The following is a 460,570-nucleotide window of genomic DNA, read 5'->3' as shown; positions in this document are numbered from 1 at the left end:
ACCTACGATTATATATGTAGCAAAACTATTTTTAAAGGAGGATATGCAGACAAAATCTGTGAGAAGTCATCACCAGCAGACTCACCAAAGGAAATTCTAAAGAATATACTTTAGGCAGAGGAAGGTCTGAGATGCAAGAAGGAATGACGAGCAAAGAAAATGATAAATATGTGGACGAATAAGAAAGTCAACTCTATAAGACAAAAACAATGTCTTGTAAGATTAAAAAAAACAAGATAATATTGAGGTTTATGATAATGGTTCAGAATTTGGGGAGAATGTGATTAAAGTTGAAGAGTTATCATCCTTATTTTGGGGGAGGAGAGGAGGATCAAGATACTGGTCCATTTGGATTTTGACAAGCATCCATGCTTGTCAAATTACTTGTCAGTTACTAAAAGAATAGGAACAGAATGGCTGCTGTCTCTCCCCTATACAGTCTGCAGCTCTAATGCTAGGGAACTCCTGTGTCTCACTTGGGTCTGTATTTCTGGACAGTGGTGAACAAGTGGGGAGCAATGCGAATGGTCTGCCCACGTGGGGAGGAGTATTTCATCAGTGGCGTTGTTTGGAAATGCCAGTACACTAACAACAAAGCATACCAACTTTTAGTGGGTTTTATTATTGTTTAAATTCTCCATCCCCCCAACTCCATGGCACTGTTCCCAGATTCTCACTGATCACTTTTCCCTCCCCAAGCAGTGACCCATGTGAGGTCTGATTTTTCAATTTGCAGATGTCCGGCTTTTTGCTATTTGCTCATTCTTCTTTAGGTCATTACCTTGATCAACAACATACTTCAGGGCAGTGATTCTAGAACATTCACGGAACCCTGAGATTCCTCATGACCCTGTCAGGGGGTCCTCAAGGTAAAAAATATCCTTAGATTAATACTAAGACTATCATTTGCCATCTCACCATGTTGACATTTGCACTAATGGTGCAAAAGTGATGGTGGCTAAAGCCACTGGCACCTTAGCAGAAATCAAGGCAGTGGCACCAATCTTTCCTAGTGTTACTTGTGTTGCATACCAAAGTAGGATGATTGTCTCAGGAAGAGCGCTTGTGCAACTGTTGAGCTGTGAGTTGAACTAGCTGTTTGTTTCACAAAACACCATTTTTTTACTCGAAAGAATGAGTGACAGAAGACTGTAGGGAAGGTTTGTGCTTCAAAGGAAAACTGTGCGTTGTGTATAGCACATACTTAGCTGGTTAGGATTCTATGGAGCTATTTTGCAACTCCGTAAGTTGTAGTTAACTGATAGCAATGCAAAATAATTCTTTTCTATAGATATGCAAATTACTTGTGTCTGGTGGAGGGATACCCCATCCCCCTCTATGAAAAAGCCAGTTCTGTGCCATGTGCGCATTCATTTCAACATTCTTTTATTCATTATAAATTTGTGCTTCTTTAGCTTCTCCTTTGAACTGGTTCAAACATCTGCTTGATTCTCTCATTATGATTTAAATAAAATCTTTAACGTGGTCGTTTTATATCTGTATGAGAGTTACAGTTTTACCTTTTTAAAAAATTATCTTTTAACAAAAAACTATAGTTACTCCAGCTTGGGTATGTGGCAGAAAATTTCTCAAAAATAATTGAAATTAGCCTGTCAAGGAAAACACTGACAGTATTTGTTATCAAAGATCAAATTCTAGCTTTCAAGTAAAAATTAGAATATCTTCCACTATTAACTTGACAGCTTCCTAACACTTAAAGACTTATCTCCTGAGACTGGCAGTGATGTTAATGAATGTGATCTTGTATAGTGAAATGTGACAACATTTGGAAGGTCTGCATAACTCAGTGAGCCAGTATTTTCCAGATGACCAATGCATGATGTTAAAGAATCATGCATAGGTAAAAAAGAAATCCATTCAAAGTGCGTGAAAGCCGAAAGAATTTAATATAACAGAGTTCACTGGTATGGTTTCAGATTCTACATGCAACTAATCTTTAAGAAACTAACACATGCTGAGTTTTGATGTAGTTGATTATCAAAGAAGAAAATTCACAATTATCTGAAGTCTATTAAGTATTCCTTCCTATTCCAACTATGTATCTGTGTGAGACCGTATTTTCTTCATATACTTCAAACAACTCATTACAATAGATTGAATGCAGAAACAGATATGAGAACCTAGCTGCTCTCTATCAAGCCAGACATTAAAGAATTTGCATAAATGTAAAGCAATGCCACTCTTCTCATTAAATTTTTTTTTGTTTTGGAAAACAGTTATATTTCATGAAAATATGTAATTAATGTTAAAATGTAATGAGGTTATTATTGTTATTTTTAAAATAGACTAATAAATAGTTTTGAAAACCCATATAAACAAAAGCTCTTTGGGAATCTTCAATAATTTTTAAGTGTGGAAAAGGATCCTGAGACCAAAATGTTTGAGAACCACTGCACAAGGAAAGATTGTTAAATGTGAATTGGTTAAATGGTCAGTTTATGTCAGAAGAAGGTGGGGTATGGAAAGAAGTGGTACTGTAGATTAAGATGAAGTTGGATTTCCTCTTGCATTATGCACAAGTCTTCTGGGGGGAAACTGGTCTAGTTCTGGCTTTGCCACTAATAATAATAGTATTAGTTATTTTGGGAGCCCCTATTGTATGCTAAATACACTACATGGATCTACATGGATTACTTCATTTATTCCTACAACAACCTTAAAAGGTAGGCCTTATTATTATTATTATTATTAAAATAAATTTATTTATTTATTTATGGCTGTGTTGGGTCTTCGTTGCTGCGTGCGGGCTTTCTCTAGTTGCGGCGAGCGGGGGCTCTCTTCGTTGCGGTATGTGGGCTTCTCACTGCGGTGGCTTCTCTTGTTGTGCAGCATGGGCTCTAGACAGACGAGCTTCAGTAGTTGTGGCACGTGGGCTCAGTAGTTGTGGCTCGTGGGCTCTAGAGCACAGGCTCAGTAGTTGTGGTGCACGGGCTTAGCTGCTCCGCGGCATGTGGGATCTTCCCGGACCAGGGATCGAACCCGTGTCCCCTGCATTGGCAGGCGGATTCTTAACCACTGTGCCACCAGGGAAGTCCCTATTATTATTATCATTGTAATTATTGTTACTCTTAAGTAAACCCAGGTTCAAAGAAGTTAAGTGACTTGCCCAGAATCTAACAGCCATGATGCAGACCCCACTCTGTCCTGTTCCACAGCCAGTGGCCTTAACCAGGAGTCCCTGTCATCTCCTGATTCTGAGTGAGCATGGCCAAGTCCTGGGTCTTGGTTTCCTCATCTGTAAAACAAATGAGGTTAGACAGAGCTTCACCCACCTTGGGTCAGGCCCTCAGCTCTGTGCAGAACACGTAGCATATTCTCCTGACTTCAAGAGGCTCCCAGTCCAGGTGATCCCTAACGTCTGTTCAAACTGCCTGATTCTGTACTTTTCACAGCCCATATTCTTTTTGCTGTCACTGTGAGTCCTGGGGTTTGAATGGCTTTGTGGTTGGAAGTGAAGAAGCCCAAGCAGAGGGTGAAGAGGCTGCCAGTTCAATAGTATGGAGTGGCAAGATATTAATCCAGTAGTTAATTCATCTTGCCACTGAATCCTAGGGGCCTGAAACCAGAAACCTAAGCATGAAGCTTCCACTGCTGGAGGATTTTGTCCCCCCCCACCAATTCAGGAATTGCTTTCAGCCAACATTACCTCTGCTATCTGAGCACAAGCCAGGCTATTGTGCTGGAAATAATCTGTGTTAGTCTTATTGGAGTGGCTTGCGTTGCCATAGTTACTGTTTGGGTTCTGTGCACCTAAAATTTCAAGGATTTATCAGGAAAAAAAGAGTTTGCTGATTTTTCTCTTTGGAACATCTGATTGGAGAAAAAACAGATTTTTTTTTCCTACTAAATGTCTTTTCTGTGTGGGTACTGTCATACCCGGCATTGCAGAGTTACGGTTAACTCTCCAGTAGTGAAAAGCGGGCTTGGCCATGGCCTTGAAAAATGGACTTGTCAGCATCATGCTGAGGACCCACAATCACTGCCTGATGATGGATGGAAAGGCAGGTAGTCATTGCTGGTCGTGCAGCTGAGGAAATTGCACGAGACAGCTGGTTATTTATGACAGAGAAACACAGAGCTTCTTAGTAGGTTTCCCAGTTGCTGCCACTCTGTAAACAGTCACTTTCCACCCAGCACTGAGGCTGGGTCAGAAGTTTTCATGGAGATGGGAAGGGGAGCGGGGATGAAATGGCGTGGGCAAAGAGAGCCAACCTGCTGCTCCGCACACGTGAGCAACTAGAAGTGCGCTACATGGAGACTCTGCTTTTGTAGTAGTGATGTCTGTCTGTGCTGCCTGTTTGCTTGTCTAGTTTGCAGACTGCGTCAGCCCACAGTTGAGTCCAGAAATAGTCCCCTTTGCCTGGTCGCCATGAGCCAGACTGGTCTTTATGTGGCTGTCTCCTAGGAGCCCAAAGCTATGCCACATGGCTGGAAGCTGTGTTTACAAGCTTTTCATCTGTCTTCCTTAACTTGTGGTTGCTATGGTTTCCTTCGCCTGCTGGGCCTGGCCTTTTTAGGCGGACAGGCTGTCCACTCAACCGAAAGCCAGGGGCACAGCTCTGCCAGCATTGGCCTTTTGGCCACAATCCCAACCACATCTCATCACCTGCCCATTCTGAGCCCTAAACCTCATCCCTTGTGGGGCTGACCTTGACTTTTGCCCCAGCACCAGTCCAGTGTGGGTTCCACCACCTTACTGCCTATCCTGGGACTTTCCATTGGCCTCATCAGGGCACTGATTTTGTTCTCATCAGACTGATTTCTCAGTAGCTTGGATGTTACTTTGTAGAGCCCTGTCTTCCTCTACAATCATCGCAATCTCCTACTTATATGCACGGCTCATTTAAACCTAGAGACAGCTCCATGAGGTGGCCATCGTATCCCCTGTAACGGACATCTGTTGCTGCTGGCTCAGCATCCATTCCCCCCTTTTCAGGCAATAGCATTTTGTCTTTTGGGGAACCGCTCCCTTTTCCCCATGCTCAGCTCTAGTGGGGCTCATCCCGCCACTCTTATTCCAGGGCCTCGCCAATCAGAATATTATTATCTCCTAACTTCAATGGTTGGTCCAGGGATTCATCACATGATCCAAGCCAGGTCAGTGAGAATTAATTACAGAACTTGCACAAGAAAGAAGTTTTTTTGCTCTTGTTTAGGGTGTTAGATGTAATCTTGATGTGCTGGTATGGGGGGCCTACAACTTAAGAAGAATGAAACAATGCAGAGAATAGAATTAAGAGGTTAAGAGAGAGCCTGTGACTTGGCGACATTGTTTGTGTGCCTCAACTGTAAACCAAATACTTGAGTCAGAATAAACTCCCTTTTTATGCAAATGCGTGTTTGAGTTGGGTTTTCTGTCACTTGCAAGTGACAGAGTCTGATATATCCCTATTCAAGAGGACGTTGAGGCTCAGAGAAGTGAAATAACCTGTCCAGTATACCCAGCTACTACAATGTGACCCCATTTCTCTTGACTCCAAAGACTGTCTCTTCCACTATCCCATACTGACTTTGAATAGTAGTCTTACATTTGTGATACATTTCACAACATGCAGAGTACTTTCACATGACTCATACCACACACCAATTTACTGCTCCCAGTACAGAGCTAATTATTTTTATTGTTATAAACACAGTACTATCATTCCCATTTTCTAGATGAGGGTATTGAAGACTGGTTGCGTGTGCACTTAGTGAGTGACTAAGTGGGGCTGCTTACTTTAACTCTGGTTTAATATTCATTCCACCTCTTTCCATCACTCCCTGAATTGCCCCAGCTGCTGGCCTCTTGTCTCTTTCTTTTCCCCAAGGAGCCTTGACCACTCTTTGGAGGTAGTTGCCTTTGGAGGAGGTCTGACACGATGGCAAGGGCATGGGGTCTGGGAGTCAAACAGATCCACGTTTAGATCTTGCTTCTACCACTTACTGACTCTGTAACCATGCGCAAGTTACTCACTTTATTCTGAACTCTAGTTTCCTCTTTTGTAAAACCTATGAGTCAGGGAGAATACTACTTACCTTACAAGATTTTTGTGAGGATTAAATGAAGCCAATGCATGTGAGCAGTAATAATAATAATGTCAACAATGAACGTGAATTGAGCATTTACTATATTATTTAATATTATTATCTCTATATTCCAAATGAGAAAACCGAGGTACAGAAAGGTCACGTGACTTGCCCAAGGTCACATATCTTATGAGTGGCAGAGCAGCATTCAACCCAAACATGCTGGTTAAGAACTCTTAATCACAGCACTCAGCACAGAGTAAGTGTTTAAATAACAGAACTACTCTGTATCCTACTCCTATTTCTCTGAAAAGCTCAGTATCCGGTGTTCAGGAAAGAACTGAAGCAGTGGATCTAGGGTGGAAGAGGGCCATGTCTGGTAGACAGATCAGGGTGGGCTGGAGGCTATACCAGGGAGGTAATAACGGTCAGAGCACTTACATGGATCAGAGACGAGGAAGACAGGTGGGGCCTGGATGTCAATAAAGGAGGGCCCAGCAAGACAGGTGGGCTTAGGAACTAGAGACCCACCGAGCCAGAGAAAGCACACTAGGAGACACCTTAGTGACCCAGAAGGCTCTTTATCTCAGGCTGAGAGCTTTGCTGTGGTTTCTGTTAAGCCAGGAACCCACTGAAGAGTAGTTGATCGGGGCCCTGCAGGAGAAGGGGTTAGGATTAGGTGGAACTGCAGCTTCTGGCAGGCATCTGTATCTTGACACTGACTGAGGCTTGATAGTGATACTCTCAACTCATTCACTCCATATATCTTTGTAACCCAATGGAAAAAAGTCTTATTTTCTTAGCAGTAGATTCTTTCCTCGCTTAGGACTGCCCGTCCTTCCTCATTTCAGGAGACGTATGTAGGTGGGTGAACACTTTGATCAGCTGCTTGGGGTGGGGGTGAAGATGAGTTCCTAAGCATTAAGCTTGAAGAACAATATATAGATGGTTCTGCTCCATTAACTAACCACCAGGCTCATATTTGGTTGAGTGGGTTGGTACTCTAAGGCTGAGAACTGAATAGCTTTGGGACAATGGAGCATATTTTTTAGAGGCTGAGAAAAAGGAAGAGGAAGAGAAGGAGCAAAAATGAACTAACTGCAGGGGAGAAGACTTTGAGGGAAAAGAAGAAAAATATTTAAAGGGACTTTTATGAGATCTCGTCACACTGTGTGCAGTGTAAACTTTCCTTTCTGCCTCCCCAACAATTCTTTGGTAAAATAGACATTGCTTATTAATGTGTTGTGGAGTTTAATCTCTTTTGAGAATGCACTGAAATGCTGAGTCCCCGTTCAAGGTGGCCATATGATGAGCAAAACTTGCCCACCGGGATCTTGCCACATCTGGGACACATATTTTTGGAGCACCTACTATGTGCCAGGTATAGTGCCAGGCACTGAGGTTACAAAAACTAGACATGGTCTTGGCTCCTAAGAAGTGTACAGTCTTTTGGAAGAGCATGTATGGAAACAGATTCAGTGGAAGACTTTAAACTGGGAGGCTGAACATCAGAGTTGTTCTAAAAGGATATTAAATGTGGTCGTTCACTTACAGACAGACATATGGACCAATGGAATAAAGAGCCCAGAGACAAACCCTCATATATATGGTCAAATGATTTTCAGCTAGGGTGCCAATACCATTCAATGGGGAAAGGACAGTCTTTTCAACAAAGAGTTTTGGGAAAACTGGATATTGACTTGCAAATGAATGAAATTGGACCCTTATTTTATACCATATGAAAAAAAATAACCTCAAAATGGATTCGAGACCTAAATATAAGAGCTAAAACTATAAAACTCTTAGAAGAAAACATAGGGGAAAAGTTTAATGACATTGAATTTGGCAGTGATTTCTTGGATATGACATCAAAAGCACAGGCAACAACAGAAAAATAGATAAATTGGACTACATCAAAATTTAAAACTTATGTGCAACAAAGGCCACAGAGTGAAAAGGCAACGAACAGAATGGGAAAAAATATTTGCAAATCATCTATCTGATAAAGGGTTAATATCCAGAATACATAAAGAACTCCTACAACTCAACAACAGCATTAAAAACAACCTCATTAAAAAATGGACATAGCCTAGGGATAGGACAGGAATAAAGACGCAGACGTAGAGAATGGACTTGAGGACACGGGGAGGGGGAAGGGTAAGCTGGGACGAAGTGAGAGAATGGCATGGACATATATACACTACCAAATGTAAAAGAGATAGCTAGTGGGAAGCAGCCACATAGCACAGGGAGATCAGCTTGGTGCTTTGTGACCACCTAGAGGGGTGGGATAGGGAGGGTGGGAGGGAGGGAGATGCAAGAGGGAGGGGATATGGGAACATATGTATATGTATAACTGATTCACTTTGTTATAAAGCAGAAACTAACACACCACTGTAAAGCAATTATACTCCAATAAAGATATTTAAAAAAAATGGACATAGGACATTTCTCCAAAGAAGCAAAACAAATGGCCAGTAAGCTCATGAACAGATGCTGAACATCACAAATCACTAGAGAAATGCAAATTAAAACCATGATAAGGTATCACTTCATACCCATTAAGATGGCTACTATCAAAATAGAAAATAACAAGTGTTGGTGGGAATGGGGAGAAACTGGAACCCTTGTACACTGTTAATGGAAATGTAGAATGGTACAGCCACTGTGGAAAACAGTATGGCAGTTCTTTAAAAGAGTAAAGATAGAATTACCATATGATCCAGCAATTCTACTTCTGGATATATACACACAAGAACTGAAAGCAGGGATTTGAACAAATATTTATACAACAATGTTCATAGCAGCATTAATCACAATAGCCAAAATGTGGAAACAACTCAAGTGTCCATCGATGGATGAATGGATAAACAAAATGTGGTCTATACAAACAATGGAATATTATTTAGGCTTAAAAAAAGAATGAAATTCTGACACATGCTACTACATGGATGAACCTTGAGGACATTATGCTAAGTGAAATTTTCTAGTCACAAAAGGGCAAATACTGTATGATTCCACTTATATGAGAGACCTAGAGCAGTCAAAATCAGAGACAGAAAGTAGAATGAAGGTTTCCAGGAGCTGGGGAATGGGTACAGGGTTTCAGTTTGGGGTGATGAAAATGTTCCTGAGATAGATGGTGGTGGTAGCACAGCAATAAGAATATACTTAATGTCACTGAACTGTACACTTAAAAATGGTTAAGGTGATAAACCTTATGTGTATTTTACTGCAGTCAAAAATGTTATCACTCACTCAAAAATCACACCACTGTAAAGACTGACAACATTTTGTACTGTGAAGAGATGATGTGATCTGGTGGACTGTGAATGACTGGTGATGGCTGCCCAGAGGTAGATTGTCATAGACAGTGGCCATGGCATTGCAATGGACTTGTGGCTACAGAAATTGTGACAGATTTTGAACATTTATCTGATGTGGCAGGTAAAAATGACTTTAGTTTGATCATTGTCAAACTAGACAAATTTTGGCATTAAGATATCGAAACTCCAGAACTACTGTAATATCAGAATGGAGCAGGTCTAAGACCTTCCATGCAAATGATCTTCTGCTGTGATTACAATATGAGAAGCACCATGAAAGAGATAGGTGTATAGTACCTATTTGTTCGTGCAGTCTTTTTTTTTTTTTTTAAGATTTATTTATTATTTATTTCTTTAATATTTTTGGCTGTGTCGGGTCTTAGTTGCAGCACGTGGGATCTTTGTTGAGGCATGCGGGATCTTCCGTTGTGGTGCTCAGGCTCTTCGTTGCGGCGCACAAGCTTCTCTCTAGTTGTGGTGCGCAGGCTCCAGGGCTCCTGGGCTCTGTAGTTTGCAGCACGCAGGCTCTCTAGTTGAGGCATGCGAGCTCAGTAGTTGTGGCACGTGAGCTTAGTTGCCCCATGGCATGTGGGATCTTTAGTCCCCTGACCAGGGATCGAACCCGAGTCCCCTGCATTGTAAGGTGGATTCTTTACCACTGGACTACCAGGGAAGTCCCTGTTCACTCAGCCTTGAGATATTTCCTCTGGACTTCATATGTTCCAGGAGACAGGACAGAGGTGTACGTTCCTAATTCTTCTCTCCACCCTCTGCCATTCTGTGCTTTCTTCTTTCGGCATCATGCTTTGGCTGTAGGGTTCATTTTGCCTTGTTAGCCAGGCTGATGTGATGGAAATTCAGTCTACAAAATGGTACCTTTTGTTCAATGGGGAAAGCAATTGTCCCAAGCTTTTGGAAGTTTATGTGTAGGTTTATGGAACTGCTGTCAGCAACAACACCTCTGAGGGAGTGAGGGCAGCAGAATCAATCCCTGGGAATCTCTGAAGCTGGGATGATCCTTCAGAGTTGTCCAAGGTGTGGCGGGACCACCTATGCCACAGTCATTGATGCAAGTGTCTGAGGAGGGGGCATAACCTGGAGTGAGTGGTCTCCTTGGCGGAGGTCAAGGCCTGAGGGGAGTTGTAGCTGGGAGCCCTCAACAGCCAACACTCCTGGGCACTTGGGGAGTGAGTGCCTCAGTCCTGATGGGGATCTGGTGGCACAGCAGACTCACAGGCACTGTATGGATACTCTGCTTTGGTCTGCAGGAATTCCTGGGGCAAGATTTAGGCCATTTCCTGGAAAGGTAGCACACAGTACCAGCAGCATGAACAAAACAAGAGTTGAGTTCTTGTTAACTTTTTAAAAATCTCTTGCTCAAACAATATTATAACAGCAAAAATAGAAATAAAATTTAAAACCCCTGCCTTCCTTCTGAATTACTTGTTTTCACCTGCTGTGCTATTATCTGGTCAGATTAGCCTTATGCACATACCAGTTTTATATAGTTAAGATTATAGGTATTATGTATATGTGTGTATATATGATGTTGTATTGTATGTGTATAAACAACACTATATTTTCCTGGCTATAGTGTTTTTTAAATGAGTTAAATTTCATACAGAGAAATGTACAGATCTTAATTATACAATTAGTTTTGATAAATGTATACACCTGAGTATACCCCAGTCAAGGAAACATTTCCATCACTTTGAAAAGTTCCTGGTGACCTCACCTGGTCAGTTCCCACCCCCATAGGCAACTCCTGTCCTGATTTATTAAAAAAAATTTTTTTCCAGTTCTATTGAGATATAATTGACATATAGCACTGTATAACTTTAAGGTATATAGCATAGTGACTTGACTTACATATGTTGTGAAATGATTGCCACAAGTTTAGTTATCCATCATCTCATACAGATACAAAAAAAAGGAAAAAAAAATTTTCCCTTGTGCTGAGAACTGTTAGGATTTACTCTCTTAACTTTCAGATGTACTCTGCAGCGGTGTTAACTATAGTCATCAGTGCTGTACGTTACATCCCCAGTACTTATTTATCTTATAATTGGAAGTTTGTACCTTTTGACCACCTTCCTCCAATCCCCCCATCTCACCCCCTGTATCTCTGGTAACCACAAATCTGATCTCTTTTTTCTGAGTTTGGTTTTGTTATTGTTGTTTTTAGATTCCACAAGATTTCTTTCTTTTTTATGGCCGATTAATATTTCATTTTATGTAAATACCACAACTTCTTTATCCATTCTTTTTTGTTTTTTAATTTGTTTTTGGCTGTGTTGGGTCTTCGTTGCTGCGTGCGGGCTTTCTGTAGTTGTGGCGAGCAGGGGCTACTTTTCGTTGTTGCAGTGTGTGGGCTTCTCATTGCGATGGCTTTTCTTGTTGCGGAGCATGGGTTCTAGGGGCACAGGCCTCAGTAGTTGGAGCACGCGGGCTCAGTAGTTGTGGTGTGCGGGCTCTAGGGCACAGGCTCAGTAGTTGTGGCTCACGGCCTTAGTTGCTCTGAGGCGTGTGGGATCTTCCCGGACCAGGGATGGAACCTGTGTCCCCTGCGTTGTCAGGTGGATTCTTAACCACTGTGCCACCAGGGAAGTCCCTTATCCATTCTTTATCTATTCAGCACTCAGGTTGTTTCCAGATCTTGGCTACTGTAAATAATGCTGCTAGGAAAAGTGGGGGCATGGGAGCAGATATCTTTTTGACATAGTGTTTTTGTTTCCATCAGATACATTCCCAGAAGTGGAATTACTGTATCATATGCTAGTTCTATTTTTAATTTTTTTTAAATTTATTTTATTTATTTATCTTTGGCTGCACTGGGTCTTCGTTGTTGCGTGCGGGCTTTCTCAAGTTGCTACGAGTTGGGGCTACTCTTCATTGCAGTGCGTGGGCTTCTTGTTGCGGAAGCTTCTCTTGTTGCGGAGCACGGGCTCTAGGCATGCGGGCTTCAGTAGCTGTGCCTTGCAGGCTCTAGACCACAGGCTCAGTAGTTGTGGCACACGGCCTTAGTTGCTCCGCGCCATGTGGGATCTTCCCGGACCAGGGCTCGAACCTGTGTCCCCGGCATTGGCAGGCGGGTTCTTAACCACTGCACCACCAGGGAAGCCCTATTTTTAATTTTTTGAGGAACCTCCATACTGTTTTCCATAGTGGCTGCACCAATTTACATTCCCACCAACAGTGCACAAGGGTTTCCTTTCCTCTACACCCTGGCCAGAAATTTGTTATCTCTTATCTTTTTTATAATAGTCATTCTAACAGGCATGAGGTGGTATCTCAGTGTGGTTTTGATTTGCGTTTCTGCAATGATTAAAGATGTTGAGAGCGTTTTTCATATACCTGTTGGCCATCTGTATATCTTCTCTGGAGAAATGTCTATTCAGGTCCTTTTCCCATTTTTAATGGGATTATTTGGTTTTTTGCTATTGAGCTGTGTGAGTTCTTCATATATTTTGGATATTAACCCCTTATCAGAGAGGTGATTTGCAAATATTTTCATCCATTCTGTTGGTTGCCTTTTCATTTTTTTAAAAAATAAATTTATTTATTTTATTTATTTATTTTTGGCTGCATTGGGTCTTCGTTGCTGTGCGCGGGCTTTCTCTAGTTGTGGCGAGCAGGGGCTACTCTTCGTTGCGGTGCGCGGGCTTCTCATTGCAGTGGCTTCTCTTGTTGCGGAGCAGGGGCTCTAGGCACACAGGCTTCATTAGTTGTGGCACATGGACTCAGTAGTTGTGGCTCACGGGCTCTAGAGCGCAGGCTCAGTAGTTGTGGCACAGGGGCTTAGTTGCTCCGCGGCATGTGGGATCTTCTCAGACCAGGGCTCGAACCCGTGTCCCCTGCATTGGCAGGCGGATTCTTAACCACTGCACCACCAGGGAAGCCCTGCCTTTTCATTTTGTTGATGGTTTCCTTTGTTGTGCAGAAACATTTTTTAGTCCTCTTATTTATTTTTTACTTTTTGATTGTGCTTTAGGTGTCATAGCCTAAAAATCATTGCCAAGACACTGATTTTTATCATCATGGGTTAGTTTTGTCTGTTTTTGAATTTACATGAAAGGAAGCCTAGAGGATTGACTCTTTTGATACATACATATTTTAAAAATCGACTTTTCCCTGTTCTTTATACTAATGTATTTTTCTGGATGTGAAAAGTATATCTTTTTATTATCAACATTTGAAAATATAGAATAATATTATGCAGCATTAAAAATTATTGTCCTTAGATCCACTCTCCATAGGTAACCGCTGAATCTTGGCATATTTCCTTACAGCAGTGGTTTTCAAAGTCTAGTCTCCAGGCTAACAACATCAGAGAACTTGTTAGAAATGCAAAATTTCCAGCCTCATCCCAGACCTTCTGAGTCGGAAACTTTGCAGGTGGGGCCCAGCAGTGTGTTTAAGGAAGTCCTCCAGGTGTCTCTGATACATGAGTATTTGAGAACCATTTCCTTAGAATGTTTTTCTTTTTCTTTCCTGTCTTTCTTAGATGAGATCATGCCGTGCTAACATTTTTACAGTCTACCTTTTCATGTAACAATTTATTGGAAACATTACTATGTCATGACAGGTAATGAGTTAACTTATCCAGACTAAGAAAAATTTGTATGGTATGTAAGTGTAGTAATGAAGCTAAATGTGACTTGTTTTGGCTTTTGCCTTCTCTTGGGATATCTACTTCCCAACTCGACCGCATTTGTGGGCAGCTTCCTTTACTGGCTCTCATCACCATTTAGCGTGATGATGCTGGAAATGTGTTTGGGTGGAATGATTCCAGTTGAACTTGGGAAGATTTACAGACAGACCTCGTCTGGTGTAGGACTGGTGAATAACAATTTCATCCAGGCAAATGATGCAGAGGGCTGACACTTGTCGTTCCCAAATAAGAGTTGGTCTTCTGAAGTCTAGGTGGGCAGACACAGACATGCCAATGGCAGAGGAGACATCTTGAAGGAAAGGTAGCTATGTGGCTCTGTTGGGGACACTGTCTGGGTCATTGGTTATAGTTGAACAATAACCCTCCCTCTTGCCTCATGAGCCAGCCCTACTAAGGAGCACTATGTCCAGTGGGAGACTCCAGACTGGCAGGCCTTATCCTCAGTTGTCCTGAGTATATCCCTCCATATAAAGGCTTTATAGTCATCTTACAAGAAATTATCTTTAAAGAGATGGCCTTGAGGACTCAGATTGGGGAAGGAACTTACCCAAGGTCACACAGTTGGGGTGTGTTGGCAGTGCTGTGATTCCAATCTAAATCAACTAACTCCAGATTCTGCCTGCTTTCTGCTCTTGTTGCTGCCTTCTGGAGAGTATATGGTCCTTTTCCTATGCCTGGTGGACAGGGCATCAGGAAAGGGGGCAGTGTCAGACTGTTTCAGGGCATTAGGTACCTATATTGGCACTTCTGGGGAAAGTGATAGAAGAAAACATGAAAGGCAGAGTGAGTGGGTTTTGGAACTATGTTGATTTGATTTAGAGTCAGAGATAAGGCACTTATGGGTTGTGTGACTGTATCAGTTATCTATAGCTGAGTAACAAATTATCCCCAAAAATGTGGCATAAAACACACACATTTATTATCTCACAGTTTCTGTGGATCAACAATCCAGGTTTGGTTTCCCTGGGTCCTCTGCTTCAGGAGCTCTCACGAGGCTGCAGTTGAGGTGTCGGTTGGTGCTGAGGTCTCATATGAAGACTCAACTGGGGAAGGGTCTTATATTAATCAACTCGGGCTGCCATAACAAAGTACCACAGACTGGGTTGCTTAAACAGCAGACATTTATGTCTTCACAGTTCCAGAGGCTGGAAGTCTGAGATCAGGGGGCCAGGTGGGCTCTGGTGAGAGCTCTCTTCCTGGCGTGCAGACAGCCACCTTCTTGCTGTGTCCTCACATGGTGGAGGGAGAGAGAGCAAGATCTCTGGTCTCTTCTTATAAGGATACTAGTCCCTTCATGAGGGCCCTACACTCACGAGCTCATCTAAATCTAATTACCTTCCAAAGGCCCCATCTCCAGACACTAGCACTTTGGGGGTTAGGGCCTCAGCGTATGGATTTTGGGGGAACACAGTTGAGTCCATAGCAGATCCAATCCTAAGCTTGTGTGGTTGTTGGTAGGACTCAGTTCCTTATGGGTTGTTGGACTAAGGGCCTTAGTTCCTTGCTGCCTGTCAGTTAGAGGTCACCCTCTGTTACTTCCACATGGGCCCCTCCAACAAGGCAGATGACTTAACTTCTCTGAATCATCCCCCTTTTTACCCTATAGAATGGGGACGGTTATAGCTCTTCGAGAGTTGCTGTGATAATTCACTGACATAATGTAGAAAATAGCTTTGCACAGAGGCTGGCATCTTGCTGGGGCTTCCCAAATGGTAACTATTATTACTATTATTATAATTTTTCGAGCATCTGATACTCTGGAGCCTGGCCATTGTCCAGATTGCATATGAGGATATGTCCCCTGTCCCCTGCTATAACAGAGTCTTCCCCAGGTTAAGGACAGTTTCTAAACCACAGAGAAAATACAGTTTATTTCCTGAAGCATCTCAGACCACTGGACTGGCAGTTCTCAGAGATGTGCCATGAAGTATACAGTAGTCACACCTTTTTTTGTCCCTCCATGTCAGCCTCTTAGAGCAGGCCCAAGAGTTTCCTTTCACATCCCTAGAAACCAGACCCCTTACAGCATCCACTGCCCGTGCATGACATGGATTCTCCAGGAAGTTCAACCTGAGCCACCTTCGCTTAGTCCACCTCAGTTTATCCTGTCTCTTGAAGCATTGTCTGTTCTCTGCCTCATATTTGGTGCTGTCTCAAAGCATAGTGTCTGCTCCTTTCCCATCCAATCCTGGCACAGTTAACAAGGTGAAGCAGTGCTTTCCAGAGGCCTTGGAAGCCATATCTTTCTCAATCATCATTTGGGGGTATTACAGGGGGAAGTATGACTTTGTCTTATTGCCACGGGATCATGTAGATGTCCTAATCCTCACTCTGCAGAAATAAGACCAGACTGAAGGTCTGTTCTGAATTATCTTTCTGCCTAAATGGAGCCCAGGAGGGACCCTAACTTGCAAAAAATATATTATTCAGCTGAATGCTGATTTCATTTCCTAAAAGAGATTGGGTCCAAATAAGACTTTAATTGAATTCAGCCTCTTGACCTGACACTGACTTGGTTCTCCCTCCCAGTGCCTTCCAACATTAGACAAGGGAGGAGGAGGAGGAATAGACAAATAAAGAGATTCACATGGATTTATAGGCCGAACCACTTCCACATTCCTTAAAGCCCGAATGGCTGTATAAGAAACAGCTGCAGTATTTACTGGGGCCTCATGAGGCCTCATTACCATCCCACCTCCTCACAGCGGGTGTTCAGCTCCAAATGGAGTGCAGTGGAGGGAGTAATTGACTCTGCTGCCCTGGCACCTGGTGTTTCTGCCAAATGCCTGAGGTCCCTGCAGCAAAGAAACCGCCCGTCCTGAGCTGGGTGGAGGGAGGCCTCAGGGCTTCTAGTGAGAGGTGGAGAGTGGAGCCAAGAGGAGGTCAGAAGGGATTTCACTGTTCACTTGTTCTTATCTTTGTCCATTCACTCAAGAATTTTTTATTGAGCACCTACTAAATGTCGGGTACTGTTTAGGCACAGGAGACATGGTGACAGACATGGTCCCTGCCTTCTGGGAGCTTATACTCTAGAGCCGCTCTGTCCAATACAATAACCATGAAATTTAAATATAAACTCATTAAAACAAAATCAAATTGAAAATTCAGTTATTCAGGCACATGTGCACATTTCAAGTGCTCATAGGCTAATGGTCATTGTATCGATCAGTACAGGTAAAGAACATTTCTGCCATTCACAGAAAGGTCCATCAGACCCACTGGAATAGAGTGGGTGGGGTGCAGAGGGTTATTAAGTGAACAATCATATAGGTAAATAAGGTAATGTCAGATGTAGTGGCACTATGAAGAAAACAAAACAGGGGAATGGGCTAGAGTTGCCTTTTGAGTAGGGCGGTTTGGGTGGGCTTCTCTGAGAATTATTGAAGTGTCCACTGAGCCCCTGTATGCCGTGACACATGGGCCAAGATCCTGGAGGGAGCTGGGTGAACAGCAAGTCCTTGGAGCATTCCAGAAGTGTAAGAAAGCTGCTGTGGCTCGGAGTAGGGAGCCAGAGGGGGAGCAGTGTGGGGTCAGGGGCAAGGCAGAGGCCCAGTTGCGTGGGTCATGGGGAAGAGTGTGGTGGGAGGCTATTGCAGGGTATTTAGAGGGAAGCATCGGGATCTGATTTATATGTTACAAGCTCACTCTGGCTTCTGGGTTGATCATGGATTGTAAGGAGGCTAGGCTGGAGGCAGAGGGACCAGGAAGGAGGCTATTAAGGCTGTCCAGGTGAAAGAAGCTGGGGCCTTGGCATCAGGGGCTAAGGGCAGCAACTAACCCCAGAAGGGTAGCTCTGTAGGAGATAATTCCTCATCTGAAAATACGGGTATGCTGTCACTGATGCAGGGATACAGTGAAGCAACATTTGTGAAGGACCCAGTCTTCAGAGCACCGCAGTACGTGGCATTATCTTGTCTAACTCCCTTTACAGCTCTCCTAGATGATGCTAACAGCCTCTCCTCTGCTTTCTAGTTCCTTGTCTTGCCTATTCTAGCCCAGTTTCCACACTGTCACTGGAGTCACCTTTTCTGAAAGGCCAATCTGTTGAGGTCAGTTCCCTTCAGAGGCTCCCGACTGAACCTCGGCTAAACTTGAAACTTGTTAACATGGCTTAGGAGGCTCTTCACACTGTGGCCCATGTTTCTCTCTGGGATCATATCCTTCAGGCTCCACCTTGAGCTCAGGCTCCACCTACACTGATCATCACCTTTTAGCTCATACCACTCCACCTGCCCAAAACACTTCCCCTTTCTGTCTTGGACTTGCTGTCTTCAGCTCTCTCTCTTTCTAGGCTCAGCTTAGAAATTTCCACCTCTGAGAAGCCATCTCTGGCTCTCCAAGTGTAGGTCAGGTGCATTTACCATGAGATCCCATGGAACCCTGTATTTTTTCCTCACGTTCAGTTATAATTGCTTGTTTACCTGTCTCCTCAATTAAACTAAGATCCCCATGTCAGTTGGGACTATGTCTATCTGGTCTGTGATTGTGTCTGGCTCTTTGTATGCTTAGCCCATATGAAGTGTTTAAGATATATTTGTTGAATGAGCAAGTGTATGAGTTAATAAAAATTTTCAATTCATATCCCTTAGTATAGCTACTTTCATTCTCTTTGTCCTTCTTTTTTCCATTATTATTATTATTTTGAATCGGCCATTCTTCAGGCTTCCTAACCTGAGTGTCTTACCTCAGGCTACCATAACAAAATACCATACTGGGTGGCTTAAACAATAGATATTTATGTTCTCCGAGTTCTGGAGGGCTAAGATTAGGTGTGAGCAGGGTCTGGTTTTCATTAGGACCCTCTCCTGGCTTGCAGACGGCTACCTTCTTGCTGTGTTTTCACACACAGGAAGGGTTGGGGGGAAGAGAGAGAAAGAGAGTGAGAGAGACTGAGAGAGAGAGAGTGTTGCCGAGAGAGCTCTCTGGTGTCTCTTCTTGTAAGGCACTAATCCCATCGTGAGGCCCCACCCTCATGACCTCATCTAACCTTAAGTATCTCCCAAAGGCCCCACTTTCAAATGCCATCACAGTGGGGGTTAGGGCTCCAACATATGAATTTGGAGGATGTTACAAACATTCAGGTTATAACTCTAAGACGAGGTGAGAATTTGACACGGGTTCCCTACTTTCTACCCTGGAATCCACTGGCAGCTGATGGCCTGCATGATGTATTCAATAGTAGTCAGATGACCTAGGTTTAGAGCCCAGCTCCAGCATTTATGAATTGTAACACCTTGATCAAGTCACATCATCTCTTTCTTCTCCCAGTACTCAATGGAGGGTATTTAAGATGGTCAGGACACACTTGTTAACCGCATATACAGGCTCAGTGGGTACTTCAATAATTCCTCACATCAACAGCATAAGACCTCTCATTCATTATCTCATTTAATCCTCCCAAGAACCCTAAGAATTCATATTATTTTCCCATTGCAGAGATGAGAAGGCTGAGTCTCTGGGAGTCCCCAGTAGTCCCTTTGTCCTGATCCTGGAATATTGTCCTTCTGCTTTTGTTTCATGGCCTCCCGTTTCACTCCTCACCCCCTGTCTGATCCTGAGGACTTGTGACCTGGGCAGGCATCTGTTGGTCTGCAGTCTCTGGCCTGAGTCCTTGTAGCTTGGTGCTGTGGTCTGAATGTTTGTGTCTCCCCCAAATTCACATGTTGGAATCCTAACACCAAATGTGATGGCATTAGGAGGTGGGGTTTTTGGGAGGTGATTAGGTCATGAGGGTGGAGCCCTAAGAAATGGGATTAGTGCCCTTATATTAGAGACCTGAGAGAGCTCCTTAGTTCCTTCTACCTAGTGAGGATACATGAGAAGTCTGACTTGGGAGAGGGCCCTCAGGCAACCATGTTGGCACCCTCATCTCAAACTTCCAGTCTCCAGAACTGTGAGAAATAAATGTTTGTTGTTTATCAGCCACCCAGTCTGTGGTGTTTTGTTATAGTGCCTGAACAGACTAAGACTTTGGGCTACCTGACCAAGCACCTGTGACTATGCATTGCTGTGATTTTCCCCATACCTTAGAATTAAAAAACTTTAAAAGGTATAAGTTCTCTAGTGTGGGCTTTCATAGGGTCAGTATATCAAACCCAATTCTTCCCCTTTCAAGTTTTGAACCAACTGAGAAGTAGATAAAGGAGAAAGGCAGAGGGTTATCTTGTTATTTATGTAACAAGCACATATGTGACTTACTAGGTGCCAGCCAGCAACTTGCCCATGGTCACACAGCTAGTAGGTGGTAGAACCAGGCTTCCAACGCAGCTCCAGAAACTTCTTGTTATTCTACTTCTTAAATCGCAAGCTTTGTTCATAATAAAACTACAGTGGAGGACAGGGACTAGGTGCATGTCCAAAATGGCGAATTAACTCTCTATTCCTGAATTAGACTCTCCCAGCTGGTCGCGGCCCCCATAGGTGTCTCCACTATGGAGGAGCTAGCCCTGCTTCTCCTACTGCAAGTTTGGTCCTTCCTATAAGCAGGCAGACCTGAAAAGAGAAGATTAAGGGGGTGAGTTCAGTCTCTCCTTCCAAATTCACCAATCTGCTAAGTCACTTTTCCTCCTTCAGGGAGGAGTAAGTGAGAGATGGGGAGAATGGCCAAAGTGTTCACTGAACTAAGGTCTCTCCGGGTGGAATAAATGTTCCCCCGAACCCCATGGAGGCTGTGGACCAAATGCCTCATCATCCTTGGAAGTGAGCAGACTCTGCTGGCAAAGAGTCAAGGGCTCAGGTGTTTTCAATTCCTTCTTTCTGTTCTTCCAGAATTAGGATTCTGAGGCCTAGCTGTGAATCACTGTTTCTGTGACTGCCTAGCCTTTGGATGGACAAGAGGACAGCTGGGCTGCATATCAGGAACTGCTCTTCTTGAAAAGCCAGAGGACTTCTGTAGCATCACCTAGCAGCCTTCCTCAGGCTTAGTGACGGGTCCTGATTGCTAAGAGACTGATTTTTCCCCTTTTCTTAACAGAGCCAAGTGGGCATGTGCCTGAGGCCTGAGGGTTCCTGTGTGTATCTCAGTAGGGTCTGGCGCCTATGTGGGTGGGGAAAGAACATTGGATGTGGGGTCAGGTGTCCTGGTTTCTTGCCTGGCTCCCATTTATTAGCCATGTGAGGTTGAGAAAGTCATTCAGCCTCCCTGTGCCTTCATTTCCTCATCTGTAAAATGGGAGTGATATTACCTATCTCAAAGGGCTGTGTGAGGATCAAGATAATGGATGAGAATGTGCTTTATAAACAACAAAGCTGGATAATTTCAAGCTGCTTTATCACATTTCCCATGGATCTTTTCTGTGAATCCCCCTTTCTTCTTTCCCACATCCTTTTCATAGCAGACACAGGTTGATTGCTCATCCAGCATCCATTCTTCCTTCTTCTGGAATAGCACCCGGATTCTTCTTTGGGAATCTCTTGGGCCATGTGGATTGTTTGGATCTGACCCATCCTGCAGCTCCAGGGGCAAGCCCACGATCCAGGCCTGACCAAGCAGAATATTCTATCCCTCTGGCCATACTAATTGGTTCAAGCATAGCCATGGGCCCCAGCTTGACTCAACTGACCATTCTTGGGGCTTCTGCTGGAATTCCTGGGAAGGACTTTGCCTTCTTCGCCAGAATTGCCAACTTGAAGAATGTAAGCCTGGACTGTTGGGGGCCACCTTTGCCATCTTATGGGGAGAGTCTGCCACTATACAGGAAAGCAGAATGGTGAGTTGGAGAAAGGTGTGTCCTCTTGAAATTGTTAGAGCTCCTGGACCCAGCCATGCCTGATTTGTGTTCATTATGAATGAGGTTGATTAGCATTTCATATGTTTTTCCCTTTCTGTGAACTGTTATTCATATTCTTTACTGATTTTTCTAATGGACTGTTGGTGTTTTTCTCATAGATTTGAAGGAACTTTCTTTGGTATTTATTTTATATTGAACTGAAATTCACAGAAGATAAAATTAACCATTTTAAAGTGTACAATTCGGTGGCATTTAGTACATTCACAATGTTGTGCAACCATCACTTCTATCTAGTTCCAAAGAATTTTCATCATCACCAAATCGTGTGCATTAAGCAGTCACTCCCCATTCTCCACCTCCCTCAGCCCTTGGCAACCACTAACCTACTTTCTATCTCTATGGGTTTATTTTTTCTGGATATTTCATATAAATGGACTCATACGATATGAGACCTTTTGTGTCTGTCTTCTTTCACTTAGCATAATGTGTTAAAGATTCATCCAGATTGTAGCATCATCAGTGTTTCATTCCTCTTTATGGCTGAATGATATTCCATTATACTTACAGAACATGCTTTATTTATCCATTCATCTGTTGATGGACATTTGGATTATTTCCACCTTTTGGCTATGGTGAACAGTGCTGCTAGAACATTCATGTACAAGTATTTGCTTGAACTGTATATTAGGGAAATTAGTCCTTGGCCTGTGATAGGTGGTGCAAATATGGTTTCTCAGTTTGCAATTTGTCTTTGACTTTGCTTGTGCTTTTGGCCAGGCAGAATTTTGAAACAATTGTTATGTAGTTGAATCTTTCAGGCTTTTACAGCTTATGGGTTTCGTGACACAGTTAGGAAGGCCATTATTTTTTAATTTAATTTAATTTTTTTTTAAGCTGCACTGTGTAGCATGCAGGATCTTAGTTCCCCCACCAGGGTTCAAACCCATGCCTCCTGCATTGGAGGTGCAGAGTCTTAACCACTGGACTGCCAGGGAAGTCCCAGGAAGGCCATCATTATACTTGAGGTTATAAAATAATTCTTCCATTAAAACCTCAACTTATCTACTCCTATCAGTCAAACAGGGATTAAAAACAGCCGCACTTGCCCCCCTCTTCCCCCCGCCCCCTCCCCACCCCGAGTTATTGTGAGGACCAAATAAGAGAAACAATATGAAAGGGCTTTATAAAATATAAAGCAGTATATATATACACACAAAACATGTTATTATCGTGACTATTAACTGTATCAAATTCTGGCACTAACTAGCTGAGTTCTGTTGTTGCTTTCATTTTGCAGAGCAGAGATTGAAGGGCAGAATTATTTACCAAGCCAGCCAAGGATGCATTAATTGGTAGCATTGGAGAATGTCACAAAAGATATCAACTCTTATTAGTCATCTTGGGAGTGTTTCATATTTGACCAGAAAAATAAAATTGCCTTAAACTAAAAACTATTCTGGTCATTCTTCCTCCAAGTAGAGTCTTTTTTTTTTTTTTTTTCTACCGGGAAAAGAAACCAGTTCAGTGGGTTTTGTGTTATTCAGCTGTAATTGCGATTTAAGCTTCATCAATGGCCGTTTGTGACATGTTTTCCTTATATTTTAAACTCTAAATTCTTTTTTTAATGGCAAACTTCAGGTTGAACACTATATTGATTGAAGAAAAATGTTACTACTTGACAGCAATTATTCCTACGCTGATTGCTCTGGGATAGAATTGGGTACTGGCTGAGTCCTTGGGCTCTGATGTGGCCGGATGTGGGCTTGCATGCAATTCAGTTGTGTGATCCTGGGCAAATTGCTTCACTGCTCTGTCCCCCTGTATCCCCATCTGTAAAACGAGGATGATTACAGCACCTGACCCAGTGATAAAATCTATGTCAGTGATAAAACCTATATAGAATACTTGGCCCAGTGCCTGTATGGAGTGAGAGCTTGATAAATATTAGCTATTAGTATAATTCAGGAATATCTAAAAGAATCCAGGAAATGAGCCTGAGGGAAGTGAAATATACCCTCCAGGGGCTATTCCCATCCTTGGGGGGTGGGGCTGGCACAGATCAAATCACATGGCAGAGCCCCTGGCCCTGCCACCTACCACATTTATTTTTGGAGCAATCTGGTTTCTGTTTCTTCCATGTGAAGGGTAATTAGCAGGAATGGCAGTTGGTTCTCATATAGCGAGGAAGAAGTGGCCACATGGAAGAGAATGTCACAGAGGGCACCTGGGAGATTGGGGTGAGCTGTGGGGAGGAGTGGAAGGAAAAGAGCAGGTCATACCACCTCTTCTTGGGGAAGGAAGATTCTGGATGCTGTGGGTTCACGGTGTGTTATGATGTATTCGCAGGGGGCACAACGCTTTTTTTCTTTTTCCCTTTTTCTTTTTCCTCCCTTCCTGCTTCCAACCCAGGCATGTGTGGAGCCCCATCTCTGGTCCTAGACCCAGCATGGTTGGACCCTAAAAAGAAATACTGCATGGGACCTCTGCTATGTGCCAGGCACTTTAAATCCATGATCACACTGGATCCTGTGCAAAGAGTGAGATCCCCACCATTTTACAGACGAGGAAACTGAGACTCAGTGAAGGCACAGAAGCCATCTAAGGCCCCCCAGCACGCTGGAATGGCAGAACCAGAATTTAAACCACCACCTGTCTTACGCCGAAGCCCAGCTTCTTCTGTTGTTCAGCACATAGCTCTATACCATACTTCATTTCAGTTTTATATGGCTTTTTGCAACATTTCTGTGGCTCAGTTCCTTACACATGGGTCTCCCAGAAATCTTGGTGGATTTTAAATTTTAGTAATGAAGAGAATAGCTGACATTTACTAGTTCCTGCCTCAAATAGGCAACAAGCAGTTTAAGTCACTTGCTCTAGTGTTCAGAGCTGGTCAGTGGCAGAGCCAGGCAGGGAATCCAGTTTGTCACATCCCCAAATGCATGATACTAGCTCCCCTTTTCCTTTGAGAGTCTAGGCTTGAGGCAGGGATGCTAATCTCTGAGCTCATCTTTCTCAGGTAACATGTGTGGCTTTCACTGTTTTAAAATGGTCCAAAGGGTGACTGCAGAGGGCCTGAGTGTGCCTATGGGAAGGGAGAGATGGGGGGTAGTGGCGATGGCTGTGGGCCAGTGGCATCTACCTGTGAACTCTGTGACCTCCTGTCTCTGGGCACAAAGCTATAATAAGCCCCGTGATTCGCCAGCTGGATTTCTCGCTTGCTTTCTCCAAGCAGATCTCGTGCATTCCCAACTGTGGCTTGTACTGTTTGCTCCAGCTCGTACTGAGTGCCCCTCACCTCCCCATGCCGACCTGGGGAGAACGGCTACAGCTGTCACTTTCTCTAGGAAGCCTCAATGGACTAGCATGGATAACGTATTTACTTCTGAACCCAAATCAAGTCATTCATTGTGCACTCAGAAAAAGGCAAATGGAAGATTATTTGGAGAAATTTGTGAAAATAACGACATTCGGGGGGACAATACATGTTAAGGATCATCTTAATATGTGAAATTCCAGTGGCAGCAACCCTGTAGTGCTTGATTTCATTTTTACAGAACAGATCTTATTCTGCCTTAACTGCATGTGAAATGGGTTTAATCTCCAGTAGAATGCAGGAGACTTTGCACATCTGCACGGGCAGAATCTGGGGTCAGACAGCCTAGGTTTGAATGCTGGTGACTTTGGGTAAGTCACCTCCCATACCTGTGCCTCTGTTCCTTCACATATACTATGCTGTGAGGTTGTTGAGGGATATCATGGTTAATAAGAATTGCTCTCACTTACTTATTACCAGGCTTATTACCAGGCTCTGCACTAAGCTCAGCCTCACATTCTTACTTGAGCCTCCAAGAGCTCCCTCATTCCGGAAGCCCCTTACCCTGCAATATTTTTTCCTCACAGCACTTATCATCTTCTACCATATTATATAACTTTCTCATTTTGTTTATCTTTCATCTTCCCCCTCCCAGGGCCTCTCGCCTTGCACAACTCCAGGAGGCACCATTCACAATGCATTCTGAGTTCTGCTCGGGGCTGCTTTTACTGAGAATATTACCATGACTGGTGCTGACTTCCCAGAGTTGGGTGATGTGGACACCCTGGAGCTCCAGGAGGGTGGGGATTTTTTTTCTTTTTCTTTTCTTTTCTTTTTTTGGGGGGGGGCCTAGTTTGATCATTGCTGTGTTCCCATACCCAGAACGATGCCTGACCTGTATTAAGCGTAAAGTAAATATTTGTTGAAAGAAAGAATGAAAAAGCCCCCAAAGAGAACCCATTTTACTGGTGAGGAAACTGAGGCTCAATGAGTTATTGATTTGCCCAAAGCCCCACGAGACCCTGAGGTGGCTGGGTTTCCAGCAAGCCTGCTCCCAACAGCTGTGCAAAGCTGTGTGTCTGAGACGCCTGGCATTGTCCCTGCCACCCCATAATGCTCAACAAATATTAATGAGGTTGCCTACATGGGTCAGCCCCTCTCCTCTGCTAGACAGTCCGGCAGAGTGACAAACTGTCACATAGCCATTGCTTTGAGAAATTGAATTAAATTGCGTGTTGCAAAGAAAAGGTGGACCTTTTGGAGTTTTTGGAGGAAAAATCCCTAACCCAACTGCTAATGGTAGGAGTTTGCAGGGGCCTCTCAGGCTTCCCCAGCCCAGTTCTTTTTCCTGCCTCCTTCCCTTTTGTGAATGTTTCTTCCCCTTTTTGCTTGCAGTGAGTTCTGCTCTCCTGTAGGCTACAATGTGTCAGTTGTTATAAAATCCGGGAGGTGGAGCTTGGTGACGAGAGCGGTGGGGGGAGCGCTTGGCCAGCCCCGCAGGGCGAGCAGTCCGGCCCCCTGTTCACCCCGAGCTTAAGCCTTGCAGCAGGAGAACTTCCACCTCGCTCTCCTGGCTTTGAGCCTCACTGTACATCGGACCAAAGGCGCAGAAGGGAGGGAGGATGCGAGATGACTGGCTCTTTGGCAACCTGACCATCTCCTTAGCAGAGAGCCTTCGAAAGCCAGCCGGAGGCTGACTGCAGGACCAAGGAGGTGCCGCGCCTCTCGTGGATGTGTGTGTGTGTGTGTGTGTGTGTGTGTGAGCGGGTGAGCGGGTGTGAGGGTGTGTGTGTGCATCACAACTGTGTGTGTGCATGCCCGGATGAGTGTGTGAGTACATGCATAAGTGTGTTTGTGTGTGTGTGTGAGTGGGGTGAGTGAGTGCTCTCGGTTATATTATTTTTTTGGAAGAAAAATCTTGAAAATATCAGGCAGGTTACCGTGCTCCTAGGGTGGTGGTTCTTCTTCTTCTGGTCAAGAGGACTTGGCCAGACCAAGCTACTACAGACATTTTTCAGCGAGTAAAGAGAATTTTCCTCTGAGAACAAGAGGGATTTTTTCCCCTGGCTCTGCAGCCTAGTGAAAGAGATTTGTCCCTACACCTGTGAAATCGACCAGAGCCGTGTGATTACCAGGGCTGGAGCGAGGACTTGGGAAGAAAAGGAGCAGTAAATCCAACAGCCTGTCAGTGCCTTTGGCCACATTGGAAGATGTCATCTCAAACTAAGTTCAAGAAAGACAAAGAGATCATTGCCGAATATGAAGCCCAAATAAAAGGTGAGATTTGGGCTGGGGAGTCATGCCTCCCCTCCCCTTTCCTTCTTCTCTTGCTTTGGCTTTTTTTCCTTTTCCTCCCTGCCATCATGAAATGCTGTTATGCATCAATAATCTTATTGTGAGGAGGAACAGTGGCAGCCGCACAAGTCCGGACTGGTTTCAACTGCAGAGAGCGCTGGCGCTGGGAGTACGGATTGTAGAACGGGCGGCGATCACTGCATTGCAGGTGTGTGAGGAGGATCCTACGCCCTGCTTTAGGAGTGTCGCGGATACTCCATCATCTTGGCCATGACATGTCACTCTAAGGCCATTTTGATAGTCACTGCCTCCTCCCCCCGCCATGCAAAAAACCCTGTGATTTATTTTTTTAATGATCTGCTTTTTTTTCTCTCTCCTTTCTGGTTTTTGTCATTGCTTTGCCTCTGTCCCTTTCTCTGGGCTGGAATTCACATGCATGTGCTCAGGGAAGCAGCATCCCTGGGCTGCACTTCTTTGTCGGTGACTCTCAGCTGGCCTGGGTTGCCATGGATTAACTGTTATGGAGCATATTGATCCAAACTAATGCAGGCATTTAGGCATAAAGAGGGAGCTCAGTGCAGAAAATGTATTGTCTCGCAGTGTGCAGCCCCAATCACCGTCTGTGCACTAGCGTTTAGGGTCATCAGCCTTCACTGAAAGCCAACAGCTCAGTGTGCTGGCTGGTAGGCGCTGCCTGGCTTCCGTAGTATCAGGGGAAGCTTGCCAGGAGGATGAGGTGACCTCTGACTGCTTGTTCCAGCTTTAGTGCTACTCACTGGGTGCACTCCTCTAAATCCACACTAGCAAGGGGAAAGAGGAAACCGGACACAATCGTATAGACAGATTCGGGCAGAATCCTTATTTAGGCCAGACTGGAGCTTCTCCCACCCTCATGAGTTCTAGGCTCAGCCTTGGCAAGGAAAACCTGAAAGCACCATCCACCATGCTCACTCGTTCTCTTAGGATGTACCCTAAGGGAAGCCTGGGCCTGCCCTCTTGGCATTTGTTTTCTTTCTGGTCACGGTTCTCCTTGCTGCGACACAGGGTGTGTTGTGGTCTCCTGAAGAAAGAGTAAAGACAAAATACATCTTCGGGGGTGTTGATGCCTGCCCCTGAGATTATAGGTGGACTGTTGAGCAAGTTGGTGATTTGGGCCTCCGGCGACCTGAGGTTCCACACCTGCTTCTAGGTGCTGCTGCAGCTCAAGGCTCAGTGACCCAGGAAGTAGGGTGGCCTCCACAGGAGCGGTGGGAGGCTGCGCATCACAGCTGCTGTACACGCTTCAGATGCTTGGGAAACTTTGGGAGGGGAGCAGCCATCAGGGGAGAGCTTTGTTTTTTTCCAGTCTCGCCAACCGTCTTGTGCCTTTCCGTTCTGGTCAAACCTGGCACGCAGATCACCTCTCGGTAGACCCCAGGAAGAAATGAGCAGAAAACCCTGCTCTTCCCTGGGCTCCTCCTCTTTAGTTTTCAGTTCAGTGTAGAAGACAGTGATTTACAATGTTTCAGCCTTGCTGAAAATTTAGATACCCTCCCTTTATTGGTCAGAGATCTGAATTCTCTCGAGTGTTCAATACAAAGCCTGGTTTCAGCCTTTGCCTGCACACTTTTTAGGAAGTTTATGTTTTGTAAGACTGGCTGATTATTACTATTTTTTAAAACTGAGTTTCCCATGAAAAATGCCATAAGAGAGAAGGGTATGCTGAGTTTGGGACAGTTTGGAGTTTTTATAAGCATCGTCTTGGTAGAAAATGTGCTCATCTCATTTTTGAAGGATTGCTACCACTGGGCCTGCGAACTTTGCTTGAGGATCAATTAAGCATTTATAGCTCTGGCTGATTCTTTTACTTTTTACCTTTTGCCTTTATTTTAACAACTAATTAGCAAGGACCAAGGTAATGCATTACAGCAGGAAATTTGTCCAAATGATCTTGTCTCTTCCAGACTCTAAATGTCTCTGCATTCTAGTTAAAAGAGTTTGATTTTATTCCTTTAGGGTTGACACCCACACGATTTAGGTCAGGATGCTATTGCGCCCGAGATTGTCTGGAATCTTTTCTGTCAAAATTCTGTTTGTTCATCATCATCATCATAACTATTGATGTGTGTTCAGGGCTCGACTGTTTGCATGGCTCACTCCCAGACCTCACCACTCTTGGCCTACACAAAGTACAGACAGGGTCTGTAGGAGCTCAGTTTTAGAGATGAGGAAACTGAGGCCTTGTAGTGTTAAATGACTTGCCCAAGGTCACAAGGTGGGAAATGTGAAGGCAGCTGGTTTTCCTCCAGGCCCAGTGTCCCCGATACATTGTTTGCCTGAAGCTGCCCCTTGAAGGATTGATGTCAGTAGCAGATGGCAGTTTTGTGGTGGGGACCGGCTGCCTCTCGATCTCGGTCCATTGTTTACCCTCTTACTTTCCTCCCTTGCCTTTGTTGCTGGCCTCTGAAGAGCGTTTGACCAATCACCGAAAATAATGCCTGATGCCAATTACCTTCGGTATCATCTGGCCAGTTTGCCACAAACACTCCACCTAGTTTGACAGATTTTGTCCTCTGTGCATTTTGTGAGGGGAACTTTTGATTTTTAAAAATGATACTGAGTTCTTTGTTGGCTTAGTCCCTTTTTTCTCTTTTTGAAGAATTTACTGACCTAACAAAGGGGAATTTTTTTTTTTAAAGGGGAATGTTTTAAAACAGCTTTTCTTTTTCCTATTGTGAAAAATTTCAGACTCATGCCTTCTCTTGCCTAATCAGATACTTGAATCCCTTTGATTATATACCTGCAACACAGTAGTACACCACATGCTTGCACATTTCCAGTGATAGAGAACTCATCACTTCCCAAGCCCACATATTCTATTTTTGGACCACTCTGGCTGTTGTAAGCAGTTTTTATGTTGGGTTAAGTGTGTCTCTAAATCCACCTTTTGGTTCTATACCTTGGGACTTCATAGAACAAGACAGATGCTTCTTTCCCATGACTGCCCATTGGGTGTTTGGAGACTCCGGTCATAACCCATGGACTATGATTATCTCCCATTTGCTCCTATAAGATGGTTCACTGCTGCTTTATCATCTTCGCTCACCTTTGGATCTACTGCATCCCGGGTTGCAAACTCCAGTGCTGTTGAGTACTTGGCAGATAGAATGAGTGAGTGAAGCTGGCTAAGTAAGATGATTTGTGGCAGCTGGCCCACTGCCTCAACCAGGGCAACATAAGTAGAGGTGGTAGTTATGGTCGGCCTGAGAGCACATGTCCTGTCCAAATGGGAAGTCACTACTTGGGTTCAACCAGTTGTTACCACTTTGAATGTAGGCCCAGCCAGATCTTTCAATTTTTCAACAGATACCAGTAACCTGGATTAGAGCTTTATGCTTTTAAAGAGATTTTGCCAAATGGACCTCCAAAAGATTGTACTGTCAAAAGCCTTCTTTAAGAGTGATACTAGGTTCTAAATGCGACTCTTTAAATGTGGTTGGAGAAAGAAAACCACTATCACTTCCTTTATGGTGTATGTAATGCTTCTATTAATATAGCCCAAGGGTTGAATTAGCCCTTTTCACTGCCCACCCCATCATTGTACCGTATATATTTTGTCTGCTATATTTCTCTCATCCACTAGCCTAGGAGCCTTGTCAGAGAGAAGAAAATGAAATGAATTTAATATGACTTGTTCTTGGTGACCCTGTGCTTGCTCCAAAGGGATGTTGCTTCCTGTCCGAGGTGTTCACAAGTGTCCCTTTATGAATCTGTTCAGGAACCCTGCCTGAGAGTGACACCGTATTCTCAGTCTGGAACTGGCAAGCTCGAACTTCTTTCCCCTCTTGAAAATCAGAACGTTTGCCCATCTCCAGCTTTATGGCGCCTATCCTATTTTTCACAATTCCCTCAAAGATCACTGATAGTGTTTGGTAATCTTATTTGCAGGTGCTCTCCAGTATCCTGGGCTCTAATTCATCTTGCTGTTAGACATAATGGTCTGTTCTGCATTTATTCAGAATTCCCATTTCCATTTCACCTTAATAGAAAATGAAAATAGAAATGTAGTGATTGATTTTCGTGTTTTATTTTTTTATTACACATCCATATTCATTTTAGGCTATCTTCTTAATGGCGTAAGTCTAGAATTGGGGGGAAGAAGACAAGGTATTGAAGAAGATCACAGAGAAGCATTTATTAACTCATTCATTTATACGTTCACTCAGTGAACATTGAGCATCGACTTTGTTCTTAGTCCTGTGCTGGGTGTTGTGAGAGATGCAAAATATATGATACATTCTTGGCTAAGAGTTTTCTTGGAATATGGCAATAAAATCAGTGAAGGAAAAGAAATTTAAAAAACCCCAAACATGAAAAACTTCCAACTCAGCACCAGAATGAATTTAGTCTTAAAGAGATTATGTGATAGAGTTATTGGACAATGACCTTAGGAGGCCTCAGCACCTTCAGCGGCTTCAGTGAGGAAAGTAGGCTGGGTTGGGGAACAGTGGGGAGTAGTGAGGACTGTGGCTGATTAGGGAGCTCACTTAGAGGAGGCAGCCCCTGCTCAGCTCTCGCCTGTCATTACCATGAAGGGATGTGAGCCCAGAGTGGTTAGTTCTTTCAGTGTTTCCAAGGCATCTGGATTTTAAAACAAAGTCTCCTGATTATTATTTTAAATATTTAAAAATTTAACTTTGAAAACATTGAAAAAATTGGGTTGTCTTTTTCATTATTGAGCTCTAAGAGTTCTTTCTACATTCTGGATACAAGTTCCTTATCAGATATATGATTTGCAAATATTTTATCCCATTCTGTTGGTTATCTTTTCCCTTTTTTGATGGTGTCCTTTGAAGCACAAAAGTTTTTAAATTTTTATGAAGTTCTGATTATCTATTTATTTCTTTCTTTTCTCATGCTTTCGGTGTCATATCTAAGAATCTTTTGCCAAATCCAAGGCCATGATGAAAATCTCCTGATTTTTAAGTGGTAGCTCAAGTTTTTAAGAAACGCTTTGCTACATGAACAAACCTGTCGGTAGGAGAGCTTTAGCCTGTGCCCACCAGTCTGCAACTTGTGGCCTACAAGTTGACGTCCTTAAAGGGTCTTGGTGATGGGGCCTCAGCCAGTTTACCTGTTTCATCTTCAGTTGTTTTCTCTATAATAGGCCTGTGCTCTCATATCCACTTTAGACCAATTCCTTGTCTCTGCATCCTCCATACTCTTTTTCACCTCCAAATATTTCCCCATTTGTGCCTTTATTCTGCTTAAAATGTCTCCTTCTTCCCCTCTTTTTTTTTTTTTTTTTTTCTTTTTTTCTTGTCTGGGCAACTCCTGACCATCCTTCAATGCCTGCTCAAATGATCCCTCTTCCATGACACCTTCCTAATAACTCTTCTGGGCAGAATGAGTGATTCCTCACATCTGCCTCTCTATTCTGAGCGTTATTATCCTTCATTCTTATTTTGTGTTTAGTCCTTCAGCCATGAACTCTTGAGGGCAGAAATGCTTATGGTCATTTTCATTTCCCCCATGTGATTGGCGTACAATCAGTTGAGCTAGTGACTTGATAAGTTACTAATAAGTTTTACTTTTATAACTCGCAGCTCAAGCTCAAGCTTGAGTTATATTTTCTTTGACATTTGTCTTAGCTCGGGCCGCTATAACAATATACCATGGGTGGCTGGGTGGCTTAAACAACAGACATTTATTTCTCATACTTCTGGAGGCTGGGAAGTCTAAGATCAAGGTGCCCGCAGATTTGGTTCCTGGTGAGAGCACGCTTCCTGGCTTGTAGACAGTTGCCTTCTCGCTGTGCTCACATGGTCTTTCCTCTGTGTGTGGAGAGAGAGCTCTCTATCCTCCTCTTGTTAGAAGGGGACTAATCCCATTATGAGGGCACCACTCTCATGATCTCATGTGAGCCTAATCACCTCCCAGAGGCCCTACCCATCTCCAAACACCATCACATTGGAGGTTAGGGCTTCAACATGTGAATTTGGGGAGGAACACCAAACATTCAACCCCTAACAATGTCATACTTTCTGTTCCATTGAAAGTGGAGGTTTTATTTGTTAAGGAAATATTTTTCATGGCTTGATGAGTTTCCTTGTTTGTGCCTGATCGGGGAGATATTTGTCTATGGAGACTGGGTGAAGGCTGATGTGTTGAAAGCTTAGGTGATGTTTGATGGGGTGATGTCTGTCACAGTCGTGGTGGGATGTGGTTGGGGAGCATGGGACACCAGGCGCCTCCCAGTCTGAGGAAATCAGTGGATCTGGGGGTCTATATTGGTCATTTCTGGAGTTCTCACCACCAGAGTTTATATGCTAGGGACGACCTTTCCTTTCCAGAAACCTCTATTATTTGTTCATTCATTCACTCAATCACTCAATCACTCACTCATTCAGTGACTGTTACAAGCCATGCTTCATTTCAGGCTACACAGCTTTGCTTATCAATGGGAGGTAATTTATTTATCTCTATGTCTCAGTCATGTATATGGTATCTCATTTTGTGATCCCCCAAATTCTGTGAAATAGTCATTATTATTCCTATTTTATAGATTAAAACCTAAAATTCAGCGACATAAAGTGTATCAGATTGCAGAGTGAACAGTGGCAGAGCTGAGGTTTAAACTGGAGGCTTTCTGACTTCCAGTTGTGCAGGGAGGCAAGATGTATGCCAGGGCAATTTGGCCCTGAAACCCAGGGGTTCCTTCGCTGGGGGGCCAGTCTGGGGCAGGTTTTAGTCTTTGACTTCCTACCCCTCCTAACCTTTCCACACTCCTTCTAATCCAACCTCTCCTATCCCCTACTTAGCCACCTAGCTGTGTCAGATCCCTCACTCCCACTTTGAAAAAGGGCCCACTGGAGACTTGACGGAGGCTCCACCAGCCTGGAAATACAGAACCAGCAATCTTAGGTGTCTTCTAGTCCAACGCTCCCACTTTTTTTTTTTTCCCTCCAGATGTGGAAGCTGATGTTCAGAGAAGACTTCTGGCCCGCAGGCACTTCTAGACCATATTTCTGTGAACACAAAAGCTCTATTCGCTTGGCTCGTTGCTGTAGCCTTGTGCCTGGCATCTCATTGGTGATCAATAACCGCATGGAGTTGAATTGCTTTGGTGGGTGGGGCAAGCCAGGTGGGGACGGTTGCCTGGGAGGCAGAGCGGAGGTGCCTTGGAAAAGAGAATGAGGCGGGGGTATAACATGGAAAGGAGGAGAGGAGGTGAGGCTGGTTCAGAAACTCTGTCCTGTCCTTGTAGCCGCCAGGAAGGGGACAGGGGTTGACTTCTTAAAGGTGCTGAGTTTCAGTTCAGAACCTCTGGCCTAATACAGGCCGCAGCAAGCTGTATCCTGGGCTTGATTTCACTTGTAAATGATTTCTTCCTGATGGCTTGTTGGTGTTTATAAAATATCTTGGCTGGCCAGGAGTGGGGTTTTGGCTCTGTTCTCTTAATTTGTTTAATCATTAGGCCAATTTATGTTTGGAGTAGTGTTCCCTGAGGTGTATTCCATGAAATTGGATGTAAAGAGGCATTGGGTGGAAAAAAATAGCTCTGTGGTCAAATAGGTTTTGGAAGTTCTAGCATAAAGTGAGTTAAATAGGTTTGTTTCCCACAGGACTTGAGTGTGTTAAGTGTGAACCGCCAAGAAGCGGGCCACAGACTTTCCTCAAACTTACTCAGCCTTGTAAACCTTTTTCATAGAATATCCCACAAGACTGTTCCAGAGATTACATTTTGGACAATGTCAGGCTACACAGTTTGTGGGTTATCCAGATTCTTTCTCTTTTTGCCTTTTGCCCAGTTCCCTAATTTTTACAGTTTCCTAAGAGGACAGTTTGAAGAGGGGAAGAGGTAAAACAAATGCGTATCCAGCTCAGATGAGTGATATCAGTGTGGTGTTTCGAGGTCACTTAGAAAATGTGGGTTTTGACATTTCCATTTACTGAGCTCTCAACCATTGATTTAAATGGTAATTTGGTGACAGTTCTTTCCTGATCAATATGCGTGGCGTGTGCGCGCGTGCCCGCCTGTGTGTGACAGTAAGGAGGTGCACTCAACTGCAGGCAGTGTTCAAGGGACCTGAATGGACCTTGGTGCCACCGCTGGGATTGCACAGTTGATGCCAGCTAATAACAGTGCAGATGGACACACAGAAGCCCGTGGCCCGTGGTGCCTCAGAGTGAGCAGATCTCAGCCACAAATCCAGGTGCAATAAAAATATGGTTTTCTTTATTTTTCTGTAACTCGATTTACATTTCACATCCCTATTCTGCTGGGAGTGGCAGAAATAAATCTAAGTGAATTGGGGGTTTTCCTCTTGTTTTCTCCATTGTTGTGTCCCAAGGTGCAGGGGGACTGGGGCAGTGCCAAGGGGACATCTGTTGTGGTTTATCATCAATCTACTTTGGCAACTACCAAGATATCCTCCTTCCTGTTGGGTCTGCAGTGGTCGGTCCAGCCAGTGGTCCTTCTCTGTTCCAAACCTGAGGCCATTTTGCCTGTTCCCCTCCTCACCTCCTTCTATGAGATTTGCAGGCACTGGGAGTCATCCTGGGGCTCACACACCGTGCTGGGTCGTGAGAGACTCTGGGCATTAGTCTCAGGCCCATCTTGCCGTGTCCAGCACTCACTTCTCCTCCAGGACCTCCCTAGGGTGCTGCCTGGGGAAGTGGCCCAGCTCCTCGGGTCTCAGATTGTGCACATATATATGGGCATTCCCTCATCACCCTCCTTCCCTGGGCTTGTCTGTGGTGAGGCAGGGTGTGGGTTATTTTCTTACAGATCCATAAAATCTACACACACCTTGCTTTACAGTCTCCCAGAATCTTTATCCATGTGTGGGGGAGGGGAGGGGAGGGGGATTAATAGGGGTGGTATCCTGGCCCTTTGTCATCATTCTCTCAAAGCTATTGTCCATAACCCACATTCTTTCTCTTCTCCCTGAGGGCTGGGATTTTGAAAGTCAAAAGCCAAGAATTGACTCTTTCCCTGTATTATCCCTGAGGCAGTGAACACAGAATGCCCTCTCTGCCTGAATAAGGTCCAGGAGGTCTAAGGAGATATGGGAGAAAAACCTTCAATATTTCAATATATTAAATGCAGTGAATTTCCTTCCTTTTGCATCTGCACCATCCTGGCCCAGGCCACCATCACCTCTTCTTGGGACCACGGCAACAACCCCCTAACTCAGGGTTTCTCCACCTCCGCACTACTGATATTTGGGGCTGCGTCATTTTTTGTTGTGAGGGGCTGTCCTGCACCGTGCGGGATGTTGAGCAGCATCCCTGACCTCTACCCACTAGGTGTCAGCAGCCACCCCCCAGCCCCCAAAGTTGCGACAACCAAAAATGTCTAGGCCCCCGTTAAAGCCACTGTCCTAACTGGTCTCTCTGCTTCTTCTCTTGTCTTTATAGTCTTTCTCCCTGCAGCAGCCAGCAGTAATCCTCACACAATTTAATCTAATCATGTCACTTCCTAGTTTCAAACCCTCTGGTAGTATCTCACTGCTCAAGAATTGAATCCAAACCGCTAGCTGGGCTTACGAAGCCCTGCTCTGCCCATCTCAGCCACCTCACCTCCAGTCTCCTGGTGCCTTGAATTCTCTAAACTTGTACCCCCTTTGGGACTTTGCACTTAGCTTTTCCTTCTTTCTCTTCCCCTGGATTGCCACATGGCTGGCCTCTTCTAGGTATTCAACTCTTGGCTTGCATGTCACTTCCTGACCACCCAATCTTAAGTATCTATGGAGTAACTATTGGATTAGCTGACTTGAAGTCTCAGGAGAGCACTTCAAGCTATATGATGTTTTCCCTATATGATATTTCCCCTTCTTTTTTCTTTTTACCAGAATTGAAAGTCTTTAAGAACAAGAGTTTTGTTTCTCATGTCCATTTGTGTTTTGTTAGTACCTAGAATAGCATTTGGTATATAATAGGTGACCGTGGGATTCGGTGAGTGAACGGTGAGTGTAGATGTCCTTGTGCTGGCCTTTTTTTTTTTAAATATTTATTTATTTTATTTTATTATTTTAATTTATTTTTTTGGCTGCGTCAGGTCTTAGTTGCGGTACATGGGATCTTTGGCGAGGCATGCGGGATCTGTTTTCCTTGTGGTGCGTGTGCTCTTTGTCGCGGCGTGCAGGTTTTCTCTCTCTCGTTGAGGTGCGCAGGCTCAGTAGTTGCGGCACCCAGGCTTAGTTGCCCCACACGTGTGGGATCTTAGTTCCCCGACCGGGGATCGAACCTGCGTCCCCTGCATTGGAAGGCGGATTCTTTACCACTGGACCACCAGGGAAGTCCCTGGGCTTTGCACCTAAGCACACGTGTGTATTCTGCTTTGGGGTGCATGGGCTTGTACCAGGAGTTGCAGTTTAGAGGCACATAATGGAGCAGATCCAGGCTTTCTGAAACCCTGACTGAGAGGTAATTCAAGAAGATGAAGAATCCAAAGAAGGGACAATTGTATCTATGCAGAGCCGTCCAACCTTTGGCTTAGAGGGGAATGAGATAGAGAGACCAAGGGGCCACTTGCAGGGATACTGCAGGGAATTTAATGTCTTCTGTTGAGTTCCTAGTATATAGCTGAAATGGGGACACAAAAATGGATAAAATAGGGTCCCTGTCCCTGTCTTTGATGGACTCATAGTTTTCTAGGAAAGATAGTTACAAAAATAGATTAATCGATTATAGTACAGTGTGATAAGTACTGGGACAGTACTGGAATCACACACTGTGGAAACTCAGAGTGAAAGTGACAGCTTTGCTGGGGAGAGATGGAGAAGTTCTTCTAGAAGAAAGGACTTTTGGGTAGGGTTTTGAAGGATAGGTAGAAGCTCTCCAAGTGGTGAAAGGCATTTCATGAGGAGAAAACAGCAAGCGCAAAAGCATGGGGGTCATGAAAGGGCCTGGGTACTTGGACAATGGTGAGAAGTCTGATGTGGCTAAAATCCAGAGTAGGTAGAATGGAGTGGGGGTGGGAGATAAGACCAGAAGTGAGAGGATTTTGAAGTTCCTTTCTAACCACTGGCTCCTGTGAGTCTTTGACCTTGGAGATAGTAGATGAAACTCTTATTTTTTGATAACACTTTTTTCTGATTTTTGGGTATAATGCATGCTCATTCTTTTAAAAGTTTTGAAAATACAGGAAAAAAAGAAGAATCTAGAAGTCACTACCTGAGATAATCACTGTAAAAATTCAGTGTATTACCTTTCAGACTTCAGATCTCTTTTATATCTGTATACAACAAAAAATAGGATCATAGGTCTTTAATGAAAAATTATAAAAATAAAGTTGATAGGCAAAACATCATAGGCCTATAGGCCTACGGCTTGAAATAGACTATGACCTTACAATAAAGAGACTTTGCTAAGTAAGAACATCAATCAATATGCCTGACCTCCCACGTGTTTTGATGGTCCATGAGGGCTGGGGATTTGTTTGTTGGAAACCATTTTCTTGTGGTGATAGGTTTGTGTGTGGCCATTTCTGTCCCACCAGATTTATATAAAACTCATCAAGAACTTCCCCCATCTCCACATCTGTCCCAGCTACTTTCAGCTAAAAAATTTCCCCTTCCTGGTCCTCCATAGTCTCACTTCCCTGTTGGTACCCAGGCAGCTGTTCCTACCTTTAGCAGGAAGTATTAAAAGGAGAGTCCTGTCAAAGGCAAAGAATTTAGCCCCTCCCTGGTGGTACCTTTCCTCATTGCTGTCCCTCTGCCCGCGTCCCTGGTCATCAGTGGTACTTTTGGGGTTCCTGTTTGCCAGTCTGCTCCTAGCAGTGGTAACCTGCTATCCCTTTGCTTCTGATGGCTGGTGAGGGTATTTTCCGGGTATGGTTTACTATAGATCAGTAAGTTTTCCAACTCTTTGTCAGACAGAAAGGCCTGGATTCCTGTAGGCGGGTAGAGTTCCCATGGAGGAATTGGAGCCCGGTGGGAGGGGACAGCTCCGAAGGGGGACCATCCATAGCTTAGAGTGCCTTATAAGGAATCAGAGAGAGATGCCATGAGAGGACCCTTACCAGTGAAACACCTTAGCCACCTTCAGGGACAGAAAAGAGTGGGTGTCTCTTCTCTGATTTCATTTGTGCTAAAGAATGCAAACTGGCTGAGCAACGTGACTGCTCCCCAGCTGTTGTCTCAGCAGGATATTTCCAAGCAGAGTTGCCAGCACGTTACTTTTTAGTTTACAGCATCTGTATTTTGATCAGTGGCCTCTCCAGACAGTATGTTTTGGATCTCCTGAAGACATATCATCTTGGGGAAACTGAGGCAGAACAACAGCCACTCTCTCACTTCTGACACCTGGTAACTGATTACTCCTGGACCTCCAACCCCAGTCATTTGGACTCCGGAGCTTTTGCCTGGTTTTGGTCTTTTGAGTTTACTCGTCCCTTGACAAAGCTAATGTAGGGCTTTGGCCTGATCAGTTTTGGCCTGACCCTCCTGTCTCAGGGCTTACCCTGAGTGTCTCTGTCTTGCTGGATCTCATACTTGGCATAATAGTGCCATTGAAACTCTGCGCCAAAAACAGCGGGGGTCCTATTGTCTTCTGCCAGAAACACAGAATTTTTAGACCATTGGGAATAGTGGGAAAGAAATTTTGAGAATGTGGTGGGTCAGTCCACTTTGATTTAGTTTAACAAGTATTTATTGAGTTCTTGCTATATTCCCTGCCCTCATAGACTTTATAATGCTGTGAGGAAGACACATTTTAACTTGTAATTACAGAAAGATTGAGTATTATGTAAGGGTGGTTCAGAGTTCTTCGGGGAACCTGTAGCGAATGGATCTAAATTGCTGAAAATGTTGTGATTTCTGATATTGGTCTGTAAAACTGAATCATATTGGCTAAGCTTACCTCACCACCATTATTTCCTGAGTTATTTAAGATCTAGACCGAACCATCTTTCCATTCAGAGAAGGGTCAGAAGCCATCAAAATATTTAAGGGGTCAGGAAGATGGGTTCTTCTAAGGGAAACACACAATTCTTTGTGTAAAAGATAAAAATAGTTCTAAAAAAGGAATTTTCTAATAGTTATATTCAAGTTGGTAAATATAATCATAGGATAAGTGCTTTTAAGGTGAAATTAAAGCCAGGAATCAACTGAAGAGGATTGAAAATCATCTTGGTTGGATAGAGTTATGCTAAAGTCACAGAAATTGGATGAGACAAGAATATGGATTGTGAAAGGAGGCAGCTGTGATATGGGGGGGACCGTGCTCTGGATGGAATTGCACAGACCTGGGTTTGCGTCTTGGCTTATGGCTCATCAACTGAGTGATGTCTTTTTTTTAATCCAAGAAAGAAGAAAAATAGGGATAATACCTCATCAGTTTCCGTATATGAAAAATGGGGATAGTAATACCTACTTGTGTGTGTGAGAATTAGTTGAAATAACACACATCAGAATTTCCAGCATGCTGCTTGGCACACAGGAGCATTCACTGAACGGTGGAAATGTTAGCTTAACCAATCAGAAGGTCACCAACATTGAGTCTTGGACAGTGAACCTGAGCCTACAGGTGAAGCCCCCAGTTAGTGTACCAATTAGTAGGGAGAGGAAAATGCAACAGTACTGGAAAACCATCAGTAGAGGTGGCGTTACCTGTATGGGCAGCTGGGAGAGGAAGGTTCCAGTAACTCTTAGACAGGCATGATGCTTTCTTTGCCTATTGCGGTGTTTTTACCCAGTGTGGCTCCTGGGCTACCTGCATTAGAATCTCTGGGGGTGGGACCTGGGAACCTGCGTTTTACAAGTGTCCCAGTTTTCACGAACTTGAAATATTTGGACCCGGACTGTGGTGAACTCACCAACTTGACTGTCTGTGTATCTTTTTTTGAAGGCAAAAGAACCTTTAATTGCTATGTAGACTACTGATGAATGAGAAAAAAAACAAACCTGAACCCCCAGTGTGTGTGTGTATGTGTGTGTGTATGTTACAATCCTGTGTTTTTTTAAATAAAAAATGTTTGTCTTTATATATTTGGGTGTGCCTAAAAAGAGTCTGATAGTTCTTACTGACTGGTAATGATGTTTATTCTTGGGAACTAGGAATGGAGTGGAAGTCAGGGATGGGGCAGGATGGTAGTGACAGGGAACAGCAGAAAGGAGACCTTTTCTCCTTATATTGTTCAATATTGATTGAATTCTAAAATAATGAGCATGATTACTTTTCTAATTAAAAAGCCACCAAGATGACAATAAGTAAGGAATTTGACAAATTTTCCTGCTGTGGAGGATGTTCAGACATCAACTGAACTATAAAAGAAAAGAAAAGAAAGAAATGTAGAAAGACATCTGCAAGAGATATTTAAGTTATGCTTAACTTCTTGTGGTGCTCATTATATACAGTAAGAATGATTGCTGAAATGAAATGTATTATTTTACTGGATTATTCCTCCATGTAGTGAGGAAGATTTTTTTCTCTGCTCTTCCACAATTCTAAGAGATGGTCCTAGAGGGGGAATAGTCAAGCCCAACCATTTAGTTTATTGGGTTTAAATCAGAAGCCATTGTGGTGCTGTGTCCAGAGTCTGGGATTCAGAGGCATAGACCTGATTTTCATCTCTGATCTATCTTTTGAGCAAGGCACATCTCCATTCTGCATCCTTGCTTCCTCATCCGTAAAATGAGGGTGTTATCTACCTTAAAGGCTAGTTGCCGCGAGGATCAAATGAGGTGCTGTGTGAGAAAGTAAACTCTAGAGTGCTGCAGAAATGTTAATTATTTCTATTTTTGCCTAGCTCCCCCAGGACATGCTGCTATTACCGCCGGGTTGTTTATGTGTCTGTCTCCCTGTGAGCTCATTGAGTGCAGGGGCCTTGTTTTATTCATTCCCTGAATTCTTATGCCTAGTGCCTGCAACACAAGAGGCATTCAAAGCAAGTTCTGGAATAGCTATCAAGGATAGAAAAATACATGCACAGTTAGGTTTTGGCTTATGAAAATATTAAGATGCTCTTCCAGGAAATGCTGTCTTCTACTTCTGTTTAAAGGAATTAAAAACAATTCATCCAAGTCGACAACAGAAATGATACTGCTAGGAGAAGGTAAAGGACTTTATTAAGGAAAATTTAATTGCCCAGTTTCTAAAGAGACAGCCACATCTCTCCATCCTCATTACTGTCAAGTGCAGGATGGCTGTTTCCAGGGAGGGCAAGATGAATGAAAAAGATTGTGAAAAGGCAAATCCTGATACTCCTGGAGAAAAGTCTCCCAAGAAACAGGAATGCCCCCTGGATCACCAGTTTCCTTTATTGTTTGTCAGAGCCCTAGAATAAGCCTTCTCTGGACTCCTCAGACAATGGCCCTCTTTGGCCTCTACCCCAGACCTTGGCTGGTGAACCACAAAGTCCCTTACTTCCCCTGGAAAATAAGTTGCTTGACAAAACTGGAAGGATTATCTGAGGCCCAATTTAGGGGCTCCGCTACCTCTAAGACCCAGATAATTATCATCTGAATGGGCAGAGGGGTGGACTGGGGCCAAGACTGGAAACAGAGCCCTGGTGTAGATCTGCAGTTAGGGCAGAGGGGGCCAATCTCAGCCTTGGCAGTCTGGACCCTTCTCCAACACTGCCACGAATCTGCACTGTCTTCTGCCTTTCCCATACCAGTTGCCTAAGCACAAGACAGCTGGAGAGCACCATTACATGGGTTCATAATTGTCCAAACAAGTGCTGATGCTGCATGGACCGTTGTCAGCCTAGATGAAGTTTCTAGTGGCCTGCCAAAAGGCTCTGCCCTGTTCATTGTTTTAACTGAGTATTTGGATGAGGACATGAGCATGCCTATCCAGTTTGAGAATGTCAGGAAACCAAGGAATGCAGGCTTGGTGATCAGGACATGTTTTTTTTTTAAATTTATTTATTTATTTATTTGGTTGTTCTGGGTCTTAGTTGTGGCAGGCTCATTAGTTATGGCTCACAGTCTCCTTAGTTGTGGCACATGTGCTCCTTAGTTGCGGCTCACGGACTCCTTAGTTGAGGCATTGGGCTCCTTAGTTGCAGCTCACGAGCTCCTTAGTTGCGGCTCACAGCTCCTTAGTTGTGGCATGTGAACTCTTAGTTGCGGCATGCATGTGGGATCTAGTTCCCTGACCAGGGATCGAACCCAGGCCTCCTGCATTGGGAGCATGGAGTCTTAGCCACTGCACCACCAGGGAAGTCCCAGGACCTGGTTGTTGGTATAGAACTGCCCGAGTTTTGCAGCCCAGCTTCTCTACTTTCTAGCTGTGTGACTTTGGGCAAGCCTTTTCATCTCATTGAGCCTCAGTTTCCCCATATGTAAAGTGGAGATAATTATCCAACCTCAAAGAGTTATCTAGGGGGTTAAATTAGATAATGAATGTAAAGCCCTCCACACAGTGCCTGGCACATAGTAAGGACTCAGTGTTGGTTATTATTATTAATAATCACAACTATAAGAGTAATATGGCAGGCTTGGGAGTCCAGTAGATCTGGGCTCAGATTTCAGCTGTGCCACTTATTAGTGTGGACAAATTGTTTAACCTCTCTGAGACTCAGCTCTCTGTACCACTGTAAAATAGGAACAATAATACCTACCTTGGGCATTTCTGCAAAGCACTCAGGCCAGAACAGACACACAGTAGATGCTCCATAAACAGTGGTTATCATTAAGAGAAACAGCACATCGTGTGGCAGACAGAACCAGGAAGCAGAGAAATCTTAAGAGAATGGGATGAGGTACTGACTCTAAAAATGTGAGTTTAATAGTATCTTTAAGAGAATACCACCAACTCTTCAAGAGAAAGATACTGAGCCCTGAAAGGAATTTCTCCTTTGAATAGATAGAAACATGAATGGGGCAATAACAAATTGGCCTTTGGTTAGGATGCCAGACCTTGGACCCTGGCCCCAGCCTGGTCCCTTGTCCAGGTGGCTTTTGCCCCTCCCCCCTCCTCCGGGAGGTTCCAGAGGAAAATAGATGATAGAAGCCACGGACTGGGAAATGAACACCTGGCTTGAAGCTGTGGCTCAGCACCCTAATGCAGAAGTCTGGTTCTCTACATGAACTCCTTCGGCCCAGGCGGCTTGGGCATGCAGGCCTCCCCTCCAAGCCCATACTTGAATCTTGGTTCTGTTGCTCCAGGGTAACCAAAGCTGGTCTGGAGCTTGAACCTCTGCCCCTTCCCTGTAGGGACCAGCCTGGACAACTGCCCTGACTTTTCTCTGAGATGCCAACAGGCCTAACCAGACACAAGGGAGAAGAGAGAGTCAGAAGCCTGGACTCACCCAGACTTGACCTTTGACCTCCTTGGAAGTACAACCTCTTGGAATTTTGGTCCGCAAAGGTGCCTAGAACCTGGCAAGTGTGTAATATTGTATCATTCCAATGGATGGATTCCCATGCTCTTCATTGTGACCCTGACTTGGAAGAAGTGAATTGAGTTGGCCTTTAGCTCACTAGAGGTCAAAATCCCCCTCCCTCCCCATCCTTGTTGACCTTTCTTCTAACACCACCAGGAGCTTAACAGCCAAGCCTATGGTCAACTCAGGGTGTGGCTATCTCCCTTTGTGGAAGAAGTCAATGGAGAATCAATGACTCCCAGACTGCGTCCTCAGAAGTCTGGATTTAAGAATGACTCTTTGATATCCTTCTCTTTCTCCAGATGTTTAAAGCTGCTCAAAACTAAAAAAAAAAATTCAACTTACTTTCTTCCAGACCAGCACTGATCACCAAGCAAGAGGTGGTCTGCAGGCCAGCCATGTATTTTATTGAGATGCACAACAAAGTGAGCAACTTCATAGAAAAATCTGTATTTTTGACTCTTATGAGACAAACCAGACGATCTGGTGTGCTGGGCCCCTGTTCCCTCACAGCAGCCAGTCAGCCAGAGCTGAGTGGCAGCCAACGTTCTTAGATGAGGCCTGCACTCTTAAGTCTCCACTATTTCCTGGGCCAGGAGCTCCTCCTGGGTCCCTACACCTCCTTATCTCACACCCACTGCTTCATTCATTTCCCTAAGCTCCCTGGTTTCTATGGGCAGTTGGGTTTGCCATTTCTTAATAAGGCCAAGAAGTTACATTCTATCTTATCTTTCAAATTATGCTCATCAGATAGGATTGCACAATGAGAATCACATGACAGCATAACAAACGGTACAATATCTGTGAAACAAAAATGCCTGACTTGCCACCATCCTTTCAAATTTCAGAATAGAGACTCCCTTTCATTACTTTAAGTAAAGCCTTTACTTCTCCTCAAGGATGAGTTCGAGGTTGGAGTCCAGGGCAAGACACTCTCCCCCAAGGAGAAGCACTGTGGGGGCTGCCTCTGACCCGTCCCTGAGGGGAACTGGGGGGAGGTGGGCTGGAGGGCCCTTCAGCTGCTGGAGGCCGTTGAGGACCTGGTGATGTGGTGGGTGGTGGCCTTAGTCATCCCTGTAGTAGTCACAACACATTTTTAGTAGTTAAAAAATCCCCCAGTGTAAGTTGATAGTTTGCACACCGAAGCACAGTTCACTAAAAGCAATTCTGCTCAAACAGTGTGGTCCAGGAACTGTGCACTGAACTCTGAAGTCAGACCCAGAATGGAATTTCAACTTCATTACTTACTGATTGCTTGACCTTGGGCAAGTCATCTCACATCTCTACGCCTCAGCTTCCACCTCCTTAAAATGGGCACCTCGCTGGACTCTTTTTTTTAAATTAATTAATTAATTAATTTATTTATTTTTGGCTGCGTTGGGTCTTCGTTGCTGTGTGTGCGGGCTTTCTCTAGTTGCGGTGAGCGGGGACTACTCTTCGTTGCGGTGCGCGGGCTCCTCATTGCCGTGGCTTCTCTTGTTGTGGAGCACGGGCTCTAGGCGCGTGGGCTCAGTAGTTGTGGCTCACAGGCTTAGTTGCTCCGTGGCATGTGGGATCTTCCCGGACCAGGGCTTGAACCCGTGTCCCCTGCATTGGCAGGCGGATTCTTAACCGCTGCACCACCAGGGAAGTCCTCGCTGGGACTCTTGTGAGGATTAAATGACATAATTCACACTCAATATTTAGCTTAGTGTCTGGAACGTGGGCCACACTCTGTTATGCTTCCCCAGATGTGGAGGGCTTGATCTGATCCAAGAGTGAGGTTAGAACATCTAGAGCAGAACCGGCAGCTTGCAGGCAAACTTAGACTCACTAGTGTGTTTTGTTTGGCCTTTGGAACATTTACAAAAGTGAATTAGTTCCCAACATTTAAAAATTAAGAAAGTCTATAAAAAATCAGGAATCTTTACATAAAAATCCAGATTTCTGGCATTTCTTATGAAATGGGAAGATCTAGAAACACTGGGCGCCTGTTTTCAGACAGAGGCAAGAATTGGCTGCACCCTCCAACTGGGGCACAGGCTCCACTTTTTTCTAGGGCCCACCTAGTTCACTTCACTCATTTTTTTTTTTTAAATAAGTTTAGCAATCTCATGTATCTTTATTTATTTATTTTATTTATTTATGGCTGTGTTGGGTCTTCGTTTCTGTGCGAGGGCTTTCTCTATTTGCGGCAAGTGGGGGCCACTCTTCATCGCGGTGTGCGGGCCTCTCATTATCGCGGCCTCTCTTGTTGCGGAGCACAGGCTCCAGACGTGCAGGCTCAGTAATTGTGGCTCACGGGCCTAGTTGCTCTGCGGCATGTGGGATCTTCCCAGACCAGGTCTCGAACCCGTGTCCCTTGTATTGGCAGGCAGATTCTCAACCACTGTGCCACCAGGGAAGCCCCACTTCACTCATTTTTGTTACCTGCTTGGGCGTTTGAGTTTTTTTGATCTGGAGGAAGGGACCAACCTTCATTCAATCCTCCATAAATATTTCCAGCAACCAGGCTTTGGAGAAGGAGACAGCAGGTCGTATTTACTGGCAAATGCCCCAGTGCCTTCTGTGTTATCGATTGCGCGCAGGGCCCTCAGCTCCAGAAATCCATGGGGCAGAGGTAGTGCCAAGGTCCTCTTAAAAGAATCTGGGACACTAACAAAGATTTGTACCTGTTAATGGATGGCCGCCTTATCACAACCTGTAGGTGGGCTGAAATTTAAGAAGGAAGAAAGTGTAAAGCTTGCCCTTCTGTCTAAGAACCCAGCTGGCCGAGCGCAGACTGGGGAGAGGTGTGCTCAGCAGAGCGCTGGTGAAAAAGACTCAAGGTTCTCGTTGACATTAAGTTTGGTGTGAGTCATGGGGAGGCAGCTGCCAAAAAACGTAATCTGATTTGGGGCTGGGTTTATGGAAGTCTAGTGTCTGGAAGACCTTTCTAACAATTAGAGCTGTCTTGAAAGGACAGGCAGACAGCCTCAGGAAGCCTCAAGCTCCCTGGTATAGGAGGTGTTTGAAGCTGGGTGACATGCCCCTGGAAAAGATTGTCAGAGTGGGGATTTAGGCATCAGAGGGAGGTTTGTTCTAAGTGACATATAAGGTCTCTGCCAACCCTGTGATTCTGCTTCCTGCAGCCCAGTGGAAGAAGATAATTTCCATAACAAAAGTAGAAATCTTGCTTTCTGAAAGAGGAAAGCAGAACACGCTGAAGAGGCAGCCATTTTGCTTAGACTCCGTCAAAGTGGAAATGTAAACTTGCAGCTCTCACCTAGAGATTTGGACAGCACACGTCACTGGCCCTGCCTCGTTCCTGAACCTCATCTCACCTGCAGCACCATCCCTGACGCCCCCCTCATTTCTCAGAGATGGAGGGGGTGATGGGGAAGGATCTGTTTTGCACATTCTGGTAATTTGTTTAAGCTGAACTTTTATGCAGAGCTTGCAAACTGAAGGCACACAGGCCAGATCCAGCCCTTAGTTGTGTTTGATTTGGCCTGGACTGTGTCTTTGAAAAATGTGAATTAGATGCCAACAAGTAAAAATGAGGAGATTTCACATAAAATCTGGACTTCCAGCACCTTTTTAAAAAGTCAGAAGGTCTGGCAGCGCTGGGCCTGCATTCCCACGTGGCAGCACGCAATGGGGCTGAGCGCCAGAGCCCTTCCTGGACAGGATTCGAGCTCTCACTTGGCCACTGTCCTCATCCCCCTAAGCTCGCCTGCTCTGCTGGTTCACCTGACCCCCCGAGGCCCCTATAGGTACTGGAGTTAGTGACACCTGGTGTAGTGTTGTGGTGGTGGTTTATTTTAATCAAAATCTCATTGAACTTTATTTTCATTATATAAAAGTCACTGATTTTCTCCAACTTTGGAGGGAATATCATGTTTGGGATGGTCTGACTTAAAATATGGCCTTTGTGGTTTACCTGTATTTCACCTTCTAGGAGGCGGGTTGGGTGGGGCACCTCAAAGAGGAATTAGACATCTTCAGAGCAGCTGGAACCAAGATAAAATCTGTATCTCAGGAAAGACTTGCTATAGGTGCCAAGACAGTGCGGACCAAGAATGCAGACAGCACCAGTGTCAACGTCAAATTGAAATTTTCCTCCAGGGCTAACTACACAGAGGATGCCTTACTCTCTGAGGAGCAGAAGAGCTTTATTTGTTTATCTAAGCATGACCAGTACATTAGGCAGCAGTTTGTTTTCAAGGCTATATCAAAATGCCCTGCATGGTCAGAGACATCTTTAAGGTGCCGTCCTGGATGCCTCTTGGTCATCTCCCCAACAGTGTGGCAGGCAGCTGGGGGCCACAGGGGAGGGTTGGGAGTAGGGTGGGGGGAGCAGAGATGCTTTTGCAGCTGCTCCTAATGAATAACTGTGGCTCGCATACCATCAGCCCCCATTTCTTGCATCTCAGCAAACACCCCTGCCTCTTCTTTTGAACTGCTCCAAGGCTTCTGATGGTCTTCCTTATATTGATCCAAATCTTCATCCTTGTAACTTCCACACCATGGGCCTTTTCTGGAGCCATGCAGAACAATGGCTTCCCCTTGCACAGCACAGCCCTGCAGATGTCTGCCTAGTGGTCTCCTCTGTTCCGTGAGCTGGCTGACCTTCCCTGCTTGGAGGGGATGGGGTGCGGGCGGGGTCGCAGAGAGACCAGGGGCAGGCGGTTGAGGCAGTGTTGCTCACAGGTGGCTCCCAAGCTGGCTGCTTCTGCTTGGAAGCCCGAGTTTCGTATGAAGCGCCTTCCTCTGCAGGGGCTCCTGGTGCCAGCCTCAGAACCTCTCTGCCAGCTGCTGGGGTCTGAATCTTCTTAGGAAACTATGGTATTTGGTGGTAGAAATTGCAAGAACTTCACCAGAAGCAGAGGATGGTCAAGGGCTGTTAGCTCAGTGTCTGACGGCTGCTAGGAGTCGGGGGAGCGAGGCCCACTGTGGGCTTATTGGTTGGCTGCCCCACTCCGAGATGGAATCTGCTAGACCCTCATCCTGCTTGAGTCTGTCTCTCTGCTCTTAGGTTCTCAGACTGAAATTGTCCAACCCGGACCTTCAAAATCCTTAGGAACTCCCTCCAACACCACTTCCTTGCAGAACAAGCCCCTCCCTGCATGGGACCTTGGGCTTATCACTTAGGAAATGCCCTTCTGGTCTGAGTATTTCTAGTGTAGACAAAGGGTCTTGTCTGGCTCTCCACGGTCATCTGGCGGCAATTTTCTGTTTTTACTGTAGTTGCCTCAGTGTATCCTTTTATTGAGTCATCCTTTGCCTGTTATTTTCCTTTCACCTTTCCCTAATCGTTTTTTAAAGACTTGCCTTTCTTGGGACCTTTCTTCCACAGATAGACGTGGTATTTGTGAATTGTGGTTATTCTAGGAAGAGTTATCTCTTGGGAGTGCCAGGGACTGTCTGTGACTACTTGGCATCTGGAAGATGCTGGATCTTTATGGTAGGGGAGAAGATGGGCAGGTGCCATCTGAACTGCCTGGAGAGGGTTAGAGTTGCAGGATGGTGGGTGGGTGGATGGTGTTTCCATATATCCATCTCCCTTCCCACTTTCTTCCTTCTATCCCCTTCCCCACACTCCCCACTTCTTGTTTTGGAAAAGGAAATGGCAACATCCATTTCTAAATAGCGTGACATCTCAGTATAACATCATTGTTGTTTCCTAATCCGGGGCCCTGGCCATTCCCTACCTGACCTGCTCGGCCTTCTCTGGGCACTTCCTTGCATCTGAGTCAGAAGTAGAGAGGTCTTGGACTTCCCTGGTGGCGCAGCGGTTAAGAATCTGCCTGCCAATGCAGGGGACACGGGTTTGATCACTGCTCTGGAAAGATCCCACATGCCGTGGAGCAACTAAGCCCGTGCGCCACAACTACTGAGCCTGCACCCTAGAGCCTGCATGCCACAGCTACTGAAGCCCGCACGCCTAGAGCCCGTGCTCCGCAACAAGAGAAGCCAACGCAATGAGAAGCCACCGCAATGAGAAGCCCGTGCACCGCAACAAAGAGTAGGCCCTGCTCGCTGCAGCTAGAGAAAGCCCCGTGCACAGCAATGAAGACCCAATGCAGCCAAAAATAAATAAAAAATAAATAAATTGGGAAAAAAAAAGAAGTAGAGAGGCCTTTTTTCTCAAAGAGTTGTTCCATTAACTGGTATTACCCAAAGTATTACCTTTGGGTAATACTTGGTGACAAAATCCAGTTGGTGCTGTAGGTGTTACATGGAAAAGCTAGGGGCATGGAGCATGTATGTGTGGAGTATGAGGAAGGGTCTGTTCTGGGCGGGAGATCAAATGTTCCTTCTGCAGGAGCATCTGTCCCTGTCAGAACCCCATGGCTTGTGGAACGGCTTTGCATGAAGAAACAGCCTGTCTGGAGCCCATGTCACTCCTGTAGTGTGGGGAGCTAGTCAAACCTTCAAGAGGAGGGGTGCCTATCTTCCATCCAGAATTAAGATTAATTGATGTTCTTTAATGGAAACAGATTGAATCTCTCAGCAACCCTTCCCATTAGGCTTCCAGTAGTGCACTATTCTTTGGAGGCCAGGCGAGTTCTTTAGAATCAGCAGGTTCTTGGAAACAGTTGACTCCTTGAAGCTGTTCATGTCTGTCCTCAGAGTGGCTGGTGGGAAATGGAGAGAAAATACCTTTAAGTTCCTGGGCTGAAGGTGTAATTCTCATTTGCCTGTGGTTTGCTCGACCCACTCACATTATTGTTGCATTTGATCTTCCACAGCCTGTGGGGCAGGTGGAGCTGGGTTATTATCATCTGTATTTTATAGGCGAGGAACTCTCTAGACTCTGGAACACCAGTCCCTCAAGATGTCTGCTCTAAAAAGGGCTGTGTGTTCAAATAGGCATAGGAAGCATTCTAGTGTGTTCCCTCCTTAGAGAGTCATAGAGCACGGCTGCATATTAAAGGCTCTGATAAGTCCTATAAAAAAAAAAAGAAAATATTTAACCCATTGTTTCCTGAACTCATTAACTGAGGTCCTTTTTTTTTTTTTTTTAACAGTACACCTATTGGCATCTTCTAGATGTTCAAACTTTTTCTGTAAAGGGCCAGATAGTAAACATTTCAGGCTTTGTGGGCCACATGGTCTCTGTCTCAACTACTCAGCTTTGCTCTTGAATGCCAAAGCATCCATGGACAATAGAGAAATGAGTGGGCATGGCTGTGCCCCAACAAAACTTTATTTACAAAAATAGGCTGTGGGCTAGATTTGACTCATGGACTGTAGCGTGCTGATGCCTGTTCTAGAACAAGCATCCTTGGAGAGATGCTGCTTGAAGTGTCCAGAGTCCTAGATAGGGACTGTACTCCCAGCTCCCAGAACAGGTGGCATGGTGGCAATGTCTCATTGAATGTGGCTCAGAGGTTGGATGCTTTGCTCAGGGTGTATGACTGCTAAGTGCCATCAGAGATGTCACCTAGGCTCTTGACTATAAATTTTATTTGTCATTGTTTTCTGCTTTTCTGGAGCAAAAGACCCAGGAAGGGGGCAAAATGCACCGAGTACCTGCCTGTGCAATCAAAGTGATATGCACGTAGGTGCATGTGGGTGTTTGCGTGCAGGTTGGTCTGAATATGACCATGGCGTTTGTGTTATTAAGCGTGAATGTGGCCAGTGGAAAATTTATCCAGTTAGAGGTCTTTGTTTCAAAGCATCTAATGGGAGGTGCTAAAGAGAGTCACCAGTGCCGTTTAAATTAAGGTCTGCAGGGAGAAATCAGGAATGTATTCAGTCAATGTACCAGAATTGACTAGACACCTAACACGTGCCCTCACTTTAATTAGAACTTTTGGTTGCAACAACAAAAACCAGATGAAGCCGGTGGTAGTGAAAATGGAGTTTATTATAAAGATGCAGGGTGTTACCTGGAACCCAGGTGGGGAAATGAAGTTGGCCTCGGACTGGCCTGGGACCAGGAACGGGGCGCTAGGGAGCCCTGGTTTGTTCTAGATATTAATTGGTGTACTTTCTCTCATTGTGGCTTCTCTCTGTACATCGGCTTCACTCTTCCTTCTTAGCAAACTGGCTATTTCTGATACGTGTACGTCACGGGTGTACATGGTTGCCCACAGCTCCGAAGTTCATGTTTTAGCTGGAGTGAACGTGTGGAAAGATTGTCTTTCTTACTCCTTCCCTCTGTCTCTCTCTCATTTGCCTTCTTTTTCTCCTCCCTCACTTCAGTATTGCTGGGGAAGACACTCTGATTGGCCCAGCGTAGGTGGTCCCTGAACCAGTCGCTATGGCCAAGAATGTGGGATTAACAACACAACTCTGGCAGCCAGGATGCTACCGGTGGGGCAGGCACTTTGCAATGAAGAAGGTCTATACAGCCCCGCCCTGACTAGGCATTAAGCAGGTGCAAGGTGAAATCGAATATTTTTATCCCTTGACATTTATAAACTAGTTGGAAGGTAAAACAAATACTTAGTGGCAATGAGGATGTCAGATGTGCTAAATTGTTTCATTAGGCAGTGAAGAAGATAATAGTATAAATAAGGGACTAATTTTGCTGTATAGACATTGAGTGCAAAAAGAGAGACAGTAAAGGGCCATGGGCTGGCATCACCAGGAAGGGTTTTAGGCAGCAAATATATGTTCTCTGAGGGCGGATGGGAAGCAGAAAATTCTGACTAGGGAAATGGACATGGGTAAAGACATAGAATTACAGACATGAGTGTGGTCTGGTTCCTTAACAAGATCGGGGAAGTAACTTTAGAGCAGTGGGAAGTGCACTCCGGGAAGTGGGAAACATGGCTGGAGGCACGGTCCACGGTGGTCTGGTTCACTGTAGCAGGAGGGGCCAGGTGGGGCTGTAACAAGAGAGCCTGGAAGCTAGAAGTCCACCCCCTGGGGGAGGAGCCCCCAGCTCCACAGAGGCAAGAGGAGTCCAAGCAGGTGCGGGTCTATCCAGGTGGGAGTGCTGGGTGTCTGGGATGGGGGTTCTGCATGGTGCCAGCAAGACAGAGCAAAAAGCAGGGCCTGGCCAAGGGGTTGGGTAATTCAGAGACAGGACCCAGGCACTGAGGAATAAGGCAGATGCTGTTGCCAGAGGGTGGGACAATGCGGGACTTGAGAGAGCGGGGATTGGGGTACAAGACGGAATCCCAGGGAATCTGAATCGGGCCATGATGTCGCAGCAGGACCAGCAATGAGAACGGAGTTCAAACTCTCCTCTTCCCTTTCCCTCATTGAAACTTTCCTGTTCTCTCTCCCATTGCTCAGGACCTCATAGCTGACGATTAGCTGCTCATCTGGGGGAGTCAGTGATCGATGCAGGTGTCACCCATTTTAGGGACTTTTGCGTTGGAACAGAAGCCACAGGTGCCTTAAACCAAGAGAAAGAAAGTGCCTGGGATTTTAGGATGGAGATGCTAAGCGCGACATCAAAGATTCCATCGGTGCCCCTTCGTTTGGGGATAGAATTAGCAAAAAAGATGCCAGCTGTCCAGCAGTGAGGGAGCTTTGGCCCTGGCCGTGAACACTTTTAGAGCAGCATATGTGGGGCCATCACATAACAACTAGGCAGCATCTTTAGGGAGGAAAAAGCAGCCAGCATAGGTACTATCTGAGGACCAGTTGGCTTCAGAGGAGGCCTTGTCTTGTTCATTTGCAGCTAAAAGAGGCGGGGGCAGAAAGGCAGGGGCATGCAGGATTTGGAGTTGGGAGAGAGGGATTTGAGTTCTTGACCCACCACTCCCTCACTGGGTGAAGTTACTCAGTCCCCCTGAGCCTCAGTGCTCCCCTCTGTAAATGGTGTCACAGTATCCACTATGATAGCCTGTGTGCCCATTCCTGCCACACATCAGATGCTCAGTACATACGTGTTATATCTAAACCTCGAGTCCTACTTAGAATCACAGAATTTGCCCAAATGCCCACCCTAGGCAGGAATCTCTGATAGCTGTGAAGCTTCTGATTGGAACTTCCCATAACAAGGCACTGACCACCTCATAAATAAGACCATCCCATTATTGGAAAGATTTGCTAGAAAGGTCTTCCTTGAATAGAACTGCAAGTCACCTCCTTTGGAACAACCATAATAAGTCTAAGCTTATTCCCATGGTAACGTTTCCATGCTGTGAGGACTGCTTTCATGTACTCCTAAGTCAGTGATGGGGAATAGTTCATATCTAATGTGCCATCTGTGCCCCTTTACGGAGAGAACTCTCGTTTGGGGATAGAACGATCCCCAACCAAGTGCCAACTGTGATGGATTGGTAGTGGCTGCTGGAGAGCTGTGTTGAGAAGGATTCTGAGGCTGTGTTCCAGGGTCAATGGGAAAAGATTATATCTACCATGGGCTTCGGGGTGAGCAGTGGTGGTATATGTGCAAGGTATTTGTTTTCTCTGCTAGGCATTCTCCTGTTAGGTTCTTCCTTTGTGCTTAAGGTGACTTGTTCCCTCACCTTCTGTTCTCTTTTTCCTGCCACACTTCAACTTATCAACGTTTTAAAAGCCATCTGGCTGCTGGATCTTCTACCTCATTCATTTCTAGGGTGGAGTTAACCAATCTGGCTGGCCGGACTGGGGTTTTTCCTAGAGCAATATTTTTCCCAAATAGAGGAGGACCATTTTTGAGTTTGCAGCCCACTGATAAACCTTCCAAATTATTAATATCCCTTAAAATATGGAGCCCAAGCTAAGCACTGTCTTTTGGAAGTACTTGGAACAATATGGAGGCCAGCGAGACTCGTAACACATCTCTTGATCCTGGTAATGCAGCTGAAAGTTTGCATTAGCTTTTTCCCTGTGTTTATAAAGCTGAAGCTCAGAGACTCTGCTCCTGAGTCTGAGGGTGGTGGTGGTGGGGGGAGGGTGGGGAGGGAGGAGGGGTAGGAGAGCCAGACCCAGTCCGGGCAACATCTCCTCCTGCCACTGCCGCGCCTGCCCCTTCTGCTCTCCTCCCTTGTCTTGTGGGTAGGGACCACTGGCACATGGTTCCTTGTGGGTGGAAGAGCTTCCGCTGAGGCTGCGGGAGCGCCCTGCTTCCTCTTTCTGCCATCACAGTTCTCTGCTGCCTCTGTGAATCTCTTGGTGGTTTGGCTTCAACAAGACTAGGGCCTGCAGCCAGTACAGCGAGGTCCAAAGGGCCCAGGTCTCCTTGTCACAATAAGGTGGTCTGCCCGAAAAGTCCCTGGACCGCTCTCTGTCCTTGAAGTGTCTCCCATTCTGCAGCACCATGGAAAACCTAAGGGTGATGCAGGGATTTCCCCATAAAGCTCACTGTATATAATTAATGTCCTGCCCTTTATCCTTTATTTTAAATTACATTCTTCCTTTCTGGTATGTGTGTGTGTGTGTGTGTGTGTGTGTGTGTGTGTGTGTGTGTGTGTGAAATTATCCTTTCTTAAACAGTTGGGGTAGTTTTTTCTCCTTAATACCCTTTGCAATGTTGGCCACCCTTTGTAGACAACCCCCCCGCCCCCCCCATTTTTTTGGAGGGGGCTTGGATTTTACTGAACTGTAAAATCTGGTCTGAAAACTAGAAGCTTGTCCGAGGTGGGGCCCATCAGGACTCAGTATGCCTTCTGGAGGGTCTGGAAGATGCAATCTGTCATCCCAGTGAGGCCACTGAGGCACGGGATTGGGCCATAGGTGACTTTTATTAGTAGTTCAAATTTCCCACAGCCCAGGTTATTTTAAAGTTGGTGGTGTTTGGAATTGTGGATTTGGGAGACTCCGTTGATGAGTGCCAGCCTTGTCGATTTTTAGCGTGGCTCTGGCAACTGACTTAGCCCCTTAGTACCTCAGTTTCTTTGTCTGAGTCTGAACAGCTGTGCCCTTTTCCTAGGGTTGTAAGACTGATTGTCAGCGACAGTGTTTAGCTGCGAGATCAATCAAATGCTGCCCATTATTGTAGTTATTTCTGATAACATTCAGCTAGCGTTTATCAGGGCTTCCACGACCCTGTGGACATTCAGCTTTTGAAGGGTGGGGGAGGGTTCAGAGACTGATGCAGAGATGACAGGGTGGGGGTACCCCATGAGGCACTTTGGGGGACAGGTGTCTGCATGGACTGTCCCCTGCATCGCAGATGTCCCCTGGCCCCTGCCCACTAAGTGCTGGTAGTGCCCCCAAGTTTTGTAACGTTACCTACAAATTTTGCATTCCCCTTGGAGGGATGGTCCTGCCTCCAAGGGAGAGCCACTGACTGAGTGCTTTGGAATGGTCGGAGGCAGAAGTAGATGCAGTATGGAAAAGAGGGGCCTTTAGAGAATGGCCTGGTGGGTGATAGTCTTAAACTGTGCATATTAACAGTTGCATATTAGTCTGTTCTGGGTATTGAACAGAGAGGGAGCCTGGGTGTCACAGAAGGAGCATAGGGCGTCTGCCCCCTGGGAGGCAGGGGTTCTGCACTAAAGCTCCCATTTTGCTGCTAACTAGTTGGGGGACCTTGAGAAAATCTCTTCTCTTCTCTGTAAAAGAGGGTATGGAGAAGATGGTCCTTTTCAGCTCTGTGGCTCCAGGATTTGAAGGGGAAATGGCTTAGATTTGAGGGAGACCAAAGGAAGAACTTCCTACATGTCATGCTATGAAGAGGGAAGAATAGGCCTGACTACTCACCTTTGTTTGGGTTGAAAAAGATGAAATCTGATAGGAAGGCCAGATTGGAAGAGCTGACCTGCTGAAATTGCTTCCTGGATCCTCTCATTCTCTTCATTTTAATTGTTTGTTTAAATTTAGTTCATTTTTGAATATGTAATATAGACACATATAAAGCACAGTAAATATAGTGGAAAGTATTCCCATCCACCCAGCTCCCCTTCCCCAAAGGCCACTTCAGTTTATCCTCCCAGAGATTTTTACTCTCATTCTTTTTGAGCTGGGACTGCGAAGATAGTTTTAAACATGCTTTGGCTGTTATGCCTTTAACTTTCTGGTCTGAAGGGTGAGAAATTTGATCCTCCTATAGCATGTGGTTAGTTTCCTACAGTGAATTTTCCCTGTTAGTCATAGTTTCTTTTTGCCACTCTTGGGTAGAGATACAGCCCTTTTCTTCTCTTGCCACATTCCCCCACTCCCAAGTTCCCCATCCTTCATTTGAATCAAGGAATTTCATAAGCACAGATCAAACTTAAGATATGACATCTGGACGCCTCGCAGCTTCTCCCTCCGTGGATTTCAGAGGGGGCTCATTTTACATAATTGTCTATTTTGATTATTTCCAAAATGGTTTCATATCCGTATGTTCTCTTTTGTCTTGGAGCTTAACTCGATCCTGCAAGGAACTGCTTTGTTCCTCGTCGGGTGTTGTAAAGTTTTTGCTTACTGAGTGGGAAGCCCTTTTGGATGTTAACCATATATTGAGGGAAGAACTCTGGACTTGGAGGGAGAAAATCTGGGTTTGAGTGCAAAATAAGCTTCTTTCTTGCTGTGTGATTTTTGGCAAGCTGCTTGGCCTCTCTGAACCTCTGTTTCCTCATCTATAAAATGAGTGCTACCTGCCCTATAGGGCTGCTTTTAAGCTTAAATAAAGCAATGAATGTGAGTATATTTGCGAACTGTTAAGAGGCTTACAATTATAATTATTGTCATGCTTTTAAAAAGTATTTATTAAACTTCTGGATACCAGAGGTAGAGTGGGAAATAAGCTTAGATTCTTGTGTGTATTGATGGAGGTGGTGTAGGGGGATAAGGGAAGGCAGGGAGACTGGCAATAAAAAGGTTAACTAGTAAACAAGATAAATTCAGGTAATAGTAACCATGAAAAAAATAAAATAGCAATAGAGAATGAAGGGGGGTTGTTGGAACTTCTGATAAAGGATCAGGAAAAGCCTCTCTAAGCTGACACCTGCATGTCATGTGAAAAGCTGGAGAAGAGAATCCAGGCCTGGGAAGCAGCAAGTGCAAAGGCCCTGGGGCAGGAACAACAAGCTTGTAGAATTAAAAAAAGAAAAATGGGGAAGGAACTTTAACAAAGCAGGTACGGAAAGAATAAAGTGAACAAGATAGAGAAGGATACAAGAACTGGGAGAGACTGGCCAGAACAGGGTCATAGAGGGCCTCGTGGACCATGTTAAGAGCTTGTATTTTATTCTATATGCAATTAGAGATTTTAAGCAGGGAGATGACATGATCAGTTTTCTCCTTTAGAAGGATCCTTCCTCCTAGAACGTGGAGAATAGATTGTGGGTAGGTGAGCAGAAGCAGTGGGACCAGATAGGGGCGTGTGCCATCATCTAGGCAAGAGAGGATGCCTGCACAGCAGAAGATGCACAGATGAAGTCTTCCTGGAGGTGTCTGAGTATGAAGCTCATGCAACTGTTTCCACAGGAAAAGGACAGTCTCTGGTGCGAAGTAGGATGTTCTCTTTTCCTTTTTCCGTCTGCTTTGTTCTTGTAGGAGTGTGGAGGGAGTTGAAGTGGGCACAGGGAAATTCTGCATTTCCTTTTCAGATGATGCAGGGTTTGGGACTACATATTCCTATAATTAATCAACAAGCATTTATTGACTAAAGGAAGGTTTTTCTAGGCCTTTGGTTTTCACTTCAGGTCAGCGTTTCCTGTGGACAAACTGGGCATCTGCCTAGAAGCCTGACAAGGAATAGTCTACATGATTTGTATTTTCAATGGGCACAAGAAGCAGTAGAGATACCAACTCAGGGCCACCCATATGACAGTGCAGGTTGTCCCCTGCACAAGGGCACTTGGCTAAGAGGTGGGGCCTGAAAGCCAGTTCAAACTCTGCTCACCAAGCATTTGCCCTGGCGTGGAGGTGTATCAGCAGGGAGAAGGGGCTGCCCTTTTCTAGTTGGCACCAAGGCTCATCTGGGTTAGCAGTAGCACTTTCCAGCCCTTGGGGTTTCTGCTTTGTGGCCCGGTTTCCAAGGTCTGTCTTCACCTTTTCTATTCCAGTCAATTAGCGTTTGTTTTCAGAAGTATTTATTGAGTACCTACTGTGTACCAGGCACTGGGCTTATACTGATGAGCAGAGAGACACACTTCTTGCCCTCCCAGAGTTTATAGTCTAGTGGAGGTCATTCCATCTTTCTTCATAGCAACTGGAGAGCTTTCTTTTGGGGAAGGCTGAGCTGATCTCAGCCCCTGTTCTCTGAGACATGAAATGTTAACATCTGACTTGGAAGCACCTCTGGGGGTTGGGAAACAATGACCACCACCCACAACACACGTGCACCTGAGTCCAGACTTCCAGGGAGATGGGTCCGGCGTGGCTATGGACTGTTACTAGCTCAGCTACTTCATTGACCTCTTATTAGGAGAAGCCAAAGGAAAAAACAAAAGTCATTAGAAAAGGGTAAGATTTATCCTTGAACCTTAGAGTCTTCATAAAAATTCTGCTTAAAATATGTACGCTTTTCTGTATGTTTATGACACTTCAGTAAAAAGTTATGAAAAAGCTACTTAAGTTTGTTGAGTTGTCAGGGTCTGGGCTTTGAGAATTCAAGACAGGGAGATAGGTCAGCCATATAGGTCAGGCCTCCCAGGGGTCTCTGTGTCTTGAGAGAGTCCTCAGGCCCTTGATTCCATTCTTTAGCTTAATGAATAATCAGATTATTTTATCTGCCTTTGAGGAATCCATTTTTTTGCCAGCCAAACTCACAAAAGATTGCTTCATAAGCCCTGGTATCCATAGATAGATTAACGCTGGGAGATCCACCTCTCCTGGGCATTCGTTCTCCCCAGCTTCAAGGTAGCTGGGAAACAGAATTAGTCACAGTTTGTTTGGGAAGCTTGGAATGAGAGAAAGAGAGCTGGGTGGTTTTCAGATTTTTTTTTTTTCCAGGCTGTGGTGGAGCCAGGAGAATGAGAAATTCCATACATCTTGTGACCAGATGTGGCATCTTTAACTGGGACTCAGCTGTATCAGCAAAACAGAGTCAATTTTAAACAATGCTCCTTTATTTACCTGTTTATTTTAATATTTACATTGTGTTTTTTAAGATTATAAAAGTAATGCCCACTTTCCCCTCAATGGTTTATTGAGAAAGTGTTCAAACATATAGCAAAAATAACCTAATTAAAAAAATCATATATCAAAAGTGTCCCATAAAGAGAGTAAAAGTTCTCATAATCCTGCCTCCTGGAGAGAAAATCCCTATTACCTGTTTCGTATATATTCCTCCAGACTTTTTTTCTATATGTATATGAAGATATATTATTATGATTGCCTGAACAATCATATAATATTATTCATACTATTTTCCTTCTTTTAAAAAAATTTAACAATATATCTCAGACATCTTTGCATGTGAGAATTTATCGATCTATTTCGTTCTTTTTTTTTAAATAAATTTATTTATTCATTTATTTATGGCTGCATTGGGCCTTTGTTGCTGCGAGGGCTTTCTTTAGTTGTGGTGAGCAGGCTCAGTAGTTGTGGCTTGTGGGCCCTAGAGCGCAGGCTCAGTAGTTGTGATGCACAGGCTTAGTTGCTCTGCAGCATGTGGGATCTTCCCGGACCAGGGCTCGAACCCGTGTTCCCTGCCTCGACAGGCAGATTCTTAACCACTGCACCACCAGGGAAGTCCCTATTTCTTTGTATTTTAGAAGTAGCTTTACTGAGGTATAAGTTATATGCCATCAAATTTACCTGTTTTAAGTGTACAAGTCATTAAATTGTTAGTAAAATTTCAGAATTGTGCAACTAACAACACAGTCCAATTTTATTTATTTTTAAATTTGTATATTTATTTATTTATTTATGGGCTGTGTTGGGCCTTCATTGCGGCGAGCGGGGGCTACTCTTCGTTGCGGTGCGCAGGCTTCTCATTGCGGTGGCTTCTCTTTGTTGCGGAGCACGGACTCTAGGCACCCAGGCTTCAGTAGGTGTGGCTCGCGGGCTCTAGAGCGCAGGCTCAGTAGTTGTGGCGCATGGGCTTTGTTGCTCCGCGGCATGTGGGATCTTCCTGGTCCGGGGCTCGAACCTGTGTCCCCTGCATTGGCAGGTGGATTCTTAACCACTGCGCCACCAGGGAAGTCCACAGTCCAATTTTAGAACTTTTCCATTACCCCTAAAAGATTCCTCGTGTCCGTTCGCAGTCACCCCCATCCTCACCTCTCTTACCAGGCAATCTATTTTCTGCCTCTGTAGATTTGCCTTTTATGGGCTTGCATATAAATGGAATTATAAACACAGTATATGTATTTCGTGTGTGTCTAGCTTCTTTTAGGGAGCACAGTGTTTTTGAGATTCTGTCCTGTTGTAGCATGTAACAGACCTTGGTTGCTTCGCAATACTATTCCATTTTAGGATATACCACATTTTGTTTGTTTACCAGTTGGTGGATATTTGGGTTGTTTCCAGTTTTTGGCTGTTATGAATAATGCTTCTACAAACATTTGTGTACAAATCTCTGTGTGGATACATTTCATTCTTTTTGAGTGCATGTATAGAGTTCCATTTTATGGCTGTCCATTAATGTGTTTAGCCAAACCCCACTGACGGCCATTTACTTGGATTTTGATTTTTTTGATGAATAAATAATGTGTATTGGACATCCTTATATATATATATCTTTGTGCACATTGGTGAATGTTTTGGAAGGATGTATATTTACAAGGGGAAATTCTGAGTCAACACATGTAAACACTTGACAGTTCAATAGCTGGTGTCAAGTTGTCTTCCAAGAGAAGCTGCACCAATTTATACCTCCCACCCCCGGCAGCACAGGAGAGTAGCTGTTTTCCCACATACTTGTCATGTGCAAGAATGAATATTTTATTGTATATTAACACGTATATGTGGAATCTAGAAAAATGGTACAGATGAACTAATTTGCAAGGCGGAAGTAGAGACACAGATGTAGAGAACAAACGTATGGAGACCAACGGGGGAAAGGGAGGGTGGGATGAACTGGAAGATGGGGATTGACATATATACACTAATATGTTTAAAATAGGTAACTAATGAGAACCTGCTGTATAGCACAGGGAACTCTACTTCACTTCGCTGTACAGTAGAAACTAACACAACATTGTAAAACAACTGTACCCCAATTAAAAAAAAGAATGAATATTTTCATTTTTTCTAATCTCATAAATGAAAAATGTCTCATTGTCATTTTAATTGTTATTTCTTTTATTATTGGAGAAGTTGTTGACCATTTATATGTCAGTTTCTTAATTTTTTACTGGTTTATCTTTTCCTATGACTTTGAAATAATTCTTTGTATTTTAGGAAGTTGGCTCTTTGCTTATAAAATGAACTGCAAATTTTTCATTCCTCAGCTTATCCTTTTTTTTTTTTTCCCATCAGAAACTCTGTTCATGCTAGTTGTGCTATACAGATATTTTACATTTTTGAGTACTCATATCTGTTAGGGAAAAAAGGATCTGTGAACATTTTACAAGTATCACTTAGATATTTATAATATCCCCAGAAGGAGGTGAGGAAGGTAAAATATTGATAGGGGAGAAAGCTGAGGAATGCAATATGTGCTTCATCTACCAAACAGCTGAATGGGTGAGATTTTTTTCAACTCTTTATAGTTGTTTTGGTGTCACATAAGCACAGCTTCCACATATTAGTGCAAAACCTGAGAACTGAATCTGGATATTTTTTATTTCCCAGCCCCTTGCTTGTAATAATTATGACAGCTGACGTTAACGGAATCCATACTGTATGCCATTTGTTCCCCATCATCCTTACAGTCACTCTATGAGATAGGTAGTTATTTCTTCATGGAAAAAGACACAGGGATCTTCGGATAACTTGCTCAGTCATGCAGCTGGCAGATGCTGGGGCTGGGATTCAGGCTCAGGTTTGCCTGACACCAGAGCCTGTGCTTAACCAGGAATCTCTCATCCTCGCTTCTGAAGCATTCAATGAGTTGACCTAGGTCTGACCAGTAAGGAGATATTTGAGGAGGCCTTTATAAAGGGACACAGATCCTCAGGAAGGTGGAATGTATAGTGAGAAGGCCACTGATTTAGGCTGCAAGATCTGTGGGTTCTAGTCTTAACTCCCCAAGACTCTTTTCTTGTAATGAGAGAAGGCATGTGTTTGCAGCAGAGTCCGGGGAGGCGGGGGCAGGAAGAGTGGACCCTAAGACCCTTCTGGGTTTTCTGTTTGCTCCATGGTAGGAATGAGCTGGCTGTTGGCAATTAGATCTAGGCCCAGTGGAGGGAGATTGGGGTAGTGGGAGAAGGGAGGTGCTTTAAACTCCAGCTCTGAAGTCAAATGGTGTCTAGGTGAGTATGGCTCTGCCTGGGATATTTGGCCCTGGGTGATACTGTTGCGTAACCTGGATAGGCAATGCAGATATTGAAGACCTAGAAAGGATATGATTAAAATCCCAAAAAATCTTGGGGATCCAGGAAAGGGTAGACATACTCTTGCTCATGTATTAGCTACCTAGGAAGCCTAAGGTGCCGAGGGCAACTGTGGGAGGGGACACAAAGATGAGTCAGTGTGGCCTGCTCTCAGGGGACTCACCATCTGGGTAGGGAAAGGGGATCTATTCAGACATTACTCAAACTCAGGCAGAAGTGGTGACATGAGAGTTTCAGATAAAGAGCTTGGGAGGCAGAAAGAAGGAGCACCGGCTTCAAAGTGAGACAGACCTGGCCTTGAATTATGTCCTATGATAATGACAACAACATCATTTGTTGAGCATGTACCATGTATGTTGCATGGAGTGGCAGACAAGGAGGTCCCTTTCAGAACTGAAGGACTTATCCCCAGGTCCTGGAGAGACTGTTGGCTGTCAGCCCTCTTTGAGAACAGCCTCTGCTGAAGGGAGCTGCATAGTCCCAGATTATGCCCCCTTCCCAGCCCTAGGTATCCCCTCCCCGAAACCTGGGACCACTTGAAGAGCCCACTCAGCTTCAGTACCTCCACTGAGACTGCATTATGGCTCGGCTCCTCACTCTGTCCAGTCCTGCTTCCTTCCCCTTCCTATCACAGGTTTTGAAAAGAAGAACATACCCTAAAACACTCCTGTATGATGATCTCCATCTCAGAGTTTGCTTCCTAGGGAGCCCAATCCATGACACAGAGATGATCTATTCTCACGAGAGACCACTGAGCTGGATTACTTATTCTGTTTTAAAGACGAAGTAATTCAGACGTAGGGAGCTTGGATGGCTTGCCCAGGGACAGTATGTGGCACATCTCGGGTTCAAACTAAGTCTATGCTCGAAGCACAATCTTTCTATATTGCCACCCTGTAGGTGTGGGACTTTAAGCAATGGAAACCACGGGGTTATAAAATCAGGTTGCTGGAAGGGAACTCAAAGTTCATTTGGTTAGAGCTCCCATTCCTTAACCTCTGGATCTAAGTTGCTGAGATCCAGGACTGAAAGTCTCATGTCCTGGGAACTCCTTTACTCCCTCGTGGACCAGGGTGGTGGGTCACCCCATGTGAGGATTGACTGAGCACTCAATGAATCCATCCATTCAGTCATTCATTCAACAGATGTTCATTGAGCATCTGCTATGTGCCAGGGACCACTTCAGGGACCAGGGGTACAGCAGTAAACAGAGCAAAGCTCTTGCCCTCTTGGAGTTGCCTTTTGGCGGGGGCGGGGCAGACAGCAATGAAACAGACAAGTAAGTGCACACTATAATGTCAAGCAATGGTAGGTGCTATGAAGGAAAACGAAGAGAATGCGGGGGATGGAGGGTGCTGGGCTGAGGGCAAGGAAGTGTCCTAGTTTAGGGTCAGGGGACAAAGAAGCTTTCTGGGATGAGGGGACCTTTGGCTAAGGACCTGGATGAAGAGAGGAACTGGCTATACAGAGGCCAGTGGAAGTGCCTTCCAGGAGGGAGGAACAGTACATGCCAAGGCCCTGGACATTGGCAGGTTTAAGAAAGATGAAAGAGGTGGGTGGCAGGTGCATGATAAGCGAAGGGGGAGAGGGGATTGGAGAGGCATCAAGGGGCCATAATCCTGCAGGGCCTGGGGGCTAGGAATAAAGAACTTGGGTTTTATTGCAAGTTGGTTTGGAGAAAGTGAGTGGCATGATCAAGTTTATGTTTCAAAGGGGGTTTTGTGACTAGTATGCTGAGAATAGATTGTAACTAATGTCATTTCCATTTCCTTCCTGGATTATTTATATTTCTGTTTCTATTTGGGGACAGTCAGAGCGAATGTTGTGGAGGACATCATATTTAAAACCACGGGCTTGGGAATCAGACTCCCTGAGTTCAAATCCTGGTTCCACCACTCCCTGGCCATGGGACCTTGAACTGTTTGCTTAATGTATTTAAGCCTTGACTTCCCCATCAGTAAAATGGAGATAATAACCCACCTAATTTATGACGTGGCTTTGTTATGAGGATGAGATGCGAAAATGCTCATGGAGTTCAGCACAGCACTTGCATTTCTTTTTACAACTGATTTTTAAAATTGTGGTTAAAATATAACAGAAAATGGACCATTTAAACTTTTTTTTTTTTTTGGGCATGTGGCTTACGGGATCTCAGTTCCCTGGCCAGGGATTGAACCCAGGCCCTCGGCAGCGAAAGCGCAGAGTCCTAATCACTGGACTGCCAGGGAATTTCCCATTTAAACTATTTTTAAGTGTACAGTTTGGTGGCATTAAGTACATTCACGTTGTTGTGCAACCATCATCACCATCCACGTCCAGAGCTTTTTTTCACCTTCCCATCTGGTTGCATTAAAACAATAACTCCCATGATCCTCCCCTAGACTCTGGCAACCACCATTCTACTTTCTATCTCTGCGTCTGACTGCTCCAGGGACCTCATATAAGTAGAATCATACAGTGCTTGTCTTTTTGTGACTGGCTTATTCCACTTCACATAATGTCCTCAAGGTTCATCCTTATTGTAGCATGTGTCAGAATTTCCTTCCTATTTAAGGCTGAATAGCATTCCATTGTATGCATATACCACATTTTGTTTATCCATCCATCCACTGATGGACATTTGGGTTGCTTCCACTTCTGGCTGTTGTGAATCCTGTACCTGCATTGTATAAGCACTGGATTTATCTTTGCCATAATTTTTATCCTGCTTTGTGTAAGTGCAGGGAAATGATAGGTGCTTAGGACCAGGAGGCAGGAGATGCAGATTCTAGATTTGCGTGAGGTCAACTCTTTTATTCTGTCTGAACCTCAGCTCTCTCATCTATGGAATGGTGATGCTAATGCCTACTTCAGGGGGCTTGTTGTAAAGATCAAATTAGATATATTCTGCAGACTTCAGAGCTAGGCTGTCCAGTATGGTAGCCACCAGCCACATGTGACTGCTGAGCTTTGAAATGTGGTTAGTCCGAATTGTGACATGCTGTGAATGCAAAATGCGTACATATTTTGAAAACTTTAGTACAGAATAAGGAGAATGTGAAATATCTCAAGTAATAACCTTTTATATTGATTATGTACTGACATAATATTTTGGATATATTGCCTCCTCCTGCCTCCCGGTTAAACAAAATATATTATTAAAAGTAATTTTACCTCTATTTTTATTTTATTATTTTTTATTTTTAAAATTTTGTATATTTTAAAAGTTATTTATTTTATTTATTTATTTTTTATTTTATTTTTTGGGCTGTTTCGGGTCTTAGTTGCAGTATGCGGGATCTTTGTTGCAGCACGCGGGGTCTTTTGTTGCAGCGCAGGCTTCTCTGTAGTTGTGGCACGCAGGCTCCAGGGCACGTGGGCTCTGTAGTTGTGGCGTGCGGGTTCCAGAGCACGTGGGCTCTGTAGTTTGCGGCACGCAGCCTCTCTAGTTGAGGTGCGCTGGCTCAGTAGTTGTGGCGCATGGGCTTAGTTGCTCTGTGGCATGTGGGATCTTGGTTCCCCGAGCAGGGATCGAACCCGCGTCCCCTGCATTGGAAGGCGTACTCTTTTACCACTGGACCACCAAGGAAGTCCCTATTATTTTTTAAATTAAAGTGTAGTTGACTTACAATATCATATTAGTTTCAGGTATATAACATGGTAATTCAATATTTTTATAGATAAAGTTATCCTTATAAACTTATAAAATATTGGCTATATTCCATGTGCTGTACATTACATCCTTGTAACTTACTTACTTTATACCTTGTAGTTTGTACCTCTTAATCCCCTCACCTATCTTGCCCCCCCCCACCTCTTTTTATTTTTTAATGTGGCTACCAGAAAACTTAAAATGACACTGTGGCTTGCTTCAGATTTTGATTGGATAGCTCTGGTCTAGAGTTCATCACTCATTTTCAGATCTAGATCAGCAATTCTCTGGGTGTTCCTCCCATGGTTGGTTGGGGTCTGAAAGGAGATTCTCTCCCAGAGCTCCAGGCAGACAAGTGATTTATGTCACAAAGGTGCTGCAGTTTAAATGGTGATCAATGTTTATGGCCCATGGAAGCTTAAACAAGCTGAGAGAATAGGCCCCAGCGTTGCTGCCAATAACGTCCAGCCATTAACGTGCAGCCTCCGGGTTCCCTCCACAAAGGGTGGTTTCAGCATCGCCACTCTGCTGGGGTTGGTGATTCAGCTCCGTGTTCCCCAGCCACAATAGATTTCTTCTTTTCAAAGCCTGACTCCTACGGAGGCCAGGGTTGGGAAGTGGGGAGGGCAGGCGATTTCCCAGCTAAAGCCTCTGTGTATCGCTAATTGTATTATCACAGTTTCTTTAGGGAAAAATCATGCATTTATTTAGGACTTAAAAAATAAGAAGACCCTAGGGAGAGTTAAGATCCATTTGGTATTGTGTTTGGGTGTAGCATTTTTTTCCCCTGTGGGGTAGAGGAGAAAAGAATTTCTATTTTGCAGCTGGAAGAGAGCTTTTGTGTGCACGCCCCTCCCTCTTTCCTCATTTTATCTCCCCACTGATAGGATATTGAGGGAGCTGAGACAGCGAGTGTTCCACACAGAAACAGAGATAAGTTTGGAGGCGAAGCCAGTGGGAGAAAAGGCACAGCTAGCTCAGGCCTGGGGGAGGGGGGAACGGGGTGGGAGGGCCGCCCAACCCCCCTGCTCTCTGTATCCCCAGGGCGCTTCCCGCACTAATGCTCTGTCCAGAGTTGAGAGGCCAGTCACCCAGGCTTCCACTCCTGCGGCGTGTCAGGCAGGCAGGCACTCTGCCTTTGCCAGCTTTCCTGAGTGTCACATGGATTTTTGTCACATGTGCTGTTCTGCCTTGGGGTCTAAGTAGTTTCCAAGACAGGTCCCAGATGCTTCATGGCTTCCTTCGTTCACTGTTAGGACGGTGGTCTACAGATGAGGGAAATCACAGACCCCACGAGTGGGCTGGGGATGGAGGCAAGCTCTTCCTAGCGTGTGAACCAGTACTAGGGAGGCCTGCCTCCACCTCGGTGTGCTTTGGTGGGGGAGGGGGATGGAAGGGAGCTGCCTGCTGAGCAGTCAGGAGACCAGGCTCCAGCAGGGTATAAGTCAGTTGGACACATGCTGGCCTCTGTTTCATCTACAGAATGGGAATACTGTTCCAGCCCTGCCTACCCCGCAAGGTTGTTATGAGGACCAAATGAGACCTCGGTATGAAAGCAATTTGTACGTTGTAAAGGGCCGTGTGAACGCAGGATATTGTCTTTGCTTTTCCTGCAACACCTAGCTTAATGACTTAATTAGTTTATAAATATTTTTACACTCTTACCATGGGCCAGGCCCTGAAGTAGGCATGGAGGATATAAATGCCTTTCCTGCCCTCATGGACCTCATGGTCCAATGGAGGAAAAGACATAAAGCAGGTAATTACGGTTCAGGGGGTAAGAGCCACAGGAAGGGTAAGATCAGGGGCTGCAGGAACACAGAAGAACTATACAACCCAGCTTTGGAGCTTGAGACGGCTTCCTGGAGGAAGTGACATTTAAGTTGGGGTCTGAGGGATGAAAACATGTGGTCAGTTCTCAATATGTGTTTGTTGAATGAATAAAATAATTAAAAATGCTATGAGCTGCAAGGATAACTGCCCCTCATTTATCAGTTTATAGATAGGAAACTGACCAGAGAGGTTAAGTAATTCCCTAAGGGGCTCAGCAAGTATATGATGGAGTTAGGAGTAGAATCCAGGTTCAATGCCCCAGATTTTCCTGAGCTCGGGAGAGTGGGTGAGTGTTCCAATATAGGGACAGGCTGCAGCTGCAGGGACAAGCTGGGAGGGGCATGGGATATGGTGCTCTCTAGTTTAAAGAGGACAAAACTGTCTTTATGAGGCTGGGTTCTCTGGGAAACAGACTTTGAGTTGGAGACTTCTGTGCAGTAAGTTTGTTGAGGATTGCTCTTAGGATCAACGTCTGTGCAGGAGGGAAGGAAGCAGGATTGGGCAGAGATTGAAGCTGACCTGCTATGCAGTCATATCGAAAGCCTCAGCTGATCTCACAGGGAGCACTGAAGCTGGAATGGCCTACAGAGTTGTCATGAACTGGGGAGCAGGCTGAACTTACACCCTCACAGCAACCTGTCACTGGGGTTGGTTTCCCCCCAAAAGGAGCTGTGACCTTTGGAGAGGCCTAGAGCACATCTGGAGATGGGCTCAGCTGAGGGCTGTGGGGTGCCAACCCTGCGGGCAGCTGGGGGATGTTACCACCATCCTGGTGTGGGGGAATGGATGCAGGAGAAACAATAGAGGTCTAGGTGGCGAAGGCAAAGTCCAAGGCCTGCAGGCTCAGTGGAGAATCAGGCCGATTGTCAGTTTGGGGGTTCTCACAAAGAGAAAGAAGGGTTCCTAGGGGCTGGATAGAGCTGGGGCAGGAATCTAGGAGGGGGCTCAAGGTGAGGCAGGCAGGCAGTTTCTACCTGGAGGTCTGAGTAGGGGCTGTAAAAACCTCTGCTCCAGACAAGAGTTCAAGGGTGGGGCCCAGGTCTTTGCTAGCGCAGGGCAGGCTAGTACAATCCAGAGTGGCAGCTTGTCCTTGGGCCTCCCTGGGAGGGTTTTCAGCCCCCTGGAACTGGGGGCTCAGAGGTGATTAAGGCTTGGCTTCATAAAAGGCCTGGTATCTGGATTGGCTGGTGTCTTGGGAGGAGACTGTGCCTTCCGGTGGTCCAGCTGTGGGGACAGGCGAGGCAGAGCCTGGAAGATGAAGTGGGAGCTGACACCACTGTCTCTCTGCATTGAGGAACCGTCTCCAGAGTCCCCACCCAGCTGCCTCAAGGGTGAACTAATTTGGCCTCTGCTCCTACCATAGCTGTTTCCATGGATACATTTCAAGCCTCAGTCTGGTCATCTTCAAAAGCATCAAAGGCAGCAGACCTCATCCATGCATAATCTTTTGTTATAGCCCTTCCCCCGTCCCTCCCACCCATCCTCTGAACCGAAGAGACTGGCTTAATTGTGGCACAGTCGTCTGGCGAAAGAAGTATTGAACTTTTCCTGGAAGTTTAGGAGACGTGAGTTTGAATCCCAGTCTTGTCATTTGTAAAATGCAAATAACAACACCTAGGGCATAGAGTTGCTGTAAGGATTAAATAAGATAAATGTATCTGGAAATGCCTAGCACGTTGCCTGGCCCATGGTGGGTCCTCATTAAATGTTAGTTTCTTTCCTCTCTCTGTATTGATCAGATGCACCACTTAGAAGTCCTATTTCTCCAGGAGCACCCACAGTCTTTGTACAGTGTCTCCTTGAGTGTCACCAGGCACTTGATGGTGACTAAGCTCTCCTTGATGTCACTTTACTTTCCCTGATGGCAAGCATCACATCCTATGACTGTGGCCTCATAGGGTGTCTCTTCACCATTCTCTTTGCTGGCCCCCAAGTTTGGAAGGAATCGAATAGACCAGTGTCCTTCTCTCTCTTCTCAAGGCCAGACCTTTGCTGGGAGCAGGCTGAGGCACACAGAGGTGGGGGAGGCTCCTTGCCTCCAGAGAGTCTATTCCAGCAGATGGCTCTGCTGCAGCTCTGCTTAGGAGGTTAATGGACACCAGATGTCTCGGCAGGCAAGCTTTCATTTTCTCCTGGAACCACTTAATTTGGCTGAACATCTGCCTTGGCTTCTGGGCTTTTCCATCACCTGAGCTTCAACACTGGTTCAACCACCAATGGATGTCAGGGGAGCTCCCTCTCCCCTTGCCTCACTGGGGGTCTTGGGGTCTACCAGTCTGATTTGTGAGAGTTAGAGGTGGCGGCTGAGAGAGCACAGAGTGGGATATGGTTGGCTCCTGCCACTGTCCTTCATGTCTGGTCCGTTGTTACTGAGCCTTCCTGTTGGAAAACTGATTTTAAGCTAACAAAATGGTGTCTGCCTGTTTAAGGAGTATATCCATCTGGACCAGCCTTGGCTGGCTGTCAAGGGGCTGGGAGGGGGGAGTGTCTAGTCTTTGGAAATGGCTTGAAGGAGGTGCCTGTATGCTCACCCCTCTCCTCCTCCATGGCCTCTGTTGGTGCCTTTCCAGACCACTGGCAGCTGATTACCTCAGGGGGCAGTTGTGACTTGATTTGTGCTTGGAAAGTACCACTGTGTTGTTGGTACCACTGGGTTTTAAAGGTTGGTATGTGTCAGAGTGACTGGAGGAGTTTAGTAAGGTGCAAACTGCTGGACTCTACCATGGGATTCAGTAGTGTGTGGTGAAGCCCAGGAATCTGCTGCATTTGAAACAAGCACACCAGGTAATGCTGATGCAGGTAACTTTAGACTACTCAGAGCAAGATGACCTGGAACCCTGTCTTTTTGGGATCTGGAATTTCTTTTGCTTTCTATTCCAGGGATGTACACACATATCCATGACCCTTCTTCTTTGCAGGGGAAACTGCCCATCCATTAAGATCCAGATCAAAAGTGGCTTCAACTGTGAGAACTTTTCTGAACATCCCTTTATTGGGTAGAATTACTTGCTTCCTCCTTTTGCTTCTATAGCACTTTGCAGGTACTCTCATTGGATGGTACACCTCACTTTTTTTGTGTGTGTGCTCCTTGAGGACAGGGAGCTCATCTTCTTCATCTTTCTGTTTATCTTAGCGTATAGCAGACTAGCGTGTCATAGACACCAATAAATATTTATTGACTGAACAAAAGAATCTTGTCCAACCCCCTAATATCATACTCTTACTATATATAGGGTCTTCATAAAGTATATTCAAATAAGACAATTTTAGTTTTGATAATATAGCTCATTTATCTTAAAAAGTATGAATGATGTTTAAAAGATGAATACATTTTCTTTTCATGGCTCATGGCTCTAATCTCCATAGGACACAGTTTACTATCTTCCAGGCTGTAGTTATTTCCCCCCACCCACCAAGCACACAAATGATGCCTTGCATATAAATGTCACATTATTAGCCTCTACTTTAAACAGTTTGTTTTTAAATGCCATTTTTATGGTTACTAGTCAACGTACAACCTATATGAATTTTGTAATTCCTAAGGCCTTTTTGAAGATTGATTTTTTTTCTCTCACATTTATACTTCAAAGTCTAGAGGTTAGTCTCCCACTTCTTCTCTGTCATAATTCCTCTATTTAATAGCTCAAATTGCTGTCTGTCTCAATGGCAAGTTTCCAGTGGACAGGGACCACGTGTTTGCAATTCTGTTTGGACAGGGCTTAGCACCTCCAGTCATAGTGAAATTTGTAGAGTGCCGTATAGTTTATGTAGCACTTTCCCATGATCAGTGCTTTGAATCAGGAAAAGCTACTGTTTCCCCTCTAGGGTCTCACTAGCTAGTAAGGGACATAGCTAACGTTTGAATGCAGTTCTACTCCCTCTAAATCCCTTTCAAATATGATATTGCAGTACTAGTTATAATAACAAACAAACAAAAGCACAACCTATGTAATGTCCATCGGGAGGAGAATAGTTAAGCATTGATTGGATGGTGTCTTAACTTGGGCTGCTGTGACAAACTACCACAGACTGGGTGACTTAGAAACCAGACATTTATTTCTGACAGTTCTGGAGGTTGGGAAGTCCAAAATGAAGATGCCAGCATGGTCAAGTTCTTGGTGAGGGCTCTCTTCCTGGTTTACAAATGGCTACCTTCTTGCGTATCCTCAAGTGGCATAGAAAGAGAGAGAGAACAATAGAGAGCTCAATAACTCTGGTCTCTTCCTCTTCTTATAAGGACACTAATCCCATCATAGGAGCCCCACCCTCATGACCTCATCTAAATCTCATTACCTCCCAAAGGCCCCCGTCCAAATAACATCATATTGGGGGCTAAAGGCTTCAATATATGAATTTGGGGGCAGACACTCACATTGAGTCCATAACAGATGGTCACAGCCATTTGATGGAATATTACTCAGCCTTTAGACAAGAGGCCTCAGCAGGCAATTTAGCAACATGTAAAAGATTTTACTGTTATGGCAGTGATATAGAATGAATAAGGAAGGAAACTTGGGAAAATGAATACCATTCAACTGGTGGTTGGGGTGAAATGACACGAACGTTTATGTTTTGTTTTGTTTTTGTTTTGTTTTGTTTTAATTTCAGTGACTATTGCTAGAACATCAGTGTTACTGAGAAACAAAAACACAGAACTGAACCCCTCCTCGTCCCCTGCCTTTGCCACTGCACATTTGCACTTTATTAATGCTTCTGAGGTGCTGATGAAGTGAGAACAACTTTCAGCTCCCAGAGAGCGAGTGTGTGTGCATGAGTCACGGGAGTGTGGTCTGATGCAGATCATTAAGCCCGTGGCAAATGCAGAATTAAGTAACTCTGATAACAGAGCTCTGGGGCATCCTTCTTGGAGATTAAACCTTTCAGGCTTTTAGCAGCTGAGAGGTGCTGGGGATCGGAGATAGCTGGCTTAGAAAGGAAAGGAAGGGGGGCAGATATTGGATGGGGACAGGAAGGAAAATGCATCACGTTCAGGTTAGTGCTCTTTTCTGATATTGTCTGTCGCCTGGAAAAGCACTGGAAAAAACGTCCCATTATCTGGGGAGAGGACAGTGTGTCTGCCTGCTTCCTGTCTTTTGCTTACTTGCCTTCCTACAGGCTGGGTTTTAATTTCATGTTCTGGCCTATTCCTCCAGCTTGTCTGTGGATGAGTTTTCATTCTCACTCAATGACTGATCCTGTTTTACACGTGAATGCCCTTCAAAATTCAAGGGGGGGTCCTACACCTTGTTGGGAAGAAGGACCAGGCCTCTCCTCTCTGCAGCCCTTTCCTTGCACCTGTTCGTTCAATACATACATAGGTTGCCCCTTTTTTGTGCTGGGCACAGTGCTAGGTGCTGAGAGTAGACAGATATGGTCTTTCCCTTCACGGAGCTTACAGTTAAACACTGGTTGTTCAGGATGGGCTGCATAATTTGTAGGGCCTGGTACATGATGAAAATGTGGGTCCCTTTATTCAAAAATTATTAAAAATTTATTGCTTCCTTATTACTCCAGTCCTCTTATCCCTGTGTGTGAGATGTGAGCAGCCTCAGAAGAGGAGGATGTCTTCCTTGACTCAGTGGGCCTACAGAGAGACAATTGAACACACATAAAAGGCAAGATAAATATTAAGTAAATATTGGTTGCTTGAGACATGCAGCTAGGCCACACAGACATTCACAGGATGCTCAACTTCTCTGAAAATTATCTGGATATAATCAAATATGATGATGGAAAGCTTTGTCATTCAAAGTTTTGCCTTGTGAAGCAAATGGATAGGCTGTGATCAGTCTAATTATTATAGGCCTGAAAGACAGGCTTTATATAGAAAGGTCTGTTTTCTGTAGTTAACGTGGAGTAGAGAGTTTAGCAGTTTCCATAAAGCAACAGATAACCTAACTGAAAGTAATGATAGAACTAAGAGTAACTACAATAGGATAGTGTCACATTTCACAAAATGTCCTCCAGAATGTTAATTTTTAGAGAGAGAGAAATTTGACAAAATTGGTAATTTGACAAATCAGTTTTAGAAATGCTTCATGCTTCGTTCCCTCTTGGAGATTTACAATTCATATGAAAGTCCCATGGCAGCAAAGAAGCCCTCAGCACTTTTAGTACAATGTTATTTATGATAGCTCTTTTAAAAAGTAATAACTAGCGACTCTATCTATCAATATCAATCAACAGGGGTTCTGAAAAATATGCTTTGGGAAAAGTTGTTGATATACTTCCAAACTTTTAAAATGGGTGGTCTAGGGACACAGGATCTGGATTTGAGACCCACTTACAACCATGAACAAGTTACATGGCCTCTTTTGGACACTGTCTCCCCATCCGTTAAATAATAAAATCCACATCAACACAATTATACAGATTAAATGAGACACTAGGTCTGAGGAAACCTCATGTAAACTGTTAAGTTGTCCTGCAAAACATTTAGTGGCTATTGAAACAATATTGAAATAAACAAGAATTATTTTCTCTATTTAAGAGTGGGTAAACTGAGTCTTGGAGAGGTTGAGGAGGGAGCCTGAAGTTCCAGAGGCGTTTAATGGCAAAGGGAGTCAGTTTCCTCCTTCACAATTCTCATGAAGATGCGTTTTAAACCAACTCTGCTTGTACATTTTAGTTTAGGAAGCAAAGAGGCTACCTCTTTGACAGTCACGCCCCATGGAACAGCTGGAGGCAGACGCTGGCATCAAAATGCCAACTTTCCTTTCCAGCTTTGACATCCGATGTTAGCAGAATGATGAATTCAGAGGTGACAGATTTCAAGAGGATTTGTGTCCTTTCCAGGCCAGCACACCCTGTTATCTATGAGTCCCCTCTCTACTCAGAAAACAACCAGTGAGGTTGATTGAAAAGGGAAGGTGGCTTTTTTGTCATGAATGAGAAAGAACCTGGTGGGTTTTCTGTTATATACTTTTTGGAGGGAGGACAGAATCTTTGGGAAGGTGTTTTCTAGAAGAAAACACATTGTTATTCTTCCTTCTTTGAAGGAAAAGCAGTGCAGAGTGAAAAACATGGAAGCAGGAATTACGAGATCTGGTTCTTGTCCTGTTTCTTCAACTAACTAGTCATGTGATCCTTAGCAGTTCCATCACCCTTTCTGGGTGCAAGTTTCCTATCTTAAAATGAGTTTTGGACTAGTTTGCAAAATTAATGGTTTTTGTGTTCTGCCTTTGTGAATTTTCCATATCTGTATCACCTTTTTATTATTTTTCTGAGTATTTTTCTTTAAACAGCTCCATTCTGTACAAATTATTTTAAAGGGAAACATTACATATTTCTGCAAATGAAAAGTGAGCATTGCTGCTAGATATTGAAGGTGACTAAAAACAAAAGCAAAGCATGGGGACTTCCCTGGTGGCACAGTGGTTAAGAATCCACCTACCAAAACAGTATGGAGGTTCCTTAAAAAACTAAAAATAGAACTACCATACGACCCAGCAATCCCACTACTGGGCATATACCCTGAGAAAACCATAATTCAAAAAGAGTCATGTACCAAAATGTTCATTGCAGCTCTATTTACAATAGCCAGGACATGGAAGCAACCTAAGTGTCCATCATCGGATGAATGGATAAAGAAGATGTGGCACATATATACAATGGAATATTACTCAGCCATAAGAAGAAATGAAATGGAGGTATTTGTAGTGAGGTGGATGAAGTTAGAGTCTGTCATACAGAGTGAAGTAAGTCAGAAAGAGAAAAACAAATACAGTATGCTAACACATATATATGGAATCTAAGGGAAAAAAAAAAAAAAAAAAGGTCATGAAGAACCTAGTGGCAAGACGGGAATAAAGACACAGACCTATTAGAGAATGGACTTGAGGATATGGGGAGGGGGAGGGGTAAGATGTGACAGGGTGAGAGAGTGGCATGGACATATATACACTACCAAATGTAAAATAGATAGCTAGTGGGAAGCAACCACATAGCACAGGGAGATCAGCTCGGTGCTTTGTGACCAGCTAGAGGGGTGGGAGGGAGGGAGACGCAAGAGGGAAGAGATATGGGAACATATGTATATATATAACTGATTCACTTTGTTATAAAGCAGAAACTAACACACCATTGTAAAGCAATTATACTCCAATAAAGATGTTAAAAAAAAAAAAAAAGAATCCGCCTACCAATGCAGGGGACGTGGGTTCGAGCCCTGGTCTGGGAAGATCCCACATGCCGCGGAGCAGCCAATACTCACAGCAGCAGAGAGATAGTGCATGGCCTGGATAAGGTGATCTAGACAGGGCACTAACAGTGTCCTCTACTACAGCAAGTCATTTGATGTTTTATCCATGACCTGACCTGTGGCATCCTCTCCTTTGTTTATATGTTTCCATGGAGAATAAAGCAATGGAATAGAAATCTGGAGCCCTGGGTTCTGGTCTTGGCTTTGCTACTACCCTGTTGTATGACCTCGGAAAAGCTATTCAACATCTCTTGTTTCCTCCCCCACGAAAGGAGGAATCATAGGATCACTCAGGAGACTTCCAGCTCTGTACAACCTCAAACTATGTGATCCTCTTACCCATCTGGCCTGTGTTGGAAGCATTACAGGAACCATGTCTCACTGTAGTACTGTAGGACCTAACACTCAAAAGTTTCCTCTCTGATCCCCAGGCTTAGAGAGCCAACAGTAAAAATATATAACATTTATTGAGCACTCACTATATACAAGGCATTTTAGGCCTTAACTCATCTAATCCACGTATCAACCCTGTGACATAGGGTTTGTTTGTTTGTTCTTTCTATTTCACAGATGAGAAAACTGAGGCTCAGAAATATTAAGTAACTTGCCCAGTTACATAGCTAGTAAGCGGCCACTTTGGGATTCCAGGCCCAGTCTACTGGATTCCAGAGCCTGTGCTTTCTTTTTTCTTTCTTTCTTTCTTTTTTTTAAAAATGTTTATTTATTTATTTATTTATTTATTTTATTTGGGCTGTGCTGGGTCTTAGTTGCGGCACATGGGATCTTCACTGCGACATGCAGGCTCTTAGTTGTGGCATGCGGGATCTTGTAGTTGTGGCATGCATGTGGGATCTAGTTCCCTGACCAGGTGTCAAACCCGGGCCCCCTGCATTGGGAGCATGGAGTCATAGCTATTGGACCACGGGAAGTCCCCAGAGCCTGTGCTTTCAACCATTTTCCATATTCCCTTATTGGGATAGTATTTATGTGAGGCTCTTGCTGCATCTGGGTCCCCATTTGGGACCTAGAGACTGGTTGGTTCCACTCCTCTCCACTTACTCTCTGCCTTTCTCTCTCTGGGCCCTCTTCTGGGTAGGATGGGCTGTAAGCCCTTTGCAGCTCAGGCCTTTGTAACTGTTGAATAAGCAAATGAAGGAGGAAGGCCAGGAAGCCAGAAACGAACTGTGCACTCAGCCGTTTGTCTGGGACACACAGTGATGGGCGGAGGAGCAAAGAAGGCTGGTTTTGAGCATTTCCCAGTGATGCCTACCCGGGGGCGCTGCAGGCTCTGTGCTGCTATGGGGGCTGCTGGGTCTGCAGAGCACAGCCTGGAGATGTGGGATTCACCCTTGACTTAGTGATGGCTTGGATCACCTGCACCCAGAAGGCCCGGCCGCTCTGTGATATCTGGTCCTGGGGCCAAGCGTGGAGGCACCACAACTCACATTGACTCCTTGCCACCTGGAAACCCATAAAGTGCAGCTTAGCACCAGGCAAGGGGAGACTTTCTGTGCAGACCAAAGAGCTTTTCTTTCTCACCAGCTTTTCTTTCTCACCGTTTCCCTCAGCCCCACACCCCCACTCCATGTAACAGGGATCTGAGTCTCACCTCCCTGGTATCTGGCCCAAGACCCCATCTAGGTGTTTGAAATCTCCTCACATGTCCCTTGTTTTCTTAGGCGTCTGCCACCCATCCCCGGGCGTTTCCTCTGCCCGGCTCCCCATTTCACAGCAGGCGCTAATGCCTTTCTTGTGATTCTGCCAGCAGAGAAATCAAGGTCAGGGAGATCTGCCAAGTATACCTTTTGGTGGTTTTGCAGGAGGAGCAATCTGTAAGTGATCACTGAAGGCAAAGGGCTGAAGGGATGGCTTCAAGGAGAGAAAAAAGGATGGACAAAGCAGTCTGTCTGCCCTGGATGGTAGAAATGAATAATAGTGAGAGAAGCCACATTGGCAGTCAGGACACCCCCAAACTTTTTCCTGCAGGATCCTCCATTTCAGAGGCTGATACCGTCATTCATCCAGTTGCCCAGGCCAGAAACCTGGGAGACAGCCTTGACTTTTCTCCCTCACCCCAGAGTCTAGTTGTGGCTTCTGTTTTCTGAATCTCTCTTGATTCAGTCCTTCTACATGGCCACTGCCCACTACCAAGGGCTTGCCAGCTCTTGCCTGGACTGGTTTAGCAGTCTCCTCCCTGGTCTTGGTCTTCCTGCTTCCAGCCCTGTCCCCTCCTCCCATCCATCCCCACCTGTAGTGCGAAGTGTCTTCCAGAATGTACTTTTGACCTTGTCATGCCAGCCCCAAGTTAGAACCCTTCAGTTCCATAATGACTGCCTCCAGGATGAAGTTCAAACTCATTAGCCTGCCAGGCACAGCTCTTCTTGCTCTGCTTCTGCTTGACCCTCTGTGGTGGGGGTCTCCAAGACCACCCTTATGTTAGATGATTTTCTAGAAGGGTTCCCAGCACTCAGAAAAGCTGTTATACTCATGGGTTATGGTTTATTACAGCAAAAGGATACAGATTAAAATCAGGAAATGAAAAGGTGTGGGGGGGGTGGAGTCCAGGGGACACTAGGCATAAGCTTCCAGTTATCGTCTCCCAGTGGAGTCCTGTGGACAGCGCTTCATTCTCCCAGCAGTGATGTGTGACCACACATATGAAGTGTTGCCAGCAGGGATGCTCACCTGAGTCTCGGTGTCTAGAGTCTTTATTGGGGGTCAATCACATAGGCATGGATTACCCATGTGACTGACCTTAGGAAACAAACCCACGCCTTCGTCATAAATCACATTGTTAGCATAGACAATCTGGTGTGGCCCAAAGCCCAGGTATACAAAGGCACTATCAGGTAGGATATTCCAAGAACTCAAAGGTTATCTCCTAGGAGCTGGTCAAGAATCAGTCCTTTCTTTGGAATGTGCAGGGTTGGAGCACCCCAGGCCTCCTGAGTTAACCCTTTATTGCACATCCTCCAAACTCACATCTACCACTCTCACCCATGCACCCAGCACTCCAGCTGTATCATTTAGCCTGCACTCTCATGCCTCTGTGCCTTTGCATGCACTGTTCCTTATGCCTGGAATTCCCTGCCACCTCTCCTGCCCTAGTCCACCTGGTGAGCTCTTACTCATCCTCAAGTCTCCAGGGAAGCATTCCCTCCTGTGAGAAGCCTTCCCTGATGCCCGTAGGCAAGCTGAGCTTCTCCCTCCCTGTGCGCCCGAAGCGCTCTGTAAATGTCTCCTGTCATCATAGGTCATTCAGCGTCTACTTCCCACACAATAGGAAACACTGTAAGTTCTTTTAAGATAGGGAACATGTAGGCCCTTAAAAATAATGTTTATTTTATGTTTTTGCAGTGCTAAAAGTAATACTTGCTCATGGTAGAAAAACTGGGGCAGTGTATTGCTTCTCAACTTTTTCTCTCCAGTGCTTTCGACCTAATAATCCCGGTGACCAGAGGGCCTGGACCTGCCTCTGTCTCCAAGTTCCTGCCTGATGTTGACTCAATCTGTTTATATAAGGGTGGTTCACAGTTGTGCTCTCTTCCCTCCTCCTTTCCCCTTCATCCAGAAACATGTGGAATGGGCTGGGAGCTGAGGAAAACGCAGGCCCTGTCCTGAGGAGCTCAGTGTGGTCGGGGAGACAGGCCCTGGACAGCTCACCATGGTGTGATGAAGTTGCTGGCAACACAGAGGAGGAAGAGGAGGAGGAGGAGGGGGAGGGGGAGGAGGAGGAGGGGGGAGGGGGAGGAGGAGGAGGAAGGGGAGGAGGGAGTTTTTTTGCAGGAAGTAGAAATAGGGTAGGGATGGAATAAGAGAAAACTTCCCAAAGAAGTTGACATTTGGGCTAGGCCTTTAAGGAACTGGAGGATTTTCCTCAGGAAGGGGAGGAAAGGGGTTTCCAGGCCAAGGTCATGGAACAAAGGGGTGACCGGCTGTGCATGGCCTGGACTGGCTGGGCTCAAGGCTGAGGGGCCCCCCTTCCCCCAGACTCCCCAGCCCTCAGATGTGACACACCACTTGACTTTCCTTTGATCCCAGGCAAGGATTATTCCCAGGGGGCTGCCCTTGCTGAGCTGCTGGCCCTGAGTTCTGTTTTGGTCATGGGGTTTCTTTATTTTTTTTATGTCATTTGGCTCTGAATATGTGTGAAATTGTAATTCAGGCTCAAAATAACTAGCTGATTAAAACCTAGTGAAACAAAAAAATGGGGGGAAATGTGCACTGAGACAGATGTCGAGCAGCCCCAGGTAGCTTAACTGCAGGCCAGCTTTAAGCCTATAAATATATTGATGGGCACCTCTTTCTGTTCCGAAACAGCAGCCCTGGGGATCGAGTCAGCCGGTGCTATTCCATGTACCACGTTTTTCATTTCAAGGGGTCTTTTGAGCAAAATGAGACCTTTTGGGGCCAGCCTGTCATGCTTGAGATCGTAGTGAGACCTGTGTGTTCATGCCAGGAGCTCAGTGTCCTACCTGAGTCCCGCTGTCTCCTGTCTTCTCAGTCACTCACTGCTGCTCCCTGCCACTGCAGCAGGACTTTGTACTCCTTATTCTGCAGCCTTTAGGTGCTTTGAAAAGATCACAAAGGCTTCCTGGGATATTTTTCCAATGTTAGTTGACTTCACATGTGTTGGTGAAATTACCAGTCTCGTCCATGGATTATGTGAGGATATTTCTGAATCCAGTTCTGTTCTTTTCTGAGTTTTTCCTTCCCTCTGTGTTTAAATCCCTTCTTTGCCACTTACTGGTCCTGGAGTCTTGGGCAGATAACTAACCTCTCTAGTGCCTTAATTTCATCTATAAAGCGGGGATGATTATAGCACCTTTCTCACTGTTCTGGAAGGATTGAATGATATTGTATGTGAAAAGCACTTAGAACAGTACTTGGCACACAGTAAGTGCTAATAAGTGATTAGGAGTATTTTGATTACCCGTAGCTCCAAATTACACTCTGAGGTCCATCTCCTGTTTTAAACCTTGGAATACTAGGAAAATGGAACGTGCAGGGAGACCCGGGTTTGAGTCCTTATTTTTCCACCAACTTATTCTGTGATGTTCGGTAAGTCAGCTCTTCCTCTTGGGACTTAATATGGTCATAGTCAAATGATGAGGGTGAATTAGATCAGGAATGACAGATATAGGAAGGGCATAGAACTTCTGGATTTTCTCTCTCATTTCCTACCAGTCTCAGATATGATCTCAGAATCTTCTGAATACAGCTCTCCAGGCAGCCGTTGTGAATTGATTAGATGGCACCTGATTTCAAATCTGTTTTCTGTCCCTGGATTAGATGATGTTCTAACTCTGATAGTCTATAATCTTAAATAAAGTGATACGAGGAGCCCAAATTTCAGGCTCCACAGATAGTCCATCCCCTTGCCATATACCTCTGCCTATTAAGTATGACTGTAGATAAAAACTAACTTCCAGAAGACACTCATATCCCATTTAGCTGGGTATGAGCAGGGGCTTGCCTTTTACTGGCTGCAACATTTCCTAAACCTCTGTTTCCTCTGCATAATGTTCAAGACAGTCCAACTGAATATCTGAACACCTTTTATTTCCATCTTTGAATTTGACTTTTAAGTCAGCTTTGTAGGTATTTGCATCTGTATGTCCTCTTTTAGGCAGATGTGGACAGGGCTTGGCCTCTGCCCTCAGGGAGTTTATAACTTTATAGGGGAGGTAGGATTGAGGCACACACAGCAGTGAAAAACAGTACAAAGTTGTATACAATCAGTTGCTAAGTTAAGTACTAAAACATACATTATACGTCAGAGATAGGAAAACACAGCATGGTAGACATAACTAATCAGTCACTACAGTCTTTCCATAGTAAGCTCAGATGCTGCCTAGTAATCCTTCTCAATGTGGAGTTCCAGGCAGCCACTACCATAGGTCAGAGTTGGCATGTGTAGTAAAATCTATATGCCATCCTGTGTTAGTTAAAATATGTAAAGCTAGCTGCTGTAATAGATAAATCTCAAAATCTCAGTGGCTGAGCACAATAAAAGTTTATTTCACACTTATTTTGAATTGGTAGGGAAATCTGTTCCACACAGTCACTCAGAGACCCAGGCTTCTTCCATCTTGTGACTCCGCCCCTCCTCAAGGCCTGTGGAGGCCTTCCCATTCAGCCATAGATGGGGAAAGAGAGGGTGAGGACCATGCCTGAGAATTCTTTATAGGTTAGGCCTGGAAAAGGCAGGCACTACTGTGCTCACCTTTTATTGGCCAGAACCCAGGCACATGACCAACACCTGACTGCAAGGAAGGCTGGAAAGTTAGTCTAGCTGTGTGCCTGAGAAGGAGGGAAGAAATGCAGATACTGGTGGACACTAGCAATTTCTGCCATGTACCCTGGAATCACAGGAACTTCCAAAAAGGGTGGAGTTGTCAGAGAAGGGTTTAAGAAGGGCTCTGAAAGATGTATAAGATGTGAATTTGTCAAAGGCAGTAGGGAGGGCATTTGAGACAGGGGTAAAAGCAGGAATAAAGTTTAGGGATGGGAACCATTTGGCCTTAGGCTAAGACAGAAAGGAGACAAGATAGGCTGCGCTAAAGGTTTGTGGGAGGAAATCCTGCATGGATGGGATTAAGTGATGGTGGATCCTTGACTGTGATGATATTTCCTCTCTAAATGGCAGAAATTTGGACAAGTGTTTTGTCGCCAGCAAAAGCTACGAAAAAGGCAAAGACCTGGTAGCAATCAGTGGTCTGATTCTTTCAGCTTCTGTTTTGTCCTCCGGCCATCCTTCAGTGAACCCAGTGGCCTATTTAGAAATATCACCCTTTCTCAAGTTTCCTCAAAACCCTTTCCTTAATGGTGTGAAGAGAATTCCCAATGAGAAGAGAGCGAGGGGGGCAGGGAGCTGGGAGCCCTCCTTCTTAGCCCAACTTTGCATCTTTCCCTATTTGCATTTATTATCATGCACTAATTATTCACAGAGAGCCTTGCCCTTTGTGGGTTCGCATTAATTTAGATTGCTTTTGAAAAGCAATCAAGGAGGGAATTAAGTGATCATACATCAAGGAAAAAAAAAGACATGGCACCAAAGAGATGGGATGCGCTTTGCTGTAACTGGTCGGGTCAGGCTGCTGTGAGCTTTCCTCTGAGCCCAGGAGATATTGGCAGGTGCACCTCAGCTCTCTTGGGACCTTTGTGGGCCTGTTCGTCACACTTTTGATCAATATCCCCATGGATCAGAATACAGAGGAGACATAAGTGGCAGGTAGATGATCACTGGCCTGAGACAAGACAGTTTCCCTTTCTGAGCCTCAGTTTCCTCATCTGTAAAATGAAAAGGGGGATTAGGTGATCTTTCAGGCCCCTCCCTGTAGGTCTGCAACTCTCTGCCAAAGTCTTTTTGAAGACTTACAATCGTGTAACATTACAAATGGACACACCAACTACCTGCTCCTAATCCATAAAGTTTTCCTTGCTCAGTCTTCCCACGGGCATTAATAGGAACAGGAAAGTGAACTAATATTTCTCTCTCTCTCTCCTGCTTCAATTATCCAGTGCTCTTGATCTAGGCTATGGATTTCTCAACTGTTTGTTTTTTGTTGTCTTTGGGAGGTCTTTGAAAACCTGTGTTTGTAAAGTGGAATACGCATACAGGTAAGCACACATTTGATAAGTATACAGCTCGACCCTTGATTTTTTTTTTTTTTAATCTTTATTGGCGTATAATTGCTTCACAATACCATGTTAGTTTCTGTTGCACAACAAAGCAAATCAGCCATATGCATACACATGTCCCCATATCCCCTCCCTCTTGAGCCTCCCTCCCATTCTCCCTATCCCACCCTTCTAGGTCATCGCAAAGTGCCGAGCTGATCTCCCTGTGCTATGCTGCTGCTTCCCACCAGTCAACTATTTTACATTCGGTAGTGTATATATGTCGATGCTACTCTCACTTCGCCCCAGCTTCACCCTCCCACCCCGTGTCATCAAGTCCATTCTCTATGTCTGCCTCTTTATTCCTGGCCTGCAACTAGGTTCATCAGTACCATTTTTTTTTTTTTTTAAGATTCCATACTTATGCGTTAGCATACGGTATTTGTTTTTCTCTTTCTGACTTACTTCACTCTGTATGACAGACTCTAGGTCCATGCACCTCACTACAAATAACTCAATTTCATTTCTTTTTATGCCTGAGTGATATTCCATTGTATATATGTGCCACATCTTCTTTATCCATTCATCTGTCAGTGGACATTTAGGTTGCTTCCATGTCCTGGCTATTGTAAATAGTGCTTCAGTGAACATTGGGGTGCATGTCTCTTTTTGAATTACGGTTTTCTCAGGGTATATGCCCAGTGGTGGGATTGCTGGGTCATATGGTAGTTCTATGTTTAGTTTTTTAAGGAAACTCCATACTGTTTTCCATAGTGGTTGTATCAATTTACATTCCCACCAACAGTGTAGGAGGGTTCCCTTTTCACCACACCCTTTCCAGCATTTATTATTTCTAGCTTTTTTGATAATGGCCATTCTGACTGGCATGAGGTGATACCTCGTTGTAGTTTTGATTTGCATTTCTCTAACAATTAGTGATGTTGAGCATCTTTTCATGTGCCTCTTGGCCATCTGTATGTCTTTCTTGGGGAAATGTCTATTTAGGTCTTCCACCCATTTTTTAACTGGATTGTTTGTTTTTTTGACATTGAGCTCCATGAGCTGTTTGTATATTTTGGAGAGTAATCCTTTGTCTGTTGTTTCATTTGCAAATATTTTCTCCCATTCTGAAGGCTGTCTTTTTGTCTTGTTTATGGTTTCCTTTACTGTACAAAAGCTTTTAGGTTTCATTAAGTCCCATTCGTTTATTTTTGTTTTTATTTCTGTTACTCAAGGGGGTGAGTCAAAAAAGATCTTGCTGTGGTTTATGTCAAAGAGCGTTTTTCCTATGTTTTCCTCTAAGAGTTTTATAGTGTCTGGTCTTACATTTAAGTCTTTAATCCATTCGGAGTTTATTTTTGTGTATGGTATTAGGTAGTGTTCTAATTCTTTATACATTCTTTTACATGTAGCTGTCCAGTTTTCCCAGCACCACTTATTGAAGAGGCTGTCTTTTCTCCATTGTATGTTCTTGCCTCCTTTGTCGTAAATTAGGTGCCCATTTGTGCGTGGGTTTATCTTTGGGCATTCTATCCTGTACCATTGATCTATATTTCTGTTTTTGTGCCAGTACCATACTGTCTTGATTACTGTAGCTTTGTGGTATAGTTTAAAGTTGGGGAGCCTGATTCCTCCAACTTCGTTTTTCTTTCTCAAGATTGCTTTGGCTATTCAGGGTGTTTTGTGTTTCCATACGAATTGTAAGATTTTTTGTTCTAATTCTGTGAAGAATGCCATTGGTAGTTTGATAAGGATTGCATTGAACCTGTAGGTTGCTTTGGGTAGTATAGTCATTTTCACAATATTGATTCTTCCAATCCAAGAACATGGTATATTTCTCCATCTGTCTATGTCATCTTTGATTTCTTTCATCAGTGTTTTATAGTTTTCTGAGTACAAGTCTTTCACCTCCTTAGGCAGGTTTATTCCTAGATATTTTATTCTTTTTGTTGCAGTGGTAAATGGGAGTGTTTCCTTAATTTCTCTTTCTGATTTTTCGTTGTTGGTGTATAGCAATGCCAGAGATTTCTGTGCATTAATTTTGTATCCTGCAACCTTCCAAATTCATTGACTAGTTCTAGTAGTTTTCTGGTGGCATCTTTAGGATTTTCTATGTATAGTATCATGTCATTGGCAAATAGTGACAGTTTTACTTCTTCTTTTCCAATTTGTATTCCTTTTATTTCTTTTTCTTCTCTGATTGCTGTGGCTAGGACTTCCAAAACAATGTTGAATAATAGTGGTGAGAGTGGACATCCTTGTCTTTTTCCTGATCCTAGTGGAAATGCTTTCAGTTTTTCACCATTGGGTATGATGCTTGCTGTGGGTTTGTCATATATGGCCTTTATTATGTTGAGGTAGGTTCCCTCTGTGCCCATTTTCTGGAGAGTTTTTTTCTTAAATGGGTGTTGAATTTTGTCAAAAGCTTTTTCTGTATCTGTTGAGATGATCATGTGGTTTTTATTCCTTAATTTGTTAATGTGGTATATCACATGGATTGATTTGCGTATATTGAAGAATCCTTGCATCCCTGGGATAAATCCCACTTGATCATGGTGTATGATCCTTTTAATGTGCTGTTGTATTCTGTTTGCTAGTATTTTGTTGAGGATTTTTGCATCTATGTTCATCAGTGATATTTGTCTATAATTTTCTTTTTTGGTAATATCTTATTCTGGTTTTGGGATCAGGGTGATGGTGGCTTCGTAGAATGAATTTGGGAGTGTTTCTCCCTCTGCAGTTTTTTGAAAGAGTTTGAGAAGGATTGGTGTTAGCTCTTCTCTAAATGATAGAATTCGCCTGTGAAGCCATCTGGTCCTGGACTTTTGTTTGTTGTTAGATTTTTAATTATGGTTCCAATTTCATTACTTGTGATAGGTCTGTTTATATTTTCTATTTCTTCCTGGTTCAGTCTTAGAAAATTGTACCTTTCCAAGAATTTGTCCATTTCTTCGTGGTTGTCCATTTTATTGGCATATAGTTGTTGGTAGCAGTCTCTTATAATCCTTTGTATTTCTGCAGTTCGACCCTGGCTTTTATGATCATTTTATTGTATTCTCTTTCCCCTCCCTCCACGCTCTTCTAATTTGGGATGGACACTGAAAGGGATTGGGACAAGAGTCCCAAATCGATTGCTTCCATAGGCCTCTGGCAGGGGGTTGTTTGCTAATCACCATTATGGTTACTGCAAAGATTTGCAAGTGTTCTGAGGGTGTCACTGATTGGTATAAGCCACATCTCACACAGGCTTGGATGAGATCCCCAGGGAGCAGACATCCGGTGAAATGAGACGGAGCTGAGGCCCTGATTGAAGAGGTTGGCAAAGGAAAAGGGGATAGGAGGAGGAGAGTGAGGTGGAATGGAGCACATGCTGTCAGAAGGAGCAACAAAGGGAAAGAAGCAGCAGAGCCTAGATTCATATAAGCCCAGGCGGGTGGAGACGGGGGTGCAGGGAGGGGTGGCAAGTTCTGGCAAGGAAGGGAGAGGATGAGGAGGACCAGGGCTGAGACAGGCCACTGGCTTTGTGATTCCGAGGGTGGGGAAGATGGTGCTTCTTTGAAGAGGTTGAAAGGGTGATGACGCGTGGAGAGATAATGGCTGTGCAGCACTTAGCATGGAGTTTGTGTGTGTGCTGGTGTGGTTCTCCCGCTAATTACCTCTCATCTGCCCTCAATTACTGGATGACAATGATTAAATCCCGTCCAGCCCCTTCCTCAGTTAATCCACTGACTGGGCCACCTCACTTCCACGTTTTACCTGGGAGGCACACTGCGTTTTAAGGAGATCGCCATTATAGCTCCTTTTGTTGAGGAAAAAGTAAGATACAGGGAGAATTTAGTACCCACTGGCTGTAGAAAGGTCTAATTAACCTTGTTCTGGGGCTGTCCACATGACAAGCTGCTCCTCTGTAGAATAACAGATGCCCCTGATGTTTATTCAAGAGCAGATTATCGATTGGACTGACTCAAACTGAGTAGATTTCAGTAACCAGAAATAAATATCTGCTTCGGGCTACCTAAGGACACAGCACACATTTAGCTGAGGTTCCTGCTTTTTCCACACACTTAGCTGAGGTTCTCCAAAGGATAGCTTCCTTATCTGAAAGATGGGGTAAGTGATACTTAGCTTGCAGAGTTATACGAGGGTTAAATGAGATTTTCTATCTCACATACTTAGTGTCATCTCTGGCATGTAGCAGGCATTCGATAAAAGGTGGTATTGATGATGCTACAAGCAAGCATTTATTGAGTGTCCCAGGTGCTGTTACAGAATGAATAATACAGGACTCCTGTTCTTAAGGGGCTGGCAATGCAGCAATAAAGAGAGACTCATAATACTCAGGAAATAATCACAAGGCAGTGTGGTAAACATGGTAATAGAGGGGCACTCTGAGTTCTCTGAGAACAGAGGAGAGGACAGTGGATCCTCTCTGGGAGAGACAGACAAGGCTGCCCTGGAGGAGGAGTCTCTCAAGTTAGACCTTGAAGGCAGAGTGGAGAAGAGACATTCCTGGCAAAGGAGACTACAGGTCCAAAGGCAGTGAGGTTGGAGACGGCTTGGTGCTCTTCGAGGAAGCATCCACTGGTGGTGGCATGAGAGAAATGGACTTGGTGACTCTTTCCACCAGCCCCAGCATTTGAGGGTGATGGGGTTGGAGAATGCAGAGCTGTCTGGTGTGGATGGAAAGTGGAGTGCTTCCAGTACTCTGCCTCGCTGAACCCTGTGTGCCAGCCCACTCCCTGCTCCTCCATCTAATCTTCTAAGTAGTAGCCTATTGGGAAGGAGGGATCAAGCTTGGCATCCAGGGCTCATTACAGTCTGTTTCTAAGCCTTTTTTCACTCTGTTACAAATGGGGTGCAACTGGGATGCCCTCCCCTGCTGCAGCCAGCCCCGTTCACAGGTGGCTGCCTCTTCCACTGAGCCTCTCTCTCTGGCCGTGCCAGCCACGACCTTCTCTGCCTTCTCTTGGAGCACAGGGTAGCTAGCAAGAGGGGCTGGAATCTGGCCGAGACTAGGCACGGGGGGCGGGGGTTAGAGAGGCACACCTGGTGGAAAAGGGGGGGCAGGGTGTCCAGGGGCACCCAGTATGTCAATGGGAGGTGGGATTCCAGGTAGACAAGGGGGTTGGCAGTGTTTCTGAAACCACAGATGGCCCAGTAGGTGGCTGGAGTGCTGCGAAGGGGAGTCTGGGCCTGGGACCCTTGGGAATCTAGGGCAGAGCCTCCTAGGGGGAAGACCCTGTCTGGGGAGGGAAGATGGTAAGAGCAAGATACACCAGGCAGGTGACTGGTGTAGCACTCACACCAGGGCTTGGGAACAAGGTGGGGTCCTGGCGGTCATACTGGTATTTGTGTTGCCTGGGAGTGGGGTGGTGAGGGTACAGCTGATTCATACCTTCTGTCTGGTAGGGATCTTTCTGGAGCTAGGTAAAGGCTCTTGGGAGGAGAGGTGCAAAGGTAAGGAGCCAGGCTGTACTGGATAACTCCCCTCTTCTAATCTCTCCTATAAAGCAGCTAACTAGCTCTTTACTATTTGTGTGACCCTTAGTTTCTGAATGCCTTTTACAGTACTGTAGCCAAGTCCTCATCGAACTTTCAAGGGGCTCTGCCTAACTCCCACTTAGACCTCCAAGGCAAAATCTGTGTCTGCATTTCTAATAATAAGAAGAACGTCAACAACAGGGTCCATTTATTGAGCACTTATAGGTACTGGGAGATTTACATGTATGGCTGATTCAATTCTCATGTTAAGACCTTGAGGCAAGCTTATTCCCATTTGACACATGAAGAAACTGAGGCTCAAAGAATTTAAAATCCAGTGTTGAAGGTCACACAGCTAGTAACTGTTGCAGTTCAGATTCAAATGAAGTCTCAGGCAAAGTCTGTACTTTTAATCCCTGTGCTATGCTGTGAAATAAAATCATTCCAATTTATTGAAACTGGTCTTTGTTAAAAGCCATGACAGTGCAGTGCATTATCATGCTCCTTCCTTACCTTGGCCTCCAGCATCACTTTGCTTATAATCTCTGTATGTGAGTTAATTGATTGATTGAACTGGGGGAGGGGGTGGAGATTGAGGGGGTGCACAACCTGGGGCACCTGGACTAGTGTCCTTTCCTTCCTCGAGCCCCTTGGAGAGAGCCCTGGGGGTGGATGGAAACGTCTGCAGAGAATGTTTTTCAAACAGCCTCCGAAAGCACTTTGCCGAGCAACAAAGAGCCTTTCAGAGCACAGCTCCTGAGGAGGTGAGGGGCTCAAAGGGGTGGGGACTTGCAAGCTGAGAGCAGAGTGGGAGGGCCTGGAGTCGCCACTGCCTACAGCCTCTGGCTGCACCAAAAAGCCAAGCTGAGGAGGATTGAGTTTCATCTCAGGGTACCGCTTCGGGGCTGAGGGGCCGGGGCTGAGGGGCCGGGGCTGAGGGGCCAGGGCTGGGGCTGGGGTGAAGGCGCATGAGAGGGAGAAGGTCTTTAGGGATCACTACAGGGTGTGTGTGTGTGTGAGAGAGAGAGAGAGAACAAATCTGTTTCAGTTCTAGAACACAACTCTGTGGGTGTGGAAGGACATTCAAAACTAGTTTCCTAGGGACATACATGTTTTTAATTAAGAATAGTTTTAAACTATAAAAGTAATACATGCTTGCTGTAAAAATTCAACTATCAAGGTTTATAAACCTCTAAATAAAACTTTGAAAGCTCTTGCCACCCATCATAAGTTATCACTGTTAACACTGTGGATGTATTCTCCCAGACTCTGTGTGTGTGTGTGTATACTGTGTTTTAGATACATAATTAAACGTCTGTGTACTAGATATGTAACTGTAGTGGCTAAGTTCTATCGAATGCTTACTGTGTGCCAGGCTTTATAGTAAGTAGGAGGTGTTCTTTATTTTCATGACCTCATTTCATTCTTACATCTCTGTGAAGTTAGGTAGTAATGATCCCCATTCACAGGATGGGGGAAGTGAGACTTAGTGAGGTGCCGGGGGTAGAAGTGTGGCTGCAAGATGCGGACGCTTCCCTGCTGGTCTAGTTCACCTTGTTTATAACAAAGTGGGATCACATGTGCCCTCTCTGCAGTGGGGCTTCTGCTCTGGCCCGTTTTCTTCGCCCCTTCACCACCTCCTCCTCCTCTCCCAGTTCCCAGTCATGGCCTTCCCCTTTGGATGCAGTTTGCTCAGTGAATCCGATAACGAGGCATGATAAAGCATAAGGATTGTGATCATCACTGGATGAGTTTGGTAGGCAGAATAATGCCTCGCCCCCCGCAAAGAGCCCTGCACCCTGATTCCCTGGGAGCCTGTGAGTGTTACTTCACACAGCAACGGGACTTTGCAGATGTCATTAAGGTTGTTATTAGCTTCCCAGAGCTACCCTAACAAAGCACCAAAAAAATTGGTTGGCTTAAAACAACAGAAATTTATTGTCTCACAATTCTGGAGGCTAGAAGTCTGAAATCAAAGTGTCAGCAGGGCCGTGCTCTCTCTGCCGACTCTAGGGGAGGATCCTTCCTCGCCTCTTCCGGCTTCTGGTGTTTGCCAGCAATCCTTGCCGTTCCTTGGCTTGTAGATGCATCACTCCAGTCACATGACTGTCTTCTCCCTGTGTGTCTTCACATTGTCTTCCCTCTGTGTATGTCTGTCCCTGTGTCCAAATTTCCCCTTTTTATAAGGACACCAGTCACCTTGGATCAGGGTCCACCCAAATGACCTCCTTTTAACTTGATTACTTTTATAAGACCCTATTTCCAGTTAAGGTCACATTCTGAGATATTTGGGGCTTAGGACTTCAACATATCTTTTTTGGAGGGGGGCACAATTCAACCCATAACGACCTTAAAATATGGAGATTATCGTGGATTATCAGGGGGGCCCAGTCTAATCACATGAGCCCTGAAAAGCTGAGCACTATCTCTGGCTGGAGGCAGAAGAGAGGTGCCCAGAGGGGAAGTTAGAAGGACATGACCCACTGCGCCACCCCTGGCTCTGAGACATGGGGACCTGTCCAAGGGCAAAGACTGGAGAGAAGCCTCTAGGAGCTGAGGGTGCCCCCCAGCTGACAGCCAGCCAGGATATGGTGACCTCAGTCCTACAACTGCAAGGAACTAGATTCTGCCACAACCACAATCCAGGAGGAAGTGGATTCTTCCCAGAATCTTCCCATAAGAGCCCAGCCAGCCAATACCTTGATTTCATCCCTGTAAGACCCTAGACCGAAAACCAGCTGAGTCACCCTGGACTTCTGAGCCTCAGAACTGTGAGATAATAAATTTGTGCTTAAATTGCTGAGTTGGTAGAAATTTGTTCTGGCAGTAATAGAAAAGGAATACAGTTACCTTCCCATTTCATCGGACCTTCAGTGCCTTAAGCCAAAGACAGGGCCAATGATAGGAATTCTCGGGGCCTCACGTTTACTTTCTTGGGTCTTTGAATAATACCACCACCCTGTACAGAATGTGATGTTTCCCAGTGCATTTCTTGCAAAATTTCACTTGCTTCTCCCAGGAGCCCTGTGAGATCTAGGGATATTATTCTCCCCATTTTACAAGGCAGGAAACCATGTGATTTAATGAAGGAAGTGATTTGCTCAGGGCCTCACAGAAGTGGGATTGCAAGCCAGGTTTCCTGTTTCCAAATCACAGGCACGTTTTGCCACAGCCCATGGCTGCCTCTATTTCCCAAAACACCTGTTGTCTGAACACAATTACAGCTGTCCGAAGGCCTGGGCCCCTTGTGAGGGCGTGAGCTTCCTTTTGCTGAGAAATGGTCAAGCAGAAGCCAGTGGACAATTTGCTTGGGATGCTGAGGAAGGGATTCCTGCCATCCGTGGGAGGATGTTGGCAGGTGCCTCCTGATGCCCTTTTCAATTCAGGATCTACAGTGGAAGGTGGGATAAGCTTTTGGTACCACAATTCAGACAAGAGAAAGCCCACTGGGTCTTGCCTGGAGAAGATGCACAGAGGAGGCTGAGCAGGACTTGGAGGGGATGGCTGCGTTTGGATTTCTGGCGTGATTGCAGAGCACGCCTCTTGCCCGCGCCTTCCAACGACAGTTGCTTTGGTGAAACTTGCAGGCAGGGTCTGGATCAAACCTGAAGTGAGCGGACCCCACGGCCTCTGGCCTGCCCTCCGCTCGCTCAACCCCCCCTCAAGTCCATGGTGCTGGCTGAGGGTACACCATGTGGTTGTAGCCAAAAGAACAGTGGTGGGAGAGCAAAGGGGTAAGGGAAATACAGGCTGAGAATAACTTCCTGCCCAGCCTGGCTTCCTGTGGCTTCCCCGCTAACCCACTTGAACTCTCATTAACTCTTTGTCTTTATGTGGGTGGGAAGCAAACAGCCTGTCTTTTGAGGGCAGCTGCCCTCCTATTAAAGGTTCCTTAGCAATTTTCCACTTGTCCTTGAGCCTGGGACGTCCCCTCCTCAGTTTTGTTGCCTGCATGGCTGAGGTGACTTAGACTGTACCTTCCCCATGCCTGAACTCCCTGGGGAGCTACCTCGCTTCCGCCCTTCCTCCCGCCTGTCTTGGAGTGCCCTTCAGTTCAGGAGGTCTTTCTAGCCCCCAGGCCACACGCCGTGGGGATGGCTGGAAATGATGGCCTCGCAGGCTTCAGGCTGGGAAGTAGCACAGCATCGTGGACAGAACTGGGTATTAACTAAACACTTCCTGTGTGCCTGGCCCTGTGCTAGGACTCAGGGACACAGCACTGAACAAGACAGCAGAGGACCATGTGCCAGCCTTGGTTCCATCCCTGCTGGTGGTGTGACCCTGAGCTCGTCACCTCACCTCTGTGTTACAATCATGTCGAACAATGACTGAAACGGCACTTTGCAAGCATGCTGTAAACTGTAAACTCTATGGAGAAGGTATTAGTTCGTATCCCCTCACTCGATCCTCTCAATTATCTCATGAGGTAGGCATGGCAGCAGTTCTTATACCCATTTTACAGATGAGAAGGTAAAGCCTCAGGCGGCTGAAGAGCAGGAGCGGGAACAGGAACTAAATGTTCAGCTACTTAGCTGTGAGCTGATTCTATTTTACTGCATACTGTGCCCCAGGAGTTCACTGGTGATAGTGTTTAATGACATTTTCAACAACCACAGCATTCATAAACTCACATTCATCAACTGCTTACTATTTACCAAGGACTGGGTTAAATCCTTTATATGCCTATTATTATTCCCACTTTCTAGATGAGAAAATTGAGGCTCGGCAAGGATAAATCATTTGTCCAAGGTCACTTTTCTATGCAGAGGCAGAGTCAGGGTTCACACTCAGGTGTGTCTGACCCCAGAGCCTAGACTTGTAACCTCTGTGCTATTGCTTATCCAGCTGAGCATCTCAAACTGATGTGCCCAAAATAACCAGAAAGCATACAAGAGAGTAGGAAGGGGGTAGACTAGCAGTAATCACAACCCCCCCCACACACCCCCTTGAAGTGTTCCTCAGGCAGTGGGGACTGTGGGCATCAAGAGGAATGGCTTCCTGCAGCCGAGCTTTATCAGGAAAGTGGATCTTGAACAACAGGCAGGATTGGAAGCTCAGAAGGGCAGAGGCGGGTATGAACAGGGGACCTGGAGAAGAAAGGGAGGTGAGGAGGGGATCAGGCTGTTGGGTGCATGTGGGGGAGCAGTGGAGATCAGATGGGCTTTACCTGAAGCAAAGGAACTGAAGTTTGTTCCAGCAGCCATTGCAGCTGTGGCCTAGCTGCCCACACCCCGGCCACTGAAGGAAATGAGTGCCCAGAGACGTCTCTGGGTTTGGGGTGGAGTAAAAGATCGTGCCTTTTTTGTTGTTTATCATTCTGGACCTTGAGGTTAGAGAAGAAGAGGAACAGAGCTACTTTCTCCTAGACTCAGGGAGGAGGAAGGAGAACAGAGGGGGCCAGGCCTAGGGAGGGGTTGGGAGAGCCGGGCATGCCAACACTGGTCTGTGAGTCTAGAGACCCATGTGCTGTGCTCCTGTGTAGCACTGTGAAGTTTGAATATAGATTCCTCTCTGGCCCTCAGTTTTCCAAACTGTGACTTGAGAGATGTATCAGTAAGAACCACTGGTTGCAAGTGACAGAAACATCATTCAAATGGCTGAAAACAAGGATTTATTGACTCATGTGATTGGAAAGTCCAGGGATAGTTCTAATTCTAGGGATGGTTGGATCTGGAGGTTCAAATGGCATCATCAGGTATCTGTTTCTCTCCATCTTTTGCTCTCTTCTCCACTGAGATGCCCTGTGTCACAGGCAGGTTCACCCTTCAAGATCTCAAGGTGACTGCCAAATTCTCCGGGCTTACCTTCTACCAGCCTTGCAACCCACAGAAGGAGAGCATCTGTCAGTAGTTCCTGCAGAAGCCCTAGGGTACACCCTAGGATAGCTCCTGGTCCTACGTGCTCATGTGGCGAGGGATGCCTGCCTCTAATTTGCCAGACTGGGGTCACATGATCTCCATTAGAGTTGAAGGTAGAGTTAGTCCCACAGAAGTCACATGGAGTGAGAATGGGACGGGATGATTTCCCCAAAGGAACATAGGAGGGCTGATACCAGAAGAAGGGGGAATGAATGTCAGGCAGGCAAGAACCGCAGATGCCCTCCTCAGCATCCAAGGGCTGACCTGCCTGTCTCTGAATGAAGCCACTGACAATGGGCCCCCTCTAAATTGTGTTAGGGTCATGGAGCCCTTTAAGAATGCCATGAAAGCCATGATCCCCCTCCCTAGAAAGACACACAGAACTCCTTAGCATGGCCTCTGAGGCACTGCATGATCGGTCTCTCCTGCCTCCCCCAGACTCCCAGCTGGCCACACTGGCCTCTAGCTGTTCCTTGTTCTCACCATGCTGCCTCCCTCCAAAGGGCCTTGAATTTGCTGTTCCCTCTGAGTTAACGTCACCTCTGTGTATGTTGCCTCGTAAACCTCTCCTTGGTACCTAATTCAAGAGCAGTTTAAAATTTTTTATATGGTTGTTTGGCTAATATCTGTCTTTTGCAGCAAAGTGGAGGCTCCATGGAGGACGGAGCTGATTTTGCTTCCCTTTATATCTGTAGCACCCAGTAGAGTGTCTGGCACATAGTTGATGCTTAATAGTAGCCAGGTAAATATTTACCTTTAAATATACAATTTTCCCTGAATTTTTTTTAGTGGCATACACCTTCCTAGAGTCAGTCTCTGAACCTCAGGTTAAGAACCTAAGAATAAAAAATGGAAAAATGAAGGCATTGGACAGTCAGCTCACTTAAAGCAGGGCCATGCAAATGAGGACCTCCTCCCTACCTGGGCCAGTTTTTCTGATAATCTAGGTGCCATTGACTTAAGTTGAAGTCTTCTAAGTGGAGTCCCATGGATGATTAGTGTGGGTAAAACCTGTGGTCAAATAAATTTGGGAAATACCGTCTAATGTGATATATCCTCCTGCTCTTGGAGATTTACAACATACATTAATAATAGTAATATATTTTAAAAAAATTATCATTAGTAAAATGATCATTTATCAAGGGCTTACTATGTGCTAGGTACCTTACTAGGTCCTTTACACATAATACATAATATGTATTTTCACACATAATCTCATAATAGCCTTATGCAGTAGATGCCATCATCACCCCATGTTACAGAAGACAAATGAATGCTTGCACGGATTAAGAATCCCAAGTTATCGTCTAGAAAGTGGTAGATATGGAACTCAAATCCTGGCGATCTGATAGGTGTCCAGTCTCCTTACTCACTGAAGATATGAGAAATCCTACAGTGGAAACACTTTACCTTTGTGTAACGTGTGTTTGTTGATAATGGAATCCCTTTTCTCTCCAAACACTTAGAAGATCTCAAGGATCGCGCCTAATTTGGGACATGCTGGTGAAGTCTTAATTCATGTTGAGTAGGACCGAGACCAGAAGAATGTACCTGGCACAGACTCAATGCCACAAATATTTCTGGAGCACCCCTTGTGCCAGGTGTGGTGCTAGTGGGCACAAAGCCACATTCTCATTGCCCAGGGGCACCCATAGCAGACTGGAGCCTGCTCCTGCGCTGCCCCGCTGAGAGCCTGCCTGTCTCTGGGTCTTCCTCGGACCATTCAGCTGTGTCTTCCCTTGGTGGGGTACTGCCCTGAGTCACGTCTATGAGTTAGTTCACAGCTAAACACACGTTCATTCTGTAAATGTTTAGTGAGGACTTTCTGTGCTCCAGGACCTGTTTTAGGGATTGGGGATCCAGAGGCAAATAAAATACTCTCTCTTTTCCCAGGACATCCGTTGTCTAGATCAGTGCATAGGGAATCATAATAAAACGTACAAGATAGACTGAGAAGTGCTGTGTGAATTTCGAGATACAAGCAATTACTTTTTTTTTTTCGATTAACCAAATTAATTTTGGTTTGGGATTTAAGCTCATACCTAAATGATGTTGGAACATCTGGACATTGGGCAAGTCCAGATGTTTGGCTGATAGCAGTGAGCAGCTGTGTGTTCCGAAGCATCCCGGGGAATTCCTGCCCACCTGCGGCACAGGGCGGGGAGGGACGTGGGAATGAGGTGCTGGCTCAACAAGAGTCCTCAGGCTGTGCCGCCAACCACGCCTGGGCAGCGAGCGTCCGCGTGCATAGAATGCCATCGCCCACTGCCCCTGCCCACTGTCCCCCCCAGCCCACGGAAGGACGCCTTTCTGGTGTCCAGTGTTGCCAGGTCACTCACATTTCTCCAGATTACTCACCTGAGTCCCCAGGGACAAGCATAGGCTTTTCATTTCACTGCCCTCGGGTTCCTCATCCATCAAATGGGAGTAAAGATTCCTCCTCAGGAAGTGGCCTGAAGGATGGGGAGGTGGGGAGGTGGGGACGGGGAGGGCAGGGCAGGTCCAGGCAGAAGGAGCAGCATGTGTGAAGCTGCTGAAGTGTGACAGAGGTGGCAAGTTGGAGGAGTTGAAACAAGTTTAGTCCTTAGAATGTCACTTGGCTGTGCCCTCCTCTGGGCAGCATCCTGCCAACCCCCAGGCCCACTTTATTTCTTCTCCCCCATCACTTTCTCCACCCTGGCACTATTCCAATCCACTCAAACTGCCCCTTGGCTCAGCTGTTTCTCCCTTTGGCCAGTAAGATGCCTGATGCACAGCTATTACTTTATTATCTTGGATATCTTGGTAGGTGTCAGTGACTCACAAACAGATACTCCCCTGAAGGGGTCAGCTGTTTCACTGGCAATGCCCCCAGGCCATCTAAACAGGGAGGCTCCCGCCATCTGGGGCCTGCCAGAGCTGGACAGGGGACAAGCGTGAGGACGTTTGACTCAGCGTGGAAGCTCTTCCTCTGTGCTCTTGCTCCTGACGTGCCACGCACTTGCCAGCATTGGTGCGTAGGGCTGCCTGTGTTGGCCGGCTGAAGCTCTTCTGCTCTGTGGCCTCCTAAGCAGGGAGTGTGGGAAGCATCCTGCCAGGGCTGGGCCAGACGTGGCCAAACTTCTGCAGCAGCGTTTGCCCCAGTCCGCAGATGTCCAGCCTCGCTGCGCCAGCCTGGCCGACTCGGCCGGGCCACAGTGTACAGCGCTCAGGGGTCGGTGGCCCTGAGCCATGCCCCACCACCTCTCCTGTTGGTCTTGGTAGCTTCCCAGCTTCCTCTCACATGACTTCTGTCTCTGTTTACTTCTCTCTCTGGCCTCCCTGCCTGCGGCGTCCCCGTGCCACCTCCAGTCTAATCTGCTGCACTAAACCCAGCCCCTGCGCTGGCCCCTTCCTGGTGGCCTCATTCCAGAGTGTGTGCTGTCTTTGGCTCACCCTCCCAGCCCGCACTCCCCGCCCCCGCCCCAGCTCTCTCTACCACTGCGAAGGAGGATCTGTGCACTTTTTCATGTGAAACCTATGATGTTGTATCTGGGGCTCCTCCATCAAGTGCCCAGGAGGGGACCAGCTCCTGGGGGGGGCAGAAATGGGCTGCTCTTAAGTCATGGGATGAACATTCCATAGCAGCCTAGCCCAGAGCTTGACTGAAAACAAATGAGTGGGTAGACACATGGGGAGGCAGACATGAGCTCTGGGGATCCAGGCTCTGAGCGCCCCAGAGAGTTGGGCGAAGGTATCTAATATGGGTTGAATCGTGTCCTTCCCAAAGATGTTGAAGTTCTGAGCCCTCAAGAGCTGCGAATGCGACCTGATTTGGAAATAGGGTCTTTGCAGAGATCAAATTAAGATGAGGTTGTTAGGGTGGGCCCTCATCCAGTATGACTAGTGTCTAAGGGGAAATTTAGACACAAACACACACACACAGGGAGGGTGCCATGTGAAGATGAGGGCAGAGAGGGGGTGATGCACGTACAAACCAAGGAATGCCAAAGGTCGCCAGCAAATCTCCACAAGCTGTGGGGCCTCCCTCACAGCCCTCAGAAGGAACCAACCCTGCTGACACCTTGATCTCAGACTTTTAGCCTCCAGAGCAGAGGCAATAAATTTCTATTGTTTAAGCCAGGCAGTTTGTGGTCCTTTCTTATGGCAGCCCCAGGAAATGAATACAGTATTTGAATACCTTCAGAGCCTCTCACCTCTGATTATGGGTCAGTGTGCTCTAGCTATCAAGTTTCTTTGCATCTTATTTAGTTTGGACATACAGGCTCTATTTTGAGGTATCTGGGCAGAGATTTTGATAATAATAATAAAAACTTTTAATAAGACTCTAATGAGAGTATTAATAAGATTCTAATAAGGAACTTTTTAATATCCTTCCGACTGATGTAGAGCTGGGCAAGGGATAAAACAACCCATTATCCCACATATAATTTTACAGGGCTTTCCAGTCTACAAAAAGCTTTCTTATTTATTGTCCCATTTGGCCCTCAGGGCGACCCTGTGAGGTTAGCACTGTGAGCATTCCCATTTTGCAGAGGAAAGAACTGAGGCTCACAGATGTCCCGTAATTGTCTTAAGTGGCAGAGATGGGACTTAAATGTCGGCCTTCTGACTTGAGTCTCATGTTCTTTCCATGCCCTCACAGCTGCCTCCGAACTTGGAGCAGATGGGACAGTTCAAGGGCAGCTGAGCCCTTGCCTGGTGGCCTGAGGAGTAACACAGTCTTTCGATCCTCTTTCAGGAGCAAGGAAGAGGGCACATCATCCTGCCGGGACCTTGCCAGGTTCTCGTAGGACTTTGTGGTGGCCGCAGGGGGGCCTCCAGGGTTCTTGGGCCCCTGCTAGAGCAAGGTCCTACCATGAGAGTGGGCCCTGGTGGGTCATTTACAGCACACAGCAGATGAGGAGAGGCTCCAGGGGGGAGCTGGCTGCCCAGGGGTGGGATTGCCACTCATCACACAGTGAACTGTCCTCCTCCACGTCTCACGGCCCCGACCCTTAGCAAGCTGGAGCACAATGACGCTTTGCAGTCCCGGGCCACTTTGTAGCCCTCCTCGGGACGTTGAAAGTGCCCACTACCCACTAATAAGTGAAGAGCCTGGGGGAGAGGAATGGCCATAAGGTGTGGAGTCTGAGGTCTGAGTTCAGGCCTCTGCAGAGTGTGACCCTGGGCAAGTTTCCTTTGACTTCGCTGCGCCTCAGGGCCCACACCTGTGAAATGGCTGGAGGACAGCGTCCAGCTTGCTGGGCAGAGGTGAGGAGGAAAGGACAGGTGGGAGCTCTTTCTAATATTGACCTCGATGTTATTCACAACAATAATAACAGTGAATGTCCCTGAGTCTCTGGGGGCAAAGACCATAAATCCTTCCCGTGAGGAGCCATAAAGAACCATTGGCCACTTCCTAAAGAGCAGTACTACCCTACTCCCTTTGCCTCTCATTTGTTGTGTCTGGGTGTGACTCACATTCTTTTGCAGTTTTTTGGCCTCTTTAGAAAACTCTTCTGGTTTCTATCACCAGAGAGTTTCTTTCCACTCCGTCCCTCCTCACCCCCTCCCGCCACCATCACCATGGCTCTGAGGTTGTCACGTGAGTGTTTTCCACGTAAAAAATCTGGAAAACCCATTCAAGCCAAACAGAAAGACGATATTACTGAATCGGAAGTTGATGGAGTTGGTCGCACTGCCGTGGCGCGGGGCTTCTGCGGGCCTCAGAACTCTCCAAGGGTGCGAGACTGAGGAGCTAGCTGTTCGTTCTGAAACCTTCGTTGACACGTCCCACATGCCGCCACTGGCTCAGTGCAGCAATAAACCCTGTGTCCGTTCTTGTGTCAGTGCTTCCTGTGGGTCTGTCACTGCGTGGGGCGCTTTACATGCATTAAAGCCTTATTTTATCCTCTTAAACGCCAAACACAGGTCTGTCCAACTTTAAAGTCCCGGTTCTAAGCAGTTCTGGTGTAACTATCTGTTTGAAGGAACTCTCGCCCAGTCCCTTTATCCTGCAGGTGAGGAAACTGAGGCTTAGGAAGGGGGACGGTGACTTCCTAGAAGGAGGAACTGGACCCCAGATGTCCAAACTTCTAGGGCTTTTTCTGCTGTTCCTTCCTCCCCCTCAGAGACGCACCAAACTGCTGCTGCGAGCTGCCCAGTGAGTACCAGCGGGAGCCCTCACTCAGCCATGCTCTTGCTGTTACACCCCAGGTCTCGGTTAAACCTGACAAAGGTGGTATTGGTTAATTCAAGCCGTTGTCTACTTCAAAGAGTTGTACTCAAAGTCAAGTGTCTGGACTCATAAGTTTGGCACCCAGAGGGAGTTATTTGCTCTGATACCAGGCACCTGAACTCAGCAAAAATTCATAATTAGTAGTTAATAGTGCGGAAATGTCTCACCATTCCTGGAACATGCAATGACATGTAACGCCTCGTTTCCTTTGTACACGCTGTTCTCAAAGCCCTGAGTGTTCTCCCTCCTGATCCCACCCTCCTCTTATTCTCTGCCTGGTGAACTCTTACTCATCCTTCAAGAACAGTTTCTTGATTCATGTCCAGCCACTCTTCTCCCCAACCCTATTATAAGTAGTTATAATATCACTACAATCTGCTTCTCCCACTAGACTGTAAACTCTGCAAGGGCCTGAACAATGTCTTATACACAATAATAGTATTTAAATAATAGTACTTAAAAAGTTCTTCCTTGCAGCCAGGCTCTGTGCTAACACTTTCCGTGCGTTATCTCATTTCATCCTTCATGACGTTATCAGGTAGACATCATTACTTGTCCTAATTCCTAGATGAAAATGCAGATTCACAGAGAAGTTTGGAAACTTGCCCGAGGTTACACCGTAGGTGGCAGAGTCAGGGTTGAAGTCAGTGCTGCCATGTACAGTTGTGCTGGCTGCGTACTCCCCAAGGGCATCTGGGGGAAGGGCCAGTTGAAGCTGAAATCTTGCCCTCACCTTGGTGCAGAGCTGTGAATGTTGGGAGGAAGGGGCACACAGGCACCATGAGATCTGGCTCCAGAGTTCAGGCTCTTAACCACTGTGACATTCTGGGAATATAAATATGCACAGTCATATTGCCAGTGTCTGGCACAGAGTAGGAGCCCAAATGTAGATGAAAGGGAGATTATGAACCAGTACGCTTTCCCTTTTTCTTCCTTCCCTTTTTACTGCAGAAACAGGTCATCACTTAACAGGTTACTTGGTTTAAGAAGCGCATCTTTTAGTTGACTTGCCTTGTAGCAGGTACAAAGAAACGCCTGAAAACCCAGAAAAAAGTCTCCGTCTGGAGCTCTAAGTGTTAACACAGTTGTCTTTTATTCTAAGGAAATCCATTCTCCCAATTTGGACCTTTGACAGTTGTTAAGCTGGTGTTGAAAAGCCACAGGTGAACCGAAACAAAGGCTGTTTTTGAAACCGGCTGCCGGAACTGCACATCTGCTGGTGCATGAATGCTGGTCCTGGTTCTAGACCTGGTGCACGCGTACTAGGCTCTCCGGCGGGGCCTCAGCAGGTCCTGAATGGGGTGGCCTGGCTGCTGCCCAGCCTGCTGACTTTCCGAGTGTACTTGGAGCAGCTGGTAACAGCAGAGCTGGTGGTTGGGCCTCTGTGACGGGCAAAAACCGGGGCTTTAGCATGAAATGTCTATAGAAATATCTGAGTTTCTGCAGACGAAGCAAGGGACGGGAGAGGCCTGGGGACAAAGTTCTGTCTGATGGACTTTTGGGCTGAGAATTCAAGCTGTGCATTCTGGTCCTGCCTTGTGGCTTTGTAACACCTCCTGTAGACATAGAGGCCTGCCGCTTGCTAGTTGCATCTCCGGACAGGTCTCTTAACCTCTCTGGGCTTCCGTTTACTCCCGAGCAGAGGGGGAGAATGTCACCTCCTGCAGAGGATTGTGATGGGGAGTCAATGAGCTAATGTTTATGAAAAAAAACACTTTGTGAATTGGAAAGGGCTGTGCAGATGCTCTAACTACCATTATTTGTCATTAGTTAGCTTTTCTTGCCAGTCCCTGGGGCATTTAGCTCCCAGCTGCATCTGCTGAGTATGCTCGGAGGTGGTGTTGATGGAGGAGTAGGGTGGGAAGAAAACAGCAAGGCAGGCAGAAGACAGGGAGACTTTTAGGCTGGGGCTTTTGCTTACAAGTGGAGAGAACGGGTTTGGCTTTTTTTCAGTCTGAAGTGGGAAAGTCGATGGTCTTCAGCAGATGCGAGTTTGGAAGCTGGATTCTCCTCCTTCTTATCTTGCATCCCGGGTGTCCAGGGACATTCCTTAAAATTAGCACATCTGAAGGCTGAAGGCAGCCCAAAGCCAGGGACTTGGCAAAGGAATGCAGAGCCCAACTTCACTCTCCTTCTAGGCTGGTCTCTTTGCCGTCGGCCTGTTACTTCATGCTCACAGCCACCTCCACACTCTCGCTCTGATGTTCCCTCCATCCAGCACATCCTTCCTACGCCTGTCCAAATAAAATCTGTGCTGCAGAACTAGTCACACTTCCATTCATTCCACAGATATGTGTTGAGTGTCATTCCTCAAGACAGGGAACACAGGAGAAGGCTCACACTTAGGGGAACAGCAGAGGATGCTAAGTTTTGCTCAGACACGTTGAGGGTGAGGAGCATCTGGTAGCCCGGGTCCTGGAGGCAGGGAATTCAGCCCCTGGAACTCAGGAGCAAGGTCAGAGGATGGGGCATGGACGTGGGAGTCGTCAGCACGTGTGTGAAGTAGAGGCACAGGCACGGGCAAGGTTGCTTAAGGAGAACCTGAGATGTAAGTTGAGAAGAGCAATAGAAATGATGCCTGGCAACCAAGTGTCGAGTTCAGAAGGGAACCAGCGGTGGGAATGAGAGGGAGAGTGAAGAGGCAGTAGACGGAAAGCCAGCAAGATGAGCAGGGGCCTCTTGCGGTTTGAATGGTGGGAGAGCATGGTAGCCTAGCAAGGGCCGCAGGGAGGGCAGGCGGATGGACGCTGGAAAGAGCCCACCGGAGGAGCACTCGCAGCCCCACAGGGACTGATGGCCCCCTTTCTCTGCCTGTGGGAATCGCTGCCGTAGGTGAGCTGCTGCTGGTAGTGAGAGCGTGTCGTTATCTCTCAAGGCTACTGGTTCACAAAAGGATGGAGAACCCAGGACTGGAGGTCTCCAGGAGGCTGGAGAACAGGCGTGGTTGGGAGTCAGGTAGTAGCAGAAATAAAGGAATGAGATGCAGCTAGAAAGAGGCATTATCCAGTTCAGGATTTCAGAGGTAGGGCAGTTCCTGGGAGCTGACAAGGTCAGGGTGGGGCCACATGAGTGGGCTCTGAGGAGGGGTGCAGCAGAAGACTGTTAGATTAGTGAGGACAGAGAACTGAAGCCAGAGTGGTAATTGGTCATCGGCGTGGATGTTCAGCTGGCCTCAGGCAAGGGCAACAGTGCATGTTATGAGAAAGCTGTGTACCAACAGCCAAGGCCACATTTGCTTTTGTGGGTGTGGCTTGGAGGTCTGGAAATGACGATGTGTTAGTTAGGGTAGAGACACCCAAAGATACTAGGCTTAAATACATTGATTTCTCTCTCATGTAACAGCCCTGCTGGCTTCTACTGTCAGCAAGGCACTGCTCCATGAAGTCGTTCGGGACTTCCGTACTATGGCTCTGCCATTTTCTAGGATGTTGAACTAACTTACAGACTGTTGCTGGGTCCCATGAGGACCACTCACATTGCATTGGAAAACACTTAGTCACAGGTCACCCTTAGCTGCAAGGGAGGCTGGGAAATTCCCATCTGGGGCAGATATGAGCTCAGTTAGTACACTATCCCTATGGACAAAGGAGGGAACAAAATTTGTGGGACCATCTAGCAATCTGGCACAGATGGTTTTTTTTTTTTATCCTTTGAAGTGAATATTTATTTTCATGTTATCCTGTATCACACAAAGAATAGCAAATGAAGGACAATCAGTAAATACTGCTGAGAGAGAAAAACTCTGTCCTAAAAAGATTTGATGGATATACAAAATATGGCTGATTCATATTTAAGTAGCATGGTTCTTTTCTAATACTAAATCAGTCAACTGGAAGATAACAGAAGTTCCTCCATAACGCAGGCTAGAAAAGTCTATTCAATTTTATTTAAAATCTGTATGCTGTAAAAGTACATGCCATGGAATTTACTAGGATGACAACTATATAGATATGAAATTCATGACATATTGATTCAACATATTGAACTGGTTTTTAAAACCAATTTATATAAATAATTATAATAGTCTATATTATGTTTAGCTCTTGAGGCATATGGTAGTAAATTTGAATTTAATTTTAAATAAATTTACATAAATGTAAAAGGTTCAGTAATTTTTATCCACCCTGCATAAATTAAAAGCAAATTAAAAAACAAAAGGATTGTACTTTATAAATGCACTTGAGGCCAGAGTTCAAACAAACCAGAAATCTAAGTTTATTTCTTCCAAAGAAATCAAAGAATGACTGACTTTCATAGAAAGTCATCCATGGAGAAGGTACTACTGAATATTAAGCAGTAAATATATAAATATGTATGTAAATATATATTTAGCAGTAAATATGACTTACATTTACTATATATTCTTTAAAAATTAATGTAACTGAAAAAACTTCACACTGATGGCACAGATGGCTTTAAGGATGGACAGTCATTCATTCAACAAATACTTATTCAGTGCCTCTTATGGGCTGGGTCCTGGAGTTACAGAGAAGGAGACAGACACGATGCCTGCCCTGATGGAGCGCACAGCCTAGTGGGTGGTGTGGTCTTCAGAGGAGGAAAAGGCAGCTGATGAGTGGCAGCTGTAGATGAACCAAGTGAGAGCCGAGAGATGGGCGGCTTTCACAGGAGAGGGCTGTGAGGGAAGAGTGGTGTCAAGGAAGGCTAGACTGGGGCTTAGGCAGTAGGTAGAGGGCGATTCGTTCATTCATTCATTCATTCATTGTTTACTCAAGAAGCATTTGGTGATAGGGATGCAGTGATAAGTGAAAACAGTTATAGTGCCCACTCTCATTGGATTTTCTTCCTAATAGGGTTTCTTCCTCATTTATCAGGTAATCACATGTATGGGATGAATAATTACGCCTGAGGTAAGACTTTGAAGGAGCAGAATTTAGATCTGTGAGAGCATTTTACAAGGGGCTATTAGACAGAGGGAAGGAGAGAGGAATGACGATTTGAAAGATGAATGGGTGTTAACTAGGTAAGAAGCAGCCAGACCAAGGGAACAGCATGTACAAAGGCCCTGGGGATGGAGGACTGAAAAATGGCCCGTGTGGCTGAGGCAGGGTGGAGTTGGCGGGGAGGAGGGGCAGTAGAAAGGTAACCTGGGGCAAGCACACACGGGACCTGAAGGTTCTTAAGGATTTTAGCCTTTATCCTAAGAGCCAAGGGAAGCCACAGATGAGTCTGAAGCAGGAGGAGTGACATGGTCAGAACCCTGGGCAGAGCTAAGCCCATAAAGTTGTGACTTTGCAGCAGAATAGACAGAAGGTATAGGACAAGGATCAGAAAGGGGTCAGAAAAGCTAGAGAACAGGAAGGACAGAGGGCCACCTTGGGCAGGGTTTGTGGCTCACAGGGACAGTGGAGGCAGGAAGTTGAGGAGCAGATGGAGGGACAGGGAAGGGGCCCATTAACTTCAGGCTTCCATCTGGAACTGGGGGTGAAGCTGTGTGTCTCCATCTGGGTTATTTAGCAATCCTGGGACTTTACCTGTTTTCCTATCTGTAAAAGAAGAGTTTCTATGAGGATCAAAGGGAAGATCAGCTAACAGCGGGGTGCAGTATGAATATCATGGATATTGAGAATAATGATATAGACTATATGGAGTACGGAGTGGCTGTGACATCCATCTGAAACGCCTACCTTGTGTGGGAAGAAAGATGATAGGGTTCAACGGTCAAGGAGAGGCTTAGCAGTGGCCACACCTGATGTCTCCGTTAGGGAGAGTTTTCAGAATAACTGTGTGTGTGTGTAGGGGTGCGTGTAAATTGGTCTGGTTGTCAGGGGATTTGGGGTCCGAGCTCAGCACCAGTGGTCCTTGCTGGGAGGTTTGAGCAATTCGGTTCCCCAATTTATATGGTAGATTCTGATGTTTAAAGGCATGAGGTCCTGAAAAAGATCAGCCGAGCTGTTTACCAGCTATAGGCTTATACTAATATAGAAATAATAGTTGTTGCTGGGAATTAAAGGGGATGCTGCACCTAAGGTGCTTCATACAGTCCTGGAATAGTGGATGCACATTCAGTGGCAACAGTGGGCCCCAGCTTCCTCATCTGTGAAGAGCTGAGATGAATCTGTCCCAGTGGTGACAATGACAAGGGTTTCCACTGGGAGTGTCAGAGTTTCCTGTGAGTGTTTCCCACAGGTGGGATCCTGGGGTCTCTGACTCACCCAGCGCCGCTTGTGCACAGGCCCCAGGTCCACAACCTGCCCCAGGCACGGCTTGCTGGAGGCCTGGAGCCGAGGTCCTTGCCATGGTTCAGGCCAGGCCTATGGCCAGGATCCTAGAAGTGCCCAGAAGCCCTTGGGTGGAGTCTGCCTCCTCCTTTTTCCTGTGCACCCCCTGCCCCCCACCTCCCCTCCCCTCTTTGCTCTGAAAGCAGCAGCCTTCCCGCTGGGCCCAAGCAGCAGAGTGGCCTAAATTTAGCCTTCTGGCTTCAGTGGTGAGCCACAGGTGAAGACCAAGGGGAAAGCACAAAGGCGGCCACATTTTCAAAATACCTTTGGTCAAGACCATAAATGGCAAATCTGAGGCTCTTGGTCCACGCCCTCTGCTTGTTTTTGAGGGAAGACTGGAGAACAATCTTGTTTCCTTCTCGGCTGCTTCCCCAGTTGACCCTCCCTTGAAACCCTGCCCCCGCCCCCACTTTGCCCAGCTTGGAGCCATTCTCTGTCCCAGGAGTGCGGGCCCTGGGCTACAGAGCAGGCCCCCATGGCCTGTGTTTGGTTTGGGCGGTATAATCTGGTTTGGCTCAGACAGACCAGCGTCATTATGCAGGCTCCATCCCCCTCAGTTCAGCCAGGCCTGCCGCCTGAGGAGGCCTGGTCAGACAGGCCTGGTGAGATGGTTCACATCTATTGAACGCTTGCTGTGGACCAGGCATCATCCTAACAATCTTACCTCAATCAGCCCATTTAATCTTCCTAATAACCTAAGAAGTGGGTACCATGATCACCGTCTTTTATAGATGAGGAAAGTGAAGCACAGACAGGGTAACTCTCTCAAAATCATACAGCTGGTAAGTGGCAGAGGCCACCTCAAAAGCCCAACCCTTGGCTGCCACGGGACACCACCCCCATCATATAGCATCACCCTGTCTGAATCACTTACTGTGCCAGGCACTTTTATGTACATTATGTCAGTTAATCCTCAACACATCCTATGAGGCAGCTACTGCTATTACTGTTCCCTTTTTTTTTTTTAATTTTATTTATTTATTTATTCATTTTTGGCTGTGTTGGGTCTTCGTTTCTGTGCGAGGGCTTTCTCTAGTTGTGGCGAGCGGGGGCCACTCTTCATCGCTGTGCGCGGGCCTCTCACTGTCGCGGCCTCTCTTGTTGCGGAGCACAGGCTCCAGATGCGCAGGCTCAGTAGTTGTGGCTCACGGGCCTAGTTGTTCCGCGGCATGTGGGATCTTCCCAGACCAGGGCTCGAACCCGTGTCCCCTGCACTGGCAGGCAGACTCCCAACCACTGCGCCACCAGGGAAGCCCACTGTTCCCTTTTTATAAAAGTGGAAACTGAGGCTCTGAGAAGTTGATCGAATCGCCCAGGGTCGGGATGGGAAGCCGTGGAGTAATGAGTGCAGCTGTGCCACCAGGCTGTTAAGCTCCTGCCTCCTCGCCTGCCCACCCTCAAGTGCTTCCCTGGGAGTGCTCCTGCCTGCCGGATCATCCTGGAGCCTTTGTCCCTGTGTTGGGAGGCTTGTCCTCACTGTGGTTTAACTCGTGGGCTTCATCACAGCAGCCAGCAAATGCAACAGAGGGAGCAGGGGCTGCTCAGGACTGAAATTGTAGGCAGCAAGCTCCATGGGCAGACCTTGCTTCCAGAGCCCCAAATACTAGGATTGAAATAGTTCATGTGGTCCTCAGGGATAGGGATTCTTTGCAGTCACTGGAGGGGGCGGGGTGGGGTGGGGTTAAGGGAGCATCTTAATACTCCATTCTTTATTTTTGCTTCATCTATTGTGTACACTAAGGTATTTATTTATTTAATTGTGGCAAAATATACATAACAAAATTCACCACTTTAATTGTTTTCAAGCATACAGGTCAGTGGCATTGAGTATATTCATATTATTGTGCAGCCATTGTCACCATCCATCTTTAGAACCTTTTTGTCTCCCCATACTGAAACTCTGTATCCTTTAAATACTAACTCCTCACTCCCCACGCCCCCCTCCCCCGCAACCATCATTCTACTTTCTGCCTCTAGGGACATCATATAACTGGAATCATACAATATTTGTCTAGCTTATTTCACTTAGTATAATGTTTTTGATGTTCATCCATGTTGTATGTCAGAATTTCCTTCCCTTTTAAGGCTGAATAATATTCCATTGTATATATAGAGCACATTTTGTTTATTCCTTCATCCAGCCATAGACATTTGTGTTGCTTCCCCCTTTTGGCTATTGCAAATAACACTGCTATGATATATTGAGGTTTTATGGGAAAGTTTGCTTGAAAAAAAATCCAGTTGCTAAAAGAAATTTGGAAACCACCACATTGGACCAAAGTTGGGGGAGATGGAGACCCAGTAAGCATGAGTAAGTTACCTGTATGTGATGGGCAGAGCCAAAACTATAGCCGTCAGACTCTGAGTCCAGCACTTTCTCTCCCTCTGATTGCTGGCTCTGATATATAGAAGGAGGAAGGAAGGAGAATGCAGCTCTGTCCTGGGGGCAACTGCCCTGTGTCCATAAACCTCCTGGAGCTGCAGAGAGGACTGGATTCAATATTTATTGAGTGCCCACGGGAGCCAGTCCAACGTGGAGATAGAGTTTGTGTCTATTTCTGCGTCTCACTGCTTGTGTGACCTTGGGTCCTTTTCTTGCTTCTCAGAGCCTAGGGTCATTGTGACGATCAGATGAGATGAGATGTGTCCAGTGCATCTGGGGCAGTGTCTGGCACACAGTGCCCAGAGAGCAGGAGCTGCCACTCCACGAGGCACTGCTGGGGATAAAGAGATAAACAGGACAGGCTCTGGCCCTTGGGAGTTCTTCTCAGTGCATCATATCAAGAGGCACATGATGTTGATTTGTCCCATTATTGGTGATATTGACATTTATCAGTTGATTAAGATGGTGTCTGCCAGGTTTCTCCATTGCAAAGTTAATTAACAAGTGTTTTGTACTCATTAATAAATTACTATTTAATGAGCATTTTGTGGGAACTACTTTGAGACAGTGTACAGATTCTATTCCTCATCAAACTTTGACCCTGCAGTTTTAGCATCATGTTTTGCCAAATGATGATTCTATAATTCCTTCTACATTTATTATTTGCAATTCTACTACAAGGTAGAGGCTTCACACCTTTATTTATTTGTTTGTCCATTCATTCATTTATATCAGCACAAACTCATGAATTTCTATTTTATTCAATGGGCTATAATCCACAACAGTCATTATTTATTTTGATGCTCAAATTGTTTTTCTATAAATTTAAAAATATCTGGTAGACTTGGAGAATAATACATAAACTACTGTGATTTTGTAACATAAAATAATAATAATATTGAGCCCTTTCCATGTGCCAAGCACTGTTCTAAGTTTCTTTATTAACTCTTTATATACGTAAATTCTTCACATATGTAATAGTTATTTATTGCAGTGAAACAAGTTATCCCAAAACATAGCAGTTTAGAAACAACAAACATTTTCTGTCTCACACAGTTTCTGTGGATCAGGAATCAGGAGTGTTAGCTGGGTGGTTCTGGCTCAGGCTGTCTCACGAGCTTGCAGTTGAGATCCCAGGGCTGCAGTCATCTAAGGGCTTAACTGGGGCTAGAGGATTCACTTTGAAGATATGCAACTCACCTGGCTATTGGCTGGAGGCCTCATTTCCTCTCCACAGGGACTCCTCCACAGGGCTGTTGGAGTGTCCTCACAACGTGGCAGCTGACTTCCAGAGAGAGTGATCCCACAGGGAGAGTAAGGAGGAAACCACAGAGCCTTGTATGACCTCGTCTTAGAAGTCATACACCATCACTTCTGCCACAGTCCATGCATTAGAAGCGAGTCACTGACTACACCCCACACTTAAGAGGAGATGAAGGATGTTCCTAGGCCCCTTTTGAAGAGAGCGGGGCAAAGAATTTTTGATCGTATTGAAAAGCCACCACAAAATACATAAACTCCTGTGAATTCTTTCATCCATACTATGTAACCCTAAAAGGTAGGCATTACTCTCTGACCAGTTAAGTGCCTTGGCCAAGGTCACACAAGCAGACAGTGGTAAAGTTGGGATTTGAACCCAGGCAGCCTGGCTCCAGGGCCCACATTCTCAGCCACTACCTGATTTGGCAGGGCCTTGAGGCAAGAAAATGGAGAATTCCTGAAGGTATTTGAGGGAAAAGAGACACGATCCATCCACCCTAGCCATGGAAGGCAGCATGCAGCAAGGTACAGGGTGACGGGTAGCCCCACTGCCTTCTCCAGCAGGGCTTACATGCAGATCCCTTTTCTAGCTCCGTACCTAGGAGGCCTGTCTTTCCACCTGTTGCTTTCCATTTGCTCATTTTGCAGGTAGACAGTTAGAGAAAAGCAGTGTAAATCATAATTTTTTAAAACGGGCAGGATGGTGGTGCTGGCCTCTCTTGCGTGGCAAAGTGTTAGGGGAAGGCTTGGGGGTGGAGCACCTTTAAAAATGGGACAATATGAGACATGGTCTTTACTCTTAGGGGCACAGAGTCCATTTGGAAGACAAGAACATAAACATGAAGTTATTTAAAACCTGGGTTACATGTAATTACCTTTTAAATGGTAGGACCAAGGCTTGTGTCTTGGTTGCCCTTACATTCCACCACAGTGCCTAGTAGTGCGCCTGGCTTTGCTTATTGATTGCTAAGTGAATGACTGTTGCTATCCTACCACGGCATGGGTGGCAGAGACAAGAAGGAGGTAGCTGGTGAGGTGAGGCAAGCCGGCCAGGGGAAGTGACTATCATGAAGTGTCTGGCCTCTGAAGGCAGCATTAGGTAGGGGAACTAGCAGAGGTTAACAGCCAAGCAGGTGTCATCAGGGATCTACAAAGACTGACAAGCATCAAGAGATGGGCTGAGAACTCAAGGACAGGCAGATACCGGAGGTCAGGAGGGGTCTGGCAAAGGGAATCTGGGCGGCAGGTATGAGAACCTGGAATCTACGTGGGCAGGCAAAGAGAGTTAGTTATAGCCCCAGCACCAGAGCATGGAATATGCCTGGACGCTGAGGCAGACACACTTTACCCTTTGGTGCCTTTTGACCTCATTTGGGCCTGAACTGGTGTCTGAGGGGCTCACTCTTAGGAATGTGAACAGGAAGGGACTGGAGTGAATTTAGGCTGCCAAGGGGCTAGGGTTTCACTTGGGCAAGCCCCCTTCAGTGTCTCCTGCAGGTTTCTTTCTTTCTTTCTTTTTTTTTTTTTTAATATTTATGTATTTATTTATTTGGTTGCACCAGGAGGGTCTTAGTTGCAACAGGCGGGCTCCTTAGTTGCAGCATGCGGACTCTTAGTTGCGGCATGCACGTGGCACCTAGTTCCCTAAACAGGGATCGAACCCTGGCCTCCTTCAGTGGGAGCTTGGAGTCTTATCCACTGCGCCACCAGGGAAGTCCCTCTCCTGCAGGTTTCTGAGGCCTTCACTTGCCCAAATTGTGGTTTATGGTGCAGATTGGAGTGAGGGTGAACCTGCTCTCCAGGGGTTTTTAGTGTTGAATTCCTTAGGAGACACCCAGTCCTACACTAAGGATGAGACCCAGGGAACACGACTGCCATGGAAGCCTGTCTGCAATTCTTTACTTTTCTTTCTGTGCAAAAAGAGGGAATAGCTTCTTAAATTTCCCTACAGAGAAGATTTAAATTTGTGATTTGAGCCCCAGCTTTGCCCCTTCTTTCTTGTGGGACTTTCGGCAGGTGATATTGGATAATTCCTCATCTGGGACATGGGGGTAATTAATACCCACCTCCCTGGGTTTTGGGGAGAATCAGTTCAATCAGACACGTGAATATAATTGTTCAAACAGCAAGTGCTGTGTGAACCTAAGGGAATATTACTGTGAAACAAACTCCAGCCAGTGAGAGCTGAAAGATCTTAATATTGTCACTGGGCCCCTCTTTACATAGGGACCCGGATGTCCCAGGGGAGCTACAGACTTGATGTATTGCTCTTGGCTCATGGAGCAAAAACTCAAGATGATCCTGGTTGATAAAACCTCCAATTTGACTAGAATCCCTCCCCGCCCGCAACTCTTTGTAAAGGACCGATGTTTTCTGTGAGAGTATCCCACAGAACCCTCCCAGGTTTGAGCGGGCAGGAGACTCGGATAGAATCCCTGGCTGGGCAGCATGGTTTCACCCCAGCTAGGAAGGGACTTTGTTCTCGCGTAGCCTTGGCGGGTCCAGCAGGCTTGCTCCTTCTAGGTAATACCTGAAAGAGTTATTTTAGCTGGACTTTCATAGATTAGGACTTTCACATAAGGATTAGGTGAAAATAACAATGGCTGTTATTCATTAAATGGTACACGAGCAACTTCTGAGTATAAGTTTCCCCTTGAAGAATCTTCCCTTGAGCCTAAACATGCTCCTCTGGATTACTTCCTGTGTTAGCTTCCAAGAAACAGGAAGTTGTCCCTCCTGCCTATAGTAGTTTGTGTTTTAATTGTTTGGTGTCTATATATATGTGTGGGTTAGAGATGTATGAGTTGTCCTCCATCCTTTGGTTTAGATCTCGTTTTCTTCTTTGGGTCCTCTAACTTCAGTTCCTGGTGTCCCCCAGTGTAAACTAGAGAAGGCCGGTCATGTAATGGCCAAGAATGCGAGCTCTGGGGACATTTTGGGGACATCTCAAGCTTCCTTTTCCCCTTTCATAAATAAGGAGTACAGCAGCATCTGCCTTACAGGGTTGTTTTGAGGCTGAAAGTTGCTAATATGTGTAAAGTACTTAGATAGTACCTAGTGCATAGTGAACACTCAATAAATGTCAGGGTTTTTTTTTCAAGTAGCACATATGGTATTCATTACCCTCAAGAAAAATATGTGCCCCAGAAATATAAACAGGTTGAAAAGTTCAGATAAATCCGTGGATCCATGCTTGGAATATTAAAGAAAATAGGGTACTTGGGGGTACAGAGTACGGTCTTTTTAAACATTTTTTATTATTTATTTATTATTTTAAAGTTTTGGCTGTGTTGGGTCTTCGTTTCTGTGCGAGGGCTTTCTCTAGTTGCGGCAAGGGGGGGTGCCACTCTTCATCGCGATGCGCGGGCCTCTCACTATCGTGGCCTCTCTTGTTGCGGAGCACAGGCTCCAGACGCGCAGGCTCAGTAGTTGTGGCTCATGGGCCTAGTTGCTCCATGGCATGTGGGATCTTCCCAGACCAGGGCTCGAACCCGTGTCGCCTGCATTGGCAGGCAGACTCTCAACCACTGTGCCACCAGGGAAGCCCCAGAGTACAGTCTTAATAAATATTTTTCTTTATTTGGAAATGAAGAGTACAGGGGATGCCCCTTTGAGGTGCTAGGCCCTGCTCTGTTTGCCTGGCTGCATCTTGTCTGTTGAAATACGTACCTGGTGTTTTTTCTGCTGCCCTCACTTTTCCAGATCTAGGGGAAGTCCCTTGGGAAATACATTAATAGATCTTGCTCCTCTGGCCAGTACAGTTCTTCCCCACTCCTGGGCTGGAGCCTCAGTGCTTTAGGGATAAGACCAAGTGGCAACTTCCCCTGGAATACATTATGGAGAGGAAATGGGGAATTCAAAGTGCCCCATGAGAGGCAGGGTTCCAGAGCCAGGTTTATTGCTTGAAATCTGGAGCTGAAGTGGGGTTCCCTCACTTGGAAAAGAAGGTTGGAAAAAAGCTCCTCTTGATTGCTGCCTAAGGCTATGGCAAATAGAAAGTGATATACTAATATATCCTTGCAGACAGTACCCGGCAAGTCAAGTCCCCCAGCACTCAGTGGTAAGCTTGAGCGTTCCCAGTATCACCATGGGATTTAAGCCCTGAGCTGCCACTGGGGTGTGGTCTGCAATGGGGACTCTAGTGGTCCAGGAAAAGTCAAGTGCAAAATGCCAGATAGATAGATATATAGGTAGAGAATGCAACAGGCACAAAACAAACCTCCCACTCAAGATAAGCCTACAGTTCCAAATTCCAAAACATGTGGGAGGAAAACTATTGCTAAGAAAAAAAGAGAAAGAAAGAAAGGAATATAGCCAGCACAATCAACAATAGGGAAATGAATTCACTCCAGACTACAAGAAATAAGAGTGAAAGCTAATGATGTCTTCAAAATATGTGTGAGGAGGATCCTCAAAGGGCTGAAGAAAGGAATATAATCTATAAAAAAGAATAAGAATAAATGAAATAAAAGTAAGCAGAAACTAAACAAGAACACAGAATATAAAAAGAACCAATTAGAAATCAGGAAATATATAGTTTTGAATCTCTTAATAAAACCTCAATAGATGGGATAGAATCAATACTGGACATAACTGAAGAAAGGGCTGGTGAATTAGAAGTCGGTACTGAGGAGTTCATCAGGGACTCAACCCAGGATGAGAAATTAAAAATATGAAAGAGCAGTTAAGAGACACAGAGAATAGATCAAAAGACTCTAATATATGTCAGAGTTTCAGAAGAAGAGAATAGAGGAGATGAATGAGAGGCAATATTTGATTAGACAGTGAATGCACATTTTCTCATAACCAGAGAAAGATATGAGTTCTAGGGTTGAAAAAAGCAACCATAAGTGACAAATAAAAATAAATTCACATCTAGACATGTTGTAGCACAACTTCAGAACCTCAAGAACACAGACAAACGCTTAAAAGCTCCACAGAGAAAAGGCAAATTACCTTCAAAGGAATAACAACTAGCCTGACAGCAAACTTCTCATCAGCAACAGCAGCTGCCAGAAGACAGTGAGGGAGCACCTTGAAAAAGCTGAGCAAGTACGACTGTCAGCCCAGAAGCCTCCGCTCAGCTAAACCAGCACTCAAGAGTGAGGATGATAGGCATTTTCAGATATACAAAAACAAGAAAGTTTAGTACACACTGATGCTTCCTGAAAGAAATACTAAAAGATGAACCTTATCAAGAAGAAAAGTGAGATGAAATATTGAGATTAAAAAATGGCATGTAGAAAAAAACCTGAGCCTAGAAATTGGTGAAATAGTTTGATTGCAGATTTATGTAACCATTGATTATGTTTTTAAAAAGCACAAAACCAAAACTTTTGTGCAAAAAAAATGTACAGAGGGGGCAGTTTCTACTCCCTTTCATCTGACCGTTGCCATGTAGGAAATAAGCCCAGTGTTTCCAGATCACTGGTCTTTCAAGGCAAACCACAAAGCCAGAACTTTTATGTGAAATCTCCTGAGTTTTAAGGGTTTGCAACAAGTTCAGTAATTTTTAACACACCAAGCTCTTCAACACTTTGAAGAGTCAAGAAAACTACAGCCATATATAGTATATAACACTGTACAGCCATTCAGCCTGCAGTTGGTGACCTCGGGCACAGACAATGTTTAAATGTCCCTTTGGCTCGCTGGTCTCTATCACATGAGCAGAGATGCCTTCTCCGGGGGCTGGTACTTGGACTAGGAATTGAAGGATGGATGGGATTTAATTAAGTGGAGAGGAGCAGGAAGGGCACTTGAGACCTTGAGGTGGGAGCGCATCTGTAGTGGCTCAAGAAATAATTCGGTGGGGGTGGGGTTTGGGAGGAGGAGGTTGGTTGGGGCCAGAGATGTTTAAATATTGTCCTGAATCCTTGTGTCCTCCTTAAGGTCTGGAAGCTGGTCTATTTTGAGTCACATAGTTTAGTGTCTTACATCATTCCCCAGGGACGGCCGTGGTGAGTAAATGAGCACTACTTGGTGATGAGGGTGAGAACGCCAATGAAAAAGGCAAGAAGGAGAAATCCAGGCACATCTGGGAGATTATGTGGTGTGATGGGATGCTTCCCAAGGAGCTACATAATGTGTCAGCTGGTCCTTTAATTAGAAACAGTGATCTGGAAAGCATGGCTGCAGTGTGGTAATTCACGTGGATTTCTCAGTAGCTTGAGTCTCTGGCTCTGAGCTTTTCTAAATGGCAGCGTTGCAAGGCTCTGAACCAGTTGGTTTCTTTGAAGTAAAACCAGGTAAACAAATAGAGGGGACGTGGGTGGGAGTGGTGGAGGGAAGCTGGATCATGAGTCAGGAGACCCCGCTTCTAGTCTGGTTCTTGCCATCAGCTCCTTCAGAGACAGAGCCTGTCTTACAGGGGTTTAGATCCCAAAGTCAGCGTGTTGGGTCATGTCAGTCCCTGAAATTGCCCTTAAAATAGAATGTACATGGTTTAGTGTGTGTAACACTATATAGTAAGGTGTGTATATGTATAATGTATATAGTAAAGTGCCCTGAGTAGAGTCAATATAACAAGATCATTTATTATGGAGAAAATTACATTATTTAAACTATCTTTTTATCACTCTCTTTTTTGCCACATGTGTATTTTGACTTTGTATTAGTTAAATGCTCATATATTACAACTGGATTGTATAACCTTGAGCATAAGAAAATCATTGCTTTGGGCCTCAGTAACATAAAATGAGTGGCCCAGATAATTTATAGGCCCCCGTTCAGCTCAAAATCATTGACTCTTTTTTTTTTGACATTGTAACTGAGTGCCCTTGATGCAGGCGGCAGGGTCGAATGTGGGTAAGGACACAGGTTCTGTGTCTGGCAGGCTGGGTTCTCATTTTGACTTTATTCCTGCTTAATTGGGTGGCTCTGGGAAGGTATGCCTCAGGTTTGTTCTTTTTTTTTTTTTAATTAATTAATTAATTTATTTTTGGATGTTTCTTGCGAGGGATGTTTGGTCTTCGTTTCTGTGCGAGGGCTTTCTCTAGTTGCGGCGAGCGGGGGCCACTCTTCATCGCGGTGCGCGGGCCTCTCACTGTCGCGGCCTCTCTTGATGCGGAGCACAGGCTCCAGACGCGCAGGCTCAGTAGTTGTGGCTCACGGGCCTAGCCGCTCTGCGGCATGTGGGATCTTCCCAGACCAGGGCTCGAACCCGTGTCCCCTGCATTGGCAGGCAGATTCTCAACCACTGTGCCACCAGGGAAGCCCAGGTTTGTTCTTTTAAAATCTGTAAAATAGGGATAATAGTATCTGCCTCATAGGGATGCTGCGAAGCTTAAATGATCCTTGTATATGCTTAGAGTAATGCCTGGCATAGTATTTGCTCAGTAAATGCCTCTTCTTCTTTTTGCAAAACACCATGGTAAGTGCTCTAAGGAATACCAAAACTGGTACCCTCAGTCTAATCAAGATTTACTCGTGGGGCTTCCCTGGTGGCGCAGTGGTTAAGAATCCGCCTGCCAGCGCAGGGGACACGGGTTTGAGCCCTGGTCCGGGAAGATCCCACATGCCGCAGAGCAACTAAGCCTGTGCACCACAACTACTGAGCCTGTGCTCTAGAGCCCGTGAGCCACAACTACTGAAGCCCGCGTGCCACAGCTACGGAAGCCCGCACGCCTAGAGCCTGTGCTCTGCAACAAGAGAAGCCATCGCAATGAGAAATCTGCGCACCACAATGCAGATTAGCCCCCGCTCGCCGCAACTAGAGAAAGCCCGCGCGCAGCAACGAAGACCCAACACAGCCAAAAATAAATAAATTAAAAAAAAAATCTATAAAAAAAAATGATTTACTCGTGCTGGCTAGTATACAAAGAGTTTATTATAAGGATATAATAGGCAATATTAGGGCTGTTGAGGGTGGGGTTCCCTGGGAAACAGGTGCTGAGATGGAGATTAGCATGCAGGGCATTTATTGGGGTGTCTGATTGGGATCAACCCTTCTGAAGGTGATTGTCCAGAGGGAGGAGTTGAGCTCTGATGCAGTCCCAGTGAAGGCCTCAGCCCATTCTATGTGACATTCTGGAACTTGGAGAGGCCTTTCAGACTTGTCCCAGGTTGGAGCAAGGGGCCCAGGCCTTTACATGGGATGTTGATCAGTCATGGACGTGGGTCGCCGCTGGAAGGAGTGTGACCTCGGGTGAGGCAGCGTTCTTCAGTCTCCAGAGGGGCTGGCAGCCAGGGGTAGTCTTCCGGAAGCATTCCCAGCAGCTGGGAGGATGCAGCCTTCCTTCCTGAAGGAGAATCTGGTGGCTGATTCTGTGACCCCACAGTGCCCAGGGGCTGAAAGCAGAGTTAAGCCAGTACTTCCAAGGTTGGAGCTGGGAGGTTAGGAATGGAGGCCACTCTGCTCATTTCTCAGGGGTCGTGTGTCTCTGCTTCTCTCTGCCCCTTTCTCCTGCCTCTCTCTGTCCACAGCCTTTCTCACCTACTCACTTTGCTCATGGCCTACGATGGCCACCAGCCCAGAGCCTGCATGGCTTTAAGGCTCCTGCTCCCATCACAACTGCCCTCAATCCTTGTGTCTTAGTTCAAATGTCTGAGAGAGACTGGCTGGCCTCGACCAGCCTGTGAGTGGACACCCTCTCCCCACCCCCAGCTTGGGTCACTGTCCACTCCCAGTCCAGTCACTGGAGTGGGGTCTGCCATGTTGCACCTCTCTTTTCCAGGGGTCGTGGCTAGGTCTGTCACCGTCAGACATGTCTATGGGACACTTAGGAGCTCTTCTGATGTGCCAGGCAGTATTCAAGGTACAGGGGATGCTGCAGAAAATCTAAGTGACAACAGTCCCTCATGGAGGGCACATTCTGTTGTGGGGAGACTGACTGTGAAGAAATAAACAAGATCCGATCCAGGCAAGGCTTGGGACCTAGAACAGCACTTCCCTGGGGCACAGGCAATGATGTGGGGAGGAGCGGGACAAGCTCCGGGTTTGTTGTTATCTTCTCTCTCCCTTGCAGCTTCAGTCATTTCTTTCTGACTGGCTCCCCGTTGCTTCCATCTCCTCATTTCCAAACCTGGCCTGTCTTTCAGCAGCAGCAGCAGTTCCTTTGCTCTCCCCTGAGCTCCTTGCCGGCCACCCCTCTGGCAGTTCAACCCCACTATGTCTGACAGCCTCAGCCCACAAACCGGCAGCCCTCCAGTCTTCCCTACTGCAGTGGAGTTCACAGTCATCCTCACAGACGGAAACCTTCGGATGACCCTTGGCTCTGCTCTTTCCATCCAGCCAGTTGTCCAGTCATTTGGAGTCTGTTTCTCACATCTGTCTCCTCTTCTCCAACCGGTTCTGGCAGGATCTTCTTAATTGCTCCTCTTGGCTTCAGTCTCTCCTTCCCAACCCATTAGTTGGTCAGATTAATATTCCCGAAATGCACCCCTGATGTCACATTCTTTGACTCAATTATCTTCTGGATAAAGTTCAGCCTCCATCTCTTGGTATCTCAGAACCTCCTTCATTGGGCTCCAGCTTGCCTGTCCAGCTGACCTTCTACTTTTTCCCTATTGTTGATGGCTGTGCTCCAAGCACCCAGAATGAGTGCCCAGGTTGGTTCCAGCCTTCCCTACCTCCACACTTTTGGATGTTTCCTTCCCCCTCTAGACCTTTTCCTCATTCTCTTCAATCCTTGACTCATCTTTCTTTCTAGAAGCCCTGCCTGATTCACTCAGCCAGTAATGGCCCATCTTGCCCTCTTCCAAACTCTTCAAATTCCATCTGAATCTCACTGCCACCCCTTCCCATTTGATAACTGTATTGCAGGCTGTTCCACACATATTTGATCTCCCCTACATAATGGCTGAGCCAAAGGGTGACTTCAACCTCTCCTCCCCAAGGCACCCCACATAAATACATAATCTAAACAAAAATGCACTCTCCTTATTCTTAACCAGCTTCAAAGCAGTTTCCCTAGTGTCCACATCCAGCAGATTGCTGCCCTCTAGGCTCTGTCTATACAGAAAGTCTGGTGTTGACCCAGTTTTTTCTGGACTGGAGGTCTTTGCAGACAGGATTGAGGGCCAGTCATCTTCAGTCCTCCTCGGGGCTGGCACAGTGTGTCCACTTGGCTGAAAGAATGAATGGATGAATGAATGAATGCCACAACATACAGCCTCCCCTGGCATTTTCTTTTTTCCATTTTTCTCCATAGAGCTGAGCATACTTTTGTCTCCCTCTGATTGGCTGCTTTAGAGGAGTGTTCTAGATTCCATCGGTAAACTTTCATTTCCTCACTCTGTCCCGTGCAAGAACCAGCAAAGAACCTACAGCTTTAGGCAGGTAGCAAATGTCCCTTACAGTAAAAATGCAAGAACTTCTGCTGCTGCCCTTAGAAGGCTGTCCTCAGGCCCTGCTCCCTGAGTGTGCAATGGAACTGCTCTGTGGCCTCTGCCTTCGTTTCTCTATCTGTGCGTGGCCTTGAAAATAAATATGGAAAAAGTGTCTGGGATGATGGCTGGGTCCCTCTGATGCTGGCCCCTCTGGAGTCCCCTTTCCTCCCCCACCTTGTTACTTCCAGGCTTCAGTGCCAGATACCTCATCAGGCCTCTGCCAGGCTGAGTCTTCACTGGGAACATTCTCCCTGACACTTCTCCTAGCCCCACGGCTCCTCTCCAGCCCTTAGATTTCTGCTGAGATGTCACTCCTTCCAGGAACCCCTCCTAGCCTCCCTGCCCACCCTCCTCTCCGTGAATTGTAATTGCTTATCAGTCCTCCTCCCTGGTCTGCACACTCCACAAAGGCAGGGCAGGGTCTGCCTTGCTCACCACTGTGTCCCCAGTGCCGAACACAGTGCTGGGCACGTAGTAGGCACTCAGCAAATACACGCTGAGTGAATCGATGGAGGCATAGGAGGATGGGTGGATGGAACAGGCACTATGTGCCTGTTAGCTACTGCCATAGGATCGTGCACGACAACCACCTTCACGGCCTAGTGGCATCGGTCGTAAGTGTTCATTGCTCGTGTGTCTGGAGGTCAGCTAGGCAGCTCTGTTGATCTTGGCTGGGTTCACTCACATGTATGAGGTTGGCTGTTTTGGGCCAGGGTGACTGGGGCAACCGGGGCAACCAGGGCAACGCAGCTCCACTCCCGTGTCTCCTGTCCTCCCACAGGCTAGTCTGGGCGTGTGCTCCTGGCAATGGCAGGGGCGTAAGAGCAGGTGGGCACAGGCGATGACGTGGGGAGGAGCGGGACAAGCTCCTGGTTTGTTGTTACACGCAAGGCCTCTGGGGCCCAGGCATACCACATTCTCTCAGCCAAAGCAAGTCATAGGCCAGCCCAGATCCAAGGGGTGGGGAAACAGATTCTACCTCTTTAGTGAGAGAGGAACTATAGAGCCACGTGGCAAAGATAGTGAGTACAGGGAGGAGCTGAAGAAGTTTGGGGCATCTAATGAAACCTGGCGCACTGGGCGTCACAAATCCTGGGTCATAATTCACCCCTAGCTGGGGCCTCAGGGAGGTCACATGTGTCTGGCGGGCCTCGGGCTTCAGTTTCCTCACCTGGAAAATGCGAATGATGCTATCCGCCCTGCCCATCTCATAATTACAAGGAGTTCACGCATTCATTCTTTCTTCGGCCCACGCTCAGAGTTTGGGAAGTGGTTTCTAATCTGCACAGTGCTGTGCAGCAGGATCGCTCTCCCATGGGCACTTGCCCAACAGAACTGGGGAGGAAGTGGGACAGTGGAGGGGCGGTGGCGAGACCAGGAACCTGCCTGCCGGCCCCACATCCTAGGTTTCCCACATCTCAAGTTCTCCACTGTGAACTGGAGGCCATGTGGGGTCTAATAAATAATGGATGCAGATGGGTTTTGAAAAGCATCAAGCATTATGTGGTTGTAAGGTACTGTTAGACACAGGCCACCTCTGCCGAAGTAGCTCTTTGATGAGTCTGGCTCTACCCCATGGCACTTCCTCTGTCTCCCCAGGAGACGAGATGGTCAGGAGCGAATTGTTCTGTAAAGATGTTTCCATAGCCCAATAAAAATGACAAGCGACACTTGCTAGGTGTCCTTTTCCTGCATGAACACCATGCAGCTCTGCCTGCAAAATTGCTGGTGATTGTACCCCAGGTTCCCCTGCCTGCCGACCGCCCAGGGTAGAGAAATGCTAGGGTTTGTGCTTTTTCCCGGGCGTTTTCTTTTTTCAGTCCTACGTGGTCATCCCCTCAGATAAAAGTCCGTGTTTCTGGAGGAGAAGCAGACCTCTCCTTCATCTCTCCCCCCACCCTCCCTTGAGTTTATGGTTCTTGGTGATTAGCCACATCTCTGAAATGCTAATGGGATTGTACACTTGGGTACTTGAGCTAAACTGGATCCGTGGGCATTTCTCCCACTGGCTTGGGAGGAAAACCCCCATGAAAACAACAGCCCCTCTCTAGTTCTGGAGACAGTCCCGGGGGTGGGAGCTGGGGCTTGGGGCCTTTCATTCCTGAACTTGGAAAGGGGGCTTTTGAAAGATGGGCCTTGCAGAATGGGACAGGGAGGCCAGAGAATGGTAATGAATTTGCAGAGTCTGGGTGCCCATCTGAGCCCACACCGACTCCGGCTTGCACCCTGGCATCTGTTTTTGTGGTTCCAGTGCAGGCTGCATTCCTTTCTGAGGCTTCACATCTCTCCAGAGGCCGTTGCTCTGGCTGGCTGCGTGGAAACACCTGGCTCAGAGCACGTCCAAGTCCCACAGAAGTGCAAAAGGAAGCGTTTGAACACTTCTTGCTGACAGCACGGTGTTATTTTTCTCTTCCCTCTCTCATGAATCATTGTGCCTGGAATCTTTCCTGGAGGGGTTTATCTGGCTCATGGTTCTGTCCCCAGAATAGGGGACCCTGGTGCTCTGGTGAGTGGGAAGCCGAGGCGCTGAGACTTGGGGGACGAGCCTTCCTGGGCTCACATGTCCTGGGCTTAGGTTCTGGCTGCAGCACATGGTGGCCCAGTGGCCTTGGGGAGCTTGTCAAATGAGCCTCAGTTTGCTCATTCACAAGCTCCTCCAGGTGCGCGGTCACACTAAGGGAGGTCAGGTATGTGAAACTGCCTCGAGCAGATGGGTTTTGAATCTGATTTGAGATTGATCAACCTTGGATCCTTTACCTCGCTTCTCTGGTGGCTGCCGTGATCCCATGTTCATGTTCTCTATGGAAGGGGAAATCCGGGCAGGGGCCCGGCAGTGCCAGATGTCCAGAGGGTATCTCACGTGTGCCATGAACAAGTGTACTCGTGTTATAGTTGACATCTGCTTCCTGCCAGGAACCTAGAGTGAAGCATCACCCCCTTGCCCCAGCTAGGGTGCCCTTGTGGGATTACCACTTCCGTTCCAGGGCCTGGTCCTGGTGCTCTCTGAGCTGCATCTCCTTAGGTGCCACTGTGATCCTGCTGGTCTGTGTTGCCCCAGAGCCATCTCTGCTCTAAGCCAAAGTGTGGAAGAGGCCCTTTTCTCCTACCCTGCTAAACTTTATCGTGAAATCTCATGGTGTCTCCCATGGGACATCTGAATTGGGCCTTGAGGTATGATTAGGAGTTCACAAAATGAAGGGTAAATGTAATACCCATATTTTACTTAGAAGCTACCTCTTCTCCCAGACTGTCTTCCTTTTCACAGGTTTATGAACTCAGTTACACACATAGATGCTGGGGTTGTCTGCCCGACACCTCTGATCTCAGTTTGGGCTCAGAACTGCCTGCATGTGGCAGTGGCAGCACATCACATCACGGCCTTCATCACCACCAGCCAAGGTGGAGCAGAACTCTGAGCTGGACGCCGTAAAGGAAAGGCTGCACGTGGAGGCTACTGCAAGAAACTCAGCATTTGAAAGTGGTCCGGTGGCACTGCATGCCTGGGGCTCCTGTAAAAGTTAAGGAAGGAGGATTTGTCAGTCTTCACATGAAATGCCTACTTTGTGGAAGGAACTTAATCTCTCAGCTGAGCCTCCCCATCCCTGACTGTAGGATCACAGTAGCCTCCTGAGCGGCCTCCTTTTCTCCCATCTCCTCTCACCTGTCTCTCATGCTGCCACCACGTTTTTCCATCAGATTGACTGTGGGGTCAAGTTTGAGTCCCCGAATGTGGCCTTCAAGGTCATCCACAGTCTGGCTCCAAAGAACCCTTCCCACCTGAGCTTCTGCATCCTGCCAAACTCCTTAACTTGTGGGCTCAGCAAGCCCTTTGCCAGTCCCTGAACACACCATGCACTTCCAGACCTTGGGGCCTCATCCACTGACTTACTCCTGCTGCCTTCTCTGCTCTTGCCTCAGCTGGTGAACACCGTCCACCCTCCAAGGCCAGGCCCAGATGCCAAGTGAAGCCTCTGATCGCTTTGGCCGTTACTGTCTTCCCTGCAGAGTCCCTGCTTCCTCCTTAGTGGGCTCCTAAGCTCTTTTGTGCATACCTCCATCCCAGCTCATGGTTGTAGTTTTTGTATTTGTTGGTCTCTGCTGAATTTCTCAAGGGCAGGTCCTGTGTCATCTCCATTGTTGTATCCTCCTGTCCTTGCACAGGGCCTGGTAGGTGCTAACCAATCTTGACTGAACGTGTAAATGAATGATTGAATGTAGTAATAGAAAGTTAGATATGAATTGGGTCATCCACATCTTAGGAGGAAGGGAGGATTTTGAGTATTTGAGTAAAACATAAAGTTTATATAAGACGAAGAGAAAAGAAAGTATCCAAGAGATTTCCAGGTCTAGGTAGAAACAAGGAACTTTTTATCTCCCTTCTGAGCATTCTGAAAAGACTTGCTAGAGTTGAACATAAAGCAATTAACTTAGAGAAGAAAGAAAGGAAGACTACATGGGCATGAATAAGAATGAATTTTCAGATTTAAACATGGATACTGCATATGTGACATTTATTGGATACTCAGGCCAAGCACTTTACATGCATAATCTCATTTAATGATCTTAGCGACACCATAAAGGAGTTATTCCATTTCTCCAAACCAGAGGATAAATAGGAGTTAGGATAAGAGAGAAGCGGAGAAAAGAAGAAAAGGGCATTGCAGGCAGAAGAATAGCAAGTGCTCTGAGGCAGGAAAGAACTTGGTATGTTCAAGCAGCAGAGAGAAGGCTGGGGGGCTGGAAGATAGTGAGCAAGGGGCAAAGGGAACCAGGTGAGGCCGTGCTGGGGTGGAGAGAACACATCATAGAGAGTCTTGTAGGCCCCATTAGGGGTTGGTCTGTTATCCTAAAAGGGATGATAATCCATTGAAGGATTTTAGGCTGGAGGTGAAGAATGGGGAGGAGAGGGACTTGCTGGTGGTGACATGAATGAGAGTTCCACTTTCCAAAGAAGAACTGATTTAAAAACATTGGAAAGGGGACAAATGTGATGTGGACACTGGTTTAGGAGGCTGCTGTGGTTGTCTAGGTCGGAGATGACGGGGGCTTTCACTAGGGTTGTGGTGGAGATGGAGAGAAATGGATGAATTTAGAAGTCTTGGGGCACTAGAATGGTTTGGGATGGAGGCTTGGGTGTAAGGGAGAGGTAAGGTGACGGCCAGTTTCTAAGTCGAGCAAGTAGGGGAATCAAAGTGCCATTTCCTCACCTAGGGGATATGTGGTGAGATAAGTTTCAGGGTGGGAATGAGGGGCATCTCATGGCAGAGGGGTCTGGGGAACTCCCTGGGAGGAAATGCTAGCTTTGACGATCACTAAGGTCCCTAGAATTTCAGAAAGTAGGACCCAGGCCAGACCACCACCCTCCCTATCAGGTGCTTGTAGATCCGTTATGTCCCTTCTTATGGGACGTGGTGGGCCCAGAGCCTTGTAAAGACTGTGGTTTTGCCCAGCGCTCCTCGACCTCTTAAAGACAGACACTGAAAAGGAATCAGCACCACTGGCATTTGTGTTTCTGCTATATAGGAAATATATTTCATATATTTCCTACCATGGAGTACATTCAGGATCCAAAAGGTTTGGTCCTGGAAACTGGAATGCAATATTAGATGGCATTTTATCTGTTCATTTCCCCCATAAGCTGACCCACAGCAGCTGCCCTCGTTCAGGAGGGAGAATTTAAAAGTTGAACAGAAGGAAACAGGCAGTGCTCCAGAAGTTAGAATCTGCTATTGTTGTGTTCTGGCCAGCAATTCACCTCAGTGTTGGGAGAAATTACTAGAGGCCAAGGGAAGAGGAAGGGGAAGGACGAGGGGCTGGAGTTCATCTGCACGCGATGGGTGCGGGAGGTGGGCACCTTGGCTGGGAGGTGATTGCTATGGAACTATAGAGCACGTAACCTGGATTATGCCCAAACGGGGCACAGAGGGGTGTTAGACTAAGAAATTGCCCACTTGGTTAACATCCAATAAACTCTTAATGCTGAAATAGACCTTAATCCAACAACCCGGCTTTGTATGGAATTTGAAGCCCAGAGCTTGGTCCATAGTAGGACCACAAAAGCAATCCATTGACCGACTGACCGAGAAGAGTGAGGCTATCTGGCCAACGTCTCATGAAGAGTTATGGCCCCGGCAGGGAACAGAAAGAACCCATTACATTTCCGCTGCCAAGTGGCAAGCGAATAAACATGAGGTATTTTTCCTCTTTGGTAATAGGACCCAAGACATGAAATACGTGCTTGGCAGAGAGTTCCATATTGCATTAGCAGGACACATAGATTTATACTGGGGTAGTAAGTGCTCTCTCTGAGCCCAAGTGTGAGTGATGGGATTCCAGCCTGACTGTTGAAATTTGCTGTAACGCTGGGAGATGCGTCTGCTAAGGACGCTGTAACCACTTCCTTTGTGGTTGAGCTTGTGTTGCTATTGCAGTTGGTGGATGTACAGCCACATTGTGTTCTAATTTGCAGGTAATGGACTCTTATAAAGTAATAATAATCATACCACGAAGAAGAATCACACCTGTTAAACTTTTTACTGTTTATAGAACTCTTTCATGTGTGTATATATATCCTAATTTGATTTTTACCACAATTATTAAGTAGGTCTCATTAACCCCAGTTTATGGATGAGGTTAATACCTTAAGGCAGAGATGGAACTAACCCAGACCCTATTTTTTCAAGTCCATGTTTGAGTATGAAATAGCCTTACCAGACCACAGCATGTTCATGTGCTAACATTATCCGTGCTCAGGCTTGTAAGCCATTATTAAGCCATTCAGCAACCATAATAATTCTGTATTTTTTTCTGAGCCTTTTCCTAAAAGTTCTCTGGACTCAGAATTTGAGAAGGTACATGTCTGGATTCCTTTTGTTATGTCTTGCTGCACTCCATCTATCCTCTGAGGCATGGAAGGTCTCCTGAAGAGTTTCCCTGAAGGTTCCTGATTGACAACAAGAATTTAGAGCAGTGATTGTAAAGACTTGCTTGATGTGCACTACAAAAATAAAACTCCTTCAGATAACCAGGCCCCGCTCACTGACCTCCTTGAAAATTTAACCTCTGCCCCCGATGTCGAATGGATAAAGATTCCCTTTGAAAACCTTTGCAGAGTTTTACACACACACATGCACACATACACACACACACAGGCGCAACCCACCTTGTTTCTCATTCTCTTCTTTTCAAAAATCAATTGGCAGGAATTTGCAAAGTTGCCAGAACTGGGTAATGGGCAATAATTCACGTAGCTTTCAGAAACATAAATCACTCAGCCTGATGTAGTGCCTTTCCATCCCATGGCAAGCCTTCGTGAGCAGTAGCTGCAATGTGCATAAAATATTTGGGCTTCACTGAGGCCTTGGATATTCTTCCATGTGGCATTCTCATCAGGTCATCAAGGAAATTCATCCTGCATCCTATTACTGTCAGGTGAATGCACACATGGCCGGAGGCACCTTCTCAATGAAGATTAGCAGCTCTGGCCCCGGCTGGTCATTTCAACATGAGTTAATAGGGTCAAGGTGGGGACAGCTATGGCAGAGTGGGGTCCGTCATGCTCTGGGTTTGAATCAGGGCTGGCGCTAGCTGAAGTGACATTTGCTGGAGTCATAAACTAGAGGTTTATAGATCCCTTTTGTTTAGCAGATACAGCATTAACATTAAAGAGTGAATCTGAATATATTTGGTCAGATCTGTGCTCTCTGTATTGTTTTATACAAGGTCTCTAATCACATTTTTGTTACCTGCCTAACCCCTGGAGATATTTGAGGTTGCTACCCTACTAGACCCAACCATGGCCTTTCCAGGGCCAATTGATAGTAAGCTGTTTTTTGTTTTTAAGAAACTTTTTTTTTAATCCTTTTTTTTTTTTTTTTGGCTGCGCTGCTCAACTTGTGGGATTTTAGTTCCCCGACCAGGGATCGAACCCGGGCCCTCGGCAGTGAGAGCCTGGAATCCTAACCACTGGACTCCCAGGGAATTCCCGATAGTGAGTGTTTTTTAAAATTTACTGCCCCTCCCCATATTAGAGGTGTAATGTCTATTATGTAGAGGATTTGAAAAATATAGAAATAGAAAAGCACAGTGATTAGTACAGGTGTTGGCAACCTTGGTCCAATGGGTCAAATGTGGCCCCTTGCCTGTTCTTATAAATAAAGTTTTATTGAAACACAGCCATCTGTATTCATTGCCATACTGTCTGTGGCTACTCTTGTGCTACAACAGTAGGACTGGGTAGTTGCAATAGAGACTGTATGGCCTGCAAAACCTAAAATATTTACTATCTAGTCCCTTAGAAAAAAGTTTGCCAAGCCATGGCTTAGCACCTAGGTGCTCAGGAAATATTTATCCAAGAAATGAATCAATCTGTAATCCCACCATGTAGAGGTAACCACAATTAACACTTTGGTGTATATTCTTTAGTTTTTCTCTGTGTATAAATAGCTATAGTTATATTTTGGGAAGACTAAATTATACCTCCTATTTTTGTAACCCACTTTTGTTACTTAACTATATATTATGGGCATTTTCCAATTAACTTTAACTTTCCAATTAATTACATATTAACTACTGTAACTATTAACTATTAACTACTATATTAACTATAATAACTATTATATCATTGTCATTAACTATTATACAGCACTGATTTTTAAACTGCAGAGAAGTTTATCACATGGATGTATGAGGTTATTTAACCAATCCCCTGTTGTTGGATTATCTTACATTGTGTCCAAGTTTTTACTTTTATAAATAACGTTGTGATAAAAATTCCTGCACATTTTTTGGTGTATGCCTCTGATCCTAGAAAGGGAATTATTCCATCTCATATTGCTAATTTTTTTTTCACCTAGGTATGCCTTATCCTCCCAGTACACTGGTAGTTCCTTGAGGGCAGGGATCCTGTTGTACACGTTATTTCCATCTCAGATCCTCCTGTCCTTTAACACAGACAGAGTAGGCAGTCAGTAAATGCTTGTGGGTTTGTATAATATAATGCCCAGCTCATTCTCTCTGCTTCTCTGGATCCTACAAATCCCACCTCAGCTCTCGTCCTTCATGAGGTCTCAGCTAGCTCTCCAGCACCCCAAGGTCCCTCCCTCTTCTGGTCATCTGAATTTCTATATCACTCACTGCTTAGACCATATTCTATAATTCTTTAGAGCTTTCAAAGTGGTATAATGTACACTGTATAAGTTTCCCATGGCTGCTGTAACAAATTACCACTAATCTGGTGTCTTAAAACAACACACATTAACTCTCTCACAGTTGTAGAAGCTAGAAGTCTGAAGTCAGTTTCACCAGGCCAAAATTAGGATGTTGTCAGGAGACCCCACTTGCTCCTTCCAGAGACGCTGGGGGAGAATCCGTTCCTTGTCTCTTCCAGCTTCTGGTGGCTGCCAGCATTCCCTGGCTTGTGGCTGCATCACTCCAATCTCTGCCTCTGTAGTCTCATCACCTCCTCCTCTTCTGTCTGTGCCAATCTCTTTCTTTCTCTCTCCTATAAGGACACTCGTGATTCCATTTAGGGTCTACCTGGGTAATTCAGGATAATCTGCTCATCTCAAGATCCTTAATTTAATCATATCTGCACAGTCCTTTTCTGCCATTTAAGGTAATATTCACAGGTTCTAGGGATTAGGAGCTGAATATCCTTGGGGGAGGGGTCATTATTCAACCTTCCACGATACACTGTTTCTTTTGACTGGCTAATTTATTCATTTAAAAATATTTGTGAGGAACCAATTTGGTGGCAGACACTGACATTGTGCTAGCTGCCTGTTGTCACAACAGAGCAGAAAGGACTTGTATATGAAGAACTGTAGTCAAAAGAGCTGAGTAGTGGCTAAGAAGCTGGGAGACCCAGGTTCTGGTACCACATTGGGGTAAGGCTCTCTGTTCCTCAGTTTCCCTTTTGTGAATTAAGGAACTAGACAAATTACTGTTTCCTGAAGTGAGGGATGAGCACCACTGATGGTGTATATATAGGGTAATTTTAGGTGGTTCACAGGGACAGAACTAAATAGTGTTGACTCACAGAAATAGATAACTTATTTCCTTTTTTAATTCTCCTTCAACCCCTCTTAAGGAGAAAATTGCTGTTAGGTGCTAGTGTGTCTTCAACACTTCCTTCAATACTTACCAAACTCCTTTTATCAAAAAGAAAGCTGGATGGGCTTCCCTGGTGGCACAGTGGTTAAGAATCCGCCTGCCAATGCAGGGGACACGGGTTTGAGCCCTAGTCCAGGGAGATCCCACATGCCGCAGAGCAACTAAGCCCATGCGCCACAACTACTGAGCCTGTGCTCTAGAGCTCGCGAGCCACAACTACTGAGCCCGCGTGCCACAACTACTGAAGCCTGCGTGCCTAGAGCCCATGCTCCGCAACAAGAGAAGCCACCGCAATGAGAAGCCCGCACACCGCAACGAAGAGTAGCCCCTGCTCGCCACAACTAGAGAAAGCCTATGCGCAGCAACGAAGACCCAATGCAGCCCAAAATAAAATAATTAAAAAAAAAAAAAAAAAGAAAGCAAGCTGGTCTCAGGCTACAGAATCTAGGCAGAATTTTAATAACCTTATTTTCTGATCATTGTATTTATTTTTACAGTTACCTTCCATTAATGGAGAGTGACTCAGGTTTTTCCATTTATGGCAATACTATAAGGTATCCCCTGTAAAAAGTGAGGTGATTTAAAAATATATATTAAATAAATATAGGATAGATGGTTTTTAGAGAGGACACATTGTGAAAATGGCTCTGAAGTTTGGGAAACACTTAGATGTTTCCAGGGGTCCCCAGTTCTCTGACTTCTGAGTTCTGGGAGCAGGGTAGGATTGGAAACATAAAGAAAAGCGTCTTCGGTCAGAGGATGCAGCTGGAAATTCAGCATTAATGATTCCTGATCTTTTCCCATTTAAATACATCTGATCCTTCAAGGACCATTGAGCAACAAAGCTGTGAATATTAAGGTCGTGTTGAAATTGATCATGTCCAATTTTAACTCAGAGCTTCTGGTAGGAGGAGGCGTGGCCTTATTCTGACCATTCTTTGCTTTTCACTGAACATCTGGAAGGTGGGGAGGCAACTTCCGTCTGACTTCTTCATGAGAAGGAATGGCTGTTATTTGGACACAGCCCAGATGCTGTAGGGAAACCCTCTCTCCCACCCACTCTGCTTTGAACTCTCCTCAAGGGACCTGGCTTCGCAATCCAGGTAGGGATGCTCACAGGGCCGCAGAGCTGGGTCTATGCTATTGGACCACAGTGGGAGGTGGGAATCTCGTCTCCCATCTTTTCAACTATGAATGTATATCCAGTGCTAATTCCCTAGTTTCTTTGGGACCATATAATTTCCTCTTAGAGGAAGATTTTCCTGGTTGACAGCATTATCATCATCATCATTAAATAATTCTTATTTTTTCAGAACACTAGCTCATATACTCTGCTTCCTTTCTGGGGGAGGCACATGGTCTTCCCCATGTTCATCAACAGAAGCAGAGGGGGAAATGCCAGTCACTTCACCCAGCTGCTTTCCAACATATGTGTTCCCCCACCCCCCAGAAAGCAGGAAGCGGATATAATTTGTTTCAGGGAGGCCTCAGGGGTTGATGTGCTTTGATTATCTGTTCTAAGCCTGGCCTTTGCTACCCCGAGTAATTGTGAGATGGCTAAAGACAGAGTGTAAAAACTTGGCTGACTTGGTATAGTACATACGGTAAGTGCTCAGGAAACATCTCTGGCAAGTGATACATGATTTGGAGCCAAAAGACTCCTTAATGTTTAGATGAAATTAGGCAAATCACTTCACCTCTCTGTGCCTCAGTCTACTCCAATGGTATAACAGTAGTAGCGACCTCTTCCTAAGGCTGTAGCATAATATTCACTGCTTTGCTTGAAGAAGGAGACAATTAGTGGGAAGCACAAAGTGCCATAATTGTCTGCTGTTATTCCTTCCATTTTGCAGATGGGAAAGCCACGGCCCAGAGAGGCTGATTTGCTGAAGTTCACACAGCTAGCAAGCTTCAAGGCCAGGCTCTGAACTCAGCAAGTCTGATCCCAGACCCAGCTCTTGGCACCGCATCACCCAGTGGCCCATTTATCAGGGCTGAGGCAGTGCTAAGATTTGAGAAACAGTCTCATTCTGGGTCTGATTCCCTCAGATGGGTGGGGAGCAGAGCTAGACCAGGGCAGCGCCTGGCAGGATCAGGCCATCCGGATTTGAATCCTGTGATTCCCACAGGTCCTTTACCTTCTCTTGGGGCTCAATTTCCTCATCCTTCCCTGCCGCCCTCTTCTGTGGTCAGAAGCAATGTAGGATGCGAAGGGGCTTGGTCAAGGTTAATTGACGGACTGATGTCTTTAGTAGGGGTCCTGGGCAAAATGAGAGAGATAATACAAGGTGCTGTGAGCCGGTTGGAGTCTGCAGAGAGAAGCTTGCTTCCCGGGGCAGGCCGGCTCCACTGGTCGGGCGGGGCGGAGCTGGTCGCACGGCGGCGGTGGTTGCGGGGAAACGGCTGCGCGCCCTCCGGGGCGCGGGGCCCCACGACGAGCTGCATCTTTACGTTCACGAGGCTGGGTGAAGTGGCTGGGGTGCAAAGCCCGCGCTGGGGTCGTGGAGCCTTTTGTGCAGGACCCAGAGAAGGAAAGAAACGTGGGCCCAGGCTGGCGAGGAGGCAGGGAAGGAAGAGGGAACCTAGCGCCGAGAGGCCGCAGGATGATACACCAGGGTGTCGCGGGGTGATACAGGGTCGTTGTGGGGTTGTGGACAGAGGGTGTGACTTGAGCCTGGGAATCAGCTAGCTCAGTGCCCACCGTGCCCCAGGCTCACTCTCCGTGGCTGCAGCGATAGTGACGTCTCATTCCTGCCATTTATTTATTTACTTATTTAATATATATATATTTATTTATTTATGTTTGGCTGCGTTGGGTCTTCGTTGCTTCACGCAGGCTTTCTCTAGTTGCGGCGAGCGGGGGCTACTCTTTGTTGCCGTGCGTGGGCTTCTCACTGCGGTGGCTTCTCTTGTTGCGGAGCACGGGCTCTAGGCACGCGGGCTTCAGTAGTTGTGGCACGCGGGCTGAGTAGTTGTGGCTCGCGGGCTCTAGAGCGCAGGCTCAGTAGTTGTGGCGCACGGGCTTTGTTGCTCCACAGCATGTGGGATCTTCCCGGACCAGGGCTCAAACCTGTGCCCCCTGCATTGGCAGGCGGATTCTTAACGACTGCGCCACCAGGGAAGTCCTCCTGCCATTTATTGCCTACTGCTATGTACCAGGCACCAAGCCAGGGGCTTTATATGCACACCACCTCCCGCCCTTTTGACAAACCCACCAGGAAGGTATTATTATTCCCCATTTTATAGACTAGAAAAGAGACTCAGAGAGCCAAGGCGACTTCTACAAAGTGGAGAAAACCAGGTTTGGAGTCCAGGCTGGCTTTCCCCAAAGCCTGTGAGCTGTGCCCTTCCTGCTGTGTCATGCCACGTCTCGGTGGCGGCTGTTTGCCGAGGGTCTTCTAGGTGCCTGGCACATTCCACACATTATTTTTGGTTTTTGCAGCAACCCTGCAAGATAAGCATAGTTACCTGCCTTTTACAGATGGGAAAACAGTTCAGAGAAAATGACTCGTCTGCCCAAGACCTCATGATGGCCTCTGGCAGAGACAACATTCCAACTCATGAGAGCAGTTGGAGTACAGGCTCTGCTGCGTCTATCCACTCTGCCACACTGCTGCTCCTAAGGCTAGAGGCGGATGGCTGTGGACCCCTCAGGATGCTGGGTGTTGGGCTGGCGGCAATGAGAGTGGGTCTCCATCACACTGTTCTGAGGGCCTCGCGGGCCCCATTACACTGCTCTTGTTGGAGGCGCTGAGCGCAAATTCTGAGTAATAAAACGTGGGTGTCACCCCTGCCTTAGGACTTTATTCCATCTGAGGATATGAGAAATGGCCACAGAAAGCAATAATAATAAATGAGAATCATAGCTAACCATTACTGAGCCTCTCATACAGTGCTATCCAATAGAAGTTTCTTCAGTGATGGAAATACTCTGTGCTGTCCAATACAGTAGCCACTAGCCACACGTGCTTTTGAGCACTGGAAAAGTGGCACGTGCAGCTGAGGAATGAATGTTTTATTTTGATCAAATTTAAATTGCCGCGTGTGGCTAGTGGCCACTGTGTGCAGTGCTGATACAGATGAGGCACTGTACCAAGAGCTTTCTCCATGGTCACTTATGAACCCTTACAACAACAATATGAGGTAGATTACTATCATCCCCATTTTACAGGGGGAACTGAGTCCTTGGGAAATGAGGAAATGTTCCCAAGTTCACCTGCTGAATATGTGGCAGGGCCAGGCTTTGAACTGATGTCTTCTTCCATCACAGGAGGGCCTGAGGTCAAGGTCAGGTTGCACTGGGGGACACGATGACAGTCAGAACCAGTGAGAATGGCACAGAGATGACAGATGGAGTTGGGGGTGGAGACAGGTGGTGGAGTGGGACATGATCCTTGCAAGAGGGGCCGTTGGGACCCCCCACCCAGGGAAAGCACCCTGACCTGGAGACTGGGTCATCTTGGCTCCTATCTGCCCCTTACTCTGGATTTGCGCCCTGGCTCTGCCACTTTCTGGGTGACCATAGGCACTCACACCCCCTCCTTGTGTCTCAATTGCTTCATCTGTAAAGTAGGAATGAGAATAGTGCCAGCCTCAGGCAGGATTGTGCATAGTTGTGTAACATACCATCCTCCTTGTTAGCTCCTGAAACTTTATCCTGGGGCGGGTACACCAGCTGCCTCTGGTGAGCAGAGGGGCAAACACTCACTTGATCTTGATTTTCAGGACGGACACAGACTGTGAAAGTGGGGCCTCACCGTCCCAGGGAGTGTCAGAAAAGTTACCACATTCTCAGGACAGGGTCCAAGGATGAGAATTGAGTGGGGCCTGCTCTGAGGGTTGTGCTCTGGCCCCTCCTTCTAGCCCAGGAGAGCCCTCTGCAAGCTAGGGGCAGAGGCCTCTAGGGACAAGTTATTGGCATTCTTAATTTCTAACTGGTCAGACCTGTTAACCAGAGCTGCAGGCTCTGTATCATATTTCTGGCTTTGTCTGACTTTCTTTGTTCTCCTTTTTATTATGGAAAGTTTCAAACATTACAAAATTAGAGAGAATAGTATAAGAAGCCTCTTCCCCATGCTCATCACTACAGCTAAACTTCACCAGTCAACTCAAGGCCAATCATGTGTTTTACCTATATTGCTACCACTCCCTGGTCCCCTACCCAAGGTTATTTTGAAGTAAATCCCACCGTGTCAGGTTTCTAATAGTCCCTGTGACCCTCACATAAATTTCTGCTGGGAGTACAAGTTGGTGAAACTTCAGGGAAGGGCACTTTTGCAATCTCAAAATGCTAATAACATCAGTGCCTTTTGATCTGCACCTCTATGTGAAGAATTCATCACACAGGTGACATCCCTGCACTTGTGCAAAATGAGGCTTGTATATGGTTGTTTATTCCAGCACTTTTTATGGTGGTAAACAATTACAAACAACCTAAAGGTCCAGGAAAGGGGATTGGCTAAAAAATTTTACATCTGGAATATAGAATATGGAATTCTATAGTGCTGTAAAAAGGAATGTGGAAGTTCTTTATAAAATGACATGGATTGAGTTCCCCAGTGTATTTTGTGTGTGTGTGTGTGTTTGTGTGTTTTGTTTTTGGCTGCACCATGCAGCATGCGGGATCTTAGTTCCCCGAACAGGGATTGAATCTGTGCCCCCTGCATTGCAGCGAAATCCCTTACAATGTATTCTTAAAAGAAGAAAGTACAGAACTCTGTGAATGTCATGCTGTAATATGTATAAAAACAGGGGAAATAATGTTTTTGAAATATGCAATTATTTCTAGAAACATGAACTTGGAAACTTGGTTACCTTGCTAGAGAGGGACTAGGTGGCTGGTGAACAAGGGTGGAAGAGAGAACTTCCTCTTCATACGCTTTCTACTTTTTGAATTTTGTACTAATTTTTAAAACTCCTGTGTTTTAAAACTAGAATTCCCTCTTTTTCCTGTAAACCTAAAACTGCTCTTAAATTTAGTCTATTAGTTAACAAAAAGGTATTTATCCAGATGGGGTGATGACTTATGTTTACACAAAAGCTTGCACAAAATATTCATAATTGTCAAAAAGGTGAGTGGATAAAGAAACCATGAATATTATTACAAATAATGGAATATTATTCAGCAATAAAAAGAAATGTGCTATCAAGCCATGAAAAGACATGAAAGAACCGTAAGTGCATATTACTAAGTAAAAGAAGCCAGTTTTAAAGCCTGCATAATGTATGATTCCAACTATATGACGTTCAGAAAAAGGCAAAACTACAGAGATAGTAAAAAGATGAGTAGTTGCTGGGGGTTAGGGCGAGGAGGGAGGAAAGGATGAATAGGTGGAGCACAGGGGATTTTTAGGGCAGTGAAAATACTCTGTATAATACTGTAGTGATGCCTACATGACATTATGCATTTTTTAAAACCCATAGATGTAAAACACAAGAGTGACCCTAATGTAATCTATGGACTTTAGTTAATAATAATATATCAGTATTGTCCATCTATTGTAATAAATGTACCACACCAATGCAAGAGGCTAATAATAGGGGGATCTGTGCAGGAGAGTGAGAGAGGTTATATGAGAACTCTGCACTTTCTGGTTAATTTTTCTCTAAACCTAAAACTGCTCTAAAAATAGTCTATTAATTTAAAAAAAAAATAGAGGGCTTCCCTGGTGGCGCAGTGGTTAAGAATCCGCCTGCCAATGCAGGGGGCACGGGTTCGGGCCCTAGTCCTGGAAGATCCCACATGCCGCGGAGCAACTAAGCCCGTGTGCCACAACTATTGAGCCCATGTGCTACAACTACTGAAGCCTGCTCACCTAGAGCCCGCGCTCTGCAACAAGAGAAGCCACCGCAGTGAGAAGCCCACGCACCACAATGAAGACCCAATGCAGCCAAAAAATAAATAAATAAATAAATAAATAAATTTAAAAAAAAGAGAGAAAAGAATCAAAATAAAATAAAGTTAAAATAAAAAAAAAAAAAAGAATTCCTAATTACCTTGGATCTGAAGAATCTCCCTGCTCCCTCTGCTTGTGAGGTTGTGGTTGTGAGTGGGGTGAAGAGTGTGAGGAAACTTGTCCGCCTGGAACGTGGGTCACCTGAGTATTGCCATGGGTGGTAGCATTGGTGCAGGCGCCATGGTCTTGGGTGAGACTGTTGCTTGCAGAATAAGCGGGAGTGTTAAGGGGGGTGGTTAGGCAGGCTGTCGATTCTTGGACTCTGAATGTCGGTGGCGTTTGGCCTCTATCCTGTAAGCAATAGGGAGTCATCGTTACTAAGTCCAAGGTCGTCCTGCTCGCGGCACAACAGGCCAGTAATTTGAGAGACGGGTTGTTGTGGCAGGGAATAGTGACTTTATTCGGAAAGCCAGCAGACCGAGAAGATGATGGACTAGTGTCCCAAAGGACCATCTTCCCCGAGTCAGGATTCAGGCTTGTTTCATACTAAAAGGGGAGGGGGTGTGGTTGGTGGTTGCAAACTTCTTGGCGCCGGAATCCTTTGAATCCTTTGTTCTTGCAGCTGTTTACGCAGGCCTGGTCACAGTGTTCCTGTAAACCTCCAACAAGACAAATGTTATTCTCTGTTCTGCAACTTTTTAATCTCTATATGAATGGAAGAGTGTTATCCCTTTAAAGGCCGGAGACTTGAGAAGGGCTATCCTGTATATTTCAGGCCATAGGCAACATTCTTTTCATGGTTAACTTGTAGCAAAAGCAATAGAATACAAAGGTTAAAGTAAAAGAAGCACATCAAATATGGAGTAGGATTTGTTCTTCCCTATTACTCTATGGAGAATTTTATCAGGAGAGTGACACAGGGAGAGCTGTGCTTCAGGAGACCTTCTCTGGGCTTCACGCCTCTGTCTGTAAAACCAGAGGCTGCGCCAGGAGTCATGCAGGTCCTCTGCAGCTCTAAGGTTCTGACATCAAAGCCTTTTCCGACTTTCCAAGCCTCTTCTCCTCCCTGCCCAACCCCCTTTGATTTTTCTGCCACTCAGTGCTGTGCTGAGACTGGAACCACTCCCAGGGGACAGTCTTCTGAATGAAGTCTGTGCCTTGCGAGCAATTGTTTTATTTATTTATTTATTTTTCTCTCCTTTTGAAATCTTCCAGGAGAAAAACCAAATCTGTGCTGGCTCCAAGGAGGAGCAAGTTGGAAGGGAGTTAGAGATAAGAAGATGGGTAGTCAAATCCCTGCAGGGTTCTACAGCACCAGCAGGCTGCAGTCCGGCTCCTGCCAGGGCGTTTCCTGCTAGAAAGACTTGACTCTGAGCCGTCCAAGCTGCTAGAGCCTCCAGCTGCTTGTGTGAACTGGGGGAGGTTTCTCTGCTCCTTCCAAATCATCTCCTGTCAGCACAGTGTGATTTATGAGATTTTCCTCTAAAACATGAGAACATTGGCTCCTGATCATGCCCTGTAATGGAGGAAGGCAGTGGCTGCAGCATTTTTGATAAATAATATCTCTTTAGCCCACCGTCTTGTTACAAAAAGGATGCAAGAAGTTGAATACACAACTTCTTGTGTATTCAACACAAGAAGTTAGATTCAAGTCTTTTAGAAAAAAGTAATATGGCCTCAGTTTAGTGAGGAGTTGGGAGGGTCATTGCTCCCATCTGAAGGAGCTGGGCTTGAGTTTTAGCTTAACTGCCGCACACCAGCTGTTATGACCAGGGGCTACTTACCTCTGAGCCTCCACTTCCTCATCTATGGGGAAAAAGTGGGGGAATACCAGTAGCACCCACCTTAGAGGGGGTGCTCTACAGATTATGTGAGATAAATATCCAAAGAACTCAGCATCAGGCGTGGAACACATGATGTGCTCTGTAAGTGCTCACAATTATTATTAAGGTTATTATGAGTCCTAAATAGTGGATGGTCTACAAGTAATTTTAAAAATATTTAGGGACTTCTCTGGCGGTCCAGTGGTTAAGACGTCGCCTTCCAATGCAGTGGGTGTGGGTTCGATCCCTGGTTGGGGAGCTAAGATCCCACATGCCTCCAGGCCAAAAAACCAAAACATAAAAACAGAAGCAATATTGTAACAAATTCAGTAAAGACTTTAAAAATGGTTCCCATCAAAAAAATCTTTAAAAAAATATTTAGAAAGCATTTTTGTAACTATGTGTTGATATGGCAGGGTTTGCACTTGTGGGAGTGAAGGCATCTCAATCCAATTTAACAAGTAGGCTGTGTCAAGGAGTGCCTGTGTAGATTGTTACAGTTCATAGAACAAAATGTGACCTTGGACAAGTTCCTGATTGGTTCACACAGAAGCCTTGGTTTCTTCATCTGTAAAAATGGATAATAATAATATCCATGTCTGGTGTGGGAATAGTGTATGTGTGGTGTGTGTGAATGTGTGTGGTGTATGTGTGTGAGTGTGCATGTGGACATGTGGTGTGTGTGTGGTATGTGGTGTGTTTGTAGTGTGTGTGTGTGTGATGGTTGTGGTTGTGTGGTGTGTGTGGTGTATGTGGTGTATGCGTGGTATGTGAGTTTGTGTGGTATATGTATGTGGTGTGTGTATGGTGTGTGTATGTGTGGTGGGTGTGTGTGGTGGGTGTAAATGGGTGCATGGTATGTGAGTGTGGTGTGTGCATTTTGTGTGAGTGTGTGGCGTGTGTTGTGTGTCTGGTGTATGTGTGGTGTGTGTATGGTGCTTGTGTGGTATGTGTGTGTATGTGTGTGTGTGTGTGTGTGTGTGTTGGGTGAGAGTCCCATAATCACAGCATTTGATGTCCTTGGGTAAAAGCACTTGGTAAAGGTAAATAGTAATTTGCTATACAGATACTGATATACCATGTGTGCTGGGAGAATCCACTGTTAGAACTTAAATTTCATTGGAGGAGCTAAGGCGATATGAGGCGCATACATGAAGAATTAAAGAAATAGCTCGAGGCGGTCTGAGAGTAATTGCAAGTACCAAGGGAGTTCAGAGGAGGGTCACGAGGGCTGAGCTGTCCAGGACTTCCTGGGAGGAGCAGAGCTTGGGCTCTAAAGCACTGGTTTTAAAACTTTTTTGCTTGCCTACCCTCTAAATGAACTTTGGGGGGAAAAAAATCTGTTTTGCCCCACACATTTTAACTTGACATCTGAAATGTTTCATTAGAAGTTTAAATAGTTACAAAGGATATCATTTCTGCCATGTTGTAAATATTGACCTCCTAGAGCAAAATTACCCTACTCTCTTAAATGTATCAAATGGAAACTAAATAACAGCAATTTTTAGTTTGCCTTTTTATTGAAGTATCACTTACGAACAGTAGAATGCCCAGATCTTAAGTGTGCAGCTCAGTTCATTTTTACCAGTGTGCCTACCACCCAGATCAAGGTGTAACTGTCTATCTCCAGCATTCCAGAATGCACCCTCGTATCCCCTCTCAGTCAGTACCCCCCAAAGGTGATCATTTCTCTGACCTCTATCACCATAAACTATTTTTGCATGAGCTCATGTTTTCTTCCTTCTTTCCATCAACATAAGGAGATTTAAGCAGGTAGCAAGCAGTAGTTCATTTTTTCTTTATCGTATGGTATTCCATTGAATGAATATCTCACAGTTAAAAAATCTTACCTTCTCTTTGCATAAATTCACTTGACTATTTTAAGAGTGACAAGCATTTTGAAATAAATTGCCCTATTGAAAAAAAATCTTATGTACTCTTAATGGACATTTAGGGTTGTTTCTAATATTTAGCTATAAATCTTCTATGAGTATTTTTCCGTATTTTTTTGTAGACATAAACACTGATTTCTTTGGGGTATGATCCATGAGTGGAATTACCAGGTGGTAAGATAAATACCACAATACATTGGTATCCACCACCACTCATCAAAAATTACGTATACAAGGTAGAAATTTTACATTTACATTGTTCCTGTCTTTACCTTCTTGAACTCATAATTTCCTTCTACTTCCTTCACAGAATTTTATTGTAATATATTTTTATGCTTGAACTTTTTTATTTTTTTACTTATTATTTATTTATTTTATTTATTTTTTGTCTGTGTCAGGTCTTAGTTGCGGCACGTGGGATCTCTCTTTGAGGCACGCGAGCTCAGTAGTTGTGGCACACGGGCTTAGTTGCCCCACGACATGTGGGATCTTAGTTCCCTGACCAGGGATCGAACCTGCGTCCCCTGCATTGTAAGGCAGATTCTTTGCCACTGGACCACCAGGGAAGTCCCTGAACTTTTTTATTGATTACTCTATTCTTTTTACCCAAAATATGTATGTAAGTTGAAATGGACCTTTAAAAAAATTTCCTTTGACCATAAAACCCTAAGTATCTTTATTTCAGATTGATTTATCATACAGTTCATCAAAATAATATCAATGTTTTATAATTTGATAAATAATTACTAAAAATAAAAAGTAAGATAGTATGGGAAATACTTCTCATAATGATATGGATGGCAGGTTGATGGCTTTAAGGTTGATGGCATAAGGACCATCCAGGGATCGTGTTGAAATGCAGATTGTGATTCAGAAGGTCTGGGTTGGGACCTGAGGTTCTGTGTTTCTAATAAGTCTCTGGGTGATGCCAGTGCTGCTAGTCCATGGACCACACTTTGAGGAGCAAGGGTTTATGAATTAAGTTAAAGAAGATTTGCTAGCACCAACATTCTAAATCGTCCTCAAAGTCTGTCTTGACACTTTGGGGCACTGCACCATAGCCAGATTCTGGACGAGGGAGAAGTTGGTCTTTCTTCTGCAAAGAGAGACGACGGTTGTGAAGAGTGAGGTGGGAAAGGAGAGATGCTGAGGCGCATTCTCAGGCAGAGGAGGCAAGAGTGGGAATGGAAACAGGATCGCAAACCGATTCCTTTGTAACACTTCCTGCCTGCGCACCCCTTGGGAAGGCTTCGAGTGCCCCAGAGTAGGGCTACCCCCTTTGAAGACCATTTCTCCAAAGGATGCTAAGATGGTGCTGGCCACCTTTTCAGACAGGAGGCCCATTTCTGCAGGAGGAATTGGACACCTCCGGGACTGGTTTGGATTACTTGGAGAGCCCATTGGTGGTAAATCCAGAGAAGTGACGTTTAGGGCCAGGTGATGGGTGGCCTTGAATTCCATGCTAAGGAGTTGGACTTAATACTCAGCCAGAGAGGGGGCCTTGGGCAGTTTTGAGCAGGGAGCTGGTGTGAGCATAGTGTGGGGAGACTGATCTCTTGAGCAGCTCGTGGCATGGCAGGGAAGGGGTTAATGCATGGAGATGGCAGCAGTGGCAAAACCACTGGGATCTGGCTGTGATTTTTCTCTCTAGCCCCTGCTTATGAACTTTTGCCCTGGTTGCACAGACCTGGTTTGCTCTGTCAGGATTTCCTGAAGTCTGGGCTACATTCTCTGGTGGTACCTGAGATGTTGATGCATGGAACTCAAGGTGATTCAGAGTAGAACACAGACATGGCCTTAAATGACCCTGAAACCTAAGAGTGAACAACCCTGAAACGCTCAGCCCTCGCTCAGTCCTGACTATACCTGGAGAAAGTCTGTCTTTAACTCCTCTCACGCTCCCGTATTCCTCGTGTTGATGGAGATTGAGCAGTTTAGGCTTAGGGCATTTGATAGCAGTAGTGTTTAGAGAGAATTTTACAAAATTTCTGTTTTTGTTGAATAAATTTTCTATGTATCAGGATGGCAAGTCGTTCTAGTTTTACCCTTGTCATAATGACATAAAACTGTATGTTTCAAGTAAGTTCTTTCCAGTAAGAAAAATGAGCGAATTTACTAGATCATATGGAAGAAATAATAATGCTGGTGGTATGCGGGTATGGCAAAAATCGTGGTGGTGACGTGCAATGATTCAACTTTGGAAAACACTGGGTTACACCATGGCAAAAACTGGCATTTGCTAAATCGTCCTGCCAATGCCTGGAGAGGCTCTGGGTGGCAGATGGTAGGGAGGGGGCAGCTGGAATTGCAGTGCTTGGGCCACTGGCATTGGGTCAACTGGGTGGGTCCCTCTGCTGTCCCCACCATTGCCTAACAGCCTGCTCCTCCCTCTGCCCGCAGAGATCCGCACGCAGCTGGTGGAGCAGTTCAAGTGCTTGGAGCAGCAGTCTGAGTCGAGGCTGCAGCTGCTCCAGGACCTCCAGGAGTTTTTCCGCCGGAAAGCTGAGATCGAGCTCGAGTACTCCCGCAGCCTGGAGAAACTGGCTGAGCGCTTCTCTTCCAAGATCCGCAGCTCCCGGGAGCACCAGTTCAAGTGAGAAGGGGCCAGGGGTCTGGGGTGGCAGGAGGCAGGGCCGGGGCTGAAGCAGAAAGGAGGCAAGGACTCACTGGGGGCAAATGGTGTGCTTCTAGGGCCTGGGGTCTGCAGGTAACTTCCAACTCCAAGCCTCAGTCTTCCTCAGCGTAAAGTGAAGCTAGAAATAGTTGCTACCCATAAAGATGCTGAAGGGAATACACAAGGGACCCAAGAGAAGTGCTTGTCACAGAGAGTAAGTGCTCAATAAATTGTTCTGTTGTGATTATCCCACCAAGCACCAGGCTCTGCGCTGGCTTCCATTTGGGCCAAGGTGACAGCCCACCTCCTTTCAGGACATCCTGACTCTACCCAGTTCTCTTTTATCTGGAGGTGAGCCAGCCCATGTCTGCATTCCTTCAGCACAATGGCCTCAGAATTTCTTCCCTGTGAAACAGATGCTCAAAGCATTCCTCTTCCTTCCTCCCCTGGAGGACGGTGCCAGGCTTAGTTGCTGCCTTAGTTGCTTATTTACATACACACACCCTCCACGGCCTAATTTCTCATACCCCAAGCTCTGATTTCGAGGAGGGAGGGAGGCTTGGTCCTCTTGGGCACGTCCCTGGCTGAGTCCTCCAGCTGCAAATGCCGCCAGCTCAGAACCCGTGGGGCCAGCCGCCAGGTGTGGGCAGGAGCCGCCACCTCACGGGGATGCTTCCTCCTGCACCTGTCTCCCCCTCCGCCATACTGCCTGGAGGTCCCCCTCCCCTGTGGGTCATGTCTCCAGTGAATGGCCCTCAACCTCAGGAGACCAGAGACTTGTTTCATCCTGCCTGCCCTGTTCTTCTTTCCCCTGGGTTCAATCTCTTTTTTTCTCTCTACGTAGGTTTAAATTGTGGTAAAATACACATAACATAAAGTTTACCATCTTAAATATTTTAAAATGTACAGGGGTGTGGCATTAAGTACATTCACACTGTTGTGCAACCATCACCCCCATCCTTCCCCAGAACCCTTGCTTCATCTTACAAGTGTGAAACTCTGCACCCTGTAAATAATACCCCATTTCCCTCTCCCCCTGCCCTGGCACCCACCATTCTACTGTCTATCTCTATATGAGTCTGACTGCTCTAGGGACCTCATATTAGTGGAATCATACAGTATTTGTCCTTTTGTGCCTGGCTTATTCCACTTCGCCTAATGTCCGCAAGGTACCCCCATGTTGTCACATGTGTCAGAATGTCCTTCCTTTTTAAGGCTGAATGATACTCCATTGTGTGTATAGACCACACTTTGTTTAGTTGCGTCCACCTTGCTCTCTCTGTCTTTTGCATTCTGCTCCGGCCAGGGAGTGGTGTTCCTTTAAGCTCCCCTCAACATCTCCCTAAATCGGTGCCTCAGCATTTGAACACTCACTTTTGTGCCTTCTTCCCTTGACATTTGGGGAGAAGAAACTGCTTTATTAAAGGGCAAAAATGTATTACACTTTTGCAAATACCATGCATGTTTTTCCACCCAATCTCATCTATTCAAACTTCCATTGCAGGAGGATGCTTCTATTAATAACTTCCTCCCAGGCACTATCTGGGCCCTTTCATACATAATCTCATTTTTCTGATATATTTTTTGGAGAAAGTGTGTGCTTTTTTAAATGATAAAAGTAGAATACTCATTGTATACAATTTAGAAAAGGTAGAAAAGTAGAAGAAAAAAAAATTACTCGCAGTCCCACCACTCAGCTCACATTTTGGTGCCTTTTCTTGCCTGTCTTTTAATAATAAAAACAACAGTGATGATTTATTGAGCACATTAACTGAGTACTTACTTTGAGCTGGGTGGGTATTACCACCCCATCTGAGAGACGAGGACAGCGAAGCTCTGACCGAGCGGCTTGTACAAACATGTCTGTGGGCCAGTTATTGGAAAGTGGCAGATTTGAACCTTTGCTCTCGTTCTGCCTCCTTGGCCGGAGATAAGAAAGGGCCTGGGTGTGGTCTGAGAACAGCCATGGACTCTGAACACTCCCCTAAAACCACAGACACACTGCAGAAGCGCACGTCTCTGGCTGGGCTGTCGTGGGAGCCATCCAGCCTGTGTGATCGGGCTGGAGCTCAGCTCCTGCCCCTCTCCTTCCTCTTGGTTTGAAATCAGCTCCCTTCCCGTTCTCGGTGTGAACATGGTGGAGAGGAGGGAGGCGGGGCCCTGGGGGAGCATGGGCGGGCATCCCCTGTTCCCTTGCATTGCCTGTAATGAGCTCAGTCAGCCCCTCATGGCTCCATTAACCGAGGCCACCAGACAGAACAGGAGCCCCAGCTGGCAGTCCAGCCAAGCAGGCCGCTGGACACACTCTGAACGTCTAATTAGGGTGTGGCCCTGGCCAGTGCAGCTGCTGCAGGCCCTCTGCATGAGGCTAATGCTTTGGCATTGCCCCCGATGGCTTTTGGAAGCAGGAGTCTCCAGGGGATGCCTGGACTTGCCCTTTGACCCCAGGGCCAACCAGCCTGACCTGTGGCTGCCTCTTCTTTGGAGCTCAGTGCACAGGGTCTGTGCTGTGCTCTGTCCTGGCTGTCCAGAGAAGCCTTGTCCTGCTGTCTTGTAGATCCTTTATTAAGAGGGTCCACCTATCTGCCAGGTACCCTCTCAGGGTGTGGGTCTGGTCATTTTATTCCTACTGCACTGGGCCCCCTCGGGGCAGAGGTGGGGCCTTCGTGAGTGAGCAGGAGGAAGGGAGGAAGAAAGGGAGGGAGGGGATTTACTTGGTCTATAAAGTTCACTGTGGCTGAGAGATTTGGTTCAGAGAGGGAATTAATTGCCCAAGATCTCACAGCAAATTAGTGGCAAAACTGGGATGGGCACTGCCGTAGTCCCCTTGGGCTGCTATAACAAAGTGCCATGGACTGGGTGGCTTGTAAACACACGTGTTTTTCTCACACTTCTGGAGGCCGGAAGCCTGAGGTCAGGGTGCCGGCGTGGTGAGGTTCTGGCGAGCGCCCTCCTGTGGCTTGCGGACGCCTGATTCTCCTTGTGTCCTCACACAGTGAGAGGAACAGAGAGAGGAAGCAAGCTCTGGAGACTCTTACAAGGGCACTAATCCCATCATGAGGGCTTCCTTCCTCTCGCCCTTATCTAATCCTAATTACCTGCCAACGGCCTCATGTCCTAACACCATCACATTGGGAGTAGGGTGTCAACATATGACTTCTGGGGCGACACAAACATTCAGTCCGTGACAGGAACTCACATCTCTTGACTCCAAGTCCAGTGCTCCTCCTTTTGCTCCATGGGCTCCGTCTCTCTACGGCTCCAGCTGCTCCCTCTCCACCTGGGCAGTTGAAAAATTTACAGCTGCCCAGGAGGTACCCAAGAGGAGTCTGGGCTAGACTCACCCAGACTGAGTTCCATGTGGCACCTGATTCAAAGAAAGGCTCCGCTGGTGGCCCTGACGGTTTACCTGGGGCAGGTTGAACATTCAGAGAACAACATCATCACATGTGTCTTTTCTACCATCACATATTTCTATTCCAACACTTTTTTCAAAGCACTGTGACGTCTTTGCTCTCTTACAATCCTGATGATAACCCAGGGATGCAGAGAGGGAGCCAGTGGTTTTATCTCAAGCCAACTGAGTGCCAGGCAAGCTGAGTGGGATTTTACAAAGGACACATCGTGAGCTGTTGAGTGAGAAAACCCAGGGCTCCTGGCTTCCAGCTCAGGCTTCTCTCTCCGAAAAGCCATGTGGGCCATCATATTTGAAATGTGTATATTGAGGACCTCTTATTTTCTTAGACCGTGCTTCATGATGAAGACACACAGGTTAATGAGACACTGTCCCTCCTCTCTCTCTCTCTCTCTCGAGAGCACGTGGCGTGGGGGATGTCCATAGGTGGCGTGCTTGGGGCAGGCACCCAGTCCCCGAGGCCCTGTTCTTTGAACCCTGCCACCTGCTTGTTCTTTAGGCCTCAGCGTTTAGATGTCACTTCCTCTGCAAAGCTTCCTTGAGTCTGACCTGATGCCTTCCTGTGTGTGCCCACAGTATTCTGCGCTTGTTGATTTGTTTATTCAGTCGGTATTTATCGAGCACCTACCACGTGCCTGGCCCTGGCTTACAGTGGCAAATAAGACAGACTTGGTTCCTGCTGTGGTGGAACTTACCACCTAGTGGAGGAGAGAGATGCAAATCAAACATAGAAAACAAATAAACAAATCCAATGATTGCTGGGATGGAACGATTGCTAGGGTATGGGTTGGAGCGTCTAAGACAGCTTCCCCCCACGTTCCCTGGCACTTTGGTGAAGACAGCTGTAAGGCTGGGCTCAGCTGGGCTGCCTCCCTCTCCACATGGGGCCAGGGCCTCACTGCAGTCGTGGGAGCTCAGGGCACCGAGGTGGCAGGGGGAAATCCGCAGTCTTCTTGGACCCACCTCCAGCCCCTGCCCAGATTCTCTTGATCAGAGTGGTCTCAGCTCTAGCTCAGCTTCAAGGGAGGGAAAATAAAGCCCTCCTCTCACTGGAGGACTGTCAAAGGATTTGCAGCCCTCTTGAATCCTCCACACTGAGCTAAAGCGTCAGCCAGGGAAGGCTTCTGGAGGAAGTGGCATTTAAGCGGAGACCCGAGGGATGAGAAGGAGCAGCCGTGGGGACAGTGTGAGGGGAAGAGAGGCCAGTGGGGCTGGAACTGGTGGCGAGGAGAGCCGTAGCCATCCTCAGTAGGAGTAGCATGATCTGATTTCCATTTTTGAAAGATCACCCTGGATTGGAGGGGGCAAGAGTGGAGCTGAGGAGACTAGCAGGGTGATGGGAGTATAGCTCTCCAGGCAGGGGTGACGATGGCCTGGGTGACAGCAGAGCTGACAGAGAGTGGACAGGTGCTGGGAAATCTGTCAGAGGCAGAATTGAGGAAAAGAGAAGAATCTGTTTCTGACTTGAGATGCAGGGACTTGAGAAGGGCCTAAGGCAGAAGCTGCCACCCTGTGTTGTAGTCACCTTTTTTCCTTGTCTGTCCCTCTTTTGACGACTGGGCTGCCAGCTCTGAGATGGAAGAGGGGGTGGCTGTTGACTTGGGGTCCCTAGCACCTGGCACCAGGTTTGGCATATGGTTGGTCCTCACTGAATGTTTGTTGAATGAATGAATGAAGGCCAGGTGGTAATTAACGTGGCTCTGGGCTGGGGGTGGTTGGGGGCAGGGAAGGGGACATTTGCGGCTGCAGTAGGAGCTTGGGGAGGCCATTTGGGTGAAGGCAAAGGTACCACCAGTTGTGGTGCCTGGCACAGGCACAGGGTTGCTGAGAGGACAGTCCTTCACTGGGGGATCGGGACCGCAGAGGTCGAGCTCTAGTTTAGAGTGTGGTCTTCACCAGCAGCTTCAGCGTCCCCATGCCGGGGGGACTTGTCAGAAGAGCAAAGTCTCTGGCCTCCCCTCAGACCCGCTGAATGAGAAACTCTGGGGGTGGGGCCCAGCAATTTGTATTTTAACAAGCCCTCCAGGGGATTCTGATGGCCATTCACTGTTGAAGAGTTGCCCAGGATGATGACTTTCTAGGTGATAAATTGTTTACAATTCACTTTCAGGCTGTGCTGGCTTTCCAGACCCCTCCTCTCCCCCAGCATAAAATCCATAATCCACTGCCCTTTTGCAGCCGGGCCCGACCTGCGCTGGCCTTGTCCTTTTCGAGGCTGGGAACCTGGCCACATGAGCAGGAATGTGCTGGGGAAGGCGGCACACAGGGACCTTAAGACCTGCCTCTGGGGGTAGAGGGATGTCCTGCAAACAAATTGGGTAGTTCTAGGAAGCCAGAGGTTTCCTGGAACTAAGATTTCTTCTTCCTCCAGAGAAGTGTTTTCTGAAACTCCAACACCTTGAGCTGTCCAGCTGTGGAGGCTGGTGGTGGGGCGTGCGGGAGGAGGCAAAGAGAGCGAGAATGAGTGGAGGTGGGAAAGACTGCCACTCTGTACCTCCCCTTAGAGATTCCCCATGAAAGGCTCTGAGAGGTTTTACAGTAAATAAGCCTGTTGACTTCTTTCTGAAGGCTGTTTGACCACAGGATTCTCCCTCCCTCAGGATATTTATTAATTTTTTACCAAACAAGCGCTCCTTGGGACCCAGTTTAAAAAGCTCTGTTGAGACAAACTCTGGATTCCCCTCTGGAATGTTCATGCTGCATGCAAATAGTGTGGGAGGTGACAGAGCCCCCTTCTTTTCTGACTCCCTCCGTTTTTGATACCCCTGACCTTCCGGGGATATACCTGCTAAAAATGCTCTCTCCAGAAGTTTACGTGTCGGTTGCTGCTATTTGGACAGCTGTGAAAAAAAAGCAACAGGGAATTCTATTCAAATATGTTTAAACTGTGGAAAGTCAGAGTGTGGAAAGAGCTGGGAGGTGCTTGGCCAGTCAGTGAATAATGCTTAATATTCTCTGCACAGGAGGTTTGGAGCATCTCTTAGCTTCACGGAGCAGGTGAGAGGGAGGATTCAGTGAGCAACTAAGTTGATTGCCAAGAAAATGCTTCTTTGGGGGGATAAAACATCACAGACTTTGTTTCCACAGATGTAGCATTTCCCTAAAAAGATGCTATAATTTAGACTTAGCCTTCCAGGTGAATCCTAAGGATAGAAGCACTTTTGTAGTGAGTAAAATGTGCAAAGGATTCAGAATGAAAAGGTTTGCTCAGACCGAGGTGGGGATAACGGAGGAGGTCCTCCAGGTGGGAATCGCATCTCCATTCATAGCTGCTGCTGTTACTATGGCTACCGTCGCACCAGTGATGGCTTTCCAGTAATGCTGTCCAGAGCTGGTATTCTCCTAGGACAGGTTGCCAGCCGACTCTTTGCTGATGGCTCTGTGTCTGTGCTGTGCAGGTTGTTTAATCTTTCAAATTCCCCCCACATCCATATTACCATATGCCCGGTGCCCTATAGATGTTTGACATGGGTCGTCTCATTTAAGCTTCATGGTAAACGTTGTGACCTCTGAGGCAGGCACTATCTCTGTCTTTCTAGTTGAAAACATTGAGGCTTTGAGAAATTAAGTAATTTGTTCAGAGGGACACAGCTAGAACAGGTAAGTGGCAGAACTAGGATTTTTTTTTTAATATTTTAATTTTATTGGAGTATAGTTGATTTACAATGTTGTGTTAACTTCAGGTGTACAGCAAAGTGATTCAGTTATACATATACATATATTCATTCTTTTTTAGATTATTTTCTCATATAGGTTGTCACAGAATATTGGGTAGAGTTCCCTGTGCTATACAGTAGGTCTTTGTTGGTTATCTGTCTTATATATAGTAGTGTGTGTGTGTTCATCCCAAGCTCCTGATTTAACCCTCCCCCCGACGTTTCCCCTTTGGTAACCATAAGTTTGTTTTCGATGTCTGTAAGTCTGCTTCTGTTTTGTAAAAGAGTTCCTCTGTATCTTTTTTTAAAAAATTAGATTCCACGTATGGGTGATATCATATGATGTTTGTCTTACTCTGTCTGACTTACTTCACTTACGATGATAATCTAGGATTCTAATCTTGGTTTAACTGGCTCCAAAGTGCAAAATTTCTTCTAGCTGCATGACTCTCGGTATGTCCCCTCACCTCTCTGGGCTGGTTTCGTGTTTCCTGAGAGTCACCCATCAGTCCAGACCACATCCTCCTTGTGTGGGCATCAGAGGGCTCCTTCTTCCCCAGCTGATCAGCTCATGCTCGTCTCCCCAGGGCCAGCTCAGGGCTCACCTCCTCTGCGAAGTCCCTGCTGCAGGTCCCAGGTTCACAGTCATTGCTCCTCCCCTGGCCTACCGTGGTGATCTGTATGTCGCTCTCCGGGGGCTCGGGTCAGATTATCAAGGAATGATCCAGTTCATATGTCTGGTTCTCCCACCTCAGTCTGCCAGCTGCTTGAAGACAAGGGGCCATTTCTAGTCCCTCTCTCTCTCTGACATACAATAGAAGCTCTATCAAAGTTTTTTGAACGAATAACTGAAAAGACCAGGATACTACTAAATACTTTCTTCAAATACTTGAAGGAAATAGACTTGTGGGGATGCTGAAGGAGAGAAGTGAGGTCCAAGGATAGCATTTTCAGAAAAGCAGACTTTAACTCAACCTTGAGAACGTTCCAGTAGCCAGAGCTGTCCAGCAAGAAAAGGGCTGCCTTGGGAGGTGTGGGTGCCAATCCATGGAGGTATGTACACAACAGTCGGGTGTTTTAGGGGCACATTTCTGTAATGTGAAGCCTTGTCAGACCAGATCAGTGTTCCTCAGAATGAGGGAGGGACCATCGATAGCACATGAGCCATAAATAGCGACTGATCTTTTCAGTTCTCTTTCAGTCTTTGCAGTTATAGTTTGGTTCTAGTGTGTTGCTAACACCTCTCTAACCCTCCTTTTAACAAACAGACAACAGATCTTGGGTATTAGCATCTGCCTAGGATTCAATGATACTGTTTTGAACTTACTTTTTTCCAGTAACCTTCTATTTAGGGCAAGTAAAGCTGGTTTTTAAAATTTATTTTAACTAAGACTAGGGAAAGTCCTTTTTGTAAATAAATCCATTTAAGTAAAAAGAGACACTCAACAGGGAGGTATGAAGTATGGTGGTGTGCGGGATGGCAGAAACCCTGAAGCCAACATGAGATACCCCGAGGGCCCCTGCCAGCTCCTCCTGGAAAGTGAACATCTTTCATCTCCACCCTCTTCATCCCCCACTTTTGTTGTCGTTGCTGGGAGGGATTTTAAGGCAGGAGGGTCAGCCCCTTGAGTGGTCTTTGCAATGGCTACAGCCCCTTATCCTCCTTCCAGTTTTTCCTTCTGGGGCCTCCCCAGATCCTTCACCCAGTTTCCTGGAATCCTCAGAGACTGTAATCAGCAACTTCCAAAGTATTAATATTAACCAGGACGTGATTTATTTATATTTGGATATACTTGATATACATAGATACGTGCGTATCATTTAAATTTTATGCTAAAAATGAAAATAGATGTTGTAATAAAGATAAAATAGATGTTGTTGTAATTAACAAGCAGTGATATGCAGGGGTTTAGTTTTGACTCAATTCCATTAGGCAAAGAGGACAATAATGATCTTCCAAGATTATACAGCACCTTACGCTTTGCAGAGTACCTCCCCAGCCTTTAGCTGCTTAAATCCTCCCAAGAATCCCGGTGGGGCTGGGGGAGTCAGGGAAGGTGTCGTCATCCCCATCTGACAGGCAAGGGACCTGAAGGCCAGCCAGGGTGGGCCTGGCTTAGGATCCCCGCTGGTTGGTGAAAGAACTGACCGGAGGAACTGTGGGTCAGCACCCTTCCTCTGCCGGGTGCTGCACGTACCACGTGATGCACCCATTTTGCAGGTGGATAAACCAAGGCAAAGGGTCTCACAGGGAACGAGAAGATGAGGTTGGCCAGACATTGCCTAATGAGGCAGGAATTTTTGTTCCAGTACCAAGAATACATTCAGCGAGTCAAAAGGGAGCTCAGGAGTGCTGCTGGACCAGACCCAGTGTGCCATCGCTTTGAGGTGTGAGGACCGATCCTCAGGGTGGAGGGGGCGTCTCTGGACCATTGGCACTGGGCCTTGAAGTACACATAAGGGTTTGCTGGGGGAGAAGGTAGTAATGAGAGGAGGAAAACCAACATTTATAGCAAACCTACCATGGGCTGTATGGTTATATACATCAGTCAATGGATTTTCCCAATAGCCAAGTGAGGTGCTGGTGGCAATAATAGTGATGCCAGTAATAATGATTATTACTATTATCAGGCGCTGGGTTTGATGCTGAGAGTGTCTTATGAATTACCTCATTTAATCCTTAAAGCACCACTGTTAGGTAGGCGTTATCAACCCTGTTTTACAGATAAAGAAAGAAAAGGTTTGACTAGCTTCCCAATTCACCCAGCTGGTGAGGAGCAGAACTGGTTGGTATTTGAACCCCAGCCTTTGACTCCATAGCACCCAGCATGGGTAAGCAGAACCCGCTTCGGGCAGGTGACCCAATGGATGTAGTTCATCCCTTATGGAATGACTGTCTCAGGGCTGGTGTCAGCCAACAGCAGCTTCTAAGTCAGCAGATCTCAGCTTCATGAAGGGGCTGCCCTGCCCTGAAGCCTCACGCCCACTGTTTGCCACCAGGTGACTCGCAGGGAAAGCCCCAAATTCTCCCCCCTCACCTGGACAGCTGCTCTGCCTCCCACCTGGCCTTCCCACCCAGCGATCATATCACTGGACCATTCAAAACCTTCATTCAACCTTGACCTTCGAAGTCCTTCGTGGTCTGGCTCCTCCCTTCCTGCCACCTTTTCACCATGCCCTGCATCACTGCTGCCCGAGCCCAAAAGAACTTCTTTCAGCCCCGGAACATCCATGTCTTGTCTGACCTCACAGCTTCACACTCAGCCTTCCGTCTGCCTGCAGGATATGTCCATCTTTGTGTTTCCCACCCAGCAAACTCTTACGTGTACTTCAAGCCCACTGCAGATGTTTCTGTGATTACCCATCCACCCTGAGGCAGAATGAGCCACTCCCTCCCCCACTCCTCTGAGATCCCCTTCCTCACACAGCATAACATAGGAAACATCTGTTACTCTCCCCTGCTCAGCATCCCTCCCTTCTTCTTTTCATAACGAGACCTAGATTTTCCTCTGGGGAATCATCCCTGAACAATGGTGAGCCTGTGACCAGCATTGTATCCTCTTGGCCACAGAGCTTTAATCTAGCGACCTGCAATTCCAGGATTTTTGGTGGAACAGGTGGGGAAAAGCTCTCTTTTTACTGGGATTACTAGCAGTCAGGGTACTTTTGGTTTGGAGACGGCCTGCCTGAGAGTGAAGCCAGCACAGAGAGAGGAAAGCAGAGCCAAGTGATAGAGACCAGGTCCTGCTGACATCCTTTGAGCTCCTGGATGCAGCCATGCCCGAGGGCAACAACCTCCTATTCCTTTACATTTTTTTGATTAAAATTTTTGATCCTTAAAATTTTTCTTCCTCCCATTACTACCGTTTTTGTGTAAGCCAGTCTGAAGTAAGTTTTTCCTTCACTTCAACTAAAGGTGTTCTGACCAATGGCCATAAGAATTCTTGGTTTGCATTAAGTTCAACTACTAGATTGTGAGCCTTCTCAAGGCTCATCCAGTCATCTTTTTAATACCCTGGGACTGGACAGTGCCTATTAGCACATGGCAGATACTCAAAGGATAGTAGAAGAGTGGGTGAATGAGTGAATGAATTAGAGCCTGCCGAGGGCTCTGGAGGGATACAGGGAAATATGAGAGATGGTTCCTGCCTTCAAGGGGCTTATAGAATAAGTGATGACACAAACCCACATGTGTGGAGGGCAACTGACGAGTGAGTTAAGCGAGAAGATAAAAAATGTCATCTGGAAGTAACTATACGAGAAGATTGAAATGAGTGGTTCAGACAGAACATTCTGTGGATCTCAGATGATCCCTGGACGAAAGGCCTTTGAAGTAGATTTTGCTGCGTGGAGTGAAGAGGGGAAGGCATTCTGAGTGGGTGAATGCAAAGATGCGAGGCGGGGATGCATGTGACCCAGGAACAGTCCTGCCCAGGTTTCAGCAGCCTCACTTTCTTGTCTTTGAAGCTAGATACATAAAAGGGTAGAAAATAGCCATTCACTGTTTCCATTTTTGTGCTTCTTGTTAGGCTTTTCAAATAAATAAGTTGGGGAATTGGGAAAAAAATCCTTTGTCAGATCACGTGCATTCATTTGGTTTTGAAATATATGGTTGCTCTTGTCACAGAGGTCTGAAAGGCCCTCACTGGCCACTCCGTCACTCACCCATCCATTTGATGGATGAGGCAGTAAAGCCTCAGAGAGGTCGAGCCACAAGCCCAAGAACACACAGCCAATTAGCAGCAGAGCCACGCTCCCGAACTCCCAGTACAATAGACTCAGAATCCTTGGGGGGCAAAAAATAGGTAAATGAAAAAACCCATTCCTGGCTCAGAGCTTCACCCACTGCCTGGAGCAGAAAGGGGGATGAGGGAGAGGGCTGGGCAGGCAGCAGATTGGGCCTTAAATGGGCCTTAAATGCCGGCGGAGGAGGTTAAGACTTTATCCTCTGTGTCGTAGGTCCATTTGCTCCCTGATGGACCACAGGAAAGATGCCCAAGTGGCCATGTAAACTCTCCTCAGACTCCTGATCCACTTGGGGTAGCAGCCTATTATGGGTTGAATTTTGTCCTCAAAAAATTCACATGTTGAAGTCCTAAACCCCCAGTACCTCAGAGTGTGACCTTCTTTGTAAATAGGGTCTTTACAGAGGTAATCAAGTAAAGATGAGGTCATTAGAGTAGGCCCTAATCCAACATGACTAGTGTCCCTATAATATAAAAAAAGGGGAATTTGGACACACACACACATCCAGGGAAAACATCACGTGAACATGAAGGCAGAGATTGGGGTGATGTGTCTACATGCCAAGGATCACCAAAGATGGCTGGAATACCAAAGATGGCCAGCATACCGCCAGAAGCTGAGGTGGGGGGGACACAGAACAGAGTCTCCCTCACAGCCCTGAGGAGGAACCAACCCTGCTGACACCGTGATCTCAGACTTCCAGCCTCCAGAACTGGGAGACAATACATTTCTGCTATTGAAGTGACCCATCTGTGGTGCTCTGTTACTGAAGACTGGTGTCCAGCAGTACACAGCCCAGATGCTCATCCTGTCCCTCAAGGCCCTGGTCTATGCTGCCTCTGTGACCTTGTCTCCACCCCTTGTCCATCCGCTCTGCCCTCGGGAAGGTGCCCATGCACGCAGAGCCTTCACGCCGACTGCTGGGGATGCTCTCCCTTATCCCTAGGCCACTGTACAACCTACCCATTTTTCTGGTCCCACCTCATCCTTCTGGGCACTTTTCACCTATCAGCCGACTGTGTGCCCAGACCTGCCTGACACCAGAGAAACAGTGGTGAAGAGGACAGATGTAAGCTAGAAAGGGGTCAAAGACAGAAACAAAAAGTAAATGAACAGGACGGATGTCAGGCGTGGTAGTGCTGTAATAACAATAAAATAGGGTGGTGTACTAGAGATCGAGGAGCCGCTGGGGGGCAGGGAAGGCCTCAACCAGGAGAAACATCTCAGCTAACGTCTCAGTGACAAGAAGGACCACCTCCACCTTCCCTGGGTGAGGTAAACCACCTCCCACCCCCCTCCGATATAGACTCAGGAGGCACCATGCATTTCTCTCTCACAGCTCTTATCACCGACGCCATTTCCTATGTACTTATGTGCTTATTTGATTGTCACCTGAGGCCCCTACTGGACTGTAAGCTCCGTGAATCAGGGAGCGTGACTCACTTTGCTTAGCACTGGCACAGAAGATGGCACCCAGTTAATATTTTCAGAATTAATGATTCATGCTCCCAGCAAGGACAATGAATCCCAAACCCTGATTGGGGCAACTTAGGTAGCAAGAGGTTAACCATACTTTTTGGGCCCCAGAACTAATTGAGGGAGTGCTTTTCTGAGCTTTGCTGGCAGCCGCCCAAGCAAGTGTGGTGCAAGACCCTGGAATGTCTTGGAAGGGAGCAGGAAGCCAGAGGCAGGGACTCGGCGTCTTGGGGACGCGGTCAGCTGCAGGAGCTCCCCTCCCTCCCGGAGGGACCACCATCCCAGGGCAGTGGATTTGGATTCATCTGCAACATGGGGCTCAACAGGCCTGGAAATGGGTTCTGTTTGCTAAGCGGAATTTTCCGGTGCCCAGCCAGAAGAAGAAGAGGGGAGAAGCTGGCTCACTGCTGATTTCATTTTCCCAACTCGCCAGCTTGGCGAGGCCTCGCTCCTCTAGCTGCAGATGCTTGGATCCTCGTATCTAGCTCCCCTAGCCAAAGAAAGAAAGCTGTGACTCACCAGAAATTTTCACTGCTATTTTCTGGCTGTAAAAAGTAAAATACATACACATCTTTGTGAAAGTTCTCAATTATACTTTAGCTCAGCAGCTTCCACCTGCTGTGTGGACACAGGGATGCAAGACTGGAAAAGGAGAAAAGCCCTCAAGATGTGCCTTAGAGGACAGAACGCCTGCCCAGGTTCATTTTGGCATCTTCCAGAAGTGTGGCTGCAGCAGGCAAAATGGCTGCTAGCATGGAGAGCTGGGTCTCAGGTCAAAGGGGTCCTGTTTTCAAAAGGGACAAATAACCCCCTGAAAAGGGAAGGCCGGTGTCCAGCTCTGCCATACGTGGCCTGGATGCTTCTTCCTGCGGTCCCGGTGCAATCCAGATGGCCCGTGGGATGGTGATCAGTGCGCTGGCCGGAGCCCTCGGGACCCCGCACCTGCCCCTCCTCTGCCTTGCTCCCCGGGCTCTAGCCACACTGGCCTTTATTCGGCACCTTAAATGCACCGAGCTCCCTGCCCCCCAGTGAGCCTTTGCCCATTCTGTTCCCTCTGCCTGGAATCCTCACCCCCAAGCCCACTCTCCTGGCCCCTTTATCTGCCTCCCCCATCTCTTCCTTTAGAGCCTAGCTGAAAGGCCCCTTCCTTAGGGACACTTCAGAGACCCCCGAAATCCAGCCAGGTCCCCTCGATATGAGTCCTCATGCACCATGCTCTCCTCTCTAGCACTTTCTGTGGCTGTGACTGCATCCACACGTGCTGAACTCTCTGAGGGTTATGTGTCTCCCCCACTGGACTGTAAGCTCCGTGGAGGCAGGAGCTGTGTCTGTTGTGCACCATGTCATGTCCCTGGGGACTGGTCCATGTGAAATACGCAATAAGAATGTATCGAGTGGGGGAACTGCTGAATACCCTGGAGCTGTTTTCTGGTGTTTAACACCAAGGTTGACAATATGGTCTAAGTAGCCAGGCCACAGGGGTTAAGAGACCTGCATATAGTCACACAGGCAGTATGGACTCAGGGGAACTCCTCCCCCCCAAGTCCAGGTGTCTTTCTGTTTCATCGTGTCTTTCTGTCTCACCATGCTGGGCCCTATCTGTGGCCTTCCCTCTTCTTTCTGACATGGTGAGAGCCAGGTACCATTGTGGCCAAGGCCACAGATGGCAGCTCTCCACAGAGCGGTCAACTCCACCCTGACCCTGGCTGTGGACAGCCCTGTTCACCCCGGTCTTTTGTTCTACAAATGAGCTGCCCCACACGAGGGGAGCCGGGGCTGGGAGAAGATGGGGAGAGCAGAAGCAGCCTCCCGTGCTGGAGTGGACCCAGAGGATGGGCCTGCTGGTTGCACGGCAGGCCTGGGACAGTGTCTGCAGAGGACGGGCTGGCACATCATCCCCATCGTAGGCCTCTTCCAGCTCACCAGGGCAGGAGGAGCCCAGCCCTGCCCCATCCCTCCAGCTGCAGCCTCGACAGGCCTCCTGAGAATTTGCCTTTTCTGCCACATGGTCACGTGCATTTGTAAAGAGTTCCAGGTCATTCCATGGTTTCAAATATCATCCAAGTGCTTGTTGCCGGCATCCACATTTATCTCTCTAGCCCAGATATCGCCTTCTGAGTGTTCCACAAGCCCTTTAGACTCGCCGTCTTCACATAAATCTCATCGCCTTCCCTCCCTGCCCTGCTGCTGTAAATGTTCCTCATCTCAGTAAATGCTACCCCTGCTCTCGGGCACCCAGCCTGAAAGACTTGGAGTCATTCTGAGCATCTTCTTTTCCCTCCCAACCAGTCAATCTCAGGGTCCAGTCCGTTTACCACCTAAATGTTTCTTGAATCCCTCAGCTTCCCTCTTGGCCCCCTCAAGCCCATCCTCCATGCAGTAGCCAGAGTGAGAGTTTGAAAGTGGAATTTTACCCTTTCACTCCCCTGCTCTAAACCCCTCAGTGGCTCCCCGCCAACCTCAGGATGAAGCTCAAACTCTCTACTGGGACTTAAGGCCCTTAACTATGTGGCCTCTGCCTAATTCTCCAACCTTGTTTTTCACTCTCCCCCCATCACTCCAGGACACAATGCTTGAGCCCCCTTGACTGTGTTTGACTCACCAACCTGCTCTCTCTAGGCCTTTGTTCATCATATTTCTCCACCTAGATAGCTCTCCCCTGTCAAACTCCATTCCAGCCTTTAGTTCTCAGTCTAGAAAGTGCTTCCTCCAGGAAGCCATCCATGCTCACCCCTCCACCAGATCTGGGCGAGGGGGCCTCCTCTGCCCCGTAGTCTCCTTCCCATTACTACATTTATGAGGCTGTATCATCATCTTCTGCTTCCTTGTGTGTCTCCCTTACCCGAATGTAGCCTTGTGGAGCAGGGTCTTGCCTGCTGTGGTTACTGCTGCATCCCCAGCCCCTTGCCTGCCTGGCACGTACACACAGAGACAGACAATGAATGAATGAAAGCCTGAATGAACCAAGGCCTCATCTCCTCAGCAGCCACTCACGTTAGCTTGACAAGTCCTTGGTTGCTTTCGGGTAACTCTCCCCTCCTTGCCTCTGCTCCTTCTGCCGCCCCTGTAATCCCGTTTGCGTTTGCGTTGCCTCGTGCCCACAGCTGCTGCTAAGGAAAGTGCCTCCTTTCCACTCTTTCTCTTACCCAGTCTCCCTGGCCAGGTGACCTAATTAATGGTCCCCAAGCTGTCCCAGCACTTTTGCACCCTTTCAAGACCTTTTTCCTTTCCCCTGAAACTTACCTTCTGGCTGTGACTTCCATAAATTTTGCACATTTAATTCCCTGATGCTGTTCAATTCTTGCATCCCAGGCTGAGCTCAGCCCCTGAAGTAATTTAGGTAACAGCTCAATTATCTCATCTCTCCTTTCATCTTTGCATTTCCATCGCCACCTAGGAAGCTGTGGAAATGGGATGTAAAGTATTTTCTGCCCAAACCCACTTCTCCCCTTGCAGTTCTTATCTTGGTTCATGTCATCAGCATCCAACCAGTCGCCTGAGATCCAAATCTCAGAATCACCATCCACTTCCCCCTCCCCCACCCCCTCTCTATTTCCAGGAAGTCTCTAAGATTCTCTGCTGTCTTGGTGAGGAGCCTCTTAAATTCACCCTTCTCTGGCCACCACCCAGGCCCTCATCATCTCTCTTTTCCTGGACTAGGGTCACCTCCTGACTGGTCCTCCTGCCTCCAGCCCCACACCTCTGCCCACACCCATCCAGCCCTCCACTCATCCACCTGCTCATCCATCCACCCGTCTATCCACCCCACAATCCACCCACCCACTCATCTGTCCATCATCCTCCAGTCTGCCCGCAATGATCTTTCTAAGACACACATTGGTTAGATCATACCTCTGCTTAAATAACTTCCATGACTCTCCACTGCCTACAGCAGGCATTCTTAACCCTGGGTGCACATTAGAATCTTATAGAGAATGTTTTAAAAATACCAAGGTTCTACCCCCAGAGATTCTGACTCAGTTGGTCTTGGGTGGGGCCTGGGTCTTGGTGTTTTTTAAAAGCTTCCCAGGTGATTTTAGTGTGCAACCTGGGTTGAGAACCATATGGCCTAGATGATAAAATCCCAACTCATTAGGCTGGCGTTCGATTCCCCACAATCAAGCCTTTAACCTGTCTCCCCATCCTTATGTCCTCCCCTAACACACTCAGAATTCTAGCTCTGCTGAGCTGCTTCTCTATCTTTGTATCCACAGGTCCCTCTGCCTACAATGCCATCTCTCTGCCCCTCTATTTGGAAAACTCCTACCTATTCTTCAAGACCCAGCACAAATGTGACCTTTTCTGTTGGGTTTCTCTTCTACAGCACCTACTACATGTCAGGCACATTACTGGGCACTGGATATGGTGACTAAGACAGAAACAGTTCCTGCTCTCACAGAACTTTGAGTAGGGTGATGGGTGGGGAGTGGAAACGCCTTAAGGCAGAAATTCTCAAACCTGAGAGTGCATCGCGATCCCCTGGAGGGCTGGTCAAAACACAGTTGCTGGTCCCACCTCCAGGATTTCTTATTAAGTGGTCTGGAGTGGCCCCGACAATTTGCATTTCCAACAAATTTCACAGTGAAGCTGATGCATCTGGGCTGGGGACCACCTCTGAGAACTGCTGCCCTAGAGCGAGGTCAGAGGCACGCTCTCCAGGGAGTATCATTTAAGCCAAGACTCAGAGGGAGAGAGAAGAGCAGGGGCTCACGCACTCCAGATGGCACAGCGCGCGTGAAGACCCCAGGCGGGAAGAAGCTGGCAGAAAAGCAAAGGGGACTGTGTGACGGGGACGTGGAGTGGGCTCCGCGTTTTCTCCAGCTTCTCACGCAGAACGGATGCTCTGCGTGTTTCTATCCCGGCGCTTCAGCACCTTCCACTGTAATCCTTCTGCCTCAGCCGCCTCATTAGGAGCCCCTCCGAGGCAGGTCTGTGTCCACGGTCACCCAGAGCCCACCTGAGACCTGACATGGAATAAATGCTGAGGGATTTGGGCTGGGCTGTTGGATTTCAGTGTTCTGGTTTTTTCTCTAGGCTATGAACAACGGAGAAACTGCTTCGTTTCTCTTACAGCATAATGTCTCCTCCATTTTCCTTAGAGGTCTCTAACATATCCATCCTCTCTCTCAACCAAATTCCTTTCTCCCAAATTCTGGCTACCTGGGCAGATTTTTAAGCCCGTTTGGTGACAGAAAGAAAAGTCAACTGGCCTCTCCTCACCTATCCTTCCCAAGCCCAGGCTTTGGGTGCAGTGAGGGGTGTACGTGCTGTGGCTGCCCAGAGGCCCTCAGGGCTACACTTCCACTTGACTTTGGGAGGATGATGTGGTCAAAGCGGAAGCCAGCAGAATTCCCTTCCTCAGAAACACTGATCGTGGGAGGCCGCATTTCCTCAGAGAACAATGGCCAGCCCCCCGGGGGAGCCAGGCAGGCCTGGGGGACTGGACCTTGAGCCAGTCACCCTAGGTGGTGGATGGGCCTCTGCCCCAGCATCACCTTCCCGCCTTGGAAAGTGGAGGAAGGGTCATAGGTGAAGTACACATGCCAGATGCCCCGTGTGGCAACATGGGATTATTGGTTTGATTTTGGTTTCTGATTGTCCTTTACTGTCTTCCTGGACACTAGGATATATATACACTTTATTGAGACTAACAGAGGGGTCTTTGGTAAAGCACAGAGAAGAGAGATATCCCCCATTTCATTTTTAGAAATATCCCATTTCCCAAATTTAGGGAAACACTGGTGCATAGATCGGTGGTTCTCAGACTTGTGTGTGAATCAGCAGCTTGGAGGGCTTGTTAAAACCCAGATCACCGGGTCACCTCCAGAGGTTCTGATTCAGCAGGGCTGGAGTGAGGCTCAAGTGCCTTCATTTCTGAGAGACCCCAGGCAATGCTGCTGCTGGTCTGGGGACCCCGACACTTTGAGAACTGTTTTAGCATAATGCCCAGCTAGAGGACACTAAGAATGTGTCAGTCATTGAAGGACCAAGATTTGTCTTGTGTGTACTTCACTCAAAAGCAGATTTCCTTAGGCTCTCCTCCCAAGTATAGAACCTGAAATCCCCCAGGCCCTCAGCTCCATTGAGGGGCAAAGGAATGTGTTTCCAAGAGGCCAAGAGACCAGGACTGACCCTGGAGGAAGACAAAAAGGTTAAGAGCTGGAGGGACCCGCCAGGGGTTGGGGGAGGCAAGGAGGGGAAGGAAAGGGTCCACTTTTTTTTCTTTCCCCTGGATATTTCTAGAACTCATACAAGAATTTTAAGCACAACTGGTTTAGTATTTCTTAACTCCACGGAAGACAGCTTCCTCTCAGAAGGGAAGGATACATGTAGCAAGTGTCACATCCAATGGGAGAGTAGGATGGGATAGGACTTCTAGTCAAAGACCTGGGTTTTGGCCCCCGCACTGCTCTGCGACCTTGGGAGGATTGCTTCCTCATGGTCTCTGTTGCCCCAGCTGTTAAATATGTTATAATAAAACGAGTTTGAAAGGGCCCCATGAGGGTCAAAAGAGCCGCGGTGGGTGACAACGTAGAACACTGTGTGGCTGGCAGTTTCAGTGAAGCCAACCTGAGCTGTCTTGGTTTCCACAGGAAGGACCAGTATCTCCTCTCGCCCGTGAACTGTTGGTATCTAGTCCTGCATCAGACCAGGCGGGAGAGCCGAGACCATGCTACCCTCAATGACATCTTCATGAACAATGTCATCGTCCGCCTCTCCCAAATCAGCGAGGATGTCATTAGACTCTTCAAAAAGGTGGGTACTTGGGCCACCCGAGTTTCTGCCCCAGGCTGGCCTTGGCAAGACAGCCAGCCACGGTGGGGTGTGGTTTGGGGACATGGGACCAGGGGGCAGGCGTGTTGAAGGGTGTTGGGGGCTGAGGCCTGGACTCGGCACCCCAGACCCTGAGTTTGAGTCCTGTATATGGCTGGGGGGCTCAGCCACTTCAGCAACCACCATCACCACAAAAATAAAAACCTTTGCATGGTTAGGTAAGTAGTACACTCGTTGTAGGAGATTTGGAAACATAGAGGTGAGCTCACACTTATATAAAAAATAAAATAAAATAAAATTCAAAAACAAACAAACACTTAGCAATTAATGTCACCTGAAATGCTATCACTCAGCCATAATCACTTTGGTTGTCATAGGAACTTCTTTATATGTACATATGTAAATACATTTTCTATGAGTGCTGATTTTATACACTTTCTAGAATATGTATGTACTTTTCCCAAATGAGATCAGACTGCATATACGATTTTACTCTCTGCTTATGTCACCTAACAAATTATATAACACTGGATTACAAAATTTTCCCGTATCAATAAATATAATTCCACAACATTTTGAAAGATTGCATAATATTTCATCATATGGATGTACCCTAGTTTATTTAACCAATCCCTTATTGTTGAACGCTTCAGTGATTTCCATATTATTATAAATATTGCTGCTGTGAACTTCTTTTATATACACCTTTGTCACATTCACTGTTTTAATTGAAGTATAGTTTATTTACAATATTCTATTAGTTTTAGGTGTATAGCATAGTGATTCAGTATTTTTGTAGATTGTACTCCATTAAAAGTTATAAGATAATGGTTGTATTTCCCTGTGCTATGCAATACATCCTTGTTGCTTATTTATTTCATTTATTGTAGTTTGTGTCTCTTAATCCCATACCACTAATTTGCCCCTCTCCCTTTTGGTAACCAGTAGTTTGTTTTCTATATCTGTGTGTCTGTTTCTGTTTTGCATATACATTCATTTGTATTATTTTTTAGATTCCACATATAAGTGATATAATATAGTATTTGCCTTTGTCTGACTTACTTCACTAAGCATAATATTCTCTAGGTCCATCCACTTTGCTGCAAATAGCAGAATTTCATTCTTTTTTTATGGCTGAATAATATTCCATTGTATATGTATATATAGATATACCACATGTACTTTATCCATTCATCTGTTGATGGGCCACTGCTATTTTCTTTTTTTTTTTTTAACATCTTTATTGGAGTATAATTGCTTTACAATGGTGTGTTAGTTTCTTCTGTATAACAAAGTGAATCAGCTATACGTATACATATATCCCCATATCTCCTCCCTCTTGCGTCTCCCTCCCATCCTCCCTATCCCACCCCTCTAGGTGGACACAAAGCACCGAGCTGGTCTCCCTGCGCAATGCAGCTGCTTCCCACTAGCTATCTATTTTACATTTGGTAGTGTATATATGTCCATGCCACTCTCTCACTTCGTCCCAGCTTATCCTTCCCCCTCCCCTTGTCCTCAAGTCCATTCTCTGTGTCTGCGTTTTTATTCCTGTCCTGCCCCTAGGTTCTTCAGAACCTTTTTTTTTTTTAGATTCCATATATATGTGTTAGCATACGGTATTTGTTTTTCTCTTTCTGACTTACTTCACTCTGTATGACAGTCTCTAGGTCCATCCACCTCATTACAAATAACTCAATTTTGTTTCTTTTTATGGCTGAATAATATTCCATTGTATATATGTGCCACATCTTCTTTATCCATTCATCTGTTGATGGACATTTAGGTTGCTTCCATGTCCTTCCTATTGTAAATAGTGCTGCAATGAACGTTGTGGTACATGACTCTTTTTGAATTATGGTTTTCTCAGGGTATATGCCCAGTAGTGGGATTGCTGGGTCGTATGGTAGTTCTATTTTTAGTTTTTTGAGGAACCTCCATACTGTTCTCCATAGTGGCTGTATCAATTTACATTCCCACCAACAGTGCAGGAGATTACCCTTTTCTCCACACCCTCTCCAGCATTTATTGTTTGTTGATTTTTTGATGATGGCCATTCTGACCGGTGTGAGGTGATACCTCATTGTAGTTTTGATTTGCATTTCTCTAACAGTTAGTGATGTTGAGCATCCTTTCACGTGTTTGTTGGCAATCTGTATATCTTCTTTGGAGAAATGTCTATTTAGGTCTTCTGCCCATTTTTGGATTGGGTTGTTTGTTTCTTTGATATTGAGCTGCATGAGCTACTTGTATATTTTGGTGATTAATCTTTTGTCAGTTGCTTCATTTGCAAATATTTTCTCCCATTCTGAGGGTTATCTTTTCGTCTTGTTTATGGTTTCCTTTGCTGTGCAAAAGCTTTTAAGTTTCATTAGGTCCCATTTGTTTATTTTTGTTTTTATTTCCATTACTCTAGGAGGTGGGTCAAAAAGGATCTTGCTGTGATTTATGTCATAGAGTGTTCTGCCTATGTTTTCCTCTAAGAGTTTTATAGTGTCTGACCTTACATTTAGGTCTTTAATCCATTTTGAGTTTATTTTTGTGTATGGTGTTACAGAGTGTTCTAATTTCATTCTTGTACATGTAGCTGTCCAGTTTTCCCAGCACCACTTATTGAAGAGGCTGTCTTTTCTCCATTGTATACTCTTGCCTCCTTTATCAAAGATAAGGTGACCATACGTGCATGGGTTTACCTCTGGGCTTTCTATCCTGTTCCATTTATCTATATTCCTGTTTTTGTGCCAGTACCAAACTGTCTTGATTACTGTAGCTTTGTAGTATACTCTGAAGTCAGGGAGCCTGATTCCTCCAGCTCCATTTTTCTTTCTCAAGATTGCTTTGGCTATTCGGAGTCTTTTGTGTTTCCTTATGAATTGTAAAATTTTTTGTTCTAGTTCTGTGAAAAATGCCAGTGGTAGTTTGATAGGGATTGCATTGAATCTGTAGATTGCTTTGGGTAGTAGAGTCATTTTCACAATGTTGATTCTTCCAGTCCAAGAACATGGTATGTCTCTCCATCTGTTTGTGTCATCTTTGATTTCTTTCATTAGTGTCTTACAGTTTTCTGAGTACAGGTCTTTTACCTCCTTAGGTAGGTTTATTCCTAGGTATTTTATTCTTTTTGTTGCAGTGGTAAATGGGAGTGTTTCCTTAATTTCTCTTGCAGATTTTTCATCATTAGTGTATAGGAACGCAAGAGATTTCTGTGCATTAATTTTGTATCCTGCTACTTTACCAAATTCATTGATTAGCTCTAGTAGCTTTCTGGTAGCATCTTTAGGATTCTCTATGTATAGTATCATGTCATCTGCAAACAGTGACAGTTTTACTTCTTCTTTTCCGATTTGGATTCTTTTTGTTTCTTTTTCTTCTCTGATTGCTGTGGCTAAAACTTCCAAAACTATGTTGAATAATAGTGGTGAGAGTGGGCAACCTTGTCTTGTTCCTGATCTTAGTGGAAATAGTTTCAGTTTTTCACCATTGAGAATGATGTTGGCTGGGCCACTGCTATTTTCTTAAGATCTGTTTCTGTAACAGGAATTTTAGGGTCAAATTTTCCTCATTTGTTTGTCTATCTAATGAGGTTAAGATCAGCTACTTCCCAGGGGCAGTATGAGGGTTAAATGAAATGGTGCAAGTGAAAGAGGTGGGTATTACTGAGAAGTGGTTCAGGGTATGGTCTTTGGGTCCAGAAGTCTTAAATTTCTGGCTTCATAATCCTGGTTCCATTGTTTATTGGCTGTGTGTCTTTGGGTTTGTTACTGAAACTCTCTGAGCCTGTTTCCTTATTTGTGAAATGGGGATAGAAATACCCACAGGGCAGTTGCTTGGGTTAAGAGGGTTATTAATCCCAAGTAAAGCATGGAAAGCAGCGCCTGGCACTGAGTAAGTGCTCAGGAAAGCTGGCTATTATAATACGAATGTAAGAGACTATTACTACTAAAATGATCCAGCTCATCTGTTCTTGCCAGGCACCAGTTTTAGGGAAGAGGCGACCTGGGATTGCTAGACACACAGAGGAAGAAGACAAGTTGGTTTGAAATATAGTCATCTCTCCCTGGTCTGTATGTGGATTGTTCACTTTGAGGATGACTTCTATAGCAAAATTGTAACTGCAAGCTAATTCCCCCTGCCCCCCCCTCCCCCCCCCCCCCGCCACACAGTCTGCTCTGGTCTCCTCCTGGGTCTGTGTTTATGAAGTGCAGTCTAACTTTAATATTTGCATAAGCAAACATAATTAGAAAGGTAAATACAGTGCAATAAAAAAAAAATTCACATAGTGCTTTGCAAAGCCAAACTGAAGGGATTCAGATTGCTTGGTCCCATCACAAGCCCCTGCCTGCCGCTGCCACTGTCACATCTTTTTTTCTGGGTGGGAGGGACTCACAGAGATAGGGTCATCAGGGCCTTTAGGAAATGAAGGGTATTTTCCTGAGCTGAGCCCTGGGACAAGTGAGATAAATCTTTTCAGCTCTCATTTAGGCTGACAGCAGCCTCACTTGTGATGGAGGTTAACAGGGTGGAAAATAATGAAAAAAGGTCTACAGCTGAGCTCCTGGCTGCCTTGTTACCAGCTCTGTGCCTGTGGAACAAAGGATACGACCCGGCCCCTCTGGGCCAAGAGAGAGCTGGGGACGGGGCCTGACTGGCTGATTTAGCACAGCGTGGCCCCCTTGTGTCACATCAGTTATAGATGATCTCAGCCCTGAGCCCTGCATCCTTACATAATAATAGTTCTGCAGACCTCAAACGACTGCAGGGGCTGGTCTCTGGTCAGACTGGGGAACAGGATCATCACTCAGCCTATTTTACAGATGAGAAGGTAAAGCCTGAGAATGGCCAGTTGTCACCACTTCCAGGAGGCAGCACGGCTGGGGTTTTGGGGTCTGTCTCAGAATCACCTGTCACTGACATTGTGACCCTGGGCGAGTCTCTCTGAGCCTCAGTTTTCTCATCTGGGAAGTGGAGATGGTGACAGTGCTACACTTGGGGTGGGAGTCCTTTGCCATCTGCCAAGTCACATTCTGGCACTGCCTCTGCAGGAGGTGGGAGTGGCTTCCAGGCCAGGTGTCCTGCCTGTGCCTGGGCCTGGGGCAGCTGCTCCACCTGCCAGCTCCTCAGTGGTGCAGAATGCTTTTTGACTTAATAACTCACCTTTTCCTGATTCTCCGTTTCCCCTTCTGCAGTGCAGTGTGTTATGCCTGGAAGCAGCACTTCTTATTCCACAGCCATTCTAGGTTTCATCTGGGCAAATGGACTTGGGCATGCAGGTGGCCCTTGCTTTAACTGTGAGACGTGGATCCACCAGAGTCAAATGGACTGGATGAGCACTTAGCAGCCACCGTAGTGACCAGGACTCTTACGGTTGCAAACAACAGAAACCCAGCTCAATGGGCTTGAGGGAGGAAAGGGAGCTTATCGGCTCTTCCGAGCCAAGACTGGCTTCAGGCATGGGGGCTTCAAGGGCACAAAGGGTGTTGTCAGAACCCAATCTCTCTGCAATTCTGTGCCAGTTTTCTTTGTTTTCCAGTTTTTTGTTTTGTTTTGTTTTTAAGGAGGGGTGGGAGAAGGGCTCATGCATAGTCAGTCTCTCTCTCTGTGATGACCACATGACCCCTGCAGCCCCAGGCTTACATCCTACCTGCTTCAAGTCCAGCGGAAAGTGAGAGGTCCCTTCTCCCAGAATTGGGTCTTACAGGCTCTGACCGGACCAGTGTGGGTCACACAGGTGCTCCTGAAGCTGGGCATGCATTCAGCTCCCCCTGATGCATAGGACAAAGGATGGCTGAGGGTGGTTCCCCGGAAAAGCTGGGTGCTCTTACAAGAAGGGTGAAATAAAACAATGGGTGTCCACTAGGCCTTCTGCTCCAGTCCTTTTATCATCCTCTTCATGAGCTGTCCTCTCTCTGCCAGATCTCCCCCAATAATGGGCATTCATTACCTTGCATTGCATTTGGGGACAACCGAGACCAATAGAAAATTCTCCCCAATGTTGAGATGAAATCTTTCAGGGTTTCCACTCACAGGTCCTGTGGGCCACCTAGATCAATCCACATGGAAATCCATCAGTTACTCATGACCACACACCCAGGCCCTTCCCGCCTCTGGGTAAACATGCCAGGTTCCTTCAGTTGACCCCCGTGACTTGGCTTTGCGTTTTCTCTCCTCCTGGGTCAGGCTCCAGGGCTTCTCTGACCAGCATAAGTTAATATTTAGAACCACTCAGAGCACTCCAGAAAGCTCTGACCAGCTAAGAGGAGAGCAGGGCTGTCTAGACACTTTATTTCTAATAATGAAACCTATGAAGGCACTTGCCTTTTTCATGATCGTCTCAGCGCATTTGACCCACTCTGAACTCTCAGCTCAAATCTCCGGGGGATTTTGTACCAAATGTTTTTTAATCTGTCCTATGAATTCTGCCCTTGTGTGTTTTTATATTTGCCCTTTTAAAACTTCATATTATTAGGTTCTGGTCAAATGGGATCAGTGTCCTTATTTAAGCGATTTTTCAAGCAGCAATACGGTAACTTTTCCAAGAGTTTCCTCATTCCTCCTCTGTGGGAAAAACCTGTTTTATAACTTCTCCATGTCTTCCTCCTCTGTGTTACCTTCTTCTGCGTGTCAGTTCTTTGGCCCCGTGTTTGATTCTTCTCTACTTTCTTAGTAGAGAAGGTGGAAAGTGGGGCGCAGAGGGTTGAGAACGAGTTCACAGTGGAGGTGATGCTTGAATTGGATGTTGAAGGATGAATAGGAGTCTCCCAAGTGGGGAAAGGAGGTTAGGAGTTCAGTGTTAGGACAAAGGCAAGAGCACAGGGGACAAAGTGTCATGATGGGGGTCCAAGGCAGCTTGGAACGGAGGCTGCAAAATGGTGGTCCACAGCTGAATTTGGTTCTCAAGTGTAATCTGCTTGGCCCTCACTATGTTAAGAAAACTTCAACCAATGTTTTAAAATTGTGGGATTTCGCATAAAAATCAGAATTTTGTATTCCTCTTGAAAAACCAGAAGCTCTGACAGTACCAGAACAACATGGGGTCATACTTGGCGGTAGTTGTTCAGAGCTGAGTAGCCGCTGGCCCTTCAGGCTGGGCACACTCACTCCACTGCCCCACAGCCCCTGCGGGTTGTCTGGTGCATGACACCGACCCCTTTATTTTAGCTCCTTGGCCCTTTGTGCATTTGAGTTTGTGGCCTCATCTTTAAACATGATCTAACAATGCTTCTCAAAGTCTAGCATCAGAATCACCTGGAGGGCTTGTTAAACATGGATTGCTGGGCCCCATGCCCACAGCTTCTGATTCACCAGGTTGGAGTGAGGCCTGAGAATCTGCATTTCTAACGAGTTCCCAGGCGCTGCTGATGCTGCTGATCTGGGGATCACACATGGGGATATGACTTACCTAGTCCAACCTCCTGGTTTTCCAGGTGAGGAAATGCAGGCCCACCTCTGGTAAGCACAGAATCCGGCCCCAGACGCAGGTTCTCTACTCCAGGTCCAGTCCCGAATCCACTGTCCCCCGTGGTGCACCAACAGGGAGGGTCCATCTGCACCCTGCTTGCTCTCTCTTCCCGCCCCAACCATTTCTGAGCTGGGCGTTGAAGCCCATTTCATTTCCAGCCTCAGCTTCCTTAACAATAGCCATCCATTATTCTGTGCTCTGATGCCTGCAGAATTTAATTACTTGCCCCAGCCGTGGAGTGAGTTTGATTGTTGGAAGCTGCGGTGTTCTGAAGGAAGCGCTAATGAGGAAAGACTCTCAGCAGAGAAGAGAGGGCATTCGGGGGGCTTGTGTTTGAAAGCAGCCATTCACTGTGTGGCAATAAGGGCTTGGTCTTCAGTGAGCTTTTTCGTTCCTGCCTTGAAGATGTCCGTCGCATTTCATAAATAAATCAGGGCTTTTGTATCCAATAATTGCCTTGCTTTGTGACCAAGATCAAAAGCACCAATGGCCTTGGATTCAAAGCCAAGTTTATTTTTTATTTTTGGGTTGCAGGAGAGAGTGAGGGTTTGCATGCTGGAGGGTCCAGCTCTGAGGCCTGCACAGAGAGAGAGAGTGAAGTGGGCAGACTGCCAGGGACGAGGAGCCTTCAGCCGTCTCCACTGTCTGCCAGGCAGACAAGTTGTGAACGATCGCTCTGCTAGTTGAGGCTGCTGAGCTGGTCGCCCTGTTCCCAACTCACTCAGCAAACATGTATTAGTGCTTTTGTGACAATAGATAAGCAGTAATCATAGATAACAGACAATTAGTGAGTGCTTACTGTATGCCGGGCTCTGGGCTAAGCATTCACTTCTTAAAGCCTTAGAGGAAGATGCTGTCATCACCCCCATTTTACAGATGAGGAAACTGATGCCTATAAAGGTGAAGCTGGGGTTTGAATCCAGATTTGTCTGACCCCAGAGCCCATGCTTAGTGGTAAAGGCAGATGCTAAAGAAGATAAAGAGATGAATCAGACACAGTGTCTTCCCTCAAGGAGCTGGCAGTGAACAGTGGAAGTGAAGACAGATGTGTATCAGTGATGCAAATACAGCAGAAAGAGAAATTGGTTCAGAGGGAGGAGGACTTCTAATCTGGGCTGGGGGGCACTTTGGAGAAGGTTTTATGTTGAGGATGCAGCATTTGAAGTGAATCTTGAAGTGAGGATTAGGATCTGTGCCAGCTTGGGTTCCCAGGAAGCTGACTCTCAGACAGTGATTATGGTGCAGGGGTGTATTATCAAGTGTTCTTGGGGTCCCCACTGCAGAAGGAAGGGAGGGAGGCAGGATTCAGGGAATTTGCAAGAAAGGCCTCAAATGACTCCTTGGGGAGCTCTGAGGCTGGGGTGGCCCTTCCCAGTTTTCCTGGGTTGTGGCGAGGAAGCTAGGCCTTTATACCATCATGTTGCTCCTGGGAGGGCATGTGGCCTTGGGTAGGTGCCTCTTTGGTGAGGCAGTTCCAAATAGGGCTGATAGCTGGGGGTGCCTGCCAGGAGCCCTCCCCATATCTGGGGGAGTAAGTCCTCCAGTCCTGAAGGGGATCTGAGTGGTGCATTGCTGTGTCCCCAGTGGATATGCAGAGATCTGGGAAAAGTGAGAGATAGGATTCTAGACCAAAGCAAAGGCACATTGACAGAAAAATCTGGGTCCCAGATCATGAGCGGGTCGGCCAGCGTTGCAGTCTACTGCAGTGGTTAGGGGTATGGACAGACTGTGTAATCCCTGTTCTGCCAACTTTCCAGATGTGTGAGCTCAACCTAATCCCTAAACCACTGACTTTCAACATTTTCAAAAGGAAGCTAATAAAAAGCCTCTTTCTTAGGGTTGTTGTAAGGATTAAAAAATGATGATATAAAATGCCTACCTGGTACACAGTAAGCAATCATTAAATATTAGCTATTATTAGGATGATTATTGGGACTTCGAGAAAGAACATGGTGAGAATTAAGTTTAGAGATGGGATGAAGGAACATTCAGGCACACAGGTTAAATAAAGGGTCAGAAATAAGAAAATATGCTCAGGAAACCACTCACTGATTAGCTCTAACTGATGGTGGTCTTTCTTTTTTTTTTTTTATAACCTCATTTCTTTTTCTTGCCTTATTATATTGGTTTGGACCTCAATTGGTACAGTGTAGAGGGAAATGGGAGAGAAATGGCATTCTTGACGTTTTTTTAAATTTATTTTTTATCGAAGTATAGTTGATTTACAATGTCGTGTTAATTACTGCTGTACAGCAAAGTGACTCAGTTATACATATATACATTCTTCTTCATGTTCTTTTCCATTATGGTTTATCACAGGATATTGAATACTATCTTGACTTTTAAAAAGCATGCTTCTATCTTTTCACCATTTAACTCTTAGCGAATTAGGAATAAATAGAAACCTCCTTAGTCTAATAAAGGGTGTTAACCGAGAACCACCAGTAAATCTCATACTTCCTGCTGAAGCGTTCAGCAAGATGGCTGATTACAAGATCAATATATAAAAATTAATAACATCCCTGTGTGCCTGCCACATCCAATTAGAAAATGTAATTTAAAAATGCATACATTAGGGCTTCCCTGGTGGCACAATGGTTAAGAATCCGCCTGCCAATGCAGGAGACATGGGTTCGAGCCCTGGTCCGGGAAGATCCCACATGCCGCAGAGCAACTAAGCCCGTGTGCCACAACTACTGAGCCTGTGCTCTAGAACCCGCAAGCCACAACTACTGAGCCCACGGGCTGCAACTACTGAAGCCCGTGTGCCTAGAGCCCATGCTGCGCAACAAGAGAAGCCACTGCAATGAGAAGCCTGTGCACCGCAATGAAGAATAGCCCCCGCTCGCAGCAACTAGAGAAAGCCTGCGCACAACAACGAAGACCCAATGCAGCCAGAAAATAATTAATTAATTAATTAATTTAAAAAAAAAGAATCTAACAGAGCAGAAACCAAAGTTTAGAAAAAATGCATACATTAGAAAACAAGAATGATGGAAAATTAATGCCATTAATGCTATAAATTAGCTGCATCCTAGGAATTTTTTTAAAAAATATGAATATTATTACCTTTTTAAAAAAATTTTATTTATTTATTTATTTATTTATTTATGGCTGTGTTGGGTCTTCGTTTCTGTGCGAGGGCTTTCTCTAGTTGTGGCAAGCGGGGGCCACTCTTCATCGCGGTGCGCGGGCCTCTCACTATCGCGGCCTCTCTTGTTGCGGAGCACAGGCTCCAGACGCTCAGGCTCAGTAGTTGTGGCTCACGGGCCCAGTTGCTCCGCGGTATGTGGGATCTTCCCAGACCCGGGCTCAAACCCGTGTCCCCTGCATTAGCAGGCAGATTCTCAACCACTGCACCACCAGGGAAGCCCCATCCTAGGAATTTTGATAAGTGATGTTTTCATTGTCATTCAGATGTAAATATTTCATAATTTCCATTTTGCAATTTCTTCTTTGCCCCATAAATTTTTCAGAATTATGCATATTTTAGTTCCAAAGATTTTCTTTAAAGCTTTCTACTTGCTTTTAATTTTTAACTTGATTGCCCCATAAAAAGAAAAGAAGGCCTGTAGGCTCTATTTTTTTGGTATTTGTTGGAGCATTTGCCTTATCAGATATCAAGACTTCCCCTTAAGTGATAGTCAGTAAAACAGGTAGTATTAGACCAGTGCTAGGCAAACTAACCGATGGGCCAGATCAGAGCCCAGAAACAAAGCCCCCACAAATGGGAACACAGTATATGGCAGTGGTGCATTACAGATTAGGGGAAGGGAGAGCCTGTTTAGTAAATGGATCTGATTCCACTGGTTGCTTGTCCATTTCTTATTATTTTTTAGGAACTGGTTTAAACACACACACACACGCACACACACTTTTTTTTCCATATGGAATAAAATTAGACCTCCACCTTAGTTCCCAAAAATATATTCTAGATGGATTAAAGTGCTAAAGGTAAAAAACAAAACTTTAAAAAATTTTGGAAGAAAATGTAGAAGATTCTATTTAAAACCTTGGCGAGTAGGAAAAGGTTGCTTAAACATAAAACAAAACAAAAAAGCACACACCATAAAGGAAAATATTGATAAATTCCATTATATAAAAATTTAAAAAATCTTCTATACAACAACAACTGCAACAAATAAATAAGGGGAAGATACAGACCAGGCAAGGAAAAGATATTTGGCATGCATAGAATTAATAAAAGGTTAGTAACCTGAATATAAAAATCAGCTCCCACAAATAAATTGGAAAAGGGCAAACAACCCAATAGGAACATGGGTAAAAGATATAAATAAGTCACAGAAAATGAAATTTAAATGGTTAAAAATATAAGAAAAGATGCTCATACTTACAGGTAATCAGGAGAAGGTAAAATAAAAGAAAATGAGACGCAGTTTGACTCGCATTAGATTGGTCAAACAATCCCAAGTGCTGGCAAGAATGTGGAGCAGCAGGGCCACTTGTGTCCTCCTAATAAACATGTAAATTGGTTCAGCCCCTTCGGAGGACACTGGGAGTGTCTTGTGACAGAGAAGGAAGAGGTACATACCCTGTATCCCGGCAGTTCCACTTCTAAGTACAACCTAAGATATTCTAGCATATCTGCACACACACACAACCTTATGCAAGGAGGTTTTCTGCAATAGTGTTTGTAGTAAAGAAACAAAGAGAAATCACCTCAATGGCCATCATGGAGGGACTGGTTAAATAAGCTATGGATAGTCACATGATGGACTATTATACCATCATTTAGATGGAGGAAGTAGATCTACATAAAGCAATGTGTATAAAAGTTGAAAACACAATGCTGGGTGAAGAAAGCAAGGTACGCTATACTATTTTTATAAATTTAAAACACAAACAGTTCATATTGTTTGTATTCTTAGATACCTGTCTGAAACAGAGCTATACAAAGGTGGACTGAGTAAGAATACACACCAGCTTCACAAGAGTTATTGAGGGATGAGGGAAGAAGGAAGGAGACAACGCTTCAGTGCTCTCTGTAACATTTTGCTTCCTAAGAGTGATTTTGAAGCAAAAATGGCAAAATCTTAATGGTTATCTAATTTGGGTGGCATATTCATGGGTGTTTGTTATTGTTCTCTCTACTCTTCTGTGTGTTTTAAATATTGGAGTGCTGAAATTAAGTGGTGGTGGGGGAAGGTAGGTTGGAGACAGATCAAAGGGGCCTTGGGTGTCAGAGTGAGAAGCTGGGCTTTATTTTTTAGACAAAGAAGAACCACTGAAGGTTCTTGAGTAGGGATGTTGTGGCCAGAGCCAAGTTTAAGGATGACTGATTTGGTGTATTTGATGGCTTTGAAAAGAGAGTTGCTGGACTCAGTTGTTATACATATACACTAATATACAAGTTAGTGGTGGAAGGTGACAGGGGCCTGGATCAGGGAGGTTGATATGGAAATAGAAAGGAATGAGTGGATAGGTGGATGGGTAGGTTCCTGGGTAGATGGGTGGATGAGTGGATGGGTGGATGGGTGAATGGGTGGGAAGGTGGTGGATAGGTGGGTGGATACATAGGTACAGACATTTTTGAAAGGCCAGTACAATCCTCTATGACATCCTATTCACAAACAATGCAAACAAAATAGAAGATCAGATCATAAAATGACAAGGAGGTTAGAGAGATATCTCAGGTCAGTTATTCAGCAGGAATAAGTGATCAATAATGTTTTGAATCCAGCAGATAAGCCTGACAACATCCATATTCACCTTGAAGAGAATGTAGAGGGGGAGAAAACAGCTCAAAACTGAGGGGCTTCTGGTTTTTGTAGCTATTGGTTTTTCAGGAAGACGGATTTGTCACGCTCCTTAGGATACAGAGACTCTCACCGTCCCCTGAGCCTATTGATGCTTATCTGTGAGAGATTCTTGTCCCCCCACTCTTGCCAAAAAAAAGAAAAAAACCAGGGACATAGGAAAGATTATTCCTGAGTGTGTTCTGCTTTCACGGAGACTCAGCCCAGCAGTCCACGCTGTGTCCTTCTGCCTTGGCCTGGAAGCCATGGGGTGGGGTCAGGACGTGGTCACAGAAAACAGGAGATTCTACAGAACGGCACTGGGTACTGTCTGTGGTCTGATATTGACAGTGACCTAAAGGAGAGCCTTTTAAATATCAGCATGCTTCTTATGGTAAGGCAGAGGAATATCCGTTTTATAATTATTTTGGAATGTTTGGGGAAAATAATTCTAAAGGCACATAGAGTCATAGCTCTCCCAGCAACAGGGTGGAAGCAACAGAGTGGAATTGTTGAGAGAGTCACATTTACTAGCTCTGTGATCTTGAGCAAATCACTCACCCTCCCTGAGCCTCTGTGTCCTAATCTTTAAAGTGGGGTTACAGTGGGGTTATATCCCATAAACGGCTGATATTAGGCTTACATGAGGTATCGTCAGTAAAGCAGTTATCATTGGGCCTGGTACACGCTAAGAGATCAAAGAAACGATAGCTATTATTGTTGTTATTTTCTTTAATGATAAGTATTATTGGTAGTAATATCAATAGTACTAAGCATTACTATTAACGATAAGTATTATATGAATAATAATATTTAGTATTATTAGAAGAGATCCAGAAACTCCTAGCCTGACCATATCAGGTCACTTGGTCATGCCATTCCAAGGTATCCTCAGACCTGTTATTTTAAGCATTTCTGAAAATGAAGGCTTTCAGCACAAACAGGGTCCCAGAGAGATGCTGGGAGGAATTAAGGGGGGAAGAGGGTGACAGACATGACATTAGGCTTTTTGCCTTAGCCTGCTGCTGGCCTCCTGGGAGGCACTAGTGGGGCCCACTTCTGCTGAGGACGTTTGATGAATGGTCGCAGGGCCTCCTGTTTCCTTGCTGCCCGATATCCCAGCCCCGGTGTTCCAGCTCCTTGCGAAAACAAGTAGATGACAACATTTGGAGTTGCAGCCACAGGAGACAGAAATTAGTTTGGGGAGGGGAGGAAAGAAGGGAGGTGTCCAGGAGCAGGGAAAGGAAGAAGGTGGGGGGAGGGGGAAGAGTAACAAGTGTCTAGGTGGAAGGTGGGCAGAGTGTAGGCTGAGGATGATGTTAGGAGGCAAGGGGTAGGGACGTGCCAGAGCGCTGGCAGCCAGTTACTGGCAAGCTAGGACACGGCCCGGAAAATGTCAGCCAGTTAGCTGTCCAAGTGGCTGTGTTCAGGGATAAACTGACCTTCCAGGACAGAGTTGGAGAAGCCCCATCCCTCCAAGACACGCCCCTCAAGCCTTTGCTTTGGAAATAAAAACGCAATCTCTTTGGGAGATGGCCAGTGCTTACATATATCGTTTATTTAAATGGGGAACATCTGTGGGTCTCCAGTTTTGTTATTTGATGAGAAAATAAGCTGAAGCAGTGGATTAGTACTAAAAGAGACAGAGTTTTTGTTTTTACTTTGTTTGTATATTTGTTTCCCATTATTTCCTTGGAACCCCAGAACTAGGAAAACCATGGAATGTTCCCAAAGGGGGAAAACTGGACATGAGAACATCAAGCAAAGAGAAAAGGGAGGCAGGTGTTGCTGACTCAGCGCCTGATGAGATGAAAGAGGGGATGGTTGGAGTTGAGGAAGGTTCCACCTTACTCTCTGCCTTAAAGTTTTGTAAGTGTTGTTTCGAATGGTCTCCTCTGGAGAAGTGAGAGGGAGTCTTGTCATTAAAACCCAGAATTTTAATGTTTTCTAGACGTGCAGAATGACCAGCGCCACATTTGAGTTAGCTTGAGGGAGACAGAAACATACCCTTTGCAAAGAGAACTTTTCAAATACAGCTCATGAAGTCCTAGGATTTGTAGTAACAGTTCTGAGGGTTTCCCCTTAATAGCGAGATTAGCCCTGCATTGAAAACCAAATTCAGCCATCCACAGCAGGACTTTTGGTGAAGACATTGATTTCACTCAGGAACATTGTGTCAAAAAATTTTTGTCATCTGGTGCCATCTTGACATGAATGTACAGGATTTGGTTTTGTCTTGTGTTTTGCGGAAAAGCGAGAGTCAAAGGTGGCCCCCTTTTACCCTCTCCATTCGCTGCCTCTGCGTATTGGTTAGCTCACGCACAGGCAGTATGGAGTTCCTTTTGTGCGCAAGTCTTCGTGAACAGCACTCTGAGAAGCCAGAGTCCCAGCCTTTAAGGGGCTTATGCTCTCTCTAGTTGGTTGAAAATTGGTCCTTTTGCAGAAACTGTTTGAAAGCTGGTGCTTGGTAGAGGGTTTTCAGAAGGCTGTCTCACCCTGTGGTTATTTTGGTGTCTTCATGCTAAAATAAGCGGAGTGCATCAGTATTATTTCACATGAGCAAAGGTGGAAATTCACGGGATTCTGTAAGCTGGAAAAGTCCAGAGATAAATCTTAGCATCACTAGATCAGGACAGAAATGCTGTTGTCGAGGCCCTGACTCTCCTTGTGGTGGGTAGCTTGAGACCCCTGATGTCCTTGCTTGGTGACCCCAGAGGAGAGATGATCTGAGAGTATGGTTCTTAGAAAGCTGCAGGGAAAATTCTTGTTGGCTCAGCCTGGAATACATTTCCATCTCTGACCCAGTCACTAGACACAAGGCGCCAGAGCGCTCTGGTCAGGCTGGGTCCCGTGCTGGATGGGCCATCTGGTGTGATCAGACAAGCAGGGGTGAGTGCCACCTGTATCTCATCTTTTGTTATCAGAACAAGGAAGAAGGGAGAATCCAGAGATGGCCATCATGGCCGATTTAGTCCTAGCAGGGCAGGTGGGCCAAGAAGGACCAGGCCAAGGAGAACTCGACCTGCCTGCAAGTGAGGGTAAGGCCCGAGGATGCAGATTTTTGCACAAGTGGTGAGAAAGCACATCGGATGGGCTGGTGGCGTCCAGAGGGTATACCCTCCTTTGCAGCCTGGACTTGTGGCCTGGACTCATCTCTGTGACAGCATTGCAGTGGCTTCTCTTCACCTGTGTGCCCGCATCTCGTCTAGGCCCTGGGGAAACAGGCCACAGAAGGTCCTTATGAGTGCCAGCTGTGGGGTTAGAACAACCAAAAGTTGAATCCTGGCTCTTCCACTTCCTAGCTGTACAGCCTGGGGCAAGTTGCTTAACCCTTATGAGCCACTTGCCCTCATCTGCCAGGCGGGCATAATAATAGTACCTGCCTTAAAGGTTTCCATTAGATAATGTATGGAGGTGACTTTGGACAGTGTTTACCAATGGAATGTGCTCCAGAAATGCTGGCTGCAGCTGATGGAGCAGGGACCAGAGCTCACTCAGCTTTGTGTCATTAGTGCCTCGTGGAGGCTCGTATCTAGTAGGCCATTCAATAAATGCTGGTGTAAATCGAATCAAAGCCAGGTGAGGAACTGGCCACAGAGCTACAGGAAGAGGTAGTGCAGGCAGGAGGATGGGTTCAGGGGCGTGGGTTCTATGCAGACAGTGGTTTCTGGGTCCACGGGGGAGCCAGGAGGTTCAGCCTCAGGAACCAGGCTCTTCAGTGGCTCTCAAAGGTTGGCATGTGAGAAGGGCGCTTGTATAAAGAGCCTCTCACACGTTCGGATTTGGCAGGTCTGGGATGGCTGCCTTGATGAGCAGCAGGGCATATAGACGGCTGCCCCCGGTGAGACCCCACTGGTTTCTGGGTCATAAACTCAAAGGGATGGGTGAAGGGAGATGCTGTGGCCAACTGGAGAGCGCAACCCCATCCGAGGGGCCGCCGTGCTCCAAGTCGGGGCTCAGCCTCGCTAGATCTTCTAGTTTTTCAAGAGAAGCTGAAAATCTGGACTTGTAATGGCAATTTCTTGATTTTTAAATGCTGGAAAGAGTCAGATTTTCTGAAAACACTGAATGGCCAAATAAAACGCATCTGTAGGCCAGAGAAGCTGCCACTTGGAGCCCTAAGTCTAGGGCAGCGGTTCCACCCAGGACGATTTTGTCCCCTAGGGAACATTTGGCAATGCTTGGAGATCATTTTTGTTGTCACAGCTTGCGGTGGGGTAGGGGATGCTCCTGGCATCTAGAGGTGACAGGCCAGGAATGCTGCTAAGCGTCTTGTAATGCCCAGGACTGCCCCCACCCCCATCCGAGTGATCTGGTTCTCAGGGGAGTTTAACTGTCCTTAGCCATGGGCAAAAAAAGAAGCAGGGCCGGGGCCACCTGCCACCCGATTTTACAGATTTTGGGGTCAGACAGACAGGGCTTTGTCCTTCCAACCCCAAGGAACCAGGGCTGAACCCTCCTTGGCCCAGTGTAATCATATTCTACAGTCCGCACACTTCCTGTGCTTGAAGGAAGCAACCCACCACCCCAACCTCTGCAGGCATGAAAGCCACGCGAGAAATGCAGACAGTGCGAATACACTGCCGCTGGGGTCCCCAAGGGCTGGGTGTGGTGTCTGCTGGGGATGGTCAGGGTTTTAGCCTCCCGTTCGTGATGGAATGTTTGGTTTGGGTTCAGTAGTTTCTGGAACTGTAGTTGAGACTCTTTCCCTTCCCAACAAAACCCAACCATAAAAAATAAAATGCCTTTAGTCCTTTGAAGTTCTATTGGCTGAGCACTCACTGTGGCCAGCCCTGCCCAGGCTTGGTGCTGAGGGGGAGAGAGCAGAGACTCAGGCAGGTTCCCTCTGGTGAACTCCATCCAACTCCCTCTGGTGCCTCCATCCAATCTACCCTCGTCTACCGCAGCTTCATCTTCCTGAAGAAGCACAGTCTGCCATCACACTCTGCTGCTCAAAAACCTTCAGCGGCTCCTAGGTGCACTCTGACTGAAGCCTGCACTCCGCTAGCCTCCGTGATCTGGCCCAACCTGCCTTCCAAGCGTATCTTCTGCTCTTCTGTTGCTGTGCTTCTCTCTCAGCAAACCACATTTTCCCCTATTCCCAGCCTCCGTGCCTTTGCTCAGGCTGTGCCTCCTGTCTAGAATGCCGTCTCTGGCCATCCGTGCAAGGTCAGGTGGCTCCGGTGGTGGTCCCTCCAGCCTCTTCATCCCTGCTTCCCACATCGCCTCCTCTTTCACTCTTTTGCAGCCTTTTCTGCCTCATGCCTTAGAATTATTTGGTACTTGACCCTTGATCCCACCAAACTGGGAAGAGTTAATAAAAAATTCAACTTTGAATTCCCTTTTCTGGGCAACTTCCTAGCCTTGCCCCTGGCATCCAGTGGGTATTGATTCAGCCTATACCACTGCTTCCCAAGCTCTTTGCCTGTGCCTGGTATGATACCAGTGCTGTCATGTGCATCATCTTTTTTCATCCTTACAGGGACTTCATGACACTTGTGACATTGTCCCACTTTTACAGATAAGGAAACTAAGTCTTAGAGGAACTGTCACTTGATTCATTCATAGGTTCACTCAACAAACATACTTAATGAACACCCACTATGCGACAGGCTCTACAGCTTGCCGGGAAGAGTGGGGAAGTGAGACATTGCAGATTGGGTACCCCGGGAAGCTGACTCTGAGGCCTGAATTTAACATCTTAGCAGAATGATTAGGGAGTGTACTTGGGATCCACCCCCTAGGGAGGACGGGGGAGGAAGCAGAGTGAAGCCAAGCTATAGTGCAGGCAGGCTTACTTAAGGTCTTAGCCAGCCCTACGGGGAGTTGTAAAGGGAGCACAACCCTTTAGAGCTGTCCAGGTTGAGACAGGAGAGACCGGCCTCTATGCCCCACATAGATCCATCTTTGGATGAGGTGTCAGTCTTTGGAGGGCTTGTCACCACATCCTCTGATGCCATCCCTGAAGCTTTCTCTTAGCTGGGGGCTGTCTGCTGCCAGCCGTCCCAGCAGCTGGGGGATATGAGCGTCTACCACCGGACAGAAAGTCTCTTTGCCCTCATGGGGTTTACCTTCAAGTGGGGGAAACAAATGACAAATGAATAAACAAGTAAACAAGCAAGATCACTGCACTTCCCTTTATAAATGCAAAGAAGGACAGTAACGGGCACTCAATTTACAGGCGAGGAAGAGAAGATGCTGAGAGGTAAAATGGTTTAAAGTCCTGTCTCCAATCCCGGTCTCTGTGGCTCTGAAATTTAGCCCTCTCCACCCCATAACCAGGCCTCTGCCAGTTGCATGGAGCCTTGAAAGTCAAGCTAAAGAGCTGGGTCTTGATCCCGTAGGCACTGAGGCAGCCTTAGAGGGACACAGTAAAATGCGTTTCTAGGAAGTGACATTGGGATGGGCGTGCAGAATCGGGGACCAGAATCAGGGCTTTGTTGAGGGGCAGCTTCACGAATCTGGGTCCTACAATGATGACATTGCTTGCTCTGGGACTGGTGATGGGAAATGCATCCATTAGGTTGCTTTGGGCTGCCAATGACAGAAAACCCAGCTTTAAGTAGCTTAACTAGTAAATCCACAGAAGTAGAAGTTCACCGGGAGGCAGGCTGTGGGTTCCGTTCAACCAGTTTCTCTGGAGGTCATAAGCAGCTAGGTTTCTCGTTCTGCCACCCAAGGCTGCTTCCTCTCCTGGTCCTAAGAGGCCTGCTGGTAGCCACTGGGGCTCCATGCTTTTTTGCTAGCACTCAGTAGGAAAGCTAAAATTCCCCTCAACCTTCTAAGTCCTCTTCCATGCAGTTGTCATATACTCACCCCCAGACTAACAGCACATACAGAATCTACCATCTTGAGTCGGGATGCGGGTCAGCGACGTCCTGGAGAGAATTTGGCTGGAGGGATGAAAGCAGGGCCAAATTCACGGCTCTGTTAGGAAGCAGGAAGGGCAAGAATGGATAGTGGGGAGGGAACGGGTATTGCCTGCTGCGGAAAACAAAGGACTGGGCGGTTCGAAGGCAGGGTGCAGTGACAGGTTGGATTGAGGACGGGGGATTTTTTTAAAAAGTGTCAAATATAGCTCCAAATTTCCAATTGCCATGTCTGGGAAGATATATTCCCGTTGACTGAACTTGAGGAGATGGAGGAAAAGTCACAACTTTGTTTTGGATAATTTGAATTTGATGTGATGAGGCGCCATCCAAACTGTACTGTTGTGCAACAGCTGAAGGTATGGGTCTTTGAGGTCATGCAGGACGGAGCCCAGGAAGGGGCTGTGGAGAGGGTGACATGGCTGCCGGTCACCGAGCAGTGGGAGCTGAAGTCAGCAGTGCGTGGGGAGCCGGCTGGGGCTGAGCTGAGGAGGCCGGACTCTTCCGAGCAGAGCTGCTTCTAGAAATTTATCTGACAGGGGTCCCTGCCCATGTGCATGGTGACAGAGTACAGTGATGTTCACTGCCTCATTGTTTGGAATATTAAGAGACTGGAGACAACCTGCTAGTTAATTCGTTGCGATGCATCTGGTGTATGGAACCCCAAGCAGCTATTAGAAAAAGAGGATGCAAGAGCTACATGTCCTGTCAAGAAACAATCTCTCAGTTATATTGTTAGGTGGAGAAAAGCAAGAAACAAAGGCTTGTATAGAATACTTTCATTTGTGTTAAAAAAAAAAACACACACTATCCAACTGTATGCGTGTATATTCATCGACTGTTTCTGGAAGGTATCAGAAGAGATTTAATAGCACTTGCCTCTGGGTGGGGTTCTGGGAGCCCAGGACACTTACTTTTCACTTTTTACCTTGCTGACTGTTAGAGTTCCTTTAACTGTGTGCATTTATTACCTATCAAAAAAGTTGGATCATAAAAACAAATATGTGAGAAACTGAATCTTGGGTGTCAGAGATGTTGGCCAGACCGAGGACCAAGAGGAGGCCATTGGAGGGTGTCAGAGAGTCCGAGGCAAATGTCAGGGTGAGGGGCCACAGGTGAGACTGAGGTACCGGCTGAGACTCAGGGAGAATGGAAGGAGATGGGGACAGCTCCTTGGGCTCATCGAGCACCTCTGTAGATGCCCAGGATGCGACCGAAGATTCTCCCGGAGCTCTGCACAGAAAGTTCTGCCGAGATTCTACTGTGCTTTTGGATTGGGTCCCCTTGCTTTAGTCGCCAGAGCTGGAGGGAGGTCTAAACAGATCTCTGGAATTGCCCTGGAGTTCTTGCTATCTCTTAGGAGATCTAAGAGATCTCCTGTAGGGTCTGCCTTGACACGGGTGATTCTTGGCTATCCAGGCCCAGAAGCTGAGAGGAAGGCAGTGGGCCAGGAGAAGAGCCTGGAAAGGCATCATGTCTGGTACTGAGCCTTCCTCAGCAACCTCAGAGTCCGGGGGCTCTGACCTGTGAAGTAGCCAGAGGAAGGCCAGTCAGCCGCTGGCCATGCTTGAGGCTGAGGGAGCTGAGAGAGAGGACAGGGTGACTCAGCTGTCAGGGGCCAAGAGCAGGCCTCCCACTGTCAGTACAGAAGTTTCATATGATGGCCTGGGCAAACAGGGAGAGCATTTCCCCTCCCCCCAAATGATAATAATAATACAGTCATCCCTCCATATGGGGGGGATTGGCTCCAGGAACCCCCCCCCCCCGTGGATACCAAAATCCACCGATGCTCAAGTCCCTTGTATAAAATGGCATAGTATTTGCATATAATTATACACATTCTCCCATATACTTTAAATCATCTCTAGATTACTTATAATACCTAATACAGTGTAAATACTATGTTAATAGTTACAAATACAGTGTAAATGCTATATGTAAATAGTTGGCAGTAGAGTACAAGACAAATTCAAGTTTTGCTTTTTGGAACTCTCTGGAATTTTTTTTCAAATATTTTCTATCTGCAGTTGGTTGAATCCTTGGATGCAGAACACATGGATATGGAGGGATGACTGTAATAATAATAATAATAATAATATGCAAAATAACAGAATCCTGGAACCTTCAGGCTGGAGGGAACCTGGAGATAATTTGTCCATTGTTTTCTGACTCATGTCCCTCAATATACTAAATATGTATGTCACTTTGTGGTTTGGACTGAGGTCAGCTAAACTTGCACCCTACAGCCCCGAAGTCCATGCATGTGAGGGCATGAAAGCCTCTGAAAAGTTCTGCAGTAAGAAAACCCGCCTCATTTTGTTCAAGGAGCTTTTTAAAGTTTTTTATTTTATAGATGTGATAACTTAGGTTCCAAGGCCATGTGACTAGTCGGCAGTGCAGCCAGGCAAGAACGCAGACCCCCTGCCTCAAGCGCCAGTGGGCTGTCTGTTTACCTGAGCTGCTCACTGAATTGAGAGGCTAGATCATTATTTCTCAAACTGGGTTCTTTGGAACCCCAGTCTCATGAGATGTTAATGAGTATTGAGCTAGGGACACACACTCTAGTCACATCAGCTGAAGACACCCAGAATTACAGAAAGCTGAACAGGTTAATTGGCTATGGGGCTTCTCAGAATCTTTAATATGGTGTCTCTGTGAATCATCAAGGTAGGGAGGGGATGTGTAGGGCTCCCCAACTTATATGGCCCAGGAATTCCTGTTGTAAGGAGCCTCTCTCTGTGGATTTGTTTTGTGGATGTGAGTTGAGGTATTCAGGTCTGGGTCAATGAAGTTTATGTTGTTTTCTGTACCCCTTCCCACCCCACCCCAAGCATTGCTGCCCTTTCTGTGTTGAAGAGGAAATTGGTCAGTGCAGCCAGCACCCTTCTGCCCTTCTGACGCTTGTTCTTCCATATTCCAGAGCAAGGAGATTGGCCTGCAGATGCACGAGGAGCTCCTGAAGGTCACCAATGAGCTCTACACGGTAAGTCTCGCTCAGGCTCCGCTGCTGTTTGGGATTGGGCCCCCTTTCTTCTGCGCCCAGCACAGGGGTGTGGCTGACCAGAGATCTGGGGTGACCCTGGGCCTTTTTGCTGTGTCTTTTGCCTGAGTGACAGTGGGTCATCACGATGGGATGTAATGACTCACAGCCCCAGCTTCTGATTCAGTACATTTGGGGAGGGGCCCCGGGCATGTTTAATTTGTAAAAGGTCACAGAGATCCAGATTACCTGTCAGCTGTGGGAATGTATTCCCTCCCAAACCTGAAGACACAAAGCTGGAGTGGGGAGAGCGTGGGTCAGGTAGGACAGGCTGAAGCTGAGGCCCGCTCCTTACTGACTGTGGGACCTGAGGCGGGCATGTAGCTCGTCTGGGTCTCAGGATTCTCATCTGCAAAATGGAGCACTCTTCTGAGGGTCACATGAGGGGCGGAGGGTAGGGGTTGGGGGGTGGATGAGCATGCCTCACCGTCTCAGGGGAATAATTTCAGAACATCACAGTCTGGCCCAGAACTGACCTTGTTCCCTGCATGGAGGCAAGATCTAACTGGGTTTGGGATGGGTGTTAGAATCTAACACCCCACTCAGAAGGTGAGTGGATGGGGAACACAAGCACACTGGTTACAGTGAGGGAAGTTACAGCCTGTGCTTTGAGGAGCCATGGGCTTCCATGGGGAGGAGTGAGGAGAGGCCCAGTGACAGCCTGGGGGAGCAAGGTGGGCAGGCCCAGCAGACAGAACTACAGGCCCGCCACCCCTAAGGCAATCAGGCCAGAGAAAAACTGTTATGTTTTAAGTATGTGGAGATTCCTTATAAAGCTTCTCATTAAAAGGGGGAGGATTCTGCTGCTAAAATTATATTTGAAAATCTCTGGTATGAGGGGAAGAAGAGCAGGTTGTGAGAGGCCCCTCTCTTTGGTATTCTTATCTTTCTAAGTCCATGTTCTGTGTAACCAGCAGGTGGTAGACCTCTCAGGGGCCAAGAGCCTTTGCCCAAGAGCCTGTACTTCAGGTTGGAAGTCCTGCCTCAGACTCCAACCAGCTATGGGACTTTGAGCCAGGCATTCGATCTTCTGGGCCTCAGTCTCCCAATCAGTAAAATGGGGATGAGAGTTCCTAGAGATTAATCTATAAAAGTTGAAACGCACATTTCTGTGATTCCAAGTTAAGGAGAAAAACTCGCACCCTGACAGTTTTTTAATGGATTGTTGCTTAGGGTAAAGGAAGCACTGCTGCTGGAGAAAACATATGACTTTGAGTCAGATGGGACTGTGGGGAAATCACCTTGTGGTTTACAGCACAGACTCTGGAGCTGGAGACCTGGATTCAAATACAGTTGATAAATAGAAATAATAATACCTGCTTTTTACACCCCCTTGTGAGAATTAAAGGGGATCAGATATGTAAGCACGCCCAGGACAAAGAGGACCAAGAGGCGCAGCGTATCAGAAGTTCCCATGGTCCCATCGCCACTGCTATCTCCACCTCCCTGGCGAGTGTGAAGTGGACCGTGTTCCCGCTTTAGCACCCGGTGGAGAAGCCGGGTGGTAAAGGGGCAAGGCGGGGAACCAGATGAGATGTTTCTCCTCAGAATTCTGCAGAGGGTTTGTTCCCCCGTTGAGGACCTTTTCATGTTTCTCAGGCACTTCACCTCCACAGTGTTCCAGCAACTGGGTCCACATCTGGGACCCCAGCCACTCCCACCCAGGTCTCTAAGCTTTCCTCTGGGCTCCAGCTGGGCTCCCCTCCCGGGTGCTCTCTGTTCACCCCAAATTTTTCCCCCGTTGGCTCGTTTACCCCTGTAGATCCCCTGGCCTACAGCCGCCCTCTTTCCTCCTCTGCTTGTCTGAGTCATACTCAGTTTTCAAACCCACACCAAACTCCACCACCTTAAGCAAGCCGTCACCTCTGGGCCTCAAATTCCTTTGGCAGTCTTTAAAAACCCCTTATGTTATCTTGAATGTCTCCACCCTATCTCTTCTGTTGGCATGTACACTCCCTGGAGTCGGATCTTGGTGAGAAGCACCGCGCTTAGGGCCCAAGGACTCAGTTTGAACCCAGCTGTTTTGTCTTGGGCAAGTCACGTCAGCTCTCTGTGAAATGTGGGCTGGCAATAGAAGCTTTCTCCAGTTTGTAGGCTGGATAGGGCAGGCAGGTCAGGGACCAGGAGGATGACGCTGGTGCCCACACACGGGTGTCCCTGCTGGCCATGGGGCAGGGTGGCTGGACAGAAGTGACACTGGCCTTAGACACGCAGGCCAGGCAGGCAGGCTGGTCCCTGCTTGCCATCTCCCAGCAGCCTGGCAATGGCCTTGGAGCTGGTGGGGGAGGAAGGGCCAGCCCCTCCCCACTCTCTCCTTTTGCCATGTGCTGCAGAAAAGTGAGAACACGGTGGTGCCAACAGCACCCCCTGCCCCCCACCGGGTCATTCGCTGCCTGCACTGAGTTTTCAGTAGTTGCCCAGAAATTCATTTAAATTCAGATATTTGGGACTGCCTTCTGTGGACTTAGCACCACAGGAGGCATAGCAGCCGGCCGTGAACATTTCAAGAGTTGGTCTTTGAAGTGTCTTGTACATCCTTGGTGTTCCCAGGGTACTTGTTGAAGGAGGGAGGGAAGGATCTATGAATAAGTGAAAGAAACTGGTTTTGCCTGCAAGGAGTTTAGAATCTGCGCAGGGAAATGAGAGTAAACTTGTGAACTGATGATATCACTGCCTAAGACAGAGCCTAGCATGTGCTGGATACCTGGACTCGGAGGGAGGGCACCTAGACTGTGAGCCTGGGGGAGCTGAGCCAGGTTCTCTACAGCTGTCCCCGTAGGGCAGTGCTGGCACACAGTAGGCAATCAATACATATTCACTGGGGGCTTCCCTGGTGGCGCAGTGGTTGAGAGTCTGCCTGCCAATGCAGGGGAAACAGGTTCGAGCCCTGGTCTGGGAGGATCCCGCATGCCGCGGAGCGGCTGGGCCCGTGCGCCACAACTACTGAGCCTGCGCGTCTGGAGCCTGTGCTCCGCAACGGGAGAGGCTGCGATAGTGAGAGGCCCGCGCACCGCGATGAAGAGTGGCCCCCGCTTGCCACAACTGGAGAAAGCCCTCGCACAGAAACGAAGACCCAACACAGCCATAAATAAATAAAATTAAAAAAAAAAAAAAAATACATATTCACTGAGTGAAGAAATGAGGGGTGGAGTTTGTGCATGTGCGAGAGATTGACTGAGGGTTCAGAAAAGGGCTGGCCCCAGGCGGGCTCCTGTGATCAAAGGTGAGTTCTGGGCCTGGTGCCTTTGGATGGGTAGGAATTAACAAAGCAGAGGGGGACAGAGGAAGAGAAAGGGAATTCTGAGCAGGAGAGACAACATAGGATCATGGCAGAGCAAACCGATTACAGAGGGAGGTGGGTTTGAATTCCTGCTGCACCACCTCCCAGCTTGGCCAAGTCAAATATCATCTTTGGACCTCAAAACAAGGATAATAATAACAACCATGGCCAGAATGTATCTCACACTGTATTAGATACTTTATACACATTATTTAACTGACACACATTTTACAGATAAAGAAACTGAGGCACAAAGAAGTAAAGCCTGGCTTAATGCCTTTGTATCAGTTATGAACTGCTGCATAACAAGTTCTGTCAAAACTCAGTGGCTGAAAACGACAACCATTTTATTCGCTTGCGATTCTGTGGGTTGGTGATTTGGGCTGGGTTCAACTGGGGCCACTGATGTGGCTACAGTTTCCTGGCCATTCAAAAAAAGAGTCCCAAATGGGAAAACCGCAGTGGGGTTTCAAGCCTTTGTTTGTGTCACATTTGCTAATATCTCATTCCCCAAATCAAGTGACACAGCCAAGCCCAGAGTTGTGGGATGGAGAAGTAAACTGCTTGCAAAGTGACGATGCAAAGGGGCATCCCTGAGGCCATCGGTCAACCACTGTGGCCGTCTTTGCAAACAGTCCACCACAGCACCCAGTTGCTGAGGGTGCTCTGGACCCCAATCCCACGCTTCCTTACTAGAGATTTGCCTTGAGCACTTTCTGGTTACCATGCCTCGTTATGCAAGCCTTTAGATGCTCCCTCCTCCCCCATCCCCAGAGTCACGACCACAGGGACTAAAGAGGAAATGATGTAGAGAAAGGACTGTCCAGTAAGCCCCACGTTTTTTCTTTCAATGTTTTATAGAGGAGGTGGTACTGGGCATAATGATGATAGAGATGAATGCTTACTGCCACCCGTCTCCTACTTTAGGGAAAAGGCTTGTCTCCACCTGGGACAGGAAGGACACAGAGAAGACGGCAGGGCTGGGCATTTTGTAGGTTGATTTGTTCATTGGTTCATTCATTCATTCACTCAACAAGGCTTCCCTCTGCCCAGTCCTCATCACCTTGAGGTGCCCTCCTTTCTAAAACATGCCAGTGCTTACACACACACACCCTACACACGTCACACCTCACGTATTTTTCCCTAAACTCCCATCAGCCTGACACAATATATAGCTCTTGATCATCATGTATTGGCCTGAGAGGAAAGAAGGGCAGAGGGTGAGAATGTGGGCCAGTGTGCCAGTCTTTGCTCCAGAAGAAGCAAAACCAAAACAAAACAATAACAAAGCACTCTGTTTTCATTGTTCAGCTAAAAATACGTTCAGATTTTCAATATAGTTCTAGATCATGAAATGCACCTGTTGTGCTTTGCACTGACAAACATTGTAGCATCCGCCACCTGGCCCCTCCGCTGGGCTCAGTAGCCCTGCTCCAGGCTCTCCCAGGCAGGGCTGCTGGGCCTCTCTTCCAAGCCCAGCATTGCTAGTGGGGCCCCTGAGACTTGGTTCAGGGTGACGTGCAGGGGGCCTGAGGAGCATCCACACCAACTGCTGCTGGTGACAGGTAGACACCAGTTGGAGTAATGAATGGGCTCTACCTTTTACTTACTCCAGCTTTGCCTTGATTGTGCACTGGGCTCGGGGGTATGAAATCAACGCTGGGCCCCCAGGCAAATTTTTGCAAAGGTGTCTCCCTCTTGATGACCACTCTCAGGGATGCAGTGGTGGAGAGAGCCTGAGACGGGACCCAGCAACATGGGTTCTGGCCCCAGCTCCATCCCAGGCTCACTGTGTGTCTTCCTGGACTGACATCTGTCATCACTGAGGTATAAACACTGAGGTTTCATCATGTCACTGGGCCCTGTGCCATTTACTTAATAATTTTCTTTAAATTGACTCCTTTGTAAAAAAAAAACCTCTCCCAGTCATAATTAATTCATGGGTAGGCAGCCTTGTATACTGGAAAGAGCACAGGCTTTAGAGCCAGATGGACCTGGGTTCAAGGTCCTGTCACTTGTTACACCCTCTGAGCCTCAGCTCCCTAGAATATGGGAGTGTCACCACCTCATCTCTCTGGATTCTAAGAGTGAGTGGCATAGAGTATAGCACAGTGCCTGGTGAACGTCAGTGTTAAATCATTGTGTGTTTTATGAAAGAGTGAAGCATAAATATTTTTCATTTATACTTCTAAATCTTCCCTCTCTCCTCTACCCTACAATGCCACTAGGCCAGCCCGAGCCCTGAGAATATTTTGCCTAAAAAAGTTCAGCCACCTCCTGATCGCTCTCCGATCCTCCAGGCTTGCCGTCTATTACACATGTTACATACTCGAGCCAGAGAGACTTTCCTTTTTAGAAAATTGTTGAATATTTAAAGTTAGAAATAGATAATGCATGCATTTTGTAAAAAAAACCAATAGTTAAACAGTACAAAAAGATACACAGTGAGAAGTATGTCTCCTGCTGCCCACCTCTCCCCCTCCTCCCGTACAAGCCCGGTTACTAGTTTCTACTTCAGCTGGTGGCTCCTTGCAGAGATATTTAATTCATCACTAAGCATACATGGACACACATGTCCCGCACAAGTGGCAACAACTGGGCCTACTGTTCTGCATCTTGCTTTTGTGGTTATGTTTTGGAGATTGTTTCATATCACTAATAATTAGAGCCTCCACTTTTATATGGTGCTTATCACATGCTGGGCACTGGTCTAAATGCCCAGTGTCTGAATTCATTTCATCCTCGGTTCACTTTTGAGGTAGGTGGTAGTATTACCACCCCATTTTAGAGATGAGGGGTGCGAGGCACAGAGAGACTGGGTAACCAGCCCAAGGTCACCCAGCGGGGGAGTGGCGGAGCCTGCTCCAAGTCTACTCCCAAAAGCTACTTACATAAATACATTCAACTATTGACATAAACATACACATATAAATTACTTATATATATTTATTTTGGAAGGAAATGATACTTCACATTAGCAAATGAAAAACAACTTGGTATAAATAGAAAGGTTCCATAAGCTAAATGAAGAAAAAACAGGGTTAATTCCTGCCAGTGCCTTCAAAGCAGGCATTAGACATGAGAGCACCAAACTGAGTTTTTCCTCCCGATATACTCAGACAGATTCCAAGAGAACTGAAAAGGTGTAACGCCTGAAATCACCTCACTAACACAAGTGGTTTCCGTCGCACACTTTGGGAAACACTGACGCAGTGCCAGTTAGCTGGGCTCTGGTCCTCGATTTCCCCATCTGCGGGATGAAGGCACAAAGCTAGAGGAACTCTGAGGCTCCTCTCAGGCTTGTATCTTCCTGCCACGCCACCCAGGGAGGGAGACTAGGGCACGTCTCTGACTCGGGGCAAGGCAGGCCCTGCTGGACTGTCACAGCTGCTGGCCAGGGCGTATGCCCAGTGTCATCTAGGGATGGCGGTGGTCCTAAGAAGAATGGGGGGAACAAGGTTTCCTTCTAGACAACCTCCTCCCCCTCCTCATCTCTCCTGCGTAGACATTCCTTCACTCACTCAGCAGACGTTTACTGATCATCAGTGTGTCGAGAGGATGGGATGTGGCTACGCCATGTGACAAGTGTCAGTGGGGATATGGACACGGTGTGAACGGAGAAGAGATGGCATTGGATTTGGAGCTGAATGACAATGGACTTTCCCGGGTGGAGAGCAAGGCAGAGAAGCAGGAAGCCGGGGTACGGGGAGTAGCCCCTGTTCAGCCGGTCAGTGTTTGTGAGTCAGGCACTAAGTGTGGCCAGTGGAGACCAGGATTGATCCTGGGTAGTGGGGAGGCTAGCGGGGAAGGAAGTCTGCCTTTTGGGACTCATTCAGTAGCAAGAGACGGAAAGCCAGGAAAACCTGACATATGTAAAAATGTCAATTTATTGAATCTCGGAGGCTGACACACTTGTTTCATTGTCTGTCTCCCCAGTAGAGTGAGTAATCTGAGGGCAGAGGCCCTATCTGCCTTCCACGCAGTACTGTTGGCAGCACCTGGTATATTGTACCTGCACGTAATAAACTGTTCAATAAATATTTAATGATTGAAGGTGTAGCTGCTCCCCCCGCCAATACACTCACCAGATCAGAGGCAGCAGAACTGCGACTCCTCCGTTTTATCCTAGTCCCTCCCTCACTTTTCCTTCTTCCTTCTGTCTTCCTTTCCTTTCCCTCCCTCCCCTCCCTTATTTGGTGGTGTTTTCCTCTGCAGGAAGCTTCTCCCCTGTGGTGACAAAGTTGGCCCAAGTCCGTCCCTCTTCCCCACCCTCCCCCACCCCCCCAAGCTCACTTCCTATCAGCTCAGCGCCCCCTAGTGGAAAGTGAACACTCCCTTCCTGGTGTTTCCAGCGGAGGCCCAGGGCTGTCTCTAATTGGCCTGGCTGGGGTCCCATCACTGTGGCCAGATTAACATCATGCATACTGATAGGTCAGGCCTGGGTCTGCTGCCCCGCACCCAGGGATTGGAGGGTAGTGTCAGTTTCCCATGAACCACATGGACTGAGGATGGTGGAGCGGAATTTGGGGGATTTCCTCAAAGAAAATCAGGAAGATGTTCCAGAAGGAGGAGGACTGGATGATCCTAGGCAGAGAGAAACGACAGATGTCTGCTGAGGCGGAGGAGCTCAGGGAGGAGAAGAAAGTGGTTCCATTGGCTGGTTTGCAAACAAACACCTGATGTTCTTCTACCTGTAAGCTGTTCCTCAAACCTGTTTGGCTCCTGCTTCTACTGGGCTTAATGCTGACACTGCTTCCTTTGTCTGGAATAATCCATCCCCACCCCAGCCCCTGTTCACCCAGCTAATAGCTGCTCTTCCTTCAAGGTTCAGTTTAGATATCACTTCCTCAGGAAGCCTTCCTTTAGCACCCTGTACCCCCCTCATCATCGCACTTATCACACCCTGTGATAATCACTTGTATAACTGTCTGTGTCCCTACTAAGGTGTGTATTCTGTGAGGGCAGAGACCATATCTGTCTTCTACATTGTAGTGTTTCCTGTTATAGCACCGAGTGCAGTAACTAGCACATAATGAACAGTTCAATAAATATTAAATGATTGAAGGTGTAGCTGTTGCCCTACCCCCAAATATATTCACCAGAGCAAAGGCAATAGAATCTACCTCCCCTGGTTTATCCTGCCTCCATCCCATCCATCCACCCACCCACCCACTTATCTATCCATCCATCCACCCACCCACCCACCCGCCTATCCACCCACCCATTTATCCAGCCAGCCAGCCAGCTGTCGTTCACTCATTCATGCAAATATATATTGTTACTTGCTGGGTGCCAGTCTCTGCTCTAATACAGGGATTATGATCATGGACAAGGTCCTGGCCCTCATGGACTTTGCACTCTAGTTGGGTGAGACAGTTTATAAACGTGCAAAAGGAATAAGACAGTGATTATAAGTTCTACGGAGGACGTAGACCACACAGAGTGTGGGCGGTCAGACTGAAGTTTGGGTACTTCTCTTTTCCTTCAAGGGTGTCTTTGTCATGTCCTGGCCCAGGGTCTCACCTCATACACAACTGTTGTGTGGCCTAGGGATGGCCCTTCCTGTGGGCTGGAGGAAGCGTACATGGACTGCATTGTTGAGAACCCATTTTCTAAAAACTGATCCTTTTCCTGCCCCAGCATGTCCCTGTATTAATGCTGTTAACTTCCAGATTGCCTTTGCCTTCTTTTGCATTTAAATGCAGATCTGAAGAGCTGTACAGATAGTACTTTCCTGTTTTCATGATCTGAGGGTTTGGGAAGATGCAAAAGGCAAAGTGTACACAGCAAAGGCAGCATGATCACCAGAAAAGGCAATGTCCACAGCTTGGAAGGCCCGGCCATCTGGCTTGCTGTGTGACTTAGGCCACATGCTTGCTATTTCTGGGCCTTAGTTTCTTTCAATGACAGGTTAATACACCAAAGTTTCTGGAGGGCCTCTGAGAACCTATGAAACTGATTTGGGGCCAAGAATAGTGGTCTCACTTACATGTTCCTACGTAGTGCTTCTTAGCCTGTGCTGGACTTCTTCTGAAAGGCTCTCCCTGATAGGGTCTTGAGGGCTGGAAAGAGAACGCCCATCTGGCAGTAAGCTGGGTGGGTGCCTCTGAGGGCCCCTCCGGAGATCCCGGGTTGAAGACCAGGTCCCAGTGACTTGGCCTCAGCTGAGCTCCTGCATCCACTTCGGCTCCCTTCCCCGCCCCAGCACTGCTGTCAGCCCATCACTCTACAGTCACAGCTTACTGAGTTCTTTACTAGCCCCCCCTCTCTGGCCTTTGCCAGGCAGCACAGAGAGGTCAAGCCTCTGCCACAGTCATCCAGCAAGTGGTGGGAAGGTCAAGTTTCAAAACCGGGCCTCCTGAGTCCCTGTGGGACAGAGGATCCTTTCATCCCTATTTCGTGGTTTCCTCTTTGGTAAAGCAGGGATGATATAGTCTGTGTCACAGGGTTTTTGTGAGAAATAAGTGAGTTAATATTTGTGAAGTGCTTAGAACTAGGCCCGGCGTGTAGTAAGTGGTCAGTAAGTGTTAGCTGCTATTGTTGTTATTATTGTTATCATGCTGCCTCCCAGGATTGGAGTAAACATTAATTGAAATGCTCCTTGGTGATAATGAAATGAGAGGTTTGCAAACGCTGAAGTAATAGATAATTTTAAAATATTATTCATCTCCTGGACTGGCAATACTGAGCAGGCTGTTCTAGACTATTGAGCTAAGGGCCTTTCATCCTGAAGCCCATGTTTCAGGTAATTAAATAAAGGAAACATCTAGAGGATTCTGGGCATAAATAGTTAGACTCACTTCAGAGATGCCCCTAGGTAAACTCTTTTGTGGCAGCTGTCTGACATAAGTGACACCAGGTTATCAAGTTCACCATTATTCTTGGGATCAGGAATTACCAGTTGGATCACATAGAGGGGGAGGAGCAAAGAAACCAGTGGTGTCTGTGAATGTGGAGGTGTAGAAGAAAGGTTCAAGAATGGGAAAGAGGCCCGGAGACAGCCTTCAGCCTGCTTCCCGACTCTGAGCTGCGTTATGTTCCAGGAGCCATGGCTTAAAGATCGTTGAAAGTAGGCAACTGCTTTGGTTATCTGTAAACCTGCAGTCATCCCTTCTGGCCACTAGATGTCGAGAACACATTGATCCAACACACTTTCTGGTCCATTGAGTTGTTTAGAAAGAAACTTAGAGGTATTGGCATAAGGAGTGGATGAAATCAGCAAGAAGAGCATCTCTAGAGTCTTTAGGGCAACTGCAGATGAGCAGAGATGGGTGGGATGCAGAGAAGAAGTCTTTCCACCAAGACCCAAGAAGAAAAGTTGATTGCAGTTTTTCATTTATTGTTTTGAAATGTGGGGAGGTTTTCAGGATGAAAGGAGGGAGAAACATGGTGTAGAATAATTTTTTTTCACATGAGCTAATGTTTTTTAGAGTTTGTGAGTATTTTCCTGAAGTCAAGTGAGTAAGTTCAAGATTTTCAAACCCTCAGCCCAAATCAGGGATGTCGATGGTGGTGGTGATGGTAGCAGCTAATGCTTACATGGCTTTTACTGTGTGGTTGGTATTGCTTTTAGCACCTTATAAAAAATTAACTTATTGAGTCCTCACGACAAACCTATGAGGTAGGTGCCATTATCATCTCCATTTTATAGATGAGGGAGCAGATGTCAGAGAGGTTATGTGACTTGCCCAAGGTCACACAGCTGGTAAGTGGCAGCATCAGGATTCAGCCCAGACATTTGGGCCAGAGGCCATATTCTTACCTGACATGCTCTACGATAGATGTTGCCCCCACTGACTCCTGACATATGACAAAGGGGACTTTCTTAACAACAGATCAATACTGTGATTTCACAGTAAGAATCACAGAGGAAGTCCTCATTTAAAAGTCTCACTTCACAGGACTTTAAATGACAGTGAATAAGGTTATAACATTGGCCAGTAATTCATTCTGAGTTCCTTGACTTAAAGGGCCTGGCTAGTCAGAAGCACATCCTATCCCGAGGCGGAAGCTTCTGCTCCATTAGCTGCTGTAATTATCCAAACAACAGGAGAAGAGGACCAACAAGGCTCAGGAGCCATGAATCCCAGAAATTTCTTGTGTTTCTTAGCATAGAAAGATGGTCATAAACTTGATATTGCAAAGGGAAGTGTACTCCTAGTTGGGGACTGGGAGATAGAATACTGTTGGTATGGGCCTGGCCCAGCTTGCTCTAAGGCTGCCCCAAATACTCACATCTGCTGAACAAATGGTAATGAATTAAGAAACCGGTATGATATGATAGAATTAAAAGTCTGAGACCAGATTTTTAATGTGGTTAGATATACACTTACTATATGACCCTCCATTCCACTCCTAGGTATTTACCCAAGAGCAACGAAAACATATGTCCACATAAAGAATTGTACATAGACATTCCTAGCGGCTTTATTCATAAGAGCCAAAAACTGCAAACAACCCCAATAACGATCAACACGTGAACAGATAAACAAATTGTGGTATAGCCATACAAGGGAATACTACTCAGCAGTAAAAAAGAACTTCTGATACATGCAACAGCATGGGAGAATCTCAAAAAAATGATGCTGAGTGAGCAAGGGTAGGTGTAAAAGAGTTTATACTCTATGGGTCCATGTACATGAAGTTCTAGAACACACAAAAACAATCTACAGTGACAGAAAGCAAATTGGTGATTGCCTGTAGCTGGGGTAAGGGGTGGGGATCGACTGGAAGGGGGCAAGAGGGGTCTTTTTGGTGTGATAGGAGTGTTCTGTATCTTGATTGTGATGATGATCACATGGATGTAAAGTCTGGGAACTACACTGATAACACTGTATGATCTTGGATAAGTCACTGTGTCCTCCTGGGCCTTAGTTTCCCTATTTGTAAAATTTGGTGGTTGGATTAGATGATGTATAGGATTCCTTCTGACTCAAAAATTCCCTTGATATAACAATATCCAACTCTTAATGTGGAAGTAGAGTAGCAAAATGCAATTTTCTTTATAAGAATTCATTTTATAGCCAAGGACGAGTTTATTTCTGAAAGCATAGAATATCTATTAGGTTACCCAATAATATTCCTTTGGGGAACAGAGCCATTTACAGGCCCATTTTACTTAAGGAAACAGCTGAGATAATGATTTGTGTGTAAGAAGGATGTTCCCATGGAAATCCCGCGGGTACCTGAGGAGGGCCTTTTCCAGCGACACTGTGGGAAGGGAGTAGGACACAAGAGACACAGCTGGCAGGGCTGGAGAGGGCAGCTGAGGAAGGCCATGTTCACCATATCACCTCTGAGAGCCCCAAAATGCCCGGGGCCTGTGGTGGTCCTTTTAAATTTCCTCTTTACTGGTCCATTCCTGGCACTTAGTAAGCACTTAATGATGTTGTTGATGATGATGATGATGAAACTGCTGCTGCTGATGATCATCATTTCCAGTCCTCAGACAGTTTGTGCAAAAGTAAAGGGCTGTGGGATTTCAGAGCATGTCGTGGGAAGAGGGCAGGGACAGAGCTGACCGGAACACAGAACTTGGAAGGGGGCTGCCAGCGCTAGGGCCACCCTTGCTGGGCCATAACAGCCTGTTGATTTCCCACACTCGTGTGTCTCCAGGTCATGAAAACCTACCACATGTACCATGCGGAGAGCATCAGTGCAGAAAGCAAGCTGAAGGAGGCCGAGAAGCAGGAGGAGAAGCAGTTCAACAAGTCGGGAGACCTCAGCATGAACCTGCTCCGGCACGAGGACCGGCCCCAGCGCCGTAGCTCCGTGAAGAAGATTGAGAAGATGAAGGAGAAGGCGAGTGAAGGCCCCGGGTATCGGGGTGGGAAGGAAGGGGAGGGCCAGGCTCCCCACAGCCTCAGCCTCCCCCTCTGCACCCTGAGGGACTAGGGGTGGAATAATGCTGCCAGCGTCTGCTGTCTTGGAGGTCAGTGTCATGGTGGAGGCAGGGCTGGCCATACCTCTGCTCACACTTGTTAGGCCTCAGGTGAGGGTCAACAACAGGAGAGGCACTCAGCTGGCAAGACAGCTGAACTGCGATGAGATTCGCCCAGTGAGCACATTCTGGCAAGAATCACCAGGCATTAGTGGGGGTTGGGCCTGCCCTGGACGTCAGTTTAGTGGCTGGGGGGCTGATTGGGACTTGGTATGTCCCAACAAGAGGGAACAGTGCTGGCGTACCAACCAGCACCTGGGAACCAGGTAAAGAACCATCCTGAAGAAATTGCCATCGCCAAGCCAAAGCCGGGCCAGTTAGAATCCTTGTGTGTTGGTGATGGAAAAGTGCTTTGGTAGGGCATGGTGAAAGTGCTAGTTTTGGAGTCAGGCTGAGTTTCGAAGATGCCACATGTACAGCAACTCTCTGACCTTCAATATTATTTTATTAATTTATTTATTTTTTAATTAATTAATTAATTAATTTGTTTTTGGCTGCTTTGGGTGTTTGTTGCTACGCGCAGGCTTTCTCTAGTTGCGGCGAGTGGCGCGCGGGCTTTCTCTAGTTGCGGCAAGTGGGGGCTACTCTCCGTTGCGGTGCGCGGGCTTCTCATTGCGGTCGCTTCTCTTGTTGTGGAGCATGGGCTCTAGGTACACGGGCTTCAGTAGTTGTGGCACGCAGGCTCAGTAGTTGTGGCTTGTGGGCTCTAGAGCGCAGGCTCAGTAGTTGGGGCACACGGGCTTAGTTGCTCCACGGCATATGGGATCTTCCCGGACCAGGTCTTGAACCCATGTCCCCTGCATTGGCAGGCGGATTCTTAACCACTGCGCCACCGGGGAAGTCCCTGACCTTCAATTTTAAAAATTGACAGTGATGGCAAACAAATCTCCTTTCTCATGTCAACTCTGATCAATTGATAGTGGCTGCCCAGAGCCCTATGCTGAGGATTGTGAGCCCTCTCGAGCCTTTAGTTAAAGACAGTGCTGTGATCAATTAATGATGTCTGCCTCAATCAAGGAATTTAGAGGGGCAGTGTGCGTGCTGCTTTTTGTCATCCTAGATTGGGTTACTAATAAGGTTCCTTTCTTCTTAAAAAGCTATGATATTCTTGTTGAATTCTTTGCATTCATTCATTCCATGCCATCAGCAAACATTTCCTGAGCTCTTTCTATTTGCCAAACATTGCATCAGATGTTTATTTGGGCTTCTATGAGACTAATTCTATGATTATATGATCCTACAGCTCTTAAAAATTATAGGAGATTGAGTGGGAACATAATCCAACAGGACCTGGGTAAGCTGGCAAAGTAACCAAAGGCAAATAAAATAAAATTTCAGGGTAATTTCCAAAGGCAAAGAAAAATACGCTCCACAATAACCAGGTAGAGACCCAGTTAAAAAATGGGCAAAGGAATTGAATAGACATATCTCTGAAGAACATATATGAGTGGCCAATAAGTACATGAAAAGATGCTCAGCATCATTAGTTATTAAGGAAATGCAAATCAAAACCACCATGAGGTACCACTTCACACCCACCATGATGGCTAAGATAAAAAAGTCAGATAATCACAAGTGTCGGTGAGGATGTAGAAAAATTGGAACCGTCATACATTGCTGGAGGGAATGTAAAGTGTCGGTGAGGATGTAGAAAAATTGGAACCGTCATACATTGCTGGAGGGAATGTAAAATGATGCAGCCACTTTGGAAAATAGTCTGGAAGTTCCTCAAAATGTTAAACATAGAGTTACCATATGACTCAGCAGTTCCACTCCTAGGTATCCACCCAAGAGAAATTTAAACATATGTCCAGACAAAAATTTGCACACGAATGTTCATAGCAGCATTATGCATAATAGCCAAAGGGTAGAAACAATCCAAATAAATAAACGTCTGTCAACTGATGAATAAAATATGGTGAATCCCTGTAAGGGAATATTCAGCCATGAAAAGGAATGAATACAGACTACAGCATGGATGAACCTTGGAAACAGTAGGCTAAGTGAAAGAAACCTGTCACGAAAGACCACATATTACATGATTCCATTTATTTGAAATGTCTAGAGTAGACAAATCCATAGAGACAGAAAGTAGATTATTGGTTGCCAGGAGCTGGGGCAGAAAAGAATGGAGAGTGACTGCTAATGGGTACAGGGTTTCTCTTGGGGTGATGAAAATATTCTACATTTAGATAGTGGTGATGGTTGTACAATATGTCTGTGAATATACTAGAAATGAATGTTTAAAAATAAGATAACCAGGCAGGGAATTACAGAGCTACAACATAAGGGGGTAGCTATAGAGGGGATATGTAGAGAGGTAGAGAAAGCACTGGTTAGTGGGGTCTGGAGACTAAGTTTTAGTTCAGAGTTGTATGCTAATTGGCCATTTGGCTCTTGGACAACCAACTTCTTTTCAGTTTTCATTTCCTCGCCTATAAAATGGCTGAATTAAACTAAGATATCTTCAAATATCCTTTCCAGGCATAAAATTTTCTGAGTCCATGAAGGGCTGAAAATGGTCTCAGGGTTATAGTAGCCCCCTGGAAATGGGCCAGGAATTTCAAAACTCTCTGTGGAGGTTGGGTGTGTGGTTGGTACGGGGTGTAACCCGAAGTTTGTTTCTAGAAATTCCCAGAATAAGTGAACCCTGGAGAAAGGTCAGAGGAGATGTCTGAAGAGAATTAAAAGGCTGACAATGGGGGCATCTCTACTGAACAGCTAGAGAACTCAATCTGGAGGAAGGAAGGTTGAGAGTGCCTAGGTAGGAAGAAGCCCTGTTTCTTTAAGGAGAGCCGTCTCTCTCCTCAGCAGTGGGACTCATCTATCTGAAGGGGGCAAGGGGACAGCTCTCCAACCCATGGACTTTTTACTGCTTCCTGCCCAGGATGGCCCAGAACAGAAGCAGCTTCCCAGGGAGGCGGTCCAGCTCCTAGCCAAGACTGCACCTCTGGCTGCCCACCCCGCCTCTCCCCACCACGCACATCCAGACAGCCAGTGACAATCACTTCATGCTGCCCACGCAGGGACTGTTCTGGGTCCTGTAGGCTCAGTCATGAACAGGGACCATTAAGTCCCTGACTTCACAGAGCTTACTTTCTAGCAGGGGACCCTGAAAATCAGCAAGTAATCAAAGAGGTAAAAAATATAATTTGGGGTGGTGAAAAGTACTTATGAAAAAAATTGAGCAACCAAGATGTCCTTCAGTAGGTGAGTGGCTAAGTAACTGTGGTCCATCCAGACAATGGAATGTTGTTCAGCACTAAAAAGAAATGAGCTGTCAAGCCATGAAAAGACACGGAGGAACCTTAAATACATGTTACAAAGTGAAAGAAACCAATCTGGAAAGGCTACATACTGTACGATTCCAACTATATGACATTCTAGAAAAGGCAGAACTATGGAACAGTAAAAAGGTCAGTGGTTACAGCGGTTTGGTGGGAGACAGGGATGAACAGGTGGAGCACAGAGGATTTTCAGGGCAGGGAAACTGCTCTGATACTATAATGATGGATACATGTCATTATACATTTGTTCAAATTCACAGAATGTACAACACCAAGACTGAACCCTAAGGTAAACTGTGGACTCTGGGTGACTACAACGTGTTAGTATAGGTCCATCAATTGTAACAAATGTACCACTTGGTGCCCAGGGGTGTTGATATTGGGGGGCGCAGTGTGTGTATGGGAGTAGGGGTGTGTGCACGTAATCTCAGCACCTTCCTCTCAATTTTGCTGTGAAGCTAAAACTGCTCTAAAAAAAGAGTCTTTTAAAAATTAAATAAAAATGAAAATAATCACTAAAAATTGAACAAAGATTAAATGAATGGGAAAAATAGAGCAGGACAGAATGTGGGGAGGGGGCGGTCAAGATGCTGGGGACACATTTTAGACAAGGTTGTGTGGTCAGAGGCCCATGCGACTGTGTGACCGTGGCTAAGGACCTGAATGACGTGGAGGAGCAGGCCACGCAGGGACCTGGAAGGATGGCCTGCCAGCCGGAGGGAATGGGTCTGAGTCTAGAGGCAGGAATGAACTTGGCCTCTTAAAGGACGTGCAGAGGAGGGGATGACAGGAACGTGGAGGAAGAGCCAGGTCAGGAGGGCTTCACAGGCCGTCGTCCGGGTTTGGGCAGCCTCTGGGGGTGTTGAGTAGGGGCCTCCGGAGGTCTTAGTTACACTCCGCTCTGGCAGACCCCCGGAAAAGGCCACTGCTTACCCGACAGTGCTGACGGTGGCTGCACATGTGCAGTGTCAAGTGAGCTTTTTGAGTACAGGGTCCAGATCTTACTCACCTGGCCCATGGAGTAAGGCTTTCCAGGGCCGTGCGGGGAGCTGATCGCAGGCAATGACCGTAAAGAAAATCTCAAATCCCTCCCATCAGTGGCTCTGCTCTCACATCCACTCTTTCCTTCCTCCAGAGGCAGGCAAAGTATTCTGAGAACAAGCTGAAATGCACCAAGGCCCGGAACGACTACTTGCTGAATCTGGCGGCCACCAACGCAGCTATAAGCAAATACTACATCCACGATGTCTCCGACCTCATCGACGTGAGCTCCTGGGGAGTCTGGGGTTGAACAGGGTCCTGCACCGCCTGGTGCGAGTCATCAGCTGAGGGAGGGCTGGCCCTGTCCTTAGCTGACACGTGGGGCGGCCAATGGCCCCTGGAGCCCTGATGGAGGGGAAGCACAGGGAGCCTTTGGGGCCTGGGAGAGGAGTATCACCTTGTGGCTTCTACCTCCATGGGTGGGAGTGGGCCTCTGGCGGCCGTTGCACACTTGGGCTGGGCGGTTGTAATTCAGCGTGCACTTTCCAAGCGCCCTCCTCTACACCAGGTCTTTTACTGGGTTTGGGGGTACAGGGGTGATCATACACAGTTCATGCCCTGGGGAACTTCCCAGGGTGGTAAAGATGCTTATCTGTTTAACACCCCTGGGTCCAGTCCACTAGACACACACGCACATACGGAAGAAAATAATGAATGAGACAAAATTATACAGGTCAGCTTTACTTGGGGATGTTATGTTGGGAGAAATCAGGCAGTTTAAGCAAGAGGAAAATGGAACACTGACTCCTGAGCACCAGCTGTGCAGGACACACTGGCAGGACAATGAGGCTTCGGGAAAGAATTCTGTGAGTGGCGCCTTCGGGGAGGCTCCTGCGTCGTCTGTGACGGAGCTGGGGCTGCTTCGCATGTCTTCATGCAGACAGGGACCCGGCCCAGCAGATGCTCGGTCAGGCTTCCTTGAGGGTGGGTGCGTCCTTTTCCTCTGGCCTTGGTGTATCCCATCAGGAAGTCAGAGGGTCACCGCTCTTCCCTTGGCTGCAGAGGGGACCCATTATCGCCATTATCACCACCCCCAGGAGAGGGAGCTGCCTGGCCCTGCCGTCCAAATGCCCGGAGGCCAGACCCCTCCTCTTTCCTACCTTTCAGCTTTCTTTTTCACACAACCCTTTCATCTTTTTGTTTACCAAATTTTTATTGAGTGCCTACCAGCTCTAGGTATTGAGGTACAACAGTGGATAAGAGCCAGTGGGTCTGTCCTCATGGAGCTCAGCCTGCATAACCCTGACACATTAAAGGCAAACGCAATGCCAAGCAGTGGGTGTTACCGTGAGAGAGGTGGAGGGAGTTGTGGACACCTGGATGAGGGACACCTGGTGTGAACTCTGAGTGGGGAGAACATCAAGGAAGGCTTCCTGGAGGAAGTGACCTCTAAACTGAAACCAAAGGAAGAGTATTTAGGCAGGAGGAGAGAGGAAGAGTCTTCGGGCAGAGGGAATGCGTGTGTGAAGGCCTGGAGATGAGAAAGAAGGCAGTGAGTTTGGGGAGCCGCGAGGAGCATTGCCATTGCCCAGATCGCAGTCCCCCGCTCCCTCCGAGGGCTTTGCCGTGACTTGTGTGGTAAGATTCCAACGTGCATGAGGGCCTCCAGCATGAAAGGTTTGACCCTGGAATACGAGGTAATTGTAAGTCACTGTGACGGCCCCACCCCCATGTCTCCACCCTCACCTGCACCTTCTGTGTGTGCTTCTCTCCAAGTGCTGTGATTTGGGCTTTCACGCCAGCCTGGCCCGCACCTTCCGGACCTACCTCTCAGCCGAGTACAACCTGGAGACCTCTCGCCACGAGGGGCTGGACGTCATCGAGAACGCGGTGGACAACCTGGATTCCCGAAGTGACAAGCACACAGTCATGGACATGTGCAACCAGGTCTTCTGTCCCCCCCTCAAGTTTGAGTTCCAGCCCCACATGGGGGACGAGGTAGGCTTCTCCCAGGAGCCCATGTTTGAGGTTGCTTCCGTCTGTCTCCCATGGGCTCCCAGAGCATCGGTGGGAGGAGAACGTCGCTGAGAGGCCTGGGGTCAAGTTCTTGGTGCATGGGCTTCCCCAGCTGAGGAGTTTACCACTAATACCCTAATCTTGGTGGCTCAAGCCCCCCACCTGCAGAATTGCGAGACCTTAGTTTCCTATGAACTCCCTCGCAGCTATGTCTAGAAGACCCCAAGGGAGTCCCACATCTGCACACAGACAGTCGTCTCACGTTCTCCCCTCGGATGGATGGCCTCGAATCACCGAAGGCGGGGCCTCAGCAGAGCCATTCGGACCTGTGCTCCAGTGCCGTGAGCCCTTGGAGTACCAGCCAACCCAGTTTTCTTCAGGGCTTGCGCTGCTGACATCCTCATTATGTTCTGGAAAAAAAAATGGGAGAAGGCACTCTTCACTAGCCCCTAAGCAGCACACTAGTTACCTGAGTTTCACACAACTTCTTATGAAAATAGCTCCTTGAGCTTTTCCATGTCATTCCTCCCTCTCTCCAGGGCTCAGGCCCCAGTCCCTGGAACCAACAGAGACAGCCACCAGGTGTCATATCTGCCTCCCCGTCTCCACCATCTCTACCACAGGGACATGTGCCCAGAACTTTCTCCTAGTGGCCCCGTTCCCTCCACCCAGGCACACGAGAGTCAGGGGGACCCAGCCAGCCTCTGTATCCCAGTGGGAGCTCAGCTGGGCTGTCGCTGCACCTGCTTAGCAGGGAGGGACCAGGAGGCGCCTTTAACGATGGCATTTGCTGGACCCTCCAATGGCTCTGCCCACTTTCTTCATTTGCAAGAGAAGCCTTCTGCCGGGCTTCCCCACAGCTCCTGCCCCATCCCTGTGCCCTCACGTCCAGCCCTTTGGCTCATCATCTGGTGACTGCAGGGTTGGGTTGCCCAGGTAGGGGTAAAGAACAGAGGCCTGCTGTCCCTTATGAGCTCAGCCAAGTTACGCCAGGCAGCCAGGCCCACAGGTAGTGAGAGCCCTGGTGGGAATGGGTGTAGGCGAACAGTATCGCTCTCTCATCTTCCTCTCATCTCCCCTCCTCTCTCAGCGGCCCCTGTGAGAGGGCCGCTGCCCCATGCCTGCCTCTCTCTCGAGCATCTTCCTGCTGGGCCACTCCGCTGACTGTTTCCATCCTTTGTTCTTTTCACTGGCTTCTCTTAGGCAGTTGCTTCCTTACCACCGCTTCCTGCCTGGAAATTAACCAATTAGTCTCACTTAATGAGATTATGTCCAAGCTCTGAGTAGGAAACCGTCACGTGCTGCACAAATGTAGACCACAACCGAGAGCGTGAGAGGGTGGCCCCTGGCTCCCGGCTGGCTTTGGTGTCGCTGGGTACAAGCTGTGTGACCTTGGGCAGGTCACTTAACCTTTCCAGGCCTGTTTCCGCAGCTGTCAATGGGGATGTTAATGATAGACAGGCCCCAGCTACGCGCAGGTGGCGAGGGCCCCGGTCAACCGCAGGCGGTGGCTGTCATTTCTGCAGGTGTGCCAGGTCAGTGCTCAGCAGCCCGTCCAGACGGAACTGCTCATGCGGTACCACCAGCTGCAGTCCAGACTGGCCACTCTCAAGATCGAGAACGAGGAGGTGAGTGAGCCCCTTCGCCCTGTGAGGGATTTCTTTACAAAGGCCTGACTGGTCCTGCAGAGTCCACTCTTGCCATGGAACACATAAGAAATCAGGGTTCATCTGTAAGATGCACAACTGTCAAAACCACCTACACTAAGAATCTTTGATGGCATGGGGAATGCTCACAGGATGTTAAAGAAAAGCAAAGAGGAAGTAGAACTCTATGTTCAGTACTGTCCTAACCAGGGTAAACTGAAGTATGTGTGCACGTTTCTGTGCATATTCACGGGCATAGAAAAAAAGACTGGAAGGAAATACTTTGAATGTTGATAGTGGTTTTGTCTGGGTTGCAGGAGTATAGGTGATTTCTGTTTTCTTCTCTGTGCTTTCTCTATTTTCTGCAGTGAGCTTATGTTATTTTTATCGTCAGAAATATAGTAGGTATTTTAAATTACACAAAGAAATAACCCAGGGCACACTAAACATGTCATAGATTCTGAGCTCCAGGAAGCTTCTGTCTCACCGTGGCCAGCACAGCTCCCTTGCAGCTGGTGGCTCAGGACTTCCGCCAGGTGGGCACAAATGGAAGTACCAGCTGGAGTGGCTCCATTCTGATGTGCACTGATGAGGCCACATGGGAGACCTCCTGTTCCAGCCAGGATGCCCCCACCCAGGGAGGACATCACCCAATTGGAGGACACCAGGACATGGGAGTGTCACCCGAGATCATGGGCAGGTCCATCCTTGAGAAGTACAGTTGAAGCTGGAGATGGGGAGCCGTGGTCCCTGTCTTCAGACCTCAAGAGGGCTGTTCTAGGCAGAGAGGACAGGTTGCTTTGTGTCTCCAAAAAGGACGTAGCCAGGACGAACGTGAGCCAGAGTGTAGCTAAGGATGAACGAATCAAAGCAGTCCCTGTGAGGAGGTTATGTGGAAACAAATTATATATTTGTTTCTCAAACCTGAGAAGAGAGAGAATACGGCCAGAGTGTTTTCTTTCTTTATTTATGCCCTACATCTTCCCCTGAAGCATTTTAAATTGTTTACATGGAACGGTATATGCTGTATATGGATAATAATGTTAATGGAATTTAAATTGGAAATCGGGGCCACGGAAGGGAGGGTGAAGCACATGCTCCTCAGGGTAGGCTGTTCATGGCCATGGAAGTGCTCAGTTTTCAACCGGAGCTTCTGTGAGGCTATGTTAGAAAGAACCGATTCACTCATTTATTCATTCAAGTATTTATTTAGCACATACTTTGCGCTAAACATTGTGCAGAGTTAAGTGAGTGGATGAGACAATATAGTACCTCCTCTCACAGAGTTTATGTTCTAGTGAGAAAACACAGGTGGTAAAACACAAAAGCGAATGAACCCATAAATGAATACGTACACAGAATATCAGACACTAAGTTAAGGATGGTGGTCGGGGGTGGGTGGGGGAGGCCTGATGTCACCAGGAGGCGACTTTTAAGTTGAGATCTGAGTGACAAGAGAGACTTTGAGCAGCAATCACTGTGCAGCGAATGTGGACGCAGTTCTCCCAGGACTGTGTTTGGAACGACCCTCCGTCCAAGTTCCGGTACGCCATTTAGGCACAGTTCAGTGAAGGGCTGTGGGGAGGCCGGGCCCTGCATGTGGAGCCTCCGGGGTCCCGCTCGGTCCTGGGAGAGGAGTCGGAGTCCTGGAGGACCGAGCACACTGTGTGTCTCTTGGGTCTATCTTCCTCGAGGCTGTTTTTTCTCAGTTAGGCTTGCATGGACTCAGTGGCCGACAGCGGGGGAGTTCACTCACTGAGGACAGTGCTGCCCTTATCCAGGCTGTGTCCCCTCCCTTCTCTGGATGAAGGAAACGGGGAGCGTTTCTAGCGTTGCTCCTCCTCAGGGACCTGCCTCCCAGGAGGAGCTAGTTTGGGGTTGTATAACCATAAAGAGACACAAACCTCAACACCCAAGTTCCTTGTTGGTCACAACATTCTCCGACGTTGTCTCCAGCAGAAGCAGTCCCATGACATGACTTTAGATTAGGCCACCTGGCTTCTCCCCCGAGCCAGCTGCTGGCCTTACTTTCCACATCACTGTAACGGGAATGAGCATCTTTGTCCTGCCTGCCTCCTGATGCTTTATGTGGAAGAAATAAAGCAACGGCTGGGAAAGGGCTTTGAGGTGTCAAAGGCATTCTGAGGCTGAAGGATTTCTGTCAACCTGAAGGATTTTTGTGTTTCCCCAGGTTAGAAAAACCCTGGACGCCACCATGCAGACCTTGCAGGACATGCTGACTGTGGAGGACTTCGACGTCTCCGACGCCTTCCAACACAGCCGGTCCACGGAGTCTGTGAAGTCAGCCGCCTCCGAGACCTACATGAGCAAGATCAACATCGCCAAGAGGAGAGCCAACCAGCAGGAGACAGAAATGTTTTATTTTACAGTAAGTGGCGCCCTGGCCCAGGATCCTCTGTCTGCCACCCCTCCCCCGGCAGTGATTTTGGGGAGCAGCCCAAACTGCTGGGAGCCAGAGCAACCACGTGGGTCAGTTAGACCTACAGTTCTTCCAGCGTGCTTTTCAGATTAAATTGCCTGGCGTGGCTTTGTGAAATGCAGAAAGTGAGCTACCAGTGGGTAGCACCAGCCTTGATCTTGGATTGACAGTTATTGTGATTTTCCTGTTCTAGAAAAAATACAGAGAGAGTTGTGTTCAGTAGCGTGAGAGGAAAAAGAGCTAACAGAGCCAGGTGCACGCCTCAAGTCACAACCCTCAAGTTTAGTGTATGGTTGTCATGTCAAGTTGTGTCAAATTTGGGCACGGACTCTGCAAACAACACCCTGAGTGATCTTTGCAAATTGCTGGTGAGTTGCCAGCCCTTCATGTAAAATCCCAGATTACTTACATTTCACTTGGCCACGGGAGAACAGGGATGAGAGGCATCGGGGCTTCATTTCAACGTGTATTTAGTGAACGTGGAATGGGGTTAGAAGGGACCTTACATCTTCCATCTGATGTTTGATCCTGTTCAACTCTATCCCTGCCCAAAAGTCATTCAGATTCTGCTTGAACAGCCCCAGATTAAAAAGCTCCCTCCTTCCCCAAACAACCCTTTTGTTTGGCTTGTGGCTGGCTATAGATATTATGATGTTTTCCCGTATCTCTGTTATCTTCAAAAATCTTCCTCACTAGGATTTCTGGTCATTGATCTTAATTCCGTTCTCTGGGGCAACCCAGAGAGAGGCTAATTCTACTTGACAGTCTGGCAAGGTTGCAGGGAGCTGGGTTTTTATTTCTCCAGGCTAAACATATCTACTTCTTTCAATCCAGCCTCTTAAGCTTTTGTTTTGAGTGCCCTCAGCATCCTAGCGACACTCTCCGGAACGTGTTCCACTTCTCGGTGCTTCTTCTAAGTAAGATTCCCAGCAGCAGAGTGACCAGCACAAAGCAGGGCTAAACTTTCACCTCCTTCCACATTAGGAGCTATGCTTCTCTTTCCATATGTCCTAAGATCATATTCTTTTTTTTTTTCTTAACCTAGTATCAGTTAAATCTCTATTCCCACCGTACTGCCATTAGACGAGGCCACCCTCCTCCTATGGGATGTGTAGGTGATGTCTTGGGTGGGTCTGATGTTTATTACCGCTTAGATTTCCTCTTGATGGGTTCAGCTCATGGTTCCAGACTGTCACGATCTTGATCCGGCTGCTCATCACATATGCTGTGTCTTCAGACCCTGTGTCTGCAGATTCAGTAAGCGTGGCTTCTGTACCTTAAAGTTTGTCAATAAAAAAAAACTAATTGGTACTTCAGGGCCCAGGCCAAAGACAGAGTTATTCAAAACATGCCACTAGGCTCATATTGATCCATTAATCAGCACTTTTAGATTGTGGTCATTTAACCAGTCACAAACCCACCCAATTCTAACATCCAACTCCATTTCATGCTGGGCCTCGTCAAATCCCTGTCAAAAACCAACGGTTGACGCCTACTGCATTTCCTTCATCAACACTCTTTGACTTTGTTGTTTTCAAGAAAGAACCGATTCACTCATTCATTCATTCAAGTATTTATTTAGCACATACTATGTGAATACTATGTGAATCAGCCCATGCCAGTTTCGGGGGCTCACCACTTCCACGAGGGGCCTACTGTGTTTGTAGAGAATTTATGGGTTACAAAGATAAGTGAGGAGTGTGGATGCGTATTGTCCCTTAGGCAGCAGAAGCAAAGAAGGGGGTTCAGCCTGCTTGAAATTAAAAGACAGCATCCATGATGGGGGTCATGGATGTTATATTTTGATCTGAATATTCAAGTTATCAATCTGGTTGGCTAGTACACCTCATGACGTGATGTTGTGACATTATTTAGGTATTTTAAGGACATAACACTCCTTTTAAAGCAAACATTAATATGATTCAATGGCATTCTTTCCTTCATGGGTCACACGTGAAGCCTGGGGGAAGCTTGGAAGAAGTAGCCGGATCCCCAAGCCCCAGAGCCCCAGTGTGTAATTTGCACTAACCAGGTGTAATTTGCACTAACCCACCAAAGCATGAGTTACAAGTTTGGGATTGGAGCTTCACCTGGCTTGGGACAGTGAGGCAGGATGGAGAGAATACCTACTTATACCACAGCTCTGCTTTTTATGGTGAATTCTTAAACACAGGGCGATAAAATCAGAGGGCTATATTACTGGAAGCATCCAGAGAGAGCCTCTAGGTGAATAGTTATCAAACCGAAGTGTGCTTTTGAATCATGTAGGAAGCTTGTTGAAAACGTAGGTTCCCAGACTACCACCCTCCCTGAGGTGGCACCCTGGAAATGTGAGCACTTCTGGGCCTCTGTGGTGCCCTCCTCGGGTTAGACTCACAGTCTTCCAGAGCAGGAATCTGCATGTGGACACTCTCCCCAGCTGGGTAGGAGGCCGCTGGTCCCTGTACCACACTTGGAGAAGCACCATGAGTCTACTCATTTTACCTTGAGGAGGGCATGAGGCCCAGAAATGTTCAGAAATCTGGCCAATATCACACACTGAGTGGCCGCAGCTCTGAGCTCTTTTTCCTTCTGGGGAGAATGGGAATGGTGATGCTTCCACCATTTGCCATCTGAGATTGCAGTGAGGACCAAATGTACATGTTTGAAAACCGTCTACAGATACAAGGGGGAGTGACTCTTAGCAACCACGGGACAAGGCCCTAGGAGCTAAGAAGGACCACGACCAAGGAGACAGGACGCCACAAGCCCCAGAAACCCAGCAGGGTGGGCCAGGGTGCGGTGACCTCAGTCTTATCCGGGCACATGTCAGCCCCCTCCCTGTGGGCCTTTCCCCACACCTGTCTTCAGCGGGAAGATGGTGACGTTCCAGATGTCCTGAGCTGCCGAAGCGCACTTCTTTGCTCCTCTGCACCCTTTCTGAGCCTTCTGGCTGGGGAATAGAATGGATTTTTTGGTGAGAAACTAGCTGGCAGATTTGGGGCAATCACATCCGTCCCTTTGCCTTCATTCTCAGGGCCTTTGTAGCTGCGTTCCCCTCTGCTTAGACCCTTCCCCTCCCATGTGCACCCACATGGCTCCCTTCCTCACCTCCTTCAGGCCGGGGCTGAAATGGCAACTTTGCAGTGAGGTCTGCCCTCACTCCCAGTTCCTCATTCCTGCCTCGTTTCCATCCCTAGCGTTCACCACCATTGACCAATTGTGTATTTTACTTATGTTTTTGTTAGTTTATTGTCTCTCTCCTACTCTGCTATGTCAGTCCCACCAGGTCAGAGATTCAGCTGAATTTCTCAGCACCTACTATATGCCTGGCACAGCTGTAGGCACCAAGGATCCAGAAAGGAACCTGCATGGACGGTGCCTACAGTGGCTCATGGTCCAGCAGAGAGGGCTCCCGGCCTGTGATTGGGCGACGTGGGGTGGGCAGGGCTGAGGGAAGCTGGTAGTTGTGTAGAGGCACGGCTGAGGCCAGGCTGAACTGGGGGCAGGTAGATGTGTTTCTGTTCTGGGTGTCCCGTTCCTGGCACGGCTTCCAAGTGCATTGTGCTTGGCCAGGCCCCAGAACTAGAGGCAGCCTGGGGTCCCAGGGCAAATCATTTCTTGTGCCAGCCTCACCTTTCTCATCTGTAAAAAGAAGAAAATCATATCCCCAAATGCAGTTCGGGTTAGTTTAATAGGAACGTCTCCAGGGGCCTGTAGTGCCCTTCCTCCTTCAGAGTGCAGCCAGATAAAATGAGACATGTTCTGAGGCTCCCCTCTGACAGATCTGATAACGCTCTCTTGTCTCGGCTGCACGCTCTTGGCCCAGAAGCACGGAGGAACTTTGATGGCTAAAGAAGCCCACTGCCCGGGCTCCTGCAGTCCTCACCTGACAGAAGCACCTTTCACTGCGCCCATCCCCCGAGCTTTCTCTGTGTTCCCAAACTGACCTGACATGCCTCATAGGACTGGACAGCCACGCTTTGCAGAGCTGGGTATCTGATGGAGCTGACGCAGAAACCCCTTTCCCCGTGCCTGGGGCCTTGAGGGTGTCCTCCCGCCCTGGAGGCCCATTATGGAGGCAGAAATGGCAGGACTTGGCCCTGCGATCGGTAATGTCCTTGTGCCTTGTGTCTTACAGAAATTTAAAGAATATGTGAACGGCAGTAACCTCATCACTAAGCTACAGGCCAAGCATGACTTACTCAAGCAGACTCTGGGTGAAGGTGAGTCAGGTGGCAGAGGCCGGCAAGGGGGGCTGTCTTCCCCGCTGGGTTGTGTTGTCGTGCCTTGAGCTGTTTCACATGGAGATCCCGGGCACTTGGTGGAATGAGGCCTGGTCCTGGAGCCACCTACCAGGGTGAGCAGTCTGGAAAAATAGCTCTGGTACAGATGCTGAGGGGGTCCAGTCTGGCTGCAGAAACTATGGGGCAAACACAAGTCTTAGTTTGGGTTGTGGAGGAGGGTCCCAGATAAAGTGATGAGGGTCCCCAATAGGTAGGGGGTGGGATTCAGGGAACAGGCGTCTGCAGTGTTGCTTTTTAGCAGATTCTGTTTGCCAGGAATACTATTGGAGTGCCTGGCCAGGATTCGAGGTCCAAGAAGGAGAATGCATATGTGTAAAGCAGAGTTTGGTCCTTGGGAGACCTGGGGGCTAGACTTAAAGCTCCCCAAAGGCTTCCAACGATGGGTGGGATAAAATCCCAACTGCTCCCATGGCACACGAGGCCCAAGGTCACTTGACCTCTGCCTGCCTCCCTGACCTCATCTACCCATCCTCCACTCCCCTACTGTACTCCAGCGGCACTGAGCTCCTTTCTGCACATCAAAGCTCACCTAAGAAATGAAATTGAGTTATTTGTAGTGAGGTGGATGGACCTAGAGTCTGTCATACAGGGTGAAGTAAGTCAGAAAGAGAAAAACAAATACCATGTGCTAACACATATATATGGAATCTAAAAAAAAAAAAAAGTGGTCATGAAGAACCTAGGGGCAAGACGGGAATAAAGACACAGACCTACTAGAGAATGGACTTGAGGACACGGGGAGGGGGAAGGGTAAGCTGGGACAAAGTGAGAGAGTGGCATGGACATATATACACTACCAAACATAAAATAGATAACTAGTGGGAAGCAGCCGCACAGCACAGGGAGATCAGCTCAGTGCTTTGTGACCACCTAGAGGGGTGGGAGGGAGGGAGACGCAAGAGGGAGGAGATATGGGGATATATGTATATGTATAGCTGATTCACTTTGTTATACAGCAGAAACTAACACACCATTGTAAAGCAATTATACTCCAATAAAGATGTTAAAAAAATTAAAAAAAAAAAGCTCATCCAACTTATTCCTGCTTCAGGGCCTTTGCATCTGCTGTTCCCACTGCCTGCAATGCCCTTACCCTATGTCTCTGTGTGGATGGCTCCCTATCAGCTCCCTTCAGCTGTCAGCACAGATGTCACTTCCTTCTGAGACACTCCTGCCACCCAGCCTCAAGGAATCACCACCTCTGTCCCAACACTCTCTCTGTTTGATATTCCTCATCTCACTCATCACCATGTGAAATCATCCTATATACTATTTGTTCACCTGCTTATTGTCGTTGGTCACACCCCCACCCCCAAGAGCATCATATCTTCAACCAGAGTAGGGACTTCCTTGCTTATTTTGTCCACCACTTTATCTAGTGTCTAGAACAGTGCCTGGCTCATATCAGGCACTCAGAAGCCACTGAATGAACGTTGAATGGAAAGGTCACCAGAACATGAACTAGAAACCATCCAAGGTCAAGGATGTGTCAACCGAAAACAAAAATACACACCCTAAGAGCTGAGAGTTATATTTTATTCAGTGGACAAAATTGAGGACTTAAGCCCAGGCCACAGCATCTCAGATAACTCTGAGACACTGTTCCAAAGAGGCAAGGTGGGAAGCCAGGATATATAGGAGTTTTTGCAACAAAGACCAGGTAGTCGGAACATCTAAAGATTGCTGTTAATAAAGGAAAACCAGACATCTCACGTTAAGGAATTTGGCACTTTTCTATATATGGGAAGATGCAAGAGTCGGGGCTCAGTGCAGTCATTCCTTTGATATGCACCTCAGCTCTCTGGAGCCAGTATCCTGTCTTTTCTCATCCTGAGTTAACTCAGGGTGCACCATTTGTTGGGGGTGGGGGCGGGGGCGGGTGGCTGCAGTATCTGATGTTTCACTGGTGGGCATTATATTTCATTTATTTATTTATTTATTTAGGCTACATCGGGTCGTAGTTGCGGCACGCAGGATCTTTGTTGCGGCATGTGGGATCTTTCATTGCAGCACGCGGGCTCTTTGTTGCAGCACGCGGGCTCTTTGTTGCGGCACGCCGGCTTCTCTCTAGTTATGGCACGCGGGCTCTAGAGTGCGCACAGCCTCAGTAGTTGTGGCACTCTGGCTTAGTTGTCCTGTGGCATGTGGGATCTTAGTTCCCCAACCGGGGGCTGAATCTGTCCCCTGCATTGGAAAGTGGATTCTCGACCACTGGACCACCAGGGAAGTCCCTGGGCATTATGTTTCCATGCCAAGCTCCCGCAGGGCTCTCCGTCGGGAGTGGCTGTAGTGGCTGATGCCTGCAACATCCCTTGTTTACTGATATGGCAGGTGGCATTTTTAGTTCACAGATGGTTTATAGCAAGTCCTGGTGGCCCTGGAGCCGGGTATGAGGCTCAGCTTTGAGGGGAGGAGCTGACCTGGGGCTTCTGAAGCTGCTGGGCAACCTCAGAGATAGTCTTGTGTTCTGTTTAGAGAGGGCTGTTGGCTGAAGGATGTGCTCCACTGAAAGGGAAGAAAAAATGGGGTCTGGGAAACAGGGGGCCAGTACAAGAGAGATGAAGGGAATTTCTAAGATGATGATGCCAGTAGATCCCGAGATGACAGCTTGAAGCAGCCTAGAGAGCTCCCAGGAGTGTTCTGGGGAAGGAGTGTGACAGGACGAGAGTTGTGCTGGGCTGTGGGGCTGGTGGTCACTGCCGGTGGGAGTTCGCTGTCCGCAACATGTCCTTGCCTTCCCTGGCTCGCTCTCTTCTCCCTGTGGGTGCACATTCTAGTGGCTGTGTCCTGGCCACACAAGTCCCTAATTCCTGTCCACTCAGCAGCTATCAAGGGGGCTGCCAGGCTCTGCAGGCGCTTGGCATTTGTGAGCCCCATGCTTTAGAAGAACTGGTGAAAAATGAAACCATTTCCCAACCCCAAGGCACTTACAGTCTAGCTGGGAGACAACACATGAATTCATAAAAAATTAAATAGCGATAACACTATCCCACAGAAATACTGACTGAATTGCCAGGTGAACAGTACAGACTCTGAGGGTTGTGAGTCCAGAGAGGGAGGTTTCGTTGTGGGCCCAGGAGAGCTGGAAAGGCTTCAAGGAAGCTGAATAACTAGGGCTTGAAGGAACAGCCAGGACTTTAAAACTAATACCAATGGAACTTTTTCAATCAACTTTGTTGACATATAATGGATATATCATAAAATGCATCCATTTTATGTGTAGAATTCAGTTTTGACAAACGCATACATCCACCTGTCACCACCACGCGGAATTTTGCTTGTGCCTCTTTGCAGTCAGCCGCCCCCATCCTCCACCTCAAGGCGCCACTGATCTGATTTCTATTGCCATAGACTAGTTTTGTGTGTTCTAGCTGGTGAGAGCTGGGGAGCTCTTGGAGGTGATGGAAATGTTCTATATTCTGCTTTGGGTGGTGGTTAGACATGGGTGTTTACATTTGTCAAAACTCATTGATGGAGAGGAAGAGTTGGGGAGAAGGAGTTGCAATGAGCTTTTTCTTCATTTCCCCCGTCCCGCCCCTCTACATTCTGCCCATCCTGACATTTCAGTATTGGACCAGGCGAGCGGGGCCATGGAGGAGTGTGGGTAACACGGAGGAACAAGAACAGCAAGAATAGAGGGAAAGGGGAGAGACAGAAAGTCCTAGAGAGGAGCTTGGGTGTGTGTGTGACGGGGGCAGCTTCCATGGCTCGCAGAATCAGTTTTTATGGTCATGTGATGGGGGGCTGCTGCTCATGAGTCGTAGCAAAAGGTGGGTCCATGTGAGTTGCTGGCTACTTGTATTTTCAAAATCAGATACCCTGGATTTAGAAAACAAGATGTTCTTTTGAAAAATAAGATCCCAGACGAGGAAGTGCTTCTCTCCAGCTCCTCCATGAGTGCTCTCACATGCAACCTTTTATTCCTGCCCTTGCCTGAATGGCCTTAATGAAATAATAATAATAATTAGTTTTGGCTGGCGTAACTCCTGACCCATTTGGTCTTCCAAGTTTATTTAGCCTTCAGCTGCGCCTTGCTTTGAGATGTGATTTATGAGTCCTTCTTCTGACTTTTGAGCTGAAGAGCAACAAAAAACTGAAAATGCAACTTCAGAAGTACAATGGAGGCTAAGAAAGAGCCATCTAGAAGAATTTCCATAGTCCTGTTTTCTCATAAGCCAGCTATGAGGAAAGCCCACTGTGCTTCTTTTGATAACTGGGATGGGTCTTGTTAGACTGGTCAATTCTGGCGAAGTTTTTTGTTTTTTTTTTTAACATCTTTATTGGAGTATAATTGCTGGTGTTAGTTGTGTTAGTTTCTACTGTATAACAAAGTGAATCAGCTATATGCATACGTATATCCCCATATCCCCTCCCTCTTGCATCTCCCTCCCACCCTCCTTATCTCACCCCTCTAGGTGGTCACAGGGCACTGAGCTGATCTCCCTGTGCTATGTGGCTGCTTCCCACTAGCTATCTATTTTACGTTTGGTAGTGTATATATGTCCATGCCACCCTCTCACTTCGTCCCAGCTTACCCTTCCCCCTCCCCATATCCTTAAGTCCATTCTCTACGTCTGTGTCTTTATTCCTGTTCTGCCCCTAGGTTCATTGGAACCATCTTTTTTTTTAGATTCCATATATGTGTGTCAGCATATGGTATTTCTTTTTCTCTTTCTGACTTACTTCACTCTGTATGACAGACTCTAGGTCCATCCACCTCACTACAAATAACTCAAATTTCATTTCTATTCATGGCTGAGTAATATTCCATTGTATATATGTGCCACATTTTCTTTATCCATTCATCTGTCAATAGACTCTAAGGTTACTTCCATGTCCTGGCTACTGTAAATAGAGCTGCAATGAACATTGTGGTACATGACTCTTTTTGAATTATGGTTTTCTCAGGGTATATGCCCAGTAGTAGGATTGCTGGGTCATATGGTAGTTCTATTTTTAGTTTTTTAAGGAACCTCCATACTGTTCTCCATAGTTTTTTTAATTTTAATAAACTTTGTTTTAGAATAGTTTTATATTTATAGAAACGTTGCAAAGGTAAGATAGTACAGTTCCCATATACTCCACATCCAATTTCCCCTATTATTAATATCTTCATTTTACACGAAAATGGTATATTTGTCACAATTAATGAATATTGATACATTATTATTAACTGAAGTTAGTAAATTACTGAATTACTGAAAAAACTGAAGCTGAAACCAAATCTTCAGTCATTTTTGTGTCTCCCCTGTACAATAAAGGTATATGTGGATTCTAAGGGCATTAGGGGAAAGGGGAGAATTTGCGCTGACTTAGTTTGATAAAGATCTCGCCCATTGGGCAAAGTTGGGGCATGAAAAATTGAGCGGGCCAAAGAAAGCTCAGAATCTTCTAATTCACTCTTCTGAGCATCTTCAGATGATTCCCCTCTACCTGGACATGTTAACTCTTCCATTCAGTAGAAAGCTCTTCTAAGAGTGGGGCTAGGGTAGGGTGACACCCGCATCAATGGCCTTTTTATGTCACCTGAGAGCTATTTTATATTGGGGGGATAATCTGGTCATTTTGAAAACAGGTGAGAAATATGGGGCCAAGTGGAATATTTTTACTAAAAAGATACAAAGCTTTTTTTAAAAATGAAATGAAATATCATGTCTAGTGCCTCAGTTTCTCTCAAGTACTCTTTTGACAGCACGCCTCAAAGAAACCACAAGTTGGAGGAAACTAGGTCTTTTGGGTCACCCTCACTTAGAAGTGAATTTTTGAACATGACACACAAGTCAAAATGCTTCTAGGTGCCCTGCAAATTGTCATTCCTTGTTACAAATGTCACTGCCACATCTTGGGAACAAGAGTGCACGCCCTTATGTGCCCTTGGCTGTTGCTATGTCGTTTTATTGGCCAGAGGATTCTTAGTTTATCATCTCTGAGTCTTAGATTTCTGACCTCTTTATTGTCCTGGGTAGTCAGTAAGCTCCAGGGTTTACACTTAAGATATGGGTGAGTTTTCTTTCAACTTACTCTATAGCCCCTCTAGGGTGAATGGTGCATTGTCTATAAAAGGGATGAGACATAACCTTTTCAGGCCAAGATTTAATAGCCCATTACAGAGCAAAATGTCCACTGGGACCAGGACAGTCTGACCTTCTAGAAAATGACTGAGCCACCAACTATAAAATATGTTTTTAAAATCCCAAGAGGTCTCAGGTGGTAAAGGGCAGAACATTTTTGATTTCTGTTATTTGTTAGAAGTTGAAACACCATATTCCAAAAGATGTTTCTGGTAAAGAGGTTCTTGAGATCTGGAATGTGAGTCAAAGCTGAAGGAGAATAAATTCGATTCGTTGCCAGAGGAAGGTCTGTCTTGAGTGTGTTCTGACATATTCCACTCCAGGACCCAGATCCTTTGATTCCTACCTACCCCTTTCTTCCCCCCTGGCCATCCATTCATCTGTCCATCCATCCATGGGGACACAGTATATACAAGACGAACAAGGTTCCTGCCCTCATGGGGAAGAGAGACCTCAAACAGAAAACCATTAAGTAAAGAATTATAACTGTGAGTGTCCTCGAATAGAAAATTGGGGCTGAGATAGAGAATAGTTGTGTATGGGGTTGGGGAGCACTGGGGCACCTGCTTTAGGTTGTGTGATCAGAGAGGCCTCCGAGGGGAGGTGATGTTTAAGCTGAGACTGAAGGATGGGAAGGCGTCAGCCACGTGAAAAACTGGGGAGAGAGTGTTTGGGGCAGAGGGAATAGCCTGTGTGAAGGCAGGAAGGGATGTGGTGAGGTAGGACTAAACGAAGGGCACTGTGCCTGGACCACAGTGAGTATGTAGGGGAGTGGGCAATTCTGGAACCAAGAGGAGGTAGAGCAGGAACCTCTTCCTAGGTCCCCTTTGTCAGTCAGAGTTGCACAGCTGACTACAGCCCTAAGGGAAATGATGTGCTTTATAGTCAACCCAAGCCACTGGCTGATGCTTTCACGAGTGGGCTGCCATCAGCTTCAACTCAGGGTCTTAGATCTACGTGAAAATTTAACTCAAATTGATGTCTGGTAGGAATTTGCCCCAGACCCCAGACACACAATCAAATTAAGCAGAGCAAATTTTCCTGTTTTACCTAACTTTTCTCCTTTCCTGCTTTGGCTTCAGTTCAGCCAGCTGCAGTCACTCTTGTAACTGCTTGTGACTTTGGTCAGGAATTAAGGAATTGTGTGCTGATTCGCTCCAAGTTTTATTCTCAGACTTCTCTAACTCTCTTCCTCCCCTCATTTTTCTCCCCATTCAGCATTGTTTTCTGAAACAATAGAGAAACATAAATGCTCTGTTCTTTTTTTTTAAATAAAGTCCCTTCATGTGAATGCTAGATGGGATTCTAGGGTCTGGAGCTGTTCTGTCCAATATGGTGGCCACAGGCCACATGAGGCTATTGAACACTTGAATCGTGGCTAGTCTGAATTGAGATGTGTAAAACGAGCACCAGATTTCAAAGAGTTAGTAATATATATATCTTATTAATGTTTATATTGATACATATTGAAATATTTTTGATAGATTAAATGCAATGTGTCATTAAAATTAATCTTTCATGTTTCTCTTTACTTTTTATATGTGGCTACTAGAAATTGTGGCTTGCATTATATTTCCATGGGACAGCACTGGCTTAGAGGTTCTCTACTGCACCATAAAAATAATGAAGTACTGAATCATGCTGTGGATGAACCTCAAAAGCATTATGCTCGGTGAAAGAAGCCAAATGCAAAAGATCACATATTGTATGATTCTATTTTTATGAAATATCCAGAATAAGCAGATCTATAGAGACAGAGAGTGGATGAGTGATTGCCATAGGCTGGAGATGGGAAGAGGGAGTGACTATAGATCAGCACAAGGGATCTTTTCAATGTGATGGAAATGTTCTAAAACTGAGTTGTGGTGATGGTTGCACAACTTTGAATATTTACTAAAAATCACTGAATTATACATTTTAAATGTGTGAATTTTATATGTAAATTATACCTCAATAATTAAAAAAGAGGGCAGTGGATATGAGTCTGGAATTCCAGGGAAATGTAAGATCTGGAGATTAAGTTAGGAAGTCTCAGCAAGCATTTGAGATCACCTAGAGAGGGTGGGTAGGTGCAGTTTGCATCCTGGGGGCATTCCAATATTTAGAGGTTAGAGTGTGGACAGATGAGGAGACAACAAGAGAAACTGAGGAACAGCCTGAAGGGCAGGAAGGACACCTGGAAAGTGTACAGAGTCATGAAAATCAAGAGGAAAAAGCTTTATAAGAAGAAGGGAGTGATTAACTGAGGTAGGCAGTGCTGAGTGCTGAGCAGTCAGGTAAGAGCAGAGGAGACATTGGGTTCAGCCGCACAGAGCAGTCCCCGTGGAGTGGTGAGGACAAAAGCCAGCTGCAGTAAGGCAAGAGGAGGAAGCGACAGGGACTCCAAACAGAGCTCCTTCAGGAAGTTTTGCTGGAAAGGAGAGCTGAGAAATGGAGATTGAGTTAGAGGAGAAATGGGGTCAATGGGAGGCTTAAAAGGCAGGTTGGATATATCCAGTGTACGTGTTGATACGCTGATGGAAATGATCCAGAAGAGAGGAGACTGGCGATGCTAGAGAGAGGGGAGACACTTGCAGAAGCAAAGCCCCTGAAAAGGGCCAAGGGCATGGGACCTGCAGCACGGGGTCTGGGTTTTAGCAGAAGCAGGATGCTTCCTCCAGAGCACCGGGAAAAGGAGGTAGCAGGGGAGTGGGCAGGCGCAGGTAGGTGGGTAGGTCTCATGGTGGTACCCAGAGACCCTGTCTTATTGATTTTGTTTTCCAGTGAAGGAAGCGAGAAGGTCTTCAGCTGAGGATGAAGGCAGGAGGGCTGGGGGTGGGTGCTTCGGGGGTTGAGTAACAACAGAAGGTGTCTTATGGCTGATACCCTTCAGTGCCAGGCATGACAGGTGCTCAGTAAACCTTTGTGGACATAAAGCAGTGCATGAGCTCTCGAGCTGGGGTATGCATAGAAGAGAGTACCGGGAGTGCTTGTCAAAATGCAGATTCCTGGGTCCTTATCCAGGAAAGAGCCAAAAACTCTGCATTTTTGACAAGAGTTCCAGAAGATTCTGATGCCAGTGGTCAGCAGGTTGTAGTTTGAGAACCGCTGGAAAAAAAACTGTGTAGGAACAATAACAAATGAAATATATGTGAACATGGCCCTACAAATAGGAGGCACTGAGGATTTAATAAGACTCAGTTCTTCGTAACAGAACATACCTTAGGCATAATAAGATTTCCCATTTCACAAATAATTAAGGTGTTGTTTCTTGTTTTTAGAAAAAGATGAATGTTCTCCGCTCAAAAATAAAATAAACCAACAAAAATGAAAACAAAACCAACAATTAAATCAATGTACACTTTTCTTTCCAGGGGAGAGAGCAGAATGCGGTACAACCAGGTAAGAGCGGTGCATCTTGTTTCCTTCACCTGCTGCCTGAGTGGGCAGTGGGAGGAGGGGGGAGGAGCAGGACAGGCGGGGAGGTGGCGAGACAGTGCTGGAGCTCAGGGCAGCGGAGGAGTCTTAGAGGGGACAGCGCCTCGCCCGTGTCCCCACGGGGGTGTGGCTGTGCTGAGAGGGAAGGCAAAGGTCTTTTGGCTGCTCTGCTGGTTCCAGCGTTAGACTGGTGACGGGGAGGGGGCCTTTCAGAGCTGCTGTGGGAAGTGGGTGTCGTCCCTCGTTGCCATCCATCTGGTGGGAGGACGGGAAGGTAATATATATTGCAGAGTGGCCGAGGGCAACCAGGAGAAGCCAGAGGCTGTGGGGTAGCTGCCCACCTGTCTCCCCATCCGTTCTATGGCTGCTGAGCAAACCGCCGAGGCGTGGGGCCCAGCCCTGGGTCCCAGTTTGCCAAGGCTCCGGGTTTGGCTGGAACCGCACACCACCGGGCCCACGCATGCGCATATCCACGCGAGCGCGCGCAGACGCTCGCTACTGCCTGCCCTGGCTTTGGACCTCGCAGCACTGGGATGGCCTGATGGCAGAGCCCCTGGTGGGGGAAGTAATAGTGGGCAGCTTCTGCTTTCTCTCCAGCTCGCTCAACGTTATCCTCTGGGCTTTTCCCTGAGCAGACCAGAACCAGTGAACACTTTCACTCAGCAGCTGGTAGCTGAGAGGCTGGCTTCAGGACTGGACCTTTCCTCTACCTGCAGAGAGTTTAGGTCCATAAGCAGCCCTGTCGCTGCCCGGGTTCCTTAGAGCCCATCCATTTCCGTGTTCCCAGCAACGCCTGTCCCACTGCCCAAGTTGAATTGACCTGGTGGCCCAGAGGCCTGCACTTTTCCATCATGTGGCCATTGAGAGCTACTTCTGCCTCATTCTGGGCCCAGTGACCCAAAGACATCCTTTTCCCACAAGTTCTTCCCAGTGGCCCAGAATCCTGGAAAGCTGTCCTACTTGGCAAGAGGGAGGATGAACCCTTAACTCCCGCCTCATCTGGAAGGGAGTTGGCTGGGAAAAGGCTTGGAAAGCTCTGGGGTTTTCAGTTTGCTGGCCCAGGGTGGGGGAAGACTGAGGGCTCTCCAGAAGCTTAGCCCGTGCAGCTGTTCCTCTAGGCCCCAGCAGTCCCCGGACATTGGGATGATTCATGATACCAGGCGAGGCCCTCCCAGCACATGGGTCAGCAGATGTGCAGGGTTACTTTCTAAGAACCTTTTAGAAACAAACTCCTATTTATTTATTTATTTATTTACTTATTGCAAGAGTGTTGTCATAGTCCCAAAACAACAGAAGCCACATTTTACACCAAAGTCTGCAAATAGTGAAACAGATGGGGGATGAATTGAGCCATCCCTCACTTCCTCCTAGTTCCTAGAACTCATGTGGGAGAAGATGGTTCCAGCAGATTGTAGGAGAGATCTGTAATCAAACCCTTAGCAAGGTCCCAGGGTCTTCCTTAGAGAAAAGTTGAGAGGTTTTGTTTTGTTTTTTTTAAAATAAAGCCCTCTGAGATGCTGTCTTCCACACCCTCTTTGACCTAGGGCCTGGGAAATCCAAGCTAGGATTACAGACCTCCCACTTATATACACTGCACTAAGCTGCAAATCCAGCCATCTGCACTTTGGCCCTTGGCCAAGGTCAAAGGCAACTCTCTTAGTAAAGTAAAAGCTTCCTCTTACTTCCCAAAATCATTTTTAACTTACCGTGGAGTGCACTGCTAACTTGGAAGTGTTTTTAAAATTTATCTTAAATGCCCTGGGTGAGCTATTTCTATACTGTGGCCCTCTTTATCTGCCATAGTTTCCTGTCCAAGGTCAGTGTCGTTTTGGGTGATTATTTGAGTAGGTCCCCTCAGCCAAGTTGTTGCTGGCCTTGTATAGACAGACCAAGTTTTGCACATGGGCTGCAACACATTGTATATTTTTTTCTCATACTTTAGAACGTTATCTTAGAATAGCCCCAATTCATAATAACCCTGTAATTAGGCTGACCAGATGCAATAATGCACTTGAAAGACGTATGGTAAATGGCAAAGCCAGATGCAAATGTAAGGTTTGATATATGGTTATTCAAACCATTGACTGGCTTCCCTAACCTAGGTTGACTCGCTCCAAGTCTGGATTAGCAGTGAAATCACTTGAGATTTCTTGTCCAAACAGATGCAACCCCATGCACACCCACGCACAGCTTCCAAGAGCCTGACCACCATTGAACTACAATATTGCCGCCATTTTGGATGTCGACACCCACGTCTGTTGGGTTGTCTAGGGAAATAACCATCCTTCTGGTCACAGAATAATTTTGAGGCCAATTCCTGTGTTACTAACGCGTGTTAATTTTTATCTTGGTTGAAAGGCAGAAAGGGGACATTGGTCTCTGGTTTCTCTTTCTTCCTCTCCGTGGCTTTCTCTGTTCCTGTTTTCCCTGCCTCTTTCTCTCTCTCTCTCTTTCCTTTTGCTCTGCAACTGAGCAGCAGAAGAGATGGAAGGCTTAGGCTGCCCCACTTTCCTTGGCTGAGCTGCCCCCCTGCTCCCCACTTTGTGCCCCACCCAGCACTTCAGTAAGTCGGTATCAGTTTGATGTCATGCAAAGTTGGGATAGCTACGTTTCCTTGTCAGAGATTCCGCTCACTGCACAGAGCACCACACGAAAGAAAGAAATCCTGATGCGGTTCTAACAGTCCTTCGCTTTCTGGATTGGGCAGAAATTATGGAACTTAAAGGAAAAAAAAAATCCTTAGGACTTATTTTAGGATATAAATTTTAAAGGCACCCTAGATATTTTTGGTATTGGGTGTCCAACACCTGCATTAAGAGTCTGTACTCTTGCTGACCATGAGAGTTTAATAGATGATTTAATGTTATTGCTGAATGTTCTGTGATAAAATCAATTTCCCAATTTCCATAATCACACCGGAACCTGGAGTAGGAAGAGCTGAATTCTATTCCCGTGACCTTGGGCAAGTTTCTTAATCTCTCATGGGCTCGTTTGCCTTATGTTTAAAGTAGGTTTAATAGTTTTTGCCTATCTCACAGGGTTGTCGTGAGGGTATCATGCAGTGTGAGATAAGGAAATGATGTGAGAACGTCCCAAAACAGAAACCCAAATCACCATGGAAACAAGGTGGTGCAGCTGCTACCCTCCAGTTATGATACGTAAAACCTATGGCCCTGTCACATTTTTGGCACTCTCTTTTGGCATTTGGAAATTCAAAAGCAGATCTGTTGTAAGAAATATCACTCTCACATACCCACATCCTCAAAAAATAAGTAACTTATGAAAAAGAAATGACATGGACTTAGCTAACCAAATTGACGTAGATCCAAGATGAGCTCAAAATAATCTTGCCTGTTGTTTCTTTGCAAAATTTTGGTCTGTGCTGTTATTTTAGTTCCAGTGTTTGGGTGGCATGAGATTTGGATTCCACTGTGTCTTTGCCCATGCATGTCCTGGAGCTAGCAGCATTTGCTCAGTATTCAGACACCTAGAAGTTGATCCGAGTTCCCTAGATGGCGGGCCTGCTGAGGGAGACAGGCACCACAAGGCCAGTGAGCAAGGCAGCATGAGTCTTATCTCCTTGACTGGCTCCACGGCACATACGATTTCTTGCCCATTCACAGAAATCAGTCAAGGCTTGTGGGCCCAGGTCTGTGTTCATCACGCATGGACATTATCTGTGTCAGGCTTGGTCTCCACTTGGTACCTCTCAAATTATGAACGAAGCCAGTTGCAAATGAACTGTGTCTCTTGGTTAGGGACCCTCCTCCTAACCTCAGAAAGCCCTTTGCCCTAGAAGGCTGGCAGCATTGAGTCAGGCCAACTTGGGTGGTGAAAGATGAGCAAATAAGCCAACACAGGTATATGCATGTGAGCAACTCTGGACACTGGTCCAGTGTTTGTGGCTGTTTCGCTGTTGCTGGTGAACTGTGGTATGATCGCCCCTCCCTGTGGCCGAGATGGAGCACAGGGAACGGAGATCCTAAAGTCAAGCAAGACACTTTCAACCTGACCCCACGGGTCCTCCGCTGGCAAGGGTTAATGGGATGGATGAGTCTTTGGCTGGAAATGAGAAAGTGCCCTAAGGCTCCATGACAGACCCTTTGGGAAAAACCTTGGGATTGGAGCCAAAGAGGCCTGGGTTTGGGGCCTAGCTCTGCCACCTCCCCCCTCTAGGCCTCAGTTTAGGCCTCTGTAAAATGGGACCACACGCGCAAGGTTGAGCTGACGTTAAGTGTGATAATGGATTTGAAAACACTGTAACTGAAAGTGTACTTGACTAAAGGACAGGAGATAATCATCATCCTGGGTCCCCTGGGGACCCCAAAGAAGCTGCAGCCTCCCTCCTGGCATCAATTTCTTCATCTCTAAAATAAGAATAATAATTGCCTGGCTCTTAGATCAACGGAATAAAGATTAGTCAAGTGCATTTGAAATGCCAGGAGGCATTAGGAAGATCAGTGCCCTGGTACAGTGGGAGTTGAGACTTGGTGATGCATTTAAGCCAAAATAATGAAAATTAACCCTTCCAATCGTCTTTGAAAGTCTCTTGCTTTCTTGGGCTACAGATTACATCTCTCCCCTGATTCCCCCTCCATCTGGTCAGCTTTGCGGGATGACAGCCCTGATTGGAGTTTCAGTGGTTTCCTGGACACGTGCTGTGCCCTCCTGTGATTTAGAATACATTTGTGTTACTCCTGCCTGACACCGTGGGTAAATTAAGACCCGCTTAAACATCCAGAGGCCTTCAGATGGAGCATTGGACACCAATGCGCTGGGGGTTCAGGCCTTCCATTTGCATTTTGTGTTCTCCTCCAGTCGTGGGTCATAAGAGCGTCTTTCCCAGTTGTATGTTTACCTTGGTTGCTTTCTTGATTTCTTTTGTTCCGTTTTCCCCTAGGCCCCCCTGTCTTCCCCCTAAACCACAGAAAATGAGGAGACCTAGGCCTCTCTCAGTGTGTAGCCATAAACTATTTAACGGCTGTATGGAAGCGTTCATTAAGGTACTTGCTGGGGAGCCACGGAGTCCGCGAATGCACCCAATGTAATGGCAGCCTTTCTCCACCTCTTCCCCCGGCCAACAGCCCTGCCCCAACCTACCGACCTACCAACGACTGACGGACTGGAACTTTCAATCCGGGCCCTCGGCCAGGCCTCGTGGCAAGCTGGTCCTCCCGGCAGCCTGCTCTTAGCTTCAGCGAGGGCTTCTAATCAGAGCTGCTTTTGCCTCTGACCAGTTGCTCCTAAGTGCTTTCCCTTGATTCTCAGCCCTGGGGGAGGGTTGCAGTCGTGCTGGGACCCAGTAAAATCCAGGTGGCGCTGAATCCGTGCCAGACGGTGGTCCCTGCCAGCCCCACTTCACTGCTTCAGGGACTGCAGTCCTGACCAGCCTGAGGGACAGTTAGAGAAAGCCCCTCGCCTTGAGTCACACTCACGTCTCCCAGGAGGAGACAGGTTGGAAACAACACAAAGAAAAGCCCTGTGAGTAACAGTGTTTTTATACAAGTGATTTTTTAAAGTTGGGAATATACCAGCAAGGGAACACCACGCATACAATTTGTACGAGAGACAACCCTTCCACCTAATTTTGTTTCTTGTTAGGCAGTTTGGGAGAAGAGAAAAGAGCTGAGGTAGTCCCTTTAGAATTCCAGGTTAATCCTTTACACCTTAAACTAAAAAGAAAGCTTTTCACCTCAGTGAGTTTCTCTTCTTGCTTCTTGGCTGCAAAGGGTGCAGGATCAAGCCATTCCAGATAGAACAGCTCAAGGCAAGTTAAGATGGTGATGGAGTTGAAAAGGGCAGCACGTGGGGGACACACTTGAGGAAGGGGAGATGCATTCTGAACATTACTTAGGGGAACAGCGGAAGGTCCCTGACAGTTATTGGAAGCCTGCCCCCATCTAACGAAGACCCTTTGCAGAAAATAAGAGTCAGGAGAAAAGTACAGGTTCTCAGGCCCTGCCGACACTTTGGGAGTGCTGAGGCTGCCCCCGCTCTGGCTCTCTATCCTCTGGCCTCATGTAGGGCACGCACAGGACTTGCCGGGCAGGGAGGGTTGGCCTCAGGCGTGGGAGGGGGTAGGCAGGACCAGCCTGGGTCCCTCTGCCTGTAAGCTGAGTTCTGGGGGACAGTGGGGGAAGGGAAAGGGGAAAAGGAGGGCACAGGTTGGGACTGCCCGGGGGTGGGAAACAGCAGCAGCCGCTCTAGGATGCCTCAGAGGAGGGAGGTGTGGAGGACCCCAAAAGGAGGGGCGCTTCTGTGTGCATCAGGGAAGGGGTGCTGTTTGGAGGGGACCCGAGTGAGCAGTTTGCCATCCAGAAGGTCATGGGAAGAGGGGCTGTCTCAAGAGCCCTTTCTTCATCCTCCCTCCTCGCTCCAACAAGACTTTTTCTCGAAAAAGCCATACTCCAGAACTGAGAGGGGACTGAGGCCCATTTGCTACTCTCTCTGCCCTCAAGGAGCTTATCATGTTGCTCAGGAGGTTTCTGACAGAAAGCTGAACGTGGAAGATGATTCAGGATGAGCACCTGGTGACTGATTCCCCACGGAAATAAGTTCTGTGAGAGCGCAGAGCAGGAAGAACTGTGAGCACTGGGGCCCGGGCGGCTTTGAAAGACGGGTCGGAGCACGGCAGAGGGGAGGACGGAGGAGCCCCTGAGAGGAGGAACAGAATGAGCAAAGGCCCAGAGACACAGACACCTTTCAGAATATGCTCAGCTCTTTGGAAACGGGTGCTCTGTCAGGACGCTTGGAAGGAGCTCTTACCTGATGGCATTTGCAACTTAGGTGTTCTGTTTAGTGAAACACGCTCTGAATGGAGAGCTCCTACATAAAATGCATGACGATCGAGTGTCATGCATCAACCGTGGGAGTGTCTGCCCCTTGGAGGTAGTCACCAGGAAGCCACATCCTTATTCTAAATACATAGCCGTTGCTGCAGCTGGTCAGTCTTCCGAGAGCCTGCAGCAGGACCTTTGTCAGCGGTGCCAAAACTTTGTCTGAGAACAGACACCCCAGTCTTTGGAATGAAAAGCAGCGCCAATCAGAGCCCGGCTTTGTAGCCACTGGAGCCACAACATGGCAAGAGGCATAGGCCGTAGTGGACACTAGGGGACTGGCTCTGAAAAGAGCCCCCAGAGAGGGACACCCCAGAGCACTGGGCAGCAGCATGTTGCTGGAATAAGAGCACAGGCTCCTCAGGGGACCGTTTGACTGAAAAAAGTATGTTTGTTGAGCGAATGCATTTCTTTATAGTCACGTGTGCTTGTACCTCACATCATCAGTGCAATTCCGCCAGCTCTTCTGCGCGCCCACTCTAAGCTCCCTGTGGGGACACACTGCAGCGGCGGGACCCCAACCTCAAGGATTGTTAACTCTCAGAAAATGAAAAGGCAGTGTGATGCATCCAGTCCTTCAGCCTTTGGGAATGGAATTTAATTTCCTCTTATGATTCCCATGCTATCTGGAAGAAGATTCAGCGTGAACTAAGAATCCCCAGCTCTGAAATTCTAAAGCTCTGAAAGGCTTTTCAATAAAATAACATCACAGAAACTCCGTGATTATGAGGGTTTAGAGGGACAAGGAAGCATCCCCAAGAATGACGGATAAATGTAGTTGGAGTTACTTTTATAAATTTCTAGGACCTTACCTGAATGGATTCTTTTCAAAATCCTTGATTTTTTCCCCCCCTTCTCTCGGACAGAAGGAAACCCAATTTATTATGATAAATTTTGAGGCCCAGGAGGTCTACCTTCGGGATGGGGCAGGGGGAGTCCTTACCTTGTTTCAATAAAATGAGAATGATTATTACCCACCTCCTGAGTGTGTGACGAGGATCAGATGAGTAACACCTGCCAGGTTCTAGAGCTCTGCCTGGCGCAGAGTAAACACCATGGAAATGTTAGCTGTTAGTGCTGCCTGGGCTTTCCGGAGAGTGCCCATGGGGCCCCGTCTGATCACCTGGCACTGCTGTCCTAGGTTCAGGTAGGCTTAGTCGACATAGGAAAATTCTAGTTGCTGAGATGCCAGGGGCTGGACGGGTGACACCAGCAAGCAGGCGCACATCCTCCCGTTTCTCAGTCGGGATGAGACACAGCACGCACCCCAGAGCCTGACCCACTGCACGTGTGGGAAGGAAGAAGAGGCAGTGCTCCCCTGCGAATGGGCGACTTCAGTGAAAGCAAAGTCTCCGGTTCTGCCCGCAAGATCACGAAGGCTCTCTGACTCCACTGCCCTCCCTCCCTCCAGGCTTTGTCAGCTTTTGGGTTCCCTGAGGCTTTTTCAGTGCCAGGGTGAGGGTCCGTGGGCAGAAGAAAAGCAAAGCCAAGTGGGTACCCGGGACAAGCTGCCCCAGGTGTTTGGTAGGAAAGCACGGGCAGCTGTGTGGAATTTGGAACCAGATGGAATCCTGTTTGGTCCTATCCAGAGGGCACTGATAAACACGGTCTTGGTTAACTAAGAGCTGAGAGTGAGGTTTCCTGAGCTGACTTGCAGGGACAGTGTCACAGTAGACACCTGAGGGCGTGTGTCCCTCCTTTTCTGTGGGTGGCTGGGCTAACCTTAAGGGGTCTTAGGTGGGCTCTCACCGTTGGTGAATAAACAGCCCCCGTGTTGAGGAGAAGCTAGACTTGGGGTGAAGCAAGTGTTCAGTACACACCATTCCTGCCCTTTGACAAGGACTGAAGGAGGCCCCTTTGCCCCCTGGCGTCCGAGGCAGCCACCCTGGAAGGCTGGCCGGGCAGGTCCAGAGCTCCACTGGGCCCACAGGTCGCCTGCCGTCTCCCCGGACCTCCGCTGGCTGCCATTGCATTTCGGCGTTCCCGGACTCTGAAGGAGCTGCTTGCTCTAACTGGTCTTATTACTTCTGCGTAATCTTCTCTTTTTCTTCTGCTCTGCTGCCTGTTTATTTTTTGTTATCAGAGGAAGAAGAAATGCTCGAACCAGGAACCAGGTATTTACTGGAAAGGTCCGTCAGCCCCATTTAACTGGATGGAACCTGTCTTTAGCCCTGACTTGTAGCACAGGGCCCGCCTTGCCTGTTGCCAATGAGTCCACTTTATTATCCTCTCTGTGACTGTAGTTAATCAAGGAAAGAATTTGCAGGTGGGGTGTGGAGGAGCCACGAAAGCATCCAAATTCATGGTTTTTTCTCTGTCCCTTTACATGAGCATATTACATATGCCTCATTGCTTCCTCACCTTCTGAGGAGGCTAGTGCTTAATTTGGCCCCTTTTCAAAGAGAGTTTTAAAAAAATTTTATGCTCTGTAAGTGGCCTGAAATAGCAGAGAGGTCAACCAATCATGGGATCCGAAAGAAAATTATCCCTTGCCCAGCTCTCTGGGGCCGTGGGCCAGTCTAGGAAAATATAATTGAAAATACATTCACACCCCAGATGCGTGTATTTAGAACTGCATCTTATTCAGCCTTTCTGACTAAGGTTGCCACTCAGTGGTCAGTGGCTGACGTTAGCTGTTTCTAGAACTTTTCCTTGTAATGTGTTTACTGTTAAACAAATATCTGTCTAGATGTTTAGGTTGTTACGTTGTGAGTAGAATTGGTCTTCCCTTCTCCGAGCTCAAAATGACCCCTGGGGCCAGCCTTGCTTCCCCCATGGTGTGTCCTTCTTAATTCTGGCAGCAGGTCCTACAGTACTAGGCAGAGGCCTTGATCCTGCCCTGAGCGCTGGGAGAAGAGAGTTGAGATGGGGCTGAGGGCAGTGGGAGGCAGAGAAGTCTTCGAGGGCGGATTCCAGCCCCTCCAGGCGGTGGGCTCCCTCGCCTTCCCTGATGTGCCTATCAGGCCTCCTGAGCCCTGATTCCTTCCCAGCTGAGTAGGAAGACAGAGCATTTCTTTAAAATGATCACAGCTATGGCTTTTCTGCAATCACAGAAGACTTTCTATTTTAACTGTTTGTGGAGACTTTAGAATTAGTGGTTCCTTGCTTGTTTTCCTACTAATCCGATGGTACTAATATTCTGGCTTGAGTTCATAATCTGTGTTTGCAGTGTCTTCTCTCCTGTGGAGGTTGCCAAGTCCAATACAACTCACAACTTTTTTTCTTAAGGATTCAGGACAAGCTATACCACTGGTCGTCGAGAGCTGCATCAGATACATCAATTTATACGGTAAGCTTGATCTCAGGGCAGTGTTTTCAGCTCTTTCCAGAACAGGTGCTAGGCTGCTCTCATAAGAAATGAGATTCAAATTCATCTGGGAAGATTTCCCGTTGCTGCTCTGCTTCTGAGAGGGAAAACGTTCCATAGAACAGCTGCTGTCTTGAGTGCTGTCTATTGAGCCTTGTGTGTCAGCGGAACTGAAAGTGGTGGTGAGAAGACCCAGGAACTAGGAGAACCGAGGAGCAGGGAGGGCACATGGGAGAACTGTATTAGTTCCTTTTTTGCTCCCACCCAAGCCCAGAGCTCCGCACTTTGAGCGCTGAATGAGGTTGGTCAACCGATCAGTTAATCCTGCTAGACTGTGGTAAGCTCAATGGAGGAAATAGAGTGTCTGGGATTTGCTACATGGTGTCCCCAGCACTTAAATTGTGCCTCCATCTATTCATTTATTCATTCCTCCAAAAATATATTTCCAGAGTGCATAGCAGGCACTGTTTTTGACAATGGCAGCATAGCCACGAACCAGACAGGTAGGATGCTGGCCCTAGGTAGCTTACATGACCAATTAGAAGGGCAAGGGAATGAACAAGCAGAGAGACAAATAATATAATTTCAGATAGTGATAATGCCAAGGAACTAATTAAAGGGGATAGAGAACGGCTGGAGGAGGGCAGGCCTGCTTTGGCTAAGGTTGTAAGGAGAGCCGTCTCCGAGGGGGTGATATTTGAGTAGAAGAAGCCAGCCATGCAGTCCAGGTGGAGAGAATGGCGAGTGTCAAGACCTAATATGGGAAAGAAGGCCAGCGTGACTGGACAAGAATGAGCCAGGAGGATGGGGTAAGAGACACAGGTGGTAGAAATTCAGCATTGGTTAACGAAAGCAATGAACAACGTTTATTGAGCACATACTATATGTACAAACCAAACTTTAAGTAAAGCCTGCCTTTAAGGGTAAACACTTTCCTGAATTATAAAGTGGAGAGTTGTTTCATACAGAAAAACTGAATCTCAGGGAAAGGATCCCAGTCTTCATTCCCTTTTCAGATGACGGAAGCCCTCTAATTCCTTCAATCTAATAGGTCGCTGTTTTGTTGTTACTGCTGTGTCAGGTATCAAGGTCTCCTCTTTTTTATGGCCTTGTAGAAACACATAAAAAATGAGATTGTCCTTCTTCAATAAGTTAACGTCCCCCAAACTCCTTGATCCCAAGCCAGCATGCACTCTAGACTCTAGATTTTCTTGAAGGAAGACGATGTCTGTGATGGACGAGGGAATGGTTGAGGGAGTGGCATTAATCATTCTCATTCAAAATCTCTGTGGCTGTTAAACTCCGATGGCATTTGTAAACTCAGGCCAAGCTACTTGGGACCAGTGCAACTGATGAACGCACTAGGCAGCATTCACTACCCAGTTATTTGATTGAGCTAGCCTGTGGGTTAGAGTGGAAGTCATTCACTGGTCAAGTGTTGATATAAACATCTTGTTTCCTTCAAGCCCAAACAAGAGACCCTAGACATATGAAGCAGAATGTGACTGAGTATTTGGACCAGCTGAAGTTCATCGCAAAGGCTCCTTTTGGGCTTCTGCCAGGAGACGGTCACTGGGAATGACTCTGTTACAAAGGATGGTGGGAGAAAGAGGCAAGCAGTAGGGAGAGTCTTCATGTTCCCAGTGGTCTGATGAGCTCAAGGCATTTTCTCTTTCTTTTTTTGTTTATTTCTTTTAGGACTCCAGCAGCAAGGGATCTTCAGAGTGCCAGGATCCCAGGTTGAAGTCAATGACATCAAAAATTCCTTTGAGAGAGGTAGGTGTGGAGTGATCATCTCCAGCTTGTGTCCAGAGGAAGCCAGGATGGGTGTTAACGCATGTCTTAGAGCCAGCGGTGCTGGGGCAGCTTGTATCAACATCTCTTCCCAACTTCACCTTCAGCGACTTCACCTTGGTAGCTCGAAATCAGCCAAGGTGGGAGTATTTACACCACAGAAATTGGCAAACACTAAGACCTTTGATCTTTTTCTTTTCCCCGCCAAAGAGCTAGCTGTTGAACATTTACCAGCACACATGGGTGACTTTCTCTGGTGGGCTCTACAGTGGTTGCTGGGAAAGAGGGCCTTGGAATCATTGTGCAAATCTGTAAAGGCTGCTGTGTTTTAGAAAAGTTGGAAGAAGCTAGATAACATGGAGTGGCTTAGAATTGCCTAATTCTTTTTTATGCAGTGTTTTTGGCAAAGCTATACTCCCCCACCCTCGGGGAGGTTACCTAGTCCCACTTTGGTATAAAAGCTTATCAGAAATGAAGTGGCCAGCAGAATGTGGCTTATTTGGTTGAGCCTCCCTTGGCCTCGGGATCCCTGATGGGAACAGATGGCCAGTGGCAGTGTCCAAGCAAAGTAAGGACTTACTAGGGTCAGGAGGAGCTCAATTCTTCTTAAACCTCTGTCTTTTTATACTAGTACATATCTTGCTGCTACAGTGAAACTGAGAGTCCGTGCATTTCCGTTCAAGGCAATATTTTCCAGCATCACGCTCTCTGGTTGTTGAACAAAGCCCATCCCAGGGAGGAAAGAAGAGCCAGTGTGGGGCATCCTAAGCAATATCTCCACCTCTAGTTTCACAGCGTTTGGAATCATCCCGTCTCCGTAGTTACTCCTCAGCTCTGATTTACTACATTTTTCTCTGAGTAGTTAGGTACTAAGTTTGGCCTGAGGACCCCGATCCCAAACCCATTTCCCCGCAATACATCACATCCCAATTTACAAAGCACTTTCTTACCCATTCTTCTATGTAATCCTCCTAATAGCCTTGGAAGGTGTATGGTTTGTCCTTGTTGGTTGTGCTCTGAGCAAGCCTCTCCCCGGGGCTCCAGCCCTAGAATTCTCCCGACTTATTGCCAGGCTTCCCCTGGAGGGGCTGCCTCCTGAGCAGACTCACCGTCACCCTATCCTCCCGCTTCCATCCTGAGATCTAGCTCCAGGGTCGAGGAAGCAGTCTGTCAGCCCCAGGCAGTCACCACCATAGCCCCCAGCACAGAGCTTTGCAGCGCTAGGCACTCTGGCTTGGAACTGGGTGTGGAGAGCAGGATTGGGCTGGATGTGGATCTCAGTGGCACACGAGGAGGGTCCTGGGGGGCTTAGGGTTTGGAGTCCACTCCAGGATCTTGGGTACTTAGAACCGGGGAGCCCCAGAATTGCCCTGCTCCTACTTACGCATTTATTCATCCACTCAACAAGCCTGCATTGAGCCCTGCACTGCAGTGGGTAATGGACTAGGGCCTGGCAATATGATAGGAACAGCAGACAAGTCACTGCTAGCAGAGAGCCGGTTTAGTAAACAGCACGGTCAGCGCAAGGATGGAGTAAGCGCTGGGTAGCATGGGAGCCCCTAGCCCAGCTTGGGTGGAAGGGGGAGGAATAGCAAAGCCTCGAAAGGCTTCCTGGAAGAGGAAATGCCTAAGCTGAGGCTTGAAGAGTAAGAGTCAGGGGAAGCAGGGAGAGGGCATTCCAGACCAAGGGAACAGCATGTGCAAAGCCCACAAAGCAAGAGGTATCCTCCCCTCAGCATCCCTGATAGAAGTGTCATTCATCATTTCCCTGAGCTTCTCTTGGCAATGACAGACAGCCCAGCCAGGGTTTGGCTTCTTTATTTCCCCCAACTCCTTAACACCCCTCCTGCCCTGTGTTCATTGTAAGTGAGCAGAGCCGTGGTCTGGACCCTTTGCTGGTTCCATCCTCCCAGGCTCATCCCATCAGAGAGAATTCCTTGTATGTCATGAGTAAACTGCCTGGTGCCTCCAGCCCGGTGACCGCTCCCCCTTGTGTTTTCTTACTTGCCAGTGTCTTGTAAGGAGCGAAGAGATCACCTGACCCAAACCTCAGCTGCAAAAATTGTTTTCTGCTTTTTCTTTGCCTCACGTGTGCAGTTGGCGCCTCTCCCTCTCACCCGCATTCCAGGATGAATCTCATTCCCTTGCCCGCTTCGTCCTTCTGCTCCACCCAAGCCTACACGGGAGCACGGCTTATTCTAAAAGAATAGTTCCTGGGATGTCTCTTTTAGAAAAACCCTTTCTGGCTTCTCCGGGCCGGCTGGTACCCAGATTTCACACGCATTACTTTCTGTTTCTTGACATTCACCACCCACCGGCCCTGGGTTTGGGTTCCTCACCTGGCTGACCCTCTGGGCACCTCCTCCCCACTCTCCTGAAACCAGCTTCCCTCTCCCTGGCTCGCCGCTGTGTTCTCCGCAGCCCCTGGCAGCGAGCGGCCCGAGCCCACTCCTCGCGGCCCACCTGCTCTAACTTGTGATGGAACTTTCTCTCCAAACCAGTACATTGTGTGTTTCTCCTTTCTTCCTTTTATTTTTAAAACTTTAAACCCTCTAATCCCTGCAGGGTGCCTGTCCTTTGCCACTTGTTCAAACAGACATGGGTCTTTTCCTCCTTGGCCCCTTTCTTTCTCTCTTTGGGCGAAGCTCTTGCCTACGCTCCTTGCAGAAGGCTATTGAAAGGAGCACAGACCTCTTTTCCTTAAGCTTCTGAAAAATTACATGTGGGAAATCCATTTTTGGCTTATTATTCCTAAACCCACTTTCTTTCTCTTCTGACATGAGTCAACCAGGGTTTTAGTTGGGATTATGATTTTTATTATTATATTTTGCTGTCAATAAATCTCAAACTCAGCACTCAAGTTTTGAGATCTTCCTGTAATCTTCTGGCAAAATAAAGGAGAAAACATCATGGAAAAGCAGGAATCAGCAGCTGTGCTGTGGAGAGAGCTGTGGTTTGCTGTTGTCTCCCAGGCTAGTTTTTTGCCTCTCTGTTTTCCCCACAAACCAATCCCCTGTCCTCTTGGTATGTAAAAGGTGAGAGAGCTGCCTGCATTCTCTCCTCATGTGGAAGGGCGGCTGGAAAGGGAGTCAAAGGTCCTTTCACTGTGCTCACATCAACATAGGGTTTGGATTTGGGGCTGAAATCATGGCATGTAGGATCTGACACATTCTAGACTCTGGATGTGGCCCTTCTCAGATCTGTTTCCTACCCCAGGAAGAGGAGTGTGAGCGGGAGACACAGGGAGGGGTTGTCACGTTGCAGAGCCTCGGGATGGAGCTGGGAGGATCCTGGCCACAGAGACCTGCCCTGGAGAGACCACCTGCGGGCTTCCTGCCATGCCCCCATCCAGCAGCACGTTCCCCTAGAGCTGTGAGCACACACCCACCGTGTGTTCACTCTGCCCTGGGTGCAGCCTGCCTTCAGCCCTTAGGCAATGCTGGGGCGACCTGGCTGGGAGCAGGCTGCAGGCAGGGCTGTTTGGTAATAATTCTGCCTCCCTCCCCGGGAAACTAGCTAGAAAAGTGGGAACTAGCTTTCTCTTGGACTGGCCTGGAATTTTAGCTCTAATTCTCCTCCTGGAGGAAGCCATCATTCACATACACCATCCTGCTCATCTTGAACTCTGGAATTCCATTCATTTCTGGAGCCAAAATTGGCTACCCTTGCAGAGAGCCAAAGGCCTGGGCTAGGAGGGAGGATTGTTTGGATGGCTCCTTTTATGGACGAAGTGCCTTGTGGGAGGAAGAGCAAGAATGGATGGTGTGTGTGTGTGTGTGTGGTCAATAAGTTAACCATACTTAACAAGGAGAGCTTATATGGACGAAATAAAATCCTTGTGCTTTTATTTTATGTGCTTTATGTGATCATGAGACCACAAGAGTAACGTGTGGTGCACTAGGGGAACAGCTTAATACAGCGCAGAGTTTTCAAACTCTTACGGTCCTTCAGAGGGGCTTCAAGGGCTGATACTGGGATAAAGAGGGAAGCTGAGAAGGTAGGGCTTGCACCTTTCTCTAAATTCAACTAAGGCAGCTTTGCTCATCCATGGGAACATTTTTCTTGAAAAACAAAAAAAGTTGAGATTCTACTGTAAAGGAAGGAGGGAGAGAGGGAGGGAAGGAAGGAAGGAAGATGATGGATAGATAGATAGATAGATAGGCATGCAGGCAGACAGGCAGCAGATAGAATTGAAAACCACAGGTAGAAGAAGGAATATCTCCCAGGCATTACGAGACCTGGGAGCTGCTGGTGTCTGTTTTTGACTACATGAGCAAGTTGTTTCATTTGTTGGGGCCTCAGCTTTCTTGCAGGTGAGAGGGGTGGTGCTGGGACCATGCCCACTTGGTGCCGTGCTGTGCTGCTGTGAGGATTAAGAGAGATCACATGTGCCAGTGTGCTTCTCACTTGAAAAGTGCTATATCAGTATAGGCAATATATATATATATATTTAATGTTTTCTCTCTTCCCTCCTCATGAGAAAGTCTTGTGGGGGAAGCATTTTCTTTTTTTTTTTTTTCCAGTTTTTAAATTTTTAAATTTGTTTCAAAGTTAAACCCAAGACACATTGACTTCATAGGAAATCCACTGAGAAATGTTTTTCTAGGCTGAACACCTGTTTCGCTTTAGTCTTCCCCAACAGAGCATGTACATGTTAATTACTTTCATTTTATAATCACTGCTGTCCCACCACTATACCAAGGTCACCTAAACTGTGTGTGTGGTATTCTGAATGTTCTTACTTATACCTTAAGTTCACTAACTGCAAAAGATTTTCTGGGATAACCTGTCACTTGAATTCTTTGGCTACTTTTGAAGATGAAGTCCAAAGAACTCTTAAATGATTCTCCTTTGGGGAAGATGGTATTTTATAGGCATTAGCAGCTGGCAACTGGGGCTGTGCTGATCCCATCTGGCATCACTGGGAGGCAACCTGTAAAACCAAAGAATCATTTGATGCAACAGCCAACTAAGTGACTCAAAACTGAAGCTTAAATTTAAAGAAAAAACTGATTTAGAGAAAAAAAGGTAATCCTAGAGGAACTCATTCTAAGCAATCAGTCATTATGCCTGTGTGTGTGTGTGTGTGCGCGTGTGTGTGTGATCGATTCAGTGCAGGCTGGTGGGTCCCAGATGAGTCCTTTTCCGGAGACAGTGATCTGAGGGAGCAGAATCTGGCGAGTGGCCAGTACCAGTAAAGAGCAGCCATGAAGTGCTGGGGACATTTATATTCAACCCCTGTGGGGGAAGCATTTTCATCTCCTCCTATGGGAACGTCTGAGAGGTTGACCTATGGAACACAGTGCCTGGGCCGCCACATACAGTCGTTCAGGCTGGGCACTGCACAAGAGTACTCGGCCACGAGGACAGGAGTGTGCTGAACTCTGGCTCATGCCCTGGAAGCCACAAGCCCTGGTTCAGGAGGTGGGGGGGGAGGGGAGTGTCTTTCTCTAATTCGCACTAAAGCATGTTGGGGCCAGCAGAGGCCCTGGCAGTGACACACATTCTCTTCCCACAGAGGCAGAGTATAGAGATCCAAGTATGAATTTGCAGTTCTGCTCTTCATTGCTTGCCAGACTTAGATTGCTCTGGGCTGTTCTGGGAGGAGGAGGAGGAGGAGCCCACTGAGCAGACCTCTCTCAGCACCTTCACGGAGGTGTCAGATTGCTGCCTGCTTCCTTTCACGTCCCCCATGGAAACTCCTGGTGGTGAACTAGCTCAGCAACCCCCATTAAACTGAAAAGTGCTGCTCTCCTGAGATATTTTCCCCTGTGCAATTGGCAAAAATTTAAAAGACATTCCATGGGCAGGGCTATGGAAAAGCAGCCTTCTCCTATGTTGCTGGTAGGAGGAGAAAATGGTGCAGCCCCACTGGAGGAGAATTTGGCTTTATCTGATGAAACTACACATTTGTTTGCCCTTTGACCCAGCAATCCCACTTCTAGGAACCTACCACAGAGACACACCTCTATGAATAAGAAACACAGGTACAAGGTTATTTGTTGTGGCAGTATTCGTAACAGCAAAAGATGGGAATGTCAATCCATAGGAGACTGGTTGACTACATTATGGTCTATCCATGAAATAGAGTAGTTTGCAGCCATTAAAAAAAAAAATGAGGAAGATCTCTATGAACTGACAAGGAGGGATTTCTAGGATTTACTGTTAAGAGAAGAAACAGGTATATGTAGTAGCAGAGTGTGCTACTTCCATTTTGTGTAAGAAATGAGGGACCGTAAAAAAATTGTATATGTGTATTTGCTTATTTTTGCAGAAAAAAAGATTAGCAGGACAAACCAGAGACTAATGAAAATGGTTAAATGTAAGGTGTAGGGAGAGAAGGAGAGGAATAGGGCTTCTCTGCAAGCAACTTTTTATCTGGTTATGACTCCTGGACCATGTGGATGCTTTATATTTTCAAAATTGCATATTTTTTTAAAAAAAGGATGTCTAAAAAAATTAAATCCCTAAAATTGAATATAAATAGAAACAAATAAGCTGTATATCAGACTGACAACCATACAGAGAGTAACTTTTCAACATGTGCTCTGATCATACAGTTTTTTAACAGCTCTATTGAATTACATACCATAAGGCTCATCCATTTTTTGAAGTGTATATTTTAGTAGTTTCTAGTGTATTTATAGATTTATACATCATCACCATAATCTAATTTCAGAAATTTCTCATCATCCCTAAAAGGAACCCTGTACCCATTTGTAGTCATTCCCTGTACCCCTTACACCCCAGCCCCCATCCCTAGACAACCACTAATCTACTTTCTGTCTTCTGATCATATGTCTTTAGTGGGATACATTCTGAGGGCCTAAAAAACAAAAAAAGCCCTGTGAATAAACCTTGATTTTTATGTAGTAGGTTTATTGTTAGTGGTGATATTGCTTTTAAAAATCTGAAACTATTTTATGTATATTGTAGGATAAGGCAGATACATTAAAATATCAATTATAAATATTATTCAGAACAAGATTTTCACTGTAAGAAAAATGAAATGCAAATACAAAATAAATGAAGGTAAAGAAAACATTGTATCTTAAACATGAGTTAGAAATATCAGTGTGAACTTGTGAAAAAATATATATATATGTATATTCTAGCTCTATGCACTGAAAGAACCTAGACGTTCTTTATGACACTCCTGTAGCAATGAGCACACCTAGAACCTAGATCTTGGTTTCTAAATACCATGCCCTACAAAAAGCAAACAAAGCTCCTTAGAGAAGTTTTTTATTCCAGGTCTAGGTCGAGGAAAGTACCAGGTGATTCAGGGACATCTTTTATGCCAGAAAGCAAGGAAGTGCCCAATAGAGGTCGCATCAAAGGACATAAGAAAGGACTCCCCCTAGCCAAATTTGGGGACAATCTGAGCATCCCAATGAATAGTGATGTAGTGGCTTATAGCACTTTGAATTAAAAATTATAAAAACAAGCCCATAATATGTTTTAAAAAAAAAATAGGAGGGTGGAGGGAACACGGAGAAAGCTCTTCTTTAGGGAAGAATGCCACCTAATAATTGTAGATGGAATGACAGAATCAGAAAATCACCATTTTGTTAGAACCGCAGGGTAATAATTGATTTGGGCAAAAGTTATCATTGGATGCTCAAAGCACTGGGTAAAGTATGTTAAGCATGATGACATGCACATAGATCACTTACTGTTTACAAAAATATTTTATATTTTACACTTGTTATTACAAAGGAGAAAATATACCTTTACGGTGTAGAGATCCGGAGGCCACCACCTTAACCCAGTGATCAAGTATTACCCACATAGTAATCTTTTTTTTTTTAATGTATATATTATGATACCATTTATTTTTAAGAGTTTAATTTATTTATTTATTATTTATGGCTGTGTTGGGTCTTCGTTTCTGTGCAAGGGCTTTCTCCAGTTGCAGCGAGCGGGAGCCACTCTTCATCGCGGTGCGCGGGCCTTTCACTATCGCGGCCTCTCTTGTTGCGGAGCACAGGCTCCAGACGCGCAGGCTCAGTAATTGTGGCTCACGGGCCCAGTTGCTCCGCAGCATGTGGGATCTTCCCAGACCAGGGCTCGAACCCGTGTCCCCTGCATTGGCAGGCAGATTCTCAACCACTGCGCCACCAGGGAAGCCCCCCACATAGTATTCTTGCCCACAATATTTAACCTGACTCTAATCATGAGGAAGCAATCAGACAAATCCTGAATGTGAGGCATTCTATAAGGCAGTTGGCCTGGACTCTTCAAAAAATGTCAATATTATGAAAAACTAACAATAAAAAATGTTGGGGTCTATTTTGCATTCAAAAGACTAAAGAAGCATAACAACTGAATGAATTGTGTGAACACTGATTAGATCTTAGCTTTTGAAAAATTCTATGAAAGACATGGGACAATGGGGAATGTTTGAGTAAAGTCTGTGAGATGGTGTTTTGGAACTCTTGTTAATTTTCTTAGGTGCAATACACGGTTACGTAGGGGAATACCCTTATGCTTAGGAAGAATGTGTTGGAGTATTTAGCAGTGATATGTTGTCATGTCTACAAAACACTCTCAAATAATTGAGCAGTACTAAATATAAGTAGAGAAAGGGAGGGAGAGCAAATATGGCAAGATGAGTGTAAGTGTAGTAGGGTGACGGATGTTCATTGCTTTAATTCTACAGCGTTCTTATAGATTGGAGCAGTTTCAGAATCCGCTGCAGGGGGCACTCTCAGCATGCCGTGTGGCGGAGGCTGTCACATCTGTCCTCCAGTTCAGGCTGGGCCAGGTTACCTCTGCCGCCACCTGCACACACCCTGCCCCCTTACCGAGCTGAATCGTCATCTCCTGTTTCCCCTTAGGTGAAGACCCGCTTGTGGATGATCAAAATGAACGAGATATCAATTCAGTCGCTGGCGTTCTAAAACTGTATTTCCGAGGACTGGAAAACCCACTCTTTCCTAAGGAAAGGTTTCAAGATTTGATATCTACTATTAGTAAGTATTTCCCAGGTGGAATGATCAATTTCTTGACCAGTCTTTATTGAAGCTGCAATCCAGGCTCATTGCTGCAGGGGAGGGGTGCCTTGAAAGAAGCCATATGACTCTTGTCCTCATGGAACTTAAAACCTAGTTGTGGAAATAACAAGATGGTTTATAATAGAAGGACTCATGGGCCTGGTACACCTCTGGGTATAGGAGGAGCTCAGAAGAGAAGAGGCAGAGGGAGCCTTGGTTTCTCGGATCACAGCTGAGGGAGAATGATGTGAGTAGAGTCTTCGGGGAGGAGTGGACTCAGGGATCCTGGGAAGGGTTGGGGACACACAGATCAATGGGACCAGCAGGAGGGTGTCCCAGCCAGTACATGGTGTAAGATGCTGGAAGGGTCAGATGGAGCAAGAAAGGGAAGACGTTGAATGCCTTGCAAGGATTCCAGAGCTTTTCCCCTTGGGTTACAAGGAGCCATGGAAGGTTTGGGAGTCAGGTCAGCAACATGGCAAACAGGGAAATGATGAAAATAAGTTGACTGGGGGCTTCCTCTGACATCACTAGCCATGAGAGTCCTTCTTGACTAGTATTTCTGTGGATAAAGGCAGGAGCCCAATCTAGGGGCTGCAGTAAAGGCACCTTGACTGTAAGATGCCAAAATCCACGGCAACCTTTTGGGAATATTTTTTAAAATAAACTTCTAATTTTAGAACATTAGAATGTTAGTATTTTGGAATAAACTCTTTTTTTTTTTTTTTTAATAAACTCTTTGCGTTACAGAAAAGTAGCCCCACACCCCGTTTCACTAGGGATGCTTCTCACAATGTTCTGAGGGACATTTGCAGCCACGGAAGTGCCCAGGAGGTGACAAGAGCCTAAGGAGGCTTGAACCCTCTTATTTGTCTTGTGTGAAAGGCTCTTCCTCCACTCTTCTGCCCCCCACTACTTCCTGCTCATCTTTCCTGATCCACTTCAGGCTCCAGACCACCTCTCAGAAATCCCAGGCCACAGAGGCCCATCCCTGTCTGAGCCCCGTGTCACCTGCTCAGCCAATATTTCCAGAAGCTCCAATAGCCCAGTTCCTGAGCGGACAAGGTGTTCGGCCCCTGGTACAAGGTCATGGCATTGTGTACCTTGAATCACAGTGTGAGAGGAAAAGTCCCTCCTCAGTTCCCTCCCAAAGCCTTGGTTACATCAAGGAGTGACACCCGCTCTGCCCCCAACGTACAAGTCATTCTCCCTGCTAAACAGAGAGAGCAGGGCCTCAGTCTCAGAAACTTTTGTATAAAACAATGTCTACCTATAATTTGGTAGCATTGTTTTGCTTTCATTGTATCTCTTTTTATGTTACCTTCTAATTATAGCAAGTGATCCTGGTTTCTCCTTTACAGAGTGAGGTAAAGTCTCCTTTTTTAAAGAAATGTATTTAAGAAAACAGTATTAATAAACAGTAGTGGAGGTGGTCTAGGGCACTGTGACTGAAGCCGAGGACATGGAGGGGCCTGTATGGGGGGCAGTGGACTCGATATGTGTGCCAGAGCCTTCCACTCTGTGTGGAGGCCTTGGTGAGGCACCAGACCTTGAAGGTTGGCTGGAGCATGCCAGGTGGAGAAGAGAGATCACCAGTGTGTGCAAAGGCCTGGAGCAGGAGAGCCTTTGTGTGATTGGGTGGAGGGGTGGGGGGTGGCTAAGGTGGCCTGGCACAGTTTTTCTGCGGGGCACTACTGACATTTTGGGTAGAGCAGTGCCTTGTTGTGTGTCCCACACATTCAGGACCCTTAGCACCTTGGCCCCTGGATCCCAAATGCCAGTGGCACCCTCCAGTCACTGCAACAACCCCAGAGAGTGCCCCACATATTTGTAAGTGCCCCAGAGGTGCACACCCACTTCTTCTGAGAAGCATGGCTCTTAATCATCTTCAGATACTTGGCGAACGGGCGGCAGCTGGGAGATGAAGCAGGCAAGGGTGGTTGAAGCTCCATCATGAAGGGCCTTGGATACAGACGAGAAAGGTGGAAGTTGTCTTTTAAAAGGAACATGCTGACAGGATGTGGAGGCTGGAGAGAGGAGGGGCTGAGTGAGAAAAACACGTTTTTCTCTGAAAAAGAAACTGACATGGGTTTATGCATCAGCCCTGCAGATAATCATTGGAGCTTTGGTAGCTCACTCTTAGCCTGAGCTTTCTCTTTCTACAGAGAAAAGCCCACAAAGCACTTTTTTCTCCTTACCAAGCCCAATTTGCTGCCCCCAACCCTGGCCTGACTGATTAAATGTCTGTATCTCTAAGGTTGACCTGAAAACGGGGGTCAGAGACAAGAGCCCAAGAATCACCAGGCTCTTTGACCAATATACAGCTCAAGAGGTGGTTATTTATTCAGTGTTCATTTCCTGAGCACCTACTCTGTGCCAGGCCTGTGCTATAGCTGGTGTTTTTAAAGAGTCTAATAAAACCTGGTCCCTGCCTGTGTTCATCAGGACTCATAGGCTGCAGGTGACAGAAACTCAGCTTACACTGACTTAACCCGTAAAAGGGAATGTATTGGCTCATATATCTGAAAAGTTTAGGCCCAGCTGGACTCAGACCTCACACGACATCTTCAGGAATCTGTCCCCTCCAGCTCTGTGGTGACTTCACTCCCGGACACCATCTTCTTTCCTGGGAACCCTCAGCTGCTCCTCTACCCAGTTTCAAGAGGGAACGTCTCTCTAGGTTTCTCCAGCTGAGTCCCAAGGATCAACCCTGATTTGTTCTGATTAGGCCATGGACCCCTCCCTGGGCCCAGCCCTGTGGCTAGGGGAATTTGATGCTCTGATTGGCCAGGCCAGGGTCACATTTCCATCCCTGGAACTGAGAGTAAAACTGCCTCCCCCTGGGCTTCCCTGGTGGCACAGTGGTTAAGAATCTGCCTGCCGATGCAGGAGACACGGTTCGATCCCTGGTCCGGGAAGATCCCGCATGCCACGGAGCAACTAAGCCTGTGCACCACAACTACTGAGCCTGCGCTCTAGAGCCCGCAAGCCACAACTACTGAAGCCCTTGCGCCTAGAGCCCATGCTCTGCAACAAGAGAAGCCACTGCAATGAGAAGCCCGCAGACCACAACAAAGAGTAGCCCCTGCTCGCCACAACTAGAGAAAGCCTGCGTGCAGCAACGAAAACCCAATGCAGCCAAAAATACATAAATAAATTAATTAATTAAAACAAAACAAAAAACATGCCTCCCCCTGAACCACATGGGCTGATCTCACAGGTGGGACTCACAGACGTCAGCTACCTGGCGCTCTGATGATGAAAGGCGCCCTGAAAAGTCCCCTTATGTTACAGAACTGGAGAACCCAGCTGAGAGGGTGCACCAGATCCAACAAATCCTCATCACCCTTCCCCGCGTGGTCATCGTGGTCATGAGATACCTCTTCGCTTTCCTCAACCAGTGAGTTGCCCAGCCAAGGGGGGGGGGGCCCTCTTTGACGGAGCCCTGGCCTCCTTTGGGAGGGGGTGTCCTGAGGTTTGTAGGTACAACTGTTCCTAGAACATGGGACCCTCCTGAACTTGAGTAGAGCCCCCAAGAGAAAGAAACCACGGGGGAGGATTCACCTTTCCCTGGTGACTTGTGGGTACTCCTTTCTCGTAGCCTCTCGCAATATAGTGACGAGAACATGATGGATCCCTACAACCTGGCCATCTGCTTCGGGCCCACCCTCATGCACATCCCTGATGGGCAGGACCCTGTGTCCTGCCAGGCACACGTCAACGAAGTCATCAAAACCATCATCATCCATCATGAAGCCATCTTTCCCAGCCCCCGGGAGCTAGAGGGACCTGTGTATGAAAAATGCATGGCTGGAGGGGAAGAATATTGGTAAGATTCCATTCTTCTTAATATTATTATTATCATCGTTGTTGTTGTTACTGTTGAACCAGAACAGTAAGAAACCCTTTGATTTTCTTACTGCTTTTTAGTCTGTACTCCCATATATATTTTCTCATTTGAGCTTCGCACCAGCCTTATACGAGGGATAGGTGCATCAGTCAAGACTGTCTTGGTTTATAAGGGACAGAAATACAACTCAAACTGGCTTAAGCCAATTGGGAATTTAGTTTTAACTAAATAAAGTCTGGGATCATGGCTTTAGGTATAGCTGGATCCAGGGGTTCAACTATTATCATCAGGACTCAGTCCTGCAATTCCCAGCCCCTGGCTGCTTTCTTCTACATTGGCTTCATTCTCAGGCAGCCTCTCCCTTGGTAGTTTCAAAGAGGCATCTGGTAACTCCAGTTTAGAGCCTGTTCTCTCGCCATCCCCAGTGGAAAAAGAGCTTCTCCTTCCCAAATGTTTTAACACAAGCCCAAGAATTATGTCTCCTCCTGAGGCTTGGGTCTGGTGAACTAATCACATCGATTAGGAGATGTATGTAATGCTGTCATTGGCCAGGTGAGCTGCAAGCCCATCTCAGGCAGCAGGGGCGTGGATAATCCCCACCTCAGCCTCTTAAACTGAGAATGACACTTCCCACCCTTGTCCCCTACCACATAGAGTTCTCTTTTCCTGGCAAAGTTTGTTCACTTTCTTTGAGAGCTCCACGCCAGGCCAACAAGTGGTAGTTGGGCACCTCTCTGTACCTGGTGCTACACTGGGTCTTGGGAGAAATATTTTAGAATCTTATCAAACTCAGGGCTGACTACCTTCCCCAGGCTAAGACCTTAAAATACGGTGAAAATAGGACATTTCTGTTAAGACAGAAAATTCAGAACACCAACTGACAAAAACCGAAGGGTTCCTACTCTTTCTTTCTTCCCAATCCAGGACAACACACAGCTGTATGTTTAGGTATTACCCACACCGCTTTCAGCCAGATGCCTACAGGGGAGTTAGTCTTTTGATTGTCAGAGCGTTCCTGGACTCTTGCCTCGCTTTAGTTCTGTGGGCATATTTGGGCAGCGGCTTCAAAGAAGGGAAACGTTCCAGCCTCCTTGTTTCTCTGCAACACTTCTCTGCGTAGAAGCACTGGGCCACAGCTCTGTAATCTCATCTGAGGCACCTGGAGCCAGTCTGTCCCTGATCTGTAACAGAAATCCTACAACCAGCAAGCACACTTTTTAGACAAAGAGAAGCTTTTCAACTTTATCGCTTTTGCAGCCATTACCAGTTTTCTTTTCTTGCTGCAATATATATATTTAGTGCTCTGGGAAGGCACGTACAGATCTTAGCATACTTACCAAAGCACTACATACAATAACCACACTTTTCTTAATCCCATTTGTGCTCCATGAGAAAGGAAAACTATTTATTACATGGTAATTTTGGAGGAGTTTTCAAAGCCAAAAAGGAGGATTTGGTTGAGGGTCTCATAACAGTGGACAACATTCATTCATTCACCAAATGGTTACTGAGCATCTGTCCTGGGCCAGGCCCTGGGCTGAGGGGCAGGGATGTAACGTGACCAAGAGTAACCCCTGAGACAGGGAGGAGGAAACAGGCAGTTCTAGGAGTAGGGGCCCTGGAGCCAATGTAGGGATGTCAGGAAAGGCTTCCTGGAGGAAACACGGTGACTTGACTGAGACCTGAAGGATGAACTGGGTCAGCCAGGTGAGAGCAGGCAAAGAATGTGCTAGGCCTGGAGCATGCAATAAAATGAAAAGCGTTCTGTATGCCTGCAGTGTTGCACGTGACGAGAGAATGGTGAGGGAGGAGGCCCCACAGGCCAGCAGGAGCCAGGTTATGAAAGGTCTTAAGCCATTGTGCAGAGTTTGGAACTTATCCAGGAGAATTTTTCATAATAAAGTCCATATTCCTTTAAATGGTATTGTAAATGTCACCTCCAAGAAGCCTTCCTTGACACCCTATGTAGGTCCCCTCTCCTGTTCTTGTCTCTGTTCATTTGTGCCTATATAACACATTTCAACTTGTAGCACTTCTGTTTCTCAGCCCTTGAGGGCAGGGTTTGTGTCCACGTTACCCATCAATGCATCCGTCTTACCTAGCACCGTGCCTGGCATAGATTAAGACTCAATCAATGGTTTGAGTAAAAACAAACTGATTGGCTGACTATGTGAATGAACCCTGGCCTCAAGAAGCTTACAATCCAGTGAGGGGGCAGCAGCTGATGAAATTATCCCAGTGCATTAATGACAGAATTTGATGGTCCTGGACTCACTCTACCCCTAAGCCCATCGTGGTTGCCAGCCTGCTCGCCACCTGGGCTGATGTGGATTTTGCACGCAGCACCATGAGGCAGCCCCGAGGAACCCACTCCTTGGGAGCTTCACCCACCTCGCTGAGCTTGTCACCTCTGCTGTAAGACAGGCAGGGAGCCAAGCCAGACGGGTGACTCTCAGTACTTCCAGAGTTCCTTCTGCTCTGGCCTGAGGTCCTTCTGAGGAAGAACGTCGGTGTTTTACTGCCTTCTAGATCTTACAGAACACTTAGGCATTGACAGCCTTTACCAAGAAGACAGCCCAGCAAATTTCAGGGCTGGGGTCAGTTGGGGGATGGTATTCAGGGAATCTTCCCAATGGGTGAGGGGGCCGGGAGTGGTTTTCTGTTAGGAAGGTCTGTGGGTGGTCAGATGAAAAAAATGGGATGAAGTGGGCCTGGCCTGATCTGGGTCAAGGCACAGAGGTGAGCTAGGCCAGCGCTTGTGGGAGGCTGAGGGCAGCGTGAGGTACAAAGCCCCCCAGGAGTCCCCTCCCCATGTTTCCTTGCAGTGACAGCCCACACAGCGAGCCGGGGACCATCGACGAAGTTGACCACGACAATGGCACCGAGCCTCACACCAGTGATGAAGGTGAGTGAGGGGGAATCAGGGCGAGGAACTCCCCTGGGGCCTCTCCTGCTGACTCATGCCTGCCCACCTGCTGGGCCGACCCACATAACCCCCACCCACCCAGCTTTGCAAGTCAGCACGTCATCCTCTGGAGCAGACAGCGACCCAGAAAGACCTCCAGTCCACTGCATCCCCACACGGCTTGCCTCCTTCCCTTCTGTGTCCTGCCTGGCCTGAGTGCAAATCCTAAGTGACGAGAGTTTCCTAAGTAGGAAGCAGGCTTTGTCCTCTGTCCCTCCCCTGCTGGGGGTCTGTTCTGCGCCCGGCCTGAGCTGGGACCTGGGGCACACCAATGAACCAGACATGGGTCATCAAGGCGCTCCTGGTCTTGTCACCTGACAGGTCGAGAGCAGCTCCCCACCATGCAGAGTGGCAATGCCAGGCTACAGGGGTGACCCAGTGCAGTGGGTACCCCGAAGGCGAGGCCAAACGGTGGTGACCCAGGGAAGTGTGATCAGGTAGAGAGAGAAAGGCCAGCCTGGGCTCTGCGGGTCTCCTCAGACCTTCCACCCCTCTAGACAAGGAAATAAAATCAGGTTTGTCTCTAGGGAGCCTGGATAGTGTAGACAAGCAGTCTGGATAATACGGACCTGGGGCCAGCATTTCCATTAGGCAGATCAGGCAGAGTGCCCAGGGCCCACGATGCTTTCAGAGCCCATGAAAATGTTTTAATTTTTTTTTAATAATAAGAAAAAAGAGAATATGAGCCTGGATTATATTCATCTCTGTACAATACAGTTGTAAGATATAATTTTTGACGTTTCTTTTAGTGGAGGAAGGGGCCCATGCAAGCACGGGTGCCGAGGGCCTGAGAGTCACAACACCTCCCTATGCTGACTGAGCACAGCCCTCCTTTCTCCCTGTGATAGTCTCACTTTGAAAAAATCATTATTCAGCAGTTCTCTTATTGGCCTTTGTGTTTGTCTTGTGGGACAGTCCCAGGCCCTGTTGGCCACCATTTTTGTCAGGAGAGCTGGGTATGCCCTCAGGTGAGGTTTCTTGGAGTTGGCATAAGAGGCAAGACTAATAGGTGGGTTTTCCTATTCTAGTGGGACTATTTCAGTTTCCAGCCACAGAACCCCCAACTCAAACTGACTTAAGCCTAAAAGGGATTCAGATCATATACTTGAAAGTCCCAGGGTAGGCATGGCTTCAGGCACAGCTGGATCCAGGAGCTTAGTAGAGCTTGTCAGGAATGTGTCTCCACCTTGCTGTTCTGCTTCCCTCTGTGTTGGCTTCCTCCTCAGGTAGGATCTCCCTGTGTGGTGGTCTCTGGCAACTCCAGGCTTTCCTCATCCTTTTACCCAAAGTTCCAGTGGAAAAGAGCTTCCTTTTCAAAATGGTTCCAAGAAAGCTGCTGGGATGAAGTGTCACTGCATTGCCTTGAGTCACGCACCCAGGCGAGAACCAGTCACTGTGGCCCGAGAGGGAGCTGATGGGTTGGACCTGGGTCCCAGGGCAGGAAAGCACATCTAGGCACGGTGTTCAGCTCTGCCAGAATCCTCAGAGGCTGAAGTCATCCTGAGCTGAGGAGAGTGTCCTGCAGAGCCTTTGTTCTGAGATATGAAGGCTACCACCTTCTGCTTGTTTGCAGTGGTTTGCTTTTCTCTTTCCTTCCTTTCCTCTCTTTTCCTACCACCTCCAGTCCACCCTCTTCCTCTATCACTTTTAACAGCCCCCCTTCTTGTTCTCTCCATCTGTTGCTTGTTTATTCCCGTGTGTGTGTGTGTGTGTGTGTGTGTGTGCACGCGCAGCTCTTGTTCTAGATCTTGCTCTCAGTCTCTCTTCTTCCACTGGTGGAAAACACCTCTTGTCCAACAAGATAGATGATTTTTCAGCATTAAGACCTGTGGGGGCTGCTGGTGGAGGCAGACACGTCTGTGAGGAAGTGGGTGAGGTGCCCCCTGGGAGCCTTGCAGCCTTCCTGGGGGACCCACTTTCGGGGGGCTGAGGTCGCTGTCAGTCACCCTGCAGCTGCTGTGTTTCCCCACAGCTCCTCACTGGGGGCTGGAAGGTGCTGTGGGCATCAGGACTGAGGAGGGGGAAGGCCAGAGAGCACAGGGCTTGCTGCCACAGGACACACCTGGCAGGCTTCACCCCCGCCAAGAAAACCCCCAGAACTTGCTGCCTCGACCCCTCAGAGCAGAGGCACACAGGTCCCTGGAAGGGGATAGATCAGAGCCTCGCGTCTGCTTCTCCAGGAGATCCTGCCCCTATTGTTCTTTGTCATGCTGCTGGTTTCTGAGAATGACAAAGGTAGGAAGAATTGTCCTGGAAGGACAGTGGTCCTCCCCGGGAGAGCCAGTTCAGGGAAGGCTCTCACTGTAACCTGTGTGTTGGTGTGGGTGCTGAGTCATGGACGTTCTCTGGAGAAAAACTAATTGCATTTTCAAATGTTTACATTCATGCCAACTCCAGCTGAAACAGTCATAGAAATGTTGAGCTACAGGAATGGTCAAGGGGGCACTGGACTCGAGAACTTTATGGCCGTGTGATCTTTGATAAGCCACATAACCTCTGGCCTTGGTCTCCTTATCTGTAAAATGGGAATGACAGCAGCAAGAGAATTGTGGCCTAGGTTAAAATGAGGTGACATACATGAAAGAGCTTAGCACAGTGCTTGGGACCACTAGGTGGCTAGGAAGCATTAATTGACTCTGTATCCAGTGTAAATCTTTCCTGATCCTGATAAAGAAACCGAGTCCAAAGAATTTTATTGATGTAACTATTTATTGGCAGCCTAACTGCCTGATTTCTTACCTACTTTCCTCTAAGACATTTCATGTAGGGGATCCATTGGTATCTTTGTTTCTCTTGAAAATACCCTGTATGAATGGAGCCCAGCCCTTCAAAGGTCAAATCGGCCATAACACCACAACTCCATGTCCTTGTATTCGATGGGTCACCCAGTGAGTGACCGAATTGGAGGAACAAGTTAGTTGTTTGAGAGTCTCCTGCCTTTGCTGTCTCAGCAGATTCTGCACCTAACTGGTGGCGGCTGCCCTGTCTTGAGTCTGTAACACATCATGGGTGTGAGTGTGGAAAATCCATTTGTGCTTGCTCTTCCTGTCTCCAAGACTTACGAAGAAACGATGGTTAGGCTAAGAACCCTTGATTGTCGGAAGTAAACAATGAAAACATTAAGGCAGCCAGTCAGTAGCAACTTTATTAATACAATGCTAAATGAGGAAGCAGACTGCCAGACAAAGAAACCACTGAAACTGGTAACAGAAACGTGCTCATATAGTTAAAATGTGCACCATCATCCTTTCATTGATATTTTCCCCAAATTTGCCAAATTGCCCTTGACTCCTTGCACATCATCTACATCTAGAAAGCCATTAAACCACTAACTCTTTGCACACATCAGGTATCCATAAATGGGCTTTAGGAGGCCCATTACAGGCAAAATTTTATTTCTATAGGAACGTGTGCCTCTGAGAAGAGGTCCACAGTTTTCATCAGATTGTTCTAGGCATTGATTAGAAATCAGGGTAAGATTTTTACTTGTTTCTAAAATATTGGTTCCCAGTATCTTCTTTAATAAAAAAATGTCAAACACACCGAAAAGTTGAAGATAATTGTACAGTGAACACCTGTATAACTACCACTTAGTTTCTACAGTTGATAACATTTTGCTTGATTTGCTTTTTCATGTATCTGTCTACCCATCCGTCAGTCCATCTTATTTTGTTTTTAATTAATTAATTAATTGATTGATTTACTTATTTTTGGCTGCATTGGGTCTTCGTTACTACGCACGGGCTTTCTCTAGTTGCGGTGAGCGGGGGCTACTCTTCATTGCGGTGCGCGGGCTTCTCATTGCGGTGGCTTCTCTTGTTGTGGCGCACGGGGTCTAGAGCGCAGGCTCAGTAGTTGTGGCACATGGGCTTAGTTGCTCCGCAGCATGTGGGATCCTCCTGAACTAGGGCTCGAACCCGTGTCCCCTGCATTGGCAGGTGGATTCCTAACCACTGCACCACCAGGGAAGTCCCTCCATCTTATTTTTAACACACTTCAAAGTAAGTTTCAGTCATCACTGAATGTCTCCCCCAGACACTTCAGCAAGCAAATCATTAAAAAGGGCCAGTATTGTTCATGGTTCTTTTTTTAAAGTAAAATTGCAACACTGAAATGCATAAATTTTAAGTGTTTCATTCCATGAGTTTTTATAAATGCAAAAAATTTGTATAACTCAAACCCCTCTCAAGAAACAGAATATTTCCAATACCCCAGAATGTTCCTTCATGCCCTTTCCCACTCAGTCCCTGCCCCAAAAGCCCAAGAAGCAACCACTGATGTGATTTTTTTCCACCAGAGATTAGTGTTGCCTGTTCTAGAACTTCATATAAATAGAATTGTGAAGAGAGTCTTTCTGCTCTGTCTTCTGCCACTCGGCATAATGTTTAGAGATTCATCCATATTGTATGTATTAGGCAAGGTTTTGAGGGTATTAAAATGGTATTTCAGTCAGTTTACACGTGAAAGCCCAATTCTGCCTCAATGATGGCCACCCTGCCCTGTAAGAAATAAAGACAATAGAAAAACGAGAACAGTGGTCACGTCATTATTTCCTCACCACTAGTGCAGGGACGGTAAACTGGCCAGCACCACGTGCTTAGGCCTGAAACCTGGGTAGGAATCTCACTGCCTCTTTTATTTTAACCATTTTAACGAGATATAATTCACATACCATACAGTTCACCCGTTTAAAGTGTACAATTCAGTGGTGTTTAATATATTCACAGATACGTGCAATCATCACCACAGTCAATTTTTGAACATTTTCATCACCATCGAAAGGACCCCCATGGCCTTAGCTCTCATCCCGTACTCTCCTTTCCCTCCCACATTTCTCCCCAACCCTAAGCAACCACTAATCTACTTTCTGTCTCTATGTGTTTATCTATTCCAGACATTTCATATAATGAAATCATGCCATATGTGGCCTTTGTATATGGCTTCTTTCACTTAGCATGATGTTTTCAAGGTTCATTCCTGTTGTAGCATGAATCTGGAATTCATTCCTTTCTATGGCTGAATACTGTCCCATTGTGTGGACAGACCATGTTTTTGTTTATCCATTTGTCAGTAGATAGTCATTTGGGTTGTTTCCACTTTTTGGCTATTATGAATATTGCTGCTGTAAACATTTGTATACAACTTTTGTGCAGCCATATGTTTCCATTTCTCTTGGTTACATACCTAGGAGTGGAATTGCTGGGTCATACAGTAGCTCTATGTTTAATCATTTAAGGAACTGCCAGAGTGCTTTCCAAAGTGACTGTACCATTTTATATTACTACTAGCAGTGTATGGGGGTTCCAATTTCTCCACATCCTTGTCAATACTTGTTATTATCTGACTCTTTGATTATAACCATCTTAGTGGGTGTGCTGTGGTATCTCGTTGAGGCCTTGATTTGCATTTCTCTCATGACTAGTGATGCTGAGCATCTTTTCCTGTGCTTATTGGTCATTTGTATAACTTCGCTGGAGAAATGTCTCTTCAGATCCTTTGCCCGGTTAAAACTTTGGTTATTTGTGTTTTTGTTATTGAGTTGTAAGAGCTCTTTCTATATTCTAGATATAAGTCCCTTATCAGATATATGATTTGCACACATATTCTGTGGGTTGTCTTTTCGCTTTCTTGATGGTGTCCTTTGAAGCGCCAAAGTTTTTAACTTCGATAAAATCCAATTCATCAACTTTTTCTTTTGTTGGTCATGTTTTTGGTGTTATATCTAAGAATCCTTTGCCATATTCAAGTTTATGAAGATTCACCCTTTGTTTTCATCTAAGAGTTTTATAGTTTTAGGTTTTGTGCTTAGGTAATCCATTTTGATTCATTTTGAGTTAATTTTTGTATATGGTGTGATCATTCCTTTCTGTATAGCTTTGCAGTCCCAGCATCATAAATTGAAAATATTATCCTTTACCCCATTGAATGATCTTGGCCCCCTTGTAAAAAATCATCTGGCCATAGATTTCTGGACTCTCAATTCTATTCCACTGATCTGTATGTGTATCCTTGTGCCAGTACAATATTGTCTTGATTACTGTTGCTTTGTAGTGTGTTTCAAAATTGGCAAGTGTGAGTCCTTTAACTTTGTTCTTCTTTTTCAAGATTTTTTTGGCTATACTGGGTTCTTTGCAATTCCGTATGAATTTTAGAATCAGCTTATCAGTTTCTACAATGAAGTCAGCTGGGGTTCTGATGGTGATTGCATTGGATTTGTACACCAATTTGGGAGTATTGTCATCTTAAGTGCTATGTCTCTGATCCATGAACATAGGATGTTTTCGAATTTTTTATATCATATTTAATTTCTTTCAACAATAATTTGTAGTTTTCAGAATATGAGTTTTGCACTTCTTTTGTTAAATTTATTCCTCAGTATTTTATTCTTTTTGATGCTAATGTAGATGGAATTGTATACTTAATTTCATGTTGAATTGTTCATTACAAGTGTATAGAAATACAATTGATTTTAATATATTGTTCTTGTAGCCTGCAACCTTGAAATATATTGTTCTTGTAGCCTGCAACCTTGCTGAACTTGTTCATTCATTCAAATAGTTTTTAGTGAGTTCCTTATGATTTTCTATATACAAGATCATAGCATCTGTGAATAGACATAGTTTTACTTCTTCTTTTCCAATCTGGGTGCTTTTTATTTCTTTTCTTTGCCCAATTGCCCTGGCTAGAACCACCAGTACAGTGTTGATTACAAGAGATGAGAATGGACATCCTTGCCTTGCACCTGACCTGAGGGGGAAGGCATCCAGCATTTCACTGTTAAGTATGATGTTAGTTGTAGGTTTGTCATAGATGCCATTTATCAAGTTGAAGAAGATCCCTTCTGTTCCTGGTTTGCTGAGTGTTTTTATCATGTTGGCTTTTGCCAAATGCTTTTTCTTCACCTACTGAGATGATGTTGTGATTTTTTTGTTTTTCTATTCTATTGATTGATATATTATATTAATTGATGGGGGGGATGTTAAACCAGTTTTGCATTCCTTGGATAAATTCCACTTGGGTGTGGCACAAAATTCTTTTTATATGTTACTGGATTCAGTTTTCTAGTATTTTGTTGAAGATTTTTGCACACATATTCACGAGATATTGGTCTATAGTTTTCTTGTGATGTCTTTGTCTGATTTGGGTACAAGGTTAATACTGACCTCATAAAATGAGTTGGGAAGCATTTCCTCGTCTTCTAGTTTTTGAAAGAGTTTGTGAAGAATAGTTATTAATTCTTTAAATGTTTGGTCTAATTTAGCAGCAAAACTGTCTGGGCCTAGGCATTTCTTTGCGGGTGGGTAGTTTGGTCTTGTTTTTTTTAAAACTGATTCAATCTCTTTATTTGTTATAGGTCTATTCAGATTTCCTATTTTTTCTTAAGTTAGTTTCAGTAGTTTGTGTCTTTGTAGGAATTTGTTCATTTCATCTAACTTATTCAGTTTACTGGCATACAGATGTTCACAATATTGCTTTATAATCCTTTTTTCTTTCCGTAAGGTTGGTCATAATGTCCCTTTTTCATTTCTGATTCTAGTGATTTGAGTCTTCTCTTTTTTTCTTGGTCATTGTAGCTAAAGGTTTGTCAATTTGATCTTTTTAAAGAACCAGGCTTTGGTTTAATTGACCTTCTCTATAATTTATCTATTCTCTATTTCATTAATTTCTACTCTAGTCTTTATTATTTCCTTCCTTGCTTTAGGTATATTTTGCTCTTCCTTTTTCCAGTGACTTACAGTGGAAGTTTAAGCTATTGACTTGAGCTCTACTTTTTCTTAATACAGGCGTTTACAGCTATAAATTTCTAAGCACTGCTTTAGCTGCATCTCATACATTTTGGTATGTTGTGTCTTCATTTTCATTCATCTCAAAGTATTTTCTGATGTCCCTTTTGATCTTTTCTTTGACCATTGGTTATTTAGGAGGACGTTGTTCAATTCTTCATAATTTTGAGTTTTCTACTATTGAGAAATCAGTAGTTTCATTCTATTGTGATTGGAGAAAATACTTTGTATTATTTATATTCTTTTAAATTACCTGAAGTTTGCTTTATGGCCCAGAATATGGCATATCCTAAGGAATGTTCCATGTGCACTTGAGAAGAATGTATGTTCTCTTGTTGTTGGGTGGTGCATTCTATAGATGTATGTTAGGTGTACTTGGTTTATAATGTTAGATTTTCTGTTTCTTTGTTGATCTTGTGTCTAGTTGTTCTATTCCTTATTGGAAGTAGGGTGTTGAGGTCTCCAATTATTATTTTTTTGAATTATCTGTTTTTCCCTTCATTTCTGACATTATTTGCTTCATGTATTTTGCTGCTCTATTATTAGATGCATTATATTTATCATTGTTATATCTTCCTAATGGATTGAACCTTTTGTCATTATAAAATGTACCTCTTTATTTCCAGTAATTTTTTTGTGTTAAAGCCTGTGTAGTCTGATATTAGGATAGCCACTCTAGATTTCCTGTGGTTGGTTGTAGTTTGCATAATATAGTTTCCCCATCATTTTACTTTCGCTCTAATTGTATCTTTGAATCTAAAGATGTCTCCTATAGACATCATATAGTTGGATCCTGTTATTTTATCTAGTCTGACAGTCTCTGCATTTTAATTGGATTGTTTAATCCATTCACATTTAATGTTATTATTGACAAAGTTGGATTTTTGCCTGACATTTTCTTTTTTTGTTTTCTATGTTTCATGGTTTTTTGTTCCTTTATTTCTTCTTTACTACTTTCTTTTGCATTAAGTATTTTCTAATGTAGTATTTTAATTTTTAAATGATTTTTAAACTGTATTTAACTATATTTTTGAGTTATTTTTTAGTGGTTGCTCTAGGGTCTACCATATATATGTCCTAACTCTGAGAATGAACTTCAGATTTATACTAGCTTAATTCCAGTAATATGTGAAAATATTACTCATATATAGTTCTATTCCCCTTTCTGTATTTTTGTGGTATTATTGGTATACATATTACATCTGTTAATTTTATAAATGCAGCAGCACATTGTTATAATTATTTTTTTACCATCTGTAGCCATTTCCTTAGCCCAGTACAGCTTTGCTCTCACCTCCTTTGTTCTCTAATTGCAAACATATTATACATATATTACATTTCTATATGTTATAGACCCAGCAATACATTATATACATATATTATACACATATTTTTAAAACTTGCTTTTAAAATAAATTAAGAGAAGAAAAGAGAAAAGATATGCATTTATACTCTTTTATGATTACATGATTATCTTTATTAGTGCTCTCCGTTTTTTCTGTGGATTCAAATTACTATAAGGGTTACTTGCTTTCAGCCTGAAAATACTTCCTTTAGTGTTTCTTATAAGGTAGATTTGCTAGATAACACATTTTGGGTTTTTTGTTTTTTGTTTTAATCTGAAGATATCCTTATTTTGCCTCACTTTTGAAAGATAGCTTTTCTAGATTTAAGATTCTTGGTTGGCAGTTATTTTTTGGAGCACTCTGAATGTGGCATCCCACTGTCTTCTGACCTCCATTGTTTCTGCTGAAAAGTCAGATGTTAATCTTGTTTGGGTTCCTTGTAAGTGATCAATTATTTTTCTCTTAATGCTTTCAAAATTGTCTCCATGTCTCTGACTTTCAGCGTTATTACTATGATGTGTCTATATGTCGATCTTCTTGCATTTGTCCTACTTGGTATTTGTTCAGCTTCCTAGATGTGTAGGTTATTGTTTTTTCAATAAATATGGGAAGTTTTCAGCCATTATTTCTTCAAATATTTTTTCTGTTCGTTTTTCTCTTTTCTCCTTCTACTACTCCTTTTACACATATGTTGACACACTTAATGGTATCCCACATTTCTCTTTGTTCATTTTTCTTCCTTCTTTTGTCTCTTGGTTCTTCAGCTTTCATCATTATTTCTATCAATCTGTCTTCAAGTTTGCTAATTCTGTAGCCATTTCAAATCTACTCTTGAGCCCCTCTAGTAAATGTTTAATTTCAGTTGCTGTATTTTTTAATTCCAGAATGTTTTTAATTTATAATTTGTATCTCTTTATTGATATTCTCTATTTGATTCGACATTGTCCTCATACTTTACTTCTTTAGTCCCGGTTTCCTTTAGCTGTGAACATATTTGTAACAGCTACTTTGAAATTTGTTAAATTTGACATCTGGTCATTCTCACAGGCATTTTCTGTTGTCTGCTTTTTCTTTCCCCCCAGTGTTTGTATCATACTTTTTTTTTTTTTATACTTTTTGTTTTTCTGCATGTCTTCTAATTATTTTTACTTGGAAACTGGACATTTTAGATAAAATATTGTAGCAACTCTGGGTACTGGTCCCTACCCTGTGAAGCTTATTTGTTATTTGCTTCTGTGTTTGTTTAACAACTGACTGGACTGTTTCAGTGACATCTGTGCTCCCCTTCCTCCCTTCCCCCATACATACAGTGTTAAGCCTGATGTTACTTCCCAGAGAGGAACAGCTTTGCATATGCCCACAGTCACCTGGGATGACAGTGGTTTTGGTAGGGTTTTCTTTCCCTGACTACATCCAGCTGTTAAACTCCACTAATTACTGCATGTTTTGCTCTATTCTTTTTCTTTTTTAACATCTTTATTGGAGTATAATTGCTTTACAATGGTGTGTTAGTTTCTGCTGTATAACAAAGTGAATCAGCTATATGTATACATATATCCCCATATCTCCTCCCTCTTGCGTCTTCCTCCCACCCTCCCTATCCCACCCCTCTAGGTGGTCACAAAGCACTGAGCTGATCTCCCTGTGCTATGCAGCTGCTTCCCACTAGCTATCTGTTTTACGTTTGATAGTGTATATATGTAAATGCCACTGTCTCACTTTGTCCCAGCTTACCCTTCCCCCTCCCCGTGTCCTCAAGTCCATTCTCTAGTAGGTCTGCAGCTTTATTCCCATCTTGCCCCTAGGTTCTTCATGACCTTTTTTTTTTTTTTAGATTCCATATATATGTTAGCATATGGTACTTGTTTTTCTCTTTCTGACTTCACTCTATATGACAGACTCTGTGTCCATCCACCTCACTACAAATAACTCAATTTTGTTTCTTTTTATGGCTGAGTGATATTCCATTGTATATATGTGCCACATCTTCTTTATCCATTCATCTGTCGATGGACACTTAGGTTGCTTCCATGTCCTGGCTATTGTAAATATTAACAGTGTCCTCAGTCATAAATTTTTCTACAGACCAATCCAATCAAACTGTGTCTCCTTTGAAGGAATAGTTTCTGAGGTCATTGTTTGGTATTTGTTTTGACCCTAAGAGGGCTCCTCTCAGCTGTCTTATTCTCTGGTTATCTCTTCCAAAATAGTTGGCCTACAATCTGGGCTGTATCTACATTAAATCTGTGAACCTGCCCCCAGTTGCCTTTCACCACAATCCCCACTGTCCTGGAGAGCACCCTTAGGCCTGAACTTCTCCAAGCTCTGCTGCAAATGAAGTCAATTCCTTTGGGAAGAGATTAGCAGCTGTTTTACAGCCTACTTCTTCCCCCAGGCAAAATCTCTGAGGTGGAGGTCTGGAGCTGGGGGTGAGGACAATGGCAAGCTTCTGAGTGACCTCCGCATTCTAGGAGCTGAGTGCTTTGTGGAGAGGAAGGCAGCACCCTGAGGCCCTCTCAGCTTGCCTCTTCTCACAAGGAACCATCACCTCATGAGGCGGGGTAAGGGTGATCAGGGCCCTAATATTCTCACTGGTGCTGTGCCCAAGGCAGAACATCCATTGTGTAAGTGCAGGTTGGGTGGAATGAGGAGCCCTCACCTCTCTACCATACTCACCTGGGACTTAGCCTCAGCAACAGGTAGCTGGGGGCAGGCGGAGAAACACTGATGTCCTGCTCCTCCTGGGAAGAAAGCCCTCCTGCTGGAAGCTTGGTGGCAGAGGAAGCCCTATATTCGGGTACAGGAGTCTGAAGTGGAGTCTGCCTCCCTGAGCTTGGGGGTGCTGGTGGAGGGAGGGAGTAGTCTTAGTTCAAATTATACAGACTCTCACTTTTCTTACTGAATTTTCATAGATTTTCTTGAATAGATGTTTCTTCATTTGTTGTTTGCCTGTAGGACCATTTCCAGAGGCTTTCAGTAGTTGTTTGTTTGCTTGTTTTTGCATTTTTCACAAGTTTCACTGAAGGGTAGATCAGCAGATCTCCCCACACTGTCCTGCCAGGTTGATCACTCTCCTATCCTCTTAAATAAGATCAAAGTCTTAATACTAGCTGGTGCTGCAGCCAGAGGCAATGAAAGAACCCAAGGTCATGAGTGAACAGAGGAGAAAAGAAGGACCCTGTGGACAGGCCCCAGGTGATTTCATTACTTTGGTTGCAGGGAAGATGAGAGAGAAGAGAGGGCACAGCCACGTTCTTACCCTTTAACACGGTGACCCTGGCCTCTGATAAATGGTCCTAATGAGATTAGGGTTCTCTCTTAAAAGAGCAGAGACAGTGTGTGGGGGTGGGGGGTGGACGGGGGCAGTGAGGTGGTTTGAGAGGGACAGAGCCGTCTGCTCTCCCGTGACCTAAAAGGGTCCTCTGTTGTGGCATCATTAGAGAGGGGCATTTGTGCTTCCTCTTGGGTGATAAGTAGAGAAGGGTAATGAGTATGGGATTTGCAAAATCTCCAGTCTTCAGCTTCTGAAATGAAAGCAAAGCTCCAGTCTGTCTTTTCATCTCCACGTCAGGCCTTGGACTCTTGTAACCGCCGCTGAACTGCTCCTGCCTCCAGCCTCTCCCCTCCAGTCCTTTTCCAACTCTGCAACTGCTCTGCTCCTGGAGTGACTTTTCTAAAGTGTTACTCCAGCCGGGCCTCTATGGGGACAGCCTTCAACCCCTTCTTTAGTTCAGGAATGGCCTCTGTCCTCTATGGGGACAGCCTTCAACCCCTTCTTTAGTTCAGGAATGGCCTCTGTATTTCTTCACTCCCTGTAGGGCCCGTGGGGCACCTACCTGGCCTAACCAGCCTCTCCATAAGCAGGAGTCAAATTGAATGCCAGTCATACAGTATGGTATATATGTATATTCATATTTACACTGTGTCCGTGTAAAGGCCCTGTAGCAGGAATAAGCATATTGTGTTTTAAAAACATCAAGAAGGCTCTATTAATGATATCTGGGACCTGGGCTTAGATCTCAGCTCATCACTCTCTACTTATGTGACTCTCCCCTTGTGTGACAGATCATTTCACCTCAACCTCAGTTTCCTCACCTGTAAAATGAGGATGGCGTGCAGATACTGTTGTGAGGATATCACTTACATGTGATAACATAAGTAGAACCCTTGGCACATGGTAAAAGCTTAATTTGTTCATGCAATTAACAAGTATGTATTGAGTGCCTCCTCATCCCAGGGACTGTTGTAAAAGTGGGAAAATAGCAGGAAATAAAATAAAATCCCTGTCTAATGGAGCTCACATTTTAGTAGGAAAGATCAGCAGTGAACAAATTTGGAAACTACACATTTGTGCACACACACACACACAGACACACACACACACACAAAAGTTCAGGTTTTGATCTGATCTATGAAGAAGAATAAAGCAAGAGTGATCTGAAGTTGGTGCTTTTGTAGTTAGTGAAGGGTAGCCAGGAAAGGTCTTGCTGAGGCATTGGCATTTGGGTACAGATCTGAAAGAAATGAGAAAATAGCACACAGTGATCAGTAAATATTTGTGAAATGTGAATGAGTGCAAATGTCTGGGAAGAAAATATCCCAGGGAGAGGCAATAACAAGTGCCAAGGCCCTGTGGCAGGAATACTTGGCATGTTTTTAAAACATGCTTTTAAAGCATTAAGAAGGCTCTGTGAATATTTATACTGTAGTTTTTAGGGGTAAAGTGTACTGATGTCTGCAACTTACTTTAAAATTCATTAAAAAATTAGATGGACGGGGCTTCCCTGGTGGCGCAGTGGTTAAGAATCTGCCTGCCAATGCAGGGGACACGGGTTCGAGCCCTGGTCTAGGAAGATCCCACATGCCACGGAGCAACTAAGCCCGTGCGCCACAATTAACTGAGCCTGCACGTCTGGAGCCTGTGCTCCGCAACGGGAGAGGCTGCGACAGTGAGAGGCCCGCGCACCGCGATGAAGTGGCCCCCACTCGCCGCAACTGGAGAAAGCCCTCGCACAGAAACAAAGACCCAACACAGCCATAAATAAATAAATAAATTTTTTAAAAAAATTAGATGGATGGAAAAAAGAGGGATGGACAGATAGATATATGCTAATGTTAGTATAGTAAAATGTTAATAGTAGCATCTAGGTGGTAGGTATATGAATATTCACCGTAAAAGTCTTTTAACTTTACTTTGTGTTTGAAAAATATCATAATGCAATGTTGGCGGAGAAACATCAGGAAGACTAGTGAGGCTGGAGCAGACTGAGGGAAGGAGAGAGTAGTCAGAGACAAGGCCACCGAGGTCTCCAGGGCCCAGAGCATGGAGGGCCTCATAAGTTGTGAGGACACGTTTGTGTTTTGTTCTAAACACAATGGGAAGCCTTCAGAGGGATTTGAACAGGAGAGTTTCATGATCTAATTTATGACTTTAAAAGATCCCTCTGGCTGCTGTGGGGAGAAATGCAAGCAAGAATGAAAGCAAGGAGGCCAGGTAGAGGGACAGTGATGGGCTGGACCAGGGGGGTGGCAGTGGAGGTGGTGAGGCTGGTCAGATTCAGGGGAAAATTTGAAGGAGCTGCTGATGGATTAGATATGCATTGCCCAAGAGCAGGGCTTCGGCTTGAGCAGGGCAGATGGTGGCTCTGTTTCCTAAGGTGGGGAAGATGAGGGAATGAAGTAAGTTTGGGGAGGGGTGTGTGGGAGAGTGGTAAGAGGGAGAATCACATGTTCTATTTTAGGTGTGAAAAACCCAAATAATAGACTTCCTAATAAATGGTAGCTATTATCACTGTTTCTACCCCACACGATTACATAGTGACATCTGCAAACACACGAGCTCTCTCTCAGCTTGCAGCTCAGCTCTGCTCCTCAGCTTTTCTTCTTTTCTCCCCCTTACATTTTCCACTTTTCCTCACCCCTCCACCCGCCACTCCAGACCACCACCAGTGACTGCTGGAGCCTCTGGAAATGAGCAAGCCTCTGCCCGGGTCGGCTCCTTCAGCATTACGGGGGGTGGGATCAGAGGAAGCCCTTGGGGTCAAACCCGAGAGCACGCAGACCGTGGGGTTCAGCTCATGGGCTTGCAGAACCCTCTGGCCTTTCTGTCTCTGTAGCTAGGCAGACACACAGGTCACCAGGTGGTGCTAACGCATGGCTGGCGTGAGATTCAAAGATGCAGCAGAAAGAAGTATGGAGATCTCTCCATTTTACTGAGAAGGTGACTCTGAGTCCAGATCTGAGTTCATTTGACCCATTTATCTGGGCTGTCATTTTGCATCAACTATGTCAGAACAGCATGTAAAGACATTTGTCAGGGAGCCAGCTGGGGAATGCTGACTTAACTGTCAGAGGCCTGCTGTCTGCAGAAGGCTGTCCCAGGCACTGAGGGCTGGGTCCACCAAGAGGCCACTGCATCTCATGGGGGCACTGGCCCAGTCTTCTTGAGCCACCTGCTCACAGAGAGGAGTCCTAGTGTGCATGCGTGGGTTGGGGATTAACAGGGAGAGATGATTTCCATGCTGCTCATGGCCCTTAGGAGTCATTAGCTCTGGTAACAACAACAACTAACTCTCATATGAAGCTAATTGTGTGCCAGGCACCGTTACAAGCACTTCATGTGTAATAACTTGTTTAATCCTATGACAGCCCTATAAGGTAGGTACTATTATTATCATTCCCATTTTACAGATGAGGAAACGGAGGCTTAGAAAAGAGAACTAAGTTGTTCAAGGTCACACAGGTAAAAAGTGGCAAAGCCAGGTATCGTGGCTTTGCCAATTTTTACCTGTGTAAAACTCCATGATGGACAGGTGGACAGGCTGCGTGGACAGAATCAAGATAATCCACGAGGACAGGAGAAGAGACAGTCCCATGGATGCTCAGCACAGGGAAGGTGTCTGCAGGATAGAGAGAGCAGGGGCCACCTTTGTTACTCTTTTGTTTATTAGAATTTAATAGATCTGTCTATCTATATAGGTATATATATATATATATATATATATATATATATATATATATATATATATATATATGCATTCTCTTTATAATATTAAACATCTTTGTGCTTGCTTTAAAATACAGATACATTAACACTTATACATGACCCATTTTCTACTGTTTTCTACCCATTTTCACCTCTCAGGGTACAAGCTATAACACAGGTTAAATAAATCATAGGCGTAACTGTCCTCCTCCCCCAAAAGTCTCCTTCCCAAAGATCACTAGCTGCATGGTCTTGAGCAAAACACTTAAATTCTCTGCAACTCAGATTTCTTTGTCTAGACCCACCCCATAAGCTAAAGCCATTAGTAATTATAATCATAATCGCAAGAGCCACTATCACCTGAATACCTAACGTATTGTATGTCTGTGCTATGCTGAGCACTTTCACGCATCTCTTTTTTTTTTAATGTATTGAAGTCTCGTGTCTTTCTTTTTTTAGATATAATTGATATATAACAGTTCATTAGTATCAGGTGTATAGCATAATGATTCGATGTATGTACATATTATGAAATGATCACCACAATAAGTCAGGTTTAACATTCATCACCACACATAGTTACTTTTTTTTTCTTATGATGAGAACTTTTAAGACCTACTCTCTTAGTAAGTTTCAAATATATAGCACAATTTATAGTCACCGTGCTGTATATTACATCCTATGATTTACTTATCACTGGGAGTTTGTACCTTTTGACTCCTTTCACCCATTTCGTCCACCACCACCTCTGGCAACCACCAGTCTGTTCTCTGTATCAATGAGTTTGGTTTGTTTTGGATTTCAGATTCCACATACAAGTGAGATCATACACTATTTGTCTTCTTCTGTCTGACTTAGTTTACTTAGCATAACGCCTTCAAGGTCCATTCATGTTGTTGCAAATGGCAGGATTTCCTTCTTTTTTTATGGCTGAATAATTTTCCATTGTTTATATACACCAATCTTCTTTATCCATTCATCTGTCGATGGACATTTTGGTTGCTTCCATGTCTTGGCTATTGTAAATAGTACTGCAGTGAACTTGGGGGTGCAGGTATCCTATCAAGTTAAGTGTTTTCATTTCCTGTGGATAAATACCCAGAAGTGGAATTGCTGGATCACATGGTAGTTCTATTTTTAATTTTTGGAGGAAACGCCATACTGTTTCCTGTAGGGGCTGCACCAATTTATTTCCCACCAGCAGTGCACAAGGGTTTCCTTTCCTCCACATCCTCACCAACTCCTGTTGTTTCTTGTCTTTCTCATAACAGCCATTCTAACAGGTATGAGGTGATATCTCGTGGTTTTGATTTTTGATTTGCATTTTCCTGATGATTAATGATGTTGAGCATCTTTTCATGAACCTGTTGGCCATCTTTTTGTCTTCTTTCATGGATTATCGTTTAATCCTCCTAAAGGCAACTGAGATGTACAGAAATTATGTAACCTACCTGAGGTCACACAAACAAGAGGTGACAGAGCTGGGCAGTAGAAGTGTCTCAAGGGCAAGGGTCTCAAGGGTTCTCATTGCTTAACCCAGGCAGGGCCTGTCACTGACCAGAGAAGAATAAAGCTTTTATGGGTAAATGTGTGTGTGCAAAGAGATACGCTTGATCTATAGCCCCCATAAGAATTCTCCCGCTCCCCAAATTAAGTTCATGGATGAGTGTGTCAGTCAGCTCAGTCTGCCATCATAGAATACCACAGACTGAGGGGCTTAAACAACAGAAATATATTTCCTCACAGTTCAGGGGGCTAGAAGTCCAAGATCAAGGTGCCATTAGGGTTGGGTTCTGCTGTTGTCTCTCTTCCTGGCTTGTAGACAGCTGCCTTCTCACTGTGTCCTCACAAGGCCTTTCCACTGTGCACGTGAAGAGACAGAAAGAGAGATCTCCGACGTCTCTTCCTCTTCTCAGAGGGACACCAGTTCTATCAGATTAGGGCCCCACCCTTATGACCTCACTTAAGCTTAATTACTTCCTAAACACCTCATCTCCAAATACCATTACATTGGAAGTTAAGGCTGCAACATGTGGATTTGAGGGAAGACAGAATTCAGTCCGTAACAATGAGCTCTGAAGAGAAGCTTCTGGGAACCCTTAAAAATTGTGTACAATATTTTGCATGGAAGGGAATCCGTATACAACATCAGTTTGACTTGACTTCCCAAAAGGTAAGAACCACTAGTAGTAGTATAAGTGAACAAAGAGGGAAAGGGTTCATGGAAAAATGGAAAAAGAGCTGGCATTAAGGGATAGAAGAAAAAGAAATTTCTTATAACATTGTTTTAATAGGTGTTAAAAAGTGGAGAACAAGAGGGGCAGTGGAAGGTAAGGATGTAGTATTTCAGCCCCATTTTCCTTTTGGGGAAGTTAGATGGCCTGCCTGAGATCACAGCATGGAGAGTGGATCTGAGCCTAGAACCCAGTGTCCTGAGCCCCAGCCCATGCTGTTTTCACCAAGCTTGTTGTCTGTGCTGCCCCACAGAAGCCAGGGCCATCTGAGCGAGGCTCCTGGGCTGCTCTTCTGCTGACCTCATGGATGCTCTTCCCCTTGCTTTCCTTCTAGAAGTGGAGCAGATCGAGGCCATCGCCAAGTTTGACTACGTGGGGCGGTCCCCGCGTGAGCTGTCCTTCAAGAAGGGAGCCTCACTGCTACTGTACCACCGCGCCTCCGAGGACTGGTGGGAGGGTCGTCACAACGGCGTGGATGGGCTCATCCCACATCAGTACATAGTTGTACAGGACATGTGAGTGGGAGTTGGGATCTTCTGTGAAGAATGCCATGATTGATTAGTGATGTCTGGAATGGGCACAGGAATGGGAGTACTGGATCGTATGCCAGCAATTTGCTCTCCCTGGTATGACACACTTGGTCTTCCGTAAGAATGGATTATGTCTAACCTCCCTTTGAATGGTGACCCACTTAACAAATAAGTAAATTGCTCATCCTTCAGAGTCCACAGGGACAATGTTTGGTGCCCTTGGCTCGCTATCCCGGCCCACCTGACAGCCTCCAGGGCATTTATCACCCACTATGGTTCTCAGTGTCCAGTGGATCTTGCCATATACCTCCACCCTCCTGGACCTTCCCTGTAGCCAGTGGCCATCCCACTCCTCTCTTAATAGCCCACCATTCTCTACCCCGAGGTGGCTGTCTCAGGAGATGGGCAGAAACAATCATCCCCTCATTTCCAGCTAAGAGGGTACCATTTTTTAAAAAAAGAATTTTAGGCATTAAAAAAATGCCCTACATCTCAAATACCTAGCCCCACCATAATGCCCAGAAAGTCTACACTTTCCATTCTTTGAAAGCCTTTGAAGCTTCCTGCACACACTCCCTCCGAGCTCCAGTCTGCCTCAGGTGGAACTGATTTACCAAGGAAGCAGCCACCAAGCTGGGCCTCAAGGGGAGGGGGCCAAAGGCATACATCTTGATGGCAGAGGGGGCGGTCTGGAGACAGAGAAAAGTCCAGAGCTTGGCAAACAACAAGAGGATCCAAAGCAGCCCTCTGACGTCCCCAGGCCTCTGAGGGCAGGGAGAGGGCATGGGGGGGAGGCGGGCAGGGCACCCCAACAAGCTCCAGGCCCCTCACACCTGTCCAAAGTCCCGGGTGCGGGGAGGGATGGAGATGCCTTCCTCCTCCCTCGCTGGGCCCCCAAACTGCTGCTTATCGCCCAGGGCTCAGCTTGCAGGCCCCCTCCCCCATTTCTCCAACACACCCTCCCCTTTAGCTTGTCCCAGCCTCGAGCAGCTGGGAGAGAAGAGCCTAGATGAAGGGAGAGAAGAGCCTAGATGAGGGGAGGGGAAGGTAGGCGTGGGCGGTGCCACAGAGGGCCTCCTGCTGGAGAAGCAGCAGCGGCTCAACCACGAGGTGTGTGTGGATCCAGCCCCTCAGGTCTCAGCACGTCTCGGTTCTCTGGAGCAAAGCCCTCCCAATTCACGTCTGTCCTTCTCCCCAGGGACGATGCCTTCTCGGACAGCCTGAGCCAAAAGGCCGACAGCGAGGCCAGCAGTGGGCCACTGCTGGACGACAAGGCCTCCTCCAAAAACGACCTCCAGTCCCCCACGGAGCACATCTCGGATTACGGCTTTGGGGGGGTGATGGGCCGGTAGGAAATGCGGATTCATTCTTTGCGGCTAGTACAGTGCCGGTTTGTGTCTGACTGGGGAGAAGCAAGGGCACAGGAGGGAGAGAGGGAGGCTGTCGTGGCCCCTTCTTCCCCACAAGATATGACATGGGGCACACCTGGTGGGCTGGCTGGAACTGGCCTAGAATGTCAGGTAGAAAGTGATCCAGCTTGGGGCAGAGGTGGAGAAAGAGGAGGAAAGACATATATTGGCAACCAATGCTTTTTATTTAAAATAATAATAAATGGGAAAGAGAGACTTGCAAATTGGCAAGTATTTTTCCTCTCTCTCTCTAGTTCTTACACCTCCTCCCCACTTTCTGTTGAAGACCTAAGTTGTTATATTTAAAAATGTAAATCTCACTTAGTCCCTGAAGTGCACTGCAGAAACAGAAGTCTCACACCCACTTTGTGGGGGGAAATTGACACTCGGCTCCACCCACATATTTGGTGGGAGCAGATTTGCCAATTTCTTCACTCCTGCGTGTGGGCGGGGCTGTCACATGATCTTTCTGCCAGGTAAGGAGCTAGGCTCCTCACTCCCTCTACAGGTAGAGTCCAAAGCACGTGGTTGTTTAAACAAAAAAAATACAATAAGGAAAAGAGGAGGAGGGAGAGAGGGAGGCTGTCGTGGCCCTTTCTTCCCCACAAGATGTGACGTTGAAAAGGAAAGCTGGCAGTGTGTCACTGCTTTCTTAATCGAATTCTCAAAATGTCATATTCTTTGTTTTTCTGGTGGAGAGGTCATGGGATCAATCCACACTTGGGGTACTTGCAGATAAAGCCAGAGAAATCAGCCACAATAGGAACATATGTTTATGAATTTATTTCAGCGAAAGTCCCAGTGCCTCTTTTCAGGGTATTCCGTTCGGTTCAGGGTTCTGATAAGTGATAGAATCAGGGGAGATGGACGGTTGGGGTAGGTAGATGACAGAGTCATGGTCCCTTGACTTCCAGGGGGGCCGTATTTTCTCCTGCCTCAATTTCCCTCTCCCTCTGTCCTCTCTCATCTACCTTCTTCTCGTTCTTTCTTTCCCAGTACTCTTCCTCTCGAGCACCAATGCTTTGGTCCTGTTGGGGTGCCCACAGGCGGTGCTTAGCTTGGCTGGTGGCACAGGGTCTAAAGCGCTGCTGACCACACTGAGCTTGGTCCCCGTCACAATCCATTCCCGCACTCTGCCCCTCTTCCCCGCCCCCTTGCCACTTCCAGCCTTCCCTCCCCTCACCAGTGCCTTTGAGTCCTCGGTGACCTCCATAGGGCACAGCAAAATCTCCTGTGGGTAGAACCTCTTCAAAGTGCTTTCCCACCCACTGAACCTCCCTCAGAAGGTGGGCAAGGAATATTACGCCCATTTAACAGATTAATAAAGTGGGTCTGAAAGAGGTCACTGGAAAGTCTGTGACAGAGACAGGACAAGAATTCGCCTTCCTGACAGACACTCTAGTCCCCTTTTCACTCCACCACAGCCTCCCTGAGGGGTGAAAGGTATCCAAGTGCACGAAGGGCGTTCCAGTGATGCACATTTTACTCTTAATGACTAGTTGTCCAAGGTCTGGAAAAGCCTCACAGGAACAGCCCTTTGGTGACAACACTGGGCTGTGGTCAGTTCCCAGGGGGGCCTCCTGAGCCTAGAACCCAGTGTCCTGAGCCCCAGCCCACACTGTTTTCACCGGGCTTGTTGTCTGTGCTGCCCCACGGAAACCAGGGCCATCTTGCAGGGAGCTTGCAGGGAGCTGGTAACTCTTTGGTATAGTCAAGCCTCAATGCCTCAGACCAGTCAGAGGCCCTTTGGAATCATGGAGAGAGACCTCTAAACCGCTTAAGAACATACAATGAGCCCACCTAACCGGGAGCGAAGTGTTCCCAGGTTGAAATCCTCCTGGCCCTGACCTAACATGCAGACGAGATTCACTGTGTAATTGGCACCACCACCGGCTGGAGCTTGGAACGCCCCCGACTCCTTCGTATGTGCAGGTGAAACCGGCTGGCCTGAGTCACATGCTCAGACAGTGCCTTTCCTGGCTGAACGAGGCTTTACTATACCCACTCCCTAGACTAGTGTGTAGCGCGTGGCCTGGGGGTTGGCTGACCCGTGTGACACTGGCCAGGGTTGACCTCTGCCCCATGCCCCTGCCCCCTGGCTCCTTTGCAGAGTGCGGTTACGATCTGATGGAGCAGCCATCCCCAGGCGCCGAAGCGGGGGAGACACACACAGCCCGCCCCGGGGCCTGGGCCCCAGCATAGACACGCCACCCCGGGCCGCCGCCTGCCCCAGCAGCCCCCACAAAATCCCCCTCTCCCGGGGGCGGATCGAGAGCCCCGAGAAGCGGAGGATGGCGACGTTCGGGAGTGCCGGCAGCATCAACTACCCCGACAAGAAGGCGCTCTCCGAAGGGCACTGCATCCGGTCGACGTGCGGCTCCACCAGGCACAGCAGCCTGGGGGACCACAAGTCCCTGGAGGCCGAGGCCCTGGCAGAAGTAAGGGCCGGCGGGAAGGCAGGCTGCGCCAGCCGACACCCAGAGGGGCAGGGGGTGGGCATCTGCAGACGGGGGAGCCCCTTCGCCCTTCAGGCCAGGCGCAGGCTAAGCCAGACGTGAGGTAGATAATGAGCTGGCTCCCCGTCCGACTGCTGGCCCCCCTGGGGGAGCGGAAGCTGGATGGGTGCAGCTGCCGGCTAGGGCTCCTGTGAAGACCCAAGGGCCCAGTCTCCAGGGCCAGAGGTGGGATTCCCGGATGCGGGGATGTGGTAATGGCAGACGTCTCCATGAGATGGCAAGATTGTGCTCTTCATGTCTTCATTCGTTCATCTTTTCATTCATTCATTCATTTGTCATTCATTTATTGACAAATACTGATTGAGCATCTGTTGTGTGGCAATCACTGGCTGGCGCTGAGAGTATAATTGACCTAAAATGGATCCAGGCCCTGCCCACATGGAGCTTATGGTTTAGAGAAGAGAGAGATGCCAACCAGTAACACACACAGCTGTGAAATGGCAGCTGGGTCAGGAGTCTTGAAGGAGGGGACTCTGCGTTTCAAGAGTGCTTAGAGTTTTGTGTTTTTTTAAATAACTTTTAAAAAATTTGGATGAGAAACCTGTGTGATTTTTTACACTTGCCAAACAAATTCATTTAAGAAATTGTTATGAAACAGTTTGTTTAAATTGTTTAATAATTTGCATAGCTACTTTCCTGTGTTTTTGATAGTTTTATCATAGTTCAGAAGTTTCCATTTTTCCCTCTGGAACTTGGCAGGGTGCCCATTATGTATCCCCTTCCCAGTGTTTTCTCCCAGTTTAGAAAAGAGAGACAATTAGAACCTTCGGGTCCGTTAAGATTCTCTTGTGAAGAGTGGCCTTGAATCCCTGTTCACAAGGGGAAGGGAAAGCTGAGAGCTTGGGGGCTGTGTTCTAGAGGAGGCCAGGAAAGGTTCTCAGGGATATCAGCACAGCAAGTGAAACTCCTCGCAGGATCTAGTTTGGCCCCAGGTCCCAATGCCCACTCCCCAGGTATCAGCACCTTGGTATGGGTCCAGCAGAGCCGCTAGGCAGCCTGCTGGTCCCTCCATTGTTGGAGGCCATTCTCTTGGGAAGCATTGCCCTAGCATCCACCGTCACCTGGAAGCTCAGGCCACCTGAGGCCTGGCCCAGAGCCCTTTACACGGAGAATCAAATGCAGTCTACGCCACTGTCTCCAAAGTAGGTCTCACAGCAGACTAATTCCATGGGGGGGTATTAATGGAGGGGAAAAAGGTGTTCTATGGTCAAGAAAGTTTGGGGAATGCTGGTCTGACAAAGTTGAATGGGTTGTCTGCAACAAGAATTATTAAATATGTTGATGTGCATTGTGAATCTTCAAGAAAGAGAGCAGGGCACACCCATCTCCCAGACTTCTTTGACCTTTAGTCACAGAGCATTTTGCAAGAGCGGCCTAAAGAATACACTTGGGGCATGCCGCTCGCATTTTCCGTTTGCAGACATAGCTACACACTCTAATTTGATAGCTGCCATTCGATAGCAAAGCATGGGAAACGGTATGTAAATAGCCAAGGGGACCCTGGACGGCCTCCAGCCTGCTCAGCATTGGCTCTCATGAGCACTTGACATTGCAGGCTGCGGAGGGCAGCTATGTAGTAGTAGGTGGAGTTACCTGAAATCCTCTGGTCTCAAAATGTCTTTTAGGATTTAGATTGGAGCCCAGTAAAAGAGGCAGTTTGGGGATCTGGCAGCACCGCCATCCAAGGTGGGAAGGTCTCGTTTGGGAGGAGGTGAAAAGGGATCATTTTCCCCCGCTGTCCGTGCTCCCCAGCGCCTCTCTGCAGCTCCACTCTGAGATCACGGCATCACCTCTCAGACTAACGCAAGGCTCACGCCTAAACCCCCCAGCTGATCTTTCTCTGAGCTCACTGTCTTCCTGGCTCACACTCTGCGAGGGTGGAGTGGTGGTGGTGGGGATGGTGGTGGAGGGGCGATAATTATATTTTATTTATTAGTTTTGCCTTTTGGCTCCTGCTGGAGTAGAGCAGACAGAGTAGTGATGTCAGTAGGGGACTTTAAGCAGACTGGGACGTGGAAGGCGGGCTTGATCACTGCAGGGTTGGGATGTAGCAAAGGTGGGGACAGGACTGCCTTCTCTCCTGTCAGGCGGGACCCCCGTCACAGCCCCACAGCTATTCCTTGTAGATAAAGGCACAAACAGCATCTTCTTTAAAGTAGACAGTGTTATGGGCAAAGGATAAAATGTCCTGGGGAAGCATAAATGCTAATATTAGCCATTAGCTAATCATCAGTAGTCTCTTCACAAAGCAAAATGATAGGCTGGGACCCTGATGGAGGCCAGATTGGAGCCTGTTGTGGAGGCCCAGCGGGCAGGAGCCCCCTGAGGACAGGGGAGGAGAGGAGGTGAAAGAAGACTTGGACGGGGAAGGGGCCGGCAGGACACCTGCGGGCACCAGCCCCATCAGTCTGACCAGACTTTCAGTTTTCCCAGAGTGGCGCCAAGGCAGAAAAGCTAGTGTGTCTCAATAGTCATCCCGGAGCCTGAGGTGGGCCAGCACCTTCCAGCAGCGGTTCTAAGCACTGTCCCTCCTTGTCCTCTCGGTGGCCCAGCTCAGCCTGAGCAGCTCCCCCTGCCTCTGTGTGGAGGCATCCCTGGGAAACCCCACGGGAGCCGAGGACTCTGGCTGAAGGGAGTGTGAAAACCACCATCCAGCAGTTCACAAAGCGTCATCACGTCCACTGTCTCATCCCATCTTCGTGGCCAGCAGGGGGCTTTCAGCACCTGGACCGAGTGTGGTGCAGAGCCACTGAGACTTGCCCGAGGTTGCCCAGCAGCGGTAGCAGAGGAACCTTTTTCCCTCCCAAACCTGGGCTCTGCATCCAGGCCCAGGGCTCCTGGGTTAAATGCTGCCGTCCAGCTCCAGTGCCCACTCCTGGAATGCTGAGCCCCAGGTCGGCCCTCTGGGCTGCCAGAATCTCTCTCTGTGTCATTCAAAGTGCTCTCATACTGATGAGCTCTTAAATATCACAATATCCCTGGGAATTGTGTAGGCAGATGAAGATTTTTGTTGCTTTTTAAATTTTCCATTTAAAAAAATTTTTTTTCTGATTATAATACAGAGAAGAAAGTAACAGTCCTATCATCCTGGGGTGAGCATTGCAAACATTCTGATATACAACCTCCACACAAATTTCCTACGGACAAAGGAGAGAGAGATTTTTTAATAATAATAGTTAGGGGCATGAACGCTGGAGCTGGAACTACTATGCTGCTAAGTAGCTGTGTGACCTTGGACAAGTTACTTAACCAGTCTGAGCTTCCATTTCCTCATGTGTGATGTGAGCGTAATGGTAGCTCCTACCAGGTAAGTGAGAGGATTAAGTGAATTGTTAGGGGAAGGGGCTTGAATTGGTGCTCGGTATTAGCTATTATTGCCATTGTTATTGTCATTATTTGGAAATACTCACTAGGTACCAGGTGCCATGCCATGCTCTTCGCAGGGACCGTATCATTAAATACACTCATCAACCCCTTGAGGTCAGTATTATACGTGTCTGTAATCTACAAATGAGGATTCTGAGACTCAGAGAGGTAAGGTAGCTTGCCCACAGTCACACAGCAGGGAAGTCAGAGAGACAGGATTTGAACCCAGGTCTGTCTGACTGCAGAGCCTGCCTCCACTAGGTCTGCGATACTCACACTGATTTTCCTTATGGTTATAAGACTCCCTGGGATCGAACCTTCATCCCTTCCATGAGATTTGTGGGGAAGCCTCCCTAAGAAGCCTACAAGCTGGGTGGCAGCCCCAGAAGGGTTAGATCCCAGGCCTCCAGACTCCGTGCTGACGAGCGCTCTCCCTGTCCCCAGGACATCGAGAAGACCATGAGCACAGCTCTGCACGAGCTGCGGGAACTGGAGAGGCAGAACACAGTCAAGCAGGCGCCAGATGTGGTGCTGGACACCCTGGAGCCCCTGAAGAACCCGCCAGGCCCCATCAGCTCAGAGCCAGCCAGCCCCCTGCACACCATCGTAATCCGCGACCCCGACGCCGCCATGCGTCGCAGCAGCAGCTCGTCCACCGAGATGATGACCACCTTCAAGCCAGCCCTGTCCGCCCGCCTGGCCGGCGCCCAGCTGCGCCCGCCCCCCATGCGGCCGGTGCGGCCCGTGGTCCAGCACCGGTCCAGCAGCAGCAGCAGCTCGGGCGTGGGCAGCCCGGCCGTGACGCCCACCGAGAAGATGTTCCCCAACAGCTCGGCCGACAAGTCGGGCACCATGTGACCTGCGGGGGGGGGGGGGGCGGGCACCGCCCCGGCCCGCCGTGGGCCGCCGTGGCCGAGGGTGGCCTCTGTGACTCCCACGTCCTCCCGGTGCTCCTGGCCTTGTCGGGCAGGGCCCGGAAGGTCAGCCTGGGAGCGGGTCTGTGTGGGGCTGAGGCCCAGGTCCGAGCCACAGCTCGCCTTCAGCCACGTGAATCCACAGGCCTCCCTCCCGTGCGCACACAGACGGCCAAGCGGTGAGGAGCAGCAGCCCCAGCCGGAGCCTTTCCCAAGATCGTGGCAAATGTTAAATGGCTTCACCCGCGTATCGTCACTGGAAAGTTATTCTCTCGACATTCTCTCTACATTCATCCATACGTGTGTATGTATGTGTATGTGCATATGTACACGTATATATGTACGTATGTGTCTGTAGGAGTGTGTATATATATATATTTATGCATCTATATACATATACTAGATCTGGACACACATATGAAATGTATATAGGATCTCCTTTTTCTTTTTATGAAACTTAGATTTACCTCAGACCCATGCCACCAAACACCTCCCGCTGAGTTATTTGGTGGGATTTGCAGGGACTTTTCTGGGAGAATTTAAAGGCCCACGGTAACTGCGAATGAAGCAATATACCACTAACCTGCAGAAAAACAAAACCAGTCTCCCACTGTCTCCAGAAGTTGTGGCCTTCCAGAACAGTCTGCCCCTGAAGGAAGGGTGGGGCAGGCGGTACCCCGGGCAGGCTGCTCCCAGAGGTGGGGAACCCTTCATAGAGCCCCCTCCCTGTCCACCCCAGAGACCCTGCCTTTCCACACGGAGGCCAAGACCAACTGCACCCCAAAGGCATGGAGGACGTTGGCGAGAAGAGCCCTGACTGCAGCGGCCTGTGTTCGTCCGTAGAAGAGGGGATGGTGAGAGCCTGAGCCCCATCGTAGCGCAGTGTTATGTGTGGTTGGGAAAAAGGAAAAAAAAACCAAACACAGTGGTGTGGAACACTTCAAAACCTAGAAACGCTGTAGGAATAAATCTGTGGTAACTATAGAGGTTTAACTTATACCATTTTCAAAATATTTAATTTTGTCTTTTCCTCTTTCTACTAATTATACTGTGTCAAAATCTGGAACTAAACAGGCAAGGAGACTTTGACTCCCATCATTTTAATTTGAAATCAGGCCGTGACGCGCTCTGGCTGGTGGCCTCTTGCATGAAGCACCCGGGGCCGTAAGTGCCCACCTCAGACCAGGGCCAGGGAGGGCGTCCTTGGCACTTGCCGTCCTAGAGAACGCTTTGGTGGACTTTATGCAATGAAATAGCTTCCCTCTCCCCTTTACCTTCCCTTTTGCCCACCTCCTCCAGCACAATTAACTCAATTGAAAATATGGGGTTAGGTTTGGGGGGCGTGTCACTCACCTCACTGAACCTCAGTTTCCTGCTCCATAAAAATGTACGCGAGCAAGCCGTGCAACCTAGAAAGCATTGTGCCAACACGATTGCTCTTTTCACGGTCATCACTAAGGTGAAAACCATCCAGCGCCTTCCTTTTGAAACCTCCTAATGGCATTTGAGAAGTGGGCAGTGGCATTTTCCTACCAGCTTCATAAGCGCCATGAAGCACGGTCCTGCAGGTACATCACCTCTTGACATTCCATCATTACCATTTCAGCCCATTGGATTAAGTTTCGCCCTCTCCTCTGGTCGCCAGACGGGGGGACCTATGAAGCCACTTTACCTAGGTGTATAGGGGTGGTGAGCCACTCTGCCTTGCCTGAAGCACTGGCCTTGAGAGCACACAGTGGAGGAAAGAATAAGAAAGGGCACAAAAAGAGAATGCCAGGGAGAGGCCAGTGACAAACTTGACCTTCCTTGTTTTGCCTATAACTCCCGGAAATGAAAGAGCCTCAGAACGAGCTAGGAGCCCTCTGTCTTTTTAGCACATAAAGATACCCCCATATTACAGGTTAGGAGAGGAAGCAAGGCCTTAGGATGGCTGTGACTTGTCCAAGATTTAATAGATGGCTGAGAGTGGGGCTGGGTCCAGCTCGTAAAGTCATTTATTTGCAAGGATGCTGTGATGTTCAGCAGGATAAGAGACTTCTCATTTCTACCCCAGAGAGACTCCCAGACCCTAAATGCAGTGGCCTCCTGCGCAAAGTATCACATTGTCTGCCATGACTACCAGATGAAAAGTGAAAATCTGAGTTGACAGATCTGTTGCCTGAAATACATAACTCCAGTCAGATCATGTGGATTTTCCTCTGAAATGACTAACTTCATCTTTCCTTGTTGAAAATAGGCCTGCCTTTCACTGAATTACCTGAGGGCAGAGCCTTTGCCGTTTTCTTTAGGCACCTATTCTTCCATTGGGAAATGGCTGGTGAGTTCACATTTAGGGAAGCTCACACCCCACTCATCCAGCTCCAAATTTGAGCCTTGATGCAGAACCACGTGGAAAAAGACTTCCCCCTGCCCCACCCATCTGGCGCTCTGCATGTCTCAGGCCGCCTCCACACGCATCCAGGCCCGCCCACTGTCACGAGCATTGGCGTTCTCTCCCTGACTCCTGCCTGTGTTAGTCCGCTATATATTGCTGTATTTGCTTAAATGCTGGAAAGTAACTGTTAAAATGTGAAACTGTAATTTTTAAAAAGGCTACAATGAAATCACAGCCAATGCCACTCACCAAATCTTTGCACCTAGTAGATAGATCAATGTAAAAAACAAGTACCAGAAACCTAACTGTACAGTGAGCGTGGGGGAAAACGTAGTAACCTAGTTAGTAGTCCTCAGTATAACCAGTTGTACAAGAGGAAGTGGTGTTTACCTGCTTGTCCATCACGATTACCGAAAGCTGTACTGATGAGTTCATTGATAACGGGCAATTTTTTTTTTTTTTTTTTCTTCACAGAACAGTTTCTTAACCTTCAACTTACCCTGAGGTCAAGCCTTTTGTCTTTTTGTGTTACTGGTGTTCAGTCTCTTTTAGGAATGAACCAGCAGGATGTTCATTTTAAACTGACCAAAGACAATTCATTCCTGGTCTAGTTTCCTGGGCCAGGGGCCCAGCCTCCGGCCGCTAAGGACCTTTCTTGGATAAAACGGAGAATGAGCCGTGCTTCCTACCCCTCTCTCACTCTCTCCCTTTAGTCCCCTTTTCTCTTAAAGAGCTGCTCTGAGCTGTGGGATTCTGTGAAAACTTCTTGCCTTCCCTTGTTTTCAGTGCTAACGATTTCTCACCTTGAAGCGCCTTTTGAACCCCAGACAGAGCGCACAACTGGAAGGAATTGTCAGCTTGGGAATTAGACTTGGGAGTCTTTTCTCTGAGGTCACTGGGCCCAGGGGCAGGAGAGAAACGCATTCCCGAGGGACGCAAGGTTCCTATTCCGTGAAGAAATCCAAGTGGGAAGAGATGCAGGGAAGTGGAGTCACCCCTCGGCTGCCGGCGGAACTAGCAGCTCAGCGATCTGCCTTATAAACAAACACTCCAGAACTGCCTGGTGGTACCCACAGGGGGCCAGCACAGGGAAGGGCCTGGTGTGGGGCTTGCTTCCCTGTTGGAGGCCCTCGGAGTGCCTTGTCAGGGTGATTTCTTTCTCATTCAGGAGGCACGGATGCAGAGGACTTCCTGGGACCTGGTCATTACCTGGCGCTCAGTGCACGTACACGGCTGATGGCAAACCATGAGACCTAATGTGATGGTTCTTCCTCTCAGTCTCTCTGTCCCTAACTTTTCATACTAGAGCAAATGCCTCATCCTCCTGAGAAACCCAGAAAGAAGGACGGCTGGCTCACAACCGTGGGGGTTAGGGGCTGCTGGGTTCAGGGAGGGAGGCCTGGAGGAAAAGGCAGGAAGCGGGTGAGCCGAGGTGTTGCTAAGATGATTTTTCTGCTGTGCAGAGCTAATGGTGATGTTTCATGGCAACTTCCCCGGTTCTCTGGGGTCCCCGCTCCTCTGAGCAGCCTTGTGGAGAATTCCCCACATACCCAAAGCTGCTGGGGGAGCTGAGGGCAGGGGCTTTGCTGCCAGGTCTGCGTCCTCCTTGCCTCTCTGAGGTTGATCTGCCAGGGTCCCGCCGTCTCATCCTCTGGGACTGCCCCTTGCCGACACCTCCTTTCTGTGTGAACTGTCCCAGGCAAACGACAACCTTGAACCAGAACAGCCAGAGTGCATTTTGCTTTCCTCGAATGGAAGTAGCTTCTGGCCAGAGTTTCTGCTCAGGCTCTAGTCCCCGGCAGTGTGACTGTTTACACGGTTTGGCAATAGGTTTCGTTCTGATTGCTTCAGAGTGGCTGGTCTATTTCGTTTCCTTTGGTTTCCTTCCTCCCCAAACTGTCAGGAAAATCAAACCGAAACCACCCTCGGAAATTGCTGGTTGCCTGTCCCCATGTGGTGATAAGTGTTGCCCTCTCCCGGACATCATTTCTCTACCTTACAACCCAGCGCCCGTGCTGTAGAGTGTCTGACTGGATCCTCTGTTGCGTATTCTGATGGTGCCTGCTGGTTTGACGTGGAGCTATCCTGTGAAATAAAACAGCTTAACTTTTCTCAAACGTGCTCCGGTGGCTTTTTGGAAGGGTGAGGTCGCCCGTTGGGGATGGGGAGGCCCCAGGGGGGTGTTCCTACCCTCCAGTCCACGGTCAGTGTGCTTCCCCCGGGAAGCATCCCTGAAATGTCCTTTAGCTCAGATCGAACACGGTGAAGGCCAAGTTTCCAAAGAGGACCGCGTCCGCTGCAGAGCTATTTGAAGGAGGTAAGTGTGGGGTGCCTGCCGGGAAAGCGAGAACCAGGACTGTCAGAGCAAAGGCAAGGGGGAGGGGGAGCTGTCGTTTGAGGAGAGGCCTTCCTGAGCTTATGACAAATCAGCGGAGGCCACAGGATACTATTGCCAGTGTGACTGCATATGCAGCATTTTAGCATCTGTTGTCTACACACGTGTGATACAACCCCTTGGAATTGTGTGTGTGTGTGTGTGCATGTGTGAAGTGTTTGTTGATCGCTTATTTCTGTCCCAGGCACTAGATTAAGCATGCATTTCTCATCAAATTCTCAAAACAGCTATTGAAGGTAAGTACCCTTCTTAAACCCCATTCTGCAGAAGAGGAAACGGAGGCTCTGAGAGGCTAAGCAACTTGTCCAGGGTCAGGCTAGGAGGTGAAGGAGCCCGAATGTGAGCCCAATCCGTCTGACCCCGCAGCCGTGCTGTTTACACGTGCATTGTCCTGCCTGCCCTCAAGCAAGCTCATCACAGTGGGACTGGCGGCAGGACCCCAGGATGAAGGTAGCTCCCTGCGGGCCGTAGTCAAGGAATACTCCGGGCCTTTCCTTTCCAGTGAGCCCTCTGGTGGATCTTCACACAGGGGCCTTTGCAGAAGAGAACAAGGTCTTCTGCCAGCCTCAGGGAATCCATCAGTCCCCCCATAGCCACTCACCACTCAGTGGCAGCCTTTCGCTAATTCCAGGCTCCAATGCGGTGCAACCTTGCCCCAAATTGGCTGCTGGGGAAACAGATGGATGAGACCCAGTTCCTACCCTCAAGTTGCTTGCAGTCTAATTGCACAAGACGATCACTCCAGGATCCTGAAATCAACTTTGACTCATTAAGGCAACAATGAAAAGGACAGCATCTCCGACCCACAGAGGCACAAAGGACACATTTTAGCTGCCTGACGGCTTTGCCAGCCCCAAAGCAGTCTATTGCTGGACTGCCCACTTCTGGGCATATCTGTTTAGGACTCTGCGAGGGACAAGCTGTCCAACCCACATAGCCTTAAGGAAAGAGAATTTACTGGCTCACATAGCTGGGAACTCCAGGCTAGGACGGGCTCCAAGCACGGATGGTCTGAGAGTGGCGTGGTCTCCCAGCCTCAGTCCCCTCTTCTCAGGCTGGCTCTACTCAGCTCTGCCTGTTAACTTTATGCTCACAGGGCTCTCTGATATCTTGCAATTGCCCGATGGCTGCGGAAGCTCCCCCTGCCTGCACCTCCTCAGCTTCAACACAAGGAAAGTCGTAAGTTTGATTCACCTCGGTCAGAATTACGCTGCAGGTCATCCCTGAAGCAGCCAGAGGGTCTAAACAACCCCTGGTGTCAAGGGTGGTGTCAACCCCACCCACACCTTCTATCAGGAAAGAATAGTTGCCCAAAGGAGATCCTGGGGGCTGTCCTTGTGCTGTAGACCATGATAAATACTAAACGGTCACTGAGTTGTAGAGTGGTTAATTACGCAGCAATAGCTAACTGATAGGCTAGAAAAATGCTCATGCAGATATACTCCAACTTTGCACTTATCCCTGGACTCCAGGTTAACTTAACAATAATAAAACTAATATTCATCAAGCACGTGCTGGATGCTCTTCCAAGAACGCAGGGCAGAGTACTTCACATACTTCCCCTCACTGAAACCTTAAGACCATCCACAGGGGTAAATTCTGTTAGCATCCCTATTTGACACATGAGGAAGGTGATGTGCAGGGGCTTTAAGCCCAGGATTCCATACCTGCTCTGGTCCCCTCCTATGACCCCTGCCCCCATCTCTAGGTAAGTGCTTTGTCTTCCCACAGCACCCATTGCCTAAGAGGAGTACAGCCACCCTCGTGAATGTGGATGAGGACTGCAAGGTCAGACTGCCTGGGTTGGAATCCTGGCCTCCCCTCCTTACCAGCAGAGAAGGCTCAGGAAAATTTTCTGCAGTTCTGTCCCTCAGTTTTGTCACCTCTAAAGCAGGGACAGTAATAGTACCTGCCTCGGAGGCTTGTCGTGAGATGTAGATAAGTTAGTACATAGAACGTGCTTGGGACAGTGCCTGGCGCAGAGAAAACCCTCAGTAAATGTAGCTGCTATAATGATGATCTTGCCTTCTGGAGAACCCTAATTCCAGTGCCCCAGTCCCAAAGCTAAATTTGTTGTTTTCCCCCATGGGCCTTGGGGCCTTTGTGTAAATCAGCTAGCTCACTGCCTGCTTCTGTCCCAGAACCCCAAATGGGAACATATAGGTATATAAGTACATCTGTATTGAGCATCTACTGTGTGCCAGGCACTGTTCTAAGCAACTTACATGGACTATCTCATTCTCTTCCAACAGAGAGACTATAAAGTATGAACCATTATTGAGCCCCATCAGGTTCAGAGAAGCAGAGTAACTTTCCGAAGATCACACAGTTGATAAGTGGTAAACTTGAATACCTGTGGAAGAGGTCAACTCAAAACATAGGTGGCTGGCTTCCCCCCTGCCCCCCATCCCTGCCCCCATATTAATTTCTTTGTTTTCAACATGCCTGGCCTAGGTCTCCATTCCACTGATGGCAAACATATAGACACCCATGACTGCTCGGACCCACCAAGACTCCTGGTGACAGCTCCTTCCTGCCCCCCAGATATACAGACACTACTTAGACAAAGTGGCTGCAGGAGGGCAGGGATAGGGCTGAATTTGACTCTTTGTCCCCTATAGGCCCAACACAGGCACTTTAGTGAAAGGTCGATTAAATGCAAGGATGCGATTTAAAAAAAAAAAAATGCATAAGGAATGCACGGGGTGATTGCTCTTCTCCATTTCTTCCTCAAAGCTTGGGCTCACGTCCAGCCCGATACTCTACTGCCATCATGTGGCTGTTTGTAAAATGGCAGGTGGGATCTGTGGTCTCCAATTTTTACTGTGAAAAATTTCAAACTTCGAGAATACAGAGGAGAGTATAACCTATTATGTCTATCATCTAGATTTAACAATAATTTAAAATTTTCCAAGTTTGCTTTATATTTTTAAAATTTCAAATAAATCACCAACATCATATTTTACCCTGAGATACATCAGCATCATCTCTAAAAATGACATTTTTCTACCTAATGACAATCACATGTTTACAACTAATAAAATTAACAATAATTTCTCAGAATAATTTAATACCTAATTCTTACTCAAGTTTTAATGATTGTTCCCCAAAACGTCTTTTAAAGTTTGGTTTGCTCAAATCAGGAGCCCAACAAGGGTATAGTGGGGTTACATCTCAAGTCTTTTTTATTTTAAAACAAAAATAACCTCTGGTCATGACTTGGGAAGAACTCTGGTTTGCTTTCTGGTAGAATGACCCATGGTCTGGATTTGATTGCTCCCATGAGCTGTCAATTCCCTGCGGCTGTCCTCTGTGTATGTTTGTGAGGTAATAGAAAATATGTGCACTGGTCTCTGCCCCAGTTCCTGGCACAGAGCCCCTAAAGCCCTTGTAATTTCCTAAGTGATAAGATCACTAGGAGCATCTTTTGTTCTAAGGAGAGGACTCTGGGTGGGCTCCTGGATGACACCTGAATGGGGTCTGGTCACCAGAAAAACCAAGCCATCATTAGAAGCTTGGAATTTTCAGCCCGCCTCAGCCTTCTCCAGAGAGGGGAGAGGGGCTGAAAATAAGGTTCATAATTGATCATGCCTACTTGAGGGAGCCTCCATAAAGTCCCAAAGTAGGGGGTTCAGAGATCTTCCAGGGGGACAAATGCACCCACACTGGGAGGGTGATGCACCCCAACTCCACCAGGACAGAAGCTCCTGTGCCCGGCATGCTCCCAAACCTCACCCTGTGTGTCTCTTCATCTGACCGTCCATCTGAGTCCTTTGTCATATCCTTTAATAAACTGGTAAGTGTGTTTCCCTGAGTTCTGTGAGCCACTTTAGCAAATTAATCGAACTCAAGGAGGGGTCATTAGAACCTCTGATCTACAGCTGTTGCTCAGAAGCCAGGTGATAACATGAGTTTCTGATTGCCATTTGAAGGGGGTCGGGGAGGCAGGCCTGTGAGACTGAGCCCTTGACCTGTGGGGTCTGACACCATCTCTGGGTAGACAGTGTCAGAACTGAGTTCAGTTGTAGGACACCCAGCTGGGTCGCAGAGAATTGCTTGTTGTGGGGAAAAACCACGCATTTGGGGACCAGAAGTGTGCCAAGTGTTCCATGTGGCTAGTGATGGAGACTCACGGGAAGAGAGACGCATGAGGGAGCAGCTGGGCGTTCCCTACACAGGAGAACTGAGTTTATCTGATTCAGTCTTGTAAGCTGGGAATTGGATCTAAATGTTTGATTAGGTTCAGTTTCACCATTTCAGGCAGGAATGTTCCTGGCGGGTGAGTACTCCACATCATGTCACATCAGGGGGTGTGTGCTGTTTGGTGCCCCCTTTCAGGACTGATGACATGGGTCAGTGGGTTCAGGTGGGTTCACCCTCAGCCTCCCACCATGGCCTGATCATTTGGAACCTAAGTATCCTGTCCCTCAAGAACCTCCCACCCAATGGTCTTACAGTGATTTTCTAATTTAATTTCTTCTATATTTGTCAGCTAAAATTCTCATCAACAGGGGCTAGTATTTCCCTAAAATACAGTTCATTCTGGAGGAGAAGAATAAACGCTTAATTCTTCCTCCTTATCTATCAACCTTCAGAGTAAGAAGCCAATACAATCACAACCTCCAATGGAAGCAAATGAGGGCTTTCTTTTCTTCTGCTGAGACTCATTTTAAATTCCTGGATTTTCAAATATTCATTGCATTCCAATCCATTGCAATCAGTATTCTTTCTGTGGCTTAAGTCTGCAGGGGCAGCTTCAAGATGGCTCCATTAGTTTTGGGCAACTCCCTCATTTGGGCACAATAAGATTTTCCAGGCTCCTCTTGCACCTACTCTGCCCCAGACCTAAAATCAGCCATGTCTCCAAGGAGCCCTGATTCCTCTTCATGGGGACAGTATTTAGGGACCCCAATCTGTGCACTAGTAAGTGGTGGGGCTGAGATTTGAACTCAGGCAGTCTGACTTCAGAGCTGGTACTGTTAACCTCTCTGGCCTCTGGTTAACAATAGGTATTAGTAATAATTATAACTATTACTCCTACTGCTATAACCAGCCACTCACTACGTGTCAGACACCTCGGTAGGTGCTTCCCAAGATTTAAAAAACAAAGTTATTCTAACAACCCTCTGAGATAGGCATTGTTATTCTTATCCTACAAAAGAGGAAACTGAGGATCTGAAAGGTGAGTGACTCATCCAAGATCACCGGGTCAGTGGAAGAGCATAGATGCAAACTGAAGTCTGTGTGACTCTAAATCTTGTTCCCCTAGTCACCAAAGAGAATTCTGTCCTGCGTGATTCCCACCCTGCCTCCTTTCAGTGGTCCCTCGCTTTTCTCCCTTAGCCCCAGGCACTCCCTGTATCCCAGGGCCCCAGAGCCCCCAGGCCAGGTGATCCACCCAGTGAGCATTTGTTGGGCGCCCCCTGCACTCACAGCTGGGGCTGGGGCACAGCTGGTCTAGTCGGGGAGCGGTGATCCACCCAGTGAGCATTTGTTGGGCGCCCCCTGCACTCACAGCTGGGGCTGGGGCACAGCTGGTCTAGTCCGGGAGCTGAAGTAATTGCCATGTGGTGTATTTGTGCTATAACGTGAGAGGGGCAACCTGCTTTATCACCCCCAGAGGGCACTCAACGCTCCCAAGGGGGCTCTGGGAATCTAAACAGCCTTTAAGAACCGAAGAATTGGAGCTTGAATAGGGGGCGGGGTGTTTCCAGACATCATGACAGATGGTGAAGATTTTCTGGCGCAGGACTCAGCTACACACCCCCGAATTAGTTCCAGGTAGAGGGCTGCCTCCTTATAGGAGGAATGGCTTGGAGCCTGCGGAGACAGGAATTGTTGCATAGAAGAATTGTCTTGCTCTGGCACCTGTAGAATCCAGCACCAGATTGGAAGCAGAGTACAGATAAGTATCGGGATCAAAGAGAGCAGGAGGAGATGGCTCTGGAAAGAGGAGGGACCAGTAGGACTGAGGCTGTACCTGGGGTCTCCCAAACCAGGCTCCAGGCAGGCCAAAGACTCCTGGGAAGGGTCACTTTGGGTTTTGCTCACTATAGCAGTTAGCCATTGCTGTGTAACAAACCACCCCCAAACTTAGTGGCTTAAGACAATAGACATTTTTTCTTTACCACGATCCTGTGGATATATTGAGCAGTTTTATGGGCAGGGCTGGCTGGGCTGCTCTTTGCGGTAAGCAGGTGGCTTGGCTGGGGTTGGATGGTCTGGGATGGCCTCACCCACATGTCTTGCAGGTGACTCCATGCTGACTTGGCCACTGTCCCTCATCAGGCAGGAGGATTCTTGGGGTTTGTTCACATGCTGGCCCTGGGGCTGGGTCTCCAGGGTGGGAGTGACTGGTGAGAACAAGGCGAGGTCTACACCTAGGAGGAGTCAGAGGGTGGCCTGGTCATAGGGATAGAGTCCCCAGTAAGCACGGAGCCCAAAGCACCTTCACCTCCTCCAACTGCTGCCACCCGGTCCAGCCCTGTCACAGCCCCTGACGGGTACATCTACGCTTTTCCCACTCAAATCCTTTTATCACCCAGCAGCTAGAAATGAAATGCAGATGAAAGTGTGAACGATTTTAAATCTTTTAAAAATGTAAATCTTTTGAAAGTGTAAATCAGATCATGTCACTTCCCTGCCTAAAACCCTCCAAGAGCTCCCCGTGGGGGTTATAGCAACATAACAATGCTGGCACCTGACACTCACATGACACTTGCTTATTAGGTGCCAGGTGCTGCTCTAGGCACTTAAATTACAATAACTTATTTAATTCTCACAACATCCCTATAAGGCAAATTCTACTATTATCACCCCATATTACAGGTGAGAAAACTGAGGCACAGAGAGGTTAAATAATTTGTCCAAGTTAACATGGATTAAAACCCAAACTCTTTTCTCAAGGCCTGGAACTCTCCACAGCCCCGGTCTTTACATGGCTGCCTCTATCTTATCAGTTGGATCCTAGCAGAAATGTCATCTTCTCAGAGAGAGCTTCCCAGATCAGCCAGTTTATAGCGTCTCCCCACTCTCTACCACACCATCCTCTCTTGTTTTCACATCACTTCCCATTTTATTAAATGAGCTTATCTACTCCTTTTCTTACATTCTCCCTTGTTTCTGTCCCGGCCCCATCCTCTGCCAAGGTGTCAGCTCCTGAGAGCAGGGACCACGACTCTTGTTCACCCCTGAATTCCAGCACCTGGAAGAGGTGGGTACCGGCTCAATAAACATTTGTTAGAATGGAGGGAGGAAAAGAGGGAGGGAGAGAGGGAAGAAAGAAGGGATAAAGCCTGAGCTCCTTCAATATTCCCCTCCCATGCCTAGAATGAGGCTGGGTCCTGGAGGAAGAATGGAGGACAAAGAGGAGTGTGATTACGAGAGACCCCGGCAAGGAACTCGGGGGCCTGGGTCCCCTGAAGGTACAGCCAGACCAGGCCCCACACTCAGCAGGCCCCACACTCTCCTGATTAGGGTTGTCAGATTTGGCAAATAAAATACAAGATGCTCAGTTAAATTTGAACTTCAGATACACAGTGAATAATTCTTTAGTTTAAGTATGTCATGTGCAATATTTAGGATGTACGTATATTAAAAAACTGTTTGCTGTTGATCTGAAATTCATAATTGCCTGGCATCCTGTATTTTATCTGGCCACCCTATCCCGGATCCTCTCTTTGCACTAGTGCAACAAGAGATTCTACTGAGCACTGGCTTGCATTTTCTGTACGGAACACTTTGTTTTTACTCCTGAGTAAGGAAGTGCAATCTCTTTATTGATCTAACAGAAGGAGAATGTCTGTGGAACCAGCAGCTTGTTAGAGGAGATTGTCTCCCGCGGGTGGATAAATACTATGGGGAGGGCAAGGCAGATGCTTTGTCCTGAGCTCAAAGTGGCTTTCAGAACCTGCTTGTGCCCTTGTGTGGACTTCCCTTCCCTGGTCCAGAGGTGGGCTTGAGCGGGTGCTATTGAAGAGGGCAGGAAGGGAACTGCTTGGCCAGGGAGGAGATTTATGGGTATGTGGGCTTATTCCGGAGATTCACTCCTTCATTCAGTCCCACCAAGCAGCTGGTGGCAGGAAGTCAGAGATGAATGGTACTGGGTGCTGCCCTGGAGGCTCTCCAGAGATGGGGAGATGGATTTGGACCCCAGGGCCAACAAGTGATGCCTGCTTCCAAATCTGTCTTCATAGTTGAATAGGAAGCGTGCATTTCTTTCCCTGTCTTCTCTCTCTCTCCCCTTCCTTTCCCATTCCTTTTCTCTTTTCTCATCGCCTCTCTATCCTTCTCTCACCTCCCCAGCGCTTTGCCACCTTAAACCTTGTAGCCAACTAGTACCATAAAAGAACAATTACTGGTGCACTCAGGCTTGGGATCTGGTCTTGGTCTCATTTCCTTTGTCTTCCCAAGCCTACCCCATCTCCCTGCATCCAGGACTAGGCAATACATCCAGCACAGCCTGGATCCAATGCATACAGCGCAGCCTGGAGTTCATTTACATGCCCCTTTCTAATTGGCTGATACAAACCCACTGCCTCCCCTAACCTGCCACTCCCCACCTTCCTGTTGGAGCCCCACTAGGTCCAGCATCCTGGGATCCTTAGACCTCTGCCCTGCGGCTTTGTCTCCTCAGTTATTTCTCCATAAAATGTCAATGGGTGATCCCTTCTGGTTTGGGGTTAAAAGATCTAGATTCAACGCCGGACTTCGCCACTGACAAGCTGTGTGATCTTGAATGAGTCCTTTTGCCTCTCTGAGACTCAGTTCCTACATCTATAAAATGGGAATAATTCTCATGATGGGGTCCTATGAGAATATTCTGTAGTGCTTAATATGGACTCAAGCCAGACTGCCCAAGTCAAATCCTTCCTCTTCCACTTACTAGCAGAACGCACTATGCCAGTTATCTATTTATTTCTCTTTCCTCATTTGGTTGGAGTGAGTCTGAAATAAGTCAACATATGTAAAAACATCTAGAACAGTGCTTTGCATACAAAATGCCTAATAAATGTCAGCTATTATTGTGATGGATATTAAAGTCCCTTGTTCAAATGCTGTTAATATCATTATTGCCCAGTGAGTCTTTGGGCACAGGCTGGGAAAAATCAATTTAATATATCTCTGACTCAGGGGCCAGAGTTCCTTATGAAGAGAGCCCAAAGGAGTGAAGCCTTAACCTCTCTGAGCCTCCTTGTCTTCATCTGTGAAATGGCAATAGCAGCCTCACTTCTGCCTACTTCACAGGGAAGCTCTGACTGGCCAATGGTAAGCACTTAAAACAAATTATGAAGGAATGAATACATGGACCACAGGGGGAAGCAGTGGCAAGCTGCAGCTGTCTTCCCTGAGTAACTGACTTGCTGTATGCTGACTTGCTGCCCATGAGACCTGATGTGAAGGAGGCCCACATCAGGCAGCCTATCGATGAGTGCTGAGTTGAGCAGACAGACTGAGTGGTGCAATGGTCAGCGCTTCACATCTGGGTAACGGGCACTCGTACTCACTTGGTGAGAGTATAAATGTATCGGTACAACTCTTTTGGAAAATCACATAGTGCTAGCTATCACAGCGTTTAAAGAGCACAAAAATTCACCTAGCAGTTCCATTTATAGGCAATCATCCCCCAAATATTCTGGCTCAAGTGTGCCGAGATTTATATAGATAGTGTGTTCATTGCAACTGTTTGCAATAATGAAAAACTGGAAACAACCTAAATGGTCCTCAGTATGGGTGTACGTAAGTAAATTGTGGCACATCTGTATTATGGACTATGTAGCTATTAAAAGGAACGAAGTAAATCTATATGTATTAACATGGAGAGGTCTTAGGATGTATGTAAGTAAACCAACAGAAAACCTCAAGTTGACAGAGGTATGCATTTAGTATATCAACATTTGTGGGCAAAAAAAAAAAACTGTATCTATGTATCTGCACAGGAAATATCTGGAAAGCTACACGCCAAAGTTAAGATGATTAAATTAAATTAACCATCCTATTTGATAAAAGAGCTCCTATTTTAAGGCCAGAGGCCCTATCTGTAGTCTGGTCAAAGACATTGCGTGACTCAGAAAAACCTATTCACTTTTTTGAGCCGAAGCTTTCTCTTGTGTAAACCAATAATGATATTTACCTCTCAGTATTGTGATGGAGTGAGATGAAATAATGGTTGTGAAAACCCCGGCTCTGAGCAGAGACAGCGCATTATAGCAATCAGGGAGGGCGACCTTGAAAGGTTTGGCAAGGCCTGGATTTGGTTTGATTTTAGGCTGTCTCTTCCTAACATTAAACAGGCATTCACTTATTAAGGGTACAGTACAAAACCCGCAAGTGGGTTTTTTAACCACACATCTGCGCACGGAGGCGTAGCGGAAGCCTGGCGCGTGCGCAAAGAGAGCATCTTCGGTTGCGCTTCGGCCACGTCCTACAACTCCCAGCATGCTCCGCACACGCGTCGGGCGCGTCGTCGAATGCTGACGTAGCTCTGTAGCGCGGGGAATTTCGAGTGGCAGTGGAGCGTGGGAGACCAGTCGGACCCTCCACCCTCTTTAGGGGAGGCCATGGACTCCCTAGTCGAGCCCCGGTGGCCTCCGGACCTGGCAGTCATGAAGGTGAGTGCTTCGGGGAGGTCGGGGGCGTACGGCGTCCGCGGGAGGCCAGCCCCGCCTTGAGGAGGAGAAAGGACGAGGCGCCGGCGCCGAGCTGGGCCAGGATACCCGGCTCTGCTCTGCCACTTGACACCGCGCAGATCTGGGCCTCAGTTTCTTTCTCTCCTGGGAAGTACCGGGGACAGGCCTCGGCCCCTTATGGTGAGCCTAGGTTGGCTGTCGTATGGGACGGGGTATTCTGCCGTTCAGTCACAACAACCACAATGATGTGGAGAGAAACACTTACTCTAAACGGTGGAAACGACAGCGACACCTAATCCTTTCTTAGAGCTTACTGCGTGCCAAGCATTATGTAAACTCTCCCAGTACTTTAGTGAATAATCTCCCACAGTGACACCGGACACGGTTTGGAGTGGACCTTGCATCAGAAAACATTTATTTAATCACCTAGCAAAGCGGGCAGTCTCCTTTACATTCTCATTCATTTCTTCTAATTACCCTCAAGAAACCTAGTGCTACTTTGCCCTAATTCCTCCCTAACGTGTCCTAACTCTTGATAGTTGTGCATCCTCTCTTTTAAACAAAGAAATCAGGACTCACGTTTAGCACTAGCCTTTCATTTTATTGAAGTCTTTCACTCAAATAACATTGATTTCTGTGGCTACTTTGTTTTTGACAATGCATTCCTGTTTCCATGGACGGTAGTGGTGAGTCCTGGATTCCTACTGTGTTTGGTCAAGAGCAAATACACCGTTCTGTACTAGCTAAGAATCAGTTGCTTGGTTTTTCTCCTTGTTCTGTGATTATTTCCGTTTGTGACTGAGCAAAATCACGTTCTCCTTCTGTTGCTCAGTTTTGTAAACTAGGGATTATGGTATCTGCCCCACTGACTCCTAAGGTGACTTTGAGGATTAAGTGAAGGGACTTGGGGGAGGTTAAAGTAAGTATAAGGCCTTGTTCTACTTGCCATCATCAGTGTCATCTACAGGGCTTGGTGACTGAAGATCTCCCCATGGAAGAGCTGACATTGTGGAAGGATCTGGGAAAGCCGTGGTTTTGCAGTTGTGCTGGCTTTGGCTCCAGTGTGCAATGGAGAAGGGCATCGATTTGAGTTCCAATGGTTCTGGGTTAAATTTAGTCTCTGCCTTCTATTTAACTGTGTGACCTTGATTCAGTTACTTAACCTCTCTGAGCCTGAGTTGCCTCAACTATAAACTGGAGACAGAAATAGTTTATAAGGTTGGTTAAATGAGTTGATGTGTGTGGATAGGGATCCTGTCTGGCTTATTCACTGTACCTAACACAATGCCTGGCACATAGGGGGTGCTCAAAAATTATTTGCTAATTGATTGAAGGTATCTAGAAAGTAGTAAGCATTAAATTAATATATCTTTATTATTATTATTAATGCTTAACATGTGTTAAGTATTTCTCCCCCTGCTTTTTATTTGTTGTCATGAAGATTATGAATTGGATAAGGGAAGTGAAAGCTTCCCCCTTCCACTTTCTCTAAGTTGAGGAAATCCTAGGGCATCCAGTGGACTGAAAATCTGTACAAGAATGTTATAGCTCATCGGATGCGGTATCACTTCCACAGATCTTGCTCAGCACATCTGTCAGAACCACTCCTCCTCCAGGAGAGGATGGTGATAGAGAAGAAAGCAAATAGACCAGGTGCCAGGGCTTTGGCTTCTGGTCCTGCCTCTGCTTTTGATTGATTTTCAACACAGTCCTCTAGCTGTCTGTGTCAGTGGTAGCCTACCATCCAAAGTAATGGAAGATTTGGGCATTTGAATGTTTATTTCCCTGGTTCTACTGTAACAAAAATTTGTTTCTGACAGATTATAAATGTAGAATGTGTATATAGTAGAAAAAAATTAAAATTTACAGTAAGATAAAGGAGGAAATGAAAGTTACCTAGCATCCTACCATCTAGAGAGACCCACTGTTTAACATTTTCTCTTATTGTTCTTCAGTTTTTCTCATGTGGGATCATGCACACACATACCCACAATGTGTATATGCATTTAAAATTTGGGATCACCTTGGAGTCAACCTCTCAGATTTGATACAACCCCTTATAAACTCTATAGGCTTCATCTAAAAAATTGCCATATAGATGCTATAGACCTCCTAAGATTGTTAAGGAGATTAAACTACATAGTTCTGTTATTATGTATTATTGTTGTAGGTTTGTTCTCTGATTTTTTTTTGTTTGCATTAAAACATGAACATTTTTCCATACATTAATTATTCTTTGAAAGCATGTTTTCTTTAATGGCAACAGTATTTCATATGTGAACTATTAGAGACATTAGTCTTTTTGTTTGTTTGCATTTTTAAAAATTAGGTCATATACTCATATGGTTCAAAAAGTACGTGAAATAAAAAGTAAAAGTCTTCCTCCAAACTTGTCCCTCATCTGTCCGGTTTCCTGACCCCTTTGACCATTATTTGTTACGTTCTTGTGTTCAGATTTGCATTCAGATTTATATTCTTATTCCCTCCTCCCTTTTTAACAAAAGGTCACAGACTGTGTGTACTGCCTGTACCTTACTTCCTTTTTTCACTTTTCTTGGCAGTCTTTCCGTATCAGTACATAAGAGAGCACGCTCTCACTCTCTCTCTCTCTCTCTCTCTCTCTCTCTCTCTCTTTTTTCCCTCTTAAATATCTGCTCAGTATTCTTTTGAATGAAGTAACATTTTAGGGCTTCCCTGGTGGCGCAGTGGTTAAGAGTCCGCCTGCCAATGCAGGGGACACGGGTTCGAACCCTGGTCGGGGAAGATCCCACATGCCGCGGAGCAACTAGGCCCGTGTGCCACAACTACTGAACTTGCGCTCTAGAGCCCGCATGCCACAACTACTGAAGACCACGTGCCACAACTACTGAAGCCTGCTTGCCTAGAGCCTGTGCTCCGCAACGAGAGGCCACCACAATGAGAAGCCCGCGCACCGCAACAAAGAGTAGCCCCCGCTCGCCGCAACTAGAGAAAGCCTGCATGCAGCAACGGAGACCCAATGCAGCCAAAAATAATAAATAAATAAAATAAATGAATTTATAAAAAGAAAAAAAAAGAAATAACACTTTAAATGGTTTAGAAGATTTTAGGTTGCGAGAGAGGTGCTTTCCTGTTTGGGTTTCATTCCAGATAGATGCACACCTCTCTGACTTTGCAGATTGCCTGCCTCTTCCTCTCCTTCTGCTGTCACTGGCGCCAGCTCTTTCCAGGGCTTCCTCATCTGGCTCCACCGTGTAGTACCGTACAGTACTGAGCAGAAAGCACTGGACTGACGGCCAGTAGACCGGAAGTTTTGTCCTGGCTTGACTCATGTGCTGTGAGCCTGCTCTGGATACAAGTTTACTCATTTGTGAAGTAAGGGTTTTAACTAGATAATTTCTAGTGTTTCTCTTTAATATTCTCTGATCTGATTCTTACCCTGTGTGGTGAATGGCTGCCGGTACCTTTCACCCAGCAGTGACAGTGGGCCAGGGAATGGGGTCTGAAGAGGAGGAGGCTTGGAGGAGGAACTGGAAATACACGGCAAGTAGCAGAGAAATAGAGTAGCCCTTTTGTGAAGGGCTGGCAACATGGAGTGGGAATCTGTAGTGTCAGCTTCATCTTTCTGAAGTGTTCTCCGTAACCTAAGATTTGAATAAGTCATATGGGGGAGGTTTTCTCTCCCCTGCAGTTTATGTGGACTTAGCTTTTGAGTTTGAATATTTGACAAAGAAGTATTATTAAATTATTTTTTTAGGGGATGGAGAAGGAGTTCTGTGGCAGATGTTCCAGTCTTGGTGGCTTTCTGATAGGTGTGTATGTATTTGTGCATTTCAGACAATAGATGATTTGCTGCGCTGTGGAATTTGCTTTGAATATTTCAACATTGCAATGATGATTCCTCAGTGTTCACATAACTGTAAGTATGTATTGTTTCTCTGAGTTACAAAAATGTGGTTTTTTAATATAATGTATTATTTTAACACCAAAGGTAAGTACACATTTATTATTTATTTCTCACCTTTAGCTCCTCTATCTTGAAGTTTTAGCAAGGTCTTTTCCATGACCTCCCTCTTAAACACTGAATATTTTTTACAAGGCTCCTATGTTTTCTACCACCTCCCTCTTGGATACTTTTATGCCTTTTGTAACATTTACAAGAATAAAGATTTTGATCACTATATATTATTTGCCCAGCACTTTTGGATGTTAAATTTCAGATTTTTCATTTTTAGCAGGATAAGAGATAGGTGGTTCAACTAAGTAGTCCTTGGCATAGAGTTTTAAAGTTTAAAAATTCCACTGGGAGAGTTCTACAACTGAAGAGCATTACAGACAGTTTTATCACTTAACTTGCTGTGTGATGGTGGGAAGACTCATATATTGAAATGTGCTTGTACTTCTCTTCATGAGTCTAGTATGTACATATTTTTTATACTGTAGTTTGACGTATTTAGTGCATGGGGTGCACTTGTCATTGTTCTGGATCTAGCCATCAGTTTATGGATTATCTAGGCTTATGATCGTTCTTATTCTCTATTTTCGAGTTGATTTGCCTTGGAAAGTTAAAAAATAAGTTAGGCTTAAAAAATGGTGTTAGTGGATAGTAGTAGCTTTGGTGAAAAAGTTTCCATTGGGAAGACATAATAAGAGGATGGTGGTGGTAGCAACATGGGCATTAGAGATAAACTTGGGCTTGACCCTTAGCTGCCCACTTATTAGGTGGGTGAGGTTGCAAATGCTCAACATTTCTTCAGATGTGAAACGCTGGTGAGTAGTTTCTGCCTTAGGAGATGGTTGTGAGAATTAAATGTACAGAGTCCAGTGTCTGGCACGTTATAGGACCTTAATAAATCTTAGTTTCCTTCTAGGCTAGATTCATATTAGGAACCAAGATAAGTTTTGGGGATTGTTTCTAAATATGTGTTAAAATCACCTTTATTTAGGTATGATTTATATGTAGTAAAAGGCATCCATTTTAAGTGTGCAGTAAAATGTACAAGTGTCAACGAGTTTCAACAAATGTTTATACCATGTAATGACTACAATTAAGATATTAAACATTTCTATCACTTGATAGAGTTCTCCCCATTATCAGTCAGTGTGGCCCCAGGGAATTATATGTGGGTCTGTTTCTGGATTCTCTTCTATTTCATTGATTTTTATGCCTATCCTTGTGCCAGTACTACACTGTCTTAATTACTGTAGCCTTCTAGTAAGTCTTCAAGTCAAGTATTGTAACTACTCCAACGTTGTTTTTCTTTATCAAGATTGTTTTGGTTCTTTTAGGATCTTTGCATTTTATATGCATTTCAATATAAATTTTAGAATCAGGTTGTCAATTTCTACCAAAAAAAGCCTGCTGGGATGTTCCTTGGGATTGCACTAAATCTAGAGATCCAGCTGAGGATATATGACTTCTTTTTTTTTTTAGATTTATTTATTATTTATTTATTTTTTATTATTTTTGGCTGCGTCGGGTTTTAGTTGCAGCACGCGGGATCTTTCGTTGCAGCATGCGGGCTTCTCTCTAGTTGTGGTGTGCGGGTTTTCTCTCTCTAGTTGTGGAGCACAGGCTTCAGGGCACATGGGCTCTGTAGTTGTGGGGTGCAGGTCCAGGACGCGTGGGCTCTGTAGTGTGTGGCACTCAGGCTCTAGTTGAGGCATGTGAGCTCAGTAGTTGTGGCACGCGGGCTTAGTTACCCTGCGGCATGTGGGATATTAGTTCCCTGACCAGGGATCGAACCTGTGTCCCCTGCATTGTAAGGCGGATTCTTTACCACTGTACCACCAGGGAAGTCCCTATGACATCTTAACAGTGTTGCCTTCAATGTAAGAATGTTGTCCTAAATTAGAAATAAATCCCAGAAAATAGTCAGTATTATCTTAAAGCAAAAGGACAGCTTTATTGTTTGCAAGGTTTGCAAACGGGATATGCAGCCTTTGGCTGTAACCTAAAGTACCTTTGGGCGTAGGGGGTAAAGAGAGTGAGGGATTTTTAAAAACAAAAACTGTAGAAGTCACTTTTGGGAGACTTGCAAAGAGGATTGGCTGACCCCTGCAGCCTGACCACAAGTCCTTGAAGCTTGACTATAGTTTTTTGTTTTTTTTTAAATAAACTTATTTATTTATTTATTTATTTTTGGCTGTGTTTGGGTCTTCGTTTCTGTGCGAGGGCTTTCTCCAGTTGCGGTGAGCGGGGGCCACTCTTGATCGCGGTGCGCGGGCCTCTCACTGTCGTGGCCTCTCCCATTGCGGAGCACAGGCTCCAGACGCGCAGGCTCAGTAGTTGTGGCTCACGGGCCCAGTTGCTCCGCGGCATGTGGGATCTTCCCAGACCAGGGCTCGAACCCGTGTCCTCTGCATTGGCAGGCAGATTCTCAACCACTGCGCCACCAGGGAAGCCCCCCTGTGCTGCTTTTAATATTTTTTTCTTTGAATTTAATTTTTGTTAGTTTGATTAATATTTGTTTTGGTGTGTTTTTCCTAGGTTTATCCTGTATGGGACTCTCTGTGCTTCTGGGACTTTCCCATGTTAGGGAAGTTTTCAACTATAATCTTTTCAGATATCTTCTCAGACCCTTTCTTTTTCTCTTCTTCTGGGATCCCTATAATTCGAATGTTGGTGTGTTTAGTGTTGTCCCATAGGTCTCTGAGATTGTCTTCAGTTCTTTTCATTCTTTTTTTCTTTTTTCTGCTTCTCGGCAGCTATTTCCACCATTTTGTCTTCTAGCTCACTTATTTGTTCTTCTGCCTCGGTTATTCTGTTATTGATTCCTTCTAGTGTATGTTTCATTTCAGTTATTGTGTTGTTCATCTCTGTTTGTTCTTTAGTTCTTCTAGATCTTTCTTAAACATTTCTTGTATTTTCTCGATCCGTGTCTCCATTCTATTTCCAAGATTCTGGATCGTCCTTACTATCATTACTCTGAATTCTTTTTCAGGCACATTGCCTGTTTCCTCTTCATTTATTTGGTCTTGTAGATCTTTACCTTGATCCTTCATCTGTGACATATTTTTTTTGCCATCTCATTTGTTTTTTTTTTAATGAGTGGGATTGTGTTCCTGTTTTACTGGTTGTTTGGCCTGAGGCTTCTAACACTGGGGTTTGTAGGCTATTGGGTAGAGCTGGGTCTTGGTGCTGAGAGGAGGAACTCTGTGAGACCTCACTCCGATGAATATTCCCTCGGTCTGAGGTTCTCTGTTAGTCCAGTGGTTCGGACTCGGAGCTCCCACTGCAGGAGCTTCGGCCCAACCCCAGACTTGTGAACCAAGATCCTGCAGGCTGCCTGGGTGCAAAACAAACAAACAAACAAACAAAAACAATGATAACAAAATAAAAAATAAAATTAGACTAGAAAACTAACAGATCTGTTAGGAAGAATATAAAAATAAAAATTTAGGTGAATCAACAACCAGAATGCACAGTAGTACCATAACAGTAAAAAAGAGGAGGAGGGGGAAAAAAGAGTGTGGGGGAGGCCTTGGCTGTGGAGGGTGGGGTCTAAGCAAGGGTGAGCTTTGGGTGGTGGACGGGGCCAATGCTCAGGACCCACAGGGCTGGAAAAGGCCCTGGGGGCCTTGGGGGGTGGGGCTTAGGCTCAAGGAACAGAAGGGGCCCAGTGTGCCCCCCACCCCTGGTTTCAGAGGGCAGGGGACCTCACCTGGGAGCCCGGCAGGCTTCCTGGGCTCGAGTGGGCAGGACAAAAGCCCTCCTCTCCTTTCCTCTCCTGCTCCTCTGGTCTGCGAGGGCCCCTCCCACCTGCCTCTCCTGATCTCCCTGGTCTCCCTCCTATGCCCCCAAGGACCCACGTGGCCTGGAGGAGGGTTTGGAGGGCAGGGGATCGGCCTGGGAGCTCAACAGGCTCCCCGGGCCTGAGTGGGTGGGGCAGTCGCCTTCTGCTTCTCTCCCGCTCCTCCCGGAGGGCCCCTCCCGCCTGCCTCTCCTGATCTTCCTTGCCTCAGGGGTGCTGATCCTGTCTGGCCTCCACTTCTCCTCCTCCCTCAGTCCCCCTGTGTCCTACCGGTTCACTTTGGGGTTCCTCCCATCTCCTTGGGCGTCAGAGTCCCCCACTAGCGGCTGGCGGGTGCCCTAGTTGTGGGGAGATGCTAACTCTGTGTCTTCCCACACCACCATCTTGACTCTGCCCTCTAATTTCATTCTTATACATGTAACTATCCAGTTTTTCCAGCACCACTTTTTTTGAAGATAATGTCTTTTCCCCATTATATATTTTTGCCTTCTTTATCATAGATTAATTGATGATAAGTGCATGGGTTTATTTCTGGTCTCTCTTTTCTGTTCCACTGATCTATGTGTCTGTTTTTGTGCCAGTACCATGCTGTTTTGATTACTGTAGCATTGTAGTATACTCTGAGGTCAGGGAGCGTGATACAACCAGCTTTGGTCTTTTTTCTTAAGACTGCTTCGGCTACTTGGGGTCTTTATGATTCCATATAAATTTTAGGATTGTTTGTTCTATTTCTGTGAAAATGCCATGGGTATACAACTGTGTACTTCTGTTCCCCCCCTTCTGTCATCCTGTTGTTGTCTTTCCTTTTATGATGTGCACATATACCACAGACAATACATTGTTATTATGTTTGCTTTATTTATTTACTTTCTGTAAATTTACTTATTTATTTATTTACTTTTGGCTGCGTTGGATCTTCGTTGCTGAGCGCGGGCTTTCTCTAGTTGCAGCGAGTAGGGGCTACTCTTTGTTGCGGTGTGTGGGCTTCTCATTGCGGTGGCTTCTCTTTGTTGCAGAACACAGGCTCTAGGTGCGCAGGCTTCAGTAGTTGTGGCACACGGGCCCAGTAGTTCTGGCTTGCGGGCTGTAGAGCTCAGGCTCAGTAGTTGTGGCGCATGGGCTTAGTTTCTCCGCGGCATGTGGAATTGTCCCGGATCAGGGCTCAAACCTATGTCCCCTGCATTGGCTGGCGGATTCTTAACCACTGCACCACCAAGGAAGTCCCTGTATTTGCCTTAGACAGCTCATTATCTTTTAAAACAAATTTAAAAATGACAAAGTAAAAAAAAAAAAAAAAAATGACAAAGTAGTCTTTTATATTTAGACACATTTATCATTTCTTATACTCTCCTTTGTATACATCAACGTTTTCTTCTTAGGTCATTTATATTTTCTCTGTTGCGTTTCTTGTAGCACCAGTATGCTGCTAAAGAATTCTCTCAGCTTTTGTTTCCCTGAAAAAATTTCATTGCTTTTTGAAAGGTGTTTTCAGTGGGCATGCAGTTCAAATTTAAATTTTTCTCCTTTCTGAATGTCAATTCTACAATTCAAAAATTCTACAAGGGCTTCCCTGGTGGCGCAGTGGTTGAGAATCTGCCTGCCAATGCAGGGGACACGGGTTCGAGCCCTGGTCTGGGAAGATCCCACATGCCGCGGAGCAACTGGGCCCGTGAGCCACAACTACTGAGCCTGAGCGTCTGGAGCCTCTGCTCCGCAACAAGAGAGGCCGCGATAGTGAGAGGCCCGCGCACCGCGATGAAGAGTGGCCCCCGCTCGCCGCAACTGGAGAAAGCCCTCGCACAGAAACGAAGACCCAACACAGCCAAACATAAACATAATAAATAAATAATAAATAAAAATTTAAAAAAAAAAAAAAAAAAAAAAAAAAAAAATTCTACAATTTTCTGACTTGACTAGTTTCAGATGAAACCAGGTGTGTTAGGTTTTTTTGTTACAACTTTCTGTATATAATGTGCCTTTTTTCTTCTGACTGCTTTTCAGATTTTCTCTTTATTACCAGATTTTAGAAATTTGTAATGTGCTTTAGTGTGACTTACTTTATGTTTGTACTGCTTGTGGTTCATTGAACTGCTTCAGTTTATGGGTTTATATTTGGAAAAAATTTAACACTTTTTCTTTGAGTATTTTTCTGTTTACATACCCACCTCCACACCCGAGCTCCAATTCAGATTACACTTTTTTAGACCTTTATTAACTTTATTCCACTGCTTTATGTTAATCTACAGACATTGAGGCTCTGTTTTTTTTTTCTTTTCCTTTTTGGTAATCTCCCCACCCCCATCCTTTTTGTGCTTAATTTTGGATAATTTATATTGTTATGATTTCAAGTTTATTGATCTTTTATTCTGCACTATCTCATCAACTGTTAGTCTCATCCAGTGAAATTTTCATTTTAGATATTGTATTGTTCCTCTCTAGAAATTTTACTTTTTTAGTATCTTCCATTTCTTTCCTCATTAGGTTTGTGTTTGTGTCTATTTTAATCCTTGAATATATTGAACATATTCTAATAGCTAGTTTAACCTCACTGTCTGCTAATCCATTATCTCTGTTGTTTCTAAAACTATCTATTGATTGATTCCATCCCCCCCCCCACACACACTTCTGGTTATAGAGCACATTTTTTTTTTGCTTCTTTGCATTTCTGGTAATTTTTGATTGGATGCTTTCCATTGTAGTTTTCACATTTTTGAGTGTTTAGATTTTGTTTTATACTTTATCGGAGTGTTGGGTTTTGTTGTGGAAGGCAGTTAAGTTACTTGTGGATCAGATTGGTTCTGTCAAGTTTTGTTTCTAAGCTTTGTCATGATGAATCTAGAGTAACCTTTTTTATAGGACTATAGTGGGGGGAGGGTGAGAAACACATAGCATAAAACCTTCTCCATTAACAAGTTGGTAAATGTATAGTATAGTATTGTTAACTACATGTGCATTGTTGTACAGCATGTCTTTAGAAATTTTTCATCTTGCATGACTAAAATTCTATACCCATTGCACAGCATTTACCCTTTTCTCCCTCCCCCTGGCCCTGGCAACAACCATTCTGTTTTCTGCTTCTATGAGTTCATTTAGATACCGCATATAAATATAATCATGCAATATTTGTCCTTCTGTGATTGGCTTATTTCACCTAGCTTAATATCCTCGAGGTTCATCCATGTTGTGGCATATGACAGAATTTCCTTCTTTTTTAAGGCTGAATAATATTCCATTTTATGTCTAGAGCACATTTTTTTTTAATCTGTTCATCCACTGGTGGACACTTGGGTTGCTCCCTCCTTTTGGCTCTTGTGAATAATGCTGCTGTGAACACAGGAGTGCACATATCTCTTTGAAATTCTGTTTTCAGTTCTTTTTGATAAATACCCAGAAGTGGGTTGTTGGATCATATGGTAACTGTATTTTTAATTTTTTGAAATGTCTCCATACTTTTTTCCATAGTGACTGCACCATTTTACATTCCCATCAACAGTGCACAAAGGTTCTAATTTCTCCACGCCATCACCAACGCTTGTTATTTTCTTTTCTTCTTTTTCTTTCTTTTGATAGTGGCTGTCCTAAAAGATGATGTCATTATGGTTTTGATTTGCATTTCCTGGATGATTAGTGATGGCGACGATCTTTTCATATACCTGTTTGCCATTTGTCTTTGGCAAATGTCTTTGCCAAAGACATTTGGCATGTCTTTGGAGAAATGCCTTTTCAAGTTCTTTGCCCAGTTTTAATCAGGTTACATGTTTTTTTGTTATTGAGTTACAGGCATTTGTTGTATGTTTTGATATTTTTGGATATTAACTCATCAGGTATATGGTTAGCAAATATTTTCTTATGTTTCATAAGTTGTCCTTTTATTCTATTGATTAAGACCAAGCTTTTTAGTTTGATCAAGTCCCACTTGTCTGTTTTTGCTTTTATTGCCTGTGCTTTTGGTATCATATCCAGGAAATCATTCCTAAGACTAATGTTATGAGGCTTTTTCCCTTTATTTTCTCCAGGCAGCTTTATAGTTTCAAGTCTGTATTCTTTTGCAGTGGAAATCCAGTTTTCCCAACACCATTTGTTGAAGAGACTGTCCTTTCCCCATTGTGTACTCCTGGCACCCTTTTCAAGGACCATTTGACTGCCTATGTGTGGGTTTATTTCTGGGTTCTCTATTCTATTCCATTGGTGTACATTCCTGTCTTTATGCTAATACCATATTATTTTGATTACTGTAGATTTGTAATATGTTTTGAAGTCTGGAAATGTGAGACCTCTAGCTTTGCCTTTTACATTATTTTGGCTATTCAAGGTCCTTTGTGGTTCCATATGAATTTTAGAATTGACTTACCTGTTTCTGCAAAAAATACCATTGGTGTTTTGATAAGGATTGCATTGAATCTATGGATTGCTTTTGTTAGTATGAGCATTTTAACAATGTTAAGTTATCCAGTCAATGAACATGGAAGTGTCTTCTGCAGTTTCCTTCAGCAGTGTTTTATAGTTTTCAGTGTACTTGTCTTTTGCTGCCTTGGTTAAGTTTATTCCTAATTATGTTATTCTTTGTGATGCTATTGTAAATGTGATTGTTTTCTTAATACCTTTTCTGGATTGCTAGTTTTAGAAGTGAAACTGAATTGTGCATTTTGATTTCGTATCCATCAACTTTGCTGAATTCATTTATTAGTTCTAACAATTTTTCTTGTGGTATCTTTAGAATTTTCTACATATAAGATTATGTCATCTGTGAACTGAGATAATTTTACTTCTTCCTTTCTGATTTGGATGTTCTTTATTTCTTTTTAACGTTTAATTGCTCTAGGTAGGACTTCAAATACTGTGTTGAATAGAAGTGGCAAGAGTGGGCATTGTTGCCATGCTTCTGATCTTAATGGAAATCATTGGGTATGATATTAGCTATGTGCTTTTCATAATGGCTTTTATTATGTTGAAGTAATTTCCTTCTAATTTTGTTGAGTTTTTTTTTATCATGTAAGGGGTTGAATTTTGTCAGATCCTTTTTCGGCATCTATTGTGAGATGATCATATGATTTTTATCCTTGTTCTGTTAGTGGTGTAGCACATTGATTTTTGTATGTCAACCTATCCTTGCATCCCAGGAATGAATCCCACTGGGTCATGGTGATGATGCTTTTAATGTGTGGTTGAATTCAGTTTGCTAATATTTGTTGATGATTTTTCATCAGGGATATTGGTCTGTAGTTTTCTTTTAATGTCTTTGGTATCAGAATAATGCTTGCCTCATAAAATAAGTTTGGAAGTGTTTCCTTCTCAATTTTTATGAAATGTTTGAGAAAGATTGGTGTTAATTCTTTTAATGTTTGGTAGAATTCTGCGGTGAAGCCATCTGGTTGTGGGCTTTTCTTTGTTGGGAGATTTTTGATTACTGGTTCAGTCTATGCACTAGTTTGAAGTCAGTTCGTATTTTCTATTTCTTCATGAATCAGTCTTGGTACGTTCAACTTGTTGGTATATATTGTTCACACTAGTCTCTTTTAACTCTTTTTATTTCTGTGGCATCAGTTTTAATGTCTCCTCTTTCATTTCTGATTTTATTTACTTGAGTCTTCTCTCTTTTTCTTAGTCTGGTTAAGGGTTTGTCAGTTTTGTCAGTCTTTTCAGGAACCAACTCTTAATTCCATTGATTTTTTTTTTCCTATTCTCTTTTGTTTATTTCTACTCTAATCTTTACTATTTCCTTTCTTTCAGTAACTTTGGGCTTAGTTTGTTCTTTTTCTAGTTCCTTGATATATAAAGTTAGGTTTTTATTTGAGATTTTTTTTCTTGTTCTTAATGTAGTCATTTACTTCTATAAACCTCCCTCTTAGTGGTGCTTTTGCTGCATCCCTTAAGTTTTGGTGTGTTGTGTTTTCATTTTTTTAAACATTTTCTGATTTCCCTTTTCATTTCTTTTTTGACCCATTGCCTGTTCAGGAGTGTGTTAATTTCCACATGTTTGTGAATTTTCCTTTTTTTTTCTTCTGCTATTGATTTCTGGTTTCATTCTGTTATGGTCAGAAAAGATACTTGATGTGATTATTTTGTGACTCAACATGTAATCTCTCCTGGACAATGGTCTGTGTGCACTTGAAAAGAATGTGTGCTCTGCTGATGTTCTGTATATGTCTATTAGATGCCTTGGGTTTATAGTATTGTTTAAATCCTCTGTTTCCTTATTGATCTTCTGTCCTATCCATCATTGAAAGCTGAGGCATTGAAACCTTCTACTATTATTGTTTTGCTCTCTGTTTCTCTAGTTCTGTTGGTGTTTGCTTTGTGTGTTTGGGTGCTTTTTTATGGTGTCCTGTAAGTCCCTTAGGCTTCTTCTTTCTTTTTCCTTTTTGTGCCTATGAATGAATAATTTCAGATGACTTGTCTTTAAGTGCATTGATTCTTTCTTCTGCTTGATCAAGTCCACTGCTGAGCTCTTCTGGTAAATTTTTCATTTCAGTTACAAGTATCCCCTGCTTTTCAAAAGTTTGCTTTATAACACTTCCCTTTTATGAAAGACCTACATTAGGACCAATTTCCACTAACCAAAAGAAATCTGAAGAGGATTTTCACTTTTACAAAAAAAAGGCAAAAGGTGAAAATAGCCTTCAGTATTTTTGTTGAAGTGAACTGTAATAGAAGCGGTGTGCACCCTGAACAGCGAGAGTGGCATCCCTGGCAACTACACTCAGCATCGCAGCATCAAGCCACCATAGCTTTGAACTGTGTCTATGAGTATCTGTGTTTCATCTCGCTTTATTTTGTGCATCTTCACTTTTTCACTTTATGCCATTTCGGCTTACGAAAGTTTTCACAGGAACAGTCAACTTTCAGATGGTGGGGGAAACCTGTATTATATTCTTCATCTCCAGAATTTCTGTTTGGTTCTCTTTTGTATTTTGTGTCTGCGTTGATACTTTCGTTTTGTTCATGCATCATTTTCCTTAGTTCATTGAGCATCTTTATGGTGGTTATTTAAAATTTTTTGTCAGGTAATTCATACACATCTGTTTTTTTAGGATTAGTTTCTGGAAATTGGCCATATTTTCCTGTTTCTTTGTATGCCTTGTTGCTCTGTTGGGATCCATGCATTTGAAAAAACAGTCACCTTGCACAGGATTTACAGACAAGCTTCATATAGGGAAAGCCAGATGTTCCTGCACTAACCCACCAGCCAGCCCAGCTAGAGATTCTGGGGATCCCTTAAACCTTTTCTGTGGTTGGATCTTCTCTAGACTTATGAGTATAATTAGAGATGTTTTGCTGGTTTCTTTTTTCATTACTGTGTAATCTTTTGCTGCTTCTTGTATCTGTGGTACTGCAGAGCCTCTGGAATTGCAGCAAACTGCCCAGCTCTTTTTTGTTCCTAGTGGCCCCCGGGCACTAGAGTATGCCAGGTCCCATCAGAACTCCGAGCCAGGCAAGGTAGAAGCAGTCCCTTGGGCAGCCCCTTGGAAAGCTGAAATACTGGTTGCATCCTTCTCTCTTCTCTTTCTCTCCAAATGAGAAGCCACTGAGTTATATTGGCCTCCATCTGTACTGTGGGTCCTCTGGAGCAGTGTCGCAGCTCTTTTTTGTTCTCGTTAGTCCCCAGGCATCTAGAGTATGACAAGTCTCTTCAGTACTGTGAGTTGGGTGAGGTAGACACAAGTCCCTTGGGCAGCCCCCTGAAAAGCTGGAACGTTGGATGCACGTTCTTCCCCAAGAGAAGCTGAGAGGTGGGAATTTCTCCTGCTCACTCCCAGGGGAGGGGTAGTGGTGAATGAGTGACTACTCGTGCAAACCGTCACCTTTGTCCTCAGCGACTCCAACCTGGTCCCCTTTCTTGTCAGTGATTAGATTCAGGCAAGATGGAAACCAGTCCCTGGGGCAGCCGCGTGAAAAGTCTGAACATTTCATATGTGTTTCAGTCTTCTCTTGCTCCCTACCCCGGAGTTGGGAGTGTCTTTCTGATTAGGTGGTGCTGAGCCAGGGGTAGGAACTCTGGCAAGTGAGGGCCACAAATTTTCTACTGGCTTTGATGTGGCTGGTTTTGTGCTTGCCTTGGGGTATAGGAGCATCTTAACTAGTATCTGGATTTCTCACAAAGGGAATTGGTTTATGTATTGTTGTTGATTTGTGTTTCCATGGGAAAAGCAGGGTCTGGCTTCCTGTTCTGCCATCTTGCTGACATCACCCACTCTCTATGGCTAATTTATTCATATACTAAGGTATGACGTTCTGGGGTTTCTACTCAATGCCCATGCGTTTAGTGAGGTTCCTCCAAACTGCCTGCTAGAAATTTCATGAACTCTTGGCGCTTTGTTACCTCTCCAGTTATTGTTGTTTCCCTGGAAGTTGATCTTTGTTTGACCTTATGGATTTTCACGCCCGTGTATGTGCAGATTTGCATTCAGTCATAGAATCGAATGGATTTGTATTCATATTTCTGGAGGTCTTTCTGTATGTAGCATCTTTCTTTTTGGTACTCTGCCCTACAAATTCTAGCTACCTGGATTGCCCTGAGCTCTGATCTTTGTTTCTTCAGCTAGCAAGACTGATGGGTTTTTGGCTTTCCTCCCTGCACTGTGGTCCAAAGTCTGAAAATAGAAAGAGTTGTTTTATATTTTCCCCTAGTATTTTAGTTGTTTACAGAAGGAGGGTAATTCTGGATATTGGTTACTTTCTCATGGACAGAGATGGAAGTCTACTCTATATATTTTAATTATGTCATTTTAGGGAAGAAAGACTTGACTTTTTATGAATTCAGTGAACTCAGCTGAAAAATTAACCTTTACTTCCATTCTTTTTTTTTTTCGTGTTTCTTTGTCACATACAGTTGTCACTGATGTCATTCTTTACCTAAGAGGAATTCAGTGGAGAATACTTCCAATAATGATAATTTATTTTATGAGCACTTATTTTTCATACTCTACCTGTCATGATTCAATAGGCATTTTCTACTAATCATCAGTTGTCACAGGTTCCCTCAAGACTAAAAGTTGCTCTGGGTCTGTAATTGTTTTAATGGCACAAAAGCCCCCAGAGCTTAGTAGAAGCCAGACTTAGCTATCATGTTCTGCTGTCATCCTGGATTGACTAGAATTGGTGACCCAGAATCCTAGCCACTTTGCTGTTCCTTTCCTTAAACATTTCAGGATTTGTCATTTTAAATTCCTTTATTTGGTTTTCCTATGTTAGCTTTTTGGGTGTAAGTAATGAATACTGCATTTGCATATCTCCTGCTATTAAGGTTTGAGTGGGGTGCAGTGGCAGAATGCAGAACAGTTAAACTGATCCAAATTCATGCTATTAAAGAGTACATTTTGGGGGAGAGGGCCTGGACTTACTCCAATCCATAAAACACCATTAAGTGAGAATGTTCTCACTAGTAGATTGATCTGCTTAAGTGCCAGTTTACTTTGCACTTGCAGTTTTTCTGACTTGATAATGGAAGATGCTCAAAATATTTACTGCTAGGTGAAATAATTGGCTTTTAGGCACTGTTAAATTACCACTATTTTAAAGATGGACCAGCCGTCATTTTTCTTTTTCTTTTGTGGATTTTTGACTCACAAAATTCATTGAGGCTTGTGTTGTAATAAAAAGCAGTTTACGGCTTCCCTGGTAGCGCAGTGGTTAAGAATCCGCCTGCCAATGCAGGGGACATGGGTTCGAGCGCTGGTCTGGGAAGATCCCACATGCTGCGGAGCAGCTAAGCCCGTGTGCCACAACTACTGAGCCTACACGCCTAGAGCCCGTGCTCCACAGCTAGAGAAGCCACTGCAATGAGAAGCCCGTGCACTGCAATGAAGAGTAGCCCCTGCTGCCTGCAACTAGAGAAAGCCCATGCACAGCAACAAAGACCCAACACAGCCAAAAGAAAAAAAAGCAATTTAATTTTACTAAAAAAAAAAAGTGAAATGTGAAATGTTCCGTTTACTGACTTTTTCTAAATTAAGAGGCAATGTAAGATTCTTTTAGGCAAATAGTCAGTGTCATTCTTATCATTCTTATGAGGCAGCACTGTGAAGCAAGACGGGAGAAAAGAGATAGTTACACATACAGAAGGGACATATAGTTATGCAGAACTGCCCTTATGGAGATGCTGGAGTGCTGGTTGTTAGTTGGAGGGATGTTATTCTCTTATCAGCTAACTGGTCACTTAACACTGAACTTGGAGGCAGAGGCCAGCTTTCTCAGCTTTGAAAGGATCCTTTGAAAGCATCTCCTATACCTTTCAAACTTGGAACTGGATTTTCTTTTTTTAATTGGACACTTTAGAATTATTTTTGAGATGGTTCGTTTTCTCATAAAATACTTAAGATCACATGCAAAATGGATTGGCTTAAGTTTTAGAAACTTGATTTTTACAGTCAGGATGCTACGCTCTTCTGATATATGAAAGCCAGCAGATGGCTGCATCCTGTTTGAGATTAGAAATACCTCCTTCCCCAGGCTTGCTTGTTTCTTTGAAACTACCCTTTATTTCATTGTTTTATTCTTCCCTCCCCCACCCTATACACATGGCTCATAGTTGGGCTTTTGGGTGGAAAAACAAACTTCACAGGTGATTTAAATAAAGCCAGCTAGGAATACACGGTTCAAAGTTCTTCAACTGCTCTACTTTGATTGAAATATCATGGTTGCTCACTAGAGAATAAATTATGCTGGTCTGCAGTTCACCAGTACATATTTGGTAGTAGACTGGTAGGTTGAAATTAAGCCAAGGGCTTGATCCACTTTGGACTAGTGTCTGGTTCTCCATGTTTAGAAAGAAAACACGTATAAAATTATGCAGAAGAGAAAGCAGTAGCCTCATTTTACATACTCTGATACAAGTGATCCTATTAATTAAGTACATATTGGTATTACATAGGTATATATAATAAGTGCATCTTATAAGCAAATTATAAATATTTTAAATAATTAGTTAGAAATGTGTTAAAACTCGGGCTCTGGTACGTGCCTTTGCCACCTATTAATTCCATGATCTTGGGCAAGTTGGTTAAGCTGTATGCTGCATTTTCCTTCTTGTAAAATGGGACTAATAGTACCGACCTCAAGGTTGCTGTACGGATTGAAAGTGTTAATACAGCTAACATGCTTAAAACAGAGTGCACAGTAAGTACACAATGTTATGTTAAATCGAATGAGATTGCCAATATTTGTCCTTTATTGACTTACCAAAAGTTTCATATGGTTCAACCTAGTAAAAAAACATATTAATTAAAAAATAATAATTGTTCAATCAGAATCACATATTATGGATGTGATTTACTGATCAAAATCCATTGAATTGGTATGAACGGGGATAGAGCCTGGCAACTAAACTAAAGCCAACAATAATCTCCCCAAGTGACTCAGATGAGCAGCCAGGTTTGGGAATTCTTGACTTGCAGTATCACTCAGGAGACTTTATATATTGTGGAGAGAATAACATTGATAGTCAAGAGAACGAGTCTAGAGAGGAATTTTGCCTCAGGATGAATCAGGATGAATTTCAGGTCTCATCCACATCTGATTTAGGTGATATTTAGATGAGAGTTTGGATTTCAGACTTCAGAGTTGATGTTGGGATGAATTACGACTTTTGGGATTGGTGGGATGGGGAGAATGTGTTTTGCATGTGAGAAGGACATGGATTTGGGGGGTAAGGGGTGAAATGCTATGGACTGAAGTGTCCCCCCGCCCCCAGAATTCATAAGCCCTCAGCCCCAGTTTGATGGTATTTGGAGGTGGTGCCTTTGGGAGATGCCCCTGATAGTGGGATTAGTGCCCTCATAAGAAGAGAGGTAGAAAAATAAAAAAAATAGAAGAGCTGTAGAAAGCTTGTTCTTTCGTCTCTGGCCATAACAGGACACAGTGAGTAGGCAGCTGTTTATGAGCCAGGAAGAGAGTCCTCACCACAAACCTATGACACTGGCACCTTGATCTTGAACTTCTAGCTTCCAGAACTGTGAGAAAAGACGTTTCTGTTGTTTAAGCAAGCATCCTGTGGTATTTTTTACGGCAGGCAGAGCTAAGACACCTAATTCCTCCCTCCAGTCCTTTGTATCATTGCTATCATTCATTTTACTTACACATAAGCATATGTATATTTACATAAGCATAAATAATCTCATTTGCTGCTAGTATTATTTTGAACAAACTATATTATCTGTTATGTCAATTAAGAATAAGAAAAAAAAGTTTTAATTTTACCTGTAATTATTCCTTCTGGAATTGCTCTTCTTTTCTGTATGTGGATCCAAGTGTCTGGCTTATATTATTTTTCTTTTCTCTGAAGAACTTCTTTTTTTAACATTTCTGGCAATGTCAGTCTAGTGGGAGCACATTTCCTTATTTATTGTTTGTCTGAGAAAGTCTTTATTTCTCTTTCACTTTTGAGGGATCATTTTGCAGAATATAAAATTCTAGGTTGATGGGTTTTTTCTCTCCTGCTTGCATGGTTTCTGAGAAATCAGATTTAATTCTTATCTTTGCTCATCTGTAAGTAAGGTGTTTTTTCCCCTCTGGCTTTTTCCAAGATTTTTTCTTTAGTTTTGATTTTCCACAGTTTGAATGTGATATACCAAGTTGTGGGTTTCTTGGCATTTTTCCTGCTTGGTGTTCCTTTGGCTGCTTGGATCTGTGGTTTGGTGTCTGACAATCTGAGGGAAATTCTCAGTCATTAATGCTTCAAATATTTCTTGCTTTCTTTCTCTTTTTCTTCTCTTTCTGGTATTGTTATTATGTGTATGTTACACCTTTTATAGTTGTCTTGCTACAAAATGTTCTTGAATATTGTTCTGTGGGTTTTTTTTTTCCAGTCTTTTTTCTTTTTGCTTTACCGTTTTGGAAGATTTTATTGTGATATCCTCAAGTGCAGTGATTTTTTTTCTCTCAGCTGTGTCCTGTCTACTAATGAGCACATGAAAGACATTCTTCTACAGTTTCTCATCTCTAGCATTTCTTTTTTTGATTATTCCTTAGAATTTTCACCTCTTTTTATACGTTACCCATTTCTTCTTGCATGTTGTCTGCTTTGTCCAGTAGAGCCCTTAGCATCTTAATCATAGTTGTTTTAAGTTTCTGGTCTGATAATTCCAACATTCCTTCCATATCTAACTATGCTAATGATGCCTGCAGTTTCTTCAAACTGTGTTTTTTGCCTTTTAGTATGCCTTATAATTTTTTCCTAATAGTGGGACATGATGTACTGGGTAAAAGCAAGTGTAGTAAATAGGGCTGTAGTAATGTGTCATGAGATTGGGGGGGGCTGGGTAGCATTCTATATTCCTACAATTAGGTCTGTTTCTTGGTGAGCCTGTGCCCTGGACTGTGAACTTCACAAGTGGTTCTCAATTTTTTACCCCCTTAGGTGGGACAGGATGGCTAGAGGTAGCTGGAGTTGGTTATTTCCCATCCCCCAGGTTAGCTGGGCTCTGGTAATAGCCCAATAGAATAGGCTCCAGTAAAACTGTTTCTCTTGAGGTTAGGCCTTGTTAAGAAGAACACAGTGCTCTCATGTATTTCAAAATGATTTACTTTTCCTCCTCTCCCTGCAGAAGAACTAGGGAATTTTTTTCTGATAGTCACTTTGAGAACCTGGTAGAACCCTTGGAGCAAAAACTCACATAACTGTCAGGCCTCCCCTCCCCAATGTCTGGGTCCCCATTGAGTTTTTAACTCTCAGACTTGTCCACACTGAGCTTCCAGCAATTTGTGAATTACAGTTCAGATTTTCCTATGCCAACACTGGTTCCAGCAGAACCTCTTTCTCTGGTTCCCATGGAAGTTTCTGCTCTGGTAAGTTGTATTTCTTTGTATCCATCCTGTCTGTCTCTTCAGTTTTGGAGGCAGCAGTTTGCCTCATAAGGTCACTTCTCTGATGGATCTAAGAAGAATTATTGATTTTTTAGTTTGTTCAGCTTTTTACGTGTTATTAGATGGAGTGATGACTTCCAAGCTCCTTACATGCCAAACTGGAAGTCCTCGTTTATTTGTCTTTGCTTCCCCAAAGAACTTCACTCATTGCCTGATTTTTCTTTTTCATAATGTGTTTCATTGTTCCTGGGTGCTCTTACTGAGGCTGGCATGACTTGTTCACTTCCAGGATGTCTGTACCTGAAATCATACTGTCTCCTTCTCCTTAACTAAACTGAATCCTTTAATGAGGCCCCTTCACTAAGGTGAATTTGTGCCAATAGCAAATGGTACCAGTAAGGTACAATTGTATTAGTCACATTTTGGGAGATCATTTTATGCTGCCTTGGGTGTGAAGAATTAGTTCATGCCAATTCCCACTTAAATTGTTAAGACTTAATACATTGTCCTTAATACACTGAATTGTACTGTAATTGTCTCACGCTTTTTTAACTCCTTGAGGTCAAGAATCTTCCCTCTTTCTTTAGTGCCTGCCACAAAAGTATTTGTAAAGTGTGGGATGAAGGATATCATTTACGAAGTTAAGATGTAGAAATCCCTAATTTGATAATCTGGGTATATATTGTTTCTTAACACATGTATAGATCTTATTTCAAAATTTATATTTTAGAATGTTAGGCAGTGGAGTTATCTGACATGTTTATACAAATTCATCCTAGGTCTTACATGTATGTTTTCTTCATTTTACAGATGGAAGATACAGAGAGTGATACATGTTGCTTATAGAGTTGTGATATGCTAGGGACTCATAATTATTATTATTTGATATGTTTCCCTTCTCTAAAAATGCTATTTAATCGTATTTGCAAATGTGTAGAGGTACTAGAATTTTGAGATTATAATGATATACCTTAGATGATGGAAATATTCTATTTGTGTTTTTGCAGACTGTTCTCTTTGTATAAGAAAATTTCTGTCCTATAAAACACAGTGTCCAACTTGCTGTGTGGTGAGTTTTTCTTTTCTTTTTTTTCTTTAAACTAACTGATTGGTGCAGATATTTCTGCTTCATGTATACACAAAAGCCCATGGGAAGATGTATAATTATCGAATTAAACTATATCAAAGACCGTTTCAGGAAGGACTTATAAAATACATATATGGACAGCTGGGCTTTGTTCAACTTTTCATAAAGATTTCTGATAACCTAAATGTATTTTAGGAAGAAAAAAACTGATTTTAAGATCAGGATATAGCACACTTTACATCTTATGAACTGTGTTTTTATGGCTCCTCACTTTTTATAATTGCTCAGCTTGGGTAGAAGATCTGACGGTAGGATCATTTATTTGCAAAAGATTGATGTTTAAGTATTTGTGAAGAAGGCAGAGATTCAGCTTAACTGGCCCCTTACCTCTTTCCCAAACCAGACCTTCAGGGAAAACACCAAGAAATTTGTTAAAGTTTATGAAGCATTTTATGTAGTGGAAAGAGGTGAAAAGGTATGTAAAAAGGGAAGGTAAACATAAGTAGGAATAAAGAAAGAAGAAAAAGAGATAGTAAGGTCTGATAGAAAGGACACTGGGGCTAATTAAAGGGTTCGGGTTCTAGTTTGGTGCCTCTGGTAGGTACATGGTGTCAGGATGTCACTGAACTTGTTTGGCTCCCAAGTCTAAGCTCTTTCCAACTAGGGATGCTGCTGTCATCAAGATGGTATCATCACAGAGATAAAGTGTATGCCACTTATGCTAGATAGCTACTGGGTTTATCGTTTTCCTCTTGCGTTCTTGAACACCAATCTTGTTTTTAAAGTCTCTTTGAGCACCTAAGGCTCCCGTGTTATTACTTTAAAAGAGCATCTCTGTTCTGCTTTTCAGGAGAAATTTTTGGGAAAGCTGAGTGCTGGCATTTTGAAGAAGGATTCTTGCTCATATTAGGTTTTATCTTAGTACAGAGTACATATGTTTTTACCAGATGCTTTGGAGACTTTTTAATCAGACTTCCAGTCAGCAGATAGTGATTCACTGTTTTAAAATTCCATATTAGTATGAGATGAATGAACTTTATTTTGAGGTTTTCCTGGAAGACTTAGTGGGATGGGGAATCTCAGGAAGATGAGACACACGTTTTCAAAAACAAGATTATGATGAGTTAATTATTGTTTCTGACCTTTTTCTATCTGTTGTTTTTCTTTTCTAGACAGTCACAGAGCCGGACCTGAAAAATAACCGCGTATTAGATGAACTGGTAAAAAGCTTGAATTTTGCACGGTATGATTTACTTTTGTGACTAATCCCTAACTGCTTTTGCCTTTTATATGTGTCTGCCCCTTTACTCTGTGCACTTTTCGGGATTAGGGAATGCAGGGCTGCATATTTGGGGGTAAAAGAAGGAATGCAACAACAGTCATTAATCACATACGGACAATCTAATCATAATAGGATTTTCTTCCTTTACTTAACAGAAAGTCTCCTGTTATGAAAAACAAGAGTTAAAATGTAGATTTGGGCACTTACTTTCGATTATTTCAGAAATACTTCAGCTTTATCTTTTATTTTCCCTGCCCCAGCATTAGAATCAACCATTTTCCCAAGGAGCCCTGGTTCCTTTTATTGGAGAATGGCATTTAGAAATCAGGATCTGGAGCTGGGTGTGCTCATTGTTACTGGGGTGCCATTGCTTCTAAACCCTCTCAGTGGACAGAGCTGGGTAGCATATGCATGTGTATGTGTACACACATATATGTATAATGGTTTCTGTGTCATATATTAATCCCTTAATTCTTAATCCGATTTGCTCAGCATGTATAAAATGATGTGTAACATGAAATGCGTAATTGCTGGTGCTTTATACAGTGTAGCTTTACTTCTTAACTGTCAAATGTATGATGGTGGTAGTCAGTGCTCACCCAGAGGGATTTAAAAAGGCATGTTTTATCAGACAATATCTTGAATTATTTTTAGTTTTAATCATGCAAGCCAAGCAGGAGTTTTTATTAGGAACATATTGTGTTTAGTTAACAGTTAGGTGCTCACATACTTAAGTACATGAATTCCAAGCTTGTTGGGACATTCTTGGAGTTTCATTACATTCCTTCGAAAAATGTAAAGAGATTTCTTCCAGTAGAATTGCACATTTTTTCATTGTTTTGCATACTAAAAATGATCAGATTTAGTACTCTGAACTCACCTAATACGGCATTTTAGAACTCAGCTGGCTGGTTATTTCCCTAGGCAGAGTCATAAGAAGGTGGTATACTTTCCTAGATTAAGACCCTCTGAGATTCTCTGGTGCTCATAATTAAAGTGATTGCTTTTCTTATTTTAAAGTCCTTCACCAGTTAGATATTGAAGTTGATAAGAAAAGATGCAGACATGTATTTAGAAAGGAATTGATCGGGTGTTTGCTTTTCTCTGAGGCCGTAAAATTGTATCTCATGGCTTATTTTTTCCTCAGCTGGTATTGAAAGTAAAACAGCCTCCCTGCTAGGAAAAAGGGAGTGTTAGGTAGAACAGCATCTGTTTGTTGAAGATAAATGATCAGCATCTTTGGGTTCATAGACCCTTTGGTAACTTCAAGGGAGGCCTTGAAATGATTGCGCTCTCTCCTTCTCTCCTCCCTCCCCAAAGAAATAGGCTATTTAAATATTCTTTGTAGTGGGTTTGGCGGGGTAGGAAGCATTCTTTGTAGATTTGGGACAGATTTTATCATTTGTTTCTCCCCCTGTTTGCCTTCTTGGAATTGCTTTATGGGGAACATTTCTTGGACATTTGTCATATCTAAAGTGCTGTGGTACTTCATTTGCAAAATTAGTAGGGATGAAATTCAACGTAATCGGTTTCATTACTTGTTGGAAATTTGGTTTAAGATCAGTGAGGGAGGAAGTTTAATTTTATGAGTGAAATGTAAGTTATTTATGTTGTTTATTGATTTTATTTCTTCCTGTGCTTCCCATCTGTCATTGCCATTTTATGATATTATGATTTTTAAAAATTTAATATTCTAAACTGAATAACAAAAGAGTATTGGAAGTAATTCCAGAGGTTTTCAGGCACAAGGCTGACATGTGGATCTTAAATTTTCATCTAACTTTTGCCTTTTATTTTCAGGAAACAAGTGTTTTTCGTTTTTTTTTTCCCTTGACTCATTTTTATTTAAAATAATGTTCTTAAGAAACTGTTGTATAGAACAAAATTTATTTAGAATATTGTTGTCCAAGTGGAACATCATTCTTTTTTTTTTTTTTTAATGAATTTATTTATTTATTTTTGGCTGCGTTGGGTCTTCGTTGCTGTGCGCGGGCTTTCTCTACTTGTGGTGAGCAGGGGCTACTCTTCGTTACGGTGCGCGGGCTTCTTACTGTGGTGGCATCTCTTGTTGCAGAGCATGGGCTCTAGGCGTGCGGTGCGGGCTCTAGAGCACAGCCTCGGTAGTTATGGCTCACGGGCTTAGTTGCTCCGTGGCATGTGGGATCTTCCCGGACCAGGGCTCGAACCCATGTCCCTGCATTGGCAGGCGGATTCTTAACCACTGCGCCACCAAGGAAGTCCCTGGAACATCATTCTTGACCTAAGCAAGAAAATGTTATTTTTGTATTTTTGCATAGCGGCCAGTCTACATGTATATTATATGTTTTTACAAATTGAGAGTATAGAGCATTATTTATTGCTTTGGTTTATCCACCATCAAAGTATGAATTTTTCTACAGGTACTTATTCCAAGTTTAAAAATTTAAATGGGGACATCCCTGGTGGCACAGTGGTTAAGAATCTGCCTGCCAGTGCAGGGGACACAGGTTCGAGCCCTGGTCCAGGAAGATCCCACATGCCGCGGAGCAACTAAGCCCGTGCACCACAACTACTGAGCCTGTGCTCTAGAGCCCGCAAGCCACAACTACCGAGCCCATGTGCCACAACTACTGAAGCCTGCGCACCTGGAGCCTGTATTCCGCAACAGGAGGAGCCACTGAAATGAGAAGCCTGCGCACCACAACGAAGAGTAGCCCCCTCTCACCGCAACTAGAGAAAGCCCGCGTGCAGCAACGAAGACCCAATGCAGCCAATAAATAAATAAATAAATAAATAAATAAATAAATAAATAAATAAATAAATAAATAAAAATTTAAACAGATGATAATGGATAATTCCCTTAGCGTCTCACAAGAGTATGTAGAATATAATTTCACCTTTCCTTATGGTATAGTTTAAAGCATACTGGGTTTGGGTTCAGGCAGAATTAGGTTCCAGTCTTGACCCTACTAGTTTTGATATGAGTGTGATCAAGATATTAATCCTTTTCGGCTTCTATTCCACATCTGAAAAATGGGAATAATATTGTTGACACTTTGAGGAATTGCTGTAGGGATTAGAAATGAAAAGACATATTAAAAGATATATAGTATAGTACTGTATCTGGAGCAAAGGAACCTAACAAAAGGTTCCTATCATTACTATCTATATATTTCATCTATTTATATTGTGTTGCCCTATTATCCATATGTGCGTGCCCTAAGGAGCTAATGAGACCTTGTGCTTTGGTGGGCCTCTGCCTGTTTGACCAAATGGTCCTAGACTGCCGTTTGCATGTTCCGGATTAGAACAAATATTTGCAGGGGCAGTTACTAGTTGCCAAAGTCCATGGACTTGATTGCATGGATTTTATGACTGCCCATGTCTACCCAGAGGCCTGTTTTCACTTTTGATTCTTAGCCACATTCTGATGAGGTAAAGTTATTGTATAGTTAACAAATGGGCAAGATTTTCTTGTATTTTATTGTCACAGTTATTCTGAAAGTCCATAATTCATCCAGTTTGAATGTCTGTGAGGAATGCTGTTAGGCGTTATAATGCCAACTCACTTTAATATATAGGAGTGATGGAAAGTGAAGGAAAGATTAGCAATTCAATTTAAGTATCAATTTTGGAATTAATATTTTCACACAGCTCATTTTTAAGGTATGTGAATTGCCATAAACAGTCTCATGGTTTTAAATACCAGCTGTACATTCATGGCTTCCAGATTTATATATCAGCTAGATCTCTCTCCAGGACATCAGCGGCACATATCCAACTGCTTATCTCACACCTCTGCTTGGACCTCTTAAAACCAGAACTAAACTGATTCCCTCTGCTGCCCCCCAGGCCCCACTCCCAATCTGCTGCTCCCACAGTCTCCCTCATCTCGGTAAATGGCAGCTCCCGCCTCTCTCCCTCAAGGCCAAAAAACCTTGGGGTCATCCTTGACCCCTCTCTTTCACACTTAGTCTGTCATTCCATCAGTAAATCCCATTGGTTCTATCTTTGCTATCCTTCCAGAATCTGACAAGTTTCCCTCACCATGCCAATGCTATCCTGTTCAAGCCAGCGTCAGCCCAGATATGGTGACTACTTCTTAGTGGTCTTCTTAACTCTGCTTTTGTCCTCTTACAGTCCTTCTGAGGGCAGCAACCAAACCGATCCTTGAAAATAAAAAGTAGGTCATACTGCATGTTGTTCAGATGTGGTTTCCTATCTCATTTGGAGCAGAACCCCAAGTCGTCTCGATGGCAGTCCTCTGGGCCCTGCAGAGTAGGCTCCCTGACTTCCTTGCCTACTTCTCTCCCCCAGGTCAATTAGCTCCAGTCACACTGGCCTTCTCCCTGTTTCTCAAACATGTTAGTCACACTCTGACCTTAGAGACTCTGTGCTTACTGTTATTTCTAAGTGAAAGTGTTTCCCTAGATGTCCACACAGTTTAATCCTCTACTTTCTTGGGCTGTGTTTTTCATAGGCATCTTCTCAGTGAAGTCTTCTGTGACCATCCTGTAAAGAGTATCAAGCTCATCCTGTCCTAATTCACGGCTTCATCGGCTTCCTTTTTTTTCATAGTAATTTTCACATATGTTGTGGGTGTCTATTCTCTCTTCCCTTACTATAGTGTAAACTTCATGAGGACAGAAACTATTTTGTTCTCTATTATATTTCCACTGCTGAGATTAGCAGGCACCTGAAGAAGTTAATGAATTTTAATTTTAGCATGGGGCATAATTTTATTATTGTAGTGGTGCAACTGTCTGCCACATTCTTTATTGGCATGTGTTGAAGTAAGAGATCAAATTGGAAGACTAAAATTCATCTGAATTGTGAATAAAAACAAAAAGGAGTTATCTCTAGGGTAGACACTTAGCTGAAAAGGTATACTTGTCTAGCAGCGTGGAAGTGATTTATCAGTGATAGTTTTATCCATTAGTTGGAGAGTATGTCTTTTACTTTGTCATAATGAGATGAAAGCTTTTCTTAGAACCCTCTTTGTACCAAATCCACATCCTAGAAGAAAAAGAGCCTTAATGATTATGGTTCTCTACTTTTACTTTATTTCTCTTTCCTCGCAAAGATGAAAATCCTGAATTTTTTTTTTAACCTTTCTCCCACTGTAGCTTTTATTTATTCACTTTCAAGCTTTTTATTGTGGAAAAGTTCAAATATATATAAAAAATAGAGAACATGGTATAATAACCCTCGGGTACACATCACCTTCCTTAAACATTTATCAGCTTATGGACGTTCTTGATCTTCTACACATCTACTCACCCTCCCTCAACCCTGATTATTCATTTAAAAATATTTAATAGTAATTTTGAAAATAGTAGTATGCCCGTTAGTCTAAGGACATATTTAAAAGGATCAAAGCATTCAGATTATGACTGGCAATTAAATATGATATAAAGCAGGATATCTTGTTGTAAATAGAGTTTTTGTGGATTTCTGTAAAACTGTAAAGCAGAATAAGATATTTACTGCTTTTTTCTTTTTGTATTATTTCCTGCCCAGTGAAGTAACTAACCCCGAGGTGGTATGAGTGTTAATAGAGTAGTTTTATCGACTTCAGGCCAACAGAGAAAGGGAAATTCAATAAAAAAATATGTCGTTGTGGTAAGCGTTTGGTCTTTTCCTGAATCTTTTGATTTCAAATGATAGTATATGGATTATTTTTTCCCTGTTTCCATATTGATAGACATTTGGGCTGTTTCTGGATTTTGTCTGTTATGAATACTACTGCTGTAAACATTCTGGTACGTATCTTTTGGCATGTATTTCTTTTGGCATATATGTAGAAGTGTAGTTACTAGGTCAGAGAGTAGGCATTCATTTATTTGCTGGTATCTTTAAAGCTAGTTTTCAAATGGTTAAAACAATCACGTTTCTACTGTGAAGTATGAGAGTTCCAGTTGCTCCTTAGCCTCACCAACAGTTGCTATTCCTGGTCTTTCTAGTTGTAGCCTTTCTCATTAGTGTATCAGTGAGATTTTTAAAAATTATTGTTACTCTTTTTATTTTTACTATTTCTTGATTTTTTAAAACTGTGGTAAAATTTACATATAATGAAATACATACAGTAAGTTTGAATTTTGGTCATTGAATTTTGATAATCATACATCTGTGTCATTACCATCATAGTCAAGATATGGAACATTTCCATACCATGGCTTCTTTATTCTGCTTCTAGTCAGTCCCACCCCCATAGACCATTTGGGTTTCTGTCATCATAGATTGTTCTTAAACTTCATGTAAGTGGAATCATATAGTATACGTTTATTCTTTTCTTTTGCTTCACATACTATTTCTGTTATTTGCCTACATTATTGCTTGTGTCGGTATTTTCTTTTTTACTGCTGAATAGTATCCATTGTATGAATATGCACAATATGCTTATCTATACATCTGTTGATGAATTTGAATTGTTTCCAATTTATGGCTAGTATTGTAAAAGCTCCTTTGAACATTTGTGTGCAGTCTTTGTGTAGGCATCTATTTTCATTCTTCGGGTATATATCCAGGAATGGAATTGCAGGCTTATAGGGCAGATGTATATTGAAATTTATGAGGAATTGGCAAACGGTTTTCCAGTTGGATTGGACCACAGTGAATTTCAGTTGCTCCACATCCTGGTTAATATTTGGTACTGTTAGTCCTTTTAGTTGTAAGCATTCTATTGGGTGTGAAATGGTAACTCATGGTGGTTTAATTTACATTTCCTGATGACTAGTGTACCTTTTCATGTGTTTATTGACTCTTTATCTTTGGTGAAGTGTCCTGGTTTCTTACCCAATTTTTAAAAATTGCATTGTTTGTCTTTTTCTTATTGATTAGTGGTTCTTTATGTATTTTGGTCAAATATATTTTCCTTCCTGTCTGTAGCTTACCTTTTCATTTTCTAAGGGTGTCATTTGATGAACAGACATTTTAATTTTGAAGTCCAGTCTATTGTCTCTTTTCTTTCTTTCTCTCTCTCTTTCTTTGTCTCTTTCTCTTTTTTATAAAATGATTATAACTTTTTTTTAATCCTGCCTAAGAAATCTTTGCCTACCTCAGGTCATAAAGATTTTTTCATATGTTTTCTTAGAATTGTGGTTTTAGCTTTTATAGGTAGGCCTATGAACCTATTCAAGTTAATTTTTAGGTATGATGGAGGTAAGCGTCAGGATTCATTTTTTTCTCAGCAGATATTCATTTGCTCCAGCCCCATTTATTAAAAAGACTCACTATATTGCCACATCAGTTTTCTTTTGGTTAGTGTTTGCATGGTACATCTTTTCCCATCCTTTTTTTCCCCAATCTTCCTGGGTCTTTATATTTAAAGTGTTTTCTTCTAAACAGTATATAGTTGCATCTTATTTTTTAATCCAGTCTGATAAGCTTTGTGTTTTAACTGGAGTCTGTATCGATTACATTTAATTGATTACAGTTTACCACCTTGCTCTCTGTTTTCTCTTTGTCCATTTGTTCTTTTTTATTTCAAATTAATTAATTAATTTATTTTTGGCTGCCTTGGGTCTTCATTGCTGCACATGGACTTTCTCTAGTTGCAGTGAGCGGGGGCTGCTCTTCATTGAGGTGTGAGTGCTTCTCACTGCAGTGACTTCTCTTGTTGCAGAGCACGGGCTCTAGGTGCACGGGCTTCAGTAGTTGTGGCATGTAGTCTCAGTAGTTGTGGCTTGCGGGCTCTAGAGTGCAGGCTCAGTAGTTGTGGCACACGGGCTTAGTTGCTACGTGGCATGTGGGATCTTCCCAGACCAGGGCTCGAACCCATGGCCCCTGCATTGGCAGGCAGATTCCTAACCACTGCACCACCAGGGAAGTCCCATTTGTTCTTTTTTAAAAAAATTATTCCTTTCCTGTCCTTATTTTGGCTATTTTTATTATTTTATCTCAAGTTTTTGCATTATACTTCTTAGTGTTGCTCTTTTTAGTCTTAACTGAACAAATTACAAAATACATCCTTAACGTATTATAGTACTAACCATAAATTAGTACCTTTATCATGTCCTGAACAATGCAAGAATTTTATAATACTTTTGCATTATTTTAATGCCTCTTTTTTGCTATGTTATTTTACTTCCATGTATGTTATAAATTCCACAAGCCATTGCTAGTGCTTTTTAAAAGTCAGTACTCTTGAACTTAACCACATATTCACCTTTTCTCGAGCCTTGCTGACATTTTTTTGTGCTTCCATCTACAATCATTTTCCTTAAGCTGAAGAACAGTTCTTGTAGTAATTCTTGTCTGTTGGTGAGGAATTCTCTTAGCTTTTGTTTGCTTGAGAATGTATTTTGCTTTCATTTTGGAAGAATATTTTCAGTGGGAATAGAATTCATCTGTGGTTTTTTTTTTCCTGTACTTTTTTTTTATAAATTTAAAAATTTATTTATTTATTTATTTTTGGCTGTGTTGGGTCTTCGTTGCTGCACGTGGGCTTTCTCTAGTTGTGGCGAGTGGGGGCTACTCTTTGTTGTGGTGTGCGGGCTTCTCATTGCGGTGGCTTCTCTTGCTGCAGAGCACAGGCTCTAGGTGCACAGGCTTCAGTAGTTGTGGCTTGTGGGCTCTAGAGCGCAGGCTCAGTAGTTGTGGCGCACGGGCTTAGTTGCTCCGCGGCATGTGGGATCTTCCTGGACCAGGGCTCGAACCTGTGTCCCCTGCATTGGCAGGCGGATTCTTAACCACTGTGCCACCAGGGAAGCTCTCCTGTACTTTTTTTTTCTTTTTTAATTTTATTTATTTATTTATTTATTTATGGCTGTGTTGGGCCCTCGTTTCTGTGCGAGGGCTTTCTCTAGTTGTGGCAAGTGGGGGCCACTCTTCATCGCGGTGCGCGGGCCTCTCATTGTCGTGGCCTCTCTCGTTGCAGAGCACAGGCTCCAGGCGCACAGGCTCAGCAATTGTGGCTCACGGGCCCAGTTGCTCTGCGGCATGTGGGATCCTCCCAGACCAGGGCTCGAACCCGTGTCCCCTGCATTGGCAGGCAGATTCCCAACCACTGCGCCACCAGGGAAGCCCTCTCCTGTACTTTTAAGATATCATTCTATTATCTTCTTGCTTCCATAGATTTTGTTGACAAGTCAATGATATTTCTTACTGTTATTTCCTTAGAGCCATGATTCTTAACTGAGAGTGATTTTGCTTTCTCTTTACCTCTTCCCCCAGGGGACATTTGGTGATATCTGTTTATGTTTTGGTTGTCCCAACCTGGGGCAGGGGTGTTATGCTATTGACATTCCTACAAGGCATAGAACAGTCTCTTAAAACAAAAAATTATTTGACTCACAGTGTCAATAGTGCCAAGGTTGGGGAACTGTGCCTTAGAGGTAGTGTGTCTTATTTTTCTCTGGTTGTTTACAAGATTTTCTCTTTATTCTTTTATTTTTCAGCAGTTTGATTATGATGTGCCTAGGTTTCATTTTCTTTGTTTTATCCTTTTTTGGGATGGATTTTAATTCCCTCTTACAGCATACAATTTTTAAAATTCATTTGTCTACTGTTTTCTTCTTTTTTCTTTAACATATTCATCATGGTTCTTTTGAAGTTCTTCTAATGCCACTCGGATCACCTCTGGGTCTGCTTCTAATGACTATTTTATCTCTTGATTAGTGGCTAATTTCTCTGCATGTCTAGTAATTTTTAAATGTTTGTTGAACATTGTGGATGTAATGTTATAGAGGCTGTGAATTACCTTCCTTTGAGAAATGTTGAATTTTGTTCTGACATGCAGTTAAATTACTAGCTAGCTCTTCACTTTCATTCTGTCAAGGTTTGGATTAGTTTTTTGTTAGATTTGGTCTATTTCACTTTTGTTTCTATTTCTAGAGTGTGGTCCTTACGTGGCCTTTGTGGGGTTTCAGTTGAACGTCTAGGGTCTTTACCAAAATCTCTCAGCTTTGGCTGGGCTCAAACTCTAACAACTTTCCAGCATTGACCTTTAGAATCTCAGCTTCCCGGCATCTGCTTCCTGCCAGGCCTCCTGTGGCTTTGTCTTATGCTTCTCCAGCCCTGGAGACGATCAGGAATTGATGAGCATTTCTCAGCAGACTTCTGGGTGTTCTGTGGCTACTCCCTGCCCAGCACCCTGTCCCTCCAGTCCTAGTGATCTTTGCCCAGAGCTCTAATCTCTGTTCCTTCCACCCATGTTGACTATAGTCCATGCTTACAGACGGTTTTATGTGTTCTGTTTAGATTTAAAATTATTTATGGTTGGAGAGTAAGTCTCATATGAGCTATTCTTTGTGACCAGAATCTGAAGTCCTCCCATTATCTTTTATAGACAGATGAACTGCTTTTAAAATCAGACTTATTGCTGTGTATTTTAGTCTAGAAGAAACACTGGTTTTGTTGTCAGTATAGAGTAAGTTCTATATTTCGTAGAAACAAGGGTTGAGAACACAGCTTATGTCAGTTAGGTTATTATGTATACAGAAGTTGATGTCTTAATTAACTGTTATGTTTTCTGTGCTTCAAGGAATCATCTGTTGCAGTTTGCCTTAGAGTCACCACCCATCTCTTCTTCCTCCTCTTCAAAGAACCTTGCTGCCAAACTGCATACTTCTGTAGCCTTCAGGCATTCATTAAAGCAAGGAAGCAGGCTAATGGAGAATTTCTTGATTAGAGAAGCTGGTGGTTCTGTGTCAGAGTTGTTGATAAAAGAGAATGAAAGCGAATTCAGCCCTCAGAAAGAGCTGAGTTCTTCTGCAAAGACCAGAGGGACACCTTCCGTAGAAAAATCAGCTCCAGGTTTCTCAGAGGCTGGTGTTCCTGAGACACCCTCTACATCGGCCTTGAAACAAGTTACTAAAGGTAGGAAATTATTTTCACATGTTTGTTTTCTTACTTAAGAGAAATCTTCTCATCCCACATGACATAATATATAAGCAGCATTTTTGAGGGGGAAGGAATGGGAAAGGGCAAACCCGCTTTCGTCTTGTAACAGCCTCGGAAATGGATGTAGGCAGTGCTTCCAGATGTGTTCTCTTTCTGCCTCATAGAATAGGAATTCAGACTGATGGCTGGAAAAGTGAAGCCGTTTTAATTAGTTCGTACTTCACGTATGGTGTACCTTTCTGTTTTTCAGCTTTTCATTCCCCCCTCATCCTTTATATCAGTTCCAGTTTAACCTTAAAGAGCTCATTTTATCTTAAGATATCAGCACTTGAACACTTCCAGGCTGTTCTGAGTCGCATTTATAGCCTTAGACAGTTTGACCACTCCCGTAGCTGTCTGACCTTATTTCTCACCTCTCCCTCTCAAAATCCTTCTGCCATAGCCAAGCTGATCTCCCCACTATTCCTTGAAAACACTCGGGGATTGGAAAAGTACAACCTGCAGGCCAGATTTGGCTTGTCACCCGTTTTTGTAAACCAGGCTTCACTGGAACACAGCCATGTCCATTTGTTTACCTGTTGTCTGTGGCTGCTTTTATGCTACGTGCCATGGTTTATTGGCTGTGACAGAGACCATCTGGCCCCCAAAGCCTAAAATCTTTACTACCTGCCCCTTTGCTAAAGATGTCTGCCAATCCTGTTCCACCTTTCCAGACTCTATCCAGGTCTAACCATTCTTCGGTTATGTTACATAGTATTGGTTTCTCACATTACTGAAGTGTTACAGCACTTGTTTTCTGGACTGTCTTGTGTATAGTTTGCTTAACTTTCTGATGACTAGGTCAGCTTGTTTATCCTCTTGTTTCCATGTCTTCTTGCCAGTGAAGTTCAGAACACCTTTTAGGTAGAAACTCTGTCTTAGATATTTTTGGTACGCCCATACCACACACAGTGCAGGGCTGTTAGTGGTTACTAAACTTAGGTTGAAATTAGTTTATTAGTACTCAAGTGTTTAAATTTCATATGGCTATGTGAATTTTTTACTTACATTTCCTAGGATATCTTATCTTTTTCAATTTTTTTTATTAATTGCCAGTTCTTATTATATGTTTTTAAGTTGATAACATTTTCCCTGTAGCAGAACCTTTTTTCCAAGCGAAATCTTGCAGTGAACCATAACATACAAAGTGGATAAAATCGGCCTTGCTCCGTTAAAGTGGATATGGAGGGTCTGGGGATTGTGCTCCTCCACGTGAGCGCCCCCTGCATCCCTGGCTGTCTGCCACGGTGGCCTCTGGGCCCTGAGATACCTCCACAGGTCCCTTAACTCCATCAAACAGTTTCAGAATGATTGTTTCCACTTTTTAACACTACACTTGTATAGGCATACCTCAAAGAAATTGCGGGTTTGGTTCCAAACCACTGCAGTAAAGCAAATATCACAATAAAGTGAGTCATGAATTTTTTTGTTTCCCAGTGCATATAAAAGTTATATTTACACTATACTGTAGTCTGTTAAGTGTGCCGTAGCATTATGTCTACAAAAACAGTATACACACCTTGATTAAAAAATGGTTTATTGCTTAAAAATGCTGACAGTCTCAATTAATCGTCAACAAAGGAAACAGGAATATAAAATGGAGAAAAGACAGTGTCTTCAGCAAGTGGTATTGGGAAAGCTAGACAGCTGCATGTAAATCAATGAAGTTAGAACACACCCTCACACCATACACAAAAATAAATTCAAAATGGCTTAAAGATTTAATTATAAGACATGACACCATGAAACTTTTAGAAGAGAACATAGGCAAAACATTCTCTGACATAAATCATACCAGTGTTTTCTTAGGTTAGTCTCCCAAGGCAATAGAAATAAAAGCAAAAATAGGGGAATTTCCTGGCAGTCCAATTGTTGGGACACAGAGCTTCCACTACTGAGGGCCTGGGTTCAATCCCTGGTTGGGGAGCTAAGATCCCACAAGCTGCCTGGTGCGGCCCAAAATAAAATAAAAGCAAAAATAAACAAATGGGGCCTAATCAAACCTAAAAGCTTTTGTACAGCAAAGGAAACCATAAACAAAGCAAAAAGACAACCTATGGAATGGGAGAAAATTTTTGCAACTGATGTGACTGACCAGGACTTAATTTCAAAGTATACAAACAGCTCATGCAGCTCAATAATGAAAAAACAAAACCCAATCAAAAAATGGACAGAAGACCTAAACAGACATTTCTCCAAAGAAGACATACAGATGGCCAACAGGCACATGAAAAGATGCTCAACATTGCTAATTAGTAGTGAAATGCAAATCAAAACTACAATGAGGTACCACCTCACACTGGTCAGATGGCCATCAAAATGTCTACAAATAACAAATGCTGGAGAGGGTGTGGAGAAGAGGGAACACTGCTACGTTGTTGGTAGAAGTGTAAATTGGTGCAGCCACTGAGGAAAACAGTATGGAGATTCCTTTAATGACTAAAAATAGGGTTACCATATGATCCAGCAATCCCACTCCTGGGCATATATCCAGACAAAACTATAATTCGAAAAGATACACGCACCTCTATGTTCATAGCAGCACTATTTACAATAGCCAAGACATTGAAACAGCCTAAATGTTCATTGACAGATGAATGGATAAAGAAGATGTGGTGCATATATTACAGTGGAATATTACTCAGCAATAAAAAAGAATGAAATAATGCCATTTGCAGCAACATGCATAGACCTAGAGATTATCATTACTAAGCAAAGCAAGTCAGAAAGAGAAAGACAAATACCATATGATGTCACTTATATGTGAAATCTAAAGTACGACACAAATGAACATATCTATGAAACAGAAACGGACTCACAGACTTAGAAAATAAACTTATGTTTACCAAAGGGGAAAGGGAGTGGGAGGGGGATAAATTAGGAGTGTGGGATTAGCAGATACAAACTGCTATATATAAAATAGATAAACGACAAGGTCCTACTATATAGCACGGGGAACTATATTCAGTATCCTTTAATAAACCATAATGAAGAATATGAAAAATAATAGATATATGTATCTATATATATGTATAAGTGAATCACTTTGTTGTACACAAGAAACTAATACAACATTGCGAATCAACTCTACTTCAGTTAAAAAAAAAAATGCTGGGACTTCCCTGGCGGTCCAGTGGTTAGGACTCTGTGCTGTCACTGCCGAGGGTCTGGGTTCAATCCCTGGTCAGGGAACTAAGATCCCACATGCCCCTAGCTGTACATACCCTCCCCTCACCTTCCTCCTGTGGCAGGTATATCTTACTCAGGTGGTTAAGATTGCTTCGGTGCTAAAGATGAATGGGTCCTAAGATGGGAAAACTTAATGTCAGTTTTATAGCTTCGTCACGCCTGGTAGAAAAGATTTAACTAAAGCATTTTCTAAAAAACAGATTTCCAAACATCTTCGCAGTCTCTTCTTCTAGGCCCAGGATTCTAATTATGTGACTTTCCACAATGTAGCCCTTACCCAGTAAGCAGTCTATTCTACTCCTGCTGCCCTAAGGTGTCCTTTTTCTCTTTTGCTTTTCTAAGTGCATGTTAAGGTTGGATTCTCTTTTTTATCTTAGTTGCTGAAAGATGCTGGGTTATATTAATTTTTGCTCTTTCCACAAATAATAAAATCTCTTTCTCTTTTTGAAAAATACAGTGGATTGTCCTGTTTGTGGTGTTCATATTCCAGAAAATCACATTAATAAACACTTAGACAGCTGTTTATCACGTGAAGAGAAGATAGAAAGCCTCAGAAGGTAAGAAAGTTAAGCATAACCGTTGAGCTACTTTAGCTTTTTGCCTCCTATGATTTATAAAATATGAGCCAACTGTCCATTCTCTCTCCTTGTTCTTTCCTCAACTCCCACCTTGCCAAATATAATTAACTTTATTATATGCTAATAAAATTTGACTTAACAAGAAACTAGTGATTTAGAATTCAGTTCTTTTTAAACTTGTTTTCTTCTCTTAGGATTTTAGAACTACCATAAAGCCCTTGGCCCAAGAAAGCAAGGTTAGACTCTGAATATAGAACACATCAAATCTTTTTTTGGTTCTTAGGAAGTTCAGAAGTTTAAATTTGTAAAATCTAGCTTTTACAAAAATTCTGAATAGTTAATTACTATATACATATGACATACTATATACACATGACAGTAAAAGGTACAAAAGAAAGTAACACAACATTGTAAATCAACTGTACTCCAGTAAAAATTAAAAAGAAAAAAGGTATAAAAGGGTATTTTTTTTGTCTTTTTTGTTTTTTTAGAAAATATGGAATCATTTATTCATTCAACAAATACTTATTAAGCACATAACTGTGTGCCAGGCATTCTACAAAGCATTGGTGAATCACTGGTGAATGAAAGTCAAATTCTCTGCTCTTAACACCCTTTTGTTCTGGAAGGATGCAACCAGTAGGCTTGCATTTTGAAGGCAGTGATTTTCTCTGTTATTGCATATGTAGAAGCTTGCAGTTGTATAGTTTGTCTGTGGGGCAGATTCAAAAGGGTGTGTTTGAAATGTAGAGAGTGTGTGTGTGTGTGTGTGTGTGTGTGTGTGTGTGTGTGTGTGTCCCTGCCAGCTACCCAGGTGAGATAACTAAGTTGTCAACCCAGTATCTGCACCTAAACTCACACTATTCTGCCTCCCCTCATATATCAAAATCACAATAGTTTATTAAACTAGGCCACTGTTGTTACACATGTAAGTTGTAAGTTAGGAATCAAATTGTAGTCAAAGTTAACCTGCAGGGTGTTAAAGAATCAGTGATAATGAAGATAATAAGGAAGCAGAAGCCGCAAATTAGATGAGTCTGGTGATGAAGGGAAGAGGAGAGATGAGATGTTAGTTTGGGGAAGGATTAAGGAGCAAGATCAGGGAAGAGTTTGTTTTTTAAAATAGCAATTATATAAGCCTTTAGCCTCCTTCCTTCTGCTATCTCCAGGGAGAGAGCAGATGATATAAAGAACAGGAGATCAAAAGTCCAGTAATGAAGTTATCCTTGACATGCAGAAGGAACCCTTCTTCTGAAACAGGATGGAAGAGGGAGAGAATAGGTGATAATTCCGAGATCTGGAAAGGAGAGGGAGGAAATTGAAGAAATTAATCGTATCCAGGAGGTGGGAATGAACAGAATGATTGGCTCTTACGTTTGGTCTGTTTGGAAGAACTTGGAAGAGTGCCAAAAACCATGCTGATAAGACTGGACTATTTTATTGTTTTTTTTGTGAGTAAAGCTAAAATGGTGTCACGTGATTTTATGAGTAAGTCTGGAGTGAATGCAGGTTCCTAGGGACAAACTCTGGGTGTTATAATGTACAAAAGCTAACACATAAAGCACAGTGATACTTTATTAATTTACAGTGGGGGGCACCAATTGACAGTTCTTACTGTCGTGTTTTTAGCTTGATAGTTAACTTCTTTCCCTGAGCACAACCTTTTTCTCAAGTGAAAATGCACAGTGAATCATAACATATAAAACAGAGAAAATTGGCCCTGTTCCATTAAAATGGAGGTGGAGGGCTTGGGGACTGTGCTCCTCTCCCTGACCTCCCTCTGCGTCCCTGCCTCGTATCCACAGTGGCCTTCAGGCCCCAGGATCCCTCCACAGGTCTCTGCGACAGATGCCTGTGCGGTCCTGCGTGCCCAGTACTCACTCCTAGTGGGTACGTTTGTTGACGAGAATAAAGTTTAGATTTTTAGGTTGCCTAGTTAGTCGAGATTTGGAATAAAGCTGGATCATCACGAGGATTATTTCTCATAAGCCGTGAGGATCTAATGACCTACCTTTCTCTTTAGAAATGTTTTTTCCTGAAGAGTGAGTTGGGAGTATAGAAGCTGGGCATTTTCTCCTTGAAGAGTAAGGAATCAGCACTGATAATCTTGCTTGGACTGTTCTTTCTCTAGATGCATCCATTGTATTTCTTCTAACACACTTAGCTCTGTCAGTTTATCCAAAGATGTACTCCTCCGTGTGTAATTAAGTTCAAATTCCAGTAGTGGTTCCAAACAGGCTCCGTGGAATACTGTAATCCTGCCAATTACTCTGTAGCGCAATTTAGAAGCACTGCATTCACTCCCTCTTTCTCTCTCTCTTAGGGAAAGAGTCACTGTGTAAGTTAGTGTATTGAAGGCTCTGAGAATTCCTTCGTCAAACATAATTATTGGATTTTGTTTAATCCAGTAATTCGTAAATTTATTTGACCTTAAAACCTTTTTGTCATTATAACTCATCTTGCAAAGCTGGTGTTTGTGAAGATACACTTAGGGAGACATTGAACCACCTTTCTCTTTAGTTACATCCTGGTCCTGGGGTCTGGTCACATAAAAGAATCTCTGACATTTAAAACAGTTTCTCCACAACACCCCAACAGGCCACTTCTTTAGTATGGGTGACAGCCCTTAGCCCATTCTATGTAGATTCGTATCAGAGTTGATTCAAAGAATACTCTTCCTTTTGATGTCCTCAGATTCTGAGGACCCTTAAATGCATTACTGTTTCACCAAATCATAGAAGAAAAGTAAGTAGCATTTTCATGTTTTGGGAAACATTTATCAGCCTTCGTATTTTAAAATTCATGACAGAAATTGTTGATTTCTGCTGGTGCTTTTCATTGTAAATGCCAGTGAACAGTAGAGTTTTCCATTAGAGTTTCACAGTCATAAGTTTTATTATCTATCCTTAATAAAATAAAATAAATGTTTTAGGTACAGACTTACTGAATTGTCCCTCACAGTGTTCTTGTATAAACTCCTACAAAAGGTTTTTCAGCTCTTGCTACCTTCTGTGATTTTATTTAGCCATAATCTTATCAGTGTTGTAGAGTCCAATAGGCTGTCTATCATTATAAGAAGAGCAATATTCAGAAAAATGTAATCTGTTGAGGGTTTACAGGTCTTTCTGCAGTTATATAGTTACTTCTGGCTTTTAGACCATATTGATAGAGCATAAAAGAAATAACCTAGCCAGGGAATGGTACTGTTGGGTAATAGAGAAATGTTTGGTTGTTTTCGTTCTGTATTCGACTGTACTCTCTCAGTGTGGTCTCTGGTCCATTTGCATTAGATTTCCACGTGGAACCTTGTTAATAGAGATTTTCGGTTTCCACTTCAAGAGCTGAGTCAGAACCGGTGGGTGGTGTGGCCATGCGACTGAGAACTGCATTTTAGATATAAGCCCTCCGGGTGGTTCTGAGAGGCACTCAAGCTTGAGCAGCGTCGCCTTGTGCCAGCTGGTTACATGCAGGTCTTTTGTAGAATCTTGTTTTTCTGGATAAACCTATTACTTTCAAGTTCCTATTAATTTTTACCTGAAGTTTTGATATTTCATTTAAAAACGATTGCAGTTGTAGTGACTGCCATGAATACATGTTTATTAAGCACCTAATTGCCATAGTGTTGAGCCAGGTGATGTACTTAGAGAACCAGGTTCTAATCAGATTAAATAGATTAAAATTCACTATGAGTTTCCTGTTTAAATAATTGTCTCAAGTCATTGATACCCTTAGGTAGCTTGACTTCTACATATTCTATCTAAAGAAATAATGTTTATTAATTGGTGTTTTGGAGGGAGTATAAGAAAGTCATTTGATAGAGCTTTGTCATATTTAAAATTGTAGCTTAGTGCTTATCATTGTATTCGTTATGTAAATACAGTGAAGAGCCAGGTGGGGATTTTGCCAGTACACTGCTTAATGCCTTATATATTTGTTAATATAATTAATTGAAGTTGGAGAAAAAAAAAAACAGTGCTGTGTTTCTTGCTGTTGTTTTCAGTTGTGTTCTTTTGAAGATGATCCCACAAGAATACTATCTACCCATCAACTCTCTGAATTCTTTTTCCATTGGTGTAATGAGTTGGGTAAAGCTAACCATCCCAACAAGTCTTCTTTTATTTCATCTAGTGCTTTTGCAAAATGATTGCCTTAGGCCTAAGCGGGCAGTTTTGGCTATGCATCAGAAATTTTTCTAAAGAAGCTGTATATGATGATATTCTTAAATCCATAGCCTGACCCGTGATAGCATTTGCACTCTAATCACCTGAGATAGCTGGTTTTATAGAGATTTGTGTGGAAACCATGGGCAAAGTTTAGGAAAAGCATGCTTTAAAGAGGTGAAGAAGTAAATAAGTTCACATAAGTATGACCCTAATTTCTCATAGCATTTAGTCCACAAGCCTTCTGTGTGAGTCCCAGGTCTGCATCTTTAGGCCAGGCCTCTCTCTGAGACCTAACTTTCTCCAAGTTTTGGCTGCCACCTAGACCCCTCTATCTGAATGTCCCACTGCCACTTCAGATGCATCACTGTCAGAAAAATACTGTCAACTTTATTTGTAAATTTGATCCTTCTTCTCTTTCCTGTTTTTGTCTTAATGGTTCTGCTATTTTCCCAGTCGCCTTGGTACTGAGTCGGAAGGTAAATTACTGTTTTACATGAAAAACATTGGATAATTCACAGTAAACCTCAGTGATCTCTTTTTTTCCCTTTTCAGCTCTGTTCACAAGAGGAAGCCGCTGCCCAAAACTGTATATAACTTGCTCTCAGATAGAGATTTAAAGAAAAAGCTAAAACAGCATGGCTTATCTGTTCGAGGAAATAAACAACAGCTCATTAAAAGGCACCAAGAATTTGTACACATGTACAATGCCCAGTGTGATGCTCTGCATCCTAAATCAGGTAAAGTAATTAAACAATGAGTTATGTTTATCCTCTGGATAAAGCAGTTTTCTGTGGCTTAGTGGTTATAAATCACAGAAAAAAATTTTAATACATTTTTGATAATAGGTAAGACATGCAAATGTACTCCTTCCGAAGGTACCTAGAGTGTCCTGTGATAAGCCAGCCTTTCTCTCAGCCCGTCTCTCCGTCCCCCTTCCCTTCTCAGAGGCAACCACTGCTGCCAGCTTCTCATGAATATGAAGGTTGATCTAGAGAGCGTGGCCTATAATCCTAGTTTTGCAGCTGTATGACTGGGTGACTATGGGCAAATTACTTATTATATCTGACCTCGGTTTTCTCACCCATAAAGTAAGAGTTATAATACTACCTACTTCATAGTGTTTTTGAGCAGAATAAGTGATAAAATGCATGTAAAGTCCTAGCATAGTACCTTAGCAAGTAGTCAGCATTGAATAAATGTTACCATTAGATTATTAAGATTGTTATACACAAAAATAGATCTTTAATCATTATTGTTATAAAAATGTTAATTTTACATGCATACTACTTAATAGTTTGTTCTTTCCATTTAACCACACACAAATTTTGGAGTTCTTTCAGTTATTAGCATATGGATGGAATTGCCTAATTTAAAAAAAACTAAAGTATAATATGCAAATAGAAACTTACACAAATTGTAAATATATTGTTTGGTGAATTATCACAAAGCAAAGGGAAAGTGCCTTTGTAACCACTACTCAGATCATTACCAGCATCACAGAAGCCCCCTCCCAATCACTACTACCTTCATTCTCACAGATGACTACCTTCTTGACTTCTCAAACCATATATTCATTTTGCCTATTTTTGCCTATATTTTGTCTTTATATAAATGGAATAATAAGTAGCTTATGCAGTCTTCTGAGTCTGATTTCATTTTTTACAATATTACGTTTATAAGATTTATCCATATTTTTGTGTATAGTTGTGATTTTTTAAAATTTTTGTTGCTGTAGCATATTCTATTATATAAATATATTACACTGTCCATTCGGTGGCTGATGGACATTTGGATTTTTCCACTCTTTGGCTTTTAAGAATTAATGCTGCTATGAGTAACCTTTTGCAGGTCTCTTGGTGCTCGTAGGCACACATGATTGGGGGATACGTATACCTATCCCCCAAATTATGTTTTTGCAGATATTCAGCTTTCATGGGTACAGGCAGAAACTCAGTGCCAATGTATGCTCTCATCAGGAGGGTATGAGAATTCCAGTTTTTCCACATCCTTAACAACATCAATATTGTCAGTTTTCCTTTTTGGCCATTCTGGTGGGTCCACAGTAGTATCTCATTATGGTTTTAATTTTTGTTTCCCTAATGGCTTGTAGTGTTCAGCATATTTTTATATTGTTATTGGCCATCTGGATATTCTCTTTGGTGAAATACCCATGTTAAGTCTTGTGCCCGATTTTTCTGTGCTGTGGATCTGTTGTTTCCTGATTTACTTGTGGGGGTACGTGAATTTTTCTGGATACACATCTTGCTGGGTGTGTATATGTTTCTCCTTTAATTTCATCTTTTCCCTCTCTTAATGGCTTCATTTGAGAGGTAGAAGTTTTAAATTTTATATCCAATTCATTGCATTTTTCCATCGGTTAGTACTTTTTTGTCTTTGCCTACCGTAAGATCATGTTTTCTTCTAAGAACATTATTCTTTTTGCTTCTACCTTTCAATCTACAGTTTATCTGGAATTGATTTTAGCATACGTTGCGAGGTAAGGGGCGAGATTCTTCTGTTGTTTCCATATGGATAGCTGATTGATGTCGCACCATTTATTGAAAAACCATCCTTTACACATTGAATTGTCGGTACAGCTTGGTTGAGAATCAGCTTACTGTATATGTGTGGGTCTGGACATTGTTTTGTTCCATTGAGTCATCTATTTATCTTCGTGCCAGTAGTGCACTGTCTTAATTGCTTTATGAGTAATTTGTAATAGATCTTGCTGTCTGGTAATGTAGTTCCTCCAGCTTTGTTGTTTATTGAGATTGTCTATTTATAGGTGAATGGGTATACAAATCATGGTACAGCCATACAGTGGAACACTACTTAGCAATAAAAATGAACTACTGATAAATGCAACAACATGGATAAATCTCAAAAGCATTGTGCTAAATGAAAGAAGCCAGTTACAAAAGACAACACACTGTATAATTTTAAAACTCCATTTATTTAGCATTTTAGAAAAGGCAAAACTATAGGGACATAGAAGAGATCAGTATGTCCCAGGGCCTTAGGGTAAGGGGGAGGGAATTTACTGCAGTGGGGCAGAAGAATTTCTGGTGGTGAAGGAAATGTTCTAGATTTTGGCTGAAATGATGACTAAATGACTAATAATAGGCAACTGGGCTTGTCTGCAATTTTTGGCTATTCTGGATAAAGCTCCTATAAACATGGGCTTATAGATTTTTATGTAGCCATGTGCTTTCATTTCTCTGGTATTTTCCTTTTCATTCAGTTAAAATATTTTCTAATTTTTGTTGTGATCTCTTCTTTTATCCGTGGGTTATTTGGAAATGTTTTCAATTTCCAAATATTTGAATATTTCCCAGATATCTTTTTTTAAAATCATTTCTAATTTGATTCCATTGAAGCAGTTCTGTATGCTTTCGGACCTTTTACATTTATTGAGACTTGTTTTATAACTCAGCATTAGGTCTTCCTTGGTGAGTGTTCCTTAAGCACTTGAAAATTTTAGTTTTTTTTTGTTCAGTGATCTGTAGTGTTAGTTATGTAAAGTTGCTAGGTAGTATGTTCAAGTCTTCTACATCCTTACTTACGCTATGTTTACTGATTCTGTCAATACTGAGAGGATTATTGAAATCTCCCAGGGTATTTGTGGATTTTTTATTTTTCCTTTCAGTATGTTCCGTTTTCTTTACATTTTGAATCTCAATAATTAGGTGTATGTGCATTTAGTATTGTTATGTCTTCTTGATGAATTAACCTATTCATTATTATGACATATTTATTTTAGTCTCTGGTAATATTCCATAAATAATAATCTTATTTCACTTTTTTCTTTAAACATATTGTGTCATTATATTTAAATTGTGTTTTTTGGTAAGCCTGTGTGGTTTGGATTTGCTTTTTAAACTTAATTTGACAAGATATACCATTAAATTGTAGCATTTAAAACTTTTTCATTTAATCTATTTGGTGGGGTTTAAGTCTACCATCTTGGTCTTTATGTTGTCTTTGTCCTGTCCATTCTTTGTTTTTTTTCTTTCTTTTCTTGCTTTCTTTTAGATTATTTTTTAGTTCTCTATTCTATCTCCGCTGTTGGCTTATTAGCTGTACCTCTGTTTAATTTCTTTTGGCAGTTGTTCTAGAGTTTACCACGTGCATCTTAAACTTATCACAGTCTACCTTCAGATATCATTGTACTATGTGTTTAACATAAGGACCTTACTCTTTCCATCGTGGTTTTATTGTCATAGATTTTTCTTCTATGTGTTATAAACCTCATAATACTTTGTTACCATTTTTGCTTTAAACTGTCAGTTTTCCTTTAAAGACATTTTAAAAATTGAGAAGGAAAGTCTTTATGTGCCTACGCATTCACCATTTATAGTATTTCTTATTTCTTTGCTTAGATCCGGGTTTCCATCTGATGTCATTTTCTTTTGGTCTGAAAATCTTCATTTAATGCTTCTTGTAGTGCACATGTGTTGAGACAAGTTCTTTCCACTTTTATTTGTCTGAAAAAGTCTTAGCTTTGCATTCTTTAAAAAAAAAACTTTATTTGGAAATAATTTTGAACTTATGGGAAGGTTGAAACATTATCATAAAGAACACATATGTACCCTTTACACAGATTCACCTGTTAACATTTTGCCCCATTTGCTTTATGAATTACTGTTTCTCTCTCTTTATTAATGTATATGTATTTGTGTGTGTGTACATCTTTATATACACATATTTTTTTCTTAAACCATCTGAGAATAAGGCGTATAATCTTGTCTCCTAAATACTTTATTGTGTATTTCCTAAGAAAAGAGATATTCTCTTTTATTGCTGCAGTACAGTTATCAACTTTAGTAAATTTATCTTTGTTAAATAGTTCTTTAATCTGTCATCTCTATTCCAGTTTCAGCAGTTGACCCAGTAATGGCCTTTATGGATTTTTTTTCCCCCTCCAGTACATGATCCAGTTTTGGATCACATTATTAAATTTAGTTGTAATATCCTCTCAGTCTCTTTCAGTCTGGAACAATTCCTCCGCCTTTCTTTGTCTTCTATGACATTGACATTGGCATTTTAAAAGAATACAGTCTTTGTTGTTGTTGGGTTTTTTCCCCAAATAGAATGTTCCTCATTTTGGCTTTGTCCTATGTTTCCTTTAATTATGTTCAGGTTGTGCATTCGTGGCCAGAATACTATATAAGTGATGTTTTGTCCTTCTCAGAATATCACATCTAGAGGTATTTGACATCTTTGTGCCCTTCATTTGTGATGGCAGGTTTGATCACCTTGTCAATTTCTTCACTGTGTAGTTTCCTCATTACCCCTAGTAGGAAATCTGTAGAGAGACACTTTTATACCATCTAAGTATTCTATACCTCATTAAAATCTCATGCCTGTATTTAGCATTCTTTGGTAATTTTTAGCTGAACTGGTCTTTTCTGTGTAGTTGCACAATGATGATTTTCTAATTTTCGCCTTCCTTCCACATTTGTCAGTTGACACCTGCCATGGTACTGAAAACAGGAGCCTTCCCTTCTTGTATTTAATTTGTCTATTATCAATATGGATTCACAGATTTATAGCTTATTTCCATCCTGAATTATTTTGGTGTTTATGTTTCTAGATTTGACCAGTGGGAGCTTCTCCATGCTGATCCTTGGTCCTCATGCCATACTTTCATTATTATCATTATAATTTTTTACCATTTCCTTATTTCTAGCATAACAAGGTAGTGATTCCCTGTCCCAGCCCTGGAATCAGCCATTTCCCTGAGAAGCTTTGGTTCTTTTGGGGGGAAAACAAGATAAGGCTACCAGCTATGCTCATTGCTACCTGGTACCTTTGCTTCTAGACTCTTTCAGCAGATGGAGCTCAGGAATATATACACACATATACATATGCATACATGGATATGTATATACATACACATGCATGTATGCCTGTATACTACATGTATATGTATGCATGTAAATCCACTTATACGTATTAGAAATCATGAGAACATACCGATACCTTTACTTTCAATCCAGCCCCACAGGGGTCTTCTTTACCTTTCTCTATTTCATATTTGTATTTCCCTTTTTCCACAGGGAGAATCTTCCCTCTCAGTAGCATCAGCACGTTTGCTAATTTGTTCAGTTCTGTAATATATCTAAAATCGTTTCAGAATTGCTTCATCTGTACTACTACACCTCTCTGCAACCAGAGAAAGAATTCCAGATTTTTTTTTAGTTCTCTCTACCCAGCCTTCCCTCTCCCCTCCCCCCTCACCTGCACTAAGGGTACATAGTCAAATACTGTGTTCATAAGTTATTTTTTCCCTTTATTGTGGTTATGTTATTTGAAATAATACAGTGACAGTTCATTTGTTTCACTTTGTTTCCAATTTTTAAAAAAATATTTATTTATTTATTTGTTTTTATTTTTGGCTGTGTTGGGTTTTCGTTGCTGCGTGCGGGCTTTCTCTAGTTGCGGTGAGCGGGGGCTACTCTTCGTTGTGGTGCGTGGGCTTCTCATTGCAGTGGCTTCTCTTGTTGCGGAGCATGGGCTCTAGGCGCACAGGCTTCAGTAGTTGTGGCTCGCGGGCTCAGTAGTTGTGGCACACGGGCTTAGTTGCTCCGTGGCATGTGAGATCTTCCTGGGCCAGGGCTCGAACCCGTGTCCCCTGCATTGGCAGGCAGATTCTTAACCACTGCGCCACCAGGGAAGCCCTTTGTTTCCAATTTTTATTGTTGTTATTTAGTTTCCTCTTCTAAGTACAAGAAATTAATAACAAATGTATCATTTAAACTGCTTTAAAAGAGATATACAGTTGACCCTTGAACAACATGGGTTTGAACTGCAGATTATATGCAGATTTTTTTCAGTAAATATAGTACCTGTATTTTAATTTTACAGATCTTTAAATTAACTAAGTGTGGGGAGAAGTTTGTGCGGCAGGCTGGGAGCATCAGCAGTGTTTAGCTGGAGTAGGTTGGATATTGTCAGAAAGGTTTCTGATCTCTCCCTTTCACTGACCTTTGCTTAGAATAGGTTTTTCTTGGGACTTTTATTTTCTTTCTTCTGTGAGTGTTGGTGGTTCTGGATTGCAGGCTTCACCAGAGACGAGTCTGCGATATTGTGAAGATAAAAAGAAAACCCAGGAAACTTACCACAGTGTTGTTCCTCAAATTCTGAGGTCCTTAGCCAGTCCATTTTCCTCCTTCCACTTTTCAGAATTCTCTTAACCTTCTCTGTTATATCCAGGGTTTGTAGTTATACTTTGCAGGTAAGATTATGAGAAATGAGAAGAGAAATGAATCTAGGCCATCTTGTTTGGAAACAGAAGTTCTTGTTCACGTATGTATTTTTGATTTCTGTTTTAGGTGCAAACACATTAGTATTGTTAAGTCTTCTTGGTGACTTGACCCCTTTCTGTAATTTCCCTCTTTGTCCCTGATAACATTCATTGCTCTGGAGTCTCTCGTGCCTCATATTAATATAGCTATTTCAGATTTCTTTTCATTGGTATTTACAGGATACATCGCTTTCCATTCTTTGTTTTGAACCTATTTTGAATCTGTGTCTTTTACTTAAAATGGGTTCTTTGTTGACAGTATATTGTTTGGTTTTTCTTTCTTAATCCAGTCTGCATTCTCTGGCTCTTATTAGTGCCTTTAGACCATTTACATTTGATGTAGTTGGCTTTCAACTTAACATCTTGCTAGTTGTTTTGTTTGTTCCATCTGCTTTTTGTTCCTTCTATCCTTTTTTTTTTAAATATCTTGGATTAATTGAGTATTTTAAAAATTATATTTCATTTCTACTATTGACTTATTATTGTACCTCTTTTTCAAAATTTTAGTGTTTGCCTTAGGGTTTACAGTGTACACCTTTAATTAGTCACAGTCTACCTTCAGATAATGTACCACTTCGCTTGTAGTATAAGAACCTTATACAACAGTTTACTCCCAGTCCCTAATTCTTTGTGCTGTTGTTGTCATGCTGTAAACACAATGCATTGCTATGGTTTTTCCTTTAAACAGACAATTGTCTTTTATAGTAGTTAAAAATAAGAAAAGTATATTTCATATTTACCTTCATTTTTACCATTTCTAACACTTTGTTTCTTCTTACAGAGATGAATTTCTGGTTTTAAATTTCTTTTGCTTGAAGAAATTCCGTTAACACTTTTTTTGGTACAGATCTGCTAATAATACATTCTGTCAGTTTTTGTTTGTCTCAGAAAGTCTTCATTTCTCTTTCACTTTTGAAAAATATTGCCCTTGATATAGAATTCTGGGTTGGTAGGTTTTTTCCCCAACGCTTTAAATTCTTCATTCTGTTGTCTTCTGGATTGAATAGTTTTTGATGAGCAGTATGATGTGATACATGACTTTTCTTGGTGTGATATACCCCTTTTTCTCACTGGCTTCAAGATTTTCTTTGTGTGTCTATGTGTAGGTATATTGTTGTGTTTTGTTTTGTTATGTTTTTTGTTATTTATTCTGCTTGATATTCTTTGAGCTTCTTGCATTTGTGGTTTGACATCTTTCATTATATTTAGCAAATTCTGGCCATTAGGTCTTCAAATATTTTCTCTCCCTTTTTTCTTCTTCTGGGATATCTATTACGTGTATGTTAGGGCTTTTGATATTGTCTCACGGCTCTTAGTTGCTCTATTCTGGTTTTTTTTGTGTTTTTTTTCCCCCTTTTTCTCTGTTTCTGTTTGGGTAATACCATCGATCCCATTTTTAAGTTCACCAATTCTTTCCTTAACTGGGTCAAGTTATCTCTGCTAATGTTTTTTTATTTCTGACATTTCTGTTTTATTCTTCTTGATGATTTCATCTCTCTCCTGAAATGCCCCATCTGTTCCTGCATGTTGTTCATCTTTTCCACTAGACGTTTTAGCATATTAATTGTAGTTATTTTAAATTCCATGTCTGGTAGTTGTAACATCTGGGCAACTGGTATCTGAGTTTGGTTTTGTTATTGTTGTTTGTTTGCTTGCTTGTTCATATATCTTGTAAATTTTGGTTGAAAACCAGACTTAATGTGTGAGACTCTAAATGCTGAAGTAAATAGTATGAATGACTAAAAAATGGACTTGTCTCTTCTTCTGCTAGGACTTTACTGTGTGTGGTTGATTGGTTTGGATTTTGTTGTTGCTGTGGTTGTCCTCGGTTGCCCACCACTTTCATATCCCTTGTGCTTTTTAGGTCGGTGCCTGAGTTACCAGAAGTTTGTTTGTTTTTAAAATGTGCCTGTATCACTCGCACTTAGGTTTTCCCTGTGAACCTGTGCCTTAAGGAGTCTTTCCATGCTCACTTCTCTCCCAGTGGCTAATTACAGTTACCTGTCACTTGGAGTGTCCTGGCTCCATGGTAGGGAACATGAGGTTGTTCTCTGTTATTCTAGCTTAGCCTCCTCTTAGGCAGGCCCTTGATTCTGGGTCTCACAGGTGGGTCTCTCTCAGTGATCCTGTGCCTCCCCAAGTGGCAAGGGTCCTCTAGTGGTCTGGGCCCAGGGCAGTTTCCTGACCCTTCTGCCAGAGTAGAGGGTTTTGTTTGTTTACTTTCTCCATTTACCTGTGCTCTGGGGACTTCAGTTTTGCTGACCTTCCCTCAGTGGCTTAATGCTTTTGTTTCCTAAGGGTTAAAGATCTGATGGGGCTTCATGTCCTTCCTGCACTGGGGGTTGTTCTTTCCCAAGCCTGTATCCAGAGGGATACTTTTTCTAATTTCTCATCTTTCCCCCAGTAGTTCTTGAGAGTATCCAGTAAGGTCTACAGAAAACCTTGGAATAGGTGTGAGTCCCCTTGTGTCTAAGATTCCCAAGATTTTTATATTTTCATGGTGGTTCACCCTTGGCCTTTTGCAATTCATCAAAAAGTTTATCTGAGGGACTTTCCTGACGGTCCAGTGGTTAAGACCGCTTCCACTGCAGGGAGTGCGGGTTCGATCCCTGGTCTGGGAACTAAGATCTCGCATGCCTTGCTGTGCGGCCAAAAAAAAAAAAAAAAGTTTATCTGAAATCTTCTTACCCAGCGGTAGGATAATCCTTGTTTTCTTATGTCAGCCAGTACTCATGACCCCTCTCTTCTCTAAGGCACCTGACTTTCCTTAGATTTCAGGCTAGGTGGTTTCCCTGTGACCTTAGTTCTGTTGGATTCGAGTAAAGTTACAGTTTTATAGGTTATCCAGCCATTTCTCGTTGTTAGGGTGAGAATGACACTGTATCCAGCTCCTTACATCACAAACAGAATCAGAAGTCTCCCTGAAAGATTTAATCCCCTAAATTGCATCTAATCCTAGTACAGTTTCCTTAATACCTTAGAAGAGAGTATGCCAGATGTTCTCTAACTTGAGTGATACTTGGGTTAGTGGATTAGGTAGAATGCAAGTGGTCCCTTTGCTTACCTGTTATACCATGATTCACAGAGGGAGAGATTGTTTACATTGTTTCTACTGGTTTTATGATATTAGGGAGGCAAGAGGTACCTCTCAGTGCTTGAAAAACAAACTTTGAATTGAGGTAATTGCCTTCTTAAATGATCCTCTCGACGACTGTCAGTTTTGTAAAAAACTTTTTAATAGAGATTATTTATAAGTTCTATAGAATTTAAATTCTAACGGTGAAGAATATGGTGATTTCCCCTATTTACCCTGTTATCTGACTCAAACAGTTGTCAACTCATGCCTAATGGCGTGTTGTCTGTCATTTACATCCCTTCCCCCCATGGATTATTTTGAGGCAAATTCTAGATATAGTATCTTTTTATGTATAAATGTGTGTAAGGGATTGTAGTTTTTTCCCCCTATACTGTATGTGTATTTTAGGCTTAATATTGTTGACCTAGTAGGCAGAAGGATAGCATTGGCGAATTTCATGCTATTTGTGTTCAAAAGTATTTATATATGAGATGGAGTGTATTTCAGATCTCTTTGATGTATGTGTTTGGTAACTACACCTACTGACAAAAATTCTGGAGTCAAGGCCATCTACCCCCTAGTATTCGTAGACCTTTGTCTTTCCTTGAAAAGTAGACTGTTGTAACATTTTGTACATTGGAGTTTCAGTGGATATCCCCTAAGAATAGAATTCACACTAACATTAATTTTCATATTCCATTGGGATTCCTGTTTATACCTGTATCCTCAAAGGAAAGAGCAAAATGACTTTGCTGTACTCTTCCAGTTATATTTTAAACTGTAATTGCATGTGTAAAAGTTAAGTGTTTTAACTCTGTTATTTTTTTTTAACCCTTTTATTTTGAAATGACTTTAGACTTACAGAAAAATTACAAAGACAGGACAGAGAGTTCATATATACCCATCGTCCAGCTTCAGTGTTAAGAGTTTATATAACCAGGGTGCATTGAGCAACACCATGTAATTAATATTGGCTCTATGCCTTTATTTTAACAGCTGCTGAAATAGTTCAAGAAATTGAAAATATGGAGAAGACTAGGATGCGTCTTGAAGCTAGTAAACTCAACGAAAGCGTATGTTGATGGTCTTTTTCAGTATCGGTAGAAATGAAGGAAGGAAAAGTCGAATACCCTACAAATTAAAGCAAACCAGTGTTAAATCTGTTCAGTGGGAAATGTACTAGAACACATTTCCATTTAATGTATTATGATTTCCTTGCAGCTCATTTTAGCATTTTTATCGTATTTAGCAGTCTTCTGGCACAAGATCAATTCAAAGTAGAGTTTATTGATGAATTAATTTTTGTGGAAAAAAGCATGTGCCTGTACATCAGGTAACCGTGGTATTTGTCATTTCTCTGGTGGTTGCATTTAATAAGCTCTTTAACATTTAACCTCTGTGGCCCTTAAGATCTTCATCTGTAAAACTCAGGGGTTTAACTATATAATCTCTAAGATCCCCTTTTAGCTCTGGCATTCTGCATTTCTATGGTTATACTGATGGTGAAATTAAGTAATTTTAAGAGTTGATGAGGATTGAGCATTTATTGAGCTTACTGAGGGAATCAGAGACCTAAATTTCTTCACTATTGCCTTCCTCTAGCTTGATGGTCCAAAACTTGAGGAAAGGATACCAAAGAAGAAAATAGCCATTGTGTCCTTTGACACTGGAGGAAGTGTTTTGGGCTCTCCCAAGTAGACTTTTTTTCTAGACCATCGGTAATGTGTTTGTAAGGAAAGCAACGACCTTAGGGAAGTAAGTTTATAATCAGATAGTAGAAAAAAGTGAGATTTTCATTGACTTTACTATTACCTGTGTGCTAACTATAAGATGGAGACTATAATGAATCGTGTAAGTACATTTCAGATCTTTTAAGTCTAAAATTTTAAAAAGTGAATTAGAAATTTAACACATGAAGTCTTGTATTATTGCATTTTCTTTGTATACCTTTGTGGTAGACTTGGAAAAGTTAGGCTGGAAAAGGTAGAAGACAAACAAGAAGATCTGCCTTGTTAATGATCTGCTAGCTGTCTCTTCAGTCTTGTAGTTTTATGTTACCTATTGTAGTAATGAATGTGGAAAATTTAATTGATTGTTGTCTTAATACTTCATAAATTCTAATGGAATCAGTGTTGCATTTTCTACTGATGAAAAAAGTAATGAGTAAAATGTATGTTAATTACAATATTCAAGAGAAGTAAACAGGAGTTAATCTTCCTAGGTCTATATAAAACAGAGATGAGACATTATTTTCCTCTATTTTAAACATCCACATTTGAGATTTTAAAGTTTATAGTACTAATTTCTATTTTTTGTCATTTTTGGTAATTTTTAATTACGAATTTTTGGATTTTTTAGATAATGGTTTTTACAAAGGACCAAACAGAAAAGGAAATAGATGAAATTCACAGTAAATATCGTAAGTTATGTGATGTTTTCTTTGTTTACAAAGAACTTGGGTTACAGTTTCTCATCTTAAGTAATTTTTTAAGATATATTTTTATATTAATGTTTAATACAAACTTTCTTGTTAATATTACTTAAAAGACTGAATTTTGGTTGAGTGTTTACTCAAGACAGTGACCTTTTTTTGTTAACTATGTGCGTGCTGTGACTAACGTTCTACTTTGAGCTTATCACTAAGTGAGAAGAAAATGGGGTTAAAATGGAAACATTCCTGACTTGCCATCCTGTCCTCAGGCCAGTGACAGTACTTGCCATCCTGTCCTCAGGCCAGTGACAGTACTTGCCATCCTGTCCTCAGGCCAGTGACAGTATTTATGTAAAGAATTTCAGAACCCTGTAGCTTGCATATTTATGCTGAAAATAGTTTTCATTTTATTCATTATTACCAGCTTCCCAATGTTATCGCTTCATTTTCCTTAAATAACCTTTATATGTATCTTTCCCAGTGCTAGCACATTACTGTTTTGTCAGTTAGATAGCTGCTTATTCTTTGGCTGGTTGGTTGGTTTTTAGTTTAAATTTAAATTTAAGTGCCTGGCAAACGGCAGATAGTTAATATTTGCTGAATGAATATTCCACACATGATATGCCTTAGTCGTGCCAAAAGAATTGTGTTTTCTTTTTTCACTTCTTAAGCTTTGAAGGGGCAGATACAGCCGTGATCTTTGTGGGGAGGGAGGGTGAAGTACACAGGCACTAGATGTAGTTGTGATGGCCCGAGCCTTCTCGGAGTAGGGAAAGGAGCCTGGAGGATTCACGGACCAGAGGCTGAACCACAGAAGTTACAGCGCTGGCGCTCTAAAGATAAACAGATGTGATCCATCCTCTTTGATCAACCTTTGGGAAGCCAAAGTAATTTTTGTTGATACAGGAGCTAGAGAATATCAGATGATCACTGAAGTGGCAAAACTAAGGCCTGTAACAATAAGGAAACCAGAAAATTTGCATGGAACAAAAATAATTTAAATCAGTAAAGGATGGTATCTGACAATTATGCTACATTAAAGAAAACATGGGTTAGATATAGGCAAGAAAATATACAAATATCTATTGCCCACCATTTAAATAGGGTGGGCAATAGATAAATATAAATATATAGATAAATATATACAAACTTTAATTTTACTAAATAGGTCAACATGTTAAATTAATTCACTTAGCTCTAAAATAAACCTCGGTATATACTTTTTTTTTTTGAAACCTTTTGGGCACTTCCTAAAGCTTAAGCGCTTATTATTAGCATTATAGTGTAGTTAGAGTTTGACTTAGTGTCAGGATCTAAATATACCATTGATGGCTCTTCTTTTTTTTAAACATTTTTATTAATGTTTTAATGTACATGGGTTTTATACTTTTTAAATTTTTTTAATTTACTTTTTGGCTGCGTTGCGTCTTTGTTGCTGCGCGCGGGCTTTCTCTAGTTGCGGAGAGCAGGGGCTACTTTTCTTTGTGGTGCATGGCCTTCTCATTGTGGTAGTTTCTCTTGTTGTGGAGCACAGCCTGTAGGCACGTGGGCTTCAGTAGTTGTGGCGCACGGGCTCAGTAATTGTGGCTCGTGGGCTCTAGAGTGCAGGCTCAGTAGTTGTGGTGCACGGGCTTAGTTGCTCCACGGCTTGCGGGATCTTCCCGGACCAGGGCTCGAACCCGTGTCCCCTGAATTGGCAGGCGGATTCTCAATCACTGCGCCACCAGGGAAGCCCATGTATGTGGTTTTTAATCACATTTCTCTAAGGCTTATTGAAAACTCTGCCTCCTTGCCACCTCCTTGTCTCCATCTTCATTTCCTAGAATTAACAACGGTCAAACCTTTTGGCTTTTGTTTTAGTAATTACCTTCATGTTTATAAAAGATTATTCTTTCTGCTATTTCTTGAAGTGTTTCAGTTTTCCATGTTAACAATTGATTGAAGTCCTAATTTGAAAAATGAAAATTTAGCTCTTTTGTACATCCTGACTCTTACCTTCTCCTCCCTCCCAATTTCTGAATATTGTCATAATTTTTTATAAGGTCAGTATTAGTTAGAGACATTGTATACAGTTTGAACCAGGCAACATACAATACTATGGTTATGAGGTGTGTCAGAGTATGCCACCACCCGAGAATATGCCACCGTGACGTGTTGCTTTGAGCAGAAGGCAATTGAGAAGCAGCAGAAAGGAAAGCTCTTTGCCCAAGTGTAGGACGCAGTTACAAAGGTGCCTGTCCCTCCTCCCCTCTCTATCCCTAGGAGTAAGTTAGTCTTCCTGTTGACGGAGAAGGCTCTGACTTAAATCAGCATAGCAGACTTCACTCTTGTTTACTGTGTTTTTCCTGGCCATCTCCCCATAACTGGCCTCCCACACACCTTTCTTTTTTTTTTTTTAATCCAGCTGAAGATGGTATTTAAGCCAGTGTTCTAAGTCACCTCCAAGTGGCTTAGAGTTACTTATTTTTCTGTGGGTATCTTCCATATATACATGAGGTATACATGTTAATAAACATCTGTTTGTTTTTCTCATGTAAATGTGTCTTTTGTTATAAAGCCCCAGCTAAGAACTAAGAAGGTTAGAAGGGAGATTATTTTTTCCTCCCTTACAGTTGTAATTCCTTTTAGGAAAACATTCTATTTTCCCTATAATTAGTAATTTTATTTGCTTAGTTTTCTATTTATCTGGTATTAATTTATCTGTAAACTTTCTATGAGAAATGTCAGTCACTTTCTATTACTTTGAAGCTCATAGATTATTTATCAACTCACTATTTTCTCCAGAACATCTTGCCTGAAGCAGCCCCCAGCCCTTTTCCAGGCTACTGTGACTGCGCTTTGGGCCTCCTTCATAGCTACCCTGGAATTTCCTTTCACCAGCCTTCTGGGTATTCTCTCCTCCCTCCTGTGTCGGTTCACTTATTTCAGGATCCAAATCTGCCTCTTCTTTTTCCTTGTTTTGGTGGAATACATTTTTCCAGGGAAGTCCCTGGGGGAAAAAAGGGTATATGGAGGAATACTTTTTGAGTCCATACATAGCTGGAAATATTACTTTTACTATTGATTTATTATTTGGCATAGATAAATTGCCCACATAGCTAGGAAAAAGCAGGACTGGAAATTAAGCCCACATTCACCCTGTGCTCAACTTGAAGCCCTTTGCACTGTAGCGTGCTTTGAACCTGAGTGAATAACTCCGTATGTTGGGAACTTCTTTTGGGTGGGGGTGGGGGTACGCTAAGCTTTGGTTTCGGGTTATATTGCTTAAAAGAAGCTTAATTTTATGAATGAGTTACTTTGGTAGTTTGTGACGATATATCTTTCTTATTTTCTTTAGCAGTCTTTTGGATAGATTTATCTTCACGAGTCCCTCTTTTAGAAGAGGAGAGAAACAGTGAAATCAATTTGAGCCTTAGTTGCAGATCTGTAGAAAGTTATTTGATACAGAGTTGAATCAAATGAGTTTATTGAGTTACCTGCGGGTTTCAGGTTGCAAATGCTTTTGGTAGGTCTTCTTAATTAAGACTGAATTGCTCCAGTAAGAGGCGGAATCTTTGCCTGAAGGAAGTTACCCTACTTGCCTAACTGCCATGACAGACATATTTTGGGGATCTTCATGCTCTTCACCTTGGTAAAATATAGTTTTATACTCTGCCAAGTAAAAAAAGACAAACCTCTAATGAACACTCTGGGATTACCTCCTGTAACTTTTCCTGAGAACACCAGCTTAATCCTGTTAAGTAGGCAAGGCATTTTAGCTTAATATGTTCCTTTGTTTTTTTATTTGGCTGTTCATTAATTCAGTAAATGTTTATTGAGCATCTACTATGTGCTAGCTCTTCTTCTAGGTAGTGAGTATAGAGCAGTGAGCAAGATACATAAATTTCTCATCATGGAGCTTATATTCTAATAGCAGACAGATAAATAACAGTAAATCAGCAGATGATTATAACAATTTTAGGTGGCAGATGCTATAAAGAAAATAAAGCAGAGTAATTTATAGAAATTATGGGGGCATTAGATAATGTAGTCAAGAAAAGGTTTTTCTTGAGGAGTTGACATTTGAGATGAGTCATAAGTAAAAAAAAAATCGAAATGAAAATAAAGGCAGCCATTCACAGAGCCGGAGGAAGAGTATTGCAGGCAGAGGGAGCATCAGGGGCAGAGGCGCTGAGGGAGACACAGCATCGGTGGGTGTGAGTAGAGTGTAGTGAACGAAGCGGAAGAGTGGTTACAGGGAGGCAGGGCCAGGTCCCGGAAGAAAGACCTTGTAAGAGTGTACTTGGGTTTTATTCTTCCTGCAGTGGGAAGTCATTGGAGAGTTTAGAAAGACAAGTAATATGATTTTATCTATGTCTAAAAAAGATGGCATCTGCTGAATAGAGAATAAATTGTAAGGTGGCAAGAAATAGTAAGAAAACTAACCTAAAGGCTCTTCACTCAGGCAGTATTTATGGATCACCCAGACAGTATTCTAGGTGTTGGGAATATAACATTAAAGAAACAGACCAAGTCTCTGCCCACATGGAGCTTACACTCTATTGGGAATAGTCAGACAGTAAACAAACGAGTAAGATGTGTCAGATAGTGATACGTGCTATGAAGAGACTTAAGGTGGGGATAGAAAGTGATGGAGCTGCTGGACCAGAAGGGCTCCTTTAAGAAGGTGATGTGATGTTTTGAGAAGAGACCTGAATGAAGTGAGGCCATTTTAGTAAATTAGGTCAGGGATGTGGCATTTCTAGAGCGGTAGCAGAAGTAAAATACACAATTCAAGGTAAACTTTTCAATGTAGAACCAATAGTACTTGCTGATGAATTTAATATAGGCGGATGACTAAAAGAGGAATCAAGAATGACCCCTGCATTTTTGGTTCAAGCACCTGGAGAAGTGATGATGCCATTTACTGAGATGGAGACCAGGGCGAGGATTGTGGATGGGGAAATGGAATCAAAATTCCTATTTTGTCTGTGTTAAGTTTTGGTTTCTAGTGGATAGCCAAGTGGAAAAGAGAATTAGGCATGAATGGATGAATCTATCTAACTAAAAAGACATGTGCTTTTAAATTGTATACTTAGATACAATTAGCTGGGAGAAGAGTACTGTGGGGAACAGAGCAGAGCCTAAGGCTAAGCCCTGGGGCACCCCAACGTTTAGGGCAACCGTTCTCAGTTCTCTAAGCCTCTGTGCACTCTTAAAATTTGTCTAGGGCACCAAAGAGCTTTCGTTTATATGGGTTACAGTTGTTGATATGTATCGTATTACAGATTAAAGCTTGGAGGACTTCTGCTTCTGGCCAAGACAGAATAATTGGGACCTGATATACAACAACCCCCCCACCCCCCCAAAAAAAACCCAACAAACAACCACCGTAAATGGACAAAACATATGAAATAGTTTTCAAGACGTTAGGCATTAGGTAACAAAGGACAGGAGTCTCTGAGAGATGGGAAAAATTTATTATACGAGCCCTATAATAGAGTTTCTAGGCTCCGGGTTGGGCAGGGAGATCCTAGGCAGAGCTTGGAGGGCTCTGAGTTAAGGAGAAAGAAAGACCAGAGAAACTGAAGGAGCTGAAGTTTGCAAGACAGAGTGCGGAGAGGAGAGAGTTGCATTGAGAGAGAACCCCGGGGATCTACAGAAGGTCACCTTGTGAATTCATTCAGTGCACAAAGTCTGTTCTCTACCACGAGATGAAATCAAATTAGAAATCAGTAACAAAGCCCTCTGGAAAATCACCAATATTTTGGAAACTAAATAATACACTTCCAAATAACACATGGGTCTAAGAAAAATTAAAACCGAGAAATATCAAAAATATTTATTAACTTATTTAAAAACAATAAATTCATTACGTTAATATAAATCATAAATGGCATATTTTGGTAAAAAATAACATTCCCAGCACAGAAAAATTAAAGTAAATGGAGATTTCTACTCCTAGCCCAGATGGAATAACAGATTGTATTTACTTTTCTCCCTTAAAAGCTAGAAAACCAGATGAAATATATAAATCAATGGATTTTCAGATATTGGAAAAAGGTAGCACAGGACTGTTTTCCCCCGAGAGAAAGAAAACAAATAAGATTGTGAGCTCTACAGGTCCAGCAGCTTGCAGGCAGCTTTAAGGTCCCGGGTGGGGGAACCCCAAAATAATCACTAAATAAGTACAACAATATAAAATTAACAATATCCTATTGAAATTACCAGGAATTCAAAGAAGCAAAAAAATAACATCCTAGAAAAGAGAAAAATCGATTAATAGAACCAGACCCAGCAATGACAGAGATGATGAAACTAGTAGATAAAAATGTTTAAACATTTATGAATATTTTCTTTATATGAAGAAGGAAGAATGAGGGAGGGTCCTGCTGAGTTGAGAAATGGACAGTATAAAAAAAAGACCAAAAAAGGGAATTCCCTGGCAGTCCAGTGGTTAGGACTCCTCGCTTTCACTGACCCAGGTTTGATCCCTGGTCGGGGAACTAGATCCCACAAGCCACACAGTGTGGCCAAAAAACGAAAACAAAGACAAAAAAACAAATGGAATTCCTTAGATGATGTACATACTTGAATTGAAAAATATTCTGGATGAGGTAAATGCAGATTAGGGAATAAATTGAACTGAATGAAAGGACATCATAGCAATGTGTATTGCAGCTAAAGCAATGCTTAGAGGGAAATGTGTAGCATTAAACGCTTATATTAGAAAAGAGAAGTTTTAAATTTGTTATCTGTGCTTTCATCTTAAGAAACTAGAAAAAGAAGGGCAAATTCCATCCTAAGTAAGCAGATGGAAAGTAACAGTGAAAAGCAGAAATCAGTGAAATTGAAGACAGAAAAATAGCAGAGAAAATCTATGAAACCACAAGCTGTTTGTAAAGGTCAACAAAATTGGGACCCTCTAGCAAGCCTGATTAGGACAAAAAGAGAGAAAGCGCAAATTGCCAATATGAGGAATAAAAGAGGGAGAATTACTAAGTATCCTATTGATATTAAAAGAACAGTAAGGGAATAGTATGAATAACTTCATGCCAGTCAGTGTGGAAACATACATGAAATGGACAGATTTCTTGAAAGACACAAATTACCAAACCTTACTCAAGAAGAAATAGATAAGGTTGAATAACCCTATATGTAGTAAATGAATTGAATTTTCATCCCCAGGAAGAAAACTCCAGATCCAGATGGCATCACTGGTGAATTCTATGAAACATATAAGGAAGGAAATAATACCAATTCTACAAAAGTTTTTCTAAAAAATTGAAAAGGAAGGAATACTTCCTACCTCATTTTATGAAGCTAAAGTTTCCATGAAAGTAAAAACCAGACAAGGGTAGTATAATAAAAAGTTCTGACCAATATTCCTCAAGAACATAGATGCAAAAATTCTTAACAATATTTTAGTAAATCAAATCCAGCATTACATAAAAGGGATAATGCATTATAACCAAGTGAAATTTATCCTAAGAATGCAAGATTGGTTTAATGTTAGAAAATTAATCAATATAATTCAGTGTATTAACAGACTGGAAAAAAAACTGTATAATTTTATAAGTAGATGCAGAATAAGTATTTGTCAAAGTTGAACACCCATTAGTAATAAAAACTCTCACTAAATGAGAATTTCTTTAATCTGGTATAGCAGGGATCCCCATCCCCTGGGCCGTGGACCGGTACCAGTCCATGGCATGTTAGGAACTGGGCCGCACAGCAGGAGGTGAGCGGCGGGCAAGCGAGTGAAGCTTCATCTGCTGCTCCCCATCGCTCGCGTTACCGCCTGAACCATCCCCCAACCCCGGTCTGTGGAAAACTTGTCTTCCATGAAATCAGTCCCTGGTGCAAAAAGGTTGGGGACTGCACTGGTATAGGATATCTGAAAAACCTACAACTAACATCATATTTAATGGTAAAATATTGAATGCTTCTCTTCTGACTAAGAACAGGGTAGAGATGTCTATTCTTACCACTTTTGTTCAGCATTGTACTGTGGGTCCTTGCCAGTGTGATAAGGCAAGAAAGAGAAGTAATATTCAGATTTGAAAGGAAGAAATAAGACTTTTTGTTCACAGTTGACATGATCATCTTTCACAAATAGTATGAATCGTAAAAGAAAAAGAGATAAATTATATTTCATTAAAATAAAAGCTTTTACACTTCAGAAGGCAAATATGAAGGGACTTCCCTGGTGATCCAGTGGTTAAGATTCCATGTTTCCACTGAAGGTGGCGTGGGTTAGATTCCTGGTAGGGAAACTAAGATCCCACATGCTGTGTGGTGTGGCCAAAAAAAAAAAAAAGACAAATATGAAAATGAAAAAGCAAGTCACAGATTGTGAGAAAATATTGTAAAATTTATATTTGACAAAGTGCTAGTATCTGTATTATATAAAGAACTCTTAAAATTCAATAAGTCCTAGGATGTATTTTTTAAAAGTGCAGATATTTAAACAGATCTTCAGAGAAGGAGATACTCAAATACCAAATAACCACATGAAAAGATATGGTTATTTTAATGGCAAAAAGGAAAAAAGAAAGAAAGAAAGGATAATTCCAAGTGTTGGCCAGGATGTAGAGCTAATGGAACTCTCATACATTGCTGGTGAGAATGCAAAATGATACAGACACTTAGATAAACAGTTTGTAGTCTGTTATAAATTGAAACATAAACCTACCTAGCAGTAATTCTACTCCTAGCTATTTACCCAGCAGAAGTGAAAGCATGTGTCCACATCTAGATTTTTATTTATTTATTTTTTATAAATTTATTTATTTTATTTTATTTATTTTTGGCTGCATTGGGTCTTTGTTGGTGTGTGCGGGCTTTCTCTAGTTGTGGTGAGCGGGGGCTACTCTTCGTTGCGGTGTTTGGGCTTCTCACTGCTGTGGCTTCTCTTGTTGCGGAGCATGGGCTCTGGGCGCACAGGCTTCAGTAGTTGTGGCACATGGGCTCAGTAGTTGTGGCTCGCGGGCTCTAGAGCGCAGGCTCAGTAGTTGTGGTGCACGGACTTAGTTGCTCCGCAGCATGTGGGATCTTCCCGGACCAGGGCTCAAACCTGTGACCCCTGCATTAGCAGGCGGATTCTTAACCACTGAGCCCCTAGGGAAGTCCCAATAGTTTACTTCTTTTTAGAGCTGAAGGACACTCCACTCTCTGGATGTACCACAGTTTATTATGCATTAACCTAACGAAGGACATCTTGGTTGTTTCTTCTTTCCATTTTTAATGCACTCTGGCACTTTCTATCCTATTCTTATTATTGTTTTAAGAAAAAATTGCTGGTCTGGATCTACTAAGTTGTTTTCACAACCCACACTCTGTTTCAAAAGCACGGTCCCGTCCCAGGCTTATTTGTATGCAGTGGGAAAGATTCAAAAGAGAGGGGGAAATAGATGATAGAGGAAAGGATAATTGCACATACTATATCACTGAGAAGGCCTTAGTGATGGAATCCAGAGCATAAATTAGCAGTTGGTCCTTAATTGCAGCAAGGATAGCCGTTTCCTGCTAACTGCCAGGAAGATAGATCATGTGTGCACAGATGAAGTAGTTTGAGACTTATGATCATGAATTTAAAGTGAGGCTAGTCAGTTCAGGTTAAATGAATAAATCCTGAGTGGATGTTAGCCTTTACTGTTAATCTGTTCTTCATCCATGTTTGCTGCGTGGGTGTCATAGGTAGTTGGTGAAAAAAAGACATGAGATTTTACTTTGGGAGACACTGACTTCAGACTCATTCTGTGATTTAAAGTAGATGAGTATGTATCTCAGTGACATCACTTTAGAGGATTGAGTCTGTCCCACTCTTGGGATCCTGGTTTTGGTGCACCCCTGGGTTCATGGGCAGACCCAGAGATACTCTGGCTGTAAAAGCTGCTCTAGAAAAAGAGCAGTCAAGGTGGTTGGGGCATGAAGGGCTTGACTTGGCACTAGAAAAGATTATGGTATTTCAACTTGGTGAGGCAGAAAAGGTGGTATGATTCAAGTGTTAAAAATCTTGAAGAGTATGACTTGGTTGAATGTGGGCTTATTCGTCAGCTCCTACCACTATCTGATCCGCTTAAAACTTTTAAGAGGTAAATTCAGGGCATTGAGCCAGCAGAACTGAGACTTTAAACTCTAAAGTTCTCCTTGCCAAATAGCAGAACTCCTAAAATGAGGTGGAGAAATGAGTGGGAACAATTTTATTAGTGATAATCTCTTGGCATTGTTCATTTTTTGAGGGGTTATTGGACTTCTTGGGCCAGAGCCAAAGCTGTGGTTGCCATTTACTTTTTGGTTTCCAGCCCAGCTGTAGGAGTAATTAGATTTAAAAAGAAAATCTCTTCTAAACCTGGGATTTTATTACTTCAGAAGATAAAGTTATTAAGCCTCCTTAACTGTTACGAGATTACTTTAGCAAGTTTCTTGTGTCATTCTAAATCCACAATCCATAAGTACACAACGGAGAAGCCTTACTAGCAGAATGGCCCAGGCTGATCTGCTTAAATTATGTAGACCCCATAGTGCTGTGTTACGCTTGCCTAACACAAGCTACGTAAGGATGGCGGCGCTGGTAGCTCATTGATTCCGGGGAGCTGAACAAGTACAAAGCAATTGTTCTCAAATGTATAGAGGTAAATAGGATTTAAAAGAAATCACCTAGCTTGTATTCTACATGAGATCTCACCTGTTTCTGAAGGCTCATTTTTTCTAGTAATCTTTATGGGCAGCTTATATTTTGCTGAAATTTTAACCAGTCTCTTATTTAAAATTTACCAGACACTTTGTAACCCAACACATTAGTTTCACTGGGAGTTTTCATACACATACCATGCACATAAATATGTTAGAATTGGGAGCATTCTGTCCCTAATGTCCAAAGAACAGTCACATGTATAGATCAGGAATATTGAAATGAATATGCAAATGGAGGGAAAACTGGCTTTTTCCAGAGGGGGACGGAAGTCAGTCGCAACTTCACTAGACAGGATTCTGCTTGTCTATAGACAAGAATTGTTTTCCATTGTGGTCAGTTATCTACAATTTACAGAACTGTAACATAGCTCAAGGGCAGTGGATGACTGGAATCCTGGAAGGGTGGCTCTAGAAAATGCATAGTTTTCAACTGAAGCACAAATTTTCCCCTAAACCCAGTTATTCATGGTATTGCACTACAGGGAAAATGATGGTTACTGGAGGAAAACAGTCTCAAAACTTTGTGTTAACTACTTGCAGTATGAATCTTTCTAAAATGTATTTTTATAGGATTTACAACATCATTTTGGACCATGACTTAAGTGTTTAAGGTTGCTAGATAAGTAAGTACAGCCTCAGCTGTTTGAACCATGGTTCAGAATCACAAATAGATGTGTTCAAGTCCATGCTCGAATGACGAACGGCTACTCTTTATTGAGTAAATTAATGTACATTAATAATGGTGACCTGGAGGTCAGGCTTAAATTATTTTCAGAGGTGTTAAAGTAGTAGTAAATTAAGATTGGTTAGTTATAATATCCTAAGATAAGGTAGATTGGTGGTGGTGGGGATCTTAGATTATTAAAGGGGTTCTGATAGGAAACAGGCAAGAAATGTGAAGGAAAAAGGGGGAATTAAAGTAGATATCCTATGTTTTTATCCAACTTTCCTAGAAGCTTCTGCTTTTATACTCAGTTAATGTTCTTCCTCTTAGTACTCGGTTGTGTCTTGGAAGTTAGAATGGTGTCTTTTGGTTATATTTAAGAAAACAGCATCTTTCATGCTCTATCAAAAGACTTTTTAAAAGAGTGGGATATGGGAAGAAACCTACAGTTGCAAACTAGGAATATCATGTTTCAAGTATCTGAGGAACGGGGAAGATATAAAAGAATGCTTCCTCAGCTCCCCAGGCCTTTTAAATTCGTTGTAAGTGTGTCCAAAGGGTGTTGTTCTTGAGCAAGCTTGTGTTATTCTTGACGTTCAGTCCATCGGTTATAGACATGTAACTTTCATAGTCCTTGATTTACTGAGAAGATCTTTTGAATTTCAGGTATAAAACATCAGAATGAATTTCAGCGTCTGGTGGATCAAGCCAAAAAAGGATATAAGAAAACTGTTGGAATGTCAAAAAAAAAAGTAACAGAAGAAGATGAATCTACAGAAAAGCTATTATCTGTATGCGGGGGTAAGAGACTTTAACTAAAAACAGAAGTATATGGAATTTTATAATTTTTAATATCAAAATGAAAAAACCAAAGGAATTTACTTTGGACTTAAATGGTATTTGAAATGGGCAAAAGTATTTTTAGACATATAGCAATTGTTGGATGTTTATTAATAAACTAGGTTTATTACTCTGGGAAGAATGATTGTGGAGATGTCCTGAAGACACAGTTTCTAAAATCTGTCTTCCTTTCCATTAATGAGATATCAGAAGTTTTTTAGTTGTTTAAGCTTGAGGTATAGGATTTATTGCTGCAGATCCTTAGGTATCCTACAAAGAGAATAAATTATTTTTATTATAGGTCGCTGCTATTAACTTTGGATGGAATGTTCTGCTAAAATATCTAAGGCTAATACACAGCACATTCCAATTTCAACCCATTTTAAAATTTGAGATTGATATTATATTTATGTTGCCAGGATTTGGGCCAGTGAACAGAACAATCATAATGGAGGAAAGTATACTAGAAAATTCTTTATTATTTTTTCTTTATTGTGATTAAAATATACAAAACATATTTATCATTTTAACCATTCATAAATGTACAATTCAGTGGCATTAAGTACATTCACAGTGTTGTATCACCATCACCACTATTACACCCAAAACTTTTTCGTCATCTCCAGCGAAAACTCTGTACCCATTAAATAATAACTCTTCCACTTTCCCCACCAACGCTTGGTAATCTCTGGTCTACTTTCTTTGTCTATGAATTTGCTTATTCTAGGTACCTCATATAAGTGGAATCATATATTATTTGTCCTTCTGTGTCAGCTTATTTCATTAAGCACAATGTTTTCAAGGTCCCCATGTTGTAGCATATATCAAAATTTCATTACTTTTTATGGCTGAATAATATTCCATTGTATCTATATACCACATTTTGTTTATCCATTCATCTGTAATGGGTTATTTTCACCTTTTGGCTGTTGTGAATAATGCTGCTCTGTGCATTGGTGTTCATGTATCTGTTCAAGTCTCTGCTTTCCATTCTTTTGGATATGTACCTAGCAATGGAATTTCTGGTTCACATAGTAATTCTTTGTTTACCTTTTCAGAAACCACCAAACTATTTTCCATAGTGGCTGCACCATTTTACATTCCCACCAGCAAAGCTTGAGGATTCCAATTTCTCTATATGCATGTCAACACTTGTTATTTTCCTTTTTTTTTTTTTTTTTTTACTGTAGCCATCTTGGTAGATGTGAATTTGTATCTCATTGTGGTTTTTTGATTTGTATTTTTCTAATGACTAATGATGTTGAGCATCTTTTTATATGGTTAGTGGCCATTTGTTTTTCTTCTTTGGAGAAATGTCTGTTCAAGTCTTTTGCCCATTTTTTAATTGGCTTGTTTTTTTGTTGTTGTTGAGTTTTAAGAGTTCTTTAAATATTCTGAATATTAATCCCTTATATATGTGATTTGCAAATATTTTTCAGCTTTTTTCTGGGTTGTCTTTTTGTTTTCATGATAGTATCTTTTTTTTTTTCATGATAGTATCTTTTGATGCATAGAGTGATTTATTTTGATGAAGACCAGTTTATCAATTTTTTCTTTTGTTGCCTGTGCTTTTGCTGTTATAGCCGTGAAGTTGTTGCAAAATCAATGTCATGAAGATTTTCCTATGTGTTTTCTCTGAAGAGTTTTATAGTTTTAGCTCTTATGTTTAGGTCTATGGTCCACTTTGAGTTAATTTTTGTATATGGTGTAAGTAAGGGTCCATCTTCATCTTTTTGCATGTAGATAATCCAGTTTTCTGAGCACCATTTGTTAAAAAGACTGTCCTTTCCCTGTTGAATGCTTTTGACATCCTTGTTGAAAATTGACCATGTATGTGAGGGTTTATTTCTGTACTCTGTGTTCTATTTGATTGGTCTGTATGTCTAGCCTCACGCCTGTGCTATACTGTTTTAATTACCATAGCTTTGTAACAAATTTCAGAGTTGGAAGGTATGACTCCTCCAACTTTATTCTTCCTTTTCAAGGTTGTTTTGGCCATTTGGTTCCCTTGAGAGTCCATGTGAATGTTACGATGGATTTTTCTATTTCTGCAAAAAGTGCCATTGGGATTGCATTGATTAGTTGCTTTGGTTACTTGACATGTTGACAATATTAAGTCTTCCGTTCCATGAACACAGGATGTCTGTCATTCATTTTTGTCTTTTTAAAAATTACTTTCAACAATGTTTTGTAGTTTTCAGCATGCAAGTCTTTCACCTCCTTGGTTAGATTTATTTCTAAGTGTTTTATTCTTTCAGTGCTATTGCGTTCTTTATTTTTGTCCTCAGTTCTCCTGGTGTCATGTAGTAGGTTGCTGCCTGAGTATAAGTATATACTTCATGGTCTTTGTGAACAAGTTAAATCTGTTCATGCAGTTGTTAAAGGACATTGTCAGAGAGTAGTTGAGCTCCTGAGAAAATCTGGCTTAATATCTCGGATTAAGAGAATATTTTTGTTTATTGGCTGAATCTCTTTTGAAAATGATTGATTGCTTGTAGTCAGGGGTGGTGTAGTCTTTGTGTATGTGCACGTGAATATTGCTCTGTCTGGGGTTCAGAGATGAGTGCTGCTGGTAGATAGCTGCGCATGAACGCGTGTGTCTGGGAGGGCTGGGGAGTGTGAGAGAGAGGCAGACAGACTGGCACAGACCGAAAGGTTGGGCTTTGTATAGCATCATACAACCAGTGTAACTTTTGCTCTTTAGAGTAAACTTGCTCATTAAAGTACCAATATAAGTGAACAAGTTATGTGTCCTGTTAAGTAAAACCTTCATCTGTTTTTGTTACGTTTCTTTAGGGAGGTTTAATGTCGGGGCCTCATGTTTTCAGCTTTATTTGGAGTTCCGTCCTGAGATCCATGGGCAGATATGAAGGATAACTGACTTTCAGTGCCCACCGTTGTTGAATGGTATTTGTCTGCAAGAGGGAATTTATCCTGTAGAAGCTTATATAAGAGGGGAAGAAGTAAGAGAAGAATATAAGTCAGGTGCAAAAATAAAAGGTAGTTTTATGTTGAATTCCTGCTCCCTGGTTTGCCGGCTTGATTGCATTCTCCCAGCCAGTTGAGTGATAGAGGTGCCTGGGTTCACCGGGTTTACTGAGTGATTGATTCCTCTCAACCTGGTCCTAGGTGTCTGTTTACAAGAGAATATCCTAGAGATCCTGGACGGTCCTCTTAGTTAACTGCTTGTTTCCCTTTCCCAGATAAACATTAGAGGGTACGGTTTTGTTTTGGTAATGAGCAGGCTTAGCGAAAGCCAGACAACATCAGGAGCTTATTTTTAGAAATTATACTCTTGTGTGATGTATGCTGTTTGCGAGTGTAACGAAAACTTATAATTATTTCTGGAAAAATCTTGACCATATGGAGTTGGAAAGGTTTTTGTTTGTTTGAACAATCTGTCTTATTCTTTTTCCATAAACTTTATCTTTATAACAAAACCTTGACAGTTCTTGTTGGTGTCCTTTGTTAAAGGTCACTTGCCTCCACAAGTGCATGAGTGATGTGTGAAAGCTCTGCTTCTGTGAGCAAACACATGAAAGGGGGCTCTATCCCAGTAGCACGTGTCAGGCATGTCAAGAACTCACTCGGTCCCTGAATCTTAAAGCCAGCACAAGTGAAGTCCCAGCAGAGCCCTGAAACACGTCGTGAGGGAGGGGCCTGGACACTGAAGAATCCTGCACAGAGATGATTTTCTGCACTCATATTCACAGATATTTGGTCACATCTCCATGTCATATTCCTGCAAACACTGTGTCTGCATCCCCCCAGCTTTCCTGGGCCTTTATCTGCAATAAGAGACCTCAGAAAGTGAGAATATGACAAGGGATGTGTAGAAATGTGACATGTGTTGGATCAAACAGATATATTGGTTGTGTCTGATTAGTTTTTCTCTTCCCCAGTGAATATTAGATTCTGTATAACAGATTTAGAAAAATGTCCAGATGGATTCACTACCATTCAGCAGTCAGTGACAAATATTGTGGTTCTCTTATTAATTGAATCGTTAATCCTTTTTTGTCATGTTTCTTATGTTTATCACTATTCTCTGATCTGTGAAATATTCAGGAATTCTTTAGTAATACTGTAAATAAAAGTCTCACTAGAATTATAAGGTTCTCCCTGCTCCTGGTTTTAAAGAACATTTTATTTTTGAATTAATTAACCTGGAAATACATTGGGTGGACAGTATAACCAGATAGCACCAGTGTAGTGCTAATTCTTATTCTCTGGCTGTCACTAGAGTTTTGGAATCAGTGTTCCGTAAACTTCTATTTTACCAAATAGCAATATTAAATGTTGTGGAAATAATAAATATACAGAAGTTGTAAATTTTAAGATACTCTTAAATGTTTCTTTTTTTTTCTTTCTTTCTTTCATTTCTTTTTTCCTTTTTAGGACAGGAAGATAATAAAATGAAATTCTCAGATATGCCCTCAGTAACAAACCACTTCCCTCAGTCAAAGCTGGACTCCCCAGGGAAACTAGAGCCTGACAGACCAGATGATTCTTCCAGTTGTACTGATATTCAAGAGGTAGCTCTTTCTTCACCAGAGTCAGATTCATGCAATAGGTAAGAAACTTGCAGTAGTTGATTATTTAAAATTTCTGTTTTCTGTGCATGCTAAGAGAGCAGCAAAAATAACCAGAAATAGCTTTGAGGCCTGGTGCCATTCCTCATCTCCTTCCATTGTCTCCTGCTGCTTTGTAAGGTTCACAAAGGGATCAGGGCAGGATGTGGCGAGTGTGTGCAGCAGTCACTGGGGACTTTGTTTTCTGCTCTGTAGGCTTTTTTTTTTTAAATTATTTTTAATTTTTACTGGAGTATAGTTGATTTACAATGTTGTGTTAGTTTCTGCTGTACAGCAAAGTGAATCTGTTACACATATATCCACTCTTTTTTAGGTTCTTTTCCCATATAGGCCATTATGAGTATTGGGTAGAGTTCTTTGTGCTATACAGTAGGTCCTTATTAGTTATCTATTTTATATATAGTAGTGTGTATATGTCAATCCCAGTCTTCCAACTTTATCCCTTCCCCCTCCCCCTTACCCCGTGGTAACCATAAGTTTATTTTCTGCATCTGTAACTCTATTTCTGTTTTGTAGATAAGTTCATTTGTACCCTTTTCTTAGATTCCACATATAAGCAATATCATATGGTATTTGTCTTTCTCTGTCTGACTTACTTCACTCAGTATGACAGTCTCTCGGTCCATCCATGTTGCTGCAAATGTAGCCTTTATATAGATATTTTTCCTAGAGTTAGAAAAGAGAGCATGACTGGCAGTGCAATTTTTATCAAGAGAATGAGTGAAGGAGATAAACACAGCTATACTAGAAAGTAGAGATGGCCAGAAAGACAAAAGAAAGAAAAATTTAATTGAGCAAATAGAATGGATGGGGAACCTTTTATAATGAGAGATTTGGAGGTGAGTCATTTTTCCAAATTTTTTAAAAGACAATTTAAGAAGATGATGTGTTTTTGAAAGATGACATAGTGTTGTGTTATAGTTACCATTTTGTGTTCTTACGATTCACTTTATATGATAAATGCTACCCATGTTTCTACCTCATCTTTATAACTTTTTTTAGTAGACGCAGCATTCTGTTGGGTTCCTGTACCATAATTGACCAAACTTTTCAATTTCTATTGGATTTCTACATCTTCCCCAGTGTTTTTTATACTTACACACCTAAAGCTGTGGTAGAGCTCTCCCTATAGGAAGTCTTTTGTTTCTAATGAATTACTCCCTTAACTTTAGCATCATTTTGACCTTGGTGGGTGTTGTTGTTGCCTTCTGAATGAATTGTACCAATTTTAAATGCTAACAGCAACATGTTATTTAATCTTTGGTATTTGTTCATTTAAAAATTGTTCACAGTACTCTAGAATGATAGATTATGTCTAATCTAAAATATCAAATTAAGAAGAAATTTTTTTATGAGAAGAATATACCCAAGGACCTTTGCTTTCCTAGGGTTCTTGGAAAACAGCTTCAGGTTATTCAGAATCAAGTATTAGGAAGGGAAAATCTTCTCATTTTGCCCCGAACATTTTCAAGATCAGAAACGGTTTATCCCGAGTTGGGTAAAGGCAGAACATATGGTAGCCTGAGTTTCTGCAAGGCTGTGGCTCTGCTGCACAGTTACTCTGGATCAGGCCATTCCTGTAAGTTCATTGGGTAGTGTTTGTTTTTAAACACAAAACTTAACGGAGTACAGGGTAGAAACGGAGGAGAAACAGAGTTCAGGGAAATAAGAGTGAGTTTTTAAGCATAGTCACGAGATGCCCGAATGTTCTGGAATGCCAGGATGAAATGGGACATTTTTATAAATTTGGAGTGGAGGGTGGAATGGAGGAAAATGAAAGGGGAGACACATGGCAGCCAGTTGTGTTTTTATCTGGTGGTGAGAGTGTGGGAAACAGGATGAGTTTGTTGGAGGTCTTGGCCTCAGACTAACTTATTGTTATCACTGAACTGTGAGAGGGTTATTAAATCATTTAATTTCTTTCAAAGTAGGCTCTTATATTCTTCCACACTTTAATTAGTTATGCATGTATATATGTCTACACACACACACACACACACACACACACACACACACACACACACACACACACACACACCCAATACACCCATGACCAGTGGAACTACCTGCTAATTGCGAATATTTAACAGCTTTATTGAGGTATAATTTACGTACCATACAATTCACTCATTTAGGTGACAATTCAGTGGTTTTTACTGTCTTGCCAAAGCTGTACCACCATCACCACAATTTTAGAGCATTTTCGTCATCCTGAAAAGAAACCTCATCCCCATTAGCAGTCACTCCACAGTTCCTCCCAACTCTGCTAGCTTCTGGCAACTACTGATCTACTCTGTCTCTATTGATTTGCCTATTTTGGACATTTCATATAAACAGGATCATACAATATGTGGTCTTTTGTAACTGGCTTCTTTTACTTAGTATACTATCTGCAAGGTTTATCCATTTTGTATCATGTTTCAGTACTGTATTCCTTTTTCTTTCTAAATTATATTCCATTGTATGGATATGCATTTTATTTTTTCATTTATCAGTTGATGGACGTTTGGGTTGTTTCTAATTGTAGTTTTAACAAGGACAAAAATCATCGCCTTTGTTTGCACACTTTGGAAGCTTAGCTTTTAGAGACCGAATATGAGGATTTGTGTGGCTTGCCTTGAGAAATCGGTCAGTGTCTGGTACTCATATCTCAAGTATAAAGAAGTGTTACACACATTGTAAATATTAAATATGTTAAACTTTAAAATTTTGATTTAATTAAGTACCCTTTTATACCCTCCTTTTAATTTGCCCTGTCATTTTATCAGTCTAAGGTTTTTTACATTTAAAATGTTGAGTCTGTTCCTTATATAAGACCTAGAAACTCAGGCTAAAGGGAGAGTGGGAGTGCAGTGGTATTTGCTTTGATACCAGGGCGGACCACTGGGCAGCCGATTCCGGAGTGGACTGTGGAGGAGAAAGTGTGCAGGGGGAGCAGCTGTGGTGCAGCAGGAAAGTACAGGCTTACAGTTGAGTGGCTTCGGGTCAGGATCTGCTGGGTGATTTGGGAGTCAATCTTTTGAAGTCCGTTTCCATAGCTATGAAAAGCATGTATAAATATCTTCTGTCTGAGATCTATTGGGAAGATGAAATGAGATAATAGATGTGAGAGTCTTTGATAAATATATGATTATTCTGGTTTTATAAAGACCAAATCAATTGAGTTTTCTTCAGTAATACTGCAAAACTTGGGCCTCTAGGACTGGATATTTCAGAAATGCTTTCATAGTCCTCTATTCCTTCATTCTAATTCTTATGCTATTATATCATAGAGTAAATCCCACAATTTATCTTTTTTTTTTCCTACTTCTGTTCTGAACTTTAGAAAGTTGTGAGCCTGGGCTAATTAGTTCCATTGAAAATTCATTTAATTCAGCCTCAGCTAGGTGCTCACCACCTAATTTACTCCTTATTGCATTTCCAACCCAGTTGCCTGTGTCTGTTTCCTCACTTTGAATGAACACCTTGTCTCCCAGTTCACCAAGGCAGTTAATCTGACCTGTCTCCAGATCTTCCTTTCCATTTTAAGGTTTCTTGTAATTTCTGACCACTTCTTTCCTGTTAATTATAAGAGAAAGATATATTTCTTAATACATTTCTAAAGACATATACTTTCTTAAGATGAATTCATCCACCTCCTCTGAGACTTTGCTCCATCACTCATGTCAAGTTTGCTCTCAGATGACCCTTTTTCGTAGCCCTTCCTCCGATCTCTTCTCTTATTCTTCCCACTATGCAGGAAGTAATTTTGACTTCCTCTGTGAATTCCTGTAACAGCGTCTCTGAATTCCATAGCAGTTTGTCTAAATCAAATCTTGCTTTGTATTATAGTTATTTGACTATCCTTGTCCTTCCTATTATTACTCATCAGAGTCCTTAAGAATTGAGTCTGTCACTCATTTAAAAAAAAAATCTCCTGCCTTGGGTTACTACACAACCATTATTAAGTGAAGGATTTCTTGATTCTAAGGTGTACTTTTTCTGTTTTACATTTTAATGTCTGAAACTGTGATAGGTACAGTGATCAATGGTGTTTTACAGTTGCTGCCAGCCAGGTGGTAGTTGTGATATACTTGCCAGTGTGTGAGTTTCAGTTGAGTTACATGTATTGTTAACATTACATTGGTTTGTCATTTAAAATGTCTTCAACAAAATAATGAGAAAAAAGTTGTGTACGAAGAAAGTAACAAAATACAGCAGGGTGAAAGTTTGATGTTAGCGAGGTAGTGTTCACTGTTGGATGAATGACTGCAATTCTGTATTTTCTTGCAAAACAGTCAAGTGATTTACAAGACCTAAAAATGCCCACAAGTATCTGAAGACTTGTTAGTGAACTATGTGCAAAGGATTGCTTGTTTGTTACATGACCTACTGAAGGCAGGAGAAATGGTCACATCCCTTGGAATAGATGGGAAAAATTTCAAAGTAATAACAGTGAGCCTGACTGATTCATCTGTTGCAAAGACTACTGTTTGGGTGTCAGGTATCAATTTGTCAGACATTTCTTGCTGTCTGTGAACAGAAGCTGCTCATCTTCCAGTCACAGTTTATGTGATTGAGAAAAACAAAATTATGAGTTTAGTTTGCAGAATGGGTGTCAGTGCCTTAGATGAAATGCCTGGAGACAATTGTCAGGTAATTTGGAGAAATGCTTTTATCTCCAGTGCTTTCAGTGGTACAGAGGATGACTTTGTGAGGGAAAAATCAGACATCATAGACGTTGAGTCAAAACATGATGAAGGAGTAGGGTTCCGAATCTGAATACGTTTTAGGAATACTTTAACCAACTTATTTCAATTTTTTAGAAAATATATGTACAGCAGTGGTATAAGATAAAAACCTATGTCTACATAGGTTTAAAAGAACTCTGGATATGTAAAAGTTAAAAATAATGGTTCCTCTTACCATTAATGTTGTCTTAGATTTTTGAAATGTGGTATCTGAATATGAATAAGGTCCCTAACTCACTTCAAGCATAATTTTACCACCTAGTTGGAAACTAATAAAGTCGGTCATAACACTCATCAAGTTGGTGGTAACCTGGCAGAAGGCTGTCACAAAGTATAGTGATCCATTGGTAAATGCCAGTGCGATTTAGTGACTCTAAAATCTAAATGGTCAAGAGAGATACGCAGTTGATTAGGTTAATTAACACCTTAGAAATCAGGACAAGAATTCAAAGTGAAAAGGGACCCATCACAACCAAATGCCTTTAGTGGAATCAAAGCATTTCAGAGATTAGTGGTCTTTATTTGTCTGGTCCAACTTTTATTTTCCATAATTCAGACATCACATGGAAGGGAGATGAGACATGACACTCAGTGACTTTGTTCAGATCTTTTCCAACCCTGACATTCTGTAATCCTGTTATTTTTGACAAGTGTAATAGTTGATAAATTATCTGTGTTCTTTTACCACTTGACCATTGCAGACCATGAATCAACCTTCTAGAATTATGCTTATTCCTTGTATATTGAAGTGTTCATTTTTTATGAAAATTTTCTCACTTTTTCTTTTTATGATAGTTTTCTTGCTTTCACTGTAAAGCCCTAGATTTTCAAAACAACTTTTAATTTAGATGTTATGCATGCTTATTGTGAAAAATAGAAAATTTAGGTAAACAAAAAGTAAGAGTCCAGTAAAATTTTATCAGCCAGAAAGAACTTTGGGTTAACACTTCCATATGTACATTCTTCTAAAGACAGCAGTATGGGTACATGGATACTTAGAGGAACATTTTTAATACACAAGAATCATAATATTTTGTAAATTTTTATGCTTTTTTTTTCTCTTTTAAAGAGACAAGTCATGCTGCTTTAGGTCTAATGTGAGTGAAAATAAATTGAGTTGTTTTTTTAATTCATGGAGTCATGCTGTAATACAGATTATAGATCTTATTGAATTACACTATTGGTTTTCTTTGTGTTAGAGCAGTATTTAAATTGATGTAATATGCCAGATTGACAGCTAAGAATAATCTTACTTTAAGATCCAATAGGTGTATCTAATCCAAATAATTACTAGGATGAAATTGTTTGTTGCTAATTTGATTCTTAACTCTTAAATAAGTACCTCTTTTAGAGTTTTAATTATTAATGTTATATTGATTCTTTCTTGCCAATTTGAAGACAGATGATAAAAAAATTGATAGGAATTTTAGATTTTTGTACACCTCCTAGGTGACTCCCGGGAGTTCAAGAGACTTGTCCAAATTTCTGTAAATTCACTTATTGTTCTTCTTAAGAAGAGAGGGCTTTTGTTCCCTGGGTTTTGGCAAGCTGAAAAAACTGCATTTTTTTTGAGTGCTAAGTTATAAGAAAAGATGCTTTTGATTATGACCCTAGAGAGGAAGCTTTAATCTTCATGTAGAGGTGAATAGTGGTCATGCTATTCTTTGGAAGAAACTTTAGATCATTATTTAAAAAAAATATTTATGCACTTTAATTCTAGGCAATATAAGTTAAAAAGAAACTTTTTATGTAACTGGAAAAAACTGAGTAATGTCATAGATTAGGTAATATTATATCAGTATGCAATTTCCTGATTTTGAAAATTTTATTATGGTCGTGTAAGTGAATGTACTTGTTCTTAAGAAATGCACGCTGAAGGGTTAAAGGGACATGATGGCTGAAACTTACTCTCAGTGCTTAAAAAAATAACGTGTATGTGTGTGAGTGTACACACACACAGAGAAAGAGTGAGAAAGCAAATGTGGCAAAATGTTAGCAATTGGAAAATCTGGGTGAAGGGTCTAAGAGTCATTTTTTTGTAAGTGTGAAATTGTTAAAATTAAAAAAATTTATTGGAAAGGGTCATTTTCCATAATCAGAGAAGCTTGTTTATACCAGAAGATTTTTTAAAAGAAAGATTTATAGTTACGATTTATTGGCTAAAAAAAGTGGTAGCCAGGGATCTACATGGGATGCTGAGTATTGTTTTCAGTCGCTGAAACCATATTTATTTCAGTCAGTCTGTTCAGGACCGACCCAACATGGTTACCTCAGCTTTGGTGTGTTCGAGAGTGTGGGCTAATGAAGCAGGGACTTTGATGTCAGTAGGAATGAAGAGTATCACAGAGACCACCTAATTTCACTGCTTGGTAACCTGTAACCTGCGTGAACCTTCTTGCAGATGCCAAGTGCTGGTCATAAAAGAATCTGGGTCAGGTAAGGTGTGAATGAGTACATTTTAACTTTTCACACTTCCTGGCCAAAACCATTACCTCTTCTTTGATGCTAGGTCAGTAGCAGCATCTTTGTGTAGGAATTCCAATACAGACAGGCACAGAACACCGGAAACTTTGACAAAGAGGCGTATTAACTATGGGCCATGAATTTCATATATTTTGGTACAACTTTTCCTCACTTTTCAGTCATTTTTCCAAGAGCTATCTGTCCAAACTTCTTAAGAGCAAGAGAGCAAAAAACAAAAATATGTGAAGAGATCTTGATTACAATTTGTTGGAAAATTTAAGGAGTATTTAAATTTCAGCTTTTCTTAAATTCTGAGTCAGTTGGAGAATGATGGGGGAAATCGTAAGAGAAAAAGTGCCATTGTGACACTCATCTGAGGAATGTAGAGTACTGGCACCATCAGCCTGTTGATAAGACCACGCTGAGTTTATTGCTTGTTGAAGGGAATGGGAAACACTACCTCTGTCATCAAAGTGGCCTCTCAGCCAGAGGGGCAAAGCTGACTTGTGTGTTGAGATTACGATTTTGGTTTAGTCAGTTCTTTCAGTGCGGGTCTTGGTTAGGATTGGGTAAACCGAATAGTTCAGAATTGGTGAGTACAGCAAGATGAGGATTCTGAGGAGAGGAGCTCAGAGTCCTTGGGGGTGTGTCCCTTGATGCTTGCTATTGAAAAGCTGATGGGTTTTGTAGGAGGTCTTTGGACTCAACAATATGTGAATGCTAGCAGTGTTCTGTGTTATATAGCTTAGTCCACAGGCAAGCCCATTTTAGAGAAGTGGAAGTGAAAGGTCTAAGGAGTCACATAAGCAGCTTAGGGTTGTACACATGGTAGATGGCAGTACCTGGACTTGAGCCGAGGTCTAGTTGACCTCAGAGCCCAAGTTTGCCTGACTGATAATGCTTATGGCCAAGCCGGCTCGCTCTTCACATTCTTGAAAGAGTGTAAACATGCAGTGCTTGAAATGTTTGGGCTTCCTGAGAAGCAGACCCCGAGACAAGGATTTGAATGGAAGTGGTTAATTTAGAAGGTGAAAGAACCATGCTGTCGGGAGTGGGCAAGTGCGACAGGAAAGGGAAGATAGCATTTAAGGGGCATATTATCAAACCAGACGTCACTGTGAGCGACTGGGGTTTATCCCTCCTGGGAACTGGGAGCTGGTTTAAAACACACACCTGAGTTGTCCCACCCAAGGCAAGGGGCCAGGAGTATGTCGTTTGGCTGGGGGCTGCTCCCCACTGCTTCCAGCCTTCCATGCTGGCGACAGAGCTGGCTCTAGCACGGCAGGCAAAGGCGCTTACGTTTGGAGATCAAGTATGTCAGGGGATTAGGGCAAGGGGATAGGGGCAGGGCACCAGTGGGGTCTGCCCAGGCCATGATTCCAACTGAAGACAGGAAACTGGTTTGGTTTTCTGTAGACTCTATTAATGCAAATGGGGTACTGTAGACTTCTGTCTGTATCTCGGGCCCAAGAGAAGGCAGGAGCGGGGGTGGGGGGAGTCCCAGAGCTCATTGCCCCTCTGTGCCCCTGTTTGCCAAGCTCGCTTGCCCGTCGCTGCCAGGAAGGGGAGACGTAAGGGTATTTGCGGGCTGTTGAATAAGGGGTAGATGAGCAGATGCCAGGGAGAGAAAGGGACAGATAATCTAGAAAGCTCTGAGACAAATGGATCCACAAACTGCTGGAGGAAAATGTGTTTGTTGATGAGAAACAATTTACTTTTTCCTCTTGTGTGATAGATAATGAACTGAAGTATGAAGTAATCTTTTTTTATCAAACTGAAGTTCACCAACATACTAAATAAAAATCTCTGGGTCTTAGAAAAATCACAAGCACGGAACTGGGAGTTCTTTGATTGTCGGGAATATTTCCTCATTATCCTGGTTTGTTTCTCCTCGGCGGCAGTTAGAGCAGTGTTAATGGGCCTTGTGGTGTCTGGATGTTCTCTCCGCTTCGGACGTGACTCTCCAGGGTGTGGCAGAAGAAGCCCGCTGGTCTTTCTGGGGAAAGTCTTTAGAAGTACCTCATTAATAGGTGACGATATTGTGTGCCTTTGAATCCTCCTTGGACAAAAAGGGGGGGAGAGAGCTAACCTTTTATTTGGCACATTTAATAGCAATTATTTTTTAAATGTTTTTTACACAGAATTGCTTCTTCATGATCAAGAATTAGAAAGTATTTTGAAGTATACTTCTCTGTACTCTTTGGTTTGCACTGATGTGTGAACCTTAAATATTTCTCTAATATGTATTTGCTGGGGTTTTTCCCTGACTTATTTCAGAAGACTTTTGTCTAACTCTGCTTGTCCGTAGCTTAGCGTAATATTTTTTTTCTGTCATGTTACTTGTGTGTCTTTGTCTTAAGTGGATGGCAAATGGGAGTCAGGTTTCTGACTGTTGGAGGGGAGATTACAGACAAATAAGGCTAAAACTATCCATGTGGTAGTGGATTAGAATTGGAGACCTTAAAATGAACTCATGTTTAGCTTAATATAGAGTCAGATGGATACATACAGAAATATTTATAGATCTGTGTGTGTAAGTGAGCTAGTTATTTTACACGTGTTTTCTTTTTCTGTGAGCTGCCAGGGCCCAGAAGCAAGGGCAGCACAGCTGCAAGGAGCACACCTAGTGCCCTGATCTTGGTGTTTAATAACATTTTCCAAAAGAAGGAACCAGTGCTTCTTGGTGAAATGGCTGAATCCAGGGCTGGGGCAGGAAGCAGGGAAATGCTAGAAAAAGAGACAGAAAAGGGGGGAAGGAAGGCGAGAGGAAAGGAAAGGGAAAAGAAGGGGAGAAGAAGAGGAAACAAAAACCTGACAGACATACCTCAGCCAAGAGATCAAGGTCAACATCAACAGCAGTGTTATGCTGATGGCGTGTGTGCTCTTGGTGTGATGCCCTGGAAATGGCACATTACCTCTGTGGTCTTCCTCCTCCAAACTCAGTAACCTCAGTCAGACTGTGTGAAAAACATCAGACAAACTCCAGTTGAGGGTCATTCTGCAAAATAACCTGACCAGCATGCCTCAAAACTGTCAAGGTCATCAAAAACAAGGCAAGTCTGAGAAACCAACACTGTCTGGGGGCACCTAAGGAGATATGACTACTAAATGTAATGTGGTGTCCTGAATGGGATCCTGGAACCAAAAAAGGACATTAAGTGAAGGCTAGAGAAATACAAATAAAATATGAAACTTAGTAATAATAATGTATTAATATTGCTTCATTGGTTGTAACTAATGTATCAGACCTAATGTAGGATGTTAACAATAGAAGAAACTGGGTGTGGGGCATATGGGAACTTTCTGTACTATCTCTGCAACTTCTCTGTATATATAAAACTATTCTAAAATTAAAGTTTTTCTTTTTTTAAAGTACATTACAACATCAAAATAAGGAGACATAGTGGCATGAAAATATTCAAAGAATGTATTGAATATTGGAAAACCAAAGTCATCGAAACATTTTCTTCAGTGGTAAATTGCACAGTTTCTAGGTTGTAGTAAGTTTAGTTATTGAATTCTTTTTTTTCTTTCATTTAATATTATGTATTACATTTAGTCATATAAATTAATAAAGCCCTGTGTAATGCATTCCATAAAGTGCATTATTTTGTACTATGTTAAAATTTAATCCATAAATGAAGCGTGAAGGAAGAATTCTGTTTTCCTCTCGGTTGTCTTACTTGTTTTATCAGTTTTCCTTTCTTGTGCTAATATTTTTACTTTATAGACTGATTCCACCTCAGAGGATGTAGCTTACCCAGCCTTTACGTTTCATCAAAAGAGAAAACACGCACGGTTTACGATAGGCCTCACCATCTTCAGTTACCGTGTGTTTATTAGTGAATATATACTTGTAAAAGTGGTTTGAGTAGTGATCCTCCCAGAACAATGTGAAAGTACAGATAGTTTTTATCTTTTCTGCCGTTCTCATCGGCAAAGGGTATTTGCTGTTAAATAATGAGGTTTTCTTCTAATCTCAGATACTTCATGTTGGCACCTTTTAGGGATTTTTTTTTTTAAATGCATTTTCACTGGGTAATCTGATGGGCTTCTTTATAGTAGCTTTTTTTGTTTTTGTTTTATAATAAATTCATGATTTTTCAGCATTCTGAGTCAACCCTAGGTGGTAGATATTTTTCTTTGTTTTCATCAAATTCATGAACTGCCATGATATAAAGATCCTCTGTAAAATTACTTTGCGCCCTTCAATTTTCTGTATCAGGAGAGAGTTTTACAATTCCATAGTGGTTGCTAACTTGTGTATCTAAAATGCTTGTTGAAATTGGCAGTCCCTTCCAGGTTCCACACTTGTCACATGATACCTTCATTGTCATAGCTTGTAGCAGTGTCTGATTGTCACCGGAGGTTTTGGTACGACGACTGTAGGGTTGAGAGTTTGGGTTGGCATGACACGGTAATACTTGCTATTTTTGTAAGGTTGAAGTTTTTAAAAATGTATTTCCCTTTTTAGTTTTTCAGACATTTTGTAAACCATATAGGAATTCTTGTTTCAGTGTGCTTCTGCGTATATTTGGCTTGATTCATAAAACTGAGATGTAATCTTGACTGGTTCAGAATTTAGTTCTTCATTAAAAAAAAAAAAAAAAAAAAGAGTAGGCGAGAACGTATTTTTCAGAATGCTTGGAGCAGAGTAAGTATGAGACCTTGAAGGAACTACCAGTTCCTTCTAAATGTTAGACGATCAATAGTTATTTTGGATCAGCACTCCCAGACCCCCAAACATAGGCAGGCAGTTAAGAGGTTTCTCTAGTTTAAAACAAAATGTCAGAATCAGAATCCTTTAGTCTTGTTCTGGTGAATGAAATTGGATGAACTAGAAATGATATGTAACTTCCACATCATGCTGTTGGAATTTTGTATTTTCAGTGAATTGTTCAAGTTTATCATTTGTTATAGTCAACTTGAAAGTTAAAGTCAGAGCTTTTTTCCTGCCTTCTCAATTTATACTATCTTTGCTTTTAAATCAGAGGAACACATGTTATGAGATCTCCTTGGAGACCTTCAGAGCCTGGGAAGAAGGCACATTAGGATAGAATACAAACATTTTCAATTTCAAAGGTACCTTGAGAAATCACTAAATGTAGTACCTTCATATCACAGGTAAGGAAATGGAGGCCTAGAGAGGTGATGTGACTTATCTCAAGTCATTCACTGAATAGAATTGAAGCCAGTAATTCTCAGCCCAGATTTTTCCCCGTTATAACATGAATTGCGTCAGAATTTTTATCTTGGGTGCCATTGATTCCTTTGTTAGTAGAACAGCATTTTAACTGAGTTATTTAAAATGTCAGTTAGACATAGAATGACCATATGTTCTGGTGTCTCTGAGATCGGCTGGTTCCCACTTATTCTCTTGGCATCATTATTAGTAGTACCCTGTATCACTCTCCCAAGTGTCTGGGTTTAGATGGTAGATTATATGGTTGTCCTGTCAGAGGGACATGCCGTGTTTATTTGCACGTCTTCTTTGTTCTCTTAGTCCCACACAAATAGTCACATTCTGGAACACGGGTACATATTAAATTGCTGATTTTGCTTACTCCTGTTGATTTTACCACGTAAGTAGTACCCATTGTTCTTGTATCTTAGAGAGATTCAAGCATTAAAATATGATGGGCCTCAAATGTGGAGGCTTGTTATTTTTTAGGTAATTCTGCAGAAGTCACTTGTGGAAGCCTGTAAGGTGCTTTACTATGCTGCCCCTGCCCTAGTAAGCACATTTCGTTAGAGCCTTTTACATCTTGTTACTGGAGTATGGGTAATAATAGTACAAATCAAAAATTAAAAAATATGTGTCAACATTAAAATTTGGAGTCAATATAGTTTTGGAGGGATAATTCTCATACCCTAGATCATTTGGTCTAAGGCCTCATTTTTGTAGGAACTGAGTCACAAGGCGGTTCAGTGTCCGCTGCCTAAAACCCAGCAGTATAAGGTAGTTTTAAAATTCTCCTCCTCCTTGAACAGATTGTAAGACTAGCATTTTATGGCCTGAACCTTGACTTGATACTGGGTTTCTGTGGTTTGGTGGTTGGTATTGGCCAGGCATCCCACATCTGTACAGTTGAACACGCGTCCTCAGCATGGGCAGCTAGGCAGATGATATAGAAGTTGGCCTGGCTGTGCAGAAGACATGCTGCTCCCATCACGAGCTTCATACCCTGCCTCTTGTTGTCCAGGGAACTTGTATTCGAATGGAAGCTTCTTCAGTGGTAGAGGAAATTTTCACCTTGAGATGCTGCTGGTCTTGTAATTCGTTTCTCCTTACGAGGCTGAATATCGTAACCTGTTACTGTGATCTCGTTGTCTTCTAGTATTGGGGTTTTTTTTGTGTTGGTCATTTATGCTGCTAATAGTTGAGTCAGAACAAAATGAAGCATCGTGATTTTGTCCCCCTGCCCACTTAACTTGAGATTTTGATTCAGTATCTAGTTGTAGTGGTGAAAATTTTGCTAATTAAAAAAATTTGTCCCTTACATTAGACTCTCAGACTTGATGTCTTCTTTTTTTTCTTTTTTTCTCTTAAGTTTATAAGTTAAACATAAGCACAAATGTTTGATTGTACTTTGAAATTGAGTTTTTTCCAGAGGGCCAAGAGGATTCCAGTGTTTGGAATTAACCTAATGTCCTTTTATTTCTCTTCCTTGAAAAAAAATACACAGTACTTTTCTTCACTTTTTATAAGAATTTAAAGTGATTGACCTAAAAGGTATGATTATCTGTTGAATACAGTATTTCCTAACCCTTTTCTTGCCACATAAAAAATGATAGCATTTGTGTGTCAGACACTTCCATCAAAGAGATGATTGATGCTGGAGGCCAGAGGTGCTGCCATGGGCTTAAAAATTGTTTTGGCTATTCTGGGTCCTTTTGCATCTCGATATAAACTTTAAAATTAACTTGTCAGTTGCTAAGAAAGAAAGAAAAGGTCTACTGGAATTTTGGATGAGATTAAATTCAATCTGTAGATTAACTTGGGGACCAACTGACTTATCAATATTGATCTGGTGACAGTATGGTCTGGTTTATATGGTTTAAAAGGATGACTCCAGATGCTGTGAAGAGTGAATGGGGGGTTAGAGGTGAGGCGAGTGGCAGCAGGGAGACCAGGTAGGCTTTGGTCCAGTCCATCCGAGGGGTCATGGTAGAGCAGATTAGGACCATATGGTAAAGACGGAAATGGGTGGGATTGGGGATATATTTTGGAGGTAGGATAGACAGCACATGCAGGTGGTTTGGACGTGGTAGCATAGGAAAAGCTCAGCCTGTGGATGAATTTTGGCTTTAAGAAGGAGAAAAAGGCACCTAGGACTGAACCCTCTCTCACTCCAACATTGAGAAAGTAGAAGCATTTAGAAAAGACTGAGCAAAGGAGATCCAGGAAGAATAAGACCAGTGGTGGATGAAGAAAACTAGGACATTGTGATTCCATGGAAGCTGACAGAAGAAAACAGATGAGAAGTCAAATGAGACAAGACTTGTTTGACTAGGGAGCAGGGACTATGGACTTGGGCAACATGAAGGTTTTAGCAGGTGTGGCTTCGAGTGAAGCGTTCCCTGGAAGACTGAGCGGTGTGCGCTGAGGGGAAGCCTTAGGGGATGAAGGAGAGAGCAACTCCCACCAGCTCTCAGGAACTTCTGCTGTGAAGGGTGGCGGAGATTAGGACTGTACGTGGAGGAACACGGGATTGCGGGAGGGCTTTGATGGGAATATGCAGTCGAGAAGGGGACACTGATGAGGGGTGGGGAGCCAGCTGCGTGAGTGAAGTCCCGAGTAGGCAGCGAGGTGGGAGCAGGTGGAAGGGTTGGCCTTTGTTAGGAGTGGGGTTGACTGACCTGTAGAAGCAGCAAGGAAGGCAGGACATAGGCACAGTTGCAGGGGCAGCAAGTTCCTGCTGGTCTTTTTGTTTTTAAATTTTTGGCCGTGCTGCGTGGCTTGCGGGATCTCAGTTCCCCAACCAGAGGTTGAACCCGGGCCTTGGCAGTGAAAGCCCAGAATCCTAAGCACTAGGCCACCAGGGAACTCCCCTGCTTTTATCTTCTTAACATAGTTAAGGCAATTTCATCAGCTGAGATTGGGGTGGGCTGGCGGGTAGGCAATTTGAGGGGTGAGCCTTTGAGAATGGGAAACAGAACATGCCAAGTAAGTTTTGTAGGATCACCTGGCAGTGAGGATTGCCCATATAGTAGATGCTTGCTTTGGAATTCTTTCTCATCAACTAAGAAAAAACTTCGAATGTGTTTAACTTTCAGATATAACTTAGAAATGTTGTTGACTATGAAAGAAGACATGCTAATACATTTTCTTATCATGTATAGAGGTTTAATAGAACCTTTTTTAAAACATTCAAGATTTGATATTCTTTTTGAGCACCTAGAGACTGAGAAGGAAAGGACCCACAAACTCAAAAGAAAAATGGGCAAAAGCCCTGAACAGATGGTTTGCCCAGAGAGAAATGCAAATTGCCTCTATTTGTCACCCGTTAGGTTGGCAAGCATCTTAACATTTGTTAATAGACTCTGCAGTAAGGGTATGAGGAAACACACACTCTCATTTATTACTGGTTGGAGTGCTACATAATACAGTCCCTAAGGAGAGGAAGCTGGTGAGACCAAGCAAAAGTACTGTTTGGCCTTTTACGCAGTATTCTCATGAATTTGTCCTATAGGTACACCTGCACCTGTACAAATGACTATACTTGGAGTTATTCATCGAGTCATTGTTTATCGTAACAGAAGGTTGGAAACTACTTTGAGTATTCATCCTTGGGGGCTGGTTGATTAAACTCTGGTACATCCACACAATGAGATACTATGTGATTGTTCAAAAAGGAAAATCTCTACATGCTGACACGGAGAGATTTCCAGGATACATTTGCAAGTGAAAAGACCAAAATTCAGAACAGCATAGATAGCATTCTGTTTCTTTTCTAAAAGGGGAGGAAATGAGTATACTTTTATTTGTTTGGTTTTGCATAAAGAAACATCAGAAGAGTAAACAACAAACTAATAAGTGATTATGTGCTGGAGTCAGAGGGGAACGGATTGCCTGGGGACAGAGGAGGAAGTGAGACCTCTCAGTGTCCGTCTTCTCATGTCATTTTGATTTTGAACCATGTAAAGATATGAACCTACTTTAGCCAAAAAAAGAGTAGGTACTTTACAATAAAGTTTTGGAAATCGTCATCGTCTTCGTCAATGTCATATTATATAAATTGGTTCGTGAAGGTTCGTAATGCAGCAGTAAGGTAAGACAGATATAGTAACGGGGTTTTGTAATTTAGGGGCACTGGAATTATTAAGAAAATTGATGACTAGGTGTTTATGTTTCTGGTCAAATTAAGAGAAAACAGTATCTAAAGAAAACCTTGTCAAAGTAACTGAACCTAAGGTGTAAGTATCTTACTGTAATTCAATGATAGCTTTGTTATTTTTAAAAATCTTCTTAATTGTTTTTGGAAGGTTAACACATTACATTTGGTTTTTAACTGTTAAGAATGTGTCGTCGAATGAATTTAAAATTGCCACAAAATCTTTTTCTACTGATATACATTACTGTTTTGTATTTTATTACAGACTGGTTTTTTTTTTGTTTTTTTTTTCTGGGAACATTTCTGGACTTCAGAATACCCCTGAAAGCTAAATGGTTCATCTTGTTTCAGATGGAGAATTTTGATTGTTGAAAGCTTGTAGAGAAAATGTGGGAACATGGAGTCGTGTTGCCATATCTTTTGCATTTTCAAAAGAGCTTAAACTGGGTGGTACCTGGGATCTACAGTCCTTTGGATGAATGGGGCATTGTTCTGGGGGAATGTATCTTCCCCTAAGATGCTATGACATCGAGTCCTTGAAATTTATATGCGTCCATCAGATCCCTGTACCTAGCCATCCGTCTTTGTTCATCAGCTCAGCCATGGCTTTGCGCCTCTAGCAGGGTGCCTGGCACATGGTAGATTATTGAATTAATTTCCCTGGGCTTCAGTTTCCTCATTGATAAAATAGGATGATAGTGTTTGTGCCCTACCAGCCTCTCTGGGTGATTCTAAAAAGCAAATGAGGTGATCATGTATTGTGAATTCTTTGTAAATTGAACATTTCATCTCTTATTAAGGATTTTCCACATATTACTTGATAAATAAGTTCGTTCTGTTATTATATTTTTCTTATATCTGAATCTGGAGCTTTCTTCATTTTATCTTTTTCTAGATCTAGTGGAGAGCATGAAAACATCCCTCTTTTCCCTTTAGTTTCTCTTGAGTTTTTGTCTACCTGTCAATTGGGGATAAAACCTAGGGTTCTTATATGAATTAAAGCTAGTGTATATAAACTAGTCATCACAGTGATTTGTAGAAGTAATTGCTAACAAAATGGTAATTTTTGGTTTTGTCATTGAGTGATTTTTTTTCAACCTAGGATGTTTACTATTCTAATATGATTGTCAGCCACCTGCTAAAATACTTGGCACATAAGCTGTTGCTCACCCTACAGAACAGAGTATTTGAAACAGGGGTCTGAGGAAGGATTCATGGAGCTGGTAGCATTTATTTAAGTACCATTGTCTAGTGGGCTTATATGCTGTCCATCAGTCCTCCAGTGATCAGCCCTTAAAGAGGTATTTTTTTAAGTTGGATATACTCAACCATGCTCAAATTAATGCCACAATTATGAGGGGAGATTTGGGGGGGTGGGGATTGGTGGAGAGTAACTAGTAGATAATAGAAAAATTTCACTTGTAAGTAATCTTTAATCCGTAGGATTTTTGTAGCAGATGTTTGCATTTTACCTACCCCACAGTACGCTGTGTACCTGCCATGCTGGATAAATAAAAAGTTCTGATGAATTTGCACCTTGGTGTCATAGAAACCAAAGATTAAAGATTAAAACAGCACATAGTGATCTGGTCTCCTAGGGCAAATTGAAGCATGGTGCTGAGGCAATTATTTGGGTAATTCAGACCCAAATCGGGTTTATGAAAATGGATGCAGCATTTATTGAACACTTACTGTGTGCCAAGCTCTATGCTAAACATTCTATGTATTATATTGGTTAATCTTTAAAATATTCCTTTGAACTATATGTCTTATTATCCTGACTTTTCAGGTGAGGATATTGAGACTCGGAAAGATTAAGTAACTTGCCCAGGGTACACCAAATGACAGAAACAAGACTGAAACCTTGACTTTGTCCAACACTAAAACCTGTGACTTTTTTCCTCTGGGTAGTACGAGCAGTCATCCCTTTGCCAGAGGAATTTGGTATGTCACTTTTCAGCTTTGGTGGTAAAATCTTGACCGGTAGAAATAGAAGGCTGCAAGAGAAATAAGCAAAGAAAGTGTTTTCCTTCACCTGGTAAGATGTTATGCCACTACTTTTGATCAGAGAATGACAAGAGTAAAATATTATAGGAAGACCAACTGGACAAAGACCAACCAGCAGCCAGCAAACAAAGAAGAAAGCAGTTGAGCTTACACTTCTGAAAGTTTGAGCTGAAAATGAAGTCTAAATGGTACGAAAAATTAAGTGTGGGTGTTCCAAATAGAGCTACTAGACTCTTCCTGTATAGGAAGAGGGAATTCCATAGAATTGAAGATTCATATTTTTTGCCTATAAATCTTTATCTCATGTATTTAATTTGTATAATAATATCCACTCTAGCCTGGTCTGGATGGTGACATCAGACAGCACGATTTGAACACCCTCCCACAGGGAGCTCTAACGTTCAAGTTCCAGACTCCACATTCATCTGGCTTCTTGAATCATGGTCTCCCGGAGTGTTTCAAACCCAAATTGTAGAGAAACTGAAGTTTACTCTGAAAAAATTTCTTGTCTGAGAATTAAAAGCTACAGCTGTGTAGGCTTGTGTGTGCCCTGACTCTGGGTATACTGGAGGGAGTAATTTATTTTCTCCTGTGGAGGATTGTTTAGATGTCTTGAAAGTGTGTGAAAGGAATTTTTGATCTCCAAGGCACATTAAAATGATTAAGATTTCAAAACTACTAATTACTGCAATACACAAGGAAGAGATCTGAGAGTGATAATTTTAGTAACACTGCCTGTTTTGCCCAGTAGCCTCTTTGTAAAATCCTATTTGTGAAACAGTATGTTTAATTTCAGGAATGTGGCTTTTGAGTAGAATATAGTAAGTACATTACCTTAAAAAGGAATGGACATTTCTGTCTGCTATTTTAATTGTATTAGTCAGCATCAACTCACACTTTCTAAGTGGTGGCTAGAATTAGAGCAGCAGACATAGCAAAATATGCTGAAACTTCGTTTTAGGTAAACGTCAAGCCTCCCAAACTTTCTGTCATTCAGTTTAGTGATGTGGTTATCATCAGGTTAGCGACTGAGCCGGAGTAGAAGGAAAGGTGATGAGAATTGAGGAAATCGAGGCACTGTGCATCGTGCTGGTTGGTAGTATTGAAGTTGCAGACGAAGAGGAGATTGCAGACCACTTCTGAGATGTGTCTTTTGTACACCTCCTCTACCATCTGTTTTCACTGAAATAGTGTAGCAAAAACCTCTTAGGTTTGTGTCCTTAATGATCCGCAAATATTTTCCTTCAACAAATCAGTGGTTTGTACTGACGATTTGAAAGCCCGGAGGTTAATTGATCACAGACTAATAGGTTATTTGACAGGCTTGGCCATCCTGCTTACTTAGCTGGAATAGTAGGGATGCTTTGTAACCTTCCTGTTGAAAAAAAATTGTATGTGTGTGTTGGGGGGTGTCAGCAGGAAGCCGACTTTACTGTTTCTCTAGTGATGTGATACCTGCCAGGACCTAGAGCTATATGACCGCCCCTTTCTCCCATTCCCCTAGCTCATGAGTTCTCAATAGGAGCGATTTCACCCCCCAAGGGGTGGGAATTGGGTGGGGGGGTGCTAGATGGTTAAAAAGAAAATCTTACTCCGCGTGTAAAGCATGTATACACACACACAGTATGTAAACAGATATACATTATATTTGTGGTATTAAAATTTCATTGCGGGGCAATTAGGAAAAAAAGAAGCTCTGAAAAGACTTCTTAGGTGTGGGGAGTGGGGGCAGTCATGGAAAAAGGTTGAGAGACATTGCCCTAGCTCCGTTCAGGTAAGGAAGAGTGGGTGATGGTATCAGTATCACTTGGCATAGAGAGAAGGAAATGAAAATCTCCCATAAACAGCTTCAGTTTTCTTGATAAAGTTGGTGTAGTTACCACCAAAGTAAGGATTAACAAAGGTTGGGATCTTGTGAACGGAAAGGTTTAGACCTCTTCTATGGGAATAAGGGTGGTGGTGTATGCTAGCCCTCCCCAGCGAGTGGCCAGGTGGGTCTGTCTCTTAGGAAAATAATGAAGTTGGTGAAATCTGCCTTGTGTCTCCTTAAGGGTCTTCTGCTTTTTCCTCTCCTCTCCTAATGAACACTATATTTAGCTAGCTGTTTAATGGGAAAGCTTATAGTAGGCTTGTATATACTAAGGTGAAAATGACTGATGATAAATTAATGTGTTATTATTTTCAGGGACACTTGCATTTGAGCAGGGGGCCATCCTCAGTGTAAAAGAGTAGTAGATGCTTAGGTACTCTGACAGGTTAGGTCAATGGTTCCTGTCCCAGGGACCTGAAAGAATGATTGCAGCTGGTTTGCAAAAGCATATGCATATCGAGAATTATCCATGGACATAATCGAGAGTGTCTCACAGGCGTATGTACTACTATTTTTAAAATGTATATATGCGCTTCTCTAATGGATAAAATATAAATTAACAGTATTACTAAATTTATAATACTTCATTATTGTTACATGTTTTCTCGATCCACAAATACGAGGAGTCGTGCTTCTACCCTTTGAGGAACCTCATCCTGAATTGTGCTTGCTGTATTGGAGGGTCACTACATTGCAATGCGAATGGAGCGCTTACACATAGGCCATTGTACACACAAGCCACAGTCAGGGACACCCTGCGTGTAGCTCCTTGAGGGTCTTGGGAATTGGGGAAATCCCTTGAGTAAAATGTTTGGTACAGAACTGTGTTTATTGACTGTTGCCCCCTTTTTTTTTTTCTTCAGGCGCTGTAGGCAAACACTGCTTCAAAGTAGTTTTTCAGAAGTGGTTGAGAATGATTCACTGACACTTTAAATCTTCATAATTTTTAAACTTTTGTTATTTCTTAGAATATCACTAGAAATAAGACTGGCACTAACATTTCCAAACCTGTTGTCTCTTGCCCGAGAGAGAGTTAGTCCTTTGTTTGAGCCTTCTTTATCCTGGGGGTTGTGACGACTATTTGAGTTGTCCCATACACTGCCCATGACATTCTGTGTCTTGTGTGTCTTGGATGTCTAAAGAAATGCTTTTTTTCCTAATATATATATATATACGCACACACACACATATAAGGAATTTAGTTGGGTAAGAACAAGATGCTAAAAGCCTTAAAACATTTTTCTTTTAAAGAAGTAATACCTGTCCTCTCTATCCTTATTTACTCTGCTCCCCTGCCTCCCGCCCTGCCCTGCACAGATAGGCCAAAGATTACGTAGCACTTTAAGCTAAGTTGCATTATAACAAATTACAGGATTAGCACAGTTCAAATTAATTACATTTTACTTTATTTGGTTACAGAGGGACTAACAGACACTTAGGAACTTAATATCTCTTGTGAATTTCATTACTAAACTGCAGTTTTTAAAACATGATTTGATCTTTGGTTGCCATAAATGGAAATTGAAAAGGCTCACGATTATATTCCATTTGAATCCAGGTTTTTTTACTGAGGCGTTTATTTAAGCTTTAGGGATTTTTTTTCTTTATTATTGCTAATTAATTAAGTTTTTTTTACAGCTTCATTGAAATTGATGTATAATAAACTGCAAATATTTAAAGCACACAATTTGATGACCTTTGTCACATGTGTACTGTGAAGTCGTCTGCACAGTCAAGGTGATGACCTATCCATCACTCCCAAAGTTTCCTTGGGCCACTTTGTAGTCCCTCCTTGCCCACCCCCTGCCCCCTGCAGGTAACCACTGGTCTGCTGGTTTGCTTTCTGTCACTAGAGATTAGCTTGCATTTTCTAGAATTTTATATGAATGGAACCACGGTCTTTTTATTGTCTGGCAATATTGATGTACATGTCCTTTTAGTTCCAGTTCAGACATCATAAGAGATCTCCTAGAAGAAGAGGAAGCCTGGGAAGCATCACATAAGTGAGTTCTCATAATCACAAAATAAGCATGTACTTTCACCTGATAAATTATAATTCTATACAGTTGGTTTTCAAACCAAAGAATATGTGTGCTTACTGACTTAAGCAAGTAATAATTCACAAAAATCAAGGTAAAGATTTCCAGTTCACTACTTGTTTCTATATATTTCTGCTTAGAAATGGAATCTTAGTGTAATAACTCCAGTTACTTGTCAGAAGTTGTTTTTCTAAAGATAAATTGTTCCAATGGGCAATTAATAGTCAGGAATTAACAGTCGGGCCTTAAGCAGTGGCTTAGACTCTTTAGAAAACTTTTAATCCTTTCCTAAATGTTGCCAGTCATAAGACTGTAGTACAACTGGGCAGATTTGTTCCACTAAAATTTCATGAAGATCACATACCACAAGTGGGCCCTCAAAACTGCCTAGCACTTTTACTGTTTCTGTGATTATTTCTATGTCTTGTTCTTCACAAGGATTACTTGAACCCTTCTCTATTCTTTTCAGTGGCTCCAGCCTAGCTGAAGACCTTTTCTCTTCCTTTGTAGAAAAAATAGAAGCCATTGTATGGGAATCCTCATCTTTCCAACACCAAATGTATAAATCTGCCTGTGTTTGTACATATTTTATCCCTCCTTTTATAATTTCTTCCTTTTATAATAAAGGGCTGCCTCTTTATTATAGAGTCTAGTTTCTCCTACCTCATTCCTACCCTCTTGTCAGGAATGTTACCCATTCTCTCTTCTCTCATTTAGGCATCTCTCCTTCTCTTGTCCTCTCTCTCTCTCTCTCTCGTTAGGTTTTCAGCGAGCCCGAATCTCTCCCATCTTGAAACCAACTGACTAACTACCGCCTCACTCAGTCTCATCCTGAAGCTGCTCTCATGTCTCTCCTTCCTTTCTCAGTAGGTGGCCTCTACTTGCAGTTTCCATTCCTCATCTCCCACTGACTCATCAACATCCTCAGCCAGCCCCATCCTTCTTCTGAAATAGCCTTCATTGAAGTCATCGAAGCCCTCTATGTGGCTAAGTCCAAAGGACAACTTTTTAGACTTCATCTCCTTTGACTTCTTAGCAGCATTTGATGTTCTTGACATCTTCACCTTTCTGAAAGCCTCTCTGAGGCTGAAAGAGGTAAATCTCCATCCAAGGTCACTTAGCAATAAGTGATAAGTGATGGAGCTGAGATTTTAATCTATGTCAAAATTCAGCTCTATGGACCATTAAGCTAAATATTCTTTCCCAAGAATGAGGTTTCCTGTGCTGACATTTTGTAGTATTATAGCTGAATCACTGGGAGAATGGAAAAGTGTGGTGTATCCAGGGAAAGCATTATGAGTAGGTTTATTAGGCCAATGAGATATTTGGTGGCTCAAACAGTAGCGTTTTATGAAAGTTTGAGATTGTGGCTACATTAGTCTCACCTAAGCATTATTGAACTTTGCATTCTAGGAGAGGAGGCCACTCATTAGCTAACTACTTCCTCTTGTACCAGGAATCCCCCTGTTTATGCTAAACTAAATCCTGACGTCAATGGCTCTGACAAGCTGTAGCCCAAAATTCCTGAGTCCAAGCCCATTCTTGGCAATGATGACCTCTTAAAGTCATTATTATAAGAAATCACTTAGAAAACAAATCCCATCGCTTGATCCTCACAGATAATAAATGTTAAAGCTGGAAGGATGTAAGTGCTCATCTAGTCTAGTCCCTTCATTTTATAGAGAAGGAGGCTGAGCTCCAGAGAGGTGAGTTGATGAGGTTGAGGTCCACAGCTAGTTAGTGGCCTTCTGGGCTAAGAATTCAGGCTTCCTGGTTTCAGCCAAGTGTAGAGCAGTTTAAACCAGCTTATGCCACAGTGTAGCTTGAGAAGCAGAATCAGGGAAAGGCTGCACAGCTTTACTTTTCAACAAAATGTGATAGTTCTACAAATACCCATCTTAAGCTTATAGGCATTTTGTGGTACCACAAGTGGCATATTTGAGATATTAGTCCTAGAACATACTATTTCAGTCCCAGCATGTTCTCCTAATTCCATAAATGATTGAGAGGTTCTATTAGCAACACAATGCCCCCATATAAAGCAGTATTTTCATAAGCAGCAAAAAAACCCAAAACAAAACCCTGTTTTCTGCAGACTGGTCTTGGGTTCTTATATCTGTGAATATTGGTTCATCTTATCATTTTGAGCTACAGGATATATTTACGTAGAACAGAATGAAAATAGGAAGAAAAATGGTCCAGGTCAATCATTTCACGTTTCCAGATTTCAACTTCCTTATCCATAAAATGTGGGGGCATGTCTCCTCGGAGGGTCTGAGTCCCTTCTCTCCTGACCTGCTCCTCTTCCATTGTCCCCTCCCTCAGTGAATGGTGGTGTCACCGTCTGCCCCACTGTTCCAGCCAGAAACCTAAGAATCATCTTCAACTTCTCACTCTCCCTTACCTCTCACCTGCAGTGATTGCGAAGTCTTATAGATAAGTGGTCCTCAGACTTGAATTTGCATCAAGGTCACTTGGAGGACTTGTTAAAACACGATTATTGGGCTCCACTCAATCCTGAGATCAGGATTCGGGGGATTTGGGCTGGGGCTCAGGAGTTTACATTTTAGCACGCTCCCCGGTGTTGCTGACGCTGCTTCTGGGGCCCCGCGTTGAGTGGCGGGGCTGTGGACGACCCCTGAACTGTCTCTGTTGGCCCCTCTGTGCCACGGCCTGCGCAGGCCCTTCGCTCTTCTCTCTGGCTTCCTACCACAGCCACCCAGCTGCCTCTCTGCCTCTAGTCGGTACGCTTCATTCTGCCCATGAGACCTAAAATACACTGTGTTCTCTCTGTGGTGAAGTCCTGCAGGGACTCACCAGCATCCAAGGCTCTTCCAGCCATGGCCCCAGCCTACCTGCTGGCTCCTGGACTGCCCTTCCTCCCCTCCCCGCCCCCCCTTGTTGCAGCCTGGCTGAACTACTCACATTTGCTTCAGAGTCATGCTGCCTGGTACCTGCTGTTGCTTCCACTTGAGTTGCCTTTTCCCCTTTCTTCGGACGGGAGTTGTCGTTCCTTCCTTCCCAGCTCTGCTCAGAGGCCCCTGGCTGCTCCCCTGCTCCCGCAGCAGTGGGCGCGTACCACCTGACGCGCTTCCTAGAGCAGATGTTCATTATATCCCACGCCCCGCACGGTGCCTGGGGGGACCCATGGTGGGCGCTCAGTAGGCGTATGAGGGATTGAATATGTCAGTCAGTATTCATTGGATCTGAATACACTCCCTGGTGGATTCTAGCTGTTAGTGACACGGCTTACGTGGCTTCAAGAACCTGTGAATGGATAAGGATTGCCACTTACAAATCTTTTTTAACCCTTTATCTCTTAGTGCCTTAAAAATCTTTTTTTAGGAAATAGCTTTTTCTAGTATTATAAAATCAGAAAAGGAAGAATCATTTTCTCTATTGATAATCTGCATTTCATCCTAACCCCATGAGAAGTCATTTGCAGTGTGCTAATGAGCCCATCGCATTTTCGAAGGGAGGACTATTAATCATTTGGCTGTCTTTCTTTGGAGGAGTGAACTTTATTAACTATTACTTATTAATAACTATTATTAATGTATGCACATCTTAAGTGTACAGCTTGATGAATTTTTACAACTGAATACCCCTGAGGTTAGGGTTACTTTGGTGGCCCCCGTGAATCACGCCCCACCAGTATTCACACTCCTGAGGCCCACGTTGATTCTGGGTTTGGCCATGTGATGTGAGAAGAAGTTTGGTAAGCGTTTGCACAGTGGGGCTTGTCCTTTCCAAACACTCACTTTTAGGATGCTTCTTCTTGGACCCAGCCCCTCTGCTGTGAGAAGCCCACCGCGGGCATGGAGAGAGGACAGCTGGAGGAGAACGGAGGTCCAACCCTCCCTCCAGCTGAGCTCCCAGTCAACAGCCAGCACCAGCTTGCCACCATGTGAGTGAGCCTTCCTCACAGTGGACCCTCCAGACCCAATTAAGCTGTCTGTTCTGAGCCCTGCCCAGATCTAGAATCATGACCAAATAAGGGACTGTGCTGTTTCATGAGAATGTAGCAGTAGATAACCAAAACAAATTGAACAGAAAGTTTCTGTTTAGTTTTTAATTGCCATGTAACAAATCACCGGGAAATTTAGGAGCTTAAGCCACAGCCATTTCATTTGCTTATGATTCTTCAGTCTGGGCTGGCCTCAGGCTGCTGGTGGTTATTTATGTGGCACGTAGCCAACTGGCAGGGTGGCTGGAGGTGATGTTCTGCTGAGGTGTCTGGACTTCTCTGTCTTTCCATGTAATCTGGGAGCCTGTTCTTCTCCATGTGGTTTCTCCGCATGGTCTCTCCGTGTGGTCTTTCCAGCAGGATAGCTGGGATTTTGTATTTGGAGGCTCAGGGGCCCTGTGCCAGTTATCAGTTTATTGCCTCAGCTCCAAATTCATCCTTTTTGCCTGCTCTGTGAAAACTGAATTGGGCCCTTTAAATATTTTTCCTTTGCCGGCTCTCCTGATGTTAAGTTTTATCAGTAGAGGGCACTGGAGAGACATTGCAAGAAGAATGGGTTTTGCCTCTTGGTTGCAGGCCTTCCCCAGTGCCTGGTCCTACAGTGTACCCTGGCCAGCAGCTCATTGCTCTGACTCAGTTAGCCACAGCCCTGCCCTCTCCACGCAGGTGTCTGGATCTGTCTGGGGAGAGGGCTCTTCCTGGGGTGTTGCATCTCAACCCTGAGGAGCAGCTATTCCTTATTTCTACTCTTTCTGTAATATATTCTTCAGGATTCTCTTTCCTTCTTACTAGCCAACCCCTCGTTACTGCAGTCCTCTGTTGCAGTTAGTAATTCTTTATACTAAACGTTTCTGTTCAAGTTATCATGGTCCTGACTGGACCCAGACTGATACAGCTCCCAAGAGTGCAAATACAAAAATCTCTTAGCCTTCTTAAGACTTAGTCCTGAAACTTGTGCTGTATCACTTCGGCCACATCCTCTTGGTTAAAGTAAGTCACAGGGCCAGCCCCAGACGCTAGGGAAGGGGATTGCACAGAGGCAGGAGGTGTGGATCATGGGGGGCCGCCAAGGTCACCACCCAGATGTGGACTTGGAACATTCCTGGCATTCTAAGAGCCTTCTCATGCCTCCTCCCAGAGGTAAGCACAGTTCTGACTTCCATCACCATGGCTTAATTTTGCCTGGTTGTAAACTTCATATAAATGGAACCATATAGTGTGCACTCTTGGAGACAACATGACATGTGTGAGATTTTTCCATGGTTGCATATCACGGTAGTTTGTTATTTTTCACTGCTTTATCTAGAGCAGTGGTTTTCAAAGTGTGGTTTCCTGACCAGCAGCGCTTGTACCACCTGGGGATATATTAGAAAAGGAAATTCTTGAGCCCCACACCAGACCTTCTGAATGAGAAACTCTGGGGATGGGGCCCATCAACCTGTGTTTTAAGAAGCCCTCAGGTGATCCTGCTGCAGGCCAAAGTTTGAGCACCTCTGCTCTGTAATATTCCATTGTATGAATAAGTCACCATTTATTTACCCATACTACTTTTGCTAGATATATTTTTTCGAGTTTTTGGCTGTCATGAATAAGGTTGTCAGGAACGTAACTGTAGTTATCCATTGGTGCATGTGCTTTTGTTTCTGTTGAGTATATACTGAGGAGTGGTATAGCTGGGTGTTAGGATGTGCATGTATACAGTAGCTTCTGCCAAACATTTTTCCAAAGTGCTCATACCATTTTAAACTCCCATCAACAGTGGGCGGTCCAGAAGTTCCATGTCCTTCATCAATGCTTGGCATTCTTAGTTTTTTCATTTTAGTCATTCTCCTTCATAGGGTCCAGTGGCGTCTCATTGTGATTTAAATTTGCATTCCTCTGGTAACTATGTTATTTAAAATAGTATTCTTTTGTTGTTTACTGTTTTCTAATTGCTTGTTGCTAATATATGAAGCAAATTAAATTTTTATATTAACCCTGTATTCACGAATTTTGATAAATTTACTTAATAATTCTAATACCCTATAGGGTTGGGGTTTTTTTCAACATCTATAACCATGTCATCTCAATATAATACCTTTTCTAAAGTCTTTGTTAATGCTTAATTGAACAGGTTAGGACTGCTACTTAGATGTTAACTAGAAGTGGTAATAAGGGTATCCTTTTCTTATTCCCAATCTTAGTGGGAAAGCATTCAATATTTTTACCTTATATTCCTAGTTTTTAACATAAATGGACGTTGAATATTTTCGAGTGTTTTTTAATATTTTCTATTGAATATAGAGATGAATATGTGATTTTTCTCCTTTATTTTGTTAATGTGGTGAATTACATTGATTTTTCGCATGTTAAATCAAGATTGCATTCTTGAAATAAACCTAATTTGTTGATGGTGTATTAACTCTTTTATATGTTGCTAGATTTGGTTTCTTAATATTTTGTTTAAGATGTTTTGTTGTCATGTTGAGAAACTGGCCTGTAACTTTCCTTCCATGTAATGCTTGTCAGTTTTTGGTCCCTCTTCAAGCTTATGCACTAGTATTCTGGACGGTCCCTTGGCCCCATACAGTGCTTAAAAATTGAAAGTACTCACAGCAGGGAAACAACCAATCTTGTGCTTCCAAAAAAAAAAAAAAAAGAATAATCAGAAACCTCTTCCCTGTTTAAATGGCCCTTATTCTGCCCAGGCCCCCTGTAATCAACAGGAAGTGGCGGGAGCCCTCACACTGAGAGGTTCTTTCCATGACTCTACCAAGAGGAAGGTAAATCATCCTGGTAATAGTGTATACTGGAAGCAAGCTGGTAATAGATGGCCACATCTCCCAGGTACGGCTTCTGTATTCAGTAGATTCAGGGCTTCCTGATGCCTCTCACCGTGGTCCTCCACAGGAGTATCCCCAGTTGGCTAACAGCATAAAGTTGGCAAAGTTTGCTCAAAAATCCATTGATTATACCTTCCAGAGGCTAAGAATTTAAAAGCCTGTTATGTTTGGGCCATGTTATTAAGTGTCTTCATTCTAGTAAATAAGTGTGTTATTAAGTGTCTTCATTCTAGTAAATAAGTGTGTTTCATGCTTAGAAAAAAATCTTGAGGTGGCTTATCCTATTAGGATTCCTGCATCTTTGAGGATGAGGTATTTTAGAGAATTACTCTGGGAGAACCTTGAGATCCTTGCTTGCTAGGGACTCTACTTCAAGCCCATGCTTATGGTAGAGGCTGCTTCTTCCACTAACACTATAGCCATGTTTGTTGCCAGCTATTGTGAAGGCAAATCAAAGAGGGGAAATATGGGAGAAACACATTACTTAAAATTTTAGAAGGAAATTAAAAACAAGGTAAGAGAGCAAAGAAACAGTAATTTTATAGAAGTTAAATATAAGGGGGAACATCCCATTAAAAAAAAAAACAAAAAAACCCAGAAGCCAAATAAATAAATGGCAATAAAATATTAAGATGAGAAATTTGGGACTTCCCTGGTGGTGCAGTGGTTAAGAATCCGCTTGCCAATGCAGGGGACACAGGTTCAAGCTCTGGTCCGGGAAGATCCCACATGCTGCAGAGCAACTAAGCCCATGCGCCACAACTACTGAGCCTGTGCTCTAGAGCCCACGAGCCACAACTACTGAGCCCACATGCCACAACTACTGAAGCCCACGCGCCTAGAGTCCGTGCTCCGCAACAAAGAGGAGCCACCGCAATGAGAAGCCCGCGCACCACAACGAAGAGTAGCCCCCGCTCGCCGCACCTAGAGAAAGCCTGTGCGCAGCAACGAAGACCCAACGCAGCCAAAAATAAATAAATAAATAAATGTATTTATTTAGGAAGAAAAAGATGAGAAATTTGACTTGTGAAATTTTAGAGATATTAAGACCATGAGTTAAAAGCTGGGGGAAAAAAATTAAAAAGATAAAGGAGAAAACATTCAGTAGATGTTGTGAAATAAGGACGTCTGGAAATTCCATAAAAGCAGTGACAAAATTGACAAAACTTGTCAGAATCAACTTTTTTTTTTTTTTAATTAATTAATTTATTATTTATTTTTGGCTGTGTTGGGTCTTCGTTTCTGTGCGAGGGCTTTCTCTAGTTGCGGCAAGTGGGGGCCACTCTTCATCGCGGTGCGCGGGCCTCTATCGCGGCCTCTCCCATTGTGGAGCACAGGCTCCAGACGCGCAGGCTCAGTAATTGTGGCTCACGGGCCTAGTTGCTCCGCGGCATGTGGGATCTTCCCAGACCAGGGCTCGAACCCGTGTGCCCTGCATTGGCAGGCAGATTCTCAACCACTGCGCCACCAGGGAAGCCCCCAGAATCAACTTTTTCAAAACTGAAAATTAATCAAAGACAACAGCAATCCAAGGAGCATTACTTCAAGAAAAATATCTGAATTTTAGTTAGAACAGTGAGCTTTGTGGTGATTTGACTTCCCCTGTTCCCATCCCCCTCTCTCTAGCCCGACAGTGGCCTTGGGAGCCAGTAGTCTGCTGTCTTGATGAGGACCAGCAGCCTGGCAACCTGCAGAAAAGGCAGAACGGAGTTGGAGCTCCTTCACAGCCTCATTCCCAGAGAATTATTATTTGATCTGTCTGGTGGTTTCCTGGAAGACTCCCACTTGTAAGACTGTCTTTACTTTACCTGACTTGGAGCTCACCCAGTGTGAAAAGCCTCTTTTTCCCCTGAGGTGTTTGTTTAAAACAATCAGAGACAATTGATTAACTTCATAGCCATTTGAGGTAGATAACAGTTGGGGCAAACAATATGTTAAGCAAAAAGCTTAAAGGAAAAGCTGGAAAATAAGATTTCCTTCAGGGCTTTGACCAGCTCTGATATATCACTGTGGCTCTGGAAGGTCCCACACATGCTTAGGGCTCTGTGCGTGCTCAGGAGAGACCTGAGAGGGTCCTAATCTCCCACCTCGAGCTGACTGTGAGGCTCCATGCAAGCTGAAAGGAGAGGCTAAGGTGGAGTTGTCCCCCAAGTGCTGAATGCATGCCCCAACACAGAGTCCCTTGGCAAAGACTGATTGTGACAAGGGCTTCTGTGTTATATCGGTTCCAGGCGATTAGGGAAAGTTATATCTAATCATTAGCTGACCACTAAGCTCATGTAGCAGACACGTCTGTGGTCTCACACAACAAAGAATGTATATTTACAGGATTAGCTCAGAAAGTCACTTAACAAACAGCAGCAGACACCATCATGAACAGACGCTGAGGAAGGAGGAGAATCTAATTCCCATAGTTGCCGCAGTATATTGGTAAAAATGTCCAGTTTTCAACAAAAAATTAGACATAAACAAAGAAACAAGAAACTGTGGCCTATACACACCGGGGCGGGGGAGAAGCAACCAGTGAAATTAGCTGTTTTGACTCTGATCAAAGGACTAAAGGGACGTATGAGAACAGTGTCTCACCAAATAGAGAATACCAATAAAGAAATAGAAATAATTTTTTAAAAATAGAAATTCTGGAGTTGAAAAACAAAATAGCTGAAATGAAAATTTCACTAAGAGGCTCAACAACAGATTTGAGCAGGTGTAAGAAAGACTCAATATTGAGATTGCAGTTATCCCTCAGAATCCATGCAGGGTTGGTTCCAGGACCCTGCCCCCCACCGCTGCAGGTACCAAAATCCATAGATACGCAAGTCCCATATATAAAATGGTGTAATATTTGCATTTAACCTATGCACATCTTCCCATATACTTTATTTATTTTAATTTTTATTTTATTTACTTATTTATTTTTGGCTGCATTGGGTCTTTGTTGCTGCGCGCAGGCTTTCTCTGGTTGCGGCGAGCGGGGGCTACTCTTCGTTGCAGTGCACGGGCTTCTCATTGCAGTGGCTTCTCTTCTTGCGGAGCATGGGCTCTAGGCGTACAGGCTTCAGTAGTTGTGGCTCGTGGGCTCTGGAGTGCAGTCTCAGTAGTTGTGGCACACAGACTTAGTTGCTCTGTGGCACGTGGGATCTTCCTGGACCAGGGCTCAAACCTGTGTCCCCTGCATTGGCAGGCAGATTCTTAACCACGGCACCACCAGGGAAGCCCCTCCCATATACTTTAAATCATCTCTTCTTATTCTCGACATCATTTTCTAGTTTATAAGTGCCTTCCCATGCGGTTTCATTTAATCCTCCAAACAGCCTTCTACTCCACTGACAAACCTGGGAAATCAGGCAGGGCCTGACCCCTTCCGCTCCCCATCCCCTGCTTTACCCCTGTGCCCCTCGTGGGCCTTCTTCACTGTCCTGCCCTCTGTCAGTGTCTCAAGGAGCGCTGCCGAGGCTCCGGTGTCGGGGGCCCGCAGCACCAGGCTGTGCTGCAGAATCCAGAAAACGTCAACTTTCGTCTTCCCGCCTGCTCGTGCGGCAGCGACCCCTGTCCCCGGTGGTCTGCCCGAAGTGAAAGGATGCGTGTGGCTCCTCTCTCTTGGGAGGGGATTTTGTTTTCTTGGTTCCCTTACAACCTCAGCTGTCTGACAGGATCAAGATAAGTTATGATTTTGTTCGACTCTCTGGCTTCGTCTTGTTGTTAGGATGGAAGCACATTTTCTGCAGCTTTCTGCCTCTGAAGCAGAAGCGTAAAGCTGCTCGATTCTGATTCAGAAGAAAGGAGTTCAATTCCTAACTCTGTCACTTATGACGTGTGATCTTTGCTAAGTCACTGTTTTCTCAGTTGTGCAGTGGAAATAATAATAAAAGTCATAATAATTATCATAGCAGACTTGTCAGTGGAGTGGAAGGCTATTTGGAGGATCACATAGAAACACACGGGAAGGGGCTTGTAGACTAGAAACTGCTGGGGAATAATAGGGATCATCGTTTTCTAAGCTGCCGTTTTCTTTTTTCCATTTTCAGATGCGATCTTCAAGACACAGAAATAAGTCCCAGACAGAATCGTCGCACGAGGTCAGCTGAAAGTGCTGAGCTCGAGCCAAGAAATAAGCGGAACAGGAATTAGTGTGGGTTTGTTGACTTTCCCAGTGCAGTCATCAGAAGATGGTACTTTTGTTGCCATGTAGATTTCATATTCATAAATGCCCAAGTGAAGATGTTACATTCTAAATATTATGTTTAACTGATTTTTATTCTTTTCTGCCTTTCTAGGAAAAAAAAAAAACTTACAAAGCATCCTCACTTGGTCAGTTACCTCCTGCCCCTAAAACATCTCTCTCTAAAAATACTGGCATCCACACGTTCACCAGCTTTGCAGACGACAAGAGACTTTTTGGCAAAAGGGTTTTGTTTGATTTTGTTTCTAAATTTCAGAATGTCCTTAAGCCATTCTCCTCTTCCATGGAGAAGCCAACTTCAGAAAAGGATCCTTTAACCCCTCTACCACAAGGAGCAGTTGAGGCATTCAGAGCCACTGTGTTTCTGGAAAGGCAGGATGTCCTAACTCAAGTCCTCCGTGAGTGTGAGCACGCGAGGCCTGGAGGCCGGTGCGTGTGTTACAGCTGTTTCAGGATGGTTGTTGCCCGAGTTTCATGTGGTTGTTAGTTAGACCTGTGTCTTACACTTTACTTGGAGTAGGATATTAGTATTGTAACCTAAAGGCACAAAACACTAACTTTGAAACATTAGGCATATTGTCCAGAAATGCCACTTACAAATGATTCCTTGGTCTTTTTTCACTTGGGTAAAACAAATCTTTAACACTTTGAATCCCAGCTATTAAATGGAAAGAATGCAATAAATGAATTTTGTAACTGAATAGACTCCATATCAATTTAAAATAAAGTCCTTGAAAACAGTCTCCTGTGAATGGTTGAGTACAAGCTACAAATCATTGGAAAGGGTTGATCAGAAATTGTTTTCTCTGTGCAAAATGTCCCCCAGTTCCCAGTTCCTTCCAGAGTTCCTAATGCCTGTCTTTGGCATTTCAGAGCCAGTCCCCTGCCACCGGTGCCAGCAGCTGTGGGGCTGCCTGTGTCCTGGTGACAGCAGTGCCACGTCACCAGAGTCCAGGAAGACCCTGGTGTTGGTTTGGGGGTGGAGGGCCTGATCCTGCCCTGGGCCAAGTGTCCCAGCACCTCAGCTGATCCTGCCCTGGGCCAAGTGTCCCAGCACCTCAGGGTAGCCATCCCTGCTCCCGCTGAGCTCCTGGAAGGAGGAGGTGGCTGGAACCCTGCTGTATAAAACAGCACCTAGAATTCGGAAGGAGTACCGGGCAGGTGCTCTCCCATCGGCTCCCAGGTGGCCTGGCATTTCTCGATTTCTTCTCTGCTTACCGAAGAGGCAAGGCTTTTGCCTGGAAGGGATTCTGGGCAGCCATGCAGGTAAGTGGGGCAGCCTGCTCCAGCTTCAAGAAGTTGTCAGAATGCCACACCTTCTCTCGTGTGCCACCTTTGCAACTCTTGCAGGCGCCATGGGCTCCCCTCTCTGGTCCCAGCATGTTGGAGGCAACACTCCACCCCCGCCTCCATCCTGTGATGCCCCACTCCCACCCTCTCCCAGGCAGCCATGGGTCAGGCTGGGGCAGGCGTGCTCCACTGTATTTGGGGGTGTGGGAGCAGGCGTCCTTCCCTGTAATCTTGGCTTGGCAGCCAGCACGGCTCACCCTCCAGACCACTAACCTGTGGGAAAGAAGAGGTGTGCAGTTGCCTTGCCCAGCCTCTGAGAATCCTGCTTTGTGGCTGAACTGAAGTGGCTCCTGCTCTGTGAGGGCCTGCCAGCAAGTTCCTTTGAGGCACTGTGCTGAGGATGATCTGAAGCTGCCGCCTACCTTCCTGAGGGCTCAGGTGGTGAGTTACTAACTAATATCTAGGCTTCTGAGACTTGTAATGGAGGGAACGGGAGGGATGGAGAGGTTGAAAGGGGAGGAAACATCAACTGGGTCTCATCCATGGCTTCGTGTAGATCCATGTAGGACTCAGAACAAATTCCTGGGAATCCTACCCCTTGGAGACCACACCAACTTTGCTTGCTTGTTTCTTTAACAGCTTCTTTGAGATACAGTTCACTCAACATACAATTCACCCATTTAAAACTTACAATTATATTTAGAGACCATCACCGTAATCAATTTTAGAACACTTTTGTTGCCTATGGTCCCCTTATTCGTCACCCCCAACTCTCCCATCCTTCCCAGCCCTAGGCAACAACTAACCTACTTTCTGTTTCTATATTTCCTTATTCTGTATGTTTCATATCAATGGAATCATACAATACCTGGTCTTTGGGGTCTGACTTCTTTCACTCAGCCTAATGTATTCAAGGTCATACATGTTGTAGCAGTTATCAGTCCTTCATTTCTTTTTATTGCTGAATAGTATTTCATTGTATGGGATATACCACATTTTGTTTATCCATTCATCAGCTGATGGATATTTGGGTTGTTTCAGTTTATTCTCACTATTGTTAATGGTGTGCCTGTAAGCATTTATATACAAGTTTTTGTGTGAACATGTTTTTATTTGTCTTGGGTATATACCTACGAACGGCATTTCTGGATCATATGGTAACTCTGTGCTTAATATTTTATATTTAACTGCCAAACTGTTTTCCAAAGTGGCTGCACAATTTGCCCACTAGCACTCTATTAGTCTTCCAATTTCTCCATGTCCTTTCTAACACTTGTGATTATCTGTCTTTTTTATTATGGCCATGCTAGTGGGTGTGAAGTGGTATCTCATTGTGGTTTTGATTTGCATTTTCTCAACAGCTAATGATGTTGAGCATCTTTTCATGTGCTTTTTGGCCATTTCTATGTCTTCTCTGGAAAAATGTCTATTCAGATTTTTTGCCCATTTTAAAATTGGGTTTTTAAAAAATTATTGCATTGTAAGAGTTAATTGTATAGTTTTTAAAATTTCAGCTTCTGATTGTGTATTGATAGGTTAGAGAGATAGAAATGATTTTTGCATATTAATCGTGTATCGAGCAATCTTGCTAAACTCACTTATAAGTTTGGTAGCTTTTTTGTAGATTCCATTCGATTTTCTCTAATAGAGAATCATGTAAACATGTAATCATGTAAAGACTTTTGTATTTCTTCCTTTCCAATCTGGATGTCTTTTATTCTGGATATAAATTGTCTACCAGATGAATTACGTTGGGAATATTTGCTTCTACTCCTAGTTTGCTGAGAATTTTTTAAAAATCAGAAATGGTTATTGAATTTTGTCAAATGCTTTTTCTGTATTTATTGAGATGATCATATGGTTTTTCTTTTTTAGTTTATTAATATTGTGAATTACACAGTTTGGTTTTTAAATTTTTTAAAATTTATTTATTTATTTATTACTTTGACTGCGTTCGGTCTTCATTGCTGCGCGCGGGCTTTTTCTAGTTGCAGCATGCTGGGGCTACTCTTCATTGCAGTGCGTGGGCTTCTCATTGTGGTGGCTTCTCTTGTTGCGGAGCAGGGCTCTAGGTGCATGGGCTTCAGTAGTTGTGACATGAGGGCTCAGTATTTGTGGCTCGCAGGCTCTAGAGCGCAGTCTCAGTAGTTGTGGCACATGGGCTTAGTTGCTCCGCGGCATGTGGGATCTTCCTGGCCAGGGATCGAACCCGTGTCCCCTGCATTGGCAGACGGATTCTTAACCACTGTGCCACGGGGAAGTCCCACAGATTGATTTTTAAATGTTAAAACAAAAGTGGGAGAGACCCCACTTGGTTATGATGTGTTACCTTTTTACATATTGTTGGATTTAATTTACCAAAATTTTGTTTAGAATTTTTTGCATCTATATTTAGGAGGGATATTAGTCTGTAGTTTTCATTTCTTTTGATGTCTTTATCTGGTTTTGGTATTAGGATGATGCTGGCCTCATGGCATGAGCTGGGAAGTATTTTCTCCTTCAGTTTTCTGGAAAAGTTTGTGTAGAACTGGTATTATTTATTCTTAAAGTGTTTAGCAGGATTCACCAGTGAAGCGATATGAGCCTGGAATTTTCTTTGTGGGTAGGTTTTTAACAATATATTTCATTTCTTAACGTATATAGGACTATTCAGTTTATCTGTCTCTTCTTCAGTAAACTTTAGTAGTTTGTGTCTTTCGAGGAATCCATCCATTTCATTTAAATTGACAGATTTACAGACAGAAGTTCCTTATAATTTTCCCTTTTGTGTACAAATTTTTGTGAGAACCTCTTTGACCTTTCTCATTTCTGTTATTGGTAGTTGGTGTTTTCTTTCTTTCTTTTTTTTTTCCCTCCCTCATCAGACTGTTTAGAAGTTTATTAATTTTATTGGTCTCAGGCAAACAGCTCTTGGTTTCATTGAATTTCTCTCATGTTTCACTCTTTTCTATTTGATTGATTGCCACTGTATCTTTTATTTCCTTTCTGTTGCCTACTTTGGATTTAATTGTTCTTTTTATATTTTCTTAAGGTAGAGACTTAGGTCATTGATTTGAGTCCTTTCTTCTTTTCTAAGACAGGCATTTAATGCTACAAAATTTCCCCAAAGTACAGCTTTAACTGCATTCCACAAATTTTTATGTTCTGTTTTAATTTTCATTCAGTTCAAAATACTTTCTAATTTCCCTTTTGATTTCTTATTTGATACATGAGTTACATATAAATATGTTACTTTCCAAATACTTGATAATTTTTCATAGAGCTTTATTTTATTGATTTCTAATTTAATTCCTTAACTTTTATGACTTGAACCCTTTTACATGTATTGAGACTTTTTTTTAATGCCCTAGAAGGTGGTCTATCTTGGTAGATGTTCAATATGCACTTGAAAAGAATATGTGTTCAGGACTTCCCTGGTGGTGCAGTGGTTAAGAATCTGCCTGCCAATGCAGGAGACGTGGATTCGATCCTTGGTCCAGGAAGATCCCACATGCTGCGGAGCAACTTAAGCCCGTGCGCCACAACTACTAAGCCTGCGCTCTAGAGCCTGTACGCCACAACTACTGAGCCTGCGTTCTAGAGCCCACGAGCCACAACTACTGAGCCCTCGTGCCACAACTACTGCAGCCCACACGCCTACAGCCCGTGCTCCACAACAAGAGAAGCCACCGCAATGAGAAGCCCATGCACCTCAACAAAGAGTAGCCCCCGCTTGCCACAACAAGAGAAAGACTGCGTGCAGCAACGAAGACCCAATGCAGCCAAAAATAAATTTTAAAAAAAAGTAATGCTTTAAAAAAAAGAAGAATGTGTGTTCTACTGTTGTTGGGTGGAGTGTTTGATAAATGTCAATTACATCAAATTGTTTTGACAGTGTTGCTCAAGGCTACTCTGTCCTTGCTGATTTTCTGTCTGCTTGTTCTATCAATTTTTGAGAGAGTTACTGGAATTTCTGAATATAATTGTGTATTTGTCAATTTCTCCTTATAGTTCTTCATTTTTGCTTCATGTATTTTGAGCCTCTGTTAATAGGGGCATAACCATTTAGGATTGTTATGTCCTCTTGATGAATTCACCTCTTTTTCTTCATAAGGTAGACCTTCTTTGTCTGTAGTAATATTCTTTGCTCTTAAATCTACCTTGTCTGGTATTAGAATACCCTCTCCAGCTTTTTTTTGGCTAGTGCATTTTTCCATCCTTTACTTTTTTTAAATTATATTTTAATTTTATTTTTTATTTATTTTTACTGTTTTAATTGAAGTATAGTTGATTTATAACATTATATTAATTTCAGGTATACAACATAATGATTCAATATTTTTATAGATTATACTCCATTTAAAGTTATTATAAAATATTCGCTATATTCCCTATGCTGTACGATATATCCTTGTAGCTTTTTTGTTTTGTTTTCTTTTGTGTTTTAATTTTTTTTGTTTAATTAATTTATTTTTTGGCTGTGTTGGGTCTTCGTTGCTGTGCACGGGCTTTTCTCTAGTTGCGGTGAGCGGGGGCTACTCTTCGTTGCAGTGCACAGGCTTCTCATTGCAGTGGCTTCTCTTGTTGCAGAGCACAGGCTCTAGGCACGCGGGCTTCAGTAGTTGTGGCATGAGGGCTCAGTAGTTGTGGCTCGTGGGCTCTAGAGCGCAGGCTCAGTAGTTGTGGTGCACAGGCTTAGTTACTCTGCAGCATGTGGGATCTTCCCGGACCAGGGCTCGAACCCGTGTCCCCTGCATTGGCAGGTGGATTCTAAACCACTGCACCACCAGGGAAGTCCCTATTTTATATATAGTAGTTTATACCTCTTAATCTCCTGCCCTTGTCTTGCCCCTCCTCCCTTCCCTCTCCTCACTGGTAACCACCAGTTTGTTCTCTGTATCTTTGAGTCTGTTTGGTTTTTTGTTTGTTTGTTTTGTTTCCGGCCACACCATGCAGCTTGTGGGATTTTAGTTTCCCAACCAGGGATCGAACCCAGGCCCTCAGGAGTGAGGGCACAGAGCCCTAACTAACCACTGGACCACCAGGGAATTCCCGAGTCTGTTTCTGTTTGTTCCTCTATATTTAAAGTACATTTCTTGTAGACAGCATATATGGGTGGTGTTGTTTTGTTATCCAATCTGACAGTTGCAATTTCTGCCTTTTAATTGGTGTGTTTAAAACCTTTATATTTAATGTGATTGTTGGTGTGGTCATGTTTAAGTCTGTCATTGTGCTATTGTTTTCTATTTTGTCCCATCTGTTCTTTATTCCTTTTCTTCCTCTTTTTCTTCTTTATTTGGATTAATTATTTTTTATTCCATTTTATCTCCTTTGGTGATTTATTACCTATAGCTCCTTATTTTGTTATTTTAGTGGTTGAATTAGGGTTTATGGTAGTCATTTTTATCACAGCCTACTTTCAAGTATTATACTACTTCAGGTGTAATATAAGAATCTTCTGATGCTTCCATTTATCCACCCCCCCACCTTTATATTATTGCTGTTATACAATTTACTTTTGCATATGTTGTAAACACTGTACTACATTTTTATTGTTGTTTAGACTGTAAATTATCTTTTAAAGTGATTTATATAATAAGCAAAAAATCATGTCTGTTAATCTATGTAGTTACCATTTTTCATGCTCATTATTCCTTTGTGTATATCCACATTTCTATCTAGTATTATTTTCCTTCCACTTGAAGGACTTTCTTTAACATTTCTTCTGCTGGTGATAATTTTGTTCAGCTTTTGTATGTCTTCATTTCACCTTCGATTTTGAAAGACATGTTAGTTAAGTATAGAATTGTGAGTTGACATTTTTTTTTCTTGTCACTTGATTTGTTTCCTGTGAGAAAGTTTCTGTCATCCTTGTCATTGTTCTTTCTGTTTGTAACATGTCTTTTTTCTTTGGCTGTTTTTAAGATTTTCTCTTTTTTATTAGATTTGAACAATTTAATAATAATAATATGCATTGGTGATGTTTTCTTCATGTTTCTTGTGCTTGGGGTTTATTGAGGTCTTTGGATCTGTGGGTTTATCATTTTCATCAAATGTGGAAAATTTTGACCATTATTTTCTTCTGTCCTCCCCTCTCATTCCTCTCCTTTGAGGATTCATTCCAGTTACATTTATATTAGGCCATTAAGTTGTCCCATAGTTCACTGATGCTCTTTTCTTTTTTAAGATTCTGTTTTTCTGTGTTTCATTTTGTATACCTTCTGTTGCTACACTTCAAGTTATTTCATCTTATTTTCTGAAATGTCTGATCTGCCTTTAATCACCTCCACTGTACTCTTCATCTCAAACACTGTAGTTTTCATCTCTAGAAGTTTGATTTGGATCTTTTTACATCTTCAATGTCTCTACTTAGTTAATTATCTGGACGCATGGAATCCTGATAGAATAACTGTTTTAATGTCCTGTCTGCTAATTCTAATATATGTGTTAGACCTGGGTCACTTAATCAATTACTTTACTCCCACATTATGGGTTGTGTTTTCCTGATTCTTTGCCTGCTTGGTAATTTTTTATTGGATGCCAGACATTGTGAATCATACCTTGTTGGATGCTGAATGTTTCTCTTCCAAATAATTTGGATCATTGTTCTGGGACACAGTTGAGTTATGTGGAAACAATTTGATTCTTTTGGTTCTTGCTTTTAAGATATTTTTGGTGGGCTCAGAAAAGGCTCAGTCTAGGGCTAATTTTTTCCTCCTATTGAGGCAAGACCTTCCTGACTACTCAACTGAATGCCCTGTGAATTGTGACTTTTCCAGTCTGTCTGGTGACAATAGGCTGTGTCCAGCTGTATGTGAATGCTAGGCACTGATGCCATGAATCCTTCCCAATAGTTCTTTCCCAGCCTCCAGTAGTTTCCTCACACGTGCTAATTAATATTCCCCTAAAGACTTAGGACAGACCCTCTGCAGGTCTCCAGGGTTTGCTCTCTGCAGAAATCTCCTCTCTGTGTCTCTGTCTAGCTGGTCTCGCTGGATTCCCAGCTCTATCTACTCAACTCAGGGAGCTCATCAAGCTCCACCGGGGTCTCCCTTCCCTGCACCCCCTGGAAACTCTCCCAAGGCACTTACCTGGGGCAGCTGAAGGGCTCACGCACCTGGTGTTTTCCCATCTCTCAGGGATCACTTTCCTTTATCACCCAATGGCAACCTTCTTGAAAATTGCTATTTTACAAACTTTTTTTTGCATGTGCCCTATGTTTTCAAAATGTTTTAAAAATTTTTTTGTTCAAGTGGCAGAGTAAATCTGATCCCTGTTACTCCTCTTTGGCTGGAAGTGAAAGTTGCCCAAATTGCCTTGTTACTTAAATTGTAAAATAATAAAAATAATCTCAAGATCATCCATAGGGGAATAGTTAAATAAATATGGTACATGCATGTGATGTTGTATTTTAAAGCTGTTAAATGTTTTGGAAGATATTTATAGATGTAACTTGCTAATGTAACAAGTAAAGAAAAGAGATTGCAAATCCATATCTATAGTAAATTCCAATGCTTCAACATATATCAATATGTATTCTTCATGTATTATGCATATGCATAGAGAAAATAAAATACCCCAACATATGATTTCTGAATTTTGGTATTTTGGCTGAATATCAATTTTCTTCTTGTTTTCTACATTTTCTAAATTGTCTCTAGAATGCATTCTTTGAGAATCCTATATAAGTGTGTATGTGTCTGTATGTACGTATATTATATGTTTGTGTGTGTGTACACGCACAGAGGCACACACACGTTGTGGGGTGGGTAAGGAAGAAATACAGAGGCTTGATTACAGGAGGCAGAGGAGACTTGGGCCGTAAGCCAGGCTCTGCCACAACTCACCTGTGTGATTCAGGGCAAATCATTTTCCTTCTCTGGCCTTAGTCTTCTCAGCAGCAAAATGATCTTCAGAAAACCTTCCTGCTAGAACATTCCGGGAGCCAGTGACTGATTCAAAGTGCACATGGCCTTGCTTGTTCTGCGCTTTTCATTTCTCCTCCCATGGCTTCCTGAAGAGCTGGATAAAGTCTGTGAGTCCAGATGGGGGCGTTGTCCTCTGCTGGTCTGTTTTTCTAGGTCGAGGAGGCCTGGAGTAGGGAATTGCAGGGAGCTGATAATTTTGAAGGAACATCTCCCTCGTCTGCTTCCTGCCAGTCTGAAGTGAGCAGCGAGCATTGGGTTGCGCAGCGGCCAAGGTATCACCCATGGTAGGAGCTGGAGCGGGTGCGGATTCCTGCCCCCTCTCTGCCCCCCTGCCACCCCTGGCCAGCTGGTGCCATCTCCTTGCTCACTTCCAGGACAGCTGTTCTCAGCTTCCCTGGGGAACCTCCCTGTCCCTGCCAGATGTGAAAGCACAGCTTGTTCCTGTTGCTCAGCTCTTCCAGCTTCTGTCTCTAAGTAGCCAGGGCGTTAGCCCTGAAAAGTAGAGGATGACAGCAGGAATTGGCAAGGGAAGTCCCATCAGAGGGGCGATGGCCACCAGAGCCAGGGGATGGGATTTTGGGGGGGTCATCTTAGGGTTCTGTCCACCACAAACCCTCTCTACCTCTCAGCACTGTGAGTTAAATAAAACATGGAAGTGCCCAGCACAGCACCTACCATGTTGTTCGGCTTTCATATATATTCATTAAATCTCTTTCTCTGACTTGTTCATGCTTACTTGAGGGCACAGGATCCACCTTGATGTTTTTCTTTATCTCCAGAACCTGGACATGTGTCCCTCTGCAAGAGGGAAGGAGGACTACATCAGAGAGTAGGTTTGGGGGAGGGGTTGGGGCTTTGGGAGGAGCCACGGAGCACGGAGGGGGCACGCTCAGATATGAAGGGGCAGAGGATGTCTGTGAGCATCACGGACAGGCTTTGCCTCCATAACCTCTCTCAGGTCGCAGGCCTCTCCCAGCCTGCTGCTGCCGCTGCCAGCAAGTGAACTGTTGCTGCTCGCCCCACGTGAGAATCTGTAGAGGACGGTGGAAGAGCTGCTCCAGAGCAAGGGGAGGAGGGGAGGCCCTGGGTGCCTGCCCAGTACCTGGGGACCTCCCTGGTGTCCTCTCATCGCGCTCTTTCCCCCGTGGGACAGACCTGCAAATGCAATTTAGAAATCCCGGTTGATGTGCCTTCTGGAATTCAGGGCTCCAGGTGTGAATACTCCAGCAAGAGGGAGCCAGGCACCAGGGCAGAGGCAGGAGAAAAACAGTGGGGCTGGTGTGAGGAAATGGGGCGCCTGGATGAGCAGGTGCAAGGGGGTTCTGTACTCATGCCTTTGCTCCTCATGCCCTTCCCCTCAAAGCCCAGGTGCAGCCCCACCTGCCCCATGAGGCTTTCCCCCATTACCTTACATGAGAGCAGTCAGCTCCTTTCTCCTTGTTCATGGGCAGTAGGTTTCAGTAAAGAAGTGGACCAGGAGTCAGGATACCTGGGTCCCACTTTGTCAACTAACGTGCTTTATGAACATGGGCGTGTTAGTTACATCCTCTGGGAATCAGGTTTTCCTACCCTTTAAACGAGGAGGCTGGAGCACACGCTCTCTCAGGTTCCTGTCAGCTTTCCATTCAGAGATGCTTCAATTCCAAAGCCCTATTTTATTTTATTTTTGTATTTTGCTCTTGACCCTTCTCCTATTGGCCTTGAGTTCAGGGCTCTGTGTGGCCCCCAGTGCTTCCACATGGAGTAAAACACAGCTGGAGTCCATACCCTAATCGTTTGCTGAATGAACACCACGCCTGGACGCACTGCTTCCTTTTTTAGGAGTGTGCCCCGAATTCCTAAGCAGACCGTGAGCTTCCTGAATTTAGGTATTGGGGTGTCCCCCTTTCAGAACCCAGACTTGGCTGAGAAAGGACCCAGAGGCGGACTTGGGGGGATGGAGGTAGTTCCCATACGCTAACATCAAGACAAGAATAACACTGTAAGTTAACTATACTTTACTTAAAAAAAAAAAAAAAAAGGTTAAAAAGTAGAAAAATGAAAAAAAAGAACAGACTGACTCTGGCCATAGTTCCTCGCAGTACGGTAGCTATACCTCCCCCACCAGCCATACACCCAAGCGCACGCGTCCCGACTGAATTCAGCCAATCAGCAACACCTTCACTTCAGAGCCTCCTAACAGCCAATCAGCAACAGCTTCACTCCGGCGCCCACGCTGCTCACGTCAGGGTTCGGAGTCAGCGAAGGCCACGCTTCTGTAGCAGTGTTTTCTCAGCTAAAAAGGAACCACTTCCTAAACGCGCGTACTTCTGAGAGTCTGCACCCCCTGAACTCTGCGCTCCCCTAGACCAGCTCTGGTTTGTCCAGTGTGTGCCTCCCCAGTGGCTCTCCCTTTCTCAGCAAGTAGTTGGGCCTCTGGTAGGAGGTGACGAGGGGTGGCCCCTTCCTGTGACGGGTTATGGGCCGACTTGGGACGCGTGGCTTGCGCGCTGGCAGCTACCAGCTCGGCCCCCTCACTGTAGTAACTCCGTGCCTAGGAGAGTCCCTGGCCCATAGGTGCTCGATAAATAGCCCTTGAATTGTTTAATGTGTGGGGGGGGGTCCCTCCGACTCGTGCTGGGGCTGTGAGGCAGGGGACAAGGCCCCAGAGTGGGAAACAGCCAGTGGGAAGGGAGAAGTGCTTTCTCCCTGGGAGAGCAGCTTGCGCCGGAGGTCAGGGAGCTGGGCCAGGACGTGAGGAGAAGGCTCTGAGCATTCGGGCAGCGGTGAGTAGCCCTTCCGTTCCTACCGCCTGGAATGTGCCCGTCCTCTTTGCCCATCTCTGCCCATCACACAAAACCTTCAAGGGCTTGTCCTGTCTGCACAGAAGAGGGCTCGGTGAGGGTACGGAAGACAAGCCAGTCAAACCTGTTGGCGGGAAGGGGCCTCGACCTTGGCTGATAGAATCAGAGGCCCCAAGATATTCTGATACCTGAAACGCTGGGCTGATGCCGCAGTGTCACACTGGAAGAGATCAGCAGACACTCGCTTCACCTTCCTGGGCTTCCTGTCCGCCCCTGTAAAGTGAGGAGACTGGTCTGAGAAAACACAGGTGCCCGCACCCTGCCCCCTGATTTAATTGGTCTCTGATAGGGCCTGTGAGATGGTAGGGTTTTTTGTGGGGGGTTTTTTTCAGTTTTTACTTTTTATTTAGCAACTCAGATTGAGACCCAGTAACCCTCCCAATAGGTTTAGGTTTTGAGGGATCGTAATAAAGAGAAGACCTGGGACACCATAATGGTTAAGGTCTTGAGAAAAGGACAGAATGTGCCCGAGACAGCAGGGGACAGAAAGGGTGGCCCTTGAGGCACCAGGTACCCGTGACTCAATGTTCCAAGTGTGTGCGACCCTGACTCTAGGGGCAGAGGTGGGACCAGGAAGCACCAAGGCCTTTCTTTAGCCCAGTGGACATCGACCAGAACTTTCTACAGAAGAACTTGTGCTTTTAGGGCTCTGCTATTTTCTTGAGACACCACCGAGAACTCAGCTGTCACCCAGGGTCGTTTACAGGCCCCCAGGACTGAACATTTATCGCTGCCGGGATAGGTAACTCCATCCTGAGACAGGTGGGTCTCTCGCGTCCACTCCTGGAGGCCTGGAGGATCTGACGAGAGGGAAAGGAGAGAGACGGGCTTCCGCTTTCCTGAGCTGCGGGAAGAGCGCGAGGTGGCGGGACGAGGGCGGTGCTCTGTTCTTCAGCTGGGACGCTTCGTACAGGTACGCAGCCAGCATCTTGGTGCCTTTAGCGTAGTCGCGCCTGTTGAGCTTTTCATTCTGGGAGTGGGCTCCGTCATCTGCTGACCCAACAGGCAGCAGGATGTCATTCTTCCCAGTGACTTCCCAGTGGAGTTAGAACCATGGAGCTAAGTCGGTATCTGAGAGCAGTTTCAGCTCTGACATTCTGTGACCTCTGTACTCACCTTGGTGTGGTTGGTACAGGAGCGGGGCGCAGCATGTGGGAAAACAGCTTAGGGTTTAATGCTTTTAGTGGTAATAGGAGTCGTGGCTCCCACTTACTGAGCTCATGTTCCATGCTGGGTTCTTTGAATGCGTTCTCTTTTAATGAAATTGTCCCAACAACCCTATGAGATCAGTATCATGATGGACATTTTAGAGATGAGGGAACTGAAGTTCAGAGAGGTGATTTGACCTGCTCGAGGTCACACAGCAGACTGATCAGTGGCTGACCTGGGTTTTGAATGTACCTCTGAACTGACTTCAGAGCTGATGCTCTTTCCAAACTGGGAAGTTTGGAATAGTTGCTTGGACAATTAATGTATCCGTGGGTTCCTTTAACATCTAACTGGGGAAGGGAAAGTCCACCTCTTTTCTGCTTTGGCTACACACCATCACTAGAGTATCGGGCTCTGCTCTCTTATCTTTGGAGAACACTGGCCAGCTAGAGTTCTTTGGGATGAGTGAGGCCACCCAGGCAGCTGAGACGATTCCCCCTGCCATGTGGAGGACCATGCAGCAGTTTCGGGCCTTAGCTTCAGGATCAGGGATGGGAGATAGGAGCTCTGTCTTCCGTTGCATCACGGGCTGTTGTGTGCAAGAAGGGAGAGGAATTCTGAAGCAAAGGGTCTGGCAGTCCTGAGCACTGGCAGGGCAACACTCATCACGTAGGAATGACCAGTAACCAACCTGGTCTGAACTTAGTTTATAAGATGAAGTCTTTGCTAAGGAATTAGCACATCTCCTGCATGTGCTGTGTGTTTCTGAGATAGTTGCTTTGGGGGTGACCCTGTCCCTCTCTGTGCTGGAGGCTGGGGGAGAAGCTTCAGGGGACCCTCACTGTGGCCCAGGTGCCTCCATGTGCTGCTCTGTAACATCTCAAGGATGCAGACCCCGTCCACCTGTGCTGGAAACCAGCAGGCAGGTGCAGGGCGCAGCCTCCCGCCTCGCTTCACGGTAACTTTGTTTTTAACTAGGAGTGTAGGCATTGGCCGTGAGGAGCGGGACGTGGATGTACTAGGTGGGCACTTGGATCTCAGCTACTTGGTGCAAAGCTCTGGTGGATTCAGGTGGACAGACGCAGGGCACGCGGTGGAGAGCTGGGCACTGTGGGCATCGAGACCTGAACTGGACGTAATGTCTGTCCCCGGGAAGCTCAAGTCTAGTTTGGGGAAGACAGAAGCCACTTAGCTGACTAACATAGGAGGTGGGTAGTGGCAAGTATGAGGACGATGATGTGGGACCCAGGAGAGGAAGGAGTTCTGATTGAGGCAGCAGTTCCCAGCCAGCTCCACAGAAGCCGTGACGCTCTCCAGGTAAGACCAGTCGAGGAGGAGAATTTCTGATGCGTGGCTAGACTGGAAAACAGGCGCATGGAAAGGAGACAGTGGGAGAGGTCAGAGAGGGTGTTTGTGCTGTAGAGGACGGGGGCAATGTCAAGAGCATGGGTACCCGGGTGCCTTGGTTCATACCCAGGACGTCCCCCTCCCGCTTTCTAATGGAATTCCGCCTCCATCCGGTGCATCCGCCCTTCACGTGGCCCTGCCCTTCGCGACGGCGGCTCCCCTCGCCGGTCATTGGTTTGGGCTCGAGCCCTTGGTGCAGTTGTGGTCACGGAGGTGTGAGAGGCGTGTGGCAGGGGCTTCTGGGAGAGGCTTCCTCACTGTCAGAAGGAGACACACAGGAATGGAAGGTCATCTTTTCTTCTTCTGGATGTTACTGTGTTTGCGTGCCACGCTGCACTGGGGACCACCGTCTTGCTACCAGGAAGGGAGTGGGTCTGAGAGCAAAGCCCAGGCTGAAGGTAGTGGAACAGGAAGATGGAGAGAATCCTCCTCATCCTTGAAGGTGGTGTTGGGCAGCCGCGTTTGCTCACCCAGCTCTGGACTCCTTGTGTTAAATAATGTTTGTCTTCAGCGCTGGCATTTTGAGATGGGGTTGTCTGTTACATGCCGCTGACAGCATCCTTCCCGAAACAAAGGACACTCTGAGGGGCGTCATACGTCCAGGGCTTTCCCGAGTGTGGTTGTGCCTCCTGAGAACGGAGTATTGTTGCCAGTGCGAGCTAACCATCTTCTGCCACTCCAGCCTTTCCTGAGCCTGGGTCCACATGGGGGCAGCTAATTGGGGACCCCTCCATTTTAGACAAATCCCTTATATTCTAAGACCAGCTGAACTTAATATATATGTAAAAATCTGCTGCACATCACCCTGGGGTCTCGCTACAGAGAGTTGCCCGAGTGAGAATCAACACCTATAGGCAAAGTGCCTGCCCTCGACCCTTGAGATTCTGTGTTGGTTTTTGAAGCCCCTGTTTGTCTCTCCTGCTGGGTAGCACGCAGGCCCCAGACCTGGTTGCTCCGGAGGATCAGCACCTGTCTTTTCCAGTTCCCTCTGGTGCTTTCAAGAGCGAATTCTGGGTGGACTGAGTAGTCTATATTTAATGTCCGGCTGCCCACCCAGAACATACATACCCTTCACACGTAGTTTAAGTTCATTAAGCTTTTTTTTTTTTTTTTTAAACAGCATGCTCTGGTGTAGGAACAAAACACAAACTTAATTTTGTTTAGAGAGATGCCCAGATGCTCAGAATCTCACCTTGAGAAATCATTCCCTCCAGCGCAGCATGTGGCTCTCAGAGTGTCGCTGAGCCTGACCTAGGCTAGAATATCCACATGCTCTGCTTGATTTCTGTATCTCCATCAGAGCTACGTTCAACTGATAGGCTGTTTTTTGTTTTATTAATTATTCACGTTATTACAATTATTAACATTTTCTAACATTACAGGATGTTTGGGAAATTGAAAAATGAAGTCAGTCTCAATCCCTCCATCTAACGTGTCTCTGAATTAATTTCATTGTGGCATGTGATTTCCAGTATTATCCACATACAGACACATTTGTGTGCTGCACACCTCGTACACGTACGTTTTTGTTTCCTGGGTTTTTCATCTTATTAAATTATGAGACATGACCATGCTGCCCCGTCGTTTTTAATAATTATTTTACTGGTTGCATAATAGGATCAGCAAGTAGTGGAATAATTTAAGTTCATAACAAACACTGGTGGTGGTTTACAGAACCATTTCCTTTCCTCCTCCTCTTCCTCTTCTTTAGCTTCTTTGTGCATCCCCCCCCTCCCGCACCTCCCCGCTTCCTGGAAGGAGGATTCAGGAATCAGTGAGTCCATCCCCAGCTTCAGGGACAAATCCCGATTTGTCAAAGTCAATCGTGGTGTTCCCATATCTCTTACCAGAGATTGGTTTAGGTCCCTGCATGTGTTGCTGTTCTTTGAAGGGACATGAGGGGATGTCTCTGTGGAGCTTCTAGGAAAAGCTTTCATGCTCCTAAAATGAAGCATCAGGAAGAGATGTCCCTTCCTTCCACTGGATGTCATTTTATCTGTAGGTGATGCCTGCCAATGTAACAGGAAACATATCCCATATCCCAATTCAATCAACCTTTGTCTCCCGTTGGTAAACATTAAAGCCTATTTTAGGGTGTAGCCCCGAAGCCTGTTCTGTTACTAGGGCCTGTATATTATTAGAGCCTATAGTTACCTATGATCAGGAACCTATTGTTAGGCATTTGGAGTGTTCAGACCTGGAGTGCTTCCTGGGCAGCCGATTTCTCACCTCACCTAATGCCTTCCCCAAACTCTGGGGCACTTCCCAGAGTCTTATGGTGAATGTCCTGCTCGTCACTGGTTTGGAAGGTTGGGGACTAAACCAGGTCAGCCAAGTTCTCTCCTTTTCTGTTGTCCCAAGTGAGTCAAGGCACAGACAGCCGACAGAGCCAGTTTGATCTGATCACTGGGGACAGTCTGACAAGTGTGACTCAGAGCTGGAGATAGGGCAGGAGGCAGCAGGATGCCCGGCTCTTAAAGATGCCCTAGACATAGAGGGAACCTACCTCAACATAATAAAAGCAATATACAACAAACCAACAGCAAACTTCAGTCTCAGTGGTGAAAAACTGAAAGCATTTCCTCTAAGATTAGGAATAAGACAAGGATGTCCACTCTCGCCACTATTATTCAACATAGTTTTGGAAGTCCTAGCCACAGCAGTCAGAGAAGAAAAAGAAATAAAAGGAATACAGATTGGAAAAGAAGATGTAAAACGGTCACTGTTTGCAGATGACATGATACTACACGTAGATAATCCTAAAGATACCACCAGAAAACTACTAGAGCTCATCAATGAATTTGGCAAAGTTGCAGGATACAAAATTAATGCACAGAAATCTCTTGCATTCCTATACACTAACAATGAAAGATCAGAAAGAGAAATTAAGGAAACAATCCCATTCACCATTGCAACAAAAGGAATAAAATACCTAGGAATAAACTTACCTAAGGAGGTAAAAGACCTGTACTCAGAAAACTATAAGACACTGATGAAAGAAATCAAAGATGACACAAACAGATAGAGAGATATACCATGTTCTTGGATTGGAAGAATCAATATTATCAAAATGACTATACTACCCAAAGCAATCTACAGACTCAGTGCAATCCCTAACAAATTACCAATGGCATTTTTTACAGAACTAGAACAAAAAAATCTTAAAATTTGTATGGAGACACAGCAGACCCCGAATAGCCAAAGCAGTCTTGAGGGATAAAAATGGAGCTGGAGGAGTCAGACTCCCTGACTTCAGACTATACTACAAAGCTACAGTAATGAATACAATATGGTACTGGCACCAAAACAGAAATATATATCAATGGAACAGGATAGAAAGCCCAGAGATAAACCCACACACCTGTGGTCAACTAATCTATGACAAAGGAGGCAAGGATATACAATGAAGAAAAGACAGTCTCTTCAATAAGTGGTACTGGGAAAACTGGACTGCTACATGTAAAATATGAAATTAGAACCCTCCCTAACACCATACACAAAAATAAACTCAAAATGGATTAAAGATGTAAATGTAAGACTGGACACTATAAAACTCTTAGAGGAAAACATAGGAAGAACACTCTTTGACATAAACCACAGCAAGATCTTTTTTGACCCGCCTCCTAGGGTAATGTAAATAAAAACAAAAATAAACAAATGGAACCTAATGAAACTTAAAAGGTTTTGCACAGCAAAGGAAACTATAAAGACGAAAAGACAGCCCTCAGAATGGGAGAAGATATTTGCAAACGAATCAACAGACAAAGGCTTAATCTCCAAAATATATAAACAGCCTATGCAGCTGAATATTAAAAAAACAAACAACCCAATCCAAAAATGGGCAGAAGACCTAAATAGACATTTCTCCAAAGAAGACATACAGGTGGCCAAGAGGCACATGCAAAGCTGCTCAACATCACTAATCATTAGAGAAATGCAAATCAAAACTGCAATGAGGTATCACCTCACACCAGTTAGAATGGGCATCATCAGAAAATCTACAAACAGCAAATGCTGGAGAGGATGTGGAGAAAAGGGAACCCTCTTGCACTGTTGGTGGGAATGTAAATTGATACAGCCACTATGGAGAACAGTATGGAGGTTCCTTACAAAACTAAAAATAGAACTACCATATGACCCAACAATCCCACTACTGGGCATATACCCAGAGAAAACCATAAGGACACAGAAAGACACATGCACCCGAATGTTCATTGCAGCACTATTTACAATAGCCAGGTCATGGAAGCAACCTAAATGCCCATCAAGAGATGAATGGATAAAGAAGATGTGGTACATATATACAATGGAATATTACTCAGCCATAAAAAGGATAGAAATTGGGTCATTTGTAGAGACGTGGATGGACCTAGGGACTGTCATACAGAGTGAAGTATGTCAGAAAGAACAAATTCATATATTAAGGCATATATGTGGAATCTAGAAAAATGGTACAGATGAACAGGTTTGCAAGGCAGAAATAGAGACACAGATGTAGAGACCAGACGTATGGACACCAAGGGGGGAATGCAGGGCAGGGGAGTGGTGGTGGTGGGATGAATTGGGAGATTAGGATTGACATATATACACTAATATATATAAAGTAGGTAACTAATAAGTACCTGCTGTATAAAAAAGTAAATAAAAGATAAAAAAAAAAAAGATGCCCTAGAAAGCGCTTCAGCCTTCAGGGCCAAGAGCCCATAGGAGATAGTCCTCTTGGGTCTTCTTAGATGAAGACTTCTCGCTGGTGACGGAGGCCTGCAGACTTGGACTCCTGTCTTCCTCTAGTGGACTGAACCTTTGGACATGCTCCATTTAGACTCTGTCCATAAGCCTTAGGCATTTGCAAGAGTGTAGTATTTAGGGGGACTTCCCTGGCAGTCCAGTGGTTAGGACTCCGTGCTTCCACTGCAGGGGGCACGGGTTCCATCCCTGGTCAGGGAACTAACATCCTACAAGCTGCAGGGTGTGGCCAAAAAAAAAAAAAAAGTGTAGGATTTAGATGAGGAAGACTTCGGTTAAGATTCTGATTCTGTTCCTGGTTCCATTTTAGGCTAATTATAACTTGGGGCTTCATCTACCCTCTTTGATTCTCAATTTCTATAACTACAAAATAAAGTCAATGGCAGTCTCTCTATCATAGAGTTGTTGGATTATTAATTGACATATATGAAATAGAGTGAAACAACGGCGATTTCTGGGCCACCTACTGTGTGTTAGGCTCTAGAAGTAAAGACCTAAGTAAGTTTATGTCTTCTTAACAAGCATACCGTCTAATGGAGAAAATTGGAAAGTATTGCTTATTATCACTACTACCCAGGATCCATATATTTGAAGTTCAAGTAAGAGTTTTCTTAGCACATGCTATATGGTCCCACCATTGCCGCCATGGCGGGGAAACAAGTGTTACAGGCTGGTAGACCTCTGTGGGCCTGGACCTCATCTGCAAGGCAGTTTGGGCATGTCGTCCTTGACATTTTTCATGAGCCATCTTCGGGCAGTTTGAGCTGAGAAGTGATGCCATCTCATTTCTCATTCCCAAAGCCTCGTATGTGGATTGACAGGAGCAGGAAAGGATGAGGATGTAGGAATCCGGAGCATCTGGAGAGAGGTCTTGGGCCCTTCTCCTTCTTGGACTGCAAGCACAGGCAACACCAAACAGAAGCTTCCCTCTGGATGGTGCCTCGGCATCAGCTCCTCCCTTTCCCTCCAGCTGGAAGACACACATTCGGTCTTGATGAAGAAAGTATAAAGATTTACTTGTTTAGCTAAACAATATAGCTAAGGTTGTTTCAAACATCAAAAACAGAAACAAAACCAAAAAAAACCCAACATCCTTTCTTTTAATGGAAACTTATCTGGAGCTGCATATGTGAAACAGGTTATCAGGGAATGCTCTTGGTTGATGTTTTGAGAGTGGGGTGTCCTGCCCATCCAACCCCACTGTTTCCATGGAGACCCTTCAAGTCCTTGGTGGAAGCCATAGTGCTCTGCAGAAAAGTTTGAAGCCGTAGATTAGACCCACTCCAGCTAGATGGTGTAGGTAACATCCCTGTGGATATCCCGTTCCTGGGGTGAATTGAGCTCTCTTGAGATTCCCAGCCCTAAGGAATCTTCCTGGCCAGCCACCTGGTAGATACCTGGAGTTCCATCTCTTGGGGCCTTTGGGGGTTTTGGTCTTTCCAGAATGTCCTGTAGAAATGCACGTGTTCTTGGGAAGGGTACAGCAAGCCCAGGACCCATTCCCAGTCACATTCACTCATTCATTAATTTATTCAGCTAATGTCTGTTGAGCATGTACTAAGTGCTGCATCCTGTTCTCCATACCAGGGGTACAGTTCTGAGCAAACAGACAAAAACCCTGCCCTCTTGCAGCCTGTACTGCGCTGGGGGCTGGAGGGGCAGGTAGCTGACAGCCAGGCTAGAGGTTTAGGGGACAGTGCTGGGGGCAGACTGCTCAGAACAGAAGATAATCTTGCTGTCCTTGCCTCTGAGCTGCCGGCCCTACTCGGCTGGAGCTGAATGACGTGCTGAGTCAAACCAGCTTGGCAGGGCTTCTCTGCTGCACGTGGAAGCAGTTGGTTTGCACGCGTCCTCATGAGGTCTTGGGGTCTGGTGGTGACGCCTTGGGGTGGAGAAGAGGGTGCGCTGGGTGGTGGCAAGGAGAGGCCACTGAGTGCTTCACTTGGATCTAACTCAGGGCTTCTCAAACTTTGCTGCACGTTTGGACACCTCGGGAGCTGTGAAAACCCGGCTCCAGGACTGCACTCCCGGGCTATCTAACCAGATTTTTTTTTTATAATAACAGCTGCTGGGTTTTAAAAACTTTTTATTTATTTATTTATTTTTGGCTATGTTGGGTCTTCACTGCCGCACGCGGGCTTTCTCTAGTTGCAGCGAGCGGGGGCTACTCTTCGTTGCGGTGCGCGGGCTTCTCATTGCGGTGGCTTCTCTTGTTGCGGAGCACGGGCTCTAGGCGCGCAGGCTTCAATAAATGTGGCACGTGGGCTCAGTAGTTGTGGCTCGCGGGGTCTAGAGCGCAGGCTCAGTAGTTGTAGCGCACGGGCTTAGTTGCTCCGCGGCATGTGGGATCTTCCCAAACCAGGGCTCGAACCCGTGTGCCCTGCACTGGCAGGCGGATTCTTAACCACTGTGCCACCAGGGAAGTCCCTCTAACCAGATTCTGAGGTGTGGGTCTCCAGCCTCAGGAGTGTAAAAGCTCCTTGGGTGGGTATAATGTCCAGCCATGTGAGAGAACCACTGAACTCACTTATATAATAGTCTCTGTAAAATTTTTCTTGCTGAAAGGTGTCCTGGGCTTTAAATGCATCTAGACAGTGTTCTCTACCTTTGGACAGTATCAGACTCACCTGGGGAACTTGGTTAAACACACACACACCACACACAGTGTCTCCTATACCCATGTGCTGGGGGTCTGTGTGCTCTTATCAGCTCCCCAGGGGATTCTCAGATGCACCAGCGTTGGAGAACTGCTGGGTCAGAGGATGCGTGGGAGGAGTGGCAGGCTTGGTGAGCAGGGCAGCTCACGAGTCCATGACTCCTTGGGCCCCCAGCCAGGAAGGAAACAAGTATTCCTGTGTAGGGTTGGTGACTTTGCAGCTCTGCCCCTGCAGCACTGCACTGGAACTTAGCACTCTGTAGATAGTATTGGCCCCATTTGACAGATGGGGGACTGAGGCGCAAAGATAGGATGCAACTTGCCCAAGGCCACATGAGATTGAAACCGCAGACAGGCCTGACTCCAGATCCTGGGGCTGGGACGGAGTCGTGATTTTCTTCTGTGACCTACAGTCTGTTTCAGGGAGCACCAGAGAGGCCCATGTGTCTCAGCTGTCATCATCTCTTAGAAGCGGCTCTAAAAGTCCAGGCTGGAGACCCCTGTGCTCACAAGAAACCGCTCCCGGTTCACGCTCTCCTGTTCATTCCGCTCTTGTTCTCCTGCAGGGAGGCTTGCAGGCCCCTCGTTTCTCCTAGAACCCTGGAATTAGCCCTAATTGTACATCTAAGGAGCAGAATTTTTAGGGCCACAATGCAGTTTGGTAAAATTAGACCTATCTTCAAACTGCATGCATTTACCCTTTCCAGTATCTTCGCAACTGCAAAAATCATATGTTGACTCTACAGATCGTATATTTGCCTTTAGTTCAAAATTTTACATGATCCAAGTGCTTTCGGCAGCCATCTGTGAAAATTTAGACTAAAAAATGGGGTGAAAGAGTGGGAGGTTGTTCTTTTTAAGGAATGTATTTTCTTCTGAGTCTGTCGGCAAAGTAAAAGTGTGTTTATTAGATTTTGAACACACGTATTTTCAGAGCCACACTTACTGTGTGCAGCAAAGTACAGCCCTGTTTGGTGCCTGACCATATAAGTATCTAAGGAAGAGACTTCATTCCTAGTTCTTGACAAACATGAAATAGCTTTCAAGAAAACGCACGCAGAAGCAATTATGATTATGAATGGCTTTGGCAGCTACCATCCTACATTATTAATTTTGTAATAGAGTCAAGCTTCTCTTCATTCATATTTGATGGAAAGCCTTGTGGCCCAGAGGGAAGCCCAGGACAGCATTTATGGAATTGTTTTTAAGGTTTCTGAATGCTGGCAGTGCTTTGCCTGCCTTCGGGGTTGCATTCTTCTTTCCCTCAGTGACCTTGCTGGGCATGGGAACCTTGCCTTTGAGATAGTAACTGCTCCTTCGGAAGCCTGCGGAGACCTGCACGTAACCAGCACGGTGTTAGGTAAAGGGAGCAGGATGAGCGGCGAGCATCATTTGGAATCTGCTGTGTTTCCTCAGGGTGCTGGGGGGACGGGATGCGCCCGCGGGAAAGGGCCCCTCCAGTCGTCTCTGGGGATGAGGATGTGCTGTGGCTGCAACATCCAGCATTTGTTCCAAGCTTTACAGTTTGCAAAACATTTCTAAACCCAGGATCTCCTGATAATCCTTAAAGGAGGCAGGGCACGGCTATGGTTAGGTCCTGTTTACCAATGGGGAAGAGAACCTTGCAGGGGTTAAATGATATATTTAGTCTCTTCTGGCCTCCTGTCCACAGTCACCCATTCTCTCCCTCCCTCCCTTTCCCCCCGCCCCCCGCCCCAAACGCCTCCTTGTCCCCTGGGCCCCCAGGCCCCTGTCCTGCATTGTGTTATCAAGGGCCCTGGTGCTCTGCCTGCCGCCCACTGGTAGCCGCGCTGCACCGAGCCTAGCAGGGAGCTGCCGCGAGCTCGGGGCTCAGCCGGTTTTATTTTGAGGGAAGCAAAGCTGCGCAGATGTCTCTCCAGCCCCGTGTGGAAGGGGTCAGCGGATCACTCTGTGTTCCCTTAGATGATGTCATGTCTTTGCAAAGTCTGGGTTTCCAGTATTCGCAGGGATGGGAGTCCCGGCGACAAGCAGTGTGGACAGAATGGAAGGTGGCAGTGTCCAGTCGCATCGTGAGGTGTGAGGAGTTGCCCACCAGACACCCCTGTCCCACCAGGAAGTAATTGTGGTCCTTGAAGAATGGGATGGAAAGATTAATTTCTGTGCATGTTGCCGTAGCTGTTGCTAGTACATAGACGCTCAGGGAGTGTTTTGGACCTGACTCCATGGTGAATGGGGCTGGTGGGCATCTCTAGCAGCCCAGGGGCATCGTGAACAAACCCTGGTGCCACGAGGGTCTTGTGAACCTGAAACCTTCGGAAGCCTCTGGGGAAGCGGAAGGTGCAGCTCCTCTTTTCCCAGGGGGCTTGGAGAGTTTGAAAAGCTCTTCAACCCAAGGCTGGGTGGGTTTCCCTGCTCCAACAAGATGCAGAGGAGACAACTCCAGGAGGTCTTCCCAGCCCTCCTGAGTCACACTGGGGGGAGGTCCCTGAGGTGCAGGTTGGCCTAAGTCACTAAAATAATTAGTTGCCCAGGAGTGGGTGGAGAGCGACACGGGTGTTGGTCATCTCGAGTCCAGGGGACACGCTGATGATCCCAGACAGTGCGTCGCCAGTGGGGGGCTCAGAGCATCAGCCTGTGTTCAGTCCTTTTCCTCAGGATTTTAGTCAGTGTCCTTCATACACCTTCCCCCCCACCCCTAGCCAAGGAACAACGTGGGCAGCCTGGAATAGTGGGGCTGGAGTGCGGGTGTTTGCTGAGCCCTCGGTGACGCACGGCTGAGCTTCTTCCGGCTCCCCAGACCGCCCCGCCCCGCCAGCCCTGCCCCTGCCTCCCTCCCGGGTGGGTCCTACACTGGGACATCGAGGGGCTGGAGGCGGCGGGTGCTGCCTGGTGTTAAGAGCTGTGAAAGGCAGAATCAGGACCAAGGGAGAGCTTCCGCTGAGATGAGAAGCCCCCAGGGAATTCCTCAGCGCCTCCCCTCTCCACATGTCTGTGTCAGCGTGTGAGTGCTGCTTCCTCTGGTGCCCCGGCCACAGCTGGTGGGACTCGTCATCAGCCAGTTACTCGGGGAGGGACCAGGGCCAACAGCTTCCCTGGACTTTGAGCTCTAAAGCCAGACACCCCTGCTTCAAATCCTGGCTCCACCACGTACTAGCCATGTGACTTGGGGAAAGTTATCTAACCTAAGATTTGGTTTCCTCATCTGTAAAGTGGAAGTAATAATAAAGCACCTCATAAGATTATGATGATGATTCATTGAAACACCTTATGTTAAGTAATAAGCATGGTGCCTGACCTGTTCCTTCCAGGGGAAACCACAGTAAAGGCTCCTGGCCGTGCCTTCCTCCTGCTGCCTCTGCCCGACCCTGGAACATCCCCCGTGTGGTCCCCGGTGGCCTGGCATGCCCCTCTTCTTGGGAACTGTGAGGAACAAACTATCTTTCTCTCTTCAGTTTAAAACAGACACCGGTTAGCATGGCTGGCTCTCTCTACCCAGTCTTTCATCCTCCGGGAGGCTGGTGTGGGCACCTCCCTGTGGAATCTCAGTGTTCCCAGCAGCAGGAGAGGACAAGCTTCAGTGCTCAGGCACTTTCAGACTTCTGCCTGGTGTGTCACGTGTCCAAGCCCAGATTCAAAGGGTGGAAAGAGATAGACTCCACCCCCTAATGGAAGGAACAGTGGTCGCATTGCAAAGGGGGGCGCATACAGGGATGGGAAGGACTTGTTCCCATTTAAAAAAATCTACCGTACGCTCTGCTTGGTGTCTTTGGGCAAGTGACTTCCTTTTCCTTAACCCATGGTCATCCTCTTTATAATGGAGTGGAAAATTCCTGTTCCTTGCAGGGCTGCCTAGAGGGTCCAAACACCATAAAGTACCATGGAAATGTACTGGTTTGTTGGTATCAGACATGTCTACCACAGGTGTCACATTTTGAGAAAAATCTAGGTGTTTGGATCTTAAGAAATGATTTTGTTATCACACATCTTGGACAGAAGGACAGGTTCCTGAGATTCAGGTTGGTGTGATCCTGACAAGTACCTAACAAGATGCCATCCCATTCTTCTTATATAAAATATATGTTATGTATGTATGGTCTCAGTTGAGGTTCTTGATCCTATCTATCGGTGTCTCACTTGTGGATCCTGGGAGAGAAAATCTGTTTGGCCAAGTTTGGATCAGGTGTACACGCCAATCAGAGGGACGTGGTTACAGGTACCAAATGCTGTTTATGTTTATCTGGACCCTGCTCCTTTAAGCTGGTGAACACACCAATCCTCAATGACCACTGTATCATAAAAGCCAGTTGTGAGCACCTGCCCACCAGTCTTCTTGTTCTAGACCTTTCTTGCTTGTTTCTGACTAGTTTCCACTTTCTTCTGGTTCCTGTAATTCCCTCTTGCATTTATTACCTTGCTCTTGTACTTTCCCATTTGGTGTTTTTCATCTGAAATTGATGCATCTCAACTCTTCCAGAACGACTTTGGCTTGGATATACCTTCCAATGCAGAGCAACAGCCAACAATGGATTAGCTGAGATTTAGTTCTTCTGGGTTGAGTTGAGACTTGGGGTGCATTAGCTATCCTGGCTGACTCCCTGGACTCAACTTGCAGCCCTGGTCCACCACTCCACTTTGCAAAGCAGGAGTTAGGCAATTTCTGTGTCTCTTTCTCTGTCTAGACCAGGGGTCCCCAACCCCCAGGCCACAGACAAGTACCAGTTAGGAACTGGGCCACACAGCAGGAGGTGAGCATAGGGTGAGCGAGCAAAGCTTCACCTGTATTTACAGCCGCTCCCCATCGCTTGCATCACCTCCTGAGCACTGCCTCCTGTCAGATCAGCGGCGGTGTTAGTCTCATGGGAGCACGAACCCTACTGTGAACTGCACATGCGAGGGATCTAGGTTGTGTGCTCCTTATGAGAATCTAATGCCTGATCTGAGGTGGAGCTGAGGCGGTGATGCTAGCGCTGGGGAGCGGCTGCAGATACAGATTATCATTAGCAGAGGGGTTTGCCTGCACAGAGACCATAAGGAATCAGTTGCTTGCAGACTCATATCAAAACCCTATCAGTGAGTGGCAAGTGAAAACAAGTTCAGGGCTCCCACTGATTCTGCATTATGGTGAGTTGTGTACTTTTTCATTATGTATTACAATGTAATAATAATAGAAATAAAGTGCACAACAAATGTAATGCACCTGAATCATCCCGAAACCATCCCCCCACCCCCCGCCCCCGGTCCGTGGAAAAATTGTCTTCCATGAAACCAGTCCCTGGTGCCAAAAAGGTTGGGGAATGCTGGTCTACACCACAATCCTCTTGAGGGCAAGTACCGTGTTTCCAGATGTTATTTGTCATTTTGTCCCTACAGGATCAAGGGAATCGAGTGGGATGTACAATCAAGAGAGAATAGATTTGGACTGGACCCTTGCAATGGGCTGTGATGTTTTATGGCTACTGGCATCCCAAGCTGTTTCTTACTTGGCGACATCCTTCATTGGTGGTAGTCACAGCCCTGTCTCCTTAGAGCACCAAGGGGACCAAACATTCCTTTTCCTCAGCCCCTGGCCTCTCGGGCATGTGTGACCTAGGCTTGGCAAACCAGATGCCCCCACCTTGAACTTTGAACCTTGAGGGAGTTGCACAAAAACATTGGTCACATGAGAAGTAATTCATGCAGGGGGAGTGGACAAATTAAGGTCATGGCTGGTCTCTAGTGGCAGCTGTGCCAGAGGAAGTGATCTAACCCAGCTACTCCGGTGGCCTGACCTGGGCTGTGTCTTGGCCTCCTGACCCTCCTGGTTTCTGCCTATTTTTTGAGCTTACTTCTCCAGTTTTGTGACAGATTCAGAGAAAGGCACAATATCTTATCAATAAATTCCTACTTTTGCTTCAGCGAATCAGAGTAGATTTTTGTGTTTTTGGTTTTGCAGCTGAAAACCTGATTAATGCAGCCTCTGAATAGTAATAAACAGTGGCTTCCATCCACCAGGTACATGCCAGGTGCCAGGCGACTACTAAGTGCTTCGTATAGATGACATTTAATCTTTACAACAGTCTTGGGGGAGTTGTTATTTTTCTCATTTTGCACATTAGACTCAGAGAGGCTTCTATGAATAATGCTGCTGTGACTCCTCTTGTGTATATCTTCCTGACGTTCCCGCGCACACATTGGTTATACGTGTAGGAATGGAATTGGGGGGTCATAAAGTACAGGTGTGTTCATCTTCATTAGCTAATGTTCATCTGTTTTATAAAACGTGCTTACACATTTATACTCCCACCAGCACTTGTATGAGATTCCGGTTTCAGCATGTGAGTGGATCTCGGCCATCATTTGATATTGTGTCTTTTTTTTTTTTAACATGTTTATTGGAGTATAATTGCTTTACAATGTTGTGTTAGTTTCTGCTGTATAACAAAGTGAATCAGCTATACATATACATATATCCCCATATCCCCTCCCTCTTGCGTCTCTCTCCCACCCTCCCTATCCCACCCCTCTAGGTGGTCACAAAGCACCGAGCTGATCTCGCTGTGCTGTGCGGCTGCTTCCCTGATATTGTGTCCTTTTAATATTAGTCCTTCTGTCAGGTGTCCAGTGGTATATTATTATAGCTTTTTAAAATTAATTTTTATTGGAATATCGTTGATTTTCATTGTTGTGTTTCTGCTGTACAGCAAAGTGAATCAGTTATAGATATACCCACTCTTTTTAAGATTCTTTTCCCCTTACAGGTCATTACAGAATATTGAGTAGAGTTCTCTGTGCTATACTGTAGGTTTCTTATTAGTTATCTGTTTTATATACAGTAGTGTATATATGTCAATCCCAATCTCCCAATTTGCCCCTCCCCCCTTTTCCCCCTTAGTGACCATAAGTTTGTTTTCTATATCTGTGGCTCTATTTCTGTTTTGTAGATAAGTTCATTTGTATCGTTTTTTTAGATTCCACATATAAGCAATATCATATGATATTTGTCTTTCTCTGACTTACTTCACTCAGTATGACAATCTCTAGGTTTTATTATAGCTTAATTTGTGTTTCCGTCAGGCCCAATGAGGTTGAGCACCTTTTAAAAATAATTTTTTTTATGTGGACCAGTTTTAAAGTCTTTATTGAATTTGTAACAATATTGCTTATGTTTTATGTTTTGGTTTTTGGGCTGCAAGTCATGTGGGGTCTTAGCTCCCCGGCCAGGCATCGAACCTGCACTTCCTGCATTGGAAGGTGAAGTCCTAACCACTGAACCACCAAGGAAGTCCCCAGAGGGCTTTTTAATTTTATTTACTTATTTATTTATAAAATTTATTTACTTTTGGCTGTCTTGGGTCTTCGTTGCTGCACGTGGGCTTTCTCTAGTTGTGGCGAGCGGGGGCTACTCTTCGTCGTGGAGCACGGACTCTAGATACGTGGGCTCCAGTAGTTGTGGCTCGTGGGCTCTAGAGTGCAGACTCAGTAGTTGTGGTGCTTGGGCTTAGTTGCTCTGCAGCATGTGGGATCTTCCCAGACCAGGGCTTGAACCCATGTCCCCTGCATTGGCAGGCAGATTCCCAACCACTGTGCCACCAGGAAAGTCCCCTAAAAATCATTTTTATTTTTTAAAAATATTGAGCAGGTAGTCCAGAGAATTTCCATACACTACCTCTGCCCCTCAGACTTACACGCACATACACAAGAGTTTCCCCTGTTATTAACATCTTGCATTAGTGTGGTATTTTATTGTAACTAATGCACTAATATTAATACATTATTATTAACGTAAGTCCACAGTTTATATTAAGGTTCTCTCTCTGTGTTGTATAATTCTCTGGGTTTTGGCAAATGCATCATGTCTGTGTCCACCGTAACAGTATCGTTCAGGATAGCTTTACTGCCCTAAAAACTCTGTGCACCATCCACTCATCTCTCCCTACTTCCCCTGTACCTCTGACAACCACTGATCTTTTCACTGTCTATAGTTTTGCCTTTTCCAGAATGTTATATAGTTGGAATCACAGAATATGTAGACTTTTCAGACTGGCTTCTTTCACTTAACACTGTATTGAAGGTCTCTCCATGTCCTTTTGCGACTTAGTAGCTAATTTCTTTTTATCACTGAATAATATTGCATTGTTTGGATTAATATTCAAAATATCCAGTTTGTTTATCCATTCACATATTGAAGAACATCTTGGTTGCTTCCACATTTTGGCAGTTGTTTGTAAAGCTGCTATAAACATCCACGTGCAGGTTTTTGTGTGCACATAAGTTTTCCGTACAATTGGTTAAATACCAAGGAGCACAATTGCTGGACTGTATAGAAAGAGTTTTGTTTAGTTTTATAAGAAACTACCAAACTGTCTTCCAAAGTGGCCATTTTTTATTCCACCAGCAATGAGTGAGACTTCTTGTTGCTTTACATCCTCGTCAGCATTTAATATTGTCAGTTTTTGGATCTTAGCCATTCTAATATGTGGGTAGTGGTATCTCATTTTCATTTGCAGTTCTGTAATGACATATAAATTTGAACACCTTTTCATATGTGTATTTGCCATCTGTATATCTTCACAGATGAAGTGGGTAGGCACATATTTGCCTACTTTTATTTATTTATTTTATTTATTTAATTTTGGTTGTGTTGGGTCTTCGTTGCTGTGCACGGGCTTTCTCTAGTTGCGGTGAGCAGGGGCTACTCTTCACTGCGGTGCACGGGCTTCTCATTGCAGTGCTTCTTTTGTTGTGGAGCACGGGCTCTAGGCATGCGGGCTTCAGTAGTTGTGGCTCGCAGGCTCTAGAGCGCAGGCTCAGTAGTTGTGGCGCACGGACTCAGTTGCTCCGTGGCATGTGGGATCTTCCCAGACCAGGGCTCGAACCCGTGTCCCCTGCATTGGCAGGCGGATTCTTAACCACTGTCCCACCAGGGAAGTCCACTTTTATCTATTTTAGACCCAGTAACCTTAATAAATTATCTTAGTAATTCTAATAGTTAATCTGAGGGTTCTTTGTCATATCATCTGTAAATAATGATAGTGTTGTTTTCTCCTTTACACGCCATATAGTTTTATTTTTTGAATCTTTTTGTACTGCATAGGACTTCCAGTAAAGTAGAATAGACGAGGTATTAGTAGACATCCTTAACTTGCTCCTGATTTTAACGGGAATGTTCTCAATATTTCAGCGTTAGTTATGGTGTCCTCTTTAGTTTCTTACAGGAGCCCTTTATCAGGTTAAGGAAGTTCTCTTCTATTCCTAGGTTGTTAAAGTGTCTTTGTTTTTAACATGAAAGGATGAATTTTATCAAATGTTCTTACTACGTTAATTGAGGTTACCATAGGAATTTCCTTCCTATCGCATTTGAAATGGCCTCATTTCTAATTGCTAAATTCATACCCATTTTTCAAGGCCTCCCCAAACCTCCCTAACAGTTTCCCACTCTGTGTCATAAGGAATCCCATCTCCTTGCTTTTCCGTTGACGATTGGCCTCTTTGAGGATGGCAACCATAGGTTATTCACTTCTATATGGCTAATGCCCAGCATGCTGGCACATAGTAAATGCTAACAAAATGTTGACTGAGTTATGGAGTGAGACTTTATTAAAGCCTTTAAGATTTTCGATTTTATCGTCTCTTGTCTCCATGTATTTGTTCCCCTTCTAGCCTGGATGCTTTCAAGTGTACGTTGCACATCTGATTATTCCCTTTGTCCCTCTGGCTCCCAGCCCAGAGCCTGATTCAGAGCACTCGTCACTGACTGAATGAATTCTTGCTCTCCTTGGGACGCTCTGTCACTAGAACGCTTCAATCAGACTTCCAGGAGTAGCTGATCCTTCTTCACAGTCCCCCTTTGCAGAGAGAGGTTTGCTTCCCTCCCACCCTCAGGGAAGCAGGCCAGGCCCGATGGCTGCGGGCAAAGGAATTTTCTCCTTTCCTTCAGATTAATTTTTAAAAAGTTATTTTGCAACAGTCTGGGCTTAATTGGCCAGGAATGAAGGATGGGGAAAGCGAGCCATAAAGAGCATGCCTTCCCTCTAGTAGAAACTGAACCAAGGAAGGGCAACAGTGTCAGAGTATTGGCTGTTGATAGGTCTTTACTCAGTGCCAGGCTGGGCCCTGTGGAGGTGAGCAGGACATGTAGGCCACTGTCTTGAGCCTTGAATTTATTTTTCACCATGGAAACAGAAAACTCACATTTGGTAAGTTAAACAGCACCTCCAGGCCATCTGTCCACTCATTCATGCACGTATCCATCCATCCATTCATTCATTCACTTAGTATTGCAGAGCCCCTACTGTGTGGCAGGCATTGTGCTAAATAAGCACTAGTGGATTCAGGGATGAAGAGATGCCTGCAACCCAAGGAAGGTCATAAAATTGGAAAGCAGTTGGTGCATGTTAGGAGGGTGTCCAGGGCTCAGAAGGCTGGAGAGCCAAGTGAGAAAGAGTCCATCAAAGACTCCAAAATGTTAGGAGTTGGAGATGTAGCAGAGGGTACTGAGAATAGATCAGTTGGAGATGAGAAAACCTAGATTCAAGACTCAGCTCTGCCACCAACTTGATCCAAGTTGTTTCTCCTCTCTACATCTCAGTTTTCTCACTTATAAATCAAGGAAGCTGGTCTAGGTCTCTTCCAGCACTGGTCATTTAGGATGCCAAGCACCAGCCTCTTTTCTTTGTTCTCTAGTGTGTTTGCGTTTGCCGCAGACCATCTCAACCATGCTCGCTGTCTGACTGCATCCTGCCAAGTTTCATCTGAAGGAAGCAGAATTAGTGGATAAGACAGAACAAGACAAAAATAAGCATCATATGTGTCCTCAAAGAAATAAGAAAGGCTGTTGGAACATGAAGCAGGGACAGGCAGTGATGAAGAAGATGCCAGACAAGGAAAACCTAATAATTGAAATAACAGACTCAATATGTAGGTTGACTAACAGAAAGGGAAAAGCTGAAGAATAATATATCAGTTAGCTTTTGCTATGTAACAAACCATTGCCAAACTTAGTGGCTTAAAACAGGAGTCATTTATTACTGCTTATAGTTCTGGGCAGAACGGGGCAGTTCTGTTGATCTGGGTCAGACTCAGTTGACCTCAGCTGAACTTGCTCAGCTCAGGTATCTGTGGTCAGCTGCAGGGTCAGCTGGTGGCTAGCTGGTTTAAGATTGTCTCACTCATTGTCTGACAGTTGTCTGGCTGTCAGCTGGGACAAAGAGGCTGACTAGGCCATGTCTCTTATTGTCTAGTAGGCTCACCTGGGCTTGTTCACATGGTGATGTCAAGATTCTAAGAGAGAGAGAGGATGCAAATGGTCAAAATGTGTCACAATGCCAGCCAGTCAAGGATGAGGAAAGAGACTATCTGTTGATGAGAGGAGCTGCAAAGTAACACTGCAAAGGGCACAGACAAAGGAAGAAATGTAGGGTTGTGGCCATTTTTTCATTCTACCAAACTGCATCCTTTGACCATCCATCCTCTGAATGTTGTTCACATTCCTCTCACCTGAAAAATATGTTCACTCCCATCCCAGAACCCTAACAACTTCTCATTAAACTGTGACATCAAGCTTGAAGTCCAGGATCCCATGATCTTTATCAGGTTTCAGTGAATAAATGCCCCGAATATGGCTCCTCTTAATTTGGAGACCCATGAACCAAGAAGATGACTTATGTGATGTGCGCATACCTAACATGCATTGGTGAGACAGGCAAAGGGTCAGCGTAATGGATGTGCTTATCCAAAAGGGGGAAGAACAGGGAGCACATAGCAGTCACTGGTCATGGCAATGCCGAAATCCAGCTGGGCTCATGTTCACAGGTCTCTCCCCTTGAGAGTAGGAAATATTCCTCGGTTAGGTCTGCCTCCTGGGAGTGGCTCCTGAGTCTGTTTTTCTCTCTGGCTCTTGGGTTTGCACTCTGGGACCTGCATTTCCGAAGAAATGACCTGCGTTTGCAGCTCGGTAGCTCCCTCAGTCTGCTTCCTGTCTTTGAAAATTGGGGACCTAGAGGCCCTTTTGCAGTTTAAACAATTTCAGATCCGAGCTCCTTTTAATCCAGGCTGGCAGCACCTTCACATGTTCAGCTCCCTTAAAAACCGCATGGGCTTACTATGAATATGATTTGAGTTCATTCCATTTGAAAAACGTCACACCCACGGTTGTTTTTGAGATATGACCCTCCTTTAGATTTATTCGCAGCTACTTTGGGCCTCTCAGGCAGCCATGGGACAGTGTCCTTAAAGTTCCTAGGAGCCCTTTTGTCTAAATGAAAGCGTCTCCTAGGAGGCAACAGCTTAATTCTCTCGGAGGGTTAAAAAGGGTCTTTCAGTCATATGTGCACATTTGTCATGGAAGTTGCACAAAGCTTCCACTGGCTTGAAGACCTCCTGCCTGGACAGTGACAGTTCCCTGGTCATGGCGTCCAAAGCAGGCTCCTTCTGTGGACTGGCAAGGTAGCCTGCAGAGTGTGCTCGGAGAGGCACCAGGAAGATTCCATTCTTAGACCCAAAGATCTTTTTTTCTTTCTCCCAGGCCTGCATTTCTTCCATAGAGACTCATTGCTTGGGGCTAAGCATTAACCGGTCAAGAGGATCTGCCATGTATGGTCGTCGTCATGGGTAACGTGCACTGATTACCTAGCTCAGTGCCTGGCCCTCAGACAGTGCTCGGCACCTCCTAGTTCCCTCCTCCCGGTCCACTCTTGCTTTCCCTAAGGATCCGGATTTGCAGTTTATATTACACCACAGGAGGGAACATGGTGAGGCCCTGTCACCTCAGTGTAAGTGAATTTGTTGGTCAGTTCCTGGCACAGATATTTATTGAGCACCTACTATGTACCAGGCACTGTTCTAGGCACTGGAACCATAGTGCTAAGTCAGCCAGTGTTCCTGCTTTTTTGGGGTGTATAATCCAGTGGGGCAGATGGAAAGTCAACAGTCTGTCAAATGATGACAGATTGTGGGGACCCCATGATGGCAACAAGGTGAGGGGGCTGAGACGGGGCGGCTGGGGAGCCCTGCTGTGGTGAGAGCAGAGAGCAGGGAGGAGGGACGGGGAGGCTGGAAAAAGGGAGGCTGAGGACATCCCAGGGCCTCCTCCGCAGTCCTGTCCAATGACTGCAGAAAGGACACTTTAGTTCAAATAAACAAATAAATCTAGAGAAATAGGATCTATCATAGCCAGCTCGACACCGTTAGTCATGATTCCCTCAAGGATCAGAGCAGTGGGCTCGGGTGTCTGGAGCCCTGGGCTCTAATGCCAGCATAGCCCCCAACCCGCTAAGTGTCCTTGGCAAGTCCCCTCCCCTCCGGGCCCCTGGATCCTGGAGTCCATGGTGAGGGGTGGAGCTCAGTGCTCTCTGACCACCCGTGGTCATGAAATGACCAGCACTTCCCATGGGAGTTTAACAGCCCCGGAAAGGCAGATGGCTGATCGCCGCTCAGTTCCCGACTGTCAGACTTCCCTCTTCTCTGCCCAGCTGTGCGGTTTCCCTGCCTCACTTCACTGGCTTCCAGCTCCGGGCCATCTTTTCTTTTAAGTGTTTAGTCATAGACCGGATGGTTGGCAAATCACAGTGCCCGGGGCGCGGTGACGATGTGGCCTGGATATTCTTCCAGAAAGCCATCGCTTACTCTTTGTTCAACCCAAATGCTTGGGGGTTGCCTGCCATGTTCTGTGCTTTTAAAACTTCCCGTCTCCAAGAATCAGAGCAGATAATCATAATCAACATCACAGCAAGGGCCACCGTTTATTGAGTACCTCCCGTGTCCTCAGTGATTGGGATCATTGCATTTCATCCTCCCATTAGGCCTGCAAAGTGGGCACCGTTGCCACAATTTCATGGATGAGGGACCTGAAGCTCAGAAAGACGAAGCCAGCTCGCGGTGGGGTGTGATCCCGATCCACAGACATCTGGCTCTGGAAGACCCGTCCCTGCCACTGTGCTGCCCTGCAGTTCTTTTTGCCGACTGCAGGGAAGAGCAGCAGGAGCGCCAGGGAAAGGCGGGGTGTGTCTCCACCAAAGACCCTGCTTGTCTGCATCTTCCCCCGTGGCCAGGCTCTACCAGCAAAGGGTTGTGACTATTTAGAAGTGAGTCGCTTGAGCTCACCCAGCAAAACCTCTTGGGACAGCCTCGCCCAGCCGTAGCTCTGGCCACAGTCTTGAAGCCCAGGCCTCCTTTCCATCCCCCTGAAGTCGCAGAGGAAGTATCGGCCCTGCTTGTCCCACATCCGCCTAGAAGTGGTGACAGAAGTTATTCTTCCACCTGGGCCACTTCCCTTGTCGACAACGCCGGATGCACAGACCCAGCTGGGCAGAGATGGCCTGTGGCAAAGGGAGGCTGGAAGCAGGAGACGCCATCGCAGGTCCTGTTAGAAAGAAACATCCCAGGGGCGGGGATGCTGGGCCAGGCTGTGGGCCCTGTCTCCGACGTTGCGTAACTCAAGCAACACAATTTTATTCCTGCCTGCGTCCAGGGCTTCAGTTCTCACGTCATGGGACACACCTCCGAGGTGTGGCTCTTTCCCGTTGAAGCGATTTGTCATCAGGAGGTTTCAGTTACACGTCATGACGTTCAAGGCGGTGGAGGGGCAGCGTGGGCTGTGGTGGTCTTTGCCCTCCCAGCAGCGTAACGGTGTCCTCAAGACCCTGACTTTTTCCAGCTCTCCACTCTGTCACCCAGTGTCAGCTTCATCCAAGGCCGGTTCTGCTCTTGGTCGGAGGCCAGCTGCCGGCAGCAGGGGCTGCGCCTGTGCAGAGGGGCTGCTTTCCAAGTCTCTCTCCTGTGAGGGAGAAGCCTCTTCCCCAGGAATCCTCCAGGAAACCTTTCCTTCAGAGTCACTGGCCGGAGGGGACTAGGATCCTCATGGAGGGGTTAGATGAATCAGGGCCCACCCCTCTTGCCTGAGTCGTTCGTGGGTGGTGCTGAGGTCGGTGGAGAGTTGAGCAAATCAGGTTTTATGAGGATGGAGGAGAACGGCTGCCTAGGAGGCACCAAAAGGGTCCATCTGCTTGGGGCCCAGGGGGGCCCCAGGTAGCACCAGGAAACCAGCTGCGTTTGTGGCTGATTCTTAAAAAACGCATTATGTGCCAGAAGCATGGCTGAAGTAGAAACCAGGGCTGCAGAAGGGGTGAAGAGAGAGCCGTCTAGGCTTCTCAGATGTCCTGTTACTGTTGGCCCTGTGCGGTAAACCCCTCCCCGGCGGCGTTTGCTGCCTCTGCCCTTCCTTCTCCCCACAGAGGTTTTGAGAAATTCCGAGACTCAGATTGTTAGAGCTGATACCTGGGTGAGGACTCTGAGATCCAGAGGGTGGAGTTCTTCCTCTCGGAGGAGCTGGGGCAGATGCCAGCCTCTGGAGGCTCCACCCCCCAGCCTCAAGTACCCCAATCAGAGGCCACTGCTCCCTTCTCCAGGGTCCGCGCTCTGGTGCTAAGACGATGATCAGAGTTGTCAACGATAATATACCATTTTACAGTCTTAGGAAGTTCTTTTCACATTCATTATTGTATCAATCCCCAAAGCCATCAGGTAAGTATGAAAAACTCTATTAAAAGCTGAGAAATCCATCGAGAGCTGCTGGGCACTTGCCAGGTGGCCCTTAGGGGGACAAACTTCCCAGAAGAGTAGGGAAGGGGCCCCGACACAGATGACTTCCCAGTTTTGCACTGGGCGACTCTGGACCATCTGAAGAGCGGAGTGTTTTGATACAGCTGAGGACACATTTCTTGACCTTAAGAAATAAGCTCTCAAGCTTTCAGCTTTTAAAAAAGAACATCAAGTGGTGCGTACAGCAGACATCACCCCATCACTGAGGTCTGCCCTATTCTTTCCTGAGGCTCAGACCGTCCATCTCTGAGCCTCCGCTGGGGCCTGACCATCCCTCGCCCAGATCCCTCGCCTCAGCCTGGTGCTCACACAGACTCTTCCCCTACCTCTGCCCAGAGATGAAACTCGCTTGCCTGTCCTTCATCCCAGCCCTGATCTGTCTCTCACCCGCTTCTGAGCCTTAGCCCACCCTTAACTGCATCCTTTACCCAAATACACCACTGTGGACCCCATGCCATCCCTTACCCCATTCCCAAACCTACCTCCAGCCCCAACACCAGCAACCCACCCAAACCCAAACACCAAACATCACCCGACTTTGACCCCCCTGCATCCTTCACTTTGTTCTTGAGCCCCAGGGCTAACAGCGAAGGTGCTTGTTGGACACATCACTGGGAAATTTCATAAATGCTCAGCAGTCAGTGGGTTCTTTTTTAGGCTAACAAAACAAGTGTGGCTGTCAATTTGTCTCCAGGGTCAAACTGGCTGCTCCCAATGGCACTGCCCACACCGAGGCCAGGCCCGAGAGGACACTGGGCAGAAGACAACCCCCGGCAGTGCCGTTGCACCCAGATCAGGTGGAGGGAGTTGAGTTTTGCAGTCAGTAAGCCGAGCAGCCACATGAGTGCTGCGCACAGAGCCTGAGAAAAGTGCGGTAATTACTTGATGTAATGACATGGTGATGAGCCACCTCTGACACAGGACAGGCGGGCACAAGCCACCCATCTTTTCAAGCCAACAAGCAAGGTTCATTTTTCAGATTGCTAGTGTTCATTAGAACTCAGGATTTTCTATCATTCCAGTTGTTCACTGGTTTGTCTTCTCTGTGCCTTGCTGAGTGATTGACTTTCCAAAGCACCGTGGTTCCCGGGAGGCTGAGAGGAGCTCTAGAAACGCCAGGTGTGCTGTCATTACCCCTGACAGCGCCATTGGGTGGGCCAGCCTCTCTCATCTCAACCTGCCGGCAATAACCCGAGCCATCTCTCTTTGGGAAAATGTCAGCTTGATTAGTGATGGCTTCCACAGTGGATTGGGGGGTGGGGGGTGGGGGAAACAAACAGCTTCAGTACTTTTTTTTAATGAGAATTTTTTTTTTTTTGCTTCAGACCCAAGTTAGGTTTTTAACTTGCAGAAATGCCCAAGAACTTTCAACCAGTATTGTAGTTAGACCAAAGCTCGATTTTGGTTGACACACAAAGAAACCCCTCCTGCTGCTAAAGTGCTGCATACTTTCCAAAGTCATCATTCTATCCGTCTATTTCACAGTATCCCTACGTGGAAGGCGTTATTATTGGCATTTCACAGATGAGGAAATGGAGGCTCGGAGTGGGGCATGTCATTTGTCAAGATGGTGGAGCTTTTCTGAACCCCCATCTCCTGAGTCCTGACCAGCACTGTTGCCAGCGTGGTGTTGACAGCTCAGGGAGGGCGGCTGAGGCCCAGAAGGCTGGGTGATGTGTCAGGTGTGACTGCCCTGGGAGAGGAGATGTGGGTAAGCCCAGGACACCATCTGTGAAACACGGACATGATTGCAAACTTGGAAATTCCGTTTCCTTAGCTGTTCCCAAATATCTACAGACTTTATGTGATGTTAACTAAATATCCAGATTTTTGACTGACTTATTTTTCCTCGGGGTCATTGTTAGTATTTGGTCTTTTGTAACAGAGAGCCCAGTGCTTGATACCTGTATCTCCTTTGATTCTTGAAACAACACTGAGATGTGGATGTGCTGGTCCCCGCTTTACTGATAAGAAGTAAATAACTTGCCTGAGGTCCCCAGCTTCAGGGCAGAGCTGAGGTTTGAACCAAGGTCTGGATTCGTCTTATCTACTGCAGTTCCCTCTTCTCTATAAGCCAGAAAAAATGGAATTCTAGTCTGAGCTTTGTCTCTTCTGAGTTCTGTGTCCTTGGACGGGTTAACAAAATTCAGTGAACGTTAATTGAGTGAAACTTTGTCCAGGCCATGGGCTAAAGGGAAGTGGGCAGGGCAGGGAATGCAAAGACCTAAAAAAAAAAAAAAAAAGTCAGGGTCTCTGTCCTGAGTTTTAACAGTGATGAATGAATAACTTCCTTTCTCTAATGGATGAGAATGCATCCATAAATGAGTGAGTTAGGCTGGGTTTTCTGGAAGGGTCCTTCCAGAGTTCATATACCATGGATTCTGTGATACTGATGGTCTAGAGTCACGAGAGAGTGGTGCCCAAATCTCCTGGAGGTCCATCTGGGCTTTCACAGTGTCACAGGTGATCAATCCCCCACTTCAGAAAGCTTCCCCGAATCTCACCATCCATGAAAGTTTCTTTATCTTCTCTAAGCACTGTCTTTTGTACGGCTGTCTGATTTAATCCGTACACCAACAATTTGAGCTCAGCGTTATTCTTACCACCACTTTAAAAATGAAAAAACTGAGGCTCGGTGATTTTTGTCGCTTGCGCAGTGTCATGGAACTAGCACGAGGCAAGGCTGGGACTTCACATGGAAGAGTCAATGCAACAGCTGCTGCCTCCTAACATAGATCATGGGAGTAGCTCAGGCTCTGGGTAAAGCTGGCTTGAACTGAGACCCAGGGCTCTGAAAACACCATCCAAAGATGCTCAAGGTGGGGTCGCAGGTCGTCTGCTTCCCCACAGACCATTTGGCATTTGTCACACTAGATTTTTTTCATTCTCCTTGGGACCTTGTCTGTGAGTCTGTCCTTGGCGTATGGTAAGACAAACTACGGGAAATGGAGCCAGCCAGGTGATCTTTTGGAACCTCTGGGATGCCTGTCCCGTGACACAAGGGTACTCAGTCTCCCTGAAGCCCGTCTGTCTGGCGTTGGGAGATGAGTGGAGCCTTTGGCCCCATCTGCAGAAGACAGATGTCCTTACCACTCAGATGATGTCACTCACATTTCCTGAACCTTTACAACCTCTTGCTCCTGACAGGTGGTCATCATACCTCATCATGGGCTACCTTCCTCCCCTGGCAAAGAAACGAGGTTGAGGCAGGGCTCTTCATTCGCCAGCTAAAGAACGTTAAAGTGGTATCTTTGCATTGAATAAAACAAAACAAAACAGAACATCTGGGGGGACCAAAATAAGTGTCAATTCGTTAAACAGTGAGTTACTGAAAAAGTAGAATTAGTGGAATATATCACACTACTGGTTGGTAACCAGTTCTAGCTGGTCATTTTTTTTTTTAAATTACAAACATTTTTTAAAATAATCAGTGTTTTTTAAATTGAAGTGTAGTTGATTTACAATGTCATGTTAATTTCTGCTGTACAGCAGAGTGATTCAGTTAATGCATATATATACACATTCTTTTTTTAAATACTCTTTTCCACTGTGGTTTATCATAGGCTATTGAATATAGTTCTTTGTGCTTTACAGTAAGAACCTGTCGTTGGTCCATTCTATGTATTAAAGCTTCCATCTGCTCACCCCAGCCTCCCACTCCACGTCTCCCTCACCACCTTGACAAACACCAGTCTGTTCTCTATGTCCGTGTTTCTCTTTCATAGAAGGGTTCATTTGTGTCATATTTTAGATTCTGCATATAAGTGATACCATATGGTATCTGCCTTTCTCTTTCTGACTTCACTTAGAATGATAATCTCTAGCTGTATCCATGTTGCTGCAAATGGCATTATTTTGTTCTTGTTTATGGCTGAATAATATTCCATTGTATATATATACCACATCTTCTTTATCCACTCATCTGTTGATGGATGTTTAGATTGTTTCCATGTCTTGGCTATTGTGAATAGTGCTGCTGTGAATGTACGGGTGCATGTATCTTTTTTCATATATATATTTTTTACTTTATTTCTGGCTGTGTTGGGTCTTCGTTGCTGTGTGCGGGCTTTCCCTAGTTGCGGCGAGCGGGGGGCTACTCTTCATTGCGGTGCACGGGCTTCTCATTGCGGTGGCTTCTCTTGTTGCGGAGCATGAGCTCCAGGTGTGTGGGCTTCAGTAGCTGTGGCACGCGGGCTCAGTAGTTGTGGCTTGTGGGCTCGAGAACGCAGGCTCAGTAGTTGTGGCACACAGGCTTTAGTTGCTCCGCGGCATGTGGGATCTTCCCAGGCCAGGGATCAAACCCATGTCCCCTGCATTGGCAGATGGATTCTTAACCACTGTGCCACCAGGGAAGTCCCTGTATCTTTCTGAATTGTAGTTTTGTCTGGATATATGCCCAGGAGTGGGATTGCTGGATCATTAGCTGGTCATCTGGATTAAGACGGTGTTGTTTCCTTTTTGCAGTGCTGGGTGTGTAGACATTACATCATTCTCACATCTCTTGTATCCAGAGCCCATGGGGAGGGCCCTGGACCCAAGGAAGAGAGGATACTGGTAACCTTAGCATCACACAGAAAGTAACTGAAAGGGGGTATTGTTCTTACCATTGACCCCATTTCGTCTTCCTTTTACCCTTCCTTCCAACTGCCCCCTGATTTCCTCAGAAAAGTCTTTCCTTGTTGCTTCACTCTAGACCTAAAAGCAGTTGTTCTCAGGGGCAGGCATCTCCAGGGCACACACTCATCAAGGAAAGGAATGTGATGATGTCCAGGTGAAATCAGATAATTCCTGAAAGTTCCCAGACATCCCCTTCAGAAATTCTGCAAAAAATCTTTCTCTTCCTCCTGCTTAATAATATGGAAAACAGTTCTTCATCAAGTAGCAATAGTCACAAGAAATAGAAAATGAAATCTTTTTCGGTGTCATGTTTCTCATTAATCTGGTTGCCACTCTGGTAAGAGCATTACTTTGCAGACATGTTCTAATGCAACTAGGTGGTATTTTGACTCCTTTCTTCTTGTACTTAGGGAAATTACATTATCTCAGTTTCTTAGATGTGGAAGTTAAGGAATCAAGTCTGGAGCGTTTTAGTTCTCACTCCAGTGCACTGGCAGCCACTGTCTTTCCCTTCTCTCTGTGGATGGCAGCAGGGAGGCGCCCCCCACCCCTGCCCATCCTTGCCATGGACGCTCGGCTGGTTCTCACGTGACCTCACAGGACTCACCGGGAAGGAGCTGGGGTTGGAGGAGGGGAGTCTGGCCCACTCACTGTTTTACAGTCAAGATGTAACTTACATACAGGAAGGTGCATCGTTGTGAAGTGTACAGCTCGGTGAGGTGTACATACAAGAACACCTGTGAAACAACCTCTACTGAGGTGTAGAACGGTCCAACACCTTAGCAAGCTCCTTGTCAATCCCTTCATGGTCAATGCCCACTCTCCAGAGGTAACCACTATTCTGACCTCTTTTACCATAGATTGGTTTTCAGCCCACTCGCTTAGAAAGTTTTCTGTCTTGAGGTGTAATTAACAAACAATAAATTATACAGATCTCAAGTGTTAATTTCAGCATGTGGTGACAACATCCATCTGTGTAACTGGCACCCAGAACTACATAAAGAACATCTTCACCAGCACAGAAAGTTCCTCCTACCACTTCTGATGAACCCCCTGCCCAGTCGCAGCAAGTACTTGCTGATTCCTAACACTGCACAGTAGTTTTGCTTGTTCTTGGATTTCCTTTGAATGGAATCATACAGTACCTACTCTGTAGTGTCTGGCTCCTTTCTCTTGGCATAACATTTTTGGAAATTCATCTAGATTGCTGCTATCAATAGTTAATTTTTTTCTCCACTAAAGAATGTTTTATTGGCTCCATTTATCGGATGCAGAAGCTAACACTGAAAAAATAAAGATTTCAAATACATGTAAATTGATACTGATTGTTTGAAGCCCAAACACGCTCATGCACACCCCAGAGATAGGAAAAATTTTTCCAAAATTGTTGTGTCAATGAATCTGCTTGTGCTAAGTACCTCATATAAATGAAATCATATAATATTTGTCCTTTTGTCTCTGGTGTACTTCAACTAGTGTAATATTTTCAAGGTACATACGTGTTGTAGCATATCAGAATTTAATTTCTTTTTTAAAGCTGAAAAATATTCCATCATATATGTATACTACGTTTTGTTTATCCATTCATCAGTTGATGGACACTTGGGTTGTTTCTTCCTTTGGTTATTGTGGATAAGTAAATTCTCTTTAATTGTTGACTGATATTTCATTGTATGAATGTACCATGATTTTGTCCATTCTACTCTTGATGGATATTGGAGATGCTTCCAGTTTTTGATTTTTGTGAATAAGATTGCTATGAAAATTTTTCTATGAGTATTTTTGTGAACATTTGCTTTCATTTGCCTTGGGTAAATACATAGTAGAATAGCTGGATAATAGGATATATATGTGCTTAACTTAATTAGAAACTTCCAAACAGTTCTCTGAAGTGATGGTACCGTGTAGCCTCCCACCAGCCATGTGTAAGAATTCCTGTTGTTTCACATCTTTGCTAATATTTAATATTATCTGTCCTTTTGACTTTAGCATTCCATTGAGTGTGAAGTGGTAGCTCATTGTGGCTTTATTTTTATTTTTTTTGATAGTTAATGATATTGAGTATCTTTTAATGTACTTATTGTCCATTTCTTCATTGATGAAGTGATGTCTCAAATTGCTCATTTTAAAAATTGGGTTGTTTATCTTTCGTTTATTTCTTTATATATTACAGATACAGTCCTTTGTCAACTATATATGCTGTAAACACTTTTTTTCCCCCCAGTTTGTGACTTATCTATTCATTTTCTTAATGGTATCTTTTAAAAATCAGAAAATTTTAATTTTGGTGGAGCCTAGTTTAACATTTTTTCTTTTATGGCCAGTGATTTTTTTTGCATCAAGTAAATTTTGGCTATCTCAAGGTTGTAAAGATACTCTATATTTCTTCTAGAAATTTGATGATTTAAGATTTTCAAACTAATGTTTTTCATCTTTAACTTGATTTTATTTTTCAAAAAGTTTATTTCAGAAAGTTTCAAGTATATAACAAACTGGAAAGAATTTTACAGTGAAAACCCCTGTACCCCCCACCTTGGTTTTACTACTAACATTTTGCTATATTTAATTTAATTTTTCTGTAAGAATAAGGAAAAGGTTAAGGTTCTTTTTTTTAATATGAATATCTAGCTCTTTGTTTAAAACATTGTTTATTTTCTCCATTGGATTTACTTGGCACTTTGCTAAAAAAATCAATTAATAGTATATATGTAGGGTCTATTTATGGACTTGCAATTCTGTTCCATTTATTTATTTTGCCTGTCCGTATACCAGTAAACCACCATCTTGGTTACCGATGTTTTATAGTGAATCTTGAAATCAGGTAATCAAAAGTCTTCTTTGTTCCTCATTTTCAAAATTGTTTTGGCTATTTTAGATCATTTGTGTGTCTATATAAATAATAGAATCAGCCTGTTTCTTCAAAAGAGACTGCTTGTATTTGAAATAGATTATGTTAAATGTATAGATTAAATTAGGGAGAGTGAACATCCTAGACAATTTTGAGTCTTCCAGTTCATGAACATAGTATATCTCTACATTTGCTTTCGACTAATTTTGCAAAGCAGTATTTTGTAATTTTCAGTTACAGCTCTCAAGCGTCTTTCTTTAGATTTTTAATTGGGTATTTGATTTGGGCCAGTGTTTTGATGCTGTTGTAAATGGTATTTGTTTTTTTTCTTTTGTTTTAAATTTATTTATTTTATTTATTCATTTTTGGCTGTATTGGGTCTTCATTGCTGCACACGGACTTTCTCTAGTTGTGGTGAGCGGGGGCTACTCTTCATGGCGGTGTGTGGGCTTCTCATTGTGGTGGCTTCTCTTGTTGCAGAGCATGGGCTCTAAGTGTGTGGGCTTCAGTAGTTGTGGCATGCGGGCTCAGTAGTTGTGGCTCATGGGCTCTAGAGCGCAGACTCAGTAGTTGTGGCTCACAGGCTTAGTTGCTTTGTGGCATGTGGGATATTCCCGGGCCAGGGCTCGAACCCTTGTCCCCTGCGTTGGCAGGCAGATACTTAACCACTGCGCCACCAGGGAAGTCCAATGGTATTTGTTTTTGGAATTTCATTTTCTAATTGCTTGTTGCTGGTATCTTGAAATACAATTGATTTTTGTATTTTGACCTTGTAACCTGAAACCTTACCGACTGCACTTATTAGTTCTAGTAATTTTAAAATAGACTCTATAGAGTTTTTAAAGATAGCTTTATTGAGATACAATTCACATACTGTTCAATTCACCCATTTAAAATCTAAAGTCTTATTGTATTCACAGAACTGTGCAACCATTGCCACAATCCAATTTCAGAACATTTTCATCACCTGCAAAAGAAATACCGTATCCGTTATCAGTCACTCCCTATCTTCTCACTCTGCCTCCTAGCCCTAGATAATCATGAATCTACTTTTTGTCTGTATGAGTTTGCCAGTTCTGAACATTTCATGTAAATGGAATGATACAATATATGGTCTTTTGTGACTGGCTTCTTTCACTTAGTGCATATATTTTTTTCAGTTTCATACATGTTGTGGCATGTATCATTCATTTTTATGGCTGAATAATATTCTGTTGTATGGATGCAAGACATTTTACTTACCCATTCATTAGCTGATGGACATTTGGGTTTCCACTTTTTGCCTATTATGAATAATACTGCTATGAACATTCATGTACAAGTTTTTGTGTGGACATGTTTTCACTTGCCTTCGATGGAGGTTGCCGACTCATATACTAAGTCTATTAAGTCTGTGTTTTTTTTATTGAACTGTAGTTGATTTACAATACTGTGTTAGTTTCAGGTGTATAGCAAAGTGATTCGGTTTCATACACATATATATATATATATGTATACACACACACATATATGTGTATATATATTTATTCTTTTTCGGATTCTTTTCCATTATAAGTTATTACAAAATAATGAATAGAGTTCCCTGTGCTCTACAGTAGGTCTTTTGTTGTTTATCCCTTTTATATATAGTAGTGTGTATCTGTTAATCCCAAGCTCCTAATTTATCCCTCCCCCCCCTCTTCCCCTTTGGTAACCATAAGTTTGTGTCCTGTGTCTATGAGTCTGTTTCTGTTTAGTAAATAAGTTAATTTGTATTATTTTTTAGATTTCACAAATTAAAAAACATGGACCGCTTCACAAATTTACATGTCATCCTTGCGCAGGGGCCATGCTAGTCTTCTCTGTGTCGTTGCAGTTGTAGTATATGTGCTGCCAGAGCGAGCACTATTAAGTCTGTGTTTTATCTTTTAAGGAACTACCAGACTATTTTCAAAAGTGGCTGTGCTGTTTTACAGTCTAATTATCAGTGTGTGAGGTTCAGATTTCTCCACATTCCGGTTATCAACTGTCTTTTTTACTATAGCCATGCTAGTGGGTATGAAGTGGTATCTAATTGTGGTTTTGATTTGGTGGCTAATGATGTTAAGCATCTTTTCATGTGCTTGTTGGCCATTTGGATATCTTCTTTGTGGAAATTTCCATTCATATATTTTGCTCATTTTTAAAATTGTTATATTTGTGTTATTATTGAGTTTTAATACTTTTAAAATTTTTTATAAATTTTTAAGTTTTGGCTGCTTTGGGTCTTAGTTGCTGTGTGTGGGCTTTCTCTAGTTGCAGCGATTGGGGGCTACTCTTCGTTGTGGTGTGTGGGCTTCTCATTGCCGTGGCTTCTCTTTTTGCAGAGCATGGGCCCTAGAGTGCAGGCTCAGTAATTGTGGCACACGGCTTAGTTGCTCTGTGGCACGTGGGATCTTCCCGGACCAGGGATCGAACCCTTGTCGCCTGCATTAGCAGGCAGATTCCTAACCACTACGCCAACAGGGATGTCCCAATAATTAAAAAAAAATTCTGGACACAAGTCCCCTATCAGAGAGATGATTTGCAAACCTGTTCTGTGGGTTATCTTTTCACTTTCTTGATAGAACCTTCAATATATAGCTAGTCAGTAGTAAACACAGGTGACAACTTGGACTTGCAGTTGATGTCTGAAGTGGGTGGGTGGGCCAGTCTTCATAGGACTGAACCCTTAACATGTGGGATCTGACACTATCTCTGGATATAGTGTCAGAATTGAGTTGAATTGTAGAACACCAAGTTGGAGTCTGGGAATTGCTTGATGGTGTGTGGGAACCCCCACATGCACTGGAATTGGTGACCATAACCTATAATGCCTTAATCAGTTTGGAAAGTTTATGGCCATTTTATTCTTCACATATTTCTTCTACTCTGTTCTATCCTATTCTATTCTAATCTCTCTTCTCCTTCTGGATTCCAATTGTATGTGTTAGACATTCTTATATTCTCCCTCAGATCCCCTTTTCTCTATTCTGTCTTTTTATGTATTTCAATTTGTATACTTTCCTTTTTGTTTCAATTTGTATACTTTCTACTAACCTAATCAGGTTCACTGATTATTTCCTGTGCTGTGTCCAGTACCTTGTTAAGTCCATGTAATGAAGTCTTCATTTCTAATTTTGTATTATTCATCTCTAGCACATCCATTTGATTCTTTTTTGTTTCCATGTCTCTCCTTAAATTTCCCATTCATTCACATATACTATCCATCTTTTCCATTACATATCTTAGCATCTTTATCATAGCTATTTTAATATTCTTGTTTGATCTTTCCAACATCTGGGCCATCTTTAGGTCTGCTTCTATTGACCATTTCCTCTGTTGACCATGGATCACATTTCTTGCTTTTTCATATGACTTGTTATCTTCGGTTGCATGCTAAACATTTTATATTAAAGAACATAGAAAGAAAAATACTGTTTCTGTCAGGCTGCTAGAGCAGGGGCTGACTTGATTGGATCTGAAATTGAGCAGTGTTTGGACTTTGTTATAGCCTTCCTGTCGTTCATTTCACCATTGGCTTCAAATTACTTGAAGGCAGAATCAGTACTTTCCCTTCAGCAGGGATTAAATCATTGGCCATAAAATTGAACTCAATCTCTACCTCCCTCACTTCCCCGAGGTCATGCTGGCCCAGAGTTCCAACTGTCTAATCATGTGGTTGGTCTTTTGGGCAACCAGCTCCCATCCTGAAGCTCTCTAGAGGTCCACCATAAGTCACCTCATTAGCAAAACAAAGAGTTCTGTCACTCAGGAAATTCCAAGAATTTTTGAAGCTCTGTGCCAGGAATCAGGGACAAAGACCAGATATGTTCTCCACTATACTATAGACTTTCCCTCAGCTCTCCTGACCATCCCTCACCTTCTGAGGGGATCTTGCACTTGGAGAGAGGTCTCAGCCTGATGTACTGCAGCATGGATTTCTCTCTGCTCTCCTTCTCTGCCCCCATCCACTGCTTTCAATGTACTAGTCCCCATACATTGAAGATTCACAGGGTAAGAGATGATGAGTGGGTACAGACCCACTCTGTGGGTGTGACTCTTCAGGATTCTGATCAGTCATGGCAGCCCAAATGCCGCTGTTAAAAGTTTGTTTGGGGTGGACCTTCAAGAAGGCAGAGGAGTCAGACGTGGAGATCACATTCCTACCCACAAATACATCAAAAATACTTCTACATGTGGAACATCTCCTACAGAATACCTACCAAACGCTGGCAGAAGAGCTCAGACTTCCCAAAACGCAAGAAAATCCCCACGTGCCTGGCCATGTGGCTGACAGTGTCTTGGTGCTCCAGCCTGGTGTCAGGCCTGAGCCTCTGAGGTGGGAGAGCCGAGTTCAGGACATTGGACCACCAGAGACCTCCCGGGCCCACGTAATATCCATTGGCGAGAGCTCTCCCAGCGATCTCTGTCTCAACACTAACACCCAGATCAACCCAACGGCCAGCAAGCTCCAGTGCTGGATGCCCCATACCAAACAACTAGAACAACAGGAACACAACCCACCCATTGGCAGAGGGGCTGCCTTAAAATCATACTTAGTTCACAGACACCCCAAAACACACCACTGGATGCAGCCCTGCCCACCAGAAAGACAAAATCCAGCCCCACCCACCAGAACACAGGCACCAGTCCCCTCCATCAGGAAGCCGCACAAGCCACTGAAACAGCCTTTCCCACTGGGGGCAGACACCAAAAACAACGGGAACCACGAACCTGCAGCCTGTGAAAAGGACACCCCAAACACAGTAAGTTAAGCAAAATGAGAAGACAGAGAAATACGCAGCAGATGAAGGAGCAAGGTAAAAACCCACCAGACCAGACAAATGAAGAGGAAATAGTCTACCTGAAGAAGAATTCAGAGTAATGTTAATAAAGATGATCCCAAATCTTGGAAATAGAATGGAGAAAATACAAGAAACATTTAACAAGGACCTAGGAAAACTAAAGAGCAAATAGACAATGAAGAACAACACAATAAATGAAATTTAAATATCTCTATAAGGAATCAATAGCAGAATAACTGAGGCAGAAGAACGGATAAGTGACCTGGAAGATAAAATACTGGAAATAACTACCACAGAGCAGAATAAAGAAAAAAGAATGAAAAGAATTGAGGACAGTTTGAGACCTCTGGGACAACATTAAATGCACCAACATTTGAATTATAGGGGTCCCAGAAGAAGAAAAGAAAAAGAAAAGGACTGAGAAAATATTTGAAGAGATTATAGTTGAAAACTTCCCTAATATGGGAAAGGAAATAGTCAGCCAAGTCCAGGAAGTGCAGAGAGTCCCATACAGGATAAATCCAAGGAGAAACACTTCAAGACACATATTAATCAAACTATCAAAAATTAAATACAAAGAGAAACTATTAAAAGCAGCAAGGGAAAAGCAACAAGTAACATACAAGGGAATCCCCATAAGGTTAACAGCTGATCTTTCAGCAGAAACTGCAAGCCAGAAGGGAGTGGCAGGACATATTTAAAGTGATGAAAGGGAAAAACCTACAACCAAGATTACTCTAGCCAGCAAGGATCTCATTCAGATTTGACAGAGAAATTAAAACCTTTACAGACAAGCAAAAGCTAAGAGAATTCAGCACCACCAAACCAGCTTTACAACAAATGCTAAAGGAACTTCTCTAGGCAGGAAACGCAAGAGAAGGAAAAGACCTACAATAACAAACCCAAAACAATTAAGAAAATGGTAATAGGAACATACATATCGATAACTACCTTAAATGTAAATGGATTAGATGCTCCAACCAAAAGACATAGACTGGCTGAATGGATACATAAACAAGACCTGTATATATGCTGTCTACAAGAGACCCACTTCAGACCTAGGGACACATACAGACTGAAAGTGAGGGGATGGAAAAAGATATTCCATGTAAATGGAAATCAAAAGAAAGCTGGAGTAGCAAATCTCATATCAGACAAAATAGACTTTAAAACAAAGACTATTACAAGAGACAAAGAAGGACATTACATAATGATCAAGGGATCGATCCAAGAAGAAGATATAACAATTGCAAATATTTATGCACCCAACATAGGAGCACCTCAGTACATAAGGCAAATACTAACAGCCATAAAGGGGGAAATTGACAGTAACAATCATAGTAGGGGACTTTAACACCCACTTTCACCAATGGACAGATCATCCAAAATGAAAATAAATAAGGAAACACAAGCTTTAAATGATACATTAAAAAAGATGGAGTTAATTGATATTTATAGGACAGTCTGTCCAAAATAACAGAATACACTTTCTTTTCAAGTGCTCATGGAACATCCTCCAGGATAGATCATATCTTGGTTCACAAATCAAGCCTGGCTAAATTTAAGAAAATTCTAATCGTATCAAGTATCTTTTCTGACCACAACGCTATGAGACTAGATATCAATTATAGGAAAAAAATCTGTAAAAAATACAAACACATGGAGGCTAAACAATACACTACTAAATAACCAAGAGGTCACTGAATAAATCAAAGAGGAAATTAAAAAATACCTAGAGGGGCCTCCCTGGTGATGCGGTGGTTAAGAATCCGCCTGCCAATGCAGGGGACCACGGGTTCAAGCCCTGGTCTGGGAGGATCCCACATGCCGCAGAGCAACTAAGCCCGTGTGCCACAACTGCTGAGCCTGTGCTCTAGAGCCTGCGAGCCACAACTACTGAAGCCCGTGTACCACAACTGCTGAAGCCTGCACGCCTGGAGCCTGTGCTCCGCAACAAGAGAAGCCACCACAATGGGAAGCCCTCACACCACAACGAAGAGTAGCCCCTGCTCGCCGCAACTAGAGAAAGCCCGTGCACAGCAATGGAAGACTCAACGCAGCCAATAAATAAATAAATAAATAAAATCTATTTTTAAAAAAAAAGAAAAAAATTAAAAAAACAAACAAACCTAGAAACAAATGACAATGAAAACACGACGACCCAAAACCTATGGGATGCAGCAAAAGCATTTCTAAGAGGGAAGTTTATAGCAATGCAGTCCTTCCTCAGGACACAAGAAACATCTCAAATAAACAACCTAACCTTACACCTAAGGCAGTTAAGAGAAAGAAGAACAAAAAAAACCCCAAAGTTAGCAGAAGGAAAGGTCAGATCAGAAGTAAATGAGAAAGAAATGAAGGAAACAGTAGCAAAGATCAATGAAACTAAAAGCTGGTTCTTTGAGATGATAAACAAAATTGATACCATTAGCTAGACTCATCAAGAAGAAAAGGGAGAAGACTCAAATCAGTAGAATTAGAAATGAAAAAGGAGAAGTAACAACTGACGCTGTGGAAATACAAAGGATCATGGGAGATTACTACAAGCAACTATATGCCAATAAAATGGACAGCCTGGAAGAAATGGACAAATTCTTAGAAAAGCACAACCTTCTGAGACTGAACCAGGAAGAAATAGAAAATATAAACAGACCAATCACAAGCACTGAAATTGAGACTGTGATTAAAAAATCTTCCAACAAACAAAAGCCCAGCACCAGATGGCTTCACAGGTGAATTCTATCAAACATTTAGAGAAGAGCTAACACCTATACTTTCAAACTCTTCCAAAATATAGCAGAGGGAGGAACACTCCCTCTGCTATACCAAATAGGTATTTGGTATTTGGAATACCAAAACCAGACAAAGATGTCACAAAGAAAGAAAACTACAGGCCAATGTCACTGATGAATATAGATGCAAAAATCCTCAACAGAATACTAGCAAATAGAATCCAATAGCACATTAAAAGGATCATACACCATGATCAAGTGGGGATTATCCCAGGAATGCAAGGATTCTTCAATATATGCAAATCAATTATAGTGATAAAGCATATTAACAAATTGAAGGAGAAAAAACATATGATCATCTCAATAGATGCGGAAAAAGCTTTTGACAAAATTAAACACCCATTTATGATAAAAACCCTCCAGAAAGTAGGCATAGAGAGAACTTAACATAGTAAAGGCCATATATGACAAACCCACAGCAAACATCGTTCTCAGTGGTGAAAAACTGAAACCATTTTCTCTAAGATCAGGAACAAGACAAAGTTGTCAACTCTCACCAGTATTATTCAACATAGTTTTGGAAGTCCTAGCCACGGCAATCAGAGAAGAAAAACAAATAAAAGAATACAAATTGGAAAAGAAGAAGTAAAACTGTCACTGCAGATGACATGGTACTATACATAGAGAATCCTAAAGATGCTACAGAAAACTACTAGAGCTAATCAATGAATTTGGTAAAGTAGCAGGTTACAAAATTAATGCACAGAAATCTCTTGCATTCCTCTACACTAATGATGAAAAATCTCAAAGAGAAATTAAGGAAACACTCCCATTTACCACTGCAACAAAAAGAGTAAAATACGGGCTTCCCTGGTGGCACAGTGGTTGAGAATCTGCCTGCCAATGCAGGGGACACGGGTTCGAGTCCTGGTCTGGGAAGATCCCACATGCCGCGGAGCAACTGGGCCCGTGAGCCACAATTACTGAGCCTGCGCGTCTGGAGCCTGCGCTCCGCAACAAGAGAGGCCGCGACAGTGAGAGGCCCGCGCACCGCAATGAAGAGTGGCCCCCTCTCGCCGCAACTAGAGAAAGCCCTCGCACAGAAACGAAGACCCAACACAGTCAAAAATAAATAAATAAATAAAATTTTTAAAAAAAGAGTAAAATACCTAGGAATAAACCTACCTAAAGAGGTAAAAGACCTGTATGCAGAAAACTATAAGACACTGATGAAAGAAATTAAAGATGGTACAAACAGTTGGAGGGATATACCATGTTCTTGGATTAGAAGAATCAACATTGTGAAAATGACTCTACTACCCAAAGCAATCTACAGATTCAGTGCAATCCCTATCAAATTACCAATGGCATTTTTCACAGAACTAGAACAAAAAATTTCACAATTTGTATGGAAACACAAAAGACCCCAAATAGCCCAAACAATCTTGAGAAAGAAAAACGGAGCTGGAGGAATCAGGCTCCCTGACTTCAGACTATACTACAAAGCTACAGGACAGTATGGTACTGGCACAAAAACAGAAATATAGATCAGTGGAACAGGATAGAATGCCCAGAGATAAACCCACGCACATATGATCACCTTATGTTTGATAAAGGAGGCAAGAATATACAATGGAGAAAAGACAGCCTCTTCAATACGTGGTTCTGGGAAAACTGGACAGCTACATGTAAAAGAATGAAATTAGAACCCTCCCTAACAGCATACACAAAAATAAACTCAAAATGGATTAAAGACCTAAATGTAAGGCCAGACATTATCAAACTCTTAGAGGAAAACATAGGAAGAACACTCTTTGACATAAATCACAGCAAGATCCTTTTTGACCCACCTCCTAGAGAAATGGAAATAAAAACAAAAATAAACAAATGGGATCTAATGAAACTTAAAAGCTTTTGCACAGCAAAGGAAACCATAAACAAGACCAAAAGACAACCCTCAGAATGGGAGAAAATATTTGCAAATGAAGCAACTGACAAAGGATTAATCTCCAAAATTTACAAGTAGTTCATGCAGCTCAATATCAAAAAAACAACCCAATCCAAAAATGGGCAGAAGACCTAAATAGACATTTCTCCAAAGAAGATATACAGATTGCCAACAGACACATGAAAGAATGCTCAACATCATTAATCATTAGAGAAATACAAATCAAAACTACAATGAGATATCATCTCACACCAGTCAGAATGGCCATCATCAAAAAATCTACAAACAATAAATACTGGAGAGGGTGTGGAGAAAAGGGGAACCTCTTGCACTGTTGGTGGGAATGTCAATTGATACAGACACTATGGAGAACAGTATGGAGGTTCCTTAAAAAACTACAAATAGAACTACCATATGACCCAGCAATCCCACTACTGGGCATATACCCTGAGAAAACCATAATTCAAAAAGAGTCATGTACCAAAATGTTCATCGCAGCTCTATTTACAATAGCCAGGACATGGAAGCAACAAGTGTCCATCATCGGATGAATGGATAAAGAAGATGTGGCACATATATACAATGGAATATTACTCAGCCATAAAAAGAAACGAAATTGAGTTATTTGTAGTGAGGTGGATGGACCTAGAGTCTGTCATACAGAGTGAAGTAAGAAAGAGAAAAACAAATACTATATGCTAACACATATATATGGAATCTAAAAAAAAAAAAAAAAAAAGGTCATGAAGAACCTAGGGGCAAGACGGGAATAAAGACACAGACCAACTAGAGAATGGATTTGAGGATACGGGGAAGGGGAAGGGTAAGCTGGGACAAAGTGAGAGAGTGGCATGGACATATATACTACCAAAACGTAAAATAGATAGCTAGTGGGAAGCAGCCGCATAGCACAGGGAGATCAGCTCGGTGCTTTGTTACTACGTAGAAGGGTGGGATAGGGAGGGTGGGAGGCAGTGAGACACAAGAGGGAAGAGATATGGTGACATATGTATATGGATAACTGATTCACTTTGTCATAAAGCAGAAACTCACACACCATTGTAAAGCAATTATACTCCAATAAAGATGTTAAAAAAAAAAAAGTGAAAAGACAACCCACAGAATGGGAGAAAATATTTACAAATCGTATATCTGATAAGGGACTTGTATGCAGAATATATAATGAATTCTTAAAATCCAGTAATAAAAAGACAACCCAATTTTAAAAATTGGCAGAGAGTAAATAGACATTTCTTCAGAGAAGATACACAAATGGCCAGCGAGCGCATGAAAGGATGAAAGGATGCTCAGCAGCATTAGACATCAGGAAAGGGCAAATGGACAGCACAGTGAGATAATACTTCACATCCAGTAGGATGGCTAGAATCCAACAAGAGCGATGGTAACAGTGTTCTCAAGGATGTGGAGAAACTGGAACCCTCATGCTCTATTAGTGGGGATGTACAACTCCTCAAACGGTTCAAGAGAGTTATCATATGCCCCAGCAATTTCACTCCTAGGTATATACCCGAGAAAACTGAAAATACGTGTCTATACAAAACCTGTGCCAGGCGTACCTTAGAGGTATTGTGGGTTCAATTCCAGACCACCACAATAAAGTGAATATTGCAATAAAGCGAGTCCCGAATTTTTTGTTTCCTAGTGCATATAAAAGTTATGTTTTAACCTCTTGAACAATGGAGGGGTCAGGGGTGCCGACCCCCTGTGCACTCGAAAATCTGTCGTTCAAGGGTCAGCTCTACATACCTTAATTAAAAATGATTGCTAAAACATGCTAGCCGTCATCTCAGCCTTTAGTGAGTTACCATTTTTTTGCTGGTGGAGGGTCTTGCCTTGTTGTGGATGGCTGCTTGACTGATCAGTGCAGTGGTTGCTCAAGGGTAGGGTGGCTCTGGAAATTTCTTAAAATAAGACGACAGTGAAGTTTGCCACATTCATGAACTCTGCCTTCCGTGAACGATTGCTCTGTAGCATGCAATGCTGTTTGGTAGCATTTTACCCACAGTAGAACGTCTTTCAAAATTGGAGCCAATGCTTTCAAACCCTGCCGCTGCTTGATCAACTAAGTTGATGTACTCTAAATCCTTCGCTGTCATTTCAACAACCTTCACAGCATTTTCACCAGGAATAGACTCCATGTCCAGACACCACTTTATTTGCTCCTTTGTTAGAAGCAGCTCCTCGTCCGTTCAGGTTTTGTCGTGAGATTGCAGCAGTTCAGCCACATCTTCAGGCTCCACTTTTAACTGTAGTCCTCTTGCGATTTCCATCTGCAGCTCCTCCCTCCAGTGAAGGCTGAAACCCCTTCAAGTCATCCATGAGGGAATCAGCATCTTCCAAACTCCTGTTAATGTTGGTATCTCGACCTCTTCTCCTGCATCAGGAATGTTCTTAATGGCGTCTAGAATGGTGAATCCTTTCCAGAAGGTTGTCTGTTTACTTTGCCCAGATCCTTCAGAGGAATTAGGTTAGGGAAGCTCTGGGGAGCCAGGCTTTGCTTCGAGGTTCAGTCCCCCTGCCTGGAGCCTCATTTGGATACCAGTGGTGGCCGTCTCCTCTCTAGATGCCCTGGGTAGCTGGTGGGGTGAGGCCTCACAATGCCCAGCTGTCTCTAGGCCAGACAGGACCCCTGGGCGCTGCAAAGCCTACCTGGGAGGACAGACCAAAGGTCAGGCTGGAGGAGAAAATGAATGGAGCCCTCGCGCTACTCCCATCCCTGGTGGGTGGCAGGGAGGGCAGCTCCCCTTATTTTTGAATTGACCAGGCCACTTAGTCATGTTTTCATTGAGTCTGAACTTCAAGAAGCTTTTCAGGTGCAAGAAAGCTGGTCAAAGCCTGGGGCAGCTCTTACCTGTGGGTAGGGTGGGTGTCCACCTGCTTCTTCTCTCCATTCTGAAAGTTAGTTAATTTAGATTAGAATTAGGGTTTAGGCTAGGTCTAATTCAGGGTGAAGTTAATTAATTTAGGTGAAACTTTCTCCCCCAAAGGCGACCCGGTGTAGAAGAATGTGACCCGGGTTTGGAACTCGCCCCCGCTGGATTTCAACCTCTCCCTCCCGCGCCTGCTCACTGGGCCTCGCCAGGGAGGGGTATCATGCAACCCGAGCTGGCATCAGAAGCTCCTCTTTAAATGCATATCCCTCAGGTAGGGGAAATGCATGAAATCTCTAATCCATCATAGAAATAAGTGAATCTAAGTGTTTCTTTGTAGAATCCCAGATATTTGGGGACGGGATGGGAAAGACAGGGCTCCCTTGATGTCCCCTTGTCCCTGGACCTCACA

General features: G+C 44.5%; 2 protein-coding genes across 16 annotated transcripts; both read left to right on the top strand.

Moving 5' to 3' along the window:
* Positions 1-8,353: 8,353 nt before the first annotated feature.
* SRGAP3 (SLIT-ROBO Rho GTPase activating protein 3) lies at positions 8,354-286,161 on the top strand. Of its 6 annotated transcripts, none has more exons than XM_082415580.1 (23): positions 8,354-27,348; positions 146,070-146,262; positions 166,170-166,332; positions 189,355-189,417; positions 202,370-202,555; positions 207,117-207,245; positions 208,739-208,960; positions 210,505-210,606; positions 212,816-213,013; positions 217,185-217,269; positions 226,775-226,802; positions 229,315-229,401; positions 235,758-235,788; positions 236,903-236,963; positions 238,680-238,757; positions 247,616-247,750; positions 251,066-251,171; positions 251,373-251,600; positions 254,447-254,526; positions 273,270-273,450; positions 274,664-274,813; positions 276,985-277,312; positions 281,201-286,161. In XM_082415580.1, the coding sequence occupies exons 1-23, from the start codon at positions 27,282-27,284 to the stop codon at positions 281,612-281,614; spliced, it is 3,315 nt and encodes a 1,104-aa protein (XP_082271706.1). In that variant the 5' UTR covers positions 8,354-27,281; the 3' UTR covers positions 281,615-286,161. The 6 variants fall into 6 exon arrangements, 5 of the variants coding, with proteins under 5 accessions (XP_082271706.1, XP_082271705.1, XP_082271709.1 ...); XM_082415579.1 differs by having other exon boundaries at positions 235,758-235,803; XM_082415583.1 differs by lacking the exon at positions 229,315-229,401.
* A 10,510-nt stretch (positions 286,162-296,671) lies between these two features.
* On the top strand, positions 296,672-402,937 carry RAD18 (RAD18 E3 ubiquitin protein ligase). 10 transcript variants are annotated; one of them, XM_082415592.1, is made up of 15 exons: positions 296,893-297,049; positions 298,035-298,285; positions 300,197-300,421; positions 300,884-300,965; positions 319,608-319,669; positions 320,860-320,930; positions 331,432-331,766; positions 335,476-335,575; positions 340,312-340,496; positions 351,138-351,214; positions 352,500-352,560; positions 364,580-364,714; positions 369,152-369,326; positions 391,691-391,753; positions 402,607-402,937. In XM_082415592.1, exons 3-15 carry the CDS (start codon positions 300,377-300,379, stop codon positions 402,707-402,709), a joined length of 1,494 nt encoding a protein of 497 aa, XP_082271718.1. In that variant the 5' UTR covers positions 296,893-297,049; positions 298,035-298,285; positions 300,197-300,376; the 3' UTR covers positions 402,710-402,937. The 10 variants fall into 10 exon arrangements, with proteins under 10 accessions (XP_082271721.1, XP_082271722.1, XP_082271724.1 ...); XM_082415593.1 differs by having other exon boundaries at positions 296,916-297,049; positions 298,023-298,285; XM_082415597.1 differs by lacking the exon at positions 300,197-300,421.
* Positions 402,938-460,570: the final 57,633 nt, after the last annotated feature.

This window comes from Balaenoptera physalus, assembly GCF_965194825.1.
Source record: "Balaenoptera physalus genome assembly, chromosome: 11".
In the NCBI taxonomy this organism is placed as follows: Eukaryota; Metazoa; Chordata; class Mammalia; order Artiodactyla; family Balaenopteridae; genus Balaenoptera; species Balaenoptera physalus.
Note: the sequence above shows the minus strand (reverse complement) of the source record. Positions and strands in the feature narration are given on the sequence as shown.

Coding starts and splice junctions, on each gene's coding strand:
- SRGAP3 (XM_082415579.1), top strand. CDS start 27,282: ATGTCATCTCAAACTAAGTTCAAGAAAGACAAAGAGATCATTGCCGAA. Junction 217,270..226,774: donor CAAGCAGACTCTGGGTGAAG/GTGAGTCAGGTG, acceptor TTTTCTTTCCAG/GGGAGAGAGCAGAATGCGGT. Junction 229,402..235,757: donor GTGCCCCACCCAGCACTTCA/GTAAGTCGGTAT, acceptor TTTTGTTATCAG/AGGAAGAAGAAATGCTCGAA.
- RAD18 (XM_082415589.1), top strand. CDS start 300,830: ATGTTCCAGTCTTGGTGGCTTTCTGATAGGTGTGTATGTATTTGTGCA. Junction 320,931..331,431: donor AAAAGCTTGAATTTTGCACG/GTATGATTTACT, acceptor CTGTGCTTCAAG/GAATCATCTGTTGCAGTTTG. Junction 391,754..402,606: donor GCCTGGGAAGCATCACATAA/GTGAGTTCTCAT, acceptor TTCCATTTTCAG/ATGCGATCTTCAAGACACAG.